This window comes from Rhipicephalus microplus, chromosome X (assembly GCF_043290135.1).
Source record: "Rhipicephalus microplus isolate Deutch F79 chromosome X, USDA_Rmic, whole genome shotgun sequence".
In the NCBI taxonomy this organism is placed as follows: domain Eukaryota; kingdom Metazoa; phylum Arthropoda; class Arachnida; order Ixodida; family Ixodidae; genus Rhipicephalus; species Rhipicephalus microplus.
The window spans coordinates 21807801-22358829 of record NC_134710.1 but is presented as its reverse complement, the minus strand read 5'-3'; the positions used below and the strand labels follow the sequence as shown (position 1 = coordinate 22358829).

Sequence of the window (551029 nt, the reverse complement as noted above, 5' to 3'; positions counted from 1 at the left end):
ATATGGCGGGATAGACAGAAAACTCGCAAAAGTTGTTCGATCGAGTATCGGCTAGAGTGCTGACAATACGGAAGTTCATGTCATATAAGGATGATGGAAATTTCGCATATAACCGCAATCGCGTGTCATAATACTGCACCAGCATCAGTTTTCTCTCATAAAATGATGGCAATGTGATGAGATGCATGACTGGATAATCAGCCATAGGCGCCTTGGAATTTAAGAATGAAATAGTAGCTCTCCTGTCAAGACTCGACGCTGGTCAACGACTTTGCGGCATTTCGAGCTGACGACAATATTCAGCGCAAGATAAACAATCGCTTGGGCGGGCGCTTGTTTTCGAAGGAAATGAGTCTGATTTCTTTTCTATTGCGCTGAAATCAAATCCTAGAAATGAGCCCTTCCTCCTATCCTTCGTCTTTAACATCGAGGCTTACCAGCGTCATCCCAATTCACTGAGACCTTAAGTTACACGAGCAGATTTATTCGAGTTATCTTTTTCTTTTCAACCCTTCGTTATCGATTGTAGTAATTACTGTATTTCGCCTCACTTTTACACTATGAAACTGAAGTAAGTTTGCATATAAAATTTTCGTTCATCTTCTTACTCACCTTTCTTAGATCTCTTAGGTTCGCAGGAATATAGGAATATAAAGAAGTGAGATATTATAATATCTGGCTTTTAACTTCTATAAACCACAATATGATTACGAAGAACGCCGTAGTCAAGGACTCCAACAATTTGGACAGTCTGGTGCCCTTTAACGTGCACATTTATTTAAACACACGAACCACAAGCATTTTGCCCCCATCGAAGTTCGGCCGGAGTTCGATCGCACAACCTTCGGCACGGCAACTCGAGCACCATATATAAATGATCTTAAATAGGGAAAGAAAAGGACAAACAGTACAAATGACTGTTAATTTGACACATTGTGGTGAGATTTGTGTTGGGTGACCAGTAGTTATCGCTTATGAATGAAGAAATAGACATTTGATAAAAATAAGCCAAGAGGTTGTCATGAAAGTATACTTTTCGGAGCAACCGTGGTCGTCTACGCTGGCCAGGCAGGTTAACATAGGCAATCAATTAAAGAACGAGTGCCAAAACAAGCAAGCAGGCAAGACAACAAAAAAAAAAGAAAAAAAATTGCGTCAAATGCGAAGAACGGTTTTGTCTCGTTGACCCGCCGCACTCTACAAGATAAAAAATGAGTATTTGGGGCACCAGCCATGGTGGACTCGTAGTTTAAGTGCTTGCAGCTGCACCCATGGTTGTGATATCGAATGCGTGCCGTGACGGCCCCAATTACAATAAAGGCAAAATGCTTGAAACCCGCGTTCTTAAAATTTGGGTGCACGTTAAAGAACCCCAGGTGGTCAGAATTTTCAGAGGCCTCCATTATGTCATGCGTGACTAAAGAAAAGGGTTTCATGACCTACGTGCTGATTATTTCACGCTATTCATGCAATGACCTTCTAGAATACCCATTCTAGAATACGGAAGTATAGTGTGGGACCCTCATCAATACTATCTTCGCGAAAAACTTGAAAAATCGCAGAACAAGGCCCGGAGCTTTATATACTCAAAATACTCCTGGCGCGTCAGTGCAACGAACATGCGTCATCAAGCACACCTAGCAACTCTCTCTAGCCGGCGTCATGTTGCTTCTATGAAGTTTCTTTATCTCCTTTTTCACGGTAACCTTAAGATCTTTAAAAACGACTATATTCATCCACCTGGCCACCATTGTAGTAGGACGAACCATGATAAATGTATACTTTCCTTCAGTGCCCACAGCAATGTGTTTAAATATTCCTTTTTCCCTCGCGATGTCACCGCTTGGAACGCGCTACCAGGTAAAGCTATTAATATTACAAATATTGATGAATTTTGTTCTTTTGTTGAGCAGTTAACTGAGCCAGTATAGTTACATTTTGCAGTTTTGTTGTTGTGATAACGAAAAACGTGTTTCGCAGTTGTGCATTGTAATATTTGTACATATTATTGCACGTTTTTGTGACCACCGCCCATATCAGCGACTGTCTTGGCAGATGCATCACCAACATTTCGACCTGCCGTACTATACGTCACGGAAACCACGCGCACCTACCGGGTCACGCCACCCCTCGCCGGCCTCTGATCAAAGTTTGACGCCTCCACCAGCTCCCAGTGCTCCACGATCGCCGTCGCCCCGACGACGCGCACGTACACCACCGCCGGAAAACTAGTCGGTGCGGCCAGGGGGGGTGAAGCCGCAAGATCACAGGTGCTATCGACAGATATACCCCCGTCAGCGTTCATGTTAAAGAACAAAGTTCGTGTAGTTGTCGATGGAGTGGCTACTATGGCACTTGTGGATACAGGCGCGACCGTCTCGGTGATGAGTGTAAATTTTAAAAACCTGCTAGGACCAAAAGTGATGTTTCGCCTGAACCGTGGGGTGACATTTCGTGGTGTAAGCGGTGACGTGTTGTGTCCGGTGGGATATTGTACTGTGGACGTCTCGCTGTGTGGCAAGGTGTTTTGCACAAAGTTTGCGTTTATTCCACGGTCTACACATGAAGTTATCTTGGGTATTGACTTCTTGTGTGAGTGTGGGGCAGCTGTAGACTGCAGAAGTGGGCATATTTCTATACACGGTACTTTCCCAACGGCGCTCTTGGAAAATTCCTGTCCGGAGGAATGCATCTTTTTTGTCTCCGTGGATACAGTCGTTCCTGCATTTTCTGCTGTGTGTGTTCCCGTGACATGTTCCAGTAACAACTGTGGCACGTTTGACGCTACGCTCGAACCGATTTCCTCGGCATGCCTGAAAAAGAACATTCTCATTCCCCATTGTATAGTGTCAGTCGTTGATGGACGGGCAGGTGTGTGGACAATGAACAGTTCCATGGAGCCTGCAATTCTGCCAGGCGGCATGAAACTTGCAGTATTTAGACCCGAATCATGTACGACGCTGGTTGCGTTTGTTGATGCTACAAGCCAAAATGAACGTCTAGGCTTAGAAGGTTCAGAAGATGACCAATTGCTACAAATGGTCAGCAAGTCACTTGACCAAAGCGAACGTCATACACTGCTCGACGTTCTGTCTAAGCACTCAAAAGTGTTCGATTTTTCTAAATACAGCCAAAGACCCTTAATCCCAGCATCCCGGATACGTCATCAGATACACACAGAGTCGGCGCATCCCATTAGGCAGAAACCTCACCGAGTGGCACCATCGGAGCGCAAGATCATCAACGAGCCAGTTCAAGAGATGCTGGAAAAGGGAATAATACAGGAATCGGCAATTCCGTGGGCGGCTCCCGTCACCTAGTGAGAAAGAAAGATGGTACGTGGAGATTTTGCTTTGACTACCGCCGACTGAATTCTGTTACCAAGAAAGACGTCTATCCACTGCCGCGCATCGATGACGCTCTAGACTGCCTGCATTCCGCGTCCTACTTTTCATCTGTCGACCTGAGATCAGGTTACTGGCAAATTCCGATGCACCCAGCTGACAAAGAAAAGACGGCATTTGTTACGACCGACGGACTTTACGAGTTCAACGTTAAGCCATTCGGATTATTCGAAAGATTTATGGACTCTATATTGCGTGGTTTAAAATGGCATATATGCATGTGTTACCTTGACGATGTCGTAATTTTTGGACGTACGTTTGAGGAGCACAACACTCACCTAGACATCGTACTCAGCTGCATTGAAAAAGCTGGTCTTGTATTGAATTCAAAAAATGCAACTTTGGCGAGTGACAGACATTGGTGTTGGGACATCTCGTCGACAAAGATGGCATTAGACCTGACCCACTAAAGACAGCGGCCGTTGAATCGTTCGAGCGTCCTAAATCTGTGAAACAACTGCGTAGCTCCATCGGGCTCTGCTCGTACTTCCGCCGGTTCGTACCCAAGTTTGCGGATGTCGTTCACCCCCTGACGAGCCTTCTACGCAAGAACAGCCCGTTTCAGTGGACCTCCGAGTGCGATGCCGCTTTTCACAAGCTGAAGCGTTTGTTAACTTCGCAGCCAATACTTCGGCACTTCAATCCTTCGTCGCCCACGGAAATTCACACAGACGCAAGTGGCATTGGTATCGGTGCCGTTCTCGTTCAGCGTTCTGGCAAGAAGGAACACGTTGTGGCGTAGGCAAGTTGTTCTTTAAGCAAGCCTGAACGCAACTACACAGTGACCGAACAGGAATACCTAGCGGTAGTCTTTGCCGTGCAACGGTTTCGCTGATACATCTATGGTCACCCGTTCACTATCGTCACAGATCACCATTCCCTGTGTTGGCTGGTCAACCTTCGTGACCCATCCTGCCACCTCGCACGATGGGCCATTCGTTTGCAAGAACATGTATTCACCATTTCATACAAGACTGGCCGTCTACACACTGATGCGGATTGCCTCTCGAGAATGTTGCTACCATCGACAGATTGTGAAGGCGATAACTTTTACCACCTTATCGCTTCTCTGTCGTCTGGCTTTCCCGATGCCGTGACTTTCGCCGCTGAGCAGCGTAATGACCCAAGCTGAAAGCTCTCTTCCCTGGAGCGAGAAATTTATTAAGCGAAGGCCGATTCTGCGTCCGAAATGGTCTTCGTTACCAGAGAAACTTTTCCGCGACGGGCGCCCGCTTTCTGCTAGTTGTTCCTGCGTCCCTCCAAACAGTCTGTTATGCGTCTCACGCATGATGACCCCACCTCTGGCAATCTAGGCACAGCTCGAACACTTAGTCGCACGAAAGAGCGGTTCTTTTGGCCGAAAATGAGCAAGACAATTCAGAACTACGTGGCCAGCGGTACGCAGTGCAGAGCCACAAGCGGCCCTCCTCGGGTCCTGTTGGTCACCTGCAACCTGTGAAGCCTCCCGGTTCTCCATCTGAAAAGGTCTGCATTGATCTGATGGGGCCATTTCCACGCTCCTCGAAAGGTAACCGGTGGATGATTGTATGCGCCGACTACCTGACGCGGTACTGCGAGACGGCTGCGTTATGCTTCGCCACGGCAGACCAGGTTTCGGAGTTCCTGTTGCATTCAGTCATCCTCCGACGGGGACCTCCTCGCGTGATAATAGGTGACTGTGGACGACAATTTATCGCTGATATTGTCGAATCATTACTTGGTTTGTGTGCCTCCAAGTTCCGACACTCAACTGCGTATCATCCACAAGCTAACGGCCTCACCAAACGCACAAATCGAACGTTGATCAACATGTTGTCAATGTACGTCGCCTCCGACCACAAAAACTGGGATGAAGTTTTACCATTCGTCACGTACGCCTTCAACACGTCGAAACACAAAACGACAGGCTACGGCCCTTTCTTTCTGCTCTACGCTCGCTCACCTCGACATACGCTGGACACTATCTTTCCTTTTGTCATCCATGACGATTTAACAATTGCGGAAACTTTGTGTCGTGCGGAAGAGACACGTCAACTTGCCTGTCTACGTACCCTGGCAGCGCAAGAGTCCTCTAAAACTCGCCACGACAGTCAACATAGGCATGTAACCTATGCCCCCGGTGATCTAGTGTGGGTGTGGACCCCAATACGCAGACGTGGCTTTAGCCAAAAGCTACTGGCACACTACGCCGTTCCTTTCGTGATACTCCATCGTCTCAGCGAGGTCAACTATGAAATTGCACGTGTTACCACTAGTGGCCGACGTTCATGCAAGACAGAGGTGACGCATGTTGCCCGCCTGAAGCCGTTTACACGAAGGATGCAAAAATGACTCGCCCAGAGGGCTTCGTCTGAGACCGGAGGAATGATAAGAAGTATCACTACCAGGAAAAACAAGGGAAGCGCGGGTAGAGAATGCAGACGACGTTGCCTTCACTGCGATCCCACTGAGTGGGTACGAGCCATGGCGGTGGAGATCGTCATCATCATACGGTGATCGCGGACTCAGCGCCCATTAAAAACCCCCACTAAGTTACCTTGCCTTGTATAACAATATATAATGTTTTTCATGCGTAGTAAGTGGTTTTTATTAGATTTTTATTTTTTTCTCGTCTTCTCGTGTATGGGAAGAGCACCAAAATAGAATTGTTGTACCCGCTATAATAAGTGTTTCACTGTTGTGCATGTCGTCCCTCAAAATATTGTATTTCCTGAACTTTGTATCTACTTGGTTACCTGTAATGATGTATGCCCGTTTCCTGTATGAGTCTGAAGAAGGCCTACGGTATTGTTAAATAAATACACTTTACACTTTTCCTTTCTATGCAAAGTTTCGTACGTGTCAAGCTAAAAAGACGATCGCGAGGTCAGCTAGACGTAGGCGGATAGATAAATAAATAGATAGATAGATAGATAGATAGATAGATAGATAGATAGATAGATAGATAGATAGACAGACAGACAGACAGATAGATAGATAGATAGATAGATAGATAGATAGATAGATAGATAGATAGATAGATAGATAGATAGATAGATAGATAGATAGATAGATAGATAGATAGATAGATAGATAGATAGATAGATAGATAGATAGATAGATAGATAGATAGATAGATAGATAGATAGATAGATAGATAGATAGATAGATAGATAGATAGATAGATAGATAGATAGATAGATAGATGAATAACTTGACGATTCCGTCACGTATGCTGTCAAACGCTTTCCTCCACACATATGTGGCACATACCCGTATACCACGAGTCACGGTATGCGTGTAACACTCACAGGTGATTGACAGTTTATAACTATCTAAGAACTGCGAGAACCGACAATGGCTATTTTAACGCGAAAACTTTAATAAAAGAGAATGCAACGGGTAGCGTTGAGCCGACGAATGCAAAGAATAAATGCCAGGGTTGCAGGAGGAATTTAACCCTAGCATTCTACGTGGCAATCGAGCATTCTAGCATAGAGCCACGGCAGGTCTCGGAGCTGCTTTGGAAAAGGCCCCCAATGTTCGTGAAACGTCAATCGGTTACTGTGTTGGCTATACAACTTTATAAACATTCCATATGTACTCCTGTGGTATAGCCGTCACGTCAGGTTAGCGCCAATCGTAGCTAAGCGTCACCCACTGAAGTGTACTTATATAGCACGGCCAAGGGCTACCATTCTCATGAACACAAGCGCTACATTTAGGCTTCTTATAATGCTTCTGGCGTTTATATTATCTATGTTGCTTTATAATGTAACTGCGCAAATATACGACAGAAGCACTAAAGGAGAGAAAAAGAAAGACAAGCGTGTTCCATCGATTTTTTTTGCCGAGAGACAGTATAGATGATTAACAATGCGCCTGACTTAGCATTCTTCTGAAATTCATGCTGCTGTTGGCATCGTTACGCAAGTGCAAACAACTGCTTACATATAAAACATATGTGGCTGTAGCGAAAGCTGTGGAGCGAGTGTTGCACCAGCGGCAACCAGGTTTTCAGGTATCGAGGCCGAAACACTACAGGCATCAAAGCCGACGATCGACAACTAACGGCACAGACTGGCGCAAGCCACAGCATCTCAGGCGCCTAGCTGTACTCAAACCTGCCACGAACAAAGACACGTATGGCCACTGCTTCCAGGATTTCAAGCACCGAGAGAACGCCGTCAAATGAGATCGCTTCATGACGGCTGGTTAGGCAACGCACCTTGTATACTTACCGGACCACTCTTACCTCCGTGTTTGTTACATCTTACACCCATACACAGTACGTGAATTCAATATCGCTATGCGTGTTCATGAAATGATTTCGCGCTAAAATTGGACGTAAAAATTGGTGCAATCAGTCATCATTCGCGACGTAATATATTATTATTGAAGGCCATAGTTCAACACAAGAAATCACTTACGAAATAGGTTTTATGAACTCAGCCGCTGTACTTTATAGTTTTTTTATTTTTCCGCCTATGGTGGACACTTGCAATCGCTCGCAACAGCTTTTTTTATAAACACAACGTGCGTCATGCTGTGTATTAATAAATCCGTAAACAGGGGTTATGTGGAGCCGACATTTAGACAATTAAGCGGACTTGTATTCCTCAATATTTTTGTAGACACAATAATAATTGGATTTCACAGGCAATATTGCTAAAGAATGTATAGAGAGTGTTATTAGGAGTAATTGTAACGTAAGCGTGAAGAAGGAAATTGTAATGAAAAGATAACTTGCCGTTGGGAGGGACCAAACCTGCGACCTTCGAACAAATTATCTTATGCTCTGCCAACTGAGCTACCACATCGGCTCGACACAACTACTGTAAACAATGTTTTCGTCGCAAGCTTTCACCTTTCCCTTCCTGCCACTTCATGTTGTGTATTAAGTTGAATGCAGTGCCATGTGAAATGTGGGTGCGCAACTACCACGAAAAAGTCACAGCTACGACAAAAGGGCGAATCAATGATTGCGATAGCAACATACTCGAATGTTTCACGAAGCGAGGCTAGCATTTTTAGGAGCAACATTATTTGTAGCAAACATGCGCTTCCTAAGTAACTAAGTTTCCTGCGGCGCGGCAACAGTAAATAACCACAACTGGGCTTGTGCATGCTTCTTTTGCTCGCCGCAAGATGACGCGAAAAGAGACTGTGGTTGCTCTCGCTCCCGCTTGAACGCGCTGCCAGCAGCCACCGGAGCGCGCAGGCCACGCGTCGCCGTGCTCCCTTTCATAAAAACTGACACTGTACAAGTGCATCCGAACCTGGTACGTTGGACGGTAAACAACAGCGCTGCAGTTTCCTTCTTGAACTGGCTCAGGCCTTTACATGAGAGCAAGCGTGCATGTTATGTAAATGCTTGTATGCATGCACACTTCCTCCTCCTGCAAGAACACGCGCACAAACACAGACACATTACACACACTCACGGGCGCGTGCACGCACGCACACACATGCTCACAATTTTTCCATCAAAGGTCAGGCCTTCAATGTGTAAACAATAAATACAATTTGCCAGCCAATTAGTACATAATTATTAACATAGTGTCAGCGATAACTATCGACAGAAAGCCGTAAGCTAATATTATAGTGTCCAACACAATTCTTCTGTTTTCTATTGGTGGTTGGAAAACCATGGAATCTTCCTAATTCACCAATAATTTTAATCAGCCCATTGAGCTATGTACATAAAATTTTCCCTCACAGGCATTATATTCATTTTGACAAAAAAACTTAACAGTTTTGTTGTTACCTCCAGGATGGTAAGCAATTTCATTTTCTTGGTTAACATACTCGTTTTTCGAAAAATTGTCCTTTTGATTCATCTGGAGCTTTTATATTCGCAAACTCTACGTGATATAGGTGGCACACCGTGCAATTCAAGATGGCTGCGGGAGCATTATCAGCCCGTGAACTCGCATTGCAAAAGATGGAACGCGCGGACATAGGCCCCATGCCACTTTTACCGGATGAACTCTTATTTGTCGAATGAATGTAGGTCGGGCTGGTCAGACTAAGGTACTTTCTCAAACGATAGGAACTGCTAAAGGTTCGCTACCTCATTTCTTGCCGCAATGCAAAGGGTGGTGGTGACGGTTGATCGATCGACCATGCATCAACGACACATTGCGTAATCCTGCGCGTGCTACAGAAAACTGCGCGAACTGGAATTGACGTATGAAGTACACGGCACTCCGAGATATTTTGTGCCAAGCTTGCCAGACGGATTTGCCGCACTAGTGGGCCACTAGCGAGTAGCGCGCCGTAGCGGCTGCACGGTACCGAATGTTTAACGTAGCGATGGTTCACAAAAATATTAAGCCGTCGTCATTACTTGCGCTGTAAGCACCATGGAGTTGCTTATTAGACAGAACACAAGCAATTAACTTTCCAATAAGTAGTGCTTGTGTTACAGCCATGATCAGACTAACAGGCCGCATTTTCCTGCACACTTGGATGTTGCAGCTTCCATCAGCGCGATTGAAACAACGATATGGACACGCGTACGCTTTCGGCAAGGTCCAAATTGGGAAAACTTGTCAAACAACAGCGTCGTTCGGACGGCTCCGGTGAATTGTGGGAGAAGTTAGCGTGGACTGTAGTCGTAACTGTACGTTTCATTGCTCTAACCATTTCACTTCTCTGGTCGAGCTCGAGTGTGCTGGCTGCATGCAGCGCTCAGTAATAGCCACTGTAATTGGCTGCATACAATGCACAAGAAAAAAAATCACAGCATATCTACGGAGGGAATAATGGTGAGTGGGGCGAAGCGTCCGTCAGTCCGTACGCGCTTCCATCCGTCTGTTCGTTCTTGATTCTGTCCGTCCGTGCGACTTTCCGTGCGCCAGCCGTGCGTCTGTCCGTCGGTGCTTCCGTCCATGCGGCCATCCGTGCGTCCATCCGTGTGTCCATCCATGGTTCAAACAGACAGACACACAATGGACGGAACGGGCCAGTGGATGATTCATGGTTTCCCGATAAAACCATCCGAAGCTTCACCACACTCATCATCATTCACTACATTGGTATGCTGTGAGGTGGTTACTACATACATGTAGTAACCACCTCACAGGTAACAACCGTACGGGTGATAACCGACCCACGCCTTGAGGAGCTTCGCCCCTAATACTATGCTTTTGTTTTGAGCTCGCCGAATAAAATTATTCAATACATACAATGAAAGTGACTTATGAGTGAAAAAATTAACATTAACACATGAAAGTACTTGAAGTGCAACTCGCTGCCCGTGAGTTCGCAGCTGATAGTTCATCGTCACTGTCACTATCGGTGCGTTTTACGTCCAGTGAAAAATCCTCGACGTCAAGACGATTCCTCTAAACACCACTGCTGAAAGTAATCTGAGAAACTCCCTCCGCCAAACGACTTCAATAACGCCAACGACGCGTCACTCACAACGTTTATCTGGGCGCACAAAAAACAATTCACCGACACTTGGCAAGAAGCGGATTGCTTGCAGTGTGCTGCCATCTATGAACGAACATAAAAGTCAAACAGGGCAGCGTTGGCCAAGGTTTTGAAGAGCAAATCACGAGGCTGCGCTGTTTCCCGCGTACAATGAATGTTTTGGGACTCATGTACTACAAAAGCACCAACGAATGCTATACGCTCGTAAAACAAGTTGAGTTTGAACTGCAAAGGTCAGACGATAACATTTATCTATCCAACGTGGCTTCGAAAAATCTCGCGAAGCTCATATGTGTACTCCGCATGCTATATACGAACGTGCGAGTTGCCACGTATTTTCGAGAAAACTTCGCGTATCGCAAGAACTAATCAGATTTGTTGCGTCTATATTGGTCCGGTATGTTCAACAAAGTGGTTTGTGTTCGTTTCTTGCTAACGCGTTAACACTGAGGCTAGCACAGCTGAACAAAGAAGCCTCTGCTTCCTGATAATCCTCGAGAGGATGCTTCCGAGTTCCGCTAGGCTTCGCGACAGTCTATGAACTTTGCGAGTTTTGAGATAGACGCTGAATTTTCAGTCGAGCAATCTCACATGCAGGGTGTGTTAAGGTCATCATCATCATCATCATCAGCCTGACTACGTCCACTGCAGGACAAAGGCCTCTCCCATGTATGTTCCGCCAGTTAACCCGGTCCTGTGCTTGCTGCTGCCAATTTATACCCGCAATTTTCTTAATCTCATCTGCCCACCTAACCTTCTGTCTCCCCCTAACCTGCTTCCCTTCTCTGGCAATCCAGTAAGTTACCCTTAATGACCAGCGGTTATCCTGTCTACGCGCTACATGCCCTGCCCACGTCCATTTCTTCTTCTTGATTATCAGCTATGATATCCTTAACCCCCGTTTGTTCCCTAATCCACTCTGCTCTCTTCTTGTCTCTTAAGGTTACACCTACCATTTTTCTTTCCATTGCTCGCTGCGTCGTCCTCAATTTAAGCTGAACCCTCTTTGTAAGTCTCCAGGTTTCTGCTCCGTAGCTAAGTACCGGCAAGATACAGCTGTTATATACCTTCCTCTTGAGGGATAGTGGCAATCTACCTGTCATAATTTGAGAGTGCTTGCCAAATGTCCTCCACCCCATTTTTATTCATCTGGTTACTTCAATCTCGTGGTTCGGCTCTGTGGTTATTACCTGCCCTAAATAGACATAGTTTTTTACAACTTCAAGGGCACTATTACCTATCTCGAAGCGCTGCTCCTTGCCGAGGTTGTTGTACATTACTTTCGTTTTCTGCAGATTATTTTAAGACCCACCTTTCTGCTCTCCTTGTCTAACTCCGTAATCATGAGTTGCAATTCGTCCCCCGAATTACTCAGCAATGCAATGTCATCGGCGAAGCGCAGGTTACTAAGGTATTCTCCATTGACTCTTATCCCTAAATGTTCCCATTCTAGGCTTCTGAAAAGCTCCTGTAAGCACGCGGTAAATAGCATTGGGGAAATTGTGTCCCCCTGTCTTACACCCTTCTTGATTGGTATTCTGTTGCTTTCTTTATGAAGCACTATGGTAGCAGTTGATCCCCTGTAGATTTCTTCCAGAATGTTTATATATACTTCATCTACGCCCTGATTCCGCAGTGTTTGCATGGCGGCTGATATTTCTACTGAATCAAACGCCTTCTCGTAATCTATGAAGGCTATGTATTGGTTGGTTATACTCTGAGCATTTCTTCATTACCTGATTGATAGTATGAATGTGGTCAATTGTTGAGTAGCCTGTTAAAAATCCTGCTTGTTCCTTTGGTTGATTGAATTTTAATGTTTTCTTTACTCTGTTAGCAATTACCTTTGTAAATAGCTTGTATACTACAGAGAGTAAGCTGATCGACCTGTAATTTTTTAAGTCCTTGTCATCTCCTTTCTTATGTATTAAGATGATGTTAGCGTTCTTCCAAGACTCTGGTACTCTTCCCGTCAGGAGACACCTCGTAAACAGGGTGGCTAGTTTTTCTAACACAATCTGTCCTCCATCTTTCAGCAGATCTGATGTTACCTGATCCTCACCAGCAGCTTTGCCCCTTTGCATGCTCTCCAAAGCTTTTCTGACTTCTTCTATCATTACTTGTGGGGTGTAATCTGGGTTACTGCTAGTTCTTATAGTATTAAGGTCGTGGTTGTCTCGGCTACTGTACAGATCTCTGTAAAACTCCTCCGCTATTTTAACTATCCTATCCATATTTGTAGTTCTTTTGCCTTCTTTGTCCCTTAGTACATACATCCGACTTTTGCCTATCGCAAGTTTCCTCTTCAATGCTTCAATGTGTTAAGGTACAGAGCATCAAACCCTCACTGTGGCGTTACTAGTTAAGCGTGAGTGTGACATCGTTTACAGGCTGTGCTTTTCCTCTTGTCGGCCGAAGCAACAACGCGTGCAGCAGTGCAATCACCTCACGTGGTCGCAGTCTTTGAATACGAAATTCAACGTGCCAAATTTTATTACAAGTGTATTGGGACACAAACGATGTATGTTTTACACCACATAAGACATTTTAAAGACTATGCAAGACAGTGCAAATAAAAAAGCAGGTATTACTCGTGTAGGCGTAAGGTGCATGTATTATACCTTGCCTTTGAAGCATTCCATTAGTGGGAGTTTTGAATTATGTCGTATTCGCGTGTGGCGCTACGCGAACCCACATCCTAGCGTGGCATGGTGTAAAACTTACTACAGCAATGCATCTTTTGTTAATCTAGCCTTACAGAGAACCACACTGTTCCGCTAATATGGTGCTTATCCTGTTGTTTGGCTCTTTCCTTTTTGAGACAGTGGTGAAAGGGCGAAAAAGTGATGGTATTGCAAAAATATTGCATAAGCTAACGCTAACAGCTGCGATACGAGACTAAAACAAGGAGAAAAGAAGGCATTCAGAGTTAGCTGTCACATTGTCAACTGCACCCTTGTGGACTTTTCTATTCAACTGTGCCTGTCCTTACAAGTCAGAGGCACAGCCAGGGGGTGGCACACTGGGCTCGTGCCCCTGCCGAAATTCCTTTCGGCCTTGGTATACAGACAATACAAAAAGACGACGCCGGTCCCCATTTCGGACCAAGCACGTGACCATACTGAAACAGATATCTGGTTATATGCCACTTCTATAGATATGACAGCTATAGCAATGGCTGTGCCATGTTTTATCGAAGATGTGTAATGCGTCAATGGCCCAATGGTTACCTTGCTCAGCTGCAAACGTCCGAAAACCTGCTTATTTTTAAACATTTTATTTATTGCGGTTTCGCCGCATTTGTACATGGGTGCATCACACCTCACTCAAGTAGGTGTCAGTAACAGGAAAAGCGCCGTGTGCTTGTTTATTCTGCAAGCTTTGGTCACAAAGCACGCGTTGATACTCAGTGCGATAACACGCGCATGCATCATTCCGCCTTGGTCTCGGCAGTTTCGGGAGGGCCGTGGGAAATAGCGAGTGACTCGTCCGCGCACGTTACTGCCATGTGTCAGCGGTGCCTGGTGCCCGATCCCTGCGGGTGGTGTGGGCCATCTGATGAGCCAGCCCCTTCAGCATACTTCTCGAGATGATCGAGCATCATCACGCTCTCGTAGTACGGTGGTGGGGCAGCGGCAGCATCCTCGTAGGCTGGCGGTGGGGCAGCGGCAGCGTCCTCGCACGCCTCATGGTAGACGGATCCGGACGGGTGGCGATTGCGCCATGATAAAATAAACACAACGGCGGCTGCAAGCATGACGACATATGAGGCGATCATGCACGCCGAGATGATACGAAGCTCGAGCTGCTGGTATGGCTGCCCACTGGACAGGAGAATGGCGCCGCTCACGGCCAACAAGAGCCCGACGGCGACGCAAAACACCACGCAATGCTTGATTGTTGGCGACGATGACGTCCTGTCACCGGCCGTGGGCTGCAGATCTCTGATGACGCTGGTAGTTGAACCCTCCATTTCGAGTGCCTCTGCCGAAGCCGCTGCACTCGATGGTAGTCAAAGGCGCTGCAGCTGCTGCGACTTAGCGCCACTGTGGGAACACTTCATTCTGGGCTCCTGCGGTGCTGAAGTGGGGTACTGAATGTCAGGATCTTCATGGTTGCTGGTATGTCAGGTAAGAAAGAAAGGGCGCAAAGAAAAAATACGCAATGGAAAGCGAAGCTTAGCGGAAGCCTCAGGGATTAAGTGCAAGAGTAACGCGAAGCTACAACCTCATCACTAACATCAATCTCCCTGCGCTCGGCGCGACCACACGTTGTATTCACCCATGCCCTACCACCTGCGTGGCTGCTCCCCATTTCCGCTCACCACCTTCTCCTCTTCGTTTGACCCCCTGAAGAACTGCAACGTCAAACTCGCCATCCTCCTCCATTCGCCTCTGCTAAGCAATGCGGCACCCTCCGTCCTCCTTTCTTTCCTTCTGAACCACACTTCCTTCCGAACAACGCTTCCATGCTTTGTCCTCCTCTCTCCTCCATCCCCCATCGTCTTCTCACCATCGCGACACACCTCACCTTAAACCCCCCCTCTCAATCTTTCTATACTATATATGGCTATGCCGTTCTTCCACTTCGCTTTACACAAGTAGCTGCGCCATGTTGCGCGCGGTCGCCATCCGCGGCTGGAACTCAGAGCGTAAACAGCGCCGCTTTTATTATGAAGGTTGCATTTCCTTGTCTCACCAGGCCCCACCACGCAACTCTTCGTACATTATGACTTCGAAGTACGCACGTCTCAAGGCCGGCTGTGGAAAATTAACGTCCTTATAATCGGGGCACTAACGCATACGCGTTCGTTGACTGTGGAAATACTAACGGTGTCGCGCCAGTAGGCGTAAACTGAACCAAAATTTTTTACAATTCACATGGAGAAAGAAAAATTGGGAGGAGGCTGCGTCACTATGTGAAGCGGCAGGGAAGTCCGACGTCGGCCATATTACTGCTAGTCTGTGTAGTGCTGACAGAATGCGATCATCATGAACCAGCACGCGCTCTCTTAATTATCTTTCTTACATTCTGATTTTATGTACGGCGTGAGATGGACCAGGGAACGAGCGACTCTAGCATGGCAAGAGAGAAACAAAGTCACAAAAGAGAGATCGAAAAAATAGAGCAAGACATAAAGAGAAAAATACAAACCTACATACATACACACACACACACACACACACACACACACACACACACACACACATATATATATATATATATATATATATATATATATATATATATATATATATATATATATATATATATATATATGTATATTACAACACGCTTCAAAAAAGCTACGCTAATATGCAAAATGGGTGCCAATAAGTTTGGCCTTTTTTCTTTTTACATCAGCATTACAATGAGGAAATATCGCAGCTAGAAGCTACGCTGATTCCGTATCTATGCATTCAGCATCTAAGAAGTCAAAAGTCTCTCGGCACCCGCATTAATTGCTTGGACTATTAACAGCTCCATCAAGTAGAGTTTCCTTTTGTAATCCAGTAAGCTATACTAGAGTATCACTAGCACAGCCAGGCTAAGGGGGGAGTCAGACTTATTTCCAAAATTTTCCTATTTGGCATGTGTACGTTTACGCATGCACACATGCAAACATACATAAGGCATGAGTAAAACAATATCTGGCTACATCACTGTTGAGTATAACATTGTTTGCCCTCCCATTTTCAGTGCAGCTGCCCCGCAAGCACCACGCCTGTTAACTTACAGACATCAAGTTCTCACTTTCAGCATATACTTTTGTATAGTGATCAAAGTACGTAATGTATTATTTAATCTTGTCTTGACATTCGTCTCTAGCATTCCTTGGCCAATGTTAAGTGCCATTTATCCATGAAACTGACAATTTATGGATGGTATTTCATAGGTGAAATGCATAAAATCTCATACATACCATGCATGAAACACCACCATCATATCATGTGGTACCACCAATGAGTTGTTTCATGGTATCAATTCTTCAGCACTGCTTTTAGAATTTTCTGTGCGAGTCAAGACAACGTTGTAACCGACCGACGCTAATGCAATTAGGTAACCTGACTAATGGTGACAAATCAAGTAAACCAGGAACGTAAGCAATCAATCCAGCAACCTATCCTTGGCTGCCTCTGTTTTAAAGTCACGAGAAATAATGCGTACACTACACGCACCATGAGAACGCATCGTAGTAAAGACAACCTAGATATCTGCCATACTACAATAACACAAAACGTTCTAATGACTGCGTCCAATGCTGAATTAATTTGTCATTCATCGTCGGCAATCACTTACACATGCCTAGAGCTCTCTTAATTGACACCAGTATTTCGGCATTATAGGCTCAACACCTGACACCATTAACTTTCTTGCTAGAATGAACCCTTGCCATCAAGGACATTATGTAACCAAGCTTTTGTAGAAAAGATGACCGCGAAGGTAAGAGTTCGCGTTAAATTGAGAACAAACAATACAAGAAAGACACTGCTTCGAGAAACTTAATGCTGCATAAGTTGGTGATGATGCACGATATTAGATATATAGCAAGATGCCCGTACCAAACAACCACAAAACTAAATAGCCAGTTTGCAATACGATACCATGAAAAGACACTGCATGGATATGAATAACCAGCACCAACTTACTCTGGCAGATGCACGCAACAAGAACAGAGCCCCTAAGTAACCGTTAACTAAAGCTCCAGTGTCTCGGTGAAGATAGCCTTCTCCAAGTGCGAGGTGAGACGCACCGCAGCAGAACCGCCCGAGCTCTGATACCTTACGTAGCAGTCAGCGCAGCTAGCAGGGGAGAAGACATCGCTCGAAGCGGTCACCCAGCTGCCACACTTATACAGAGGCACACGGACAGTGTGATCGGCACGTGAAACACGCCGTCTCTATGCATAGGTGCGTAACCAGATAGCCGCCAGGGTAGCCTGACACCTCCCCGAGCCAGTGGATACGTCCGCGTTCGGAAGGCACAGTACCACTGCTATCCGGTGCGATCTCGCCGTTGCACTTCTGTTCAGGGTTTATTGAGGGGCTGCTGTCGTCAAGCCCTTCTACAGCTTCAGAGGCTTCGCGCCGTACAGTGTTATACGAATAACTTTTTACAGTTAGGAATGCACGTGCCTCAAATAAATCGTGCTGGTTTTCTCGAAAGCCGCCAAAACTCTTCCCTTGCGAACCACATCATCCATGCTGTTTTACAGTATCGTACTCGAACTGAATTCCAATTCGTCAATCTACGACACATTTCGCCTTGTCTATTTCAGTGAATGTTCCATCGTGTCACAATGAATAGGTAAGAACTTGCATGACAGCTTAGCAGCGATTACAAATAATATTACATTGGGGGGCATTTGATCTCTGGAGGGGATTTGAACTAACATCATTTGACCTGAACATAAAAAAAATGCAAGAACCTAGCAATAGAGACTGTAAAAAGCTATCAACGACCCTCTTTAGACATGAGCTACGTGATTAGGAGACGAGAGAATATTGCACACAAAAAAACGATCGCCTGGTCAAATGGTAGAAACAGTTTCATGTTACAGTCTGCAGAACAGTAGATTATGAAGGCCATGTCAAACTAATTCTGCACGTTTTTTTATCAAAGCATCTTAAACAATGCTGCAGAATCCACATACGGTGTTGGTCGCTTGCTGTCCACGTTCTGCGCCCCCAACAACTCATCCTGTACCCTCACAGCACCACGCGCGTCATCGATGTGGTATCGTTATCAATACATCTGTGCACGAGAGATATTCGAGCGAAGCACTTACAGATTGATCAATTCGACTGTTGCGCCGTCCATGCAGCTTGTATGTGTTCTCCACAGCTCCGATAGCGCCTCGCAGAGCGCATTCCGGCTGATAAAGTCCCAAGCTACTGTGAAGCCCGCTAGTTGACATGATAGCGGCGACGCGTGGATACGGGAGCCGTTCGGCCGACGTTCATGCACACGATTACGAATAACTCTGTGGCCCTGGAGCAACAGAGCCGACCCGGTAAACTGGGTGGCCGGTGGTCACAGCCGGTAAGCTGGCCAGGCTACGCCACTGTGGCAGCGGCCTGCAGCTGCTGCATTTCACGATGCCGATCCACCTGCCTCGTGGTATGTCCCAAGCACGGGGCACGCGACAAACGACCTAACCGAAGAAATACTGGCTTCTCAGGACAACGTGGTTGGTTTCAACTGGGGCAGCCTAAATGTTGCATTTTTCGGGAAGTTGTTATCACACATTTACTGGTAGTACCTGACAAATTGTATTTATTAGCCACCATTGCGCCTTTTATCTTCTAGCGAGCACTAGATCCCCTTATTTCGCTCACGTACACAAATACCTCATCAGAAAATTTCTATGTTACTTTCGTATAGCAAATTGAAGTAACATCAGAAATTCGCCTCTGAATCAATACTGCCACTGCAAGAAGTGAGAATCTCAAAGCACAGCCTCCAAGCTCCCCTGTGTTTGTGAGTCACGTGGTCTATACACGAAATAAAGACGATGAAGTAAATGCCCTTTATCGATCGGCTTCCGGATTAATACGAATTCATGAACAAAGGCCTCCTAATGCTTGACCTATAGGCTCATTTGAGTGCGCCTCACCATGAAAGAATAATACGAACCACATTTATGTCACATAGTCACCCAAGAGTATTACACGTATGTGAATTCCCTAGATTTGAGGACAAGATCGGGAACTACTACTTCTTCTTCTCTTCTCATGGCTCGTACCCAATGCAAGGGGTCGGCTGCGTGTTAGGTGAATAAAAACAAAATTCGCCTAACACTCGGTCAATCCCCTGAATTGGGCATGAGTCATGGGAAGATGAGAAAAAGAAGAGAAAGAAGTTCCCCGATCTTTTCCTCTAACTCCAGCACTATCAACTAGGACCTCGTCTCCAATCGAACCACAGCAAATGGCGTTATTAGTTAGGCGAAAACGCAGCGCAAGGAAGCCCGCTCGCGGTTTATGAAAATGTTCTAACAGACCCTCAAACAGTGTCGCTTTCGGCTAACGCTCGCACACCCACGTCAGCCAGCCTAGAGGCCCCCGTCATCTGCTGCGACGCGAAAGGAGGACAGTCTCGAACTAATATATGTTCTAATGCCTTCGCACCACCACGGTGGTCTAGTGGCTAAGGTACTCGGCTGCCCACTCGCAGGGCGCGGGATCGAATCCCAGCTGTGGCAGCTGCATTTCCAATGGAGGTGGAAATGTTGTAGGCCCGTGTGCTAAGATTTTGGTGCACGTTAAAGAACCCCAGGTGGTCAAATTTTCCGGAGCCCTCCACTACGGTGTCTCTCATAATCATATATGGTTTTGGGACGTTAAACCCCACATATCTATCTATCTAATGCCTTACGCAGCACTCGCAGTTCGGGCACCCTGGTTGTCTAGTGATTGCGAAGCTCAACTGCTAACCCAAGGTCGTGGGATCGAATCAAAGCAGCAGCAGCCGCTTTTTCGATGGATTCTAAAATGCCTAATGCTCATGCACTTTTATTTAGGTGAGACCTCCTTCGCAGCGCTCCTCCTCCTTATTATTATTATTATTATTATTATTATTATTATTATTATTATTATTATTATTATTATTATTATTATTATTATTATTATTATTATTATTATTTTATATTACAGTTGAGCACGCACGATTCAATTAAGGTGACAGCGAGGTGAAACCTGTGGAGTAAACTGGCGCAACAGCCGTTCATTCTAAGTGGAAGGCAAAAAACACATGTCGCTCTACTTCCTGCAATCCACAATTAACTAGGGATTTCGCGATATCTAACGGAAAAGATATGTCGTCCCTACGAGCGCGAACGTTTCCTTCTTCGTCCTCCTCCTCGCTGCTTCGTCTTTCGCGGGATTTCTAAACCCTCGGGGCCACCCTGCATGCTTTCGGTGCGTCTTTCCGAGCAGTATAGTCCCCGAAAACGCCTCCAACTTCGGTGCGCTCGAGTAGGCATGCTTCGAAGAAATGCGACCATCTGCCCATTCGTCCATGGATGATCTGGAGTAATATTGCAAGACGAACTAGTAGGTATGAGTGCATCGTAACTCATATTTTTAGCGCACACTGACACACGGACACGATGTTGGGCCCTTGTTTAGGTTGTACGTGTGTCAGTACATGCTAGATATGAGTTACAATGGATGATGGCAAAACATTTTTCATACCATGACGTCACCAAAACACGACCGGCCGCATCTGACCTTTAGGTGCAAGGGTGAATTTTCCTGAAGGCGCAAATGCACCCATGTGATACCTAGCGCGTTCTCAAACCCAAATATTGCACATCGAACAATGAGATATCCTTTTAATACATCCATAGAGATGCCGAATAATAGATTAAAAGATTACACAAAAAATCAATTATCACTCGAAGGCTTGATCGATGAACGAATAATGATTAAATATTTAGCCAGACCTCCTTTTTTTTGGGGCGGTGTTTATTTAACTTCAGTCCGGGCCCAAGCCTTGGCTATCCGCTTTTATCACAATGTAATAAGTATGACATATGCCTTCCCTGACGGAGCAAGCTATTCTCAAGTGGTGCTCGAACGCGGATGAATAGGCCATTGAGAGCTACTTAAGATATCTGTACTGTAACGTGCACTTCACTTTGTCAGCGGCACTCGAGTTCGCACAGCTGAATTCTCCGGCAGCGTCTCATTCTCCGGCAGCGCCTCCTTCTCCTGTAGCGTCTCCGTGCTTGCTCGGGAAACGCTGCACTGCGTTAACGTGGACTCCGAGCCCTGGGCGCGTCCACTCGACGCGGTTGCCCATTGGTTCAACGAACACTCAAAAAACAAAAGTGAGCCTTCGAGCCGGGACCGCATAGCAACGCATCGCCAGAGAGAGGAGAACGAGCGGAGATTCGAGCCGGGACCGCAGAGCGAGCCGAGACGCGAGTGGCGTCGGACGTATCCGATCGAGCTCCTGCACCGAGTCCAGTTTTTCTTATACATGTAACCGCTGCCCATTCACCTGTACCTTAGCACAATACAGTTTTTCTTAAAATTTGAACCTTGCCTTGACTACATTCATTCGGACATCGCTGACATGGCGCAGCCGACAGGATGTGAATCGACCGAGCTGCATGCGGAAGAGGAAACGACGCCACGAGAAGGAGCGACGCCACGCCGTACATCGTCTCGGGACTCCAAAACGACCATCGTCGAAAGCGTGTTCACGACCCTCGACCACAGCACGATGGCCAATGCAACGAAAAAGCAACTTGTCGACGAGCTGAGAGCACGAGGTCTACGGTGTTCCGGACGAAAGGACGAGCTCATCGCAAGAATCATCCGCGACAACATCACTCGCCAAGCCCTAGAGCCGACGGACTCGTCAACGAAGGACCAGGCTGCCTACGACGACGACAGGCAGGCGCCCCTGGAGACACTGTCCGCCGACAACGCGAGGCTTTGCGCTGAACTGAGCAGCCTGCGAGCCCAGCTTAACCGTGCGACCACGAGTGAACGTGAGACTTTGCACGAAACCCATCAGAACGCTTCACTGCCAACAGAACGGGTGACGACTCCAACTCTCGGGCTGCACCATTCCGTCCCTGCTGACATAACGATGTCCTCGGGTTCGACGCCGCCACCGTCACTGAACGACGGCACCAACCAATACGTGGCACGCCCCGCCGCGTCGACCGTTTCAACGCACGAGGGAGAACCTTCCATGGCCCAGATCCTCGCCGCGCTCGTGAACACACAAGCCCTGCTCGCCTACATGCTGTCGAGAGGTCCACCGACGACGAGCCCGATCCAGATTCATTCCACAAGCGACACGTCATCCTCAATCCCCTTGTTCGATGGGACGCCGCAACAAAGTGCTCACGAATGGATTACGCAAGTGGAGAGAATCGCAGCGCTCGCCCACTGGACGCCATCGCTGACGTTGGTGACAGCAGCAAGCCGCTTGACGGGATCTGCCAAGGATTGGCACAGCGCCTACGGCTCACAGTAAGACACCTGGGAGCAATGGAAGGAAGCGCTCATTCTCCGATTCAAACGAAAGCTGACAATGCAGGAGTTCCTCAAATGGCAGACGAAGCGACGTCTTCAGAGCCACGAGACCATCGTCGAGTACATGTACTCGAAGAACGCCATTCTGAACAAGGCGCCGTACCGTTTAGCAGAGGAAGAACGTATTTCCCTCATTCTCAGCGGCATCGAGGACGGCACATGGGGCAACCCACTCGCAGCGCAGCTGTGGCACAGTAACCGAACTCATTGACAGAGCGGCTTTGCTCGACGCGAGGCGTCGCACGACCGTGTGTGCCGAGAACGACAAGAAACCGTCATCGTCTACAGCGAGCCGTGGTCAGGGTTCGAACCAGCGGGTGCCAGCCAGCAGCTCTGCCAACTTGCCGAAGGCCAACCCGCGCAGCGATTTCTCGGGAGCTCCACACCCGCGGCCCATCTCTGCTCGTTCGTGCTTCAACTGCGGCGACATCGGTCACCTGTCCCGTGATTGCAGAAAGCCGAAAACGCCAGCAACGACCAGAGCGGACGAGAAACGAGCGAAGAGGGACAATAGCAGCCACGAAACAGGGACTACGTCACCTAGGCAAGCGAACTGTTTATTTGCATTCGACGGGCGGCACATTACCAATAGTGTCCGGTACTGCTAACAACCGACCCGTCCGCGTTGTTATGCCTGCGAGTCCACAGCGAACGGCCGTGCCTCTGAAAAAGGCAATCTGTGTCAAGGCCAGTCCACCTGACGCGATCAACAACTCAACGGCACCTCTCTGGCGTGCACGTGCAGTGAGTCAGCCTCGGCAAGCGACCCGTCGAGTAAACAACTGGCGTCTTCATGTCTGGGGTTCTGACGCATTGCGCGGCAACCCCATTGGAGGAGTCTGCCCTGACGACCAGCGGCGCTTCTGATTGGACATTTTGGTTGGACCCGGTGCAAATAAAAGAAGCCCTGCGGCGCGTCGCGATCGGCGGTCCTAGGTGAAAGCTGACATGTGTGTCAGAGCGGACCCGTTTGAGAGCAGACCTATGTGTTAGAGAGGACAGCTTGGCTCTTCGAGTCTGTCGGCCCCAGTGCCGAATTTGTAACGCCTCTGTATATATGCTGTACATAAGCCTTGTTTAACTCACCGTCGTCTCGTCCGCTCGTCTTATCAGGTCTGCGCAGAAGCAGTCGCGAGCTGAGAAACATACGCTACCAAACGGCTGGTGACCTTCCCGGCGGAGTTGGAAGCAGTTGTGCCTTCGGGACCGTGTTGGCGTCGCCGTCTTTCGAAACAGTGGTTGCAGCGGTGAGATTTCGAGGCGCCCTTCGTAACGTCGTCGGAGGCGCGCGTCGCAACAGTGGTTGGCAGCTGCGGGATCGGCCGGCGTCAGCGACATCGATGCGGTGAGTGCCTGATGTTTTCCCCTCAGTTCACCAGACTACTCTAGCTCAGGTTGTAGTAGTTTAGAGAAGGGCTGTGTGAAGCATTGAAGTGAGCTCTGATCGTTTCAAGCCAAGTCTAAGCGCTTTGAAACCAAAGGTAATGCGGAGGGGGTAAACACGGGAGTGTGAAAAATTGCTTGCGCGTCTTGCTAGTTGACTTATAGTGGGTACGGCAAGTAAATTGTTAACAGGGGCAAACAGCAAGAGGCTAGTGTGAACGATGGAGAAGCTTAAAGTGAAGGAACTCATCGAAATTTGTGAGGAACTCGGCATTACTTTGGGCCGTGCGAAACGAAAGCAAGCGATCCTTGAGATCATGAAGGATGAGGGAGTGTCGGCGGAGGAAGTCGATGAGGCCTGGGCGGATATCAAAGCCCGCCGCGAGGAGGCTGAAAGGCGCGAAGCTCGCGAAGAAGCTGAAAGGCGCGAAGCTCGTGAACGTGAAGAAGTTGAAAGGCGCGAACGTCGCGAGCGCGAGGAGGCCGAGAGACAGGAGCGCCTCGAGATGAAACGACTAGAATTGGCAATCCTACAGTGTTCGCAGGCGCCTAGCGTAGCTTCTCCGACGATTCAGGTCAGCGGTTTTAGAATCCGGGACCAACTGCCACCGTTCGTAGTAGGCGAGGACATGGCGAAGTATCTCGTCAAGTTTGAACACGTCTGTGAGCGAAACGCTTTGGAGCGGTCTCTTTGGGCGCAGAACCTGTTAGCTCTTCTTCCCGGCGAAGTGTCCGACGCGATAACTTGTTTGTCGAGCGAAGCGTTTGAGAGCTATGACGAGGTTAAGGAAGTGCTCTTGAGACGTTATAAGCTGTCACCCGAGGCTTTCAGGCAAAGGTTCCGGTATGCTGAAAAGGGGAATGAGTCACACGTTGACTTCGCGTTTCGTCTTAAGGCCGATTTAATTGAATGGCTCAAGGGCGAAGGTGTTTATGACGACCGCGATAGAGTTGTGGAATGTGTTGCATTGGAGCAATTCTACCGCTGCATCGAGGATAATGTAAGGCTTTGGCTGCAGGACAGACTTGGTGAAGTACAGCTAAACAAGGCAGCAGAGTTAGCTGAGGAGTATTATACTCGCCGAAAGTTGTACAGCAGGGCAGTGCGCGTTGAAAAAGATGAGAGAAAAAAGGGCTTTTCAAAGAAACCTGATCAACGGAGACCCGTTCCGCACCGTAATTTCAAGAAGGACCCGTGTCTTACGAAGGACAGTGTAGGGGAAGGGCAAACAGAAGCGGAGAAATCGAGTGAGGTTTCTACCACACAGGCATTTGAATCGGAAAACAAACGGAAGCCGCTAATCTGCTACAACTGCAAAAAGGAAGGACACATCGCGAGAAACTGTCAGGAAAAGTTTGCCTTCGCAACAATCCGAGAATCAGAAAAAAACATGCGGTTGTTGGAGCCGTATCTCCAAGAAATTAGGGTGAATGAGAAAACGTGCCGAGCACTTAGAGACTCAGCGGCAACCATGGACGTTGTCCATCCTTCATTGGTGTCTCCGGACGACTTTACAGGAGAATGCGCGTGGATCAGGCAAGTCGCCGAGGAGCAGAGTGTTCGCTTACCAATCGACACCGTTGTCATTGAAGGCCCGTTCGGTAAGCTTCGCACCGAAGCGGCTGTGTCTGCCGCGCTAAACGATCGTTTTCCTTAACTTTTTTCCAACAACTCAGAGCAGCTTCTCAAAGAGCAGGGCAAATCGTTCTTTCCCAACTTTGCGTGCATGGCCCTCACGCGATCGCAAGCGCGAAAGCTTTCGCGGAAGCTTGACCTTGTTCAATACGGTGAACTCTCAAGTGACCTTGTCGGCGGCTCGACGAAACCCCAGAAAGGAAATTTTCGGCGCGAGTCATGTGAGCAGTCACGCGAGCCCGTCGCCGAAGGGACCGGCGCGGTATGCGTAGGGGGAGACGACATGGCGCCATTGAATCAGAGCGAGAGGGCTGCAACGCTCTCGCCTGTAGCGGAAAGTTGGAGCGAGCTGCCGAGAGTTGATCGAGAGACGCTCATTCGAGAGCAAAGTGAGGACCTCTCGATTGAAGCGCTAGTGGAAAGCCACAAAAACGCGGCACAGGTGCTGTCGAAGGAGCACTACGAGAAATCGGTGAAGAAGCGCGCTTTTGAAGTTGATAATCAGGTAATGCTGCTGCAGCCGTCCAAAAGGAACAAGCTTGAGATTCATTGGGAAGGGCCCGCCAAAGTGATATCGAAGCTTCCCGATACGAATTATGAAGTGAAATTAGGAAGGCGGCGGAACAAAATTTATCACAGTAACTTGAAAGCAGTCGTAAATTTACTTTTAAGTGCTTCAGAGGAAGAGGGAGCGGAAGTTTTGAGTACTAGTGAGGTAATCGAAGGGGGATCGAAAGTAATCTGGGAGCAGATAAACCTAGAGCCTAGGTTAAGTGAAGCCCGGAAGGAGGACCCGAGAAGGATTGTTTCCGAGTTTGGAGACGTGTTTTCAGACCGCCCCGGAAACTCGAGGGTGATCGAACACGATATCGAACTAAGCGGTGAGGAGTCAATCCGTAGCAAGCCGTATCGTTGTTACCCTGTGCAACGTCGCAAGTGTGAGCCGCTCTTGGTGCCGCATAGGTATCGTTGCCTAAAAGTGGCCGGTTACTGTGGTGGAGCATGTTGCTCCACAGCGCAACTTTGACGTTCGCTATCAAAAAAAAAGGGGGGGGGGAAGCTAAACGCTAATGCAGGTGCATTGAGCAGTGCGTTCTAGCTAGTACCTTCTCAACCTTTCGGTTTCTCACTGGCGATTCGGGGCAAAATTTTAACCTCATCACGACCTGGGCTGAGCGCTCTCGTTCAGAGTGATCTCAAGGGGCCAACTTTATGTGGTATTCTAATTCGTTGCGTTGTTGTAAGTGTGAAAAATACAAGTTCTTACTTTAAGAGTCTTGTGTCCCACATGTGCCTCTTGATGTAGAGGGAACGAAATTCTGATAGACACGTAGATAGGTATATGTTGTACTATACTTTGTCTGGTGTTCTGTTGGGTGACCGAGGGCACTTGCTTGTGTCGTGTGTTGTCTGTTGTCGAACTGTTCTTAGCAAGTTGCAGAACCATCGACAAGTGCTGAAACCGAAGATGGTCAGAAGAGACGAGCGAAGTTGGCCAGCAAGTTGTGGCGACAAGCCAGTAGAGCTGGGATCTGTCGTCAAGAATGGGATGTGTTCCCGGAACAGAGTCTGGAGCTGCATTCTCCCCATGGCCCTGGAGGCGAACTTGGAGGGACCTGGCGAACGAGCGCGCCTGTCATCCGAGCCCCGTGGAAGCAGCTCGTCTTTTCGGCGCATTGTCTGGCGGCGGGGGTGCTGTTATGCCTGCGAGTCCACAGCGAACGGCCGTGCCTCTGAAAAAGGCAATCTGTGTCAAGGCCAGTCCGCCCGACGCGATCAACAACTCAACGGCGCCTCTCTGGCGTGCACGTGCAGTGAGTCAGCCTCGGCAAGCGACCCGTCGAGTAAACAACTGGCGTCTTCATGTCTGGGGGTCTGACGCATTGCGTGGCGACCCCATTGGAGGAGTCTGCCCTGACGAACAGCGGCGCTTCTGATTGGACATTTTGGTTGGACCCGGTGCAAATAAAAGAAGCCCTGCGGCACGTCGCGATCGGCGGTCCTAGGTGAAAGCTGACATGTGTGTCAGAGCGGACCCGTTTGAGAGCAGACCTATGTGTTAGAGAGGAGAGCTCGGCTCTTCGAGTCTGTCGGCCCCAGTGCCGAATTGGTAACGCCTCTGTATATATGCTGTACATAAACCTTGTTTAACTCACCGTCGTCTCGTCCGCTCGTCTTATCAGCTCTGCGCAGAAGCAGTCGCGAGCTAAGAAACATACGCTACCAAACGGCTGGTGACCTTCCCGGCGGAGTTGGAAGCAGTGGCGCCTTTGGGACCGTGTTGGCGTCGCCGTCTTTCGAAACAGTGGTTGCAGCGGTGAAATTTTGAGGCGCCCTTCGTAACGTCGTCGGAGGCGCGCGTCGCAACAGCGTGTGCATTGACAGTGGCGCCAACTTATCCATCATGAGTGGCAATGCCTTGACGGACGACATTCCCACGCACGCATGGGTATCGCGAGAGAACATTGAAGTTCTCAACCGCAGCATATGCCCAACTCTCGCTGCAACGCTTGATGTGACACTGAGCACCACGAATGTGCGACTCGAAGACGTCGTGATAACGGAACTGACCAGCGGCATCGACCGGATTCCGGGATCAGACTGGCGACGAGTCGCGAACGTCGACGTAACGTTTCACACGTCAAACGATGTGACTAGCGTTCCAGTCGAGCCCTCCGGAAAATTTTCATTGTCCGAAGTGCCACCCCCGAAACAAGGCACACCACACCGCACCGGGAAACGCTTATTGCGACGTTCTGCCGGCAATTGGACGAGAGTGTTTCCAAAGACGAAGGGTACGTGCGTCTCAACACGAAATGTCCCGCACCCGACGAAGACTTCACGAGTCTAGTCGAAGACGCCACACGGAAGATAACGAAGGATGCCACCGAGGCAGAGAGGGAACAACTTCCCGCAATTTTGTTAAGGCATCACCAAGCGTTCACTTCCAAAGGCGACACTTTGGGCGTGTGTCTTCACACCGAGCACAGCATCGAACTCAGAGACAATATACCAGTGTCATCGAGGCCGTACAGGTGCTCACCGGCTGATCGCAAGTTCATCCGAGAACAGGTGAATGACTACCTCTCCAAGGGCATCATAAGGCCGAGCGAAAGCGAGTACGGTGCTCCAACGATAGTCGTCGACCAACCGCACCACCCGATGACTCTACGAAGAATGGTACACGACTATCGCAAGCTCAACGAGAAAACCATCAGCCCTTCTTATCCAATGCCCTTCATGGAAGACGTTATTGAGGATGTCATGCACGACGAATCGGCTTACTTCACTGTGTTGGACGTGAAGACGGCATTTCTGACTATTCGAATGAAGCCGGACGACGTACACAAGACCGCATTCGTCACTCCAGACGGAAAGTACAAATACCTTCGAATGGCCTTTGGGTTTTGCAAGACCCCTCAGACCATGCAAAGAGTCATGCGTCGCACGTTCGATGTCTTACCTAGGACAGCTGCGTACATGGACGATGTCGGGCAGGGAGCCACAACCGTGAGGGAGGCTTTGGATTTGCTGAACGAAGCACTCAGGAGAGTCGTGATCAACGGCTTGAAGATGGATCTCCGGAAATGCCAGTTGATTCAAGACAAAGTATCTTTCCTGGGTTACGTGATCTTCGCCGAAGGACGAACACTGGACGAATCCAGAGTTGCCACTGTCGAGAAGTTCGAGCCGCATCGCAACGCAAAGAAGCTGTACTCCTTCCTGCAGTTCGCTAACCACTACCGAAAGTTCATACCGGAGTTTGCAAAGGTCCCGCACAAGCTACGGCACCTTCTGGCGAAGGACGTTCCTTTCGTATGGACTGACGCTCATGAAGCAACCGTCAACGCCATAAAACACGCCTTGAAGAACCCGCCGATTTTGGCGAGCTTCCGCCCAGACTGCCCGACTAACGTTCACGTCGACGCTTCGCAAACCGGGCTGGGTGCGGTGCTTTCTCAAACTCAAGACGGAAAGGAGCAAATCATAGAGTACGCAAGCAGATCACTAAACGAGCACGATCGTGGTCTACACTCTAATATGCTCGAGTGCATGGCGCTCCACTGGGCGATCATTGAGAGGTTTTCGGTCTACCTGAGAGGAGGCCCTCGTTTCACTGTGTTCACGGACAACTTCAGCTTGTCATACCTCGTCCAGAAAAGAGCCAGCAACCGCAGATTTGCGAGGTGGACGCTCGACTTAGCAGAGTACACCTTCGACGTCAAGCACTAGCCAGGACGCCAGAACTCCGCTGCTGACGCACTCTCGAGGCAGTCGGAATCTGCAGAGGCTTTCGACCAGGGCATTTCGACCCGAGACCTCCACTGCTACGCAGTAGTGGTCGGCAAACACAGTCGCCTACGCGAGTTTTAGGAGAGGGATACTGACTGCAAAAGATTTCGGGAGGAGGCCAAGCACAAATCTTCAGACTACGAGAGCGAAAACGACATACTGGTGAAGAAATCTATCGAGGGAAGACGGGTCCGTCGGAGGGTGATCATTTCCGCTGCCCTCCGAAGAAGTGTGATGATCGTTTTCCACGACAACAACGGCCACCTAGGCGCCGAGAAGACAAGAGACCTGATCCAGCGAAAGTACTGGTGGCCATCGATGAGAAAGGACATACGCGAGTAGGTTGACTCCTGCCACAGGTGCCACACTATCAACGCCCGCACGACACGGAATGAAGGTTGCCTCATCCCATGCGATATTTCTACTGAGTCAAACGCGGTGATATCCCTGGATCACATGGGTCCGCTAAACGAGAAGGGAGACCACATCCTCGTGTGTATCGACCACGCCACGAGATACATGGACGCCGTGACCGTACCGAGCACTTCGTGTACGCACTACCTTGACTTCATGATAAACCGGTGGATTCCGCGATTTGGAGTTCCCAGCGTCTTTATTACGGACCAAGCCAAGGGATTCGTGAACAAGAAAACCAACCGATTCTATCACAGACTGAGAATTACTCATCAGAACTCCCCACCGTACTGGCCAAAATCAAACGGACTGATTGAGCGAATGGTAGGAACGTTGAACCAGGTGCTACGCAAAATGCTAAACAACAAGGACAAATGGCAGAAGGAACTACCCCGAGCAACGCTAGCAATCAACGCCACGAAGCATCGTCACAGTGGCCACAGTCCATTTCGACTCATGCACGGCTACGACCCAAAACTGCCAGGAGAGCTCAACCTCGCCTCAGTCGAGGGAGACATCGACGAGTCTTATAGACTACACGACTTGGCAAGGGGACGTACGGAGACAAGAGAGAGGCTACTGCAGAGTCAGCGCAAAACAACGGTCCGATACGACAAGAAGCGGCGAACTCCGAGGTTCATAACGGGAGACCTCGTCCTGCTTGAGTTGAGTGCTCGAGGCACATTAGGCCCTCGCTATGAAGGTCCCTTCGAGATAACGGCCCTCGTCGGAGGAAACAGGGCCGAGATCCAAAGAGTACCCTACACACCGGGCATGATCAACCAAAATATCGTCAACGTGGAGCAGCTTCGTAGATATAAGGAGCCGCTCCTAGAAGTTACGGAACCATCGCCATCTAACGACACGCACGCCTGAGGACAGGCGCAATTTTCGGGAGGGCCGTGTCAGCGGCATTCGAGTTCGCACAGCTGAATTATCCGGCAGCGTCTCATTCTCCGGCAGCGCCTCCTTCTCCGGTAGCGTCTCCGTGCTTGCTCGGGAAACGCTGCACTGCGTTAACGTGGACTCCGAGCCCTGAGCGCGTCCACTTGACGCGGTTGCCCATTGGTTCAACGAACATTCAAAAAACAAAAGTGAGCCTTCGAGCCGGGACCGCATAGCAACGCATCGCCAGAGAGAGGAGAACGAGCGGAGATTCGAGCCGGGACCGCAGAGCGAGCCGAGACGCGAGTGGCGTCGGACGTATACCCGATCGAGCTCCTGCACCGAGTCCAGTTTTCCTTATACATATAACCACTGCCAATTCACCTGTAACTTAGCACAATACAGTTTTTCTTAAAATTTGAACCTTGCCTTGACTACATTCATTCGGACATCACTGACAACTTTGATAAAACTGATGTACGTACTAACACGAGTGGCGATGTTATGTCGGACCATAGGCTAACGTTTAGGCGACGGTGTATCCTAGTAACATGGTGTGAGCCCAGGATAAGCACAACCCCTTACGAACGAATCCAATTTTTTTTCCTTTTCGTTTTTTATTCTGATACAATCTTTAGTTCAAATCCATATATATATATATATATATATATATATATATATATATATATATATATATATATATATATATATATATATATTGTGGGCATTTAGTATACGCATCCTCTTCACCGGTACATTATCATCATTATCATGTGTGGCTCATGCATCCCCATCGTTGTCGCGTAGCATCATCATCTTGGTCCGATCATCTCAGCTGTCGGCTGCCGGTTCTTCGGGCCTAATAAAGGTCTTCCAAACCAAGACTCCATACGTGGTGGAGCGTGCTGTTGGATCCCCCGCCATCCTCTCGACCACTCTACCCCCTGGAGCTACGTTCAGGTCGCCGCTTGGGCCAGGTGTCCGGAAATATGTCGCACCAAGAAGAGGTCGGTGCTGCAGCCGTTCCCACTCCGCCACCGCGTGCCGCGCCTTTTCACGTCATTAACAGCCTCCAGCGTGAGACCCATCCCTTCGCTGGTATGCGCGGGGAAGATGTGGAGGAATGGCTGGACGATTTCGAACGGGTCGGCGCTGCTAACCGGTGGGATAACACCTACAAACTCGCTTACGTGTCATTCTACCTCACGGGTGTCGCGAAGACGTGGTTCCTCAACCACTTCATGGACATCCCCGACTGGTCAGCCTTCAAAGATCAGCTTCGCCATGTCTTTGGCACACCGGCTGTCCGTTCAGCTCTCGCAAGGAAAGCTCTTGCGACTCGGAAACAGCACATCGGGGAGTCGTATACATCCTACATCGAGGATGTCCTTTCACTTTGCCGCCGGGTTGACACCCCAATGACAGAGTCAGACAAGGTACGCCAGCTTCTTAAGGGCATTGGACCCGTCGCATTCAATGCCCTTGCAATCCAGAATCCGGCTACCGTTGCTGACGTTGCGACAACCTGTCAGCGCCTCGAAGAACTTGAGTCGATGCGCCTACAACCGGACAGTGACGCGGCCCGTATTACGACTGATCCAAACCTACGAGAAACGATAAGGGTGATAATACGCGAAGAATTAGAATCAATGGGATTCACACTACCATCAGTATCTACCATTCAGCCTTCTTCAACGTCATTGCGGGATGTCATCAGGGAAGAGCTCACGTCCATGACCCACATGGCCAACCTGCAGCCCATTGTCTCTCGTACTCTACCATCGTTCCCGCACACCGCCGCCGCACCACCAGGCACCGTCAGCTCGACGACCCCGCCACGAACGTACGCGTCGGTTGCTGCCGCACCTCCCACAAGCTTTCCCACGAGCTTTTCATCACCACCGCGTGAGCCGTCACCTGTCCCTCTGACTTCTCTCTCTCCTGGTGCAGTTAGCGCAAGCTACTACCCTCCTCATCGATCGACTCGGCCTACGTGCTATTATTGCGGCTATCGTGGTCACATTGCACGCTTTCGCCGCAAGCGCCAGCAAGACGAGCGCCGAGGGTATGACATACGCGAACGGGACTATACCGCAGGAGCCTTGTAGCAGGGTCGCCGTTATTCGTCACCGCCGCGTCGGTCTCCATCTCCGCCAGCATCGGGTGAACTGCGCAGTAGTCACCGATCAACCCGACGCCGTTCACCGTCGCCTTACCGTCGCTCTTCTTCTCCTCTTCAGCCCGCTTCGCTTACTTCTGATCGGCGTCCGGAAAACTAAGCGATGCAGTTTTTGGAGGACAAACTGCATTCCAACACAAGACTCCAATTCCTCCAGCGCGCCCCTACAATATGATTGCGGTCACAGTTGAGGGAGTGGACGTTGATGCTTTGGTGGACACTGGGGCTGCGTTTTCTGTTATTCGTGCTGATTTGTGTGCCCGTCTTCGAAAAGTCACGACGCCTTATGATGGACCGACACTGGTTACAGCCCAGGGAACAATGATTCGCCCTTCCGCTCTCTGTACTGCCCGTGTACTAATCGACGAAATTCTTCATCATATAGAATTTGCTGTGCTATCCCCGTGCTCCCATGAACTCATTTTAGGCTGGGACTTTCTTTCCTCTGCTTCTGCGGCTATTTGCTGTGCACAACGTGTCGTCCATCTTACTGACACGGACCACTTGCTCAACGACGAAACCTACAGGCCACTTCGACTCATCGCTGCAGTAGACATCGAGTTACCACCAAACGAACATCAATTAGTGACAGTTTTGTCCAACGACGTCGACTCTGGTGACATTTTGGTCACTCCGTCACCGTATTGCCTTAATAAAGGCATAGCTCTGGCATCAGGTGTGGCTCGCTTCAACGATGGATCAGCTGTCCTCGCTGCTACGAACACCACACCAGATAAAATTTTACTGCCGCGGGGCACTACTGTCGCCTGCGTTGCCGATCTGGAGCCTGTGTGCGTCGTGCCTCTTACCCCTGCCTCCTCTAAAGGCCATCCTGGAGATCATGCTGCTTCCTCGGCCTTTACAGCAGCCATCAACAAGGACTTGACAGACTTGAAGAAGCAGCAGCTGCTTGATTTGTTGCAAAAGCATGCAAACTCTTTTGACGTTCATTCATCCAGCCTGGGTCAGACAACTGCTACAGCACATCGTATTCAGACCGACGGAACATCCATTGTGCATCGTCGTCCGTACCGCGTCTCCCTAGCCGAACGAAAAATCATTGAGGAAAACGTAGACGATATGCTACAACGGGAGATAATCCGACCCTCAACCAGTCCTTGGTCGTCTCCAGTGGTTTTGGTGCGTAAAAAAGACGGTTCCGTACGATTTTGCGTCGATTACCGAGCACTCAATAAGATCACTAGAAAGGACGTATACCCCATGCCACGCATCGACGACGCCCTAGATTCCTTACAGGGTGCTGAATACTTTTCGAGCCTCGACTTGCGTTCAGGCTATTGGCAAATCCCCATGCACGAAGATGATAAAGAAAAAACTGCGTTTGCAACGCCGGACGGCCTATACGAATTCAATGTTATGCCGTTCGGTCTATGCAATGCGCCCGCAACTTTTGAGCGCATGATTGACACCGTGCTGCGTGGCCTGAAATGGAAGACTTGCCTATGTTACCTCGATGACATTGTTGTCTTTTCATCGACGTTTTCTCAACATCTGCAACGCTTGGACGAGGTCCTGACTTGTCTTGCGGGCGCTGGTCTTCAAATTAACACCAAAAAGTGCCATTTCGCCAGCAGATCTATCAAGGTACTCGGTCATATTGTGAGCAAGGACGGAATTCGCCCAGACCCTGATAAAACTGCTGCAGTGCTTCGCTTCCCTCGCCCTGACAAACCAAAAGATTTGCGAAGTTTCCTTGGTCTCGCCTCTTACTTTCGGCGATTCATACAAAACTTTGCCTCCATAGCCGCACCACTTCATAAGCTACTTGCTTCCGGTATGCCCTTTCAGTGGTCTCAGGAATGTGAATCAGCTTTCGACAGGTTGAAGAGTGCCCTCACGACCGACCCTGTACTTGCTCATTTTCACGATGATGCACCGACCTTCCTGCACACAGACGCTAGCGGCCGCGGTTTAGGAGCCGTGCTCCTGCAACGCGACAACTCTTCACGAGAGCGAGTCGTTGCATACGCCAGCGGCGTCCTCTCCGCAGCCGAGAGGAACTACACGATCACCGAGCAGGAGTGCCTCGCCATCGTTTGGTCAGTACAGAAATTTCGTCCATACCTGCATGGCCGCCATTTCACCATTGTGACCGACCACCATGCTTTATGTTGGCTTTCGACACTCAAGAACTTGTCGGGACGCCTCGGACGCTGGATTCTACGCCTCCAAGAATATGATTTTGAGATCGTGTACAAGTGTGGCAGGAAGCATAGTGACGCCGATGCTCTTTCTCGCTGCCCACTACCAGGGACTCCACTCGGGGTTTCAGCCGTCAATTTGCACAACACGCCCTCGGAGTCCACGTCTACGGCGGTTTCCTCTCTCGCCTCTATGGACCAGCTGCCTTCGGACAACCCGCACGATTTTCCTTCTCGACAGTTGGCTGACCCATACTGTCGACGTATTATAGACTACCTCACTGGCAGTTCCCGTCCACCTAATGCAAGGCTCCGTCGCCAGCTCTCGCAATTTAAGCTGGACAACTCGGTGCTGTACCGCAAAATTTACCATCCTGACGGTCAGCGCTGGGTTCCCGTTCTACCCCGATCGCTTCGGTCCGAAGTCCTCAGGGCACTTCATGACCATCCGACTGCTGGTCACCTTGGTTACCATAAAACCTACGATCGCCTTCGAAGTCGGTTTTATTGGCCTGGCATTACCACTAGCGTAGCTCGGTACGTCGGGTCCTGCACTACCTGCCAATGTAGAAAACTACCAACATCTGCTCCCGCCGGTAAACTACAGCCTCTTCCGTGCCCAGCCACACCATTCGAAGTTGTAGGCGTCGATCTTTATGGCCCCCTCCCAGTCAGTGCTGCTGGAAACCGGTGGATAGTAACAGCCATTGACCATTTGACGCGCTACGCCGAGACGGCATCCGTTACTACAGGTTCAGCTTCTGAGATTGCCGATTTCATCCTCCGAGCCATTATACTGCGTCATGGTGCTCCACGTGTGTTGCTCAGTGACCGTGGAAGGGCCTTCCTTTCACAACTAGTGAACGAACTTCTTCAGGCCTCCGGCACAACTCACAAGACTGCCTCTAGTTATCATCCCCAGACTAACGGCCTCACTGAGCGATTCCACCGCACTCTTGCTGACATGATCGCCGCCTATATTCAACCAGACCACAAAAACTGGGACGTTGTTCTCCCATTCGTCACTTTCGCCTACAATACGGCCATTCAGCGAAAAACCGGCTACTCGCCATTTTACCTAGTTTATGGACGCTCCCCTACTACTTTCCTGGACGTCTCCTTCTTTACCTGCCAAGTGAATTCATCTCCATCCTCTTCAGAGGAATACGTTTCACGACTCGCACAGTGCCGCCAACGAGCTCGTATAAACACTGAAGCCCGCCAGGAAGACAGAAAGCTAGTTTATGATGAATCGCATCGTGATGTATCCTTCCAACCTGGAGACGAAGTGCTCCTTTTGACGCCTGTTCGCACACCTGGTTTGTGCGACAAATTTCAGCCTCGGTTTATTGGACCGTACACAGTTCTTGAAGAGACTTCACCAGTGAATTATCGCGTGACGCCACTTGTAGCCCCAGCAGATCGCCGTTATCGAACTACAGAGGTCGTCCATGTCTCCCGTATGAAGCCCTTCATGCGACGTTCTTTTTCCCCTTGACTTGCCGCGGCCAGGCTGGCCGCTTTCACGTGGGGGGAATTGATGTGGGCATTTAGTATACGCATCCTCTTCACCGGTACATTATCATCATTATCATGTGTGGCTCATGCATCCCCATCGTTGTCGCGTAGCATCATCATCTTGGTCCGATCATCTCAGCTGTCGGCTGCCGGTTCTTCGGGCCTAATAAAGGTCTTCCAAACCAAGACTCCATAATATATATATATATATATATATATATATATATATATATATATATATATATATTGTCACGCAGTTTATTTAAGTACAGACCTACTGGAAGGCCGAGGAACGCCAACAGGCCTAAAATACAAAACAAACGCAAGCTCGGGTCGCGCGCGTGCACCAACGCTGTGGCTTGCCGTTTCGTGCTGCTTCGTTGTCGTTCGCATAGTTCCCTACATTGGCCCCCGGTAAAGAGCGTAGCCAACCTGGCGATTTAAGGCGTAGTCACTATAGCGGGGTCGTAATACGGCTTCAGGCGACTCACATGCACAATTTCTCGGCCACGACGGCGTAAGTCATGAGACTGTGTCAAAGGCTCAATCTTATAATTGACTGGTGACGTACGGGCGAGAATGCGGTAGGGCCCGTGGTATCGTGCCAGTAATTTTGAGGAAAGGCCAGGAGTGCTCGGTGGAATCCAGAGTCTAACGAGAGCACCAGTCGCGAAAGTAGAGAGATGTCCGTCGGTGTCATGCCGTAGCTTCTGGTGGCCTTGGTCCTCGGTTGTCAGTGAACGGGCCAATCGTCTGCAATATTCTGCGTACCTGGCATTATCAGAAATTGCAGTGTACTCAGAGGAGTCGGGCGTGTATGGGAGGATAGTGTCCAGCGTGCACGATGGTTCACGTCTGTACAACAGAAAGAAAGGGGAGAACCTTGTTGTCGCGTGCGTAGCGGTGTTATACGCATACGTGGCAAATGGAAGGACAGTGTCCCAATTGGTCTAGTCTGAAGCTGTGTACATCGTCAACATATCACCGAGAGTGCGATTAAATCGTATGTGAGGCCATTCGTATGCGGGTGATATGCTGTCGTCATGCGATGAACCAAGTTCCACTGAGCGAGCAACGCTTGAATGGCGTCAGACAAGAAAACACGCCCCCGGTCGCTCAAAAGTTCGCGGGGAGCACCATGGCGAAGAACAAAGTTGCGCAGGATGTAAAACGCAACTTCCCTCGCGGTTGCTGCGGGTAGTGCTGCCGTCTCCGCGTAACGCGTGAGGTGGTCCACGCCGACAATTATCCACCTATTTCCAGAAGACGACGTGGGAAGTGGTCCGTATAAGTCGATACCGACGCGGTCAATCGGACGCGCTGGACAAGGCAGAGGCTGAAGTGTACCGGCAGGGCGTTGAGGTGGGGCTTTACATCGCTGGCAAGCAGTACAAGCACGAACGTACTTGCGGACAAATGTGTACATGCCGCGCCAGTAGTACCGCTGACGTAAACGGTTGTACGTTTTGAGAGCGCCAGCGTGAGCGCTTTGCGGGTCCTTGTGGAAAGCAGTACAGATTTCCGAGCGCATGTGGTTGGGTATCACTAACAGCTACTTCCGACCTTCAGACGTGTAATTCCGCCGATAGAGTAGGTCGGCTCGAATAGCGAAATGTATGGCTTGACGGCGCATAGTTCTTGAGACCAAATTAGCTAACGGATTAGTCAGAAAGGCGAGGAGTTGGGAAACCCACACATCTTTGCGTTGTTCTGATGCCATGTCTGTGAAGTCGATTGGTGTTATGACAGCTGAAGAAGGGGACGAGAGGGTTGGGTCAGCCGGTAGCGGCGAGCGGGATAGTGCATCAGCGTCGGAGTGCTTGCGGCCGGATCGGTATATAACACGAATGTCGTATTCCTGTAGGCGAAGCGCCCAACGACCAAGGCGCCCCGACGGGTCTTTGAGCGATGATAGCCAGCATAGAGCGTGGTGGTCCGTGACGACTTCGAAAGGGCGGCCATAAAGGTATGGGCGGAACTTCGTCAAAGCCCAGACAATTGCGAGGCACTCTTTTTCCGTGACGGAATAATTACACTCGGCTTTCTCGAGGGTTCGACTCGCGTAAGCGACAACGTATTCTTGGTACCATGGTTTTCGTTGAGCCAATACAGCACCAAGACAGACACCACTGGCGTCGGTGTGGACCTCCGTAGGCGCATCAGGGTCAAAATGAAGTAGTATTGGAGGTGATAGTAATAACCGCCGAAGCGCGGTGAAGGATTCGTCGCACTCTTTTGACCAAGCAGAAACGCCTTTAGAAGTTGTCAACAGGTTGGTAAGAGGCGCGATGATGGAAGAGAAGTTGCGCACAAATCGACGAAAGTATGAGCACAGGCGGATAAAACTTCGAAGCGTCTTGATGGAATTGGGCTTCGGATAGTCTGCCACGGCGCGGAGTTTCGCCGGATCCGGGAGAAAACCCTCTTTGCAGACGACGTGACCTAGTATAGTGACCTGACGTGCGCAAACGGCACTTCTTGATGTTAAGTTGAAGGCCAGCAGAGGTGAGACACGTGAGAATAGCACGAAGACGAACAAAGTGAGTTGAAAAGTCGCAAGAAAAAACGACGATGTCGTCTAGGTAGCAAAGGCACGTGTTCCACTTGTAGCCGCGAAGGATGGTGTCCATCATCTGTTCGAAGGTAGCTGGGGCGTTGCAGAGTCCAAACGGCATGACGTTAAACTCATACAGCCCATCAGGTGTTACAAATGCAGTCTTCGATCGGTCAGGATCAGCCATTGGAACTTGCCAATATTCTGAGCGTAAATCTAAACAGGATAAATATTCTGCCCCTTGCAAGCAATCGAGAGCGTCGTCGATGCATCGCAACGGGTACACATCCTTCCGAGTTATCTTATTGAGCCGGCGGTAGTCGACACAGAATCAGATAGACCCATCTTTTTTGCGCACAAGTACCACAGGGGACGACCAAGGGCTCTGTGTGGGCTGGATGACACCACGCTTGAGCACATCGTCGACTTGTTCGTTGATAATACGGCGCTCTTCCGCTGAAACTCGATATGGTCGTTGGCGTAAGGGAGCATGAGTACCGTTGTCAATGTGGTGCGTGATGTACGCTGTGCGACCCAAATATGGTTGAGCGCAATCGAAGGCAGAACGGAACTCTCGAAGAAGGGACAAGAGTTCCCTTCTTTGTGTCCGCGATAGCTCAGCGGCAACAGAGGGCTAAAATGAGTCTGGCGCGGGCAGTGTGGCCACAGGTGGCGTCATAGCATTGAGCTGGAGGTGAGGTGCGTGTTCGGCGAACTCTAGAGGGCGCAAGAGGTCAACGTCTTGTATGTTACCCAAACATTCTCCGCGAAGTAAGGTAACTGGCGACCATAGCGAGTTCGTGACGAGCATGGCGGTAGCACCGGATTCCACGGTGAGTACGGCAAAGGGCAGGTGTTGGCTACGGCGGTGGGTAAATACGTCAGGCGGGGTGACTAAAACAGTTCCGGCAGGAGCAGCCGTACAGGTCAGGGCTACAAGGGTGGATGTTCTCGGTGCTATTTTCGTGTCTGCAACAACGACAAGTTTATAAGGTTCAGGAAGAGAATCCACCAAACAAGAGGTTGGCAGCGGTGTAAGGGCAACTTCTGCACGTGAGCAATCTATGATGGCCCGATGACACGAAAGAAAGTCCCGTCCAATAATGACATCGTGAGAGCATGATGCCAGCACAAAAAATTCAATGGCATAAAGTTCACCTTGGATAATGACACGTGCAGTGCACACAGCTGTAGGTTCTATGCACTGCGAGTTGGCCGTGTGGAGCATCAGGCCCAAAAGAGGCGTCGTCACCTTTTTCAACATGCGGCATAAGGTCCCACAGATTATGGAAACGGCGGCCCCTGTGTAGATTAGAGCTTGTGCGGCGGTCTCCTCAACATTGACATCAATAACGTTTTGCGGCGAGGAAGATTGAGGCCTTAAGCAGTTCGAATTGTATGCAGCTGTTGCCTCCGGAGCTGCAGCGATCAGTTTCCCTCTTCCGTAGCAGGTCGGCGACGCATAGGTGACATGGAGCGTCGTCGGGGCGATGGTGACCGATGGTTTGCGTAGGGTCGAAAACCGTCAGTGGTGTACCTTGATGGCGTCCTAGACGACGACGCCATTAGCCTGCCCACGGTGTCGACTGGAGGGAGATCTCGGCGACAGTGGCGGGCGACGTGTCGAGCGATACCACAGGCGAAACAGATGGGCCTATTATCCGGCGTCCTCCAAGCGTCTGAGCGACAGTAAAATGGAGCTGAAGATCTCCCGTAGGGATACGGCACAGCAATTGGGATTGTAGGCACGACATAGGGTGGCGTGGCAGGATGAGCATATGGCATACGCGGTTGCGTAGGACGAGCAGCGACGGCGGCGTACGTGAGAGGCGTAGTGACTGGTGGTTGCTGATGCACCGGCGGAAGGGCTTCAGCGACTTGGGTCCGAATGACGTGTTGGAGGTCCGGTGCCAAAGCTTGCGTGGGCTCATGTGTCAGTGGCAGCAGTGACAGCTGGCGCTACCTCTTCGCGGGCGAAGTCCTCGATTGTCGAAAGCAGCGGCTGCTGATCGGTAGGATGGGCAGCTAGGTGCAAGCTTGCGAGCGTGTCTGGCGTCGTGAGGGCTTGACGAGCAATTGCGCGCTGCATACGCAATTCATCGAAGCTTTGACAGAGGGAAACGAGGAGAGCAATTGTGGGGGGATTTCTCGCGAGCAACATCTTAAAGGCGCCGTCGTCAATGCCTTTCAATATGTGCCGGATTTTTTCTTCCTCAGGCATGGTAGAGTTGATGCGGTTGCATAGATGCAACACATCTTCAATGTAGCCCGTGTAGGTCTCGCCTGGTTGCTGCGCACGGTGACGTAAACGGTGCTCGGCTTGAAGCTTGCGTGCCGCAGGTCGTCCAAAGACGTCCGTAATAGCAATCTCGAATGCAGTTCACGTAGTAATGTCAGCTGCGTGGTTATTAAACCACAGTTGCGCGGTGTCCGCAAGGTAGACTGTGACGTAGCCCAGCTTACTTCGGTCGTCCCGTTTGTTACTTGCGCCGACTTTGTCGTACCTCGCCAACCAATCTTCGACGTGCGGCTCAGTGGAGCCCGGGAAGATAGGAGGGTCTCGATGAGGATACACGGCACCGCAAGTGACATGGACGGTCGGAGGTCCCACCTGGAGAGGCGTCTCGGTGGCCATGTTCGTGTCACGTATAGGGGGAAGAGTACAGGAGCGAAGTTCCAGGTTTGTACGGGAGTCCACACACCTCCACCAGATGTCACGCAGTTGTTTTAGGTACAGACCAACTGGAAAGCCGAGGAACGCCACAAGAGCGAGGAACGCCAACAGGCCTAAAATATAAAACAAACGCAAGCTCGGGTCGCGCGCGTGCCCCAACGCTGTGGCTTGCCGTTTCATGCTGCTTCGTCGTCGTTCGCATAGTTCCCTACAATATATATATACATATATATATTGAGCGAAAAAATGAGAGGGAAAGAACGTCAAACACATAAGAAAACATGAGCATAAAGAAAGAAAATAAGTAAAAAAATGCAGTCGCCATCGATACATATATTGTTTGCGGCTTGAAGTGATGTCATGATTGATTGATTGATTGATTGATTTGTGGAGTTTAAAGTCCCAAAACCATTATATGATTATGAGAGACGCCGTCGTGGAGAGCTCCGGAAATTTCGACTACCTGGGGTTCTTTAACGTGCACCCAAATCTGAGCACACGGGCCTACAACTTTTCCGCCTCCATCGGAAATGCAGCCGAGGCAGCCGGGATTCAATCCCGCGACCTGCGGGTCAGCAGCCGAGTACCTTAGCCACTAGACCACCGCGGCGGGGCTTGAAGTGATGTCAGAGCGCTAATAATAGTGTCACTGCAGCAATCGCAGGCACTTTGGAGTGAATGTAAATAATTCTCAGGATTGCCTTCTTTCGTGCCTTTTCAATACTAGAGAAAGAACGTTTGTGTCCAATGGCGGAAGCAAAAGTTCTCACCTGCCACGGGAGACCAATGGCTATGAGGTAGTTTCGCTGAACTGGAGGTCCTAGCTCCGATCCCGGCCGTGGGAGCCACTATTCGATGATAGCGAAGTTCATACATGAATCTAGGCGCGTGACCGACCTCAGCTGGGCAGATCTAATCCACAGTCTCCCGTGTCTCGCTTAGACAAGGGTCTTGGGCGTGTGGAAACCCATATAGGTATGAATTCCCTGTGCTCGACCACTCGAAAACGCGAATAGATTCTGTGTTAGCGGCTCTGCCGTACGCCTATCCTCAAGCGTTGCAGCGTAGCATCTTGAGCGAGCTCTCGTAAAACACAAAAAGCCACGAAGTCGAACGAGCTACACGGTCCCGGTGCTACAACTGCTCCGGGTGGTCTGGCGAGCTTTCTTATCAGTTACCGGGTTGTTTTGTTCCTTTGACAGTGATATGCCACACCGTACATGTCAATCGATCATGGCTGAAGTCGCGTTTGCCCACGCCCTCAGCGTAACGCCAAAATCACAAGATATATTGTGGCATAGCATTTCGTCTAGTGTTATCAGCGATCAACAATGGCTTGATTTATATGTGGTAGAGAGAGCGTCTATAGCGCAGGTTTATACAGATATGCCGGGATAGACAGAAAACCCGCAAAAGTTTGTTCGATCGAGTATCGGCTAGAGTGCTGACAATACGGAAGTTCTTGTCATATATGAATGATGGAAATTTCACATATAACCGCAATCGCGTGCCATAATACTGGACCAGCATCAGTTTTCTCTCATAAAATTATGGCTATGTGATGAGATGCACGACCTTATAATCAGCCATAGACGCCTTGGAATTGAAGAATGAAATAGCAGCTCTCCTGTCAAGACTCGACGCTGGTCAACGACTTTGCAGCATTTCTAGCTGACGACAATATTCAGCGCACGATAAACAATCGCTTGGGCGGGCGCTTGTTTTCGAAGGAAATGAGTCTGATTTCTTTTCTCTTGCGCTGAAATCAAATCTTAGAAATGAGCCCTTCCTCCTATCCTTCGTCTTTAACGTCGAAGCTTACCAACGTCATCCCAATTCACTGAGACCTTAAGTTACACGAGCAGATTTATTCGAGTTATCTTTTTCTTTTCAACCCTTCATTATCGATTGGAGTAATTACTGTATTTTGCCTCACTTTTACACTATGAAACTAAAGTAAGTATGCTCATAAAAGTTTTTTTCATCTTCTTACTCACTGTTACAAGCAGCCACTCTAGCGTCGCCAGCGCGAAGTCGGCGACGGGAATGACAGCAGGTTGGTTCGTTCCGTACGCAAGCAGAGACAGTGAAGAGATCAGAGACGTGAGAAAACAAAACAACCTTACTCTAGTGATATGGCAGCACACGGGATCTAATACAACACTTCAATACAGCTAACAAATTACATCAACACTTGATACAGATACATATAAAAACAATAAATCAGCTTACGCGAGAGAACTATTACAAACTAACACAACAGAACTACAGAGGAGAAAGTTCGAAGATATAAACAGGTGAAGGCATACGTGTGATGACCGGCAGCGTTGCGTCCCCGACGATCGGATGCGAGAAGTCGAAGAGAGTTCTGGCACGACTGCGATGTCGGCGGTGTTGCAACGCTGGTGGCTCCGGGGCGCTAATGCTTGCAGGTGACTTCGAGCAGGTTGAGCTAACTCGAGGCGAAGTCCCGATGTCTACGTTGCAGACGTTAATATCGCGTCACAACTAGACGAACGGCTAAGTTTAGGTGGCCAGCCGATACAGAGCCACACTAAAAACTTCTAGAAGAGATGCTTGTTGATCTGTTTCTACACCATCTTGGTCAGCGACTAGTCTGCCTAGCAGGGCAAAATCCTGCGCTTAAATCCCCCTCGTGTCTCCTCGCTCTCTTCCTTGGGGACAAGAGACCTCTACATGGGTCCAATCATGCGCGTTTAATTGAGGGGAAACTCCGCCCCAAAAATATTTTGACCCCACCCCTTTTTAATTGGGAGAGGGCCCGCAACTAGCGAGAGTGACAACCTGTCGGGTTGTTGTCATGCGGCTTGGCCACCAGAGCGGTTCCCAAGCTTTTCCCCGTGGGAACGGTCAGCCACTTAGCTCTCAGCGGGTGCGTCTCGTAGTCTAATCCTTGGTCAGGGTATACCGCGGCCTTCTACGACCTTTCAGACGTCGCCACAGTTACAAAAGGATTAACTGTCGGCGGCGACGTTCTAAGAAGAGCACCCCATTTTGCACTTCTCGGATCGCTTTCATGCGCCGCCGTTTCTCACGGTCAGTCGGGGAGTACGGCGCCCGTTAATTGCCGTGACGCGGTGTCGCCAAAAATAGCCGTCCTTTGACATTGCCCCCCACTTTCAGAATGTTATTCATAACGTTTGTTCACACGGAGGGGAATTTTTTCGACAACAAGGAAAAAAAACACCACCAACAAGAGAGGCATGAGGACTGTCCCTCTCATACACAACATACATAGGCAGAGTGCATCAAAGTAACAACAAAAGGAAAAACAAACAATTGTTATAGTACCAGCTTCATTTACACGCAACAATATCAAGGCGCAATACAAACAAGAAGAGGAAATAGCAGTGTACGGCAGCCATCAATACAGCATACACTGCACGATTGTATACTACGAAACAAAACGGAACAGGTGCGCTCCTCTACTGTAGTGCAATCCTTCAATGTGCATTACAGCAAGTAAAACAACCAATGCACCAAGCAAAAAGAAAATAACTCAAAATACACTTCTTATACAATGAAATACGCTCATGCCAACAGAAAACAACCGACGAAAGGAAAAAAAAGAACATGCCCATAGACCTCAATTCTCAATGCGCGCAACGACAACTGTACCGGGTCACGCCAATCTTAATCAATTTTCAAATCATTCGGTTTGTGCTAACATCTTCCTCAAATGATCATTCATGCCACATCCCCATGGCAGTGGAGGCATACGATGCCACACAAAACCTTTGAAACAACTAGAAAAATGACACATTTCCTCGGGTTTTACCCTATGCAAATTTTCGCACTCATGACCAAACTAACTCGATGCTAACCCTTAGCCTTTGGCTCGGCGGTTTTCCTTTTGAAAACTTTACACCGCATCACGTAACCCGCAAAAGTTATGACTGAAGTCTGCATCTGCGAAGCAACACTAAGTAACCATACTTAGCACGCACGCGCAACAATTCCTCACTCTGACCGCCCCCCCCCCTTTCTCAATTTGATTCGCTTGAATCGCACACGATGGGGTCGCGGTCCCGGCGGTTTTTCGAACACGCCGAAGGCCACAAAATGCACACACTCTAATCAGTGCACTGCCGTCACCCCTCATTTTCCACTTCGGCCTGTTCCCCTCAGGAATTTGAAAGGGACGCCAGAAACAGGGGGAAAACTGGGGCCACTGTCCCTTTGTGTTCGCCCCGACGCGGTTTTTAGCCCTTGTGATCTTTCGACGTTGACCCCTCGGACAAGGTCGCCCTCCTGAAGTTGTCGAACTAAAACGCGCCTTTCGTTTGGGTGATGCACCTCCTTTTCCTCCTCCTAAGCTGGCTCGCCGCTTGTGCCAGGCTGAACGCCACCATTGACGTTTCCTAAAACTGATTGAATGCCTACCCCTTCGTCTTTCTGGCGACGGGGTGGGACTAGTCTTAGGCTTAGGCAGTGCCGAACGCTTTCGCTTCTTTCTTTTTCGGCGATGTTTGCTTGCCTCTTTTCTCTCGATGCCATCATCATGTCGCGTCGTGACCTCAGAAGTCGGGAAGCTCGTTGGAGCTAGTGCTAGGTCTTCCCTCCCGCTAACGCTTTTTGAACTCTTCGTCACGACGGACTGTTGGGCCAAATTTTCTTTGTCAACGTTGATGAAACCATACACTGGGCCCTCTCGGTTGGCGTCGCTGCATTCCTGAAGCGTCGCGTCCTCGCTCTGATTCGCCACTGTGCTAATCATGCCTACATTTGACTATGTCGAAACGTACTCTTGAGGCACGAAGGAGGTTTCCAGCATCTTACTGGGCCCATTAGGGCTGCTGGCCCTCTTCTCATCCACGCAAGGAGCGTCTTTCGACATCGTCTCTACCTCCAGACCGGTCAAGGCCTCGTTCTCAGCATACTCTACCTTGATGCATTCTAGAATACGCGGGCCCTTTTCTGGCGCGATTTCTGATTCTAGCGCTTCCTGCCACACTTTAACGTCCATCGCTTTCCGACGCCCCTCACTTTCAGACTGTTGTCTTTCTGTTTCGCGCTTTCTTTCAGACTCTTGTCTGAGCTGCTCCTCTTTTGTCCAGACAGAAGTGCCCAATGTCCGGAACATCTCTGCCTTAACTACCTCGTAGTTGTTCGCGTTGTGCTGACTGAGTCGCGCAACAGCTTCATTTGCCTCGCAAGGCAGAACCGTCAGTAGCCCTTGACACCATGTGTCAAGCTCAAATGACAGTTTCTCGCCGGCATCGCCATGCTCACTGCTGGATCGGCTCACCCTGCTACCCTCACTGAGGCGAATCTTTAATTGCAGTAACTGCACCTCCCGTTCTCCGGCTTCCCTTGCCGCTTCCCTTGCCGCTTCTCGATCTTTCACCCTTTCTTTGCGCTCTCTCTCCTTTTCTTCGCGTTCTCTATCCCTTTCTTGGCGCTCTCTCTCCTTTTCTTTTTCCTCCCGGGCCAGTGCCCGCTCTTCTCTGGCTAACGCCTGTTCCTGCTGCTCCTTAACCCATTGTCTCAGTTCGGCGCCCTCGAGGCCTAACTGTTTACCGTGTGCGATCCACTTATCCAAATTCATACACTCCATACTGCAACTGTCACTGTAATGCCACTATAAAACCAGCGCAATCTTATGCAGGCTGCAACCGCTTCAACTGTGTGGCTCTATCACCACGCTGTCCACACGGTTCTCGTTCACCCCTCACTGTCTTATTCTTGTACGGAACGTCCTGTCTCGCGGACGCCAGTTTTGTTACAAACTGCCACTCTAGCGTCGCCAGCGCGAAGTCGGCGAAGGGAATGACAGCAGGTTGGTTCGTTCCGTACGCAAGCAGAGACAGTGAAGAGATCAGAGACGTGAGAAAACAAAACAACTTTACTCTAGTGATATGGCAGCACACGGGATCTAATACAACACTTCAATACAGCTAACAAATTACATCAACACTTGATACAAATACATATAAAAACAATAAATCAGCTTACGCAAGAGAACTATTACAAACTACACAAACTAACACAACAGAAGTGTGGCAGCTTGGGCTAGTTGGTATGGCATGACGATAGTTATAGCGCGAGAACAAAACGACGACACAGTCTTTCGTGTCCTTCTTGTCTCTGTGTCGTCGTTTTGTTCTCGCGCTATAACTATCGTAACACAACAGAACTACAGAGGAGAAAGTTCGAAGATATAAACAGGTGAAGGCATACGTGTGATGACCGGCAGCGTTGCGTCCCCGACGATCGGATGCGAGAAGTCGAAGAGAGTTCTGGCACGACTGCGATGTCGGCGGTGTTGCAACGCTGGTGGCTCCGGGGCGCTAATGCTTGCAGGTGACTTCGAGCAGGTTGAGCTAACTCGAGGCGAAGTCCCGATGTCTACGTTGCAGACGTTAATATCGCGTCACAACTAGACGAACGGCTAAGTTTAGGTGGCCAGCCGATACAGAGCCACACTAAAAACTTCTAGAAGAGATGCTTGTTGATCTGTTTCTACACCATCTTGGTCAGCGACTAGTCTGCCTAGCAGGGCAAAATCCTGCGCTTAAATCCCCCTCGTGTCTCCTCGCTCTCTTCCTTGGGGACAAGAGACCTCTACATGGGTCCAATCATGCGCGTTTAATTGAGGGGAAACTCCACCCCAAAAATATTTTGACCCCACCCCTTTTTAATTGGGAGAGGGCCCGCAACTAGCGAGAGTGACAACTTGTCGGGTTGTTGTCATACGGCTTGGCCACCAGAGCGTTTCCCACGCTTTTCCCCGTGGGAACGGTCAACCACTTAGCTCTCAGCGGGTGCGTCTCGTAGTCTAATCCTTGGTCAGGGTATACCTCGGCCTTCTACGACCTTGCAGACGTCGCCACAGTTACAAAAGGATTAACTGTCGGCGGTGACGTTCTAAGAAGAGCACCCCATTTTGCACTTCTCGGATCCCTTTCATGCGCCGCCGTTTCTCACGGTCAGTCGGGGAGTACGGCGCCCGTTAATTGCCATGACGCGGTGTCGCCAAAAATAGCCGTCCGTGACACTCACCTTTCTTAAATCTCTTAGGTTTGCAGGAATATAAAAGAAGTGAGATATTATAATATCTGGCTTCTAACTTCTTTGAACCACAATATGATTACGAAGGACCCTGTGGTGGAGGATTCCAAGATTTTCGACTATCTGCTGCCCTTTAACGTGCACATTTATTTAAATACACGAGACACAAGCATTTTGCCCCCGTCGAAGTTCGGCCCGTGTTCGTATGCACAACCTTCGGCTCGGCAACTCAAGCACCGTAATCACTAAATGATCGTCAGTAAGAAAAGAGAAGGACAAACAGTACCAATGACTGTTAATTTGACACATTGTGGTGAGATTTACGTTGAGAGACCAGTAGTTATCGCTTATGAATGAAGAAATAGATTTGATAAAAACAAGCCAAAAGGTTGTCATGAAAAGAGACTTTTCGGAGCAACCGTGGTCGTCCAGCAGTCCAGGCACGTTATCATGGGCAATCAATGAAAAAACGAGTGTCAAAACAAGCAAGCAAGCACGACAACAAAAAAGAAAAAAACATTGCGTCAAATGCGAAGAACGGCTTGGTCTCGTTGACCCGCCACACTCTACAAGATACAAAATGAGTATTTGGGGCACCCGCCATGGTGGACTCGTAGTTTAAGTGCTCGATAGCTGCTCCTATGGTTGTGATATCGAATGCGTGCCGCGGCGGCCCCAATTTCAATAAGAGCGAAAATGCTTGAAACCCGCGTTCTTAAGATTTGGGTGCACGTTAAAGAACCCCAGGTGGTCGGAATTTTCAGAGGCCTCCATGATGTCATGCGTGACTAAAGGAAAGGGTGTCATGACGTACGTGCTGAGTATTTCACGCTATTCATGCAATGACCTTATAGAATACCCATTCTAGAATACGGAAGTATAGTGAGGGACCCTCATCAAAACTATCTTCGCGAAAAACTTGAAAAATTGAAGAACAGAGCCCTGAGGTTTATATACTCAAAATACTCGTGGCGCGACAGTGCAACGGACATGCGTCATCAAGCGCACCTAGCAACTCTCTCTAGCCGGCGTCATGTTGCTTCCATGAAGTTTTTTATCTCCTTTTTCACGGTAACCTTAAGTTCTTTAAAGACGACTATATTCATCCGCCTGGCCGCCGTTCTAGTAGCACGAACCATGATAAATGTATACGTCCCTTCAGTGCCCACAGCAATGTGTTTAAATATTCCTTTTTCCTTCCCGCTGTCACCGCTTGGAACGCGCTACCAGGTGAAGCTGTTAATATTACAAATATTGATGAATTTTGTTCTTTTGTGGAGCAGTTAACTGAGCCAGTATAGTTACAATTTGCTCTTCTTGTTGTTGCGATAACGAAAAACGTGTTTTGCAGTAGTGCATTGTAATCTTTGTACATATATATTGTTTTTAATGTGTAGTAGGTGGTTTTTATTACTTTTTTCTTTTTTTTTCCGGTCTTCTCGTGTATGCGAAGAGCACCAATGTAGTATTGTTGTACCCGCTATTGTAAGTATTTCACTGTTGTGCGTATCGTCCCTCAAAATATTGTATTTCCTGAACTTTGTATCTACTTGGTTACCTGTAGTGATGTATGCCCGCTTCCTGTATGGCTCTGAAGAAGGCCTACAGTGTTGTTAAATAAATAAATAAATCATGCTCGTCATACGCTTTTCCTTTCTATGCAAAGTTTCGTACGTGTCAAGCTAAAGAGACGATCACGAGGTCAGCTAGACGTAGGCGGATAGATAGATAGATAGATAGATAGATAGATAGATAGATAGATAGATAGATAGATAGATAGATAGATAGATAGATAGATAGATAGATAGATAGATAGATAGATAGATAGATAGATAGATAGATAGATAGGCAGACAGACAGACAGACAGACAGACAGACAGACAGACAGACAGACAGACAGATAGATAGATAGACAGATAGATAGATAGATAGATAGATAGATAGATAGATAGATAGATAGATAGATAGATAGATAGATAGATAGATAGATAGATAGATAGATAGATAGATAGATAGATAGATAGATAGATAGATAGATAGATAGATAGATAGATAGATAGATAGATAGATAGATAGATAGATGACATGAATAACTTGACGATTCCGTCACGTATGCTGTCAAACGCTATCCTCCACTCATATGTGGCACATACCCGTATACCACGGGCCACGGTATGCGTGTAACACTCACAGGTGATTGACAGATTATAACTATCTGAAACTGCGAGAACCGACAATGGCTATTTTAACGCGAAAACGTTAATAAAAGAGAATGCAATGGGTAGCGTTGAGCCGACGAATGCAAAGAATAAATGCCAGGATTGCAGGAGGAATTTAACCTTAGCATTCTGCGTGGCAATCGAGCATTCTAGCATAGAGCCACGGCAGGTCTCGGAGCTGCTTTTGAAAAGGCCCCCAATGTTCGTGAAACGTCAATCGGTTACTGTGTTGGCTACAACCCTTTATAAACATTCCATATGTACTCCTGTGGCATAGCCGTCACGTCAGGTTAGCGTCAATCGTAGTTAAGCGCCACCCACTGAAATTGAGTTATATAGCACGGCCAAGGGCTAGCATTCTCACGAACACAAGCGCTACATTTAGGCTTCTTATGAATGCTTCTGGCGTTTATATTATCTATGTTGCTTTAAATGTAACTGCGCAAATATACGACACAAGCACAAAAAGAGAGAAAAAGAAAGAGAAGCGTGTTCCATTGATTTTTTTGCAGAGAGACAGTATAGATGATTAACAATGTGCCCAACTTAGCAATCTTCTGAAATTCATGCTGCTGTTGGCATCGTTACACAAGTGCAAACAACTGCTTACATATAAAACATATGTGGCTGTAGCGAAAGCTGTGGAGCGAGTGTTGCACCAGCGCCAACCAGGTTTTCAGGTATCGAGGCCGAAATACTACAGGCATCAAAGCCGACGATCGACAACTAACGGCACAGACTGGCGCAAGCCACGGCATCTCAGGCACCTAGCTGTACTCAAACCTTCCACGAACAAAGACACGTATGGCGCACTGCTTCCAGGATTTCAAGCACCGGGAGAACGCCGTCAATTGAGATCGCTTCATGACGGCTGGTTGGGCATCGCACCTTGTATACTTACCGGACCACTCTTACCTCCGTGTTTGCTACATCTTACACCCATACACAGTACGTGAATTCGTTATCGCTAAGCGTGCTCATGAAACGATTTCGCGCTAAAATTCGACGTAAAAATTGGTGCAACCAGTCATCATTCCCGACGTAATATAATATTATCGAAGGCCATAGTTCAACGCAAGAGATCACTTATGAAATAAGTTTTATGAACTCAGCCGCTGTACTTTATAGTTTTTTTTATTTTTTCGCCTATGTTGGACACTTGCGATCACTCGCAACAGCTTTTTTATTAACATAACGTGCGTCATGCTGTGTATTAATAAATCCGTAAACAGGGGTTATGTGGAGCCGACATTTCGACAATCAGGTGTACTTGTATTCCTCAAGATTTTTTGATAGACACAATATAATTGGATTTCACAGGCAAAAATGCTAAGGAATGTATAGAGAGTGTTATTAGGAGTAATTGTAACGTAAGCGTGAAGAAGGAAATAGTAATGAAAAGATAACTTTCCGTTGGGAGGGATCAAACCTGCGACCTTCGAACAACACATCTTATGCTCTGCCAACTGAGCTACCACATCGGCTCGACACAACTACTGTAAACAATGTTTTCGTCGCAAGCTTTCACCTTTCCCTTCCTGCCACTTCATGTTGTGTATTAAGTTGAATGCAGTGCCATGTGAAATGTGGGTGCGCAACTACCAAGAAAAAGTCACAGCTACGACAAAAGGGTGAATCAATGATTGCAATAGCAACATACTCGAATGTTTCACGAAGCGAGGCTAGCATTTTTAGGAGCAACATTATTTGTAGTAAACATGCGCTTCCTAAGTAACTAAGTTTCCTGCGGCGCGGCAACAGTAAATGACCACAACTGGGCTTGTGCATGGTTCTTTTGCTCGCCGCGAGATGACGCGAAAAGAGACTGTGGTTGCTCTCGCTCCCGCTTGAACGCGCTGCCAGCAGCCACCGGAGCGCGAAGGCCACGCGTCGCCGTGCTCCCTTTCATAAAAATTGACACTGTACAAGTGTATCCGAACCTGGTACGTTGGACGGTAAACAACAGCGCCGCGGTTTCCTTCATGAACTGCCCATGCCTTTACATGAGAGCAAGCGTGCATGTTATGTAAATCCTTGTATGCATGCACACTTGCTCCTCCTGCAAACGCGCACACACACAGACACACTACACACACACACGGGCGCGCACACGCACGCACACACACGCTCACAATTTTTCTATCAAAGGTCAGGCCTTCAATGTGTAAACAATAAATACAATCTGCCAGCCAATTAGTACATAATTATTAACATAGTGTCAGCAATAGCTATCGACTGAACGCCGTAAGCTACTATTATAGTATCTAACACAATTCTTCTGTTTTCTATTGGTGGTTGGCAAACCATGGAATCTTCCCAATTTACCAATAATTTTAATCAGCCCATTGAGCTATGTACATAAAATTTTCCCTCGCAGGCATTATATTCATTTTGACAAAAAAATCTTAACAGTTTTGTTGTTATCTCCTTGATGGTAAGCAATTTCATTTTCTGGGTTAATATACTCGTTTTTCGAAAAATTGTCCATTTGATTCATCTGGAGCTTTTATATTCGCAAACTCTACGGCATATAGGTGGCGCACCGTGCAATTCAAGATGGCTGCGGGAGGTTGATAAGCCCGTGAACTCGCATTGCAAAAGATGGAACGCGCGGACATAGGCCCCGTGCCGCTTTCACCCGATGAACTTCTAATTGTCGAATGAATGTAGGTCGGACTGGTCTGACCATGGTACTTTCCCAAACGATAAAAACTGATAAAGGTTCGCTACCTCATTTCTCGCCGCAATGCAAAGGGTGGTGATGACAGTTGATAAATCGATCATGCATCAACGACACATTGCGTAATCCTGCGCGTGCTACAGAAAACTGCGCGAACTGGAATTGACGTATGAAGAACACGGCACTCCGAGATAATTTGTGCCAAGCTTGCCAGACGGATTTGCCGCACTAGTGGGCCACTAGCGAGTAGCGCGCCGTAGCGGCTGCACGGTACCGAATGTTTAACGTAGCGATGGTTCGCGAAAATATTACGCCGTCGCCATTACTTGCACTGTAAGCACCATGGAGTTGCTTCTTCAACAGAACACAAGCATTTAACTTTCCAATAAGTAGTGCTTGTGTTACAGCCACGATCAGACTAACTGGCCACATTTTCCTGCACACTTGGATGTTGCAGCTCCCATCAGCGCGTTTGAAACAACGATATGGACACGCGTGTGCTTTTGTCAACGTCAAAATTGGGAAAATTTGTCAAACAACAGCGTCGTTCGGACGACTCCGGTGAAGTGTGGGAGAAGTTAGCGTAGACTGTAGTCGTAACTGTACGTTTCATTGCTCTGACCATTTCACTTTTCTCGACGAGCTCGAGTGTGCTGGCTGCATGCAGCGCTCAGTAATGCCCATTGTATTTGGCTGCATACAATGCACAAGAAAAAAATCACATTATATCTACGGAGGGAATAATGATGAGTTGGGCGAATCGTCCGTCAGTCCGTACGCGCTTCCATCCGTCTCTTCGTTCTTGCTTCTGCCCGTCCGTGCATCCGTCCGCGCGTCGGTCTGTCCGGCCGGCCGTCCGCCCATGCGTCTTTCCGTGCGTCGATACGTGCGTCTGTCCATCGGTGCTTCCGTCCATGCAGCCATCCGTGCGTGCATTCGTGTGTCCATCCGTGCGTCAAACAGACAGACACACAATGTACGGAACGGGTCAGTGGATTATTCGTAGTTTCCCGACAAAACCCTCCGAAGCTTCACCGCACTCGTCATCATTCACTAAATTGGTATGCTGTGAGGTGGTTACTTCATACATGCATACGTACAGGTGACGACCGACCCACGTCTTGAGGAGCTTCACCCCTAAAACTATGCTTTTGTTTGGAGCTCGCCGAAAAAATAATTTATAAAATACAATGAAAGTGACTTATGAGTGCAAAAATGAACATTAACACATGAAAGTACTTGAAGTTCAACTCGCGGCCCGTGAGTTAGCAGCTGATAGTTCATCGTGACTGTCACTATCGGTGCGTTCTGCTTCCAGTGAAAAATTCTCGACGTCAAGACCATTTCTTTAAACACCATTGCTGAAAGTAATACAAGAAATTCTCTTCGCCGAACGACTTCAATAATGCAAACAGCACGTCACTCACAACGTTTATCTGGCGCAAAAATAACAATTCACCGACACTTGGCAAGAAGCGAATCTCTTGCAGTGTGCTGCCATCTATGAACGAACGTGAAAGTCAAGCGGGGCAACGTTGGCCAAGGTTTGGAAGAGCAAATCGCGAGGCTGCGCTGTTTTCCGCGTACAATGAATATTGTGGGACTCATGCACTACAAAAGCACTGACGAACGCTATACGCACGTAAAACAAGTTGAGTTTGAACTGCAAAGGTCAGACGATAACATTTAACTATCCAACGTGGCTTCAGAAAATCTCGCGAAGCTCATATGTGTACTCTGCGGGCTATATTCGAACGTGCGAGTTGCCACGTATTTTCGAGAAAACTTCGCGTTTCGCAAACACTAATCAGGTTTATTGCGTCATTAATGATCCGGTATGATCACTGATGCACAAAACGTACTAAATGGTTTGTGTTCGTTTCTTGCTAACGCATTAACACTGATGCTAGCAAAGCTGACCAAGGGAGCGTCTGACTACTGAAAATCCTCGAGAGGATGCTCCCGAGTTCCGCTAGGCTGCGCGACAATCTATGAGCTTTGCGAATTTTCAGATAGACGCTGACTTTTCAGTCGAGCAATCTCGCATGCAGGGTGTGTTAAGGTACAGAGCATCGAACCCTCACTCTGGCGTTACTAATTAAGCGCGAATGCGACATCGTTTACAGGCTGTGCTTTTCCTCTTCGGACGAAGCAACAACGTGTGCAGCAGTGCAATTACTTCTCGTGGTCGCAGTCTTTGAATACGAAATTCAATGTGCCAAATTTTATTACAAGTGTATTGGGACAGAAACGATGTATGTTTTCTTAGAGCACATAAGACCTTTTTAAGACAATGCAAAACAGTGAAATTAAAAAGGCAGGTATTACTCGTGTAGGCGGAAGGTGTATGTATTGTACTTCGCCTGCGAAGCCTTGCATTACCGGGAGTTTTAAATTATGTCGTATTCACGTGTGGCGTGGCGCGAAGCCACGTCCTAGCGTGGCATGGAGTAAAACTTAGTACAGCAATGTATCTTTTGGTAATCTAGCCTTACAGAGAACCACACTGTTCCACTAACTTGGTGCTGATCTTATTGTTTGGCTCTTCCCTTTTTGAGACAGTGGTGAATAGGCCAAAATGTAATGTTATTACAAGAATTTTGCATAAACTAACACAAACAGCTGCGACACGAAACTAGAAAAAGGAGTGAAGAAGGCATTCAGAGTCAGCTGCAACATTGTCTACAGCATCCTTGTGTACTTTTCTATTCAACTGTGCCTGTCCTTAGAAGTCAGAGGCACAGCCAGGGGGTGACACACTGGGCTCGTGCCCCTGCCGAAATTCCTTCCGGCCTTGGAATACTGACTATACATAAAGACGACGCCAGTCCCTCTTTCAGATCAAGGACGTGAACCCACCGAAAGAGATTTCTGGCTATACGCCACTGCTATAGATATGACAGCTATAGCAACGGCTGTGCCATGTTTTATCGAAGATGTGTAATGCGTCAATGTCCCAATGGTTACCTTGCTCAGCTGCACACGTCCGAAAACCTGATTAATTTTTAAACATTTTATTTATTCCGTTTTAGCCGCACTTGTAAACGGGTGCATAACACCTCACTCAAGTAGGTGTCAGTAGCAGGAAGAGTGCCATGTGCTTGTTTATTCTGCTTGCTTTGGTCAAAAAGCACGCGGTGATACTCAGTGTGATAACACGCGCATGCATCATTCCGCCTTGGTCTCAGCAGTTTCGGGAGGGCCGTGGGAAATGGCGAGTGACTCGTCCACGCACGTTACTGCCATGAGTCAGCGGTGCCTGGCGCCCATTCCCAGCAGGTGGTGTGGGCCATCTGATGTGCCAGCCCCTTCAGCATCCTTCTCGAGATGATCGAACATCATCACGCTCTCGTAGGATGGTGGTGGGGCAGCGGCAGCGTCCTCGTAGGCTGGCGGTGGGGCAGCGGCAGCGTTCTCGCACCCCAGGTAGACGGATCCGGACTGGTGGCAATTGCGCCATGAGAAAATAAGCACAACGGCGACTGCAAGCAGGACGACACCTGAGGCGAGCATGCAAGCCGAGACGATTCGAAGCTGGAGCTGCTGGTATGGCTGCCCACTGGAAAGGAGAATGGCGCCGCTCACGGCCAACAAGAGCCCGACGGCGACGCAAAACACCACGCAGTGCTTGATTGGTGGCAACGATGACGTCCTGTCACCGGCCGCGGGCTGCGGATCTCTGATGACGCTTGTAGTTGAACCCACCATTTCGAGTGCCACTGCCGGAACCGCTGCACTCGATGGTAGTCACAGGCGCTGCAGCTGCTGCGACTTAGCGCCACGGTGGGAACACTCCATTCTGGGCTCCTGCGTTGATGAGGTGGGGTACTGAATGTCAGGGTCCTAATGGTTGCTGGTATGTCAGGTAAGAAAGAAAGGGCGCAAAGAAAAAATACACGATGGAAAGCGAAGCTTAGCGGAAGCCTCAGGGATTACGTGCAAGAGTAACGCGAAGCTACAACCTCATCTCTAACGTCAATCTACCGGCGCTCGGCACGACCACACGTTGTATTCACCCATGCCCAACCGCCTGCGTGGCTGCTCCCCGTTTCCGCTCACCACCTTCTCCTCTTCGTTTGACCCCCTGAATAACTGCAACATCGAACTCGCCATCCTCCTCCATTCGCCTCTGCTAAGCAATGCGGCACCCTCCGAACCTTCTGAACCACACTTCCTTCTCAACACTACATCCACGCTTTGTCCTCTTCTCTCCTCCTTTCCCCATCGTCTTCTCACCACCGCGACACACCTCACCTTGAACCTCCCCCCCCCCCCCATCTCAATCTTTCTATACTATATAAAGCTATGCCGTTCTTCCACTTCGCTTTACACAAGTAGCTGCGCCGTGTTTCCCGCGGTCGCCATCCACGGCTGGAACTCAGGGCGTAAACAGCTCCGCTTTTATTATGAAGGTTGCGTTTCCTTGTCTCACCAGGGCCCCACCGCGCAACTATCCGTACATGATGACTTCGAAGTACGCACGTCTCAAGGCCGCCTGTGGAAAATTAACGTTTTTATAATCGGGGCACTAATGCATATGCGTTCGTTGACTGCGGAATTACTAACGGTGTCGCGCCAGTACCTGAACCATTTTTTTACAATGGACATAGAGAAAGAAAGATTGGGAGGGGTCTGCGTCACTGTGTGAAGATGCGGGAAGTCCGTCGTTGGTCATATTGACTGGACACATTTTCCTCTCTCGTTTTCAAGTGAACAGCGAAGTAGCTCGAAAACAATGTTGGCTGCACGGCACCATGATCCAACGGAAAGGAACTCGACGTGCTGGACCACCGCGATACCGTTGGCGAAAATATTTCGGTCGAGTATTCTGCTGTGGCGCTGAAAGAAGTATATATGAGTATTGTAAATCATACCAAGAGATGTTGCTTTTATTAGGTGGGGAATTAAAGATGGTTTATTGGGTCGCATTATCGGGCGCTTCACTTATGTGCGGCTGCTTTGCTTCCATGGGTTCGGGCATTCAGCCAGACTGTGAGAGCTCGACGCCGTAATGTGGGAAAGTACGTGCAATATCATGGCTCAAACCACAGCTCGGCGATGGTCCGCAGAACTCGTACTTGACGTGCTATGTACGCCCATTCTGGCATATAGAACAATCGTTAGACCATTTGCTGGTTCACGAGCATGAACTTGCATTTTGGCCGTAGCAACGCAGAAATATGGCGAGCAGCAGCACACCCGTAAGCAGGCAAATGCAAGAGAGGGGTGCGTACTGATTACGGTATGTTGTGTCAACGTTTTACCGACTTTTATGCACGCACTGTAGAGAAAGATAGATCGGCCGAGCTCCGGCTTCTATATATGATTGCTCAGCACCCGGTCACCGTGCCCATGTTCCTGGTAAAATTCCACCGGTGTCCCCATTGTGCAATCGGTGACCTTGTTCAGGTGTGCGAATTACAAGAGGGCAGTGCTGGTAGCGAGCATGCATAGTAAACGAAACAGTAAGATTGTTTTAACACGCACAAGGCACTTGTTACTTTAAGCATTCAGAACTCGAAACTATACATATAATGTACTGATTTCGACTTTAGGGGCACGAAAGTGTCGCCCGCTATCACAAGCACGAACACACTACAGACGTCTTTGACCTGCAAGGTGTTCATCGTGCGCAGTGGCTCCATTCTTATATCGAGCCTGATCAATAATTTCGCTGAGCACTTAACACAATTTATCTCCTTCATCCGCTGCACAACACGTGCATGGCTATGCACTCGTTTCGCACACTGTTCCTACCCGTGGCTACAACCAGATTTTATACACTTTGCTGGGTAGATTAACCTGGTTATAACACTGCGAAGCTATGAACAAGGCACAAGCAATGGATACTTCCCTCCACAGTTTGGTATAAGGCTTATGAAAGCACACATGCTATCACCGCTACCCCGCTACACAAAACACTGCGTACCGCCGATCATGGAACCGCCGACTGTGCCCAGTGAATATGACCGCCAAGACGTCATTGCCGCCACACCTTTCTTCCAGCCCGACGGCTGGGTAGGCTCTCTACTAAGCTCCTTCCCTCATAAGTTGCAGCGGAGCTATTTATTAAGCCTTTACTGCTAGTCCGTGTAGTGCTGACAGAATGCGATCATCACGAGCCAGCACGCGCTCTCTTCATCCTCTTCGTTATGTTCTGATTCGATCGAACACGTTTACCAATATGTACGGCGTGAGATGGAATAAATCTCATGGGCCAGGGAACGAGCCAATCTACTATGGAGAGAGAAAACAAAGACACAAAGGAGAGATCGAAAAAAATAGAGCAAGACAGTGAGAGAAAAAAGGACAAACCTACCTACACACACACACACACACACACATATATATATATATACATATATATATATATATATATATATATATATATATATATATATATATATATATATATATATATATATATATATATATATATATATATATATATATTGTTACGGGGAGAAGGCGTCTGGAAAATGCCTTTACTTTTGGTAAACAGACAGGCATACAATATGGAGCCCGGTCTGCACGAGCTCGCGCTAAACATCGTCCTCTTTTCTAGAATGTTCATTTGTGGCACCCCGTAGCATCAGCCCCGGCGGCGAAGGCACCGTCTCGGTGCTTGGCTGGTCTGAGTAAAATCGTTTCAGCCGAGTGACGTGAACAACGTCAGAACACGATCGCGCGCTGGTGGCGTTAAGAGGTTCAATTTCATATGTCACGTCGGTGACTTGGCGCACCACACGGTACGGACCCGAGTACGGTGAAGTCAGCTTTTCGCACAGGCCAACTCGCCGCGACGGCGTCCAGAGAAGGACTGTGTCACCTTGACTGAAGTGGACGTCACGATGGCACGCGTTGTAGACCTGTCGTTGTCGTTCCTGGGAATCGATCAGACGCTGGCGAGCAATCTCACGTGCCCCTAGAGCTCTAGAAATCACATCGCGGGCATATTCTGGCGTGTGGCCAACGGCAGGAAGGAGCATGTCGAAAGGCAACGTAGGTTCTCGTCCGTACAGGAGGAAAAATGGTGAGAAACCTGCAGTGTCATGCCGAGACGTATTATAGGCAATTGTTACAAATGGAAGGGCGAAGTCCCAGTCACGATGGTCGGAAGAAACGTACATGGCGAGCATGTCCGTGATGGTTCTATTTAGCCGCCCCGCGAGCCCGTTGGTTTGAGGATGATAAGCCGTTGTGAACTTGTGCTTTGTAGCGCAAGAGTGCAATATGTCTTGGATAACTTGTGATAAAAAGTAGCGTCCCCGATCGGTAAGCAGTTGCCGAGGAGCGCCGTGGTGTAATATGACGTCTTCTAGAAGAAAGTCAGCGACGTCGGTCGCACAACTGGTAGGAAGGGCCCGTGTGATGGCATACCGAGTGGTGTAATCCGTGGCGACTGCTATCCACTTGTTTCGCTCGCCGATAAAGGAAACGGCCCTAGTAAGTCAACACCTACCCTATAAAATGGTTCGGATGGGATCTGAATGGGTTGAAGGCGTCCCGCTTTAAGGGTTGCTGGTTTTTTTCGGTGTTGACAGGATTTGCATGAGGCGACGTAACGGCAGACGGATCGGAAAAACCGGGCCAAAAGAAGCGACGTCGAACGCGGTCATCAGTTCTTGAAACTCCCAGGTGACCAGCTGTCAGAATATCATGCAACTGTGCAAGGACAGTCTGACGCATATGTTGTGGTATGACCAACAGCATCTCAGGTCCGTCAGGATGCATGCTGTAGCGATATAAGACGCCATCTTGGAGCAGGAACATACGGAGAGACGGAGGAGTTGTGGGACCACTAAGCCGAAGGATTATATCTCTGAGGTGAGGATCACGGCATTGCTGATCTCCGATGTTGCTAAACGCGGAAAGTGCCAAAACGTAAGTAGACTCATCGCTCTCAGAAAGGTCTGCTGGGTCTACTGGATGACGCGACAAGCAATCAGCATCGTCATGGTGGCGACCTGATTTGTAGACAACCGTGTAGGAATATTCCTGTAGCCGTAGAGCCCACCGGCCGAGACGTCCACTAGGATCTTTTAAGGACGACAACCAGCATAAGGCGTGGTGATCAGTGACAACCGTGAACGGGCGTCCATACAAATACGGCCGAAATTTAGCCACTGCCCAGACGAGTGCGAGGCATTCGCGTTTTGTGATGGAGTAATTTCGCTCTGCTGGCGATAAAAGACGGCTAGCGTATGCAATAACGCGCTCGCAGCCATGCTGTCGTTGTGACAAAACGGCTCCGATGCTGTGGCCGCTGGCGTCGGTACGCACTTCCGTTTCAGCGCATATATCAAAGTGGCCGAGAATCGGTGGCGTCGTAAGTCTACTCGTCAGTTCAACGAATGCTCTGGTTTGTTCAGGTCCCCACACAAAAGCCACATTTTTTTAGTAGTTCCGTGAGCGGTCGTGTGACGTCAGCGAAATTCCGCACAAATCTACGAAAGTAAGAACAAAGGCCCACAAAGCTTCGAACATCGTTCGCAGAGGTCGGCACAGGGAAATCTTTGACAGCACGGATTTTCTCAGGATCGGGACGAACACCAGAAAAATCGATAAGGTGTCCAAGGACAGTGAGCTGCCGGCGGCCGAAGTGACATTTCGACGAGTTTAGTTGGAGCCCTGCTTTGCGGAAAACCGAAAGAATTGTTGACCGACGCTCGAGGTGAGTTTCGAAAGTTGGCAAAAAACAATGACGTCATCAAGGTAGCATAAGCAGATTGACCACTTGAAACCGTGAAGAAGAGCGTCCATCATTCGTTCGAATGTAGCCGGGGCATTGCATAAACCGAACGGCATTACTTTGAACTGATAGAGCCCGTCGGGAGTTATAAATGCCGTCTTTTCACGGTCCAGATCATCAACTGATATCTGCCAGTACCCGGAACGAAGGTCGATGGAAGAGAAATAATTTGCGCCACTAAGGCAGTCAAGAGCGTCGTCTATCCGCGGCAGAGGATACACGTCTTTTTTTGTAACCTTGTTAAGATTTCTGTAGTCGACACAGAAGCGCCAGCTGTTATCCTTCTTTCTCACAAGCACAACGGGCGAAGCCCAAGGACTTGAAGAAGGTTCAATGATGTCTCGGGCAAGCATCTTGTCGACTTCTTGCTGGATTACGTGGCGCTCGGTGGAGGAAACTCGATAGGGTCGCCGGTGCACTGGATTTGCATCACCGGTGTTGATCCGATGTTTTACGATGGTCGTTTGACCTAGGGGTTGGTCGCAGAGATCAAAGACGTCTTGATACGACGCAAGAAGGCCACGAAGTGCAGACACATGCTCGGCCGGGAGATCAGAGGCAATCATTCCAGTTATGCAGTCTAGTGTACTGCGCGACTGAATACTTGCAGATGACGGTGTATCCTCTGTTAAGGCCGATATGTCGTAGTCGCCGGCCGGGGCAAGGGTTGCAAGGGATATTCCTCGTAACAGCACTTCAGAGCAAAGTCCGAAATTCACAATAGGGAGACATGCCACGTTGTTCTTCATTGTGATGATGGTGTGGGGGAACGCAACATTGAGCGAACAGAGTACTGTAGGATTAGGTGAAATGACATAATCGCCGTCAGCCACAGGTGGATCAGAAGAGACGTCGATATACGTCACAGCTCGACAAGATAGGCGGACAAAGACGGCGGAGCATAGCTTTGGCGGCGCAAGATCAGGAGGGTCAACGGCGTGTGGTAGGACGAGCTGAGCAACACCAGCAGAACAGTCAATTAGGTCGGAATGCTCCGACAGAAAATCGAGTCCCAATATGATGTCATGTGGGCAGTGGTCCAGTACGTAAAACAAAACAGTGGTATGACGTCCAGCAACAGTGACACGGGTGGCACACATCCCGGTGACCGCTAGTGTTGCACCATCAGCTACTCGGACAAGAGTGATCGGAGCAGGAGTGAGCACTTTTTTTAGTCGAGCACAAAGGCTGGAGTTCATAACTGATATGTGAGCGCCGGTGTCAATGAGTGCTGCCACAGAAGTACCGTCAACATTTACTTTAATCAAGTTGTTGTGTCCGGGTATCGTGTGTAGAGGAATTTAGGGTCGGGTCGTCGAAGCAGGCTCACCTCTAGGAGCTGCGCCCGTCAGTTTTCCGAGGACTGGTGGTAGGAGGGCGAGGGGGAGCGACGTCGGTTAGTTGAGCGGGACATGCGTCCAGAGGGCGACGGAGAGAGGCTTGGTTGGGCGGGTCTGGATGGCGAAGCACCATCTTGTGCCGTGTAGATCGGCATCCGAGAGCCAGCAGGTGGGCGTCGGGTGTTGGCATAATGCGACCATGGCTGCCGACCTCAGGAAGTGCGGCAATGACGTGAAATATGGCCCACTCGTCCACAGTTGAAGCAGATCGGCCTGTCATCGGAAGTTCGCCATTCCGCCGGGTTCCGGTAACGTGGGCGGTTGTTCGGTCCGCGGGACATATTAGGTGTACTGGGCAGTCGGTAGTCAGGTCGGTTAACGGGGCATAGCGTCTGAAGTCCGGCGTTGGCCAGTTCCTGGCGTACGACACTCTTGATTAAAGAAATTGTGGCGCGAGAGTCGTCAGGGGCCTGGACTTGGTCAGACAGAGGAGATACTGCCTCGATTTCATGGCGCACGATGCGCACGATACTGTCGGAAGTAGCAGGGGCTGGTGCCAAACGGGCGTCCTCGCAGGTTGATGTTGCAGCCGTGTTGGGAAGACGCAAAAAGTGGGGAGTGATACGGCGACTTTTCGCGTCTTCGAAGCGTCGGCATTCATTAATAACGTCGTCTATGGTCGATGAGTTTCGATATACGAGGAGATTGAAAGCGTCATCGGCGATTCCTTTGAGGATGTGCGCGACCTTTTCAGATTCCGGCATCTTGTCATCAACCTTCCGGCAGAGGGCGAGCACATGCTGTATGTATGTGACGTACGACTCGGCGCCGGACTGGAGTCGGGACGCTAGTTCTTTCTGCGCAGCACGACGACGCCCGATGGGCTTGCCGAAGAGATCGATGAGTTTCTGCCTACAGATGTCCCAACTCGTGATATCTTCCTCGTGGTTGGAAAACCAAACTTTAGCTGTACCGTCAAGGTAGAAAATAATATTGGCCAACATGAGCGTCGGATCCCAGTTGTAAAGAGCGGTCACCCTTTCGTACAGCTGGAGCCCTTCCTCCACGTCAGTACTGTCACTGCCCGAAAATGTGCCTGGGTCACGCGGTTGAGTCAGGACAACGGTGCGGTTAGTAGCAGCTGGATGCGGTGCTGTTGGTTGCTGCGTAGTTGGACGAAGCACGCTTGGGGTAGTCTCCGAAGAATCCCCGTGTTCGTCTTGATCAGGCATCACACAGGCAGCCAAAGAACGTCCGCTGCGTAGAATCGTCGTGGTGTTGACTGTGGGAAGACCCGCACTCTCCACCAAAATCTTACGGGGAGAAGGCGTCTGGAAAATGCCTTTACTTTTGGTAAACAGGCAGGCATACAATATGGAGCCCGGTCTGCACGAGCTCGCGCTAAACATCGTCCTCTTTTCTAGAATGTTCATTTGTGGCGCCCCATAGCAATATATATATATATATATATATATATATATATATATATATATATATATATATATATATATATATATATATATATATATATATATATATATATATATATATATATATATATATATATATATATGATTTGAACACGCTTCAAGAGAAAAGTACGCTAATATGCAAAATGGGTGCCAATAAGTTTGACCTTTTTTCTTTTTACTTCAGCATTACAGTGAGGAAATATCTCAACTAGAAGCTACGCTGATTCCGTATCTATGCATTCAGCATCTAAGAAGTGAAAGGTCTCTCTGAACCCGCATTAATTGCTTGGAGTATTGACAGCCCCATCAAGTAGAGTTTCCTTTTGTAATCCAGTAAGCTATACGACAGTATCACTAGCACAGCCAGGCAAGGGGGGGGTCAGACTTATTTCCAAAATTTTCCAATTTGGCATATGTACGTTTACGCATGAACACATGCAAACATACATACGGCATGCGTAAAACAATATCTGGCTACATCACTGTTGAGTATAACATTGTTTGCCCTCTCATTTTTAGTGCAGCTGCCCCGAGAGCACCATGCCTTACAGACATCAAGTTCTCACTTTCAGCATATACTTTTGTATAGTGACAAAAGTACGTAATGTATTATTTAATCTTGTCTTGACATTCGTCTCTAGCATTCCTTGGCCAATGTTAAGTGCCATCAATCCATGAAACTGACAACTTATGGGTAGTATTTCATAGGTGAAATGCATGAATTTCTTATACATACCATCATGAAACACCACCAGTATATCATGTGGTACCACCAATGAGTTGTTTCATGGTATCAATACTTCAGTACTGCTTTTAGAATTTTCTGTGCCAGTCATGACAACGTTGCAACCGACCGACGCTAATGCAATTGGGTAACCCGACTCCAAATGGTGACCACTCCAGTAAGCCAGGAACGTAAGCAATCAATCCAGCAACCTAGCGTTGGCTGCCTCTGTTTTGAAGTCACGAGAAATAGTGCGTACACTACATGCACCATGAGAACGCATCGTAGTAAAGACCAACAAGATATCTGCCATACGACAATAATACAAAACGTTTCATTGACTGCGTCAAATGCTGAATTAATTTGTCATTTGTCGTCGGCAATCACTTATACTTGCCTAAAGCTTTCTTAATTGACGCCAGTATTTCAGCATTATAGGCTCAAAACCTTACGACGTTAACTTGCTTGCTAGAATGAACCCTTGGCTTCAATGACAATATGTAACCGAGCTTATGTAGAAAAGATGACCGCGAAGGCAATAGTTAGCGTTAAAATGAGAACAAACAATACAAGAAGGACACTGCTTCGAGAAACTTAATGCTGCCCAAATTGGTGAGGATGCACGATATTAGATATATAGCAAGATACCCGTACAAAACAACAACAAAACTAAATATCCAGTTTGCAATACGATACCATTAAAAGACACTGCATGGATATGAATAACCAGCCCCAACTTACTCTGGCAGATGCACCCAACCAGAACAGAACTCCTGAGTAACTGTTAACTAAAGCTCCAGTGTCCCGGTGGAGATAGCCTTCTCCAAGTGCGAGGTGAGATGCACCGTAGTAGAACCGCCCGAGCTCTGATGCCTTACGTAGCAGTGAGCGCAGCTAGCAGGGGAGAAGACGTCGCTCCAAGCGGCCGCCCAGCTGCCACAATTATAGAGAGGCACACTGACAGTGTGATCGGCACGTGAAACACGCCGTCTCTATGCATAGGTGCGCAACCAGATAGCCACCACGGTAGCCTGACACCTCCCCGAGCCAGTGGATACGTCCGCGTTCGGCGGGCACAGTACCACTGCCATCCGGTGCGATCTCGCCGCTGCACTGCTGTTCAGGATTTATTGAGGGGCTGCTGTCGTCAAGCCCTAGTACTGCTTCATAGGCTTCGCGCCGTACAGTGTTATGCCAATAACGTTTTACATTTAAAAATGCACGTGCCTCAAATAAATTGTGCTGGTTTTCTCGAAAGTCGCCAAAACACTCTTCCCTTGTGAACCACTTCATCAAGGCTATTTATACAGTATCGTACTTGACCTGAATTCCTATTCCTCAATGTACCACACCTTTGGCATTGCCTAATCCAGTGAATGTTCCATCTTGTCACAGTGAATAGGTAAGAACTTGCATGACAGCTTAGCAGCGATAACGAATAATATTACACAGGGAGCCACCTGACCTCTGGAGGGAATTCGAACTAACATTTTTGACCTGAACATTAAAAAAGCAAGAAATTAGCAATAAAGACTGTCAAAAGCTATCCACGACCCTCCTTTTACATGTAGTTACGTGATTAGGACACGAGAGAATATTGCACACAAAAAAACGATCACCTGGTCAAATGGTAGAAACAGTTCCATGTTGCAGTCTGCAGAACAGTAGATTATGAAGGCCATGTCAAACTAATTATGCACGTTTTTTTATTAAAGCGTCTTAAACAATGCTGCAGAATCCACAAACGGCGTTGGTCGCTTGTTGTTCACGTTCTGCGCCCCCAACAACTCATCCTGTACCCTCACAGCACCACGCGCGTCATCGATGTGGTATCGTTATCAATACATCTGTGCACGATAGATATCCGAACGAAGCACTTACAGATTGATCAGTTCGACTGTTGCGCCATCCACGCAGCTTGAATGTCTTCTCCACAGCTCCAATACCGCATCGCAGAGCGCATTCCGGCTGATAAAGTCCCAAGCTACTGTGAAACCCGTTAATTGACATGATTGCGGCGACGCGTGGATACGGGAGCCGTTCGGCCGACGTTCATGCACACGATTACGAATAACTCTGTGGCCCTGGAGCAACAGAGCCGACCCGGTAAACTGGGTGGCCGGTGGTCACAGCCGGTAAGATGGCCAGGCTACGCCACTGTGGCAGCGGCCAGCAGCTGCTGCATTTCACGATGCCGATCCACCTGCCTCGTGGTATGTTCCAAGCACAGGGCACGCGACAAACGACCTAACCGAAGAAATACTGGCTTCTGAGTACAACGTGGTTGGTTTCAACTGGGGCAGCTATAAATTTTGAATTTTTCGGGAAGTTGTTAACACACATTTACTGGTAGTACCTGACAAATTGTATTTATTAGCCAACATTGCGCCTTTTATCTTCTAGCGAGCACTAGATCCCCTTATTTTGCTCACGTACACAAATACCTCATCAGAAAATTTCTATGTTACTTTCGTATAGCAAATTCAAGTAACATCAGAAATTCACCTCTGCATGAATACTGCCACTGCAAGAAGTGAGAATCTCTAAGCACAGCATCCAAGCTCCCCTGTGTTCGTGAGTCACGTGGTCTATACACGAAATAAAGACGCTGAAGTAAATGCCCTTTATCGATCAGTTACCCGATTATACGAATTCATGAACAAAGGCTTCCTAATGTTTGACCATTGGCTCATTTGAGTACCCCTCACCACGAAAGATTATTACGAACCACATTTATGGCGCATAGTCACCCAAGGGTATAACACGTATGTGAATTCCCTAGATTTGAGGACAAGATCGGGAACTACTACTTCTTCTTCTTCTCTTCTCATGGCTCGTACCCAGTGCAGAGTGTGCTGCGTGTTAGGTGAATAAAAACAAACTTCGCCTAACACTTAGTCGATCCCCTGAATTGGGCATGAGTCATGGGAAGAGGAGAAAAAGAAGAGAAAGAAGTTCCCCGATCTTTTCCTCTAACTCCAGCACTAGCAACTAGGACCTCGTCTCCAGTCGAACCGCAGCAAATGGCGCCATTAGTTAGGCGAAAATGCAGCGCAAGGACGCCCGCTCGCGGTTTATGAAAATAGTCTAACAGACCCTCCAACAGTGTCGCTTTCGGCTAACCGTCGCACACCCACGTCAGCCAGCCTAGAGGCCCCCATCATCTGCTGCGACGCGCCAAGAGGACAGTCTCGAACTAATATATGTTCTTATGCCTTAGCACCGCCGCGGTGGTCTAGTGGCTAAGGTACTCGGCTGCCGAATCGAGGTCGCGGGATCGAATCCCGGCTGTGGCAGCTGCATTTCCGATGGAGGTGGGAATGTTGCAGGCCCGTGTGCTAAGATTTTGGTGCACGTTAAAGAACCCCAGGTGGTCCAATTTTCCAGAGCCCTCCACTACGGTGTCTCTCATAATCATATATGGTTTTGGGACGTTAAACCCCACATATCTATCTATCTAATGCCATACGCAGCACTCGCAGTTCGGGCATCCTGGTTGTCAAGTGATTGCGAAGCTCAACTGCTAACCCAAAGTCGTGGGATTGAATCCAAGCAGCAGCCGCTTTTTCGATGGAATCTAAAATGCCTAATACTCGTGCACTTTTATTTAGATGAGACCTCCTCTGCAGCGCTCCTCTTCCTCCTCCTCCTTATTATTATTATTATTATTATTATTATTATTATTATTATTATTATTATTATTATTATTATTATTATTATTATTATTATTACAGTTCGGCTCACACGATTCAGTTAAGGTGACAACGAGGTGAAACCTGTGGAGTAAACTGGCGCAACAGCCGTTCATTCTAAGTGGAAGGCAAAAAACACATGTCGCTCTACTTCCTGCAATCCACAATTAACTAGGGATTTCGCGATATCTAACGGAAAAGATATGTCGTCCCTACGAGCGCGAACGTTTCCTTCTTCGTCCTCCTCCTCGCTGCTTCGTCTTTCGCGGGATTTCTAAACCCTCGGGGCCACCCTGCATGCTTTCGGTGCGTCTTTCCGAGCAGTATAGTCCCCGAAAACGCCTCCAATTTCGGTGCGCTCGAGTAGGCATGCTTCGAAGAAATACGACCATCTGCCCATTCGTCCATGGATGATCTGGAGTAATACTGCAAGACGAACTAGTAGGTATGAGTGCATCGTAACTCATATTTTTAGCGCACACTGACACACGGACACGATGTTGGACCCTTCTTTAGGTTGTACGTGTGTCAGTACATGCTAAGGATATGAGTTACAATGAATGATGGCAAAACATTTTTCAAACCATGACGTCACCAAAACACGACCAGCCCCATCTGACCTTTAAGTGCAAGGGTGAATTTTCCTGAAGGCGCAAATGCACCCATGTGATATCTAGCGCGTTCTCAAACCCAAACAATGCACAATGAACAATGAGATATCCTTTTAATACATCCATAGAGATGTCGAATAATAGATTAAAAGATTACACAAAAAATCAATTATCACTCGAAGGCTTGATCGATGAACGAATAATGATTAAATATTTAGCCAGACCTCCTTTTTTTGGGGGCGGTGTTTATTTAACTTCAGTCCGGGTCCAAGCCTTGGCTATCCGCTTTTATCACAATGTAATAAGTATGACATATGCCTTCCCTGACGGAGCAAGCTATTCTCAAGTGGTGCTCGAACGCGGATGAATAGGCCATTGAGAGCTATTTAAGATATCTGTACTGTAACGTGCACTTCACTTTGATAAAACTGATGTACTAACACGAGTGGCGACGTTATGTCGGACCATAGGCTAACGTTTAGGCGCCGGTGTATCCTAGTAACAAGGTGTGAGCCCCAGATAAGCACAACTCCTTACGAACGAATCCAATTTTTTTCCTTTTCGTTTTTTTATTCTGATACAATCTTTAGTTCAAATCAGCATATATATATATATATATATATATATATATATATATATATATATATATATATATATATATATATATATATATATATATATATATATATATATATATATATATATATATATATATATATACATATATTGTCACGCAGTTTATTTAAGTACAGACCTACTGGAAGGCCGAGGAACGCCCGAAGAGCGAGGAACGCCAACAGGCCTAAAATACAAAACAAACGCAAGCTCGGGTCGCGCGCGTGCACCAACGCTGTGGCTTGCCGTTTCGTGCTGCTTCGTCGTCGTTCGCATAGTTCCCTACATTGGCCCCCGGTGAATAGCGTAGCCAACCTGGCGGCTTAAGGCGTAGTCACTATAGCGGGGTCGTAATACGGCTTCAGGCGACTCACATGCACAATTTTTCGGCTACGACGGCGTAAGTCATGAGACTGTGTCAAAGGCTCAATCTCATAATTGACTGGTGACGTACGGGCGAGAATGCGGTAGGGCCCGTGGTATCGTGCCAGTAATTTCGACGAAAGGCCAGGAGTGCTCGGTGGAATCCAGAGCCAAACGAGAGCACCAGTCGCGAAAGTAGAGAGATGTCGGTCGGTGTCATGCCGTAGCTTCTGGTGGCCTTGGTCCTCGGTTGTCAGTGAACGGGCCAATCGTCTGCAATCTTCTGCGTACCTGGCAACATCAGAAATTGCAGTGTACTCAGAGGAGTCGGGCGTGTATGGGAGAATAGTGTCCAGCGTGCGCGATGGTTCGCGTCTGTACAACAGCAAGAAATATATAAGTGGTTATAACAGAAGAAAAGAAAAGAAAGGTGCCGACCCGTAACTGTCTCTCCTTACAAGGACACCTCAACAGGTCAGCACAGGAATGGGATATGGGGAATAAAAGATATAGGGAGGGAAAGATTGGAAAAGAGAGAAAAAAAAAGAAAGGCGAGGGTCATTCGTTCTGCTTTCGCAACGGACTCACAAGCCCCCACGCACCATGCACAGCTGACTAGGAAGGCTCCCAAGGGCCGGAGAGGTATCGTCATCGAGAGGAGGACAACGGTTTGATTGGCGCGTCGTACAAAGCGCGTGAAGCACTCGCCGAAGCGCGCAATCTCTGTACGGAAAACACTGTACGGAAAACCGTAGCACTCACTAATACGAGTCCAGTGGACATCGATGGGGAGGCACTAATGTTCTTTCAGTTCACAAGCGCTCAAATAGCGCAGAAGTCCTCAGGAAGGTGATGAGGGCAGCTTGCGCGCGCTTCACCAGGCATGCGTGCGCACGGGGAAAAAGAATCACATCAACAGTGCTGGTGCAGAGACCCAGTTTGCTGTAAGCATCGAATAGTGATCTGCGCGCGTCCGAATACTCATCACACTGGAAGATAATGTGATGGAGTGTTTCGGGCTGTGGGCAATGACGGCAGTTTGGGTCTCCACGTCCCGACTGTCTGTGAACCCGTTCCGCCGTGCGGTAGCAGCCGATGCGCAGGCGGAGAAGGAGGGCACGCTCCTCTCTCGAAAATCCTGTTTTCGGGAGTGGGCGTGGTGGCTGCCCTGCCGCAACTCGTGGGTCCGGGTGGCGAGCGGTGACAGAGCACCGTGTGCGAAGCCTTGCTACGTCGAATGTGCTCACCGCTGTAGTCACAGGGGTTCCCGGAGAGTGTGCTTCTTTGGCCAGCTCGTCGGCCACTTCGTTGCCGGATATTCCAACGTGCGCTGGTATCCATTGCAGCACAAGATCACATCCTAGGTCCTGCACTGCTTCGAGCTTTCGCGCGATGCGCGTGGCAACCGGAGGTCTGCGGGCGTCCTGCGCGAGTAGTTGGAGAGCAGCACGTGAGTCCGAGAGAACGGCAGCCGACGGAACTCTCAGTTGAATGAGGGCATCGGCGGCGAGGTCAAGCGCGGCGAGTTCGGCTATCGTCGACGATGCCTCGCAGGCGAGGCGGCACTGATTGTGAAGCTCCAGCGAAGGCACCACTCACGCAGCCGCGGCACACCCGTCGTTCAGCACTGAACCGTCAGTAAAGACGAGGAGTCGTCCCGCGAGTTCGTCAAAAGTGGCAGCAGTTTCGTGCCGAAGTGCACACACTGGCGTCGTCCGCTTGCTTGCCACTCCCGGTAACTGTGTCCGAATCTTGAGAGGGCGATGGTGGCAGGGCGGGGCACTATAGTCATTCACATCCGGTGAGCTCGGGATGAGGGCGTAGAATGCCGCAGCGCATTGCCCCATCCGTGAGTGCGGAAGTGAGGAGAGCCAGAATACCAGCTGCTGTCCGTGGCGCGAGCGTTTCATACGCTCTATGTGATTTAGCGCTCGAAGATCGGCCCGGAGTGACAGTGGCATGTCTCCCGCCTCAGCAAGTGTTGGGCCGATTTGAGATGATCTGGGCAAGCTGAAAAACTGGCGAATCGCGATACGATGCGCTGCGTCCAGTGTCTCCCAGTTGGAACGCGTAAGCACTGCGAGAGGAAGGCCGTACAAAATGCGCGCCGCAGCCATTCCGTTGTAGATGCGGAGAGCTAGGGACGGTGTGCATCCATTGCCGCGAGCAAGGAGCGCTCGAGCGGCGGAGGCGACCCTTCGCGCGTTTCGAAGCTGGTCGCTGACCGCTGGTGACCAGTTGAGGCGTTGGTCCAGCTGCACTCCGAGGTAGGTCACTCGCCTCTTCCAAGGGATGGGGATCGTTTGGAGAGTGAACTTCGGTGTGTGGCGCTGGGCGCCATAACTGGGGTGCAGCAGCATCGCCTCCGTCTTCGCCGGTGAAAGCGTCATCCCCCTGCCCGTGATGAACGCGTCAATAGAATCCAGGACGGTTTGGACACTGGTGCGAATACACCGGCCACTGGGCACAGGTCCCGTCGCGAACACCGCAATGTCGTCCGCGTAGACCGCCACGCGCACATCACAGGGAAGAGCACGGGGGATGTAATCGTCGATGTCAGCCAGGGCGAGATTGAACAAGAAGGGGCTGAGTACACTGCCCTGCGGAACACCGACACTCACGGGACGCGGCTCACTAACGACTCCACCGACGCGCACACGCATGGTTCTGCCGCCGAGGAAGGAAGCGATGTACGTGAAGAGGAGACCGGTCACTCCGAGATCGCACACCGCGTTCAAGATGGTGGGGTGTGGCAGGGAGTCGAATGCCGCCTTGATGTCTAACAGGATGAGGTACCCGGCCTCTCCTTTGTGCTGTGCCTCCTCTAGCGTTGCGATGACGTCCGCAAGGGCGTCGGCAGTAGCACGCGAACGGCGGAAGCCACACTGCGAAGGCGAGAAAACATCCAGTGCCTCGGCAATCCATTCAAGTCTCCTCAGTGCCATGGCCTCGAAGAGCTTGCCCGCTGCGGAGGTAAGGGAAACAGGGCGATAGGACGCTGGCTCCGAGGCGGGTTTGCCCTTCTTGAGCACGGGGATGACGATGGCTTCGCGCCACTCTTGCGGCACTATCCCCGTGCGCCACACGTCGTTGTAGGCGGCCAAGAGCACTGGGAGCTGGGACTGATCGATGTTGCGAAGCATCTGGTATGTCACGCCATCAGCGCCTGGCGCTGAGCGCCGTTTGCGCGACGCCAAAGCCAGGCGCAACTCCCCGAGAGTGAAATCCTCAGTGCATAAAGCACGTACTTGATTGCGCATGCTGGTGGTGAGGAAAAAGCGGCGAGGTTTGTACCACTCTCGGCGATGGTGCAGCGGGAGTTGGGGAACCTCGGGCAAGCTTTCAGGAGCGCTGAGGCGGAGGGTGTCAGCCAGTAGCTCGGCCAGTTGCTGGTAAGTGATACAATGTGCAACAGCAATGGCGAGAGCTGGGAAACGTAACTCAACGGGGCAGAGGACGGCACTGAATATCCTCCACGCACGCGCGGAGCGTCGCGGGTCGTCCAGCGTGACGCATAGACTGCCCCAGGAGCGGTCGCGTCTTTGCCGTGCGTGTCGGCGACACACGGCGTCAAGGCGATTATACAGTGTCCAGTGCTCCTTGCGGTCAGTTTTAGTCGCACGGCGCTGGAGCCTCCGGCGAGCCGCGCGTAAATTAAGAAGTTTTATGTCCGGAGCTGGTGTTCCCACTGGCACTGTGCACTTGCGCGAGGCCGCTTCGACGCAGCGGGCGACGTGCGAGAAGTAGGCGACACCGGAAGGTGGGGAGGCAGCCGAAAGTTGCCGAAAACGTGGCCAGTCAGTGACAGTGTATGTGCGCGTGCCCGCGCGTCGCCGATCAAGTGGCTCTAGGTGGAGGGGGTAATGATCTGAGCCCCACGTGTCTGCCTCCCTCTTCCATTCGTACCGGCAATGGTCACTCACAAGTGAGAGGTCTATGGCACTGCTTTTTACGCCGCGACGGACGAAAGTCGGACAGCCCGTATTTATAATAAGCAGGCCTGTCGCAGCAATGGCATCCAACAGGTCTCTGCCTCTGCAGTCTATGTGGTCACTCCCCCAAGCCGTATGGTGCGAGTTGAAGTCTCCACAGATCACACAGTCACCTTGTAGGCGTCGCACCAAACGGGTCACAAATGTCGTGTCCCACCTGTGGACAGGATGGACATAAACACACGCCACTGCCGTGTCGCACTGCCCGAGGCGCACTTTAACCGCCACACATTCAACCTCACTGCACAAGGTGTCGGAAACATCAACAGTGCAATGTGAGAGTCCATTGCGCACGTAGATGGAGGCGTAAGAGCGGGCGGGAGGATGTGTGGGGTCGCAGCACACATATAAGTCGCATTCGCGCACTTGACACCTCGCTGTACAGTGGTAGCTCGAGTAACCAGTGAGTCTACATTCGCTTCCGCGTACATAAGCCTCCTGTAGGGCGACGATGTCGTACTCGTTGAGCAGCAAGTACTCAGCGAGCTCACTGTGACGGCGGCGCAAAGAACGACAGTTCCACTGAAGGATGCGCGGCCGCCGTGCACAGTTTTTACTCGCCATGCTGTGTCAGAGCTTGTTGCGTAGCCAGCGCTGCTATGCAGAGCGGGCGAATTGGACAGTCGCGAGGGAGGAAGTCCAACGCGGCACGAACTGCGGCCGCGAGCACCGAGATCGCCGAGGAGTTCTCTGGAGCGGTGGTGGTGTTCGTTGATGCATCAGCAGTAGAGCCACCAGCGGCCGCCGCATATGAAAACCCTTCTCGAGTGGCAGATTTGTGTGCCATGGCGTTGTTCTTGCGAACAACTGCAAAGGCCTCGCGGCGTGTCATGGGGCGGGCCGATTGCGCGCGGACCTCTAGTAGCTGATGCTCTTGTTGCCAGCGAGGACAGCGGGGTTCTGTGGCCAGATGGGTGGCGCCACAGAATATGCAACGCGGGCGCTGCGCGGTGCAATCGGCACGCGGATGTGGCCCGCCACAACGCACACAACGTTCGTGTGCTGTGCAGGTGATGTCCGTGTGGCCGTAGCGACCGCACCGTTCGCACTGCACAGGACGAGGGCGGCGAGCACGAACCGGGCGTCGTTGTTTGTAAAGTTCGATGTCCTGTGGAGGTTTCCGTCCAGAGAACATGATCACGACATTGCGTCCGGATCGCGTGCATTGCAGTACAGGGAGCTGCGATGCGATGTTGTCGCGTAGTTCCTCCTCAGTGAGTGCTGGGTCGACATTGTGGATTATTCCACTGCAGGTGTTGGTTGACGCCTGCCTGGCACGCACGGGAATCTCGCAGATGTCGGAAACTGCGAGGAGGGGCGCGAGCGGTGCTCCCGCGGCAACGTCGACAGCGATAACATTGCGGCCGAAGTTAATTCGCACGCGGTGTGCGGAGTGGCTATGAAAAGAGAAAAGAAGAGAAAAGCGAGCCTCGTTATTGTCTGCTTCAAAGAGCGACACCGCCACAGTAGCTCACGAGGGATGGGGGTGAGGAGGGATAAAAAGGATAGGAGTAAAGATGTGGGAAAGCCGAAGAAGGAGAAGAGAAGAAGAGACGTGTGGTAAGCCACAGCGAGCGAGGACAAATCGAGGGGATAGAAGAGATAGGAAAGATGGAGCACGGTCACTGGAGTCCGAGGACGGGGCGCACCTGCGAGAGCTCCTTTCGGCGTCGGTGGATGGCGTAGAACAAGTCCAGTAAATCAGAGCTGCACTGTCGTCGGAGGTGGAAGGTCGTCGGCGGCAGGAGATGACGTAGGGCGAGTCCAGTCGGCCAGAGCCACGCTGACGCGGGAGATCGCAAGCGCGCGGAGCGCGCGAGCGCACGACCGGTCAGCTCGAAATCCAGCAAGCGAGTCCCCACGCGGTGTGCCCCCTCAACTGCCGCTAGTTGTGCGGAGATTGCCTCTTGTGTCGCAGACCGAAAGGAGGTTTTCCTGGCGGTTGGCCTGTAGAGGACGGTCTCCAGCTGGGAAGTAGACCCAGGTCTCGCAGGTAGCTGAGTGGGTGGGGTACATTTTTGGGTTGAAACCGCAGGTTTTTGTACCCCCTGGTTCTTCTGCCGTGTGTTGGTAGTAGGAACCTGTGGTTCGCAGAGTTTGGTGCCGTTTGGAGCCCCTGTGGATGGCAGTGAGGGAAATGGCTCCTCGGGCGCCCCCAGCACACAGCTGTTGCGATCAAGGGGGCGCGGCTGCGTTTCTCGAGATGCGCTGGATTTGTTTACCTCCCGGCGTAGCTGATTAGGCGGTCTGGAAAGAGGTGTACTCGGGACCGAGAGGAAAACTTGTTTTTCTCCCTCGGCTTGTGGGGTAGAGAGGGCTGCCTTTTCAGGTGTCCCTGTGTCGTCAGTCACCAAAGGGGAGGAGGAGCCCTGCTCCTTGTGTTCCGGGCTGCTCTCTTCTACAGAGGTGCTGGGAGAGGAGGCCGGCGTGTTGTGTGACCACGACGAGGAAGAGGTGGGGGACGACGTTTCAGTGATGGGGGAAGAACCACTGCTGGCTGCGTCGCTCTTCTGAGGGGAGGGAGACAGCTCACATTCTGTCTTTTCTGGGTAGCCAACCTCATTACTGCTGCTGGCTTGAATTCCTGTCTCCTGGCACGGAGACCGGTTCTGCAGGATGGCGGGCGTCCCTAAAATGGCGGCGGCTGCTGTCTGCCTTCTTGTGACTGCGCGCTTTTTCGGTGGGAAGTTTTTCGTCCTTCGTGCGCGGAGCCTAGGACCAGCGTTGCTCGCGGTCTGCTGCGGAGGTTTGGACAGCAGGCTTGTGGCTGCCTTGAGTCTCCCTGCCCTGGTACGTGCGCTGGAGGTAGGTGAGGGTCGCGGCGGGCTTGGTCGGCCGGCCGTTTCTGTGTGCAAAACCTGTGCCGCGGTTTTGAGCAGTAGGTCGCAGGCCTTGGCTCTTTCTGCCAAGTCGAGAGCATAACCTGATGGGAAGCCCTCAGGCAGGCCGTCCGCCATTAGCGATGGGATTGAGAGACCATCCAGGGTGGTGCCATTGAAATTAAAGTAAACAATAATAAAAAAAGAAGAAAAAGGGGACATTGAGAGATCACATGCAAAACCTTAGAGCCCTAAAAAGGGCTGCACTCGAGAGTGCTATTTAAGGTTTAGACATGAAATAAATACGCCCACGGGAGTGAGCAAAAACTGCCAAAATCAAAGGACTGGGGACGGGGAAAAAAACACGTCTGCTCCGTGCGAGGCACTCAGCGACTCCCTATGAGCAGCAGCAAGAAAGGGGAGAACCCTGTTGTCGCGTGCGTAGCGGTGTTATACGCATACGTGACGAATGGAAGGACAGTGTCCCAATTGGTCTGGTCTGAAGCTGTGTACATCGTCAAACATATCACCGAGAGTGCGAATAAATTGTTCTGTGAGGCCATTCGTATGCGGGTGATATGCTGTCGTCATGCGATGAACCATGTTGCACTGAGCGAGCAACGCTTGAATGGCGTCAGACAAGAAAACACGCCCCCGGTCGCTCAAAAGTTCGCGGGGAGCACCATGGCGAAGAACAAAGTTGCGCAGGATGTACAACCCAACTTCCCTCGCGGTTGCTGCAGGTAGTGCTGCCGTCTCCGCGTAACGCGTGAGGTGGTCCACGCCGACAATTATCCACCTATTTCCAGAATACGACGTGGGAAGTGGTCCGTATAAGTCAATACCGACGCGGTCAAACGGACGCGCTGGGCAAGGCAGAGGCTGAAGTGTACGCCGTGCAATATATATATATATAAATATATATATATATATATATAAATATATATATATATATATATATATATATATATATATATATATATATATATATATATATATATATATATATATATATATATATATATATATGTATGTATGTATATATATTGAGCGAAAAATGAGAGGGAAAGAAACTAAGTAAAAAAATTCAGACGCCATCGATACATATATTGATTGCGGCTTGAAGTGATGTCATGATTGATTGATTGATTGATTGATTGATTTGTGGAGTTGAACGTCCCAAAACCACTATATGATTATAAGAGACGCCGTCGTGGAGGGCTCCGGAAATTTCGACTACCTGGGGTTCTTTAACATGCACCCAAATCTGAGCACACGGGCCTACAACTTTTCCGCCTCCATCGGAAATGCAGCCGTGGGAGCCACTATTCGATGAGAGCGAAGTTCATACATGAATCTAGGCGCGTGACCGACCTCAGCTGGGCAGATCTAATCCACAGTCTCCCGTGTCTCGCTTAGACAAGGGTCTTGGGCGTGTGGAAACCCATATGCGTATGAATTTCCTCTGCTCGACCACTCGAAAACGCGAATAGATTCTGTGTTAGCGGCTCTGCCGTACGCCTATCCTCAAGCGTTGCAGCGTAGCATCTTGAGCGAGCTCTCGTAAAACACAAAAAGCCACGAAGTCGAACGAGCTACACGGTCCCGGTGCTACAACTGCTCCGGGTGGTCTGGCGAGCTTTCTTATCAGTTACCGGGTTGTTTTGTTCCTTTGACAGTGATATGCCACACCGTATATGTCAATCGATCATGGCTGAAGTCGCGTTTGCCCACGCCCTCAGCGTAACGCCAAAATCACAAGATATATTGTGGCATAGCATTTCGTCTAGTGTTATCAGCGATTCACAATGGCTTGATTTATATGTGGTAGAGAGAGCGTCTATAGCGCAGGTTTATACAGATATGGCGGGATAGACAGAAAACCCGCAAAAGTTGTTCGATCGAGTATCGGCTAGAGTGCTGACAATACGGAAGTTCATGTCATATAAGGATGATGGACATTTCACATATAACCGCAATCGCGTGTCATAATACTGGACTAGCATCAGTTTTCTCTCATAAAATGATGGCTATGTGATGAGATGCACGACTTGATAATCAGCCATAGGCGCCTTGGAATTTAGGAATGAAATAGTAGCGCTCCTGTCAAGGCTCGACGCTGGTCAACGACTTTGCGGCATTTCGAGCTGACGACAATATTCAGCGCACGATAAACAATCGCTTGGGCGGGCGCTTGTTTTCGAAGGAAATGAGTCTGATTTCTTTTCTCTTGCGCTGAAATCAAATCCTAGAAATGAGCCCTTCCTCCTATCCTTCGTCTTTAACATCGAGGCTTACCAACGTTATCCCAATTCACTGAGACCTTAAGTTACACGAGCAGATTTATTCGAGTTATCTTTTTTTTTGAACCCTTCGTTATCGATTGGAGTAATTACTGTATTTCGCCTCACTTTTACACTATGAAACTAAAGTAAGTTTGCATATAAAATTTTCGTTCATCTTCTTACTCACCTTTCTTAGATCTCTTAGGTTTGCAGGAATATAAAGAAGTGAGATATTATATATTATCCGGCTTTAACATCTCTAAACCACAATATGATTACGAAGGACGCCGTAGTAAAGGATTCTAACAATTTGGACAATCTGGTGCCCTTTAACGTGCACATTTATTTAAATACACGAGCCACAAGCATTTTGCCCTCATCGAAGTTCGGCCGGAGTTCGGTCGCACAACTTTCGGCACGGCAACTCGAGCACCATAACTAAATGATCTTCAATAAGGAAAGAGAAGGACAAACAGTACCAATGACCGTTAATTTGACACATTGTGGTGAGATTTGCGTTGGGGGACCAGTAGTTATCGCTTATGAATGATGAAATACACATTTGATAAAAATAAGCCAAGAGGTTGTCATGAAAGTATACTTTTCGGAGCAACCGTGGTCGTCCACGCTGTCCAGGCAGGTTAACATAGGCAATCAATGAAAGAACGAGTGCCAAAACAACCAAGCAAGCAAGACAACAAAAAAGAAAAAAACATTGCGTCCAATGTGAAGAACGGTTTGGTCTCGTTGACCCGCTGCACTCTACAAGATAAAAAATGAGTATTTGGGGCACCAGCCATGGTGGACTCGTAGTTTAAGTGCTTGCAGCTGCTCCCATGGCTGTGATATCGGATGCGTGCCGAAACGGCCCCAATTTCAATAAAGGCAAAAATGCTTGAAACCCGCGTTCTTAAGATTTGGGTGCACGTTAAAGAACCCCAGGTGGTCGGAATCTTAGAGGCCTCCATTATGTCATGCGTGACTAAAGAAAATGGTTTCATGACGTACGTGCTGAGTATTTCACGCTATTCATGCAATGACCTTCTAGAATACCCATTCTAGAATACGGAAGTATAGTGTGGGACCCTCATCAAAGCTATCTTCGCGAAAAACTCAAAATACTCCTGGCGCGTCAGTGCAACGGACATGCGTCATCAAGCACACCTATAGCAACTCTCTCTAGCCGGCGTCATGTGGCTTCCATGAAGTTTCTTTATCTCCTTTTTCACGGTAACCTTAAGATCTTTAAAGACAACTATATTCATCCGCCTGGCCGCCATTCTAGTAGGACGAACCATGATAAATGTATACTTTCCTTCAGTGCCCACAGCAATGTGTTTAAATTTTCCTTTTTCCCTCACACTGTCACCGTTTGGAACGCACTACCAGGTGAAGCTGTTAATATTACAAATATTGATAAATTTTATTCTTTTGTGGAGCAGTTAACTGAGCCAGTATGGTTACATTTTGCAGTTTTGTTGTTGCGATAACGAAAAACGTGTTTTGCAGTAGTGCATTGTAATATTTGTACATATTATTGCACGTTTTTGTGACCACCGCCCATATCAGCGACAGTCTTGGCAGATGTATCACCAACATTTCGACCTGCCGTACTCCACGTCATGGAAACCACGCGCACCTACCGGGTCACGCTACCCCTCGCCGGCCTCTGATCGAAGTTTGACGCCTCTACCAGCTCCCCGTGCTCCACGATCGCCGTCGCCCCGGCGACGCGCACGTACACCGCCGCCGGAAAACTAGTCGGTGCGGCCAGTGGGGGTGAAGCCGCAAGATCACAGGTGCTATCGAAAGATATACCCCCGTCAGCGTTCATGTTGAAGAACAAAGTTCGTGTAGTTGTCGATGGAGTGGCTACTATGGCACTTGTGGATACAGGCGCGACAGTCTCGGTGATGAGTGTAAATTTTAAGAACCTGCTAGTACCAAAAGTGATGTTTCGCCTGAACCGTGGGGTGACATTTCATGGTGTAAGCGGTGACGTGTTGTGTCCGGTGGGATATTGTACTGTGGACGTCTCTCTGTGTGGCAAGGTGTTTTGCACAGAGTTTGCGGTTATTCCACGGTCTACACATGACGTTATCTTGGGTATTGACTTAGTGTGTGAGTGTGGGGCAACTGTAGACTGCAGAAGTGGGCATCTTTATATACACGGTACTTTCCCAACGGCGCTCGTGGAAAACTCCTGTCCGGAGGAATGCATCTTTTTCGTCTCCGTGGATACAGTCGTTCCTGCATTTTCTGCTGTGTGTGTTCCCGTGACATGTTCCAGTAACAACTCTGGCACGTTTGACGCTACGCTCGAACCGATTCCCTCGGCATGCCTGAAAAAGAACATTCTCATTCCCCATTGTATAGTGTCAGTCGTTGATGGACGGGCAGGTGTGTGGACAATGAACAGTTCCATGGAGCCTGCAATTCTGCCAGGCGGCATGAAACTTGCAGTATTTAGACCCGAATCATGTACGACGCTGGTTGCGCTTGTTGATGCTACAAGCCAAAATGAACATCTAGGCTTAGAAGGTTCAGAAGATAGCCAATTGCAACAAATGGTCAGCAAGTCACTTGACCAAAGCGAACGTCATACACTGCTCGACGTTCTGTCTAAGCACTCGAAAGTGTTCGATTTTTCAAAATACAGCCAAAGACCCTTAATCCCAGCATCCCGGATACGTCATCAGATCCACACCGAGTCGGCGCATCCCATTAGGCAGAAACCTTACCGAGTGGCACCATCGGAGCGCAAGATCATTAACGAGCAAGTCCAAGAGATACTGGAAAAGGGAATTATACAGGAATCGGTAAGTCCGTGGGCTGCTCCCGTCATTCTAGTGAGAAAGAAAAATGGTACGTGGAGATTTTGCGTTGACTACCACCGACTGAATTCTGTTACCAAGAAAGACGTCTATCCACTGCCGCGCATTGAGGACGCTCTAGACTGCCTGCATTCCGCGTCCTACTTTTCATCTGTCAACCTGAGATCAGGTTACTGGCAAATTCCGATGCACGCAGCTGACAAAGAAAAGACGGCATTTGTTACGACCGACGGACTTTACGAGTTCAACGTTATGCCATTCGGATTATGTAATGCTCCTGCGACATTCGAAAGATTTATGGACTCTATATTGCGTGGTTTAAATTGGCGTATATGCATGTGTTACCTTGAAGATGTCGTAATTTTTGGACGTGCGTTTGAGGGGCACAACACTCACCTAGACATTGTGCTCAGCTGCATTGAAAAAGCTGGTCTTGTATTGAATTAAAAAAAATGCCACTTTGGCGAGCGACAGACATTGGTGTTGGGACATCTCGTCGACAAAGATGGCATTAGACCTGACCCACTAAAGACAGCGGCCGTTGAATCGTTCGAGCGTCCTAAATCTGTGAAACAACTGCGTAGCTCCATCGGGCTCTGCTCGTACTTCCGCCGGTTCGTACCCAAGTTTGCGGATGTCGTTCACCCCCTGACGAGCCTTCTACGCAAGAACAGCCCGTTTCAGTGGACCTCCGAGTGCGATGCCGCTGTTCACAAGCTGAAGCGTTTGTTAACTTCGCAGCCAATACTTCGGCACTTCAATCCTTCGTCGCCCACGGAAATTCACACAGACGCAAGTGGCATTGGTATCGGTGCCGTTCTCGTTCAGCGTTCTGGCAAGAAGGAACACGTTGTGGCGTACGCAAGTCGTTCTTTAAGCAAGCCTGAACGCAACGACACAGTGACCGAACAAGAATGCCTAGCGGTAGTCTTTGCCGTGCAACGGTTTCGCTCATACATCTATGGTCGCCCGTTCACTATCGTCACAGATCACCATTCCCTGTGTTGGCTGGTCAACCTTCGTGACCCATCCGGCCGCCTCGCACGATGAGCCATTCGTTTGCAAGAACATGTATTCACATTTCATACAATACTGGCCGTCTACACACTGATGCGGATTGCCTCTCGAGAATGCCGCTACCATCGACAGATTGTGAAGGCGATAACTTTGACCACCTTATCGCTTCTCTGTCGTCTGGCTTTCCCGATGCCGTGACTTTCGCCGCTGAGCAGCGTAATGACCCAAGCTGGAAAGCTCTCTTCCCTGGAGCGAGAAATTGATTAAGCAAAGGCCGATTCTGCGTCCGACATGGTCTTCTTTACCAGAGAAACTTGTCCGCGACGGGCGCCCGCTTTCTGCTAGTTGTTCCTGCGTCCCTCCAAACGTCTGTTCTGCGTCTCACGCATGATGACCCCACCTCTGGCAATCTAGGCACCGCACGAACACTTAGTCGCACGAAGGAGCGGTTCTTTTAGCCGAAAATGAGCAAGACAATTCAGAACTACGTGGCCAGCGGTACGCAGTGCAGAGCCACAAGCGGCCCTCCTCGGGTCCAGTTGGTCACCTGCAACCTGTAAAGCCTCCCGGTTCTCCTTCTGAAAAGGTCGGCATTGATCTGATGGGGCCATTTCCACGCTCCTCGAAAGGTAACCGGTGGATAATTGTATGCGCCGACTACCTGACGCGGTACTGCGAGACGGCTGCCTTATGCTCCGCCACGGCAGACCAGGTTTCGGAGTTCCTGTTGCATTCAGTCATCCTCCGACGCGGACCTCCTCGCGGGATAATAGGTGACCGTGGACGACAATTTACCGCTGATATTGTCGAATCATTACTTGGTTTGTGTGCCTCCAAGTTCCGACGCTCAACTGCGTATCATCCACAAACTAACGGCCTCACCGAGCGCACAAATCGAACGTTGATCAACATGTTGTCAATGTACGTCGCCTCCGACCACAAAAATTGGGATGAAGTTTTACCATTTGTCACGTACGCCTTCAACACGTCGAAACATGAAACGACAGGCTACAGCCCTTTCTATCTGCTCTACGCTCGCTCACCTCGACATACGCTTGACACTATCTTTCCTTTTGTCGTCCATGACGATTTAACAATTGCGGAAACTTTGTGTCGTGCGGAAGAGACACGTTGACTTGCCTGCCTACGTACCCTGGCAGCGCAAGAGTCCTCTAAAACTCGCCACGACAGTCAACATAGGCATGTAACCTATGCCCCCGGTGATCTAGTGTGGGTGTGGACCCCAATACGCAGACGTGGCTTGAGCCAAAAGCTACTGGCACACTACGCCGGTCCTTTCGTGATACTCCATCGTCTCAGCGAGGTCAATTATGAAATTGCACGTGTCACCACTAGTGGCCGACGTTCATGCAAGACAGAGGTGACGTATGTTGCCCGCCTGAAGCCGTTTACACGAAGGATTCAAGAATGACTCGCCCAGGGGGCTTCGTCTGAGACCGGAGGAATGATAAGAAGTATCACTACCAGGACAAACAAGGGAAGCGCGGGTAGAGAATGAAGACGACGTTGCCTTCACTGCGATCCCTCTGAGTGGGTACGAGCCATGGCGGCGAAAATCGTCATCATCATACGGTGATCGCGGACTCAGCGCTCATTAAAAACCCCCACTAAGTTACCTTGCCTTGTGTAACAATATATAATGTTTTTCATGCGTAGTAAGAGGTTTTTATTAGTTTTTTTTTTATTTTTCTCGTCTTCTCGTGTATCGGAAGAGCACCAATGTAGTATTGTTGTACCCGCTATATTAGGTGTTTCACTGTTCCGCGTATCGTCCCTCAAAATATTGTATTTCCTGAACTTTGTATCTACTTGGTTACCTGTAATGATGTATGCCCGTTTCCTGTATGGGTCTGAAGAAGGCCTACGGTATTGTTTCGGTACGTGTCAAGCTAAAAGTACGTGTTACGGTACGTGTCAAGCTAAAGAGACGATCACGAGGTCAGCTAGACGTAGGCGTATAGATAGAAAGATAGATAGATAGATAGATAGATAGCTAGATAGATAGATAGATAGAGAGATAGATAGATAGATAGATAGATAGTTAGATAGATAGATAGATAGATAGATAGATAGATAGATAGATAGATAGATAGATAGATAGATAGATAGATAGATAGGCAGACAGGCAGACAGGCAGACAGACAGACAAATAGATAGATAGATAGATAGATAGATAGATAGATAGATAGATAGATAGATAGATAGATAGATAGATAGATAGATAGATAGATAGATAGATATATAGATAGATAGATAGATAGATAGATAGATAGATAGATAGATAGATAGATAGATAGATAGATAGATAGATAGATAGATAGATAGATAGATAGATAGATAGACAGACAGACAGACAGACAGACAGACAGACAGACAGACAGACAGACAGACAGATAGATAGATAGATAGATAGATAGATAGATAGATAGATAGATAGATAGATAGATAGATAGATAGATAGATAGATAGATAGATAGATAGATAGATAGATAGATAGATAGATAGATAGATAGATAGATAGATAGATAGATAGATAGATAGATAGATAGATAGATGAATAACTTGACGATTCCGTCACGTATGCTGTCAAACGCTTTCCTCCACTCATATGTGGCACATACCCGTATACCACGGGCCACGGTATGCGTGTAACACTCACAGGTGATTGACAGATTATAACTATCTAAGAACTGCGAGAACCGACAATGGCTATTTTAACGCAAAAACGTTAATAAAAGAGAATGCAATGGGTCGCGTTGAGCCGACGAATGCAAAGAATAAATGCCAGGATTGCAGGAGGAATTTAACCTTAGCATTCGGCGTGGCAATCGAGCATTCTAGCATAGAGCCACGGCAGGTCTCGGAGCTGCTTTGGAAAAAGCCCCCAATGTTCGTGAAACGTCAATCGTTACTGTGTTGGCTACACAACTTTATAAACATTCCATATCTACTCCTGTGGTATAGCCGTCACGTCAGGTTAGCGTCAATCGTAGTTAAGCGCCACCCACTGAAATTGAGTTATATAGCACGGCCAAGGGCTAGCATTCTCACGAACACAAGCGCTACATTTAGGCTTCTTATGAATGCTTCTGGCGTTTATATTATCTATGTTGCTTTAAAATGTAACTGCGCAAATATACGACAGAAGCACAAAAAGAGAGAAAAAGAAAGAGAAGCGTGTTCCATTGATTTTTTTGCAGAGAGACAGTATAGATTATTAACAATGCGCCCAACTTAGCAATCTTCTGAAAGTCATGCTGCTGTTGGCATCGTTACGCAAGTGCAAACAACTGCTTACATATAAAACATATGTGGCTGTAGCGAAAGCTGTGGAGCGAGTGTTGCACCAGCGCCAACCAGGTTTTCAGGTATCGAGGCCGAAATACTACAGGCATCATAGCCGACGATCAACAACTAACGGCACAGACTGGCGCAAGCCACGGCATCTCAGGCGCCTAGCTGTACTCAAACCTTCCACGAACAAAGACACGTATGGCGCACTGCTTCCAGGATATCAAGCACCGGGAGAACGCCGTCAAATGAGATCGCTTCATGACGGCTGGTTGGGCATCGCACCTTGTATACTTACCGGACCACTCTTACCTCTGTGCTGGCTACATCTTACACCCATACACAGTACGTGAATTCATTATCGCTAAGCGTGCTCATGAAACGATTTCGCGCTAAAATTGGACGTAAAAATTGGTGCAACCAGTCATCATTCCCTACGTAGTATATTATTATCGAAGGCCATAGTTCAACGCAAGAGATCACATATGAAATAAGTTTTATGAACTCAGCCGCTGTACTTTATAATTTTTTATTTTTCCGCCTAGGGTGGACACTTGCAATCGCTCGAACAGCTTTTTTTATAAACACAACGTGCGCATGCAGTGTATTAATAAATCCGTAAACAGGGGTTATGTGGAGCCGACATTTAGACAATTAAGCGGACTTGTATTCCTCAATATTTTTGTAGACACAATAATAATTGGATTTCACAGGCAATATTGCTAAAGAATGTATAAAGAGTGTTATTAGGAGTAATTGTAACGTAAGCGTGAAGAAGGAAATAGTAATGAAAAGATAACTTGCCGTTGGGAGGGACCAAACCTGCGACCTTCGAACAACACATGTTATGCTTTGCCAACTGAGCTACCACATCGGCTCGACACAACTACTGTAAACAATGTTTTCGTCGCAAGCTTTCACCTTTCCCTTCCTGCCACTTCATGTTGTGTATTAAGTTGAATGCAGTGCCATGTGAAATGTGGGTGCGCAACTACCACGAAAAAGTCACAGCTACGACAAAAGGGCGAATCAATGATTGCGATAGCAACATACTCGAATGTTTCACGAAGCGAGGCTAGCATTTTTAGGAGCAACGTTATTTGTAGTGAACATGCGCTTCCTAAGTAACTAAGTTTCCTGCGGCGCGGCAACAGTAAATGACCACAACTGGGCTTGTGCATGGTTCTTTTGCTCGCCGCAAGATGACGCGAAAAGAGACTGTGGTTGCTCTCGCTCCCGCTTGAACGCGCTGCCAGCAGCCACCGGAGCGCGAAGGCCACGCGTCGCCGTGCTCCCTTTCATAAAAATTGACACTGTACAAGTGTATCCGAACCTGGTACGTTGGACGGTAAACAACAGCGCCGCGGTTTCCTTCATGAACTGCCCATGCCTTTACATGAGAGCAAGCGTGCATGTTATGTAATTCCTTGTATGCATGCACACTTGCTCCTCCTGCAAACGCGCACACACACAGACACACTACACACACACACGGGCGCGCACACGCACGCACACACACGCTCACAATTTTTCTATCAAAGGTCAGGCCTTCAATGTGTAAACAATAAATACAATCTGCCAGCCAATTAGTACATAACTATTAACATAGTGTCAGCGATAACTATCGACTGAACGCCGTAAGCTACTGATATAGTATCTAACACAATTCTTCTGTTTTCTATTGGTGGTTGGCAAACCATGGAATCTTCCCAATTTACCAATAATTTTAATCAGCCCATTGAGCTATGTACATAAAATTTTCCCTCGCAGGCATTATATTCATTTTGACAAAAAAATCTTAACAGTTTTGTTGTTATCTCCTTGATGGTAAGCAATTTCATTATCTTGGATAATATACTCGTTTTTCGAAAAATTGTCCTTTTGATTCATGTGGATCTTTTATATTCGCAAAACTCTACGGCATATAGGTGGCGCACCGTGCAATTCAAGATGGCTGCGGGAGGTTGATAAGCCCGTGAACTCGCATTGCAAAAGATGGAACGCGCGGACATAGGCCCCATGCCGCTTTCACCCGATGAACTCCTAATTGTCGAATGAATGTAGGTCGGACTGGTCAGACCATGGTACTTTCCCAAACGATAAAAACTGATAAAGCTTCGCTACCTCATTTCTCGCCGCAATGCAAAGGGTGGTGATGACAGTTGATAAATCGATCATGCATCAACGACACATTGCGTAATCCTGCGCGTGCTACAGAAAACTGCGCGAACTGGAATTGACGTATGAAGAACACGGCACTCCGAGATAATTTGTGCCAAGCTTGCCAGACGGATTTGCCGCACTAGTGGGCCACTAGCGAGTAGCGCGCCGTAGCGGCTGCACGGTACCGAATGTTTAACGTAGCGATGGTTCGCAAAAATATTACGCCGTCGCCATTACTTGCACTGTAAGCACCATGGAGTTGCTTCTTCAACAGAACACAAGCATTTAACTTTCCTATAAGTAGTGCTTGTGTTACAGCCACGATCAGACTAACAGGCCACATTTTCCTGCACACTTGGATGTTGCAGCTCCCATCAGTGCGATTGAAACAACGATATGGACACGCGTGTGCTTCTGTCAACGTCAAAATTGGGAAAATTTGTCAAACAACAGCGTCGTTCGGACGGCTCCGGTGAAGTGTGGGAGAAGTTAGCGTAGACTGTAGTCGTAACTGTACGTTTCATTGCTCTAACCATTTCACTTTTCTCGTCGAGCTCGAGTGTGCTGGCTGCATGCAGCGCTCAGTAATACCCATTGTATTTGGCTGCATACAATGCACAAGAAAAAAATCACAGCATATCTACGGAGGGAGTAATGATGAGTTGGGCGAATCGTCCGTCAGTCCGTACGCGCTTCCATCCGTCTGTTCGTTCTTGCTTCTGCCCGTCCGTGCATCCGTCCGCGCGTCGGTCTGTCCGGCCGGCCGTCCACCCATGCGTCTTTCCGTGCGTCCATCCGTGCGTCTGTCCATCGGTGCTTGCGTCCATGCGGCCATCCGTGCGTCCATTCGTGTGTCCATCCGTGCGTCAAACAGACAGACACACAATGTACGTAACGGGTCAGTGGATTATTCATGGTTTCCCGACAAAACCCTCCGAAGCTTCACCGCACTCGTCATCATTAGCTTTTGTTTGGAGCTCGCCGAAAAAAATAATTTAATAAATACAATGAAAGTGACTTATGAGTGCAAAAATGAACATTAACACAAGATAGTACTTGAAGTTCAACTCGCTGCCCGTGAGTTAGCAGCTGATAGTTCATCGTGACTGTCACTATCGGTGCGTTCTGCTTCCAGTGAAAAATCCTCGACGTCAAGACCATTTCTTTAAACACCATTGCTGAAAGTAATGGTGTTGCTGAAAGTAATGGTGTTTTTTATAGGTGTTCGGCGAAGAGTAATTCTCTTCGACGAATGACTTCAATAATGCAAACAACACGTAACTCACAACGTTTATCTGGCGCACAAATAACAATTCACCGACACTTGGCAAGAAGCGAATCTCTTGCAGTGTGCTGCCATCTATGAACGAACGTGAAAGTCAAGCGGGGCAACGTTGGCCAAGGTTTGGAAGAGCAAATCGCGAGGCTGCGCTGTTTTCCGCGTACAATGAATATTGTGGGACTCATGCACTACAAAAGCACTGACGAATGCTATACGCACGTAAAACAAGTTGAGTTTGAACTGCCAAGGTCAGACGATAACATTTACCTATCCAACGTGGCTTCAGAAAATCTCGCGAAGCTCATATATGTACTCTGCGGGCTATATTCGAACGTGCGAGTTGCCACGTTTTTTCGAGAAAACTTCGCGTTTCGCAAACACTAATCTAGTTTATTGCGTCATTAATGATCCGGTATGATCACTGATGCACGAAACGTACTAAGTGGTTTGTGTTCGTTTCTTGCTAACGCATTAACACTGATGCTAGCAAAGCTGAGCAAGGGAGCGTCTGACTACTGAAAATGCTCGAGAGGATGCTCCCGAGTTCCGCTAGGCTGCGCGACAGTCTATGAGCTTTGCGAATTTTCAGATAGACGCTGACTTTTCAGTCGATCAATCTCGCATGCAGGGTGTGTTAAGGTACAGAGCATCGAACCCTCACTCTGGCGTTACTAATTAAGCGCGAATGCGACATCGTTTACAGGCTGTGCTTTTCCTCTTCGGGCGAAGCAACAACGTGTGCAGCAGTGCAATTACTTCTCGTGGTCGCAGTCTTTGAGTACGAAATTCAATGTGCCAAATTTTATTACAAGTGTATTGGGACAGAAACGATGTATGTTTTCTTAGAGCACATAAGACCTTTTTAAGAAAATGCAAAACAGTGAAATTAAAAAGGCAGGTATTACTCGTGTAGGCGGAAGGTGTATGTATTGTACTTCGCCTGTGAAGCCTTGCATTACCAGGAGTTTTAAATTATGTCGTATTCACGTGTGGCGTGGCGCGAAGCCACGTCTTAGCGTGGCTTGGAGTAAAACTTAGTACAGCAATGTATCTTTTGTTAATCTAGCCTTACAGAGAACCACACTGTTCCACTAACATGGTGCTGATCTTATTGTTTGGCTCTTCCCTTTTTGAGATAGTGGTGATGGGCCAAAATGTAATGTTATTACAAGAATTTTGCATAAACTAACACAAACAGCTGCGACACGAGACTAGAAAAAGGAGTGAAGAAGGCATTCAGAGTCAGCTGCAACATTGTCTACAGCATCATTGTGTACTTTTCTATTCAACTGTGCCTGTCCTTAGAAGTCAGAGGCACGGCCAGGGGGTGACACACTGGGCTCGTGCCCCTGCCGAAATTCCTTCCGGCCTTGGAATACTGACTATACATAAAGACGACGCCAGTCCCTCTTTCAGATCAAGGACGTGAACCCACCGAAACAGATTTCTGGCTATACGCCACTGCTATAGATATGACAGCTATAGCAACGGCTGTGCCATGTTTTATCGAAGATGTGTAATGCGTCAATGTCCCAATAGTTACCTTGCTCAGCTGCAAACGTCCGAAAACCTGAATAATTTTTAAACATTTTATTTATTCCGTTTTAGCCGCACTTGTACACGGGTGCATAACACCTCACTCAAGTAGGTGTCAGTAGCAGGAAGAGTGCCATGTGCTTGTTTATTCTGCTTGCTTTGGTCAAAAAGCACGCGGTGATACTCAGTGTGATAACACGCTCATGCATCATTCCGCCTTGGTCTCGGCAGTTTCGGGAGGGCCGTGGGAAATGGCGAGTGACTCGTCCGCGCACGTTACTGCCATGTGTCAGCGGTGCCTGGCGCCCAATCCCTGCAGGTGGTGTGGGCCATCTGATGAGCCAGCCCCTTCAGCATCCTTCTCGAGATGATCGAGCATCATCACGCTCTCGTAGGATGGTGGTGGGGCAGCGGCAGCGTCCACGTAGGCTGGCGGTGGGGCAGCGGCAGCGTTCTCGCACCCCAGGTAGACGGTTCCGGACTGGTGGCGATTGCGCCATGAGAAAATAAGCACAACGGCGACTGCAAGCAGGACGACACCTGAGGCGAGCATGCAAGCCGAGACGATTCGAAGCTGGAGCTGCTGGTATGGCTGCCCACTGGAAAGGAGAATGGCGCCGCTCACGGCCAACAAGAGCCCGACGGCGACGCAAAACACCACGCAGTGCTTGATTGGTGGCAACGATGACGTCCTGTCACCAGCCGCGGGCTGCGGATCTCTGATGACGCTTGTAGTTGAACCCACCATTTCGAGTGCCACTGCCGGAACCGCTGCACTCGATGGTAGTCACAGGCGCTGCAGCTGCTGCGACTTAGCGCCACGGTGGGAACACTCCATTCTGGGCTCCTGCGTTGCTGAGGTGGGGTACTGAATGTCAGGCTCATCATGGTTGCTCGTATGTCAGGTAAGAAAGAAAGGGCGCAAAGAAAAAATACACGATGGAAAGCGAAGCTTAGCGGAAGCCTCACGGATTACGTGCAAAAGTAACGCGAAGCTACAACCTCATCACTAACGTCAATCTACCGGCGCTCGGCACGACCACACGTTGTATTCACCCATGCCCAACCGCCTGCGTGGCTGCTCCCCGTTTCCGCTCACCACCTTCTCCTCTTCGTTTGACCCCCTGAATAACTGCAACATCGAACTCGCCATCCTCCTCCATTCGTCTCTGCTAAGCAATGCGGCACCCTCCGAACCTTCTGAACCACACTTCCTTCTCAACACTACATCCACGCTTTGTCCTCTTCTCTCCTCCTTTCCCCATCGTCTTCTCACCACCGCGACACACCTCACCTTGAACCTCCCCCCGCCCATCTCGATCTTTCTATACTATATAAAGCTATGCCGTTCTTCCACTTCGCTTTACACAAGAAGCTGCGCCGTGTTTCGCGCGGTCGCCATCCACGGCTGAAACTCAGGGCGTAAACAGCTCCGCTTTTATTATGAAGGGGTTGTTTCCTTGTCTCACCAGGGCCCCACCGCGCAACTATCCGTACATGATGACTTCGAAGTACGCACGTCTCAAGGGCGCCTGTGGAAAATTAACGTTTTTATAATCGGGGCACTAATGCATATGCGTTCGTTGACTGCGGAATTACTAACGGTGTCGCGCCAGTACCTGAACCATTTTTTTACAATGGACATGGAGAAAGAAATATTGGGAGGGGTCTGCGTCACTTTGTGAAGATGCGGGAAGTCCGTCGTTGGTCATATTGACTGGACTCATTTTCCTCTCTCGTTTTCAAGTGAACAGCGAAGTAGCTCGAAAACAATGTTGGCTGCACGGCACCATGATCCAACGGAAAGGAACTCGACGTGCTGGACCACCGCGATACCGTTGGCGAAAATATTTTGGTCGAGTATTCTGCTGTTGCGCTGAAAGAAGTATATATGAGTATTGTAAATCATACCAAGAGATGTTGCTTTTATTAGGTGGGGAATTAAAGATGGTTTATTGGGTCGCATTATCGGGCGCTTCACTTATGTGCGGCTGCTTTGCTTCCATGGGTTCGGGCATTCAGCCAGACTGTGAGAGCTCGACGCCGTAATGTGGGAAAGTACGTGCAATATCATGGCTCAAACCACAGCTCGGCGATGGTCCGCAGAACTCGTACTTGACGTGCTATGTACGCCCATTCTGGCATATAAAACAATCGTTAGACCATTTGCTGGTTCACTAGCATAAACTTGCATTTTGGCCGTAGCAACGCAGAAATATGGCGAGCAGCAGCACACCCGTAAGCAAGCAAATGCAAGAGAGGGGTGCGTACTGATTACGGTATGTTGTGTCAACGTTTTACCGATTTTTGTGCACGCACTGCAGAGAAAGATAGATCGGCCGAGCTCCGGCTTCTATACATGATTGCTCAGCGCCCAGTCACCGTGCCCATGGTCCTGGTAAAATTCCACCGGTGTCCCCATTGTGCAACCGGTGACCTTGTTCAGGTGTGCGAATTACAAGAGGGCAGTGCTGGTAGCGAGCATGCATAGTAAACGAAACAGTAAGATTGTTTTAACACGCACAAGGCACTTGTTACTTTAAGCATTCAGAACTCGAAACTATACATATCATGTACAGATTTCGACTTTAGGGGCACGAAAGTGTCGCCCGCTATCACAAGCACGAACACACTACAGACGTCTCTGACCTGCAAGGTGTTCATCGTGCGCAGTGGCTCCGTTTCTTATATCGAGCCTGATCAATAATTTCGCTGAGCACTTAACACAATTTATCTCCTTCATCCGCTGCACAACACGTGCACGGCTATGCACTCGTTTCGCAAACCATTCCTACCCCGTGGCTACAACCAGATTTTATACACTTTGCTGGGTAAATTAACCTGGTTATAACACTGCGAAGCTAAGAACAAGGCACAAGCAATGGATACTTCCCTCCACAGTTTGGTATAAGGCTTATGAAAGCACACATGCTATCACCGCTACCCCACTACACAAAACACTGCGTACCGCCGATCATGGAACCGCCGACTGTGCCCAGTGAATATGACCGCCAAGACGTCATTCCCGCCACACCTTTTTCCCAGCCCGACGGCTGGGTAGGCTCTCTACTAAGCTCCTTCCCTCATAAGTTGCAGCGGAGCTATTTATTAAGCCTTTACTGCTAGTCCGTGTAGTGCTGACAGAATGCGATCATCACGAGCCATCAGGGATTACGGCCGGTCTTCATCCTCTTCGTTATGTTCTCATTCGATTGAACACGTTTACCAATATGTACGGCGTGAGATGGAATAAATCTCATGGGCCAGGGAACGAGCGAATCTACTATGGAGAGAGAAAACAAAGACACAAAGGAGAGATCGAAAAAAATAGAGCAAGACAGTGAGAGAAAAAAGTACAAACCTACCTACACACACACACACACACATATATATATATATATATATATATATATATATATATATATATATATATATATATATATATATATATATATATATATATATATATATATATGATTTGAACACGCTTCAAGAGTAAAGTACGCTAATATGCAAAATGGGTGCCAATAAGGTTGACCTTTTTTCTTTTTACTTCAGCATTACAGTGAGGACATATCTCAACTAGAAGCTACGCTAATTCCGTATCTAAGCATTCAGCATCTAAGAAGTCAAAGGTCTCTCTGAACCCGCATTAATTGCTTGGAGTATTGACAGCCCCATCAAGTAGAGTTTCCTTTTGTAATCCAGTAAGCTATACGACAGTATCACTAGCACAGCCAGGCAAGGGGGGGGGTCAGACTTATTTCCAAAATTTTCCAATTTGGCTTATTGCCACGTTCCATTTCCCAAGCTTTTGTTATCGTCCCAAAACACCACACGATTCTCAGCGCAAACCGCGCCTGCAGTTTTCGAGAGGGTTCCGGACTGTAGTAGATCATTTCGATAAGATCACGCCCACTGTGCGAATGGTACAGATTGTTCTGGAACGTACGCCGCCGCCAGCGGTAGCGCTAGAACATTCGACGGCGGGAGTATAAATGCCGACGCGCTTCGCCGCTTGTCAGTTGTTGATCGAAGGCCGACGCTCCGTTCGCCGCTATCAGTCCGAGACTGCTATCTGTGCGAGACTGCTGCTGTAATTGGACTTTCCGTTTACCGGGCACCGGTTCGCCCAAATAAACAGTTAAATCCCAACACGAAGTCTCCTGTCTTCGGCCACGTCACGACCCCGTGACATCTGGTGGAGGTGCTGCTTCGTTCATGTACCGCACGCCCCCGTCAAGCCGTGAACCCAGCCCACGTCGCGGAGAAGACACCGACGCCAACCAGAAGAAGCGAACAAGCCGCCGACAGCAAGGGCTAACACCAGAGTACGGGATTCTAGAAGACAAGGCGCGGAAGACCAAGGCCATGACCGCGACTGTAGCGACAATGACAACCGCCACATCCCTGCCCACGATGGTCATGCGTCAACCCAGGGAACCACCAATTTTCCATGGGTCATCGTTCGAAGACCCGGAGTCCTGGTTAAAAACATACGACCGTGTGGCCGCCCTCAACCACTGGGACAACGAAGAAAAGCTCCGGCGTGTGTACTTCTACCTGGAAGACACCGCAAGGACCTGGCTAGAGAATCGTGAGTCCACGCTCCTAACGTGGGATGTCTTCTGCGGCGCATTTCTGCAAACGTTCGCGAGCGTCGCTCGCAAAGAAAGGGCCGCTGCTCAACTAGAGACCCGGGTTCAGCTACCGAATGAGGAGGTTGGAATTTTCACAGAGGAGATGACCCGCCTATTTCGTCACGCTGACCCAGACATGCCTGAGGAGAAGAAAGTTCGTTTCCTCATGCGAGGGGTCAAACAGGAGCTCTTCGCGGGACTAATGAGGAATCCACCGAACACCGTCCAAGAATTTGTATCCGAGGCGACCACCATCGAGAAAACCCTTGACATGCGCACCAGACAGTATAATCGTCGCCTGACTCCAGAATGCGCTGCTGCTCAAACCAGTGACTCCGAAAACCTGCGTGAAACGATCCGAGCGATCGTGCGGGAAGAACTGCGCAAACTGTTGCCTTCGGCGCAACCTCAAGTGGATTCGATCGCCGACATTGTGCGAGAAGAAGTTCGGCAATCACTTCGAATTCCCCATACACCGCTGCCCGAGCCAGAAACTATGAGCTACGCCGCTGCAGTGCGCCACAACGCTCCTCCCCGTCCACGCCAAAACGCCGCCCCGTCGCACTTCCATCGCCAGACACCACCGCCGCCACCACCCCCACCGACGACCTACCGTTCACCAGCGGGCCAGCGCAGTGCGCCGAGGAAAACCGACGTTTGACGCACCCCTGACCACCGCCCACTGTGCTACCACTGCGGCGAGGCCGGGCACACTTACCGCCGTTGCCAGTACCGACAGATGGGACTGCGTGGCTTCGCCGTCGATGCACCACGTCCGCAGCCAGGAGAACGACCACGTGACATCGCCGACTACCTGACAGGAACTCGGTGGACACCACGAAGCCCTTCGCGTTCGCCGTCGCCCAGCCGCCGCACGTCACCGCACCACCGACAGTACTCTGGCCCAACGCGGGGCCGGTCTCCTAGCCCGTATCCGGGAAACTAAGGGCAGCAACCGGTGGAGGTGCGGTTGCTGTGCGACGAACTACCGAAGATCCTCCGATGACGACGACGCTGCGACGGAGCTTTCCGAACACAACGCCAACCAGGCAAAGCCCTGACGGCGAAAGCTCACTTGCTGAAGGTGGCCTGACGACGCAACATGGAAGCAGCGGAACAAGCCGACGCAGCCGTGACCCGACGCCACGCCCTAACTGTAATGCGAGACGGCGAACTAGCGACCTCGACGTTCTTATCGACGGCCACAGTGTGACCGCTCTCGTCGATACTGGAGCCGACTATTCTGTCATCAGTGGGTCGTTCGCCGCGAAGTTAAAGAAAGTTAGGACAGCTTGGAAATGCCCTGAATTCCGCACAGCCGGAGGTCATCGCGTAACGTCTGCAAGAATCTGCACTGCGAGAGTCACCATTAACGGCCGTATTTATCCTACAGACTTCATAGTCCTACAGCGTTGCTCGAGAGATGTCATCCTTGGCATGGACTTCTTATGCATCCATGGTGCTGTCATCAACCTAAAAACAAAGTCGATAACGTTATCCACAGAAGAAGCACTACCGCCGCGCACGCCATCTGGACGCCATGCCTTGAATGTGCTGGAAGAACAAGTCACCATTCCGCCTCGCTCAAGCGTCATTATTTCAGTCGGCGCTCCTGAATCACCTGACTTCAAAGGCGTCGTTGAAGGCAGTCAGCATCTGTTGGTCACCCGAAATCGCAAGAGGAATCGCAGAGTCGCAAGAGGAATCGCAGAGCTGCGGGGAGGCAAAGCAACGGTTATGCTCACGAATTTCAGCAATGAGTACAAACATGTGAACAAAGGAACAACGGTCGCATACATCGAAAAAATTGTCGAAGCCACCAGTGCTTTCGCCCTCGCCGATTCTGCGAAACCTGCTCAGAGGAACCAAGCCCCTCCCATAGCTTTCGACGTCAATCCCAGACTTCCTAATGATAAGCAAGAACAGCTCAAGGCCCTGCTCCTGCAATACGAAGATTGCTTTTCCTAGTCATCGAAAATTCGGCAGACCCCAATCAATCATATATATATTTATATATATATATATATATGATTTCAACACGCTTCAAGAGAAAAGTACGCTAATATGCAAAATGGGTGCCAATAAGTTTGACCTTTTTTCTTTTTACTTCAGCATTACAGTGAGGAAATATCTCAACTAGAAGCTACGCTAATTCCGTATCTATGCATTCAGCATCTAAGAAGTCAAAGGTCTCTCTGAACCCGCATTAATTGCTTGGAGTATTGACAGCCCCATCAAGTAGAGTTTCCTTTTGTAATCCAGTAAGCTATACGACAGTATCACTAGCACAGCCAGGCAAGGGGGGCGGGGGTCAGACTTATTTCCAAAATTTTTCAATTTGGCATATGTACGTTTACGCATGAACACATGCAAACATACATACGGCATGCGTAAAACAATATCTGGCTACATCACTGTTGAGTATAACATTGTTTGCCCTCTCATTTTTAGTGCAGCTGCCCCGCAAGCACCATGCCTTACAGACATCAAGTTCTCACTTTCAGCATATACTTTAGTATAGTGACAAAAGTACGTAATGTATTATTTAATCTTGTCTTGACATTCGTCTCTAGCATTCCTTGGCCAATGTTAAGTGCCATCAATCCATGAAACTGACAACTTATGGGTGGTATTTCATAGGTGAAATACATGAATTTCTTATACATACCATGAAACACCACCAGTATATCATGTGGTACCACCAATGAGTTGTTTCATGGTATCAATACTTCAGTACTGCTTTTAGAATTTTCTGTGCGAGTCATGACAATGTTGCAACCGACCGACGCTAATGCAATTAGGTAACCCGACTCCAAATGGTGACCACTCCAGTAAGCCAGGAACGTAAGCAATCATTCAGCAACCTAGCGTTGGCTGCCTCTGTTTTGAAGTCACGAGAAATAGTGCGTACACTACATGCACCATGAGAACGCATCGTAGTGAAGACCAACAAGATATCTGCCATACGACAATAATACAAAACGTTTCATTGACTGCGTCAAATGCTGAATTAATTTGTCATTTGTCGTCGGCAATCACTTATACTTGCCTAAAGCTTTCTTAATTGACGCCGGTATTTCGGCATTATAGGCTCAATACCTTACGACGTTAACTTGCTTGCTAGAATGAACCCTTGGCTTCAATGACAATATGTAACCGAGCTTATGTAGAAAAGATGACCGCGAAGGCAATAGTTAGCGTTAAAATGAGAACAAACAATACAAGAAGGACACTGCTTCGAGAAACTTAATGCTGCACAAGTTGGTGAGGATGCACGATATTAGATATATAGCAAGATACCCGTACAAAACAACCACAAAACTAAATATCCAGTTTACAATACGATACCATTAAAAGACACTGCATGGATATGAATAACCAGCCCCAACTTACTCTGGCAGATGCACCCAACCAGAACAGAGCTTCTGAGTAACTGTTAACTAGAGCTCCAGTGTCCCGGTGGAGATAGCCTTCTCCGAGTGCGAGGTGAGATGCACCATAGTAGAACCGCCCGATCTCTGATGTCTTACGTAGCAGTGAGCGCAGCTAGCAGGGGAGAAGACGTCGCTCCAAGCGGACGCCCAGCTGCCACACTTATAGAGAGGCACACTGACAGTGTGATCGGCACGTGAAACACGCCGTCTCTATGCATAGGTGCGCAACCAGATAGCCACCACGGTAGCCTGACACCTCCCCGAGCCAGTGGATACGTCCGTGTTCGGTGGGCACAGTACCACTGCCATCCGGTGCGATCTCGCCGCTGCACTGCTGTTCAGGATTTATTGAGGGGCTGCTGTCGTCAAGCCCTAGTACTGCTTCAAAGGCTTCGCGCCGTACAGTGTTATGCGAATAACGTTTTACAGTTAGGAATGCACGTGCCTCAAATAAATTGTGCTGGTTTTCTCGAAAGTCGCCAAAACACTCTTCCCTTGTGAACCACTTCATCAAGGCTATTTATACAGTATCGTACTCGAACTGAATTCCAATTCATAAATGTACCACACATTTGGCATTGCCTAATCCAGTGAATGTTCCATCTTGTCACAGTGAATAGGTAAGAACTTGCATGACAGCTTAGCAGCGATAACGAATAATATTACACAGAGAGCCACCTGACCTCTGGAGGGAATTTGAACTAACATCATTTGACCTGAACATTAAAAAAGGAAGAAACTAGCAATAGAGACTGTCAAAAGCTATCAACGACCCTCCTTTTACATGTAGTTACGTGATTAGGAGACGAGAGAATATTGCACACAAAAAAACGATCACCTGGTCAAACGGTAGAAACAGTTCCATGTTGCAGTCTGCAGAACAGTAGATTATGAAGGCCATGTCAAACTAATTATGCACGTTTTTTTATTAAAGCGTCCTAAACAATGCTGCAGAATCCACAAACGGCGTTGGTCACTTGCTGTTTACGTTCTGCGCCCCCAACAACTCATCCTGTACCCTCACAGCACCACGCGCCTCATCGATGTGGTATCGTTATCAATACATCTGTGCACGAGAGATATCTGAATGAAGCACTTACAGATTGATCAGTTCGACTGTTGCGCCGTCCACGCAGCTTGAATGTCTTCTCCACAGCTCCGATACCGCCTCGCAGAGCGCATTCCGGCTGATAAAGTCCAAAGCTACTGTGAAGCCCGTTAATTGACATGATTGCGGCGACGCGTGGATACGGGAGCCGTTCGGCCGACGTTCATGCACACGATTGCGAATAACTCTGTGGCCCTGGAGCAACAGAGCCGACCCGGTAAACTGGGTGGCCGGTGGTCACAGCCGGTAAGCTGGCCAGGCTACGCCACTGTGGCAGCGGCCAGCGGCTGCTGCATTTCACGATGCCGATCCACCTGCCTCGTGGTATGTTCCAAGCACGGGGCACGCGACAAACGACCTAACCGAAGAAATACTGGCTTCTGAGCACAACGTGGTTGGTTTCAACTGGGGCAGCTATAAATGTTGCATTTTTCGGGAAGTTGTAACACACATCTACTAGTACTACCTGACAAATTGTATTTATTAGCCAACAATGCGCCTTTTATCTTCTAGCGAGCACTAGATCCCCTTATTTCGCTCACGTACACAAATACCTCATCAGAAATTTTCTATGTTACTTTCGTATAGCAAATTCAAGTAACATCAGAAATTCGCCTCTGAATGAATACTGCCACTGCAAGAAGTGAGAATCTCTAAGCACAGCATCCAAGCTTCCCTGTGTTCGTGAGTCACGTGGTCTATACACGAAATAAAGACGATGAAGTAAATGCCCTTTATCGATCAGTTCCCCGTTTATACGAATTCATGAACAAAGGCTTCCTAATGTTTGACCCATAGGCTCATTTGAGTACCCCTCACCACGAAAGATTATTACGAACCACATTTATGGCGCATAGTCACCCAAGGGTATAACACGTATGTGAATTCCCTAGATTTGAGGACAAGATAGGGAACTACTACTTCTTCTTCTTCTCTTCTCATGGCTCGTACCCAGTGCAGAGTGTGCTGCGTGTTAGGTGAATAAAAACAAACTTCGCCTAACACTTAGTCAATCCCCTGAATTGGGCATGAGTCATGGGAGGAGGAGAAAAAGAAGAGAAAGAAGTTCCCCGATCTTTTCCTCTAACTCCAGCACTAGCAACTAGGACCTCGTCTCCAGTCGAACCGCAGCAAATGGCGCCATTAGTTAGGCGAAAATGCAGTGCAAGGACGCCCGCTCGCGGTTTATGAAAATAGTCTAACAGACCCTCCAACAGTGTCGCTTTCGGCTAACCGTCGCACACCCACGTCAGCCAGCCTTGAGGCCCCCATCATCTGCTGCGACGCGACAGGAGGACAGTCTCGAACTAATATATGTTCTTATGCCTTAGCACCGCCGCGGTGGTCTAGTGGCTAAGGTACTCGGCTGCCGACTCGCAGGTCACGGGATCGAATCCCGGCTGTGGCAGCTGCATTTCCGATGGAGGTGGGAATGTTGTAGGCCCGTGTGCTAAGATTTTGGTGGACGTTAAAGAACCCCAGGTGGTCCAATTTTCCGGAGCCCTCCACTACGGTGTCTCTCATAATCATATATGGTTTTGGGACGTTAAACCCCGCATATCTATCTATCTAATGCCTTACGCAGCACTCGCAGTTCGGGCATCCTGGTTGTCAAGTGATTGCGAAGCTCAACTGCTAACCCAAGGTCGTGGGATCGAATCCAAGCAGCAGCCGCTTTTTCGATGGAATCTAAAATGCCTAATACTCGTGCACTTTTATTTAGGTGAGACCTCCTCTGCAGCGCTCCTCTTCCTCCACCTCCTTATTATTATTATTATTATTATTAATATTATTATTATTATTATTATTATTATTAAAATTACTATTATTATTATTATTATTATTATTATTATTATTATTATTATTATTATTATTATTATTATTATTATTATTATTATTATTATTATTATTATTATTATTATTATTATTATTATTATTATTACAGTTCGGCTCGCACGATTCAGTTAAGGTGACAACGAGGTGAAACCTGTGGAGTAAACTGGCGCGACAGCCGTTCATTCTAAGTGGAAGGCAAAAAACACATGTCGCTCTACTTCCTGCAATCCACAATTAACTAGGGATTTCGCAATATCTAACGGAAAAGATATGTCGTCCCTACGAGTGCGAACGTTTCCTTCTTCGTCCTCCTCCTCGCTGCTTCGTCTTTCGCGGGATTTCTAAACCCTCGGGGCCACCCTGCATGCTTTCGGTGCGTCTTTCCGAGCAGTATAGTCCCCGAAAACGCCTCCAATTTCGGTGCGCTCGAGTAGGCATGCTTCGAAGAAATACGACCATCTGCCCATTCGTCCATGGATGATCTGGAGTAATATTGCAAGACGAACTAGTAGGTATGAGTGCATCGTAACTCATATTTTTGCGCACACTGACACACGGACACGATGTTGGGCCCTTGTTTAGGTTGTACGTGTGTCAGTACATGCTAAAGATATGAGTTACAATGAATGATGGCAAAACATTTTTCATACCATGACGTCACCAAAACACGACCGGCCCCATCTGACCTTTAAGTGCAAGGGTGAATTTTCCTGAAGGCGCACATGCACCCATGTGATATCTAGCGCGTTCTCAAACCCAAACAATGCACATCGAACAATGAGATATCCTTTTAATATATCCATAGAGATGTCGAATAATAGATTAAAAGATTACAGAAAAAATCAATTATCACTCGAAGGCTTGATCGATGAACGAATAATGATTAAATATTTAGCCAGACCTGCTTTTTTGGGGGGCGGTGTTTATTTAACTTCAGTCCGGGTCCACGCCTTGGCTATCCGCTTTTATCACAATGTAATAAGTATGACATATGCCTTCCATGACGGAGCAAGCTATTCTCAAGTGGTGCTCGAACGCGGATGAATAGGCCATTGAGAGCTATTTAAGATATCTGTACTTTAACGTGCACTTCACTTTGATAAAACTGATGTACTAACACGAGTGGCGACGTTATGTCGGACCATAGGCTAACGTTTAGGCGCCGGTGTATCCTAGTAACATGGTGTGAGCCCCAGATAAGCACAACTTCTTACGAACGAATCCAATTTTTTTCCTTTTCGTTTTTTTATACTAATACATTCTTTAGTTCAAATCAGCATATATATATATTCATATATATATATATATATATATATATATATATATATATATATATATATATATATATATATATATATATATATATATATATATATATTGTCACGCAGTTCATTTAAGTACAGACCTACTGGAAGGCCGAGGAACGCCCGAAGAGCGAGGAACGCCAACAGGCCTAAAATACAAAACAAACGCAAGCTCGGGTCGCGCGCGTGCACCAACGCTGTTGCTTGCCGTTTCGTGCTGCTTCGTCGTCGTTCGCATAGTTCCCTACATTGGCCCCCGGTGAATAGCGTAGCCAACCTGGCGGCTTAAGGCGTAGTCACTATAGCGGGGTCGTAATACGGCTTCAGGCGACTCACATGCACAATTTCTCGGCTACGACGGCGTAAGTCATGAGACTGTGTCAAAGGCTCAATCTCATAATTGACTGGTGACGTACGGGCGAGAATGCGGTAGGGCCCGTGGTATCGTGCCAGTAATTTCGACGAAAGGCCAGGAGTGCTCGGTGGAATCCAGAGCCAAACGAGAGCACCAGTCGCGAAAGTAGAGAGATGTCGGTCGGTGTCATGCCGTAGCTTCTGGTGGCCTTGGTCCTCGGTTGTCAGTGAACGGGCCAATCGTCTGCAATCTTCTGCGTACCTGGCAACATCAGAAATTGCAGTGTACTCAGAGGAGTCGGGCGTGTATGGGAGGATAGTGTCCAGCGTGCACGATTGTTCGCGTCTGTACAACAGCAAGAAAGGGGAGAACCCTGTTGTCGCGTGCGTAGCGGTGTTATACGCATACGTGACGAATGGAAGGACAGTGTCCCAATTGGTCTGGTCTGAAGCTGTGTACATCGTCAACATATCACCGAGAGTGCGAATAAATCGTTCTGTGAGGCCATTCGTATGCGGGTGATATGCTGTCGTCATGCGATGAACCATGTTGCACTGAGCGAGCAACGCTTGAATGGCGTCAGAAGACAAGAAATATGCCCCCGGTCGCTCAAAAGTTCGCGGGGAGCACCATGGCGAAGAACAAAGTTGCGCAGGATGTAAAACGCAACTTCCCTCGCGGTTGCTGCGGGTAGTGCTGCCGTCTCCGCGTAACGCGTGAGGTGGTCCACGCCGACAATTATCCACCTATTTCCAGAAGACGACGTGGGAAGTGGTCCGTATAAGTCAATACCGACGTGGTCAAACGGACGTGCTGGTCAAGGCAGAGGCTGAAGTGTACCGGCAGGGCGTTGAGGTGGGACTTTACGTCACTGGCATGCAGTACAAGCAGGAACGTACTTGCGGACAAATGTGTACATGCCGCGCCAGTAGTACCGCTGACGTGAACAGTTGTACGTTTTGAGAGCGCCAGCGTGAGCTCTTTGCGGGTCCTTGTAGAAAGCAGTACAGATTTCCGAGCGCATGTGGTTGGGTATAACTAACAGCCACTTCCGACCTTCAGACGTGTAATTCCGCCGATAGAGTAGGTCGGCTCGAATAGCGAAATGTGTGGCTTGACAGCGGATAGTTCTTGAGACCAAATTAGCTAACGGATCAGTCAGAAAGGCGAGAACTTGGGAAATCCACACATATTTGCGTTGTTCCGATGCCATGTCTGTGAAGTCGATTGGTGTTATGACAGCTGAAGAAGGTGACGAGGGGGTTGGGTCAGCCGGTAGCGGCGAGCGGGATAAGGCATCAGCGTCGGAGTGCTTGCGGCCGGATCGGTATACAACACGAATGTCGTATTCCTGTAGGCGAAGCGCCCAACGACCAAGGCGCCCCGACTGGTCTTTGAGCGATGATAGCCAGCATAGAGCGTGGTGGTCCGTGACGACTTCGAAAGGGCGGCCATAAAGGTATGGGCAGAACTTCGTCAAAGCCCAGACAATTGCGAGGCACTCTTCCTCCATGACGGAATAATTACACTCGGCTTTCTTGAGGATTTGACTCGCGTAAGCGACCACGTATTCTTGTTATTCTTATTTTCGTTGAGCCAATGCAGCACCAAGACCGACACCACTGGCGTCGGTGTGGACCTCTGTAGGCAAATCGGTGTCAAAATGACGTAATATTGAAGGTGATAGTAATAACCGCCGAAGCGCGGTGAAGGATTCGTCGCACTCTTTTGACCAAGCAGAAATGCCTTTAGAAGTTGTCAACAGGTTGGTAAGAGGCGCGATGATGAAAGAGAAGTTGCGCACAAATCGACGAAAGTATGAGCACAGGCCGATAAAACTTCTAAGCGTCTTGATGGAATTGGGCTTTGGATAGTCGGCCACGGCGCGGAGTTTCGCCGGATCATGGAGAACACCCTCTTTGCAGACGACGTGACCTAGTATAGTGAGCTGACGTGCGGCAAAATGGCACTTCTTGATGTTAAGTTGAAGGCCAGCAGAGGTGAGACACGTGAGAATAGCACGAAGACGAACAAGGTGAGTTGAAAAGTCGCGAGAAAAAACGACGATGTCGTCTTGGTAGCAAAGGCACGTGTTCCACTTGTAGCCGCGAAGGATGGTGTCCATCATCCGTTCGAAGGTAGCTGGGGCGTTGCAGATTCCAAACGGCATGACGTTAAACTCATACAGCCCATCAGGTGTTACGAATGCAGTCTTCGATCGGTCAGGATCAGCCATTAGAACTTGCCAATATCCTGAGCGCAAATCTAAACAGGAGAAATATTCTGCCCCTTGCAAGCAATCGAGAGCGTCGTCGATGCGTGGCGATGGGTACACATCCTTCCGAGTTATCTTATTGAGCCGGCGGTAGTCGACACATAATCGGATAGACCCATCTTTTTTGCGCACAAGTACAACAGGGGACGACCAAGGGCTCTGCGATGGCTGGATGACACCACGGTTGAGCATATCGTCGACTTGTTCGTTAATAATGCGGCGCTCTTTCGCTGAAACTCGATATGGTCGTTGGCGTAAGGGAGCATGAGTACCGGTGTCAATGTGGTGCGTGATGTACGCTGTGCGACCCAAAGGGTGTTGAGCGCAATTGAAGGCAGAACGGAACTCTCGAAGAAGGGACATGAGTTCCCTTCTTTGTGTCCGCGATAGCTCAGCGGCAACAGAGGGCTGGAATGAGTCTGGCGCGGGCAGTGTGGCCACAGGTGGCGTCATAGCATTGAGCTGGAGGTGAGGTGCGTGTTCGGCGAACTCTAGAGGGCGCAAGAGGTCAACGTCTTGTATGTTACCCAAACATTCTCCGCGAAGTAAGGTAACTGGCGACGATAGTGAGTTCGCGACGAGCATGGTGGTAGCACCGGATTCCCCGGTGAGTACGGCAAAGGGCAGGTGTAGGCTTCGGCGGCGGGTAAATACGTCAGGCGGGGTGAACAAAACAGTTCCGGCAGGAGCGGCCGTACAGGTCAGGGCTACAAGGATGGATGTTCTCGGTGCTATTTCCGTGTCTGCAACAACGGCAAATTTATAAGGTTCAGGAAGAGAATCCACCAAACAAGAGGTTGGCAGCGGTGTAAGGGCAACTTCTGCACGTGAGCAATCTATGATGGCCCGATGACGCGAAAGAAAGTCCCGTCCAATAATGACATCGTGAGAGCATGATGCCAGCACAAAAAATTCAATGGCATAAAGTTCACCTTGGATAATGACACGTGCAGTGCACACAGCTGTAGGTTCTATGCACTGCGAGTTGGCCGTGTGGAGCATCAGGCCCGAAAGAGGCGTCGTCACCTTTTTGAACTTGCGGCATAAGGTCTCACAGATTATGGAAACGGCGGCGCCTGTGTCGATTAGCGCTTGTGCGGCGGTCCCCTCAACATTGACGTCAATAACGTTTTGCGGCGAGGAAGATGGAGGCCTTAAGCAGTTCGAATTGTATGCAGCTGTTGCCTCCGGAGCTGCAGCGATCAGTTTCCCTCTTCCGTAGCAGGTCGGCGACGCATAGGTGACAGGGAGCGTCGTCGGGGCGATGGTGACCGATGGTTTGCGTAGGGTCGAAAACCGTCAGTGGTGTACCTTGATGGCGTCCTAGACGACGACGCCATTAGCCTGCCCACGGTGTCGACTGGAGGGAGATCTCGGCGACAGTGGCGGGTGACGTGTCCAGCGATACCACAGGCGAAACAGATGGGCCTATTATCCGGCGTCCTCCAAGCGTCTGAGCGACGGTAAAATGGAGCTGAAGATCTCGCGTAGGGATACGGCGCAGCAATTGGGGCTGTAGGCACGACATAGGGTGGCGTGGCAGGTTGAGCATATGGCATACGCTGTTGCGTAGGACGAGCAGCGACGGCGGCGTACGTGAGAGGCGTAGTGACTGGTGGTTGCTGATGCACCGGCGGAAGGGCTTCAGCGACTTGGGTCCGAATGACGTGTTGGAGGTCCGGTGCCAAAGCTTGCGTGGGCTCATGTGTCAGTGGCAGCAGTGACAGCTGGCGCGCTACCTCTTCGCGGACGAAGTCCTTGATTGTCGAAAGCAGCGGCTGCTGGTCGGTAGGATGGGCAGCTAGGTGCAAGCTTGCGAGCGTGTCTGGCGTCGTGAGGGCTTGACGAGCGATTGCGCGCTGCCTACGCAATTAATCGAAGCTTTCAGAGAGGGCAACGAGGACAGCAATTGTGGGGGGATTTCTCGCGAGCAACATCTGAAAGGCGCCGTCGTCAATGCCTTTCAATATGTGCCGGATTTTTTCTTCCTCAGGCATGGTAGAGTTGATGCGGTTGTTTAGATGCAACACATCTTCAATGTAGCCCGTGTAGGTCTCGCCTGGTTGCTGCGCACGGTGACGTAAACGGTGCTCGGCTTGAAGCTTGCGTGCCGCAGGTCGTCAAAAGACGTCTGTAATAGCCGTCTCGAATGCAGACCACGTAGTAATGTCAGCTGCGTGGTTATTAAACCACAGTTGTGCGGTGTCCGCAAGGTAGAATGTGACGTAGACCAGCTTACTTGAGTCGTCCCATTTGTTACTTGCGCCGACTTTGTCGTACCTCGCCAACCAATCTTCGACGTGCGGCTCAGTGGAGCCCGGGAAGATAGGAGGGTCTCGATGAGGATACACGGCACCGCAAGTGACATGGACGGTCGGAGGTCCCACCTGGAGAGGCGTCTCGGTGGCCATGTTCGTGTCACGTAGAGGGGGAAGCTTACAGGAGCGAACTTCCAGGTTTGTACGGGAGTCCACACACCTCCACCAGATGTCACGCAGTTGATTCAAGTACAGACCTGCTGTAAGGCCGAGGAACGCCAGAAGAGCGAGGAACGCCAACAGGCCTAAAATATAAAACAAACGCAAGCTCGGGTCGCGCGCGTGCCCCAACGCTGTGGCTTGCCGTTTCATGCTGCTTCGTCGTCGTTCGCATAGTTCCCTACAATATATATATACATATATATATTGAGCGAAAAAATGAGAGGGAAAGAACGTCAAACACATAAGAAAACATGAGCATAAAGAAAGAAAATAAGTAAAAAACTGCAGTCGCCATCGATACATATATTGATTGCGGCTTGAAGTGATGTCTTGATTGATTGATTGATTGATTTGTGGAGTTTAACGTCCCAAAACCACTATATGATTACGAGAGACGCCGTCGTGGAGGGCTCCGAAAATTTCGACTACCTGGGGTTCTTTAACGTGCACCCAAATCTGAGCACACGGGCCTACAACTTTTCCGCCTCCATCGGAAATGCAGCCGCGGCAGCCGGGATTCGATCCCGCGACCTGCGGGTCAGCAGCCGAGTACCTTAGCCACTAGACCACCGCGGCGGGGCTTGAAGTGATGTCAGAGCGCTAATTATAGTGTCGCTGCAGCAATCGCAGGCACTTTGCAGTGAATGTAAATAATTCTGAGGATTGCCTTCTCTCGTGCCTTTTCAATACTAGAGAAAGAAAGTTTGTGTCCAATGGCGGTAGCAAAAGTTCTCACCTGCCACGGGAGACCAATGGCTATGAGGTAGTTTCGCTGAACTGGAGGTCCTAGCTCCGATCCCGGCCGTGGGAGCCACTATTCGATGAGAGCGAAGTTCATACATGAATCTAGGCGCGTGACCGACCTCAGCTGGGCAGATCTTATCCACAGTCTCCCGCTTCTCGCTTAGACAAGGGTCTTGGGCGTGTGGAAACCCATATGCGTATGAATTCCTTCTGCTCGACCACTCGAAAACGCGAATAGATTCTGTGTTAGCGGCTGTGCCGTACGCCTATCCTCAAGCGTTGCAGCGTAGCATCTTGAGCGAGCTCTCGTAAAACACAAAAAGCCACGAAGTCGAACGAGCTACACGGTCCCGGTGCTACAACTGCTTCGGGTGGTCTGGCGAGCTTTCTTATCAGTTACCGGGTTGTTTTGTTCCTTTCACAGTGATATGCCACACCGTACATGTCAATCGATCATGGCTGAAGTTGCGTTTGCCCACGCCCTCAGCGTAACGCCAAAATCACAAGATATATTGTGGCATAGCATTTCGTCTAGTGTTATCAGCGATTCACAATGGCTTGATTTATATGTGGTAGAGAGAGCGTCTATAGCGCAGGTTTATACAGATATGGCGGGATAGACAGAAAACCCGCAAAAGTTGTTCGATCGAGTATCGGCTAGAGTGCTGACAATACGGAAGTTCATGTCATAAAAGGATGATGGAAATTTCACATATAACCGCAATCGCGTGTCATAATACTGGACCAGCATGAGTTTTCTCTCATAAAATGATGGCAATGTGATGAGATGCACGACTTGATAATCAGCCATAGGCACCTTGGAATTTAAGAATGAAATAGTAGCTCTCCTGTCAAGGCTCGACGCTGGTCAACGATTTTGCGGCATTTCGAGCTGACGACAATATTCAGCGCACGATAAACAATCGCTTGGGTGGGCGCTTGTTTTCGAAAGAAATGAGTCTGATTTCTTTTCTCTTGCGCTGAAATCAAATCCTAGAAATGAGCCCTTCTTCCTATCCTTCGTCTTTAACATCGAGGCTTACCAACGTCATCCCAATTCACTGAGACCTTAAGTTACACGAGCAGATTTATTCGAGTTATCTTTTTCTTTTCAACTTTTCATTATCGCTTGGAGTAATTACTGTATTTCGCCTCACTTTTACACTATGAAGCTAAAGTAAGTTTGCATATAAAATTTTCGTTCATCTTCTTACTCGCCTTTCTTAGATCTCTTAGGTTTGCAGGAATATAAAGAAGTGAGATATTATAATATCCGGCTTTTAACTTCTCTAAACCACAATATGATTACGAAGGACGCCGAAGTAAAGGATTCTAACAAATTGGACAATCTGGTGCCCTTTAACGTGCACATTTATTTAAATACACGAGCCACAAGCATTTTGCCCCCATCGAAGTTCCCATCGAAGTGCCCCCATCGAAGACCAGTAGTTATCACTTATGAATGAAGAAATACACATTTGATAAAAATAAGCCAAGAGGTTGTCATGAAAGTATACTTTTCGGAGCAACCGTGGTCGTCCACGCTGTCCAGGCAGGTTAACATAGGCAATCAATGAAAGAACGAGTGCCAAAACAACCAAGCAAGCAAGACAACAAAAAAGAAAAAAACATTGCGTCAAATGTGAAGAACGGTTTGGTCTCGTTGACCCGCCGCACTCTACAAGATAAAAAATGAGTATTTGGGGCACCAGCCATGGTGGACTCGTAGTTTAAGTGCTTGCAGCTGCTCCCATGGCTGTGATATCGAATGCGTGCCGCGACGGCCCCAATTTCAATAAAGACAAAACTGCTTGAAACCCGCGTTCTTAAGATTTGGGTGCACGTTAAAGAACCCCAGGTGGTTGGAATTTTCACAGTCCTCCATTATGTCATGCGTGACTAAATAAAACGGTTTCATGACGTACGTGCTGAGTATTTCACGCTATTCATGTAATGACCTTCTAGAATACCCATTCTAGAATACAGAAGTATAGTGTGGGACCCTCATCAAAACTATCTTCGCGAAAAACTTGAAAAATCGCAGAACAAGGCCCTGAGCTTTATATACTCAAAATACTCCTGGCGCGTCAGTGCAACGGACATGCGTCATCAAGCACACCTAGCAACTCTCTCTAGCCGGCGTCATGTGGCTTCCATGAAGTTTCTTTATCTCCTTTTTCACGGTAACCTTAAGATCTTTAAAGACGACTATATTCATCCACCTGGCCGCCATTCTAGTAGGACGAACCATGATAAATGTATACTTTCCTTCAGTGCCCACAGCAATGTGTTTAAATATTCTTTTTTCCCTCGCACTGTCACCGTTTGGAACGCGCTACCAGGTGAAGCTGTTAATATTACAAATATTGATGAATTTTGTTCTTTTGTGGAGCAGTTAACTGAGCCAGTATAGTTACATTTTCAGTTTTGTTGTTGCGATAACGAAAAACGTGTTTTGCAGTAGTGCAATTTAATATTTGTACATATTATTGCACGTTTTTGTGACCACCGCCCATATCAGCGACAGTCTTGGCAGATGTATCACCAACATTTCGACCTGCCGTACTCCACGTCATGGAAACCACGCGCACCTACCGGGTCACGCTACCCCTCGCCGGCCTCTGATCGAAGTTTGACGCCTCCACCAGCTCCCCGTGCTCCACGATCGCCGTCGCCCCGGCGACGCGCACGTACACCGCCGCCGGAAAACTAGTCGGTGCGGCCAGTGGGGGTGAAGCCGCAAGATCACAGGTGCTATCGAAGGTATACCCCCGTCAGCGTTCATGTTGAACAACAAAGTTCATGTAGTTGTCGATGGAGTGGCTACTATGGCACTTGTGGATACAGGCGCGACAGTCTCGGTGATGAGTGTAAATTTTAAGAACCTGCTAGGACCAAAAGTGATGTTTCGCCTGAACCGTGGGGTGACATTTCGTGGTGTAAGCGGTGACGTGTTGTGTCCGGTGGGATATTGTACTGGGGACGTCTCGCTGTGTGGCAAGGTGTTTTGCACAGAGTTTGCGGTTATTCCACGGTCTACACATGACGTTATCTTGGGTATTGACTTCTTGTGTGAGTCTGGGGCAACTGTATACTGCAGAAGTGGGCATCTTTATATACACGGTACTTTCCCAACGGCGCTCGTGGAAAATTCCTGTCCGGAGGAATGCATCTTTTTCGTCTCCATGGATACAGTCGTTCCTGCATTTTCTGCTGTGTGTGTTCCCGTGACATGTTCCAGTAACAACTGTGCCACGTTTGACGCTACGCTCGAACTGATTCCCTCGGCATGCCTGAAAAAGAACATTCTCATTCCCCATTGTATAGTGTCAGTCGTTGATGGACGGGCAGGTGTGTGGACAATGAACAGTTCCATGGAGCCTGCAATTCTGCCAGGCGGCATGAAACTTGCAGTATTTAGACCCGAATCATGTACGACGCTGGTTGCGCTTGTTGATGCTACAAGCCAAAATGAACATCTAGGCTTAGAAGGTTCAGAAGATGGCCAATTGCTACAAATGGTCAGCAAGTCACTTGACCAAAGCGAACGTCATACACTGCTCGACGTTCTGTCTAAGCACTCGAAAGTGTTAGATTTTTCTAAATACAGCCAAAGACCCTTAATCCCAGCATCCCGGATACGTCATCAGATCCACACCGAGTCGGCGCATCCCATTAGGCAGAAACCTTACCGAGTGGCACCATCGGAGCACAAGATCATCAACGAGCAAGTCCAATAGATGCTGGAAAAGGGAATAATACAGGAATCGGCAAGTCCGTGGGCTGCTCCTGTCATCCTAGTGAGAAAGAAAGATGGTACGTGGAGATTTTGCGTTAACTACCGCTGACTGAATTCTGTTACCAAGAAAGACGTCTATCCACTGCCGCGCATCGATGATGCTCTAGACTGCCTGCATTCCGCGTCCTACTTTTCATCTGTCGACCTGAGATCAGGTTACTGGCAAATTCCGATGCACGCAGCTGACAAAAAAAAGACCGCATTTGTTACGACCGACGGACTTTACGAGTTCAACGTTATGCCATTCGGATTATGTAATGCTCCTGCGACATTCGAAAGATTTATGGACTCTATATTGCGTGGTTTAAAATGGCGTATATGCATGTGTTACCTTGACGATGTCGTCATTTTTGGACGTACGTTTGAGGAGCACAACACTCACCTAGACATCGTGCTCAGCTGCATTGAAAAAGCTGGTCTTGTATTGAATTAAAAAAAAATGCCACTTTGGCGAGCGACAGACATTGGTGTTGGGACATCTCGTCGACAAAGATGGCATTAGACCTGACCCACTAAAGACAGCGGCCGTTGAATCGTTCGAGCGTCCTAAATCTGTGAAACAACTGCGTAGCTCCATCGGGCTCTGCTCGTACTTCCGCCGGTTCGTACCCAAGTTTGCGGATGTCGTTCACCCCCTGACGAGCCTTCTACGCAAGAACAGCCCGTTTCAGTGGACCTCCGAGTGCGATGCCGCTGTTCACAAGCTGAAGCGTTTGTTAACTTCGCAGCCAATACTTCGGCACTTCAATCCTTCGTCGCCCACGGAAATTCACACAGACGCAAGTGGCATTGGTATCGGTGCCGTTCTCGTTCAGCGTTCCGGCAAGAAGGAACACGTTGTGGCGTACGCAAGTCGTTCTTTAAGCAAGCCTGAACGCAACGACACAGTGACCGAACAAGAATGCCTAGCGGTAGTCTTTGCCGTGCAACGGTTTCGCTCATACATCTATGGTCGCCCGTTCACTATCGTCACAGATCACCATTCCCTGTGTTGGCTGGTCAACCTTCGTGACCCATCCGGCCGCCTCGCACGATGAGCCATTCGTTTGCAAGAACATGTATTCACCATTTCATACAATACTGGCCGTCTACACACTGATGCGGATTGCCTCTCGAGAATGCCGCTACCATCGACAGATTGTGAAGGCTATAACTTTGACCACCTTATCGCTTCTCTGTCGTCTGGCTTTCCCGATGCCGTGACTTTCGCCGCTGAGCAGCGTAATGACCCAAGCTGGAAAGCTCTCTTCCCTGGAGCGAGAAATTGATTAAGCGAAGGCCGATTCTGCGTCCGACATGGTCTTCTTTACCAGAGAAACTTGTCCGCGACGGGCGCCCGCTTTCTGCTAGTTGTTCCTGCGTCCCTCCAAGCGTCTTTTCTGCGTCTCACGCATGATGACCCCACCTCTGGCAATCTAGGCACCGTACGAACACTTAGTCGCACGAAGGAGCGGTTCTTTTGGCCGAAAATGAGCAAGACAATTCAGAACTACGTGGCCAGCGGTACGCAGTGCAGAGCCACAAGCGGCCCTCCTCGGGTCCAGTTGGTCACCTGCAACCTGTAAAGCCTCCCGGTTCTCCTTCTGAAAAGGTCGGCATTGATCTGATGGGGCCATTTTCACGCTCCTCGAAAGGTAACCGGTGGATAATTGTATGCGCCGACTACCTGACGTGGTACTGCGAGACGGCTGCCTTATGCTCCGCCACGGCAGACCAGGTTTCGGAGTTCCTGTTGCATTCAGTCATCCTCCAACGCGGACCTCCTCGCGTGATAATAGGTGACCGTGGACGACAATTTACCGCTAATATTGTCGAATCATTACTTGGTTTGTGTGCCTCCAAGTTTCGACACTCAACTGCGTATCATCCACAAACTAAAGGCCTCACCGAGCGCACAAATTGAACGTTGATCAACATGTTGTCAATGTACGTCGCTTCCGACCACAAAAACTGGGATGAAGTTTTACCATTCGTCACGTACGCCTTCAACACGTCGAACCACGAAACGACAGGCTACAGCCCTTTCTATCTGCTCTACGCTCGCTCACCTCGACATACGCTGGACACTATCTTTCTTTTTGTCGTCCATGACGATTTAACAATTGCGGAAACTTTGTGTCGTGCGGAAGAGACACGTCGACTTGCCTGCCTACGTACCCTGGCAGCGCAAGAGTCCTCTAAAACTCGCCACGACAGTCAACATAGGCATGTAACCTATGCCCCCGGTGATCTAGTGTGGGTGTGGACCCCAATACGCAGACGTGGCTTGAACCAAAAACTACTGGCACACTACGCCAGTCCTTTCGTGATACTCCATCGTCTCAGCGAGGTCAACTATGAAATTGCACGTGTCACCACTAGCGGCCGACGTTCATGCAAGACAGAGGTGACGCATGTTGCCCGCCTGAAGCCGTTTACACGAAAAATGCAAGAATGACTCGCCCAGGGGGCTTCGTCTGAGACCGGAGGAATGATAAGAAGTATCACTACCAGGAAAAACAAGGGAAGTGCGGGTAGAGAATGAAGACGACGTTGCCTTCACTGCGATCCCACTGAGTGGGTACGAGCCATGGCGGTGGAGATCGTCATCATCATACGGTGATCGCGGACTCAGCGCCCATTGAAAACCCCCACTAAGTTACCTTGCCTTGTGTAACAATATATAATGTTTTTCATGCGTAGTAAGAGGTTTTTATTAGTTTTTTTTATTTTTTCTCGTCTTCTCGTGTATGGGAAGAGCACCAATGTAGTATTGTTGTACCCGCTATATTAGGTGTTTCACTGTTGCGCGTATCGTCCCTCAAAATATTGTATTTCCTGAACTTTGTATCTACTTGGTTACCTGTAATGATGTATGCCCGTTTCCTGTATGAGTCTGAAAAAGGCCTACGGTATTGTTTCGGTACGTGTCAAGCTAAAAGTACGTGTTACGGTACGTGTCAAGGTAAAGAGACGATCACGAGGTCAGCTAGACGTAGGCGTATAGATAGAAAGATAGATAGATAGATAGATAGATAGATAGATAGATAGATAGATAGATAGATAGATAGATAGATAGATAGATAGATAGATAGATAGATAGATAGATAGATAGATAGATAGATAGATAGATAGATAGATAGATAGATAGATAGATAGATAGATAGATAGATAGATAGATAGATAGATAGATAGATAGATAGATAGATAGATAGATAGATAGATAGATAGATAGATAGATAGATAGATAGATAGATAGATAGATGACATGAATAACTTGAAGATTCCGTCACGTATGCCGTCAAACGCTTTTCTTCACACATATGTGGCACATACCCGTATACCGCGGGCCATGGTATGCGTGTAACACTCACAGGTGATTGACAGTTTATAACTATCTAAGAACTGCGAGAATCTACAATGGCAATTTTAACGCGAAAACGTTAATAAAAGAGAATGCAACGGGTAGCGTTGAGCTGACGAATGCAAAGAATAAATGCCAGGGGAGGAATTTAACCCTAGCATTGTGCGTGGCAATCGAGCATTCTAGTATAGAGCCACGGCAGGTCTCGGAGCTGCTTTGGAAAAGGCCCCCAATGTTCGTGAAACGTCAATCGGTTACTGCGTTGGCTATACAACTTTATAAACATTCCATATGTACTCCTGTGGTATAGCCGTCACGTCAGGTTAGCGCCAATCGTAGCTAAGCGCCACCCACTGAAGTTGACTTATATAGCACGGCCAAGAGCTACCATTCTCACGAACACAAGTGCTACATATAGGCTTCTTATAATGCTTCTGGCGTTTATATTACCTATGTTGCTTTATAATGTAACTGCGCAAATATACGACAGAAGCACTAAAGGAGAGAAAAAGAAAGAGAGGCGTGTTCCATTGATTTTTTTTTTTTTGCAGAGAGACAGTATAGTTGAATAACAATGCGCCCGACTTAGCATTTTCTGAAATTCATGCTGCTGTTGGCATCGTTACGCAAGTGCAAACAACTGCTTACATATAAAACATATGCGGCTGTAGCGAAAGCTGTGGAGCGAGTGTTGCACCAGCGCCAACCAGGTTTTCAGGTATCGAGGCCGAAACACTACAGGCATCAAAGCCGACGATCGACAACTAACGGCACAGGCTGGCGCAAGCCACAGCATCTCAGGCGCCAAGCTGTACTAAAACCTGCCACGAACAAAGACACGCATGACGCACTGCTTCCAGGATTTCAAGCACCGAAAGAACGCCGTCAAATGAGATCGCTTCATGATTGCTGGTTAGGCATCGCACCTTGTATACTTACCGGACCACTCTTACCTCCGTGTTTGCTACATCTTACACCCATACACAGTACGTGAATTCAATATCGCTATGCGTGTTCATGAAACGATTTCGCGCTAAAACTGGACGTAAAAGTTGGTGCAACCAGTCATCATTCCCGACGTAATGTATTATTATCGAAGGGCATAGTTCAACACAAGAAATCACTTATGAAATAAGTTTTATGAACTCAGCCGCTGTACTTTATAGTTTTTCTCTATTTTTCCGCCTATGGTGGACACTTGCAATCGCTCGCAACGGCTTTTTTTATGAACACAACGTGCGTCATGCTATGTATTAATAAATCCGTAAACAGGGGTTATGTGGAGCCGACATTTCGACAATTAAGCGGACTTGTATTCCCCAATATTTTTTGGTAGACACAATAATAATTGGATTTCACAGGCAATATTGCTAAAGAATGTATAGAGAGTGTTATTAGGAGTAATTGAAATGTAAACGTGAAGAAGGAAATGTGAATGAAAAGATAACTTGCCGTTGGGAGGGACCAAACCTACGACCTTCGAACAACACATCTTATGCTCTGCCAACTGAGCTACCACATCGGCTCGACACAACTACTGTAAACAATGTTTTCGTCGCAAACTTCCACCTTTCTCTTCCTGCCACTTCATGTTGTGTATTAAGTTGAATGCAGTGCCATGTGAAATGTAGGTGCACAACTTCCACGAAAAAGTCACAGCTACGACAAAAGGGCGAATCAATGATTGCGATAGCAACATACTCGAATGTTTTACGAAGCTAGGCTAGCATTTTTAGCAGGAACATTATTTGTAGTAAACATGCGCTTCCTAAGTAACTAAATTTCCTGCGGTGCGGCCACAGTAGATGACCACAACAGAGCTTGTGCATGGTTCTTTTGCTTGACGGGAGATGATGCTAAAAGAGACTGTGGTTGCTCTCGCTCCCGCTTGAACGCGCTGCCACCAGCCGCCGGAGCGCGCAGGCCACGTGTCGCCGTGCTCCCTTTCATAAAAATTGACACTGTACAAGTGCATCCGAACCTGGTACGTTGGACAGTAAACAACAGCGCCGCGGTTTCCTTCATGAACTGGCCCAAGCCTTTACATGAGAGCAAGCGTGCATGTTATGTAAATCCTTGTATGCATGCACACTTGCTCCTCCTGCAAACGCGCACACACACAGACACACTACACACACACACGGGCGCGCACACGCACGCACACACCAGCTCACAATTTTTCTATCAAAGGTCAGGCCTTCAATGTGTAAACGATAAATACAATTTGCCAGCCAATTAGTACATAATTATTAACATAGTGTCAGCGATAACTATCGACTGAAAGCCGTAAGCTAATATTATAGTGCCTATCACAATTCTTCCGTTTTCTATTGGTGGTTGGAAAGCCATGGAATCTTCTTAATTTACCAATTATTTTAATCAGCCTATTGAGCTATGTACATAAAATTTTCCCTCACAGGCATTATATTTCTTTCGACAAAAAAATCTTAACAGTTTTCTTGTTATCTCCATGATGGTAAGCAATTTCATTTTCTTGGTTAACATACTCGTTTTTCGAAAAACTGTCCTTTTGATTCATCTGGAGCATTTATATTCGCAAACTCTACGTGATATAGATGGCGCGCCGTGCAATTGAAGGTGGCTGCGGGAGCATGATCAGCCCGTGAACTCACATTGCAAAAGATGGAACGCGCGGACATAGGCCCCGTGCCGCTTTTACCGGATGAACTCTTAATTGTCGAGTGAATGTAGGTCGGGCTGGTCAGACCAACGTACTTTCCCAAACGATAGGAACTGCTAAAGGTTCGCTACCTCATTTTTTGCCGCAATGCAAAGGGTGGTGGTGACGGTTGATCGATCGACCATGCATCAACGACACATTGCGTAATCCTGCGCGTGCTACAGAAAACTGCGCGAACTGAAATTGACGTATGAAGTACACGGCACTCCGAGATATTTTGTGCCAAGCTTGCCAGACGGATTTGCCGCACTAGTGGGCCACTAGCGAGTAGCGCGCCGTAGCGGCTGCACGGTACCGAATGTTAAACGTAGCGATGGTTCGCAAAAATATTAAACCGCCGTCATTACTTGCGCTGTAAGCACCATGGAGTTGCTTATTCAACAGAACACAAGCATTTACTTTCCAATAAGTAGTGCTTGTGTTACAGCCATGATCAGACTAACAGGCCGCATTTTCCTGCACACTTGGATGTTGCAGCTTCCATCAGCGCGATTGAAACAACGATATGGACACGCGTACGCTTTCGGCAACGTCAAAATTGGGAAAACTTGTCAAACAACAGCGTCGTTCGGACGGCTCCAGTGAATTGTGGGAGAAGTTAGCGTGGACTGTAGTCGTAACTGTACGTTTCATTGCTCTAACCATTTCACTTCTCTGGTCGAGCTCGAGTGTGCTGGCTGCATGCAGCGCTCAGTAATACCCATTGTAATTGGCTGCATGCAATGCACAAGAAAAAAAACACAGCATATCTACAGAGGGAATAATGATAAATGTGGCGAAGCGTCCGTCAGTCCGTATGCGCTTCCATCCGTCTGTTCGTTCTTGATTCTCTCCGTCCGTGCATCCGTCCGAGCATCCGCCTGTCCGGCTGTCCGTCCGCCCGTGCACTTTTCGTGGGTCCATCCGTGCGTCTGTCCGTCGGTGCTTCCGTCCATGCGGCCATCCGTGCGTCCATCCGTGGGTCCATCCGTGCGTCAAACAGACAGACACACAATGGACGGAACGGGCCAGTGGATGATTCATGGTTTCCCGATAAAACCCTCCGAAGCTTCACCACACTCATCATCATTCACTACATTGGTATGCTGTGAGGTGGTTACTACATACATGTATACGTACAGGTGACGACCGACCCACGCCTTGAGAAGCTTCGCCCCTAAAACTATGCTTTTGTTTAGAGCTCGCCGAATAAAATTATTCAATAAATACAATGAAAGTGACTTATGAGTGCAAAAATAACATTAACACATGAAAGTACTTGAAGTGCAACTCATTGCGCGTGAGTTCGCAGCTGATAGTTCATCGTCACTGTCGCTATCGGTGCGTTCTACGTCCAGTGAAAAATCCTCGACGTCAAGACGATTTCTCTAAACACATCTGCTGAAAGTAATCTGAGAAATTCCCACCGCCGAACTACTTCAATAACGCCAAAACACGTCACTCACAACGTTTATCTGGGCGCACAAAAAACAATTCACCGACACTTGGCAAGAAGCGAATTGCTTGCAGTGTGCTGCCATCTATAAACGAGCGTAAAAGGCAAACAGGGCAGCGTTGGCCAAGGTTTGGAAGAGCAAATCGCGAGGCTGCGCTGTTTTCCGCGTACAATGAATGCTGTGGGACTCATGCACTACAAAAGCACCAACGAATCCTATACACACGTAAAACAAGTTGAGTTTGAACTGCAAAGGTCCGACGATAACATTTATCTGTCCAACGTGGCTACGAAAAATCTCGCGAAGCTCATATGTGTACTCCACAGGCTATATACGAACGTGCGAATTGCCACTTGTTTTCGAGAAAACTTCGCGTATCGCAAGAACTAATCAGATTTGTTTCGTCTATAATGGTCCGGTATGTTCAACAAAGTGGTTTGTGTTCGTTTCTTGCTAACGCATTAACACTGAGGCTAGCACAGCTGAACAAAGAAGCCTCTGCCTACTGAGAATCCTCGAGAGGATGCTTCCGAGTTCCGCTAGGCTGCGCCACTGTCTATGAACTTTGCGAATTTTCAGATAGACGCTGACTTTTCAGTCGAGCAATCTCGCGTGCCGGGTGTGTTAAGGTCATCATCATCATCATCATCAGCCTGACTACGTCCACTGCAGGACAAAGGCATCTCCCATGTTCCGCCAGTTAACCTGGTCCTGTGCTTGCTGCTGCCAATTTATACCCGCAAACTTCTTAATCTTATCTGCCCACCTAACCTTCTGTCTCCCCCTAACCCGCTTCCCTTCCCTGGGAATCCAGTAAGTTACCCTTAATGACCAGCGGTTATCCTGTCTACGCGCTACATGCCCTGCCCAAGTCCATTTCTTCTTCTTGATTTCAGCTATGATATCCTTAACCCCCGTTTGTTCCCTAATCAACTCTGCTCTCTTCTTGTCTCTTAAGGTTACACCTACCATTTTTCTTTCCGTTGCTCACTGCGTCGTCCTCAATTTAAGCTGAACCCTCTTTGTAAGTCTCCAGGTTTCTGCTCCGTAGCTAAGGACCAGCAAGATACAGCTGTTATATACCTTCCTCTTGAGGGATAGTGGCAATCTACTTGTCATAATTTGAGAGTGCTTGCCGAATGTGCTCCACCCCATTCTTATTCTTCTAGTTAATTCAATCTCGTGGTTCGGCTCTGCGGTTATTACCTGCCCTAAGTAGACATAATCTTTTACAACTTCAAGTGCACTATTACCTATCTCGAAGCGCTGCTCTTTGCCGAGGTTGTTGTACATTACTTTCGTTTTCTGCAGATTAATTTTAAGACCCACCTTTCTGCTCTCCTTGTCTAACTCCGTAATCATGAGTTGCAATTCGTCCCCCGAGTTACTCAGCAATGCAATGTCATCGGCGAAGCGCAGGTTACTAAGGTATTCTCCATTGACTCTTATCCCTAAATATTCCCATTCTAGGCTTCTGAAAACCTCCTGTAAGCACGCGGTAAATAGCATTGGGGAAATGGTCTCCCCCTGCCTTACACCCTTCTTGATTGGTATTCTGTTGCTTTCTTTATGAAGCACTATGGTAGCAGTTGATCCCCTGTAGATTTCCTCCAGAATGTTTATATATACTTCATCTACGCCCTGATTCCGCAGTGTTTCATGACGGCTGATATTTCTACTGAATCAAACGCCTTCTCGTAATCTATGAAGGCTATGTATAGTTGTTGGTTATACTCTGAGCATTTCTCTATTATCTGATTGATAGTATGAATGTGGTCAATTTTTGAGTAGCCTGTTCGAAATCCTGCTTGTTCCTTTGGTTGATTGAATTCTAATGTTTTCTTTACTCTGTTAGCAATTACCTCTGTAAATAGCTTGTATACTACAGAGAGCAAGCTGATCGGCCTGTAATTCTTCAAGTCCTTGTCATCTCCTTTCTTATGTATTAAGATGATGTTAGCGTTCTTCCAAGACTCTGGTACTCTTTCCGTCAGGAGACACCTCGTAAACAGGGTGGCTAGTTTTTCTAACACAATCTGTCCTCCATCTTTCAGCAGATCTGATGTTACCTGATCCTCACCAGCAGCTTTGCCCCTTTGCATGCTCTCCAAAGTTTTTCTGACTTCTTCTATCATTACTGGTGGGGTGTAATCTTGGTTACTGCTAGTTCTTATAGTATTAAGGTCGTGGTTGTCTCGGCTACTGTACAGATCTCTGTAAAACTCTTCCGCTATTTTAACTATCCTATCCATATTTGTAGTTCTTTTGCCTTCCTTGTTCTTTAGTGCATACATCCGACTTTTGCCTATCCCAAGTTTCCTCTTCAATGCTTCAATGTGTTAAGGTACAGAGCATCAAACCCTCACTGTGGCGTTACTAATTAAGCGTGAATGTGACATCGTTTACAGGCTGTGCTTTTCCTCTTGTCGGCCGAAGCAACAACGCGTGCAGCAGTGCTATCACCTCACGTGGTCGCAGTCTTTGAATACAAAATTCAACGTGCCAAATTTTATTACAAGTGTATGGGGACAGAAACGATGTATGTTTTACACCACATAAGACCTTTTAAAGACTATGCAAGACAGTGCAATTAAAAAAGCAGGTATTACTCGTGCAGGCGTAAGGTGCATGTATTATTGTTCGGATTGGAACAGTCTACCTAAGTTCGTTTGCGAGGCAGACGATTTTGACGAAGTCCTTGAGCAATATTTGTGTTGTATTGAACATTGAATCATTGTAACTGTTATATTGCTGTTATGCTGCGTTATAAACTTTTATATTGCTGTCATATTACTGTTAAACTGTTATGCTACGAGTGTTGTGATATATTGCTTGCGCTGCCAGTGTTGTTATCACTGATTTCTGTATTCTTTTCTTTCTGTAATTCCACTCCTGCCTGGGCCATGCTGGCCTGCAGTATTGTGAAATAAATAAATAAAAAATACCTTGCCTTCGAAGCATCCCATTAACGGGAGTTTTAAATTATGTCGTATTCGCGTGTGGCGCTACGCGAACCCACATCCTAGCGTGGCATGGTGTAAAACTTAGTACAGCAATGCATCTTTTGTTAATCTAGCCTTACAGAGAACCACTCTGTTCCGCTAATATGGTGCTTATCCTGTTGTTTGGCTCTTTCCTTTTTGAGACAGTGGTGAATGGGCGAAAAAGTGATGGTATTGCAAGAATATTGCATAAGCTAACGCAAACAGCTGCGATACGAGACTAGAACAAGGAGAGAAGAAGGCATTCAGAGTTAGCTGTCACATTGTCAACTGCATCCTTGTGGACTTCTCTATTCAACTGTGCCTGTCCTTAGAAGTCAGAGGCACAGCCAGGGGGTGGCACACTGGGCTCGTGCATCTGCCGAAATTCCTTTCGGCCTTGGTATACTGACAATACAAAAAGACGACGCCGGTCCCCATTTCGGACCAAGGACGTGACTCTACCGAAACAGATATCTGTCTATACGCCACTGCTATAGATATGACAGCTATAGCAACGGCTGTGCCATGTTTTATCGAAGATGTGTAATGCGTCAATGGCCTAATGGTTACGTTGCTCAGCTGCAAACGTCCGAAAACCTGCTTATTTTTAAACATTTTATTTATTCCGTTTTAGCCGCACTTGTACACGGGTGCATAACACCTCACTCAAGTAGGTGTCAGTAGCAGGAAGAGTGCCATGTGCTTGTTTATTCTGCTTGCTTTGGTCAAAAAGCACGCGTTGATACTCAGTGCGATAACACGCGCATGCATCATTCCGCCTTGGTCTTGGCAGTTTCGGGAGGGCCGTGGGAAATGGCGAGTGACTCGTTCGCGCACGTTACTGCCATGTGTCAGCGGTGCCTGGCGCCGAATCCCTGCGAGTGGTGCGGGCCATCTGATGAGCCAGCCCCTTCAGCATCCTTCTCGAGATGATCGAGCATCATCACGCTCTCGTAGGACGGTGGTGGGGCAGCGGCAGCGTCCTCGTAGGCTTGCGGTGGGGCTGCGGCAGCGTTCTCGCACGCCTGGTAGACGGATCCGGACTGGTGGCGATTGCGCCATGATAAAATAAACACAACGGCGGCTGCAAGCAGGACAACATATGAGGCGATCATGCACGCCGAGATGATTCGAAGCTCGAGCTGCTGGTTCGGCTGCCCACTGGACAGGAGAATAGCGCCGCTCACGGCCAAAACGAGCCCGATGGCAACGCAAAACACCACGCAGTGCTTGATTGGTGGCAGCGATGAAGTCCTGTCACCGGCCGTGAGCTGCGGATCTCTGATGACGCTGGTAGTTGAACCCTCCATTTCGAGTGCCATTGCCGACGCCGCTGCACTCGATTGCAGTCACAGGCGCTGCCGCTGCTGCGACTTAGCGCCACGGTGGGAACGCTCCATTCTGGGCTCCTGTGGTGCTGAGGTGGGGTACTGAATGTCAGGATCTTCGTGGTTGCTGGTATGTCAGGTATGAAAGAAAGGCCGCGAAAAAAATACACGATGGAAAGCGAAGCTTAGCGGAAGCCTCAGGGATTACGTGCAAGAGTAACGCGAAGCTACAGCCTCATCACTAACGTCAATCTACCGGCGCTCGGCGTGACCACACGTTGTATTCACCCATGCCCAACCGCCTGCGTGGCTGCTCCCCGTTTCCGCTCACCACCTTCTCCTCTACGTTTGACCACCTGAATAACTGCAACATCGAACTCGCCATCCTCCTCCATTCGCCTCTGCTAAGCAAGGTGGCACCCTCCGTCCTCCTTTCTTTCCTTCTGAACCACACTTCCTTCTGAACAACACTTCCATGCTTTGTCCTCTTTTCTCCTCCATCCCCCATCGTCTTCTCACCATCGCGACACACCTCACCTTAAACCACCCCCTCTCAATCTTTCTATACTATATATGGCTATGCCGTTCTTCCACTTCGCTTTACACAAGTAGCGGCGCCATGTTGCGCGCGGTCGCCATCCACGGCTGGAACTCAGAGCGTAAACAGCTCCGCTTTTATTATGAAGGTTGCATTTCCTTGTCTCACCAGGCCCCACCGCGCAACTCTCCGTACATTATGACTTCGAAGTACGCACGTCTGAAGGCCGGCTGTGGAAAATTAACGTCCTTATAATCGGGGCACTAATGCATACGCGTTCGTTGACGGCGGAAATACTGACGGTGTCGCGCCATTACGCGTAAACTGAATCAATTTTTTTTTACAATGGACATGGAGAAAGAAAAATTGGGAGGGGGCTGCGTCACTGTGTGAAGCGGCGGGGAAGTCCGACGGCGGCCATATTACTGCTAGTCCGTGTAGTGCTGACAGAATGCGATCATTATGAACCAGCACGTGCTCTCTTCATTATCTTCCTTACATTCTTATTTTATGTACGGCGTGAGATGGACCAGGGAACGAGCGACTCTAGCAAGGAAAGAGAGAAACAAAGTCACAAAAGAGAGATAAAAAATAGAGCAAGACAGAAATAGAAACAAAGACCAACCTACATACATACACACACACATACAAAGATACACACACACACACACACACACACACACACATATATTTATATATATATATATATATATATATATATATATATATATATATATATATAGGTATGGGATATGGCACAACGGGAGCGTTGTCAACAAGGATAAATATATTTAATTCCCAACAGTTTCGGTAGGGGTCCTCTCTTCATGAGGGGATGAGTTATACAGACATGAACTTCCAAACTTCGTTGCTGCCGCGTCCCTCTCGCCTTGAAAGATGTCTGCGAGAGTGAGAGAGAACTAAAAAAACGAAAGAAAACGAACAAAAAAGGGGGAAGAAAAAAGACAAAAAAGGAAGAAAAAGAAAGAAAAGAATAAGAAAGAAAAGAGAGAAAGTAAAAAAGAGGAAGAACCACTGTCAACACTGAGAACGAAGCCAACTGTCCGTCTACGTCCACATACGGTTCATATCACGTGCTGTTCAGTTCTCGACGTGTGTCGGGCCACCCAAGATTGTCGCCGCGGTGGCGAAAGGGTCCGTGACGGCGTGCGAAAGAAAGGGTTTCCCCTTAATGGGTTGGTCGGCGTGCGGCGTGCGTAAAGAAAGGATTTCCCTTAATGGGTCAGTCGGCTCTTTACCTTTAATCTTCGTCCGTTTCCCTTCAATGGTCATCAAAAGGTAGGCGAACGTAAACACTTTGTATGTTCATGTGGAAGAAAGAAAAAAATGGAAGAAAAAAAGAAAAAAAAGAAAAACAAAAAACAAGAATGGACAGTGTACATGTACGAGTCAGTCAGAAAAAAGCATGGTCCCAGCTTGTTCTTGTCACCAATCTTTGTCACCAATTTCCTCCTGGCTTACTTCTCGGAGCCAGTTGAGTTTTCCGGGGTCCTCGTTGATGCCGGCTACTAATGTTCGAAATTTGAAAATAAAATATGCATCACGCTGTTCGCGCTCGCGTCTGTTTGAAAAACCGGACTGCAAAAAAGTTACGCTGATATTTTCAAAACTGTTGTTTGGCAGGCACAGATGTCTAGATAAAGGTAGCTTCGGCAGTGAAGTGGCGTGGTACCGGTGATTATTGAACCGCAGCCGAAATGGCGTGTCTGTTTAGCCGATATATTCTTGTCCGCAGATGTTGCAATGTAGCATGTATATTACGTTACTGGAGTCACAATTAAGGCTTTTAGTTATGCAGAATTTGAAATCCGAGAACTTTGCTTTGGATTCGCGTGTTGTGTCCATCTGTGGGCATACCTTGCATCTAGCTTTTCCGCAGGGATGGCACCCTGATTGAATTTTGGGGGTGTTTGTTTTTGCTCTGACAAGAATGTCCTTGAGATTTTTATCCCTGTGGTACACCACATGAGGTGGCTTCGCGAAAATAGAAGTTAGTCGTTTGCTTTGCCTGATTATGTTGAAATGGCGGGAAAGTTTGTTGTTGATTCGTGGCGCTGGTGAGGAGTAAGTTAGTACAAGGTTCGTTTGGGAAGTCGTTTTAGATACTCTGTTTGATCTCTTAATTATATCATTCCTGTTCACGTTGCGAGCACGTAGTATGGCATCATAATAATATCTTCCGGATAATTTTGTTTCAATAAGGAATGCTTTAGGTGTTCCGCGTGTCTTTCGAATTCCCGCATATCGGTGCATATCTTCGGTACCGGTAGGCCTGAGAATATGGAATACCTGTTTTGCAATGCTTTGGGTGGCTGCTGTTGAAATGTAGGTACATTTGACGGTCTGTAGGCTTTTGTAAAGGTTTGTTGACAAGCGGTCATTTTTTACCGTGACAGTGACGTCCAAAAAGGTAATGCTAGTTTTAGAAATTTTGTGCGTGAATTTTATTGACGGGTGGCACTTGTTAAAATCCTCTATGAAGGGGAAAAGACTTCCCTCATCATGGTTCCATATCATAAAAATATCGTCTAAGTATCTTCTGTAGTAGAAAGGTTTCAAGGTGCGTCCCTCAATGAATGGGATTTTAAGTGAAGCCATAAAGGTGCTCGCGAACTTTGGGGCCATTTTCGTGCCCATTGCAGTGCCACTGACCTGAAGGAAATGCTTGTTATTGAACTCAAAATGGTTATAATTTAGTACAAGTTCAAGAAGTGCAAACAGTACCTCGCCACTTACACTAGTTGATGAGTCAGATTTTACATATTCAGAAACCATAGCCGCTATTCCGTCACGGTGGGGTATGTTGTTGTACAGTGAGCAGAAGTCCATGGTCACCAGAAAACTTCCGCCTAAGATGTCGAGACTTGAAGTTTCGCAGATGAAGTGGTTTGTGTCCTTTAGGTAATAGGGAAAATTTTGGGGGATGTTTTTTTATTAAGGAATGGATGAATTCTGATATATTTTCTGTTGATGTGCTGTTACTGGATACTATCGGACGTCCCGGATTGCCTGCCTTGTGTATTTTGGGGAGCAAATAGAATCGACCGGGAACAGAATGGACCGGTAACATTGCTTTTATTATTTTGCCGGTAATTTTCTCGTCCCGGCGGAGATTGTTTAGGGTTACTTTTATCTCCCTTTCAAATTCGGGAGTCAGGTCCGTTGGAAGTTCTTTGTAGAATTTTGTGTCTGATAGCTGTCGTTCCCCTTCTCTTAAGTAGTCCGACGTGTTTAGAATTACAATGCAGCCCCCTTTATCAGCCGGTTTGATAGTAATTCTAGTGTTTTTTCGTAGTTCATCGAGTGCCCTTCGTTCTGACTTTGATATGTTGTTTCGAAATGGCCGATTTTTTTCATACGCTCTGATGATACCTTTTTGAACTGCTGATATATACATATCGAGGTGTTTGTCCCTCTGCTCACCTGGACACCATGATTTGTCACCACCAATCAATCTATTCTCGTCCATACTGTCCTTGCGATCATGAAAGTATTCACGGATGCGGAGATTACGCGCAAAGTTATCGAGGTCTTGGTACAGTTCAAATTCATTGAATCTACCGGATGATGGACAAAAGGTTAAGCCTCTCGACAAAAGTTGAAGCTTTGCGGGTGTGTGTGTTGTGTTTGACAGATAGAGGACATTTTTCTCATAAGTTTTTGGCTGCTCTTGGCTATCACGTGGCACGGGAGTGTCAGTGTCATATTCGAGAGTAAGGATGTTTTGATTAGGATTGCACTGTAGTTTCGAGTTCCCTATTTTCTCCTCAAAGTTAGGTTGTGGTACGGGTGGTTCCTGGCGTTCTTGTACGGCCTCATTCCTATTTTCCTGTTGCAGAGCAGTGGAGCTTCTGCAGTCCCGCTTGAATTTTCCATCTTTTACTACTGAAATTTCGTCTGTCTTTTTTAGTTCATATCTTTCCAGTTTTCTTGCCTCATGCTCCCCGAGATTAGATACCAATTTCTGCGTGGCCTCCGTGACCCTGTATTCGGCGGCCTTACGCTGACTATGGTCCGCAATGATCTGAGTCAGTTGCAAGGACGCTTCTAGTAATATTTTTCCCACTTCCCCCTTTCTGCTTCACTTAGTGTAGACATTGAGAGGTTGCAGGCTAGGCGGAGGCCCTTAGGTGCAATTTCGTGAGATAGATATTTGGTTAGTTGTTCCGCGTGTTTTTCGTATTGCACCCGCATTTCAATGATTTTCCTAATCGATAGAAATGAGTGGGACCATGCGTGTTAAGACTGCCTGTACCTTTTGTTTCCCCGTGTCATTTGGAAGCCGCCGCCTTGGTTTTCGCCGCATTCGTCCACCTGGTGTTGTAAAGCCTCGCTGGTGGGAGTGGCGACGTCGTCACTGCTGGGACACTGGATGGCTCTTTGTGTCCTCTCGCAAACATCTTTCAAGGTGAGAGGGACGCGGCAGCGACGAAGTTTGGAAGTTCGTGTCAGTATAACTCATCTCTGATGAAGGGAGGACCCCTCCCGAAACTGTTGGGAAATAAATATATTTATCCTTGTTGATAACGCTCCCGTTCTGCCATATCTCATAACTTCACGAAGACTAAATGGCCCATTGAATTATTACTCCCACTATATATATATATATATATATATATATATATATATATATATATATATATATATATATATATATATATATATACATATTAGAACAGGCTTCAAAAGAAAACTACACTAATATGCAAAATGGGTGCCAATGAGTTTGGCCTTTTTTCTTTTTACATCCGCATTAAAATGAGGAAATACCGCAGCTAGAAGCTACGCTGATTCTGTATCTATGCATTCAGCATCTAAGAAGTCAAAGGTCTCTCTGAACCCGCATTAATTGCTTGGAGTATTGACAGCCCCATCAAGTAGAGTTTCCTTTTGTAATCCAGTAAGCTATACGACAGTATCACTAGCACAGCCAGGCTAGGGGGGCGGGGGGTCAGACTTATTTCCAAAGTTTTCCTATTTGGCATATGTACGTTTACGCATGCAGACATGCAAACATACATCAGGCATGCGTAAAACAATATCTGGCTACATCACTGTTGAGTATAACATTGTTTGCCCTCTCATTTTTAGTGCAGCTGCCCCGAAATCACCACGCCTGTTAACTTACAGACATCAAGTTCTCACTTGCAGCATATACTTTTGTACTAGTGACAAAAGTACGTAATGTATTGTTTAATCGTGTCTTGACATTCGTCTCTAGCATTCCTTGGCTAATGTTAAGTGCCATCAATCCATGAAAATGACAATTTATAGATGGTATTTTATAGGTGAAATGCATGAAATCTCATACGTATCATGCACGAAACACCACGAGTATATCATGTGGTACCACCAATGAGTTGTTTCATGGTATCAATTCTTCAGCACTGCTTTTATAATTTTCTGTGCGAGTCATGACAACGTTGCAACCGACCGACGCTAATGCAATTAGGTAACCCGACTCCAAATGGTGACAAACCCAGTAAACCAGGAACGTAAACAATCAATCCAGCAACCTAGCCTTGACTGCCTCTGTTTTAATGTCACGAGAAATAATGCGTGCACTACACGCACCATGAGAACGCATCGTAGTAAAGACAACCTAAATATCTGCTATACGACAATAACACAAAACGTTCTAATGACTGCGTCAAATGCTGAAATAATTTGTCATTTGTCGTCGGCAATCACTTACACATGCCTAGAGCTCTCTTAATTGACGCCAGTATTTCGGCATTATAGGCTCAACACCTGACACCGCTAACTTGCCTGCTAGAATTAACCCTTGGCATCAATGACATTATGTAACCAAGCTTTTGTAGAAAAGATGACCTCGAAGGTAACAGTTAGCGTTAAAATGAGAACAAACAATACAAGAAGGACACTGCTTCGAGAAACTTAATGCTGCACAAGTTGGTGAGGATGCACGATATTAGATATATAGCAAGATGCCCGTACAAAACAACCACAAAACTAAATAGCCAGTTTGCAATACGATACCATGAAAAGACACTGCATGGATATGAAACACCAGCCCCAACTTACTCTGGCAGATGCACGCAACCAGAACAGAGCCCCTAAGTAACCGTTAACTAAAGCTCCAGTGTCCCGGTGAAGATAGCCTTCTCCAAAAGCAAGGTGAGATGCACCGTAGTAGAACCGCCCGAGCTCTGATGCCTTACGTAGCAGTCAGCGCAGCTAGCAGGGGAGAAGACGTCGCTCGAAGCGGCCGCCCAGCTGCCAAATTTATACAGAGGCACACTGGCAGTGTGATCGGCACGTGAAACACGCCGTCTCTATGCATAGGTGCGTAACCAGATAGCCGCCACGGTAGCCTGACACCTCCCCGAGCCAGTGGATACGTCCGCGTTCGGAAGGCACAGTACCACTGCTATCCGGTGCGATCTCGCCGCTGCACTGCTGTTCAGGGTTTTATGAGGGGCTGCTGTCGTCAAGCCCTAGTACTGCTTCAGAGGCTTCGCACAGTACAGTGTTATACGAATAACTTTTCACAGTTAGGAATGCACGTGTCTCAAATAAATCGTGCTGGTTTTCTCAAAAGCCGCCGAAACACTTTTCCCTTGAGAACCTGTTCATCCAGGCAATTTATGCAGTAGCGTACTCCAACTGAATTCCAATTCGTCAATCTACCACACATTTGGCATTGCATAATCCAGTGAATGTTCCATCTTGTCACAGTGATTAAGTAAGAACTTGCATGACACCTTAGCAGCGATTACGAATAATATTACATTGGGGGGCATTTGATCTCTGGTGGGGATTTGAACTAACATCATTTGACCTGAACATTAAAAAAGCAAGAATCTAGCAATAGAGACTGTCAAAAGCTATCAACGACCCACCTTAGACATGTAGCTACGTGATTAGGAGACGAGAGAATATTGCACACAAAAAAGCGATCACCTGGTCAAACAGTAGAAACAGTTTCATGTTGCAGTCTGCAGAACAGTAGATTATGAGGGCCATATCAAACTAAATATGCACGATTTTATTAAAGCGTCTTAAAGAATGCGGCAGAATCCACAAACGGCGTTGGTCGCTTGCTGTCTGCGTTCTGCGCCCCCGATTCATCATGTACGCTCACAGCACCACGCGCGTCATCGATGTGGTATCATTATCGATACATCTGTGCGCAAGAGATAACCGAGCGAAGCACTTACAGATTGATCAATTCAACTGTTGCGCCGTCCACGCAGCTTGAAGGTCTTCTCCACATCTCCGATACCGCCTCGCAGAGAGCATTCCAGCTGATAAAGTCCCAAGCTCCTGCGAAGCCCGATAATTGACATGATAGCGGCGACGCGTGGATACGGGAGCCGTTCGACCGACGTTCATGAGAGACGCCGTAGTGGAGGGCTCCGGAAATTTCGACCACCTGGGGTTCTTTAACGTGCACCCAAATCTGAGCACATGGGCCTACAACATTTCCACCTCCATCAGAAATGCAGCCGCCGCAGCCGGGATTCAATCCCGCGACCTACGGGCTAGCAGCCGAGTACCTTAGCCACTAGACCAGCGCGGCGGGGCTTGAAGTGATGTCAGAGCGCTAATAATAGTGTCACTGCAGCAATTGCAGGCACTTTGCAGTGAATGTAAATAATTCTAAGGATTGCCTTCTTTCGCGCCTTTTCAATACTATAGAAAAAAAGTTTTTGTCCAATGGCGGTAGCAAAAGTTCTCACCTGCCACGGGAGACCATTGGCTATGAGGTAGTTTCGCTGAACTGGAGGTCCTAGCTCCGATCCCGGCCGTGGGAGCCACTATTCGATGAGAGCGAAGTTCATACATGAATCTAGGCGCGTGACCGACCTCAGCTGGTCAGATTGAATCCACAGTCTCCCGTGTCTCGCTTAGACAAGGGCCTTGGGCATGTGGAAACTTATATGGATATGAATTCTCTGTGCTCGACCACGCGAAAACGCGAATAGATTCTGTGTTAGCGGCTTTGCCATACGCCTATCCCCAAGCGTTGCAGCATAGCGTCTTCAGCGAGCTCTCGTAAAACACAAAACGCCACGAGGTCGTACGAGCTACACGGTCCCGGTGCTACAGCTGCTCCGGGTGGTCCGGCTAGCTTTCTTATCAGTTACCTGGTTGTTTTGTTCCTTTGACAGTGATATGCCGCACCGTACTTGTCAATCGAACAAGGCTGAAGTCGTGTTTGCCCACGCCCTCAGCGTAACGCGAAAATCACAAGATATATTGTGGTATGGCATTCGTCTAGTGTTATCAGTGATTCACAATGGCTTGATTTATATGTGGTAGTGATATCGTCCATAGCGCAGGTTTAAACTGATATGGCGGGATAGACAGAAAACACGCAAAGGTTTGTTCGATTGAGTATCGGCTAGAGTGCTGACAATACGGAAGTTCATGTCATATAAGGATGATGGAAATTTCACATAACCGCAACCGCGTGCCATAATACTGGACCAGCATCAGTTTTCTCTAATAAAATGTTGGCTATGTGATGAGCTGCACGGCTTTATAATCAGCCATAGGCGCCTTGGAATTGAAGAATTAAATAGTAGCTGTCCTGTCAAGACTTGACGCTGGTCAACGACTTTGCGTCATTTCGAGCTGAGGACAATATTCAGCACACGATAAACAATCGCTTGGGCGGGCACTTCTTTTCGAAGGAAATGAGTCTGATTTCTTTTCTCTTGCGCTGAAATCAAATCCTAGAAATGAGCCCTTCCTCCTATCCTTCGTCTTTAACATCGAGACTTACCAACGTCATCCCAATTCACTCAGACCTTAAGTTACACGAGCAGATTTATTCGAGTTATCTTTTTCTTTTCAACCCTTCATTATCGATTGGAGTAATTACTGTATTTCGCCTCACTTTTACACTATGAAACTAAAGTAAGTTTGCATATAAAATTTTCGTTCATCTTCTTACTCACCTTTCTTAGATCTCTTACGTTTGCAGGAATATAAAGAAGTGAGATATTATAATATCTGGCTTTTCACTTCTCTAAACCACAATATGATTACGAAGGACGCCGTAGTAAAGGATTCCAACAATTTGGACAATCTGGTGCCCTTTAACGTGCACATTTATTTAAATACACGAGCCACAAGCATTTTGCCCCCATCGAAGTTCGGCCGGAGTTCGATCGCACAACCTTCGGCTCGGCAACTCGAGCACTGTAATCGCTAAATGATCTTCAATAAGGAAAGAGAAGGACAAACAGTACCAATGACTGTTAATTTGACACATTGTGGTGAGATTAACGTTGGGAGACCAGTAGTTATCGCTTATGAATGAAGAAATAGACATTTGATAAAAATAAGCCAAGAGGTTGTCATGAAAGGAGACTTTTCGGAGCAACCGTGGTCGTCCAGCAGTCCAGGCAGGTTAACATAGGCAATCAATGAAAGAACGAGTGTCAAAACAAGCAAGCAAGCAAGACAACAAAAAAGAAAAAAACATTGCGTCAAATGCGAAGAACGGCTTGGTCTCGTTGACCCGCCGCACTCTACAAGATAAAAAATGAGTATTTGGGGCACCCGCTATGGTTGACTTGTAGTTTAGGTGCTCGACAGCTGCTCCGATGGTCATGATATCGAAAGCGCTCCGCGACGGCCCCAATTTCAATGAAGGCAAAAATGCTTGAAACCCGCGTTCTTAGATTTGGGTGCACGTTGAAGAACCCCAGGTGGTCGGAATTTTCAGAGGCCTCCATTATGTCATGCGTGACTAAAGGAAAGGGTGTCATGACGTACGCGATGAGTATTTTACTCTATTCATGCAATGACCTGTTTATCATGCTCGTCATACACTTTTTTGCCCGCCGTGGTGGTCTAGTGGTTAAGGTACTCGGCTGCTGACCCGCAGGTCACGGGTTTAAATCCCGGCTGCGGCGGCTGTATTTCCGATGGAGGCGGAAATGTCGTAGGCCCGTGTGCTCAGATTTGGATGCACGTTAAAGAACCCCAGGTGGTCAAAATTACTGGAGTCCTCCACTACGGCGTCTCTCATAATCATATGGATGTTTTGGGACGTTTAACCCCACAAATCAATCAAATCAGTCATACACTTTTCCTTTCTATGCAAAGTTTCGTACGCGTCAAGCTAAAGAGACGATCACGAGGTCAGCTGAACGTAGGCGGATAGATAGATAGATAGATAGATAGATAGATAGATAGATAGATAGATAGATAGATAGATAGATAGATAGATAGATAGATAGATAGATAGATAGATAGATAGATAGATAGATAGATAGATAGATAGATAGATAGATAGATAGATAGATAGATAGATAGATAGATAGATAGATAGATAGATAGATAGATAGATAGATAGATAGATAGATAGATAGATAGAAACTGTACATGTGACTGTGTCTTGTAAACGTCGAGTATGATTTAACAATGACGTATGTGATCTTCTTACCAACCTCAACTGTACATTGCCTACGTAGGGTCCGCATGGAGTCTAGAGCGGCGCATGCCGCATGTTAGTGGCATACCGCAGTGAAGAGTTCCGTTTATATTCAACTTCTCCATCCCCAGTAGATGGCCGCCCCGACCTGGAATAAAACCCGCAAATTTCTATGTGCTGTCTCAGATAATTTTGGCAGCCGAAGATAATTAGTGAAAAACAATGAGCAAGGGCGCAGTGAACCATATTCATGCACAACCCATTAACACCTATATCGTGGTTTTGGGACGTTAAACCCCACAAATCAATCAATCAACCCATTAACACCACAGCTCCTGACTGAGTGCCTCCCTCGATCTGCTTCTAGCATTGTGCCGGGTCCATCAACAGTTATCAAATGTATTCCTGCGGCAGCATGGCCTGGGAACGCTTGATGGACCCTGTACGATGACTGGCAGCACCAGTACGCAGCCAAGTAGTTTACATGTCAAAACAAAGTATGACTGCAACAAACTCTGCGGTCTTCGAGTATGCATGTAATAAAGTGGACAGCTATGTCACACGTAGTGCACATACAAGTGATTCTTCGAATTCACCTATAGCATTTTTATGAAGGCTGACTACTGCGCTTTTGCGTATGTTAATCGTTGCCCTCCATGACAGTCCGCAAAGTGTTAAAAGACAGGGCGCGTTTAGTACAACCTTTGTCCAGCGTAATTCAATTGCTAAAGTGGATGCAACGCGCAATACACCGTAGAATAAAAATCACTTGCGTTGTCTGTGCAGAACACTTTCCTCGATGGTGCTTTGAACACGCTCGGGGCCTGCAGAGTTCACTGGTTAAGTGTTAGTCACCAGCACTTTTTTTTGCTTCGGTGTCAACTGCGTTGTTCACTGCAGTCGCTCGGCATTCGCACGCTCGTCTGCATAGTACTATTCTTTGTACTTGAAAGACATATAAACTTGAACTGAAACAAGTGTACCCAACTCTTCATACAAACTCAGATCACATTCTTGAATGTATGGATGATAAGGGAGGATAATCGCGGAGTTTGCTCACCTGATGTATTCTTGCACCGTGGCTGGGACTATCCGGTGCCTGATAATGTTCTACTATGCAAAGAGCCCGAGAGATGTCGCTACAAACTTTGGCCTGGCTCCCCTCCTCTCTGTCGGTGTAGGAAAGCCCTGTATGTAGGAAAGTAGCGGCACTCATTTATCGCGTCACAACCTCCTCACCGCACTGTCAACCTCCTCCCTTATCACCCCGTCTTTTGCGGCGTCACTTTAAGCGTGTTGCGTGGTGTTTATCGCTCGATTTGGAAACCGTCGCCCACGTGCCGGATGTGCTTTGCGGAATTTTCCAGCAGCCTTCCACGGTCCTCAGTCCAGCGAGCCATCTATCGGCATGCTGTAAACGAGAACACAATCGGCCCCTCTCCGCCAAGCGCTCGCTTTGCGGCATTCGCTCACCTAAAGTGTTCTTGCACAGTGCCGCAAGCAAACTACCCCGAGTACATTCAACGACCAAATACAAGAGAAATGGACAAGAAACGGCGGCTGTCAGAAGAGCCTGAAGCGATGGAAGGTATACGTGAACGACGAAGTGCGCGTAGATCTGTGAAAGGAGCGAACGCTTGGTCTCAGTGCGAGTTTCTGCCACTGGAGTTCAGAAATTTGTGTCGTGTCTGTGGTTTAGCTTGAACCTCTCTGCACTCAGAATCAGCGTAGACCGAAAATATAGCATCACCTAGCTATAGCATAGCAAGGACCCAGAGGCAATCTAGAAACAACCTGCATCTTCTTGCTACGGCTCAGAAACAACCTATAGAAGCAACCAGATCGGTCGTTATCGTCCAGTCTCGCTGTTTTAAGTCTTTTGCGACTAAGCTCAAGCTTTGCCATTGTTGTGCTGCAGCGCAGGCCGATAGGATCTCCCGCAGCCATGCATGCTAAAGGCTGTGGATGGACGCACTGTCATTCAATGGAAGAAGTTGGCACTCATCCCATATATTCATTGAGTGTCCCATCGACTGACAAAGGTGGCAGCGCGTGTCACGGTCTCAGTTGCTTTTAGTGCACCCAAAAATTTAAGACGATTCTCTTGCAGAGCGAAAAAATCTTGCCTGAAAATGAACGCGCGACATTTCCTTGAATGTCAATCAGAAGGAGGGTACGATATACCGCTTCATGTGTCTTCAGAATCCAACCTTTTTTTTTTCTTGAGTGTATATTCTGTGAAGAAGAAAACGCATAGTTGGCGAGCAGCATCGCCACCGCTTGGGTACTGGGTTCTGAGCTCGTCTCGCTCGCCTCGTGCTGATCGTCGCTGGCACAAACGCCTGACTGCTAGCTCGTGTAGCATTTTCATACATTTTTTTACGATTTGTTTTTGCTTTATACTGAAATTCTCTTTAATGATTTTAAATGCATAACTAACTCACTTGAGGATCCTGCCACCTGGTTCTTGGCCGATCCCCCTTTGTGGGCGAGTGCCAGTCACGCAAAAAGCTCATCAGCATCAGTCTGAACAATGCTCTGTCCTGATTGTGTTTTCATCGTAGAGCCACCGTCGCAACACACGCCAATAAACACCTTTTTAACTGGTGAAAGGTGCTGACGATTCCCGTCGCCTTAACCTGGGTGCTGCTATTCGCCGTTGCCTAAACCTGGAGCTGCGCAACCGAACGCAACGCTAGTTCCAATCATGGCCACCAACAACGCGCAACCTGGCTCTTCCGCTCCATCCTCCAGCACTCCCGGCGTTCTTCGCTTGCGAGAGCCCAAGGTCTTTAGCGGAGCTGATGAGACCGACTTGGAAGACTGGTTCACCCACTACGAACTGGTGAGCGCTAACAACAATGGGATGACGCGGACAAGTTGACTAACGTCATCTGTTACCTCGCTGACGTTGCTGAAATGTGGTATAACAACCACAAAAACGACATTCCGACGTGGTCCATCTTCAAAACGTCGTTTGCTGGCATTTTTGGCCGACCGGCTGTCCACAAGTTCAGGGCCGAACAACGCTTGCGGACTCGCACACAGAAGCAATCGGAATCGTTCACCGGTTACATCGAAGACATTGTTGATCTTTGCAACCGTGTGAACAACGCCATGCCTGAGTCTGAGAAGATTCAGCACATCCTCAAAGGGGAAAATGACGGTACATTTCAGGTGTTCCTGGCCCGTAATCCTGCCACCATTGCGGAACTTGTCACTTTATGTTAAAACTTTGGCGAGTTGAGGAAGCAGCGCGCCCTGACTCGGCCATTTTCCTCACACGCCGACTCGCTCTCGAGTCTTACTTTTGTTCTCGATCACTCACCGACCCTGCAAGAAATTAAAGACTTTGTGCGTGAAGAAGTAGCTCGGCAACTGTCGTTGATTCCCTTCACGCAGCAGCCGCCGTTCTCTCGTCTGCCCTCACTGCTCCGCGACGTTATTGCCGAAGAGATAGCTCAGGCTGTTTCCTTCGCAGCCCACGAGCAGCCTGTGCCCACGCTTGTTCCCCATGCGCCGGCTATGCAGCCCGTAGCCGCGCCTCTTACGTATGCCTAGGTGGTACGCAGCAGAACCCGCCAGCAGCATTTGCCACCCATGTCTTCACTTGCTTCCCACTCCACCCCTCTTTCGACACCTTGGGCCGTACTGCGAGTCAGAAATTCCCGGCGCACTCCTGACAATCGACCGATCTGCTACACCTGTGGTACTCCAGGACACGTGGCACGATATTGTCACCGTCGCTTCCAACCACTACACGACGCTACTCGGCCGTTCCCGTATGACCCACAGCCCATGCACCTACCTGCTCCCTATCCCTCACCGCAGTATGGCTACACTAACCTTCCCGAGTCTCAGTCACCCCAGCCTCCATCTCAGACTCACTCTCCCCGCTCCCCGTCACCTCGCAGGTGATCCCTGTCCCCAATGCGCCACCGACCCAGTTTCTCCAACCGGGAAAACTGAACGCCACAGTTCCAGAGGCAAGAACTGCGCCGTCGTGGAAATGCCCAAGTCTTCGCACTTCAACTGCTTACGTCGTCGCCATATCTGTCGATGGTGTTTCTACCCTTGCCCTCGTCGACACAGGTGCTGCCATTTCTGTTATAGCCACCCAGCTCTACCACTCCCTACGCAAAACGACCACGCCACTCTCTGGACTATGGCTTCGTACGGCTAGCGCACAACCAGTTTGACCTCTCGGCACCTGTACGGCCTGCATATTCATCCAAGGCTCTATGTACGTTGTCGAGTTCATTGTCCTTTCAGTGTGCTCGCATGACGTTATCCTCAGGTGGGACTTTCTGTCACATCATCATGCCGTCATCGACTGCGTACGCACTTAAGTTCAATTTTCGCACCTGTGTGAAGAACCTTTGCACGAAACTTTTGATCGGTCGCCAAAACTCGTCATGCGTGAGGATACTGAAGTTCCGCCTACCTGTCTTGCCGTTGTTTCCGTTTGCTGCGATGACCATAACGATGCTACGGTAATGTTTACTCCTTGCGACATTTTCATGGGGCGCTGAGCCGTTTCCTTGCCTTTCGCTACACTTGACGTCAATGTTGCCCAAAGCAATATTTTCGTCAACAACCCCCTTTCTGCACCGCTTATGCTACTTGCCGGCGAATGTCTCGGTCGAGTGGAGTTTCTTGATTCTTCTTTCTTCCTTAACAAGCCAAACGAACCGTGCAGTAGTGCCTCGACCGAACGTTATGCCCTTTCTCCACTGGAATGCTCGTCAAGTGACATCTTCTCGAGTTCCATCACCGACACCTTCAGTGCTCAAGAACGCGCCAAGCTTCTTAATCTCTTCCACCACTTCGCGAATTCATTCGACGTTTCTGAGCTGCAATTGCGTCACACTTCCGCAGTGCACCACTACATTGGCACCGGTTCGCACCAGCCTTTGCGCCAACGACCTGTCTTGATGACGTGTCTCTGCTGCAGAACACCACGTCATCAACGACCAGGTCGAAGAGGTGCTACGCCGTCGCGGTATTCAACCATCGCACAGTCCTTGGGCATCTCCTGTCGTTCTAAGTCGAAAGAAGGATGAATGGAATTGATTTTTCGTCTACTACCGGCGATTAAACAAGGTGACGCGGAAAAACGTCCATCCATTACCACGCATCGACGACGCCCTTGACAGCCTTCAAGGAGCCGAATTCTTCTCCTCCTTAGACTTACGATCTGGATACTGGCAGGTTCCTATGGCAGAAGCTGATCGCCAGAAAACTGCGTTCATTACACCAGATGGCCTGTACGAATTTAACGTAATGCCTTTTTGGCTTTGTAATGCTCCTGCCACGTTTGAACGACTCATGAACAACGCACTGCGTGGACTGAAGTAGTCTGTGTGTGTGTATGCTACCTAGACGATATTGTCGTTTTCTCTCCCGATTTTCCTACACATTTGCTTCGGCTCCAACTGGTTCTGACGTGTTTAACCAACGCTGGGTTCCGACTGAACCTTAAAAAGTGCCACTTCACCGTGCAAGAGCTGTCCAATTTAGGGCACATCTTGTCCAAGCATGGTGTTCATCCCGACCGTGCTAAACTTCATGCAGTCGCTGAGTTCCCGAAACCTACTACACTGAAAGAATTACGCAGTTTCGTCGAACTATGCTCGTCCTTTCGATGCTTGGTTCAAATTTTCGCGTCGATCATGTCACCACTGACCAACCTCCTACGTGGCGACGCAGACCTTTCATCCTGGTCTCCTGACTGCGATGTCGCGTTTGCCACGCTCCATAGTCTGCTAAGCTCTCCTCCCATTCTTCGGCATTTCGACCCAACAGCTGCCACGGAAGTTCACATACAAGCTACCAGAATTGGTCTTGGCGCTGTCCTCGCCCAACGCAAGCCGGGCTACTCCGAACACGTCGTCGCTTATGCGAGTCGCAAGCTCCTTAAAGCTGAGGCTAATTACAGCGTCACTGAAAAGGAGTGCTCAGCGCTAGTGTGGGCGCTTCGCAAGTTCCACCCTTATTTGTACGGTCACCCATTTGACCTGGTAACAGGCCACCACGCACTTTGTTGGCTCGCCACATTGAAAGATCCTTCTGGTCGCCTAGCTCGCTGGGCACTGCAAATCGTGGAGTACGACATTTGCGCCATCTATGGCAGCGGACGCAAGCACTCTGACGCCGACGCCCTGTCTCATTCGCCTTTACCTCCCGACTCGGCCTGCGGAACCACTGGTACCAACTCCGTCGCATCTCTCGATCTTGATTCCTTTGCCAGTGAACAACACAAGGACCTCTGGATTGCTTCCCGTTTTCACTGTCTCTCTGGATCGTTGACCACAGCGGTACCACGATCTCTCCGACGTCACGCTGCTCATTTCGTCATTCGTGATCGGCTGCTACACCGACGCAACTACGCCCCTGAAGGTCGTAAGTGGCTCTTGGTTGCCCCCCGCAGCTTGCGATCGCAAATATGCGCCTCCTTTCACGACGATCCCCAAAGTGGCTATGCTGGAGTTTTCAAAACTTACGAACGTATTCGCCATCGCTTCTACTGGCGCGGAATGTATAATATAGTTCGAAAATTTGTTTTGTGCTGCCCAGGCTGTCAGCGCCGCAAATCACTGTATTTTCAACCGTCCGGTGCGCTTCAGTCGCTTCCGTGTTTTGCCAAACTTTCAATAGGATCGGAATGTATGTCTATTGCCCTCTACTGACAACATCATGGAAAAATCGGTGAATCATAGTCGCTGTGGGCCATTTACCACGCTACGCTGAGACCACCGCCCTTCCAACTGCCACTGCGCGGGACGTAGCGTCCTTCGTCCTCCATCACTTCATACTACGACATGGTGCACCTCGAGAACTACTAAGTGATCGAGGTCGAGCCTTCCTATCAGAAGTCGTCGCGGCTCTGCTTTCTGAATGCCATGCTGTTCATCGCAAGACCACAGCATACCTCCCACAGACTAACGGGCTCACGGAGAGATTTAACCGCACCCTCAGCGATATGCTCGCGATGTATGTGACATCTGATCATACTAACTGGGATCGCATTCTTCCATTCATCACGTTCGCATACAACACTGCGGTACAGTCTGCCACTGGATTTTCACCTTTCTTTCTTATTTATAGACGCGAACCTTCCCACACCATCGACACACTCATTCCATACCATCCTGCACAGTAAAAATGTTTGCACCCAAAAGGGTGTAAAAAGGGTGCTTTTACGAGAAAGCACCCTTTGCAACACCCTTTAACACCCATAAATGGTCGATTGAAAAAAAAAAGCACCGCTTTGTTTGGGTGCTTGCTTCAATAGCACCCTAAAATAGGCTCTAAGGGTGCTTTGGTGCCTGAGAAGGGTGTAGGTGCCGATTCATCAGATTGAATATGCAGCATAAGAACAACACATAATTATACTATTTGGGATTTCACGTCTCAAAAACTTCGATATGATTATGAAGATCGTCGGAGTGGAAAGCTGCAGAGATTTTCACCATTTGGTGTTCTTTAATGAGCGCTCATATCGCACAGTGCAAAGGCGCCTCCGCCTTAATTCGACTGCCACGGCCGGCATCGAACCCGCGACCTTCGAATTGGCGGCCGAGCAGCACAGCTACTGCACGAATATGTGGACCTTGCGGTTAATGACGGCCTAATTGACTTAGAATGTGTGAAGGTGCTCTCCGAATACAGCAGAATGTCAGCAGAAGCAAATCGCGTTTTACCTGTAATGGCAATTAACTGCAATCCATGTTACGAAAGCTTCCCTTAGCGTTGGTTATAAGCTGCATGTTTGCTATGGATTATATACACACAAATAATGTTCGCCCGAGTATGGGTGTGTGTCCGTGTAAGCGTGATTGTGTGTACACCCGTGCATGTGTGCGTGCGCGTGTATGTGCGAGTCCGTGCTTGTGTTAAGCGTGCCTGTGCACATGTGTACGTCCATGCATGCGTGCGTTTACGGTCGTGTGTGTGTGTGGCCGTATGTGTGTATACGTGTATGTGTGTGCGCCTGTGAATAAGTATGCGTGTGTATCAGCCCGTGCGCCCTCGAATTTCGTGTGTGTCTGTGTGCGGGGGGGAGGCACTGCTTCTTATTGTTTAAGGTCCCACACCTGCTCAGACTGGGAGTCTATATGGGAGGTGGCTTAAGGAATGGCGGTGGTCAACGCACTGTACACGGACTATTCAGTACATGGAAAACAGCTGCACATTTTCGTACCTGATCGTTGCTTACGAACTTGCTGTGGTAGCTGATTAGGTCCGCTGAGGTGCTTCTACGCTCGAAAACGTGTGTTATGACCAATTCCCACGGAAAGCTGTCACTGCACTTATGCACAACCATCGTTTATATTAACGTTTAACAAGAACGTGCCCTGCCTTTGCTACAGGTGCTTAGCTAGCTCATTGGGTAACCATATGGAATTATGTGCTGATCATGTGGTCAGCAAAAAGTTTGTTATAACAACCTCGGTACGTTTCGTGGTGCGTGACAAGCCTTCTAAACATCCACGACTGTGGATTAATTTGTTCCAGCTTCGACTACGCATTCAGTGTTTGCGGCACCATACGCGGAAGTGCCAGACACAGAAAATGCAAAAATAAATTCCTCTGGAAAAAGGCGTAGCGATGCTCTCCCGCTAATGCCACCGAGGACGAAATAATTATTGTTTCTGGCCATTCCATGATGCACTTTGTTTTCCGCAAGTGTTGCTTCACTATTTTTCGCCCACTGCAATCGCATTCCGTCAAAATACTCAAAGAACCCGAGGCTGGTAAATAACCTGCGTCGCTGTGCGACTGGCTGGAAGGAGAGTTGCCATTTACAAGGAGTCATTCCGCGACGAACGGCCGTCCGCCGTATGCGCCATAGCGTTTGCCTTTCGGCGCCGTCCTGGCGGGTTTCCCGCTCCTCCCCCCTCCCCCCGCTCACCCTGGCCAGCGTTGCTCCCACAACAGCGGCGTAGATAAGCGAATAGTTGCGTCACCGAACACCTGCGTCGACAGCTGCGGTGCCGCCGCCAGTGCCTCCTCCTTCTCTCTCTCAACGTCGCTCTCTCTGTCTCATCGTCTTTCAAATGCGTTGCGTTGGTCTGGGGTCTTAGTCGCTGTGTGTGTTCTAGCGAACAGGCGCATATTCAATGGTGGTCACGCATGACACCGTGTTCAAAGTGACGCTCGGATTAAGAAATATTCATGGAGTGGCGGACACGGACAACGTGGGCCTGTTAACGGTGAGTGTACTGTTTTCGTAGGTAGTAATCATACAGCGCTAGCTGGGCGCCTGCAGCAGCTCTGCCGAAGTAGGCTGCCAGCCATTTACAACGGCATGCGTTCGCGGGCCTGTTGCAGATGCCCGATTAAACGTGTGACTTAACGAGTTCACACTGCTATGCGCGATGTTGTGTAAGTGCCTGCATCACTCATACAGTGAGTGATGTGATCACTTAACAAGGGCGGGATTAGTTGCTGATCGCACATTGTCTCTACACTGCACAAAGTGATTGATATTGTTTCAAGATGTGCTTTGGGCTACATCGTAATAACATTTCTATTAATACTCAAATGTGCAACGTGCTTCTGTAGGTGTAAGCGTAAAAAAAGAAAGAAAAAGCAAAAATTATGTACAGAAGCACACTGTACGAAATGGCTCTTTTTTTTTTTGCTTAAAGACGGTATAGTTGGAGGTGCTGATATGCCGCGATGCTCCCAGCACGTGCGCCTCGGTCTTTTAAGCTATTTAGGACAAGTGCCACCAGCAACAGGAAAAGATCTAGCAGACTTCCAAAGGCGCGTTGTTGTGGCCATCGCCGTGCGTTGTTTTCCCTCGTTTCTGTTTGCTGTTTTCGTGCTTCGCTTTCATCTGCGATAATGTTCCGCGTTATAACAGAATCGAGAGAGTATACGTGACTGTTGGAGCTATGTGCGGTAGCTCTAGCATAAGCCATGGCTGCTGCAACGTAGTCGGCGTCCGCGCGCGTTGGTGTCGTTCGAGCGCTCTTACTTGCGTGATTGTGTTTAACTGAGTATTTAGGCACGGGTTACGTTTGTAAATCCCGTAGTCAATAATCGCTAATAGCGTGCCCCTGATTGCCATCAGAGGATGGGCTTGGTTGTCGAAATATGCCAGACGCTTTTTCTGAAAGCAAGCTTTGATTTTTTTTAAAAGAAGAAGTACTTTCATACGTGCAAGGCAGTGCCTATTGCAGGCCCGCAACTCTTTAAAAACTGGACGAGCTATCACATCTTTTATCAAATTACAATGAATTGAGATGATTTAATTATAGATGACGAATTTCTGTGCTAGATTAGGTGCACAAAACACATGTTCGCAGCCCTACGTCTAGAAAGCAGGCAAATAGGAAGCACAGCGTCAAATTTGGATTAGATTCCATTGACGGAGCGCCTTGTGAGAGTAGAAAGAACGAGAAAATTGTTCATTTTTGATGCCCTTATAGAGGCAGTCAGAATTGCACTGATTGGTGACTTGTAACAATTCCTCAGATTGTTAGAGGCGTGAGAAAAGTCAGTAAATTTTTTCCTTTTTTTCGCAGACCTCTTCGCTAGTGCCACGCCCAAGATCATTTGTTCTCATGTAAAAGAGAAAGCAGAGATGTCTTCACTGTTTGTACATGAAGAGGTAAGTTTCTTGTGCATTTTGATTAATGTTACGTGTTCTGAACGTTCTACTTTAGAAATTGTTTTTCACACTGGCTCACTATTCTAGAAGGAATTTGATGCTTATAGGTGAGTTCAGGCTTTCGTAAGTGCCATTTTTTGAGCTGTAGTCTTACACTTCACCTCATTTCGGGAATTTGCTGTATGCTGGAAAACTCTTATCTTTATCATACGAAATTATTGGAATGTATGGGTTGTATGCTTCGAGTTCAGTGTAATGTCAATTACACGCCATTTCGAAGGATACACACTACACATTCTTTATATATGGTGCTGCCAGAACAGCACGAACATCCTTATATGAGAAGTCATATTTGCTCTTATTACAGGATGAGAGGGCGCCGCTGACCTCCTGCGTAGTCTACCCCCCGGCCCCAGCCTAGAGCAAGCCTACTTCCTGAACCTCCACATGGATAACCGAAAAATCTTCCGTGTCAGTAATGACGAAGGAGTGACAGCACTGATGAGTTCATTTTTTTTTATTTTCAACATTGTCTACGGCCGCAAGGCCTTTAACATCCACCGTGATTGAGCGGCTTTTTCTCGGCGTGAGTTTGGAGTGTATCAAAGAAGTTGTTCAGGCAGTACGACGCTGGAAGTTTTAGTATCACAATGCCTGAACAACTTTTTCTAGTGTGGTCATGGCAGATGAACAAACATTGTTATTTGTGTAAGTTATTTTGCTTAAATATAGCTGGGCCATTTCATGCCAAACGTCCCAGCCACTTTGGCGACCATCTGAATTGCATTTGAAAAAAAAAGTGCTGACTTACTGCGTTGAAAACAGTGAACTGCTAGAATATTTCAGCGAGAAAAAAAAGTTTTGTTCACGTGGCTGGCTTATAACTTCCTGGCATAATGCCGTCTGTGTGCTGTTTGTGAAAAATTTCGTTTTAAAACTACCGCTTCTTTTTTCTAAAGCAAATTCGGTCTACCTGTTAGGTAAATGTGCTTCTGTAAGGTATTTGAAGCTCAATAATAATAGTGCAATTTTTTTGCCACATTCGCTTCCAAGAATAAAGCCAAAATGTGTTATGTTTGCATTTTTTATTGCAATATTGCACTTTGTATGAATATCTGAGCAGTGAATACTTACTCCACAGAAGGTATATTTTGAGAAAAAAATATTTTTAAACCTCTCAAGCTGCTGAAATATACGAGAAAATATCACGAATTTCACAAAATTGTGATTTTTGTCCGTATTCAATTTGCTCCATGTTGTGATACAATGAAAACTCATCATTATACCTAAAGTGTAAGAAAATGAAATTTTTCTGTAATAAAAATCTTATCGCAAAAAGAACAGGAAAGAGCGCTGTCAACTGAATTTTATTGAAGGTGCTACGAGCGTTTTTATACTGAGCACAAGACCAGGGCTCATCTGCAACAACACATATGTGACCATGACAAAATCATTTTAACCGAGAAAAGAATACTCTTTTTCGGAAAAGATAAGTGAAGGTGTACTGATGCATTGATCCTTGGCCTTCCTGATAAAGAGTTCTAAAATCTCTCATTTTGCTGCTTGCTTTTTTTTTCAAAAACCGTGTTTTATGAAACCTAGGACTACACTTACATTTTTTACGGTGCCCGGCCATGAGACTACTATAGCCTTTCTTAACATTTAAGGCATGCTGTCTTGCTTGATCATTGAAGCATTGCCCAGTTTGTCCTATGTTTACTTTTCCACATGTTAGCGGCATCTTATACACATTAGATTGGCATTCAGTAAACCTATTCTAGTGACGAATGGTGCAAGATTGACTATTCCTGTTGCTGTAAGTACATGCACTTTTGAAAGCTTGCAAGGGGTGGAAAACAACAATTTCATATCTGCTGGCTCTTTTCCTAAAATTGTGAGACACCTTATGTACGTAGTACCGTGTGACATGCAAAGGTGATTGGTCATTCTCTTTTTCTTTTGGTCCTGTTTCCTTTAACTTTACTTTCTGCAGGAGGGTTTCGCAAACAAGTGTGATGATGCTGTTGGGGTATTGGCTGGTGCTATCAGCCCAGGAGTGCTAAGAATGTTCTGCCTTTTCATAGTGGGCATTCAAAATTAGTAGAAAGAGGAATTGATACCACATGTACTCAGGCCACCCTTCAGAAGTCATGTTAGCACAAGGGTGAGGTCAGGTTTAAAAACCAGATTAAAAGACTAAAAGATGCTGGGTATCCCAACAGAATCATCACACCCGTTTGCAAAACCCTCCTGCAGAAAGTAAAGTTAAAGAAGACAGGACCAACAAAAAACAATGACCAAAACCTTTGCATGTTATACCACATCATGTGTCTCACAATTAAAGAAATTGCCAGCAGATATGATATTAGCGTGTTGTTTTCCACCCCTTGCAAGCTTTCAAAAGTGTTTGTACTAAACAGCAACAGGAATAGTCAATCTTGCCCCATTCGTCACGAGAATAGGTTTACTTAATGCCAATTTAACGTTTGTAGAAGTATTTTTTATCAGGTAAACGAATGATCAGTGCATCACTACACGTTCACTTATCCTTTTCGAGAGGCAGTATTCTTTTCACAGTTAAGATCATTTTGTAGTGCTCACACGTGTCGTCGCGCATGAACACGGTTCTTGTATTCCGTATAAAAGCGCTCGTAGCACATTCATTAAATTTAGTTGACAGTCGGTGCTCTTTCCTGTCCTTTCTGTCTTTTCCTAAAGTTGTCGCGCTGTGACTAGCACACAACCACGATGAACCAACTCTCCCAAATTAAGCTCTTGTTACGTAACACGTAGACCGAGTTTCGTATGGAAAGAAAGAGCGGTGCTTTTAAAATAAATTTTTTCACATACAACACCTAGACGGCATTCCAGGAAGTTCAGAGGGCAGCCACGTGACTAAATATTTTTTCTCTTCTAAATATTCCAGAAGTTCACTATTTTCAATGCAGCACGAGTTTTTCGAATACATTTGAGATGGTTGCCAAAATGGCTGAGACATTTGGCATAAAGTGACCCAGCTGTGTCATTAGCCATAATTATGCATTACCTCTTTTGTTTTTTGTATGTTTTGACTCAGTTTTGTGTTCGTTTTTGGCTTATTGTGTTTCTGATCATTGTATTGGTTTCTTAAGTATTCGCTAAAGTTGTATGTGCGAAAACCCTTATATGTTTGCATGTACATCATTTCTCATAACCAATTGTTATACATCCAGGAATACAAAGCTTAATCCACTGTGATTTTATACATTTGAAAACACTATCCACATATATTTTTGTGTGCATCACTACTTGGGAACGATTGTGTACATGAAGGCGTATATAGTGAAATCATGGTGATTGTATATATTTGAAAGAATCATAAGTATATATTTGCCTGTATTTCATTCCTATTAACCGATTGTGTACATGAAGGAGTATTAAACTGGAAACCACTGGGATTGTAGATACTTGAAAGAATTATAGGGATATATTAGCGTATATTTCATTCGTAGTCTCTATGTACTTGAAGCAGTATACTAAACTGAAACCAGTGTAATTGTATGTTGCAAAGAATTGTCAATGAAGTGAAACTGAATAAATATAATAAACATTTGAGGTGTTGCATGTGTAGTGTACGTATACGTGAACGTATATCTGGTGAAAAAGTTGTGTGGCAGAAGAAAAGTTTATGTTTTATTTGGCTATTAAATAAACGCAATATGCAAGGGCAGCAAGGCTTCATTTTCTGTAACGTGCATTATGCATATACTGTGAAGTATATATAGATCCAGCACAAGTTCATACACGATAGTACGCGTTTATATTTTTGCCCAGACACAATGAATGGAGCTCGACAGGTGGCGCACCATTGATAATCATGACCACTTTCTTCAAGTAGTGTGTAATCAGTGCATGCTGATATCTATTAGTGCAGTCTAAAAGAATACTGGCACCCCTGCCATGGGCACTCAACACCCTTGTGCACCCTTCTCGCACCCTCCTCAGAGGGTGCTAAAAAAGTGTTGGACATCGAAGGCACCCTTCCTTAAGGGTGTTTTTGTAACACCCTACAGTTTTTTTACATGTACACCCTATTCTAAAGGTGCATGAAAAAGCACCCTTTTTGGAAGGTGCTGAATTAACACCCTTAGGGTGTCGTCCACGGGACAAGCTCATTTACAACCTTCTGGGTGTAAAAATTTTTACTATGTGACGCATCCAAATGCCAATCTGTGTCCGAAGCTGCCCGAAAAGCTGAAGAGTGCCGTGAACTCGCACGCACTTTCACGTCCCATGAACAGCAGCGCCAGAAAGAAAACTACGCCGACTCTTCACGAAGCCACAGCTATTCCCCGGAATTACTTGTATGGCTGGCTGTTCCTTACCAAACACCGGGCCTTTCCTCGAAACTCGTCAAAGTACGAGGGCCCTTATTGCGTTTTAGAGCAAACCTTGCCGGTGATTTTTCTCATTGAGCCACTTTCCCCCCTCTGACGACATGCTCCGGCGTGGACGTGACATCGTCCACGTTGCCCGCCTTAAGCTATACCATAGCCCGCTGCCTCCAGACTCTTAGGTCGCCAGGATAGCTCTTTTTTGGCGGGGGCAAATTGTTAAGAATAAAACGGATTGTTGGCAAGCAGCATCGCCACCACTTTGGTACTGGGTTCTGGGCTCGTCTCGCTCGCCTCGTGCTGATCGTCACCGGCATCTGCTTGAACGTTGCTCTGTCACGATTGTATTTTCATCGTAGAGCCGCCGTCGTCGCAACACACGCCAATAAACCCCTTTTCGATTCCGCCACTTGGTACTCAGTGTATTTTCCCAGCGTTGTTTGCAGATTACAGCTGAAATTCTCCAGTACACCGTATGCATTAAGGTCAGTGCTCTATTCGATAGACTGGCAGTGCAATCGGATCTGCTCGAAACAATAAGGGCTTCAGTTAAAAGCAGTAGAGAAGAAGAGCATCGAAGTAGCAAAATGCACTCATGCTTACCTTTGACGACCCATTCACAGTAGCCTTCGCTGTCATTGCTGTACACGTGTCTAACAGTCGAGGTTGCGTGGTCAGCACGCAACGGAATCCGCCTGTCGCGTTACACCTACCTCGCAGCTGGCAATATCACGGCCACTCTGCTGTATCTATTTGCATGACAGCGCGCTTTTGATCATAGCTCATTTCGCGTGCCACCATTAGCGTTAATAGGGCGGAGTACCGTTCACTGAAAACTTGCAAGACGTACACATCAATCGCCCATTGGATATATAATACAAGCCCATTAATTCACGTGTTCATATTCTGCGATATTCTGCATATTTTCATCGTATTTTTTGTGTTTTACTTTACTTTTTCGTAAGGCGACGCAATGTAAAGCCATAGCTTGCTCTTTCATTTCATCGTGCATCGCCGGATGTGCGTACCGCCGGTTGCATCGGACCTGGTGCGTAAACTCCACCTCTATAGATGTTTTTAGTACACTCAAAAAACATCCCAGCTATGAGCGATTTGCTTGACTTTGTGTTCATCGTAGACTTCGAGGGTGACTGTGCACGTGTCTGTTTCTTAGGCTGCACCAAAATATTGTAGCACATGAAAACGACCTCATTCTTGTAGTAAGGCGCGTCTCATTAGGTACTTCTTGAGAGGATTATCGTAAAGCTTTAATACAACCTATATTTACACAGAATTCATCATTAAAAAAGTGAATGTAATTTATTTGATCGCATGGATGTTCAGCCCAATATGCTCTGGGTATACGTAAAATTTAAGTATATCTAGCATGGACCTAACGAAGTAGGAAAGGGGAGGGGGGGGCCGGACGTTCAAAATTCTCACTTTGAAGTTTTTCATTTTTTTCTGCGTGTGTATACACGCACGCGAACGCAGGCACGAACATACACAAAGCATGGTTGAGCCCCTCTCCCCCTCCGGCCCCCGAAAAAATTAGCGAAAGGCGCAAAGCTAGAACCGGTTCCAGCTGATCCACTGACAAAAGCCAAGAGCGATGATCCTCTTCACCCGTTCGATCTACATTTTGCATCACGGCAGAGCTTTTTTCACCATGCACTTGCTAAAAACATCATGTCTTTAGCGCTGGGTTATAGCAGGGATGTTTAGCCGCACTCGCCAAGTACTCCCTGTCGCGTCGTCTCGTCACGTTATCTTGCGTAGGTGCGTCACATTTTCAGGATGGATGAATGGATGGATGGATGTGGCTGTACCATTTAGATCGAGCTGCGGCTAACGCCACCTAGCCGTAATACTTACTGAACTAACCACTAGATTTATCTTTTTTTTTTTCCTTTAAATAGCGAAGTTGAGTACTGGTACTTTGCAGTGAAGGGTTTATTTTTCACTCGTACCTTGACTTTAGCCACCAATCAGACAACCTTCTTCTAGTTAATTCTACCCGCTTAAAGTCTATTTTGCCCTCCCTACCCCCAAACCCCATTGCTTTGAAAAACTCTGCGCCATCATCCTGAACTATAGGGTGAAGCCCTTTACAGAACATTATCAAGTGTTCGGCAGTTTCCTCCTCCTATTCGCATGCACTGCATCTACATACCGTGTCTACCCCTTCGTATTTGGCCCGATATGTCTTGGTTCGCAATAATCCCGTCCAGGCCTCAAACAGTAGAAAACTACCCCGGGTATTATCATAGATCCTTTCCTTGGCAATTTCCTCTTTAAAAGCTCGATAGTTCTCTTGTGCGGACTTCTTAATCATGCGAATTCTCCACATGTCAGTCTCCGTTTCCATCACTTTCTTCTTAACCGATAGTTCTTTTTGGTATGGCCACCTGCTCTCTTCTAAGTATTTACCAGTCAATTTCCTGGTTTCAGCGCCTATGAGCGTAACGCCACAATGCGGCCGGATAAGAAAGCACTCGCATGGCATGCTGGGAGCCAGTTGGTCAAGGCTCTGATCTATTGCGTCACCCAGCTGCTCCTGCAGTCGTATATTAAGTGGGCTCTGCTCCAAATAGCACGTGTTTCCTTTATTGTACGTTCACCTACTGCGCGCCTTGATAATGATTGTAGCACCAATGAAAGCGGGAAAAGCAAGGTGCTTAATCCATTAACTTTCTCCCTAAATTACCATGCCGAGTGCAGCGTCATACATCACCAGCTCTGGCATTAGATGTGACGCAAATGCCCGTATTTTGAATTACAAGCATTGATCGGTTAATTGACTGATTGATCGATTGATTGATCGATCGATCGATCGATCGATCGATTGATTGATTGATTGATTGATTGATTGATTGATTGATTGATTGATTGATATATGGGGTTTTACGTCTCAACACCACCATATGATTATGAGAGACACCGTAGTGGAAGAATCCGGAAATTTCGACCACCTGGGGTTCTTTAACGCGCACCCAAATCTGAACACACAGGCCTACAGCATTTTCGCCTTCATTGAAAATGCAGCCGCCGCTGCTGGGATTTGATCTCGCGACCTGCGGGTCAGCAGCCTGATACCTCAGCCACTAGACCACCGTGGCGGGGCAAGCATTGATCGGTTGAGAATAAATAATATTATATCGTATACCCATGATGTGCTTAATTTAATAATTTTAAATGTAGAAACATGTTTAATGCTTATTAGAGCTATAGTATCAAGTTTATGTGCTACATTTTATTTTGTGGGTAACTGACTCGACGAGCGCTATACAACGGCTTACACAAAGCATGGCACTCGGTAACATGCAACATCATGTTCCATACATGCATGTATATATAGCGATTCTCGCAAAATTATGGAGTCAATATTATGCCAGCACCAACACTACCAGAGTATACATTGACCACCGGTGACACCAAGGCACTTGAAAAGAGATATAGGGCTCCCTCCCTGAAGAAGTTCGAAAAGTAAGACAACTATTTGATGATGCATAATAAGGGGAAAAAAGCGAGAGAATTTTTGGAAACCATCATTCGAACCAAGGACGTTCCTGTAACGAGCGGAATGCTTCAAGACGACACCTCGTAACATCCATGGAGAGCACGTTTGTTAGACTGCTTTTGCAGCTTCGCTCACCCAGGACAGAGTTAATCGGATATCCCTGGCGAGGTTGCGTTTTACAGTGGACATAATATTGGAGGCTGCTGATGATGATGACAATGACAATGATTTGCAGTGTGGCCTCGTCATAGAATGCCGTCGTTGATGTCGTGGGCGTCGTTGTAGCTGATCCTTAGTGAAATCTTTTGACAGCAGCTTGTTTTCGGCGTTTTTATGAAGGTGGCTTTCCTAACACCCCCTCTCTCCTCCCAGCCTCCTCTAAAGCCTGTTCAAGGCCCGTTGAGTAAACAGCGGAACTGGCGAGCAAACGTATGCAGATCGAGTCTTTTCTTTATCATCTTCTTCTTTCTTTAATCTATTTTTTATCACTTTCCATATTGCCCTCTATCCTCCGTTCCCCCTTCTGACACTCACATCACTCTTCCTCGCCCTTGCTTCTCAATCCCATACGTCGCAATGCTATAGTGAACATGTCTATGCTTCGGTCACCCTTATCTCTTCTCTTTTTCTTCCTCTTCACCTTCACATCGGCCCTGATCACTCTCACTTCGCTTTCCCACTTGCCCACCCCTTTGCACGGTGATGCTTTGCTGGAGCTGCTTGGCACATACCCGCTTTCTGTGGTGCATACCCATCGAGTTTTGTGTGGATACCAACTACCAGCTTAGACAGTTCCCCTGATAATAAATAACGGTGTGCGTCTCCGATATCAGTGATAGTGGAGATCGGTACCTCACCAAATATTCGAGGGCCACTTTCAATCGCGACGAACGTCTTTGTGAAAATCGGGTACTTAGATCTATCTATCTATCTATCTATCTATCTATCTATCTATCTATCTATCTATCTATCTATCTATCTATCTATCTATCTATCTATCTATCTATCTATCTATGCAGTTTCGTGATCACTCCATTAGCTTGTAGTAAACCAAAATTAGTACGGGATGGTAAGATGCCTTCACGAATATTAACTCGCTGGTCATGACATGAATATATATTGACGATTCCGTCACGTATGCTGTCAAACGCTTTCCTCCACACATATGTGGCACATACCCGTATACCACGGGCCACGGTATGCGTGTAACACTCACAGGTGATTGACAGTTTACAACTATCTAAGAACTGCGAGAACCGACAATGGCTATTTTAACGCGAAAACGTTAATAAAAGAGAATGCAATGGGTAGCGTTGAGCCGACGAATGCAAAGAATAAATGCCAGGGTTGCAGGAGGAATTTAACCCTAGCATTCTGTGGGGCAATCGAGCATTCTAGCATAGAGCCACAGCAGGTCTCGGAGCTGCTTTGGAAAAGGCCTCCAATGTTCGTGAAACGTCAATCGGTTACTGTGTTGGCTATACAACTTTATAAACATTCTATTTCTACTCCTGTGGTATAGCCGTCACGTCAGGTTAGCGCCAATCGTAGCTAAGCGCCACCCACTGAAGTTGACTTATATAGCACGGCCAAGGGCTACCATTCTCACGAACACAAGCGCTACATTTAGGCTCTTATGAATGCTTCTGGCGTTTATAATATTTATGTTGCTTTATTATGTAACTGCGCAAATATACGACAGAAGCACTAAAGGAGAGAAAAAGAAAGAGAAGCGTGTTACATTGGTTTTTTTGCAGAGAGACAGTATAGATGATTAACAATGCGCCCAACTCAGCATTCTTCTGAAATTCATGTTGCTGTTGCATCGTTACGCAAGTGTAAGCAACTGCTAACATATAAAACATATGCGACTGTTCAACGTACATATGTGCGTACAACATTCTTACATAGCTTTAGCGTGATGTTTTTCTCAATAAAAAAATCTTAACACAGTCATCTTGCCTCCGCATGCTTCGCCAAACATCGATTCCCGTGGTACGCGGGATCCGCCCAATTTTTCGCACGTCATAGCGTTTCAGAGCGAGTTTCGAAGAAATCACAGCGTAACGTCAGCGTTGTTGGCTTTGAGTGAAAACTAAGCGTTGCCCATGAGCAGAAGTTCCTGACAGATGCAAATAAATGAATAATAAACAATCGGAGTACGCTTGACTTGCGCCTTTAAGAGTGAATCGCGATAGCATAAATCAGTCCTCACACGCCTGGCCTTCTATTCTGCTACGCTTCTCGGTGCAATATTCAAATGCAGGCCGTAAGGAAACGATTGCCTGTGCATGTATCATTGCGGTTTCAAAATATCATTGAATGCCTGTTACAAGCACAGTTGATAAGTCATTTATTTTGCGAATCGCCGCAGGGCCCACTGCTCGTCCGTAGGGCACCACGCGAACCGAAGCATCTGTTCATCTTATTAATGGTTCTGCTGCTGATTATGAATAAATTATTCCCAAATCTTTGAATTGAATGGACCTTTAAACACCCACTCATTGCCAAATTTACATTTTTTTTACGCCTGACGTGATTTTATATGCGCTCCTGCAGCCACAGGAACTGCTTTATTTCATGACATTTGTATAGTGTTTCTTCCCAAAATGGTGATCAACAGATATAGTGGATATGTAGCAGAACACCTGCTAGCTTCGTAGACAGCCTGGGTTCTATCCTCGCTTTGACCCGGAAAGTTGTTGTATTTCATTTGCAACCCCCCCCCCTTTTTTTTTTCCTTTTTGGTCATGGACGAGATTTTTACTCACAACAAACGACGCCAACGCAGGCGGAAACTGTGCAACGCGCTCTTCGATGCTATTGCATTGCCTACTTCGAACCAAGTGGAATCGAAGCCAGGCCCTCTCCATGGGAAAACTGGCGTTGTATAACACAGAGTCACAGAATTGCTTGGAATGTATTCCGAAAAAGGCAACTCTGTACGAATATTGTATAATGGCAGGATCCTACTTAACGCATGTTTTCCGTGAAAAAAAAAAGCGTAGAGCCATGCCATGCGTTAAGATATGTGACTACCCCAACGAGTGAGGGGTTTAAATTTCCACTCATAACCAGGTGCTCCAAATTATTAATTATAATCAGCAGCACAGCATCCACCGAAGTGAGCAGCAGTGTATAAGTTCACGTGTTTGTTTGCGGGCGCGTAATAGCTCATTCGCAAAGTAAATATTACGACGTAGTGGGCAATTCACAGCTGTACTTGCAGTAGACATTGCAGGATAGTCTACTAACTGCCTCTATTACTCGCCCAGACGTTTCTTTCCTTGCAGCCTGTTTGAGGTGGCTACTCAGAAGAGACGCGAGGCTGCCGATTGAGAAGGCAATGTGAACGAGTTTCCAGTTACGCTACCAGGTTCTACTTTTGAGGCGAAACCCAAGCATCGCCCTGCCTTTTATCTCTTATGTTAATATTGACTAACACCAATGATAAATATATAGTACAATCGTAAATTATTTGGCCGAAATCACTCCGGTGCTTCACTGGTGCTGCGAAGAATACTTTAGAATACGCATGTCGATTGCATCATTCTGAAGGTTTCCCCAGTGCATTTTGTTGGCACATGAGAAGGTGAACTAGGTCCAGTGTTTTATTAGAGCCAGTGAATCCCGAATGAAATTTAGTTGCACGTTGACGCGCAAGTTGTAGCAGGAATTGCTGTGAGCTGGTGTGAAGGACAAAGTGCCATAGTAATCTTGTCGAGGCAAACTTATAGCGATTAGTTTTTTTCTTTAATAATATCGTGTAGACATTCCCTTAAATGCCAGGAATTCTATGAAGTTTCACACCATCCATGGCTGTGCTGATGTTGGCCTGTAGAATTCAGTCACTGTTATATTTTGTGCGGGTGCAGAATTAAAGTTGGATTACATAGGATCCGCATCTTAGATATGTGAATCCTGTGTATGCGCACACTTCGCACAGAACAATATCCGTAGAATAGATTCATTGTGTATCTGTATGGCTCAAAGAATTCGAGCTTTTTCTGAAAAACACCGGAGTGCTGAATTCGCTTAAACAAATGCGCTTTGTAATCCTCAAAAAGTAAGTGGTCTGCTCCAAATAATTAATCTCGACGGACGCCCCGGCCACCCAATCGTAGCCGCTGTCTTCGTTTTTCGAGTTCTCGTGCCCCGGAGACCATTTGCTAAAATGTGCGCACGAAGAGACATCGGAAAGCAATTTTCCTAAGCCACGCGGCTACGGTTTCCAAGTGGCTCACTGGCCGCACTATTGACATGCAAAGAATCGGGATCCAGCCTGGGACGCGCGTGTGCTAGGTATGTATAATGAGCACGAGCCTTTGAAAGTTTTCACCCTGCTCTCGCGGGTTTGAGATCAAAATGACTAGGAAGGAAACGGAAGGGCTGCGTATTCTGAACGGCGAAAAAGAGTACACTTTTTCTATACTGCAATTACCATATGAAAGCAGCAAGAAGACATATTGGCAGCGTCAAGGTCGCAACAAAGGAGTTCAGTAGGTCACCCGAGACTCGGGTGGCACTGTGTGCACATGTGGGTGAAAATTGAGGAAGATGTGAAAAATTGCGGGTGCCAAATTTTTTATTGCACAGTCTGGTCCAAGGCATCGGGGTCGTTATGTTGACAGGTTAGAGCCCTCCTCTCTCGTCGTGCTAGGCAGAGAGCCGCCTGCGAATAAGAGAGTTTACCGGCTCATCAAACGTTGACCGCTACCGTCAGGTACCTAGAGCTAGACCTTTGGTGTGTTGGTTTACTGGTGGTTAGATGAACTGACCAATTTGGCTAGCTAGTAGGCATTCACAGTTACAAAGCGGCACCGCGAAGCGGCATGAAAACACGACGAAGCACATGCAACAAAAGCACCTAACTCTCAACTGAAAACTTTTATTCACATGCGCAGAACACAGGAGACACACACATACACATTGTATATGCATAGCATAGGACGCGTCTGCTCTCCATCAGTGTATAACCCTCGTGTGTCCTCCTAAATTCCCTGAGCATTATTACTTCCTGTAATAACGAATAGAACAGCCAGTGTCGCCTTACTAGATGAAGTTATAGCTTTAAACGTAGCCAAGTAGAGATACCAATGGCGGCTTGTTAGGCCCCAGAGATTCTTAGCACCCTCCGAAGCGTCGCAGATCTGACCACTGCCTTGGTCAGTTGGTTGCTTCAGCCACTGGGGACTGAAGGCCGGGGGTTAATCGGTGTGTTGGGGGGGGGGGGGGGATTTAGGAGGATACATGGGCTTTATACACTGATGGAGAGTGGACACGTGGCTTTGTTGGTAGAAGAGTGCTAGAGGTAGGTTCCTTATCCATAAAAATATGTCTGGAAACATAGAATACTATACCACTAGTGAGAGAGCGGCAGGGCTGGGCAAAGATACTTTGAAATTGCATCGCGATATGATACGAGATACTATATTATATATTATAGTATATTATAGGGCAGGTTAAATTGTATCCGGTATGATACTTGCCAATTATATCTAAAGATACTTCGTTATCCTCGCAAGTTTGTTCTTATAGGTTTACACAATCAAGTAACGAACGCACATGCACAAAAACGACGGCTTGAAATTTTCTGCAATGTGCCGAATTTCATTTCATTGAAATGTTTATTGGTATTTCAAAACTTTTGTTACAAAGTAAAAGTTTCCTTCCGAAGAACTAAATATGGTTTTTTTTTTAGCTGGATAACAGGACAGCTCTGTATACACTTCGCTGACAGCGGTTCTTGATTGTCATTTCTGTAATAGATAGGAGTCACTCCTGAGCTTGCCGACGAGCTAGCTAACTGTTGTTTAACAACACGAGTTTCAGCTTGTCCATAAAAGACGATTTTGCAATACTGAATCACATGTGTACAGCAGAAACAACGCTGGTAGCAACATTTTGTGGAACATTGTGTATATATGCCTACGTAGAGCCCATAAAGCTGCCATTACTTTTCTTATTCTTCTTAGCTGCCGGCGTTACCCGGTCGTTATCTATATGCTCACAAACAAGCCATCAATTTTTTCGAATTGCACCTCGGAAACGCCTCCGACCTATTGTATTGTCTCGTTGTGGTGACTACGAAAAAAGAGGCAGTCCCTCTGGTGGAAATGAAACCCCTTAATGAGCTAGCCCATTCGCCGAAAACTGATTCAAAGTATAAGCAAATCGCCTTGTACTCTGGTAACAACAATAAGAGTAGTCGGCTTTCGGTAATCTCATTATCGGCAGAACACTTAGTGTATCTACACGCCAGTGATCGCACAATCCAGCGTTGTGCCTGGTGCACGCGTAAGCCCGCGGATTAACAGGAGTATGCGTACTGCGCGTAATCTGAACAAAAATTTTGTCGAGTTTTTTACGTCCTTAAGTTACGATACGATTGAGAGAGATGCAGAAGCGGGGGCTTCCGAAAATTTTGACCATGCATGTATATGGTCAAATTTAAGTACATGCGCCTGTAGCCTTTCACCTCCATCGACATGCGGCAGCCGCAGCATCATTTGCGCGTAATCTTGGCAACACAATCTCGAAGATTGTGAAACATTGAGGGTGACTTGCGCTCAGTGGTCATAAGTTTTTTTTTTATGACTTAGACCCTGTCATGGCAAAATGAAAGAAAATAGTGCGTGGCAGCAGAGTTGCACAAATCGTCTCGGGGCAACGCCGTGATTTGCGCTACTGCCACTTATAGCTTCAATCACCGGGCAATTAGTAGTAGTAAAAAAAACATAAAGAGTACTAATACAGCAAAACAAATATAGCTAAAATAGAAAATTATTCTGTTTCAAGAACTCATGGTCAATAAATTGAGATACACGACATAGGTGGTAATCCTAACAGCTACGTCAATTGAGCATGAAGTATCGTCAACTTACCAGTTAAGGTAACGCAATAAAAAAGCTAGTCCCTAAGGAAAATTGAAATGGCTCGTTGGGACGTTCATTAAAAACAGATCGATTTACATACCAATGTTTCTCAGATCTCTTTTCTAATAATTTTAAGCTTCTAACTATTCCCAATATTAGGACCGACTAAACTTGGACGTTTTACCAAGCAGTAAGCAGAATTTTCGGTGCTGTATACTCAAAGCACGCCCCAATGTTTGTTTCCCAAATCACTTTTGCGGAAGAAATAAAGTGAATATAATTGTGTAAGTAGTAGCGAAAATAAAGCAGTGGACTTGGACGATACCTATTGGCGAAACTAAAAATGGACTAGACTTCATTTTGTGAGCAAACTTGGGCATTGTACAGGGTGTCAAAATAGTTGGCAAGATCCGATACAGTGGCCGTAGAATTCGAGACCATAAGGTCTCGAATTTGTCTGGGCTTGAGAAAAGAACCACAGAAACAGACGAAAGAAGCCGAATAATTAGCTATCGCTGAGAGAGAAAGTACAGGAACTCTGAATCTTGGTTTAGAATAGATTCGAAGCTCTAACGAAGTAAACCATCGTCAGCGTTGACGCAATGACCGATATTCTGACTAGAATAATTAAGGAGTGTGCATTGATTGATTGATATGTGGGGTTTAACGTCCCTAAACCACCATATGATTATGGGAGACGCCGTAGTGGAGGGCTCCGGAAATTTCAACTACCTGGGGTTCTTCAACGTGCACCCAAATCTGAGCACACGGGCCTACAGCGTCATCGCCTCCATCGGAAATGCAGCCGCCAAAGCCGGGATTCGATCCCGCGACCTGCGGGTCAGCAGCCGAGTACCTTAGCCACTAGACTACCGCGGCGGGGCTAAGGAGTGTGCGTTCGAAGTCAGGGGTACAGTCGGCGGACACCGGCAGGCTATCTCCGAAGACGAAAAACCCCATTAGAATACATCAAACCATGAAAATCTCAAATAAAACAGACGAAATACAGCATGTGGAGCTTTTGAAGTTATTCAGTTGGCGTAAGGTAGCCGATATAAGAAGGTATAACCTGAACAGAATCGAGCATGCTGTAAAGAGCGGGAGAAGCCTGAAGTCCGTGAAGGCGGAACTCAGCGTCAAAGGAAACCCGAACAGCGGCAAGCATTCGCGATGGTGTATAATGCGTGCTGTCCAGCTATCACCACGGACAGGCACGCGTAAATGCGCACAGCTGCCGAACAGTATGCGCGTGCCTGTCAACACTGATAACTGGACGGCACGCACTACACTGTCGCGAAGGCTTGCCGCTGTTCGGGTTTCCTTTGACGCTGATAGTACATAGGCAAAAACCAGATGTATAAATTAAGGGACAAGAAAGGCAAAGTCACAACCAATATAATAGTTGAGGTAGCGAAAAAGTTTTACAGAAATCTTCACATCAGCCGATACAAGCAGAATGATATCGTAAGAATCAATAATAGCATAAGGAAATCTGACATCGTACCAGATGACAAAGGATGTAAAGAAAGCCCTAGATAGTATGCGAAGAAGCAAAGTTACTGGTGAAGGTAAAGTCCCATTAGACCTGTTAAAAGCATGGTGGAGAGACTGTGTTAGAAAAACTGGCCGCTCCGCATACGAAGCGTCTCTTGACTACGAGGGTACCAGTATATTGAAAGAGTAATCAACATCATCATGATCGTCATCATCATCATCATCATCATCATCATCATCATCATCCTGACTACGCTCACAGCAGGACAAAGGCCTCTCCCATGTTCCGTCAGTCAACTCGGTCCTGTGCTTGCTGCGGCCACTTTATACCCGCAAACTTGCTGATCTCATCTGCCCACCTAACTTTCCGTGTCCCCCTGAACCGCTTGCCTTCTCTTGGAATCCGGCCATTTACCCTTAATGACCAGCAAGAATGTCAGCATCTTTATCCACAAGAAAGGAAGCGTCAAATAAGTGAAAAATTACAGGACGATCAGCTTACTTTCCATAGCCTACAAGCTATTCATAAAAATAATAGCTAATAGAGTTAAGGCGACATTAGAGTCTAATCAACCAAATGAGCAAGCCGGATTTTGTACAAGCTACTCAACGATATACCATATTCATAATTAATATCAATCAGGTGAAAAAGAAATCCCATTTGCGTTGCCTTCATGAAATACGAGAAGACATTTGATTTGGTTGAGATAACCACAGTAATACAGACACTGTGGAATCAGGCCATCGACGAAGCTTATATAAGCATACCGGCATAAATCAACAACAGATCCATAGCCACCCTAGTCCTCCATAAAGAGAGCAATAGCATTCCAATAAAGAAGGGTGTCAGGCCGGGGGACAAGATCTCTCCACTGATAATCACCGCGTGCATTCGGCAGGTTTTCAGGGCCTTTGGTTGGGAAGAGGTAGGGATACGAGTAAATGAGGAGTATCTTCATAGCCTGCGGTTCGCTGATGACATTGCATTCGCGAGTGAAACTTGGGAGACGAACTACAGCTTATGATAACTGAACTGCACGCGGAAAGTGGAAGAGTCGGTGTCAAAATTAATATGCATAAAACTAAAGTAATGTGCAAAAGCCTCGGCAGAGAACAGTGCTTCGCGATAGGTGGTATTCCTAACCTTCCGATATCCTGCTGATATCCTTTCGATGATATCCCCCCGATATCCTTCAGATTCCTGCCTGACTGATCTCAGCCAACTTTCTGTTGTTTAGAGCTAAAATAGGCACTGTCAATTTGTGTTTTGTTTCTATTTTTATGTAATATTTTGCCATGTTGACTTTTAATTTATGCGTTCTCTTAGTACGAGTTTTCAATTTTACTTTTCGTGATATATTTTTATGTTATCACATGTGTTTTTGTATTGATATCTTGCCTTTTGTACCTGTCCTGCTTGGACCACTTCTTGGTCTGCAGTATTCAATAAATAATTAATTAAATAAATAAATAAACAAACACGTGCAAATTCCCGATTACATACTTGATAATATTACAGCTGAAATTCTTCAATCTGGCATCTGTTCCCGTAACGAAAGGGAGCTTCGACAATCATACCTAATCTGTTAATGTCAAGCTGTCACTTCCGGTATGAATGACAGTACTGGCGAACTTTCCTTTCTGCACATTTATAGTTGCTTTTGACCTCACCCACTGTTCTTTTGCTGCTCGTCTTTCACGCAGATAGATTAGTTCCATATTTCACTTCATTTTCGTTGTTTCATCATGACTGTGTGTTGCACACGCACTGATTTTTATCGATAGCCTGTGAACAATTTAACCTATCACTTGTTATTTTTGTGCCGATGACACGTGCAGTGTGGTTTCATTATTTTACTCCATTATGCGGTGTTAAGTGCGCGAATTCTTTTCTTCTTCTATCACGCGTGTTGTTTCCCCAGGCATATCTAGCAATATCTTGTCAGCTAGTAACAGTGCTATACTGCGTCAATGATTTTTTTTTATTGTGCTACTGTCGCGTGTGTGCATCAATGCGACGAAGGGCGATGTCGCAACTGAAGCGTCAGTTTTTTTTTTTTCTCGAACTATTTTTCCTGCTTCGTGGCACCGGTTAGTTATTATGTACCCGTAATGGTGCAACACCACCCATGGTGTTGCTCCGGGTATACGTACCCCTCACAAAAATTGTGCACGCCCTTCAAGTGAATCTCAGTCGAACATCAATACCAAGCGCAAATATAAGTCAACGCCAACGCAACAGAGCAATATTGTATAAAAATACATCAGTGGCCGTTCAAATATCGCCGGCGTCTTATACAATGCTTTCACTTGACTTTCATTTATTCCATACCGCTCTTAAAGGTGCCCCTTCCACAAATAACGGTTACCAAATTTGCCCGTACTTCACTCAAACTTATACACGAAGGCCGACACCACTCAGACATTTGACCACGCTGTAATGATAGCCATGTGCTTCGGGCTTACTACAAGGGTGTCTGGACGAAATTTAGACAACGCAGACCAAAGTGAACGACATGTACACAGTGCCTTCGTCGGCGCTGCGTAAATTTCGTCTGTCTTTCCCCGGCCAGGCGGGTGTCCACCGAACTCTCGATTTTACAAGGGTGCCTTCCTCGTATAAGTAGCAGTGCGCATCACATAATCGGACGACGTATATGCATACCAGCGATATTATATATCACGGTACCATTATCAGACATGCTGTATAGCGGACAACTTCGCATTAATTTCGAGCACCCAAGTTCTTCAAGATGCATTTCAATTGTCTCTCCCTGCATTTTGCCCCCATCTATGTTGTAATGGAACATGCGTCTAAGAGCTTAGCAGTGGTGCAGTTGATACGCTGAGCTACCACGGTGGCAGCTGTGTAGCACACGACTCTGCGGCACACAACAAATCTGGTAGCTTAAATATACTATTGCCGTCCTTTCAATGGTCTGTGCTCTGTCCACGGGTGCAACAAAAGCTGTAACAGGCCGGATAAAACGCTATTGTCGAAATACTTCGCCCTTGCAGCAGACGAACTAAAATGCAGATTTTAATGTATAAGGCACGCGTGAAAAGTGTATCCTTTGCGACACTGGGGACACTGCAGTTCAAATAAGCGAGTGTCATCGTTCATAAGAGTGAGATGGGCTTTGTTTGCATTCAGCGCTCCAAAGGGTGATACGTGCATTCAAAAGGTGGATTACAAGTAAGGGGGCCAGATGAGGCTCCGCTTATTTTTGTTTTACAGCATATTTGTCGCCCTAAAGGTAACGCAAAATATAAAAGAACTATTTTCGCACGTGGAGGTGCTTAACGCACGTGCCAGTCCCGAAGTTCAGCTAGAATGCCGACGAGGTCTGACGAACCCTCACTTTATTATGACTGCGAATAATACTTGTGGAAAGCGGATTACAGCTGCCATAGACGCGTCGGTATATAACATGGAGTCTGGCTCGTTCTTCGCTTCTTGGAAAGCAGTATGCGTAGCATTGTGTGGAGAACAAATAAGCAGAAACCTACTTAGATAAAGCGAAATTGGTGTCGACGTATCGGTCAGACGTGGTCGATCGTGGCAAAAACATAAACCAGCTGATAAGATTAGAAATCCTGTGGGTATGTGTGCATTCTATAAAGCAGAAAAGTGGCCATTGGGCGTGCTCAAAGTGGTCTCTCGTTTGTCCAGTGGACATGGTTAACTAATTTTGTTCGTGAAAAATATTCTTTTACACTGACAAAAGTGAGGCTGAGCTGAAACATATCTGATAGTTTAATTTGTAATGATTTGCTGCGTATTGAAAGGGAGGTGACTTATTTTCATGCACTCTAATGGGGATTCGAAATACGTGGCTCTCCGATAAGCTTATTCAAATAGCTATTACGTCTATCGATTGTGAGTGAATATACAATAAAGAGTGCGTATATATATATATATATATATATATATATATATATATATATATGTATATATATATATATATATGCCTTTCCATTTTCGCTTCCGCCATGCGGGATGGCCGAAAGGAACCTGATGCTAATCAATATATGCGGGATGTTTCTGTATTGTAACAATGAATAGAGCAAAGCTATGCCGTGTCGAGGCAAAGCTAAGAAGCAATAAAATGTTCATAGTTTCCTTTGCTTTCGGATACCAACATTTCATACCACTCATCCTGCTTTTACAAAAATCAAAGAAAGTTAAAAACATTTAAGGTCTTGGGGTAATCATTCAGCATCTGATTGCTAGGAAAACCGAAGTAGGGCACCTAAGTCCGAGTAGAACGGGTGTTTCACATTTTGTCATACCCCAATTGGGTCGCCGCAGCTGACATTGAAACCTCGATCACGTTAACAATTAGAAAGTAATGATCCTTATTATTATCAGGTTAGGAAATTTAGTTGAATCTATTCTCTCTTATTTCTGTTTCTTTTTTTCTATGCTAGATATGTTTATATTCAGGGTTTTCAAATAATAACCATGCCATCGCGTGCTATCCCATCTAGGAAGAGAATTCAATGAGTGCACAATGCTTACCCCCGTATTCTAGAACGTCCCTTCACTCAACGCTTCACCTTCACTTGAGACAGCCGATCGAAGCGCCGTCTCTAGGCACGGCAAGTCACTGCATATCAGCGATAATCTGCCGCGATTCTTGAGTAGCACAGCGTCATTTTCAGCCGAGCGGTGGCAGCGTGCTCAACTCTGTCAAGTGAAGGGTGGAAAGCCGAGTCGAAGAGCGTTTGTGAATACGGGGGTTAGTTTGGTTATGAAGCATGCGAAAGTGTGTGGGTAGTCAACCTTTACAGGCTTTTATTTCACTTGGAGTCATCTTGCGAAATATTCAATAATATCGGGCGTGTTACGTGCCAAAACCACGATATGATTATGAGAGACGCCGTAGTGTAGGTTCTCCGGAGAGATTGACCATCTGGCGTTCTTTAACGCGAATGGACATCGCCCAGTACACGGACCTCTACCGTTTTGTCTCCATCGAAATGCGACCGCCGTGGCAGGGATCGAACCTGTGACCTTTGGGTTGGCAACTGAGCACTTTGCGAAATATTTAACGATGGAGTATATGTCAGCGTACGAGCATGAAACCATCTCTGGATGTTTTTGTATTTACTAGCTCGTTGTTTGGTGTAATGATGCGATCTTGCGCGCTCAAGATTAACCGCTGCATACAGACTGCAAGGAATTCAGTCGAGATCGTGAATAGACGATCATAGAACGCAAGAATCTATCGCTTCGTAGAGGAATGCATATAGGCATGGAGACATGGTAGTGCGGCATAATGCTAAGCTAGTTGTTCATGTTTCAGCATCAGCATAGTAGCGTGCAAGCATGGTCAAAAGAGATGTCAGTACGACAAATGAGTCACGTACAAAAAAAATAACAGCATCGTATTTAGACAGGGCCGTAGACAGGACTCTATCTGTGTCTTTAACCTTCATTTCTTATGCGCCACTCGTTCCAAATCACACATCTTTAAGACCCTCTACCCTCTTAACTCTTTGTATTTGAAAACGCTAACACGGGCCAACAACTAAAAAGGCGCACAGCGGCGGAAAAGTGAGAAAAAGTTACTCGACATTAACATGTACGTTATCATCGCGTTTCAGTGACCATGCACTGTCGCTGAAAGTTTAAAGAAGCCTGTTCTGTTAAGTGCGCGCATGAATGTTGCATAAAGCAATAGCAGGACGCGTTTCGTACGTGTGCCGTACACATTAATTTCGAATCTCTCAGGCTAAAGAAAGCGCGAAGTAGATACGGCGTAAACATTATTTTCCCGGCTGCCAATAAGCTATGCATGTTATGCACCGCCGAGCAGAGAGTGAATGAGCGGGTAATAGACAAAAAAGCGCACTTGCCGTACAGGTGTGGTGTGTAAAGTTTCTTCTACCCGCGGCCGCTTCAACGTAGGGCAGACGGGCCGCTGTGTTAACCAGAGATTGATAAAGCATAAGAGGTCGCTAACCGGAGGCTTGTCGTCTAAACTATCTTTTCATTGTTGGCATGCACAGTTTTATACAAGCACACAGAAAGGAAGAAACACGCAGAGACCTGGCGTATAATAAAAGTGGTGGTGCATGCGTGAATTAACCGCTGATTAACTTGCATAAATAAGGGCGCCGTAATATTTATCTCTCGCCTACACCCCCACGCGTCGCGCATTGTTAGATAGCACCTATTATCTGAGCACGCGCAGATATGTTTTTGTAGCTTTCTTATCCGCCGCTGAGCGCCTTTCCCATTGTTAGTCGCGTTTCTTTTTTTATCTCTACTTTCCCGACTCCTACCGTATGTCCGTAGTTGCATGATCTTTTGACATGGTGGTGTGGTTCCTTTTCACATGTGTTCAATCCCCTATCGTTCACAATGTAACCCTGAAATTATCCAGAATGTGTGCCGTGTGGTCATCGGGACGCTGTCGTACGTGGCGTCATGCGTAAACACGACCGAAGAATCGCAATAGCTCGCGATGCTGAAACTACATTCATATCTACTTCATTGCCCGTTCGGTAGCCACCTACAAACCCTATGTTCTTACAAAAAAAAAATTAGTAGGCGGTATTAGACTCTTTATCAGCCAGCACTACCACCAGAACGCACAAGTGAACATTTGTGACATAATATGGCTCGAGACTTGACAACAAAAAATCGTTCAAAATAGCGACGTTACCCAAGTTGAAATCGTATACATTGAGGTAATACAACGCATGCCGTAGGAATGAATTCGATAAGTATGTTTTTCGACAAATGTGCCTCAGTAAATGCGTCTCACCCCCGTATGCAGAAACGCTCCTCGGCTCGAATTCCATTCTTCGCTTGACTGGGTTGAGCACTGCGCCGCTGCTTGACTGAAATTGTCGCTGCGCTCCTCAAGAATCGCTGCAGAATATTGCCGATATGCAGTGACTTGGTCTGCCAAGAGACGGCGCTCCCATCAGCTTATTCAAGTCGAGGACAGCTCTTGAGTGAAGGAGCGTTTGTGAATACGGGGGTCAGAGAAGGAGCCTGGCTCGGTCACATTTGAAATATGGTTGGCGGCTCGAACTGGGCTACTGTGAACTTCGCGTGAGACAGCGTCCACTTTCGGGCTGTGTGGGTTGTATTCGGAGCAAGAAAACTTGCTTGAGAGGTGTGTCACATTTGTTTCTGGCGTTTACCGAAACACTTCGGGCAGCGCTTGATCTTATTGCCTTTTTTTATAAAATTTTAGTTGTGTTTACTTTTATGTCGCTACTGTGGGGCGAGCACAGAGCCCTACGTTGCGATCCACAAACACCACAGACGCACGTAAAAGGACAGTTGGCCTGATTTTAGTAGTCCGAACCTCACGAAACTAACGCAACAGATCGATAACGTGTATCCTGCACCCAAATCAAATTACCTATGGGAAAGTGAATGCGAAAAATGGCTCCACAGCCACTCAACTACTGTCACAAGGACACAAAACAGGGCGTTTACTTTCAATACAAGGTGAACGCGTGAACAATCGACTAGTGGTACTCTTCGTGTTCTCGTTCCAATTGGCGAAATTAAATTCCATTTAAGTTCTAATTGACATCACCATTGGCCTCGTGCGATTACACAGTCTGTAAATAAAACAGTGATAATGTTGTTCGGATGTGCATAAAACAAGTTTCGCAAAGAATGTGGTAAACAATATGTAGCTTAAACTGTCGTGGCCGCGACTGCCACAGCGATGCAATAGCGCTGACTCACCGCGAAAAAATAATGCTGTATCTTCTCTCCCAAATGGCAGCTCTCATGAGCGTTAATTATCGTGATTCTGCGCGAAATGACAGCGAGCAAATACAGTTTCTAAAACCGGCATATACATTTCCGATGGAGGCGGAAATGTCGAGGCCCGTGTGCTCAGATTTGGGTGCACGTTAAAGAACCCCAGGTGGTCAAAATTTCCGGAGCCCTCCACTACGGCGTCTCTCATAATCATATGGTGGTTTTGGGACGTTAAACCCCACAAATCAATCAAAAGCGGCATATAGGCCATGCATGCTTCTGCTCACTAAGTGGTACAGTTATTTTCGTAATTCCAGCAGCTCTCCCTCATTGTGGGAGTCTATTTGATATGAAGCAGTCACATGTTTGAATCTGAACGCTTTGTGTAAGCTGTACAGTTACGTGTATACATGCTATCGGTGTTGCTGATTACAAGCCAACTGCAACAAGCGATTATGTCTATCTTCTCTATCTCACGCAAAGTGCATTGTAAATCGATCCCCCGCGAGAGCTTAGCCCAATCTGTCGTGCCGCTAAGCACGAGGGCGTGGGTTCGACATCCGGCCACGGTGGCTCCATTTCAAAGGGGGCGAAATGCGAACAACACCATGAGCTCTTCCCCCGGCAAAATATGCCTCACAATCATATCCTATTTTAGCTCGTAAATCTCCAGCAAAACAAAATCATTATTATTATTTTTCTGTGAATCTTCTGTTCATTATCCCTGTTAATTCATACATGCCCAGTTTCCTACATTTAGGATGGTGAAACGTTTCAGTGTAACTCAAATATTTTTTCCTGTAAAGACGGTAGCGCCACCTAATGTGTGTTTATTATGACCTGTCCTCGTCAAATGCAAGTCTAGGTGATCGCTGGGCTACAAATATCCACGTGCTTGCAGTTACAGAATGGCCATTTCACGTGCCTGTAGCTGAGCGCCACACCGCGAAAAAAAATATAAGTAATATAGAGTTAAATTGTTCTCGATGCTACTTATTTTTTTGTCGACTGTTCGTCAGTTATTGGGTGTGCAGTAACTTTGGGGTGACTGTGATAGGCGGGAATTTTTTTTTTCACAGTGTATCAAACATAGATGTCCTACATACAGGATGGCTCCAAAATCACTGTTTGAAAAAGTATTTTTTAATAAAATTCTTATTCTGTTTTCTGAGGTAGTAGAAACAAACATTTTGGGGAAATAAATTAGTTTTGTTAATTTTCCTAAGTTTGGGCATATATGGTTTAAAGGGCACACACCCGCATAGCAAAAGCCATGTGTGCGGGTATGTGCCACACATAACTGGTGCAGAGAGTGTCATGACGCACGTGGCAGGCGAGTTATTCACGTCATGGCATGCGAGCCAAGTTGTTCGTTATGTACTCGAGTCCTGAGCAAATGTTGGTATATTCAAAGTTTAGGAAACGAACACACATGCACTTGAACGTAGGCGACTGGATAGTGAGGGTCCAAGTGGTTCGCTCAAAAATGCTGCGCATTCATTATCTGCAGACTTACGTAGTAAACCCACGTCAGGTTTCGAAGTGGCCGCTGTGGAGGGCTACGGATAAATTTCGACCACCTGGCCTTCTCCTCCACCCAAGTTTTTGCACACAAGTGCTCTTTGCCCTTCGGTGAATTCTAATTGCGGCCGTCGTGACCGACGTTCAAGCCGGTGCCATCGAGATCACATGCACGACACCTTTACGTACTTAGATATCACGGCGGATAACTAAACGGCTAGTATACTCCTGCGAGAACAATTTGAGGAAAGGCAAAAATGAAGCACGATATTAGGATTGCTTACACTGAAACCATAACCGAAATGGCACTGGGAACGATAACTTCCGTAGCGATATTCGTGGCGGTGGTGTAGTAGTTACAGTGTTCGGCTTCTAACCGGCAGGTGGCGGGTTTCTCCCAGCCACTGCGGTCGCATTTCGATGGAGGAGAAATGGTAGAGCCACGTGTAATGTGCAATGACAGTGCACGTTAAAGAACAGCATTAGTCAAAATTCACGGAGCCCTTCACGTGGTGTCTCTCATAATCATTTTTTGTGGTTTGGGCATGTAAATTCCCAGATAACGTTATAACCTCTGTAGCGATATCGAGCGCAAGCAGTCATGGGAGACGAGCTACCCGCGACCATCAGTACACCTTCATATTTCGCAGCATGATGGGAGTAAATGTAATATTCAATATAAAAAAAAAGGTGTATACTCACAGGAGACCTCTGACCAGTCGATGGGGGCGTAGAACGGGTTCTTCATGAGGTCGTCGAATCCTCCTTCGGGTCTGCATCCCAGCCTCCTTTTGGGATTCTACAAAGGCAAAAACATATACCACAGTAAGCACTTCTTGAAAACACTAGGAAACATGCGGCCCGTATGGCCCTGTTTCGCGAAATGGGTGACCCCGGGGCAACGAAAAGGAGGCACCCAAATATACGACGTCGTGCCGTGCTTCCACACGCGGCAGAATACGCCGCTTCTAAGGTAAAACGGAACACGCTAGCTGTGGCTAAGCTGTGCAATAGTCAATACCAGCGCTCTCCATCAGAGAAGAGCCAGTTCTCCGATGGAGCGCATTGGCATTCACTTTCGCCAACTTAGGCACACCTAGCGTGCTTTGTTTTACTTTAGGAGCATCTGCGTATCGGCCACCGTATCAGAAGTTGAGCAACGAGATATACGCGCGCGTGCAAGCACGCTGGCAGACTCTTACGGCGCACTATTGAAGGGTCCCTAAATCACAACGAGCTCGAAGGCGAGGCTGCAGTTACGATTTCACTACTCTTCCTACAAACGCTCTCTGCTACTCACCACTTATTTCTTCATCAAACAAAATAAGCGTTGAGCCAGTCAGCATTTCGCGCTTCTCTTATACACGGTGCTATCTCCGCCCGCGCAGTCGCAAACGTAGAGAACGATGGAAAATTGTTTATCGTGCACAATGGTCACGCAAGACAAGGCCGAACAGGCATGGCAAAGCAAAGTAGAAGAAACTTCACAACAAATCTCTCTCGTAGATCGGCAGATTGATAGCTCATCTCATTCTTTGAGCAACCTGCGGGGGCCACGAATTGTGCAGCAAAGACGTAAACGCCTGGAGGTAATAACGAACTCGTTCTACGTAAATTTAGAAGTTGTGTTACGTTCACGCGTGAGAAAGGGTCGTCTGTGGCTAATAAAAGTAAGGTGCAGTAAGGTAAAAAAAAGTGGGCGAGTAGTTATATTGCTTAATAACAATGCCACTGAATATTCCCACATCAAGTGCAGAAAATTTTTCTTTTTTATGCTGAGAAGTATGCTTGCTAGAAGAGATGTAGCAACCATTTTGCCTGCCCGTATGTTCAATAGGTGTGCTTGACGCATATAAATTGCAGCGTTTAAGTGTAGATGGCACATCGTCAGCGAGCGCTAATACTGTTTCAATTTTTTTCACTGCCCGAAGATCACTTAATCACAAAGGAGCGCGCTAAAAAAAAGAGATACTCGCATTTTTTCAACGCAAGCGCACGTGATGAGACAAGTACTTATTTCATTTTGATAGTGTTCGCTAAAACAAACTGTAAACATTTTTCTACCAATTACTGCTGCATTAAATAAACGTACAGGTGACCAGACACTCTTCTTAAAATATATTGGGTATTAGCGAATGCTTTTTTTAAGTGTCTCCTTACCTCAAACTTGCGCATATAAACAAAATTATTACATTGCGTAGTGTCGTTTGCCACATCTTGCAAAAGTGGTTAATTTAGGTTCACAATATATTCTTGACATTACACATTTAAAAACTGATAACTTGTTTATGCATTTGGCACATATATTTCTTCAACGCGCGCAAGTTAGGGAAGCCAAACATGTTGCACATATAGCGATATTATTGATAAGCTTTCTTACCTCTTTTAGGATTTCTCTGAGCAGCGTTTGTGCAGACCTCGACAAAGTCCTCGGAATTTTCAATGGTGCAATCAAGGCCACTAATTAGACGAGAAAAAGGTAAACAAGCACAAAGCCACATAAGCACAGCGCACGCTGAAATGTTCGGATGCACCCACGAGAAGAAAAACAAACAGTAACGGTAATGAGGTACACAAGCTGGATGACCTCAACAGTTGGTCATCTCTTCTTCAACGGCAGCAGCCACAACGCTTTCTGTCTGCCCCGAGTCGCTGTCGGATGCAGTGAACGAATTGTTATCCGCGTGTGCTGCTGTCAACGAAGAAGGGCCCTTGCTGTCCGAGCCGAGAAGCCAAGCCTCGGAATGCCAGCCTCCCACAGAGCCTGGGTCTTCGTCACTGTCACTGAGATGCTCCCGCGTCTCCACTGAAGTCGTGTCAGCTTCGGCGTCATCGCACTCGTCTTTCTCCAGGCTTTCGCTGCTAGCAGGTGACGATAAGTTTTCCACGGAGTTCTTTAGAACAGGACGTTTGCTCAGTGCCTTCCGTCTCTTCGGCGACTTGCGCAAGATGCGCTTGTCCCAACCAGCGTAGCAGTACTGGTCCATGACGAGGTGAAATTTGGACAAACGCACGCTAACCACAGCGGTAGCCATAAGCAAGGCAGCGAGAAAGAGAAGACTGCTCCAAGCACCATGATAGTTGCCAAGTAGTGTCCCGCAGAACAAGCTGTAGCCGTGATTCATCACCTTGTAGACAATGCGGCACTGAGCAGCTGCGCTCTTTCGGCTCTTTCCTTCCAGTCGGCTAAGCGTTATCTCTGCTTGGGAGACCATATTTATATAAAAATCCGACAACGCCGGTTCAAGTATTTCAGCATTTAAATCGGCGGTGGTATTGACAGCGAGGTCCTCGCCTATTTGAGTGAAGTTGTCGGTGCATTCTTGATCCGCACTTCTATGTAGCATTTCCGAAGACGTCGGGATGTCAGCCACCTGCTCACGCAGTCTCACTTCTAGCCTACTCCGGTCCGAGCAAGAGTGCAATATCTTACTGGGAAGGAGAGTGGTGTCTCCAGAAAGCAGTTTTATTGCGGCTTCGTCAAGTATATGTCTTTCCTTACCCCGATATGGCTCGCAAATGTAACACTCGCCAACGACACAACCGGAAAGCAGTACGCCAGCCAGAGGAACAGCTAAAATACTGCACGCAAAGAGCACGATGGGACAGTGAAGCATAATTAGACCTGCCTTATGAGAGAATCCGTTGCGCAGTGTGGGCCCTTTGCCACGGTCGTGGTTGAGCATTCCCGTGGCCAGCCCGACCACCAAAAAAGCTGCTACGGAGCCAACAACCATGGACAGAAGCATCATCAAGAGCGGCGCGAGGGATCCAAAAAGGTGGCGCAAACGAAACCTTTGCTCAAAGTCTTGAAATTTGACCTTAATGTCAGCAATCTTCTTGCGACTGGCGTTTCCACCGTTTTGAACGGTTAAAGCCTTCATCCTAAGCGCTCGTGCTAAACGTCGTCTCTCGGTCATTGTCTTTTTTTTAAACGCTTCCGTGGCGTTATGCACTAGCCGTTGCTGCGTCTGTTCGAGGACGCTACAATTAGTGTTCCGTAACTCGAAATGCTCGCCAAGCATGGCGCGTAGCAGCTTACCGCAGATGGGGCCCTTGGTCTCGAAGGGGTTCACGTCCAGCCTATGCAGCAGGTACTGCTCAAAGGCCTCGCTGAAATCAGAGTCCAGCTTCTGCGCTTGTAGCGCCGCGCTCCTTATCACAAGTTGAGACTTGCTCCGCACTTTGGGCGTGGCGCGGAAGAAGCTTTCGAGGTCGTCCAAGCCGCGGGCATAGAAGGCTGATGCTTCGCGCAGGGAATTCTGTATGCCGAAAGCGAAGCCCACGAGCAGAACGTTGACTATCACTGACGTAATCGTCAGCGAGCCGAGGGCCACACAGTGTCCGTTGTACAACTCGTTGTAGAGTGGCGTGATGACCTGGATCCGCTGGCCTCCGCATCTTCCCATGAAACGCAAACCCAGAAATCCAAGTCCTACAGGCACTAGGAAGCCGCTGATGGCGAAGAGAATCACGGCCAACCTGAAGACGGACGGCTGATATTCAGCCAGACTGGCACAGATGCTGAAGAGTCCCCGAGCATTACCGATTCGTTCCAAAAGCTGAGCATTCTTGGGCGAGGAGACGAGCGTCAAAGCGAGACGGCGACCAAATTCGCTCCAAACGGGCAAAAAGCTGCCGTCGTTCCGCATCGAGCAGGCTCTACCCCGACGGGGTCATCACTGCTGCTGCCCAGGAGTGGCTTCGATGGGACTGCCACGTGCTGTGGCCGGTGGAAAAAAGAACACGAGCGGTCTCGTGCCGGCACCTGCATGCGGCCACTTTCCCGCTAAATTCGAGACAGAAAGCACGTGCTCCACTACACTGGCCATGCGCATCTTTTTTTTATTTGTCATTGGATAACAGTATTGATGCTGCACTTATTTATTAGGTAGGTGGGACATTTCTCTGCCATTAGCGGGTGCTTTAACTGATGTGGGATTGACCGACTGTGACTTCCCAGAAGATGGGCAATAAAGCTGCTTAGGCCTTACGTCGGTAAGAGCGCAGCTGGACTTCGCTGAATGCTGTGAGACAGCTGAACTGGTCGGAATGACTGTCCCAGGCTCTGCGCCATGAACAAGGCATCTGGAGTTCTGTGGGAGCTTCACGATTTCAATGTTGCACTTCTTAGACGATAAAGAACCCGCGCTGCTGGAGGTCAGCAAATCCCGAGCCCGTTCCAATTGGGAGATCGGTATCGTAATCATACTAGTGTCAACAATACACCACTCTGGTTTAAATTGAGTCTTCACGTTTTTCACTCTAATAGCAGGCTCTTCTAGTTTCTTGTCAGTGCTCGTAGCGCTACCACCCACCTCCGATGAAAGTGTGACCGACTCGTCGGATGCATCAGGCGATTCCAAGAGACGCAGACCTCCAATGCCCGTTAGTTGGCGTTCAATTCCTTCAAAGGAACGTTTATTCAGGGCTTTCTTTTCCGGCGTATCAGCGATTAGTTCTGGCTTGGCACCCTTGGCTTTTAGATTCGACTTTGCACCCTTGGCCTTTAGTTTTGTTTTTGAACTTTTAGCCTTTTGCTTCGGTTTGGCGGTCCTAAATTCAGATGAACTGCCAGAATGAGTGACACCTTGATCGGCACGAAGCTTTCCTAGCTTTGCACTGTGGCTATAGAAACCCATTTGTTTTTCAAGTTGACTATTCCTAGTATCACTGCCGTTATCACCGCCGGAATCGCCAAACCAGCCACCACTCTTGCTTTGCTTTTTTCTGGCCTTTTTTGTGACTGCAGCCGAAGGAGGTGGTACTGTCACAGGTTCGGGAGGCGGTATCATTATGAGATAATATTTTGAGAGCATTAGTAATGCGGGCATGCCCACCAACGCTAGTAGGACTGCTAGAAAAAGAGTGAGAATTATCGACTTCAGGTACTCCAGGAATGAGTCGCAGAATAAAGAAAACCCAGATTTAACGATTCCGAACACAGGGGCACACATGCCGGGCCCTTCCTGCTGCCTCGATATGACTACAGCTTTTTCTGCGGCAGCACCGGCCGCAAAGTCGGGATACAAAGACTGCGCGTAGTGCTCGAGAACTGAACAGATGTAGTAGTTGCAAGCTGCTTTTTCCACATCCGTACCACGTCCATGGGTCCCTAATACGGACTTTTGTCGGGTAACAGAAGTCATAAACGGACATCTGTGGTAACGTACGGTACCTCCCTTTAAAGAAAAGCCCCGCTTCTCAACGACCGAGGCTGCAGTCTCACAGTTGAAACGCGCTCTCCTAGGAAGCAGTAAAGCGAACTTCTCTGTTTCAGGTTTCTTGTCTTTCTTTGACTTTTCCTTTTTACTTGAGGCTCCCTTATTCTTTTTCATAAAAAAAGTAATTGGTACGCTCTCCCCGCCACAGTACCGAAGCACGTCACCTACATACAAGTTGGCATATATGTCAGCTCTTTCTTGAGCTGGCCACGCTATATCTTGGGCGAAGTCTAACTGCTGGTATTCCTTCCTCCTGTACATATCACAAATATAACACTGGCCTGCAATTGCGTGCGGAGTGCTACGTTTGAGAACAAGCAGGGCTGCTACGCAAAACACGAGCATAATGAACGCAGCTGCAAGCAAAGTATGTCCAGCAATGTCCGATACCTTGTGCCTCTTCGTGGGATCCACCTTTTCCGAGTGGTGTTTGTGTCCGATTGCAGTTCCTACTGCAGCCACTACTGCTGCAATTGCAATCGAGTAGACAGCGATAGGCCGTAGTATTGGATGCGCGTAGTATCCCCACACGCCAGTCATTTCGTCAAACCATGCAAACCGTTTCGCCATCTTTGCGATGCCTTGCTCTGTTGGGGTCCCTTTGGCTGGTGGTGGTGCTTTAGCTTGAGGTGCCTTCCCTTCAGCCCTTGATGTCATGGGAATGTCTGCCAAGAGCTCTTCAGTATGCCTTCTCTCGATTTCGGTAGCGTCCCAGGCACGCCTGAGCTCTTTGTCTGTCCAGTTCTTCGCAATTGGCATCTTCGAATGCCCCACGAACTCAACGAAGCCGCGGTAGGATAAACGCTGACGTGTTGCAAGCACTTGCCTTTTAATCGGTACTTTCATTTCGGAGCTCGTGAGGTTTGTGTAAACCCTTAGGTCGTGTATAGCCTTTTCGAAGTATCCTGGTGCATTTCTTATGCTGGCACCTAGGCCGTAATTCGCCGCAAAAAGGACTACGAAGGCACACAGGGCGAGGATGATGACGCCCTCGACGATAGTCAGAATCTTTGTGTAGTAATACATGTACTTCGGTCCCACCTCTTGTTGTCTGTTTCCGCCACACTGGTTCGCAAAGCGGGCGCCAATCACGGCCATGCCGACAAGAGCCACCAGAATCCAAGCGAAGTTTGTGAAGAGAAGAATGAACTTGACGTGAGGCTGGTGCTCCGAAAGGTATCCAGGCATATCCTCCGGGGCCACGCTGACGTCTTTAAGAAAACTGTTGTCTTTCGGCGGCTCTGTCAGTTGCCTGAAGAGAACTGTGAAAATGGCGCTCCATGGTAGTAGCAAGCAGCTACTATCACTGGGATGCAGTGTGTAGCTCTCGGTAGACCTTAGTGTTTTCGGACGTCGCTCCTGGGTCTCGCTCGTCCATGCGGCGCTGTCATCCTCCCCTCGAGACGTTGACGAAAGAAAGGTGCACACGATAAGCTGCAGCGTGAAGGCGCCTATGTTCATTCTTCACGTCGATGCTTGGTCGCAGCCAGCATGTGCGCTGCGGCTCACGCGAGGGGCAAATGCTGCGCGTGCCCCGGGTTTTGCCACGCGAGAAAGATGCCGCAAAAACCCGCCAACAGAGCCTTTACTTACATGGGCGACACTAAGCGGTGAGGCTGCCACCTTGCGATATGGATGTGGTGGAAGCCAAGTTATTGCGCTAGTAAATTGAAATGGCTGGGCAATGAGGCAAAAAGGTACCCAGAATGCAACATGGACGTGAGAAGTATCATTCATTTTAGAATCGTACAGCATACTATGTTTAACTATGTTGCAAGTGTTACTTTCGAGGTGTTAATTTCGTAGGTAGACGAAGCAGCACTAAATTAGTAATGTGACGGCCTCGCAAGTTCAACCGTATTTACCTATTAGAATGAGCAGAACAATTGATTAATCGGTGTGCCCCTGATGCTGCATCTGCATGTCAACCCTAGTCAAGTACTTGATAAAAGGACATTTGCTCTGCGCTTTGGATACAAAGTTGCGAGCTCTTTCGATTATGAGACGTTCAGTACCAGCTAGTCAGACGCCGGTTTCAGAATTCATTGATTAGGCAGCCAATAATACTATTACTAACTTTGGCATTATTATTTGCCTGAAAGGAACGGTAGCCGAGAAAGTATGTTATATGGTACGAATATGTTTGATCCTGTGAAGTTGTTTTCCCAGAGAAGGCCTGTTTCGCACGCTCTATACTTACGCCGATAGCGGATGTCCCGCCTTGCCAGGTGCAGGTCGACGCCTTTCTCGGAGGCGTAGATGGCCAGCGGTGTTTTGCCGACGAGCATCACGAAGAGCACTATGCCAAAAGACCACCAATCGGCGGACATGCCTGTTGGGGAAGAGCTCAGTGAAGACGCAGGCCTGACAACATCGGACGACGCAATTGGTTCTCGGCGTGACACGTCTCTGCCGCATGCTCGTCAAGATACGCTGAGCACGTGAAATCTCTCAACAGAAGTGCATCTGCAGCCACTACGCCATACGCTTTCACACAAGCACACACACACACACACAATATTATAACAATTATTGGGGTTTAAAGTCCCAAAATTACCATATGATTATGACAGACGCCGTAGTGGAGGGCTCCAAAAAATTTCGACTACCTGGGGTCCATTAACGTGCACCTAAATTTACGCAGACGGGCCTCAAGCATTGTCGCTTCCATCGATAATGCTGCCGTCGCGGCCGGAATTCAATCCCGTGACCTGCGGGTAAGCAGCCGAGTGCCTCAGCCACTAGGTCACCGCGGAAGGTCACACACACACAAACACACACACGCGCGCCCGCACGCACGCACAAAAAAGAAACTATGGTGCCGAACTTTGATTGATTTGTGGGGTTTAACGTCCCAAAACCACCATATGATTATGAGAGAGGCCGTAGTGGAGGGCTCCGGAAATTTTGACCACCTGGGGTTCTTTAACGTGCACCCAAATCTGAGCACACGGGCCTCGACATTTCCGCCTCCATCGGAAATGCAGCCGCCGCAGCCGGGATTTGAACCCGCGACCTGCGGGTCAGCAGCCGAGTACCTTAGTGGTGCCGAACTTTGACTCCGTGCTATATGTAACGCTATATCGTTGCATATACATATATGTATAACACACAGCGTCAGAAGACTTTTCAGCAGACCATGTAACTTCGTTAAGATCCCACGACTTCGCGTTATCGGTTCGTGGCTAGGGTGCGTGAGTAGCGGTACACCACGGCATGATCTATGCGATCTGTTTATTATAACTATGCAGGTGCTTATATGTACTAGGCTAAATATTTCAGCTTGCGATAAAAGGATGACATCCGTTTGTATTGAGAGACATTAGGTGCTGGGTAGGCACTCAAAAACCGCTTTTCCGAAGTAAGAAACGGTAATGTAAAAAATATAATAATTAAAAAAAAATAACATTTTAACAATATTCTATTGTGAGAGACGACTATGGACAGCTTTTCACCGCATTCAAATTACGCAATAATGTTTACCTACACCGCCCAATGATATGATGAAGTACTGATCAATTTTTTTGGACAGCTCGTGTAGCTAGAGGCGCTAAAGCGCTTAGAGACAAGCTTACCCCCGTATTCACAAACGCTCCTCGACTCGACTTTCACCCTTCACTTGACAGAGTTGAGCACTGCGCCACCACTCGGCTGAAAATGACGCTGCGCTACTCAAGAATCGCAGCAGACTATCACTGATATGCAGTTAAATGCCGTACCTCGAGATAGCGCTCCCATCGGCTTTCTCAAGTGAAGGCGAAGCGTTGAGTGAAGGGAGGTTCTAGAATACGGGGGTTAATCTTTTTGGCGGTCTCGTTTGCAGAACGATGATTATCCGCATGTTGATTACTTGATGGAGTGATTCTGCTGCTATAATCATTGCGTATATAGTAGCTACAGTGAATCTAGCGTAATTATCGGCATAATTTATCATGTACTACATATTTTTATATGATAAATTTATAATAAAATGCTAATGAGTATGCAGTTGACCAAGCGTTCGCACATTGGCGGCACCGAGTCGTCACTCGATAGATCACTGTTTGGTGGATAAGATCACTGCTTGGGGTAACGAATGCCTTATGTCACTTGAACGCTACTAAAACAGTGCTGGCTTCTTTAATCCGCATCTCCCTCCACCATAGTAGGTTCTGTGCGACGCTCAGATCTTTCCTGTGCATGCATGAAAGTGCCTCGGCGTTACTGTCTCCAGCCATCTTTCCTGGTCCTCTTGCATCAGAAGCATCATTCATGAGTACTTTCGAAGGCACTTCCGTCTCGCTTCCCTTATCTGAAATGTGTTTGGCCCCGTAGTTAAAATACGCATGCTCTGCTTGGGACCCACATTGAGATAACCTTTCTAATCCCCGTATTCAGAAAGGCTCCTCGACTCGAATTCCGCCCTTCACTTGACTGAGTGGAGCACTGCGCCGCTGCTCGACTGAAATTGACACTGTGCTTCTCAAGAATCGCTGCAGAATATTGCCGATATGCAGTGACTTGGCCTGCCAGAAGACAGCGCTCCTATCGACTTTTTCAAGTCAAGGTGAAGCATTGAGTGAAGGAGTGTTCTAGAATACGGTGGTAAAGCCCTTGAAGCAGTACAAATCCGTGCAGCTCACTATATCTAGGCAGATTACTCATTTCACACTAGTGGTAAAAAACTAAAACTCGAAGCACATTTTAATAACCTACGAACTTATGTCTATACTTCACCTCCCCACTACCGTTCAGCACTACCAAGGCTACGGGGAGTAAGCAAGCTACAATTTTGCGTGGCGAAACATAGTCGGACAATTACCTTCCAGTTGGTAGGCTTGGGTCATTTAGGCTTGTCTGCCACGTGTTCCGCCTCAACGATGCGCGATAAGTGGCTTTTTTTTCTAAGATAACCAAATGCACCTTGACACTGAGAAAAACTATTTTTTGCTGCTGACAATGTGGTCAGGACTGCTCAGAACCAGTATGTTTCTCTCCCCTAAATACTTCAAATATAAACTGTGGCTAAAATCTACATAGTCCAACATCGTCGGTATTGAGGAGTAAAGTTTGTATTTGGCTCCTAGGGGACGGAACATTTCATTTGGGCTCTAATTAGCTCGTAAAGCAAGTCTAATCCTATTCGAATGTACGCTATAGCAATATTTCGCAATAAAATTAACAGCACCCTTGTGCGTTCGTCAGTGCCGTGCTTCGTCGCATGGGCGTAATGAGGATTACTAGACTTGCAGAGTGAGTGGTCCTTCTTGGCAAAAGGCGAACTATTCTGGACTGTCGGTGTTTCCTTGTTCTTGGCATCTATTGAAGGCCCTCAAAAGAGTTCCAGTTCGTTTATGCCATGCTGTCTCGGATCACTTCTTCTTTAGCGAATATATCGGTGCCCAGCATCTTCATTTCATACGTACTTTATTTCAAATATACCGCGTTGTAGCGAATGGTTGACATGACACTGTAGCGCTGAACCCCAATAGGAACACTAAGAGGCAGAAAGAAGTAGAGAAGTGGACCTCTTACTCTTTATATTCAAGGTTTGACATTGAACATCATGTCCTTCAGTATAAGTGCCCACTCGCTTTAGAGAAATAATTGTAAAACGTAAACACGAAAGCAAAGCGACAGAAATGAAACATTTTGAATGAGATCATATTAGTTGTTTTGGTGACAATTGTTGTTGGTTTAAATAATGTGGCTCAGTCTTATTGAAACAGTAGGAGTATTTGACTCATTCTTGACTAGAAACTGCTTTTTTTTTAACTCATGTTACACTCAGGAATCGCCCCATTTTGATGGCAACTGTTTCAGAAGTGAAAGATATTTAGGTCTCAGATTTGGGTAAACGTTAAAAAACCCCAGGTGGTAGAAATTTCTGGAGCCCTCCACTACGGCGTCTCACATATATTATTTGGTGGTTTTGGGACGTTAAACTTTGCATATCAATCCATCAAAGGTATTTAGGCGTAATTTTCCGCTTCCATGAAATTTAGTCTCGTTTCGATTTTTGCATTTGTCCCTTCTTGAAAAACAAATACCACATATGTTTATTCTTCACATTATTGTAGTACGCTTTTCATTGTTGCATCAGAAACTTTTCGCTAATTGTGGTTATAAAAATCAACATGGCAGTGTCCACGCAAACGCGATCACCCGCTTCGATCCGTACTTGCACTTGCTGTTCGCCCACTGCACTAGCGGCAACAAATGAATTGTGAAGTGAGCCATCGCTTTGTGCCAACTAACGCTGAGGACAAAGTGTCAACTACATTTCGTCGTTATTAGTGAGACAATTGGTTTGCTTAGCCCCGCCTTATAAGCCTTACGGGTCAAGAATTTGTGCAATATAATCGCGAATAAATAGCTGCATGTATATGCATCAGCTGATAAATTCAAAGCTAATACAAGTAAGTGTCTGTCTATAACTGACGGGTCAGACAGCATTCGATGGTTTGATACATTCGAAGCGGAGGGCACTAGCTGTGAGAAGTGCAACCATTTTTTATTCCTCGGCGATGCCGTCTGTTCGCTCGTTGGTTCGCTTTCTTTGCCCAATGCGTACGAGCAGACGCCACGGAAACTCCGAGCAGACTACACGACGCGGATGAATATATGCGGTGGAGCTAATCGCGCTTCCTATTGGTTAAGGGGCCCTTTAGCCTTCACAGTGGTGAAAGGAACTTTTGAGGTGGAGTAGAGGTTGTCTATATTCGCCGCATTCTACCACTCTTAGCACTTCATTGCCCTTGCCTGCTCATCCTCCGTCCTGCCACACTATAATCACACCAAAGCAGTGTACCTACGCTCCTTTGTGAAGATTGTAAAGAACTGAATGCACTACTTAGAACATAGAGACGCCATGCTCTAGTCCGACGCGCCAGCCCTCAAGTTTTCCATCTAATCATCGTCACTAAGTAGCCCATCCCTCATGCAAAACCCCAAGCTGAGGTCTTTGGGGTACTAATAAATAAAAAAAACATGCGTTGTTTCTTGCTCAAGCACGTATCACGGCAGGTGTGCCACTAGTTTTTTTTTTTTTTTTTTCGCTTACCATACAGTTCCTGTCTAATGACTTCTGGTGCCATGTAGGCCAAAGAGCCACACCGACACCAGGCTTCAGTGCCAATCTGCGTAGAAAATAAAGACCAAAGCAATTTATTTACAAAGTTGAGCAATTATCAGGGATCAGTAAAGCACTTTGTTTCTTAGGCAAAACTATCTTTCATTCCAGTTAAAAGGGAACTGTGGTGCATTTTTGTTTATATACAAATAGTGCCGCTTTCAAATAGTTTTAAAAGCCCTGCTAAGGTGGTTCATTTTGCCGAGAGACTCATCAATAATTTTAATGCGCAATAAACAATGAATCAAAACTGAAACCGAAACAGGGAGCTGCTTCGTGTGGGTATACGATGACGTCACAAAACAAAGTCTACGCTCCGCCAATGCTGGCCAATGTGTGGACACAGCACACGTGATTCTCCTCTCATGCGAAAAGTCAGCCATGCCAGCTCATATAACCTTACCAGGGACGAGTTCAGCTACGATTGCAGCTACCATGTGAACATGGAAGCATGGATTTCGAGCCGCCGGAGCGTGAAGCAGCTGACTTGCCCCGCATTGATCTACTCATTGCTCCACATTACCCGATGCCAAGGAAGACTAACACACTATGGAGATGACAAATCCGAACTGTTCTCGCGTCATCGTCGTCGCCTCGTTGGTGAAAACGTGAGCGGCATCCGTCTTCTGGGCGAGGCGGGGTAGAAGGACTAGACACGTACGTCACATACACAGGGTGGCCCGCGTTTACAAACACGATTGCGGAATCAGCTACTAATTTTGCAAGTTTTGTGCCTAAAAAACTGAATCAGGGGCGATTGTACAATTGGGCCCATGTGCACATTATCAGGGTGCCAAAGAGAACACATGCTTAGATAAATGTAGCTAACGTGGTTGCTTGGGCAAGTTGGTACGACATTATTCACATAAAAACAGCCCCAATAACGAAGGACAAGAAATGAAGGAGACAGACAGCGACACTGACTTACAACAAGATTTATTTGCTGGAACTGCGCAATATATACTTGAGCGGTATCTGACCAATAAGAGTGAGAAACCGAAGAAAACAGAAATCACCTAACAACCGAGTAATCATCGCGATAACCGCTTGTCATTCCTCCTGTTTGTCAGATACTGCTCAATTATATATTGCGCAGTTCTAGCGAATAAATCTTGTTTTAAGTCAGTGCCGCTGTCTGTTTGTTCTTTTCTTGTCCCTCGTTATTTGCGCTCTTTTTATGTGAATAACATGCTTACAGTTTTATCGAAATTAATGAATAGAAAAAAATTGTCGGAGTTCCTGTTTAGGCTTCGGAACAGGTTTACTGTACTCTGTCGACTGCCGAGTATGTCCCAGGACATGCCAGCCTTAGGTCACATCACCCTTCCCATTTGCAGAATTGTGGTATCGGGGGAAAAGACTGATGAAAGGGCAGCTGAGGGATTCGACTAAGCTCTAATTGGGGTCTGATTCTCCCGGCTCGTGGCCAGCAAGACAACTGCACATAAATACCCCTCCCCTCTTCTCGGCAATACACACTTACCCCTACATACGTAGTCAGGCAGCCCATGTACGCGCGGGTGCCCCCCCCTCCTTCTCTATATCAGGATACATTCATAAATTCGCACATTCCACTATTAGTGTAGCTTTCAGAAATCCCAGTGGCAATGCTCACGTGCAAACACATGGTTCCATGGTTATGGCGTTCTGCTACTGAACGCAAGGCTCTAGATAACTTCCCTGCGGCGTTTTCCACTGTTCTACGCACCAAATCTAAAAATAAGTTGGCATCTGTTCGAAATTTGCGTAAATAAAACGGGCATGGTTGAATGACTCAGTTGTATAATTGGTCAAGCTAGGTATTGAATGGGTGGAACTTCGCGGTGTAGTGAATCATTAACGACGAAACGTGTCTCTTGCGAATCAATTTAAGCATGAATGTAAACATTTGAAAGAAGTCTGTCTGGTTGGGTACGAAACTGGGAGATGATTTATACTCCAAACAAAAGTTTTGAAGAAACGCGACGTTTCGAAACCGACTTGGTTCCTTCCTCAAAGGTTCTGCGGAGACTACGTAGCAACGGCGTCTTCAAAGCACTCGCGGGGTGGATAATGAAGCATGTTTTCTGGCTCGCAAACTTCGAGCAATTATCGTATCATGACAATTTTGTCTAAATTATATGTACCACGTTATGTGAAGTACCGCACTTGCCAAGTCGCATCATTCGCAATTTTTTAATGTGAAAATAAAATTAGAGTTTCAAAAATGTACCATCAGCCTGGCCGCTGTTCGGCACACTGAGTGTTCGTTTATTATGGAGGCTGGTGCGATAACTGGGCTAAAAAATCCTCAAAAGTAAGGGGAATTTCGCTCGCTGCCTTAAAGAAGCCCTGCCACCCTTGTTCAGCATGGTCAAGAAACGCTGGCGATTGGTAGTCGAGGCTCATCGGAACACGCCAGCTAAACGATAAATAGCGTAGGGCACGGCCTATAGTTACCTATAAATCGTTCTCTTTTCTTCCTATACGAACAATTCCATACACCCAACTGACCTTGCCAAATACCAAAATTCACGGCCATCAGCTCAGTTGAGCATTGTGAGCTGCATAGTTACAGCGGCCTCCGTGAGAGGCCACCACGTGCCCGCAAGCGCGCTCGCGATCGCACTAAATGCAAATCGCGCATTCAGATGAAATGTAAAGTGCTCAAGATCATCACGCGCGCGTGACAACTTTTCCCCCTGCCATCCTCCTGCAGGAGAATTGCGGTGGTCGATTCGTGAGCCGATAAACTCCTTTAATGAAAGCATTTTAAAGTTACTTGGAAAAGCGTCACAGGGCCCCTTTAACAGTGCTTTCTCTGTGGTGGTATACATCTCAAAATGATCAAAGAAAATTACACCATGAACAAATGACATTAAAATAATTAACTACGCAATTGAAGGAGACAAGTAGTCGGATTAAAGAAGAGAAAGTGCTTCCTGTGAAAAGCTTAATGTCACTTTGAGATTACCCAAAAGCGGTTGGTGGCATTTTCTTCGGAGGGGTGAAACTTGATCAGATTCACAGCAGAAACCGAAACCGACGCACTGAAGAGCCGAAGTGACGTACCCCAGCAGGCGACCAGAATTACGACATCGTTGCCGACTAAGTTCGTTCTGCTTTCGTTATTCGTGAGCCATGCGTACTATCATAGCGAGCCCAGCCCGTGACTCGCGAAGCCAAGCAGACCGATTGATGGTTGCCTTAATGACGCTAGCTCACAATAGGCCTTTCAGAAGAGTGCAGCGGTTGCACTCTTCGGTGTTTGCTTCGCTTGCTAAATAGGTTCGGTTTCATCCCTCCGAGAGAATGACCAGTGTCGCCACTCTGTGGAATATCAAGGCGGGAATGGGCTCTACGTCGGAGGGACCTCAGTTCTACCATTTCAGCCGATCATGTGTGTCCTTTGATAAAAAACTAATTACCTTAACTTTATAGCTGCTGCAATTTACCTAATGTCGGTAGGTACCTTAATATATGTGAGAAAAAATTACGTTCAATACAGGGAGCAACTATCTCAATTCTGTTAATTCGAGTATTTTCGCACAATTCTTGAAACACCATCCTACACTCTTAAAATTACCAAGCCTAATTCAACGCTAAGTCGTGAATTTAAGCGTGATGCCCATGTAAATGAGTCGCGGATGATGTTTCAAGCACCACGTGACCAAAAGTGAGCGCGCACTTCCTTCAGGTCAGCGTGAGGGCAAGTCTTCGTGCGGTGGTCCTGTCATGTGCAAGCGTGAGCGAGCCGTGTGCGCGTGTGCCACGGAAATCACACGCTTAAAATGCCGCGTCGATCACGCGTAAACGCTAGCCGTCACGCATATACAAATCCTCATAGGGGAGCCGCGATATGCGGCCCCGTCTGCTCGAGGAGCGAGCATGCGCACTCGAAACCACGAACGTGACCAGTTGCGTACGCCTTCTCCCCTCGCCCCATGAGAGGAATACGAAACTTTCTCGCGGAAGGCTGTCGAGGATGGTGCGCTTGGATGGCCGCTCTCAGCCATATTTGTGGCTGATCCAGCCGAGGCCTGCGGCGATGCTTGATCATTATGGCGCAAAGATTTTTGCCGTGTTATTTCTGCAGACATTCTTGACGTTCAACGCGTGTGGTGCAAGCCAACCCCGTCGTACCAAGTGAGAAAATTCATCGCACTCTGCCAACATCGCAGAAGCATTTCTACATTGATGCTGCCTATACTGAGAAAACTTGACGGTCTTTCATGGATAATTGAAATATATGTAAAAACGGTTGTCATGCTTCTGTCGTACTCTATGGCAGTACACAATAATGAATTTCAAACAGCGTCTTGATTGCGTGTTACATGTGGGGTGCAAAAGGTGCCTTGATGACGCATTTTGTTTAGAGAAGGGGGTTAACCTGGTGTCGACGCAATAACACACACTCTCTCTCCCTGGTATATGAACTGTATTTGATTCATTTCAGCTGATTCATGACAACTCAGGCGTGGCACAATAAACTTGATCTTGGGTATGCTCTAGCTATGTATCTTCTTGAAGAAGTGGTCCATTTAAAAAGAAAAGAATGTTTGCCGTTATAAAACAAGTATTATGTGCTAACTGCTAATAGCTATCACCTAAATACATGATGTTGTGTGACTGTATGAGGCGTCTCTACACGGAGACAACTCCTCGAGACTTCAGCTGGCTCCGGTCCTCTGGGGAGACCTCTGACTACATCACCCCAAAGGGATCATTGTTTAATGATTCGGCTGCCCCTCCATCCCTAGGTTATCATGCTGGATGCGTGGGCAGTTTTTTCCTGCGCTTATGGGATTATAGTTGCTGCTGGATTGATACGGCGTCCTTACTGATGCGTCCCCAATGATGCAGCCAAGAGTTGGAGGGAAACTCGAATTGCCGTGAACATGCAAAGCAATTGAAAACAGGTACCAGCCACGAAAGTGTATGAGATAAATATGTTCTGCTACCGCTTGGGAGCCTTATTCGCAACAAAGATAAAGGCGAAAATTGTCCGGTTATCTTCGCCTGAAAATATGACGGTGGCATAATGCGTACATGTGTGTCAAGTTGCCGTCAATAAGTTAACGTGCTGAGCATTTTAACAACAATATCTGGAATTTTACGTGCAAAAACCGTGATATCATTAAGAGAGACGCCGCAGTGGAGGGCTCGGGAAATTTCGACCATCTGGTGTTCCTTAGTGCACATGCTGACACAGCACTGTACAAGGGCCTTTAGCAATTTCCCCCATTCAAAATGCTCCCGACGCGGCCGAGATCTAACCTGCGACCTTCGGGTGTGCTCAGTGGTTTGGGTTCGCCGAGATTCAGTAAGAAGCCAGGTCCTTTTCTTCCATTATTTTCGAGCCTTTTCTAGCATGTTTCATGGCGATGTGCTTTTGCGTGTTAAACCAGAGAGTTCGATGATGCGCTGCTCGATTATTTGCTGAAAACTGCCTGTATCATCGACGTGACTTCGATCACAGTCAACACGCGAGATGCACACGCCTAATAGCAATGACGGCAACTTCCCTCACGTTGTCTACTTCAGATTTCATAAAAAGCATAACTTCGCCGGTTCCGCCTTCATCTGCGTTGCGCACAAGCCTCTCTAGTGCGAGAGCCGAAACGTCTTCAATTTTATGAACGCTCTCCATTTTTAATTGCGACCAGTGTCGTCATTGAGGGACACAATTTCCTATTTCTATGCGCTGATACTACGATATGTTGTTTTGTTGCTGTGAGAAGTTGTCTGTCTCAGTAAATCTCCTGCATTGTGCTCTAAAAAAATAATTTCGTCTGCATACAGCACTCTTGGGGCACCCTATGGTCTTTATAGATGTAATATAAATGAAACCTTCCGTTCTTCTTTGTATGCCTTCCCCATAAATTTAGTGACGGATACATTTCCACTATTCGCTTTAATATCCGTCCTTCCCATACCACTCGGTTGTCTCTACTTATCTTCTCCAGCAGCTCCTATGCTCTGTTGCTTGAAATATCACCTACTCATAGCTTGTCAACGTTAGGGTAAGCTGCTAATATCTAGACATATTCATCATACGTTCATTGGGTCAAACATAGCCGTTGCGCCAATACATGCAACAATTCATAGTCATCGGCACCTAATCTGGAAATATCTCTAAAGCTCCATATTCAACTACTGATATACCTCTGTGCCCACAGTTACTTACGATATATTTATGCTCTGTGTGCTTGCTTAGTCTCAATTCATACTCAAGTTCTCCCCCACATATTGAGGCAATTTCACAGCTCTCATGACCAGTATTTGGTGACATGTACACGTCGCGCCATCTCTCGTCATCGGCCGCAGTGGCTTGCCGTAACTGAAGAGAAAATAGGCGAAAAAAATATGTCTTATGAAAATGATAGTTGCCGAAAACGACTCTCGCTTATATACAGCCAACGCCTCTTGTATTTTACGATGGAGGCGAAAATTTTGTAGGCCCGTGTGCTCAGATTTGGGGGCACGTTATAAAGAACCCCAGGTGGTCGAAATTTCCGGAGTCTTCCACTACGGCGTCTCTCATAATCATATGGTGGTTTTGGGACGTTAAACCCCACATATCGTCATCCTCTATTTTATCAATGCCAGCCAGATGCACCTGATCCAACCGTTCACCACCCTTTTCTCTAGCCCTTTTCTGCTCTCGCCCATCGCCTAGCCGTAGCGTGTGTTTTGCTGTCATGGGGGAGGGAGCCCCCTCATGTAGTGCATCGTGACTAAAATCATACGAAGTAATTTTTCATTTAGTTGTGTACAGATCCATGGGGCGGCGTCTTGCATTTCTTCTGTTCACTGTGTTAGCGGTCACGCTGGCTCTGTAAAAGATACCGTGTTTTGAGAAAGAAGCTCACCATTCGTGGCGCTATGCAGCCAACCAATGAGGAAGCGTCACTACAACGCTTCTTGATACGCTGCGCCGTGATCCGGAGGCGGCGTTGCTTCGAGCCACAAAAAAGGAGGTCGAAGGAAGAAGTTTGACAGACATACAATATTGTAGTGGGAACATGTATATCGCATCTCCGGGGGAAAGCACTCGAAAGAACGTGTGGCGCAAGCAGCGCGACACCTCATGCAGCTTCGCATCGCGACCATTTCCTGAACTAAGGCGGACCGACATCTGCACTGGCATTGAAACAAATAAAGGAGGCATTCATACAGCGGACACCTAATTAAACATTGTCAATATTACAGTGCCACACAACCCACCACGTGGCTCCCCAGAGTGGAATATTTTAAAATGGGGCCCCTTGAGTTTCCAATGGTCACCGCTAAATTGTACTGGGAAGGCAAACGCCTTCTAGTGCGATGCTGCAAACTCAGTTATGGCAGAATGCAGTTTCTTCCACTGAGAGATGGCGCCACTTACAGAAGTCTGCAAGTCTTGATAATTAATTTAAATGTTTTTTTTTTTACTTTCATACAAACATTAGCTTGCTTTATTATTATTTGTTTTGCCTCAGTTAGTAGTTTTCATATAGTTTAACGTCATTTCTAGAGCTGTATAGTTTCATTCATAGAGCTAACATGTAGCTACACCAAATAGTTTGATTAGGTCTATCGAAATTTCAGCTAGTCCTGACACCGCATACTGCTAACACTGTTTTCTGCATTTCTACAGCGAGAGTTTTTCATGCTAAAACTTTAGCTCTGAAACTTCTACGCTAATGGAAATAAGTGGAGTCTGAGCTTTATAAGTGATAATGCCGCTTATGTAATGCAGTGCGTCACCTTTCTATGTAACCGTTTTTTTTTTTCGGTGAAGCTTACGAATGATTCACCTAATGTGCCTGTGGAAAACTATATAGCAAATCCCTTGTCCTATCATATGTTGTTATGTTTTAGATATTTCTATTTTTTTTCCTTCAATAGGCTCTAACGGCGCAAAGCTAACGCTATTTTCTGTTTTTCTACAGCGAAAGTTTTTCATGCCACTGTAGGCGTTATATGAAACGACCTCACAGCGTCCGACGCACCCTCATAAAAAGGACGATGGACATGTGTTGTGTAGAGTTACTGTATACACTACCTGTACGTAGCAGAGTTTCGCATAGAAGTCGCCGCTCGCGCCCCCATTTTCGCCAAGCGTGCTCGCGTGCGCAAAAAGTGTCATTTTGAGGAAACGCCATCTTCACGGCAACGCGGGTGCTGGCGACCGCCGCACCACTGCCACAAGGAGGATATAAAGATTTGCTGGAGTGGAAGCGACACCCGTCAGGTGACGCCAGCGGCCGCCATCTTGCCGGAGGCAGAAAGCGCGCTGCCGGTGTGTCACCTCCACGCTTCGTTGCTGGTGCACGCTGTTCTCTTGGAAGTTTTCAATGAGTGCAAGTCTTGCTCTTGGATAATGTGCCTATGGTACCCGCTCCCATGGGTACGCATAGGCGGCTTCCACTCTAGCAAGTTTTTATATCCTCCTTGCACTGCCACCACACCACCACTGCCCAAGATGTCCGGCCAGGCGATCAGCTGAGTGCGGAATGTACTTCATTGATGTTGTGGCTGTGTGCTGTGTTGTCCGTTTTTAGTGAACGTCAGTGTTAGTGCTGCCTGTGCGACGTAGCGCCGTGACTTAGGGCTCCGAAGTTGCGACGATGACAGGATTTTCGTTTGCTTGCGTTATTTGTAAAACACGACTTTTTCGAGCCATCTACTGAATTGTTTGAAGCACTGCGTCAAAAACTACGTGAAACGAGCGATTTGGCGGAACCTAATTTGTTGGGAATCGAGTACACGATTCTCTACAAATTAAGTCAAAGTTTTCCTGTTTGCTATTTAAAACAAAAATATTACTTCTTATGGTGACTGCCATTAAACAAGCTATAGCACCCGTATTATTTAAAGCCATTATTTGTTCGAAACTTCTCTTTCTCTTCGAATCGAAAGTCATTGCGTCAGCGACGGGTTGTAAAAGAGCGAGAAAGCGCATGGAGCCGCTGGGCCGCGTTGGCTCCTACATTCGGAAAGGGTGGCTTTCCTGCATGACGTAGACGTCTCAGCAGGCAAGATGGCGGACCTATGTGCAACTCTGCTACCTACCTGAAGGTAGCATATGCTGTAACTCTAGTCTTATGTAGAGTTACTCTATATGCTACCTAAAGGTAGCGTATACAGTAACTCTAGCTGGCAGCCTGCTGGCGGAGGTGGTGAAAATTTCTGGTTAGGGTACTCTAAAAGTGCTAGCTTAATGATCAATGCTATAGGTGTGTGATCTAGCTCATTCGCGAACTGCTAGAGTAGTGTTCTGATCGTTTGGGTTAAATGTGACGGTGGCTAAGAATATTTTGTTGGCGTGCATGCTGTGGCGAAAGCATATAACACTCAGTACACATCCGACAGTGATTAATGCGCTGTGGAAAGTTTCCACTGAGATACGGCAGGTGTTGCCACATTTCCGACAGCAGTTCTGTAACGCCCATGCCTTTCTCCTTTAACATCAGTGTGAAAGTCTCGCATGTCTCATGAGTAAAAAAGCCACAGCGTTGGCGCAAAGGTGAAGTAATGAATGCGATAGCAACAAATTGGAATGCCACGCGAACAAAGCAGATCAAAACGTGCCCCACGCTACTCACGCACAAATGACGCACGAAGCGTACTCACAGGTACACATGAACTCAATTAAGTGTCTCAGTTCTTCGCTGTGTCTGCAAAGCTCACCATTTTCGCAAATGGAGACTGTGCAGCGAGTGCAGTGATCTTTGTGCGCCCGCTGACTGCAACAGAATCGTTCCGGTGAAAGCCCAAGGCACACGATTCTCCCCACCATGAGGTAAGCGCGCGCACGCGTAAGCGTCTCCGCGGAGCAAAGTACGCGTCAGAGATGAACGCATCAGCGCGCGTGGCCGTGTCGTGACGATCTGACGATGCGCGCTGATTGTGCCATCTTGCTGGTAATGCTGAAAACCATAGTTCCACCGAGATCGCCATCGGCAGCGGTAAGTGGTAGGTATAAATAGCTTGCTGTTTTGATGTTGAAGGAGGGGCTCCTTTGTGGCTCAGCAGCTGACGCCTCGCATTCACAAGCAAGAGTTCAGACATTCGATTCCGCGTGCCGCAGTCTCTTTCTGAATTATATTTATTCCTTGCGTTTTCATATATATAGATACGTATACATATAGAGTGAATAAGCACCGCCGACTAAGGACGTCGAAGTAATGAAACGAGAGTTCCGTATAGAGCATTCGCTTTCACTCGTGTTCTCCATAGCGTGATGGGAAGGAACGGGCGATTTTCGCAAAAATGGGCGTCTGTGCAATATCGCCATGTCAGTTTCAAGGAGCGGAAATCTCTTATCTGTTAGCATTACCGCATGGTTTTCATTAAAATAGGACATTATATATGAACTGCTCAACAAAGCTGACGTTCCGTTCTGCAACATTTTTCAAGAAATACGTTCTCCCTAACCTGACTGAGTCCGAAGTCGATGAGCTTGGCGTTTCCTCTGCTGTCTATCAGCACGTTCGAAGAACTGATGTCACGGTGCAGGTACCCTGCGTAGCAAAAATAAAGAAACAATCCACAAGAGCGAATATTGAGGAATGAGAGTGCATGTACGTTGCGAGAGCAGAATCTTTAGACCGCCGTATTGTTTTCAAATGACTAAACTATAGAACAGCGAGTAACTACGCGGACAACCAGGTCAACGTATTTATGTGGTCGCTTTGGTAAATTTATTTATTTATTTATTTATTTATTTATTTATTTATTTATTTATTTATTTATTTATTTAGCTCTTCCTGAGCTACAAGTATGGATTCAGAAATGCAGCGGGAGGAAAGCAGCATACGGCTTCTACACTATGATTACACTTCTACACTATATTAACGCTATAATAACGTGTTTTCTGGAAAACCCAGCTGACATGACCACTATTATGCTCCTGCTGTTCTTTTTGCTTTTTTAGCTGACAAGACATTTTGTTATCGCATTTATTTCCTTAAATGTACAAGCTGGAAGTGTAATGCATGGTATGAAAAGTCGTTTTTCAACATCTTGAAGTCGAGCAGGACATGGGCAAAGACGAGAGGGCACCACCCTTGCTCTAGAGCGCCTCTTGGCGCAATCTAGTCACACGTTGCACTTACGGTGACAGTATCGATTTACGAAATTAGTTCTAATGCTCGCAGGTCAACGAGCTCACTTATGAGTCGACTCACCAGGACTCACTCGAACTCGGATCGAGCCGTGAGTCTCAGGGATTGCGGGGGAGTAATATTTTCATGAGCCTAAGTACAAGCCTGAGTACGAGTGTGAGTCTAAGTGAGTCCAAAGTGCAACATGTATTTCTCGAGTGAAACTGAGCGAGTTCCACTTTCTTTCTCCGACCTAAAGTCCTATTTAGTCATCTTCAGCATTACTATCAGCCTTACCTGGATTTACGTTTATACTCACGCCTATTCACAGGTATTTCGAAGCACAGTCATTGATACACCGTTTTAATATTGATTTATTAGAGGCGGAATTACGTAGGGGGTCGCCTTGACCCCCTTCCCCCTTCAACCAACCCTTCAATGGAAGTTATTGATAATTATATATTCTGCTGTCATTTCTTCAAAGACAATGACCTTACTGGTTTACCAGCACTCGGAACTCGTTTTGAAGGATACTATGTCGAACGGCGCTAAGAGCACCGATTACGTGTGACAATGGTGTTGAAGAGCATTGACCCCATGGTCGAAAAAGCTACTTCTGAGCTAAGGGGCTCATGAGTCAACTAAGTTGTACTCGCTCCCACTCAGACTCACGGATCGATCTGAATCTGATTGAGTCCGGGTGGGTAATGTTTTGGTGAGTTGATTGGTTGATTGATTGATTGATTGATTGATTGATATGTGCGGTTTAACGTCCGAAAACCACCATAAAATTAATAGAGACACCGCAGTGGAGGGCTGCGGAACTTTCGACCACCTATGGTTCTTTAACGTGCTCCCAAATCTGAGCACACGCGCCTATACACCATTTTCGCCTCCATCGAAAACGCAGCCGCCGCAGCCGGGATTTGATCCCGTGATCTGCGGGTCAGAAGCCGAGTACCTTAGCCACTAGACCACCGCGGCGGGGTTGAGTTGAGTCCGAGTGAGTCCGGTTGAGAAACATTTTTGTGAAGGTAAGTCCGAGGAAGTCTTAAGCTCGAAATATATTTCATTAGTGAGTCCGAGTGAGTAAGGTCCAGACGTTTTGCCGACCTATGCTAATTATACGTCAAATCCTGTAGGAGTCGGGATGTGTTACTGTTATATTTTATTCAGATTAAATTAACCATGCAGTGACTGGGGCGGCCGCGGTGGTTACGGTGGTCAACCACGGTTGTCGCATTTCTATTAGGACGAAATGCTATAGAGGCCCCGAGTACTGTGCGTTGTCACTGCCCGTTTTGAACTGTCTCCCATACGGCGTCGTACACAGTTCGAGTCGCTTAGGGAAATCCCACAAGCTAGCAAAGAGAAACAAACAAAAGAGCTATTATGCTCGGGGATTTCTCTGTGTTGCAGATAAAAGATGACCGTCATCATGAACCAGCGCGTGCTCTCTTTATCCTCCGGATCGCCGTCCACTTTTTTTTTTCCTTTTCTGCTTCGCTCCCAGTACACGTGCTGCGACTTATTCGGCATAGAATGCAAAAACTATCATGGCCGCGAGAACGAGTACAGAAGAGAAAAAGAAAGATGCTTTTGTGACGAAAAAGTTTCTTGACGGCATGAGATTCGAACCTGCTCACGCACGATCCCAAGGCGGGCGTCTAACCACACGGCTATCCAGACACGCTAGCAAAGAATGCCATGACTTTGCACAGCATAGTATATCAAAGAGGCGGAAATAAGAATTAATTCAAAATGTGGAGGAGAGACACGAGGGTGATGAGGGGAAGGAAAAGGGGGGGGGACGTAAAAGCATAGAAAGAGAGATATAACTAGAGAAGAAGAAGAAGAAGAAGAAGAAGAAGAAGAAGAAGAAGAAGAAGAAGAAGAAGAAGAAGAAGAAGAAGAAGAAGAAGAAGAAGAAGAAGAAGAAGAAGAAGAAGAAGAAGAAAGGGAATAAATACAAAGAAAATCGAGGAAAGGGACAAAAATAGAGATACAAAAAGGGGGGGGGGGAGTCAAGAAGAAGAAAAGCATAAAAAGAACGTGAAAAGGAAACAGTAGAGCGAGAGTAAAAAAATAAAAATCAACGTATACGAAAAAAACACAAAGAATCAAAATAGTCATGCATTGTATATAGCAACATGTAGTGAGGAGCCCATGTCCTGATTTCTTTATGCTAATAATGCTGCGGCAATCAGTCACCAAGTGCAAGATGTCAGTTGCAACATTATCCGCTAAGGCATTCTAATAACTAAAAGTGACCCTGAAAAGTGACAAGCACTAAAGTGCGCAAAGAGAAAATTCGACGCTCGTTCCCGGATGTGAACCATTATTCGAGTGAGCATAGTTTATTTTTCTGGCGTCATTGCATATCCAATTATTACAGCGCTAAATATAGGTCCTAGCTCGCTCTTCATCTCCAAGATGGCAATTAGGCCTGCTCTATCCATACTAATTCGCTGCCATGAAGTACCAACTGTTCTTTACCAGTGTCGTCACACAACTGACAACGTGCCTTTCGGAGTGCCGAGTCAGGTCAGGCACCGAAGTCATCGCTCCGCTCCACCCATGCGAGAGCTGTGCCGATGACGTCATTCGACGAGCAAGCTAGCCTATCCTCTTCTAAGATGCCTCTACCATACCACGGAACGCGGAATAGCATTCGGTTTGCTCCGTGTCGACATGCTTAGAGTCGACGATGTGGGGGGCTCTGACTTATTTCGGAAACACCAGTGAAAAGGCCTCCTCTACGTGCGCTTTTCCAGATAGTATTACATATTCCGTGGCGTGGCATAAGCCCATCCGCTGTGAAAGCTGCACCGCCGATCTCATCCTTGGTGATATATCAACTTTATTGTTGAGCTTCGTCTACTAACCCCACGAACCTTCATCGCTTTGATGCGGGTATAAATAAGCGAACGCGCAAAACACGAGCAGCCCAGTGAAACGCGTTACGATTAGGGTACGCTTGATATTACATGGCGTTGCAACTATCGTGCACCCACCCGTTCCAAACACTATGGTACATTAGGGATTAATACGGATATCTCAGGGAGATAGCTCCTTTACTTCCTGAACGGTTCGTCCTGGTTCGGCGTTTGAGGCGTGAACTAAGGTTTTTTTTTTTTTTTTTTCGGGATTCAATGTTTCCTAGCCCATGTTAAGTATCTTTGGGCTTCGAATTGATCGATCGCTTCGACCTGGTGGCTCCTAATCAGCTCCTTTGGCAGAGCCACTGGCCTGGAAAACGTTCATAACATGCCCGAACCAAATTTTTCGTCAGATAGAGAAGGTATCTTTCTCAGAAATCTGCGTTGGTTTTAATTCGTAGCTTCGTGCTGCGAACAAGTGGACGGATTACAATTGCTGCCTTTCATGAACATTTCGCACCTTTGCCGGTTTTCGCGGGTGTAATTTGCTAATTACACGGAATGTTTGTCTTTATGCTCCTCCACCACGCAAGCTAAAGCCTTAATGTGGTGCAGTTTTTTTTTTCTGGTCCAGACAGATCGAAGCTATTTCGTAATGCAATAAAACTTCTGCGGTCATTGCAGCGCTTGTTTGTGTAGATGTTAGTGTAGTTCTAAATCGCGCGCTGATATGAATCTTGTATAGGCACCAGTGTATTTTCATATCCCGAGCTTAATGTGGCTCCACTGCAACGAAACATGAAGAAGTAAGTAGCACTGGCCACCCGCGGTCAGCCAACTGTAGAATGGTTTTTAATTCGCTGCCTGGCGACTTTTTGGGTGCGCTTCACGCACCAAAAGGGGATACGGCACAGGAGTGCACCTACAGGATACTAGCTATAAAGGGCAGTCTAGGGAAGGGTGCTTGCCTTTCTCGTGCACGTGCTGGATGGCCAGAGCAACCTGAGCCGAGAGCAGGCGCGCCGTCTCCTCCTTGAAGGGGCCCTTCTTGCGCACCAGGTCGCGGATAGAACCCTCGGGTAGGTATTCCATCACGAAGCACCAGCTGCGATAGCCAACCTCTCAATAAGAACAGCGTGCACCGACGCGAAGCACGAAAGCACCGCCACACGCTATACGCATGAACTCGCTTTTTTTTAGCCGTGAACGTCGTCAAGGACTTCTTTCTGGGTGAGTTGGAGCTTACATTGCTTAGGTGCACTTGACTGTGGCGCTAAATACTTGTTGTGGAAAAGGAGAGGCAGAAGAGAATGAACTGAGGCGCCGGAATTATCAACTGTTAAATGACAGCCTGAGAACCGCACAGTAAAAAAAAAGAAGGCATTTCAGCGCATGCGTGAACGGCCAACGCATGACGTGCAGCGACATAGTCAAGAGAATGTATTATCGAGAAAGCGCATTTCTGTGTCGCTGACACACACAAAAAAAACTTTTTTTAAGAATGCTTCCAGTCACTCTCTAGCAGTTTGTTTGCTGCTTTTGCCGAGAATCGGCGCTAGCGCAAAGCATGCCGGGCGTTACAATGCGCGGGAAGATTGTCTCTTACATGTTCTATTTGCATGCTCCCTCAGTCTATATATCATTAGCTCAACGCCTTGTTTGTCGATGTAGGAGTTGCCGCAGCTTAGGAGACCTCATATATTACCCGTTCGCTGTGCTAATCTCCCAAGAAGCAAGAAAGAGTTGTTACAGTACGATTGATTGATATGTGTGGTTTAACGTCCCAAAAGCATCATATGATTATGAGAGACGCCGTAGTGTAGGGATTCGGAAATTTCGACCACCTGGGGTTCTTTAAAGTGCACCCAAATCTGTGCGCACAGGCCTACAGCATTTTCGCCTCCATCGAGAATGCAGCCACCGCAGCAGGAATTGGATCCCGCGGCCTGCGAATCAGCAGTCGAATACCTTCACCACTAGACTACCGTGGCAGGGCTGTTGCAGTACGACTCAGCACACTGTTAGGCATGCAATCACTCTGCTTTGCTTGGGGCTGGCCTTGCGCAGATCATGTGAGCATGTTATGTAGGCTACTTTTTTGCTACCACCTTTAAAAACTCTCCAAAACTGATTCCCTGCCCCGCCGCGGTGGTCTAGTGGCTAAGGTACTCGGCTGCTGACCCGCAGGTCGTGGGTTCAAATCCCGGCTGCGGCGGCTGCATTTCCGATGGAGGTGGAAATGTCGTAAGCCCGTGTGCTCAGATTTGGGTGCACGTTAAAGAACCCCAGGTGGTCAAAATTTCCGGAGTCCTCCACTACGGCGTCTCTCATAATCATATGGTGGTTTTGGGACGTTAAACCCCACAAATCAATCAATCAATCAATCAAAACTGATTCCCTCAGTCTGTCTTAAGATCCGTGGCGGAATACCATGGTAGAAGTTGAAAGCCAGTGCAAAGGCGCACGTGATGGAAAAAGAGAGGGTCAAGCTGGAGGTTGTCCCTTATGTGCAGCGTGTTAGCCATAATCTCATGAAGGCGACTACCTGTTACGAAATCCCGGTCCCCCTTTTTTTTTTTTTTACCTCCCAACAAGTTTACTCAATCGTACCCATGTATCACATGCGATGAGCCGAAGGGCTGCCAAAAGCAGCAAAAAAAAAACCTTTTAGGCGCTGAGAACGAGGGTTGGTCGGTGAGATACCCCTAAGCTGTGGCAAGTCCTATATCGGACAAACAGGACGTTTCATTAATGATAGACTCAGAAATGTTAGACTCAGGTGGTCTAGTGGCTAAGGCATGCGGCTGCTGACCCGCACGTTGTGGGATCGAATCCTGGACGCGGCGACCACATTTTCAATGGAGGCGAAAATGTTTGAAGCCCGTGTGCACAGATATAGGTGCACGTTAAACAACCCCAGGTGGTCGAAATTTCCGAAGCCCTCCACTACGGCATCTCTCATAATTTAATGATGGTTTTGGTACGTTAAACCCCAACAATTATAGTATTGCGATAAACTCAGAGAGCATGCCAGTATTATATACGCAAGAGATTATGCGCGTCTTCCCGTGCATTGTAACGCTTTCAGATGGTTGATTTTCGGCAAAAGCAGCAATGCAATCACACTGCCAGAAAGTTGTTGGAAGCATTTTTATACAAAAATAAAGGGTCCTAATGCTGCAGGGACACATCTGTAACTTATTATTCGACAGAAACGCACTTTCTCGACAATATCTTGTCTTGACTATGTCGGCGCACATCATGTGATGTTGGCTATTTACGCATGCACGAAAATGCCTTCTTTTTTTCTGCACGTTTCTTAGACTGTCATTCAATAGTTGGTAATTCGGCGCTGCACTTTCTTCCCTTCCACCTCCCCTTTTGGGCAACATGTGTTTTGTGCCGCAGTCAAGTGCATCTAAGCAATTAAATCAGAATTTGCTCTCGCATGCCAATACACAGCAGCAGCACCGCTTTTACCACTGGTGGCTGCCGGGTACCCTATTGGAAACAAATCACGAAGAGAAATTTTTTCCTGACGTTACTGGTAAGGTCACCAAATAAGGACAAGAACAAAAAATTTAGAGGAGGAGGTTGCCGCGGAAGCTCTCCTTGCCTACTTCGCATTCAAGCGGAATGACCTCGTGCCTTCTTTCAGGTCCGCTGGCTGCTTGGGCGATGCGGCCATGAGTAAAATTTTGTTGTTAACCATATTGTAATTTTTTCTTCGTGTGTTCTGAAGTGGCGAAGGTGAAGCTGACTGGTTTCTCGGACTAAACTCGATCAGCACAAATAAAATAAGCTTTTCAGTTTACGTTTCATATGAAAAAAAAAACAGACATGCACCTAGTGGGAAAGTGTCAATCTGTAAAACCATCTTTAACCCTTTCAGACGCTACCATTGCAGAACTGTCTGTAAATGTGTCTAATCACTACAATGTTTCCTCAAGGCACTCAATATTTCAAAGCTACACGAAAAATTCAATAATTCTTTGATTTTTGCGTGTTATAGTAGTTCATCCTAGTTAGGTTGTAATTAGATAGCTCTACACCCAGAAGATATTTATGCTTATTTTTAGCATACCCAGAATAAAATCTCAGGTTGTTATATTGAAAATTCATTTTTGGTTGTGTCCATATTGAGCTAAGAAAAATTCTGTTTTTCACATTGCTTGCAGGAAGCGGCACCTTGCACGATTCGTCAAACGTAGTAGGGCCTTCAGGAAAGTGATCATATGTATCAGTACACTGCACAATGAAATTAACTGACAGATTTAGTATGCAGGAGCTTCAATGCATCCAAAGTACGATATATCTTGCTCTTTTTTAGCCTCTACTTTATGCAAATTGCAAAAACGAGTGTACACAATTGGTGTACACAATTGTGTACATGGCGTCTCAAAGGGTTAATTTACAACTGACGAATGGACATAATGAGCAAACATTGAAACCAGAATATCCAAACCAATGCAAAAATTTTGAACAATCACGGGTAAGACGCGTCGTGTTTGACCCAGTCACGTCTGTTATGACGGCGCACATGGTTTTCTTACAGAACTTCAGTACCAAACGAGACTGCAGTTCAGAGGCACGATGAGGCTTGAAGTGATCAGATGCTTTTGAAGAGAACTTGTCTAGAAAGAGTGTTTCGGCAAGTTAGCTTGTCCTCGTCAGGGCCAAAGCGTTGCCCTGACGAAGAAAAGTTTCCTTGTCAAAACGTTGGCTCCATTGACATTAGCTGCAATAACTTTTAGAACTATTTAGTCCCTTACATGTATTTGACTGAGAGCATTAGAAGTAAAAACTCAAACCATGGCTACATGAATTTTATGAACAGGGAGGAGTCTATAATTACTTGATATCCTTTCAACTATGTATACATGCCAAAATCAAAAGAATAAAAAATTATTCAGCCGAGCTAACACGAATCGAAGCATTTCATCAAACGCATCTTGCCGACAGCAACTTCGCCGCAATCTTGACCAATTATTCTAGTGACACTGCACTTCTGCCAGTCTAGTCAGGCTTGCACAGAACTGGGTTTACTCATGTACGCATGCAAAATCAATACTTGATCAAAGAATGGGTCCGAACACTTGTGCTCACTCGTTGCTACTAGGAAACCTCGAAAACGTTCGCCGATCTATAGATACCGAGGTTAACACACTGTATAGTCGCGCAAAACATGAAGCCCCGATTTAGCCAACTTCCTCTAGTGCATGGTTGACCTGATTCACCTGGCCTACTGCGGCTTCCGCTCACTGCACGCTAAATCAAATCCCTTATCTTTGCCGCATTCATGCTTGGCACGCCAACCGAGCGAGACAACAGTGAGTCATCCAACATACGATATCGCTGAGCAAGTGGCAAGGGAGGTGGATGCAATTAAGTGCTAAACACAAGTCTTCCCGCGCTTTCGTCGATTCAAAAATCAAATCGTAATTTAATGAAAACAAATGACAAATGAACAAACGATGACTTCTTTACAGTTGATTCAATTTTCTTTATGAGTAAAAACTGGTGAAATACAACAAATCCGAACATCCACAAGGGTGCTGCTTCTTTGGCGAGTTGTAAATGCACAGCTTAATAAAATATTTGTGGCGCAACTCCGACAAGGAAAGAACTGGGGTTTCTGAAATTATTAGTAACTCTGATAACTGGAGCCCTATCCTGTCTCCTCCTTTTCTTTCCTTGTCAAAGTTGTGCCACAATTATTTTATTAAGCTACGAACATCCACGTTCACCTAACTTCGTTCAACCAATTCTATGCCCGGCAACCGCTACGAGTGCACAAGTTCCCTGAAACTGAAACTACCACTGAGTTTCCGGGGTCTCATTAAAGTCCGTAGCGCAAGCACTCATCTTCAAGTCTAGTGCGTATGTATACATAAAAAAATCTGGAGGCAGGACTACGAAAGAAACGATAACATTATACTCACTAAGCACGTTGCATGTTAAATAGTAACTACGCTGGAGAAATATAGAAATGGATGGGGGAGGGTTCGTTGCAGGATAACCACAGCCCATTTGTCACTGAGTGCAATAAAAGGCTGACTAAGTATACTAACCAGCAGCTGTGAACGCTTCCCCGTGTTTCTGAAATTATTAGTAACTCTGCTAAAAAAATACGAGCGATCAAAATTCCACGACCGCAAAAAAAAAAAAAAGCTGGCACCGTGATGCCACCTATTTGAGCCTTCATAGAAATTAAGGTAACCGTTATCATTGAACTGTTATCTTTTAGAGTAAGAAACATTTTGTTAAAGAATATTCTTTCAGCACGAGAGTAAGGCCCGCGTGCCTCCAGCCAGCACCGGTGTCCTGACGAAATAGCGAGACTCAGAAAAGTACACATAGCCACCACATTCAAGTGAGCAGGTAAGATCTTATCTATATCGCAATGGCAGAGTTTAGTATCGTCCTGGTGTTAGGCGCACCATGGAATCCGCTGGTTACGCAATGCCCAGAGGCCGCGAACAGGACTTGTATGTTCCCCAATAGTAGCGGGCATTACGCGACTGAGCCGAAACACGAGCAGCCGAGGGTGCACTCTTGTTACAACGCATAATAAACGACCGCCAGTGACCTAAATAAATCCGATGCAGCGAACTCGGACGAGAAATCTTCACTCTCGCACTTTCCGTGCATTGGCATGATTTTACTTTTTTGTATTTTTGGTTCGAATATTTGTAACGCTTCTCGTTCACGAAGGAAGCCACGTAACTTAATGCGCAGCCTGCCGGCTGTCCATTTGCATTTATATAAAACTGCCGGGAAGTGCGAGTTTGTAGTGTCTACCTTGCGGTGAAAGAAAATTGTTATATTTCCCACCATGTCATTATCTTCGTGACATTATATGAACTAAATGAGCCTGACTTTTTGAACTTTTTTCACTGACTTAATCATGAAAGCATACCGGTAAGGTAGGCGATAAACCGCAATGCTACAGCTTCTTTTCCATTTGGGGTCATGTATACGCAATGCATGATATAACGTGCACGTGAAGCCAATGTGCGGTATCCTGCAAAGAAAAAACTTGGCATTCAACTGGTGAAACTATTATATATATTATATTTACATAACCTTGCGTATCCTGACTGCTTCGATTGACCCCCTATGCGACTTGACAGCTGCTTTGTAACATATTTAAGTCAAACAATGGTCACAGTCACAAACACGCCTAGCAAAAAGTGTATTTGTAAGGAGCCTCACGTTCTAGAATACGCGCAGTGGAAGCTCACGCTGTAGAAAAGGAATGTTTTATTATTATTATTATTATTATTATTATTATTATTATTATTATTATTATTATTATTATTATTATTATTATTATTATTAATGTGTAAACGATACACAGGTTGGGACTGTGGCGGTTACAGAACGAATAATAGTGATTCGTTTGTTTTTTTTTCTTCGTATTTAGCATCAAAACTTTAATGCCACCACGTGAGCGTGACGTAATGAATGCCTGCAGGTGGTTTTCCGTAACGTGGCCGTTGTGGCTCTCCAAAAGCCTAAACTTTCAGAATGCAGCGGAATGCACCTTCAGTACTGTAGTTTACAACATAGGAATAAATAAAAGCTCCACCGCGTGTACTGCGACACGTCTGCTATCAATCGTTGCTGTGTTAGGTTGTTTCGGGTTTAACCATGGGCACGTTTTATGTGCTATTGTAAACACAAGGCATATTACGAATTAAGATGAACGTCGCTACTTAAAAATATTAACGTTTGGCTGTGCAGTAAAGGCGGATGCTTTGCCGACATTCATCGGTAACCTGAAGCTTTCAAGAAAAGGCTAGCGACACTAGCGACACGTGTCTACAAAAAAGAAACTCACACAGAAATATCGTTAGAGGCGCTGGACGACATCGAAGCGACTGAATGCACTTCAGTCGCTTCGAGCGGCACGGGGAAGCCTGTTGCGCCTGAGCGCATACATTTATTGCCCGTTTGTAACCGACTATAATAAATATAATAACGACTTCACCAAATCAATCACGTCTTCCTCGGGAACTTGCTTTTTTTTTTGCTAGCTTACCAATCCGATCCTCACGATGATAGTCATTTGTTTTGTGTTGTAGTATAGGGTGGTTTCCTAAAATAGCCAATTTTTCTGGGGTGTTCATTGCAATAGCGTTTTTAGCTTGTGGCCGGGTTCGTTTTTTACTTGCCAAATTGTTTATTTTTTGCTTGTTCTATGATAAACATTATGGCCTAATTTTCCGTCATAGCCTAAGTACATTGCGTTATTTACCAAAAAAATAAAGCAACAATGCGGCGCTACAAATGCAAGCAACACCAGCAAGCCACGTTGTTTTGCGACTACAGTACCCACTTCACAAGATATTTGTCCCTTACTCTTGCGCAGTCTCTCGAAAATTTCGAAGCACGAAAGGGGGCAATTGTCTCACCTACTGTTCCTAGGGAGCATTTTCTTGCTGTTGGCAAAGAAAGAAGTACTACTTTTAACGCTTTTTTAGGCTAAAGAGGGGCCTTACAACACGGCCTTGCAATAGTTCCTGCCTCGGGTGATGTGTCATCGTCTAGAGTCGTATCGGCTTACCCTTTAGCTGTCTCGAAGTAGGCCCGAAATGTGACCACGTAAGGGTGGTCCGTGACGGCCTCCCAGACAGATTTTTCTACTTCGACCCGCTTTCTTTCCTGTGAAGGACATGAAAGTGAAAATAAGTTACAGGCTGCTTGGGCAAACGTTATAGAGCGTCACTCTGGCGATGGTTGTCGAGCACAGTGATCTTCCATATACCGCAAAGGGTTCACCTTTTCTGGGTTCTGGTTCTTCTTTCGAATGTACTTGAGCGCTGCCAGCTGCCTGTTGACGCGGTGGCGCACCAAGTAGACTATGCCGAAACTGCCCCTACCAAGCACGTTGAGCGTGACAAGGGAATCGAGGTTCCAGCTGACCGTTTCCTTGGGGTTGATCCAAATGTCAGTGACCACTTTCTTGGACGCATTCTGGGAGCGAAAGATGGATGTTTGTGGCAGCCCACCACCAGAAGCGCAAGTGCCACCTCACTACCACTCACTGGATCGTCTGTAGTTGCCGAGTACTTACAGAATCTAAAGGCGAAGTGGATAAACCCGTCGGGGTTTCGCTCAATGCATAATCCTCATCAGTTTGAATTCGGGAAAACTGGAAAAGCGAGAGCGTTGAGCTCAGCAAACTACAGACGATTCCAGGTTGTGGTTTTATGGAATTACTCTGTTTAACGTACCGCTGCGCTGGTGCCTGCCTGGTCGCTCATCGACTCAGCCTTCTTATCGGCACCGTCAGCACCCTGTTTCTGCTGGTCAAGGTCTTTCTTCTTGAGTTCTGCCTTGGAGTCATGCGAGCGAGACTTGGCCCTCATCGCCTTGGGCTCAGCCTCCGCGCCACCCTGCTCGTGATCATCGTCGTCCTGCGGCCGCCTTTTCCTCTTCTTAATCTTGGCCACTTTGGAGCAGCCGGGCTGCTGCTCCTCAGGGTCAGCAAGACCGGCGTCGGGTGGCAAAGGACTCATCGCTTCAGAGGACTTCCTGCGACCCTGCACAAGTTCTTTGTAGGCCACGTTCCGAGAGGCCATAAGGTGGCCAGTAACCCCTCGTCGCTGTAACCCAGCTGTCCGAACAGGCGGCGTTGTCTAATTTTACCTGCAGCACGCCATATACAAAACGTTACAACAGTTCTATGCCCGCAAGACTTGCGAGCGCGCCTCGCATTGGTGTGGTAGTTTTATCCGTAGCACTTTTCAATTTTTGTCTCTGCAAGATAACTTATAACACCTTCGTGTGATGGTAGCAGGCAGCCCCGTAGGCAGAATTTTTTTTTTTTTGGGGGGGGGGGGAAGGGAACTTGTTGAAAGCCTTGAACAGCATATATTTTTATTATTTATTATATGTTGGAGACTAGAATGCTTGAAGCTTGTGTACTCAGGTTTAGGTGCACATTGAAGAATCCAGGGGGTCTAAGTTGTTAAGCCCTCGACTATGCGGCGTCTCACATAATCATATATCGTGGTTTTGGAACTTTAAACTCATCAATAATTATTATTACTGCATCTCTAATCATTATCAAACAACGCCATTTCTCGTGCTAGTTTGTTCAAGTAATCCATGTGGAGCAACAATTTTTTCATCATTAGTAAATAAACCTGTGGTGCCTTGTTCTTACACGAATCACCCCGACACCACGTCGCGATGACCTCTCTTCGAGCGGGTTTTGAAATGCTCATTCATCGACATGTCGCGAGGCGATTACGAAAAAGAAAATTACAGACGATGCAATGCTTGGCATCGACGGTGACAGAAGCATCTTCTTCATGTTTGGTGCAAAACACGAGCCGAATATGTGGGCAGATCTGTGTGCTGTCGACGCATTCTTTGGTCTATTCCATGCGCTGATATATTACAAAGACGACGAAAGAAGTGCTATATCTTTCATGCCATTAGTTTGTGCAGTAAAGACTGCCCGGTCAATGTTGGACACATTATCCCACATGAATGGGTCACGTGTCGATGGCTATCCCTTACGTTTTCTCCTTTGTCGATGGTATAACAAGCAAAATACCAGCAGCCCATACCACTCCCGGTTAGTGAGTAAATCATTCACAGTGAACCATGCTTCAAAATACGATTTGCCGCGGGCCTTAGGTATAAAAGTATGGCCTCGGTAAAAAAAGTGTGTAGTGAAATCTGTCGTGGCTTCACACAAAATATCGTTCATCTCGGTCGCAGCAATAGGTGACAGCCTCTGCCGCAAGAGAAGATGCCGGGTAAGCGCTGGTCACTACACTTCACCGTAAGTGGCTTCCACGAGCGATTTACCGCTATTCTATGGCTGCAAGTAGCGTAAGTGGCACAGTGGCTCATCTAGCGAGAAGCGCAACCGGAAGTTCGGAGTAGCTACAAGACTAGCCCGTCACATCTCACGACACCGGAAATTCCTCGCTCAAGTCAGTTAGTTTCACCACGAGTGCTGCGGCTCGAGATTGCAGGCTACACAGAAGCATATTGCGAACCAAGCTAATAAACAATCCTGCACGAGAAAAAAATAGACCAGGTAACCTCGAAAGCCCCCGCGTTCTTTTCCCTAAGACCATTTCGACCACAGCGAAGACTTTCAAGAACAAGCGCTGATCGCGGTCGGGCGCCGCGATTTCGTCGACGCGCTCACCTTCGCGTCCGATTCGGATTTAGCTCATAGGAAGAGGCAGCGGGACCGGAGCCTCACGACAGCGACAGGGCTGGCTGCGGAGCCCCGATGTGGCAGTTGCTTCGATGGTGGTCACCCGCTCTTAGAGCGAGGGCACGTGCAGCCCGCGACTGGACGTAAGACCACCAGGTGGCCAAGGCCGACATAGCCACCTTCGCTGAGCGGCACCTCTTCTTCTTCGTCACCAATATTGTGCACGAAACGAGCTATGATGGTCCGTTCTACAGACAAGAACTTTTTGTTGGGCTAGTCGGTGCATGTTTAACGTAAGAAATAAGGCGCCAATGAGAGGAACACAAGTAGTTGGTCCATGTCACTTCTTGTGTTCGTCTCGTTGGCCCATTGTTTCTTCCGTTAGACCATACAGACCCTTTGTGCCTCTTGGTAGTTATCAAAAGGCAACATACTGAACACGAGGCACAGGGGCTGACTAAGAATTCAAGTTTTCCTGTTCGTATACTGTGCGAAAATACACAGCAAATGCGAAAAAGTTAAGGAACAACAAAAACGCCAGGCCTGCGCGGTAGGCGCAGCAAGTCACAGGGAAAGCTAGAAGAGCGGCCTTTCAGAGCCTTTTCAAAACACCCATTGGGCAACTACTGCAAGCACACTTTCTTGGTACCCGCCGGCATTCGTTATGCTATTTTTCGTCATTCTTCTGAGAAGCGTGGTATCCGCTAAACACTTGCTAGGAATTTTGTGCCAATTGTCCATGCAGTGGCTGACGACGACGAAGAATTATGGCTGAAGCGGGTATGCGCCACAGCATCTGTGTCAAAAGAAAAGGCTGGGGTTGGCATCTTCTCTCCTTCTTTGGACTGGTCCTTTTCGATTCGACTCCCAGATTATACCCCGGTATTCATTGCAGAATTATTGGCCATTGTTCTTGCCCTACGCAAATTACCCTCAAGCGAATCATTAGCAGTTATCATTACAGATTCATTATCAGTTTGTAATGCACTTTCTGCAGCAGTAAATTCAGAGCTGATGAATACGTTTCGGCATTTAGTACCGAAAAATGTAAAAAAACTGCACTTGCTATTGGTACGAGGCCACCGCGGATTATATTTGAACGAAATGGCGGACGCTTTAGCAGCAGTATCCCTGGGTGGGCCCACCATCCCAGTTTTGCCAGATACGGCTTACGTAACCGCGCTAAGGTTCCGAAATGCTTGCCTGCAATGGGGAAAAGGTAATTTGGATAAATTCAAAGATTTCGAGCATTTGAGCTATTGCTGGAATAAACAGTGGTGTGTATCTCGCCAGTAAGAGTTCACTTATACCAGATTGCGCTGTGCAGTTTTACAACTAAATTATTACCTTAATAAAGCTCGGCTCAAGGCGTCACCGCTATGCATTTGGTGCAACGAAATTGAAACAGTTGAACATTTCTTTTTATTCTGTCATCGTTATTCTTATCAGTGAAAAAAATTTTAGTAGCCCCATTACAAAAGCTAGGAATACAAGTAAATCTACCAGTAATTTTATCACTTGGCGGAACTTCATTTGGTTACTGCCACAGGGATGTATGCTCCGCTGTGTTTGATTACATCAACGCAACTAAAAGATTACCATGCTAGTGAACCCCTACCTTTTCAGATCTTTAGTTTATAATTCGTAGTTATGTCTTTCAAAAACAAAAGATGGTTTGACCGCTTGCTCAGCAAACATTTTTGTTTTTTGGTAGTATTATTTTAAGCTACTTTTTCAGATTGGCTTCATTTTCATTTTAGTTTCATTTAATTATCCTGCCACCCGGTTATTGGCCCATCCCCCTTTGTGGGTTAGCGCCATTCATCAGAGGTCATCAGCATCCGTTAATACGGAAACAAGAACAAGCTTTTGTAATGGGTTGGAGCATTGGACGGGCCACTCGTTACGCTAACCGCATTGTGCGATGACTGGTTGTTCTTTCACTGTTGTAAAACGCTTTATGGGTCGCATTAACGCGATTGCTTTCCTGGCATCAAGCCTGCCTAAGGCAAGTTTGACAACAAGTCACAAACACCGGACTAGCTCAGTGGTGTAGCACCGCAAGCACGCCGGGAGCTATGCGAGGTTTCTTTAAGGAAGTTGCGGACAGTGTCCGGTTCTTGTCAGTTCGGTTTTCCAATGAATACCTTTTTTCGGTCGGGCGAAAGAAATTGCATAAAGACAAATGCGACATGATTTTTCCAGTTCCTATGTATATGTTAATTAATAGCGGGTAGAAGGCAATGATGTTCTTAAGCGTGTTAAGAAAATGCAAATTCAGCCTAGTGCAAAAAGCTTTTTCTTTAAGTTACACTCCGGAACATTACCGGATAAGACTTTTTTAGAAGATAGAGGAGTTTATATGCCATGGGGTTCGAACTGTTTGATCTGCCGAAAGCCGGAGCCAATAGATCACGTTTTTCTGCATTGTTGGGAAGGGGTTTACTTCTGAGATGTTTTACAGAGAACTCTAAAAAAAGAACTTCCCTTACATTCACTGGGTATCAGGTTTTTGACAGTAGAAAAAGAGAAAGGACTGCCTTTTGGTCTTATAATGCTGTTTGGCCTCCATTGTCTATGGCGGGCAAGAATGGCCGGTTACTACTGTGACCCTGACAAGCGTCTGGCCCGTATGCTTTTCCGCGAAAGCATTGCTCTGTACATTGATATACTCAAACAAGATTTTGTTTCGTAATGGCTCTCCAGGGTCGAACCTCTGGTGAACCTGAAGGAATTTTAGCACTGTAATCACTAATAGTTCGGCAACTGTTTTGTCATCACTTCTGTTTGTATGTTACTGTTTACAGTGACTTATATTGATGTGTGTACCTTGTGCAAAACCGGTAATAAAGAAAAAAAACCGGAGTAGCTCAGTGGTAGAATACTGGGCTGGCACCCCGCGGACCCGGGTTAGAGCCCCATCGTGTCATTGGTGCTAGGTAATGCCTGCCTAAGGCAAGTTTGACAAGAAGTTACAAGCACCTGCGTAACTCAATAATAAAATAATAGGCTGGCACTCAGCGGACTCGGGTTCAAGCCCCACTGTGTCATTGGTGCAAATTTTTTTCTAACCAAGATGACTATCCTCCGAAAGAAAAATTAGTTCTTCAGCCGTAAGGGCTAAAAACGGCTACCGACGCAGCTGTCTTAGGTTCGCGATTTTCAACATAGGAGCAGTTTCGTAATATCTGAGCTGTTTCTTAATATCCCAAACCACAATATGGGGAAGGCCGTAGTGTAGGGGGCCCCGCCACGGTGGTCTAGTGGCTAAGGTACTCGGCTTCTGACTCGCAGGTCGCGGGATCGAATCCCGGCTGCGGCGGCTGCATTTCCGATTGAGGCAAAAATGGTGTACAGGCCTGTGTGCTCAGATTTGGGTGCCCGTTAAAGAACCCCAGGTGGTCGAAATTTCTGGAGCCCTCCACTACAGCGTTTCTCGTATGGTGGTTTTGGGACATTAAACCCCAGAAATCAATCATCAATCGTAGTGGAGAGGACAAATGAGAAGGTAAGACGGTTAATCATCCTCGACCAGCTTCGCCCACCCATGACGTCACTGCCCCGCTACCGTAGCTGTTTAAGCTTCGCAAAACTCCATGTGGCAAAACGCACAAAGTGTACGAAACATACCTTCAATACTCTCCGATTTCGGATTGTTGACGTCCCTGGTGCACCGGGCAAAAGAACACATCGAACGTGGATAGATACAACTTCACAAGTGAAACAAGTAATCGTTCAAAAATTGGCAGCATTACTTTGGATAAAGAAAAACAAATGGCGAAAGAAAGCTGTATAAGCACATGACAGTTATATAGGTTTGAAGGGAATATCGGCATCTGGCGAGAAAATGTTGTAATACAAAAAAATGCACAATATTTAATGACGGAGGACAAGTAGAGCGGCAGGCCACAGGCCCGTCAGTTTGTTTCTCGCTGGCACACGACACGTGGTATGTAAATAGCTTCAGTGCCGAGCACCGTTTTTCCGAAACCATGAGAACATAGTGTGCTGCACCATGTATGCTGCACCAAATCTGTCATACCGAACAAGTTCTGCGCCCTCAGTGCCATGGCAATTACGACTCGAAGGTTAAGGAGCACGTTTTCCGATTTTGCCAAGCCGCGGAGCTGCGCAAAACACGGCTGCGCGCGATTTCACGTGACAGCTTCATTCCGCAGTATTGCTTTGATATGTGTGGTTTATCGTCCCAAAACCACCATATGATTATGAGAGACGCCGTAGTGGAGGGCTCCGGAAATTTCAACCACCTGGGGGTTCTTTAACGTGCACCCAAATCTGAAAACATGGGCCTACAACATTTCCGCCTCCATCGGAAACGCAGCCGCCGCAGACGGGATTCGATCGCGCGACCTGCTGGTCAGCAGCCGAGTACCTTAGCCACTAGACCACCACGACGGGGCTCATTCCGCAGTACTCCAGGGCGAATCGTCCAGCAGAATTTTTTTCTTCCTTACATTTCCCAGTGTGATTAGAAGTACGATGGTCACCACTTTTAACAATGCCACTGATGAAGACGAGCAATGGCATGACATTCAGAAGGAAGCCAAGTATTCACGTGTTGGATGCAACATAGTTATCACTCAAGGAACACTGCATAAGATAAAAGACATTATCCAGGTATTCGTACATGTGGCGGGGCAGGCTGTCCACGCTGTCCTGAATAAACTCAGCTGTGAGAAATGCAGAGAAACAATGACAGCGATAAAAAAAAATTTCGGTTTGTGTTTCACAGAAGCACTGTTGCCTCATGAGAGCAATGGATCGTCCGCCGTGAAGCAGTAGTTATAGTACTAGGCTACGGACCCGAAAGTCGCAGGTTTGATCTCGGCGGTCCCATTTTGATGAAGGCTAAATGTTAGAGGCTTGTTCACTGTGCAATGTTAGTGATGCTAAATAACGCCACATAGTTGAAGTTTCCGAAGCCCTTCATTACAGTGTCTCTCATAATCATATCGTGGTTTTGGGACGTTAAACTCCTGGTATTAGAGCAATCAATCGAGGAGGTCTCCCGCATTCGACGCTGTGTGGCCTAAATGCTGTTGCTCAATATTATCCAGACGTTGATTAGTTGTCAAAACAAACAGTGCTTTTATCGTTCTCGAAGCACCACCACATGGTTGCAGACCTCATTTTGGAGCCCCTAACGAACGACGAGCGGTCAGATACTTGTGACAATGACCGTATTTAGCCGGTTCTGAAGCACTTGCTACGGTGCAGCACCAATATTCTCAAAATTCTTTTTTGCGGCAATATGATTGCTTAGATTTTAGCATCTGAATTGAAATTGAAATCACCACTTGTCGTTCATAAGGCATGCTCAGGACTTGGTGTGACATTTTCTCTGTTGTTGTGGTTCTTTTTTTATTCAATACCTGATTTTTTTCTACCGCTTGCAAGTGCAAGTCGACAAGGGAAATGCATTGAGAAAACGTCCTTTCAAACTACCAGTTAACCTCGTAGTTTTTACTGAACATCGAATGTTAGTTTGCACATCTGACTCGTTCTTTTCCTTTTAATTGTTATTTTCATTCAGAATAATTTGAATTTTTTACGCAACGATAAACCTGTTCAAGGTGTAACTACCTATCCATACTCTTTTGTGGTCGATATATTAATCAGTCGCAAATAGCTGCTACCCCCCCCCCCCCCCCCCGAGAACCGAAGAACAAAAGATGCGAAGTTTGGAAAGATTTGGTAAATATGTTTCTGCTCGCTGCCGCACTGTAATAGAAGACATAGGCTCACCAAAACTGTGCTTAAAAGGGAGCTCTGGAAATATGTATATATATATATATATATATATATATATATATATATATATATATATATATATATATATATATATATATATATATATATATATATATATATATATATATATTCTGACAGAACTGCCACCATATGCTTTCTTTCGTTCTCTTTGGTTAAAAAGCTCTTTTGTTAAAGCCGTGAGTGATTTATAGTTTTTGAAACTGCATAATAATATTGGTAGTCGATTCCGGAATCACGTTTGCAAATGCAGGCCACCCTATGTATGTTATGTACGTGTCTAGTCTTTCTACCCCACCTCGCCCAGCAGACGGATGCAGCACGCACTTCCTTCTATACGAGTTGATGACGACACGAAAACAGCACAGTTTTGTCTGCTGTACATCGTGTTTGTCATTGTTGACATCGTGTCTTACACTAAGCATGCACAATACTGAGCAACTGGCAGATCAATTCGATTGATTGATATGGGGGGTTTAAGGTTTCAAATTCACCATACGATTATGAGAGACGCCGAAGTGGAAGGCGCCAGAAATTTAGACCACCTGGGGTTCTTTCACGTGCACCCAAATCTGAGCACACTAGCATATTGCATTTTCGCCTCCATAAAAAATGCAGCCACCGCAGCCGGGATTCGAGCCCACGACCTGCGGGTCAGCAGCCAAGTACCTTAGCCACTGGACCACTGCGGAGGGGCGAGCAGATCGTTTCGGGGCACGTCAAATGCTTCACGCGCCGGCCAATCGACATCAAAAGGCGATGCTTCCGCGCTCAGCTAGTTGCCGGAGTATTCATTGAACTCTTCACCGGTAAGTTCAGTCGAGCGTGCACAGCTTGATTTCACGTCGGATGACATCACCAACTTGTTTTTCGCGAAATAGAAGATGCACCTGTGCTGCGTTTGCACCCTGTCCAGCCATGGTGGCGTGTCATGACGTCATCGTATACCCAGCCAGGAGCAGCTGCCTGTTTCTCTTTCGGTTATGACTCATTGCCTTTTTACCTGTTTAAAATTACTGACGAGTCTATCAGTAAAATGAACCACCCTAGCTATTATAGGTCATTTTATTCTATTTCAAGACGGGATTACTTCAACATTGTCTAAAATGCACCGGAGTTCCGCTTCAAGAGCTTGCTCTTTCTAGTATAAATTTCTAATAGCTTCCTATTTCTAGTGGCAACAGTAAAAAAAGTGTACTTAAGCACACTTCTTTTACTGTACGCAAAGAAAAAAAGATGTCGAGATATGAGAGATGTAGTTGACCGTAACTATTTTCACGGGATTCCTTCGGTCCCGGTAAATTGATTTTTAGGCGCGAAACAGGGACACTTACTATGTGGAGAAATTGAAAAACGCACTGCAGACGTTACAAAGCTATAGCCTTCGCAGCTCATTAGTGAGGAGTGGTGAAGCGCCATGTTTTTCTTGTCCGCTTTGTTCTCATCAGAAGTGCGCTACTTCAACATTCGGTATAATGACCAGTCCTCAACTAAGCCCAGTTTTCAACCCCACCGAAGGGTTCCCCACAAACGCAGAATTGCCCATGCAGTAAAGCGCCCGACGCCGCTGACGGCAGAGTTTCGGAGTGCCGGCGTCTGTCGATGACAGTCTCTTTAAGCACGGAGCAGGCGGTGAACTCTTTATCGCACCCAAAACGAGAGGTCACATACAAACACTATAGTTGCGCTGTCTTAGAGGAAGTCGGTGGGTATCTCATAGGATACCGCAGCCTCCATTGCGCGCTGGATGAGTCGCCATCGGTCTTCTGGCTAGCAGGCACGCAGGAGAAACTCCCACGACTCAAGGATGTTTGTGTTGCCTGTGTTGTAGTGCTTTCAAGTCTACACCATATGTATGACTGTGGCCGGGGATGAGCAATGTTGGTACCTCGGCGCTCTCTATTCCCGAAAAACTCTGAAGAAGGGGTTTGGGATGATGTAGTTTGCGTCATTGCACGACCTGGCGCTTTGTTAGGTTATACCAAGGACGGAGCAGCTCCCCTGATTTTTTTTTTTTTTTGGGGGGATGGCCAGCCGTATCGAAAGTCTAGGAGTCTTGTGTTGAGGCCAAACCAACGCAGCGTAAAAGACAGCCTATTTGAAGAGATGATCTTGCTGATTGGATGCATTTAACGCAACAGTCTTAGAAAATACAGATCTTGTTAGTAAATGATTATTAGATGCGGAGCATCTAATACTCGAGGCTTGTAGTGCGGCGCCGTCCGCAAGCTTCCTCCTCCTTCTTCCACCATCTGTGCATCCCTTCCTCCTCTACACACCGCGCGCGCTTCACTCCTCCACCATCTGTGCACCCTTCCTCCTCTACACACCGCGTGCGCTTCTCCTCTTCACGAACATTCGCTAGCTGTATAATATAGCGCGCATGCGCCGTCACGCTTCGAGAACATCGGCAGCTGACGCGCGCGCATGCGCCGTCGCGCTTCGAGAACATCGGCAGCTGACGCGCGCGCATGCGCCGTTGCGCTTCTCCCCCTTCTCGAACATTCGACAGCTGACAGTGCATGCACTGTCGCGCTGTATATATACTCAAGGTCGGTGCTCGCTCGCTCAGTTGCCGCTCGTCGGTTGGTTTGTACGGCGCGTCGACGTCCGAGGTCGCAATGATCGACGTCCCTTCGACCAGCGCCGGCCAAAGTGTTGGCGGAACCGCAACCAAGTCGTCGTCCGAAGACAAGGCAGCGCGGAGAAGAGCTCGCGACGCCGAACGTAAACGTCGGCGTCGAGCGGAAGATGCTCAACTTAGAGAACGTGAAGCCGCTGAGAGACGTCAGCATCGAGCAGCAGCACCGGATTCGGCCGCTTTGAAACGTAAGCGTCGACAAGAGGACCCGGACTTTCGAAAACGGGAAGCCGAGTGCAAGCGTCGGCGACGAGAGGCCGATCCCGATGCTGCCCGCGAGCGCAAGCGCGCCGAGGTAGCGGCTCCGCATCCTCCTCAGTGTCCCCCCGAGGGAAGCTGCGGGCAATTTTTTTTCTTTCTTATTTACTGGTGTTCGTTAGTGATTCTAGCGATAAGCTTTACTTGCTTGTGTCAACGCGCTTAAGCGCTGCGACATTATTCACAATATTCTGCTGCACTTAATAAAGTTTCTTGCTGTGCACGAAAATTCCCGAAATAGAAAAAAAGGTATTCCTCTATGTATTAAGTAGTCTTTAGCGATGGATAGATTGCACTGTCTGCATTCTTATATATGTATTACGGAATGCATTTACCACTTTCTTTAGAGTATCTCTGAATTATCCCGCTATGCCTAATGCAAAAAATATGTGTCCAGTATCTTTATTTTAGACTTCTAGCTCGTGTATTTTGATATCTGCATTCTGGAATGCTGTTCCGGGTATCTTTGACTAGCCCTGGCCCACTCTGCATATGTGTCATGAGGGAAATCAGCAGTCCCCTTGTACACCGGTAAACACGCCGATGCCGTTAGCAAAAGCACTGAGCCGTGCCCCGCGACGGGAAGCCAAAAATGACATCCGTTTTGTTTCCTCCTTTTTTTATAACTTCGCTCTCTGTGTCTGTCAACCATGCGCTCTGATGCAGTCGCTGTGCGCCAGCACCTTTGGGAAACGGCTATAATGCTTAAGTATAGCGGCCGGGTATAGTCGCAAGCGGCATCGCGTGGATATAAATAAGGACCGGGGCACTTACCAGCAATTCAGCAGGTTGGAAAACTCTGATTTGCTATTCTTGCATAATTCAAGTACAGCACGGCAAAAACTTACATGCGTACCACGAAAGGCGAAAAACAGAATAATTATTAGCGCTACTGCATAATATCTGACAGTGATGTGCACGAAATGTTGCCAATCACCGGTATAGTCGGGGCGGATGACATGCTTATAATAAAGACCTTCACGAAATGTCATACTTTATTCAGCCAGTCCTATATGGCAGGCGATTTCACCGAGATATTACGCTAACTTCTCGACGTTTACACATCTGCGTCAATGTTTGTTTTTTCTGGTTGTCTTCGCCACACTAATTTTGTAAATGCCATACCATCGCCGAGGCTTGCATTCACCTATCGGTGCGAAGCAAGCTACCGGTGCGTTTCTTGGCTAGTGACAGGGCTATGAGTTCGGTCAATTTGCTTGTTCGTGGAATAATCTGAAGGATCACATAAACAGTCCTGATGTGTCTAGCACTGTTCGTGGTGTAAAAAATAAGCTTTATTGAATAAAAGGGCGGAAGTGGTTGGTAGAAACTTCTCTGTTGCTCTGACGCGGTTTCCTCAACCCCCGTGGCCATGACGAGGGCGAGTGAAGTTTTCCAGGCTGGCTCTATTGGCATCCCTTTTTCGACTATTCCTAATGACTTGTTTCTGGTCAGTTTCAGCCGATGCCAGAAAACAACTAGTAATGCTGCAGCATATTCCGTAGCGAGATAATACATCAACCGGTATCGTGCGCTTCAGAGCGCGAGAAGAATGAGTCCAGCTCATAGTGATGTTTAATAGGACGTATATGCTATTCCCTGAAGCCTTGTAAGTATACACACATGACCTCTCTGTATACTCATTCACTGATGAGAGAACACGCGTTCTCGCTTGAAGGGTCTCTTTAAGAATGTGAACCACTCTATAATGAATGTTAACGATTACGCAGAGCCTGCGCGAAATCTTTGATAACACCAACCACAATAATAATAAAAATAATAATCCCGGGCGTCATATATTTTAGCGCAAACAATAAAAAAAGAAAGAACTAGCTGAGAAAATGATTTGATATGTGGGGTTTAACGTTCCAAAACCACCATATGATTATGAGAGACGCCGTAGTGGAGGGCTTCGGAAATTTCGACTACCTGGGGTTCTTTAACGTGCCTGAGAAGATGACAGTGCACAGGGCAAGCGCTTAACCCAGTGCATTGTCATCTTCTCTTCTCATCTAGATCTTTCTTTTTGTTTGCACTAACAAATATGACGTCTGGGATACAGCACTAACTAGCCCAACAGAAAGTTTTATTGAATATTAATACTATTATGGGGTTTAACGTCCCAAAACCACGATATGATTATGAGAGACGCCTTAGTGGAGGTTCTCCGGAGAGATTGACCATCTGGCGTTCTTTAACGCGAACGGACATCGCCCAGTACACGGGCCTCAACCGTTTTGTCTCCACCGAAATGCGACCGCCGTGGCAGGGATCGAACCTGCGACCTTCGGGTCAGCAACTGACCACCTTAGTCACTGTTCCACAGGCGCGGCCGGGTGATATGTTTGAAGCATTCTGCCATTCGAAAAGAAAAAAAAAAGGGGGGGGGGGGGACCATTGTTTCTGCGTGGATATGCTCTTGCTCCGCAGAAACGTAATGTGTAGGGAGGGGGAGGGGATCGAAAGTTTTCAGGCCACTATTCCATGTATTTCCATAGAATTAGCGAGGCCTGAGAACATTTGACCGGGACTGTACCCATCAAAACTGTGACTTATCATTTGAGACGGGGACGTCTTGTTCTCTCATATGTACACTGATTGTGTCTTTACTGTATGTATTGACATGCATGCGCAGTAAAATATGCTTATTTGTCAGCAGCGTATTTGAGACATCGAGTATTCGACGTTGCAATGCTGCTTCATAGCTCAAATTTAGTATGGGCGTACCAAACAGCGTGGTTCAAGACGCTAATGCAAATCATATCGTGGTGTGGGCACTTAAAATTTCAGCAATTTTAATTACTGTCTTTAAAAACATGAAGTTCAGTTATTCAGTTATTGAAAGTATAACTGGAATTAATAAACCCGCGCCTAAAAAACAATACATGTCATGCCGAAGCGAGAAAAGACAAAAAACGAAATACATAAATAAAATTACACCATCTCCCACTAAAGGTAACCATGAGCAGTACACGATGCAGCGCATGAGTCGACCGTTAATCACGAGCACCTTTAAAAAAAACAACGGCTCTGTTTAGGTGACCAAGGTGCACTCCGACAACTCTAATGCCTCATGTTTCACTTTCACAAGCTCATTATTAGCCAATAAAATCAGGTTTGTAGGTTCATTTTTAAAGGGCCCCTAAACCACCAACAGACGCTAGCGTGATACGCTCCATGCCTTTCTTTTATTGACAACAGCCGTCATGACGTCACCTGTAAGATTTGGTGACGTCGCAAGCAACGGATGGGGTTAATGGACGAATGAGAGCCCGTTTTCTGCCAGCAGATGCGCGCGCTTTTTGCGTCTCCACCTCGGACGCAGAGGAAGGCCACTCGGAGAGGTGGACAGGCGAGCGGACGAACTAAGGCTGGCGAAGGAAAGAGCAGAACCAGCAAACGCTTGCAACCCCGCCAGCGTTCCTTGTAGACTCGTGTACAGCTGGAACGCCACAACAAAATTTCGACATCTGGGTGGTTTAGGGGCTCTTTAAACTTCGGGGCGACATCTGCGTGCGTGACGTCGAATTTTCAAAACGTATTTTTCGCATTTTCGCGATATTGGCTCGATGAAATTTTCTGAAACTTCGTATGCTAGGTCTAAGGCTCGAACAGATGACAATGACCTTTATCATATCAATTACAAGCTACGTAGGATACAGTAGAGAACTTCAAAATTTATGACGTCGCCGTGTTTGTTGCGCGAATTCGAAGGTGGCATCTCCATCTGCGTTTTCCTTACGCGCACGTCCTCGCTTACCAAGTGTCAGGTCGCGGTAAGAGTGCTGTTTTCAGGATTGTGAAACCGTGCTTTACTAATAGGAGAAAAATCGTTTTGCTCTTTAGTGTCCCTTCAAGGCGTCCTCGCAAATGGAGCACACCTTGAATTCTATGTAGTTTCAGTTGCTGTTACTCGTCCCGAACTCTTGTTGGAGCACGTCACACGGGTTCATCGACACGCCACGTGGAAGCACGTGGGTTCATCGAGCGTGTGCAGAGCCTCCTTCCCCGACGCCATCGCGTGATTATTGAGAGAGTGTAAAGTGGAGAGGCCACAGCTTTTTACACAGCCACTTAGGGCCTTTACACGCGCTACCCGCACAGCCGCAACGCAGGTGCCGGGACCCCTGCCGCACGCAAGCGGGGGACAAATAAGCCAATTGGCGACTGTCTTTCACCCTCCGCTTGGGTGCGGCAGGTGTGCCGGCACGTGTGTTCCGGCTCTGTGGCGAGCGCATGTAACGGCCCTTACGCAGGGCCGGACGCGCTAGCACGTGACAGCGTGCTGCCTAGGATACAACGCGTTGGTTCATTGCGCGTCTGCAGAATCTCGTTCACCGACTCCATCACTTGATTCCTGAAAGAGTGTATGGGGGAGATGCCACAGCATCTTACCCGCACCCTTACACAGGTCAGAACGCGCCAGCGCGTGAGCGCGTTCTGGCCGTGCTTGGGCCAGGTGTTGCGCATGCGCATTAAGGGTGGTCACGCCACACACCGGATTGAACCCCACCACAGGCAGCTTCGCATCTAAAATACTTGGGACCCAATGGCAATCAAAGCCGAGTCATCCTCGTGGTAGTCAAGTTCTCTGTACCATATAACTAGACCGGTGCATGAATTTCCGCTGCAAACTGACTCTATGCACGCATGTCGGGTAATATGTCGTGTTAACATGTGTGATGAAGTGTTTCATAACAGTAAAGTAACAACCAGACGTCATCATCATCATCATCATAAGCCTGAATACACCGACTACAGGGCAAAGTCATCTCCCATGATCCGTCAATCAACCCGGTCTTCTGCTTTCTGCGGCCACGTTACACCTGCGAATTTTTTTTCTCATCGGCCCACCTAACTTTCTGTCTCCCCCTCGTGTGTTTCTCTTCTCTGGGAATCCAATCAGTTACCCTTAAAGGGACACTAAAGTCAAACAAGTATTAAGTCGGTGTTGATTGCTGAAATAGCGGTCCAGAAACCTCGTAGTGCAACTTTTGTGCCAAGGAAGTGTTTATTTCGAAATAAGATCTAGTTTTGGTGGTCCACATCGCATTAGCACACTTCGAATTACCCGCCTATAGTGGAATCTTTCACGTCACTGTTACCGTACACTACGCTGCCCGGATCGACTGCGTGGGCACCGACACTAGTAGCAGCAGAACGAAAGTAGTGGGAGCCACAGCAGCAACGGCTATTGAACAATTTCCTGCCATGGCCTCTGAGATGGCAGGCGTGCTTGGTTCAAGCGGGCCCCGCTAGTTGCCATGACATGTCCAGTTTAACAGGGCGAAATTTGAACTTTTAACCACTCACGCCAATACCCATAGTAACGTCCGGAGTTGATTTTTTTCACGAATCAAACAGAAACGAACAAGCAGCATTTTATTACGTCTCTTGATGCACGGAAGGCTTTTTATTTAGTACAACTACTTCGATTACTAGGGAATATTAATAGGCGGTAAGTATGACGTCATCAGGATCATTTTACGAATGTCCTACTCGCTGCGCATGTGTTTTCGTGCACTTACATTAACTTCTCGGTAGGTAGGGCCTGCTGTTGACAATATTGTCGTTTTAGATGTTTTCATACATTGATCTTTCACTCTCACTTAAATTGTTACTTGACTTTAGTGTCTATTTAATGACTAGCGGTTATCCTGCCTACGCGCTACATGCCCGGTTTTTGTCCATTTCTTCTTCTTGATTTCAATTACATTATCCTTAACCCCGGTTTGTTCTCTGCCCCACTCTCCTCTCTTCTTGTTTCCTAAGGATACACCTATCATTTTCCTTTCCACCATTCGCTGTGTCATCCTCAATTTAAGCTGAACCTTCTTTGTAAGCTTCCAAGTTTCTGCTCCGCAGGTAAGTACCGGCAAGATGCAGCTGTTATATACCTTCCTCTTGAGGGCCCGGTAGATTACCATTCATGATTTGAGAACGCTTGCCGAATGGGATCCACCCCATCCACCCCAACCAGACGTCACACATTTCAAATTGGATAACTAGAAGGTCCAACCTATTACATAAGCCTCGGGCATGAATTTTCATTGTCGTCAACTCCAACGTCAACAATGTGCTCGTAGTGACTTACAGGTGTGTAGTGGGTGTCGCGCTTTTCCGAGGAATGACGAATAATGGCATAGTGGACGGTTCCCCACTGCAGAAAAAACTGTGATAATTTATGGCGTAGTGGGTACCATGCAAGTGCATTTGTAGAATAGTTGTATCATGAATGTTCAAAAAATGCTCTAGAAGGGCAGTCTTCCAGCTTTCGTGGAGAATGTGCTGCGTGTTCTGCGCAGGACTGGTGGTTCTTTATAATGTGCTTTTATGGAAAAACAGCGAATAAGATGCATCAAACAAAAAAGAATATTCACCCTGAGCTGCATGAGCTTTCGTAACAATCATAAATTGTAGACAAGCGTAGCACTTGTTTCTTTGTCTTCTTTTGTCGTATTTTCAGTTTCCAACCGTTCTCGTAATAAATTGCTCAGCTATACCATCCCCATTCTTTCTTACTCATTTAGAAAACACAACGCACATTTAGCGCAAGAAAGCGGTTGATACACCAGCTCATGAGTGATGTTTAATTAGGCATGTCATTCATGGAAGCCTTGTAGTAGCCGGAAGCCTCACAAAGTCTTGCAATATATTTGCATAAGTCGTGTCTGTCAATTATAGACCTACGTTTCTTCTCATATACGAGGTTTAAAGAGAAAAAAATGTGTTCACATTCATTTTGCTTTAGCTAAGGTATAACGCATAGATACACCACTTTATGGTTCTGATCGCCAATCTAATGCAACGTTTATAGCTTGTTGGAAAATACAAATTCAAATTCGTGAGTACCTTTCTCCACAAATGGTCTCGAAAGATGAGCGTGTTGCTTCTAGACGGTTACTCGCAGGGAACGACGACGACATGGACACCACTTAGGGCGCTATTCACAGCATCAAGTGTGAGCTTTCCACCTAATATATTAAAATAAACATCTATAAGCGCAGTTTTTCAGATAGTAAGAATAAATACAGATAAACCACTGATGTCATTTTTGCTCCTGCTTTCAAGGGGGGCAAGATTTTACAGGTGACTTTTTTTTAGTTTTTTCGCTAGAGGTAGAGGCAGAAGAAGCATCCTTCTCGTGCCTTCCGGATCGCTCGCGGCGAGTGCACTGATTCTGCAGCGACGCCTGTGCAGATCACGTAGTATCATCCACAACGCCTCAATGGCCCCGTTTGTTCCCGTAGCACTGTTGTCTTTGCTTCTCACTGCCGGCAGCCTCACGGGCCGTGGTCCGGGGCCTCCTGAACCGCACTCGGATCAGCTGCCGTACACCATGGACGTAAATCCCGTTCATCCTTACCAGGCACCGGTCTACTATATGCGCAACCTTCTCGGCAACCTGGAGTACAAGCCTCGGGATATCAGCTTCTTCGTAGAGCTGGCGAGGGAGCCCAACGGCTTCTTGGACATCTTGGACAACTACCAGCACGGCATCAGCATGGTAATACAATTCGGAAACGCTATACTTGCGGTGGTGGCAATCGGTGGCATAGCCGTGGTGGCAGCTCGCTGGGGAGGCTACTGCGGCGGAGATGATTTCCACGAGATCACGCCCTTCTCCAGGACCTCCTACACTATCACTATGTCAGCGACACTGTTCCTTGCCGCCGTAGATTTTGTCCTGGCATTCATGCTGTACCAGAGCAGCAGCGACCTGAATGCCTCCATCGACGCCCTGCCTGCAGTGAAGGAGATGGCTGCCAAAGATCTCGCTGCCTTTGTGACAAACACTATCAACCAGAAGGTGGACGTAGCAGAGCGCAAGAAGCGTCGTCGTCTCGAGGAATTGGAAGATGACTTCCAGAAAGCGTTCAGTCGCTTTCTCAAAGCTCGTGTGCACAGCGACCTTATGCTTCGCGACAGCATCAACATCAGCGACTGCGCCGACAATGCGAGAGAGATCGGCATGCTTTTCATGAAGGATGGCGCTCACACTCAAGGACGCCGGCTGCTGCAAACAAGCAAAAGTCTTGCTCGAGTTCAACATTTCCAGGAACAACTCTGTGAACTTGTAGCCGCAAGAGTGGAGAAGGCTACTGCTCATGACAGAAGAAAAGCTGTGGAGAAGCTCAAGAAGGAACTCCATGAAAGTACGCAAGCCAGTGCTCAGGCTGAACTCAAAGAAACGCTCAATGGCTTGGAAAGAGCTTTCAGCAGACTTGCCTCCTACGGCTCAAAAACTGGCTGGTGGGACAGATTCAGGTCAACGGCGATGTTTGGAATTGTACCTGCATTTTTCATTTTAATCCTTTTCGTGCTCCTCCCCTTTGCAATAGCAGGCATGACACAACACAACTTTGAAGAAGAACCTGAGGAACGGAACATCCGGTCACACGTGTCAGGTGTGGCGCTCATTTATTGCGCTTTCTTCCTCTACATATTTGTGGTGTTAGCATTGTACATCGCCTTGCAACTATTCCCGTATGGTGCAGTGGGAGAGTGCTACCTCTGCGGTGCGTACAGACAGGGGTCTTTCCAGGTCCTCAACATGTTAGCAGTGCGACTATGGCCTCTCAACGAACGGGCTTCCATATTTCGTGGCATACACCCTAGCGAAATATTAAGCAAATGCAGCCACGGGGATGCGACACTAGCCGATTTGAGTGTACCCGCTGAAGTGCGTCAAGATATTGATGCTGGACATGGGACTACGCGAGCTCCAATGCTGGACTCTGAGCCATTCAAGCTAGCCCAGCGAATGCCGGAGTTCCTTGTCCACGACAGACACGTTGCCATGTTGCCCAGCAAGGACATCAACTTGACCAAGTTCATCACATCACTACGCACAAGCCTCTCCAACGAACGTATCCTCAGCAGACATACACGCCGCAAAGCTTCACTTTTCCTAGTCAAATGGAACAGGCTGGACTTGAGGGACACCAATGAACGCCTGGCTGCCACTAATTACCGCCGTATGCTGCTCACAATGCTACCCAAGTACTACGAGGAGTACTTTTACGGACCGACCATTGACAGACACATAGGAAACTGTGCTCCTGTTTACAACGTCGTGGACAAGACTATGAGTGCCACCTGCGATGGTTTCATTGACTCACTTTTAGCATTCGTTTTCCTCCTTGTCGTTGCGGCAGTGACTTCGATATTGCTGGCGGTCATGGCCGCAAGAGGAGGGAAAAGGCACAAAAGAGGCCAAAAGCGGCAGAAAAGAAAGAAGAAAAGACTTCGCAAGAAAAAGAAACAGCGCAAAAAGAAACACCCTAAAAAGGATTCAGACGAAAGTAAATCCGAGTCCGCATCGAGTGCTTCTCTCTCGAAAGCCACTTCTCCGGAAGCGTCAAAGCCTGCCACCCCGGTGCCAACACCGCCACAGACGCCTCAGAAGACAGCCTCTGAGGACGCAGTCATTCGCATAACGACCACACGGACAGGTGACAGCCCAGCTGGATCTGTGGACCAAACTGACTATCTGGAGATTCGAATTCCGAACCAGCAGGAGCAGCCGGCACCAATGGTAGTGCAGCCAGCAAAGCCGCCCACACAGACCGTAGAGACGCTCCACATTCAGATCCCTCAACAGCAGCAAGTGACACCGGTTGTGGTGTCACCGCCTCCCCAGCCAAAGACGTCCACCATCGAAATCCGGGTACCACAGAAGCTCATGTCACCCAAGTCGCCGCAATTGGTGGCGGTGCCTGCAAGCCGGCGCCAGGTACAACGCATGGTCTCGCTCGACCTCGCAGGCAATCAGAACGCACTCGGAGCCAGACGCTCCACGAGTCAGACGTCGTTGGTGCGGCTGACTCGGAGCCCCGTTCAGCCGGTGCAGATGCTGCGGCAGCCCTCAGGGGGACAGCTACACTGGCCATGGAACCTGTGGTACCCGTACTGGGGCGGTGGCGGCGGCCAGCCCTTGGCGCGCGCGGTCAGCCTGGTCACCGAGTCCTCGAGCTCGGTCGAGGTCGTCGAGCGTGCTAGGGTGCCCATCGGAACAGTTGTGCGCCGAGTCCAGTCAGGCCCTATAGTTACACGAAGGGTTGTAACAGGCAGTTCGCCCTTCACTTCCATTTACCCTTTTTATGCGTACCCACAGCCCTGGTGACAGAAACGGACCTGGACTATCTCAAAACAGTCTTTAATGTGTCGAACCGGATCACTGCTGCCGTCATTGAGGCTGGTTCTGCTGCTGCCGCCCCTATCCACTGGTCGTCTTGTGGGGATCTGGGAAAAAAAGAGAAACAACCACAATTAGTCCCTGGAGGTCAGCCGCAGCTCTGCCCGCTATGTGCATGCCCTGTAAGCAGTCTCTCTCTCTCTCGTTTCAGACGTGACCACACCGATGCAGCCATTGGTCTACGAAAGCCCTTGCAGAAGCACCCAGCAGCTTGTAATTTAACGACCACTGGCTACCATTCTGTGTAGTTATACACCTAACAGGGCAAACATACTCTCATGCAACCGGGGCACTTGTAGCTGGTCCGTCGGCGACTCCGTTCTGTCAGATGTTTTCAGTGATCTCTAAATAAACAACGCAGGAGCACTTTGTAATTTTGCTACAAATTTAATTCTGCCAGCCATGCCTTGAGCTGATGCACGAGTGCAGTACTCACCATAGTTATATTCCTAAATAAATTTATTTTGCTGTTGTGCGTTCATTCCATAAGCTTGCCCCAGTTGGCGAATACCAGCTTAAGATGCATTCAAGGAAAGACTAAAGGATAATTAGCATTGAAAATATGGCATTTCGGCAAGCTAAGTAGAATAAAAGGTTACTTCTTCTGTCGTAAGAGTTGCGATAATTGATCGTTGTTTTATGGCAATCAATGATAGCATTGTATCGCCAACTTCTGTAATATGCATACCGCGATATTCCGACAACTATATCCAATAGTTTTTTTTTTTTCGTGACGAAGTTTTCTCCTACAAGCCTCCCATAAACAAAAATGCGATCATTAAACCGAAACAGCTAGAGTTATCAACACTGTTTTAACCTCGAGTTAAATCTTATATGCCGAGTAAATTGAAGTGGCACCACAGTTAAGCTTGGCTAAATGGCGATTTTTTACAGTTGTGCAACTTCGGACATTTTCTTTTGCATTTTTGTCAGAGCAACAACATGAATCAACGCATCGCAAAAATAAATTTACCGTCATGTAGAATCAGGCAGATTTAAAAATATCTACACCTACTGAGAAAATCAACGTGGACATGGCAATTACACGGTTATAGCGCAACTTTGGTTGAGTGTGAAAAAAAGAACCAGTGAAGAAGGAAAAAAATAGACGACAGGTTGATCGATAATGCACAAACTCGCCCTATCTGACGTACTTGTGGGCATAGCGTGCTTGTGGCTGTTTAGGTGGCAGACTAATTATGTTCGTAGGCCTCAAGATGTTCTGACCTCTAGGACATGCTTAGGGCACACACTCTTCAAAGGTTTATTTTCTAAACAGTGCAGCCAGGAAACGCTGCAGCTACACGAGCAATAGGGTGCCTCGACAGGACTCCCATACCACCTGTGTATACCACGGTTACGTTTGTGTAGTGTTCTACCCGAAACTTCTACTGCAGCATCCCGCTCGGTGGGGAAATTTGATACATATCCGACTGCGACTTATAACCTCGGTCACAGTAACGCAATTTACGCGGTCGTGTCGTAAGCAAAATACAAACGCCCAAATAAACTTTGCTCATAGCACCTAAATTTAGCCCGGCAGAGAAATCCTGCAAAAGGTAATATAGTTTTTCACTTTATTTGAAGGAGATGTTTGCTACGCGATTCTTCCTCTTCGAACGTCGAATAAAAGATATTTTGCCTTTTTTATACTGCTGACATAAATCAGTGTGTGTGTGTGTGTGTGTGTGTGTGTGTGTGTGTGTGTGTGTGTGTGTGTGTGTGTGTGTGTGTGTGTGTGTGTGTGTGTGTGTGTGTGTGTGTGTGTGTGTGTGTGTGTGTGTGTGTGTGTGTGTGTGTGTGAGTGTGTGCGTGTGTGCGTGTGCGTGTGTGTGTGTGTGCGTGCGTGTGTGTGTGTGTGTGTGTGTGTGTGTGTGTGTGTGTGTGTGTGTGTGTGTGTGTGTGTGTGTGTGTGTGTGTGTGTGTGCGCAATTTAGCGCGTCGCGACTGCCAATCATGTTGAACCAACTAGCCCCTACGCTGGCCCTTGCAGCTGACACTTCCCACAGGCAGCAGCAAGGTGTAAGGCAACAGCTGGTGATCTATCAAAAATGTTGTCGTCTTGGTGTCACTACTATAAGTACTGAATATGCGTTACAATGTGTCAGCTGCTCCTTCTTCATATAGTTCGTGCTGCCCTATATAGTATAGTATAGTATTCGAAGGTAGCATACGAAAACGCCAGCGTTGCAAATCTTAATGATAAAGTCTACGGTGCCGTTTCTTTTTGTTCATTTGTCTGTTTTGATTTCTATTGTTTTTTCTCTGCATTATATGCCTCTCTAATTCTTTATTACCTTCTATAAAACAGTTCATCTCTACAGCAACTTCACCGCCCGTTTCAAAAGAACATGTCAAGTCTTGTGTTGAAAATGACGCATTTTAAGGTGAAAATAAAGGGCAGAAGCAGTATAGAGATGCAATGACCAAAAAGCTTTGGCACACCGCTTGCCTTGTGTTCTGTCTAAAACGCCACTGCGAGATTGGTCTTGTGAAACTTATGCGCACGAAAAATCACCCGCATACTTTATCGGTTTTTTTTTTCAAGGATTTTCTGCGGTCTTTGTACGTTGCACTTGATCTACCCTACTACGTTGTCGCCTCTAAAGCTTGCACAGCTTTGTAATACAAACACTTTCAGTACGCATGCCCGCCTTTGTGGTCACTGTATCGAGGCGCGCTTTTCATATCTAAACGGAAAGGCCCGGTAATAATGTTACACTGGGTTGCTTGCCTATAAAGGCCTGACCACTGTCGGACAAGATACTATATATTGTGATTGATGTAGGGCTGATGTCTTGAAAACACAAGAAAGCAGGGGAAAATTTATCAGAAAGAGGCCACTTTAAATACACTATATTATCATTATTAATAATAATAGTAATAATAATATTATTATTATTGTTGTTGTTGTTATTATTATTATTATTATTATTATTATTATTATTATTATTATTATTATTATTATTATTATTATTATTTTATATTATTATTATTATTATTATTATTATTATTATTATTATTATTATTATTATTATTATTATTATTATTATTATTATTATTATTATTATTATTATTATTATTATTATTATTATTATTATTATTATTATTATTATCTCTTTCTTCTTCCACTGCATCGTTGTGCTTCTGAGAGTACAACCTCAAGCTCACGCGTCATGTTTTAGTAGCGGAGAGATAGATACATGTAAGGATCACCTGTTGCGCATTCATACGACGAAGAAGCCACCCGTGAGAAAGCTCAAAGCTTATCAGAAGCGGGCTCATTATAGACCACGCAATCGCAATGAAACATTTTTCTGTATGTACGCACGTGTGAGAACATTCTTTACAGCACGCACACTATACAGCACGCACACCCACACGCCTAAGTTTTTGCATATACCAGGAAGCGTTTCCATGAAGAACATTATTCCAAGTTACAGGATGACTTTCCGGGGAACCCTTTCAGACATTGAAAAATACTCAGATTTCCGGCTTTCTTCCGGGAGTCTACTTCGTCGCAGGAACGCAGGGTTAAAGTGGTTAGAGCCGAGGTGAGTCGGTGTACGCACCATGATGAATGCACCCAGGTCAAGCGGAACAAGCAAAATCACAATATAAAGCGTCTATTCGCACCTCAACAGCTCGGGACCACGTGTCCTCTGTAGAAAACGTCACGTGTGACGCCTCTGGCAGAGCGACCATCGACTCCGGCAGCAATAATACCAACAAAGTTGCGAGAAACGTGGAGCGGCTCGGCTATGTACCACTCCAAATTACCGACCCCCTCCAGTGACACGGGCGTATACCCACTGACGACTTTTATGCGACATTTATGCAACTAGCGACACTTATGCAACGCCAGGCAGAACTCTGCCTCTCGTTAAAATTGTATGGCAGCGGTATGACGTCACATCCAACGTTTCTGCCTGAGCCCTAACTTTTGAGGTGCAAATAAACTTTCCCTCAGAAAAATCATGGTCTCATGCGGCTTATTGTGGGGATCTTTGAGTATCTGCAAGTTCACGTTGTGTTTGGTGAGCACTGCTCCTTCAGGGCAGTGACGTACTTTTCTTGACGTGAAGATATTTCTGATTCCAGTGGCGTCACTGACGTCGGGTGCCCGTGAGAGCTATTTTCGAACCTGTGAGATGCGACATAGATCGCACACTGCCAGTAAGCTGCCATTCACATGCCATCTAGAGCCCCTGAACGTCGACATCAAAATGTGGGAGCGTTGTAAAGTGCTTCCGCACTTTAGGGTGCACAGGATTTCGTTCCGGTGTGAAGATCGCTACCTCTGGAATACATTAGAATATAAAACCGACCGAGTTGGTAGGTATTCGTCGTAAAAAGGTGCCGAAGGAAGGGCGGGTCTACAAGCACAGGGCAGGCTATGGACAGGGTCTGAGCTACGCGCTGTTCCCGCATCTTCTTGTTTGCAATCTCAATGCAGCTTTTGATAGTTATAACAGCATTGGCCATGTGTCGCTGCTGCATTGCCTTTTTTTTTCTATCACGAAGCTTTTCACGTGGTATTTTACCTCATGTTGTAGAGCATCTTGTGGCGCAACTAGGCGCAATGCCATCATTTTCTTTTACCGCTTCCCAACTCTGCGACATTGTAGCTATCTTAAGTCAGACGGAAGTAAAATGTTCCTGCGATAGTCGAGAGTCTCAATATAATACGGGACATGGAACATCGCACATATCCTACGTCGCCATGTCTTACGAGCCGCTTGCGTCCACAGAAAACATTCCTACATGAAAACCAGCGCAGAAAATATCCAGAGGCCGAAAACTTCCCAATCTCCACTCGTAATAAATGGCCATCATTGGTCAAATGTGAATAACCTACGAGCGTATATATGTATATATATATATATATATATATATATATATATATATATATATATATATATATATATATATGCACTTTTTTTACAAGGTACTGACAAGGTTGAGTGATCTACAGTGTACAGTTCATGCAGAACGAAAAGGTGGGGCAATAAGAAACCCACAACCTACATAGACGGGCGTTATAGTTTTTGTTCCTTTTCGCGCTGTACAAACCTGGTACTGAAGGTTGTGTTTTAACTATCTCGTGAATGATATTTTCTGTGGAACTTAATAAGGCAACATTGGATAAAGCTTTGTGGAGTACTTTAATTGTTCTAGATGCTCCTTTCATCTTGAATTATTCGAGTAAATTTCCTTTTGAAAAAGCGAAAATACAAGCCATGAAGCCCAAAAAAGAAAGGTGTCTGGCGCAAAGAGAGAACAATCTGCTAGTTCATGTATTTGACTCAACGTACTTGCACCCGCCCCGAAAAACTGTGCACACCCGACGCTGCCAGCATTTTGCTGTCACGATCGCGTGCAGCAATAAGCGGATGGGCGCTTCGAGTGATGCGAGCAGTAAAGTGGCTCGGGTTGACCCACCAGCATGGCGCCTGCTTGGGCAGCAGTTGGAGGAAGCCTGTCCACGTTAAGCGATGCTCGGCAGTCAGCTCATCGAGGCACCCTATGAGGAAACACGTTCGATGGCACTTCTTCAAAAAAACAGTGTCTCAATCACAGCACCCCCTCCCTGCGGCTTTTGCAATGTAAACCACACCGAGCCGCTATTCAGCACCCGCTTACAATGGCAAGCAGGCGCTGGGACGAAGGTGGTCTCCGCTCTCGACACCTGCAAGATAATCACACACTAGGGGCAGCATTCGCTGAGACGTTCTTTGAAATAAACAGAGGCGACGTATATTTGACGCTGATTGCTATGCATTCCCGAACAGAAAAGGCAGCCTAGGGAGTTTTGCTCTGCCAAAGCGCGGCCTTTCAAATAACAAAGGAAAAGGAAACTTGCAAGAACCACGCGCCCTGGGGATTTATAACGCACGAAAACAGCTGCACGGTCCTTAAGATGGCGCCTTTAGCGAGGCCAGGGTGAAAGGACAAAAGCTTCATGAAATTAAAAATAGCAGTTAACGTCACGTTGAGAAGCGTACATCTCAGTGGATGTGCGAGCGGGACATTTTCTTTGGCGCAACTTGTTTTCAGCCTTTTATTGTCGCCTTCTGTCATCTCTCAAAGCGTCTCAGAGAATGCGACCGTCCAACGTACAAGTTTTGGAGGAACCAACGTTGGTATAACGGATAAATTGATTAGTAAATTATGTATCATGTATCTTTAGTTCATGAATATATATATATATATATATATATATATATATATATATATATATATATATATATATATATATATATATATATATATATATATATATATATATATATATATATATATATATATATATAACGTTCCTCAAAAACCTCTCAAAAGTTCTAGAAATACTTCAGGCTACACTAGATTTCAAGGTGCTTAAACGTTAAACTAACTAAGGGCGTTCGCTGCATGGGGATGACAGTATGTTTTCTGTCTCTTCTTCGACATGAAGCAAAACGTCTCCTCTGACTGAACGCTGCAAGCAGTGAACATTTCAACAAGTAATGGCTCTACTGTCAAGTCATTTGCTTTTCGCATATGTCATAAGTATTTTTGCACCAACATTTCAATATTCTTGTTTTGATTATTCTAACTAATATAGACAATCACCCTTCAGTGTAAGAGTTTTATGCGTTCTGGGCCCGATCATGACGATAAATAAAGTAAGATTTGTCGCGATGAAATTCGAACCAACACACGAGAAAGTTCAGCCACTGAAACGAAACACCGAAACTTGTGAAATTGTGCTTGCGTGAATGAGAACGTGTGTTGGGCTGTTTTTTTTTTTTTCGTTTTACTTTCCTCTCAGCGTAATCGCCTGTCTCACTTCGGTATTTGAGCGTATCAGAAGGCGGCTTGCGCCTTATGCCCAGCATCCGATGCGCCATACTCACGGACACACGCCGCCTTGCATTTGGCCTCGGTGTCGAAGCGATTGTCGTTGCCGTCGCAGCCTCCGTACACGAACAGCCTGCAGGAGTTGCTCTTGCTGTCGTAGTACCACTTGGTCGAAGCATCTTCGCAGTTCCCGGGGTCCTTCTTTAGGCTACACGCTTTGTTGTGTGCTGCATTGCCTGCGCACCAAGGACGGTCGTCTCTCAGCAAAGGGGCCGTGCGGTTACGCTCGAATAAACCCTTTTTCGTAATGAAAAATAGGGGTGGGAATACGCTGAATTTTTTTATATATAAAACGTTGCACGTCAAGGCAAAGCGTACAAGTGTGTTGCGTGGTCAAGAATACTGTCGAAGCGCACGAGAAAGCAAGAGAGCAGTTACGACGTACAGCACGAATGCACATGTCCACAATAAAAATGCGTTCATGAAATTCAACTCAGGTCAAACGCACAGATTTATTTAGGGTCGACATAACAGTATAAAAGTGCACCCTAACTGCATTCTCCTCTTCTTCTATGTAATCAGCAATTAGGGTTCAAACACGATCTTCTGGTATTACTACAAGACTTGCTTGTACATATAATTTTCATAATCTGGTTGCTGTTATTTAATTACAGTTCGGAGTAAGTTTGCTACGTGTGCTCAGCTTACAGCGAAAACGCCTGCCCATTGCGGTTTACTGGGACCCGGTATTACACGTGGCCACTTCGAAAAGGCTCATGATAGGAACAGGATGCTCGACTTACTTGTTCCTTAGAAGCGTGGCGGTTTGGGCTAGTTGGAGTCATGACGATTGTCATATGGCGTCAGCTAAGAACGACGACAAAAGGACAAGACAACGAGCGCTTGCCTTCTTGTTCTTTTGTCGTCGTTCTGAGCTCGCGCTATAACAAAAGTCACTCCCTGTTCCCCTGTGGGAATAGCCAGGTTGACTCATTCGCGTCATGTACAGGACAAACTTTTTTTTTTCAAGAAGAAAAATTGATCGTCAGTAAGGTGCACGTAAGTGACTTGCAAGATCGCAACAAGCGAGGAGTAATTGTGGTCCGGCCAGTGCTTTCATCTAAGTTCTCTGTCATGGAAAGCATGTCGGCATACCGAAGAACATCGGAACATCATTTCTGAGCCGGCAAATTTCAACAAATGAGCTATTTTCGCTTCACGGAAAGCGCTAAGTAGCCGGTCATGATATGGGCATTAATGACTGCCATAAGTACTCCAGTCATTCCTCGAACACCTATGAAACCTACTCATGGACTTACTTTTCACAACTTGGCTCCCTGTTTCAATAACTGCAGCCTAAAGTATATGCACCCTAGCATAGGTTCTACGGGACTCGCTCGCTGGATTTCGTGCCAACCGGTTGTGCCCTCGCGATTCCCGACGTCAGCGCAGCTCTGGCCGACTGGACTCGCCCTACGCCATCTCCTGACGCCGACAAAAGCTCTCGTCGAGTGGTGCCCCGTCCTCAGACTCCTGCGACCGTCTCCATCTTTCCTATCTCCACTTCCATCGCTCGCTGTCCTTGCGCCTCGCTCTCTCCTTGCTCTCTTTTTCTATATATATTTTAATCCTATCCTTATCTCTCCTTACCCCCATCCCTTGTAAGCTACTATTGAGATGTCGCACCTTATGCAGACAGTTACGCGGCTCACTTTTCTCTTCTTTTCCCTATAAGAACCACATAAGAAAGAAGGTTCGACGGGTTGTCAATCGTGAGCTCACGTAATCTCGTCGAGCCTCCTAACAAAATCTTTGCCACTCCCATATTTTTCTTCAACTCTGCCTCAAAAGCTCTCTTGGTTGAAGCCTTCCCTCATCTGTTGCAATTCGTAATCACTACTGCCGAAAAGCACAATGTCATTTCATGCCATAAATTGCCTAGATATTCTCGGTTAATTTTTTACTCCTATTTGTTCTGTAAACTAGCCGTTCCAGTACCTGTTCTTAAACAATGGCGAAGATATTCCCTCTCTTTGCCAGACCCCTTTCTAGACCATGTGTTTGTTTGTTTGTTTTCTTTCCTGTGAAGTAAGAAAGCTATCGACCCTCAAATAGTCCATGCTTTGCACGAACGAATCATTCTCATTGTTGTTGTTTTTTTCACATATATGTTAAGACTCTTTCGGCGTCTACGACTTGGGTCTGCTGCGTGTCTCTTTTGTAAGTGCAGAGATCTCAGGTCCACCGCCTAGATTCCTCCTTCCAGCGCGACCCAGACCCATGTTTCATTCAAAGTATTCCCTTTTCGACCGCCATCGCTAAACACTCCGCCCTGCTTGTCCAGTGAATCAGATGGCTCCGATCACCGCTGCTATGCACGGCTTAAAGGACACCTCTGCACCGAACCCGCAGGTCGCGGCTGGTGCTGCACAGGCTGCTCGCTCTTTTTTTGTCGCAGAATCCAGTGGTGGTGCAATCAGACACGTGGCCACAAGTAGCCTTGACGTGCGCAAGGATAACGGGTCCGACGCTTCCCCGGCCGCAAGTGCTGTCATGGCCTTCGGGCACCTATCTCACCATCATCGTACACTCGCGACAGAGGTTGCGCGCGCTCCTTGCGGGCTATCGCGACGGCATTCCCTGCCCCACTTAAGCAACGAAACAAAGACTGCGCACCTAGAGAGAAGGTGTTGGCCCTCTGCGTCTGCTTCGGAAGTCGAGTTACAGAGAGCTCGCGCAAGGAGCATCGCTGACGTGAGTGCCATGTTGATGGCGTCGGTCCACCTTGTGACCCCCATGACGTCCCTATCCGCGGTCGAGGGAGTTCATCCCACCTTCGTGAGCGCTCAACGTGTCACTGTTTCGCTTCATTATGCTCGTCTTGTGCGTGCCGAAGATAACGCGAAGACCAGTTTCGCTGGGAAGCTCGTGCAGAGCATGTGAACTCGGCCGTGTAAATATCGGCGTTGCTTCATACATATCGCCGCCGGCCGTCGAAGCATAACCGCAGGCTACTTACCAGACTTGGCGCTCGAAAGTGCCTCTTCCATTTAATTCTTTTGCAAAACTTGCGAAACTGGCAGATGCGCTCTGTGCCGCAAATGAAATTGACTAATCGAAGGCGACATTTAGGACGACCTATAGCTCGCCCATTGCACGCAGTTCAAAACGATGTGAACATATAAGTGCACAGAGGAGAGTATTAGATACTGTGGAATGCTTTATAAAATTTTGTACCCGTTTGAGACGTGTAGTACGCGCTTGTCGGCGTGTCGGCGATCAGCTAGTTCGCGCACAGTATACTACGCCGGTCGCTCACGTGTTAGCTCTGAACTGATGCAACAACAGAACATGAGTTTAGAGTTAGTGATCTGCTCTTCAAGTGAAGCTTAGTGTGTCATCTTTAACACGATCACGTCCACTGTCCCAGATTTCTTCGCAATAAGACTGGCGCTGTTGACGGGAGTGAAGTTCGTCATACACACGCGTATGACAAAGTTTCTCGAGAGAGTAATCCACCCGCTGGTCGTAGGCAGATGACAGTGACTGAATGAACTGTTCGTCTTAAAAAAGATAAAGAAAGCTGATTGGCCTACACTTGGTATTTGCTTAATGATACAATTGTGGCTAAAAAAAACACTGGGCGCCATAAGACACATTTATGACAGATATGAACAGTTGTGTTTACCAAAGCCTAAAAGCGGAAGACCACCGCTGGGCAGATGTGAGTATATTCGCGGTATATATCTCGCAAGTGCATTGGGTCAAACAATCTTATTATGTGGACAAACAAGATATTATGTGCCATATTTGTGAATTAGTGTGCGGTAATGTGGCCAAACCATCTGTCTTACAGCGTACATATGCTACCGTTAATAGTACAAATCTGAGCAGTGCAGGGCAGCAAACGTGAAGCCGAACAATACTCAAACTACAAAAAAGAAGATGGAGCAAGCATTGCATGGCTGTCGGAAGCCGCAGCATCACCGATGATCCTTTGCCTTGGCACCAAACAACTAAAGACAACTTTTTTTTTTCATTCGTACATGCAAAAGTGGTTCCTCTGTTGCACATTGATTTTGCCTCTTTTTTTCTACTTTTTTTCATAAGCCAAATAAATAGAATACGGTCGTTTTCGTTTTGAATATCTTTGGCAGCGATTACACAACTCATATAGAGATCAGTACTATTACTTCTCCCACCCCTTACATTATATTTTTTTGTGTCGTTCTTAACAACGTTGATTCGTTTGTGTATATCTCGTGCAGTACTATTATCATTTTTGAAGTAGTTGTGCTCATGTGTCACACAAGAAAAGTTACATGCCCTCGACTCATACACGAATTTGTCTGCGCCAGTCAATGAACAACGGCCCTGCCTGAGGTTTCTACGGTATATGCATTGAAACGACATAGCAAGAACACGGCCGGGGCTTACAAGGAGAGCATCATGCGCGATGCATAAGCATAACATCATCCATTTAACTGTATTACTTTCTTCTAGAGAACTGTTGAACTTCATTGAGACGCTTTAACATTACAGACTCAACAAAATACTTTCCCACTATGCATCCCGCCTCACAATAAGACCGCAAGGAGTCGTCGCGTGACGAACTACTGATTCATTTTTTCTAGTTACTCTTCGCCTGCTTCCGCACAACACAGTATCATTCATACGGTTCCTTCTTGCTGTATATCATGGCACCTGAAAATACCCACGCCCTCCGTGCTATCCCGCAACTCCTCGACCTTCATATTTCCCATGAGGCTTCATTGGCATTCTCACAACCACAGCTTTAGCGACAGTTGACAAAGAACTCACGTGGAGTGGCACAAACAAGGAGCCACTCCGAACTGAATTGACCACATCCTAGCTTGGCAAGATTTGCACAATTAATTTCTGGTACTGTATGTGACAAAAACAAGGTGTGATTATGGGGCGTGGCGTTGTGACAGACTACGGATTTTGACAACTTCGTTGACCAGTTTGGGTTCTTAATTGTCCACCTAAATATAAGTACAGGGGTGTATCCCGGCAGCGGGATACACCCTTGCGCCTTCGTGCTTAATGGTCGTGCTTAACTTGCGCCTTCGTGCTTAATGGTCGATAGGACATTAGTAGTAATCTGGGGGCACAGCAACGTTTAGGAACTTCGCCCAAAGAGACGCAGACAACTGATGGTGCAGTGATTCCTTGTAGCTTCTTAAAGTGCTGTGGCGCAAAAGAAAAAAAAACTCAAATTTTCTAACAATCTGTGAATGAGTAGACTAATATGGAAATAAAAAAAGGTTTCTCTTTATACAGAGTGCCCCAGATATTTCTAGCTATAAAGTTTAAAATATGCTGATGCAATCTATGGCGACGCGACCAAATAAAAGTTGGTGCCTATTGCAAAGAGTAAGTCGCACTATTTTTCTTCTTAGATGATCAACTAGGTGTTTTTCGTTAACTTTTGAAGCAACGAAGCTGGGCGAAAATTTTCACAGAAAAAGATTCTTTTCGGTTTGTAAAACACCCAATTAGACAATTTCTAAGTTTTTGTCCATTTAATATTGGTGTTTTTCTGCTTACTCCTGAAATACAAAAAAAAAACTTCACATGACCACTCGTGCACCTATGCATGCCGTGATTGCAATGCGTATATAGCACTTGACCGGGTGCGCTGCCTCGAGAGGACAGCGAGGATGGTGGTGGCTGTGCTATGACGCATATTGTGCTAGCGGTAACACAAGCGACAAGCGCTGCGTCTGCTTATCGCTGTCGTGAACCACAGCGAAACAAGCATATCAACTGTACGCGGAAAGTTGGACAGCACTGAAACCACGCCTATATTTCTTTAAATGCCAGTGCAAACCCGAGCTTCTCAACGGGAGCCGTCGGTCCGTCTTAATTCAGGAAGAGCTAGGAGTCGCGCTGCTCGCGTCACGCGTGCTTCAGAGCGCTTTTAGCCGGAGATGCCACAGACGTGTTCCCCACTACAATATCACACGTCTGTCAGATTTGTTTCTTCGGGCTCCTTTGAGGCTCGAAGCAATGCCACCGCTGCATCACAGCACTCTAAAAGTCGCCGTATGCAGTTGCGTTGAAGTAACGCTTCCCCATTGGATACCCGCGTAGCGCCACGAACAACGACACGCTATCTCTAAACACCGTATCTTTTACACAGTTCCCCCCCTGAAAGACAGTTACGAGGCTCACTTTTATCTTCTACTCATTTAGAAATCGCTTACTACTTACTACAGAGCGGTGGTCTAGTGGCTGAGGTATACACTCGGCTGCTGCCCCGCAGGTCGCGGGATCGAATCCCGGCTGCGGCGGCTGCATTTTCGATGGAGACGGAAATGCTGTATGCCTGTGGGCTCAGATTTGGGTGCATGTTAAAAAACCCCAGCTGGTCGAAATTTGCGGAGTCCTCCACTACGGCGTCTCTCATAATCATATGATGGTTTTGGGACGTTAAACCCCACATATCAATCAATCTTACTACAGAGCCAGCGTGACAGACAACATTATGAACACAAAGAATGCAAGACGCCGCCACACGTATCTGTATGCAACGGGACAAAAGATTACTTATGATTTCCGTCGTGAGGCACTACATGATGGGCTCTCTCCTCCATGACTGCAAAGCACTCACGAAGGCCGCGTTGGGTGAGAGCAGGAAAGAGCTAGAGGAGAGGGCAGTGAACAGCTAGATTGAGCGCATCTGGTTGGCATTGATAAAATAGAGGAGGCGCTGACTGAAATCACGGTACGCATTAGCAATGGCACGCTGTACTTTTTTTTTATTTCGTGGGAATGTGTAGTAAGCAAAGAAACAAACAAAAAACATCAGGCCTAATACTGAATAGACAGAAAGTTAGCAACTGTCTAATGAAATATTTTGTAAACCGGTCTACAACTTTCTCGTTGTAATTTACTGGACAAATTCGTCGCTTCAAAAGTTACGTCTTCAAGAACGCCTAAGTGGGAAATTGAGCGAACAACGAAAAATAGTGTGTCAGTTACTGCACACAGTTTTATAGCAAACAACATGAATTAGGTCGCGTCATTACAGAGTGAGTCGGCATATATTTAGAGTGGCTAGAGAGAGAGAGAGAGAGAATTTATTTACAGAAAGGTAGAGAGGTCGGCCTGAGCTATAGTTTGCTCTGACCTGCTACTCTACACTGGGGAATGGTGACTGGGGAGTGAAAGAGTGATGAACGACGATGCTAAGGTAGAGAGATGATATGTTCTTATTAGGCTGGGTAACTCTACAGACGTGCATCCAGTCCAGTGGCTTCTAAGAAAGCGATGACGGCTCGTATAAGCACATGTGTGCTGCTGGCGTCAGGCCAAGGACCTAACACAACCTCATCGGTTAATGGTCGACTAATATATCGGCCAATCGAAGATATCAGTTGCTGACACTCGCTTGCATATGCTGGACAGTCGCAAAATATATGTTCGAGCGTTTCTGGCAACCGACAGTGACCACAAGAGTGGCTAAAAATAGCTGAGACACCCCGTATATTCTGCACAGACGGCGTCAAAAACAATTGAGCACAAAGTAAGTAAACACACAGTTTGCCGAGTACAAGTTGGCTTCCAGGTGATCCGTATCCTCACTCAGTGCAAAATGAAGTCAACTTCAAGTATCCGCGTCACTGTGTTTTAAACAACGCATGCGTATCGAGAGGTTAACTGCTCCGGTTATCTGTGGATAACCGGAGCAGTTTCTCATATTTCTCATAATGTACCGTGCGACTACACACTTAACCACAGCAATCTCGATCTGGTTTCGTCCTACAAGTACCTATAGGAGTATATATTTCTAACAATCTCTCTTGGAACACGCATGTCGATTATATTACAAACAATGCGAATCGCACGTTAGGTTATCTGCGCAGAAACTTTTCTTTGGCTCCGACTAACCTTAAACTTCTGCTTTATGAAACATTAGTCCGACCCAAACTCGAGTACGCGTCATCAGTCTGGGATGCACATACCAATTACCTCGCTGACAGCATCGAGGCGGTTCAAAATCGCTCGGCACGTTTTGTCATGTCTAACTACCATCGCACGTCCAGTGTTACCTCGATGAAAGCCAATCTTCACTTACCCACTCTCTCACTGCGGCGTAAAATATCTCGCCTTTGCCTGTTCCATAAGATCTTTCATTGTATTCCGTCTTTTAGCAACACTCTTTTCCAGCCCCCATCGTACGTTTCCTCACGCAACGATCATCAGTTTAAAGTGGGCGTTCCTAGCGCCCGCACGAATTTATATTTTGAATCATTCATCCCGAAAACTGCAAATGAGTGGAACCACCTTCCCGCCCCTATCGCTGCTATCACTGACCTCACTTTGTTTAAAAACGCCCTCTCTAACCATTTCGCGTAAATTCGCCACTTATAAGTCACGCTGTGTTTTCTCTTGTTAGTTTTTTGTGTGCGCGTGTCACTCAAAGACGCAACCATGTTGAACATTGTTGTTACAACCACCCTGCCTCTTCTTCACATCACGCAGTCTTTCTTTTCTTTTATGGTTTTCAGATTGCCATTGTGCACATATAATTTTGATTTGCTGTATTTCCTGATTTTTTTTTTGTATGATGTATACCCGCTCCTCTCTGTAATGCTTCGGCCTTGAGAGTAAATAAATGAAATGAAATGAAATGAAATCCTAAGTGACAAAGATAGGCTGTTTTTTTTTTTTTTACAGTATAGATTCGATCACAATTGGCCAAGGTTCTACGATAATGAAGCGAAGTCCCGTGTTGCGGCAGCTTTACAGTCACCTTGAAAATTAAGGTGATAACACCCAAGCGTAATCCAGAATATACAGTCTAATAAAACAGCTGTAATAGTGATGAACAGCTTCGCAAGACGCAAAATCCGCATGCGACCTTGATTCTATCGCAGTTGTTTTAAAAAAAGAACCCAAGCAGAGAAAGGCTATCAGCCCATCTGTGTACGAGTGTATACAGGTCCACCTTGCTACAGCTCCGTCACACAAGATGACCGAGATAAGCGGAGATTCAAAGTGATTTTGCCGTTAGGAAATCGGTTTCATACGTAAAGCAGATCGGACACCTTGAAGATGCATTAGCTGTAATGTAAAAAAAAAAAAAAACAGGCCTTCGCGGAACGCGCCGCACACTGCAGTCGCACCGAAAGCTGGAAGAGTGGCTTTTCAGGGTCTTTTATAAACACTCTTTATGTAACTGATATAATCACTCTTGCTGGGCCGTCATTCACTATGCTATCTCTCGTCATTCTTCGGAGAGGCGTGGTATCCGCTTCGCACTTGCAAAAAAGTTTGCGCAAGTTCTTATTCGTTGCCCGACGACGACGAAGAGTTTTGCCTGAAGTAGGTATGCGCCACAGTTAATAGGGGATCAAGAACAAGCTTTTTTTAATGGGTTACAGCATTTGACGGCCCACTCGTTAAGCAATTCGCATTGTGTGACGCCTGCTTGTTCCTTTGCTTTTCTAAAACGCTTTCTTACTCAGGCTAACGAGATTCCTTTCTTGACATCAAGCCTGTCTAGGGTAAATTTTCAACGGAGGTTCAAGCACCGGCGTGACTCTGTGGTAGCATGCTGGGCTGGCATGCAGAACCCGGGTTCGAATCCTGCTGTTCCCTTGGTGTTTTTATATAGTAAAGTTTTTTTTTCTTATTTCGTGTGATAGTGGTTACGGCAACCAGCGGCGGCGGCGGACAAGTACGGCGGCACACACGCGCCTAGTTGTGGTCTCATAACAGCTATCGCTGTAAAATAACTCCCTTGAATTATCGATGTCGAAAGGCACGGCACCTGCCTTTGACGCTTAGACTAAACTGTATGTTCCCATTCTAGTTCTTGCAAGAGCAGTAAATTAATATGCGCCACGTTTTAATGGAGTTATATTAGCTCTATGCAAGTTTACACATGTGAAAAAGTAAAGACCTGTATGAAGTTCTTGCTGGCATATCGACGTAAAAACATGTCTCAAACATGCTGCTGCGTCTTTTCCAGATAGCAGACACTTTGCCACACCGGTACATGCTTTACCTGCATAGCTTCGAGAAGAAAAGTTTGCAGAGTACGTAGAAAGGAATTCGGATGTAATTTTGGCTGTCTCCGTTATAATCTGTGCTCTAGGCCGATTATACGGGCCTTCGCACACGCCAGTGCTTCAGATTACGACGGCGCTGTGCTCGCGACTCAACTTGGCGCACACGGAGCAAGTGTTGTGCCTCGGCACCTGGCCCCCTTACACGGACAAGAAACCGGACTTGACGTTTGGGGCTTTTCCGCTAAAGTAGAGCACACGAAAAGACGACGCAATCTCTGCTGGAAGCTGCACCAGTGGGACGCTGCGGGGGTCGATATTTGCCGCACGTACACCAGCCATACGCACCACGTGCGTTCTTTTTTTTTTTTCGTAATTCCAGATTTCTTGTGAGACCGTGATTGTGTCCACGCAATGTATTAGCGAAAACTCAGCTAGTGGCAAATGAATCCCACCAACTTCTACCGAACTCGTTTTCTACCTCAAGGTCCGCTCTATAAAAGAAATGCAGGCAGCAAACAGGCCTCGCAAGACGTCGCATGTGATCACCTTAACATTGCCGAAATAACAACTTTCTTCAATGAACTTTGTTGGCCAAGTGCAAGTTCGCTGGATGTCAATGTTTCCATGCCAAGGTCGCTTGTTTATACTGTGGTGGATTAAACAAAAGTGCTTGCTAAGACAACGTCCTGCAATACATCTTAGGGGAATACTGGAGCGTGATGATGAAAAGAGATATGAGAGGAATATATGAATAAATGTAAAAAACCACAGCTTCGCAGTTCGTTGGTATTTAGAGGATACGAGGAAGGTCATGACAAAAACATGACTACAAATTCGTTAGACGTTATGTTTGTCATAAGGAAAGCTAGACATCCCCGAAGCTTCACGAAAATTGCGGCTACTTTTTCAAACTAATCAAAAGTTCTGGTGGTTGTTCTGAGAGGTTTTGACGCCACGTTGCTTTGGTGATATACGTAATACAGTGAGGTGCACCTGAAAACCGGCGCGCTTTTATAAGAAGACTATGCTAACAAAAAAACACTTATAAACATAGCATGCGCAGAGTCCTTCTTAATGGGGTGGGGGGGACGAAGGTTTATCGAAGTGCTCCCTTTCCTATTAGGTCAAAGTATGGGACAGACCTTCCAACCCCTCTCTTAGGTGACTAGTGGGGTCGCCCCCTCTGCCCCCCTCGTGTGCAAACCTATGCTAATAAAGAAAGAGCTACAAAACAGGTACCTTTGTATTTTGCTGCCCGCACGAACGCGGGTAAAAGAAATAGAACTGTACTATCGATGTTGGAAGTATTGTGGTGTGATTTGCAAAGGCTATATCTACAAGGATATATCTGAAATAGAAACATTCCCCCTTATTAAATTCTGACTGCGGCTTCACTGCATGCCAGCATCAAAAAACTTTCTAGCCGTAGGTTCAGCAATACGTGCTCACGGTCTCTCAGGCTTTACACGAATATTCCTCGTAGCTTTCGCGACAAGCTGCGCCATTACCACATAAGACACCAAGGCATGCATTTGTAATGAAATGCTACTTCGAGGAGTTGAGTGGTCCTCATTGGTACGTTGGACGACAGGAAGCAGACGGGACGATAAATGTCCAGTATGCCTCGGCTGGTCCGGCGTGTCCGGTGAGAAGCAGCCGACTTCCCGAAGCGTGGCGGTAAAGTGTTTTCGTTCCTGACATTCTCGAAAGTGGTGGGACTCGAACCGAGGAACCGCGCGTTGCGGTCATCCTCGCAGGCAGCGGCGAGACAAATTCACGCAAAAGGCAAAGCTCGGCACCAGGGACGTCGGGAGCACTGCCCGTGGTGCTGGTCGCGGGGGGGTCTGACAACAGTCTCAAAGCAATTAGCGATTTCTACTCACACACGAGTGAAAGGGAGATGAGAAGCAGGCAGACGAGGCACGCAAGAGACTTCATGTTGGCGGCGCAAGAGGCACAAAAGCGAGCCCTTTCCTCGGCGGCTGGTTTAAATACAGCGCCCAACCGGTTGCACGCGGGTCACCTGACGACGCGAGCACCGCGGCGGCAAAGTGGAACGCCTCCCCCACGCCGCCGCCGCTAACGACTTGACGCGGGAACCCGGAAACCATCAGCGGCGGTGGCGCCCTTCAGCCATGCTCCCGCCACCGTGTCTGACCTACTGGCGATGTCAAAGAAAAGCGAATCAAAACCTACGCATCCTATTCGGCAAGTAAGATGCGCGTGAGCACGCTTCGTCCTCCCACACCGCCCGCCTTTTGTCAGCCCACTGCAGACCTGAAGATGTGGGATGTCGGCACAAGGTTACACGGAGCCCAATTCGCTGAGAGCGCTCATCTCCGGTAAAGACGCGAAATCGTCCTCTCCCCAGCCTGCCTGCTGGTCAGTTGCATGGCAAGCGAAGAGTGTTCCGCATTAGTAAGAAGCCGTGGCAGGCAGGAAGGGGTCACAGCAAACCATAGTTCACACATAGACATGGTGACGGAGCTGCCAGCATTGGCGAGGACATGGACTCGAGCGACTGAGCATAAACAAACTGAACAGCACTTGGCATAACTAAAAACTTAAACTGCAGAAAGTTACTCCATGAAACAACCTACGATTTCCTTGTGCACGTATAAGTGAATTCGGACGCATATGTAGCCGCCTTACTTGGCACGCAGAGGTCCGCCATCCCAATTGGTTCCTACACGTCAATTACCTCAGCCTGCTGTCAGACACTGACTAGCCCTTTTTGCGATCAGAAAAGAACGGCAGCTTTTTCAGTCATGTGCTATCATCTGTAGCGGCACTCGTACTGCGGGTGCCGAAAAGGAACGAACACGGTGGGACGGACGATGCGACGGCGAGAGTTGCGAGGACAGAAATGGAAATCGCGTGCCTAAAAAAGTGTTCCCCATGCGCTCTGGATAGCCGGCAGTTAGTTCTAATAAGTAAAAATTGTATGTATGTATGTATGTATGTATGTATGTATGTATGTATGTATGTATGTATGTATGTATGTATGTATGTATGTATGTATGTATGTATGTATGTATGTACGACAGCGTGACGACGGCCGCCATGACATCGAAATGCCTTCGCGGGCACGACGCGCGGCCAAGGGTAATTTCAAATTCCGGTACTTAGACCATGAGAACAGCCAAAGAGCGTTTGAAATCTGGAGGTGACCCTCCCATGTCGGTGTTCATGGTGTATTCCTTCGATGAATACAAGTGCTTTGCGCGTTGCCGAAGGATATTTCAGGGCAGAAAGAAGCATTTGCTTGAGATCTGCTCCCCAGGTATCGCAGTGATGAAACCCGTCTGCTCTTTCAATGAACCAATTCAATTTAGACCATTTACCTTGAGAGTTAATTAACGCTTGAGTAAGCTTACGCTCGGGAATCACATGTGTCACTATGTAACCAGAGCCATCTACTTCGCGCCAGGTTTACTCACACAATGCAGCTGCCCTTGCGAACCGGGTATCGGTGTAGTTCGTTAAAACAGGTCACGTCACGAGGGAGAAGGAGGAGCCTTGTGAAAGGAGGAAACAAAAGGAGGTCATGTGATCTATTGCGGAGAGGAGGCGTAATTGAAAGGAGGAGCGAATAGAGAAACAAATAAAAGGTTTCCTTGATGAGGCGAGCTTCGAACCCGGTACTAACACAGTCATGACCACTGGCTATTCGCCCCGGGATCTCTGAGTGGCCGTCCTCTCACGTGTGACGTCATCGCGGGACTCGGCTCTGCATTCGTGCGCTCGCTGCGTGAAGGCTGCTCGACGCTGTCGACCGGACTGTGTCTTGCTCGAGTTATGGAAACATTCGGGAGCAAGTTCATAAAAGAATTTGCACTGAAAGTTCAAGCAAGGTGATTTGGGAAATCAAGCGGAGCTGGCGCCACGAGCAAGTTCAGTGTCGATTACTTATGGAACGTTTCATCTGCCAGCCATCAAATTTTTGCGCTTGCGTGTATATGGTCGCGAGCACTTGTTATTACGACTGCTCTATGGCCTTGATGCACTCATATGCACTCACATGCACTCGCCGTGGTAGCTCAGTCGGTAGAGCATCGAACGCGTTATCCGAAGGCCACAGGTTCGGTTCCTGCCCACGGCAAGTTATCTTTTCACCCACTTTTTATTTCTTCACATTTACATTACGATTCGGTCAAATAACTTACCCTATACATTTCTCGGTATTATTGTCTGTTAGATCTCATTAATAAATACATGTGAGTGTGGGCGAAAACCTAAAGAAAAAACTGGGAAAAAACGTATGTTCGTAACTGACGCAATGGTATGCCAGGTCGCACGGCACTTTGAAGGCTGCACACCGGTTTGGCCCCGCATAATTGTAATGCTCGAGGTGAACCGGAAGATATCGTTTCCGTACTCACAAGCTTGTGAGTTATACGACGAACCGGAAAAATCTTCCCTCTGTCCATGCAGGACACGCGCCGCTTTGTCTGCTTCTGTTCAGAGTGAATTCGTAGAACAACCCGATCGACGCATGCAGTGCGTATACGGTGATGCGACAAAAAGAACAGTACTCTCCCTTCGGAGAATATCAATGTCTTGTATTTAGGGGTGCGCGAATAGAGGATTTCATAACGCATCAAATAGCGATGACACCGAATTGAATACGAATGTCATATACTGTTCCAATAGTAAGGCAGCTATTTTGAAAGCAGCAATTGACTGCTATAAGGTAACAATATTCAAAAGGACCTAAGCAATCCGCATCCTTTTATTTGAAACAAACGTTCACAAACTCAACAAAAAAAAATCACATTACGATTACTTCTGAGCGACAAAAAAAATTGCCATATATAGTTGTTAAAACTGAGGCAGGCTAGCGTATATACATGGTCGAAATATTTAGCAGCAGGATAATATGTAGCAGTGACTACAATATTTGAGGTACTTTTTCAATAAGTTTTAAATAAAAAACTGATACATAAATGTTAGGCAATTTCATGAGTTAGAATCATAATGAATGTCGTCGTGAAGATAGTGTATTGCTGACTTTGTCGCTTTATCGACACATGGGATTTGAATGAAAACGCTCCTGTGATCAACAAACTCTCGATAGTCCCAAAAGTACATGGGCTGCATGCATCAGGGTGAATCGAACATGCGAACAAGAAAATCTGCCCTTCGCTGTTCTAATGTCTCGTTATTTTCTGCATTATTTCGTCGTTGCTGGATATTAGAAAAAAAAAGTATTTGAAAAAGATTAGTATTTCGCATATGGACGATTCGAGCACCGAGTCGAATATAACGCTGTTCGATTCGCTATTCAAATTTTTTGAATATTCGTCCGCCCCTGCTTGCAATGCTCGCGCATTGCTTCACGCAAAGCACCACTCGTCATCTGGCTTCGCTTTGAGCACCACTTCATTTTTCTTCCTCGGGAAACAGCACCGATAGCGGGACAGTGAGAAGGTATGTAGCTATAACAACATTGGTTTCATACGATCTGTCACGGGGTGATAGGTTAGGTATACATTTTGGTCGCGTTCTTCAAATGCAACTGTCAAAAAAAAAACGAGTCTATTTCGTCAACACCCACAGCAAGGCGCTGTTCATCACTTACAAATCACACACCGCTGCGTAACCTTCCCTTTAATTCTTCCCTCCGTGCTTAATTAAATGTCCACCTGCACATGTGCTTTATTATGTAACTATGATAATTTTCTTTTTAATTATTGCCTGCAGCAGCATGACACACTTCTGGTGAGGCTCCGCCCATCTAAAGGCTGTTTCACATGCCACGATTGCAGCGAAAAAAATCGTTCCGTTCGCTCCATTCGCGCTGTTCGCAACCGCTGCTAATGGCGGTTTCGTTTCACATAGACCGCGAACGGTCCGCGATTTTCGCTCTGCGACTGGAGCGGCGAGTTATTGCCACCCCTCATTGTGACAGACACGATGCAATGTAATAATATGTGCATTATGATATCATGAAGTTACCGTGAACGCCAACGAAGGGCTCGCTTGTTTCGTCATTTAAGAACACTTTCCAGTCTGAATTCATTTTGAAATGCCCAACATCGGCCATTACCAAAACAAACACATCGACTCTATTTCGACGGCTTGGCCGGACCAGCCCGACTTCGACGGGTCCCGACCAAAAATCACTCCTGCCGCTGCGATCAGAGCGAAAATTTCCAACTTGTTGGAAGCTCGCCGCGGACCGCTGCGGCGGGAGCGAACTGCCCTTTTTTCGCTGCGAGCGAATTCGCAGCCCGAAAATCGCTACTCTTTGTGTCATGTGAAACGTCATTCAACAGCGGCGTTGCGGCAGACTCGCAGGCCTGCGACGCCTCAAAGCCCTCGAAGTGGTGCATTTCGAATTTCCGTAGGACGGTCGACCTGTGCGGCGTGGCACGTGTGACGTTACGGTTGGCCAGCGGGTTCTCAGAGTAGACATTTGATAAGGATCAAACAAGCATTTGATTAGAACGAAAGCAATAGAGCATAGGCCAGCAAAAAATCAATTAAGAGAAAAAGCACGATAGCTCAGCATGAAAAAGAACAACTACAAAACTATCTACGCTCTAAAAGAACACTACAGCTACAAATACAGACAACGAAGTATGATAATAAAAATAACTGAACATCGATCAATAGAGACACAAAGGGAGGGGGGGGGGAGCTACGAGAAATATCATACTCCCGCTTCGGGGCTTCTACGTGCGACGAGCGGCACTTACTAAAAGCACATTTAAAGCTGAATATAATAGTATAGCATGGTAACAAAAAAATCACAACAAGAAGTTCCGTACGGACAATGTTAGCTGGCCTAGATGGGACAAGCCCCGCCGCGGTGGTCTAATGGCTAAGGTACTCGGCTGCTGACCCGCAGGTCGCGAGATCGAATCCCAGCTGCGGCGGCTGCATTTCCGATGGAGGCGGAAATGTTGTAGGCCCGTGTGCTCAGATTTGGGCAGACGTCAAAGAACCCCAGGTGGTCAAAATTTCCTGAGCCCTCCGCTACGGCGTCTCTCGTAACCATATGGTGGGTTTGGGACGTTAAACCCAACATATCCATCCATCCATCCATCAATTCGTTCCGCGGAACACTCTGTGCTCGCCACGCATATACGCGAGACTCGAGACCCCGAAGACCACGCTGTTCGCTGGTTCAACGCCAACCATACGTCAACTAAGTGCCGAAGCAGTCCAATTCTTTCCGGGTCCCCTCTGGAGGTCATTTCTTCCGAACACATGCATGCCCTTTCGCTGTAGGTGCAGGGAAACTTCGGCGCCGGCGTTTCCGCTTAGTCTGTTGCGGGACGGGAAATCGAAATACGCAATTGAATGACCAAGATATGTTCACTAATTAATTATAGATTACGGACTAATTGCTTTATGGCAAATATAGCAATTCACAAATTGTAACTGCTCAGCCTACAAGGCACATCTAGTTGGAAGAAATTGCGAGTATGGCGCAGGTTTCGATTTGACCACCGTCAACTTCGGGGTGAAAATTAACGCATTAAATTTGTTCGCGTCTTAAGTGCGCACATGCGGCGCATCATGGCCCACGGCGCTATGTCGACAGGCCGCTAAGGTCATCGCTATGTTAGGAAGTACCTATGCGAACAACTGTTCTCCCTGCTGAAGGTGAACCAGTCCGGTCCAGCATGGAGAGATGCGGTCCACCATGAGGATGAAACGGTGGAAGAAAAGTGGCGAAGCTTACATCAAGTCCCGCAAGGCTTCAAGCAGCGACACTGGACGATTACGAAGTCTAATCTGGTTGCTTCTATAGGTTGTTGCTAGGTTCTAGCTGGGTGGTGCTTATTCTTTTTCAGAGGTTTGAGTTAAAGCACAGACAGCCACAGGCACAACACGAACTCCAGAGACAGGAAAAAGTTTTCAAGAAGGTTGGCCACCCTTACTGACTGTCATTGTCAATCAAGCATGAACTCCTCTAACAGCTGGTGAGCCTCCATGCCCTCAACCTCTCTTTTCAATATCAAGCAATGGAGTCACCCTGGGCCACAGATAGAATCATGGCTGTTATTCTTTACTTCCACCCACCATTTACCTAGCCATTGGTGAGCAGCCATTCCGTACTCTCGGCCCCGACTCTGGTGACAGTGATGGTGGTTGAGTTCCTCATTGTATTAGAAGGAAAGCTGCATTGAGCTCACAACAACAGCCAGGTTAAGCGCCATAGTTATACGCCGCCGCCAACGCTGGTGTCCAAAACCACAACTCTATCGCGAGAAATATAAAAAATTAGGAATTAGTTTTATTTGAACTTGGGAACTCTGTGTGGCTATCGAGTATTCGCAGAGCCACACTGGTTCTTGAAACTCTCTCGCTAAAGAACATACCGCAGCGGTAACGTCAGGCAAGGAACCATGTTAACACATGTAAAATAGCATCCTCGAAGAGTAAAATAACAACCAGGCGTCACACAATGTGAATTTCGCAACAGGTGGATCATTCAATGCTTCCAACCCATTTTGAAAGACTCAGCCATGATTCTTCACCGTCAACAGCCAGAGCACAAAGTGCGCATGATGCCTTACACAAAGGCTGTTTCAGCTAAAAAGCACGAAGTAATAAGCAATTTTGTGTATGAGCTTTAGGCGTCTTTAGTTAGCATATAGTATTGCTCTCAGCCATACAGGGCGCGGCAAAATATTTTCGGCGATCCGCCAAGCTTGGAAATTCACAAAAATTCTTTAATAAACGTTTTCAATAGTGACTGTAGAGAAGAGTTTTCAATACAAAACTTGTAGTGCTTAACCAGACAGTAAAATTTTCAAGCAGCGATAAGATAAATTTTAAAAAATACCACGTGATTGCCGTCTAGCACATAGCGTTTTTGGTGCCCTCAAATTTAAGTTCAAGGAATTATCAGACTGCTCACACGCGACGGTCACTTGAACAGGCTTTCGGTGACTACGATGAACATTAAGCGATGGTAGGGTACGAAAAGGCGGCGGCCACGTACGAATGTGATACCAGACCACAGGCAGCAGTCGACGCAGCCCCGGCTCTTTTTTTCTGGGGTGGGGGGTATCGATAAAATGCCACCCTCTCCCCTTCTGTCATGCGAAGCAGTTTCCTCGCTTATCCGCAGAAGGACGAACGTTGGCATAATCAGTGTTTCCCTACTTTCGAAAGTGAAGGTGGTTTATGTCGTAGTGGATGCCTTACATGTGTTGTCCCAAGATAGTCTACCACGGGCTCTGGAAAGGACGTTGTTGATTGATTGATTGATTGATATGCATGTGGTGTTTAACGTCCCAAAACCACCATATGATTATGAGAGACGCCGTAGTGGAGGGCTCCGGAAATTTCGACCACCTGGAGTTCTTTAACATGCACCCAAATCTGCAGAGCACACGGGCTTACAACATTTCCGCCTCCATCGGAAATGCAGCCGCCGCAGCCGGGATTCGAACACGCGTCCTGCGGGTCAGCAGCCGAGTACCTTAGCCACTAGACCACCGCGGCGGGGCAGGGCGTTGTTCTACCTTTCAGTGTGACTGTGCTAATTTTCTGCGCAGGCCTGGCAATTTTGGGGGCTAACTGTTGCCGGCCTTCCCAATTTCTGCTGGACCAGTGGTAAACAGAAAGAGTCACCCATTTTCTGGTGCACATAAGCGTTTTATGATGATATTTTTGGCCGGTGATACGTTCGACCTCGAGTTCTGAAGATACCAATATGTTTTCTGACGAAATAGAAGATGCCTTCTCCCAAATGGCAGCGTGAGCTGGCATCTTGTTCTTTCTTTCTTTTTTTCTTTCTTTCTTTCTGTGCCTGTACAGAAAATGGAGCGAAGGCAAAAGGCTAAAAGCCTGACTAAGGGCCTTTGCTCCGAATGCAGTGAGGCAGGCAGGCTGTCATAAGAATATTGCAGGATACAGATGAAAGTTCAAGTTCACCACTCCCCATTCCACAGTTTTTATTTTTTTTTTGTGCTGACCTTAGTGAGACTAACTGTCGTGACTGCGACCCGCCATCTGAGGTGAGTTTGAGACCACACTATATAGGCATGGTTGGATCGCGCTTTGTGTAATACTGATGGAAGAAATAAGGAACGATCAAGCGTAAGATAGATGACGTCATCATTGCTGTGGTCCTGCTGCAGCGGTCATGTTGGTGAACAGCAGCACAGACAAGCCGTATTACTGTGGTGTTCAATGCTGCATTGCTCCGGTCATTTTTTTTTTTTTTTTCTCGAGCCGTTTTTTTATGCCGCCTGTTGGGACAAGGCAGCTGTTAATACCAACTATTCCCAGTTGATTCCCAGCTAAAACCAGTTGGCCTGCAACTGGGACCAGTTGATCTCAGTTAATGCCAGTTCAAACCATTTGGATTCCCAGTTACACATATTCACCTGGGAAATGCGGCGTACTATTCAGAGCTGGAAGGTTAGCGTGTTCACGCTATAGGAAAAATATGTGCAGATGTGCTACAGGGTAGATTCCTACATGCTTCAACCCGGGATGGATATATGACTTCGAACATCTCCGCCTTACCAGAAGTGTCGCACGGCGCAGCATCGTGAAATATGTGATCGTCAGCCCTATAGCCGTGTACCTTTGGAGGTAATAAAGGCGCACGTACAAGCCATTTTAATTGCACTATTTTACCAGTAGCTGGGCAAAGAGTCAGCCAGTCTTCAACGGAGCTTCAGGACAGTAAATTTGATCGTGCTTGCAGAAGTAAGTAACCCGCCGCGGTGGTCTAGTGGCTGAGGTACTCGGCTGCCGACCCGCAGGTCACGCGATCGAATCCCGAACGCGGCGGCTGCATTTTCCATGGAGGCGAAAATGTTGTGGGCCCATGTGCTCAGACTGGGGTGCACTTTCAAGAACCCCAGGTGGTCGAAATTTCCGGAGCCCTCCAGTACGGCGTCTCTCGATCATAATCATATGGTGGTTTTGAGGCTTTAAACCCCACATATCAATCATTGCAGAGGTAAGCTGAATGGTTCATCAAATTAAGCCACTCGCAGCTACGAATCATCATACAGCGAGCAATGCACGAACGCTGCTAGATGAACAAATGCTGACGTTTGCGCTTAGTTAGATTGTGAGGGCCACGCTGCCACACGTTTTTCGATCGCACGTCCCTTGCTGCCCGTTTTGTCATAAACATAGATGGGTGTATGTATACGCGTGTGTGTGTGTGCGTGAACGCAGTACTGAGTGCTTAGTCAGTGCACGTGAACCGTCATCAAGAGCGATTCGCATTCGGCTTCATCAACACGCATCGCTGGGCGCCGCTCGGCTTCCATTGCCGCTCTTCGTGACACTGTTTCCCGCTCATGTCACGCAGCAACTCGCGTACTTGAAGATGTAGCCGAATCGTGGAGGCCGCGGGCAGCCTGGCTTCGTCTCGTCGAACAACGTGGACACAGGTTTCTTAGGAACACAAAAGCAATCCACGTTAATTAGTGTCTGTCTGTCTGTCTGTCTGTCTGTCTGTCTGTCTGTCTGTCTATCTATCTATCTATCTATCTATCTATCTATCTATCTATCTATCTATCTATCTATCTATCTATCTATCTATCTATCTATCTATCTATCTATCTATCTATCTATCTATCTATCTATCTATCTATCCATCCATCCACTTACATTTGGGTGCACTCAAGATCACCCCCTTCACTTGGCGTGAACCAAAATTAGCATGGGAGGTTAAGATGATTTGATGAATATGACGTGCTGGTTAAGACATGACATGAATAATGTCACAATCCCGTCGCATACATCGTCAAACACTTTCCGCCAAACAGTGGCACATACCCATGGGCGGGTATGTGCCACTGGTATGCGGGTATGTGCCACAAGGGATTGACACTTAGTACCTACCGCGGAACGACGAGAGCACAGAAAGGCAACTTTAACGCGTGAGCGTTACAGAATACCCGACATCGTTAGCGTTGACCCAACGAAGGCATAGAATAAATGTCAATGTTAAGAAAAACCTGACATAGGCAACGTTGACCTCTCGACGAATGCTGGAATCGAATCCAAGCATTCTGCGTAGCAATGAAGCATTCTACCACAGAGCTACGAAAGGTCCCGGAAATACTGTTCAAATAGACCCAAATCTTCATGAAACGTCAGTAGTGGTTGCAGTGTTGCCTACCCAATTTTTTAAACATTACATATGCACTTCTTTGATACAGCCGTTACATCAGGTTAACGTAAATCCTGGTTAACGTAAATTCTGGTTATTTGCCATGCGCTCAAGTTGATTTCTTCGCCGATGACATTGTATTGCTGAGTAACTCAGGGGACGAATTGCAACTCATGATTACGGAGTTAGACAAGGAGAGCAAAAAGGTAGGTCTTAAAATTAATCTGCAGAAAACGAAAGCAATGTACAACAACCTCGGAAAAGAGCAGCGCTTCGAGATAGGTAATAGTGCACTTCAAGTTGTAAAAGACTATGTCTACTTAGGGCAGGTAATAACCGCTCAGCCGAACCACGAGATTGAAGTAACTAGAAGAATAAGAATGGGGTGGAGCACATTTGGCAAGCACTCTCAAATTATGACAGGTAGATTGCCACTATCCCTCAAGAGAAAGGTATATAACAGCTGTATCTTGCCGGTACTTAGCTACGGAGCAGAAACCTGGAGACTTACAAAGAGGGTTCAGCTTAAATTGAGGACGACGCAGCGAGCAATGGAAAGAAAAATGGTAGGTGTAACCTCAAGAGACAAGAAGAGAGCAGAGTGGATTAGGGAACAAACGGGGGTTAAGGATATCATAGCTGAAATCAAGAAGAAGAAATGGACATGGGCCGGGCATGTAGCGCGTAGACAGGATAACCGCTGGTCGTTAAGGGTAACTAACTGGATTCCCAGAGAAGGAAAGCGGGTTAGGGGGAGACAGAAGGTTAGGTGGGCAGATGAGATTAAGAAGTTTGCGGGTATAAATTGGCAGCAGCAAGCACAGGACCGTGCTAACTGGCCGAACATGGGAGAGGCCTTTGTCCTGCAGTGGACGTAGTCAGTCTGATGATGATGATGAAGTTGATTTCTGTAGCAGTGTCCAAGGCCAGCATCTTCGCAAGCATCAGTGCTACATATCAGCTTCTGGTGTTGCTAATACAGATGTTCCAGTTGGCATCATTGCAAAAGTGCAAATAACTGGTTATATAAACATTTGCAACTATTGAACATATGTCTGCGTGAAACATTTGTACATATATTTAGCGTCATTTCATGATGGGTCGCTCCATAAAAATAATTGCAGCACGGTCACCTTTCCTCCGCATGCTTCGCATAACGCCAATTCCCAGGTACGTAATCTGCCAAATTTTTATCAACTGAAGATGCTACAGATGTTCAGAAATAAGCACGCTTTATTACCAATGCAATCATCTATATATAGGGCGTCAATACTGCAAGATCGTCAATACTGCAATACTGCAAGATCAGTTGGAGACAACTTTGTTTTGAAATGTCAGACTTCCGAACTTCCTTGCTGGATACAGTTGTTCTGAACTTACACACATACAAACACATGTACGACCATAAACAAAGAGGAGTTAATACCCTACTCCACAGCAATATTCAGGCTGTACCTCAGTTCTAGTGGGACAAAAAACAACTCTGACATATATTCTAATTGCTCCTAATCTCCATCTGATACCGCATTTGGCACTGCTGCCAAATGCAGAATCAGATGGAGATTAGAAGTGATCAAAAGTGGGTCAATAAGGTGTATCCTAAGCTGCAGATCAAACATCAGTAGTAACTATGTTCAGTAAGTAGTTGTCAGTACTTAAAAGCACCATAATAGTAACATGGAGATCAAGTGGAACACCACTGAATGATATTTCATCCAATCAATCAATTGTCTAACTGTATAGGTCACCAGGTGAACACGGTAACAAACGATTACCCAGTAAAAATTGCCAAGCCGCTAGTTATTCTCCACCCACAGAAAAGCCCTACCTTGAATAAATGGAGCAAAATTTTACAAAAATTTCAATTTGACAAAGCACTTTCTATTCCCCAACACATGGTGGTGATGTATGAAAAACTTCGAAGCAACAATCTGACCTCTTCTCTTGTCTTGCGTATTTGAGGAAGCCCTTGGGGAAAATGAGTGTGCTCAAACTCCAGTCTGCATAATACATGGCCGTGTTAACGTTTCGCCACTCATATGAAAAAAGAACACAACATATCAGGCTCACGGTCTGCGATAAGTGCAATAAATGCTGCATACAGGCAATTTTTCAAAACGGTGTTTGCATGAGTGTTTTATATCTTGAAGTTAACAAAATAATCAATTGGTTACATCTGCGTATATCGCAAGATTGAGGTATTAAGGTGCTTGTGCATTAAGGCAATGTATGTTCATGAACATCAAAATAAAGACGACTTATCAAGTGATTCAGAAATGGTCATTACTACTCAAGAAGTAAGGCACTTTTTGTTGGTTATTAATTCTTTTTATAACCTGCTGCCAATAGCTTTTTATGATACACAGTTTTATGATTGTGAGCTAGGGTGTGGGTGTACAATTTCCTAAGCGACAACACATAGAGCAAAATAAATGAAAAATCCGGTTTCACCACAATCAAGGGCGAAACAATGAATGCAATAGCAACAAATTGTTTTTATGTGAAAAAAGGCTAGCAGCTAGCTCTTTTCAATCTAATCTCGTGTAACTCACCAGTTTATGCATAGATTTAACTGACTTAACACCATACCAGCCAATGTACAGTGTCAATTTTTATGAAAGGGAAAACGCAAGCACATGGCCTGCGTGCTCCGGCATCTGCTTGCAGCGCATTGAAGCAGGAGCAAAAGCAACCACAGCCTCTTTTCGCGTCATCTGGTGGCGAGCGAAACAACTAGCCATTGGTCATAGGGAACCGGTGGCAAGATTCACGGATGATATGAGCATAGCTGTGATGAAACTATACTTCTATGCATGTGAAACTTGTCAACCAAACGCAAGTGTGTCTCTGTGAAGTGCCCGAATGATGGTTGGGTCTAGTCCCTTAAGAGTCCTGGCAAAAAAGTCTACTGATCAGCTTGTGCACAGGACGCTTCGCAACTTTCTTCTATGCTGGAGGTATGGATGTGGGTAGGCGATGTGCAATTAGCTTCCTTTAGATTTAGCGATTCTGTAAACCATGGGCTTGTGTCAGCTTTGACAAGGTAGATTCATTTTGATTTCATTTGGGCTCAGTATATGAGAGCCATGAAAAATGAAAAAGTGTGTTGCGAACCTTGCAACACGGGTTGCATGTGCTACATGTTTCAGCTGTACTTTCACTACAGAATTTATTTAGCATACATGATGAAAAGCTGTACAGACATAATTGCAGGCCACAACTTCCATTTGCATTTAAATTAACATGAACAAAGAATTTATTTAGTATACCTGTTAGCCTAATGTCAGTAAAATGGATGTTATTCCTAGCCATTTGATGAGGTATGTAGTTTCAAGATATACATTAGATTAAGCTACGTGTGCTTAGGGTTAATTACTAGTTTTTCAATGAAACAAGTCGGGACGAGGAGGGGAGGGCTGCACTAATAGGGACCTGGTGAAATGAGTTTTCTTTTTTGCGGAATCTTCAATACAAATCTATCGTTTCTTTATTGTTTTGGCTGCTTGAAGCGGTAATTTAGCTAGCTACGTGATGTTCGTAACACTTCTTCTTTCAGAGAATCTACTCGCCACAGCTAATTGTCACACTTTACGCAGATCAGGTAAGCTACTCGCAACCACCGCGAAATTGCTTCATATGAAATTCGTGTTCCATACAGTGTGACAGGCTTTGTGCGTGCCTCGAATCATATAAAAATTTCTAACCTGATGATTTGGAATGACTCGGGACATAGAGATGACCCGACAGGGACGCAGTGGGACACAGGATGCTGTATAAAAAGTCAGGACAGACCTGCCAAATTTGAGACAATTGCAACCGTACGTGTGCTGCGTAGTGGGCAGTTTCAGAATAGGGTATGCAAAGATAGCGTTCGTTGGGCACATATGCTGTTTCTGCCACTTATTGTGAGTATACGCAAGATGATGGCGCACGACGCGTGCCCAGTAGTCAGTTTTACAATGAGGTACGAAAATATTAATCTGCAGAAATTGAAAGTAATGTATACAACATCCTCGGGAGAGAACAGCTCTTCAAGATGGACAGCAGTGCACTTGAAGTTGTAAAAGAGTATGTCTATTTAAGACAGGTAGTGACCGCGGAGCTGAACCACGAGATTAAAGTAACTAGAAGAATAAGAATGGGGTGGAGCACATTCAGCAAGCATTCTCAAATCATGAGTGGTAATCTGCCACTAATCCTCAAGAGGAAGGTATATAACAACTGCATCTTGCCGGTACTTAACGACGGAGCAGAAACTTGGGGGCCTACAAAAAGGGTTCAACCTAAATTGAGGACGACCCAGTGAGCAATGGAAATGAAAATGGTAGAAGTATCCTTAACAGACAGAAATAGAGCAGAGCAGGTCAGGGAACAAACAGGGGTTAAATATATGATAGTTGAAATCAACAACAAGAAGAAATCAATATGGGCACATGAGATGCAGGCAGGATGACCGCTGATCATTAATGGTAACTGACTTCATTTCAAGAAAAGGCAAACGTGTGAGGGGGAGACAGAAAGATAGGCGGGCAGGTGAGGTTGAGTGCTTTTAGCCAGTTTGCCGGTGTCCCTCAACGACAGTTGTTAAAAAGCATCACATAGTGCAAGCCACTAATCACTCCTGAACATACCAAGATGATTAAACGCAAAAGTAAGCTTTTCAGACATTTTATGGTTACCTGTGTTCCTGTCATTATCCCGTATGCTCGAAGGTGTTAAATCTTATAGAAACAAAAAAAAAACAGTTTCACTAATCGAAACCATTTCGAAACAGTTTTTTTCATAAAAACACAATTAACTTGAAATTGTTTTGGAAATATCTAAACGACACATTTATAAGCAAAATGAAAGGAAACACCCTTAGTGAGCTAACCATCGAAGGTAATGCGGTCTCAGGGACGCAATAAGCTGACAAGTTTAACAAATTTTTTACAAGGTTTACACCTACTGGATGCCCACAAAGAGCTCTTAGTTCTGTTTCTAACACTGTTAGTGAGTTCGTAGTATTTTAAGACTCTGATAAACATGAGATTTTTCTGCACTGATCAACCTTCAAACGACCTCCGCTAAAGATTACAATGGGCCCCAAATAAAACCAATCAAGTTTGTCGCTGACATTTTAGCTCTTTGTTAAGTACACATATTTAAACAATGCATTGCATCGGCAGAATTGCCCAAAGGTATGAAAATGGTGAAGGTTTCTGTCATTTTCAAAAGTGATGAAAAAAATATTTTATCTGGTTATCGTCCAATTTCTGTACTGCCATTATTTTCAAAAGCCTTTGAAAAGGTTTTGTTTAGGAGAATGGTCAGTTTTTTGTGACAAACATTCAATGATAAAAATTTTCAGTTTGGTTTTTGTAAAATGAAATCAACCTAGTCTGCTTTGCTTTTACAAAAAGAAATTATTTTGCGTACTATTTACCAGAAAAAAAATTAATGCTTGGAATATTCATAGATTTTAATAAGGAGTATGACCTTTTAAATCATGAGATTGATTCATAAGCTGAATAAGTACAGTATACGAAGTCCTTGTCTTGACATTTTTCTGTAGTGCTTAAATCAACCTGGCCAAGCCAGTTGCTGTTGATGGCCAGTTACCGGTTATACAGTCAACCAAATGCAGTGTTATCCAAGCTAGCCTGCCCGGTCCTTTAATTTTTTATTTCTGTATTAATGACATAATCAGCATTTCAAGTGACCCACAGTTCATTCTTTATGCCAATGATACAAGCATAAATCTTGGTGGCCACACCCCCAAAGAGCTTATACAGAGAGGAAATGTTGTTCTTAAAGTATCTTATGAGGGGCGTTACGCAGAACAGCTTACCCCTTACATACATGCGATTTTTGTAGTGTCGCTTCAAACAGCCACTTTGCCGATAGACTGGCTTCATGCCAAGATCCTTCCTATTCATAAAGGGGGCAACAGGCTACTTGCGAACAACTACAGGCCCATCTCGCTGACTAGTTAGTATTGTAAAATGATGGAGCATGAAGAAAAAGAATAAATGTGCGTAGCCTAGGTCTGGGAGAGAACACGAGGAAGTTGATGCTAAGGGCAAGATGGCTCTTTGTCTGATTTATCACGTTAGCACATAGTTTTCTTACAGAGCATACTATAAACAAGACGATCAGCACCTACTTAGAAGACAACAACCTACTTTACTCCGAACAACACGGATTTCGTAAAGGCCTCTTTACCATACCTGAACTTCTCGAAATTGTGCATGACATAGCTACCGTAATTAACTCGGTACTTCAGGCTGATGCAATATTTATAAACTTCTCTAAAGGATTTGACAAGGTATCCCATCATAAACTAATTTACAAACTGAAGGCTATCGGGATTGAATTCAGTATAGTACAATGGATAGCCGTCTACCTTTCAAACCGCAGCCAGCACAATAAAATGATTGATGCTGAATCTGGGAAGTTAGACATTCACTCAGGCTTTCCACAGGGGTCTGTGCTAGGCCCCATTCTATTTCTGATTTTCGTTAACGACATTCATTCTTACGTTGAACTTGATGTAACGGTGAGACTCTTTGCGGGTGACTGCGTCATTTATACCACAGTACAAACAATAGATGACCAAATCCGGCTAAATCCCTCCCTCAATAACATTTCCAGATTGTGTCACAAGTGGGGAATAGAAATAAATGTAGAAAAAACTTTGTACATGCATATTACCCAAAAGAGGGCACCCTTGAAATTTGTGTATCAGCTAATGGGACTACATGTAGCTGAGGCCACTTCAGTGAAATACATGGTCATTACCATCATGAACACATGAAAATGGAACGATCACATTAACCATACGTGCACAAAAGCATACAGATAGTTGGCTTATCTTTGCAGAAAACTTGCTCTAGCACCTGTCAAAGTCAGACTAACAAGTAACAAAGCCCTTGTACAGCCAATTCTTTAATACGGCAGTATTGTCTGGAACTCACACCAAATTTATCTTCTTAACCAACTGGAGGGAATTCAAAATAAAGCACTTGAATTTGTGTATTCCCAGTATTCACATGGTGTTAGCATATCCGCTCTACGCAATAAGGCAAACATTTAGACTTTGGCGATCCTGTGTTGCATTGCTGCCTTGAAATTTCTCTATCTACTTTATCACAACAGCATCAATATGAACAAGCACGAGTACTTAAAACCACCATATCAGCGCTCAGCAAGAACAAACCACAACAAAAGTATCAGGCCTTTTATCCCCCACTGCAATCTGCTCACTCATTTGCTGCTCACTCTGCTCAAATCTGCTCACTCATTCGCTGCTGATCTAGAGATATATTTTGACCAGTAAGTAGCGACCTCGTACATAACAGTGCAACTATTCATGGAATGTACTTCTTTGATTATATGCCATGCGCAGTTTTCATTCGCAGAGTAGTCAAAAGTGTGCTTTCCTCTGTTAGTCTCTGCTGTGTTTTTTCGTTTCTTTTTTTCTCAATATGTAGTCTTATCTAGTCATCTGTATAGTTATCCTCTCTTGTTTTGATTTTTACCAACTACCTTTTGTTATAAATATTAAATTTGTTCTTTGGTAAATGTGTAAATATATAGTAACCATTCTGTATCCTTTTGGACCCACTCCTGTAAGAGCCTGTTAAGGCTTATAGTTTGAATAAATAAAAATAAATAAAATGAACAGCTCATAGGTACTAAAATAACTAGAGCTGTCTTCTTTTAGCCTATATATATAGTGGTTGCCTCTACAAACCGTCTAGTGCTTTGCGGTAATCAAATAGACATGACAGATTCTTTTATGTCACATGGTATAGCATTAGATTCATCAATGAGGTGGACAAATCACGTAGCTCCCATCCAAGAGAAATTGTATCAGGCAGTTGGTTTTCTTTCCAGATGACGTTTTGATTTTCCGTAAAATCAAGGTTCTTTGCGCTGTTGTAGAACCCAACTCTCATCACTCGGCGCCCGAGATGCACCCCCTGAGGTGGTATAGCAAAGTGGGAGACGAAACGTGCCGCCGCTATTCGAATGCAGCGATCGACTTCCTGGTCGCTTGAAGATGAAGCGGAAATGCTGGAGAGAAGTTCTAGTTGGCTGAGAAAAACTTCTATTTACAGACTGCACAAAAGTTACATATGTAAGGACATGAAATTAAAAAAAAAAACACTTTGGAAACGAACCGTCTTCTGTAGGGTGACCCTACGGGATTCGGCAGAGCCGACGGTGCCTAACACCTCAAGCCCTGTTCCGAACACCTGGCGGAACTTCGGGGCCTCTTCTTATCCTCTCGGTGCTCCGCCCTTACACAGCTCTCAGCAAATCGTTGCCTGCTTGTCCACTGATAGGACAGTACACTTGGTCGATGAAAAACTCGCCACGAGGACGCAACCTTCATGCATGTGTGAGGGCTTATACCCTCACCTCAAATAACACAACAACCAAAATGTAAATAAAACAGAACTAGAAAAAGTCATAGAGGCTTGGGCAAGCTCTGCAGTGCACAATTATCTAGACTTAAAGCTACATGTACTGGGCTTTGGTGGCCATAAAACAGCTTCCCCATAACACGTCAACATCTTGACGACAGGGCAACAAACTGCCTGAGGAACCGCTCGCTGACCGCCTGTGGTTCCACTTACGAGCTCATTTGAGCGGGAGCATTCGAAGACATGCCCCTGCAACAATACGCACCAAATCGCCGACTGGGCATCCGATCATCGCGACATCAGCCACGCTCACACGTGTTGCCAGCCTACCCGCTTCCGAGAGCTACTGGAGCTAAGCCAGACCGGGACAAAAGGTTTTCGGTGACCTCCGAGTTTTCGCAACGCGCGCCGCCTCGAAACAGCGTGCGTAAACACAGCATGCGGCTGGGCTTCAGATGAACCGAAGTGAGGAGTCGCCAAGCCGCCCTAGGTCTTGGAAGAGGCCCAATGATGCGCCGACTGCCAGTGCCGTGAGACAATTAGTGCGTCGACACAATGACGTTTATAATCCCACCGCTTTTGTTGCCCAAGAGGCAGTTTGTTTCCTTTTCCCTACTTAACAGGAGCTCGAAACGCTCGGCCTTCTCTGGCGCTGCAGAACTATGCGGGGTACCATGCTGGCGCTGTACTGTCTGTGTTCACGGCAAATCTAGTCGGACGCACCTCGACCGAGTGCCATTAAAGCAATGCTGCCTGCCAATGGCTGACCTGCCTCCCCAAGCTCACAGCACAAAAAAAAAGAAAGAAATAACTGCCATGCAATCAATTTTAACCGCGGTCCTACACCACTTTAAGGTAACAATCTATAATGCTGTGTTTCAATTGCACATAAATTATTGCCATTTGGTTTGGGGCACGATATCACAAACTAACCTTAACAGACTACTTGTACCACAAAATAAGGCCACGAGGCATATTGCTGGCATTGGTTTCGGAGCACACAATAGAGAATTTTTTCCTAAATATAATATTATCCGTGTTACCATTACTTTTGAACACCGGCTATTGAATTGCCTTGGGTTTTCTCAATCTCTCGTAAAAGATTCCTTGATATATTAGCTAGCTTAACCTTAAAAGACAAAGCTGTTTGTACAAGAAGTGCTGATAAGTGGACTCTTTCTCATACGCGAATTGGCTACAGAAATCAAACCCTCCAATTTTTTCTGCCAATGACTTTGAACAAATATAAAAAAAAATGATAGTCGCCTACTCACCCTAACATGTAGAGAGAATAAAAAAAGATTTTGTAAGGTACAGTGTATAGGTCTTTTGTTTTTGTTTCTGTGTGTACACTTATGCTAATGGAGTAATTCTTTTTTGTTACTATCCTTTTTTATTAATTTCTTGCATGTCACGTTACCCCTGTATGTGCAATGTATTTCAGCTTTTGCTCGTTGACTATGTTTTCGTTTCTTCTGCCTTGTGTATTACATGAATGTATTTCTATTGGGCCTCAGTTGCACTCAAACTATAGTTCTGGAGCTTTTTGTCTAAGGTCCCTCCCCCTCCTGTATGGAAAAAATAAAGACAATTACAATTACAAAAGTAGGTATATGGCAGCTGTATCTTACCAATATATATACTTACCTAAGGGGTAGAAAGTTGGACGCTCACGAAAAGGGTGCAACTTAAACTGAGGACCATGCAGATGGTTGTGGAAAGGAAATAATAGGTATAATATTAAGGGACAAGGATATAGCACTGTGGGGCAGGGAACAAACAGCTGTTAAAGACATCTTGATCAAAATCAACAATAAATGAACATGGTTGGGGCATGTCGCTAGAAGCCAAATTAAACACTGGCCATTAAGAGTAACAATGCCATTAATAATAACCGATGTGTATTAAAACCATCCACACCAACTACACTAAAACCTCAACATTAGAAACTCAGATATAACGAATTATTGGTTATTACAAAGCAAATCCCAAATATTATTGCCATTAATACAATACTATAGATGAACATTTATAACAATTTTTGGATATAATGAAGTTATTTTTGTGGCATATGTGGCTGTTAAAATGAGGTTTTAGTCTACACACTTGTTGGCATATAAAACACTCGTCTGCCCCACATTAGAATATGCCGCAATTATATGGGACATCCTCACTAAAACCAATGTAGGAAAACTAGGAAGCTTAAAAAAAAGCAGTCAGATTTATCTACAATATGTGTGGGCACATTCAATCATTAACCGCACACCTAACATTTGATGAGCATGTTTTATTGCTAAAAAAAAGCAGCTTATGGCATTATAATACTAATTAAAGTTTGCCATTTCTTCAATACAAAAACACTAATCTCTCTTTACTATGTATATCACAGGCTTGTACGAATAGTGAATTTTATGTTTGAAGCAAATAGTTATTTGGGTCGAATAATTTTGAATCTAATTCGAATAGTATCTATATCACATATTATAAATGAAAAAGGGTACATTTGTCATTAACAAACTAACCTGCACAATATTTTTAAAATATTGAAACAAGGGCTGGGCAAAGGCCTTCTTTTGGATGAAAAAAAGTGGCAACAACTTTGAATAGACGCAGGATTTGCCTTTTGATACAGTCCTGTGATAGCCAGTACAATATGCTACAATTTAAAATTTTTTATACTTAGAGCATATAAGTTGGTATGTAGAGCTTGTAAACTAAAAATAAGATAAACAGAAATACAGAATGGAGGCAAGGCTAATTCAATAAAACCTTGGAGTGGGGCTTTGCTGCAGTGCATATTCCTCCTGAATATGTGTTTTGACTGTTTAGCACCACTTCACTGCAGCAACGTTATTCTAACATGCGAACTAGTACGCTTGGATAAGCGTTTTTCGGTTTAGCACCCCTACACTGCAGTAAAACCACCTTTACAAAGTGTTACATGTGGATTAATATGCACTTATTCGTTCGTTTTGAATAATTAAAAAGTTTCAATAATTTCAATTTGATTCAAAACGAATTTGAATACCACAATATTTTTTGAATATTCAAAGCATTTGAATGTTTTAACAACAACAGGATAGTATGTAATTAGCAAAGGAGTTTAACAGAGATCTGCACAGTAGCCAGCACAACCACGACCTTAATATAAGAACTAGCAGTAACCCAGATGACACCCCACCAGTACTGATAGAAGAAGTCAGAAAAGCCTTGGAGAGCATGCAATGCGGCAAAGCTGCTGATGAGGATCAGGTAACATCAGATCTGCTGAAACATGGAGGACAGATTGTGTTCGAAAAACTAGCGAGCCTGTTTACGAGGTGTCTCCTTACGGAAAGAGTACCAGAATCTTGGAAGAATGCTAACATCATCTTAATACATAAGAAAGGAGATGACTATGACTTGAATAATTACAGGCCAATCAGCTTGCTCTCCATAGTATACAAGCTATTTACAAAGGTAATTGCTAACAGAATTAAGGAAACATTAGAATTAAATCAACCAAAGAAACAAGCAGGATTTCGAACAGGCTACTCAACAATCGACCACATTCATACTATTGATTGATGTGTGGGGTTTAACGTCCCAAAACCACCATATGATTATGAGAGACGCCGTAGTGGAGGGCTCCGGAAATTTTGACCACTTGGGGTTCTTTAACGTGCGCCCAAATCTGAGCACACGAGCCTACAACATTTCCGCCTCCATCGGAAATGCAGCCGCCGCAGCCGCGATTCGATCCCGCGACCTGCGGGTTAGCAGTCGAGTACCTTAGCCACTAGACCACCGCGGCGGGGTTACATTCATACTATCAATCAGGTAAGAGGGAAATGCTCAGAATATAGCGAACCACTATACATAGCCTTCATCGATTACGAGAAGGCATTTGACTCAGTAGAAATATCAGCAGTCATGCAGACACTGCAGAATCAGGTCGTCGACGAAGCACATATAAACAACCTGGAATAAATCTACAGGGGATCAACTGCTACCATAGTGTTCCAAAAAGAAATCAACAGAATACAAATCCACGAGGGTGTAAGGCAAGGGGATACAATGTCTGCAATGCTATTTATCACAAGCTTACAGGAAGTTTTCAAAGGCCTAGAATGGGAACAGTTAGGCATAAGAGTTAATGAAGAGTACCTTAGTAACCTGCGCTTCGCTGATGACGTTGCATTGCTGAGTAACTCAGGGGGCGAATTGCAACTCATGATAACGGAGTTAGGCAAAGAGAGCAGAAAAGTAGGTATTAAAATTAATCTGCAGAAAACAAAAGTAATGTACAACTTCTGAAGAGAACAGCACTTCGAGATAGGTAATAGTGCACTTGAACTTGTAAAAGACTATGTCTACCGTACTTAGGACAGGTAATAACCGCGGAGCCGAACTGCGAGACTGAAGTAAGTAGAAGAATTAGAATAGGGTGGAGCACATTTGGCAAGCACTCTCTAATCATGACAGGTAGATTGCCGCTATCCCTCATGAGGAAGGTATATAACAGCTGCATCTTGCCGGTACTTACCTGCAGAGCAAAAACTTGGAAGCTTACAAAGAAGGTTCAGCTTAAATTGAGGATGACACAGCGAGCAATGGAAAGAGAAATGGTAGGTCTAACCTTAAGAGACAAGAAGAGAGCAGAGTGGATTAGGGGACAAACGGGGGTTAAGGATATCATAGTTGAAATAAAGAAGAGGAAATCGACATGGGCCGGGCATGTAGCGCGTAGAGAGGATAACTGCTGGTCATTAAGGGTAACTAACTGGATTCCCAGAGAAGGGAAGCGGGTTAGGGGGAGACAGAAGGTTAGGCGGGCAGATGAGATTAAGAAGTTTGCGGGTATAAATTGGCAGCAGCAAGCACAGGACCGGGTTAACTGGCGGATCATGGGAGAGGCCTTTGTCCTGCTGTGGACATAGTCAGGCTGCTGATGATGATGATGAAATGCTTGGTAGTAAATGATCTTACTTATACCAAGCATACACTGCTTCTAATTTCATAGTTCAACAAGATGCCTTTGATGGTACGCTCAACAGAACAAAGCTGGGCTAATTGTGAGCATTTTGAGTTGGTCACATTAATGCACAATATTATTGATGATTTGCTGTGAATTCAATGAATTCTGGCAACACACTATTTCAATGATGTCCCAAATTTTTTTAGCTTCATCATGAACTCTTTGGTTACCACGAAATAAATAGGCAGTTTTCAGAGGTCACACTAGATCTTTTTAGCAGAAGGAACTACCACACCTAATATTTTATAGTTGACACTTGCGAGGCGCTGTTTGAACATAAAGAACACAAAAAGCAAAGGGAGTGCAAACTAACAACTGTTTACTTGTGGACACATTGCAAATATATACGGGTGTTTTTCGCGTTCAAACAGCACGTCGCAAGTGTCAACTATGCACAACCAACTAGCCCCTATGCTGGCCCTCCTAGTTAATTGTTTATGTAAGACATAAAATAAAAAAAAAATGAATGAACTTTTCATGCACACAAGTTTCATTTACAAGGTGTATGCTTTGCGAGTGATATAAATTTACGAAGTGAAGATTGTGAAACAAAACCGAATAGAGTTTGTAGAGACACATTGCTATCTACTAATAAAAGAATATAACAGAAATTATAATATATACAACATGTGCTGCTATCTAAAAAGAAGTTCCCCCACAAAAGTTTTACTGTAAGCAGTACAATGAATGTACCATGTGCCAGCAGCTCCTCGATGTAAAGCATAATGTAATGTTGTCTATATTGCAGTAAACTCTTTGTTTTGAACTTCGTTTTGTAGGCACAGTCGTATATCATAAAGTTGTTACTAAAACGCACACTCAGATAGCCTGAACTGCAAAGCAAAACTCACTGATATTGCGGGCTGGTTTTAGATGTTCTAGGAGTCAAAGTCTGACTAAAATTCAGCATCCTAAGACTCACTGCAGCTTGTTAAAATGATAAAATCAGCCGCAAACACCTTGAAATGCCTATACCTGTGGTCTTTCGATGCCTGCACGCACTGCATACAGTGGTGGCCATGTTCACTTGCCACTTAGATGGTCATACAACTTCGAGGGGTGTTAAAGAATGAAAACTATGAGAATAAAAATAAACCACATGAAAAGAAAAATACAGCAGTCAGTTCTTCTTTATGACGGACAGCTCATTGTGTCTGTGAACGGTACGGAATGTTTCAAATTCAGAAATTCAAACAGTCCATAGAGGGCTATCAATGCCCTATGGGTGCAGCATGGAGTTATTTTGAGATGTAAAGATTTCAGGACCAAGTCTTGTATGTATATTATGCCTTTTTTTTAAGTTATGAGAAAGCCGCCCATATGTTGTTGAATAAACCACATTACTTATGAAAGAAGCAGCTTTTATGTTATGGAAGAAACCACACTAACACATTATTTAGCAAACTATCTTTATACAGAAAAGTTTATACAGGTAAACAGCACACCAATGCTGTACATTTGGCAATATTGCCTACTGGGTCACAAAGTGAACTTTTCAGAGTAAAACTTCACTTTTTAGCAGAAGTCCGGAATAAGTAGCAGTGTCAGCAGGACGTCACATCACACCTAACTTGATGCTTACATTACTTACATAATGCTCCGACTGTTGTCCCATATACCAGGGCAACTTATGCAGCATTGTTTTAGGTTTAGTAGCTACAGTACTTGCTGTCAGACATGGCTGAAGAGCGTTGCAATAGAAATGGAGCCATCAGCTGATGCAGTAGCACAAGTGCTGCAGTCCACGGCGGGTGACCAATCCACAGTAACAACATGACTCTTATGGCTACCGACAGAAAGGACATTGGTAAAGCTGCCATTTTCTTCCTGCGTGTAAGTTACAAACAAAAGGTCGTTATTAATGTACACTCCCAAACGTATGACACATAATCAAATCTAACCATGACCCCATTTTTCATATTTGTTTATACACAGAGTTATTGAGTTATTCGTGTCTGCTTTCAGGCATTACCAACTACAAGCTGGTAATGCCAAGGCACTGAACTTACAGAGTGTCCTCACCAGGCCAAATTTCCAATTTTAATGCCACAGTGAAAGTCGTAAAGCAAGGGAGGGCTTAACTGAAGTAATTTTTCAGACCGCTTCATTACTTAACTAGTTGGAAGAAATAAACTGTCTTACTACCATGTAACTAGGCGGTGAGTTTCGCAGCTAAAGCAAACAGCTTTGCTTCAGCTAGCATCCACAAACCATGCACACTCCTGTGTTCTCCCAACTGCTGTAGCCTAGGAAGCGCATTATGTACACATAACAAGCCCCACTCCCTCTTTCAGTCAGTTCCTCTTCTGCGACATGTTGCATTTATAGTGGAGGCATTGCATACTTCTTTTAGGCTTGTGCGAATATTCAAATAAATACTATTGTATTTGAATTCACTTTGATTCAAACTTAATTGGTTGAAAATTTTGAATTATTCGAAATGAACGAATTGGTGTATAGTAGCTTGCATAACCCTCTGTAAAGGTGTTTTCACAGCAGTGGAGAAGTGCTAAGCCGTGACAGCACCTATTCAAGTGTATATTAATCCGCACGTAACCCCTTGTAAAAGTGCTTTGACCTCTAGCAGAGGAGTGCTAAATCACGAAAACACGTCATCAGGGAAAACTCGCAATCCCGCGAAGCCCTACTTCAAGGTTAAATGAACATATTGCCCTCTTTAAGTATAAAAGCTTGTTATACTGGCTTATATGCTTCAAGTGAAACAAATTATATATCATATTTTACAGGTTGTTGCTTTCATTATACTGAAAGTTGAATCCTGCTACTATTCAAAGTTGTTTCCACTTCCTTGAAACCAAGAAAAATGGTATTTGCACAGGCTGCACAGGCTTTGTTTCAATAAAAAAATATTGTGCCGGTTAGCAGGGTCCTGACAAATATGCCCATTTTTAAAAATCATATGTGATATATGCTACTAGAATTTGATTTTAAATTATTCAACCAAAACTGCTCTTAGCTTCAAACCTAAAATTTACTATTCGTACAAGTCTACTTTTTTTATATTTGTTTGTGCACTTGTTCTTTTCTTTGCTCTACTTTCAATCTTTACTTCCCCTCTTCTCTCCCCTTGTGGAGGATAGCAAAGTGAATGATATTTTTTTGGTTGGCCTTTCTGCCCTTTTTTTTTTTAAACTACCTCTCGTTTTCTTCACACTGGAAAAAGGACCAAATTCATGGGCGGTGGTCAGTGAGATTCCAAGGAACACCTGTTATGTCAACATGCGTGTGTGTAACTTTTATTCCCTCTGTAAGCACGAGTCCCTAAAAAAAAATTAATAGATAATCAAGTAAAAAAATGAGTGCAGCCTCATTTTAAATTTTGACAATTTTTGCGGTGTGCACACATTTCATAGTTTGCAGAATCAATAGACGCTAACTAATCTATGCAAGGCATTTGTCTATTTTCAGTGCCCAAACCCCTTAGTCCTTTCGCAACTGTCATGCCAAAATCACCTAAACTTTTTTTTCCACTCAATTTATAGAGCTTTCTTTTTTCTGAATGGAATGGCACTATTCTTTCAATTCAATAATGTTCCCATATTTCACTAATCATGCAAATCTATATATATATATATATATATATATATATATATATATATATATATATGTGTGTGTGTGTGTGATTCCATGTAAGATCCAACAAAGCATTGCTGGTCGACCTCTTGAATTTATTTTAAAATTTCATATTTTGTTGCTTGATGAGGGGAGACAAGAGATCTGCAATTATAGTTTTGCTGGAAAAAATTTTTTAAAAGCACAGGAAATGAATAATGATGAAGAGATGGAGTGCCAGACTCACCTCTGCTATTCTTTCTGACTTTGGCAATGAATTACACAAAATATATTAAAGCTACACACCTCACATTTGTTCTAATAAATATATGCATATTCTAGCTTGCGTTGGGTTATTTTACTCTTTTCTGGGTAGTAGAGATATTGTTATGATAAATCTCAAATTAGACCCAGAAAATGTCATCTTGCCTACTTTTCACGTCTTTATTTATGGACCGCTAGCCTTTTAAGAAACTGAAGTATAGGCCTGCATTCCATACACTTTAACAGGCATGAAGACCTATCTGCAATTGCCTATCTTTGCGCAGGGGCATTATTCAATCGGCCGTAACTGCTAGAGAAACCACATTCTGCAACATGTTTTTATTGATTGTGAAAGCTGAAGTGCAAGAGAATAAGTGGAGAAAGCTTTAAAAACATCAAAAATGAGTTTTTTTTAATCATGGTCAGAATTTTTATTTGTTTGCCGTTTTCTTAAAGTTAGCACATTTATATCTTTTTATTGAAAAGTTGATTGATTGATATGTGGAGTTGAACATCCCAAAACCACCAAATGATTATGAGAAATGCCGTAGTGGAGGGCTCTCGAAATTTCGACCACCTAGGATTCTTTAATGTGCACCCAAATTTGAGCACACTGGCCTACAGCATTTTCGCCTCCATCGAAAATGCAGCAGCCGCAGCCGAGATTCAATTCTGCCACCTGCAGGTCAGCAGCTGAGTACTTTAGCCACTAGACCACTGCAGTGGGGCCTTTATGGAAAAGTGTAATTAATGTGGGCTCAAGAAGTTTTATAGATAAGCATGCTGAGAATGTAAGGTGGGATTTTCGGTGCTCTGTCGCACGCCCTTTTTGAAATAAAGGCCTGCAAAGTAGGCAAGAAAACGTTTTCCGAGTCAATTTTGAGGGTTTTTTTCTTAAAATATGTACACTACCTAGAGAAGCTAGAAATAACTGAACGCAAGCGAAAACATGCATACACTTAGCTAAACGAATTTGAGGTATGTAGCTTTAATATTGTTACGTACATACACGAAGAAAAAGAAGCGTATACGCTGAACGCACTTATCGCCCAGAGCGAGAGAGGAAGAGGATCAGGAGGATCTTTTAACCAGTCGGACGCTTCTGAGCTGCCCCTCACGACCTAATAAACGGCCCCTTTCAACGTCTACCAGTCTCTTTCAAACGTAACAATATATTTTGTGCAATTCATCGCCAAGGTGAGAAAAAACAGCAGAGCTGGCAAGCGTGGCACTCCACCTTTTTGTCATAACTGATTTACTGTGCTTCAAAAAAACTTTTTCCAGCAAAACTAATTGCAGATGTCTTTTTTCCACTCATCCAAGCAACAATATATAAAATTTCAAAATAAATTTTGGAGGTTGACCAGCCATGCTTTGTGCGATTTCACATGAAATCACCCACATATAAATCAAAAGTGGCTTTACTGCAGGGCAATACAATAAAAATGGCAACAAAATAAAAGGCGAGACACTAATGTTCCAACATTGACAAAAGTAGCAATCTAGAATCGAGGAACCAGTATGTTTTTGAGTTGGTTCTGAGTAGGACCAATATTTGTTGATGACGAGTATAGATGTCATTGGCCATATTTTTTTTACAAAATCTCATGACAACTATATTATTCGTCAATGGCCGTGAAAGGGTTAAATAGCTCATGCCCTAATGTCTTGTTTGTGAATCAAATAGCAAAGCATGATCTATGAGCTGTTACATAAGCAGTTGAGAAAAAAGAACTGATGAACCTATCATATGCATGTTTGACAATACTTGGCAAAGGATATACAAATACACACACAATACGAAAGTGGCTCTCCCATGTCTGTTTCTTTTCCAGTGCATTTGATGTGCTTGTGAATGTGTACATGCATATGCATGCACTTCAACTACTTCATTACTACGTAAACCTTACATGTAACTCATTCTTACAGTTACCAAACTCTCTTGAAAGTAAGAGGAAAACATGAAAAACTCAGCAAAAAGTTTAACTCTGCCAAGCTAATATACCAGCTTAAAGCCTTACCATCACCACATTCACATTCTTTGTTCACTACAGGACAGATGTCTCTCCCAAAACTCTAAAACTCTCCACAAAGCATAACTAATCTCCAACCAACAATTGCTTGCAGTACAAACAAATATTTCAGCACATCAATTAGTGGTGTACAGGGCAGACACATTTCAAGAAGAAAAGAAAATGCTCAGGGTCATCATGATGCACGCTGCCATGATTCTAGTCTCTTTGTCATCTCCCCCAATTCCCATGTAGCTTTCAGCGTGCCCGTAGAGATGAAAGGAGAGAGAAAGCATTCGAAGCGTGCAGCCAATCTTTGTAACTCTGCTTGTGCGTAACGGATTCAACAAAGTTTCGTGGCAATCAAATTGTGAGGCAAACTCTGATAGTGAGGTCATTGAATACCTATTTACTTACAAAAGTGTTGTGGCATCATACTTAAAAGGCAGACTGTAACCAAATTATTTTAATTTTGGATTCACTTGTAGCTTATAAATATAAAGTATATTATGACAATTAGTTTGGTACAACTGCTTGAATCAGCATTTATTGTAGTACTTACTTTTTTGCCAGCAGTTAAAAAATTGTAATTCAATTAGTTTGAAAGGTCTTTCCCTTTGATAGGTTCATCGCTAAATTTCATTTAATCAGGGATCGAATGAATGTGCTTTAAGTGACAAATTGCATTAAAGATATTCCATATTTGTTGGAATCGTTAACATAAATTTATTACATGCTCTTGATAGGGTCCATAATTTACAGCACAGAGACTGTTTCCCGTTGTTCAATCACCAGTTTTGCTAGTTTTCTACAAAAGATGTACCTTGGAGGCATTTTATGCTATGAATTAAAGCAAACTTTGAAATTTTAAGTGATAGAGGGCAGGAGATGTGAACCGCGGCACCACTTGCAGAACATCAAGTGGTACTGTGACCTTAGGCAAACCCCTTATCCCATTGCCATCTTACACCTCATCTAAATTCTCCAGTGGAAAGAGGTGGAGTGGCCAATGTCCCTTTCTCCACCGTTCAAACTACATTTTAAGATTTATTAACAAAATTCTGGGTTTTTATGCACCAAGACTAAAATGTCCGTTGGTTGGTTGATGGCGTCTATCATAGCCCGAGTCGACTTGGGGTGTTAAGACTTTCCAAAAAGACTCGAACTATGAGAGATGCCATGATACAATCAAACCTCATTGTAACAAAGTTCCAACTTGCATAAAAATAAGTTTGTTATTTCCCGAAATTTGTTACAAAGTGTTATTCCTAACACTGCATCTATTGCACGACTATTTTTCATTTACTTCGTTATAACTGACATTTCGTTATATCTGGGTTCGTTATATCTAGGTTTGAGTGTAGTAAGCTCCATACAATTCTTACCAGTGGCTTTTTAATGTATACTGAAGTCACACAGCTCACGGGTCTGTAGAATTTCTCCTTCGATGGTATGCCACCGCCATGACCGGGATTGAACTTTTGTCTTTTGGGTAAGAAGTTGAGCACTCTAATTTTGGGCCACAGCAGCGGTACAAGGATACATCATTGGAGCCTGCCATAGTGGAAGACTACAAATTAATTTTGATCATCTGGTTTTGATTGATTGATTGATATGTGTGGTTGAACGTCGCAAAACCACCATATGATTATGAGAGACGGCATAGTGGAGGGCTCCGGAAATTTCGACCACCTGGGGTTCTTTAACGTGCACCTAAATCTGAGCACACGGGCCTACAACATTTCCGCCTCCATTGAAAATGCAGCCGCCGCAGCTGGGATTCGATCCCGTGACCTGCGGGTCAGCAGCAGAGTACCTTAGCCACTAGACCACCGCGGCGGGGCGATCATCTGGTTTTCTTTAACGTTCACTAATTTTATGATGCTGGCACAGAGCAACATTATGTTCCTTGTTTGGTGACTTTCAGTTCGCTCCTTGTCAAATAACAGCTGAGATTTCCTGCGCTCGTCTAAAAATCTCACATTAACTAAAGGTCATATGAAAATGAGTTAATGGTTCAGTACATATATGATATCAAAGCATAAGCTTAGTAAAGGTAAGAGAAAATTAGCTCTCAGAATAATTAATCAAAACTAACTGAATAGTGATAGATATGCCTTGAAGATACAGAAATGGATTGATGGGTTCTTCATATATGAACAGAGGTAATTAACACTTGGTTGGTACGTAGTATCCAAGTGTAGGGCTACTTTCCACACATTTAGTTGTTAATTAACATTACTTAAAAGTCTAATTATAATGTCCAAGGCCCAAAGCATGGCTCCCAATGAAGGGAGGATGCCATTTGTGGCGTTGGCACGTCTCCAACACTTGACTCATTAATTACTACAAACTAGTGCGGTGGTTCTCAGATGGGAGCCCGCAGACCTCTGGAGGTCCGTGAAGATAATTCTGGGAGCCCATGAAACCCATCCTCGAAGGGAAAAAATATGCATTTTCTTGGAGGAACACTGTCTCCTGACCGCAGCTCCTTCTGAATTTTCGTATGCCTCACCACTTAAGTGTTGCCATTTTCTTTTCAAGATCCGCCGCCGCAAAAAAACTTTGTGTGCTAGCCTGTCATCTTACATCAAACTTGTGTAATTCATTGATGTTTACAAGTGTGCGGCTGCATTCCTTAGACCCTGATTTGCAACTACGTATCCTGTCTGGCCTATCACGATGTGACACTATCCCACTGTTTCATCTGTGGCTTAGTCACCATCTCGAATGCCCATTCATTTATTATTGGTATGGTAGATAGCTCATCACGTGAAGTCTGCGGGCACAGCGAAACAATGGCGCGCCTTCTCTAGGAGTGCACCCACTTCAACTCGAAAAAAGCGCTCCTTTCATCATCACTTGGCAAGCTGGACCACTGCCCTGCCACAGAGAAGGAAAATCCTAAGGCTCTGGCCTACCCTGTCTTCAACACGAGCCACTTTCACTACATTGTTGCAGTTTCTTCAAGCAAACAAGCTAAAAAAAGTGACTGTTTGCAGACGATATTGCTCTCTAATACTTGGACGGTGCTCCAGTCGTGACTTAGTTTTGTTTGCCTACTGTTACAAACTCTTGTTCTCTTTCATTCTTTTACATCCCATTGCCTCTTTCCAAGTACAGGGTAGCAACCTAGAGACTTCATCTGGCAAACCTTCCTGTCTTTTCTTTATCATTCGCTTGCTCTTTCTCACTACATAACATTCTTGCACTGTGGCATAGCTGACTTGTTTCCTCTTCTCCATAAGATGGCTGCTTTTGTTTCAGTTTTCAATGACACATGGCCCCGGGCATACTTTTTTTAGGCCTGCATGGTTGAAGAACAAATGTAGCTAGAAGCATGTTGAATGTGGCTGCAGACCACGCAACTTATCGACAAGCTGTTGATATCTAAATGACACAGCACTTTAGTTTGACCACTCTTTACGAAGGAGAAATTAAAGGCTATAGTAGTCTGCCTAGACGAAACTAAGCACTGTGTGACTGATTACGTGAGGGAGCATGATCAGATAAACAAAAACAATGACCTGACAAAAATGCTAGCTATGCAAAATTTTTTAGAGATGTCAATTCTTAGAAAAACAAAGATTGGACAAGAACACATACATGTAAATATATCATATTAAGAAAAAAAAGAATTGCCTATTTGATATAAGACCCATATTGTTGCAGAGCTCAATTGCATCCTTTCACCACTGCCCAATTGAATTATGTTGTATGATTCACTTCTTATGATTCGTCAATAATCTTGGTAGTTAAAAATAATGTTTGTGTATCCTTGTGTGGTGATGGGTGTGTGTACCGAGTTCTTTTAGCAGTAGTAATTCCTGTTTTCTTTTTAACAAAAGTTTCTTCAATTGCAAAACGAAATACATATGCATTTCCTTTGTAATGACTAGCCCTTTCCAGGCAGATGACACTTTTTCCTTTTCAGGCCATGCTAAACAGAAATACAAATGCTAGCCCAAAGGGATGCCCTTGTTGTTACGCAGAATTGGCAGATATGTACATAAAAGACATACATACTATATAAGCTACATAGTAAGAAATGCTAGTGAAAGCCGCTCAAGTCAGCGTTTCAATGTGATAATTATGCTGTCACTAACCTTGTATACGATTCCAGAAGTAGGTGCACATGTTAAGATATGCTCACTGTCAGCACCTAGTGAAAAAAGTTTCCCCACAGGCCGGAATCCTTGTGGTCCCATACAGCCAGCATGGAGAGGAAAATCGGACACCTTCTGCCCTGTTTTGTACACATTCCACTGCCTCAGCTGAAAAAGAAGAAGTGAAAACTGAAAACCTGGCAAGGTTGACTCGCTCAAGTGCAATTAGGTTCAAGAGATCCAGGGCAGGCAAAATTGAATACTAGATGCCTGTCAAGTAGCTAACAATACTTTATTACTTTTTTGAAAGGGCTGAGAACTTCATTAAAGGGACACTAAATAATAGTCCCCAGTGCTTTATGTGCCAAAACCAAGATATTCTTTAAGGGGGGACGTGGCAATGAAAGTAGCAAATTTGGTTAAAATGTTCAATTTCTCAATTAACTTTTTTTCTGCAATTATGAGTCCATATTTTACATCATGGTGAAATATTAGACCACAATAAGCAGTAAAAGTTGAGAAAACTCATCTTACTAGTGTGCTGTCATCAAAAACGATGAGAAAATTCGGCTTTACAAAATGCAAATCTGCAGCTTTCCCTTGGCACAATGTCACCATGTCACCAGATTGGCACCATCGTAAAGAGCACAAATCAGAGCTCAAGATAGCCACAGAGCTGCATTTCTCCAATGAAAAATAAAACGTGCACATTATTAACGTGCACATAATGTGCACAGGTTTTATTGATTGATATGCGGGGTTTAACGTCCCAAAACCACCTTATGATTATGAGAGTTGCCGTAGTGGAGGGCTCTGGAAATATCGACCACCTGGGGTTCTTTAACGTGCAGCCAAATCTGAGCACATAGGCCTACAACATTTCCGCCTCCATCGGAAATGCAGCCGCCGCAGCCGGGATTCGATCCCGCGACCTGCGGGTAATGTGCACAGGTATTTTTGCTTTTCACCCCCAGTAAACACGGATGCTATGGCCGGGAACTAAACATGCATTCTCATGCTTAGCAGTGTCACAGAGGCAAGCATTAGCTTTTGCTCTTGTGATAACTTAACAAAGTAAAGAGCACTTGATTGCTCCTCGCACTACACAACTTTAAGATAATCAATCCAAGACAACATTCGAGCAACAGCAGAACCATCAATGAAATTTTTCACATATTGCTTGCAATAACTACTTCTTTACAAAAATATTCATGTGCACTCCACTTACATACTACCAAGAACATTACCAAGTGTGTTTCATTTTGTTACTGCATAACTGCACTATTGGTTTCATGGGCATGGCCAGAAAATTATTTCATAAGGGCAAGGGGGTATGAACTTCCCTCACTTTTTTTCATTTTTATATTGCACTTAATTAGCTAATTAACCATGACCAATTATGCAATGTGTTTAATATTCACTGAAGTGCCAAGTGCACTTTGTGACATTGCAGAGGGCAGTCCAAAATGGCTGATTCAATTTTTGTGGTAATAGACATGTTGCTTGGCGATTTTATTTGGCATTTGAAGAAAGCCCACAAGTGTTGGTGGTGGGGGTATGTAAGAGAAAGGGTTTAAAGTACGTTTAGAGTGAAAACAAGGGCGTGCAACGATGTGCAAAAAGATGAAATGGAACAGCACGAAAAAACGTAGACACAGCAGTAGCAACATATAAAAAACGGGACAAGCACTGATTTCATTTACACTTCTTTATACAAGAATACCAACTCGCCCAACTTTCCATCCTAGTGCAAAATTAGGTTCAAAAGAAAAACAGAAAGGAAGGTGACCGCTGTGCCTGAAATAGGTACAAGATGTATAAAGCAGAAAAAAAGAAAAACAAGAGTACTAAAACATAAAGTAGCCAAGAGTGGAAGATACCCAAGAGTGGAGAGAACAAGATGAAGGGAAGAGGTAAGAACACTCAAGGGCAAGGAATGCTGAGGCTGCAAGACAGGAACAGCTGGTAGAAATTGGGATAGGTCATCATCCTGCAGTTGGCACAATATGATTGTTTACAATGATTGAGCATGAACACGAAAAATTATCTTCAGAAATTCGATGTGGTACATACAATGCCTTCAGCTCCTATTGAGAAGCATGTGGCTTCATCTCCGCTGAATTGCACTGAAAAGACTTCAAGCTCATGGGCTGGCCAGTTTGCAATGCATTCATGAGTTCTGACATCTGAAAGAAAATGAGAGAAGGCAATGAAGAAACTTTAGCTCCAAAAGAAAGAACACCCTAAGAAACCAAGGAGCTCGTTGTTATTAGGTGCCAATGAAATAAAACTCCTGGTGACACGAATGAATGCCATTGAGATCAATTTAATAGAAGTTCTTTTAGCTCTCCTAGATGTTTCCCTGTGACTATATAACCATCTTATGCACAGGCGGCATCATTTTCTTCTCTTACTTTTTGAATAATTCAATAGCATAAGCAACACCAAAAGTGTCCATCTAGTCTTGAGGAAGACAAGTCTGCTTGTTGAAACGTCGGCTCGACACAACCCTCGTTTATTAACTTTTCTTCGCCATTGATATTTTTTGAAGATAACTTTCTAACATGCTTGGCATCTCACAAAACTTAAACCATACTTTTTATTGAAAAATAACGCCAATAGTAAGTTATTGGCTGCTATTATGAGTAAAGAAGCACAGTGTGTGTATGTTCTTCATTTTTTTTGCAACATATTTAAATTTAGCCAAGTAGGTAGTATAGAAGCAATGTCGCCCCTTTTATTAATCATCTGTAAGGATGTATGAACGCCTGTGAGAATGCTCAAAAACATCTAAAACAGCTATTTGTAAAGTTGCCTCTCACAAGGCAGTTTCAAACACTGTAGAAAAATTGATCAATATTCTTAAAGTAACATTACCATAAATGTGCACATGGGGGAGAAGGGAGTGAGATGGAGCAGAGGGGCAACCGCTTTCCATAACTTCTTAAGGGGACCCTTAAGGGGACAGTAGACCTTTACGCAGACAGATCTGTGCTGTCATTCAACACAAGTTTTTGACAATAATCGTGGCTGAAATCACCTGACATTGCGCTCAACGAAGTGCTCCCTTCTTGCCTTTACCCCTGGAAAGCCAAGGGACAAAAGGGGGTTGTAGTGAAAATAAAAAGCACTACACCATTTTCATTTTTGCACCTATCGTGGAGCTTATTCGGGAAGGGGAAGATGCAATAAAACTTGCACCCCCCATTCCACACTTCAGTTCAGTATGCTGAGCACGCCTATGAGCTTTACTATGTGTGCCACAGCTACAGTGCTCATAAGGATGTTTCCAGGCTCTCTGCAGACAGGATATAGAGCGGTGACAAGGTTGAACAGGATTTTGAAGCAAGATGCATCGTTTTGTAAATTGTATGCATCCCTTCCATCTAGAACGAAGGCAGTTCTGGAAGCAAATGACGATGTGACTAGTTATTGAGCAGCGTGTGGTGAGTATAATTTTGTTTTTCCACAATCTTTCACAGCTGATTCGTTTAATAAAAACTAGTTGTCACCACCAAACCGTGGCAGTCCCCCTACTGTGACATTTGATAGTGCTGTGCAATGTCTTCATCTGCGTCGCGTCGTCTACTAGACGTCCCCACAATATCTGCACACAGACAAGTAAAGCGAGCAGATGGCAGCTTCGAAAAAGTCCACATATCAACTCCGGTGAGTGCAGTTTCCTTTCACCTCGAATTTAACACCTACTCGTCCTGCACTGTGTAGCTCGTAAGTTCAAAAGCTACACATTTATTTGCTTTATATTTATATCTTGAAGCTTCGAGAGCAATGTATCCGGCAGTAATTTGCAATGTTTCCAAGATTCATTCTCGAATTCTCGGAGGCAAGGTTTTGCAGGCGTGGCTAATAAAATGATGCTGATCTCAGTAATAAAGACAGAAAATACCTGATGCTTTGTCCCCAGCATGAGATGACATGAAGTGATAGCCAATTCTGCCATTTATTTATTGCTCTTCAGACAATGGGCAAACTGCAAGCTTGATTTTGGATCGAAGCGGGCGGTCGCGTGTGCATAGATGCTGCTATGTTGGCTAGTAACCTCAGCTACTGGCAGTTGCTAATACAACAATCAAAGGCATATGCCATAAAACAAAGTATATTGAACATATGACTTATTTCTGACGCATAATACGTGTCAAGCAAATCAAAATGTTGAAACGTTATGAACTTAGAGGCTATTGCATGTCGAACTATGTTTTGCTGTGCAAGAATATGACTTGCGTACCCCTCGCTGCAAACATGCGGTGCGGTACCATCACAGTCGCTTCGCTGGTCTAATGCGTTGGCTGGGGCAACTGGCTTGGGGAAAGTTAGAAAAGCGCAATGTAGGGTAAAATTGGGAAAAATATCACTTTTTGTTTTCTTTGCAATTTGGGAAGGGCGTTCCTTTGTGCATATTTTCCACATTCATCGGTATTTTTTTGTGGCTCAAAAGCAGTTTTTCCAAAAGCAAGTAGCGAGTCAAAACACACCCTTGTGCAAGCCCCTAGTATGCGCTCTGTGCTTACGGTAAAAAAAAATGTCATGTACAAAAGTCAAAATCCTTGTCTAGACAATAGTTATAGCGCGAGAAGAGAACGACGACAAAGAGACAAGAAGTTCTTGTCTCTTTGTTGTCGTTCTCTTCTCGCGCTATAACTATCCTCATGTCATACCAACTAGCCCAAACTGCCACGCTTGTCTATGGTCAGCTGTGCAAAGAAAACTGTCAGGTAACTTGTAAATCAGTCTAAACACACTGTGACCTTTTTACAGTATTCACACTTCGTCTTCGAAATGCATGGGTTCAGACACTTTCAGCTATTACCTTCATTATGCTTTGTGTTAGTCTTGTTTGTCGGAAAGTTTATTTGCTGTGGGTAAGAAGGACTTCAGGAAGTGTAAATTTCGCGTCAACCCATACAATTCTCTTGTAAATGTCAATAAATGCCAGTGACATACTGAGGCACTGAACGTTGAACTGGCAAGCTTTTCATTGTTGAACCTCTCAGCCTTTCAGTATGCTTCGAAGCGAATCACGTGCATGATGACAATGGGTATGTTCTGATAGACAAGACTATCATTTGTGATGAAATCAGACCGAATAGCACCTAAGAATGGCCTCATGTAAGTGTTGAGTTAATGTGAATTGAGTCGTAGAGTCTTCGCTGTCTTTGTTTAGGTTCATTCTTCAGGATTGCAACACTGGATATTGTTCTTGCATATAATGGCGGTAGCATCACTCGAGCCAAAATTTTGAAATATTTAGGATTGTAGCCTGGCCAAACAATAGTTACTTTGCTGAAGAATGTCGACCCCACTCGACGATACCATTGCGCAGAGGCTTCAAAGTCATAAACTGAATTTTGCCATGATTACCAAACTGGTATCTACTAAACAAAATAGTAGAACAGTGTTTGTTACAAAGTTTGATCGCTTTTCAGCCATTTTCTAACTTAAAACTTGATTATCTCAAGACCATGTTTTTTATTACAGTAAAAGCTTGGTTATCCGGACCTCGTTAACTCGGAAATTCGGTCAACTCGGACTCGCGGCGGGTCCCGGCAAAACTGTGTATATTTCAATGAGGTCAAATGCTCCTTAATTCGGAGAGATTTAGCCGCGCACCGGTTATCTCGGACAACTCCGAAGAGGACTATCGGGACTCCAGAGTCGCGCGATCTCGGCGGCTTGGAGGCTCAAGCACCGCTTGCCGTAACCGACGGCAGAACCGGAGTTTTAAAGAAGCTGAAACCGAGCGAACTGCAGCAGAATATGACGATGATGATAGTTAATTAGGGGGAAGTGGCTAGGTGGCGCTGGTCACCACCCGGCGGAAGCGCTTGGGCCACCGGCGCATCCAGTGTCTACTAACAGCTGCTCGCTACTCCCATGCTATGCCTACTGGTGCACTACTTCGTGTCTTTTGTGTTGTGACTTCGCACGTTGCGGCTGTGTTTGTGCGCGTTGTCGCCGCTGGCGCGCTTCCTGGCGACCGTCACAGGAGTTAAGCGGCCACAGTAGCCAGCAAGTGATCTTGAAAGAAGGGTTATGATATTGAAAGACGTGATTAGCCGACGCGATGTCACCGCACCATGCAGGAGGCCGCCGAAGCCCTCGCTGTCATAGAGGAGTTTTGCGTTTGCTCTCGAGACAGTAAACGTGCGCACCACCACCTGATGGGATTAAATAAAATCGTTCTGTCAGAAATTCCGACGGCGAGGCAAACAAAAGTAGCGCACTTTTTTAAGAAATAAAGGTTTGTCTGTGCCGTGTACGTTTTCCTTTTATTTTCATGGTCCGTTCGATAATTCGGAATTTGGTTAAATCAGACATTATCTCCGGTCCCGAGAGATCCAAGTTAACGAGCTTTACTGTACTTAGGTACCATTATTTCCTATGTGTTTCAATATAACCTGTTGATTGTTTTTTCTTGTACTCTGCATAATTACATATAGCTACAGAAACAGAATTGAAATTACGCACTTCACAGTTTTGTGTTACAAATTTTCATAGCTGCGAATAAACCCAAAAGTTAGGTCCTAGTGGTAAAAAATTCAAGAATATGCTAAATTTAAATATATCTGCAAGATTTAAATATATCTGCATTATATAAAGAACCAGAAAATTTGGAAGAATATTATGTATGGTTTATGTGAATATCCTCTTTAATCACTGAAAAAACAATGCCTCAAAATGACCAGCCATGGGATGTATAGGGCCTACACGGTGCCCTAAGGGCTAGTCACTATCACGTGATCAAACATGGCAGTGCCCGTGCATCGCTGCAGAAAACTGTTTATAGTACGAAAAGATGATGGGAGTTCTTTTTTAACATACCGTAATTACTCGAATCTAACACGCACCTTTTTTCCGGTTAAGCAAGTTCATAAATTGCATACTCGTTAGAATCGAGTACGAAAAAAAAAAAAAACTGAATACGGTCATTCTATTGCCATCGGCATATCCAAAATGGCTGCCCCCACGTGCGTTGGCATGGCGCGTCGGCTATTTCTGCCTACATGTTTCCCATGTGCGGCACTTCGTACGTGTGCTGAGGAGTTCGTCATCTTGTAGTGCATTCGCATCGACAGCATGGAAGGACCGACTCCAAAAACTCTAGTGCACCACGATGCCGCTTTTAAAAGAAAAGTCATCGCGTGTGTAGAAACGGGCGGAAATGGGCCACATCGCAGTCGTTCGGAGTTCCCGAAAAGTGCGTGCGGGACTGGCGGAAACAAAAGCAGAAGATTGTCGACAGCAAAGCTTCACGCAAAGGCTTCAGTGGACCACAGCAGGGTTGGTTTCTGCAAACTGAAGAGCTGCTCGGCGAGTATGTGCTTGAGCAGCGAGCGGCACAGCAGCCCGTGACGACAGAGCTGCTCCAAGTGCGGGCTATGCAGTTAGCCTTAGAATAGAAAAAGGGCTAATGCGGAGCCAGTTTAAAGCGAGCAGGTGCTGGCTAACTAACTTTATGAAGAGGAAAAGCTTTCCCCTCCGAAGGCGAACGGGCATATGCGAAAAGTTTCAAGAGGAGTACGATGAAAAGCTTCACAGTTTTCAGAGGTTCGTCCTAAACTTGCGGCACAACAACGGCTATCTGCTTGGGCAAATCGGGAATGCCGATCAGACGCCTCTTTACTTGGACATGCCTAGCACCACAACCGTCGAGAAGAAGGGGGCGAAGCAAGTTCGCGTGCTGACATCGGTCCACGGTAAAACTGCAGTGACGGCAATGCTCTGTTACACGTCAGATGGGCACAAGCTTCCCCCGTACCTCATATTTAAATGGAAGATGCTCCCGAAAGGAGTCGTTTTTTCGAGTGGTGTGATCATGCGGGCCAACGAGAAAAATGAGTGCGCCTTGCAAAAGATGTCTTACTTTCTTTTTTTTTTTCGTCCTCGAAACCGGGTGCGCGTTACAATCGAGGGCGCGGCATAATCGAGTAAATACGGTAGTAATGAAGCTATATGTCAGTAGCTTTTTAATATTTTCAGCCTCTGACACGAGAAAAGCACAAAGATAAATTCACAAAAAAACCGAAAATACTTGGAAATGCAGACAGTAATTGCACCTTTATAAACAGGATTTCTCACCAAAAAGACATATGTTGCCTCCTGATGTGCCACATAATAGGAGTTGACCATTGTGGCTGAATACACAGCAATTCACTGATGAGCTGCATTTAAGGTGCCCCTGTAAAAATGCAAGCATGACATATGCAACTAATGAGCATTATGCAGGAATATGCACACACAATGAATTATTTGCCACACGTGAATAGAATTATTTAGGGAAACCTCATTAAATTGGACTCTGTTATTTCAAAATCTCACATAATTCAAAGGATTTTTATGGTCCCGCATTTTCCATTATAAATTTCAGTGGATAATTTGAAGTGGCAGGTAGCACCAGTCCAATTAATTCAAAAGCTTTGGGTGGCATGTGCCGATTGCCGATCCCAATTTCGCCGCAAATCCGCTGAAACTGCGGTCCTTGAGAGCCAGAAAGTGATGCAGCACAGCGATACTAATGAGTGACAGATTAAACATGCCAGCCATGCTTCTGCCAATACACAAAAATAAATTAAAAATAAGGCGGCTACGTGATCACCTTCATTGTGCACCTGCGAAAAGACATCCTTCACTGCACCACAGTGGTGACATGTGAGCAGCACGTCGTATGCTTCTCGCTACGTCAGGGCATCATGATTTCCCCATTTGTTCCGATAACATAAGGAAATTAATAAGGGGCAGTCTAATGGAATTCGCGATGTATGCAAACTTTCAATTGGCAGTTGCTCCAGCCATTTGCACACTTGCACTACTGGCAGAGTTCCTGCCTCCAATGCCTACTTTGAAAAGTCAGTTCGAAAACTTCAATGATCATATTTTCCTGCCAAAAACAAATTGCAAATTCCGTCACACTGGCGTTAAGTTCTTTTGTTTTACCAGAAAGAATGGGCAAATAGTCATGTGCTGAAGTTCTGGCGCGGCGAGGAGCAAGTAACGTGCTGCCCGTGTGTCATCACTGTGTTGCAGCGAAGCATGTCTTCTTTTCCACAGGCGCACATTTTATTTTACCTTGAAACTTTTTTTTTTTTTTTTTTTTTGCTGGCAGCACGGTGTTCGTCGTTCATTTGTGTTCGCAGCAAAACTGGGCCCAGGTATTGACAGAAAGCATAACCCTCAGAGCTGAAAACTAGCCGGTGCAGCTAACGACCACCTCTGATTACTTTCAACAAATTAAAGTTCTCTGCATCCTAGTTTTTGAATGTTCCGTTAATTTGAAAACCCACTTAATTGAAAGTTCAAAGATTTTTTTACAGTCCCAGTGACTTCAAATTAACGAGATTTCAGTATAATTTTCCATATATCCAACATAGAAAAGATAATGCCAATTACTTGAATCCTTTGTTAGAAGAACTTGTTGGGCGATTAGAAGCATGTCTTGGCATGTCTCATAGTAGGACATGTACAAAAGATCAGACAAATACAGGAAAAGTAAAGTACATAAAAATAGTGCTAATTATCCAATGGTTTATTCATTGAAACAGCTTAATATAAACTTCTTCATACATCATAGGGAAAGGAATAAACGAGAAAGTACAAACAAATTTACGCACATCTTATATCAAGCAAACCTGCACAGGAAATTTCCCTGTGTTTTACATAGGTTAACCAAAATGTCGCTTAAGCAGTGCTACTACATACGCAAGACATACTTGCGGAATTCAAGTACAATTATACTTAAATCCTACAACCTCAATGAACCTTTTTATAAGGATATGTAACTGTCTCACAGAGCACAAATGACATACTGTCAGTGGCCCTGTTAAGTTGTGACAGTGCATGAAATGTTACAAGAGAAGCGTGATGAAATAATGAAGCACAATGTCTTCATTTTCATAAAAATAAAGCCAAGACACGTGTGCTGCTTCAATACTTACAAAAAGCTACAAAAGATTAAAATGATAATTACATATAAAAAACAATGATCACAGTAAAAAAAACAAGATATACATGAGATCATTGTTTATTAATCTTTTGTAACCTTATGTAGTCTTTGCAGGAGTACACGTTTTTTGGTGGTTTGTGATTCTCTCTTAAAAGAAATTATTGCTTAACTAGAACAACTGTTTCTAATAATGATTGGCTTTGTACATGAATTCTGTGCCCCTGTTTATCTATCAGTAAATAGAACTCCAGTTAAATGAAACAAATTTTTCTGGTCCTTTCAGGTTTCAGTCTACTGTATTATTTGGTCATAGTTTAAATAGTGACTGTTCTTTCTAATAAATTTTGTTGTGAGAAGGCACTGTGTGGTGTGTAATACTTCTTGTGTACTCGATTTTGTACTGCCCATTAAGAAAATGCATAAGGTACAACAGAGCTATTTAAGTGAACTTTCATTGTTACAAACTTTTACCTGAAGTTCAAAAAGGTCTTTTAAGTGAAGTTTCACTCTCTCACTATGTGTGTGTGCGTGCTCGCATGTGAATGTGTCAAGGAAGTGAGGAGACACATTTTAGTCGTCATTTTCATTCGACTTCTCAGTGGTTTCAACTGGTGTACCTGTCTTCGTCAGCTGTTAAGAGAACACGCTGATTAATACCAGCTGACCAGTCTCAAGTGTAGCCAAATAAAGTATAACAACTAAGCTGTGTCTCTTCTCTCCCAAGTATGCCTGACCCAATGAAAACACCTTTACAGTGCATTTGTACATATACGGAGTGCCCCAGCAAAAGAGAAAATAAAAAAATATGTTGATGCACTCTATGACGACGCAAATATATGCATGTTGCTGTCTACTGCACAAAGTATGTCACACTATTTCCTTAGTTCTGCTTTAAATGATTAATTATTTAAGATTGATTACCAACTATAAAGCGACAAAGCTGGGCAGAAAATTCAAATCGGAAAGTTGTAGATCGGTCTGCAAACGGTTCTATTAGAGTTTCTAACCTTCTATCCATTGAGTATTAGCATTTTTCTGCTCACTACACATTCTTGTGAGATGAAAGAAAAGACTACTTTACATGCCCACTTGCACATCTGTGTGCAAAGACTATAGTGCTCAATGATGTTCCGTGTAGAAACAATATGCTTACCCTATGGCACATCATGACAGTGATGAGCAGACGTGGTGCTTATCGCTTGTGCTGCCATTAAGAAACCGTGTGTCATCGCAAAGCCGCCATTATTGCTGCCCTGTCTCCTTTTAAGCGGCACCATACTCAGTGAAGTGCTACAATCATTGGCATGCGAAACCTTAGGGAGCACTGCAATCTAGGTGCGCAAGAGGACATGTCATGTGTCACATGGGTTGGAGCAGCTTTTGTGCTCCACACATTTATCCATTAAACTACAGTGGCCATGCATTCACAAAACATGCCTTGAAGTCTATGTTCTGGAGAATCGTATCGCAGAGTACAAGCACATGCTAAGAAAGTGTTGCATGTAACAAAACCACCAGGACTGAAATGCTCAAAATTTGTTTCGAAGCTGACCATCATCAACCCTATAAGGAGAATTAAGACACACAAGAGACAGACACCACTTGCATAGCACAAGGCTGCCACCTTGTGCACTGAAAGCCATAGACACAATCATTACCACTTGTGCGTAGAACCATGATACTAGTCAATAACCTCTTACCTGTAGCTGCTTGCTTTTCAAATCCCATAAAAGCAGCTTCCCTGGGGCTGGTGTAGTTGTCACCACAGGGGGCTCCGAGTGCAGCGAACTCACCACAACTGGTTCCACTGGACTGCATGCTAGGCAAGCCACACTATGGACAGAAAACATTTGTCAGAGTTTCCTTGTTATACATGTAAAAATAAATTCTAAACACATAGTTAAACTGCCAAAGTTTTCTGACTCCAGAAGCAACATCATAAGTACTGCGTATAAACTTTCCATACCCTAATTATGGTGGCTAGGTAATACTAGTATAACTGGAATATTTCTGAAGATAATAACAATATACAAGTTTAACACCTTAAAACCATGATATGATTATGAGAGCTCCCATAGTAAAGGGCCCAGGAAGTTTTGACCACCTGGTGTTGCTGAACATGCACTGAGATCACACAGTACACAGGCCTCTACTATTTCGCCTCAATCGAAATGTGGCTGCCGTGGCCAAGATCAAACTCGTGATTCTGAACGATAACATCAAAGCAGAAATTTCAAGCACTTGCTGAGAAGAGATTTAATTAGAGCAGTGCAAATAGCAAAATATTGGGTATGAACTTAATTCAAGTAATGAAGTATAAGTGTGAATTGAATCGAATATTTTCAAATATTTCTATAATATCTTTCAAATACTTTGAAGCGGAATTCCAGAAAAACAGGTTGGAGTGGGTTTTTCAGAATATTTTTAACAGATAGCAACATAAAATTGTTTCCTTTCGCTAGGTTGATAAAGCACTGGCAAGGTGGTGTTTCATACAGTCAAACCTGGATATACAGTGGACTCCCATTAAACGAAACTCGGTTAAACGGAAAGGCCGCGCAACCGAAACTATCTAGGCACATTTGGTTGGTGTCCTACATATTTAATGATAAAAAGTTTCGGGTAATCTGAACATTTTTTTAGCTTACACCGGTTAAATGAAACTGAAACGGGCAAAATGCATGAACAGCAAAAGTGGCCACGTCTGTCTAGCAACCACGAAACAAATGCCAAAGCTAGCCTAGGCAAGGCAATCCAGTGATTGCACGTGTCTGCACGCCGAGCAGCAATCGACATCTTGTCGTGAAGGACAGTCTTGAGGGACCTATAGCTGAAGTTCAAGATGAGGATCCGTGCTGCAGGGGTAACGAGATGGTGTGTGATCCAGAGCCCGTTTTAGTGGCTGACAGTGCACCAAGAGATACTGTCATCTTGTTGCAGCGCTACTTTGAACACGATGGTGGCACAGGTTCCTGCCCAACCTTTCAGCAAGGTGCTCCTACAGTGTGAGAAAGTGCTTGAACAAGGTCAAGCAAATTTTTATCACCTCCTTTTTTCTGAGTCAGCAATAATATAAACATTTTTCTTTTTAATACTATAGTAGCATTGTATACTTCAAAATGTTTTTGTTCAGTTAGCCACAGTTGGTGTTTCTGAAATAAAGTCATACTTCATTCATTTTATGGGCTTTGCCTAAATGAAACTTTGTCGCATATCTGTACACGCGCGCTTGTGCGATACAGTATCACGCGGCCCATATCGCAACACCCTCGCCCACAAAAGGAATAAAAGCGCTTGGCGTGCGGTGGGCCGGGGGCGCTTTCCTTCGGCACTCTTGGTTATCACTATGTTGCTGGCATGCGAATAAAGCATGTCTGAGTACTGGCGGCGTCTTCATACCCGGAAGCCCTGGAACACGACAAACTTCTTATAAATAGAACAAATTTTCTTGCCCCTTCGAGTTCCGTTTAAGAGGAGTCCACTGTAACAAAATTTCCCAGAAAAATTTGTTTTAGAAATAATTTCGTTATATAGAGGTTTGGTACAAAAATTCATAAAATAAACACACAAATCAAACAAAACAGGGACTGAAGGCAGAGCTAACCCAAAGCACTTATTTAGCACTAAAAAACTGCGTTATTCTTGCAATAGTAAGTGTATGAACACTCTCGGTGGGTTTTGCTCTCGACGCCATGTTTCGAAACAAGTCTAAATTGATATCATGCTCCCGCGCATCGTAATTTTCTCATGTGGGTAAAAGCGCGCAAGCGCTGCCAAAGCTCAGATCAAATGAGCCAGCCCATCTCTATCGCCTGGGAGGCGCATAAGATAACATCACTGGCGTGTTAGAACTACTGTCATATGCTCTAACAGAAAAAAAACCACCCGTTTTCAATGAGCATGAAAAAGAGCGGGGGCAGGGGGGGTGCAGCAACAATGTATTTTGATTTTAAAAGCAGTTGCGATCGCTAGCGTGCGTGCAATCTCGGCAAGTATCTGCTGTGCGCTTTCAATGCGAAAGGACTGTGTGGAAAGAGCACTTCTCCCTGGAGTGGCCATATTTGCTCACAACAATGTTTTGTAGCAGTTCTGCGATATTGGATTCAAAAGAGTTGGCTGCAGCCTTACTTCGTATTACATTACAGTTTTTTGCTGTCTCATTTATTGTATTGCATTCAACGCGCCATCATGTTGTTTCCGGAACTTATTGGCTAATCACCAAAGCTACGAGCCAGTGAACTCGCGGCGAGGCGCAAGACGAAATCACGTGATGAATTAGCTTTCGTAGATCCGTCGTAAGCGTGGTCTTGCAGTGTTTTCATCAGCGTCTAATCTGACATCCCCTCAGTGGTGACGACACTGTTGTCTGCATTCAAAATAGAAAAAAGCAATGCAAAACGTTGTCGGGGGCCAAACCATGCGCGCACAGAAACGAAGAAACGAAGAGCGAACGACACGGATACTGTGGAAAACTTTTTTCAGTAAAGAGCCCTCCATAAGCAGAGCGGCCCCACATATGTGACGCTAACTAAAAGTGTGGCACTGCCAACGCAAAAGTATATTTTTTTTGTTTTTGGTTTGGAGGAGGGAGGCACATTCGTGCATGCTTTCACGGCGGCAACGACGGCGCGTGGGGCGCAGGCCCGCTCGCCCACCTCGCACAATAATGAGTGCTTGCTCTCGCTTAGTGCGCCGTGTGCGCCGCCACCACTTCATGCTAACCATGGAATGAAGTAACTATGGAATGAATTCACTAAAAGAGCTTATTGCCTCACAAACTCAAAGCCGCAAGAATTTGAAGAATTCGTCCAGTGCGAGCTACAAAGATTTGTTGCATGCTGCAATTGTATTCTCTCTTCTCTCGTCCCGACAAAAGCACTGGAAGCTAAGCAGGGAGGACTGGCAGAGGCAAAGAAAGTACGTCATCTGCGCCTCGTGACCTTGAGCAGATTTTTTTTTCTTCAAATGTGCGGCTTCTTCAGTGTGAACGCACGCGTGGAGAAGTCACGGCCTTCCGCAGCAATTTTTGTAACGACCAAGCGCACCATGTTCAAATCAGCCATTGGCTGATAGATGGGTTTCTACAAGTGATTTTTGAGCATCTTTCATTATTTGTGAGAGAAGAGAAAGCAATTTTTAGCTGACTGACAACTTATTGTGAATTCCAGGTCGCGTGCTGCGCTATCTCATTTGGCTCGCGTGTTGTTGGGAGCCTCTACTACCAATCGGCAGCGTTTACTGACCATTCTTAAAAAGTGTTGCAGGGCCCCTTAAATAGGACATCGACTGTGCATGTGAGAAATTCGACTGTAGAAGAGCTTAAAAGGCAGTTTTGCCCCAATACAGAAATATAATAAGGAGAAGCACATTAAAAACCTGAAGGGATCATTTTTAATTAAACGTTGATTGTATTTGTTTTTAGGAAGTTTAAATAGTAAAATTTGCATTGCCAATTGAATCAAATAGCAAACATTCGAAAAATATTCGAATATTCACACAACCCTAGATTTATTGCTTTACAGCAATACTAAAGTGAAACAATGACTCAGTTTATATTGATAAATTGTACTCCAATAACTATAATGCCATAAGTTTACCATCATAAGTTCATTATTCCTGAAGAAAATTAAGGTTGAAGCTTCATTTTTAAATCTTGCACTGAAATCTCCGCACATGACATCACGAATTTTAACATATTTTTTTCGTACTTTCCCAACAATGGCTCAATGAGATTTTCTGAAACCTCATACTAGGTCTATGACCCCCACAGATGACAATGTACTTAACTTTTACCGATCAGGAATGACGTAGGACTTGATAGACGCCATCAAAATCTTCGACGTCACGGTGTTTGGCGCGGGAATCTCAAGATGGCGTCTCCACCCTTTTTTTCTTTTCACCTATTTCTTCACATACCAAGCATCGTCTCGTGATAAGAGTGGCATTTTCGAGATTGTAGAGCTGTACTATACTAATACGCAAAAAAACAGTTTTTTCTCTTTAAGGTATCTTTAACCTTAAAACTATATCCTAACCCTACATGTCAGAGAAGGTGCCACAGTACATGAACTTATCATGTTTACACTACTGTAAGTCGATTCACTCACCAGAGCAGTATTAGCCACTCTGGTGCAGTACTTGTCCCCTACCTCCTACATGAATACACTAATTAATCTTCAGCCCTCAGAGTGGTTGTGAAGCAACTGACCAAGGAGGCAGTCAGACATGTGACACAGTGGAGAGTGCTAAGAATCTCTTGGTCTGGATAGGCCGCCATAGGAATTTGAAGTTAGCTACATTTATTATTAGAACATTATCTAGTGAGGCAAGTCAAGCTCTGCTATTTGAGAAACTAGAGGGTGTTAAATGTGATGTAATAGGGCTCAGCGAAGTTAGGAGGACACAGGAGGCTTATACATTGCTAAAGAAGGTACACATCTTATGCTATCGACTTAGTTGACAGAAGGAAGCTAGGGGTGGGGTTCGTTATCCATAAAAATATAGCTGGAAATAGAGGAACACTATAGAATTAGTGAGAGAGTGGCAAGCATCAAAATTAAGATTAATAAGAAGTACAAGATGAGGGTGGTACAGGCCTACGTGCCTACATCTAGTCATGATCATGATTTGGTTGAACGCTTCTACAAAGACGTAGAATGGGAATATGGAATCAGCTCTAGAAATGCCAGAGAGGAGTTACGAGTAGAGTTTGCAAAACACTAATTTACAGATCTTGAATACCTCCTACAAAAAACGACCAAACCATAAGTGGACATAGGAGTCCTAATAGCAAATCTAAAAATAAAATTGACTTCATTCTGTGTGCACACCGAGGCGTGGTACAGGATGTGGAAGCAGTTGGCAAGATCCAGTTCAGTAACCATGGAATGGTAAGAGCTCAAAGTCAACAAGACTTGAGAAAGGAACTACAGAAAGTGATTCGCAAGAAGCCAATTGATGAGCTAGCGCTGAGAGGGAAAGTACAGAATAGATTCACTTTAGAATAGATTTGCGGCTCTAACCGAGGAAACTGATATCAGTATTGATGCAATGAATGATATTTTACTAGAATCATTAAGAAATATACAACAAAAGTCAGGGGTACTGTCATTAGACAGGACACTCACAAGCTGTCCCAGGAAATGAAAAACCTGATCAAAAGACTTGAAACTATGATAGCCTCAAATGCAACAGACAAACTACAGCTGGCAGAGCTTCCAAAAGTAATCATTAGGCATAAGGTAGCCAACATAAGAAGGTATAACATGGAGAGAATTGAGCGTACTGCTAAGAGCGGAAGAAGCCTAAAAATAAAAGGGCGAAACTGTGCATAGTCAAAAATCAGATGCAAGCATTGATGGAAAAGGAGGGCAAGGTCACAACCAATATGGATAGGATAGTGGAGATAGCGGAGGAGTTCTACAGAGAGCTGTAGAGCAGCAGAGACAACCAGGATAGTATCGTATGAAGGAGTAAGAGCCTAGAGGAATTAGACATCCCACCAGCCATGACAGGGGACGTCTAGAAAGACCAAGGGGGGATGCAAAGAGGCAAAGCTACTGGTGAGGATAAGGTAACATGAGACCTGTTGAAAGTTTGCGGAGAGATTGTGTTAGAAAAGATGGCCGCGCTGTATTATCAAATGTCTCTTGATGGGGAGAGTACCAGAATCGTGAAAGAATGCCAACATCATCTTGAAAAGTTACAGGCCGATCAGCTTACTGTGTGCTGTCTACAAGATATTGACAAAAGTAATAGCTAATAAAATTAAGTAGACGTCAGAGTTTGATCAACCAAAAGACCAAGCAGGATTTCGTACAGGCTACTCAACAATAGACCATATTTATACTATCAATCGGGTGACAGTGAAATGCAAGAAATACAACGAACTCCTATACATAGCCTCCATAGATTAAGATAAGGCATTTTATTCGGTGGAGGTATCCACAGTCATGCAGGCACTGTGGAATCAGAGCATCGATGAAGCCTATATGAATGTACGGGAATAAATCAACAGCAGATCCACAGCCACTTTAGTCCTCCGTAAGGAAAGCAATAGCATCTCAATAAAGAAGGGTATAAAGCAGGGAGACACAATTTCTCCAATGCTGTTGACCGCGTGTTTACAAGAGGTTTTCAAAGGCCCAGATTGGGAAGAGTTAGGTATAAAAGATAATAGAAATTATTAGTAACCTGTGGTTCACTGATGACATTGCCTTGAAGAGTAACTCAGGGGATCAATCGCAGTTCATGATTACTGAACTGGACATGGAATACAGAAAAGTAGGTCTGAAAATTAATATGCATAAAAACTAACGTAATGTGCAATAGTCTTGACAGAAAACAGCGCTTTGTAATAAGTGGAGAGACACTGGAAGTTGTAAAGGAATATGTCTACATAGAACAGGTAATAACTGTGGAGCTGTACCATGAGAGTGAAATAACTAGAAAAATGAGGATGGGTGGATCACTTTCGGCAAGCATTCTCAAATCATAAATGATACTGTACCACTATCCCACAATACGAATGTATCTTACCGCTGCATCCTACAAGGAGAGTTCAACTTAAATTGAGGACAACGCAGCGATCGATCGAAAGGAAAATGATAAGTTTAGCTTTAAAGAACCCGTAAACCACCCAGAGGTCGAAATTCAGTTTTGGTGGGGAAATTGTGCACGAGTGTACGATGAACACAGAGCTATAAGAATTTTTTGAAATGGTGCAGTAATAGCAGAGTTAGACGTGTTTGATTATCAAAACCATGACGACCACACCTTTCGCTCTCTCCTGCGCTTTCCTCCGCTGGTATCCTCTCCCACGCTGCTTTGCCCTCTCGCTGAGTGCCCCTCCCATGCTCCTCTCAATCTCGCGTGGCATACATCATCGCTGATGCGCTGCTTGAAAAACCGTCTACTTTCGGTTGCCGCGACTCCGACCGTTGACTGTGTCAGTTGCGTTGTAGCTGCGTGCTTGTTGGTAAACCACGGCTGCCGTAATCGTGCCGGTATGAACCCTGCCTAGAGCGCACGCCTTCAAAAGATTCATTCTGCACACGAGGTGCGCGTCTACTTGAAATGCTTGAAAAAAAATTTCAGAGGTGGTTTACGGGCACTTTAAAGGGCTCTTAACCATCCAGAGGTCAAAGTTCAGTTGTGGAGGGCAAATTTCAAAACAATCTCGACGTGAAATGACACACGAAATCATTCCTAGCCAGTCGGCTCTTCAGATTGTACATTGTCTAAAAACATTGGGTGTATATTTTCATAAGCATATGATCTGGGACATGCATGTTAATTTTGTAACCAAAGGACTTTCAAAGCGCATTGGTGTCATGACGAAACTATGTACACTTCTACCATCATATATAAAAATTAAAATTTATAATTAACTATTTATGTCCAACTTAAATTACTGCTTTCTAGTTTGGGTCACAACCACATCATAAAATTTAAATCACCTGCATACATTTGAAAAAAAAAAAAAAAGGCTATTCGAAAAATAGCCGGTGTACCATATGATGCACACACGAAAGAATTGTTCATCAGGTTCAATATTATTTCTATACTAATTGTTTACTTGTACACCCTGTCTACAAGTTACAAACAGTGTTCAAGAAATAATGAACAAATATTACTTGCCCTTGCAAAGTTAAAAACCAGAACATTCCTGCATGCTACGCATAACAATGAACACTGGCAGGTACCGTATTCAAGAAACAAATACGGTGAGCAAAGCCTTCGATAAACCCTTCCTGTATTGTCAATTATGTTCTTTCAACAAGGAATTGATGACTACCATAACAAAAACATATCTATGCAACTGGTTTATAACACAATAATAAATAATGACATCAAATGCTTTATTTCATGTCACTGTTTTTATCTGTTTGTGTTACTAATGTAACACTGACAGATAACCTTAAATGATATGGGACAAAATTTCCCGAATTGTTCTGCCATGTTTCAAAGCTATATTTGTATTTACTTTTTTCTTTATGTATATAGCGATTATGTCAGCATTATTTAATTTATACATGCCAATTCCCTCTACTTCTTGCGCTACTGAATATGGTATTTTTACATGTGTGTATTATATCTCCCTTCGGTGTCTGCCTTGTATAGGCGGCCCAAATCTTAGTCAAGTGAAAATTGCCACTTTTCGTTTGGGCCTTCCTCTATTTCTTATGAAAATAAATAGAAATTGAAAATTGAAATTGAAGTTATGCACTAGTGTGCAACGACCACGGAGCCGTGAGAATTGTTCGAAATCGTGCCGTAATATCGGAGGCAGGCGCGTTTGATTATCGAAGTGCGGCGATCACTCCTTTTACCCTTTCCTTCGCTACCCTCCATTAGTATCTTCTCCCGAAGCTGCTTTGCCCTCTTACCGAGTGCCCCTCCCAATTTCGCCTGGAATTTGTCATCGCCGAAGCGCTGCTCGAAACACCGTCTACTTCCGGTTGCCATGACTCTATCCAATCGTCGACTTCGTCAACTGCGTGCTCATTGGCAAACCGCCATTGCCATGCCGGCCCGTGCTTATACGAATCGTGCCGGCATAGACCCTGAGTTATGAACCGCAGTAGCCGATTCACAAGCGTGCACACGCATGCGGGCAGCATGATGAACAACCAGCAGCGCAAACAGCTGCTTGCAGATTAACCGGAAGTCATAGGCTGTTGTTCAATCAATCACAGCATACTATTTGTGCTGTGCTTCAGATTTAATTTCTAGACGTCATGTGGAGGCCCAAAAGACCTGGAGAGGAGGAGGAATTGTTTTTTGGAATTTGTGGTGCGCGAGCGGCTCGTAAGTCCACCCCGTGTAGAATTGTTAATCGCGACAGCATTCTGCCCACAATGCATATGTTTACTTGATATGCTTGAAAAAATATCAGAGGTGGTTTAGGGGCCCTTCAAGAGACAGGAAGAGAGCAGAGTGGGTGAGATAACAAAGGAGGTTAAGGATATCGTAGTTGAACCTAAAAAGAAGAAATGGACACGGGCCGGGCACGCAGGGCGTAAGGAGGAAAACCGCTTGTTATCAAGGGTAACCGACTGAATACCCAAAGAAGGCTAACGCATGACAGGGAGACAGAAATTTAGGTGGGCAGATGAGGTTAAGAAGTTTGCCGGTGTAACGAGGCAGCAGAAAGCACAGAACCAGGTTGAGTGGTAGAACATGAGAGAGACCTTTGCCCTGCAGTTTATGTAGCCACACTGATGATGATGAAGAAGTTGATTTGAATATAAGTTGACCTCCAAAATAGCATGAAAAGAAAAACAGGTGAGCACATTTCACAATGGAAATTTATTTATATACTCATTGCACTGACTACACGTTGACCAACTCCATAGTTGGAGCCAGCACCAATCCTGTCATGCACTGCCCCGTAAAAAGTAGTGATGGAATATTTTAAGTAGGAATGTATGACCGTGTTTTTTAGGTCGAGACAGACCAAAACGAAAAAAGCGAATTCCAGTGTGAAAAAGTTGATCACGGTAGTGCTTTGCAGCAATCCAGAGAAATTAGCTTTAAAGCAGCACACAGAGTTCATTTTTAGAAAATTTTCCACAAATCGTTGCCAAAAGTGCAGGTTATAAACGAAAACTAAGGTATATGCTACAGGTAGAGCCGGATGATAAATTAACGTTATAACTATGCCACAGCGTCCATGATTTTTCATTTGTTCAACTGTAACTACCACAACTACTTTCCGTTTTGATTTTGCAGTCGACCCCCCAGCTACGGATTTCAAATTTAGATATAATAGGTTTACTTACAATTGTGTAAATACTGTACCTACCCCTTCATTTTCCTACACTGTCCTAATGGACCACCTAAACACACGATCTCATAAGCATGGCAAGACACAACACTTATTATAGCACTGTTATTCTTGTAGATGCTCCTGCATCAAAAAGCCACTAATCCATTTACACACCTCCCTCTTAGATAAAACCATAGCTACTACATTTTGAATTTTCAACACCACTTTTGTGTCATTCAAACGTGTTAGCCAATCTTCCAGTTTTTTTTTATTCTCTTTGTACATGTGTTCCTGCATTCATGCGAGAAAAGATATTGCAGATATCTTGGTCCCTGCTGCATACTGATGTTTTCATACTAACTGCTGGGCAAGGTGCTATTGACTCATTCTTTAAAAATTACACTGCGGGGGCAAAAGGTAAAATGCATACAATGTTTGCTGTTTTGTCCTTATTCCTAGCAGAGCAATTTTTTAAGCTTGTTATGGCTGTCAAAAACACAGCACTCTTTTTATTTGTTCTTTTATTGTAGCAAGACTATCAAAATGAGAGTGTGATGTTTCCTGACCATGATAGTCTTGAAAAATGGTAGTTAAAAAATCGGAACTCAGAAAGCTAGAAATGTTTAATGCAGCACTCGTCTCTAAATGTGTATTAATCCACGAAAGCACGATAAATCATAACAGTGATTAAAACATTCACCTGTAAACACACAAAGGAAAACTCAAGCAGGGATAAATGTTCAGAATATATATATATAATGTGTCCTGCTTCAAAAGTATTGAATTATTAGAAATGCCATTTTTCTTGATTAAAAAGTTCACCGAAATGGTGACATTAGTTTGTCCATTCTGTGATTGAGAATGTTTACTTGATTGTAATAAAGTGTCATATTCTCAACCAAAATAGAGAGCAGTTTTTTTTTTTCTCTGAAGCTATAAGCACTCAATGCACCTTGTTATGACAAAAAAAGAATTTACGCTTCTTTGGTTGATTCAGGTCAGCAATATCACAACTACAGAACTTTCTCATGCCATCTTCTGCTCTCAAACCTGGAGAGTGTTGTTGAAAATTAAGACACAAAGCCCATGCAGCTGTTGTCTTTCTTGTCTCTGATTGCATGTTTGAAAGTAAAAGATGATGCAGATTCCAACCAGTACACTGAAGTTGTACATTACCTAGTGACAATACCTTAGTGAACGAAATGTAATGCATACAACATAAATGCAACAACTAGTAGCTGCCAATTATTCAAGACTAAATCAAGCAGCAACTTGAAAAACAAAACTAGCCAGACTACGTAGTTAAGTTATTACTGATTGGATGAGTTGCACCAACCTGTGCTCTTTGAGGACGGATGCAGACTCGGGCACGATATCAAAAAGGGTTCTTCGCTCTTTAGTGTCGTACAAGCGCAAGTTTCCCTGCTTGAGCCCATAAACCAACTGAAAAAATAGGAATTGAGGTAATAAAAACAAAGCATATTACCCTTGAAAAAAAAAGAATTTAATAATTTATCAAAGCAGCTCAGAGGGGTCATTAACGTTGATGAAGCCAGATGAGATTTGGAGACCACAGATATATATTGACATCATCGGATATTTGCAAGGCCTTTTACTTTATGCTAAAAAGAATTGCTCCACTAATTTCAATTTCAGTGACTTGACAGTTTCACCTTGTTATGCAGCACTCATTTAGACTTCCTAAATATGTTGGCATAATACATAGTTAGGGGCATATGAATACTAGAAAATTTCAAATAACAAATTTAATAGTGCATATTCAAAGTACTGAATATTTTTCAAATATTTTGAATACTTAGCAATTACAAAAACTGCTCAAAGGAACAAGATGTTAGAACAACCAGGGGTAACTCCTCTTGATTTTATCATCAAATTAACCAGATGCATACAAACCATATACTTATGGGACTATCGACACTATATAGATCACAGGATGAAGGCATTCTTGCTTAAAACTCTAGTGTCCCCGAAGCGAAAGTGCGATCAGTTCACTATCTTGACCATTACATTCATGATGATGTTAAGTCTTGAAAATTGCTTACTATTTATGTACCAGTTTTATTTAAAAGCTATTGACAAAGTAGCACCGTGAAAACTATAGTCACTGTTATATTTCAGTCTACAGTTACAAAAATATTTCTAAGGCTCTTGTTGCTGTGTACGAGCGTGCCTCAGTTTAAGTAACAGTGCTATTTTTTATGGTTTAGAAGTCATTGTAATGATCCTTTGCTAAAGCTTGTGAATAACTGCTGTAAAATTTCTGGGCGGTTTCGAAAAAAGGTCCCGCACCAGTATAAGGATGCTTTGAAAATAAATATTATACTATTCAAATAGTATTTCATTAGTGCTGATATTCAGTTCAGTGTCATCACTATTCAATTTGCATTTGATTCAGTTTTGAAATTCAGTACTCGCACACCCCTGCACATAGGCAAATAAAAGTTGTGTCCATTTTTGTAACCCTGGAATTCTGCTGAGCCTTGTCAAAGCATTTGCGGCCTCCTTGAAATTCGATGCCCTCTCAGTGAACAGCATTAATACAGCTAGCTGAGCAAAATTTAATCTTTGTTATGACAAGACATATGAATACAAGACTGAAATAATATGCATGAAATGTTCAACATCCTTCCCTTGTTCAGTAAATTTAAAAAAGGCAAACTATATTTAACACAAATTTTTTTTCTAGATCATACTAGAATACTTCAAAAAAATTTTCTTGATGATAATAATAATATTATTATTAATATTGTTCACAACAATATGTGCAGTTTTACATCCCAAAACAACAACAAGATTATGAGAGATGCCGTAGTAGAGGGCTCTGGAAATTTTCACCATTTGTATTCTTTGACGTGCACTGGCATCGCACAGTACACGAGCCACTAACCCTCTCACCTCCATCGAAGTGCGACCGCTACTCCTGGGATCAAACTTGCGACCTTTGGGTCAGCAGCTGTGCGTCATTTATCCACCGTGGCAGACTAACAATTTTTTTTCTTCTTCTTATATGTGACATATGCAATGGTGGCTAAATAAGTAATGGCCACAGTATATTTTACTGGCTCTATTAAATATTCTTCAGAGCGACATAGCTTCAAACAAAAACTAACCATATCAACATTGATACAAAGATCAACACAAGTACAAGCCATCTGCCATTTATTTATCAATGAAGAAATGAGTGACCTCTGCTATTTACTAAGAACGCTGCGACTTTCCTAGTAAATATTTAGTGAACGTTCTTTAAATGGTTTCCAACTGTCTTTTATTTTCCTTTTACCATGCACTATATATTTTGTCAAAGCTGTACAAATTATCTCAGGTTGAAGCATTAGCCTGAGCAATAGATCAGATGTACCAACATACCAATCCTTACGTATGAAGGGTATGCAATGCAAAAATTTTGCTAAATAGAGGCCAAAACAGTACACAACACACATCATGCAGGGCATCTATCAATCAACCTTACAGAGGTTATTCTTTAAAGCAATACCACAAATACCTGACATTGCCCTTTTCCATAAATGAAAAGTAGAATCATTGGTAAGCACCATTTCTGGTGCACGACTAGTATCTTTAGATAATGAGCCACTTGTATGACAGTAAGATGCCATATGCTTTTCATATTGTAGACCATAACTGAACTTGGGATACAGTTGGTGGTTATTTTATTTTCGACTAGAAAAGCAACAAGCAGGCTGCAATGTTTTGTGTAGTCCAGAAAGAGCTACAGATTCAAAACACCATGCAACGTGAACAAAAAGCTTGTGCAAGATAATGCCTCTCAAAAACAACCCAACTCAACGTACAGGATTATTTTCCCACGCCAGAGGTGCATCTGTAGCTACTTCAAGTAAGTCAAAATAAATCAAGAAGGGATGCAGATGCAAATTCATGTGGCTATAGTAAACTCATGACAAGAGGGGAGTACTTGAACATAATCACCACTTGCCAAGTGATCGTGCTTGTGCACCCACTCCAGGGCTGTCACACTAGACTTGGAAGACACAACAGTGGCCAGCGTTCTTGGAGACGGGTTGGAACTCCAGACCCTACAGTGCAAATGGGAAAAGACTGGCATCTGGAGTCTTAAAAGGTGCATGCAATGCAAGCTAGAGCAAAAAGCCCATTTCAAAATTATGGCCCACTTTATCACACCGGCTGTGTCAGCACTGGCCAGAGTGCCTGAATTGCTGAACTTGCAATGGGTGATGCATGACTGGTGTTCATTGTATTCCTCCTAGAAATTAGGAAGGGTCAGCTTGTGTGGCAGTTGTGAGGCCAAAAAGATGCACTCAGATGTGCAATGCTGGACTCACTTGATTAAGCAAGAGCAACTTGTCTTCCTCACCTGCCAGTAGGGAGCAGAGTCAAGGCATGGTTGGTATTATGATAAAAAGCGGCTTTATTCACAAATGACAAGAGCATTCTTTTATATACAAGAAATGTCAGCTTTTACCAGAAGAGCTCTTCAAGAAAAAAGTTGACGCAGTTGCTCGTTCCAGCTTCTCTGCAAGCCGACTTAATGTTACATCCTGAAATAGGCGTATGCTATAGCAGTTCATTTTGACGATTTAAAAAAAAAGAAAACATATCATACACATGCAACTAGTAAGTCTGTAAAATTATCATAATGCCAGTACATTACACACCTTCAGTTGTAAAGAAGATGCTGTTGAGGTGTCTTGGGGCAATGTTTGGCTTTCAGAAGTGCTATTTGCTGGAAGTCGTTTTGTTTTGTCTGCCAAAGGAGCGAAAAAGAAAGGAATTGGCATAATTTTACGAATAATGAACATCTAGGCATCTCCTTTACACATGCTGATGCAACTTAATTACCACACATGACGAATCCGTATACTGAAATTTTGCCCATGCTACATTGTGGCTTACAAACACATTCAGTAGTTGCCGAACACATATACTGCTACGTATACAAACACTTAAAATGTGTGTAAAGCAATCAACCCTCCTATAGGTTGTGCGCTCCAGGTAACAATAAAATTTTAAGTGAGCACACCTCATGTCACTAAGTTAGCACTATACAATCCAATAAAACACCAGTTCCCAAATCAACACAAATACAAGGAAACTAGTAGCATGAAGCAAAAAGTGTCTCAGAAAATAAATTAGCAATCCAGACTCAACAGCAATAAGTATCAGCTTCCAAAAAAGAACTTCCTAGACATCCTTTTCATTTAAAATAAGCTAAAAAGGTCTGCTTTTTGTTAATGAAACTGTAATCGTCAGAGCCTTGAAAAAAGGCAAGAAATAATTGCAAAAGGTAATAGTCTAAAATGGCCATACGATCACTTATTAATCTGTAGTTTTAAGTGAAAAACAGAGTGGTCTATTGCACCTATACATACATAAAAACCGACTGTTAAAAAATATTTCAATGCGAAATAATCCCTAGAAGTCACCAACTGTAAACCCTGCCCCCTGCCGGCGACCACCATTTTGCCATGGTGTGCGACATTATATGCTGCATGATGCAAAGAGGTTGTACCCTATCAAAATTTCAGCTGTTGCAAATCATTCAATTTCACAGCCAAGCTGAACAAATACGAGACAGCTCTATTGCACGCGATGCTCAGCATGGAACAAAATTCATCGGATTCATCGGATTATTCACCGGATCGAAGACGCTAGCACAGCAAGCGGCTTGTAGCATTACGGCTAATGAGTGCACCAGTGTCGCTCAATTCTCAAGCCGCTCATGTGTTTGTAAAAACATTCCATTTTCAGTTAAGTTCTCAACCAAATGCACCAAAATTTCACGAGCTTGTCTCTCAATTCACAAAAATTAATTGACAAAAGCACAAATTATAATAAATCGGTTTCATGGCCTCTTTGATTGATATTCTTATCACATGAAACAATCAGGAATTCGAAGACTTGCGATACAATGCATCAAATGGCCAGGTTACTTACACAAATTAAACATACTCAACATGAGATAGTCACGCAGTAATAACCATAAATAGAACACATAATGACACCACAGAAGACATCACAATGCATTGTCATAAATATAAAAAAGTACAGGTCATATACAAAAACTGTTCATGGAAAGCATACAGTATAATCACAGAAACCGCACTGCTGTTTTCACATGCTACTTGCGCGGAGCCAGACACAATAAGATTAGGAAACAAATATACTCCGCTACATGCCACTACTCCAGTGTGACGAAGAGTTCAGAGACGCCATAACAAGCAAAGATAACATGCACTACCAAGATCTCACAGCAGTTACAGCAAAGTGTTACTTGAAATATCTATAAAACAACTCAGTAGACACCAGCACAATCTCTGCAAAAGCATCACTAACTTTGCTCTTCTGATGTGTGTTTCTTTTGGTCGGCTTGCAGTTTACGGCCAGTCACAGGTGAAGTTTGAATGTTGCCAAATGTCCGCATCAGAGCTGGTAATATTCTCCTACCACCTTCAGCAGCTGGAGCCTCCCTGAAAAACATCAGAGCATCAAAAGTAACTACAAATTCATCGTAAAACAATGAGAGAAACAAGTGACCTTCTGCCTCGTCAAGCAAGGATGTCTACAAGTGCTTAACGGGGTGATGACACCAAAATTTCAAGACTGAATTATGCATTGCATGCTAACCCACCTACAGCCTAGAGCGATTTGAGAGCATTCACTGTATTAGAAATTTTGTATTTGATTTTTTTATAATGTGGCAGTTGAACCAGACAGCAATGAGGCAACCACAAGGGGTCACATAAATAACTGCCACTTTTAAAAAGTAATATCTTGGTATTAAGCACTAACTACTGAAGGCATGCTTTTGTAGGCTAAAAACTGGAAATAATTACGAAAGCTGAAAATACGTCATGGTCACCATGCATAATTCATTTTTTCATGTGTGCCTCAGCTGCAGCTTTTGATAGCATGAGTGAAGGTATTGTGGGCATAATTCAACAGAAACACTTTTGCTGTGCCACTAGGTATCAGTGTGCAAAACAATACATCCAGATGCGTGTGGTGTGGTATTGAAGCATTTCAAAAAAGAAGACCCATTTCACTGAGTAGCACAGCACATACTTAAATAGCAATTACTGTCAGTCGCAGCCCTCACAAAATTAAATTTGGGCTAAAATGTGTGTTTTAGAGTTGACACTATGTGACTAATCATATTTAGCTCACAGCTAACTATACTACTATAATAAACAAAGCTCACTAGAATTACTCTGTCGCTCTCTCTTCGATATCTGTGCCCATGTTCAATGTTATGCATTGAAATAGAAAAATTTCTAAAAAATAAAATATGTAATCAACAAATGTTCTAGCCTTAGCCAGACAAACCAGGAAGAATTTACACAAATGCAAACAGTTTTCTTACTCATCAGTCGTGGAAAATTATTGCAAATATATAAGCTCAGTGATATAGCATCACCAGCACAATTCATAAAGTATTGCTTCAGCATGGCTATATCACTGGTGTTTTATAAATAAAAAGAAAAAGTGTCTGATAACTTAAAAACGCCTTACACATTAGATTTAAACTGCTTACTCGGTGGACAATAAAATATTGACACAATTTCGACTAACAGTAGCGCTAGATATTTGAGTGGCTTTTCAAAAAGTAAATAGGATGTTCTACGTGCTATTAACTATATACTCAATTTCATATTGAGTTTCATATAGGATGCCACAGTTATCTATAGACAGATTTCAAAAATATGACTGTACTCTGACAACTCAATCAAATGTATTGAACTAAGAATTGAATGGAGTAAGTCATGCAGCATTTGTGTACAGCTAAATTGCTCAATTAAATAAGATTAACTTACTTCTAGAGCAAAGAAGCTGGGCAAAATACTCGAATGAAGAAGTTCTAGATTGGTTTGCAAAACACCTTATTAGGAAGTTTCTAACTTTCTGCCTACTAAGTATCGGTGTTTTCCCGCTTTCTCGAGATCCCTGTGCAACGAACAAAATATATATATATATCAAGTGACCTGCCCTTTTGTCCACTACAATTGCAGGGTGCCTAACATTCCATTTTACCTGGAAACAACCATAGCATTCAGCCACATGGACTATGGCTTAAAAGATGACAGGACAGTAGAGAGGTTAATGGCTGTGAGATAACAAAGCCCCTGCTTAAGGCAGGACAAGCAACAACCACTGCTTCTGCTTATCACTGTCATGAACTAGTGAAAAGGAAGCATATTGTTTACACACGCACTGCAATTACCACGTCCAAGTGGGTATGTCAAGTGCAATTTTTTTAGTATTTCAAAGGCACCTGCAGTAAACAGAAAAACACTATTGCTTTAAACTTGAAAGGTGGAAACTCTCTGAAGGAGCGTTTTGCAAACCAATCTACAAATTTCCGCTGAAACTTATTGCCCAGGTTTGTTGCTTAAAAAGTTAATCTTGCCTAATTAGGCAATTAAGCAGAACAAAAAAATTGTGTGATGCAACATGCATTTGGTCAAGTCATAAAGTGAGTCGGCATAGTTTAAACTTTAAATAGAGTTAGTTGGGGCCCCCTGTATAGTAGACGATGCTACGAAGGCGTGAAAGCCTTCTCTAAAGGCACACAATCAGAACTGAAAACTAGGGATGTGCGAATATTCAAATTTTCAAATGTTCAAATGCTCTTCAATTTAATTAGCAACAGAATTTCCCTATTCGAACATTCTGAAGACAAACACAGTCAACATCAGACTGACAATGGCCCCTTCAGATTTTCATTATGCTTCACCCTGACTCTTTGTTGTACTCCAGCAAAGCTGCATTTGAAGCTCAACTACGATTGCAAATTTATTGACTCAAGGAAACACTCGTTCCAACATGAAGATGATAGATGTGGGGGCTCAATTAATGCTGTTTTCGACCTAAAATTTAAAAGAGAAGTCTGAATATCACTACCGAAAATTTTTAGCACCCAAAATTTCAGATGTTCTTATATATATTGATATCTACGGGGCAGATTTAGAACTGCAGACACGAAGAAAGCACGATCTTGTCCGCCACATCAGTTTGGCTTTCACAGAAATAGAAAGAAGAGGAGAGGTCATGAAACTCGTGGTGCCCGAAAGACATGGACAAGGAAAGAGATGGCAGGCTGATGTGCATTGTCTCGTCATCTCTTTCTATGCCCGCGTCTGTTTTGTGCACCACAAGTTTCACTATGTATCACGAGCTTATACTTATATTCTGTCAAGAAGGAGAGGCTGAGGAAATACCATCCTTGACTTTCGAGTGTAAAGTGTAGCGGCAACGCTTTTGTTACAGTAAGTTGTGTAAATAAACACAATTCCGCCTCTGCACTGTCTCATTCTGGATAAGACTGCTATAAAATACCACTTGGCCAGCACTTCATAAGCCTAGCCAAAAGAAACACTTTCATGTTGCTCATAAGAATATGCTTAATAATCCTCTCCAGTTTCTTTTTTTTTCAGCAATTTGGCTTCAAAGCATTAAAAAATATATTTTTTAGAAATATTCAAAAAATATTTTTAAAAATTTTATTAGATTCACACTCACACTTCAGTATTTGAATTCACTTTGCACCCAAAATTTCGCTGTTCGCACAGGATTGTGTTAGGCAACATAATTAAGCCTCAAGTTTTTGTTGCAACATACAATGGATCTGTAACATGGAACGGGCCGCAAATCTCAATCTATTTACTGAATAAGGTGAATAACTGAATAAGGTGATGTGCTTCAGCAAACGCGGACAACAGAACAGTACACCCCTAGCACTCATGATTAAAATGGTATGTTGTACACTGCAAGAATAAAGATGCTCAAATAATCCAAAATTTAATAAAACCTTACACTAACTAGTAGTGGTTGTAACACATTAATTATTTATTGCACAGGAAGCTGCACAGATAAAAAAAAATTCCACTTTAAAATGCAAAGAGCAAGAATACTACAAATATACACAACTTGTGCAGTTCCTGAAGAATTGCATGGTAATTTTGACTTAGTGCAGACAAGCTAGCTCAGTCAAGGCTTTAGACATTGTTAAGAAATATGTCATCATCATCATCATCAGCCTGACTACGACCACTGTAGGACAAAGGCCTCTCCCATAATCCGCCAGTTAACCCGGTCCTGTGCTTACTGCTGCCAATTTATACCCGCAAACTTCTTAATCTCATCTGCCCACCTAACCTTCTGTCTCCCCCTAACCCGCTTCCCTTCTCTGGGAAACCAGTTAGTTACCCTTAATGACCAGCGGTTATCCTGTATACGCGCTACATGCCCGGCCCATGTCCATTTTCTCTTTTTGATTTCAACTATTATATCCTTAAAAGTTTGTTCCTTAATCCACTCTGTTCTCTTCTTGTCTCTTAAGGTTACACCTACCATTTTTCTTTCCATTGCTCGCTGCGTCGCCCTCAATTTAAGCTGAACCCTCTTTGTAAGTCTCCAAGTTTCTGCTCCGTAGCTAAGAACCGGCAAGATACAGCTATTATATCCTTCCTCTTGAGGGATAGTGGCAATCTACCTGTCATAATTTGAGAGTGCTTGCCAAATGTGCTCCACCCCATTCTTATTCTTCTAGTTACTTCAATTTCGTGGTTCGGCTCCGCGGTTATTACCTGCCCCAAGTAGACATAGTCTTTTACAACTTCAAGTGCACTATTACCTATCTCGAAGTGCACTATTACCTATCTCGATATATATCGCTAAAAACTATGTTTAGCAATTCCATAAGCTTTTTTTATATTCTAATGTTGCACTGTGATAAGCCGCCAATCTCTCCGTAGTATCAGATGATGAAACGCTGCGGTAAAGTCGTTTTTTTTTATTTCGTAAGCGGAGAAGTGCTGAGGTGAACCATATTGGAAAGCGGAATGCCACTCGAACAGTTCGCAAAAGAGCATATCAATCTATAAGTGAATTAAACTTATTTTTAAACGATACCCAGTTCTCTACAGTGTTATCAGCAGCAGATGAAATGTATTTTTCAGTGAAAATTTCTAACTCGGTACATATGCATGCATAATCAGCTTTCGCATAATCTTATATAACTTTATTACATACATAGGACGCTGCAGTGTGGTTGAATCAGTGCACAGGTGAAGTGTACAACACGATGGTCTCTTCCGAGGTTGTTCCGAGGCTCTCTTCCGAGGTTGTTGTACATGCATGTGGGAGGTAGTGGCCTGATACTGCACCAGTGTGGCCAATCCTTCTCTGGTAAGACCCCCCCCCCCCCTCAATAGCTCGGGTCCATAGTGTCACTACACACCAAACACCTGCTTACGCAGACGCCCCTGCGGGTAGTGCCATTTAAAAGGACACTAAGGGCAATGTCAGAGCGATAGCTCAATGTATTACAACACCTAAAACGGCAATATTATCAACAGCAGTGCCCTACTTACCGAGAAATTAAGGTAAATGTATCACACGACGTGCGCCATGAGTGGAACATTTTTTAAATGATCTGGTTGATGTGAGAGCGTCCGACTAGTAATACTAGTAATAGTAGACTAGTAATTGCTAGTAATACAGCCAACCACTCTACATAGCCTTCATAAATTACGGGAACGCGCTTGATTCAGTAGAAATATCGGCAGTCATGCAGACACTACAGAATCAGGGCGTCGACGAAGCATATATAAACATCCTGGAAGAGATCTACAGGGGATCAACTGCTACCATAGTGTTCCAAAAAGAAAGCAACAGAATACCAATCCACAAGGGTGTAAGGCAAGGAGATACAATGTCTGCAATGCTATTTATCACAAGCTTACAGGAAGTTTTCAAAGGCCTAGAATGGGAACAGTTAGGCATAAGAGTCAATGGAGAGTACCTAAGTAACCTGCACTTCACGGATGACATTGCATTGCTGAGTAACTCAGGCGATGAATCGCAACTCATGATTATGGAGTTAGGCAAGGAAAGCAGAAAGGTAGGTCTTAAAATTAATCTGCAGAAAACAATAGTAATGTACAACAACCTCGGAAGAGAGCAGCGCTTCAAGATAGGTAATGGTGCACTTCAAGTTGTAAAAGACTGTCTACTTGGGACAGGCAATAACGGCAGAGCTGAAACACGAGATTGAAGTAACTAGAAGAATAAGAATGGGGTGGAGCACATTTGGCAAGCACTCTCGAATCATGACAGGTAGATTGCCACTATCCCTCAAGAGGAAGGTATATAACAGCTGCATCTTACCAGTACTTAGCTACGGAGCAGAAACCTGGAGACTTACAAAGAGGGTTCAGCTTAAATTGAGGACCACGCAGCGAGCAATGGAAAGAAAAATGGTAGGTGTAACCTTAAGAGACAAGAAGAGAGCAGAATGAATTAGGGAACAAGCCGGCATCAATGATATCCTAGTTGAAATCAATAAAAGGAAATGGACATGGGCCAGGCATGTAGCACGTAGGCAGGATAACCACTGGTCATTAGGGGAACTGACTGGATTCCGAGAGAAGGCAAGTGAATTAGGGGGACACAGAAAGCTAGGTGGGAAGATGAGATTAAGAAGTTTTCCGGTGTAAAGTGGCAGCAGAAAGCACAGGATCGAGATGACTGGCGGAAGATGGGAGAGGCCTTTGTCCTGCAGTGGACGTAGTCAGGCTGATGATGATGATGACGAATAAACCTAGCTGCAATAAAAAAAAAGAACCTTTCGTGCATTAAGAGACATCATAAAATGCTGCTTGTTCATTTCTGTTTGGTTTATAGAAAAAAAATATGCGCCTGGCATTACTATGGGGAATGGCGTGAGTGGTTCAAAAATTCTGTTTTCGCCTGGTTATGCTTGACAGGTGGTGCCATCTAGTGGGGCCCCGTTGAACAAAGCATGCCGAAAATTGTTCAGTAGTGGATGTTGCTTTCCCTCTGCTGCTACTAGTGTCGGCAGCCATGCAGTAAAGATGGGCAACATTGGGCACGGTAACAGCGACATGAGAAAGGTCGTTTTCAGGCGGGTGATTTGAAGTGCGCTAACACGATGCGGACCATAGAACATGATTTTATATTAAAATAAGTACTTTCTTGGCCCAGAAGTAGCACTACGACATTTCTAGACTGCTATTTCAACAGACAACGTCGACTCAGTATTTGCCTTTAATGTCCTTCGAACAAATAACAAAAAAAGATAGAAAATGGGAATCCCGGCTGCTGCGGTTGCATTTCCCATGGAGGCGGAAATGTTGTAGGCCCGTGTGCTCAGATTTGGGTGCACGTTAAAGAACCCCAGGTGGTCGAAATTTCCGGAGCCCTCCACTACGGCGTTTCTCATAATCATATGGTGGTTTTGGGACGTTAAACCCCACATATCAATCAAATCAATTAGAAAACTGGCTAAGCACAAGCCATACATAAATATTTATCTACATAAAGGACCATTCTTTTTAAAATCTGCTGCGCATCATCTGTGTATTCACAGCAGACAAGCACCGAAATGATCCGACAAATCACCCACTACAATGAAAGGTTTTCATATTGTCAGCCATCAGATTATGTGAAGAAAGAAGTGCAGGATGTTTTAATTTCTAATGTTTAAAAAGTGCAATTTTAAATTACAGCCCACAAGACCATCATATCAATAAACAAGTTCAAAAGTAACTTTTAATTACACAACATACCTTTCAGCAAATGCCCCAAACTTTCAGGTTCAGCAGTTTATGGTAAATAAAATCAACCTAATTCTTCAAGTTAATGTGCATACATGAAAAAAATTAAGTAAGAAGTTTATCCATTACACAAGCAATTCAGGCTTCATGCTGAATTATATTTATTGCACTACCTAGGCAGCCTTTTCTACATTACTTGTTTTTATATTTTAAATATTTAGGCAAGGTTATTAAATTAATAGCATCATTACATACCTATTTGCAGCTTCTGCTAAAATGTTACTCTCAGCTCAATACCATTGCATCATGACTATTCATGGTGCAGGAAAGTGCAGAGGGCCGAACAAAAAAAAAAGACTACAGATCGGTGTATGCGACCACTCATCTGTCTCCCCATCGCTACCTTGTAATTAATGATAACGTTGAGCAAAAAAGCCCGACCAGACAATACCAAAGTTGTTCCGAAACTTAATGATACAATATGAATCAAATCCCTTTTGAATACCATAAAAATTTCATGCCGAGTGGATGTCAAACCGTTTATGCACATTCCGTTAGCATTATTATCATCGATGAACTGGACCCGAGAAGCAAAGGAAGACAAATTTTCAATATATATATTTTTTCTTTACTGACAATACTTCAACTGCTCGTATTTTGGAATGGGTACTGAAATGAAAGCTAACAGGTTTCACATTTAAACCACATTGAACTATGCTACATAAGCTACCTATAGCTCAACCTTCACTCGTGACTTCAGCTCATTTAAATTGTTTCACATTTTATTTCAAGCCATATAGACATCACACAGCTGATAACGCGTGATTACAAGTGGACTTACTGTGCGATTACATAGAAGTCGTCCATGGGCTCTTCAGGAGCAACAAGAACATCTGCTGTCTCACACACTTCAGACCTGCCAGCTGCCAGCTGCATTAAAAAATGAGGTGTAATAATTTTAACAACTGTAGATCGAAACAAGGAAATATGATTGAAACACTGCCATGCTGACATACTTCATTTTTACTGTCATTGAATGTAATAGATGAACCATTTTCAGAAAAAAAAAGCTTTCAAATTGGAGGTAACCCCTACAAATAAATGTTTCATCTTTATAATGCACAAAATGATGAAATGAATAAGTATTAAAACAAGCACTGCAAAAACACCAGCAGAACCAATGGCTACTGTATCTTGCATTCACCTATATTAAGTGGCACATCGTGAAGTGCTTTTTGTGACAAATTTTGCTAGACAAGTAAAAGCTATCATGACCAAGGTAATTTACAACTACCTTACATTCCAACAATTACAAAAATTAGGTTAATGCATTAATAAAACAAGCATAAGTTTAGAGGAAGATGGAAACTTGAAGAGGTGAAAAATTCTAAAACAAGAGGTGTCACTGAAACCAACATTTTTACAAGCGGATTTGATAAAATAATTCGCATGTGGTCATCACCCTGTTAATTCAAGTTTACACTGTATTTTAGCAACAACAGACCTTCTGAAAGACATTAAAAGGGAAAAAAAATTAAAAAGTTGGAGTGGGGCCTCCTATTTACAAATACTTTCAGCTGTGGCAGATTGACAAAACAGCAAAGAGCAAGGTCATGTCACACGAACTAGTCTGTTAGGGAAATTTAAACGTACTATTTACTAATCTCTAGAAGAGTGATCTACCGATTCAACTCTGCCTCCCTGTGTCCTAGCACGCAGCTGAACAGAATAAACCAAATAAATGCTGACCTGATGCTTTAGAGATTCATTTTCTTCTTGCAAGAACTGCATCCTGTTCATGTCTTCATCATAGCTCAGGAGTGTTGGCAGTGCTGAGCATATACATAAAAAAAGAAAAAAATTAATGAGCTTCTGTAAAAAAGTGTCAGGTGCTGTTATCGTTCAGTGTAAGTGAAAATTTTGGGGATAGTATAACTTTCCATAAATTCCAATAAATATTAGAATGCTCATGAAGGATGTGGGCAGAACGCAGACAAGACATAGATGGTACAACCTTTTGTCCAGGTCTTGTAAGTGAATTTTCATTTGCATTATGCTGAACTTACCCGCTTGACTGAGCCTACTGACCAATGAATGTCAACTGCTTAGGCCAGCAGACAGTGTGCCCCTCAATTGAGCGAGGCTTTATGCAAGAAGCCACGCAATGTAATGTATAAGGGCCTCATATAGTGATCAGACAGGCCAGATGCATCCATTTCCATGATATAGCAAGTGACAATACAAAGTCAATAAAAACTCTACATCTTTCTTAGACATATCATAAATAGCAGGAAAATTGTGTGAGCCGACTTTACAGACCACAACCAGTACACTAACCCATGCTCTGATACACAACACTCAGGAAGTTCCTTAAGGAGATTATCATCATCTCTTGCCACTGGCGAGTGAAGTAGACTTGGAAATTCGGGTTGTCTTCCACACACTTCAGAAATGGGAGTGCTGCAAAACGAAAAAAAATGGGGGGAGGGAGAAGGCAATGGCTACAACATTCAAGAACAGCAAGGATAGTTTTGGCTGTGATATGCCATACCCCAAGATTTTACTCTTCAGTTGTGCTCCACACTGAAATACGTTGCAAAGTTCAAGCGTGGTTACCCACCGTGTCGTGCTAACAATGATTGCCAGTCACTTTACATACACCTACAGTTTTCTGTGTCTACATCTCGAGCTGCTCTTTTAAAGTAACATAACCATTTCATAGCCCTCTGTCTTATTACCGTAACTTGCCACATTATAGTAGTTGGAAAATTTTGCCATCAAGCCGCGCTCCTAACGTACACTCTGATAAATATGCCGAGCGATAAACTAAGAAAGTTATTCAGGCAACCGCTCCATAGAACATTTTTGCGAGAAACTCTACTAAAGCAATCTCCAGCATTTTATGCATTGACATGACGGGCAAAATGTTGAATCATGACATGCTAAATGGTAGATTTCAAGCTTTGGCACGAGGAAGTATGAATGTTCCACCAAACTGATTGATACAGCCTATTCAGAAAAGATTCATTCAAGGCAACAGCATTTCTTCAAACAAATGCTTGATTTTTTTTTTTGGCAAAGCTCCAACACTGAATTAAAAAACAACCATGAATTACAGCCTGGGTCAATTTTTTGCTTTAATGACACAGAACTACTAGCCACTTTTTTATCAAATAAGTTTAAAAGAGCTCCTCCTGAAAAAAGAGAGAGGGCGAGCCTCATTGCAACTAGTGCCACGAGGCAGGCAACATTTAGTTTTGATAACTTCTGTAATTCAGAGAAGCTAAGATTGCAGTGTTCCCTTAGCACACAGAAATCATGGCTGTGACATTATTACTACAAAGCCAAGGCGAAATTGCACACTAGCAAACACTTTTGGAATTAACTCAAAATACTAAATTTGTAACTGAGCAGATGGAGGCACCCAGGCACATCAGTATTGCTCCTTAGGCAATACTACTGTGTGGTGGGTAGCCCATACTAGCATCCACTTTTGTTCAAATGCAGTGCAGGCTTTTTGCAATCATGTTAACAAAAAATCTCATCTAAAAGAACATATTCTTGAATACTAGACAGTATGCAAAAGAGGCTACACACCAAACCACTCTTTCCATTCAGCCTGGAAATGCAATTCAAGTGCCATTTTATCGAAGAACTCTGTAAGCTTGTCTTGCCGGCTGTTGGTAACACATGTAACAACATACATGCGAAGCAGGGCCATCTCCAACTTTCGCACAGTGGGAATAAAAGACTGCTCGAGTCGTCGAAAAATATGGCTGTCCAAGTGGCTCCACGTGTCTCGCAGACCTACCAAGTCCATGGATTCTATGCAGGTGTTCAAATGTTCCACTACGCGATCAGGCTGAAAAGGGAAAAAAAAAAAATGTGTGCCAATGCCAAGCAAGTCTGGGACACTAAGGCACAGTACAGGAAGTTCGAAGAGCATTGAGGAACAGTAAATGGTAGTTTGATAGAAGGCTACAAAGAAGCAGTCTGCTGGCTTTACAGTTTAACTTCAGTAGCGCTAACATTTTTTTAGCAAGCAGTTTTTCCTACTCTAGTAGGAGTCAATTAGGAGCATGTGACTAGTAAAACAAAAAACTAAAACATGTAAAAATTGTGCTCCTATCAGCATTTTCTATATAGGTAGAAAACTACAAACAGAAAAAAAAATCTACTGTATCACTAAATGTACAATTGCTGCATGCGCTGATTATAAAACAAAAGGCTAATACAAAATCATTTAAGACACATATCATGAATACCACTGTAGCCAGATGCCACAGCACAAACCAGGCTATTAGGTGAATGAAATTAACTGCTCAAATAAATTATTTTGCCAACAAATATATTGTTAACAAGGAAAAGGAAGGTGCTTTCCTGGTGATGCGCACTAGTCTTGATACCCCTTCGGAGCTCGCTGCCATAGTGCCACCAGTGCCAGTGATCGCTGCCTATGACAAGAAGTGCTAAAGCTTTCCAAGCAAACCTTACAAAATACGTCCCATGCCGACAAGAATTGAAAGAGTGATGCGGGTCCTGAACCACTTTTCCAAGTAATCATTGAACGAGTTCAGCAGCTGAACTTCATTGATGTACTAATCAAGAGCTGCAAAACTCACAACATTTCGTAGAATATGCACGTTGAAGAAGTAGTTAATAACACAAATCGCACGCTTGATTTTCTTTGCCTTAATTTTTCATCTACTCAATCAGACTTAAAACTAAGACTTTACATTACGTTCATTAGATCCAAACTGGAATACTATTGTTCTATTTGGGACCCATCTACCTCCGTATTATGTGCAGCTCTTGAATGCGTTCATAACCGTGCCATTGTTTTGTGCTTTGCCAGCGTATCTGCACTGAAAGCTACTTTAGGTCTACGAACACTTAAGTCACGCCATCAGTACTTCCGCTTAAACCTTTTTCATGAATTTTTTTACGATAACCCAACACTCAAAAACAATCTTTTTCTTCCCCCGGGCTAGGTATCTCCACGGTTAGATCATAACCTTAAAGTAAAAGTCCCGTTATGCCGCACTAACACTTGTTATGCTTCTTTTCTGCCACAAACAAGCAGTGACTGGAACCACCTTCCTGCTTGTCGCTGCTATCAGAGAACCTGCCGCCTTCAAAGCTTCAATTAATAACATATTGTTCAACCACTCCTCTCTGTAATGCCTTCGGGCCCTGAGAGTATGAAAATAAATAAATAAATCAGTTAAGGATGAGCATAGTTACAGGGATTTGTTGCAAGCTTTAAGCACTTTCTCTCGTCACAATGAGCACATTGGAGACTACACAGGGAGGGATGTCACAAAGGAAAGAAGTTACGTCTGTATGCGTCACCTTGAGCCTGCATGATGAAACGCAATCGCCCTCTCCCAGTGCAATCCCTCTGCATGTTAGTGCGGCTACCTGGTAATGTTAGCAGACTATGGAGCACAGCATCGGCACCTTCTGGCCGATCCAAACACTCCTATCGATCTGTTTCGGCTATTGGCCAATAGTACACTATCTGCCGAGTGCCGCCTAACAGCAGGCTTCGGCAGCTCCGAAGAGAGCAAGTACAGGTCCTTATGAAAATAGGCACCTCAGAAAATGGCAACTTCACACTGCACTTGGAAACCTTCTTTGCCACGTACAACTTCATGGTTTTGCCGAGATGTTCATGGAAGCGTCTGCTTTTTGCAGGATTAATTTTTTTCCCCATGCCTGAGGAGTGGTTCCAACCCCTTCAAAAGCAATCCTGTTTCAAGGAACCACCATAAAATGCCTACCATGCAGCAGCACATCACACAGTACCCAAGCTGTGCTATTGAAGAATGGCTTGAAAAGTAATATTGTCAAAAATAAGCTAAGCATCAAATGTGAACATTTAGCAGAAGTCTGCCTGGTTGGGTTAGGAATGAGGCAATTAGAAAACTCCAACCAAAAATTGTATTCAGATACCCGAAGTTCCGAAGCCCGACTGGCTTCTTCCTCAGGGGTAAGAAAGCGACTGCTCTTCGAATCCTGGTTCATTCGGCAGACAGCGGGGAACATCAACCGCTCCACTGGGATATTGCCCTCCCTCTACTGCAAGGGTTTGCGGTGGGTTGCAGCAAGCCTCTCGCGCAAGACGAACAAGCGTATATAAGCGCCGCACATCTCTGGCTTTCTCACCCCCTGAGGATGAGGCTTGTCTGGCTTTGAAACGTCACGTTTCTGAAAACAATTTCTGGTTGGAGTTTTTGCACTGCCTCATAAGCTAAGCAAACTGGTCATACAACAGGTTGCAATTTGAAGTCTCATGCATTGCATTTTTCCACATTTATGTAGCAGCAGCCGATTGGTTTTGGGACGTTAAACCCCACATATCAATCAGCAGCAGCCGATAAAATGTACACTTGTGGTTGCAAATTATGCCTCCCAAAAGCACCACTGCCCAACACCTTGCACTAGTGTTTTTACCAGTGCAACAGTTCTAGTAGGTCACTTCTTCTGCAGCACGGGAAACGTTTTTACATCAGCATGCCCATGACAAACATACCAACGTTGCATTACTCATACATATCGACCATACATACCGCAGGTGCCACAATCAGAAATGCGACCTAAGTTATCACATTTTCTTGTATATGACTACCTTCTACAAAGGGTCAGGGTCAGAACTAACTATGCATATATTATAACATAAATGTGTTGCTATAGAAACTCATGAAGAAACAATAAACTAATTTTTTTCTTGTCATCTGTATATTTATTACAAAAGGTAAAATGTAGACCTCAGTAGCAAAACACCACAGCGCACATCACTCCAGCTCGACAAGCAACTGGCCCTCATCAACAGTCTGGCCCGGCTTGACAAACACGCCCTTGATTTTGCCCATGGCAGCAGACACCAAGCTGTTTTGCATCTTCATTGCTTCAATAACACATACTTCCTGTTGTTCAGCTACCATATCACCTACTTTGACTGTCACATGCTTAACCACACCAGGCATGGGTGCCTCCACAATTTTGCTTGTATCTGCTTTTGGCTTTTCGGGCATCATGGCCAAGAAATCAGCAGCCTGTTGCATAAGCACTTTAGCAGTCAGTGATGTTCCCTCGAAGGAAATCTTGAAGTTACCCGAGTAGTCGCGCTGGAGAAGCTGCAAGGTGTACTCATCACCAGAAACTGCCGCTTTGACAAGGGGCAAGGAGAGGTTATCAGGCAAAATGACAGTGTACTTGCTATCATTAATCCAAACAGAGTACGCGCTGCTGCCTTCCTTTACAAGAGTGACTGAGGTTTTTTTGCCATCTGCCATCACTTGTACATTCCAGCGAGCAAATGTTTCTTCAGTTGCCACCTTATGGCCATTTACAAACTTGCGTGCATGCAGTTCATCCTGCAAAAATATAGCTGCTGCCAGGCAGGAAAAGTGAGCATGCTCTTTCTCAGAGAGCTCTTTGCCCTTAAAACCATCAGGGTATATCCGTGGCAGGTACCCAGTGTCAATATCCCCTTTGATAAAATGAGGCTCTGAAAGAACTGCCCTGAGCAGGCTTATATTGTGAGTGACACCCCGGATGACATAAGCATCGAGTGCCTTCAGCATTGTGAGCCTCGCAGCTTCTCTGGTGTCCCCATACGTAACCAATTTGCAGATCATTGGGTCATAGTAAATGCTTATTTCACTGCCTTCAACAATTCCACTGTCACAGCGCACATTCGGGATGAAGTTCGGCTCGATATATTGGTAAAGCCGCCCTATTGATGGCAGACCAAAATTCTTGAAAGGGTCTTCTGCATATACTCTGCATTCGAAAGCCCAACCTCGGAGAGGAATGTCCTTTTGAGAAATGCGAAGCGGGTGGCCCTTGGCAACCCTGATCATCTGATGCACAATGTCCACGCCCGTCACACACTCAGTGATGGGGTGCTCCACCTGAAGTCGAGTGTTCATCTCGAGGAAATAGAAGTTCTTCTTCGAGTCGACCAGAAACTCGACCGTACCTGCAGAGTCGTATCCCACAGCCAGCGCTAGTGCCACCGCTTGCTCACCCATGGCCTTGCGTGTCTCGGGGTCCAAAAAGGTACTTGGGCACTCTTCGATAACCTTCTGGTTCCTTCGTTGAATGGAACACTCGCGTTCATTCAGGTGCACGGCGTTTCCATGCTTGTCGCACATCAACTGCACCTCAATGTGGCGCGGCTTGTCGATGAACTTTTCCACAAGCAGTCGGTCATCCCCGAAACTCGACTTGGCTTCCTCAGACGAGAAGCGAAATCCTTCCATGGCTTCCTTGTCATTCCATGCTATACGCATGCCTTTGCCTCCTCCGCCAGCTGATGCTTTAATCATGACTGGGTAGCCAATACTTTGCGCTATTTTCACGCATTCTTCAGGCGTCTTCACTACGCCATCAAACCCTGGGATACAATTCACTCTAGCGGCATTTGCAATGCGCTTGCTTTCAATCTTGTCACCCATCATGTGAATGGCCTCGGACTTGGGTCCGATGAATGTGACGCCGACCTCGGTGAGCTTTGCGGCAAAGTCCATGTTTTCAGACAGGAAACCATACCCGGGATGAACTGCATCGGCTCCGGACTTTTTGACAGCATCAAGTATGGCGTCCACACGCAGGTAACTCTGACTAGTTGGTGCAGGCCCGATGCAGTATGCTTCGTCGGCGAGCTTCACGTGCAAGCTACGTGAATCTACGTCGCTATGCACGGCCACGGTTTTAATGCCCATCAGCTTGCAAGTGCGGATTACTCGGCAGGCTATCTCGCCTCGGTTGGCAATGAGGATTTTCTTGAACTTGTCCTCGTTCGGGTCGATCGGATCCGTCGTGTAAATTGACGTCCATGACTGACTTCTCACCAAGGGCGCGCAAAATCGCAGCCTGTGTCTCGAAAACAACGAGAACAGATTTGACGACACACAGCGCGGAGCCATATTGCCGTCTACGAGCTTCGCTGACAAACTACGCGAGCGTGGCCGAGCACGCAGCCAGCCCACAACAAACCGGATTAGCTAACCGCGCATGCGCGCAAGCGTGGCAACAACTTCACGAACATGACACATGAAAACGCCCCCGTATGTTCCCGCTATTTAACACCAACGTGAAACGTTTGAAGTAGCACTTCCAGGGGTTCTCAACGAGTGGTCAACGAGACGGCACAGCTAATTCACGGAGATATGTCGCCGTGCAAACACAGACCGCCCTACAACAACTTAATGCATTCAGAACAGTTACTTACTCGGAACCCTTTGTCTTTGTCGGCCTTAATTTCGGTGTCAAATGCCTTAAGGGATGCAAAAAAACCACGATACCGCAAATAATCCCGGACTAAGTCATCTGCGAATTGCGACGCCGCCATCGCAGTACGCACTCAAGCATAGGATGACGCGCGACTGCTGGTTACAACGCGAAGTGCAGTGCCTGTACTGACTGTGCATCGACATATGAATAGTGTACACTTATGCAGCGACACGTGAGTTCGTGAAAGGCGAACCGAGTTTCCGTGCCGACACAATACGCCCCAGACAAGGCAATCGATATTTGTACTTGTTTGCACTGCCACGAGAAATCTATTCCTCCCTACTCACGTTACGCGCTTCTCTTTCCTCTATTCCAAAATTGACACGTTCGCGGCGTAATCACTGCGATAAGGCGAGTCCCGCTGATAAGAAATAATTTATTTGTTACTTTTGTTTTATTGTACAAAAAAATAATGAGTACGACGAGAGAACTCGAAGAGATAAGGCCGAGAGCGGAATTTTAGTTTTACAACTGCTCATCAGAGGACGTGAAAAGCGCGAAAATTGCGCCAATGTCAATTTTTTTTTCTTAGTTTCACTGTTGCCGTTGTGTAAGCACAAAACCAATGATGCTTTGGTTGTACGCCTAGTCTTGAACTGCAGCGTCGTAAGCTACTTCGGCCACTAGCAGGCCTTCTAATGTTGGTCCATGAATTTTGGAGGTCGTGGTCTTGCAAGCTCATGGGCTTCAGTCGGCAAATGGCTGCTTCAACGAGAGGAATGTTGGCAACGCTCATTCACGTTGTTTTTCGAATAAACTTGAGTAAACAAAAAACATGAGTACGCAAAAACAACTCGCCTAAAAAAAATGCAACATGCAACGCTTTCACGAAAAAACACAAATGGTCGGGCACGGCGCCACACGCTCCACAATTTTTACAATTATTCCAGTGATTGAAACAGCAGGCGCAACATCTGATTATCACGTCAAAGTGTGTGTTCAATAAAAACAAAAATATGGTAGCGCTGACGCACAAATCATGCATTTATTGAGCCGCAAGTAAAAAAAATTGCTACCTGGTGTGTTTTTTGTGTGTGTATCCCATGCTAGTAGGAGCAGTACACTCTATAGCAACAATTAGGTGACTTTGAGAGCAACCATCTGGCCACCCTGTTAAGCAGGAAGTTACGTTTAAAGCGGCTGTGATGTCAAGATGCGCGAACACGCCTGGTGGCGGCGTTAGCGACGCGAGTGTGTTTTCCGAATAATGGCAGGGATGCTGGTAGTGTCTTCGTGAGGTGTCTCGACTGTTGGGAGGCACGATGTGGGTACGGTTGAAGTCATCCTGGAACAATAACTTTGTCGTGCTTTTGGCGGTGTTGGACTTTGCCTTATGTGCGGTGCTGGCTGAGAAAGCGGAAGGTGAGCCTATCAACTTCTCATCGCTCGCTCATCTTCGCGCACTGTGGAAAGTTGGGAGCTCCGATGGGCATGATCGTCTGGGCATTTGAAATGTCTGAGTACTTGTCATTGTTACACATACGCGGGTTGCAACGGTGGTGGCACAGAATAGCTGTGCGAAAAAATAAAGTTTTGTTTTGCTTATGATTTGTAAATAATGCGTTCTTAATGTGTAGAATCAATACAGAGAACGAACGCTCTGTCTTCTCAGCTGCTGACTATTCTGATGAACCCTTATCCACTGGTCGCTTGGAACAGCTACATTTAGTAATCGTTTTAGTATGGTTTTGTTTTTATTGGCGAAACTAAGGTTCTGCGAATTTACAAGCTTAATGACAATATTGTTGACGAAATGTTTTTCACGGCATTTCAGTAAGAACGTCGACACGTTAACAAGAGAGGTGAAGCGCTCGTTTCACACTCCGTGGAACAAATAAAATAAAATGGAAAATACGTCTGAAACGTTCGTCGTCGCACTATTGCTTTATTGCCTTATTTCACAGAGTGTAATTTCACATCATGACTGATCGGCCGTGCGACGCATGTACTCGCATAGAAGTTACATGATAAACTTTGGAATTTCCCGATATATGTACTGCTGCTAGTTGGTGGCTTCGTAGCAGTGTTTTGATTGACGTAAAATCTTAAATCAAAACCGATCAGACAGCCACGCGTGCGCTGCTAGTAACGGCTTCACTTTCCTTTATTCTGCAGCACTTGTGCAAGCTTATCGAGATCCGTGATAAGAATACAATCTGTGGTTTGTGCGCGTTTTGCCAGGGCGCATAATTCGACAAAATTAAGTGTCAACCGCGCCTTACTCCAGTATGCTCACCACCATCACGATGACATGGTGTGTATCCTGGCTCGAATAACTTTCCCTCGTCTTCTTTGCCAGGACACTGCGCGTGCACAGAACGGTGTAAAAAGGGAAAGCCTATGGCAACTATCATTCACGGGCGTCTGTCATGCGCGGCGGAGTGGTGATGCTCCGGGAGGTGTTCCCTTGTTCTCCGTTCCGTTGCACTTCGCGATGCCCCGTGTCGCGGCTCGCTCGCTCAGCTCCTCTCTGGGCCAGCGCGGCCTGCGACGGGAAACGATAAGCGTGCGTGCGCGTTCGACCGTGCCGCGCGGGTAGCGCCCCTGGTCTTCCAGGTGAAGGTGACTCATCATCATCCGGACGGTGGCCACTGCCCCCTCTGACGACTTCGTGGACCAGCCTGGCTGCTGCGCCACGGGGCACTCTTGCTCTCTTTGTTTCGCTTGTGTAGCCAGCAAAGGCGCGTACACATATTACATGCGTTCTAACCGAGTCGTGGTAATCTTGCACTGTCGTGGGCACGATTGGAAAATCTATACGCGTGGAAAGTTTAATTGTTCTCCCCTTACGCTTCGAAAGTGCGCTAGTGAAAGGGTAAAAGTATGCGCGCTTTCTTCCGACTGGTTTCATGAACTAGGAACACTTCCAGTTGGCTTGGCGCGATTTGTCGCCTCTTTCGGTAGGCAGAATGACGTCAACATTTTGGTGCGCTGGAGGGACATTAGTGTCGGGGACCTCTGTTGAAATCGGTTTCTGAAATATCAGTAATTTAGCGCCGTTCGCTTGCAACTTTTCACATTGAAAACTCGAACTCTATCCATATATATATATATATATATATATATATATATATATATATATATATATATATATATATATAAAACCAGAGTTTAAAAATATGATGACGCGATCAAATGCATGCTGCTAACTGTTGTCTGGAGTGAATTAGACTATTTTTGTGTTGTGATCAATTGTTTAATTAAATTATCTACTCAAGGAACGAAGATGGGTCAAAAATTTCAATTAGAAAGTTGTAGATCGGTTTGCAAAACGTCCGATTAGACAGTTTCGAACTTTATATCTGTTAATTATTAGTGTTTTTTTTTTTGCTAACAAGTGCCCGCGAAATAAAATATATATCACGTGGCAAACACACTGGCGCCCATTCTGGAGCTTCCTAACGTTTCGCGTATCATATCAATTAATCAATCAATTAGAATTAATTATAACACATCAATTAATCAGTCAATTAGAATTCAATTGCTTGTAAAAGCATGAGTGAAAAAGGGGGCCTCGTGAAATGAGCATTTTAGGGCTCAATCTTGCAACGGCGAGGGCACAGCGGTCGTTCAAGTGACCTCAGCTGGTAACCAAGTAGAAATCTGTACGTGCTCTTTACTAGCGTGCCGTCATATCGGCGTAAAGTGAGCGTCTCTGTGTACAGGTACAGGTATTCTGTCCCTGCGCAGCTGAATCGCTTACTGTTTGCATGTTTGCGGCTGCAGCGCGGTACCGTATAAATATCGAGCAGCAACCCGAAATATGTGCAGCCACTTTTCGACCAAAGCGACATTCTTTTTGTGTGCGAGAACACTGGCGCCCGTAACCTCGGTGGGACGCAGATGTGAATAATTAACCCGTTGTGTGCAAAGGACACTTCCGTTTTACGAGAGGTTTACAAATGCGAAAGAACGGTTATTGTACGTACCGCGTAACTTGTTTACTGCATAGTTTCAAAAGGTTTTGCGCGAAAGCAGAAGGGAGTTTTGTTTGTTTGTTTTCCACCATAAATAATTAGGGTGTTTTAGGTGGAGATAAAACTTGCAGCAGTCAGGTAAGTTCTTCTTTAGTAGTGTTAATACGTCCACATTACTTAGAAATGAACCCTGGTCCGAATCCGAATTTGTTTCAAAATTTAGTTTTTTATTATCGCATAAAACTATTTTTTAATATCGCTTCAACCTGATATTCCTCGGTCTAATCCCCTCTCGGTTTTAATTAGATTAGGCATCGCCCTCAGCGCGCAACATTACAAAAGAGAGAAGCAACTCTATTGAAGTTTTGTTCACAGAGGCTGACCCGCACGTCGCGGGTTCAAATCCCGGCTGCGGCGGCTGCATTTCCGATGGAGGCGGAAATATTGTAGGCCCGTGTACTCAGATTTGGGCGCACGTTAAAGAACCCCAAGTGGTCAAAATTTCCAGAGCCTTCCGCTACGGCGTCTCTCATAATCATATGGTGGTTTTGGGACGTTAAACCCCACAATTCTTCTTCTTGTTCACAGAGGATTGGTGGTGAGGCCGTGCTATGGGCCGGAGTTGTATCGGGTTGCGGAGTATGAACATCTTCCCGTGCCTTGGGCGAGGGCGGAGTTCCGGTCAGGAGATCGAGTGGGTGTGGATCCTCGCTGCGAGATATATCGCTTGTGCAGACTCCATTGCGGGCTTGGTTCCTCAGTTCAGGACGCCTGCGGCCTTTGCCGTCCGGTCGGTCGTGTATAGCTGATCATTCGCATTTTAACGGGCCACCCCCACTGCTTCGCTTGTAGGGTTTGGTATAGTTGGTTCCAACTTCCGTGCTTCGTCGACACTATAATGTAGTGTGATATAGCGTGAAGTTGTCATCGCACCACGGGCATGTGGCTCTGTAACGCGGTGGTGTGATACGTGAAGTTTGGACGCGAGTTTTTTTTTTCTTTTTTTTTTGTAGTGAGCCTATGACACTGGCTGCATCTTGTTGATTGTCTTCAGGAGTGTACCCATCTGGCTGCCCTTGTCATTGTCAAACAGGGACGTATTCTGGTTCACTAATCGAGCATTGTTCTTCGTTGCGTGGCTTGCGTGAAGCGCGATTCGTCGCTCGCAGATCACGCTCGCCTGCGGACTGAATGACCACTCCTGTATCTGCAGTCGTGGTCATTCCTCTCAACGGACCAAAAATAGAAACATTCTAGAGCCTTACCTATATTACTGTAAGAACAGCATTAAAGAAGAAAGCAGTGCTCGTCTACATTGAAGCCACTCTCGATTGGGTTGTGCGCGTTTTTTTTTTTTTTTTTTTGAGCAAGTTAAGTGATTGCGTTATGATAGAATCTGCCTGCCCTGTATTTGAAGCTGTTCGACTAGTAAAGTTTATTATCCAACTCCCTCCGTCTCCGTTTCTCGCCGCAAACTTCCGAGCACAAAAAGTGTACGTATTTCAGGCGGCAAATTATCGTGGCTGGGCCGACGCAACGCGGGAGGTAAGGGATAATGGGCTAAAGACGTGCTTCAGAAAGCCACAGCAATGATGCAGTGAAAGCTTTGTTCCTCGGCAGTCACATGCGGACCTTTCAGACATGCCCGCCTAGCTTTGTAGCTGTCAGCTCGCATAGTAACTTTCGTATATCCTCAGCAGATGGATCGAACCAGCTGGTGAGCAACGGTTCCGCACGACATTCCTACGCTGTAAAAACTTGTAAACTTAGAGGAATCGTAGACAATTAAACCTCAAAGAAGCGTGGGAAGTTTACATAGTATATAGCTTCGTATACGTGCATACCTGCGAACTCTCCCGAATGGACCCTCTTCAAAATTGTAAAGTTACCTTTCCTGCTTTGAACAACTAATGGCGGCTAGTCACTTACTGCAAATAGCGTGTTTTCCGTAGGCAAATATGCTGCGCAGAGAAGCGCACTTGAGAATTATGAAAATGATTCATTACTCGAATTGTGACCTAATCTCACGATTGTACGAATACAATCTCGAATCTCCCTAAAAGTGGCCGCCATAGCAGAGACTTTTTTTTTTTGCGCACGTCAGCCTTTCCTGGCACGACAGTTGTGCGGTGCTGTGGAACACTCGCCGTTAACTTCTATTTCACTGTTACCATACCGTAGAGTATATCGCTAAGTATGTAGGCTGCACCTGGGCGAAGACTGGCGGCCGCGGGGCGCGCTCGCCTCTATACCAAAAGAAGGTGAGGGAAAGGTACTACAACTTTTGCGTCTGTCTTGGCCCCCCCGCATTTCGTACGCGCTAGGCCTATGCCGCCGGCCTTTAGGCATCAATTGTACTTGTTACGTTGTTGCGTGTTTCCCTGCAGGGGTTCAGTTGAAATGCCGGTAGCGGCGTCAAAAGCCAAGAAAAAGTACTTGCAAGTGTTCCTGGACTCATGCCCAGCCGAGTTTCATGCTCTGTGACATCGCGGAAAGGTGACAAGTACGGATTCTGTACCATGTGCGCATCTATGATGCAAGCTTTTCGAACGGCGGCAAGGCTGGTTTTAGCTTGTATGTACACGACGGACGTGATTGCGGACGAATCAGTCACGTGACATGTGACGCGATTCGGATCCCTCCGTAGCCACTATTCTCACGACAGGGAAAAATTCATGCTGCAAGAGAGGATTTAGGCATTGCGCTCCGAAGAGACCAACTGTGATTTGGGCATCCGTACTTTTCACGAATCGCTCCGTGCGGACAGAGGCGGGAACGGCTCACGTATGGTGACGTATAGTTATGTGTAATCCGCAGTCTCGAATCGCTATTCGGTCCGTCGTAATAATATTAATTGTTGGGGTTTAACGTCCCAGAACCACTATATATGATTATGAGAGACGCCGTGGTGAGGGCTCCGGAAATTTCGACCACCTGGGGTAACGTGCACCTAAATCTAAGCACACGTCCCTTAACTGTTTTCGTCTCCACAGAAAATGCGGCCGGGATTCGATCCCGCGACTTGCGGGTCAGCAGCAGATTGACTAGACCACCGTGGCGGTTTAAGGTGGTCCTTCGTGTAAATAAAGCGTAAGGTGCACATCGCTTCGCAGAAACACTAGAACTACGTTCGTGCTGTGAAAGGGCAGGACAACATCAGAAGTCCCTTTCAAAAAAGCCGCGAATGCAGTGCGATCCGCGCGGCGCAGAATGCCGGTTCTCGGGATTTTTTGTGGAACACAACTTGCTGCCACCAAGCGTTATAGCGATGTGATCACGCAGGACCGTTGTTTCGGAAAATGTTGCCGAAGTGCGAGGATACGAAGCGGTATACGGGTGCGGCCTTCTGAAGCGCCTGCCATTGTCGGGAAAATTGCTGCAAATGCCGGACACACAGACGCTCTGAAACTCCGTGCTTTCGCAATCGCAGTGGAAAAAGCAACGACAGAGGGTCGCAAATGTCTCATGCACCCCACACCTTTACTTTCCGGAGCGGTCTCCCGAATTTTTATGCTGCTTGGTCGGCACGTAGTATGTATTATTCCTGTCACATGGACATCCACGAGCTTCGTTAAGTTTAACTCCGTGTATGTAAAACTCTATAGGAAGTCTGACGGCGACATATTGGTGGTGGTGTCACATGGCACTGACTATATTATAATAGTTGCCGCTAGGGTTAACGATACTAGAATAGGCAGCCCCGCTGGGGTGGTCTAGTGGCTAAGGCACTTGGCTGCTGACCCGCAGGTCGCGCGGTCGAATCCCAACTGCAGCGGCTGCATTTTCGATGGAGGCGAAAATGCTGTATAGGCGCGTGTGATCATATTTGGGTGCACGTTAAAGAACCCCAGGGGGTCGAAATTTCCGGAGCCCTCCACTGCGGCGTCTCTCGTAATCATATGGTGGTTTTGGGACGTTAAACGCCACATTATAAATCAATCATGGCACTAGAATAGGCAAGGGTCTCAGTCGGTGCTATATTAATTTCGCAGGGGTAACAGAACTTCACCTCCAGTTGCTTTGCAAGTGGAGGTGAAGTAGTTTTTGCAACAAAACACCAAGTAGGTCCGAAACGAAAAAAAAAAAGGCATTAAATATGGTTTAAAATGAAAATGCATTCGCTAAATGTAGCGATGCTGATAGCCATGCTGGCCCTTGTGCTATATAACGATACGCTAGTATATATATATATATATATATATATATATATATATATATATATATATATATATATATATATATATATAGTGGGAGTAATAATTCAATGGGCCAGTTAGTCTTTGTGAAGGTATGGGATATGGCACAACGGGAGCGTCGTCAACAAGAATAAATATATTTATTTCCCAACAGTTTCGGGAGGGGTCCTCCCTTCATCAGGGGATGAGTTATACTGACATGAACTTCCAAACTTTGTTGCTGCCGCGTCCCTCTCGCCTTGAAACATGTTTGCTAGAGTGAGAAAAAACTGAAAGAAAAAAAGAGGGGGGGGAGAAAAAAAAAAGAAAAAGAAAGAAAGTAAAAAAGAGGAAGAACCACTGTCAACACTGAGAACGAAACGAAACTGTTGGGAAATAAATATATTTATCCTTGTTGACAATGCTCCCGTTGTGCCATATCCCATATATATATATATATATATATATATATATATATATATATATATATATATATATATATATATATATATATATATATATATATATATAGTGAAGTAGAATGCTAGCTTGTTCGCAAGATGCACCGTGCTTGACGATCGACTGGTAGTTTTGTAGCCCGTATACAGAAGTTCCGTTTCATTTCCCCGTTAGCGCATATTTTGTTCTCCGTATACCGTCCTGTGGCAACAACCGCACGCACAGACGAAATATTTTTAAACGGCGGCACGCGAGGCGCGGTGAAAGACAAAAAAAAAGGTCATTTGTGTGGAGAGTAAGCTGTACTCTGGCAGCTGTACTCTGTACTCTGGCATATATATATTTGAAGTAGCGCACGGTATGAATGGGTCCTGGAACGAAAGGACGTTTGATATTGCCAAAATGGTATATTTTGTTTTGACTGCGGCAATCCACTGCTCGAAGTTTGTTTGTTTTTTATCTACAATCTGCTGGCGAAGACAGTATTTCGTTTCGTCGATAACGGAGGACGCTGAGCTTCGTTTGTAAAACGTCCCGTTTAGCTTCGTTCGCGTAAGAGAGGGTATGTGACACGTGCCGCATCTTCTTTCATCGACATGACGTCAAGGAAGTTAAACGAGGTTCGCAGTTGCCCGTGTGACGTGGGTCACTTTTGGCCGGCATTACTGGGCTTGTGTTTTTTTCGAAATGTTTTGAGAAGTGCGGTGCGAATTCATAGGCTTTATCTCTCTCTCTGTTATTGTTTCTCGGAACGTACTCGACAGTTCAGTTGCATGCGTTAACACGGTGCTGTACTCTTCTATTTCACTGACCTTTTTATGAACTTGACATTCAAAAGTTCAGGCCCGTGCGGTGTCGTTGTCACGGCGCTGACGCTGACCGTCTATTTGAAGAGCAGCTGTTTTTTTTTGTTTGCTCATGAAGGTCGCATGTGTTTGCGGCTTATGATAAGCTGCTTAGACAGTGTAGCACGGCTATATCGAATCGAGGAATTGGTGCAATTAATAATATACAGCTCGATGCATTTAAAAAAGCTCCGCCCGTCATGCGTCACTTCCCATGCAGAGCATGCACGGTGCACCATATCTTCACAGACAGTTGGACGTCAAACCGAAATGTTAGTGATCGCATACTTGTACCGGTCGCTAACGAGGTAGTAGCTGTAATGGTGGCGCGCGCTGATAATGCAATGTGCAGACAGTGCTCGCATGCACAGGCGAAGTTGTGTCTCGCAGTGCCAGACGTATACACAAATGACGCCGTATACCCGCGTGTATCTGTTTCGTATATAGAAGACGACACCTTTACTGTAGGCGTGAACCACTTAGCCCGGCCAGGTCGAGATGTTGCTGCTGGTCTCACTCAGTAACTCGCATTTGGCAGACTTTGATTGTTCTATAGTGTACGGTCGGCCATGCAGTGCATTCAGTGTAAGCGTCAGCGCGAGCAAACGTATCTCGCTGTCGGGACAACTCCTCTATGCCTGACGTATACTATAGAGCGCACATTTACGCTGTTCGATGAATGGGACAATTCGAACTGGGGCTGTCTCTCGGTTCTCGTGAGTGGAAGAGTGACACGGGCACTGTTCGAGGGAGGTGAAGTGCTCGAGTTGCGTGTGTACTGCGTGCTTGTTTAAAGATGGTGGACATTTCCCCTGCGGCGTCCCTCATGATCATATGTCGTGGTTTCGGCGCGTAAACCTTTCCAAATTATTAGCACGTACACCGTTTGACACAACCTAATGAAGCCAAGGAGCGCTTAGGGAGACTTTATTTGTAGTGTTTAATTGAAGTGTATCATTATGGCATAAAGGCGAAAAACGATGGGGACCGGACGCCTTCAATTCGAAGGTTGTGAGTTCGGTCCCCAACGCGCATCTGCGCGTGTTTGCGTGATTCACTAGAGATCTATTTTTTTTAGCTTGTATGGTCCTCACCACTCATATTGAGCTCGAACACAGTGCATGCCGTGTAGTGTCTTATTTTTGATTCGATGCTGGCTCCCTACGGAGGGCAACCCCGGGGAAAGTATTGCCTCGTATTTTTGGCCGCGAGCTATAGAATTGCCATAAATGCTTCGGAACTATACTTATCGTGAATGCCGCTTCAGATCTCTGAGCCTTGTCGTACATGCGTGTGAGAGGATCTGTTGGTGCGTATTGCTGACAAACACCCCGAATTCCCGTGCCTATACTATAACCTGCAAGCCTATCGTATTTGCGTGGGGTTGGTGTGATCGAGGAGGCAGCGAGAACATATAGGGGGATCTTGTTACTTTTTTCGCTCATTTCAAACATATAACAAGGGGCGTTGAAATCATGAACGGTGCGTCGAGTTTGTCGCCTTTTATCTCTCGCCCCTGTGTAACACCCAACATCAGTCGGCTCCATGGGCGCCGACTGACGGTGGAGACGGGACACGCTGCGAGGTTAACGCTCGCCGACTGCCAACCTCTCCTGCCTCGCACTCCTTGGCGCTCGGTAGTGTGGGTTCACGCGATAGCGCGGATCGCCGGAAAAAGCCCGGAGTGTGACAGGATGGAGCATTGGCCAGGTAGCTCTCACCGTCCGGTGTCGGCAGCTGCGAGCGTCTGCTTCCAACAACTCGGCTGTCGCTTTGTGTTCGCAGAGGAAGGCACATATACGCGTGGCGTGTTATGCCGCATGTCAAAAGCGCTGACTGCCGAATATCAATATTTTTTTCAATCCAATTGCATCGAGGTGCATCTGAGTGCATGCACAAAGAGCGTGCGCGACTACGAGCGAAAAAGCGAACCTAGTAGACACGCTGCAATTGTTGTTGTTGTTTTTAACACTTTACCGTTATTCTTGGACGAATTTGTTTTTGATTGATTGATATGTGGGGTTTAACGTGCCAAAACCACCATATGATTATGAGAGACGCCGTAGTGGAGGGCTCTGGAAATTTCGACCACCTGGTGGTTTTTTAACGTGCACCCCAATCTGAGCACACGGGCCTACAGCATTTCCGCCTACATCGGAAATGCAGCCACCACAGCCGGGATTCGATCCCGTGACGTGCGGGTCAGCAGCCGAGTACCTTAGCCACTAGACCACCGCGGAGGGGCGCGTTTGTTTTACTAACAAGGGCAAACGATGCACTATGCTCATCAAATACTACGGTACGAACTTTGTCTCTCTCGCTGTCGAAGTCAATATGGAAACTATGCAGTAAACAGAAATATTCGATTATGTTCAAATCGGGTATCATCAATTCCAAATTATGCCATGCAAGTAATTTTATGGCAAAAGAGAAAATAAAAGGTAGGCTGTGTCGGGGTGAGGACTGAATTAAAACAAATTTAGCAGTGGTATAGAAATTATAGCGCGATTTAATCACGGTATATATATATATATATATATATATATATATATATATATATATATATATATATATATATATATATATATTACAGGGTATTGCGATTACACCACACCAGAACTTACGGAGTGATTGTTATGAACTCAAGCACGTCGGCTTTAACGCCCCGAACCACGATATGACGACGATTAGCGGAGGGCTCCGGAAATTTCCTTTCTTTAACGTTCTCCTAGATCTCAACACGCGGGCCTGGACCATTTTCGCCTTCATCGAAAATGCTGCCGCCGCGGCCGGCCGGGATTCGATCCCGCGACCTTCGAATCAGCAGTCGAGCGCCATAGCCACCGTGGCGGTGCCTGAACTGAAGCATAGATGACCGACTTACGTTAACGTGGTAAATAATTGTGACATTTAAAACAACAATCAAGGTGCACCGATTTGTCAATGTGTCAGTGTGGCGCCGGCAGAAGTACTATATACGTCATCTAAACTGGACGGTGGCCGCAATGCCCATCATCGAAAAGCTCAAAAATAAACGTGTGGACAGCGCAGCGGTCGTTTATTCATCCGGCTTAAGTTGCGCGTTTGAAGAATCGCCGAGGCGCGGGGCAACATCACGCGGAGTGTATTCCGTAATGACGCGCTGAAACCTTGCAGACCGCGTTTCCATGCGCTGGTCTTTCGTTTTCTGCGCAACTCCGGACTCATTCCGGGGGGCGCTGCGCAACTAACCCCCAGGAACGAAGCCTCCCGGGAGCGTGGCACGCGTGTTAGGGGGGCCTAGACCGCGCACCGCAGTCACGCTGGCGGCCTTCCAGTCACGCGCTGCACTCCCAAGTCGCGCGGAAGCTGCGCTCCGGTTGACTCCCGCCTGTGCGCAACTTTTCTCACCCCGCCCTACTCCCCCCCTGCTTTGCTTTTGTTGCGCCCGTCGTGTGGTTGCGTAAAGCGCGTACGGCGTGCGGGTCAAGCGCGCTGCCTGTTTGTGAGAGAGTAATGCACTGCAACGGTTGGGGGAGGGGGGAGGGGTATCTGCGTTGGTTTATCCTTCTGTTCAGTTCTTGCCGCTGTGGACGGGCACGAAAGGCCTTCGCTTTGCCGTACTTGCTTCGGATTGTGCGCATGAACTGCCCAGCGGCACTCTCTCCCCCTCTCTTGCGAGAGTTGAACACCGCCGGAATGTCAAGTCGCGCGATGGTCAGTACTAACGACATCCTTCGTCAAGAAAGGACGGTTATTATTATTTTTTTTTTCATGACTGGCTTGGCGACAGATTTCGACGCGGGTGATTGCCCTTCGCCGCTCGTGACGGTGTGACGCTTGTGTCGTGGGTCGCCCATATTGATGCTCAATAGCTTCGTGTATTTTGAAAATATCTCGGCTGCGGCTGCTGCATTTTAGATGGAGACGGAAATGTAGGCCCGTGTGCTCAGGTTTGGGTGCACGTTAAAAAACCCCCAGGTGGTCGAAATTTCCGGAGCCCTCCACTACGGCGTCTCTCATAATGATACGGTCGTTTTGAAACTTTAAACCTCACATACCAATCAAATCAACAATTTTAAAAAGGGTCTGTTGGTTCTGTTTCATGTTTTTATCGTAACATGACGCGTATAAATAGTCGTATTAGAGGACCAGCGACTGCAGTAGCCGCACGGGTTCATGTCGTCCCCGTTTGCTGTAATTATTTGATGCAATAACAATGAGAACTAAGCTGCTCGTAATAAGGTCACGTGCTAAGTGATGCCAGCAGGCAAAATGGGGTGTTCCACACTCACCGTATAATAGCAACAGGCGGCGCTGAATGACTCTCCCTCGTAGATTTATAACTGTATATTGTCACGAGGCTGCTAAAGTACCGGGGGGGGGGGGGGTAAATTAAGCCACCGAGTAGCTAGCTCCTGGACAATGCGTCCGTCGCGGCTGGCTCTCGAGCAGAGAAGAAACACGATATCTTTTTTGTTTGCTTTTTTTTTTCTTCAGGGCGTGAGCCGCTCTTTCCCTCGACCCAACTACGTTCAAGTGGCAGCATATACAGTAACTCTACTCCCACGTTTAAGTGTGGACGGAAGGATGGCCGCCAACGTAGCTCATGTGGTAAAGCAGGTTGTAGGTTCGGATCGTAGATTCGGATCGCTGCCCATGGCAAGTTATCTTTTCGTGCACTTTTCTTTCTGCACATTTACATTACAATTCTAATAACATCCCCTATTCTTTCCTTGGCTTCATTGTCTCTCTGCTCTTATTAATATTGTGCCTGACAAAGAACGCGAGGCCTTAAAGGTACGCTGTAATTATTTCTTTTTCGAGTCTTAAGCGGGCTTATTCATGTTCTTTTCAAGCTTAATAATAATAGATCCAAGTATAGTTAGTCCCACAGCCGCAATATGATAATGATTAGACGCTGTAGTGGAGGGTTTCGCAAATGTCGACCACCTGAGGTTTAACGTGCACGTGAATCTATAAACACACGGGCTTTAAGCATTTCCGCCTGCATCAAAAGTGCGGTCACCGCGACCGGGATACGATCCCGCGACCTTACGGTCACCAGTTGGAACCCCCGTAACCACTAGACCACCGTGGCGGACCATGCTTCAAGCTTGTCTCTCATTTTTACTCTTTTACTTTCTCTTTCAGATTTGTACAGGAGTACCTTTGCGATCGCGCCGTGTGGGGCTATATACTTTGCGTTGTGAAACTGTTTACGCACCTCCTAAATTGAGAATACCCGGGACTGTCTCAGCACAGACGCATGTTTTATTGCTTGGCCACACCATCTCCGATGACCCACTCGCGCTGTCCAGGGACTTCTTCGTGTGCATTCGGAGAAACTAATCTTAGATGAGTCGTCTCGGAGGAGAACGTGGGCACAGGGCTATAGCAGCCGCAAAACAGGGTGGTACCGCATCCGATTTTCGGTTCGTGATCGCCGCAGTCACCGAGACAAAAATTCTGAAAGTATCAGAAACGCTGTATTTTGTGGGTAAATACATTCTTGGCTAAAGAAAAAAAAGGAGAGGGGGGGGGGCTTTTAGTTTTCGAGTGCTGTTTAGAAGAACTACCAGTCTCCCGAAGGCGCTTTTTTTGCCACGCCGGTGTCTCTTTCGCTTTTACGGGTTGCATACGTTTTCTCTTTCTACCCTTGCGTTAGGCCGTCGATGTTATCGTATCGATGGCGTTAGGTCGCATATAAAGCTTCGCACGAGGCTTAGAACGCAACATTACCGCCATGTGGATAGCTATATAGGTCATGTGCGTCAAGCGAACCGAATGCCACTGAGGTGATGTGCAGTGTTCACGCGACTTTGTTTTTCGCGTCTCTCTGAGAGGCTGCTCCCCTTGAATAATAAAAAGTGAAGCTCAGCTTTGCGAATTGCTGGGAATTCGTCGCGGTGGTGGCCGACAGTTGTTGCGTTGTTCGGCTGATGACTCACAGTTCGGGGGTTCGATCTCGGTCCTGGTGGTCGATGGAGGCGAAAAGCTTGATGTTTGTATGGTTTAGATTTGGGTACATGTTAAAAGAACTTCGGGTGGTCGAAATTTCCTGAGCCTTTCACTAGAGCGTGCCTCAGTTATATTGATATGCGGGGTTTAACGTCCCATAACCACCGCATGATTGTGAGAGACGTCAAATGTAGCCGCCGCAGTCAGGATTGAATCCCGCCAGCTGCGGGTCAGCAACCAAGTGCCTTAGCCACTAGACCACCGCGGCGGCCTCAGTCATAGTGTGGTTTTGGCTTGTAAAACGCCAGGTATTTATTAGTTTATAGAGACTCAAGAAATTCGAATCACCTTAGCTGATTGTCATTTGCAACGAACGTCGACATACATCGCTAAACAAAAGTATGACGTCATTGTCAGCGTTGCTAGACTAGTTAACGCGGGTCATGATAACCGTCATCTCAAATACACGCGCGCACTCATGACGTGGCGTTTACATACAAAGACGCCTGAGCGACGTGGCAATTCATATTTTCACGTGTCCCTCTGTTCGGACCATTGTGTCGTGCGACTTACAGGCAATGCAGCGTGCTGTTGCCACGAGTGCGGATCCCTTACGCGCCGACGACCTTGACAGCGGTGTACAATAGTTCCGACACGCGCGTGCCAAGGAGAAATTTCGTTGCTCTTCCGTCGCACTTGTCTCGATGCATCTGCAGGGGCCATTTCGTAACGCCGCAGTATCAGAGGGGCAGGTTCGTCATGTGGGCCGCTCTTTCACTGATTCAGCCGCCCCCCCGTGTGGTGGAGGCTGCTGACGCTGCAGCCCACACACTCACTACAACGCACACACGTGTTGCTGCCTGTCAGCCGAGAGTCGCTGATGATTCAGTGAGTGCCTGACACGGCGCTCTCTGTTTCGCGAGCTGCCTGCCGTCGTCAGCTGGCCGACGGCTTGTGATTATGCGAAGCGGAAGTGGATGCCAACCCTTCCGCGAAGAAAGGCTTCGCGTGTATCAAGGGTGAAGAGTGACGTCTATAGCCGAAAGCCAATCTACGTGGTAGTCAGGTCAACCCTCTCAAGCACTCGGGCGCGGGGCGTCGTTTGACAGTAATGAGCGAGAGAACTGGATTCTGGATTGTATGTCCGGGCGCAGACTCTCGAATACTGACCATTTCGTCCGGCGAATCAATTGTTCGGAAATGCGCCCACTAAGAAGGGACGATTTGTGAATGTGCTTTTGCCAGCTTGTTTATATGAACTCTGCACCCCTTGCGGTAGTGCCTGAATGACGAAGCGAGTACTCAAATAAATAAGTAAATAATCGTGGGTCCGACAACCGCGCACTTGGTTTTCTCTCGAGTAATATTATAGTATTACAGTCTTTCATTGAAATTGTTTTCTCTCGAATGATATTATAGTATTACAGTCTTTCATTGAAATTGTTTTCTCTCGAATGATATTATAGTATTTCAGTCTTTCATTGAAACACCAGGGTGTCCCGGCCAATTTTGCCCATGGTGTTTCGTGTTCAGTTATTGATGAGCTCGTTTCGCTGACGTTCAGGTGCCGTTAGTTGTGAGCAAAAAAAAAAAATCATCTTGTCCGTGATCTAAAAATCGCGAGATATTCGAATAAAATAAATAAAAAAAATATTCTGTTTGAATGATAATTGAACCCAGGCCGTGTGCGTGGCTAAGGTGTTATATTCCAGAGTCACGGTATTGCTTGGAACTACTTTGAAAAAGGAATATATATGAATGAAAAAAGATCCAGTAAAATAAAGTAATAAAATCTAAGGTTCGAGTGCAAATCGAAGCTAGGTCATACGCGTGGCAAGCAGGGGTTCCACCACAGAACTCACGATTGCTCGAAAATCGAATGTCGCGTATTGAAAGCGGTCTCTTTTGACAGATGTTCTACTGTGTGGCAGAAATGTATAGAATCGCGCCAGACGTCAGCACGTGTGAATTGCACAATGACTGCGCGTTTGAAAGATACGCCCATTACAAAGCGCTCAACAGACATGCTTGATCATTTTCAGCTGCCAACGCATCAACGAGGCGAGTAGGTGCGTGGGTGTTGTCCTACGGATGCGTACCAGTCCCTGCGTTGATTCGAAAAAGGAAGAATTATGGCGCAGTGGGCACTTGACAACTGTGGTGGCAGTGCGAATTTCAAAATATCCTGCAGGGTATACTTCGAAATGGCTTTTGTTGCGCGCAGCACACTCCATCGTTTCCGCACGGTTGAGGCACGCACCGAAGCCACACTGGCAATTCAGGACTCTCGGCGGTCGGTTCTGCTTTCGAAGGGTGGTTGTGGTTTGATGAGGAAAATACGCCCAATTTCTGCAGTCCTGGAGGGAGAACGGCGCAGCGTCTTAATCTTCAGAAGGAGAAGCGCGAGCGTACTCCGAGTTTGTTTGTTTTTTTCTCTCCCTATGTTTAGCTATAGGTGACTGATGCGAAAACACATTATTGGGTGGGTAAAAGTTAACCGTTCACCAAATATCATAAATTATACTGCATGAGTCCATGCTTTTTTTTTTGTTTGGCTAAACAGAGCTAAGGCAAATTGTATCACGTTCGTCATGCTAGCCTATTTTTTTTTTCATAATTGCAGGAGTTTACAGGTATGGGTGCACATACTAACAATGGTGAGTGTGCACCGCTTTTGTCACCGCGGGACAGCTGAAACACTATTGCGTGTGTCTGTGACTAAAATATGTGATTTATTTAGAGATTAATGTGCTTCATGGCAGTCTCAGACACAATATACAGTACTGAAAGCGGTACTATATTGTCGCGTAAACGTTGAACTTTTTTTTTTTCGGACTGTATTTGGCCCCTTCCCTGTCGCGGATCTGACCATGCAAGAGCAGGGATTGTGGCGGTGTCTGAGTTCTTCGTCGGCTTTGTTGTGTAGCAGCGTCGTCTTCCTCTTCCGGCCAGGTGCTTTTTTTTTTCCATACTGGGGAGACACAGACGGCTCTGTATTCGCTACGCCTTAGAGTATGTGCGGTAAACTGCCCGCTGGAAGGCTAACAAATGTCGCGGCAGTTTTCTTTGTGCTTTTACTTTAGTTCAGATCATCATTCATTCGGCGAACGGGTGTCACAGAGTTCGAACTTGGTGAAGACTACCCGTGCTCGGGTGTTTGTGTTTGAATCTGTGTCACCCGATCGGGTTTGTTCAACAATGACTTCTAATTAGTTGTTTCTGTTTGGTCTGGCGGTGTATTCAGAAGAATCCAGAAGAGAGTCGTGCCAGAGACACCGGGAGAGCAGGTTGCAGCGAGTGCTGCTTGGATTGGTTAGATAGTTATGTAGTATACGAGTTTGTAAAACGTGTAGTTAGGGAAGCTTTAGTCAAAAAAATCAAATTAGGAGAATGTCCTTCGATCTCATGTGTGTTCCTATCATCTCTTCGGCGGCGACCAAGTATACAACAACACTACGCTACCGTATAATTACCAACCATAAATTATCTACAATCCATCTCCATATCCTTAATAATCAATCAATTTAAACTCTAGGGATATTCGCAGTGACTATTCATCAATACGGAAATGTCGGTAGCCGCAGAAAACACGCCGTCGGATAGGCAGCTTTTATTTTGTTTGTTTTACCGCTTTGCATACGCCGGCAGATTGCGGAAATGTCTGTCATCCTTCGTGAAAACGTCTGCTGTAGTATACGTATGTATGCGCTCACATCTCGCGCATTGACCCAGCACTGTGTGAGGCCTCTATTTCGAGCGAATAAGGTTACCAGCAGGCCAGTTTGCTTGGCCTTCGCGTTTGCGTTGCGTTCCGCCGCCGCCTGCAGAGGCGAGGCGAAGACGAAACCATGCGAACGGCAGCCTTAGCAGTGCAGGCATACATGCAGGCTGTCATATAATGCAGCTTCGTTTTAGCGCATACCGACAAACTGTATACGACGGCCTCGCATCGACCAGACATGCGATCCTTGTGTCTGTGATCTGAGCTCTCCTGTTGATCTTTGTGCGATGAAATGATGTATGTTATTTGCAAGAATGTTGCCTGCCCGTCCATGTACACTGCGTCAGTGGACGAATGTATGGATAGAGGCACAGTACTGTATAAAAGCGGCGCCTGTGACTGGCTGCTGTCTTTTCTCACATTTCCGCGTTTCGCGGTTTAACCTTTCGCCTCGCAGTTCTATGACGCCTCGCAAATCGGGCACCCTTACCAACCGGTCCATCATGACAGGCGATGTGTGCGATAAGCCGTATATACACCTATACATAGCCCATATGTGAAATAAACGCTGCACCACGTCCTTTCGACGAGGTTCGTTTTTGTGTAAAAAGGTCCGTCGTCTGCTATAGGTTCATGTGCACGACATCCTGGTGGCCAACAATTGATCCCCAGTCCTGCGTCAACGATATTTTTTTTGTTTTTGCGCGGGTTTAATAATTAGTCAATATATTTAATTATTAATTATCTTTGTCGTGGTGGGATGTGGAACGGAGAACATGGTCGCCGGTTCGATCCCGAGCTAGCTCACGGGCGTATTTCGGTGAATCAAATTTCTAGAACTCTCGTGTACTTGCACTTATACTTCACTTGAAGAAATTGAGTTGGTAAAAGAAATTTGGAGTCCTCCGCAGTGCTGTCTGTGATTTTCCTCACGTTCAACAACAACAGCACTAACTACAAAACCAACAACAGCAATAATAATAATAATAATAATAATAATAATAATAAAGGAGAGAAATACCCGCATTACTGAGGTATAAATATTAAAACCTAATGGTGTTTAGCGTGTGGGCTTAATAAGCATGATTGAGAGTGAAAGCTAATCAGAGGTCCAAAATATAGGTACGTGTGATAATCATTAGAGCGACAAAGGCGTCACCCATAACCAACTGTACAATTCTAGAACGTAAACTACAATGTTTAATTAAATAATGGATATACGGAAACCACGATGTTGCCAAGTGCGTGGTTGGGATTTGATATCGCGCCGGCCTTGTTTTTGCTGCCCCTTAGAAGGGTGGCAGAACGGGCTATACTGTACCGCGTGTTTCTATTCCGCTCCCCTCTTCTATAGAGAAATGCTGAGGGTAGTGAAAAAAAAAAATGTAAGGAAAAAAGTGAACGCGTCTTGCGCGGTAGTGATAGCGCATAAGTGCTTGGATGAAAAATGCGAAACAATGCGCAGGCAGAGGTGCAACAGCTGCGCCAATTGCGCCAATTTGATACAATGCGGAACGCCTATCGACACTAATCCAGAACTCCCGCCACCATGCATGCTTCAGCGGCGACTCTGATAGCCGCCCTTGCGTTGCGCTGTACGACGTGAAAATCTGTGTTTCACTCTTACAGCTATCTCTTAAGTATTGATTTGTGCGTGAAACGTGCGAGTTTTCACTTTGTGTTTATATGTTAGACTGAAAAGACATTTTTTTTTTTTTGGTGCGCACCTTCGTCGCGAACGTGTCGTTTTCCCCGTAATGATCAAGCGGCGCCCGTACCCTAATTGCCACGCTTCAGGAAGGGGCAAACGGGGGCGATTCGATGTGCGTGGTGGAAACAGATTAGCGAGGGAGTGTCGTTGACTCGTTTTTTTTTTCCTCGCGTCTGATTAATGGCCGCCATATCACGGATATCGAGCGTGGAGTGATGCCATATGGACCGTTGGTTTTAGAGCAAACGGGTACATGCAGTACGGCAATAATAATAATAATAATAATAATAATAATAATAATAATAATAATAATAATAATAATAATACAGGAAGGTAAGTATCTGTATCAGAGGATTGGTGCAGCATTTGTGCTATGTGCTAATTAAGTACTGCAAACGTTTTTCTGCTTCACATGTTAAGGGGGTACTGACACAAAATTTCGCGGCCGTGAGATAGCCTGCTGGATTGATTCCCGAGAAGATGCGTATACCATCCTCAGATTATAGCTTGGAAGGTATATTTTACAGCAATTTTGAAGCTATTGACACCATCCAAAGGGACCCCGTGGGGACCCCCTTATTTCCTCACGTCACCACGCTGCAGTCAACAAAAGAAGTTACGATGACGTCGTAGCCGTCATTTTTTTTTTTCTTTTTGCGGCGTTTGTTCCAGCAGTATACTCTTTGGCCGCATGATCGCAAGTTCGTAGCCGCGGCACACGCTTTGAAAGTTTTGTGTTTGGCGACATTGCAGTCCCATTTCTTATTCGGAAGGACTTCTTGATGCGGACCGTGCAGAAGTGCGTCGCAGTTCTGTGTGCTGACGTGGTCGACAGCTGCACGCGCGAAGTGGCGATAGTTGTACCCGGCGGCTTGTCATTTTTGGAGCTATCTTAAAGCGAAACTGGAACTACATGGTGGGTAAATGCGGAGGCTGTTCTTATCTGTCCCGTGCTGTAGCAAATGATGTGCTATCTCATGACTGACAGGTCCCCAGCAACTCATTAGAGCAAAAAAAAAAAAGGGGGGGGGGATGACGCGAAGCCAAAGTTTTTTGTGTCGGCACCCCTTTAAAGGCCAACTCCGCCCCGCCGCGGTGTTCTAGAGACTAAGGTACTCTGCTACTGACCCGTAGGTTGCGGGATCTATCGTGAAAGTATGCTATCGTGAAAAAAAAAGAAAAAAAAAACATGTCTGATCCCCCCCCCCCCCCCCGTCATAGGAATCGGTATAACACGAAAGTGAAACGTGCCTTTACACAAGTTGTTGGTTGTTTATAGTGTGTTGATATATGAGAGCTAGTGGAGTGTGTATTTGTGTTTGGCAGATATAATATACCGCTGGATGTGGACCCAACCATCGTTAATTCCTGGCGGCGAATCTCTGTGCCGACGACTAACGACCATGATTACGTTAATCTTTGCGGTAGCTGAAGTTGTGAACATGTATACCTGGGGGGGGGGGACACAACATCCTGCTCACAGATGGTGGCAACAAGCACGTAATTAACGCTGGAACTCTGTATGCATGCATTCAAAGCGTCGCGCGAAGAAAAACGCAACGCGCGTAGTGTCTATATAGCCGTGAGGCGAACGCGGTGACGCATTGTGCGACAGCCAGGTGAACGTCGCAGAGATATTATGGATGAACGCTTTGAGCGAGGCCTTTCAGACTTGGGTTAAGGCCACATCCTCGCGGTGGGCCAAAACCGTGACAAAAAAAAATATTATACTGCTATGTAAAACGCGCGGAATGGGACGGTAATGGTGCGTGGACTGAGACAATTGCGGAAGTAACGCATGACTTAACTCTTTACGTTTCCAGTCGGCCTTACCATCCTGCGAAGAAGAGCACTGTGAGAGAGATGAAAGGCGCGTTCCTGTAAACCCCCTTCATGACTATCGCAGTGGTTTAAACGCATGACAGCCATCGTCCTGGACCGAGAGGTCGCGGGTTCGACTATACCGCTTACGGATCGTTTTTTTTTCTTTGCCGTCTGATCGCGTTTACTTGGATGACGCATTTTCGTGACGGAAATACGTCATAAATGTCTTGATGGACCCCGGCATTAAAACACTTCCGAATTAAAAAAAAAAAAACGACCTCTGTAGACAGACTATCGTGATCAAGTGCACATGACCGAAGGGCACATCAGGCCTCCTGAAGCACAATGTGGTGCTCTTCTTTACTCGGTTAGTACTTTATCGATATCGAGAGACTATCATTTACAGTTTAGTTCTTTCAACTGTCTTCCTTGATTGCCGTTTTTTAGTGTTCTCCGCGAGGAGGTTTGTGCTAGACGTGCTGCGTTCGGCGTTCTGCGCAATACGGATCGATAAGGAGACCCCCCCCCCCCCCTTTCTGCAAATTTAATTCGCCACACAGGCGCTCGCAAATGGATCAAGCGGAATCTTCAATTCGTCTGCACCTTCGGAGCATGGCGCGAAGGGTGGATGCATCGAGTTTTCGCAGCACCCATGCGTTTGTATGATACGGAGTCATAATTGGATGTTGGCCGGGCCACGCGCGTTGTATATACACGGCACCTCTGAACTGGCACTTGCATCGTTTCCGTTTTGCGCGTGGTGGTAATGAACTGTCCAAGAATGCTTAGTTTCTCTACATGTGTGTCGGTATTGGTATTTCGACAATGGAAGGAGGAACAGGACGTGCTGAGTTTCTTATCCGCTGCGGTGCACGTGCATAGTTGCCTTCTTTCGCTGCCGTTTCAACCTGGGACACCGCGGTCAGCATGCCGACCATTCGAGTTGCCCTGTCTGTCTGCAACAATGCCACGATCATGCGACATTATCGTGCCTCTCTACCTGCACCAACCGGCCGCGTGCCCTTATTGCTTTCAGGTGATTTCCACGCTTACACCTGGCTATATAAATTACATACGATTAGTCTTTCTTGTAAAAAATTAATGGGTTTTCTGTCATTGACGTCCTGATCTAACGTGTTTTTTTACGCCATATTGGGTCACTGCGTATGTGTGTCGCTCCTCGTATCATCAATAACTGCACATCAGTCAGAGGATTGCTAATCGCATTGGTAGTCGCCGATCATCTTCGGGCGAGATTATACGGTGCGGTCAGCAGGCGCTACACTTTGCGCTCAATTGTTGGAAACTCGATGTCGCCCAAAATTTCTCGTTTATCGCGCTCACTACGTCACCTATACTTACACTCCTGGACTGAGGTCTTGCGGCAAGCAGCCATGTGTGAAACAGGTTTATCTTAGCTTTTGCTATCGGCGTGGTTTTGCTTTGAAACGTTCGCCTCCTCATTGTTTCGGCCTCCGCGCTTGTGAAAGCCTTTGTTGACGGCGTAACGATGCGCGCCACTCTCAATTCCGAATTACGGAGGATTAAACTCTGCGAGCCCGGACGGGCGTCTACACGTTCACGGCCTCTTCGCTCTTGATTCGAGCGGCAGCGCTCTGCTGCGCATCTAGGCGGAGACGCTGCGCCGGCCAGGCTTGCCTGCTCCATTGTGACACCATTGCGTCTGTGTGAACTGTAGACTCCGCAACTTCGTGCGCATCTGTGTGCGCGCGCGTTTGTGTTTGTGGCGTGAATTTGAGCGGCCTGACTTCTTGGAAGAAGAAGCATCTGGCACAGACACGCGCACTCCACGAGGCTTAGGCATTTTCCCGTCACCTAGACGTTAAAGAACAACGACGAAATGTGCGCGAGATTGGACGAACGCGATGGGGGTGGGTGGGGCGATGGTTTACACGCTACGCGTGCTCCATGCAAACTTGAAGATGAAAGGGGGGGCGGAGATGGAGTGGTGGCACGGCTTCTTGGAGTGACGTTGACTGAGCGAAATGCGTCTTCTGTGCAAGCGTCACCGCATTTGTTTCAAGCCTTTGTGCGTTGGCCGGCACAGCACTTGCAAAGTACCCACTATACGCCCACCGTAACTTTCATTAAGCAGGGAAGCACCCTCGCTTATCAGCCATTCTGCTGATAAGTGAGGTACCCGCTACACATCTGTGAGGCATTATGTACACTTTGTTTCTGCTGTGAACGACGACGAGGAAGAATAAGCGCGTTCCAGACCACACATTCTCTTTCTGCCACGGATAAAGACGAATGTGAACTCGCTCTCGCACGCGAAGGTCAACGCAGACGCAGAAAGCAAGCTAGCTCGGAGGCGAGGGCTCGGGAAAGAGCGCGGCTCGCGTTGTTTTACGCGCGGCAACGGGCAGTTCGAAATAAAAGGTTAAGTGGACAACGTCCCGATAGACGTTCAGAAAACGGTGCAATGCCTTCCTATATAGAAACATGCCCGACGACGCAGCCAACTACGCGCTCATAGAGGGAAAGCTATAGTAAACATTCCCTCCGACAAGTCCGGCCTAGTCAAGAAACGAAACATCCACGTGTGGTTAAGTACATAGCAAACTCATTAACATATAGAAAACGTGCGTGTAGGCGTCGTCTTTGCCAATTTCAGGCTAGATCCTATTGAAGGTCTACACTTCACGGACCACAAATCAGCAATAACGAAAGCAAATCAGAATGCAGAATTAAACACAATATATAGTTACGACCAATAAAACATTGTAGGGTGAGTCCACGCAAGATCGAACAAAGCATGACTGTTCGACCTCTTTAAGTTTGTTTTTTTTTTCAAAATTTTTCATATTGTTGCTGATCAGTGGAAAGAAGAGATCTGCAATTGGTTTTGCTGAAATTTTTGTTCGTAGCACAATTGACCAATAATGACGAAGAGGTGGAGTTCCACGCCCACCTGCTCTGCTTTTTTTTTAATTTGAGCATCAATTACACGAAATATATTAGAGCTACGTATCTCACATTTGTTTAGCTAAGTGTATATGAGTGCTTGCATTTATGGTCAGTTATATTTCGATTATCCGCGTAGTGTACATTATGTTATAAAAATTGTCAAATTTGACCTAAAAGTTTTTTTTGCCTAGTTTTCTGCAGACCTTTATTTCAAAAAAGAAGCTTATGACAGAGCGGTAAAAATTCCGCGTTACTTTCTCAGCATGCTTACTTATAAAACTTCCTAAGCTTATAATAACAGCACTTTACAACAGAAAGATACAATCGCACTAACTTCAAGAACAGAGCATGTAAGGGAAACTTCTGAGGATTTAAAAAAAAAACAATTTTGATATTTTTATACTTCCCCTACTTATTCTCCTGCACATCAGATTTCACAATTAATAAAAAAAAACTTGTAATATATGGATTCACTTGCGGTTACGGCCCGTAAAAAAAAAAGGCCCTTGTGCACGTATAGGCAACGGTGAATCACACTTCCTGCCCGCTAAGTATGGAATGCAGGCCTATATTTCAGGTTCTTAAAAAGCAAGCAGCACCGAAATAGCTGACCGCATCACTGAGGACGCCAGTTTCGAAATGGTTTGGTCACGGGAGCGACCACGAGTGGGGGATTACCGAGCAAGCAAAGCGCGCACAGTCTCCGGCGTGTTCCAGGGCGCTCGTTTTCGTGTCCTCAGACGGATAGGTTATGATATGATACAGCCGGGGATATAACTTCCACGCGTGGGAATCGGAGCATAGCTATTTTATCCACCCTTTGACCGCATAGCAAGCACGCGCTGTTAGCAGTGCAGACGTAGCAGACATTGTTTGCGCTTTTTTTTTGTGTGTGTGTCCAAAGGAAACGCGAACAAAATCACGTCTCTACAATACGTATACTTGTATATTTAGACAACAGCGCGTCCCGAGGTGACTGATCTAACTTGGGGCACGGCAGGATTCCAACGCATGTGCTTGGCGCGTATAAACAGAGGCAATCGGCCAAGGTCACAGATTCGCTGTCTATAGCTCAAGTTTCCCGACCGCATTTGGCGCCCGCACAGGAAACATTTCGATGCATCGACGTGGAAGTTGAAGTTTGACTGCGTTCCTTCGGTGGGAAGCACCTGTGACAGCCGCTTTAGCTGTAGAGAAACTTCTCTGCACGAATTGATTGGTATCAGTGAAAACTGTGAAGGCGGGTGCTCCAGGAGCCAAATCAGAAGGGAACAAATGCCAAACTATAGACAACCGGGCCCGCCCATCACAGATGGCAGCAGACGACTTGTTCTGGCCGTGCGCACACTCCGCTGCTCACACTTCATTTGACTCCGATAGCGCTCGCGCTTTGCCCTGCTGCTGTGCGTTTCATGGCGGCGAAGTATATCTCCTAGCAAAATTAGTGTGCAGACTATATACCATTCGAAGCACAAGAAGCTCATTTCAAGGACGCGAAACTTTCGCAGAGTTACCGAATTCTGCATCACAGCTTGATGCCGCAGTGCTTCAATTGAACCCCACTACAACACTGATTTTTATTCATTCACTACCGTGTTTATCAGTGCTGATTTGCAGCGGGCAAGACATACTTACTCATACAGTATCACGTCAAACTGAGAAGCCGTACGCGACCACAAATTTCATACGATCTTCAGACCCCGAAATTGTGCTCAGTCTTGCACAAAGGCCTTATCCGACGGGCCCTCTTCACACCGGAACATGCACTGTGCGCGCTTGCTTGCTCGTTAATCTCGCACTCGTGGCCGCTCGCGTGACCAACCCATTTCGAAATTGGCGTCCTCAGTGAAGTCGACAACTATTGTAGTGCTGCTTGCCTTTTAGGAAACTGAAGTATAGGCCTTCATTCTATACTTAGCGGGCAGGAAGTCTGATCTACCGTTGCTTATTTTTGCGCAAGAGCATTTTTGACGGGTCGTAACTGCAAGTGAAACCGTGTAATGCAACATGTTTTTATTTATTGTGAAAGCTGATGTGCAGGATAATAAGTGGGGAAAGTATAAAAAATATCAAATTTGTTTTTAATCGTCGTCAGAAATTTCCCCTGCCTGCTCTTTTCTTGAAGTTAGTGTGATTATATCTTTTGATTGAAAAGTGTTGTTAATATAAGCTTTGGCAGTTTTAAAAATAAGCATGTTCAGAAATTAGGGCGGAGTTTTCACCGCTTTGTCGTTTGCCCTTTTTGAAATAAAGGCCTGGAAACTAGGCAAAAATAAACGTTTTTTAGGTCTAATTTCAGAATTTTCGTAAAAAAATCTACAATGCGCAGAGATTGGAAATATAATTGAACGTAAGCGCAAATACGTCTATATTTAGCTAAACAAATGTGAGCTTTAATACAAATGTGAGCTTAACAAATGTGAGCTTTAAACAAATGTGAGCTTTAATATATTTTGTGTAATTCATCGCCAATTTTCAAACAAAAAAAAACAGCAGGAGAGGTGGCACTCCACCTCTTCGTCATTATTGATTTACTGTGCTTCGAAAAAAAAAATTTACAGCAAGGGCGATTGCGGATCTCTTGTTTCCACTCATCAGGCAACAATGGCTGTGTTCCGATTCTTTGACAGCCCGTAGACAGTCTACGAAGACTGCTTGGAAGACAGCATTGACTCCATGCTGTCCGAAAAATGGAACACATTTAGGCGGCTTTTACGCGACAATGCGCCACCTCCCATCGAGAAAAAAAGCTAAAATAAACAAACGTAACAGTTGTAATTTCTGTCTTATTTCGTGGTGAAATAAAAAAAAAATAAACGTTACTCACATTGAGCGTCTGGGAAAGCGTGTGCTTGTGTGCAGACGACCATGCCAGCGAGATTTGATCTATCTGAGCGATTCGCTGAGCCGCCATCTTGTTTATACAGCAAAGTAGCCTGCATCGTATTTGTCTACGATGCGGTCTTCTCGGAGCTGTCCATGTTGCCGGCTACGTGAGAATCGGAATGGGACTTAAGATGGCCGCCGTCCATTTAGCTGTCTATTTAGCCGTCTACAGTGAGTATTAAAACACACCCAATATAATAAATTTCGAAAGAAATTTAAGAGGTTGACCAGCCATGCTTTGTTCGATCTTGCGTGGAATCGCCCTGTATATTGCACCATAATCCCCAAAATGGCGGGCGCGCGCCCGCCATCTCGGAGGTCATGATTGTTTGTACGCACACTTTGCCACTCGTCGTGATTCACTTCGTGGAGATGCGTGGATTTCGTTCTGTTCACGCGCGGCCCTTGTAATTTCAGTGCCCTCACACTTTGCTGCACAGCGCTTACGAAACGCGCGTTGCTGTCAGTGTGACCTCGTTTCGCGCGGGTCCGGGCGCCTGTTCGCGCTCGTCGGAACAGCACGGCGGAGCTGGCGTCAGGGGTTCGTTTAAGCGCGTGCCTCTCGCTCTTTGCCGCCGGGGGGCGCGTCCAACTTCAGCCTCCTCCAGTGCGCGACACTCGCCCCGCCAAGGTCGCGAGGGCAAGCACCCTCCCAATCCTTTCGACCCTTGTTTTGGACCCCCCCGGAGGACGCTGGAAAAAATGGCTCGCGTGCTTGCAGGTTGTGTTTTTTCAAGATTTGGCATAGTTTGCGCTTCTCTCTCTCTTCTCCTTCTTCTTTTCCTTTGTAGTAGTAGTAGTAGTAGTAGTTGTAGTAGTAGTAGTAGTAGTAGTAGAGTCCTTCAATACTTTGGAGGACTCTGGTAGTAGTATCGGGCGTTGGAGCTGGCTGGAGGAGTCGGTGAATTCACAGCGTGTGAATGGGTTTTACAATTGTGACCTGTAACTGTGAAAGTCACCGTGGCTTTCGCGGTGACTCAGGTTCGATATTTTCAACTCTGTTCCCGGAATAAATTACCCCACTCGTTAAGCGTTTGTTTGAAGAGGTGAAAGCAAGGTAACCTAGACGTGAGAGAAATGCACATTTGCCCTAATGTAGATGATAGAACGGCGTAGTAATGATAAACTCGGGTTATTTATTTACCTTCTTGCACATGTTCACTCAACTTTTACTGCTGCGCACTATTGCTCGTTCAGCAGTTAAGGCTTGCCATTATTAGTTCTCGTTCTGTGGGCCGTGCTTCGCCTGATATTAACGGGTAAGCAGCGCGGAAACAGGTTGTCACGTCACTTGCCGGGTCATGGCCTCGACCGCAGTAGTACACCGTGTCCATAGCGAGCGACGTGCGTTACCGGCGGTGGTGCCGGGAGGCGCGCCCTCGGGTCTGGGTGCCGGTGGCGCCGCCCGCTTTTCTCCCCCGGCCTCCGATTTCATTTCCTCTGGCCGAGGGCGCGGCGCCGTTGTTTAGTCTCGTCCGGCGGTCCCAGATGTGTGACGCCCGCTTCTTTCCCCTCTAGCCGCCATCTTGAACTTCGCTCTGCGCCTACTCGCTCGGGGCAACCCAGAAAAAGGGTGACGGATGATTGACTCGCGACCATCTGGTTTTTAACGTGTCGGCCGCCTGCGAGCGCGTACCCATTTAAAGTGGATCGTGTGGCTGTTCTTTCTCTAGCGGTGCCGCATCTCTGTGGAGAGCGCGAAGCATGGGGTGGGCCTATTACGCGTTTGCAGTGACAGCCCGAAGCGCAGAATAGATCCACGAACGTGTGTGTTCTGGGCTTCCATCGGAACAGTGCGTGGCCCCTTGCGCGAGCAATTTCGTTCAGTAACCGGTTTGGGCGACTTACATGTGCAGCACTGTCGGTGACGCGCCAATCGTGCGCAGCCGTGCAAATTAGCGATTCGGGTGCCGCCTCTCTTACAGACTGCTGCACGATTAGGCTGCGTGCAACGCCTCGCTCGCTACTTTCGTGAACGCAGGCCCGTAGTAACGTGTCCTGATGTCCCTTGTCTGTTAATCGCTGTTCCATTTTCTATTGCAGATTTCTTATTTACGTTTTTTTTTCATTTTCAATCGTGTCAATACGCCGCTCAGATCTAATGAACTAAGCGCCAATTGCTTCGCCACGTGGGTGACCAATTGACATGTCGGAAACCTGTATATGTAAGGATATTCGGCATGTCTTGGGCTGATGTAATTACTCGAGGTTGCTTCGGGCAAGAAGTGGCGGTTGGTTCGGTAAACCAGATAATTAAGCTCTCTTGCGGGGACCTTCGACGCGATTGTCTTACCTTGCGTTTGGCTCGCAGGGGCTGAATACTTTATCGCTTCTGCTGCGAGTGCTGCTGTTTTCAAAATGCTGAACATCATGAGTGACCACACGCCTACTGTCGCCTAAAAATTGCTACAATTTGAGTTCCATCAAGTGCATTGGGATTGAACTCTCTTAATGTACTACGGGCCAAACAGGTAGTACACGTGTCGTTGACGCGGGTGATACCGCGTGGTCAACGGGTCGATGACGAATTCTCGGCCCGGCGGTTGCTGCGAGGAGGCAGCGTTCTGCTCTGGTGATCAGCTGCAACATTCCTTTCACGGACGGCGGCGAAGCGTGCCCGTTGGGGCAGCTTTGGTGGCGCTCTCCAAAGCGTCCAGGGCGACGCGCGCGGCCAGCTGCGCCTGTCCCGCTCCGATTTCCCCTCGCGTCGTCGGTGCCGATGGTTCCGTTTTGCCCCCCTTGGAATGCCGCCTGATGGCGGGCCTCATTAGCGCCACCTCGCTGGAGCGCCGCCCGTCCACTTTCCCGTCGTTTCTTCGTGTGGCGCTTCTTTTTGCCGCGATGTGGTTGATTTCGCCGCCTTCCCCCAGATGTGAAAAGAGAGAAGCTGGAAGGCGGCGGCGCGACTCACTCAAGCACCCTTATGTTTGCACGTCGTTAACGGCCACTTGACCCGTTATGTGCGATGCAAATTGAGGAAAGTGCTGGTCGGGACTGCTTCGGGCGCGGGTTTCTTTTTCTTTTTTTTTTTTTGCTCACTGTGTCGTCGAGTGCACCCGAACGGCAGCGTCCCTTTCATGGTTTTCGGCTCGTTAATTCGTCGGTAATATCGTCAGTGTCGTTTTCAACTTCTTTTATTATTTTATTATTTCTTCTTCTTTCAGTATCGGCACAATCATGGCGCGCCTGAACGACTCGTGGGAACGGCGGATGCTTTGTCCGTTCTCCGCATTTCTGACTGCTTGTCGTCGTTTTCGGTGCACCTCCTGCAGGCACGTTTGCTGCGCTCCGCGTTTATGCTTCTCGGTGCACGTACGCTGGAGAGAAGTGTAAGATAACGAATCGCGTAAAGGATTTCTGGCCTTTTGTGAAGTGTCCTTTCATGTTTGTAACGTGCTTGTTTCCACGCTGAGCGCCTAGTGGTTGTTTGCGTGGCCTTTATTTCACGAACCGTTGTGTGCCTGTGTCTCTTGGCATTTTGCGGTTGCGGGGTTCGGCGTCCTTTGCTTTCACTTATCCCCTTCTAGCGATCGTCGACGGAACCTCTCCCGCCTCCCGAGAACTGTGGCTGCACAATCGGCTCGCGTTTCTCAGCCTCGATTTCGGCGCTCCGGGCTGCAAGCGCTCCCTTTGGCTCGCACCGACGCTGGAATTGGTTCACTGGGGCTCTCGCAAAATGCTTCGGCATAAGCTGACCGCTGACCTGTTAAGCTGTAACGGGACGCCAGGCCCCTCATAATTTGGGGCGCGCTCCACAAAGCTGTCGTCGCCGGACCACTCCTGTTTATTTTATTCTTTTGTCGTAGGAGGAATACGAAAACAGACAGAGAGGCCGGATGACTGTGCGACGGACGCTGGACTGCCGCGGTGTGCTATTTGACGGCGATGTCCGATGCTAATTGCCATAATCTCGTCCCGACGGAGACGTCTCTGTGTTTGGCCGCGTTTTGCTGCGCACCTTTCTGCGACGGCCCTTTGTCCTGGCGTGTGTATATAGGTGAGGAACGTGGCTCGCTGGTTGCGTCGTCGAAAAAAAAAATAAAAAGGTCAAGGGTCCATTTTGTCATGTCACCCACTGAGCTGGAGGATACGTCAACCGTGCGTCACGACTCTGTTTCGTTTTCTTTCCACTTTTCTTTGCCTCGTCTCATCGTTTTTTGTTTTTCGGAAGGCGTTGCTAAGAAGCCAGCCTTAAAGTGTTTCGCGCTTTCCAGCGTAGTAATGTTTCCGAATGCATGCGGCGTGACGGCGCGACACGTGGAGCGTCTGTTTCGAAAGTGCGCGCTCTTTGAGGTCGCCTTCCGCCTCGACTTCCTTCCTGCGGCTCGTGCCAAGTCGGGTTCCTGTTTACACTTGACGGTTGTCCCTGCAACGGACGGCGACGCTTGCCACAGAACGCGTCCAGAATGGACGCCTTTCGTTGGACTTCGTTTTCGTTGCAACGAACAAGACTGGTGTAATTAATGTAGTGATGCCATTCTTATCGTCCGCCGCCTACGCAACTGACCTATCACAGCGGCTTTCGTACCAACGAAGTGTGATAAAAAGCTTGGAATAACGGAATAAACAGTAAACCAGCCTATACACTTCAGTGAGTATTGCCGTGTCGATAGGTAACTATGTTACACATCAGGGAAAAGGGCGCTTTGACGGATAGAAACGCCCATACCACATGGGGTGTCGCTAATTGCCTAAACACACTTCCCACGAAAAACCTTGAAAAATGAAGTCTTATGTCAAGGAGCATGCAATTGCAGATGACATAAGCGTAGAAGGCGCACGTGAGTGCCCAACCATACACACAATATAGCATATAGTAAAATACTCCTTAGTGTAAGACATTCGTAGCGCTCGCACTACACTGTCTTACACTAAACATCTGGTATACAGGGTGTCCCACATAAGTTGAGCCAAGAATCTGAAAGTGAAAGGCACATAGGAGGTGAATTGAACCAAACGCATACTACTTGCACTAGGCTCTAGGTACTCAGTCTATTTTTTTTTTATTTCTCCCCATACTAACTAATTAATAATTCCTTGTTACCTAATTTTTCTAAAATTATGCGCTGGAAACCCAAAATATGAACACCGAAATAGAGAACTTTCGGAAACCACCGACAAAATTGTTTCCTGTACGATATGTCTCGTGCTGTTATTTTTTCCACGTTGTCAAGAAAGACGATAGTTATAGCGCGAGAACAGAACGACGACACAGAGACAAGAAGTGTCGTCGTTCTGTTCTCGCGCTATAACTATCGTTATGCCATACCAACTAGCCCAAGCTGCCGCGCTGTAAAGAAAGCCCGCGAAATCTGAAAAGAAGCCGTGTGACGGACCGCGAGCGCATTGCTATATTGCTGCTGTCGGCTTTCTTTACAACGCGGAAACCATAACAGTGCGAGACGTATCGTACAGGAAACAATTTAGTCGGTGGTTTCTGGAAGTGCTCTACTTCTCAGTGTTCATATTTTGCGTTTCCCCCCATAAATAAAAAATGTAATTAATAATGATTAATTAATTAGTATAGGAAGAAATAAAAAATAGCCTGAGTACCTGCAGGCTAGTGCAGGTAGTACGCGTTTGGTTCAATTCACCACTGAAGTGTCGCATATTGAAATTCTTGGCTCAAGTTATGTGGGACACCCTGTATATAGCCATAGTATCTTAAAACGCCGTTCTGTACCAGTTGTGATATACTTGTTCCGTATAAATGAACATTAAACGTTAACAGAATAGGCGTAAGCTATGGTGCACTTGTAGATAGCCCAAAAATAGTCATATATATATTTTTTTTTTAATCTAAACGCGCTTTTAATATCCTACGACTTTTTAATCAGCGAGTCCCAGTTATCAAGTGGCACGCTGTCGTATGGGCCACGGGCGTTTTTCGATCACCCATAACACCTTAGTTCCTAAAAGGCGTTTTATTTCAAAACGGAAAGGCGAGCTATAGTTGGTACCGGCTCATATACTCACCTAAGGGTGACATCTGTAGCTCAAGCGGCGTGCTTTCTTAGGGCGTCCGGCAACATTGCGTGCGCTCGGCGTTTTGTCGACCTTTCTGTTTCAGCGACTTTCGTGAGCGTGCAAAGCACACGCGGCAGTATGCGTGGTTCCGAAACCAGCACTGAGAGCCGAATGCGTGAGCGAAGCGATTTTGATTGGGCGACAACGGAATTTTTAAACCACTAGTGCCATTCGCGCCATTTTTTTTTCTTGAATCAAACAGGAGTGTAGAAGTAGCATTTTATGGCGCGTTGTAATGCGCAGAAGGCTCCGTTTTTTTAATTTCATCTGGTTTGATTACAATAGATGAATAGTACTCGGGACTCTTGACGTCGTTAGCATCATTCCAAAATATCCCACTCGTGGAGCATATGGAGTCGTACATTTACCTTAACTTCTCGATAAGTATAGACCGCTGCTGTTGACAATGTTTTAGACATTTTCGAACGTTGACTCTCATTCTAACATAACTTGTTATTTGCCTTCAGTGTCACTTAGAGTCACTGTATATGCTACCTAAAGGTAGCATATACAGTAACTCTAGTGTCCCTTTAACGTGTCCTGGTGTCATATGGTGGCTTTGGGGCGTTAAACCCCACAAATCAATCAATCAATGGAGTCGCACAGTGTACACGCGCCTTTCCGCCTCCACTGAAATGTGACAGCCGCAGCCGGCATCGAACCCGCCATCTTCGTATCGGCAGCCGAGCCCCTTCACCCTGACGCACGTTATGGCACATATTGTAATTCCAGCCACAGAACTTGTTTAAGCCTCGGGTGCGTAAACGGCGCCCTCGCGGTTCGAATCAGTGAACGGCGGACACGTTTCGTCGGAGTATACGGCGCGGTGGCTCTGCCAGAGGTACAAAATCTCTGTTAGATGACTTAAGAGGCGAGCTCGTTGGTGTACGGATCCGTTATAAAACACACAGCGCTTAAGGTATACACAAAAAGACGCGAGGCACGAATCAGGAAGCGCACATCGCCTCGTGTTTTTCTGTGTATATACCTTAAGCGCTGTCTTTTCTCGGTCAGATATTTTTAGTCTGTTTGGTATTCGTTTAACGCAAAGGCGCGGCCTATTACCAGTTAGCGCGTCCAGTAGCTGCCACCACTCCAAGTGGCGCCACCCTATATGGAACATCGGAGACAACCGATATTCTAGGAGCACCACTCACTAAGCCTGCAGCATTGACTATATTTTAGTAAGTATCTCGAAAACAGTGCTCAATCCACACAAATCATTTGCTGTCGAAGCTTAGAGACATCAATATCAAGCAAATAAAAGCAGCTCTTCGAAGCTAGCGAACTACCGAGCGCACGAAGGCGCCACCTGATATGTATTCGAGGTGGAAGGCAACCGCTTTAACGGGTGCAGCCGCATTTTCCGGAGACGCGCATGCGCAGTGCACACCCGGTATTCCGGTACACGCAAATTATTTTGCGGATAGAAGTGCGGCGGACAGAACGGAGGTTTTTAGTCTTTTAAGCGGATTATCGGGAAATATACCTCTATGTTTGTAAACTGGGGTGGGGGGTTGATTCTTAAATGAAAAGAAGATAAAAGTGAGCCTCGTAACTGTCTCTCAGGGGGAGGACGCCTCAACAGTAGCTCACGAGGGATTGGGGTAAGGAGAGATTAAAAGGATAGGGAAGGATTAAATGTATAGAGATAGAGATAGGAGCAGGAGGAGAGAGAGAGGTGCAGGGACAGCCACATATACGCAAGCAAGGAGAACATAGGAAAGGTGGACACGGTTGCAGGAGTCCGAGGACGGGGCACCACTCGGCGAGAACTCTTGTCGGCGTCAGGAGATGGCGTAGGGCGAGCCTAGTCGGCCAGAGCTGCGCTGTCGTCGGAGATCGGGGGGGCCACAAGCGGTCGGCACAAAATCCAGCGAGCAAGTCGTAAACCGGTTCCGAAACCTTCTTTACGTTGAACCTTTCTGGGGATTTAAGGACGAGAAACTTTTTAAAAATGCTAACGGCCACGTTTGCTTATATATAAGCACAAAATATATAAGCAAACGGGGCCGTTAATAGTAATGATTAAAATAATCTTGTTGATCAACAAAATAATAATTCAAGAAACTGTAGTTGTCTATCTCGCGCGAGCTGCTGCCCCTATGAACTTGCATTGTATGCTGCTTGTACTTCGTTTGTGCAATCATCTTTGCAGTCAGTCACCCGAACATTGGGAGTGCTAGTGCTCGGTTATTTCATAGCGTCCCAACGCTATTTCTGCCGAGGCAATACGATTGTCGTAATGAAATGTGCTTGTCCGCTTTTTTTTTAAAACGCCTTCTCCGGTCGCCTTTATCATTTCATTTTCCTGATTGCAGACGTACCGCGGACACTTCAATCCGTTTATGTATATGTTTTCTTTTTCTTCTGTCATCGCGATGGAACACACATGTTATCCCGTTCCCTGCTCGCGCGGCATACCACGTTGTTGTTTGCGCCCGCCAGGAATTCGGCATGAGTCAGGTATTTCCGTCGGACTGGCACGGCAACCTTCAACTCTATTATGTACGGTTCGTGTCTCTGCGTCCTCGTATATATATTCCGCGCGCGGAGAGTGCTCAAAATAAGTCTAGTTTTTTGTGTTTTTTTTTTCAGTTGTGCGTACTTTTCAGCTCTCTGTGCTTGGCGATTTCGCAGCGTGGGGCACTCGGCTGTCAAGTGCTGCGGTAGATGCCCGCGTGCTGTTCCTCTTCTACGGCGATTATGGCGTTTTTTAAAACACGAGAGAAAAGAAAAAAGACGGAAAACCGATAAAGCTGAACTGCGGCAGTGAGACCTGTCGGGCTATCGTATTGAAAAAGAAAACCAAACAATCTCTGCAGACGGGATTCTTTCTTTTGCTTGCATGCGCAGTTGAGGGCGCTTGTTGTGAAGTGGGCATTCATTCACCCTGCGCGTTGTTGTTCTTCGTAACGTTATTCCGAAATGAGCGCACATTGCTTCGATGATAAACTACATGCGCATTGCAGGAATTGCACGATAGCCACATCTTGGAATTCTTATCTACCGTGTAATTCGAACGAGTGGAATAATCCTTGCGCTTCGCTTGTCAGGATGGTGAAATCGCGACTCGTTCGTGAGCGTACTAGAGTTAAGATGGTACGAATGTTGAAATAGTACGAACACGCACGCACACACACACACAGTTCGATCCCGCCCGCGAATGTCGCATTTTGATGGAGGTGAAATTCTCGATACCTTTGTACTGTGTGATGTCAGTGCTCATTAGAGAACACCAGTTGGTCTAAATTTACGGAGCCTTCCACTACGGCGTCGCTCTTAATCATTGTTTTGGGACCTAAGACCTCACATAATCAACCAATCAATCAATCAGTGATTTATTTAACGTGCCCTGGAACAACCATGAGGTCTTTGTGCAGGCACACGCAAAATTAAAACAATACAAACAACAATACAATTCAGATATTCTTCAGAAAAATCAAATAAAGAGTAAAAACACACAGAAAAAATTAGCACTAAATGTTAAGAATAAACAGACAAGATGAGAATCATGAAAGAAAGGAAGTGAAAACTAAAGGGGACTATACACAACTTTGTATAAACCTTCCTGAAAGGCGGAAAAGTGAAGACTATGTAGATTGGGAAAAACTATTTTAGAACAGTGCAGAACTCAGACAAGAACAGTGACAGTGGACTGTCAAAAAACATCAAGACCATGAAAGTTAACATTATAGGCACTTTGTATTCTGTTAATAGTAGAGTGTTGAAAGAATTTGGCAAGTAAATGAAACGGTCGATTCTTTCTGGTTAGCTTACGTTGAATCCGAAAATTTACACAACTAAGAAGTAAAGGGTAGGTAGGATATAGTAGGATTTCATTCCGTAAACTAGTTTGCAAAGAAATAATATATAGGTCAGTGCAATTTCGTTGGCAATGATAATAATGTAGCAGTGCTGGAACGCGATCTAATCATGTGAAGCGAAACGATGATTGTAAATGTTTGTGAATTTTTTTTCTGGACTCGCTCAATGGCGGCACTGCCAGATTTAGCAATGCCGTTCCAGATCACAGATGCATAATCAAACTGAGTAAGACATACTGCGGTGTACAATTTGTTGAAGGCTCTAGGAAAACTGAATTATCGAGAGATTCTGCAAACACAATCGAGAGAACTAAGGCCTCGCCCTCGCGTGGCAGTAAGTTTAGTATGAGCAGAAAAAGTTAGCATGCTATCAAAAAGAACGCCAAGATCACTGAATTCATATACCTTACATAATGACATGATATTGACAGAGTATGGAAATGACACGATGAATGTTTTGCGAGATATACTCATGAATGTGGTTGATGAGGTATTCAGACAGAGGTTATTGTTATCACGGCATTCGGAGAAAAAACACGAACACAAATCTGACTGCAGCAAGCGACGGTCGTTAACTGAACGAATTTCCTTAAATATCTTAATGTAATCAGCACAAAAGAGAAAAGAAGTATATAACGAATTTAAAAAAAAAAACATCGTTAACGTAAATTAAAAATAAGAGTGGACCTAATACCGACCCTTGAGAGACTCCCCTAGTAACTTTGTACGAGGAAGACGTTTGGCCATTTAGGGCAAGATAACACGATCTATTAAGCAGATAGCTGCGCATAAGATTCACAAAAAATGAGTCAACGCCAAAGTTTGGAACTTTAACAAAAAAAAAAAAAAACAGTGTGTGGCTGGCTACGTCAAAAGCCTTGCTCATAAACATGTCCACTACATGTCCTCTCTGAGAAATAGGTGAAGAGATTGGCGTCATGAAACGAGCAAGATTGGTGGTAGTTAAACAGTCAGGGAAAATTATTATTATTATTATTATTGTTGTTGTTGTTGTTGTTGTTGTTGTTGTTGTTGTCGTTGTTGTTGTTGCAGTCTGTTTACATGCAGTTACTGTGTATTCAAGGTGAGAAACAGTTTCGAATGCAGGGCCAGACCGTGGCGGTGGGTTTCGCGTAACGCTAGCAAAGCAGTTAACTGAAACCGCATCTCCATAAAATAATACTGCTAATCATCTCTATATGCCTGTGGTACCCTTTGCATAATCGACCGCTGGCCCATAAGCCCTTGAAAGGCTCGCATGCTGAACCGAACGTTGTACCGTATATCCTGCGGCTATAACGCGACACTTGCGTTTGAATCCTTGGAGGGGCCGAGAGGGACGAATAGGGGATCTTAGACATTCAGCGTTTGTATTCGCAGCTTTTAACTTGGTGGTTAAGGTCCTTAAGTAACTCACTAATGCCTACGAAAGGTGCCGTAGTACTGGACGTTCATTTAATCAGGCTCGTCTGTTCTGGCAGCCAGTTCTTTTCTTCGTTCGGTTGTTTTAGCAATGCTGGCTGGCTTGTGGAGGCGGAAATGTTGAAGGCCCGTGTGCTCAGATTTGGGTGCACGTTAAAGAACCCCAGGTGGTCAAAATTTCCGGAGCCCTCCACTACGGCGTCTCTCATAATCAGATCGTGGTTTCGGGACGTTAAACCCCACAAATCAATCAATCAATCAATCAATCAATCAATCAATCAATGCTGACTGGTTTGGCGTATAGTAAGTGTACGGCAACACCGTATACACTGTCGTGCCCAGCGCGTGGCTATATTTGACGTGCACCACGTGCACATTCATCATCTTGCCTCGCTACCGTGCGCAAGGAGAAACTCGCGCTGCTGAAGCGTTTTCAGGTCGCGGTGCGCAACAGAGTTGCCGTGGCGTGTACGGTACCAGCCTTAGCATTCTGTAACGTATAATCGCGAAGCACAATAAATGCGCGCTGTTCCGGGACAGAACAAAGGACAACGCTCGGCAGTGACGTTTCGTTGAACCCTGTGCGGGCTTGTGTTCGGCCGTGCTGTTACTTACATTAGGGAACGCGGTTTGCCAACAATAATGTAGATTCTTCGATTGCAGTGTCTCTCGTAGCCCGGCTGGAGGCTCAGGCCCCGATCAATGTGTAGCACTATTATTATTATTATTGGGTATACTGTGCACCGCTTCGAGAGCGCTCGCTCCCGCAAGTAAAGCAGTGCATGGCCAGCAGTATACGCCTGTCCGAGGGGCGGGGTCGATCGGCTACAAAGTGGGTCAGCAGGCCTGAACGTAGCCCGAGTCCTGTGATGAGCGCTGTCATACACGCATTGAGGGAGGAGGGGGGGTCTCCGCCAAGCAGGAAATGACCTCGGCTCCCCTGAAGAGGGAAGGGAGCTCGGCCTGCAATCGTCTTCTCCGTCGAACCCGGCGATTAGAGATAAAAAGCAACACCCACCCTCCCCGGGGCCTCTGCCTCATTTTGAGCCCAGTCTGGGCAGGCCCGTGCGCTTGCTATAGAACCGGGTGCGGGCCTCGGGTGCGCCAATTGGCAACGGCCATCCGCTACCCATCCCGAGGTTTCTCTCTCTCTCTCTTTTTTCCTCGCTTGCCAGCGCTTGTGACGGACGGCCGCCGTCGTCGAGAGGGCGCGCTTTGCACGCATGGCGGGATCACTGACGCGTTGTTTATTGTTGTAACGGATGACACCGCTCTTACAAACGAAGAGTAAATAAAGAAGGCGAACCTTTTTCCCCTCCTTGCTCGTTCCGAGCATGAATTATATTGGGAGAACCAACATAGTGCTTCTACGAAACGGTCGCCCGTGTCTTCACCAGTTGTTGTGAATGCTTTCAGTTGACCTGCCTGTTTCCTGTATGCGCGTCCGATTTCTTAGTTCACCCAGACACCCTCATTTAAGAGATAAAAATACGTCAAATAAAATCATTATTCTTTTGAATATTTGGGCCTCCTTATGTTCCGAAAACGAGCCTTTTTTCGTGGGGAGTCAGCACCGAAGGCATAACATTTTGTAATAAACATTGTATAGTGTATGCATTAGTAGAACCACTATGTGCTGTCAAATTCATAGCAGAATCGGCTCGCAGCCTTCCCCATCTTGAAACGACTATTTCACTACAGTTTTTTGGCGCTTGTTTTTTTCGAAACTGGTTCAAGGTATAGATAGATATTTTAGCGCAAGGTAAACTTTTGCTTAGACATTTCTCCATTTGCAGTACGCCGGGCGTAAATCAGCTGCATGGGCGTTCTGTCTTTACCGGCCGCTATATCCCCATCAGGTGCGAATTGTGATCCACAGTCTACAAACGTATCACTCATGATAGCGTATACTTTCAAGGCGGTCAATATTACATTCCGAGAAAGAAAATGAAGCAGCGTGTTCCTTTGTGCGAGTTTCAGTGATGAATTGTAATTGGAACATAGCTAAATATTTAATTATTCTTCAAAAAGCTATATGAAGAAGAAAGTGGAAGCTTGCGATAAAAAATGCGTAAACAGAGGTTGTGTCGAGCCGACGTTTCGAAAAGCGAGCTTGCCTTCGTCATCCAGCTTGAGGAAGACAAATCCGCTTGTCAAAACGTCGGCTCGACGCAGCCTCTGTTTACGGATTTTTAATTATTCTACAGTCACTCACGTTCTATTTTGACAAAAAGAATAGAATCCTAGGACTCTATTGGTGTTTGGTTGCGTTCATTTCCCGAAAAGATAAGCTATACATTTAATGCTGCTGGAATGCATCTCGTCGAACGACCCGTCAAACATCACTGAGCCTTCGTCACAGTGTTCGCTTATACAGTCATACGCAGCACACATGAGGTTAAGACACCAGGCTCACAGCCAGGAATTTTTTTTTTCTGGGGAAAAGGGGAGTACTTGCCTATTTCAGAGAAACACCTATTTCCACTACTTATTTTCGGTAAAACCATCCCCCTCCACCAGAATTTCGGGCGGTGGGGAGAGGAGGGGGACCCTAGTCCTCCCTGCCTTGGTTACGAGCCTGCAAGGCATATTCACTGTAGAGCAAGTTCAGTTCAGCCAATGAGATGTGTATCTTGCTTCCTTTTCGCCACACAACTGGCATATAAGCAAGAATTTGGGTAAACAAACGTAGCCATCGTCTGTAGCCCGGCCAAACGGCCGCCCGCATCATCGAACCGCACACAGTTTGGCCAGCCGTGTGCATCGCTCCGTGGTGCACTGAACTGGCTCACTGCGTGGAATCCTGGACGACCATCGTCGCCACGAAACCCAAGTACGAGGGGACACTTGCTCAAAATGTGGCACGCCACCGCCGCGCTTTGCCCGCCACGAGAACTACGGCGAGCCGTTCATATCCTATCACGAAATTGCTCAGCACTATCGCCTCGCACGTCGAACGAAACCACCGCCGCATCCCAAACTCACGAAACTACAGGAAATCACATGGCGCCGCCTCCAAACGGAACTCGTTCCCGTGCCCACGGATATACGCACACATTTACCCCGATCTGTTCAGTCCGCATTGCTCGAAATGTCGATCCGTCGCCTCCCTCTCTCGTATACTATGAAACAGCGAGCTGAGGAGCTGGCGGCCAGGCACTGCCTGATCGTTATTCCTCTGTGAATTTTTTTTTCACTTAAATAAAGTTGTTTCTCTCTCTCTTGCCCGCACGTGAATGCCGCAAAACCCTGGATGTTATTCATAAGCAGCTTCGCTGTAAATCTATATCATTTTGTCTGAAGCAGGCCATTTCTCACTGTAAACAGTTATAGCGAGCACTCCGACCCCTTGAGGCGCTGTTTCTGGCTTGTTTAGTTCTCCGTTACTCAAATCTGTTCATGTTTGAATTGAACGATTTCCGATGGGATTATAGGGAATGAGTCAGATATTATTGACGTAAGATTTTGTATGTGTCGAGTATTTGCAGCGTATGATGTTATTTTTTTCCCCACTCGTCACCTGCTCTCTGGAAGCGTGCCGCATGCCTGTGGCGAATCGAGTGGTCCTGCTATCAATGCTTTCTGCCGCTGCACTCCTGTTATCTCAACCTACAGAACTTGCCATTAGTACACGTTTGCAGTCCAGAAGTAGTTGTGTGCGTGTGTGCAACCTCGGAACACAAATCTTTAAAGTGTTCCTTCTACTCTCCCAGCTAGACAACGCATTTGTTGCGTGGATTTTTTTGTCCTTATCTTTCGAGATGATATTCCATATTCTCCTCGGGAATGCTTCGGAGAATAAAATGGGAGCGTAGCCGACGAAGCCGCTGCTCGAACTCAGGCTGGGGCCACATGCGCTGCCAAAGTGCTGATCACTCCTAATCTAATTTCCTTCTTTTAATCTGCCACCACCATTGGAGGAGGAGCCGAGGAATTTTGAAGGACACGGTGCCGAACGCACAGGGTGAACAGTAATCCTTGGGATCGATTCTATTAATGCACTGGCACGGCCGCTGAATGAAAAAAGCGCTCTTTCATCCAGCAACCGTGGCACTGGTTTGTAAGGAGAAAAAGCACCCTGAATGTCGGGTCCTTTCTAAGCTCGTCCGCCTCGGCGGATCATGTGGCTAGGATGCTCAGCTGATGATTCGAAGGTCGTGGGTTCGATCCCGGGTGCTGCGAAATCGTAGAGGCCGGTGTACTGTGCGATGTCACAGTGCACGTTAAAGAACACCATAATGCCAAAATTTCCGGAGTAAATCATAGCGTAGTATTGGGACTTGAAAGGCGCACAATATTATTACTTTTAAGGTCATGCAATCCATCGCTGGTGGCTTCGGTACCCGCGTATACCCGGACTCCCAGTCGCCTTCAAGCTTGCCCGACGAAAAACGCTGTGTGTACCTATTTCTAGGATGAAGGGCGGAAAATTGTCGATGAATATAGCACACCAAAAGAAGGTATATATACATGCCCTCATCCTAAAAACGTCGCAGGCACTAAACCCAGTGGTTCACACTTCTTGAATTGTAGCTGCGAATCAATTTAGCTTTATCTGTACCCAGAAAGTGGACAGACAGACAGACAAACTTTATGAGCTAGTGTGTTTGGACCTCCCCTCCCCGAGGTCGTGACGAAGCACTGGTGCATTTCGTTCGAATGATTCGCTGCGTCTAAGAGCAGCCATGGTGTTAGTCCTGTTCGTTCATAGTTCCGTTTGCTATGCATGTACGCGAATATCATAAGCGAACGCGTGCAGCAACGTCATATATGTGTGCCTATACTCCATCTCAGAAGCTGGTTGCAACACTGCAGGAGGCATACGGGGTGCAAGGCGACAGTATCCCGGCGCACTGCAAAATAGTATACGCTCACTGGGCGTCTATTTCTGTTGATCTAATAGCTACAATAAGTGCTTTTGTGCGCGCTCCTGTAATTTAAAAGCAACTAGAAGACCGTCGCTGTGATTATTTTGATGATTTCTGCTTTAGTATTGTAATTTGTTTGTTTTTTTACGTTTTGGCAACTTCATCGAATAAATAGTCCCTTTCGCATTCATAGATTATGTCTAAAGTATGCTAGAATAATATTACCTGATTGAGCACTGATTTAATGGCATTCTTGAAAAAGCAATGAGACCTTTATTGCATGTGGACAAAGAAACGCAGGTCAAAAACGCCATGCGGAGGCTTTAAAAAGTGGTACGCCGTCCTTGGCAAACATGGCTTCCTCCAGTGTAGTATCGTCTAGTTCATGTCGTCCTTCGAAGGTTCAATTTTATCTGAATGAGGCGAAGACGCTAGCCTTAACCTGCCTAGAAGCGCTTCGGAATGAGTGCGGAAAAGGAGGCAGCATGAATTTTCTCGTTAAGAGGACTGCACAACTAACAAAGGTGAGGACGCTGCGAGTGGGCGTTCGAGAAATAAAAGGCGGGCAAAGTTTTGGCACCGGAGAAGCGCTGTGCTGGGAAGAGACGCCAGCGCAAAAAAAAAAAAAAAAAAAAAAGCTGAGCAATTTTGACCTGGGAGTGCTGCGAAGCATAGAGTTTCCTAAAATTAACTAGGGGGGACTCTGTCGCTGCGATCGTTCAGCGACCATGGGAATGATGGGTAGTACACTCATTTGCCTAGTCTTCGTGCTTGCGGGCGGCGAATCGTACTTGCGGCTTCGTTTATTGCTGTGTTTCGGTTTTGTTTTGAAAGAAAGATTCAAACCTTTTTGAACTTCGGGACCCGATTTGGAAAGGTAAGTCTGAAAGAATAAAGTGGTAAAGCGCAACGGCTGAACATTTGCTGATTTTAGTTTCGTGAGAGAACACCTCGAAGCCACACGAACACACATGGAGCCAAGAGCAGGCCAGAAGTACGAATGTTAGACAAATGTGTGTACTACCCATCATTCCCATGCTCGCTGAAGCGCCGTGCCTTGCAGCTCCCATAAACACTAGCGCCAGAGTTCCCTCTAGCGTATATTAGGAAACTCTATGCTGCGAAAGACTGTGCACAGTTTATTTCGTAGAAACGAGATCCCCGCTGTCACCAAGCTAACGCGCCACTTCGAAGAGGACAGTGAGCGGCCATCAGTGTCGACGGCATCTGTGCACAGTATACGTTAAAGAAAGCTTTTAACCCCCGTATTTAGAAATGCTACTTGACTTGAACATGACTTGCCATCGCCTTCAATGCAGCGCGTTTCAAACTCGTTTGTGCTGCCACCGCCTAAAGACAGCGCGTCTGAGACGCGTTTGTGCTGCATTGAAGGCGATGGCAAGTCATGTTCAAGTCAAGGAGCGTTTTTGAGTACGAGGGTAAGGATCTTGTGACACATACGTGCATCTTTCTGAAGCGTACAAATGCAAACGAAACGTGTGCTACGAAATGTGCCATGTTTGTGCGAATGTTAGGAAACTGTCGTATTCTCTTCTGTATCTTTCTATTGGTTTGTGTGGCGACATGACGATGTGCGAAAAAAAAAAACGATGGTACAATAAAGACCCTTGCGGACAATTTGGTTCTGTCCGTTTCATGCTGACTTTGTGTAGATGGTGGAAAAAAAAATCACTGGTGGCATCACGGTATTTGTATGACTGTCAGTGATAATTATTCACAATAATGTCTGCGATAAACATGCCCACATGGTTTGGGTGTCTCAGCAGTCTAGCGTCATATAATTTGGCTAAGGTCAAATTTTCAGACCTCTGCTACGAAGGCGCTTGATAGGTATACACTGACATTCAGACATTACGTCACCACGCGTGCTTTTTTTTTTTTTTGGATTACGCATTCTGACATACGTCATCATAAAGAAATCCCGTGGTGTTAACCGTAAACAGCATTGCTTTAAAATGACAAAATACTCTGTATAGAAACAGGTGACCTGCGGATGTTTTTATCGGATTCCGCGAGGAGCAGTCGCAGCAACGGACACCTTCTAAATACACAAACGAACAAACCCACTTCTTGACAACTGTGGTGTGCTCCATTTGGCTGCAGGCTGCAACAGAAGGTTAACATTTAAAAAAAGAGTTAAAAAAAACATATCTGTTCACCCGACCGGAATCGAACTTCCGGCGGTACACTGAGTTGTGAACGATCTCGCGGTGTGGGAACTCAACCGATTTGGCCACAGCTGAAATTGTGCGCGGATTAATACAACACGGAGGAACTCGCCTTCGTCATTGATTGAGATCAGCCTATCCTTCGTAGCGCTGCAACCAGCTGGTCAGATTAAGTGTAGTGTTGTTGCGTTATTATTACGTATGCAAATTACGTTGGCCGTTTGACGTCGCCGTAATGTTGATTACGTGGGTACTCTGTGTCGAGTCCTATCGTAGTGCTGAATCGGTATAACTGGTTGCCGCTGTCATCCACCCGCTCGGAAAAACAAAAAGAAAACAATAAATATACTGGTGTGTTAAAACGTTCCTCTAACCTGTAAAATAACCTTTTTCATTAAATCTTATATCGGGGAGGGGCGTATGATTCGTGTCTCGTACATTTGGGCCCTCCGACTAGCGTGTGGGTGCATGCGTGGACGCTCATTCGCGGTCAAGACGACCTCTTCCGACTAGCGTCACCGCTCTGCTGGCTGGGCTGGGTGGGGCCGCCTGTTGCACGCAGCCGCGGTCTCGCCCATCGCGTTTCGGCGGGCGCACAAAAAAAAAAAAAAAAAAAAAAAAGGGGCGCGTTTGCCGCACTGTTTGCGCATTTCTGAGCGCAGGCCTCAGTGATTCTCCTCGCATGCACTGTCGTCGCTTCCCTCGCTGGCTGGCGCCACGCTCCACTGATACAAGCCATGTGCGGTCAACAAACTCGGCTTCGTCCGCTCACCGGACGGTCACGGGCAACCTCTACGTGCCGCAGAACCGGGTACAGTCGTCGTTTGGTGACGCAGTTGAATGCTACGGTTGAGTCAGTTTTGCTCGATCGAGCTTCGCGATTAGATTTGTCGGTGCCTGTACTCGGCCAGCTTTCAAATGTGGCGGGAGATTTAAAGGCTCGCGACTTTTTTTGTTTTGTTTTTCCCGCGTTTCTCGTAGTATTCTTTCGCAGCGGAGTCGCGCGTCCATTGCTTTCCCTTTAATATGTGACCGCAAAGAGAGGCGCCGTGCGACCGAAAGGAGACGTGAAATTCAATACAGCCTGTCTGGCACGCCAGCTTACACATGTGGTGCGCGTCCGTTCTCTTTGTGCCGATTTAGTCTGATTGCGAAAAAAGTGCATAAATTGGTGAAAGAAGGCAGTGAGATAAATCGAAGAAATAAAATTCAGTGTGTTGTCATAGACCGGCGAATTTGCTTGGGTCCCAGGAAATGGAAGGGATTGGGGTGTGCTACAGAGCTGGCTCCCCCAACCGTAGTACAAGATAACAGCTGACATTATAGTCTCTCCTGAGGTCGCTTGTTTAGACTTGTTGTCCGTGCCATATATAAAAGAGTTTTGGTTACTCTATGTAATTCAGAATGACTTGGCCTCATTTACATAGTCAGCTCGTGCGTACGCGAGGTGACCGTCTACTTTTTTTTTAATAGTCACTTGAAGCGTGCTCAGTTGTGTTGAAGGTCGCGGGTTTCATCACGGCCGGGGCAGTCGCATTTCGATATGGGTAGAATGGAAGAGGCCCCTGTAACTTGCAATGTCAGCGGACGTTAGCGAACATCAGATGGTCGAAAATTCCGGAGCCCTCCACGTTGACCTCTCTCATAGTCATATCGAGGTTTTAGGACGTTAACCCCCAGATATTATTCAAACGGGCTGTCGCAACTGCAGCCCTCGTGTCATTTGTAAATAACTTCTTGCACTTGTAAATAACTTCGGCCAGTTGCTGTCTTAGGGGCAATAAAAATTATTACCACTTGTAGTGCAAATCGAGTCCTGTTGTTGGGGTGCGAAATTAGGTGCGGCAGGCACGCGGGTTTTCCGCCGCGGGAAGTAGCACAGCCGACTGTAATTCTTACGCTTCGAACGCTGGAAGAAGCCCAGCGTTTGTGTATAAGGCGCTCTATAAAAAAAAGAACGCTTTCTGAATTACAGCGCTGGTTCCAGACGAGCGTATCATAGAAGACCATCTTTCGTTGTGCTAACAAGAACTAATGTGGGAAATGTTGAAGAAGTTAACGTGCTTTGTTTCCACTACCAGACATACAAGCTGCAGCAACATGTGTAATGGCGTGGGCGCTAATGTGAACAGGACAATCGGCGTGTCGCGTCACAGCGGTATCAGCGGTGGTGCTATGAAGAGGAATCGCATTCGTATGACGGCAGGGGTTAGTTCGAGGTCGAAAATTTGTTGGATGTGTGGACGCGTGGATTGTGGGAAAGTCTTGAAGATAGCTGCCATGCGTGTCCTCATCCGCTCACCATCGGAGTGATACCGGAAGGAACACGTTCGTTGTGTTTCACCGTGCCTACGTTATATTCGCCGTGATAACAGCTGTCTGCGCGTTCAAGCTGGAGACACAAGTAACGATAAGAATTAACTATTGAATAATAATGTTATAATTGGTGGGACTTAACGCCCCAAAACCACCGTATGATTATGAGAGACGTCGTAGTGGAGGGCTCCGGAAACTTCGACCACCTGGGGTTCTTTAACGTGCACCCAAATCTGGGCACACGGGCCTACAGCATTTTCGCCTGCATGGGAAAATTCGGCCGCCGCCATGAACTATTGATAGGACTTGAGAAAAAAATGTGTCCCCTAGCGGCCAGTTGGAAGATCTTCATGTGTTTTTTCGGGTACATGAGCCTCTCTTGGCTTTATAGCTGGTTGCGGTAAACAGCGCAAAAAAGAAAACGAAGACAGGGTAAAAGAAGGACACAAGACCAGCGCGCGTTTTGTGTCCTTCCTTCCTTCCTTTACTCTGACTTTTTTTTTTTTTTGCGCTGTTTACCTCGATCAGCTAGGAATCGTTATCAACTTGACCATTCGCCGGCTTTCTTTGAAGGAATGTCGGCGCATGGCTCAGAGGAGCATATAAACGGAGTCCGTTGAACCCAGTGCAGCCATCAAGACATCTGTAAGCCTAGTTTACTCGTATACGCATTATTCGGCCAAAATATTTGAAAACGGTCTTCCTCAAAAGTGTAGTCACCCGAGTGAAGCGTAATCAGCGCGATGTCTTTCGCTTCTCCATCGTCCGCGTATAGATCAGCCCTGCGTGCAAATCTAAAAGCAGGAGACTGCTTGCCTGCCACTCTTTACGTATTGAATTTTTTTTAATACGGTGCAGCGAAATCCACTAATTTCGGTTGACGGCAGCAAATCAGGTACAGTGACGAGTGCGTCATTTTACCTCCCAGCTGGCAGATCAATAGATTTGTTGACCACCGTCACACACCACCAGTCACTGACAAAACGTAACAAAACGTCGGATTAACAATGCTTTTCTAAATCACCCTTTTATACTAGCGCCCCGCCGCGGTGGTCTAGTGGCTATAAGGTACTACTCTGCTGACCCGCTGGTTGTGGGATCGAATCGCGGCTACGGCGGCTGCATTTATTATGGAGGCGGAAATGCTGTAGGCCCGTAGGCTCAGATTTGGGTGCACGTTGAGGAACCCCAGATGGTCGAAATTTCCGGAGCCCATACGGCGTCTCTCCTAATCATATGGTGGTTTTGCAACGTTAAACTACCCATACCAATCAGTCAATCAATCAATCAATTTACACAGCGCCAAAATTAACTTGCTTAGATGCGATATGCTGCTTACCCCGGTGACGCAAAGGGCCGCAGCCCATGCAATTGGACCACGACGACGAAAACCGCACGTTTAGCAACATCTGGCGCCATCGGATCCTTATTTGGTCTCGAAGAGCTGGAGTGTACTTAAAGCTAAATTTAGCGGGAAGGTCTGAAGCTCAAGTGTGTGTCGTTTGTCTGGCCTTCCTGGCCTTTTTTTTTTTTTTGTTTTTGAGGTCAACAATATTGTTCACTTGTCAGTTAATTGGTTAGAAGAGAAAGTTAAGCTTGCGCAGTAGCCAAACTTTTTTATATATGACCGTCCACACTGGTCCCCTACAGACCGTTGTGAAGCAACGCATAATCATTGTTGTTGCGGCTAAATGTAGTATCATCGTTGGACAATTTCTTGCTTTTCCCTAAGAGGGAAGATTGGTTTAATTCGCAAAATACGAATACAGCAAAGCGCGCAGTATACATTTGCAGCTCAGTAAATTGTCACCCTCTCAAGCGGCGTCCGTACTTGGTGGTATATTGGCCACCACCTTAAATTTTCCGACAAGCCCTAATTTATTACGTTTGAATGAGTTTCCTAACCCAGCATATACGTTTCGTATCAGTGCCATCCGTACCGTGCAGACAGGCGCGCTCTGTCTCGATGGTGCAGTGGCTGCAAGGGAACACTGAGCAACTCAAAAAAAAAAAAAAAGAGCGCTGCGAATAAAAGTGTTTTGCAACCGCAAGCGGCTGTCCCAGTATAAGCCGCGGTCTGAGCGCCCCGACTGAGGAGAGGCGGCCCCCATCGAGCGACGGCAACAGGTCGCGCTTCCTGGAAGGCGGCCAGCTGGCCTTGCTCCCGATATTGACCTGCGCCGATTCGATGGAAGCCCTCGTGGGCGAGCGGTCGCCCGGTGACAGAAGCATTGCCGGCCGAGCCACCTTTCGTGCATTAATAACGGCGGTAGACGATGAAACTTGCACGCCACTTTGAGGCTGCAGTGTCTGCATGCCCCATGTGGACAGGGCGCGGGGATTCCCGTTGATTGCTCGCGTGGCTTTGCGGCACCTAAATAGAGTCGATATTGTTTCGTGCGATATTGATTGATGGCTTCGTGGCGCGTCGATGGGTGGTTTGGTGTTTGGTTTAAGCTTATTAGTAAGCTCCTATCAACGCGCGCTCGTCCGGATACTCTTACGCAATTTCATAGTGGCAACGAATTGGTGCTACCTGTGGCTGGAACAGAGTGTCGACGCATGCGCGCACTATATACTACCTGCGCCCCCGTTTCTCCGAAGTTTCTCGCGACCGCCCCGGTGGCGTATTCCTAGCTGCGTTCTAATTCTGGAGCACCCTCCCATGCCCGTTGTTCTCACAGCCTGCGTGCTGCAGCATTTCATGCGCGTATATATTCTCTGGTGAGAGGATGTTGTCGTTCTAGATTGTTCACAAATATATAGTTCTTCAATGGTTCACAGATTGTGGCTGGTTAATTATGGGTCAATTCATTAACTTGGTACGTACACCAAAAGCCGGCGAACGCCTGATGGACGATCTAGCTGGTGCGGTCATGTACACTGTCGTCCTTTATGAAAGGGAACACGCGAACGCGTGGCGCCTGCGCTCTGTGGCGGCTGCCTACAGCGCCATCAACCGACAAGTGAAGAAATCACGTTCGTTTTTGGCGTCATCTATGGCCAAGCAACATAACGAGTCATGGCCGACAGACAAGCGCTGCTAGATTGCGTTCCCTCACTGCTTGCGCGGCGAGCGTTATCGGGCGATTACTGCAGCTTGCGCCGTGGTCGCGCACAGCGTTTGATATGTTGGCAGTGGACTACGCACTACAGGCGTGAGCCGAGATGGGAGTGCAATCTAGCAGCGCTTGTCTACCGGCCATAACTCGTTATTACTTTCTTTTTTTGGCAATAGAGGACGCTGAAAGCGAACGTGTTTTCTTTTGCTGTCGGTTGATGGTGCTGCAGGCAGCCGCCGCAGAGCGCAGGCCACGCGTTCGCGTGTTCCCTTTCATAAAGGACGACAGTTTACATATAAGCAACAGGGGCCGTGTTATATGAAGAATACCTTTTTTTTTCGTTCATTTTGTCCGTAGTTGGGTTGAACACAGCCAACCTCTGACGGTGATAAGAAACGAGTCAATTCGCGGGAATATAGTCTTCAAACGGGATGAGGGGCCTATCTTTGTGGAGGTACTGATAAAAGGACCCTAAAGCAATCCGAGAGGCGAGAAAGTCGCTCGCTTGCTCACGTTCGGGCACTCACCTCTGCCGGCTTACTTCCGGGGGAGTACGTCGCATGAACATGTGTGGATCCACTGGCGCCCCGTTTCAAAACACCACGAATTTTTAGCTTCTCGGGGTTCTGGTCTTTTTGCAACCACACGCTATTATATGCCAAATTATAATCATCGCCATGACTTTACTGCAGACGATCTCGCGCTGACTTTTGATTTCTGTACAAGCTAGTTCACAGTATGATATCCTGCCCTTTCATTTTAAAAAGTCATTAAAGCATTATTTGGTGAATTTATGAAGTTCTTTTATTTAGGTGTACCAGATTATTGCTATATAATATACTAACTATATGTGTTTCAGTAACATATGTTATTTCGTTTTTTTTTTATTTCTAGTTTAGTTGATCTAGCGTTATGGTACTTCTAAGTGTACTCATTATATGCAGTGTTTTTTTTTGCTTTTCTTATTCGGTTTTTTTTTCAGTTCTGGCTGCTGCTTTATTTTTATTCAATTGTAACTATAGCCGAGGGTCCCGTTGCAGTCGTGTACTTTGGGACCCTCGTCTGTATATTTTATATTTTGTATTTACTCTTTTTGTCTCAATAAAACTCATTTGATTTGATTTGATTTACTCTTGCAGTTGTATGAATTTTCAAATTCCGCTTAAGTTAACCAGAGGGAATCGGCCGTTCCATGTACCTGCCAGCTTCTTCCGACACTCTACCGTTCACAGAAACAAAGTTTTTTTTTATAATGTTAACTTTCTTGATCTTGATATTTGTCATTGTGCACAATCATGGTTTTAATCCGAGCCTTGTACTGTCATAACATGGTTTCGCATATTAGTGTGCACATATTCTTCCTTTTTCCGTCTTTCAGGAGGTCTCGCGCATAGTTTGTGTACATTCCGTGTTGTGTTCACTCCAATTCTATGATTCTCGTGTTGCCTTTTTATGCTTTACCTTTCGCGCTGATTTGTTTTTCTGACTCCTGTCTGTGTTGTATTGTTTTGTTTATCTTTTTGCGTGCGCCTGCAGAAAAAACCGTGCGGTTGTTTCTGGACAAGCTAAATTATTACTAATATATTATTATTATTATTATTATTATTATTATTATTATTATTATTATTATTATTATTATTATATGGCCAAAATGGCCCCCGCCGCGGTGGTCTAGTGGCTAAGGTACTCGGCTGCTGACCCGCAGGTCGCGGGATCGAATCCCGGCTGCGGCGGCTGCATTTCCGATAGAGGCGGAAATGTCGTAGGCCCGTGTGCTCAGATTTGGGTGCACGTTAAAGAACCCAAGGTGGTCCAAATTTCCGGAGCCTTCCACTACGGCGTCTCTCATAATCATTTGGTAGTTCTGGGACGTTAAACCCCACATATCAATCATGGCCGAAATCTTGTAATTCTTGCATGGCCGCATGTTGTGCACCCGGCAGCAGACGTTTATGGAACGTAATCGCGTCATAATCTGAGCGACGGCCCCATGCATCGCACCGCTGTCGCGTCAATCGTCGTGGGAATATTTTTCTTAGGTCGCGATTTTCGAGCTCCCAAAGCTTCTGCTCTTGGCAGCGCGACATTTGCAGTTCTGCGAAGAGCCCGGTAGCGGCTGTGAAGACATGTGTCCACCGGCGCGCTACCTGCGGCAGACAGGAAGTATATGGCAGCGTGTTGACGTCTGCGTAGTCGCGGTTCTTTCCGGTGATATGCTGTTTCCTGCTAGGAGCAGGCCAAACTGAACGGCGAGGCGCACGCCTTGATTAATGCAAGCGCGAATAAACCGGATGTGATATCTCTCATTCAAAGGATGTGCTAGGGGCGCGTGCACAAAGAACGCCATCAGGGACAACTTGTTGTGGCGTCGTCATGAGACCATCATTTGAAATCGTTCCGTGGTGAAAGTTGCGCCGATCCTGGAAGTCACCGCGTGAGGTGCTCAAAGCAGCCTCTGGGGAGGGTCATTTCTATTGACCGTCGAGGTCATCACAGCTGTGCTTCCCGGTATGTCTTGCAGGGAGAATTCTCGTCCCCGATTTAATGCATTTCCAGGGTTTCCGATGGTTTTTCTTGGTTTCAAGTGTTACAAGTATTAATACCCGTGCAACAGGGACAACGAAAATGACCTTAATTTGGCAGTGAAGTGTACATTTAAGGGTTCGTTTGATTTGTTAGACACAACATTAATGAGATATGACAGATGATCATGCCAAGAAAGTAGAGGGGATGTTATTTGAAGTTGTTAACGTAAATGCAAAGAAACAAAAGTGGACAAAAAGATAACTTGCCATGGGCAGAGACCGAACCTGCTACCTTCGAATAACGCGTCCGGTGCTCTACCAACTGAGCTGTCACGGCGGCTGTCCCCCAATCCACTTTAAGGACTATATGTGTGCATTTGACGTGGGAGCGTCAGTCGGCGCCGCAAGTAGCTGTGACAGCGAGTGTGGAACACCCTTTTATGAGCCTGTTTGGCGTCACGTAGCACGTGAACTTATTACGAGCTGGCAACTGACCAATAATCCCTCTTATGCAACCTAAAGGCACGACGTCTGCCAGAACGAGACGATATGAACGAAGGGAAGAAGGGTACATTTATGGGATTGTTTTCTTTATTAGACTCAATATTGATGAGATCAGTTCCCGAAAGATTTTTTTTTTTTTTTGACGGAGCTGCTGCACTTCCCATATTGGAAGGTACTTGACTCCATGATGTTGGTCGCGCATCTTCTGTAGTAAGCAATTGTAGAGTAGTACTAAAGACAAAAAACATGCTTGTACAATCTTCTTTTACCTCCGAGAATAATGAAATGTAGAAATAAGCATATTATAGGCTGCCGTTAGATTAAGCTCGTTGCTTTGTTTCACGGCGTTGAAACCGACCGTGTAGCAACTTGAGCCAACGCTAGTCAGATCCACAACGTCAAATAAATGGCGGCTGTCGCGTCCAAAATACAGCGTCCACCAGAATATGAAGATCGATTTTTGAAGTGCTTGTTTAAGTGGCTAGTGTAAGACGCGAAAAGTTTGTTTCCAGCCGAATAGGATGTCGTTTTATGTATATTAGTTCGTCAGCTGGCCCGTCAAGAGCTGTCGAATGAGTTCTGGTGATGGCATTATAGGAATGCCATTTTGTTTGCCCGTCTGGCACCGCGAAAATGGCGTTAAATCTCTAGGCATTAGGAAGTAAATGCCATTTCATCTACCCGTGCCACACGGGTATGATACGCTGCCGACTTTCTCGTGGTTACGAAAATTCATTGCAGCGCCAACTTCATCACCGTCAAGAGAGGAATAGGAAGTAGTGCTCTATTGCGAATTGTTGTATTCTCGTCTTTCTCGAATCACTCATCAGTTGTACATTTTTATTGGGCTTGTCGGGAGCGTCGAAGAAGCTGTTCTCTAACTATGAATACTTATGTTCTTTTACAGGGTAAGGCAACACACTGACAAAACACACATTTTTTTTACAATGTTCTTATCTCTTGAAGCTTCTTTTTCTCTGCTGTTTTTCCAAGGTCTGAGCGGCGCTCCACCATCCGTTAACCAGCATGAACCGTATGAGATGGCAACAAACAAATTAACTGAATTGGGCAAAATGAATCGGTACACTACGTCAGCCAGAACAGCCGAACACAAGCAAGCGAACTCTCGGATATGCGGAAACGTTTTGCCAGGCTCGCGTTGGCGCGTACAGACATTGGCACTTCCGGTTTCGCGGGCTCACCCCTCGCCATTGAGTTAGTATACAGACACTATGCCCGTTCGTCCAAAAGGTAAGAAATCGAAAAAAAAAAGCGTGCTGGTTGGCCGTTCGTTGCCGCTGGCGGTGCTGACGTGACTCTTTCTCTTGTATTCATGCTTCCGTGCTTTGAAAGTTTTTTTTATTTTCTTTGTCTTCTTTTTCGTTTGTTCAGTTATTCTTCTTCTTGTTTTTTTTTCGGGTGGTGTATCGCTTTTTCTCTGGCTCTCTTTTCGACTTGTCTCTCTTGCGAGCGGCGCCGTGTTTTTGGAAGAGCCGACCGCGGGCTTGTGCCGTCTCCGATTCGCCGCGCTTGTCCATGCTTTCGCGTTCGGCGTCGCGCTGTTTTTTGTTTCTGTCTTGCCTCTCCGTATTTACAGAGGCCGTTTGTTTTGCTTCGTGCGGCACTGGCCTGTCTTTCTATTCCCGGCGTCTTCTGGAGGCCCATTTCGCGGTTGCTTCTCCGAGTGCACCCCCCCCCCCCCCACCCGAGGCCGCGCAGTTTGGCCGCCGCTGCCTGCAGGCGGCAGACGAAGCGCAGGATGCGGCGTCGAGCTCTCTCGCCCCACTTCCGTCGCGGTGTCGACATAGTACGAGCGAACTATCACAGCAATGAACTTCAGGGAATCGGCTTTTGATGTAATAGTACCGAAGGGAAGTCGCACGCTTCGGTTTCCCTTCTTGTAGCGTCCCTCTGTTGGAATGGCACACAAACATGTTCTAAACTTTGACCTAAATAACGGTCGAAGCTCATCAAATATTATTATTATTATTATTATTATTATTATTATTATTATTATTATTATTATTATTATTATTATTATTGCTACCTTTCCTGTAACCTCAGTTTTCCTGGTTCGTGCCTGCTTGCCCAAGTCTTCACGGCACTTTCCAGGAGCCCATAATGGTAACGAATCAAAGGTGAGCGTTTGGCCTAAGTCTTCCCGGTTGAGATAGAAATTCAAAGAATGAGAAAACTCCATCCAGGATATATGAGGAAAACCCGACGTTTCGAAGCAGGCGCAAGCTCTCGGTTGGACTTTTGGGGCCTTCTACAACGTGCGAAAAATGAGTATTATTTGTTCGGTGCTCACAACAGTCGAAAGTTCTGTTTGACATTCGCAGGTATAAGGTACTTTTCGTGAGCTGCAGAGCATAGGTAGGCAGAGGTGGAACTCACTCTGACTCACTCGTGAAATACGGCTCACTCAGACTCACCAAATGTTTCCTCAGTAGGACTCGAACGCACGGAGAGTTTCTCCAACCGGACTCGCTCAGACTCACGGTTCGATCTATAGTGAGTCAGAGTGATTCGAGTCATGAGTTCGTTATTATAAAATTGTTCAAACCATGGTGTCAATGCTCTTTACCACCAAAATCTCACGTAATTGGTGCTCTTCTTGGCGCCTTTTGATACCTATCAGTTGCGAGCATAACTTGTATGAGATATAAGTTATGAGTGGTTGGGGGCAAACCAGTGGAGACATTTTTCTTGAAAGAGATGGCAGCATAAGGTATTTTTATTAAGACATTCCCTGGAAAAGTTGGCATGGAGCAGTTTCGAGGCATCCCCTTACGCAATCAAGTGTCTGATCAATAAATAATTGAATGGTTAATCAACGACGCTGGGAAGCTATTCTCGATGTATCCACATTGTGGTCATTTTCGCTGCGGCGGAGCGCATTTACTTATTCGAAGAGGCGGTGAGCCGTGACGTCATGGCACTCTTGACCACGTCGACTGACCGAACACGCCAGCACATTGCCAGCGTAAAGAGACACAGAGTGGATGAAATGCACTATCGTGAGCAATATGAGCTCGACCACGCGAACGTGGGGCGAACAGCCTCGAACCCTACGTCGGCTGAATTCAACGCCACCGGGAAAGAATTTCCTCTAGGTGGTGTTGCTGAATTGCAGTGGCCGCTTTCCGAAACAAAGTGGAAAGGCTGGCGCGCTTCCGTTAGCTGTTGACATTTCCGCCTCGATATCAACGCAGCTTGTAGCATGTAAGTGGCTGCTAGCAGCAATATGAGCTAACATCAGCGTGCACAACCACAATCAATGACCCAGCAGGCTAAGCAGCTACAAAGATTATGGCTGTGACGTAGCCTGCCGTAATGCACAGGACATGCTTTCATTACATCTATGGTGATGTTCGCCCAGCCTTTTGATGAGCATCTTTCACTTATTTTGCTTTTGTGCATTTCCTTCTCGTATTCTCGTTGATAGCGGTCGATGGCACGCGATCACCTGCTGTTAGCTGGAGTGCCAACAGTCAGCAGAAGAGCGCCCTCCTTTCCCTTCCGGTTTGATTGATTGATTGATTGAACGTTTATTATCATTTGTCACATGAGGTTTACAAACACTGATTGGACCCATAGCCTGAGGCTAGTGTAGGGTCCAATGAGAAAAGTAATGGACAGAAGCGGGAAATATCAATTACACATAATACATATGCAGACACTGTAAATATACACATATACAGAGTAGAGAAGTCTTTCTCTACTTAAACAATCTGGTCACACCAAACAAAACTGCATGTGTGCATACTAAAAGTTATGACAGATAACCTCGTGGACACACCCAAAAAACATCAGTTAAAATACATAAAGAACATCAAACTATCACAAGTTTTAGTTAGAAGGGAAAAAAATGCTAGGTTTACAAGATTCACCAGCGTATATTTATACAAATGTAAGTGCTTACCACCAAAGAGAAAAAGAAGTATTTACAGCTTGCTCAAGAATTGATTTTTTAGTTTTACCGCAGCATTGTGTGATGTCTTCAGTTCAGTGGGCAAACTATTCCAGATCTTTATCCCTGTGAATTGCAATAATCTCTCACCAGAAACGTTATTTCTTGGCGCCAAGTTAAAGTTACCGAACGTCAGGCTTCTAGTATGGGCGGGAAGAGGAATAAAATAACGAGACATCAAATGGGCTGTTGTATTTTACGATACTGTTAACACAAACGGGCCTTCTTTCGGCAGCGCCATCCGCGTATCAAGTTATCTCGGTTTGGAGGCTATTTGCCAAGCGCTCGCATGTTCGAGCTCATATCGATAGTAGAGTAACAGGGCACTTGACAAGTCTGAACTTGCATACGAACGTGTCCAACTGTTTGAGAACGATGCAGGGAAGGCGTACCGACCGTCCAGATACGTTAGGGGCGGGTGGCCGCCGTTGAACCTGATTCAAAAGATTGAAGTTTATGCACGGCCTCCGAGATGTGCATGCAGAAGCGGATCTCTGGGGGTAGCATTTGTTGCGGCGAAACGCATTCCGTCCCGTCGACAGTTTCGAAAGCTTCGTGACGTTACGTTGCGGAAGAAGGACCGGAAACAGGAAGCGCGCTTCTCACCGAGCTCGAGCCAATCAGCGGAGGCTGAAGTGGACAAGGTGGACACCACGAGAATCGTTACCCAAAGCAGGGGTGAGCAGACGTGAGTAGAAATGTGAATCCAGATATGAGGCTGACAGTAATGCTGAAAATGAGTAGCTGGGACCATAGGTCGAAAAAAAAAAAGAACTAGCAAGTCAGACTGACTGGGGAAATAAATCCTGTGCTTTGGACTCACTCGGGCTAGACTCGCCAAAAATTTTCATGAGCTGGACTGCAGCGAGGCGCTGGCCGGACTCACTCTAGCTCACACTCGCGAAAACGTTCTTCTACCGGACTCACTCGGACTCAAGCTGACCAAACTGTTAGTCACTCGAACTCGCTCAGACTCACGGTTCGATCTGAGTCCGAATGAGTCGACTGATGAGTAACTTCGCCGATCTTTGCTGCAGATACATGCGGTTTATCGATAGTGTCAAATTGAGCTGATTATTCGTTCGCCTAAAAACTTCCTTCGCTGTAATAGGGATCAGTTTGTTCATTTCAATAAACGAAAAAGAGGCGAGTGGTAGCGTAGTATAAATAAAACGGCAGAAAGGGCGTATGAAGAAAAAAAGGGAACTATTTACATGCTGTGACATACTGAGGTCAGAGTTCATAATTCGCTCGTAAAGCCTCTAGGCAATGTGCAGGCGGCGGTTGCCTCTGACAGGCTGGCCGACGTTTCTATAGGTGGGTCTATCTTTATCAAGGCGCCCTGTTAACCCTGCAGTGTTCTTTGCCACCGAGCTGGCACGCTGTACGCCAGCATACATGACGTGTTGTATGGCGAGGCCCGACTGCTCAATGAAGTCGTGTGGCTGTCGTTTCTGCGCGGCAGGAAGCAAAGTGTATGATACTGTACTTGTTCAGAATCCGTTCCGGACGCCGTTTGTCCGGTGTTTATCTTCCGCAATGAACATTTATCTAGAACGCGTAGCGTGGCGGGTTTCCTTCTACGTAGCACGGAAGTCCAGATGTAGCATAGGTTGAAACGCTTCTCCTTTCTTCGGAGCCGTATACGTTGGGTGAAGTGCTTTATGGGTCTTCTCGCCTGGACGAGCATGGCCATATATTTTTTTTTATTCGCCATCTCGTACTTGCGGCATTGCAGCCTTTAATAATTATACTGTGAGCTGAAGTACGATGAGTGTGCATGTCCTTCATTGTTATAGTGGTAGCGCATCCGGCATAGTATTTCAGGCTCTGCATTCCGCCCCGCCGCGGTGGTCTAGTGGCTAAGGTACTCGGCTGCTGACCCGCAGGTCGCGGGTTCGATTCCCGGCTGCGGCGGCTGCATTTCCGATGGAGGCGGAAATGTTGTAGGCCCGTGTACTCAGATTTGGGTGCACGTTAAAGAACCCCAGGTGGTCTAAATTTCCGGAGCCCTCCACTACGGCGTCTCTCATAATCAAATGGTGGTTTTGGGACGTTAAATCCCACAAATCAATCAATCAAGGCTCTGCATTCCCACTCCGGCATGTCATTCCGAGTAGCAATACGACATTGCTGTATACTGGCATAGTCCGTGGTGACCTTTGTTGCGGAAAATGTCGCCGCGGTGACTCAGTGGTTGCGGTGCTCTCCTGCTGACCCGAAAAACACGCACTCTCGCTCTTCGGTGGAGGCGAAAGGATGACTGCCAGTTGGGCGTGTTGGTAAAGGTTCATGATGAAACAAGCGCAAAATACACACACTCAGAGAGGACACAGACAAGCGCTTACTAGCAACTGAAAACTTTTATTTCGAAGCGAACACTAATAAATACATCACACGCATTCCCGACTTCCCCTGTCATCATCAACAACGTGATATAACAAAATATGCACGCGCCCACAACCCGAAACAAACACGTGTCAAGAACTAAGAAAAAAGTGTAAAAAACAAAAAAAAACAGAAAAAACAAAAGAAACAAAAAACTTAACACAGAGAAAAACACTGGGTTATGTGACGTCCAAAAAAGCAAATTCCGCATCTGTTAGTAGAACTGACGCTTGGCTGACGCAACTGTCCCCTCCTTTCCTTATTCTATACGCTTCCATTATTTCTCTCGTCGTCCGCTTGTTGTGCCTGTCAATTATTCGTGTGTCGGAAAATTTCGGTTGGCAGGTGCACTCCTTGCAGTGCATCGCTAAGTGTGAGTAAGTGGCCCCCTTTAGTGAACTCTCATGTTCACGAAGGCGCACATTTATGCACCGACCCGTCTGACCAACGTATTCCTTTCCACATGTGAAAGGAGTTCCGTATACAACATCTTTTTTGCACTCAACGTACCTTCTGCCGTGCTTTATGCTACATCTGTTCGGTTCTCCAGTTCCTTTCTTGTTGACTAGCCTTTCTACTGCTTGACAAATCTTTGATAATTTGTTTTCTGCTGAAAAAACAACCCGCACGCCATACCTTAATGCAACTTTTTTCAACCTATGTGAAATATTGTGCAGATACGGGATGACCACTGTCCGCTCTCTTTCACCCTCAACTTGTCTCCTCTTTTCGCTTGTGCCAATGATTGCATTTTTTACTTCCCGACGATTCTTCTCACATGCCAAAAGGATACATTCATCCTGATAACCAGCTCCCCTCAAGCGCTTGATCTGCGCGGAAACACTCTCATTCATTGAGTGTACGCACGATTTCATGAGGGTAGCTTCGATGCAAGAAGTTGCAATCCCATTATTTACTATCTTCGAATGTGCCGAATGATAGCTCAGCAATGGTTTTTCCGACCTAGGGTGATACATCCAACTCGTGTGAAAAGGAGACAAATTAATTTTTAGATCCAGAAACTGAATGCGTCGTTCCTTTGGCGCCTCAAAGGTAAACTGTAAACCACACCCGTTTTTCCTAAAAGCTTTTAAAACAGTCACTAACGTGCTCATACCCGGATCGTTTTTTACCAAAACAAGGTAGTCATCTACAAATCTGAACAGCTTCAGATCCATACCATCTAGCTCCTTACCTACCGCTGTGTCAAGTTTGCTCAAAAAAAAAAACATTGCATAAGATCGGGGCGACACTAGACCCAATGCAAATCCCATCCTTCTGGACGTACAATTCTTCATTCCACCCCACTAGCGTGGAACTCAGATACATGGCCAAAATCTCCATAAAACCTTCTACAGCGAAATGATACTGGCCCGGGTTTACTCGGACTCTATAGGTCCACGTTAAAGCTGCCCAGACGCTCGTAATTATTCGGACAGGTGTGCCTCGTGGTTCCGGCACCTGATACCCCCACATATATTGTTGATATGCCGAAAAATCACGGCATGTTTCGTGGAACAGGTTAGATATTATGTTCAAGACGCGTATTAAATGTTTTCCCCGTCTTTCCGCTTATCGTTTCGAGACATCGAAATTCGTGCTCTATTTTGTCAGTGCAGCTGTTTTCATTCTTGCCTCTCTGTCATAACGACTAAAATTGGCCGAAGTGCTGGTGCCACGGCGCCTATATACGCGAGCCGTCGGAAAATTGTGGGCAGCGCCCATAATCCTGCAGTTCTTTGTAGCATTGTACACTTGAGGCATGCCGCTTTTCCTTTCGTGAAACATTCGTCTAACCGATGAGCCAATCAGTGTTATTCAATGTACTCCGAACAATTCATTCAATAATTTTTTTTTTCATTTGTCGAAAAAGGAGGCCTTGTTTTTTTTTTGTTGTTTTTTGACAAAGCAAAATAAAGAACAGTTGTCATGTACAATGCACAGACTCGTGCAATCTCGTTCGGTTCTCTTTCTCTCTCTCTATTCTTTTTCAAGATGGAGGCCCAGAACTCTAACCGTCCTGGTTTCTCCTTTTCGACCAGACAACACACAGAGAAGAAAGAACTTCCAGGTGTTCTCTGCTGTTGAGTGACGTGATTGAGGAAATGATGACAACTTCTGCGCTTAGATGTGCTTATTTCTCGTGCGTTTCATATATACTCTCACCGTTAGGCGCCTTCCTATTCCTTCATGTCCGTTCATGGAAGAGATGTGCGCGCCCTCTCGTCCTAGAGCGGCGCGATTTCCAGGACGTGCCAGCACTTCGCTGCGTGGGGGCCTCCGCGGCCGCTTTCAGCACGCGCGTGTAAACATGCCTGTACCCGCAACGGAAACGTATACTGCCAGTTTTGCAATCGGCGATTGCCGTGGCGCGTCCTCGTTGCGCATGGGTGCGTCGTGCGCAATATACTCTGCGAATACCTGCGCTATGTTTTGACGTGTTTGCGATGTATGGAAAACGCAGTTGAGCAATGTGCAGTTATTTGGGACGGGGGGGGGGGGGGTGAAGTATAGTAAATAACGTAAAAATCAGCGCCATACAGGGTCGATTCGAGGTCGTTCAGTGTACACAATATTGGCTGACGATGACAACTATGATGCTGGTGGTTATGCTTAGTGTTCAGAAGACAACACGGAGACGGTGAGCGACACCATATATAGCAACTGCCTTCGGTCCTAACAGCTGAGGTTACTTAACGGACATCGTTGAACTCGAGCATTCCTCTATTCCTTATAAATCGCAATGTATTGAGCCGGCGGCCAGAAATCGAGCCCTCCAACTCGTGCGACCTTCAGGTGGAAGCCAATTTATTTTTATGCAGCTGAGAGCGACTTAAACGAACGTTCAAGAGGAACCTTTAGCCAAGCTGTCTCATAGACGTCCTAAGCCGAAGCCAGAGTATAAGGCGAAAGCGAGAAATGCCAGTTGTGACGCCCCCTTTCAACTTTCCGCGCAAACTTCTCGTGGCGTCATGGATGTTCACCGCAATTATTGTTATTCGATTTAAAAAAAAAAGCCGTCCAAATGGCTCAGATAACATGTAAGGGGTCTCCAATAGCGAGGTATTACGTAATCGATTTGAACTCATTGCAGTTAGGGTGCGTTATTGAGCTAGAAGATGACGAACATGAGGTGCAGTTCAATCAGCTTGCCCTTGCAAACATGGACGGAGATAATTTTGACGCTGCAAAGCAAGATTAATCTCTGATGATTTTGGATATTACAACGCGTCCAATAATTTAGATGAGGCCCATTCGAGTGCAATGAAGAACTGTGCATCGCGAGCGCAAAAACATTGTTTTGGACCTTTTAGACGCTGCAATTATTACGGGGTTGCTGCATCTCACTTTCACAACTATAGATAGCATGGGCTAACAGAGTAAATATAAATATATTTATTTAAATTAACCATATTTCACTGTACAACCACTCATCCCTGGTGTCCTAGTTACATGGTCTTTCAAGAAATGTGTCCAATAATATTTCAAAATTGCAGAAAGGAGGTATCTGCGTGCTACCTGCAACGTTTCCTTTACTGTGTAAGAAGGGAACTTCAGATGCGCACAAACATTGATTATGGCAGTAATTATAAAAAATTGCACAAATAACTTTCTAATCAGTTGAAATTACCGGACGGGTCGAATGGGTGAATTCAAGCCCTTTCGACGAATAGTCCGTAGCAACTTTGGAATTTCGGAAAGGCGGCCATTGGTAGTTGCCGCGGAGCGACGAAATCTGTCTAATTTAGCTGGTGAAACCGAAACCGGCGCACCAAACAGCGCATCTACCTTTCACTTCGAAAACGCCCTCAATGACCACACTGTTTCCCTCGCCTTGGGGGAGAACAATAAGCGAGCGTCGATAAGCGACCACGAAGCGAACAACTTGTTTAGGTTGACCGTTGATAACGGCGAGGACGCACTCGGTTTCTGCAGACTCCGGAGACGGATCCTTTGTTGCATTTGCTGGCATTCCTTCGAAGAAAGCCAAGAAAGGCTCATGTAGCCGAAAAAGCTCATGAAGTTGATGGGAAGGCATCCAAAAATTGTAAAAAAAGAAGAACATGGGAGAAAAAACGCATAGCTAAAAAAAACCTCTGATTATATATATAAGATCTAACTGGCGATGATGCCAAGGAATGTATAGGGGAAGTTATTAGAACCAATGTAATGTAAATAAGAAGAAAGAGAAGTGGGTGAAAAAATAACTTGCCGTGAGCAGGAATCGAACCTATGACCTTCAAATAACGCGTTCGATGCTCTAACCACTGAGCTATCACGGCTTTTTTTTCTTTATTGACTGAGCTATCACGGCGGCTACCCCCCAGCCACTTTATTGGTTTATATGTGAATTTAGACGTCGGAGACTCAGTCAGCGCCATCTGTAGCCATAGCGGCGAGTGTGGAACACCCTTTTATGAGCCTGTTTGGCGTCACGTAGCACGTGAACTTATTACGAGCGGGCAGCTGACCAATAGTCGCTCGTGTACAACCTAACGGTACCAAGTTTGCCAGTACGAGACATTCGTTAATGAATGAGGGAAAGAAGTGTATACCTAATTAGGCTCGTTTTTCTGTGTTTTGACACAATATAATGAGATCTGACAGACAATAATGCCAAGGAATGTATAGGGGAAGTTATTAGAACCATTGTAATGTAAATAAGAAGAAAGAAAAGTGGGTGAAAAATGAACTACTACTACGTGGTCAAGAGCGCCATGACGTCACAATTCGCCGTATTTTCGCGTGACTGAACGCGCTTCGGCGAATTGGACACCGCGAGAATAACTCCCCGGCTTTCTAATCCTTTATCTGGCAGATCAACAAAATGGTTGAGGTTGCGTATTTTCATTACTTATATACCTTTTAAAGCTTCCGAAACTTTGCTTCGTGCACTTTTGGAGGAGCGAAGACCGATTGAAAACATTGAAATAGTTATTTCGTCATTGAAGCATATATAGCTTGCGAGTTGAAGGGTTAAGAAAGATAACTAATAATTCCTGGTAGGCGTCTTTCGTTGGCATTCCTTACTGCTGAGTTTAGTCGAACAAGGCCCATCTGTTCCAACTACACCCGCTTGCTACAGCGGACAGCCGTGCTGTATGACTTCATTGCGCGAGGAGTGAGTCAAGCGGCCTTGGTCGTTGTCCCCGAGTCATTTGTGATGCGTGGTAGCGGTGGCATTCTTTTCTTTGTTCGTTTCTTTTTTTCAACCTGGTCACTGTTTTCTGCGAATATCGGTAAGTATGGCCCCATTAGGCGTCTATTTTCGGGCTGTAGTACCGCATCTGGAAGCGCCCGGAGCTCTTTGGGTCCTATTTAAGCTGTGGCGGTTTTTAAGCGTAAATATTCGCTCCGATCGACACATGCTGCGTGTTTTGCGATATCCACAATACTTCCAGCTCTAATAACTTCCGTGATTATACGGCTTGTTGCCTGACTGAAGATCAGATAAACCAATTCGCACATATTTCGGGCACTCTCTGGTTACTGTGTTATCGTTTGAGGTGCTCGAATGCTTGTCACCGCATTTCGCTCGCCGACGAGCGTGGTTCGAGTGCGTTTTTTTTTTTTTTTTGTTGCGTAGTTTTCTCGCGGAAGGAGATTAATTTGCTCCCGGGAGGCTTTTCGGAACGCTGCTTCGAGGTCGGCTTTTCCGCAGTCCTTTGGGTGTGCATTATACTCGGCGACCACTTTTCCTGGCACTGAGCTTTGATTGATTGATTTATAGGGTTTAACGTCCCAAAACCACTATATGATTATGAGAGACGCCGTAGTGGAGGGCTCCGGAAATTTTGACCACCTGGGGTTCTTTAACGTGCACCCAAATCTGAGCACACGGGCCTACAACATTTCCGCCTCCATCGGAAATGCAGCCGCCACAGCCGGGATTCGATACCGCGACCTGCGGGTCAGCAAGCCGAGTACCTTAGCCACTAGACCACCGTGGCGGGGCAAGGCACTGAGCTTTCTGCTCATGTAGCACTACGCGAAGTGGTTCGTTTTGGCGCGCGTCTCGTAACGCTATGGAAAGTGACGGAGGTGCAATCAGCGTTTCGTGTAGACGGAGACGTGCAATTAAAAAGGCGGGACTTTCTCGCGCGTTAAAAAAACGCGAAGTCGCAACGAATAAAAGTAAATACGACTGCATTAATGGTGGGAGCTGCGCCCTGTCTCAAATAGCCCCACGCTGAAAACAAAGAGTGAACTTGTACATTTCACGGTGAAAATACGGGTGCTGTTTGTGGAACTACATTCACTGGCGGTAGGATGGCCGCGATTCGGCTCTTGTAGCCTTCGCTCCTATGCCAAGAAGAGAGTAGTGACGGTAGAAGGTAAAGCGCGTGACCCGCAACCGCGCTGTCGGAAGGGTGGTGCCCAAGATTTTGCCGGAAGGGAAGACACGCGCGGCGGGGCATGAACGGCTTTTCGTTTCGAAAGTGACTTCTCAACGTGTGACGCGTAGCGATTGCTCCGCCGTGTGTATGAGATAGGCGCGCTGCCGTATCGCTACGCCGTTCTCTCGTTCGCCAACTCTCGACCTTCGTTTGCCCGGTGGTGAGCGGGCGATGTCGCGGCCGAGTGTGACCCCTTCCCTTCTCACCCAACGGTGACTGTTCTTTGAACGCCTCGGTGATGCACGCCGCCGGAGGCTCGAGAGAAGCAGTTTTGCCGTCGAATCGCGCCGGCGGGTCTTCTTTTGTGCGCGCTGCTCGCCTACTTCGTGGGAACGGCGTGCGCGGTGTTTCTTGGAAGGATGGGGCTGACGAGGGCCGTACTGCAAGGGGACGATTATACGTTTCGCCGACGGATAATGTGTCGCTGCGTAACGCAGGCTGTCCAAGAGGAGCAGCACGGCGTGCTTCGTATTTTTGGCTTTTTACCTCGGCAGTAACTAGTAAACCTTTGGTAGTTTTTTTTTTCTGTTTCGTTTTTGTTCTTTCGGGTGTTCCTTGGAAACGTTGCTACCTTTTCTCACTAAAAATATTTTTCGTGAGTCATTTACAAGTCTTCAGTTCGGGATAAACTCTTTTTTTGTGTTTTATTATACTTGCAGTTTTCGCAACTCATTATGTGGCTTGTATTGAATATCTTCTGAGTCACGGAACACATGTCTTGATGGTCATCGAGCCGCAGATGCTTAAAAGAGGGACCAAAGTAGATCTGGTAGCTAGGGTTCCATAGAAGCCCATACGTCCAGAAAATGGCGGCCTCGTCGCGGTGGGTGGTCTAGTGGTGAAGGTACTCGACTGCTGATCTGTAGGTCGCGGGATCGAATCTCGGCTGTGGCGGCTGCGTTTTCAATGGAGGTGAAACTGTTGTAGGCCCCTATGCTCAGATTCTGGTGCACGTTAAAAAAAAAACAACCCAGGTGGTCGAAATTTCCGGAACCCTTCACTACGGCGTCTCTCATAATCATAGGGTGGCTTTGAGACGTTAAATGTCACATATCAGAAAATGGCGGCTGATCAGCGGCTCACGGGCTTTAGCGCCATCTCTATGAGGAGGGAACACTTCCGGCGGAACAAAAAATAAAGCAAATATGACGCAATGGCTGGTAAACATGTGAGGTCATTTTGTGTGTATTAGCGCGCAATTCGATCACAAATTACTTTTAATAGGACCGTGATCGCTAAAGACTCGCGCTAAGGTGATCCCCGGCCAGTCCTCCTGGAGTGCGCTTTAATTCGACGCCAGCTAATCTAAAATCGGCTAATCACTAGATAGTGATGTTTAAGCTGTACTACCGTTCAGTCTGCCTCAGTTGTATATATATCTTCCGCAGATATATTAAAGCAACCAACTGCGTATACCTGTCATATCTGCAGCGTTGCTTATTTGCTTCGAACATACGCAGTTTTTTTTTTTTTTAGCATGCACAATGCTTGTGTTCTACAGTTGTGTTCTACAGGAAGAAATGATGTCTAGTCTCGCCAAAATTAGGACATTTCAGTTTCATTCAATGATCACAATAACTAAAATTCATTACACTGCGCACAATGTTAATAAGCACAAAAAAGTCTGTGGACACTCTACATGCTCTATGTTTTTCATTATGCTCCGATAAATTACTGTTACGTATATGCGAATGCAGGTATGTCAATTGTAGCGCGATAGATATTTCAGCGATTTGCCCATCGATAACACGAATAATAGTAGGCACTACATGCTCAAGAAAGAAACCGGACAGGAACACTGATGGATGAAAGTTCAGCGAGCAGTGCATTCCGAACCATTGTCCTTGTTTCTTATATAGAAGACATGGGTCACCAGGCATATTTTTGTTGCTGGATCATCCTTGCACAGCATATTGTTTCCGCATGGACCGACGCAAGCACTCGGCACTAATGTAATCCGCATCGTTGTGCTGCCCGCTGGACAATGTATATACTCAAGACGTTCACCAAGGATAAAACGCACCTCACAATTTCGTGCACAGCCGAAAACGCGAGCAAGTGTGCAACACTGAAATACGTGAGGGGGTGTGTCATCGCAAACGAATTTTACGAGCGTGCCTTTCCATGCAGTGCAAGGGCTGTACTGAGTAATAATGGCGTGGGCAGAGGGCGCTGCGAAAACAAATTTTCGTAATAATAAAAAACTGTCATAAATTATTTGCTTATTACCCCTACATAATATATTTAGAGGAAAAATTGTCATTTGTAAAACACATTGATTGCTGTGATTTTGAATAAAACTTGGTGTTTCACTATTAGTGTTTGTTCAATCGATCACACATAGTCGCGCTTCAATCGCAGCTCTTATAACTCCCCATAGGTGGGAATAGGTGGGAATAGCTTCTGAACCGCTTTTCGCCTGAACTTTCGCGACCTATTTGAATATACCTTGGAGACTCGGCAACGGGATAGGACGCGCGGTGGGATAGGATATCGCTTTACGAGACGATCTCGTATACGTGATCAAAGCGGTGTCAGTAGTTTCGCAATTATCTATAGCCGGCCTGGCGTGAACGGCTGTCGCTAAGTTTTTCCTACAAGGAAGTGTGCGTTTCTTCGTTAGGTGAAATGAACTGAGGAAAGTTGGCGTGTTGCTTAAAAATTCAATGTCGACATAGGCCGATTGGTGCGCGCCCTTGGAATGCAGAAAAAAAGAAAAAACAACAACAGCGAAAGAGGCGGGTGTCTTGTGCCGTCCTTGTGCTGTCGTCGTTACGTTGTATACTAGTAAAATCAATAGTAGTAGTAGTAGTAGTAGTAGTTGATGTAATAGTAGTAGTAGCAGTAGTCACGTGACCAGAGGGGAGACAATGAAGGCGATCAGAATGCTCGAAAGATATTGCCGAATCATGGTGGCGCTTGGCATTGGGCTAAAATATGATAGCGATTGAATGCACTGTGACCTCCCTAACCAATCGCACACAAGTGCTTGTCAAGTTGGGAAGCTTGGTGAAGATGCGTGACTTTGGGTATATATGGAACATAAACGTATATGCAAGGACATCGCCAGCACAAGCACCTTTGCTTTCTAGCCTGCCTCCGTTTTTTACGTGCTGCTCATTCGGAGTCATGTATACTTGCGCGCTTACAGCTTCGTTATGCGACAGTTCCAGGCGTGGATCTGGGGCTCAATTTTGTTCATCCACTTTAAAACACATGCGAGATCCCAGCTAAGTGGTGCGAAATCACAGATTTTGTGTGTGTGTGTGTGTGTGTGTGTGTGTGTGTGTGTGTGTGTGTGTGTGTGTGTGTGTGTGTGTGTGTGTGTGTGTGTGTGTGAGAGAGAGAGAGAGAGAACCTTGTGCGGTGAATGAAGCGCGAATCAACGAAGTATACGGTATATGAAAATGTATATGTTTACAGCTAGCGGAGAAGTATAGGAGCGTTGAAGGCTGTATGGTTGCCGAACGCTGTTGCAGACACATAGCAATATCGGCAGCTGCGTTCGAGAAAATAGCATCTACATTTTTTTAAAGAATATCTTCGGCAAAGAAAAAAAAAAAAAAGAAGTCGAGAGTGACCAGAAAGGTACGAGGCCCGAAATTGCGAGTTGTGGCAAAGTCACAAATTAGTTGGGCGGAACTGCCACATTTATTTTGCGACTTTATGTTAACAACCTATGTCGACGCCAAGGGGCAAGGCGTTCATCCGCTGTTCGTCACTGCCAGCGGCGCCTTCCTTCTTCGACGTCGCTTTTAGTGACGGCGCCCACGTGTTTGGAGCGTTAGTGAGACGCCCGCCTTTGCGCCCTGTCGACCGAGGGCCACACCTGCCCGGAATCATGTTTGGTTGGCCGGCGTCGCCGATTGCTTGCTTTGTTTGCGGCCGCTGTAATCTGACGTGGGCGTCTTTTGGAAAAGGTCATGGCGGCGGCGCTTCCCTGTTCTTCCGGCTGTCCTCGGTACCTTCTTGTCCTCGCTTCGTTCTTGCCTTGTTGTTTTCTCTCTCCCTCTCGCGCTATTTTGCGGCGACAACCTAGATGTGCGTGGGTGAGAGCTGGCGGGTGTCGTCTTTGGATAATGGCGATACTGATGTAGTTGAAGACGCCGCCGTTTTCCGGGTCGCTGTAGATCCTCGGGGTGGATCGAGGATCATTTTGTCCTTCGTCTGATTTGATTTGCTACGCTTTGTGGTCCAGAGGTGTTTGAGAGCCGCGCTTTGCTTCTCGTATTCACGTTGGTCTGCGATTTCTCCCGGCACTGTCAAGGCAGCCGTGCTTTCTTGCGGACTAGCACGATTCAACAATCACATTCAATCACTAAACGAATAAATAGCAACAGAAGAAAACAAAACGTTCTCAGTTTCGTGTTTAACACTATAGTATTTCTCTTCTGGTTGTTATCGGACACATTGAACAGCTTAGCACGCGTGTCGGACACACATTGTCGGACACACAAACGCACATTGTCCTCGCTCTCTGGATTTCGTGCCGACCGGTTGTGCACCCGTGATCTCTGGCGACAGCGCAGCTCTGGCCTACTGGGCTCCCGCTACGCCATCTCCTGACGCCGACAAGAGCTCTCGCCGAGTGGTGCCTCTACCTCGGACTCCTGCGACCGTGTTTCCATCTTTCCTATCTTTTTCTTACTTCTGTGTGTCGCTGGCCCTGCGCCACGCTCTCTCCTTCCTCCTCCCTCTATCTCTATACATTTAATTCGATCTTTTTGATCCCTTCTTACCCCATCCCTCTTGAGCTACTTTTGATATGTCGCACTCTGATGCAGACAATTACGGGGATCACTTTTCTCTTCTTTTCTTTTTATGAATCACATAAGAAAAGCACATTGTCAAGAGTTTCATTAAAGCAATAGGAGTTGAGTCGACATTTTTCGAAGGATTTCGAAGAGACAGTGGTTGCAGGTCGCACCATATGTGGATCTGTCAACTGTGCTCAGTATCGCATGCGAGACGGAATTAAGTGTTGCGCGAAGGGAATTCCGCGTGTCACTGTATACTCGATCTATTAAAAAATCGCGTTTACTCGTTCTGTGCAGAACCTCGGGCAAATATGGCTTTACTTCTTTATCCAAATGAAACTGTTCTGATGCATGTTTCTGGCACATTTTTTTCAGGCCACAGGCAAACGTCTCGATCAATTCAACGAACTTGTACTAACTTGCCTTCATATATACTGCTTGTTTTGGATGATGGGAGTGACCTGAGTGTGCTTAACAACAACAACAACGAGCAAGCATGCCTTGAGTTCGTGTCTAGCGATAATGGTCTTCTTCGGACGGCCGCAGACGAGAACTGTTTCTCTGAAGGAAAAGTTGAGCCACACTCTGGCGCCCGGCCTCGTAATTATATTCTGGTCATTGCCATCGCTTGCGATGAGGCGCTCCCGAATCGCCCATTTCCTTTTTCTTGTTGGCTTTACAGGCTTTTGGCGATCAGAAGATAAGTATGATAGGCGACCCTTGCGTCGTCTCTCTGTCAACGCTTGCTCCGTGTTCGCGCGGTGATTAGGCTGCTTGCGTGCGTGTTTTTTTTTTATATACAGCTTCGTGTGATAGCTGTAAGATTGAAAAGGTAATCAGAAATTTTGACAGCGTTGTGCTGTGAGCTTTATATCTGCCAGTGGTATCGGTATACAGATTTAAGTTAATAGTGCGTTAGAAGTGTTCGAGTTTCTCTTTCTCTCTCTCTTTCTCCCTCTCTTAATTTTATTGTTTATTCCATCTTTGTACGCTATAAAGCTCTTTTCTGTCTCTGTGAAGTGGCAATCATTTCTGTTCGACGTATTTTCGGCATGGCACATTTGGCATCGGCGCTTCTGTTTATGTATACGCTGCGCTTTCACCACGCTGTTATGACGGCCTCAATTGTTAGAGCTCAGCTCTTAGGCCTGGCCAAACGTGTGCGTTGCAGCGTGTCAACGCGTGGGTTTGTGACGCGGCTCCACGCCCTCTCCTATAGAGAGAGAGAGAGAGAGAGAGGGCGCGCGGCTACGTGAAGCTGCGCTCTCCTCTTTTCCCTAAAGAGAGGACGTGGCGCCCCGTCAAAAAGCCAAGCGCTGACGGGCTGCAACGCGCACGTGTGGTGAGGCCTCTCGTCGTAACTGAGCGATTGCGAAGCGCTGCGGAGGATGAAAGAAGGTGATAGCGGAGAGTGCCGCGAAGGGGACGGAACGACAGTGGCGAGACGACAGGTCCCGCGAGTCCCGCGTTAAGCATTAGGAAGCTTTAGAATAGCGCACCGCGAGCCCTTGCTACAGTGTACTAGAAGACACTGTACCCTTGCGGTGCGGTCGCTGCCACTGCGCATGCGTCGTAACGCGAACGCGAAATGAAAATTTAACGAAAACTGATGAAGCACATGATTGCATGCAATAGAGAAGGCCAAAAAGACATTTTGTTTCAAATGTACCATATGGCTCACTTTTCAATGAAGAAAACTTGATTTTGAATTTGTTTTTGATTAATATGTGGGGTTTAACGTCCCAAAACCACCATATGATTATGAGAGACGCCATAGTGGAGGCCTCCAGCAGTTTCGACCACCTGGGGTTCTTTAATGGGCACCCAAATCTGAGCACACGGGCCTACAGCATTTCCGCCTCCATCGGAAATGCAGCAGCCGCCGCCGGGATTCGATCCCGCGACCTGCGGAGATTATGAATTTGTCAAGCACTTCTTGGGACTATATACAACTATGTTCATGAACATTTTTTTTTTTTTGGTTATGTGTCTAACGAAGACGAGAGAGGATGTTTTCGTTAGGGTGTAAACTCTATGCTATTCGCGGAATGATCGTGCTTCACGCGAGAAAAGGTATAATTGCGACTGGTACTTGTTACCTGACAGTGTGCTTTGCTTTTGCTGCATTGCTCAACGCTGTGCAGGAAGGAACTGCTTGCTGGCTGGTGTAAAAAGGCAGCGACGTCACACTGATATTTTCCGCACTTGAAACAAAAGTAACTGCAAACTTTCAAGATGCTGCCGCACGCACTTCCTTTTTGTATTGTAATGTCAGCGGTCTGTTACCCTCTAACGACTGCCTCGTGCAAACCGCGTTCGAGTGTCGGGGAACATTCTTATAAGGCTGCGCGCGGCACGCGAACGATAGAGTTTATTAAAACCCTGCCGCACACGATAACGCTGGGATCTTCGATGCCGCAGGTATAAAAGGCTGACGCTGTTCGTTCTCGCCGTTGTTTGCCGTGCTGCAGCTTGGATTGCTTATACTTGACCTTTCCCGGGCGCAGGTTTGGTCAAATAGAAAGTTCCGTATTTCCGAGTCCAGCTGAAGATTTCTTTTACTCTCATGGCCTCGTGACAATGTGTATTCTTGTGTGCCAATTCTAGGCTGCGGGATGGAATCTCGGTGAAGGCAGAAATGATTTAGGCCCCATCACTGGGCGCGTTAAGGAAGCCCATCTGGTCGAAATTTCCGGAGCCCTCCGCAACGTCGTCTCTCATCAAATGGATATTTTAAGACGTTAGGCCCCAATTTTCAACGTGCGCTATTGTTTCCATGTTTACCCCAAAAAGCGTCAGTTGCTGACCGGTTGCCCATGAGTGAGGACGTGTAGCGAGCTCTTGTCGGATTATAGTCAGTGGTAAAATGTGGGACTGTAAGAGTAGTGAGGTTGCATCGAAGTTTGCCAAAAAGCTCGGGCCAGCTGGGCTTTCTGTGGCGATCCCAGGAACACCTCAGTTCGTTTATGAGAGTAGTACAAGCGCCTCAGTGATGGCCGGTCATCAGTGCACCGCGACCCAGTTCAGGTACGGACAGCACACGACAAGGCGAGATCAGAATGTTATTGAGAACGCGTATAAGTTATAGAGGGCCATAACGTCACAGTCCGAGAACTTGCGAACGAAATAGTATACCAAGCATTGGATCAGTACATTCAGTTTTTATCAGGTATTTGCACTTGAGGGAGAGTGCCCGCGAATATTCATACCAAAACAGCAAACTATGGATCACGTCTTATTCAAACGTCCTCGCCTAGCATAACGTTCATGGGATGTGTCGAGTTCCCTATTTCCACGATGCGGCCAAGTGTTACCCTTGGTTCTTTTCTGAGCTAAAAAATCCCGATGAAAGGAATTTTAGTCAATACAAGACATCATGTGGAATGCGATGACACGCCTGTATATACCCGTCCTAAAGATGCGCTAAAGAGCCGTTTGGATAATGGCGGGAGCGATGAGAGACAAGTGCGTGCATTATGGAGGAGACTACTTCGAAAGGGATAATGGTTTTGTGAATCCTAATCAATAAATCTAGTTTTGTTGACCAAAAGTTCGACACCTTTTGAAAACATCTCGTATACTGCGTTGAACACGCAGTCCTGAATACAAACGGGCCAGTCGAATGAAACCACCGCCCGAGTTCGTGTAATTCGTGTGGAGCGCATGATAAACTTGCGTGGCTTTCAATCAAGAGGCACCTTTTTTATTCCTTTGTTTCTCTTACTTTAACAGACCGAAAGTATACTCCGGGTTTCTGCGAGCATGCAAAGCCGAGCTTTTCTTTTTTTTTTTCTTCATCGTTGCGTTAGCAAAGCATTTCTTCTATACTTGATGCGTGGCCAACATTCAGCCGACGGCCTTCTTGCGTAACAAACAAATTTCGGAACACTGTTACCAGGGATGTTAACGCATTGTCTCATTAAGACGGGGTGTCATCACTACTGCGTGCTGAAATTCCTTCCGGCGCTTGATCTGTGGCGGGGACCGCGGTTTGCCCGTCTTCACTGAATTCGCTAAGGCCGCGCTTTGCCTTCGTGCGGGTCGCACGAGGGGCTCCTATAGGCACCTAATTGCCTTTGCTAGGCTATTTGTGCGCGGAGAGCGCAAAAAAGGGTCAGGAACACGAATGATCGTGTATCCATCAGGCGTGTGCTCGAAAGCGGAAGGGGGAATGTGGGTTGCGGCGCGGTTTACGGGGGAGAGGCCACGTGCTCAATCGGCTGCCATCTCTTTCCCTTCATGTGTCGTGAGTTGCGCAAACTTGCGGGCCTGGCTGCTCGTGCGCGCGCTTCTCTCGTCTTGCGCCACTTGTCGACGCTCTAATGACTCGTTGCCGCCCGATGCCTCTCATCGCTGCTCGTCAACTCACGCAAAAAAAAAAAAACGCAACTGAGTAAAGTGCGCTCCCAAACAAAAAAAAAGTGGAACGCTGTTAATAATGGTGCTGAGTGTAATTTATGCCAAAGCACGGTGGCGCCGCTTCGGTAATGGGTTCGCGCTGAGTCAGTGTCGAAATACAAACGTAGCTGTTGTTTTGTTGATTATGGCGGGAGCAATGAAAAAAAAAGAAAAAAATAGGCCGGTCAGTGTGCTGCACTGAGTCAATTTTAAGAGGTATACCCTTCAGCTTACATTTTCGTACTTATTTATTTATTTATTTATGCATATCACCTCTATGGCCCAATAGGGCATTCAGTAAGTGGGGCAAGTAAAAGGCAGAGAAAATACATAAATAAATACAGGTAAGCAGATGAAAAGAAAAATCCAGCGAAACTAAACAAAAATGAAAACATTATATATATAGTAGTTCAAAGCGTGTTCAGACAGAGGAACATCATTTTTTATTCTTTGAAAAAAAAAATGATTGTTGCTTGGGGCTGCGACTCGTACTGTATCTTTGTGATGCGGAGCTGTTTCCCTCGTAAAAGAGTGCATGCTCTCTCCGCCTGTAACGTAAGAGCAATGGTCACTACACCCTTGAGACGGTGCAATGCGGAACTCGCAAGGAGATCAAGTGAGATGTCCCACGATGGATATCATACCGCAACAAGTAACTCTACTATACAGTTGGTGCAGAAAGAGAGCAGATCACCGTTTCCAAAAGTAACTCGATTTTTAAAAAAATTACACTATCTCCCACTAAAGGGAACTATGTGTAGATGTGAAGCAGCGGGCGCTAACGCTTATACTGGCGGTGACGTTGACGCTGGCACTCACCGTCGGGGCGTTGCGCTGGAGATAAACCTGGGAAGGCGCAAAGTACGCAGTGATGGAGCGTTGTTTCTTACTGGAACATGCCAATCGTTGCGAATGGGCAGTGAGGGACAGAGGACTCTGATTGGACAGAGACCCGCAGTCCGCTCTTAGTTAATGCACACGCTGCGAATTTTCATTGTTCAGCAACGCACACGAGAAATCTCCTACCGGCACTACCTTGGAGGTCAAGATCAGTAGTCGGTTTTGTCGATCAAGAAACTCGCTAGCAGGCGCTACCTGAGTCTGCGTTGCGAGGCGAGAGAGGGGGAGCGTAGGAAAGGAAAGAGAAGGTGAGGAGACGTGCATGCGCAATGGTGGTAAAAACGCCGTGGGGAGGAATGCCTAGAGGAGAGGAGGAGCGAACGTAGGTTAGCAGACGCTTCCTGCGTCGACTTTCCGAGGAGAGAGGGGGGAGCGTAGAAGAGGAAAGAAGTTGCGCATGCGTAGTGAGGGTGCGGACGCCGACGCCGCGGGACATAGGCCCGAGAAAGAAATGCTTCGCAATCTAAAAAAAAAGGGTGTTCGGGCCTTTCGTATTCGCCCTGTAATCAGGCTTGGCAGCAGGGCGTCCTTGCATGCGTATATAACGGCGCTACGTTGTGAGTGGTTGGAGCCGAGTGTCGGCGAATAAAACGCGTTGATATTGCAGCCTACTGGTAGACATAGGTCGGCAAAAATTGTGCAGCTCACTCATACTCGCTTATGAAACATAGTCTTAGTGAGTCCAAGTAAGTCCGACTCATGGGTAAGTTTGCTGACCTATGCTGCACGTACGTTCTCCATTGCCGAGCTAATGCGAGAAGCACTCCGGACTATATTATTACTTTTGAGAGAAGCGCAGCCTGCCCCTGAACGGGTGTTCGCCCTCGGCGACAGTCTACGTTTTCGCACTATATGACTTTATTTTTTGTGTGTGCGTGTTTAGCTTGTGTTCCTTCTACCACGCAATGATGTTGCGTGACTGGACTAATTATTTGCTGCTTGCTCATCTGGCTATTGAATAACAATTGTGCGCACGGATACGCGTGGCATTTTTATTCTAATCCGGTTCCTCATGATTTAACAAAGCTGATAAGAACATTGGTTCGAAAAGCTACGTGGCTGACAGCGCTTTAGTACTCAGAAGATGTTTCGTGCTTACGATCTTGTTGTTACTCGAGTAACAGTATAAAAATGTAACAGATCATCACTGAGCTTTCTTCGATTCGTTGCCCACATGACAGTGATGCGACACGACGATTGGGCGATTATTTTATGGAACAAAAGTATGTTGTTCTGTTTTTTTTTTTTCCTATCGAATAATATCCGCTGCTTACCGTCAACATATCATAGTCACACAAAATCTCAAAACGATGTAAAAAATAGGTGTTGCGTGACATCGCCACAATATGATTGTGAGGCTTGCTGTCTGACCACACATCTTAGCACGAACCATGTGTGACCGTGTGAGGTGTTAGTATACGGGTTAAAAACCGCAACTCAGTTTGGCCGCATCCGTGTCATTCCACTTTCTGTTCTTTTTTTATGACCTTCTTAAGTATTGGGGAAGCTAATCGCGTATTCAATAAACGGCGGTCATGCAGTTACCCACTTAAGCACAATTGTGACGGGCAAGTGCACGCTTAGAGATTTCTTTTGTTTACAACTGCGTCGCTAAAACGCCGCATTCACACAATGTTTAGGACGACGCCGAGTGCACTTGTCGATGTCCGTCGAACCACAAAATGGCACCCGCATGTAAATGATTCCCTTTCAAGTTACTATATATATTGTGACGTAGTGCTTACACGCCTTTATTAGGCGTGGAAGAAGTCACTAAACTAGTCACATGTGTGGCGCAGAACAGACCTGAGATGCCCCCACAAACGATGAAGATGAAGAACACCATGTGATGATGGTTATGTACTGGTGATGAAGACGCGTCTTGTAAATGCCCAATATATATATATATATATATATATATATATATATATATATATATATATATATAGCGCCTGCCAGAGCCGACTCCGCGGGATCTTGTAACGCGTCCTGTAACTGGATCCTGTAATCTGAAAGTGGGGATATCGAATCGTGGCGATCGTATTCCAATGCAGCGAAATGATAGGGTCTCGTGTGCTAAAATTTAGGTGCTTTAAGTAACCCCGGGTGGTTAAAAATAACGGTACCTTCCGCTACGGCGTCCCTCATAATACTATTTTTGTGAGTAGATCCCCAACAATGATCTTTTTTTTTTCGAGCGATAGCGCAATAATTTAAGCAATGTGTTTTTGCAGAGAGATAGCGTAGTCATGGGCGGACCAGCCTCATTCAAGACGCTAATGCAGTTCTTTCCCATAATCCCTCGAAAACCAACTTGGACACTATAGACTTTCAGGAAGTAGGTTATGTGGCACGCAGGCGTGGGCTAGTAAAGGTGTAATATGCGAGAAATGACTTGTTTGCGGCCGGGGAGGGGGGGGGATTCAAATCGGCTACAGAAAGACAAGCGTTGTGGGGATAAATGCATAGTTGTTTCATTTATTTATTTATTTATTTATTTATTTTTTTATTAAGTTACCTGTTCGTCTTTCAGATTCAATGGCTGTCGTAATTTTTTAATACCTTAACATTGGCATATTGCGTGGAGTTTAGGCTGCTGACTCTTTCCGGCAAAATCACACTTTCATAGGATCTCACGCCAACAAAACTTTCTCGAAAGAATTTTCTCAAATCCCGCTAGTAAATCTATCGTCCGCCGTTTTGCAAAATGGACGTCTGATTGTGCATATAAAACTGGATGCAAGTGACCAACCATCTGTCTGCATATTTATTAACGATTAATTTCTTGTCGCTGCTTGCCTATATGTAGCAACTCCCATGCTTTCTGGACGATCTGAAGAATTCGTTAACGTAACTGGCAGCATAACGGATAAATGAATGGAGAAACTTTTGAATGCGAATTCATTTCTGGCTGGGCGCCTCTCAAGGCGATGGCAGAAGTCGGTGAAGAGAGAATGTCTGACGGCAACGGTACCCTCTCTCGGTGTGAGAAATGCATGCACATTGCCTCACAATTTCATTCGGTGAGGTGGAGGCATTTTTTTTGAGGTCCAACAGGATAGATGTCTTTAGATAACAGTTCTGCCCTTCTCCGTCAGTGCCCGCCGTGGTGGTCTAGTGGATGATGCTCGACTGCTTACCCGCAAGTCACGGGTTCGAATCCCGACCGTTGGCGGCGGCATTTTCAATAGAGGCGAAAATGCTAAGGCCCGTGTACGTAGATTTTTAGGTGCACATTAGGGAACCCCAGTTACTCGAAATTTCCGGCACCCTCCACTACGGCGTCTCTCATAATCATATCGCGGTTTTGGGTTGTTGAACCCCAACATTCTTCTTATTATTAAAACCTTCGTGAGTATTTTTATTATGGTTTTGTTTTTGCTTATGTAAACACGGGGTGGAATCGGCGTTTTCCCACTCAAGCACACTGGTTTAAAGCGGCACAGTATTCGCGTTTGTTTGTTTTTTCATCCTTTTAGAACTTACGCGATATAACTACATTTTGTTTCCCCTCTGGATATTTATTTAAAAATATTCTGAACTTTTGTAAAATAATTCAATTCTTATAAGAACTAAAACTTAACGCCGCGTGATCCGAATGGTACTTGAAGTTCATATGCGGCTTGTTGCGCCGTGTGCGCTCGTGCATGGTCAACTGGCAAAAAAAAAAAAAAAAATGCTACACGGCGAGCCTGACAGTGCGAAAGAAACACGGAAGTTCATGCAAACGTAAACGTGGGGAACTTACGAGCGCACATGAAGTTACGTGCCGCGAATTATCTGTGCGGACACCTCATATGTTTTCATTGTGTGCCAGCTGCGAAAATGATACATCGTGCATCTTCAGTTTTGTGTGTCTTAGTGACGTATTCTTTTGTCTCTCCCGTGTGTTCATGATTTTTTTTCTTTCAATCTCAGCTGCCGAATCCTGTCAATTGTAGTCGTCTGTGCCTAAGCCAGCTTTTTTGTCTTTCTTTTTCTGTCCTCTCTCTTTTCGTGATCTTGCATTGTCGGCATGGAATGAAAAAAACTTTGTTCAGGTTCGTTTGCGCGTTAAGTTGTAAACTAGCTCGTAGTGGGCCGATCCCTCGTGCTAAAGTGTCCAGGTTCATTTTTGAATGGCTCCGACAATGTGTGACGAAGATGCTTGACATTGTCGGAGCCTTTCAAAAATGAACCCGAATGCGTTTACGCACTGCAGCACTGCTTGCGAACGCGCCTGCAATGTGGCGGAAGTACTCGTCTTTGAGCTTACCCACATGATGAAAGCCCGAATGACACGGAAGATATTTTTGCGCCCTCGCGGCAGGATTTTTTATTTTTTTTCACGGCGTCGTCACACAGTCACTTCTGGCGTCTGTTAACTCTTCTTTCAGCGTGGCCTTGCAAGCTGAAAGTGGCGAGACCCTTCCGCGTCGGTTGGAAGCTGTTGCAACTTCTGTTCGTTCGGATGCTAAAAAAAATATTAACCCCCTCCTCAAGCACGAGTGTTTGCAAGATTTCAGCCGACGTCTTTCTCGGAGCTCTGGTGTGGGGAGTCGCGTCTCGTTCTGGCTACCGTCGGAAGTGTACTCCCACGGCCGCTGGATGAAAGAGCGATCTCATCCAGCGGCCGGAGTACTCCCAACTGCTCGCAAGCGCGCGCTTGTTTACCCTCAAGTTGTGTGTACATTAGTGAGCCAGTGAAAAAACAAAACAAAAAGAGAAAAATGGCGCTGGTTCAACGATCGAAGTTTTTCCTGGTTTTGTGGTCGCCTCGTGCGTCGAAACGTAAACGAGACAGCGGAAAAAAATGTTCCGTTGTGCTGACATCCGCAACATCTTTGCTTTAAAAATAATGACTGAAAGTCCTGATTAAGGCAGTTCTGTTTCGTTTCTTGGATATTTAGTATTAATGCGATGACCTCCGGTCTCGATTTAATACTAAGCTGGCCGCATTAATACTAAACTAAGACTGGTCGGTGCATTAGCACTCGTCTTAATGCACGTATAAAATCTTTGGAAAATAGCAGTCACTCCCACCTAGTTGGGCATAGTAGCAGCTGCCAATGCTATATCCTGTTTGGTGTGACACGAACATTTTGCTTTATCACAAAGACAAGCTAACTCGGGAAATAGTAGGAGCCTTGCGTATCAGAAGGTGTGCTGATAAATGCGTAAGCAGCCCGTCGATTGTTATAACTGACGAGGAGTTCATCACCCTTTTTAGCCATTTACTTTTCACATTCTGCTGCACAATGTAGACTTATGTACAAAAATTACTGTCACGGTGTGTTATCGTTTTTTTTTTTTTTACGCCCATGCGCTCTCGAGCGTATATATTTCGCGTCCTTCCTTTCATAAACGGAGTTGCGAGTTCGCGCCTGTTTGTTTTCTCGTCTTTCGTTTTTCGTATATAGTGCGCGCGCCGAAGTGTTTTCCAAGAATGTTCTCAAACCAACTGGCCCAGCTTGATTGACTGATATGTGGGGTTTAACGTCCCAAAACCACCATGTGATTATGAGAGACGCCGTAGTGGAGGGCTCCGGAAATTTCGACCACCTGGGGTTCTTTAACGTGCACCCAAATCTGAGCACACGGGCCTACAACATTTCCGCCTCCATCGGAAATGCAGCCCCCGCAGCCGGGATTTGAACCCGCGCCCTGCGGGTCAGCAGCCGAGTACCTTAGCCACTAGACCACCGCGGCGGGGCAAAAAACTGGCCCAGCTTTCCATACTGTTGCATTATATGTCACTCTTATTAACGCGAAGCGAACGAGCGCTGGCACACTTCGGTTTGGCGATTACGCGAATATCTTGTGGCGCCCCTCGTGGTTGCGTTAGCTGGTAGTTTTTTTTATTTTTAATTTTTGGTAAATAACCATAGGCAATCAATCTGAACAGCATTCTCTTGTATTCCCTGTGTGTATCTACATTGTTTATACTCTGCACGTCTAGCGTTTGGGCGTACACGTGTGACGGTAGCAAAAAAAGGAAAAAAAAACTCCCAAGCATTTCCCCGAGGGTGAACATGGTTAAGTGCGAATACACGGGGTGATGCTATGAGGGGTATTTATTAATTCGCACTATTATATTTATTAATCACACTATGGTGCCTTTATGGTGTAATGTATTCCTGGGAATCGCAATTTGATCACACGGGGGAGTTTACGTTAACTCACTGGCGAATGCCAACGGATTTTAACTTTACTCCCCCTCACGACCCGCTCTCGACGGGAGACTGAGAGAGAAGGCGGGAGCGCGAGAGAGAGGGGTGCGCGCGCAGCTGCAGCGAGCGAGGAGAGCGGAGGAGCGAGCGAAGGGGGAGGGGGTATAAGGCGCGTTACTGACACCGATATCAGCGTCGCGTCCGTGGCTTATTCGGTAGAGCGTCGCGCTGCGGCCCGCCAAGTCCTCTTTCTTTTAAAGATAGAGAGAAGACTGCGGACGCCGCCGACGGCGGTGGATGGTTTGGGGTCGCTTATAAAGTGTATTCACACTTAAAAAGACGCGACTTACGCCGCTCATGGACGTTCTTCTTCGCTCGTGGATGATCTGCAGACACCTTCTGCAATGGACGCAGTGATCCGACTTGACGCGTCCGATATTACCGCGATAGCGTTAAAGAAATCGTTTCGTAGAAATTCCGGCGTTGGCGGTTGTGAGCGAGAAAGCATCTGGTCCGTGGCCGAAAAATCGGGAAAGATGCAAATAAAATAACACAACTTTCCGTGCCCGAGTGAGGATCGAAGCCAGGCCCTTTTGCGTGACAAGCCAGGTATACTCAGCGTGGCCTATTACACAGCCACGCGTCCGCTCAGAAATATGCCGTGAAAATAGCTTCCCCTGCTTTGAAGTGCAATGAAAAATAACGTTCGTGATTTACAAAAACAACACACGCGTCCTGTATACTAGCTTCGCAGTACGACGTGTAATATCGCAGTAATATTGCCTGTTACTTTCTAGTTTGTGTTCTTTTTTTTTTTGGTCAATAGAGCATGGTAATCAATCTGAACAGCATGCATTCTAGGTATTCCCTGGGTTTACTTATGTATAGTTTCACCCGCCGCGGTGGTCTAGTGGTGAAGGTACTCGGCTGCTAACCCGCAGGTCGCGGGATCGAATCCCGGCTGCGGCGGCTGCATTTCCGATGGACGCGGATATGATAGGCCCGTGTGCTCAGATTTAGGTTCACGTTAAAGAACCGCAGGTGGTCGAAATTTCCGGAGTCCTCCACTACGGCGTCTCTCATAGTCATAAGGTGGTTTCGGGACGTTAAACCCCACATATCAATCAATCAATCAATCATTCAACTTGTGCATTGTTTATAAGCTCATTTTTCTCACGCCGCTCGTGGATGTTCTTCGACATGCTACAGGCACCTTCTCGGATGGACGCAGCGATGCGACTTGACGCGACCGAGATTTTCTGCTCAAATCGAACCTTGACGACCATTTGCGGTGCAGGGTGTACCTGTCGACGCAACGCATGTTCGTGCTTTTCTGCGCGCGCGTCTTTCAAAACGCTGGTCGTTTATACTTTGCCGCCGTGGCGTGAGCCCGAACGAACGTGGCTCGGAACAGTGCAGCAACAACATGTCAATGGTATTTGTGATCAATATCGGGTGGATCAAGCGGGAACCGTGAGCGAGTTTACGTGTAGCAGGCGGCTATAGCTGCTGTGGCGGTGCATTGTTCTCCGTGTCTGGCGCACTGCCGTGGCCGATAATGGCCCTTTGTGTGCCGCACCGGCCGAAGGACACCGTGGCATGGCGACCACGTTCGTCGCGATCCGCTCGCTTTCATCGTCCTCCGCGCGGAAGATGTCTGCAGTCGGGAGTCCATCTTTGACAGACTTGGCCAGGCATTCCATGCGATGTATTTATGCTGTAGAAATAGCGACTCTTGTGTGCCCTCATGTAGAGTGCATTCAGTATTCGTGTTATCATTGGTACCATAAGCAGTAAACCTGTCGATGGATACGCGCAACTCGATTGGCAGTGCCTCGAGTTCGATAAAGCGGCGTAAGTGCATCGAAACTGATCGCGACACTCGCAAAGCGCGACAACTCTGCTACGTCAGAGCTAAACTGCCCGTGACAGAAAAGTGGCGGACTTGGATTCAAGGCGCGCCGTAGCAGCATCTTGTCAGAAGAATCGGCAAGCATTATGAATAAATTTTCTACACAAGTAGACAGCATATATTGTTTCCATGCGATGTGCAGTGCTGGCCTGTTCCTTAAATTATGAAGAGGAGGGAAAAGCATTTCGCCTGTCTGCAAGAACAAGCGCGATGGCCCCCGAGTTTTATGCTTGCCGTTTTCTTGTGCTCACCTTGAAAGAGATCGACAGATAAGCACCGAACTCTGCACGCGAAAATAAGGCGATGCGCTGGCACAAGTGAGATGACTTGCAGTTTTTCACGGAAAGATACGGCATCGGCGTGCCTTGATTCAAATTTTGTCACTTCCCTGTCACGCGGGCAGGTGCTGTCTGACGTAGCAGAGTTGTCGCACTCCGGCGCGCTGGGCTCGATTAGTTTTGGTTTCGCCCTTGAAGTTTGATGATCAATGTTTTGGAACTACGTGCAACTTCTGTTATTTCTAAAAAATGAGTATGCCATAAATTATTGTGCGCTACAACTTTCTAATAATAATGCATTAAGGCCAAAATAAAAAAAAAAGCTTAAATAACGAGTCTTCGTTAATTAGTCACATCTATGTCATTTTAGTTCTGGCAAAGTATTTCCACCTTGGTGCAGTTTAAGTGTGTAAAAATGACAGAAGCGTGACTGTCATAAAATTTTCACAACAAATCTGTACTGTGTGAAAAAAAAACTGTATGTTGAACAAAGATGGTGCAAAGATGAGCTGTTGGTGCGTAAATATATCGACCCCTCTCCCCCCCCCCCCTCACATTTGGAGTGTGCATGTGTGTATTTTTTTTAGTGGCCTCAGAATAATAACTTTTAGTTTGTCCACATATATTGAATTCTCATTTTTTGGACTTAGTTAAAATTGACTTCTCGTGCTCTTCGTTTAACATTTATTGGCAGAAGCAACCAATAACCCACATTTAATGTTACTTCATGTCTATTATTTATTAGTTGAAGCACATGCAATACTATGGTTTTAGATGCATCAATTGAAATGTGCATAGTACTATATGGTGAGCTTCACTTGTTTGTGCATGTTGACTCATATTTAGGGCTCAGTGTTTTCAGAGTTTATTTTTTGTGAAATAATTTGGTGTTTATAAGAGTTTATTTCTCTTAAATCTACAGCTCTCCCAAATTCAGTGTTTACTTTTGCATTATAAGTTGTAGCAATGTGGTCTTATTAACAGACATGATTTTACTTGATTTATCTGAAGCTTTTGATTGTGTATGTCACCACAAGTTACTACTAAACCTGAAAAGTGCGATAGGAGAAAGGTTCCTGCTTTCTTGGATAAAAAGTTTTTCAACAAATCACTCACACTTAATGCTGTATGAAGGTCCTATGTCAAACATGACCCCCTTGACTTTCTTGGTCCCTCAAGGTTTGGTCTTGGGACTACTATTACTTTTAATTTTCATAAATGACCTCACGAGAAACATTGATTGCAATATCAAGTAGTATGCAGACGACTGCATCATTTATAAGGAGATCAACGGCTTTACAGACCACATTAGCCTGATCGAGGCGGCAGTCAAGCAAGGTCTTGACGTTCCCACACGGGAGACCCTAAGGCCTGGTCGGCGAAAGCTCTGCCGGACTTCCAATAATGTTGTTACCAACGAACCAACCAACCAACCAACCAACCAACCAATGAGGCTAGCAAATAAACAATCCATCACAGTTCATTTGCACCATTCATGGTTCACCACTGGCTAATCTAAAGCACAAGTACTTAGGCATTACATTAACATCTGACGTTAGATGAGATACACACATAGCTAACGTCACTGCAGCCAGACTGCATAAACTTTTCTACCTAAAAAGATGACTTAGAATTGCAACAGCTCCCACAGAACTCTTGGCTTACACCATGTTTGTAAGACCAGTATTAGAATATGCTAACGTAGTTATGTTTCCTCATTCACTAAGTAAGTTAGAGGCGGTACAATGCAAAACCACATGGTTTGTACGCAACAAGCTCAAGCATACAGATTCTCACACTAACCTTCTGGCTTCTTCTGGCATCGATAAACTAACTAATGAGGCAGAAGAGACATGCCTGAGGTTCTTATACCAGTTGCTACATGGCCACTACAAGGTAGATGTGTCCAAGCATGGCACGCTTTCACAGTCGGGCCCTATTCGTCATAAGCACATGTTCAGTCTGAAAGAATATTACTCAAGCAGCGATGTCCTTGAAAAATTATTTTTGTCACTAACAATACTCTAATAAAATAAACTGAATACAAATTCTACCAATGCCGACAGGCTATCCGCATTCAGTGCAGTGTTAGGAACCATGCATAACCTACAGTAGTACGCCAATGCTTTGCATACTTTTGTTATTTTTCTCTTTTCTTTTTGCGCCGTGCACTGTAGCAGGCCTGACAGTGCTTGGTTCAGCTCATCATTTCTCATTTTTTGGGTAAGATGAAGGCATAAAAAAATTTTTTTTGTTCATTCAATTCATTGCTGCAATACCCGACTTGGTATGCGCAAGTCTGCAGTTTCTCTAGCTTGCCGCTAGAAAACTGCACATATTGTTGATTCAGTCACCGTCATTTGTCCTACTCTTCTAATATTGTGCATACCAAAAAATTTGGTGCATTTCAAATGGATGCCTTTCTTTTCAGTTTTGTTTCGCATAAATAAAACGCAGAATAGTTGGCCTGATGCGCTTGTAGGTAATGATTATTGTGCCAGCATTAAAGATGTGCTAGATATATACATATTTTTATAAAAGTGTATATCAAATTTTGGTGCGAATATTTCCTTGTTCTTCATTGTATGAAGTATTGATTGTTTCTTCTATTTCGATGTTCATACCAATTGTGTAAGTGAATCTATGTTATTTGGAATGTTATTATTTGATCTTCGTGATTGAATACCATGTATATGTACCCTTGTAATGACTCCAAGGCTGAGGTTCACAGTTTTGAAAATAAACAAGTAAATATTTCCAACGAAATGTCCTTCAGTTGCTGCCAATAATCCTGCTTCTCCATTCTTTAATTTTTTTAAAGATACGTGAATCCACAAAGTGTATTTTAGATGTCTGGAAGATTTGATTGAACAAATACGCATACACACAAGCACAACTACCTCAATACATTACACCTACATTTGTTTGTATTACAACCTTAGTTGTAATCGATGCAAGCATACTTTATGAGGCTAATACCACTGATGGATGTGCTCTCCAGTGATTGATTATTGTCAGCTTTGAAAATGCCCCTTGGGTGTTCAGAATGCCCTTTCAAAATCAGAGTTTATTGAATAAATTCAAATTGCTAAAAATTTTATCAGTGAATGCTTATCGGAATTTTTTTTTCGATTTATTCAAAAACATGAAGCTCTACTCATATTCAGCATACATATCCTCTACGTGAAGCTGCTGGTTTGCATTCAGCTAACACTTTTAGCAAAACAAAACGTCCCACGTGTAAATGTTTTATCGGTTTAATCAGTTACATGCAGATTATAAGTATTGTACATATATCTTATATCTTATATCTAACAGTACTTAAACAAACTAAAAAAAATAAAATAAAGTGAAGTGCAGTGATTGCTATACAGAGTGTAAAATGATTGTAAGCTTTAATTTTCATTGTTAAATATGTGACTTTATTGTCTGTGTTTCAGGTGTCCGGAAGGACTTTCTTAGGTATGAACGGGTGCATCCCAAAGTTATCAGCCATGGGCGTAGGCGTCGGGACGTCTTGAGTTTAAAAAATGATGTGAGTATTTTGGATTAGATTCCTTGTTGTTCACACTACTTGTGTTCTTGATAATAACTGTAGCATTTATTTCCTACACAGGTTTCTATATTCACGTAAGTTGAACTTTGCCTGATAGGCAGTGTTACAGTTGGCCTGCAATTTATAGCAAAATCTGACCTGCTGCTTGTCAAACAAGAATTTCTCTTAAAACAGAGTGTCGCTGTTTTAAAATTGCAGGTAGTTTTATCTTTTCTTGGTAGTAACCTTGTTGAGAAATATATACACAACTGATAAATAAGACAAGGAATCAAAAGCACAATTCTCGGCACTTAAAGGAATCTTGAGTATCAATCTAACTCCATATATATATATATATATATATATATATATACATACATACATACATACATACATACATACATACATACATACATACATACATACATACATACATACATACATACATACATACATACCCACACGTTGGGCTTTGGGAGGGTAATTCAGATTTGTACAGAAATAATACACTACTGCGAATTATTTTAAAACCTACCTTTCTGCTCTCCTTGTCTAACTCATTATTCATGAGTTCAAATTCGTCTCCTGAGTTACTCAGCAATGCAATGTCATCGGCAAAGCGCAGGTTACTAAGGTACTCTCCATTAACTCTTATCCCAAGTTTTTGTTATCGTCCCAAAACACCACACGACTCTCAGCGCAAAACGCGCCTGCAGTTTTCGAGAAGGTTCCGGACTGTAGTAGATCATTTCGATAAGATCATGCCCACTGTGCGAACGGTACAGATTGTTCTGGAACCTACGCCACCGCCAGCGATAACGCTAGAACATTCGACGGCAAGAGTATAAATGCCGACGCGCTTCGCCGATTGTCAGTTGTTGATCGAAGGCCGACGCTCCGTTCGCCGCTATCAGTCCGAGACTGCTATCTGTGCGAGACTGCTGCTGTAATTGGACTTTCCGTTTATTGGGCACAGGTTCGCCCAAATAAACAGTTAAATCCCAACACGAAGTCTCCTGTCTTCGGCCACGTCACGACCCCCCCGTGACAGTATATATATATATATATGTATATATGTATATATATATATATATATATATATATATATATATATATATATATATATATATATATATATATATATATATATATATATATACATACATACATACATACGTACATACATACATACATACATACATACACACACACACGTCGGGCTTTGGGAGGGTAATTCAGATTTGTACAGAAATAATACACCACTGCAGATTATTTTAAAACCTACCTTTCTGCTCTCCTTGTCCAACTCATTAATCATGAGTTGAAATTCGTCTCCTGAGTTACTCAGCAATGCAATGTCATCGGCAAAGCGCAGGTTACTAAGGTACTCTCCATTAACTCTTATCTCTAACTCTTCCCACTCTAGGCCTCGGAAAACCTCCTGTAAGCACGCGGTAAATAGCATTGGGAAGATTGTGTCTCCCTGCCTTACACCCTTCTTGATTGGTATTCTGTTGCTTTCTTTATGAAGCACTATGGTAGCAGTTGATCCCCTGTAGATTTCTTCCAGAATGTTTACATATACTTCATCTACGCCCTGATTCCGCAGCGTCTGCATGACGGCTGATATTTCTACTGAATCAAACACCTTCTCATAATCAATGAAGGCTATTTACAGTGGCTGGCTATATTCTGAAAAATTCTCTAATATTTGATTGATAGTATGAGTGTGTTCGATTGTTGAGTAGCCTGTTCGAAATCCTGCTTGTTCCTTTGGTTGATTGAATTCTAATATGGTCTTAATTTTATTAACAATTACCTTTGTAAATAGCTTGTATACGATGGAGAGCAACCTGATCGGCCTGTGATTCTTGAAGTCCTTGTTGTCTCCTTTCTTGTGTATTAAAATAATGTTAGCATTTTTCCGAGATTCTGGTACTCTTCCCGCCAGGAGACACATCGTTAACCGGGTGGCTATTTCTAACACGATCTTTCCTCCGTCTTTCAGCGAATCTGATGTTACCTGATCCTCACCAGCAGCCTTGCCTTTTCACATTCCCTCGAAGGCTTTTCTTATTTATTCTATTATTACTCCTGGGATGCCATCTGGGATACTGCTAGTTCTTAAATTAAGGTCGTAGTTTTGCCGGCTACTGTACAGCTCTCTGTAAAACTCCTCCGCTATTTTAACTATCCTATTCATATTGGTAGTTACTTTGCCTTCCTTGTGCTAGTGCATACATCTGGTTTCTGCCTATCCCAAGTTTCCTCTTCACTGCTTTGATGCTTCCTCCATTCGTCATAGCGTGTTCATTTTTCTCCATGTTATACCTTCTTACATAGGATACCTTACGCTTATTAATCAACTTCGTAAGATCGGCCAATTCTAATTTGTCTATTGTATTAAATATGAGGCGTTCATTCTTTGATGCTTTCTAATAAGGTTCTTTGTCTCCTGGGACAGCTTACCTGTGTCCTGTCTAAGTATCGTACCTCCAACTTCCACTGCACACTCTTTAATGATACTTGTCAGATTATCATTTATTGCGTCAATGCTGAGGCTGGTTTTCTTGATAAAAGCTGAGTACCTGTTCTGAAGCGAGACTTTGAATTTCTGTACTTTCCCTCTCAGTGATAGCTCATTGATTGGCTTCTTGCATATCAGTTTCTGTCATTCCTTCTTAAAGTCTAGCTAAATTCGAGACCGTACCATTCTATGATCACTGCATCATACCTTGCCAAGCACTTTCACATCCTACACGATGCCTGGGTGTGCACTCAGTATATTTTGTTCTCACTTGCTAAAGTATATTTCGTTCTTACTTTTGCCATTAGGGCTCCTCTATGTCCACTTACGGTTCTCTCGTTTTCGGTAGAAAGTATTCAAGATACGTAAATTATTACGTTCTGCGAATTCTACTAACAGCTCTCCTCTGGCATTTCTAGTACCGATGCCGTAATCTACTGCCTGGTCTCCAGCTTGCTTCTTCCCTACCTTGGCATTGAAGTCGCCCATCACCATAGTATACTGTGTTTTTACTTTATTCATTGCCAATTCCACATCTTCATAAAAGCTTTCAACTTCGTAAATACACTCACTTGCTGAAGCGCTCCAAAAAGAAATTTTTTCATGATGACTTGCTTAACATTGCCCGAACTAATCCAAAGAAGTTTTGGAAACTTCTCAACCCTAAAAATAACACGCACAATATATCCTTAACCAACTCCGATGGTTCTCACGTTCCTCTCCCACAGCGGGCGGACGTTATGAATACTTACTTCACTTCGGTCTTCACTTCTGAACCACTTCATAGCATTCCAGTCATGCCGAGATCTAATTTTTCACAAATGCCGCCCATTGACATTACCTCCGAAGGCATCAGCAGTCTGATAAAGAAATTAAAAATATCCAGCTCCCCCGGACCTGACAATATTCCTGCCAAAGTTTTAAAGGCTACTAATAGCATTTCTAGTAAATTTTTGGAGATAATTTTTAAACAGTCCATTTCTGAAGGTTTCATCCCAGATGATTGGAAACTTGGGAAGGTTGTACCAGTTTTCAAGTCTGGCAAGTGATCTGACCCATCTAACTATCGCCCCATTTCACTAACGTGCATCGCTTGCAAACTTATGGAACATATAATATATTCACATGTTGCTCGTCACCTCGATGATCACTCTTTTTTTTTTTCATAAGCAGCATGGTTTTCGTTCAGGGCTCTCATGCGAAACTCAACTTTTTGAATTTACGACTGATCTTCATCTCAACCTTGATTCGTCATTTCAGACGGATGTTATTTTTGTCGACTTTTCAAAGGCCTTCGATCTCGTCCCTCACCAACGACTAATCAACAAACTTTCTTCACTTTCCCTCGATCCCCTGACCTTATCATGGATTAAGTGCTTCCTAACCCACCGGTCGCAATTCACTGTTATCGGTGGTGCCCATTCTGATACTACTCCAGTAATCTCTGGCGTCCCTCAGGGCTCGGTTCTCGGCCCACTCCTCTTTTTAATCTACGTAAATGACCTTCCTTCCGGCATTTCATCAACGGTTCGGCTTTTTGCTGACGATTGCGTCATCTACCGCCGCATATCAACTCCCGAAGATCAGCTAATACTACAGCAAGATTTACACATCATTGATAACTGGTGCGCTCAGTGGATGATGAGGCCAAATACTTCCAAATGTAAGTTCATGCCTGTCTCACGAAAACACACTAACGTCATCCATCCGTATTCATTAAACTCAACAGTGTCATCCCAAGTGGATTCTTACCGATACCTGGGCGTTGTAATTACAAGCAGACTAACCTGGACCGAGCATATTACCAAACTAGCTGCCGATGCCTCAAAAACTCTTGGCTATCTTAGGAGATCATTGTCATTATCACCTGCAAGCCTTCGCAAATTGGCCTTTGAAACTTTTGTTCGTACTAAAATGGAATACGCATCTGCAATTTGGAGCCCTCATCAGATATACCTAATTAACATTCTTGAATCCGTCCAAAATCGTGCCGCCAGATTCATCTCCGCAAATTACGACAAACGAGCAAGCATCAGTCAAATCAAATCATCCCTCGGTCTCCCTGTTTTGTCAGCTCGACGCAAAATTTCACGTCTCTGTCTTTTTCACAAACTTTACTACAGCTTTCCTCGCCTACATGGTTCACTTTTACTTCCGCCTGTCCGAACATCTCGTCGCCTATTTAATTCCCTGAGTATCCAACGTCTGTTTGGTTCTACTAACGCTTTTAATAAATCATTTCTTCCTACGGCTATCGATGAGTGGAACGGTTTGACGGATGCTATTGTTAGCGAACAAGTTGCTGTTAAATTTAGAGATTTATTACTAGCTACCCTTGTCTCTTAATCGCTGTTTGTCTTTCTTTGTTGTTTGTTCTCTGCCGCCTGTATATTTTGGACCGCGAATTGACTGTTGAATATTTCGTTTGTCATGCTCTGTTTTCTTTTTGTTTTTTGTTGCTACCTGTATGTTTTAGTAATTCAAAAACTGTAACCATGAACTGCATTTTCATTGAAATTTGTACTTGGATTGTTCCCCCCCCCCCCCCCCCCCCTTGTGTAATGCCCCGAGAGAGGCCCTTAAGGGTAAATAAATGATGATGATGATGAACTGGCGCATAATCACAGCTGGATGTAGCGGCGTAAGCCGGTGCCACTTTAATCTTATATCTCTTATTGAGTTTAATTAGATTATCTACCACCCTTTCATTAATGCTATAGTATTCCTCTATGTTGCCTGCTATATTTCTGTGGATAAGGAGCCCCACGCCCACTTCTCTTCGGTCGCCCAGCCCACGATAGCAAAGGACGTGCCCATTTGTTAGCACTATATAGGCCTCATCTGTCTTTCTATCCTCACTGAGCCCTATTACATCCATTTAACACCCTCTAGCTCCTTAAATAGTAGAGCTAGACTCGCCTCACTAGATAAGGTTCTAGCGTTAAATGTTGCCAAGTTCAAGTTCCAATGGTGGCTTGTCCGAACCCAGAGATTCTTAGCACCCTCTGCTGCGTTCCAGACCTGACCGCCACTGTGGTTAGTTGCTTCGTAGTTGCTGGTGACTGAGGGCCGTGAGTTAATTGACATATGCATGTGGGAGGTAGTAGTGCACTTGAGATAGTTATTAGTGCATTTGTACTTGTAAAATACTACATCTACTTAGGGAAGGTAATAACCGTGGAGCCAAACCACGAGATTGAAGTAACTAGAAGAGTAAGAATGGGGTGGAGCACATTTGGCAAGCACTCTCAAATCATGACTGGTAGATTGCCACTACCCCTCAAGAGGAAGGTATAAATCAGCTGCACCTTGCCAGTACTTAGCTATGGAGCAGAAACCTGGAGACTTACAAAAAGGGTTCAGCTTAATTTGAGGACGACGCAGCAAGCGATGGAAAGAAAAATGATAGGCGTAACCTTAAGAGACAAGAAGAGAGCAGAGTGGATCAGGGAACAAGCTGACGTCAATGGTATCCTAGTTGAAATCAAGAAACGGAAATGGACATGGGCCGGGCATGTAGCGCGTAGACAAGATAATTGTTGGTCATTAAGGGTAACTGGCTGGATTTCCAGAGAAGGCAAATGCGTTAGGGGGAGACAGAAAGTTAGGTGGGCAGATGAGATTAAGAAGTTTGCAGGTATAAAGTGGCAGCAGCAAGCATAGGACCGAGTTTACTGGCAGAACATGGGAGAGGCCTTTGTCCTGCAGTAGACGTAGTCAGGCTGATGATGATGATGAATACACGACTTGGATATCTGTACTCAAGTTAGCCAGATGAGTCCTCTGACAGGCCGTAACAAACTGGGGCGATGCCAGACCACATGAAACTCGTTGCGCTGCACGTTTGTACGCACTGCGTCGTGAGGCATGCTCGACTACTGCTGCTATCGCGTCCATCGCCACTTGCAAGTAATGGAGCCTTGGCTGAAGCAAATCGTTGTCAACATTTTTGTGCATATAACAAGCCACAGCTACTATGCATCTTGTCGCACAATGCGTCCTGCAGTTATACGCAGTTCCATTCGGCCACTAGTACTTCTCACGCACTAGATAACCAGATGGTGTGCACTCCAGGAAAGGCTATCCGGTCATGGCATGCCTCGCATGCATTGTGTTGTTCTAGCCAAGCAAGCGGTTGATGCTAAGTGACGCACATAGCGTCATTTTATGCCAGCCTAGGTAAGGGAGAAAGGTGTGAAAGGCCATTCAGTATGGTATTAAAAATTTAATGTAAAAAAATACTGTACTGATGGACGTCAGTGAGTGCTACCTGTCTATGCGCTTAGGCACGTACCGCAAGTCTTGTTGGCACTGAACTCTGGTCATCAGAGTCACCATTGTATACGTTGGTGATGGAAATTGATCAGATTTTGCTGGTGCTAGGTTTTGCTAGATATTCAGCCATGGCTTGAAAAAAGTCACCATGCTCAGGTATCAATGGAATGGGCACTGCGTTGTCATCGATTAGTAGCATGCAGGGTTGATTATACATTCCTTTTGGTGTTATAGCAGAAATTCCCGAATAGTCAGCACAATGCACAAATACTTTTTTAAAGTTATATTGCGGAACTAGTGATCTGGATAACTTGCGATTGCTGTTGGTGTGTGAATGTGTGTACTCTTTTAGAGAAACAACAAAAACTGTGTACTGAAAGCTTTCTTGCTTAAGATTACTAAGTTGATGTCAAAGATTCTCATGCAGATTCTTGTGTCGTGTTTGCCATATTGTTGTGCATGCGATTGATCGTTACACAACATGACATTTGTTTCAGGCTCATCAAGATGTTCTACAGGTTATCTTCAAAGCATTTGGTCAGCCTTTTACGTTAGACCTACGAATGAAAAAAGACTTGCTGCCATTAAATTATTTTGAAAAGCACCATGGGAACAATAATAGTCACATCATAGATCACCCTATGAAGAGGGTAAGTTGGTCTTTCATAGTTGTGGTAGTAATGTGAGGGGGGCAGCAAAATGATGACAGTGAAATTCATTTATGCAGAACAACAAGCACTGCTACTACCATGGTACTGTGCGTGGACAGAACAACTCTTGGGTGGCTGTTAGCACTTGCAATGGGCTCAGGTAGGCCAATTCTGCTACTGCTCAGTTGTTTGGCTTGCTGGCTGCTTTTGCATGCCTCTTAATGAGTTTTACAAAATGTTTTAACTATTGCTTGAATAATAGCTGGCCCAAACCTAATGTTGTAATGCTTGCTTTGGTTTACCAAGGCACTCAAACTGCACCTGAAAACAGGGAGGTTAGTAGGTCTAGGCAATATAGCTTGGTTTCCAGTGTAGAACTGTAGCGTCTATTTTTGAAAGGACTCAATATATAGTATTTATGAACAGGTCTTTCGTGTGGTCAACCTGAACAGCAGTTTGGGCACTTTGATGAAAGTTTCATAAAAATAAAACACAATTTCAAGTAGTAAAACATAAGAACCTAGGTGGTAACTAAGATTTGCAATCACCAAGTCCCTTCTGCTAATCAAAAATTTTTCTAAGTGCAGAATGGAATAATGTAAAGTTATAGAGAGGGTCGGGGTTTTATTAACACTAGGAGAATTCGCATGCTGCAACAATAGTGAAGCAGCAGAGAATCAAGATTGAGCTGAGCAGAAAATTTTGCTGTTAGACTTCTTCACTACAACCTATTTGAGCTGAACAGAAAATTTTGTTGTTGAACTTCATTGCTACAACCTATTGTTACTTTGCCAGGGGTGTTCCACATGGGCACATTTCTCTTTTGTTGTTTTTTCTGGATTGTGCTTGCTCTATGTATAAGTATTTTTATTGTTTTAGTAAACTTGCAGTAAAACTTGCAGTATTTACTTGATTTAGATATGTGCAGCTGTTTTGTCTGTATGTTTTTAACCATCTACCTGGTGATATTTAACTATGCACTATTGTGGAATTGATAGTGAATAATTTCTGGATGATTTCATATGCGTTTGTGTAGACACATTCTTTAGCTCTTACCAGGGCTGAGAAGATATACCTACCCAAAAAAAGTATTCTAGAATGCAGATATCAAAATACATGTGCAGGAGGCCTAAAATACAGATACTAAGACGGATGTGTTCAGATAAGAACGTCGGTGCATGTACATCAGCCCCCTTTAATTTTGCCAGAAAAAATATATTTGTTTTCCGAGTTCCCAGGACCACACAACCAGTTTTGGTTTTGCGAAAAAAAAAAAAAAATTCAGAAGCATTCACTGAGCTGCAACTGCTTCTTTTGAAGAACGGCTATTTGGGCTGGTTGGCCGGAATTCATGGTAATAAGGGCTGCAGCGCGAGCACGAAGGTGCTAGAAGAAACATGAAACTGAAGGCGAGGCAAGGAAAGCAAAGAGGACAACAGGAGCGCTGACTACCAACTGAATTTTATTATTCGCAGCACACATGATAATGTATACAACAGGCAATCTATTAACAGCAAACGTGAGCAACGTGACATATTCTGGGGAAGGGTATGATAAAAAGAAGGTGTAATGATAAAATGGCTAACCCTTATCTAAAAGCGCGAACTCTTTGTCATGCAAGGCCACCGAAGTAAGCCAGATTTGCGGGATGACGGATGAGCGCCTCAGTGGAATCACCAAAAAAAGTTGGGCATGCGCCTTAAAACACATAAATAAATTTGAAGATTGCGCAGTTGGTGTTGTTTACATGCTTCCTTTAACGTGCGGTCGTTGTTATATAGGCCAAACTGGGCGGTGCATTAATAAAAGGTTAGGAGAACATATGAATGATGTATGCAAAGGAATTAGTTCAAACCTCGTTCTGTACTGTAAAAGCTGCGGATGCCAGCCTCGATTTCCGGGCGTGAGTGTGCTGGTATGCCACATGGACAAAGTAACTCGTGAAATAGCTGAGGCGTATTTTATTAGAAAACATGGTGACGGATGCGTGAGCCAATGTTCGGAGGCCTTGCATGACAAAGAATTCACGCTTTTAGATAAGGGTTAGCCATTTTATCATTGTACCTTCTCTTTATCATACCCTTCCCCAGAATATGTCACGTTGCTCACGTTTGCTGTTAATAGATTGCCTGTTGTACATATTATCATGTGTGCTGCGAATAATAAAATTCAGTTGAAAGTCAGTGCTCGTGTTGTCCTCTTTGCTTTCCTTGCCTCGCCTTCTGTTTCACGTTTCTTCTAGCATCTTTGTGCTCGCGCTGCAGCCCTTATTACCATGCTTCTTTTGAATTTCGCGAAAATGGGATTTCGATGAGATCCCACAAGAAAAGTGTTGTAGCTATAGGTCTGAATGTTTTAGGCCACAAACTTAGAATAGTTTTTTTTTTGATAAACTGTAATTACTTCGAAGTTCTTGCACTGATCTTTCAAGTGAAAAAAAAAAAATCCTGAAATCAGCACACAGCTCAATATTCCTCAAATATTAGTTTTTTTTTTCCTCCACACATAAATGCCAGACTATCCAAAAAATTCTGGAGCATTACCACATGTAAGGTTAACAAATCTGCTGAACGTTATTGCTGAGAGTGACGCCAAGCTTTAAGCAGATACATTTACTGAGAACATGTTTCTCGAAATGTAATATTTTGAAGACCATTTTTAAAAAAAAGTCATCTTCAATTTTCTTTGAAATATTCATAATTAAACCAAAGCTTGTGCTCTAACGTAATCTGTAAATGTTGCATTAGTTTTGTGAGAACAGAGTTACAAAGTGCAAAAAGTGGTAAAAATGATGTAAGCTGACTAACTGCGACATTGAGCGAGCAGGGGGAAATAGTTGGCATTATCAATATCTTTAGGTCATGAATGTGTTCTGTGGATGTTAATAAATGATAGATTGACCAAGGGAAAAAAAAAAAAAGGAATAAATGGTTTCGAACGTTTTTATATGCATTTCACAAAAACTTGTACGTGGATCCCAGCCACTGAGCATGCCGCAATGCTGAGCCACTTGCTTCGAAAGAATCGGTTTCAAAGTCTTTTGCGAATGAAAGCCTGCGTACACCTCATGAAGAGCGTGTCTGTAGAGGATCCACCTGTGCACGTTTATCACTTCCTCTGGCATGACGATAATCTGATAACACAGAAGGTGCATGGCGGCACCCCCATTTTCTCGCTTACCAAGCTTCGTATTGCGGTAAGAGGGGTGTTTTCAGGACTGTGAAATCATATTTTACTAATATCTGAAAAATGGTCTTTCTCTTTTGTGTCCTTTTAAGTAACAGCAGCTTCCTAAATAAGCTGTTCACTGGATACGTAGTGTCAGTTTGGCCTGAACAAAAGGCCAGCAAATGAGGAAAGTGTGTCCACTGCTGGAGACCAGCACAAGTTAGTGTGATAATGAATAAATACTACCTTCATTACCGGAAAGTCGTGCAGCATAGTGGCATCTCTTCTGGTGTCATCAAGGTACCGAAACATTTCCACTCGTATGTGGACCATTCTGTTAGGGACCCTCTGCTGCCATTTCTGTTTGGCCTATTATTGGTTTATAAAAAAAAAGTTTCTTTCTTGGCCTTTTGGAGACATGTTTGATCATTTCTACCGAAACGTAACAAGGTACCAGAGCGCTGCACAGTATCACAATAGAAGTGATGCATTGTAAAAGTATTTCATTATCAAAATAGAAATATACTTTTCAATTGTATCTCAGTTCAAAAATGCAGAAATTCAAAAATATTCCCAAGATTGTATCGAGACACTGCCCAGCTCTTGATCTTACAAAGTCTTATGAAATCTACATATTACCTTTTACTGTTGCGTAATCTTTGTCTTATTTTCTTCAAGCCAAGTTGATTGCTCAGTGTCATTGTTTTATTATTTTTTCCTCCTCTGATCTCTCTTTTCCATCCCTACAGTGGAGTTGTCTTTGACGGAAAAGAGATTCATTATATTCACCCTGACCCTCCTGAGCATTTGTTCTTGAAAGCATCTGATATGAAAGAGAAATCTTGGAGATGCGGTAAGTTTTGCTGTCATTGCTACGTGACAACTTTAGTTTTGCCAAAATTTTTGAAAGTGCTTTATTGCTGATAGCCGTAGCAGGGTGGTGAAGCATTGAATCGAGTGGCTTTTGGAAGTTACTATTTTGTGGAATTTATTGGACGAATGTTTTAATACAATTTTTCGTTTGACCAGGGTTCAATGACTCGCTGAACCTGTTGGGTGATAGTCATTCTCGGGTAAGCTTTACTTTCTTGTGGCCTATAAAAATGTTTTTGTACATTGTCGGGCCTTTACACTACGTTTCCTTTTTCTTTCATTTAGAGGAAAAGGTCTGTTGTGATACAGCCACCATTCAAAAGTAATGCAAGATCTCGTTATGTAGAGCTTTTAATTGTCAATGATAACAAAGAGGCAAGTTCATTTCATTTTGATGCTTTATTTATTTTTCTGTTGTAGTGCTTCAGTTTATAATGAAAATAATATTTATTTGCAGTTCATCAAAATGAATCGAAACAAAGAAGCTGTTTTTGAAAGAAGCAAGCAAATAGCAAACATAGTAAATGCGGTGAGTCTTATTTGTCACCCTTGAGATGGCACATTTAGTGTCTTTTATTGCTGTATAATTATTGAGACTTAAATAGGACTAGAACTATCACCATTACTGTAAAATCCTGGGCAACCGCACCCCTCTACTGCAAAAGGTAATCAAACAAGTTTTGAAGGGGGGCCTTTGCTCGGTTGTGGACCAAAACTCAAGATGGCAGTGTAAGAGCCTCTAAGAAGAATGCACACCTGTTTTCTAATGAGGTGCTTTACTGAACAGACATGCATTTGCTGTTTGTGCTAAATTAAGGGAGGGATTGTGTGAAATTTTGTGTGTTATGGCACGAGAAAAAAACTCCCTAAAATTTTCAGACAATGATTGACAAGTTGTAATGCAAACACACCACACTTTAGAAATACCAAGAAATAGTGCACATGTCTAAAGACTATCAGAGCTTGTGTTTCTAGGTACTGCTGCTGCAGAATTCAGTGGCGGAGAAAAGGTTGAAAAAAAAAAAAGGAAAAGACGTTGGTAGAGGTGGGGAATGCTTGCTGGGTCATTGATGCATATTTCAAATCTGTAAAAAATTTGCTTGGGTAGGGGTGCCTGCTCAGGATTATATGGTTCTACAAATAAACCTGCATGAAAAACTGGCAATGCAGGAACACACAGTGAACACAAGGGAAAGCAGAGTCCTGCCGGAACAATGTGCCTAGCTTTGTCTTCTTGAAATGACCCGACTGAATTAACCTCAAGAATATTAAACAAAAATACATAAATCTTGTGACCGACTGTTGTGTTGCTAATTCTTCTTGATTTTCTCAGTGGCAAGAGACATGTTATGCTTAGAAAAGTGAAAATCAAATTTTTATGGTGATTTTTACACGAAAAGCAGGGCACTGATATTTTTGTATGTTGCAAAATATTTCGTGTATGTTGTTATGATTCTCAGTGTACACGTGCTATTTGTGGCTAGGAATTGTGTGTATAATAGTCACTAAGATATTCTTTTTAATGATGTACAGTACTTCTTGTCTAACTGTTTCAGTGAACAGTTAACCAGCCATTTTGCACTTACACAATATACAGCATTACTGACTGACATTGCCTCTGACCTTTTGATTTTTGTTCTTCACTAAGCCACTTTTTATTGTTTTTAAATGTGGCTATTTGCTATTTCTTGCTAAACTTGCTACTTGCTAAACTGCCCATCTAGCTTAAAGAGACTTCCCAAGAAAATTAATTAGTTTAGGCTTTTAAATTGTCTTTTTAAAAACATTTGGCATAAACTAGACCTTCATGCCAAAAAATGACCAAATTGTGCAGGAAATTACGAATAAATAGGCAGTACTTTTACAAAACTCAGGTCGCTTATTATCGCTGGGGCAGTGCATTTTATTCAGAGTTTGTAAAGATCACAGACACAGCACTGCTGCTCTGTCTGTCATCTTTACTGCATGCCATTGTTGCATCTTGTTATGCTCTGACGAGCCGAATTCATTACCCTTTTGAACTATCAGCAAGTTTGTGTCATAGTGAGGGCAATACAGTTTCTACAGAAGGGTGTAAAAAACTTTGCAAGGAAAAGAAGGTAACAGTGCATTGATATATTTTACTGTTGGCACTATGTGATATTGCTGCTGCATTGCATTAGCATATGTCGCATAGTTACCACCTGAAAAGCCAGATATTTTCTCAGTGTAAGAGTGGTTTCGGATGTTTTAATCTTCGGTTGTTGTAACATGTATTTGTTTCTTAATTTCTACTGATATTAGTATAGCACAAAAAGCCTTTTTCTTTAGTTCAGAGTTCTGTGACACACAAAGCCTTTTCTTTAGTTCATAGTTGAAATACTCATTCAGGCCCTATTTCTTCTCTGTTGCAGCTCTATGCCCCACTAAATATATTCATTGCACTAGTCGGAGTTATCGTTTGGACGGAACATGATGAAATAGTCATGTCTTCTGATGGGGATGCAACATTAACTAAGTTTTTGCAATATCGACGAGAACGTCTTGCCCGAGAGCATCCAAATGACAATGCTCAGCTCATAACGTAAGTATAGTTAGTTGTGTGGTATTACTGCTTTTCATTGCCATTCAATAGCAAGTCAACAATTTGCCACGGACAACGACTTCTGTGTTGAAGTGCATAACAACAACAAAGAAAAATGTTGCCATTTTTTTTGCTTGCGCGATATGTACTTGTAGTCGGACTGTCCAGCCGAGTCCTTGCGCGATATGTACTCGTAGTCGGACTGTCCAGCCCAGTGCTCATCAAGATTCTGGTAGGAATTGAACCAGAACCCAAGGCAGTGACAAGGAACCCAAGGTAGTTCCTTGTCACTGTGATCGGTACCAGCCATTATTTATATTCTTTTTAATCTGCTTATTTATTTAATTTGGCCTATTTTTATGCTTATCACATTCTGCTATTTTTATAATTTCAGGACATTTGTGCACTCAATGTAATGTTGTCTGTTCAAATTGAATCTACACCCAACAGCTAAACTCCACGATACACAAAAGTTTGAGAAAGCTATAGTATTCTTGTTTTATGATATGTACTTGTAGTCGGACTGTCCAGCCGAGTCCTCACCAAGATTCTGGCAGGAATTGAACCAGAACCCAAGGCAGTGACAAGGAACCCAAGCTGGTTCATTGTCACTGTGATCGGTACCCGCCATTATTTATATTCTTCTTAATCTGCTTATTTATTTATTTTGGCCTATTTTTGTGCTTATCGCATTCTGCTATTTTTACAATTTCAGGACATTTGTGCGCTCGATGTATTGTTGTCATTTCAAATTGAATCTACACTCAACAGCTTAACTCAACGATACACAAAAGTTCGAGAAAGCTATAGTACTCTTGTTTTATCCAGGAACAAAACCTCTAAAAAGATGTTTTAGAACATAGTTGGTATTGTATTCTATATATAGTCATCGGCTAGATTTAGAAGCGTTACAGACTGACAAGGAAGAAATTTGCATTTGCTGTGCAGCTGTTAACTTTTGCTGTCAAGTGTACTTGTACGAAATAATGCGATGAGCTTGGTTGCTGGACAGACTTTATGAAACTTTTTATTTTATTTCATTTCAATCAATATTCAATGATAATTTGTCCTTAGGAACCCTCTCTGTTGAAACAAGCTATAGCTTCCTCAGTCCCAGGGTACCCTATTGGGTACTGTTGCTTTAAAGGCTACTGGTCACCACTTGATATATGCGTGTTCAAATTTGTCTTGCCAATAAGCATGAGTTGCTTCCGCTGAGCTCGAGAAGTGGCGCCGTGTGTCTAACTATATTTGGAAAACGAGTGAATGAAAATGGCTGAGTACTGCACGAGCATGGTTGTGTATTGTACGAGCACTCAGCTGCATCCTCGTGATAAGCGAAATCTTTTTTTCTTAGTTGTGGCGTTAAAGACATTATCTATAGTACACTCTTTTAGCTGTGGATGCCCTGGAGACCATATTAAAATTCATTTTATCTGATACTTTTGTTGCACGCAATCATAAAGACTTCAAAAGTTCAGGAGTGCCCAAATGAGTACCATCCTATTTTGAGACAACATTTTTCGAGTTCATAATTTTTCTGCATTTGTTTTAAGGGCAGGAATATAAATTATACAGTTTTGCAAAAGCTTTTTTCATGTGTGCATTCTTGGGACTGAGGAGTGTAAAATTTTGCTTTTCGCACATCTGTATAGTTTTTACTGTTTCACTTGTTCTCAGTGTGACTAGCAATACGGAGAACTCGGGGATAGACATGACCAAAAGCTCCACATGCCAATCATGCTGTTCTGTGCCCCTAATATGACTATGTTATGCTGTAGTTATTCTTTAACTAAATTTTATGAAAGCAGCAATCGCTGTTTCCAGTTTGCCAAACGGCTGATTTCTTCCACTTCCTGATAAAATTTGATGCGCTAAGCACTTAAAAGAACACATGATTAAAAATAAACAGAAGTTTAAATTAAGTATTCTAAAGAATACAAGAACTGGTGAACTTTAAAGTGCAGTCATTTAAACAGTACTGCCTGGATTGTTCGAGCCTAGCCTGTGAATCAGTAGCACTGTGCAACATGTTGATGTTTATTGTGCCAGACTGGCTGTGAATTAGTGTAGTGTTGTTAACTGGCTCGTAAACCACTTTAGGTTTTTGCTCTTCCTAACCACTGAAATTGCATCTGAATAAAAAAGAGCATGTTGAACTTGAACCCAAATGTTCCAACCAGCGCTTCCATGAGTTAACTTATTTGCAGCTGTGGCAGTGTTTGAAAGTCAGCTTTGCAGCAATGCCTAAAGGTTGTTGGATGAAGCAAACTTAAACACAGTGTGGCAATGGCTTTACGAATGAGCAGTGCACATGCATGCAGCGTCAGAGCAGAACATGGAAAACATGCCAGTACGACGTAATCGCTGACAACTCTTTATGATTAGCATCTTCAGCCAACCACTCTGTCATGCACAAGGCCTAGTTCAGTGGTGCGCTTACTTCATGCATTTAATAGCCACACAAGCGTGCCGCACCGTCTTGTTCATGCTGCCTTGTTGTGTGAAACCACTAAATATTTCACACAGCTACATTGCTTTCACAAATGAAAACAGCTCGCCATTGCTGCACCTTTGTGTGTTGGACAACGAAGTTTGCATAACGCACACTTTTACAGAAAACGCGTGCTCACGGCACAGCAAGCGTCATGGCAGTGATGGCTTCAACATAGATTGTGACATGCTGCACACAATTAGAAAAAGTCTGCTTCACGGGGCAGGAAATTCTGCGCGTCGGCGGGCATGGTCACTCAGCAGCACATCATTTATGTGCGCAATGGCGTTGCAAAGAATGAGACAAGTCAGCCACCTCTGTTCTGCCACAGCCCTTGTGTTCTGCATCATCATTTCAAAATGCTCCATGTGATAGAGAAATAGCTTTTCTGTGCATTTCTGGTGTCGGCGATGTTCATCACAAGACGCAAGGTTGCAGTTAATGATTGGCACATGATTACGTGGCGTTGGTGACTGGTACCAAGTGGGCTCACGAGAGCTTGTTCACGAGAAAGGGTTCACGAGAACCAAAATGCCTTTTACATGTACCAGGAGTCATCAATTTCAAACACGGCTCTGGTGATTTGACTGCTTCAGCAGAATAAAAAAGCATGGATTTGTTTTTTCAGATGATTTTATGGTTCCTAGGGAGTCTGAAAAATTAGACGTTGACTATAGTACTACCTTAGTCTTATTAAGGCAATGCTTCTTTTAATTTGCATCAATTCATTCATGACAGCACACCATAAATATTGAACTGTTGTGATTTGACCTTTCTATAGCATTGTGGTGCTTGCACTGTTGCCACACAAACCCTTATAATAATAAGTAGGTGTCGATGTTTGCATATGTGTCACAGTAAACCTAAAACATACACTTGAAGTTTTTTTTAAGAGACATGCACTCGGGAGCTATTGTTTGTCTTTTACAGTTGAACGCCTTTAGGAGAAACGTGCCCTGGGCAGCCATTTTTCTTTTATATGAGATGTCTTGTAAGCAGGGCACCACGTCTCTCTTTTCTTATCAACCCCTATTCCATCGTTGGCACACCAGTAGTTCTTATACTCATTTGTCTCTTACATCAGTGCCTCTTATTAAGCGGTTTGGCTGTATTTGAGGTGTCTTTTATAAGCAAGTTATGATGCATGCATTTTCTTATCATCCTTTATTAGAATGTGGGCACACTGGTGTCTCTTATACCCAATTGTCTTTTACACCAGGGTCTCTTGTAGTAGAGGGGTTCGACTGTTACATTTGCCTCTTGCACTAATAAAAAGAACTTCATTGATATTCATATCTAGTTATTTTGTTTCTTTTAGAGACATTGTATTGGACAGCAGTGTTGTTGGAAAGGCACTGAAAGGACCCATTTGCACATACGAATACTCTGGTGGTGTCAACAAGGTTTGTGACTTAAACACATTCTTTGTTACCCACAGAGCTGTGTGTTTTCTCACTGCTTTTTTTTATTGTAATAGTATATTTATGAATTTATTTTCTAGTAAAAATCCAGCATACTTATTTATTGAATTTTGTGATTTTGAAATGTGAAAATTCGGCATTAGCTTGTGTTGCAAAGTGATGCCATATTTTACAGAGCTAAATAATCTGTAGACAGTGGGCATATGAAAAATGCTGGAAGTGTGTTTATTCATTCAGTATATTAACACTGACAGAATTATGTCTACAGTGACTATGTGCCTCTCTATCTTGCTACTAAAGCACATTCACTGCATTTGTCACAAGATATGAACATAGGCTGGCAAACTCACTCATGGGTGGACCCACTCGAGCTCACCTAGACTCAGGTTGGCCTGTGAGTCTGAGCCTGAGTAAGTCAGAGTGAGTAATATCTTGGCGAGTTTTGAGTCTAAGTGAGTCCGCTCGAGCAAAATTTTAGTCACTCTGAGTCTGCGTGAGCCCGGATGAGAAAATTATTGTTGAGTCTATAAGTGCAAGACATATTTCTTGAGTGAGTTGGGTTAGCTTTTTATTGCCAACCTATGGTCTTGTCTGCTAATCTCCAGCATTACTGTCAGCCCTATATTGGCTTATGTTTGTAGTCAAGTCTATTCACACATATCTCAATGCGCTCGCACTCTTGCACCAGCTTAATATTTATTGATCAGAGGCAGGAATCGGGGGAGAGGGAAGTGCCATGACATTTCCTGCAAACTGTTTCACGAGAAGTTCTTGATAAAAATATTTTCTCTGAGTCTGTGTGTCATAATGTTGTCGCTATAGGACTAAAACAACTGATAGCTAATATCTGAAGGTGTACGATCAAAAGGTGTATCATGGAGCACAGATTGTATGAGATATCGACATTATAGAACATTGACACCATGGTCAAAAAAGCTATTTCTATGCTCATTGACTCATTAGTCAACTCACTCAGGCTCACTCAAAATCGCGTGAAGTCTGAGTGGGTCCGGTTGAGGCAAATTTTGATGAGTCTCAGTCGGAGTTATCCATTAAGAGCAGATGACATTTGTAGAGTGAGTCTTAGTAAGCTCCAGTTTTTTTTTTTTTTTTTTTTTTTTTTTTTGCCAACCTATGATAATGAATGGCATGGCTGTACACAGTCATGAGCCTTTGACTCAATTATGAACCGTTGATTAGTTATAACATGAAGTACTAATTTTTGTTAGTTATCTTCTGGCTTGTAAATGTATTTTCATCAGTGGGACATGAAATTGAACTGTAAAGATTCAACAAATTGTAATTTTATTTTATAAGCACTAATTGATGGCATCAATAGCATGCAATGTGCACGTAACGAGTGCTGTAAGGAATACAAGATGCTTAATAGATGTTTAGCATGCTCTTGCCCACATCAACTACATAAATAATTACAGCTGCTTATCATTTGAATCATTTCTTATCTGGCAACAGGTGTAGAAGGAAGTTCAAGTGTTTGTGCTCCAAATAGCTAGCTCTGTTTAGTTGCATTGAGTTATGGAGATCCCATTATGGTGATCCCAGTGGTTGTTATTCTGAAAGCCTTTTTTTTTCTGTATATGTATCTGAATTTTAACAATGGTTGTTTTGTGGCTTTGACTGGAGGCATTTGTTAGCAGTTCATTATAAGTCTGAAATTCTGTGGCAGAAAGAACATAATCAAGTTCTTGCGTGATTTATTATTATTATTATTATTATTATTATTATTATTATTATTATTATTATTATTATTTTTATATTATTGTAGTAGTACTATTTAGGCTCAAGTTAGTTGACTTTAGGCTCACGTTTTGAGTTAAATGCATCGTGGGTTAAATTTTTTTGTGGGTGCCTCTAAGTTGCAGACGTACTTCACCTGTTTGATGCATCAAGTAGCACAATTAGTGCATACATCGCTATAAAAGTCAATCAAATTAATTGTGATATAAATTAAATTAGTTTCAGTTTAAATTATCTAAACAAGGTATTGGGCCACTTTGTCACAATAATGAGTGTACATACACGTGCCTGAACACCTGGTGCTCTGTGCGGTGAAGAGGAGACGTTCCATACTTGGTTCATCTTTAGTGGTCATAAATGAATATAGATATGTCTTCTAAGTGGTGCTTTTAGACTGCATTCTTTGAGAATATGCATGTCTAGTTAAAATTATAGTTACTAATATATAACATTATCAAGTTAGTTTTTTTTTTATTTCGGTAGCAGGTATAATTGTATGTTGCACATTTCATTTTTAAAGACTTTTTTTTTTCCAATACGTAGCTTATGACCCACTCACCATGGCAAGAAACCTAATTTGCGCGAGTGTACAATGGTTATTTATTTAGAGACATTTTTAGAGTGCCCTGTTTCAGTTTCAAAGCGTATCGAGCTAAGCAGGAGCAGTTTTGGTGTCAATATGCACACAAGCCGGCCACGCGAACACACAAGACTGTGACTTGGCGCCACGCACGCAAGCTGGTGCCACACTGTCAGCCAGCACAGCCGACACATGCTAAGCTGCAGGCGTGCAGGAATAAATCGCAGGTAGCACAAGCACGAGCACCCAGCCAACACTAACTCATAACGTAGGTTTGTTTACATTGCCACTGCATTGATGTCGGCATCGCGAGGGGCTGTATCTCTCTCAGTCACATGTCCTGCACTTCTAAAATTGATTTTAAGTATGTTCTAGGCTATATTTGCCCTTGATATTTTTGTAGACATGTATGCCTCCACATAAATCTACGGCACTTAATATCTTGCCTTTGAAGTTTTGTGTCAGTGCTCCTTAAAGTAAAACATGGTTTGCTAGCCAAGTGTATAAATGCTCTGTATTAAAAAATATTTTCCTGTTTTACTGATGCCAGCTACCTTACGACATTTAGACATCACTGAAGATTTGTGGAACAGTTTCTAGAATGTCAGGACAGTGACTAACCAATACTCTATAGCTCGAATTTGCACAGGGTTTCCTGCGACATCTTAATTCTCTAACTGAAGAAGTTTTTCAACTTCAACATGCTGCAACAGCCTCTAGAATGTGTGTGGGATAGCATGCCTATGTTGCCATATCAGTTGCACTGCATGTGGCAATTCATTTTCAGTTTTGATTATTTACATACATACTATGCTTGCTTTTTTAATAATGTTTGAATTTGTCAATTGTGTCATCCACTGTTTTTATCAGTCTTGTATTTTTATGCTGATTGGGCAAATTACTTCACTAAGCTAATTATCTATTGTGGTGAGGATATTCACGTTTTTTATGTGGTTGTTTTAATCATTTTTGAAGGACCACCATGAAGTTGTCGGTGTGGTTGCTACTACTGTCGCCCATGAGTTGGGCCACAACTTCGGCATGGAGCATGATGACAAGGACACCAAATGTCAGTGCCCTGATAAAAGGTGCATAATGGCATCAGCGACCAGGTAAGCTTGCTTGCTTACTCTTACTTTTGCTATTGGGCAATTTTTTTATGAACGAAGCAGTTTGTTCTCTCCATTTCTTTAAAAAGACCTAATGTTTGGTTGAATGAGGGAAATGAATATGGTGCAAAGGCAACATCTGCTGGTAAACTGTATTCACCGATATCTGTAAAATTCAAGAAGTTTTCTAAAATTACGTAGCACAGTGATGCGATTCATTGTGCTTCATCATTGTACATCATTGTACTTTCAGTCAAATCCAATTTTATTTACAACATGCACAAAGTACAATGTTGAAGGCCACCCTAGCAAGAAAGCTGTAAGCACCAGGTTTTATGTAGAGTATGTATGTACAGGCTGTTTTACTCTTAGGGCCGAAATTCGAAGTGAATTGCATCGCGATGGGGGGAGCTCTGAAGTCAGGCGGCGACAGTAGCTTGGCTTGTGCATGCATAGGTGCTCAGGGAGTGGAGTCCTAAACTGCATCATCTGCTGTGGTACTGCACGTTGGCTTCACTTTCGAAAAGTGGCACGGTCAGGGGCAGTTTTCCTTTTACATCAATTAAGGACCCAGCATGTGGCGCACACTTTTTTGTTTTGGTGTCTCTTGCCTCTGCATATTATGGTAGCACACACTGAAGAAATATACATGGAAACATTCATTAGAACCCAGGCCTTTCAAAAGAACATACCGCCGACCATTCAACAATCGGCGACCACCCTCCTTTATCCCCTCCGCAAGCGATTGAGCAGGAAATTGCGGAGGTCATGCCTGCATACCATGCATCTCTGGCTTCTGTACCCCTGAGTTATGCTGAAGTTGTTGCCAGGCCATCTCAAGTACTTCCGGCAGCCGCTCGACCTCCATCCGCGGCAAAGAGGTGCTGGCTACATATGCCGACGTCATTCCTAGGCCTCGCCTTCAGCCCACCATGCAGCCATTGCAACGACTGTTCTGTCCATCGGGCCTTATGATATGGGTGCGACCTACTCCGGAGAACCGATGGCGCACACCAGATAGCCAGCCCATCTGCTTTGCATGCGGTTACGCTGGTCACGTGGCATGTTATTGCCATCGCGTGCATCCGCCTCCTGTCCCATCACCTGTCTCTGGCCAGCTGAACCGTCTCTTCCATGACTCACCCTCGTCTATGCCACCGATGTCTCGTCCAACTCCGTCTCTTCGCAGGCCCATATCTTCAAGACATCGATTCTCGTCCCCCATGCGGTCACATTCAGCCACTCAAGAGCAGGAAAACTAGTCGTCGTAGTTGTCGCAGTCCACAAGGCAAAGGCTGCGATACTATCAAACTGCAAAAGTCTTCAGCGAAATTCATCAAATGTCATTGATGTGTTTGTGGATGGTGTTCGCGCATCTGCCCTTATCGACACGGGAGCCTCATATCTGTTATGGACGCAAAACTTTGCCACTTACTCCAAAAAGTAATGAGGCTACTTTCTAGAATGTCTTTCCGTACTGTTAGTTCACAGAGTATGCATCCTACAGCAGTCTGCACTGCTCGCGTCGTCATTCAAAACGTTTTGTATGTCGTCGAGTTCATCATCATTACTGCATGCTCACACGACGTCATCCTGGAATGGGATTTTCTCTCCTGCCATGACGCCATCATTCATTGTGCCTCTGCCGAAATTGAACTCTCACTGTTCTCATATTTGACGCTAGTAGATAACCCCTTGACACTGTGCAAGATCCTCATCAAAGACGATACAACAGTGGCTCCAAGCTCGTCGACGGCTGTGTCGGTCTACTGCGCTGGTCTGTCCGACACAATTGCACTCCTTTCGCCTTCTGATTGTGGTTGCAGTAGAAAAGGGTTGCTGGTACCTTTCGCGACTGTGGAAGTCACTCGGGACAACGCCGCCATTTTTGTAACCAATCCATTCCCGTACATCATTACTTTAGTTCGAGGGGAATGTCTCGGCAGAGTGAAACCCATTAGTACTAAGTTACAAGGCTTCACTACGGTAGCATGCTTCCAGAAGAAGATTTTAGCAGCCCATTACCGCCAGATAAGGCTCAGAGGCTGTATTGGCGCACTCTAAAACTCTCGAATTGCTGCATTTCAATTCTATCTCAGGTGGAATAGTGTAGGACTTTCTGAATTGAAAAAGTGGGGCACAGTACGTAACAGGGACTGGAAAAGAAAAGAACACATGCATACAAGTGTCAAGACGTATATATCTTGGAAAAATTCTCACGTGGTACAAGTTCTCTTGCCTACAAAACTGAAAAAAGCTGGAAAATGCTGAAAAAAGCTATTATCGTTTTACGAAAAATCATCAAGGCACATGCTTTAGAAAAAATTAGGAAAAATAAAAAAAAAGAAATTGCTGATGCAAGAAAAGAACCAAAATATTAGTGCAGTGTTTTAATCAAAAATATAAGTACTCCTCCTCCAAACTGCCAATGGGTCATTGTTCTCTTTTCGAGTCCCTGTGTTATGCACTGCGCCCCACATCTTGCATTCAAAATGGACCCTTACCAACTAGCCTAGGCTGTATTTCTACAGTGTAAGACTTAACTGATCAACCGCACAATGCTGCAACAAAGCAGCAGAAGTATAGAGACATATAATATGAACGAGGTGTGTAAGATAATTGTATGTAGAAAAATGTAAGTGTGAATGAGCTGCTGTAGGAAACTGCTTGCAGCTCCGTGGAAGCATTGAACAGGTTGATAGTGAGTCTACTGAGGGAATAATAATCCCTGAAGATGTTGAAGACTCAAAATCTAAATAAATAAGGCTTGGGGGCGGGTAATTAGGCATTTCATTCATTAAAATATTTAACACAATGGGCACCCACAACTGTCTGCTTTTCTATTTTTTTTTTTATGGTATGGTACACTAACGTCAGAGCCCACATCACCTTTACTGACCAGATTCATAGCCACATGATGGGGTTATTTCAAGCGTTTGCGTGCACCATTTGTTATACCGGTAATTTTGCTGTCTATAATCTTCTTTTCGTGTGCACTGTGTGTATAATAAGCTTCATCACAGCACTATAAATATAGCACAAACGGGTGGCTTTTGGCGCATTACCTAAGTCGCTCTCTTCAAGAAAGAAAGGTGTCAAATTGCTGCTGATATGTAAGGGTGTGAGAATATAGTTGAACTCCGCTACAACGAACACCGCTTCAATGAAATTTCCACTACAACGAAAAATTCACGATTCCTCATCAGCAGTCCATAAAAGTCAATGCATAAATATTGTCGCCACAACGAACACTTTTTCTTCGATTGTCCAGTTTCAATGAAATTTTATGATGTGATTCCAGGCTCAGATACTTATTGCTATACAGTAAACCCAATCTTTAACATGTCGATCCATTTTCAGAGCCTGAAAATGCATAAACGAAGTCTAAAACACGCGTTGGCACCACCAGAAACCGCCGCTGTTCAGCAAGCACTGGGCGCCGCCATTGCACGATAGTGATGGCAATGAAACTGCCCTGCTTTTGTTTTGCCACTGGCTTGCTTTTGAGCCGCAGACCATCCGAAGCTGAAGTTCAGTCGCTCAGTTCATGGTTTCTTTCTCGTAGCTGCTGGGTGCAACTGCGGCACGATGCCTTTTCTGATTCCGATGCTTATAATTATGTTCGTGCTTGGCCAGTGTGGTAACTGATCAGAGCGGCTGTTCGTCTGCATTATCAACAAAATCAGCTAGCCGCAAGTGATGGATGATAAAAATGGCATCGAATAATGCAAAAGTCACCGCTCCACGATACCCTGCCTCCATTTCGGCGTTGCCGGATACTTTTGACAGCTGCTGGTGTTAACGTGTTAATGCAACTGTTTGGTTCATTCACAAAAGCGGTTTTAGGCGTTGTTTCAGCGTGCTTTTCACCATGGCCTCGCTACGGATGGATGAGAATCACGTTGCGATGCTCGCTGCTGGAAAAGAATAGGAAGCGGCAGACATTTTTTGAATTTTGAGAATAATTGTTCCTTTGTTTTGCTAGCTCGGATTAGCGATATTTTTTTCTATTTCACTACAACGAAATTTTCGCTTCAACGAAATTTTACCTGCACCCCGTCAGTTTCGTTGTAGCGGGGTTCGACTGCAGCCCTTTTTAAAACTAAGGTTAGTGTGAATGAGTGTGAATGAAATATCACCGTAAGCAGATCAAAGTGAATATCAAGTGCTCTTTGAAAAGTTTTCATATAATTAGCAGCTTTTTAATTATTAATAGTGAAGTTAATTATGACCACAGAAGCATGCTCGTGAAGCAAAGTAGTACTATTTTTTTTGTTCACAAGTTTTTGTCAGTGGGTTGCACTTGATTGGCCATTGTTTATTAATTTCACAAAGGTTGCATCAGCAGTTGAGACAATCTGTTCTTACATATATTTGTGACTCCAAAACTCGCATGGTTGTGCATTACCAGAATGAAGTTCGGGACCAGCCTTGTGGACCATTCAGCATCTATATAGCTTCCAATGCCAAATCACAAGTTTGCATCATCTTTAGTGATAATGAAATGAAAATAGAACAAATTAAAACATATTTTCTCAATTAAGGGGAGACGCTACTCGAAAACACTTTTTCTTTAGTTTTCAAGTTAGGATTTCCAAAATTTAGCTACAGAGATATTTTTTCTTGTAGATTCCAAAACTGTTATCAGATTTTGTGTGGCCTCATTACTTTTAAAGTTATTATACATGCAATAGCAAAACAAAGGTATTTTTACTCTCGCTTTTTCGACATCAAAACTTTTGTGTAGATGTTTGTGTAATAGCTTATTATGCTTGTCATGAACTACTGTGTGCATTTAAGAGGTTGAAATTATGAGAAAAAAAGCTGTTACTACAAAAAATGAACAGATCTGCCAATTTTCTTTTTTTCAGTGTTTCTTGTATCATTTCTTGGTATGTTTTTATTGATAATGACTATGTATCATAAATCAGAAAATATAACGGCACTCTACACACCTTGAAGAATGTGTGTGCCAAGTTTCATCGCAATAGGACAATTTTAAGGGGATGAAACTATGTAAGTGAAATGTGACCGTGGCCAAAAATTTCAAAATGAGAAAAACACGTTTGAAAGTTTGAAACATGTTTACTAATTAGGGTGCACTTGCGAACACTCAAAAGTGTGTTCAATGCACAGGAGCTGGCCCCGGTGACTAGAATTCACCCACACTGTATGTAACTCCTTCGCGGTCCTTCCGAGCGGAGTCCTGTAGGCGAGCTCTCGTGGCCGATGCGCGGCGGTGAGCCCTCGCCTCAGCAGTCTGTTGGGCATTCATCTTCTGAATGCGCCTCTTGTCGCCGTAGTCCACCAGGGTGGTCAAGCTTGCTGGTGGTAGAACACCAAGCTCCTCCAGGACCACCTCGAAGCTTACATGGCCCCGGTTATACCAGAGCACAGCAATGACTGTGGCAGTCTCCACAGCACTTCGGGAAGCAAACTTTGTTTTTGGGCACAGCAGCCACACCTTGCTGTTGAGAGACTCAGCAGCATTCTGAGTTTTCTCTCAAAGGCATCGGGCCAGCAGCTTCTCGTCAGAAAGGCGCTTGTATATGGGCAGTAGTGCCCGGCCCTGTGCCTTTTTCAGAAGTGGTGTATGCTGTGGTGCAGGCTTGCCCATTGCTTCAGCACGCTTGTGCTTGCACCACGATTCATGGCCTGGTAGGCAGAAGTTGTGGCTGCCAGCACCATCAGTGGAGCAAGAGTGAAAGTAGGACGCCCATATGGCAGTGTACATGTCCCGTAGGTTGCCTCTATTGCCCGTGATGGCCCTCTGATAATATGTCTGCAGCTTTTCAATGGTGGCAGGCTTGAGCTTCTCGCCTCTGGGCAGTGGTGTCGGCAATTTGCGTATGCCAGTGCCTAGGGGCTTCGCAACATGATTAGTGCAGTCCTCCTTGCAGATGGCACCTGCACCGTACACCTTGGCATCACAAGCTCCGTTATATGCTTTGCTGTCGCCATCACTAAGAAATGTTGTGAAGCGAAGTGGAGTCTCATACAGCAAAGTGTGCTCCCCTCTCCGTAGTGCTGCTTCAGCTTCCATGCCATAAGCGGAGCTATCGGTGTTCTTCTCACATACAGGTCTGTAGTAGGCCTGCAAGATTTCCTCTTCAGAGCCCATGTCGTTGTGTAGACTGCAAGCATGGCAGTAATTCGACAGGACTTTGAAATCTAAGCACAGGCCGGTGTCCAGGGAGATAGCCGCGCCGACTCCGTTGTGGCTTTTATGGCCCCGTTTCTGCCAAGTTCCGTCATACATTACCGCCACGTCACTACCGTTACGGCTCTTGCCTGGTTCAAATTTTCGGTTACGGCCCTCATAGCAGCATCGTGAACCTTCTTGCTGATTGCCTGGAAGGTTTTGTGGTGCATGGGCTTCGCTAGTCCAACAATCGCACAAAACCGCGAAAGCTGGTCATGTCCGATGCTTATGCCACGCGAGGCTACAACAGCTTTCACATTAGCCGCGAAGCTATCGTGTGAGCTGCCCTTGCCGTAGTGCCCCACCTCCGCGCAGTCGTCAGATGCTGCGGTGGCTTCACCGGAGGCAACACGCCTCGACGTATGTGTCGAAGAGAGAACACCAGACGCACACTCACTGTTCTCACACCACAACTCGAGACAGGACGACAGTCCTTTATGCCGTTCTGCCACCTCGCGAACAACAAGTTTGTGTTCACGGCAAGACGGGCACTCCGCTCCGCCCACAAGTGCCGTCATCGCATCGATGTCGCACAGCACTGCTGATGATACGCCATCACGCGCAGGCCTTTGGTTCTTCTCAAAAAACTCCAGTTCTTTTGTGAGGCGCTGACGAAGTTTGCGGCAGCGTCGAGGCCGCCGGGGAAGTCGCTGTCGCGATCGTTGCCTACGCTGGGGTTAGGCCTGAACCTCTCCGGGCCGTTCACCTTTGCCGCAGTCTGACGACGCACTTTACGATGTTTTCCTACATACGTACGTCCGGTACTTTTTCACTTTGTACACCTGCTTTCTGCCAGGATTCATCGCCTAATTATTTGAATAAATTCTTGCGATGTTCAGCTTGCGATGCAGCGCGGGGTCGAAGGGACAAGCGGGCGCTGCACTAGCCAATGGCGCGCTCCCCACGGCACCACGTGACGTGCCGCGCGATTCAAACGGCACGCAGGGGCGTTCAAAAAAGGCTTTTTTAGAGTATTTTTTTCTTTCCGGGCGAGACTTTCCGAGCCTGTCTTCGAGGGAGCATGGACAACTCTACCCGCCTCATTGATTACGAATGGCGCACGGTGCCGCTGCCTCAAGATACCGGGGCCGGGAAAACGTCGATTTCGGCAGATTTCAGCTATTTTCTAGGTCTCCGGGGCTTACTTGAGCACATTTTTCAGTAACTTCTGACACGAATTACCGATTGAAATTTATTTCTGGTAAACATGAATGTTTAAAGAATCTAATACGACTGAAAACAAAAAAGTGATAATTTCCAAAAAAAACGCGATTTTCCTATTCACGTCTCGCCTTAATATTATAACAAAACACATTCAGATTTCATTTATGGAGAAAAAAAAAAAAACACTGGTGCAATGCTTGCGGGTGTTACCAAATACTACCCACTGCCACCATGCCTGCTGAAGATTTGCATGAAATGAATGACTTTGATGAAAAAACCCTGGCTTCTTGAATGCACTACTATGCACTATACCGCTCCGATTGCAGTATAGTGCATAGTAGTGCCACTACTTTTTCGTTGCCACCACTTTTTCTTCCTGTACCTTTGCTTTTGCAGTTGTTTGGTTGCCGTTTTCTTTGCAATATGCCGTCAAATGCAGAGCTTGCCAAGCGGTTAGATGCACTTGAGACCAAATTGGAAAATGAAAGCAGCAAACTCACTGACGATATTCTCGGTAAATTTTTGGTAAAGCTTCAGTCATCTGGTCTTGATGCTATCGAGCTAAAGAAACAAGTAGAAAACTTGGAATCAAGTTTGGATGTTTTAAATGACATTATTGAAAAACTGCGTGATGAAAACTTGAAGCTTACAACAGATAACAAAAAGCTCATATCAGAAAACAAAGCGCTGTCCTTAAGGGTGGCCGAGCTCGAACAATACTCTATAATGAACAATGTTGAGGTGAGGGGCGTTCCCTGTACCTAAGGGGAAGACTGCATTGCAGCCATGCAAACCATTGGCACAAAAATTCGGTGCCTGGTAACGGCGACTTATTTCGATGTCGCTCACCGAGTTCCCACTAAAGTTCAAGACAAGAAAAATATCGCAGCTAGGTTCTGTTCGCGAGCAAAAAAAGATGAATTTGTCAGTAAGGCACACAAAGCTAAGCTTCACCTAAGTGACATTAGTGTGAAACCTTCTGTTGACAGTGCTGTCTATGTGAATGAGCACTTGACGCCGCGAAACAGGGCGCTCTTCTCGAAGGCACTGGCTTTGAAAAAACAACACAAATGACAATTTCTGTGGATCAGCAACTGCCATATCAAAGCCAGAAAAGCTGAGAAAACCAAAGTGTACCGCATAGCCGAGGAATCGGACCTCACGGTAACTAACTAACCTGATTTCGATTTGTGCCTGCCTTACTCTCATCCTTCTATCATGGCTTCATATTACAGCACGAGTGAGTTAAACAAATTTTTCACGAATAGTAATCGTTCTGTTATTCATTTCAATGCACGCAGCCTCCGCAAACACTACAATGACTTTAATAATCTGCTTTCCACCCTTTCTTTTACTTTTTCAATAATTGCTGTCTTAGAAACCTGGCTTAGTGGTGTTGATAAGAACTTGTATTGTTTCCCTTCGTACAAATCTGAATACGCCCACCGTCTATCCAGTAATCATAACGGAGCTGTTATCTACATCTCGACTGATATACCGTACAAATGCAGACACGACCTCATGCTAAATACTGAGAATTGCGAATCAGTTTGGTTAGAATTAGATCATAACTTTCTGAACATAGATACTAGAAATTTTATTTTCGGCTGTGTTTACCAATCACCTTCTTCCTCTGGATCTGATTTTTGCGTTTCCTTTAAAACATTGATGACAAAGCTATCTACACAGAATAAAAATGTTATAATTATGGGTGATATAAACTTAAACCTATTGAATTCATCTGTGTACTCTGTTAGCTATTCATCCTATTTTCATAGTTTTGGTTATGAATGCCTTATTAGCGTCCCTACTCGCTCTGTTTCTGGTGGTTCCAGCACTCTGATCGATCATTCATTGTCGAATCTTCTGTATCCACCTGGGGTAGGAGTTCTTGAAACAGACATTATGGACTACTCCCCCATCTTTCTGCGCACTACATCTGCCGATTATTCATATTTCAATTGCTACACGAAACTCGTTTTTGACAAAAAGTCAGTCTTAGAATCTGTTTCCAATGCTGACTGGTCTTTTGTTCTTAATACGAATGATCCGCGGTTAGCTTACTCACAATTTCTGACAAAGTTGTCATCACAATATCAATCGTGCTCCCAAATGCGCAAATGCAAAAAGAAAGTGGCATCTACGCGAAACCCTTGAGTCACCGAAAATCTCCTTAAAGTGATGAACACACGTGAAAATCTTTTTAAAAACAAAAACAAAAAAACAGGCTTTCAATATAAACTTACGTGCGCGCTATAAGAGATTTTCCAACTCACTGTCTGGTTGACTTAAAGAAGCTAAAGCCAAATATAACGAGGAAAAGATACTTAAATGTGGTCCTGATGTAAAGAAAAAATAGGAGATAGTGAATTCATTTTTGAATAGAAAACAAGCTACCGATAACATGTCACAAATATCCCATAATGATAATAATTATCATATGCCACTTACGATTGCAGATGCTTTTAGGTGATTTTTTATTTTCTGGTGTCGATCCACCTGCACAGCAATCTTTATACGCCCCCCAACGCTTATCACAATCATTTTATATGTTTCCAACTACTACTGACAAGGTTGCATCAGTAATTCAGAATTTGAAGATTACCAGCGCTGGGCTAGATAACATTCATCCACAACATATTAAATTAATCTGTAAACCGATATCATTTGTCATGTCTCACATCATCAACCTCATGTTTAAAACGGGAATTTTTCCACGAGAACTCAAACGAGGTAGAATAACTTCAGTTTTTAAGAAAGGAATTTGCTCATTAGTATCCAATTATAGACCGATCTGTGTTTTACCTTTTTTTAGCAAGGTGACTGAAAATATAATTGAGGAACGATTGTTAAAACACATAAACAAATTTGATATACATTCAACAGACCAATTTGGATTTAGATCAGGTTATTCTACTGAATTAGCACTTAAATCTCTTACTGACCAACTAAAGAAAGCCATCGATGACGGTAAATATGCAGGTTCTTTATTCGTCGACTTTACGCGGGCATTCGATACCATCGATCATGACATTCTTAAAATTAAACTATACTCGATTGGCATAACTGGTCCTCCTTTACTGCTGCTACGGGACTACTTGCGAGACAGGTACCAAGTCGTTAGTATATGCAATGCTTATTCTAAACCTAAAATTACTAATATAGGTGTACCTCAGGGGTCAATTTTGGGTCCCTTGCTTTTTTTTATTTATATTAATGACCTGCCTAATTGTCTTACCATCTCCAAGTGCATATTGTATGCTGATGACACTATAGTTATTAACTCTAATGAAAATATATCAGTAGTAGTGAATGAGCTTAACAGTGACCTCAATAACCTGTTGGGTTGGTGTAAGACTAATACACTTACTATTAATCCCTCTAAAACTAAATTCCTTTTGTTTTTATCGCAAAATAAATCGCCACTGTGTATTCCGCCCATATTCATTAATAACCATGCATTACAGGCAAGTGAAGAATGTGTTTACTAAGAGGAGAATATTGTCCATCATTTAAAATTTCAAAATTATGTCACACAACTTAAAAAGAAGTTATCTCACGGAATACGCATCCTTATCAGAGCACATCCATTTTTTTCACGTCCGGTCTTGCTCTCACTTTATTTCGCGTGTGTCAATCAATTACTGCATAACCTCATGGGGTAACACGTACGGCACTCATCTGAAACCACTACAAACCATTCAGAACCAGAGAATTCGATTAATCACGTTTAGTTCACCCACCCACAATGCTAAACAGTTGCTACAAGAAAATAATATTCTCGACGTTGCCAGCCTTGTTAAATTCAATCTCGCCAGTTTTCTTTTCAAAGTAATTATAAACAAATATCGTTATCATCGATTCATTCATCATCTTTACTAAATACTAACCCAACTCGTTTTGCGCAGTGTAATAACTTCATTCTGCCCAAAGCACGAACTAATCATGGCAAACAGACGGTTCACTTTGCGGCCATATTATTATGAAACACAGTGCCATTTCTAATAAAAATTCAAAAACCACATAAATTTTGCCATGAATTGAAAAACTTTTTGTTATGCAACACTCACTCTTCTGCCAAACCGATTCTTCCCTCGCCATGTCATTCTCTTTTCAGTCTCGTTTTTTTTTTGTCATGCTATTTATATAGAAGTATAGAAACATATTTTGTAGTTTATATTTCCGACTGCCTTTAGTTGATGAGAGCATTGTCATTTATATCTATCTGTAATTCATTCTTTAAACCTTGTATTCTCTTAGTTTTGTACTGTTGTTGCTAACCAAATACTTGTGTTTACATTTCATAGGAGGTCCCATTTCAGTGTATACTATGGGACCTCTTTCTGTATATTCTTTTTTGTACATCTTATGATGAAATAATAAAACTTGATTTGATTTGATTGATTTGATTCATACAATACTATACTATAATATAGTATATTATGCTGTACCATGCCTTTCTAATCATGATGAAAATGTTCCCTTTTTCCCTAATGTTTTATATTTGATTATGCTTTAGTTGACCATTTATATTGTTTAGAAGCAGTTCATATTTGCAATTGACCTCATGATTTGAGAACTGAACGTTCAGATGTCGACTAATATGTTCCATAAGTTATTGTTTGGTCTCTGTACATTTGTAGACTTATTCAAAAAAGGCCTTTTTGTGTATAATGTGCGAATAAAAAGTGATGTGCCCCCCCCCCCCCCCCATCTTTTTTTTTTTTTTTTTGTTTTTCATTTTAGCAACCCACCCAGCCCTAGCCAGTGGTCCTCCTGCTCCAAACAGTACTTGCAGTCCTCATTTGAGCAGGGCATGGATTTCTGCCTTTGGAACTTGCCTGAGGACATCATGGGTCCCGTCTGTGGCAACGGGTTCCTTGAAGAGGGCGAGCAGTGCGACTGTGGACCAGCAGAGGTGTGTGGTCATGCAATACATAAATCTGTGGGCTGCAGAGGTTGTATGCATGCTACAGATATGTTTTGATAAGCCCACTGGAACATTTTCAAGAGATTTTATGAACCCCAGTTGATCTCGGATATATCGAACTCGAAGGGGGCCACTGAATAGTTAAATATTAGATCATTCGAAATACAAAATATGCATATTTAGGCATAAATTAGATCATCTCAGGCCTCGAAACAGTTTTAAAAAAATGTAACAAGCACCTGCATAACGATTCGCTCACAGTATGATAAAGGTGTGAATGTCTTCTTTTGCAAGTTACAGCACTTTTTTTAGCTTCTCAGCATAGGGGCAGTCAGAAACAGCGACATCGTCATCTGCGAAAATAAAGTCTCTCTCTGTCCAAGGTGGTGCCCGGAAACCGTAACAAGTCGTAGAATTCACTGAGGCATTGTACGCCGTTGGCAGCAGTCATGACTCGCCAAAGCCCGCAAGGAAACAGTCTACGACGGTGCTCCTAGCACCGGTCATAATTTTTATCGCTACAAGCGGATCATTGTTCTGACTCTTAAATGATGATTTTGCAGAAATTAAGTGAGATGTACACAAGTCGACAAGCCGCAAAAGACAACACTGTCTAAACGAGTGAGCTCCCACCGTCGACATGTTGGGAATAGCTATGTCACTTGTGGCCAGTGCTGCCAGATGGCCCTAAGGCAAAATCCGTAGCCAGACCTGCTAAAAACCAGATTTTGTGAAAAGTTTGTAGATCTATTAAAATCAATTTAATGACAAATTAAATTATTTACTTGTGTCAGTAATTATTTTTTTATTATTTTATGTATTATTAGTTATTAAGCACTTAGCAAAAATGTTGCATAACATAAATATAATGCACATTTTCCACAAATGCTAGAGGACCCTTAGTGGCGAGAACCATTTCCGGTTGATGTGGCGTATGTGTGTTTGTTCCGTGGTTTCTTCTGTTTTTTTCGCACCTGTGGCTTTCCAGGATGTGCGCTGGCAGGTTTCAGAGGCTATGCGCAACTCAAAAAGTTTCGGTTGTTCGCCGCTTGTGGCGCAGTCAAAGTTTTTTGGTGCATGCGACCACAAATCTGTAAAAGAGAGCACAGTGGCTGAATGTTTGCCTCCGAGATTTGCTAATGCACATTCCAATGGTCGTTTGTGAGCACTCTTTCAAAGTGGGGAATTCAACAACTTGAGAGCTCTAGACCGAGAGCAAGCAGATATGCTCGTTATGTCCCTCCTTTGTAATCATGTATTGGCCTGATTATTTTAGTACCTAATAATGCTCACTTGCTCTTTTATATGATATTCTTGCATAGCTTTCCGAGCACTCGAAAAAGACAATTATTTGTTCCCGGTAGCCACATGAACTTCTTGACGCTTTTCCAGCACCTGCTCTAGAGTCCACCTTGATAGAGGTGCAGCTGGTCGCACCTCAGACTCGCAGACACATGCGAGATTTTGGTGAAACGTGGGGAGGACACGCCACTAAGCGGGGGGGGGGGGGGGGGGGGGGGTGAGGCTGAAAGAGATGAAAAGAATGGGACATGCGCGAGTGGGTGCGTTCACATCCTGTGTGCTCAAGTGTGCATGTGACTAATGCAATGTTCCTACTGAAAAAAAAAAATCTTACAACTTTGTAAATATCTATAGCATTTTTGTTTTTTTAGGCATTCGTAGGTAGCTAAGAAAATTAACAGATCTACAGAAAAATCTGTAGGTCTGGGGCATCACTGCTTGTGGCTTTGTTGTTTCGTAGCAGGCAGCCGCTGCACTGGTGCGAAAACTAAAAAAAGCGTAGCCTCCAAGATATGCGTTTTTAATCAAAAACACCAAAACAAGTCACAAGGTTGCACATTTTGGAAGGCCATACTTTTTGGTCCCGCATACCATTCATTGTGCACGAGGGAATGCAAAACATGGCAACGAGATCGCCGAATCACTTCGTTTTGATGCCCTTGGCAATTGGTCTTTCTGAAAAACATCATGCCCACGTGTTGAAACACTACAGATTGCACTTCGACATACCGGTGCACTCGCAAGCGCTGCTCAGTGAACTAAATCAATACGATTGCGTTTTGTTTTTTCACTTTTCAACACTGTCTTTCTGTCAACTGTGTTCGAAAAGAGATCGGAACTTGTTAGAAAGTGGCCAAAATAATGATCACCATTCGTTACGAAAAATGCAATTTCTGGGCTGCGGCGCAGCTCAGCGTTTCATATAGCACATGTTCTACTGTGCGGGAGTTTGATATACGTGTGCATCAGTTCCATACATTTCCATGGGAAATTCAGGGGATTTCTCCACTGTTTGATATAGCCAAACATTCGATAAATCCAAGTTCAATAGATCCGGGATTGACTGTATATATGATTCTGGGATCGACTGCATATATGTTGGTGTAGAAGAAGTCTATTCACTAGGCATTCACTTACTGCTTAGAGTGGCCAATACTGTTGATCATTTGAGAAGAAGAAAACAAAATAGAGCAGTACACTATTCATAGCAAAATGTAATACAATGAAAAAAATTTTTTTGAGGGAGGGGGTAGCAGTTTACAAAATCAGAGTTGATTAATCGGCGACTCAAAGCGCTGGGACTATGCATATGCCAAATCAATTTCGGGAAATATCGCAGAGGTTGATGGCAGTTTTCTCCTTTCGTAATCCTTTTTCCCCTCTGCAGGATTCTACAAAACTGATTTGCTACATGAAAGTTGACTGCATTGGCACACCTTGTTTAGTGGTAGTGGCTTCCTGTATCTAAAACTAGCGTTCAGTTGTCTGTTTCAACATCAGTTTTTTGCATTTATGTGACAATGTGACAAGTGTGGCTAAATTAGGCAAAATGATTTGTTGATTTGTTTTACTGAACTGTCATCGTAAAGAGTTGGTACTTAAAAAAAATTTATACCTCTTATTCCGGGCCTACAGTTCTGCAAAAATCCATGTTGTGAAGCATCGACCTGCAAGTTCAAGGGAAATGCTGCATGTGCTATTGGAGCTTGCTGTGACATTTCTACATGCCAGGTAATATTTTAATAAAGTTTCTCACTTGCTAAGCCTTAAATGGCAATTTGTAATTTCCGATTCTAGTTCCAATAGTTTATCTAGAGTATTAATAGTTTGTATATTTAGTACATAACTTTTAAATGGGAGAACAAGTTTCTCTATTATCGCACATCTGACGTTCTCAGTTTGTGTGCAGTCTGATTGCTTTTTTCTCTATTTTTAGGTTGTGAAGGCTGCCACATTATGTCGAGATGCCATAACAGAGTGTGATTTGCCAGAGTATTGTGATGGAGTGTCAGAGTTCTGTCCTGTAGATGTTTTTGTGCAAGATGGAACAGAATGTGGAGGTGGCAAGGTAGGAAGCTCAATGCACAAAAATGCTCTCCTATGCCTTTTGTTTCACTTTCGTTTACTTCTAACACTATCAGTTGAAAACCACAACATTTCATGTCAATGGCATTTTCTTAATGCCTGGGTGAGGCTAGAAGGTCACTGTCTATTTTAAGCCTAGTTTATCTGGCATTTGGTAAAACATTTTGCAAAAAATTTGCAAAAATTTGGCAGCTATGCATCTGAAGTTGAGCTCTCAAACTTAATACAGTATTAGGCTGCATACATTTTAGATAGCTCTTCTTTGGAGGCCTAAATAATGAGTTCTGGGTTGTCTTTATTGACTTGTGCATCATTGCCTGAGAATTGCAGACTGTTCTCGATTTTTCAGGAATGTCCCAATTTTTATGAAAAAGTTACAACGCTTAACCCGAAAAATTTCTCCAAGTTCAGGCCTGCTCAGACTGTGATTCTCCATCTTAACTCACAAACATCTGTGTGGTGCAAAAACTTCAAAATAGCAGTTAACTTAGTGCTATGAAAGACTGCTCCTTGACTTTGCAGTGGCTGTTCTTCTCCACTGTCTGGGCAATATCTTAGTGAGCAGAGTACAGAAGACTCTCATCAAACGAAACCTGGAGGGACCGGAAAAAGATGTTTCATTTAGCAGGAGTTCGGTTTACCAAGAGATGAATAATGGTGCAGAATACAAGTGTGAAACCTTAAGAAGCAGTTTGTTTAACAGATTCCAGTGTACTGAGAGTCTACTGTATTCCCATTTGTAAAGAAGCTTGTCAAAATATAGCAGTATGAAGTTAGCGTGGAAAAGCTAATCTGACCGAGATAAATTTTTATTTCATTAAGGATCCTAAAATGCAGTATTATAGCCAAGAAATAAGCAAAGCTGTATGGATACATGTTTGAAACCCTTGTTGTAAAGATTTATGAGGCTGAATTGTTTCACTATCATGTTGTCAGAGAAAGCTTCTAGTCATGGCATGAACAAGTGTATTTTGCTATTTGCAGGCCTACTGCTTTGGTAAGCAGTGTCGCTCTCACGATGACCAGTGCCAGCTACTGTGGGGTTCCAGTGGACGTATGGCTGACCAGCGGTGTTTCGAGCGTAATGATGATGGTGAAGTAAATGCTAATTGTGGATACAATCGCCTCAACAAGACCTACAAGAAATGCAACAAGGAGGATGTGATGTGTGGAACATTGCACTGTGTGCATCTGAATGAACGGCTGGAGTTTGGCATAGAGTCTGCAGCTGTCCAGTCCAAGTTTTACATTGACGAAAATGACAAACGATTCACCTGCCGGTCTGCAATTGTGGACTTGGGCTTATTCACAGCTGATGTTGGCCAGTCTCCAAATGGTGCAAAATGTGGTACCAATAAGGTTTGTTTACTTCTTGATGCACTCTTTTACAACACTGCCCGAAAATGCATATTCAAAGCTCTTTGTTTGAATTTCCAAATGTCTTTTCTATGCGCTAGTACATTTAGCATCAGAAGAATTTGACTTTCACTTTATCCCTCCACCAATTACACAATGAGCTTCAACATATAGCTAGTGAATCAATAATGCATGCAAGTAGTTTTCATTCTCAGTGTGTAAAGAAATTATATTTACGCAAGAATATATAAGCTCAGCTTAGCTACACACACTTTTTTTAGCATACATTGAAAAAACATTTCTTTTTACATTGTATGTCGCCATAATGTTTAGTGAGTAGAGCTATTATATTTGATGACATTTTTTTGATTGCATATCAAGTTTTCATTACACGTTAAGGTAATTATACTAAGGATCATCTGCAGATAAAAATTATCTTATTGAAGGAAGACAAATGAAAGCTTTAAAGGAGCACTGACATCGAATTTCAAGATCGAGATGTGCCCATCATTCGATCGCTTGGTATGCATAGGTCTTCTTGGCCAAATATGAACGCCATCTGTCGCGTAGAAGTTATTCTTATTCGATGTCAAACAGCGTAGAAAAGCTAAGGAGAAAAAACAGAAAATAGACTGCCCTGTGACATCGACACTAGTGCTACGTGTTCGGTGTGATACATTCCACAAATACCATCCTGAGTGACGATGCCCTAGTAGCGATGACGTGTGCGATCCAAGTGTTCTTATCGTAGTGCTGACTGGCACCAAAGCGCAGTAACGCAGTCGCTCGTCGCGTCTGATCTTCGTCGCACTGGTTTGAATGATTTCGTGAAATTATCAAGATAAAAAGCACCTCTAAACGATTGGCGAGAGAAAAGAGCATGCTTAAATGTGTGTTTGTCGGTCAGTATGTCCGGTAATCGTTGTGAGTTGCTGTCGTCTAGTTCGAAGCACGAAAAAAACGCAATGAGGGTGTCTTTTCATATCACGTATGTGTTACTCATCAACACAACCACTAGCTATCAAAAGTGGTACAGCGTATAGTCAGATATCATTGCTAAGAAGGAACACGCAGGTATCGTTGAATTTTGGTTCATTTGTAGACTTTGCATCTACTTAAAAGTAGTAATACCGTTAACCGTGAGAGGCTGGATAGGTGGGGCCATCTGGAGGCGCAAAAAAGAACCTGGCAAGCAGGAAACCTATTCTATTTCTCCGCTGATGCTCTTTTGCGATAGCTATATTCTATTGACCCATCTGCATATACCTGAATGCTTTGCACGTCAAAACACACCAATATAGCTAACTGAAACACACGAGCGAAAATGGCTGAAGCGTGAATCCTCGGGCACCTCTGCAGTGCTGCTTGGAATGGCGTCCATTTCGGAATCACTGTTCTGCAAAAGGTCTATGCAAGCAAAAATAATTCGCGACGTCGCGAATCGCGGGGATTCGAAGCTGCACACTACTGTATTGAATCCGAGTCGACACTTTGTAGGGCGAAGACAGCAATGCAGGTGACAAGGCATGACTGAGTGTGTCCGCCTAGCAGATGAAATGTTTGCGGAGCAGCTGAGCCTGACGTCACTCTTTTCTGTGGAGAAGTGGTGAGCTGTGGCGCAGTCTGGAGGTGACCACGAGGTAGCGCCACTGCTGGTGCTCCCAGCGCTAAAAATGGCGGGATTGGTGGCCGTTTTGAATAGTGCTAGATACCAGTGATATAAATAAATAAAAGTGATAGTTATACATCCCTCAGTTGCGTTTTATGTCACGAATCGCTGCTACGGGGTCTATAGCTACTTGCTGACGCAAAAATCTTGGCATGAGTAAATTTGATGTCAGTGCTCCTTCAAGCCAAGATTGATGGTTGACACCTCCAAATTAATAAACGTGTTAATTACAGTGCGAACCGTTGCTTTTCAAATCTTAAAAAGTGAAAAAAACAGTAAGGGGGGCAGTGCTATATTGATGCTTCTTCACTCGCTTGCTGTTTTGTTGAGTGTCTACTCAAGGGTAGTTAGTTTTGCATTCGCTTGCTTAGTAAAGTTCAGTATGAAAAAATGTTCATTTTGCAACACCTGCAGAAATAAAAGTCAATACAATGAATCTCATTGATAGGTTTTAAAAAATGTGTAAAATAAACGCATAATCTGGGAAAACCTAAAATTCAAACTCATTAAAAATTGAGGCTGACTAGCCAGCCCATATTGAGGTGAAAGGGCAAAAAAACATGGATTTCTAAAAAAATAAAGGAAACATAGAGGGACTCATCAATTTTCTAACGTCTAGCATCTCGCTGGCAGCCAGAGGATAGCTAACTAGTTCTGGTACTGATAGGAAACAATGCCGTGGTCAGGTGTGTTGAAATTGCAAGACAACCTGAATATGGTGGTTTATATCTGCTCCGACAGGTGCTGCCACTCTTTGTCATTTGTTTATTTCAACTAAGGGAAGTTGAATAATCTTCCAATTATAAATATTTTCTGACGTAAGTAAAAATAAAAGAAATCATGGTCACAAGTACACAGGATAATTCGAAGTGTTTTACGCATTGCAGAAACTTTTGTATCAACACCTAATTGGAAGATGAGTTCATTAAAAATTTGACAACTATATAAACTGGACTATTTTTTAAGATTAAAGAGTGCTGACAAGCATTAGCAACACTCATAAGTACACGATGAATACCATTAATTATTAGAATAATAGATAGGTGACCTAGTTGATAAATATTCATTATTAAAGACGGCTGTTTTTTTGTTATTTCTTATTAGACAGGGCTAGTTACTTGGCAAGCATTTATTTTAAAAGATAAGGATCACTCACTGAGGCTTGCCTTCTATTAATTCTTTACGTTGCCGCGAGTCCAAGTGCACGTCAAACCTTGATGTATGCGAAGTTTTGTACCAGCACAGGAATGAAGAAACTCGTTTAATGATTGAGGCCTGGCATACCGATAATAGTAGTACCACACGTGGGCATCAACAATAGGTCAACTTCCATGAAGAAGTAATCAAATGCCTTTACAGTTGTTTGTCTTGTAGAACCGCATGCATGCGCAGATAAGTTTTTGTACCCTTCTTTTTCATTGTTGTGCATCTTTGCAGTTGTTAGTTGGCATTTGTGGTATTTTGACTTTTTTCTTGTGTTCGTGTTTGCATGCTCTGTTTTTAGAATGGTTGACAATAATGTAAGGTGCTACATAAATTTTTAAATCTTGGTGACATTTAGTCAGAATAGGCAGTATTAGACCAAACGATAATAAAGAAGATGACACTGTACATAAATATGTAAGAAAAAGGGGGGGGGGGGGGCAGTCAAACCATAGCTCAAAATTATTGTTGCGGAATGGCACCTCCATTCCATTCCAATTCCATTAAAGGAGATTAGAATGTGCCGCAATTCAATTTCTTTTAATTTTTAGAATTGAAAAACTTAGCCCATTCCCACTTCAGGAATGGCCGGGCAGTTCAATTCTATTGCTGTAATTTCTCAACGTAGGAAAGGCTTGCCAGCTGGTATACAAAAACTTGCAGGGAACACAAGCATCTACCCAGCATCAATATGCATCCTAACTTAGAGAAGCGTTATTTAAGATATGGCTCTCAGTCACTGATGGCGACAGAAGCAAAAATTAAGAAGTGAAGGGTGGAAAGACAGCGGTCGGGTGGGGCGCCGTAGAAGGAAACAAATCGCAAGGCGTAAGGGGGGTACGCTGCTGCCGTATTTCCGGATGACGGATATCAACGGCATAGAGCCGCAGTTACATGAAGGCTAGGGACTAACGTCAGAGCAACGCAGTTTATATAAGGCCAGAATTCTAGTAAGCGCGTTGCATAGAAATGTACCATGCTTGTGATCAGCCAAGTCATTGTCCGCCATGGTGTAGCAGTGGTTAAAGTGCCTCGGCTGCTGACTCGGAGGTCGCGACTTCTGTTTCGGCTGTGGCAGTCGCATTTCGATGGAGGTGCAATTGTAGAGGGTCACATACTGTGCGATTCAGTGCACAAATTTCCAGAGCCCTCCACTACGGCATCCCTCACAATCATATCATGGTTGTGGAATGTAAAACCCCAGGTATTAATATTATTATTATTATCAGTTAAGGATATTCAAGAACACTGCCTTATTGTTAGAATTTATGCTTTGACTTACTAATGTTTGAAGTCTGAAAAACAGCGTGTAGATGAAAACGTGCCCTATTTTATAAAAGACTTAATTCTATTCCAATTGCATTCTGTGCAAAAGGCAGTAAATTCTATTGCATGCATCCAAGTGTTGTTGCCATTTTATTCTCATTCCATTTCGGGGTCCCGATAATGTGGAATGATTCTAAGTCATCCTAAGTTTGGAGTGGCTGCTTTGCTACACTCCTGTAGATGATGTAAAAGCACCTCAAGCAACATTCTGAGGTATGTTGCTTGTCAGACATCATCATGCATTACACAGATTGCATTAAAGTTAAAACTCTCCTATAAGCTCCGCCGCAGTGGTCTAGTGGCTATGGTACTTGGTTGCTGACCCGCAGGTCGCGGGATCGAATCCCGCCTGCATTTTCGATGGATGCGAAAATGCTGTAGGCCCGTGTGCTCAGATTTGGGTGCACATTAAAAAAACGCCAGGTTGTTGAAATTTCCTGAGCCCTGCACTACGACGTTTCTCATAATCATATGGTGGTTTTGGGAACTTTACATCACTCTCTCAAAACCCTCCGATAATATAGACTTCCAAATTACCACATGGGATATCCAGTATTACGTTAACACCATTTCTATTGTACGGAGAAGAGTGGATAAATGTGGCACAGATGCAATAATTTACAGGCATTCATGCAAAATGCGAAGACTGAGCAATGTTAGAATACCATATAAACGTGCGGTATACTGCACATGTGTAGTTGAGATGCTCATCATAACCATTCATAGTTTTCAAAATTGGCATCTACCTGCGTGTTAAGTGGGCCTGGCAACACTTGTTAAAGCACGGTCAAAAAACGCTGCATATGTGTAGTCGAGGTTCTTTTGAAGACGAGAACCAAATATTACAGCGTGGCATGCAGCCTGGAATTTCCAGTTCATTCCCAAAGGCGGCTGGAAATCGCTCTAGCCTTTCTACACATGTTGCCGTAAACTCAAAGTCCACAGCTGAGGACTGAGTGAGCATCGTGAGCTGCATAGTTACCACAGCCGCTGCAGAATGGTGCCACACGCCTGCGTGTACGCTTGAAATCATACTGAAAATAAGTCATTCGTTAGAAGAAAAAAAGTGAGAAGAAAGTGCTCAACACGAGACATGCTTATGAACTGACATCCCTTCTTGCGCCCTTTGTTATTCCCCCTTCATAGCTTTCAGCGTGCTTGCTAGTATGATGGAGAGAAAGCTTGTACTTAATAGATTCTAAAAGATTTTTTTGCAGTCCATTCATGAAGCAATAAACTCTGTTAATGAAGCCATTTGATGATTACTTATAGTTTTGCTGGGCCCTTTTAAACAAAAACTATTTTAAAAACAATGCTTCACTGCCCTTAAGCTTTTTTTGGCTATAGTGGCTTTTGAGTACTATGTATAGCATGTAATCATCCAAATGTTGGCCGACATCATTACTCATGCTCAGTTTGTCACATCTTGGCATAAAAGTGGTACACTGAACTTCTATCTGCTTTAGGAACCCTATACCTAGAAACACCATGCAGGCTCTAATTCTTCTCTACCTCTGTATTTTTCAAAAACCTTTGAATTTGTTGATCAGTGATCATAATGTTATCGGCGATCATAATCTTATCAGTCCATAGGATTTTCAGAACTTTCTTAACACCACAGCTGAAAATAATCGAGCTTTTTTTCCTTCATAGGGCTGCAAGGTCCATGACGCATATTCACACGTTGTCACTGGACAAATCGGGACATTAACCAGAGTGTTATCAAGACTAGCCAATCCACCTGAAAAAAAAAAAAAAAGTACTCCGCCTGCTGAAAGGGTGTATCACGTAATATAATTGTTTGAGATATTGTTCCAATTCTGATTTTACTGTTTTGTTCAAAGTAGTGAAGTGAATTTTTGTATTAGCCTGTAAATGTTATGCTAGTGACAGATTGATGGGCGACTTGTGAAGAGAAGCAATTCAGAATAGTTCTGCTCACAAACTTCATTCTCTCACTATTTTGCAGGCTTGTATGAACCAAAAGTGTGTGCCGATTGAAAAACTGTATGGAATCAAATGTCCTTATGACTGTTACAATAATGGGGTAAGTTTCAAGTCTTTTTTTTTGCAGTTTTAATACCTTAATTTTGTGTCAATGCTGCTTATCTTTAGGTATTTATTGTGGATGTATTATGTGTTTGGTTGACATGTAGAGCAAAACCTTGATATGTGGAATTAGTATATCTGCACTTTACTTCATTATATGAAACCTTGTTTGAGTCGAAGTTTGACTTTTTATGCAAGATGCAGTCACCTCAGAATTCGAAATGTTATATAGAAAGTTCCACAGTAACGCTCAAATCATATGGCAGTCTAAGAAAGGGCCACTTTTTTTATGTTGAACAAATAAACTTTGATGATCCTGAAATCTGGCAAACGAGATTTGATGTTGATCTGGCAAAGTTCTTTTTGCAGCACTGGTGCATCATGTGCAAAGCCAAAAGAATTTCATGTAGCGCATAGCGTTAATATGGGCTGAAGGGACTGACAACGGATTTTTTCTCATCCCAGTTTTTTGCAGTGCAGTGGAAATCTCACTGTTTGTAGTGTTTTTAGCTACTGCAGCTAATTTCAAAAGTGTTTGGTTATTTTATTATTAGTATTTTTCGATCCTAAAAGCCCCTGAATTTTACGATGTCCTCTAGCAATGCTGTGAAACAATAGCAATGCTGATGACCCTTCTTGCATTATACTCAAGGTTTAACTTTCATGAGTGGTTGAAACGAGTTAACCACCTTTATATTGACATGCTCAATAAGCTGGAAATATAAAAGTATTTAGAAATAAGTTTTCAGAATATTCGTTGTCACGAGATCTCTTTACAGCCTCGCGAGCTTGGTGCTTGTGGCCTCTGTGATTAGTTCTAGCAACACGCCATTGGAGGCAATCTCAGAGAACGCAAGGGGCTCTTTGTACTTTTCCAACATGTTAACAGCTGCCGACGCCCTCAGCTAACAACGTTCATGCTGCTGCTCATGAGCATCTGGCCCATATGTCAAGCGAAGGTGGTGCCACTGTTGTGCTCAGTACAGACGAGTGCATATTTGCACGCTTTATGTGGAAAAAAGCGTGCATATTTGCACGCTTTTCTATTCACATAAAGCGTGCATATTTGCACGCTTTATGTGGATAGAAAGTGTCCTGCATTGCAATGCTAATATAGCAATAACTGATAGTGGGCACGAGTAAAAGGTCGCATGATAAGTATACATGTGCACATTCACTTTTTTTTCTGCCAGAGGTGCCAAAAGTAATTTTGAAAAGAGTGAAGAAATAAAAATAGTAATTTACATTTAATAAGAAAAACAGAATTTATTTTAGACACTACAATAGACAATTCTTCTATGTGTTATCTCAATCCATGTTCTAAGTGGTTGTTGTTCACTTCAAATCAGGGGTGACTTCAAATCAGGGGTCTCAAACTTACTTTAGTCAGTGGGCCACAGTCGTGCATTTTACTACTACAAAGGCCACTTGGTACAGGGTTAAGGTAAAAGTGAGGGGTGGGTGAATCAGCGGCTGTAGTTTGTACATATTGTCAGAAAATGTACGTTACAATTTAAAAGGACTCCTTTCCACATCTCATGTATGGGCTGTTTTTGAAGATTTGGCACACAGGATTTCAAGAACACGTCAATAGCGATCGCCAAAATGACTAAAATCTGGTCACCAATTCTGAAATCTAAACAGTTTTTGTTTAGTGGTTATATTTCAACACATCGTGACCACAAGGTGTGGGTTCGGGCTAGTTGATACTTCATGATCAACTAATTTTTCCACAAAATGTTTTTAGACAACTGATAAAACATACAAAAATTTGTGCAAACTTCTAATTGAATTTTTATTATCAAAACGAGACATAGGTATATCGAATTGAGAATAACTGTCAAACCTCTGTATTGCCACAAGCCCATTTATACCTAAAAAGGAAGAATGTGGAGTAATACACCAAAAATGTTGATTGCATGGAAGGTCCTGTACAAGTTGCCACTCTCGTGGGGGCAGCCTTATATTGGAAAAACTGGTTTTCTGTGTTTAAACCACCGTCTGTGCGAGCATGCAAACAGAGTGGAAAGGGCCTGTGATGGAATATTGGCTATTTATTGCCACAAGTGTGGGCATTACTGTTTTTTATGACGGTGACCAGTGCATGTGAAAGATTGTGGAGGCGAATATACGTTAGAATAGAATGTGGCCAAAAAATGATAAGTATTTGTCTAAAGATTTTGCCATAAAGTTTCATACAATATTACGTATAGTTTTTGCTGTCAATGATTGCAGTCAATGTGACTGCTTATTACGAGACGCAAAACGCTGACAATGCTGTAAACGCAAGTTTTTTCAAGCATTTTAGTGCAGCACAGTGTTTCATATAGCAGATGTTCTGCTGTGTGGGAGTTCAATATACGTATGCTGTATTCCCATAATTTTGCATGAGAAATTCAAGGGGATTTCTCAATTGTTCGAAATAGCCAATAATTCGATATATTCAAGTTCAATATATCCGGAATTGACTGTAGTATATACTGCTGAAGCAATTTTGGTAAAACTTCAGGGCTTGCAGTACGGGTTTTTTTTTAGTGAAACAGTTACTGTGCTGCAGAAGCTATGATGAACGCATTGATCTGTTATCTTGCGCAGGTTTGCAACAGTCGTGGTAACTGCCATTGCATGGTGGGCTATGCACCTCCATACTGCAATTATCCAGGGCCTGGTGGCAGTTCAGACAGTGGGCCTGCATCAGACCCCTCAGGTACCTACAGGCTCATGTGCTGGCAAAGACCTTTCGAGAACAGTTGCCTTGTATCAGGAGCTGAAGGAATACTTTTACATTAGCATGTACTATTTTCTCTGATATATATCTTATTTTCATAAAGAAACTTACTATTGTATATTAACTTTGATCCTTCTGAGAGGGTGGGCTGGAACAGTCTAAATGTATTCCACATATACTATTGTCCTCTGGCAGTGACTGCACCATAGTTATATTAGCATTAATGCATTATTTACCATTCAGTTCTACAAATTATAAGTGACATTAGGACGATGTTTCTTGTTCTTCAACAGTTCCTTTGAGACTTATCTTAAAACTCGCATTTAGTTTGAACCTGCATATAGTACGACATCTGTTTCGGGGATAACAAATTGAAGTAAAAAACTTTTCACTCCAATATAGCCCAAGGAAAAGGGGAACTAAAAACATTTAGTATTCTCTCACTTAAGAAAGGAAAAATAGACGATCGCCGAATTGCCTTGTGGCTTCGTGCTGTAAACTGGTGATTGTATATTTACTCTTTCTTAACTCTTCCGCCACCTTGCGGGGATCCACCGAACTAATTTGCATAATTCACACACTTGTTCATCGTCATCTGATGCACTTTATTCCGAAACTCCGTAGTCAGACATGGCCTCCCACAGCACCCTGTCTTGCGGTTGCTGTACACATTCCAGCAGGGTCTAAGAGTCTAAAATACTGCATAAAATATTTTTTGGCAGCTGAGATCGCCTTGCTTTTATAGGCAGTTGAATACTGCTTTTGCGGTCCTCACATTGCACAGAGAAGTACATTTGGTACAATCATGGGTGTCGGGAAGTGTGACTAACGCTAACGCTACCTAATGAAGAAGCCTGATGATGATAGCGCCACGCAATGTCGAAACCGAATTCTCGGCTTAAAATTCTTGGAATCTGAATCAGGAGCCGAAATTTTAGATCCTATAAACTACGAGAAAAAAAACTGAACTATTTGCAAACTTTTATGATAATTTTAAACTAACCTGCAACACGGCAGCCACTGGATATATAATGCTGCCTTGCCACAGTGGACACATACACGCTAACAACAAAAGTTTATGGTGTGTCAGCTTCCCAACAGCTGCAATTTCTTCTCTATTATGTTATTTATAATTTAGCTGGTTATTTTAATGAACTTCAAGCTGAAACAATTATTTAGAGGTTATATTCTGACATGAAGTGAGAATATAGCTTTTTCAAACACTTTGCATCCTGCGAACTTTTGCTCTTGGGTGTACTATTGTGAAAAAAAAGTGTTGAGATCATGACTGCAGTGAAAAAAAGTCTTTGGTCTAATTAGCAGCCACTGTCATATAGAGAAGAAGGTCTTGAAATAATTTTCATAATTTTTTGCCCACTCATTGAAGTGGTCGCACAAGTCCTTTGGATTATTATGAGATCGATTTAAGGTGCTTTGAAAATTTTTGGCATCCAGTTTTTCGGACTTCCTGCCTAAATTTCAGGTCCAAAACACTATTGAGCCCCCACCTCTGCCACATTTATCTCCATGTTGGAACAAGCGTTTTCTTGGCTCAACACATTTGACTATAGTAGAACCTAAAAGGCAGCTTTGCTGCAATACGAAAATGTAATGAGGGGAGGCATATTGAAAATTTGGAAGGGCCACTGTTAATCTGATGTGACTGTATTTGTTTTGGGCAATAGTTGTACAAAGTAAAATTCCAGTGAAAATCGATTTGAATGGCGAACGCTATTAGAATAATATTCAAAATTTTGATTATTTCACACCCTTGTATTGAAGCTTTAAATATTGGCATTGTTACTGATTGTAGCAAGGCACCACACCAGATTTTCAGACAGTCCAATTTTGAGACATCAGGCGTGCGAACAATAAATATTGGCTTCTCAGCATTTGTATGTCCTTCCTATTATTCCACCTTTCCTCCATCAGAATCTCAGTAAAACTGCGAAATGAAGATCTGGCCTCCATTTTTTCTCTTGGTAATCAACCTCTTCTTAAAAAATTTGAAAAAAGTCACAGCTTTGCCGCAAAGGTGAAGCAATGAACGCGATAGCAATAAATTCGAAGGTCACGCGAAGAATGGAAAGCAGATTGAAACCTGTTCCGCGTTTCTCACGCACAAATGACACACGAAATGTACTCACAGGTACAGAGGCACACAAATAAGCATCTCAGTTACTTCGCTGTGTCTGAAAAGTGCGCGCTTTTCGCAAACGGAGGCTGCAATGATTGCAGTGACCTTTGTGCGCCCTGTAAATACAACAGAATCGTTCCAGGTAAAGCCTGAGGCCAGCCAAGATGTACTATCGATCCTCCCATCGTCCCTACCGCAGATAAGGGCACGCGAGGGAGCGTCGTGGCTCCCCTCCTTTAAGCAGGGCAAAGTACGCATGAGAGATTAGAGCGCACGCCCTCATTGTGCCATCTTGCTGATAATGCTGAAAACACGATAATTCCCTTGAGATGCCCGTCAGCAGCGGTAAGTGGTAGATATAAATAGCTTGCCGTTAGAACGTTGAAGGACGTGCTCCCGGGTGGCTCAATGGTTAATGCCTGGAACTCCCGATTCACAGAATCTATGTTTGATTGCACTCGTCGGAGTCCTTTTTTGGTTTTTTTTTTCTTTCTTGCATTTTCATATATATAGATCCTTATACACATACAGGGAGTGACGGCGACGCTGACGTCATTCTTTGTCAGTCTAACTTGCTCTGGCATTCCTTTTTAGTATCCCTTTAAAGGGGTCCTCAAAGCTTTTTCAAGCCATGAATTTTAGTTGCTAGTTCTGCAGAATAATGGTTGCATAGATAAATAGAGCAACAGTGGTGACAAAAGGAATATGTATTGTGTAACGTAGCATGAACAAAAAAGCCCTGCACTTGAATCTCGCACTTTTATCTCTAAGCCAGTTCGTTCCTCATTGCCAATCGTAAGAATTATAACAGCCATCTGAAGGAAGATTGCACATCATGGTTGCCTGTTCTATCTGGTATGCTGATGGTGCTCTTAGTATGGGTGGGTGTGAAAAAGCGTGGAGCCATGTGCCATGGTTATACTGTGGTTGTTCTGGAGCGACACGCACACATGTACTTCATTTACAAAATGAGGCGATAATTCCTTGTTTTAGCCACTTTGTGCGAGACAAACAAAAACTTTTGTTATTCTCCTTTATTCGTCCTTGCTTGTCTCATGCAAAGTGGCTAAAAGATTAATTTGTTCCAACTAAGCCGGCTAGTACTATTGCTTCAGGTGATAAAGTTGTGTATGAATGCACAGGCAGGTGTGCACACATTTTTGTAAATTGTAGCAATGCTTGGAAACCAGAGGTGACAGTGCACTCAACACCCCCACGATGTTTTAAGTTGCAGTGCTTTTTTGTCGCAACCGTTTCTGCAGAAGTGCTGAAAGTGCAAAAAGCAAAGTGAAACTAATTCTCAAGCACAAGTTTTAGTGGTTCTCTGCAACTTTGTTTTTAACCAATCAAGGGTGTGTGAGTGGTGGTATCATTTCTGGGAGAAATCCTTCTGCTGAGCACCACAAGGCAATGATGCAATCAGCAGCAATGTAGTGATTTGCTTGCAGATATAAAATACTATGAAAAATATTTTTTGTATTAGTGCTCTGATCTGTACTGAAAGCACCTCCAATGACCAGACTATGCAACCTGCAACAGTGAGGCTGTGGCCTGAAAAGTGTTCAAGGGCCTCATTAAGAGAAGATACAATTAGGAAAAAAATGTTGCATTAATTTGCAGCCTAGGGCAATGAAACTTTTGCTGTATATTTAGGCTTGTATGCTGATCGAAAATATGTAATTATGTAGTTTTATAATAAGTTGCACAGTTTTCGTTTTGTGCCATGACGATGTGTAAAGCATTGTTTTGGATGAACTTTTTATGCCTCTAAACATTTGTGGTTCTGAGCCATTATTGGCTTATATTGCTCCACATTAACTGTAGAATACAAATAAATTTTAAAAAGAGTGCATATAAGACATTTTGATAGTCAAGTAAAAATTGTAATGTAAGAATTCTTAGAATCCTCAGCTCATACTAGTTGCTTACTTTTAAGTTTGTTATAAATATATGGGTTATATGAAGCTTTAAAGAAAATACTTGCACCCTTCAAGAAATATGTGGTCAAAGTTTCGTCTTGAGCGGGCTGTCAGAAATATCAAAATCATGATGTCTAAACTAAAAAAGTTGCCCAAAAATGGATCTTGAGAAAAACTCATATTAAAGTATGAGTGCAAGCTCATTTGTGGGGAAAAGATATGCCTTTTTTTAGATGATTTTTTCCATCGTGATAGCTTGACAACCCTTGTTTTTCTTCATGCAAAATTCTCATGCAAAATGCAATGGCAAGCAACCAGGTGACGATTTCCAGGTGACTCTAGACTATGAGCACGAGTTTTTTTAGCAGCCACCTTGTGCTCTTTAAAAGCGATTTTAAACCTACTTCGTGTTTAATTATAATCTTCAGGTTTTTTTCTGTGTGTGCGTGAAAGTAGAAGAATTTAACTTGTGAAAGCAAATAAAAACAAACAAATTTGCTTTTTTCGACTCTCACCTCCCCTTAATAAGCTGTGCTCACCACTGCCTACAAGGCACTGAGGCTTTTAGCCATTTGGCTCGTGAACCACTATTGGCAACCTTCTTTGTAACATTTTTCAACCGGTACAGAAGTGAATGCTGACTTTGTGTAGACAGTTCTGCCGACATTGTTGATTTAACCTGGTGGAATTATCCTGTGAATGAAATCAAGTGAGAGGCAGAAAAAAACTGCAAATATAGTGCTCACCAAGTTGGCTGCACTTGCTCCTATACAGCGCATTCTTGAATGGATGATGCACCACATCATGTAGGTTCAAAGTAGAAAGCATAAAAATTACACTAGAGTGCCCGAATTGCATGAAAATTACTAAATGTGCAGCAAGTACTTTAGCACAAACAACATACCGTATAAAACCATTGGGATTTATTTTCACAGAATTAGACTTTCTTTGCTTAACGTTAGTCGTCATCACTCTTAAAGGACCCCTGACACCAAATTCGAAAACTCGAGATGCTTGGGTTGTTTGAGGGTCCTGCATTCGTAGCCACCTCGGACCGATTATTACGAGCATTGCCTAGAAGATATCTTAATTTGGTTTTAAAGTAAGCGTGCGTGCTCCTCCAAGTAACCAGGTACAATCGATATTTTCTGTGGTTTCACGTAGACAGGGAATCCCCCTGTGACATTGCTGAAGTCAAGAACAATACCCCCACTGGTACCTGGCGAGCACTGTTGTTCGACACCCCTCTTGCTCTGTTGTCAGGCTGCTCTCAAGGTCGTTTAGGCTGCTTACGCCAGGAATGCTTTTCTTTTTTCTGGCGAGGATACGCTCAAAGCACCCACATTGTTTCATTCTTCAATGCCTGCGGGTCCTCTTATTTGAAAACAGCATGTTTCAGTGTCACCGAAGCTTGAGGGCACGTAGTCTCAAGCGCTGCTCTGCCGTGGGACGCTAGTTTCTTATGGTATTTAGGTAGGCGTTTCAAACTGATGCAAAATGGTCCTGAATTAATGCCACTAGCATTAATTATATGATGCATTAGAGCATTTGCGATATAGTTTTGGCATTACCAGACACAAAGCTACAATTTACTGTAAAAACTGGCAAACAAAACTTTCGGTGTCAGGGATTCTTTAAGGTGTGCACCATCGTTTTGAAGAAATGCATTATGTTGTCCACCATATGGCTGACAGAACACTTGACATTCTCCATTTACCAAACAACTGCTCAGCAATCAGAAACAAGGTGGTGGTTTACGCCTAGACTGAGTCCATGTTGCGACGCATCTAATTTCCCAGACGAATGAAAACGCGTGGTGCAACTTGTTGCGTTGCTTCTGGTTCATGTGTTGCTTGTAATGCTTTGTGAACAAGGGAGCCATATTCGTTCAATATGTTAACTAATGCCTTTGACTTGGTCAGGAACCATGGTTTAATTTATAACATGCTGCTTTACCAAACTAGCCATCGTAAAGCTAGCAACAGCTCACCTAGCATTTAAGTATGTATTTCTGATAATATTGGAAGTGGCACATTTGTATTGCTATGCTCAAACTTATTCTGACTCCATCTGCACTCATGAAGGCAATGGTGATAACACTGTTCAGGCTGGCCCTGACAACAGGTTGTTACAAATATATTTTCAATTTTTTATAAGACCCAAGCAATTTCAGGATGTGACATCAAAAAAAAATTAGTTAAATAAAGTAATTATTCATTGGTTGCTATTGCTTCTATAATAAATTATTTCTCAGCAAGGTCAAAACTATACATTTTCCACAGCAGATGATGCACTGTACCCTAAGCACTACTATAGTAACCACAAGGGATCAAGTGCTTCTAAGATGGTCAGCCAAGTCCCAATTACCCAGCAAAAGCTAATTTAAGCATCAATAAAGCCAAAGTTTGGTCCTGTATAATTGCCTAGCCACTGGCCAAAAGCTGTGGTCAAGATCAAATCAATCAAAAGAGCTGATTCACTGGAGTCGCACTTGTACAAGTGGGCTTTATTAGTTAGAGTCTTCACACTATGTTTATGCTGATTGTCGAGTAAGTATTATGCCACTTGATAGTTTATGCTCATCACTGATAAGAAATTGTTTCTGTTAGTTGTAAGTAGGTTGACTGATATCCTATTTACTGATAAGAAATTGTCTCTGTTAGTTGTAAGTAGGTTGACTGATATCCAATTTCTGTTTTCTTTCAGCTGGTTACAGTTTTATGGTGTCCATGTACATCATTTTCCTGTGCATTGTGCCTCTGGCTGTGATCACCAGTTTCTCCATCTACTACTTCCGGCGTCATCTAAAAACATGGTGGATGACGAAGGCTCGCAAGGCAGCAATAAAGTAAGTTGTTTCTTTATTATCACATTTCAAAATCTATGTGCTAGTTACTTGATAACACTGCTGCACACATGGTTCTATGTTCAGAAACTGGAACTCGAGAACTGAATGTCAAATGGTAGCAAGAAGTGCACACAGTCACCTGAAAAATTCTAAAAAAAAATAAATTCTAAATAAACTTTGTTTTTCGCAGGTTAATTTTCTCATATGTACCTGAGGAGTGGCTGAGCTTGTACAATGTTGCCCTTATGGTAGGCAGTTCTGTGACCTTGCAGCAAGATGAAAGTCAAGAGTCCCTGTCAGACTTCAGCCACAGCTAGAAGCAGCTGTGCATCAAGTTCATTAAGGCTTTTGTGCAGGTGTTTGTGCATGCAACAACAAATTCAGCGGCACTCTCAGGTCAATAAAGTATAGTCGAACCAAGTAACCTGGAACTGGTAACAGTATAGGAACAATAACGTGCGTAACGTTTTCTAGGCAATCATTGACTGCGCACTATCTAGGCCTTGTCTAATGTGCTCTGTCCATTACCAGGAGTCGTGCACAGCAGGTGGGCCTTGACAGGCGTGGAGGTCGGCCTCTGTCCAAGTTCAACATTGATGCCGAAGCTATCAAGGCACTCAATATATCAAGCCCAGTCGCGCAACACATGGCACCACAGGAGCCACTAGTACCCAGCGCACCACCATTGCCACCACCACAGCATCAGAAACCACACCGCAGTGTGAGCCGTGAGCGTGGCAGTTTTCGTAGCGTGGACATCTCTGGACCTGTGCTGCAGAGCTCAAGCAACAGCCACATCACTCCAACCCGCCCAGCACCTGCCAGACCTGCACCTGCCCGGCCTGCCCCAGGGCGGCCCGTGGGCGTCCAGCGGGCACCTTCCTGTCCATCACAGGTTGGTATTGTCGGCTCTGTGCACCATTCACAAAAGTGAAACAGGCGGAAGAGCTTTTCTGAAAGAATGCTTATACTGCTGAAAGCTGTTCTGTAAGAAGATGATTACAGACTTTTGAGGGATATAGTTTTGCAAGCTCATTAGAAGGAGCACTGACACAAAATTTTGAAGGCGAAAGAACTTGTGGGATAGATTTGTTTGGGCACACACACATTATCTATAACATATAAATGGGTGATGTAGCCTAGAATGTATTTTAAATCAATTTTAAAGTGTGTGTCGCAGCACCACACATGAAACACGCCTCTGGTTACCATGTAAGCAACCAATCACCACCTGTATCACAAGTTTGTGCTGGCTGTCATGGCCCTCGGGCACTCTTCTCTAGGAGACCTTTCCAATGGACAGAGGAGACAGGCTTGTCTCAGAGTACAAAAGCTGATGTCCTTGCTTGAGCAGTGCATTTTTTGGTGGGTCACACATATTTACAAGGGCTCAAAGGGAGCCTTTGTTGAATAGATTTGTCAAGATGGCACTCATGTGCACATCATTTTTTTTGTGCTCACGTGGCCAGCTTTGTTTACATGGGAACCACCCTGGGTCCCGTCTCACTTGGCACTCTCTGGAACCAAAACTCCAACTGGGCGGCATAAAACCATCTCCAAATAATTGACCATTGTGCTTTCGAGCAAACGAGCTTTCTATCCATGATAAGTGGGTTATTAGCTACATATTACAACTGAAAAAGCAAGATGCAAAATTTTTGTGTCAGTGTTCCTTTAATTAAGCTTATCGCATAAAATGTTAAGGTCTCTATGGTCTGTTACAGCCTTAGAAAAAAAAAATCTCACCTCCACTCACAGTCATCACTGCCCCTCCCAAAAAGAATTTGCAAAATGCTCCATTCAATAAAGCCTACTTTTTTTCAGGGCGTACAGCACTTTTCAAGCGTTTTAGATAGTTGATTTTTCCGTACCGTTGCAAGTTGATGTCACTAGTTGTAGGTCGGAAACTTGAACCTCCTGATAAGCTTAGACAGGAATTCTGACGTTGCTGCTCAGCTGAATGTAATGTTTTGGGTAGTAATAGTGAGCTGTTAGCTCTTAATATGCATAGTATATTTACATCAGCTGATAACAAGTACCAGTGGTTTCAACAGAAACCAGCTACTAGCACAATTGTATTTCACAGGTGAAGGGCAGGCCTGCCGCAGTGCTGTAGGCAAAGCTTACATTTTTTCTTAGGTTGCAACCGCCTTTAGAGTTATGGTTAAAACAGTCATACTGCCACAGAAAAGCCTGCGAAATGAGCTAATGTAAGTGTGAAGCGAACAAAAAGTCAAAACGAAAGTCAAAACAAACTGGCCCGATACAATTGTTTATTGAGTTACACTTCTTGACACGTTGGGTTTCCCCCATACAGAACTTTACACATAGACTTTCTTTGGATTTGGTCAGACTGTTTTTAATTATGGGATGTCATGTTGAAGATGGTTGTAAGGTCTCTCACTGCCAATGTAGAAAATGGTAGATAGATGACCATTCAGAGTTTCTTTCCCAGATATGTACATGCAGTCGAGCCCACATATAGAGGCTCCGCTTAAAACTAACTTTCGCTCTAAAATGAACAATACCCGCATGACCGTGGAAATTTACATTATTTCAATGGCTCAAAATCCCACTTACAACAAACATCTCTGAGCGTCGTGGATCGGTTACAGTGAACAGAGTCGGCGCTCTGGCTACTTACTGGGAAACCACTTTTGACCACAGATAAGCCATCAGCGAGATGTGCGTAGGTTCCTATTACAGTCAGCTGCTGATTTTTCGGACTCTCTAGGGAGCGAAAAATTGTCCGAAAATTCGGGCAGTCCAAAAAAATCAATACAAGCAAAAAAAAAAGCATTATTTTACAGATAATTTTCTATGCAAGCAAAAAAACGTGCCATTTTGCTAATATTTCTCAATGCAAGCAAAAAACGCATCATTTTATTGATATTTCTCAGATCAAGAGGGTCAAGGTCGAAGTACCAGACTTCCAGAACTCTGCCAAAGCATCAGTGGGGTGGCTCTGAATAGAGCTGTTAAAAAAAAATGCATGCAGCCGACAGCGGGTGCCGTCAGAGCAGCCGGTGTTAGAGCTGCAGTGGCTTGAAAAACTTGTTGATCCTTGTTTGAACGGCGTTCTGCTTGCATGTGATCACATTCGCTTCGATCTGAGCAAGGGTCATGTCATCACTGTACACCGATGACAGCGTCATCAATGCTCGCATCAATTCGGCGGTCGTAGGTGGCGCAGGCGTTGGTTTCTCTTTTTCGGCATCGGAGTCATCTGAATCCGCCATAACCTGACTGATTATTTCGTCATCGGTTAGCTCTGCGCAGAAGTCGAGCTCTTTGTCAGCATTACGAACCACTCAAAAGTTATTTTCGTGGGCATGGAAGCACCAGCAGAGCGGAGGTCGTTGATAATATCGTCCATGAGAGGGCACAAGTCAGTCACACTCTCGCTTTCTTTAGGCAAGCCTGCTGCCTCTGTGTTTAGTACGAAGCCCGCGTGGCGAAAGCAGTTGCAAAGCGTGTCTTGCGTTACTGCCTTCCATGCGTTCGCAAGCATTCCGACAGCAGACCAAAGGTCAACGCTGTAGCCTTTACCGTTTTCCGAGCACAGCACCATGCGGTTGAGTGTACGTGAACAATACAAAAGTTTCAGATAACGAATAACGCCTTGGTCTATTGGTTGGAGGATCGCAGTCGTGTTGGGTGGCATGAATTCCAGCTGGATAATAGCCTTCAAGTTATTAATGTGACCATGAGCAGCGCAGTTGTCAACGAAGAGCAGAACACGTCTGTTCTGTTGTTCAAACTTCCTGTCCAACCTGCGGACGTAACTCTCGAACAACTGCTGCGTTACCCATGCCTTTTTGTTGGCTTCGTATAACGCTGGCAGTGTTGCCCCTTTAAAACACCTCGGGCTCTTGGACTTCCCGATTACTAACAAAGGAAGTTTCTCGCTGCCAGACATGTTGCTGCGGACAAGAACGGTCAGTTGTTCTTTGCTATGCTTGCCATCATGGCATGCGTCACCTGCAAAAGCGAGTGTTCTTTCCAGCAGCAGCTTGTAAAGCAAGCAGTTTCGTCGCAGTTGAAAATGCTGTCAGCAGAGAACTGCTGCAACAAAGACTGGAGTTTTCCACTGCGGTACTGTGCAATAACTGCACTGTCGACGGCGCTGCTTTCGCCACACATCTTCTTGAACTTGAGGTCATTCCGATGCTTAAAGTTTCTCAGCCATCCATCACTGAACTTAAAATCCGTGATGTCCATTCGAAGCATGAGAGTTTCCGCTTTTTGTCTCAAGATGCAGCCTGAAACTGGCAACCGCTTGGCAATCATTGAATTAAGCCACACGACAGGAGCGTACTCAAGCTTTGGATGAACACCTTGGCTTGCATTCATCTTTTGGGCACCAGACGGTTTTTCGGCCGCTTCCACGATCTTGTCTTTGTTCCTCAGGAAATCGGAAACTGTTTGCTTGGAAATGCCGAACTCCTTGCTCACGTCAACCTGCGATCGGCCACTCTTCACTAACTTAATAATGGCGGCTTTCTTCTCCATCGCTAACCGACGGTACTGTTTTCCGCACTTCGATGCCATCGGCGAGGACGACGAAGGCAGAGTGGGGGCCATCGCAGGCAAGGGAAATCCTCACGATGTGAACAAAGGAGTTTGCTGACGAGCGTCGAAGCACCTTGGCTTAGCGTTGCAGAGTGCACTTCACACGATCGCACAACCACGCACTAGGCTAGCCAAACACCATGTGGGTTGCGTAAACAAAACGGCACGACGGCAGGCGACGGTGCCTCGGGTACTAGGAGGTGGCACTGGTAAACATTCGAGATAGCCAGCGTGGCCTGACCAAATCGGTGTGTGACGGTTAGTTTTAGTTCGAAGTGGTGAAACGCTTCGCGAAAGCGCTGCGCGGGAAGCCAGAGTGGCACGCACGAACACAAGCACTAAAGCGAAAGGAACTTTATTGGCGCCAAAAAATTTCCGGGTGAATAGTTTCGATTGTCAGCGAAGCACCCTTGCACGATAAACACGGCCAGTGTAAGGAATCTCGGAGGTCGTGTATGTTTCTCTGCTAACGACCAACAAGTCCAAGCAACAGATGCCGCCACAGTAGACCGGTGTGCTCATTTATGTGATCGTAATCGCGTGTGACGCAGTTGTGGTGGTTTCCACTGGAGGTCAGTGGTGGTTTTTGATCTTTCGTCGCGTCAAAAAGTCCGGAAATTGGACTCCAAGGGTTCTAGCGTCTGAAATTTCAGACTTCCTTATACATTGATTCTATGGAGCTCGTGGCGGTGCCGCAAAGATGTCTGAATTATCGGGCATGTCCGAAAATTCAGGTGTCCGAAAAATCGGCAGTTGACTGTATTAAACGCCGACCCTGCCTCTGCAGCCCTCTACTTGTCGCTCTCCACGACCGGTTTTTCTTATGCACCCCCTCCATCCTTTATCCCCCCGCTACTCTGAGTACCCCACATCGCCAGACGAGGCCCACGTTTTCATTCGGCTACCGATCTTTCGAAGACTGATGGGCCAACTAGCTTCTCCTCAACTTTTGATTGCTGATTTTGTTACACTATCGTTGGCATCCCTGGCCTGGAGTGACCAAACCATTTGCCAACATCATCGATCATAGACTGTACCCGATCGTCTGCATATATGTCTTGTCTGCATCAGTGTCGTATTGTTCCAGTGCACGCGCTTGCGCTACCCACTGACTTTGATAACTTGCGATTCGTTCCATGTTTAGGACCTGTTCTTGCTCACTTCACACTCGGGTGTGAGCGCGATCTTTGCACGCATTCAGAAGCGTAAAAGCGCCTTTTACATGGAACGTTTCACAAATTATTGAAGTCGGTGAGGCAGCACAAGTTTGCCGGCACCACAAGGTGCTTCGTCGACCTTTGCGCGCGAAGACCGCTCTCTCAAGTTTTCTTACACACGAGTTGCGCATTTCGTGGACCCCACTAGCAAGCTACCTGACCTGCCTTCTTCCCGCGTGTTTTGGTTTTCAAGGTCGCCTTCCCGCTGTATGCTCCCCTCTCATCACTCTATCTCAACTCCTTCACGTGTCTCTCACAAGTATGCTCTCCTTCCTTTATCACTACCCCGCCTGTCTTCACAGCTCCGCGACGCCATCTGCCAGCCACGCTGGCTTGAATTCAGAAGTTTCGGTTTCTTACTAGAAATGGGCGCAAAGTAGTTCTACGCGTGCTGGCGTCTACATTGTGCGTGCGCATCTTGCTTGCGGTTGGTGTGCGTGTGTGGTCGGGTTGGCAGACGGGAGGCCTTCCACGCTTTTTTCTGCCACTCAACAGAACATCGAAAGTGTGACAGTTTGGCTTGGACGTAATTCACATGTTTAAGACATTATAGTTGCGGCATTGTGGAGCGCTTGCTCATATCTGTTGACCACCCGGAAGCTAACTTGCTGTTTTGGGTGTCCCTGTATTCAGCTGTGGAGATGGTAATTGTGAGCGGCAGTGAAGGCTGAATATGTGCGAAACTTTTTGCGAGGCTGACTTCGTTGATGTCGGACCTGATGCCGAGCCTAAACTTCTGAACTAGACCACTTTGACGGCAGTTTGTGGCAGCGTGTCGTCGACATCCACATGGGAAGGCGTGTGGGACATCTGTTGCGATAATTTCGTTACGGTCGATAATGATACCGACACAGTAGAACTGTGCACAGATGGGGCATTGTGAATGAAGTGCACGGCAAAAGCGATTTGGAGGAATTGGATGGCGCAGTCGATGAAACTTTGGAGCTAGTGCCCACGAGCGTGCTTGTAGCAATGGGCTGTTTGCAATGCCCACAGGCTATAGGTGGCACGCCGTACAATGGAAGATGGCTGTGGGAGGAGGGTCAGCCCGCAAACTCGCACAGGAAAAGATAGCACGCACGGACATTGTGCCCCATGCTGCTTTCACCTGATGAACTCTTGATTGTTAAATGAATGTATATCAAACCAAAGTACTTTCCCAAACAATAGGAACTGCTAAATGTTTGCTACCTCATTTTTTGTCACAGTGCGTAGGTTGGTGATGTCAGATGATCGATCGTGCATCAATGAAGCCTTGTGTAATTCTGTGCGTGCTACAGAACTGCGCAAACTAGAATTGATGTATGAACTGAACGCCACTTCGAGGTAATTGGTACCGAGCCTGCCTGAGGGATTTGCTGTAGTAGTAGGCTGCTAGCGAGTAGTGCGCTCTCATGGCTGCATGGAACCAAATGTTTAATGTGGTGATGGATTGCAGACACATTACGCCATCATCATTACCTGCGCTATCAGCAACATGGAATTGCTTCTTCAATAAAACACAAGCATTTAACTTCTCATTAAGTAGTGCTTGTGTCACTGCCATGATCAGACTCTTGACCATGCGCAATTCACTGCACTCAGATGTTGCTGGTCCCATCAGGCTGATCTAAATAAGAATATTGAATAGAATATGCTTGTATGCTTTTTACAATGTTAAAATTGCGAAAATTTGTCTAACGTCGTTCTGAAGGGATTGGTGAAGTGCAGGAGAAGCAGAGATGCATGGGTTGCAGTCGAAACTGCACATTTAATTGCTCTAATCATTTGGTTTCGCTGGTCGAGCTCGAGTGTGTTGGCGGCATGCGGTGCTTCATAATATCTACTGTAATTGGGTTACATGCAATGCACAAAAAAAGCTACGCTCTTATTTTGACGTCCTTGAAGGATATTGTACTATAAATACAATCAAAGTGACTTACGAGCGTGAAACAACGTTAACGCACGAAGAGACGTAAAGTGAGCCTCGCTCCTCCTGAGTTTGCAGCGGATCATTCACCGCCGTTGTCACTCTCTGTGCGTTGACAGTCTTCTATGTCCAGTAAAAAGTCCTCGTCGGTCATAATGGTTTCTTTCAACATCACTGCTGAAAGCAATCTGAGGAATTCCCTCTGCCTCAGTGTCCCAACTGCCTTTCCTGCTTACTCTGAACAGTCGCTCTGGTTAGCTGGTTTTTTAGCTGCAGAAGATTTTTTCGCTTGTATTCTCAGTGTACATGCTCACATGCCTTTTTCTCACGCAATTAGACTGACCTGCTTGACAAAGCAATGTTCTTTTATTTATCGCACATTCTTGCTGTGTAACTTCATGCAGGGGAGCATGCGTGGACGCTCACGTGTAGCACGCTCGGCAAGCCAGCGCAGCAATGGTCCTCGACCAGCACAACCACCACCACCAAGGCCTCCTGCACCCCCTGATGGGTCCTTATATGATGACTGCACAACGCTAGAGTTTTCTGGCACTCCTCTTGCCTTTGTGCACAATGAGGCGAACAGTTTGCAACACCCACTTCCAAATAGGCCACTGCCCGCACGTCCCACGCCAGTCAACACACGACCTGCGACAGGAGTGGCTGCACTTGCACTGAAGTTTGAGAGGAATGCGGCAGAGTCTTCACAGCCACTTCATGGGAGGGCACAGCCCATGGCAGGGCAACGGTCCCACACAACAACACTTTCTTGAGCATCTGTTTTGGCACACTGGCATTGTACATTGCACCAGCATGATGTTCCTTAGCCTGACTTTGTCCTAATGTTAAAATTTCAGAGATAGGTAGCAAGTCAGTGTTACTCACGTGGGGCCGTGTTTTGCCTTTCCTCACTGGCATGCATGACAACTTGCCACAGTGGATGATAAAAAGGCAATAGAATTGAAGGAAAAGAATCTTTACAAAACATGGCCCCTTTGTATCTTTTACACTGGGGTGTGTAGGCGGGGACATTGCTTTGCAGCAGCCGGGATTTCTATGAAGGTTGTTGTACAATACTTGAGGCATTACAAATTTCACACGAAAAAGCAGGGGTGTATTTGAAACTAGTAGGAGCCAGATGCTAAACAATGTCTTATCTTAATGCTTTTCTTTTCATTGGACAAATGCGTAAATACTAGCTTGCTGCAAGAATCTTGTCGTCAACTATTGCTTGGGATATCTAGCATAATGGACTATTCACAAAAGCAGTCGTGTACATTTGGTACATGTGGCATGCCTAAAGTCAAATATTACTTGTGTCCTAGTTCTTGCAATTGCCGCATTGTAACATAATGTGACATTTTATTGAGATAGATTCAAGGTATTCAGTTCAATGTTTTGGGCCCAGTGCTAGTCGCACAATTTGTCCACAACATGAAGTTACTATCCTTCATTCAGATATGAATGGTGTTGGTTTTGGATGCTTAATGCATGGTTCTGGTGTGATGAAAAGTACTTCAAGATGCTGCTCATCACTATAGACGTTCTGTTCAAAGCCATTGGAATTATGCTGTACAGTTTCTATGCATGTAATTCTTTTACTATTTTTCTTACCACACCAATTGTCACACCTGTAATGTAGGTTAGTAGAACTATTGATTGGCATCCACAAGTGATTCTGCTACATTTGCAGACCCTGGCCAGGAACATTGCAATGGCACCTGTCATGATGGCTTTAAAGTAGTGGTGTGCGAATAGCAAAATTTTAAGTGCGAAGCATATTCGAATATCAAAGTTTGAGTGTGAATCAAATCGAATATGTTCGAATAGTTGTCAAATGTTTGCTTAATATTTTTTGAATACTTTCAAGTTAAATTATAAAAAAAAGGTTGCAGAGAAAATCCCTAAGCATATTCTTATAATATGGAAACATGGAAGTGTTTACTTTGGCTAGGTTCGTGAAGCATTGAAGGGATGGTGTTCCCTAGTTGTTTTGTGAAGGATGAGGCAATGCAGGGACTGAGTTGTTTTTATTAACATTACCTGATGCAACCAATGTAGTGTTGACAACACTTTACACGTGAAAGAAAAAGACGCTGTTTCCTCCACCTCTCCCCTACTCAGCGCAAGCCCGGGATGGAGCTTCGCGTTGCTCTCTCAACCAGAAAACCTCATTAGAGGGAGGCATCTCTTGCTACCCGCCCCATAGAATTTCACAGCGAGCAGATGGCTACTACAGCACCACAAGATGAACCAACATCAATGCAAACTGGCGTGAAGGCCGAGACCCCCACAGGCAAATCGGCGTAGGTAGACCTTTCATGTCAACAGCGGCAGAACAACAGGAGAAAAGCATATAGAATGTCTGCAAGTCAAACAGAATGTCTGCAAGTCAAACACAAAGAAAAAAGAGTGCTGTACTCGATTCAAGCATCCAACAAAAAGCCTGAGAAAAAGCCCGTGCCCATGCAAAAGCCATCAAAGCAACGCAACTTGAAGATGCCCCCCTTTTCTACGGACGACTTGAAGATTGTCTACAGGCCACAAGCCGGACTCGACTTATCGAAATGGAGTTTAACATCAATCACTCACGCTACAGGACGATCAAGCAGCCTCACACAACAGGATTTCTATGACAATGCTGGAGTTGAAGTGCAGAGCATTGAAAACATCATTATTGCTAGTACTACTGACACAGAACGTGCAACCAAGCTCAGAAACCTTGTTACCATCGAGTTAGGCAGAACTATTTTCAGTGTGAACCCCTACGTGAGACATCCCGACGATGTATGCAGAGGTGTCATCTATTGACTCCTCCCGGGCACCAGTAGTGCCAAAATTGTAGCTGGCCTCAGAGTCGAATCACGATACACGGTCCTTTGCGCTCACATGCTTTGTCAGTTTTCCACCGCCGTCATCACTTTTGATGGCCCGCACATCTCGTACTGCATCACGTACCAAAGTGGATACTACTGCTATAAACCCTATCGAAAGTCTGTGCTGTTCTGCCACAAATGCGGTGCCATTGGGCAGCGACAAGACATCTGTCCCAGGCCGAGAGAAGACTTCTGTTACAAGTGTGGACAAGATGTCATTGCTGCAGATCACAAATGTATATCCAACTGCAAAATATGCGGACAACCCCATGAAACTGCCAGCAAGGAATGCAAGAAGCAGCTAAGATCAAACCCACCACCTTACCAAGCAGCGTACTGCACGACAAGTGTGTCCGAAGCAAGTCTAGGTCTATTCTGTAATCGCCCTCCAAGTCTCGCACAAGGTTCCGCTCACTCTCCGCCAAGTGCCTCAATTATGCTGATGCAACACGGGCAGATTCGACTTCACTAAACAACGAGAACCCTCCAGATTGCTCATCTGCTGAGACCACTGCATTTGAGAATCTTGAAAAAATGTTTTCGAACCTGTAGAAAGCTCTGCAAAGCCAGCTTGACCAGCTCCAAAGACAAGATGTAGTTGTCCATTAGCTCGCAAAACTCTGCCAAGAACAAGAAAAGATTGTCGAGAAGCAAAATACAAGCATAGCGAGCTTCACTCAACTACTTGAAGAACAGCACCAAGCTAAACAACTGGCCGCAAAGCTCACCACACCAGATATTGAAGCTGTTGTGGAGGCCAAAGTACTGTTCATCATAGAAACTAAAGTCACCACCCTTGTCAAGTGGCAGCTCACGGCAACAGTAGAGTCAAAATGCACAGCAGTAGTTGAGTGGACGCTCGAAGCACCCGTCGTGGCGAAGTTGGAGCCCATCACCGCCGAAAGCTGTGACACATTCACGATGCTCAGTCGTAGAATAGACACTCATACAGCCAAAATTAACCATCTCAAGTCGCAGCTAACAAACTTCATGGCTCATGTCAAAAACAACTACATTAGTCACGTGAAACTTGAAGACTGCCATGGCAGGAAAAACCATGTTCACAGAGAGAAAACTTTTCTCACTCAATATCTCCCGAAGGCGAGCAGGTAAACATACAGGATATTCACGAAGATGGCAGGCTCTAACAATAGGATTCCTACTCTGCCACCAACTTTTCACATTTGGTAGTGGAACTGTCGATCATACAGACCCAGGCTGGCAAATCTGGAAGAATATATAAAAGTAAATTAACCCGACCTCATCGCTATACAAGAGAACAACACTGAAAAAGTGCGGCTCACAGGATACAACATTGTCACTCTAACTCCAAAAACTGCCATTCTACTCAAGCAAACCGCTGCGGTCCAAGCTCACAGGATAGAAGACACTACAGTTGAACCCTCCATCCTGGAAGTCATACCAGAACGAAAATCGCAACAAAGCCTCTACGTCACTAACGTGTACAACCCACTGCGAGATCAGCTCAGGGGCTACGATTACTTCAACCGCGAACTGTGAAAACGTACGAAAGATCACCAGCTAGTAGTCGTAGGGGACTTCAACATGCCTCACACAGCTTAGGGCTATGTCATCACCACTTAGAAAGGTGTGAGGGTCCACGACTTCGCTCAGTAGCATGGCCTCACATTGTTGAATGATCCGCTCTAGCCCAGGAGAGTGGGAAACTGTGTCTCAAGAGATACCACGCCAGATCTCGCCGTTACACGCGACGTCAAGGAGGCGGGATGGACCTGTTCTCTCCGAGACGCTTGTTAGTGATCACGACATAATTCAACTCGAAATCGAAATGACCAATGACCTACCAAAACAAGCGAGACTGACAGATTGGAACGCCTTTAGAAACGAGCTCGACAGTGATGACGCTCACCAAAGTTTTGGATACCGCCCAACGGTGCACCGAAGTAATGCAACTTAACAAAGACAATCCCGCAATAGACTCCCTCTTACTCCATCTCTGGGAGGCCATACGAGCCTTACTAAAGAGATGGAAGAGGCAAAAACTGAAGAAACTCTGGAAGAGAATTTTTTTTTATTGACAGAAGGGTCGAAACAGTATGCCGAATAGCTAGCGAGACACAACTGGTGTGACTTTTGCGATAAGCTGCTGGGTACGCTCAGCACCAAGCAGACATGGCACCTGCTGACACTTCTGGGTGACCACCGCACCAAGACGCAGCAGCGGCAACAAATACATTAGCCAGCACAACTATATGATTGCTCGGAGGAAGACCTACTTCACGCACTGTGCAACAAGCTGCGTGGTCCTGTTCAATAAGCGGCAATACTACCACCGCACAAAGAATACAAAGCCATGCCCAACGATGACCTTGACAGGTCCTTCACACCAGCAGAACTTCAAACAACTCTTTCTAAGCTGTCAAAAAATACTAGTTCAAACAAAGACAGGATATTCAACAAGCACCTCAGACAGCTACCCACGACTGCTGGGACAACGACTGCTGGGACAAAGGATAACTTCCGGCCGCGTGGAAGCATTCGAGGTTATCATGATGCCTAAGCCCAACAAGCCTATAGCTGTTGGCAACCTAAGACCCCTTTCTTTGACTTGATGTGTTGGCAAACTATTTCATCATATGATCCATGACCGGCTCACGTCACACCTTGAGGACAACGAGCACTTCCCAGACACTATGTTTGGATCCCGCCAGCTGCTTTCTACGCAGGACATTCTCTTACTCCTCAAGGAAGATCTTGTTGATCGCTCGAGCAAGAATACTAGCAAGTCGACCATTCTTGCCATCGATGTCAAAAGCGCCTTCGACAATGTTAGCCATAAAGCCATACTACAAAATTTCGAAGACACCGGTTGTGGTTCCAAAATTTATGGCTATGTTCGAAGCTTCTTCACCGATCGTCCGGCCACGGTGGTGATATACAACAGAAGGAGCACAAAATTTGAGCTGCAGAACAGGGGTGCACCTCAAGGCTCTGTCTTGTCACCCCTACTATTCGAGGTGGCACTCCTTAAGCTCCCCCTGCTTCTCAAAAAAACACAAAGCCTACATCACGCCATGTACGCGAATGATATTACGTTGTTGACGCGAGGCAAGACCACTGGAGAGCAAGAAAGCGGCCTTCAGGAGGTGGTCAGCGTCATCGAGAAATACCTCAATAGATGCGGCCTCCATTGTGGACCTGAAAAATCGGAATTACTGGTACTCAAGGCCCACACACGAGGAAGACCTCCAACCTGCGAAGCGCCAGGCCCATGCGTCATCCTCCACGGGGTCCAAATACCAAAGGTCACCTCACTTAGCTTCGTCTAATTTTTTCAGACTAGCTGGTCCAAAATGGCATTAATTAAAGCTCCACTTTTGCCAAGTAGGTTTGAACCAGCGCGTTCGTGAGTAAATTTGTTTACACCCATAGCGGAGCTTTAAAGGAAGCTTTGCTGCAATATCAGAATGTGATACGGTGAAGCATGTAAAAACAATATGTAGGGGTCATTGTAGGGGCACAGTGCATCTCCATGTTTGAACCGTTTTCCTGAATTAATACATTTGCGACCGTAGCAGTCTAAAAGGCAGCTCTGCCGCAACACGCGAGTTTGGTCGGTTGAAGCATATTGAATTTCAAAGGGCCATTGTCAATTGGGCGTTGACTGTATTTGTCTTTGGTAAATTCAAATTCTTTGAATAGTAAAATTCTGGTGCAAATTAAATCGAATAACAAACACTGTTTGGAAGATATTTGAGAGGGTATTTGCACAACCCTATTTTAAAAGGTCATTCATGAGGTCTCGGTATTGCAAACGAACAAGCCTAGCATGTAGATCATGCTTTGGCATTTGTGCCTGCAAAGTATGAAATGGTGTGCCATGAAAATATGAAAATTTTAAAAGAGGGAAACATGCCCTGCTTCTTGAGAAGGCTGCACTGTCAGCAAGATTCCGTCTCAGTTTCAGTTTATTTAGCAATCTTTTTCAGCAATCATGTTAAAGTACAGTGATTCAATGTTTTCATACAATGGCAATGGTCAACACAAAACAAAATGTAAATCAGATTAAAAAGTGAAAAAGATGCTAGGACAGGAGTTGAAAGCTGCTAAAAAGCAGCTTGACGGGATTCCTGACCCTGGGCAGATTGGCCGCAGACACGTGGTGATGTAAAAAAAAAAAGAAATAAAATACAAGCAAGTAAAACAGAAAAAGTACAAGATGCATAACACAAGCAAGTAAATTATCAACAAATTTAGCAGCAAACTTCAAGTGCAGACATAATGTAAAATCGCAAACACTGAAAGAATGCGGCATAATATGGGAGAACAAAGTGAGAAAGAATACAAAAGAACATAATTTATATATATATAAGAAACACTACCTTGAAACAGTATGCATAACGAAAACACAAATACATAAAATAGTTCATGTTTGTACATGTGCATATGAAAAGGCAAAAATTCACTTCTTTTCAAACGAATTATCAAATTGAATATGATACTATAAAATAATACATAGTGAAAATGAACTCGAGATTAATTGATCATATTCCCAGACTCTCTGGGATTGCTAATTAAATATTCTTTCCACTGCTTGTTTGTCAGCGTATCAGGCGTAATGCCTTGGTTGTTTAGGCGATTCAAAAAGTTCGGCATGATATGCTTAAGACTTTTAAGGCCGTAATTCTTTCGCGAAAACGGTATTTCCCATGTGTCTCTTTTCCCTATGTTGTAAGGTGTTGCGGGTGACTCTTTGAGCTGACACTGTGTCAGAAAATTGGTTTTACTTTTCAAACCATGTTTGTATTTAGCAAAGAGATTGAAATTGTACAGTTGTTCTACTTGGAGCACATTATATGTTGTAAATAATGTTGATGTATGAGCGTCGTATGGAACACCTGCGATATGTCGTATTGCCTTCTTCTGTAGCCTGATCAATTTTAATTTCTTCTTTTGCGTGGTGTTTTCGCAGACGAGGGTACAGTAATTGATGTGCGAGTGAAATAAAGCATTATAAATGAGGAGTTTACCTTTTGGAGAAACTATATCTTGGAATTTCGAAAGCACTCCACATGCCCTGGCAAGCTTTTTGGCAACATCATACACATGCAAATCGCAGTTTAAGTCTTCACTGAAAGTGACCCCCAATATTTTAACGTCTTGTACAATGCCAATCTCTTCTTCACCGAGCTGTAAGTCTAAGCTAGAGTATATTTTTTTATTAGTTGGTTTGAATAAAACAGCCTTTGTTTTAGCAGCATTGATAACAAAAGAATTCACTTCACTCCTTTTTTGTAGCTTTTCTAGCGCGTCGTGAGCTAGTATACTAAGATTAGATACGTCGTCAGATTGAAGGAACAAGCTTGTGTCATCGGCGTAAACTGAAAATTCGACGTTCTCGCTAACTCTTACTATGTCGTTTACGTAGATGTTAAATAACACGGGGCCTAACACACTTCCCTGCGGAACACCGGTGTTTATGTCTAATAGCGAAGAACTTTTATTCACACACTCTACTTGGGAAGTTGCTAACTATGGAATGTGACTACCGCTCATTGCCCGCATAAACTTATTACATAAGCATGTGACAGGAGTGTGTCGCAAAGACATCATGCGATCTCTGAGCCCTGGGATACACAAGGACTCGGAAAGAATGCTGCTCGTGCATGCTAGCGAAAACGTCTGTTGACAGTAGTCAGTGCCTCATGGACACTTTCAATTTCTTTCAACTCCTGCAGTAACAAACTGATATAAGAAATTATTTCAGCAGAACTCTCTCTCCACAGCATTTTATAACTTACAGTAAACAACACTTTCAGCGGGGCCTGGTGGTGAGCGCTTTAATGGGGCAACAAGCAAAAGAACCTTTCTGAATTGTTAAGATAATCTATGTAAAGCTACGAAACTGTAGTTTGTGTCTACCATTATTTCTTATGCTCAGTTCATCAGCTTCTTGTACACACAGAAACCGTGGAAATTTCTGTTTGTATATTATGAACAATCGTTAGATTTAGGTATGTTTGTCTTATTCCACATCATCATAAAAAATAGGCTAGGTTTTTTGTCTCCGAGCATCTCTCTGCAGTTTTCTTTTTTATATTGGTTATTCAACACTTATCATGCAGTATCATTAAAATTTTATTCACATGTGCATGCTTAATTTATTATGCCTTTTGCTGTGATTACACATTATAGTATAGTCGAGTTTTGCGGTATTGCACTACTCAGGCCAGCTGTGTATTTATTCAAGGACAGATTGTATGTATGCAGGTCATTGGTTGCATGAGCCACAAGCCATTTTTAGATGTTGTGCTGCTAGTTAGGATGCAGGTGGCAGTTGTGCGAATAGAAGTTCGTTGTAGGCACCAAACTATTTCTCCGTTCTGAGGAGCAGAAGGATCAAATGTGTCATTCAGCCATAAACTTACTTTTGTTGACTGCATCATATGCAACTATTGCTCTTCATTGTGTATTGGACTTCTTAGACATGTAAACTTTCTGGTTCATGTTCTTTAGCAGTAAATTTGCTAATAAGATTGTTTTAGATGACCTGGGAAGCTGTATCACTTGAGTTAGTATTGTATTAACTAAAAAAAAAGGTGGCAAATAATTTTGAGAATGAAATTGAAAAAAAAAATTGAGCAGATTGCCAATATAATCACATATGCTCGCACATGTTCAATGTTTGTTCATGTTTTCATCTTAAATGCCTTTTGCAGAGTCTGGCAAGAACTGCAAAATCGGCCATTGCATGAGTTGTTTATGAGACCGTAGTCTTTACATAACAGATCAATTTACACCTGTGGGGATTAGAATGAGTTTCACCATTTTGACTTAGTATATATCACGCACAAAACATGTGTGCAAAGGGGAGTTGAAGGTGCATATAGTATCATGTAGTATTCAATGAAAATTTGTGCTACGTGTGTCTTAGCCTTTCACTTTTTAGTGTGCTTTGTATGCAGAGTTGACATCATTTTTAATATTTTGCAGGCTTGTGCTGGTTTTGCTTGGTAGGAGAGCTACATATCTAATTGTGCATGCCAGTGTGCTCATTGCAGTTGCTTTGACATGCAGGAAGTCTTGTGAAATGTGTGAGGCGCCCAAGAATGTTGCCCGGTGGAGTCCCTGTACATAGGTGACAAACGCAGGTGTGTACAGTGAAAGGCAAACTAAAGCACCAATATTTGGTGCATATTGGGCTGTGCCCTTAGTTTAGCATTTTTATGAATTTGTGTTAATAGAGCATGGCTTTTTTTTTTTATGGTATTGGTTGAAGTTGGTTGTTTAACACTGTGTTGAGCCAGAATCTGAAACAGAACAGATTTCTGCATTGAACAGTGCTGTGGTGGTTGACTGTTTTGAGATTGCACTCCTACTTAAATGTTCTGCCATGGTACAAAGCTCATAGCATGCTGTTCTAATGTAGTGTGCTTTCAACCTTTATAGTAGTCGCACGACAGTTTGCAAGGCCTGAGAAGCTTCACAAGTAGCCCTGCACCATAATGCCTTTGAATGGATGCTGCTGTGCAAGCTCTAGAATTTCAATTATTTGATGTTTCTACTGTTGATCAGATTGCTCCCACATAGCAGCCATAAGACAGTTACTGGGCAGTGCAAGTATTGTCTCTATTTTCTGCTTAAGTGGGAGGTTACTGAGTGTACTAGGATGCAAAGAAGAAATGAGGCTTTAGAATTCCCATTCCTGAATGTACATTGCAGCAAAGCTATCTACACAGGAGCCTTACCATTTACCATAGAGTGGCTTTATAATGTTGTTGCAATCGTAAAGTGAGCCAGACCAGGGCAAACATTATGGATGTGGTGTGTGTGTGAGCTATGTTTAGTTATGCAATGTGAGAACAGTATTTCAGTGTTGGCCACATTATATTGGGTGCCGCAGTGTCAGCATTGTATGTTACGAAGTAAGTTATGGTATAAGTCTAACCACACACTGCACACTATATTACTTTTTTTCAAAAAGCAGACATATTTGAAGGAGTTTACCATTTGTTTTAACCAGTATTAGATATGAAAAAAATGAAAGGTGATGTGCATGCTAGCTTCTTGCAGTTCTTTGCATGTGATATAGAGGCAATTTAATGTTGCGATCAAGCGCACAACTGAATGGCACTATGTGCATAGAAGATCGCCAAGTGAGCATATGCCCTGTTCTTCTAGATTCTGCATAAGTGATCCTCCTGCCATGACTCCTTGCTGTGCGTGTTTGTTTTTCTGTAAGTGCCTATTTATAGACATTATGCGTCTATTCATTTTTTGTAGTTTTCATTTGTGAAGAGGAGACATGTGGTACCTCAAAATGTTCTGCCATCTCAGGTCGGTGGCATATGCAGGCCAAGCATTTCTAGTGCACGTGTCAGTTTTTTTCAATGCAGTGCTGTCATAGGTTAGACTAAACAATGAGTTATATAGCACTCAGTTTTGTAAAAGCATATTTTTTTTTTTGCCCATGTCCGTGTGCAATATAGACGAGCTGTACAGCTTTTTGTGCAGGACTACCGCTAGTGCAGTTTCAAAGTGTGAATGTCACAGTTTTATTTTGTTCTTGTACATATGTATTTACTGTATTGAGCAAAGGTCGCTTCTGTGAACAATTATAAATATATATATATATAGACATATACATATGTACATAATAAACTGTTTATTTATGAACTGTGCGTCTTCTCTTTTTCTCTGTATAAAATAACAAGAACGACAATCACTCACGTTGTGCTGTCTCATACAGTTTACTGCTCTGATCCTAATGGAAATTTCAAGTGCTTCATAGGGCTTAGAGATACTCGGCCCATGCTTTTTAGTTGAAGGTGAGCACTGGGAATTGAGGTCATATATTTTGGTGTACAATAAAATACAGAATTTATGCGATGTGTTGTGAGTGTAGTCCCCCCCACTCGGAAATCACCCAGTACTCACAGGTGTCGCAAAAAGTACTGGCCACTATTGCAGGTCAGTTGTCAGGTGTCCATTGCTGAGCTGTGTACACTGTATGAACAGTGGAAAGAATTTATGTGTAACCGTTGAAAATTAAAATAGGAGCAGGTTCAAGATAACTAAGACATCTAGTTTCGTTCTCGTTTTCTCTGCAAAAGAGGTGCTGTCATCATTTTACAAAGGCGTGTTTGCTCTTCCATACAAATTTTCTGTATAGAGAGACGGCTCTGAGCAAGTCTGAAGCTGGTGAAGTGCTAAGGTATTTTATTTTGATATTGCAATCAGTAATGCTTTACGCACCTACTGACATAGACACTAGCTTTACAACGGGCTGAAGGACTAATTGTGACGACTTCATGCAGCAGTCAGGCTAGTTGTGATGACTTCGGGCACCAAAACTTCCAGAATGGCGTGTTGTGATGGGGGGTAAAGTAATAACCGAAGCTGGCTTTTAAAAACACTGTACACGCAAACTTTGGCCTAACGCATCCAGATATGACAAAATATTGGTTATAACAAAGTAAATGAAAAACATTCTTACTATAGGTATAGTGTTAGAAATATACCTTCATAACGAATGTTTGGTTATAACGCACTTATTTTCGTGTAAGATGCAACTTTGTTATAATCAGGTCTGAGAGTAATTACTTTTTCAAGGTGGCTCATTCCAAGTAAAACGTCCCAGCCCAAATTTCGACCACCAGTGATTCTGCTGAAAAACATTTAGCTGAAAGGTAGCTATGTGAGAGTGACTTGAGTGAAGTATTTTTGTTTAAAAAAAATTGTGTGGTCACGTGACCACCCTTCAAAAGTGCCAGCGAAAAGGAAAAGTTAGGCGGAAATAAATTATGCTCATGCAACCTTCAAACTTGATAGGGCAACACATTTGGTTTTCATTGTTTTCTCATGTGACCTCACGACTAAAACCATATGTTACTTCTATGGCCTAAATAAGCTTAGCAAAGGAAGAAAACATGCAAATTCAGGCAATTTTCATCAAACCTGCAGCAACCTTTTAGCCGCAAAACTTTTTTTGCTTTTTACCTCTTGACATACCATTTGCTAAATGTATTTTAAATGTCTATAAACAAACATTTATGGAAAAAAATCCTTATGAAATTGTAGAAAGTGACCTTTAGGGGAGATTCAATCATAAATTAAGCATCAAGGCGGTCATGCAAAAAATACATGAGACAGTTCATTATGTGATCCTATGCCTTTTCTTTTGATGTGGAAAATTTTGTTCCCGTAAATTTTGTTTAAAAAGAAAAAATAAATTTTGATGTGCACAACCAATCTCAGGGGTAGGGAGTATAGCGATGTCTCTCTTTCATTGTGGATCGGGGTCTCACCGATGCACCCCCACTGACGTTGGTTGCCGAGACGTCAGGGTTACGTTGAACCCGTACTCCTGTGGTAGCGTGGAGAAACTCTGGGTGGAGGAAACGTTGCTGACAAGTTGGGGAAACGAAAAACAAACTGTTTTACTGGCACTTTGTACAGCCATTTACAACATAGTAGGTTAGTGTTCTGCAAACCACGAGCGTGGTGGATGAACTATTACATCATTGTTCAGAGCGACTAACTGCACTTTGCTGTGTTGTTTCAAGCCCTGTCAGACTCCTCGTTCTTGATTGAAACACTAATCACTCACATGACACCACCCTTCATGGCATCAGCCAACAACACACAGTTGCCGAACAGTCATTGCACTTGCCGATGCAATGTTCCTCCAGCCAGTTTCACTAAAGAGAGGGGCAGCGGGGTCCTTCACGGAGCAAGTTGGCAGATTAGAGCTTACTGCCTTTTTTTCTGAAAGGGCAGCAAAGGATTAGTGACTTAATCGCTTAGTCACTATCTGCGAGGTCGATCGGCCGCGCCGCCACCCCAGACAAGCCATCATGGAGGAAATGCTTGTTGGGACGTTGGCTCACGGACCATAGAAGTTGCCACATTCTTATCGCTTTGTTGCTTCCCGCCGCTAGACGCTCGTTCCAAGAGAAGGCAACTGGGGTTTCAGGTCATGGGAACGCGCCCCGGCTATGCTTCTCATGGACAGCATATTGACGACGAATTAAAGGCGCAACACTTCTCGGTAAAGCACCTGCTCGTTCTTGGGGATTTTTTCCGGCTTGCATCAGGACCACATCAGTTGTTCAAATAAATTATAGTTAGGTCGCTTCGTATCAGTGTATATAATTAGAACCAACTTGCTAGTTTCTCTTCATAGCTGGCTTTCTGGGCACTAGGGTAATGCCAACGAACAAAACGCGGGCAACAGTATCCATTCGCTGACTCTACTTCATTTTATCTCCCACTGATGCGTGAAGCAAATTGTTTCTTGTTCTAAGGTACTCGATATTCACAGAAAAATAGCACTTCATGTTTTACCAATAATAAAAAAAGAAAATTATGGCTCCCGTGACGTCAATGTTTTGTCATCCTCATTTTTTTCTGTGTGATGTGTCGTTCTCTGTCGTGTTATGCCACAAGCATGGTCCTCGTTCAGGAGTGCTTGTTCCCACGAGATCGAGCGCTGTTTCGGCGAACTGTCTCCCCCCTCCCAGCGCCACCTTCCACGCAGAAGGCGGAATCGTGCAGTTCCGGTAATAGCGTCGCCTCCTCCGCCGAGCCACCTTGCAGTTCTGGGTATGGATGCGTCTCCTCCGCCGAGCACCGGGAACTGATCTCACAAAAAGGACCAAAAAACATTATTTAAGGCCGTGCTGGCCCCATGTTTAGAGGATTTTGCCCCAGTCGACGTTGTCGTGCTGGCTGGCTCTGTACAAACGACAACCTGCTATAGTAAATGCTCCTTCTTGTTGCTGTTTTCAAAAACTGATTGCCTCCCTATTCCCCCTCCAGGCGAAGGCTTCAGCGAAGTCCGTTCGACTGCTCGCCACTCTTGACTACCGCTACCATCGCGACACAGCGAATTCATAACAGTGGTGGCAGCGGTGGGATGCCACAGAACCCACATTTATAATAGTTGACACCCTAATCGTTAACATCAGAGTACGCTACATTGCCAATTAGAACAGCTTTTTAAGTTGAATTTCTCGAGTTTAGAGAAGGCCAACATTAAGGGCAGAAAGACTGGACAGTCTCAAATAGTCTAGTTGTCGTATCTCTTTTACAGCTAGCACCATGGCGAATCTCGAAGTGAACTTCATTCTTTTTTCTTAAACTGTTGAATGAGGCACCCAAATTGCTGAAATTCTCTCTACATTGCTTGTAGCCTACAAAAATAAATCGTGTGGTGTCTGAATCTGACCACCATATGGCCTCTGTAGGCTTGCTTTTGCTGCCAGACGTTTTATTATTGTGCCGCTGATGCCATCGCATGCACTTTTGCCATGGGAAGTGGCAAAGAAGTGCCACTCTGCCGAACAAGTTGTGGTCCTGCTCGTGGTAGCAAAGGTTCAAAAAGTACTCAGATATAGCAAAGGTTCAAGAAGTTCCCAAGGTCATATACTGCACTCTTAACGAATATGTAAGCAAACATAAGGAATTTCACAAATTCTGCATGCTCTATATACTCGTATGAGATGCATTTTGCAGGATTATCCAAGTATAAAAAACGCAGCAAATTGGGATTCATGCAAGCAATCTTGCTGTATTGCAGTGCCTCCTTAAATTACCAGTCAATTCTAGCATAATTTTCTCACCTTTAAATTCCGAGGTTGAAGACTCGGGGAGGCTTTTCACAGGACTTTGCATTTCGTCACCCATTTTCAAGTTGTGGCACCAAGTCCCGTCGGCTACTACAACATATCAGACACTTGTGAGCTCGAACTCTGCTTAAAATAATATTAGCAGCCCAACGATTACCTCGCCTACTATTCCCTGTGAGTGTCGACTCACTCGTTGCAGAAACTTCGCTGCACTGCCAATTGCGGAAACAGACATGTAAGCAGAACAAAACAAAAATGCTCCCAAAATGTGGATAAGGAATTTTTTCTCCTCTTAGAACACAAAGGAGAATTGAAAGTTGCTTAAAATTGTCCAATTGTGTTTATATACTTGCTGCCGTTTGCTTTGCAGCAGTCGACGAGAAAAGTAGCAGACTAGTAGATGACAAGGAGACTGACAGCAGCGCATACGTACACACTTTTCCAATGCGCACTGTTGACGTTGGTTGTGCACATCAAAATTTATTTTTTTGTTATAAACAAAATTTACAGGAATAAAATTTTCCACATCAAAAGAAAAGGTATTGAATGACATAATGAACAGTCATGTATAAGCACAATAGCCTTGATGCCCAATTTACGATTGAATCTCCCAAAAAAGTCGCTTTTTGTCAATTTTGCAAGAATTTTTCTCCATAAATGTTTGGTTATAGACGGTTAAAATATTTTTAGCAGATTGTACGTCAACTGGCAAAAAAGCAAAAAAAGTTTTGCGGCTGGAATGTTGTTGCAGTTTTTACGAAAATCGCCTGAATTTGCGCGTTTTCTTTCTTCTTTTCTAAGCCTAGTTAGGCTGTAGAAGTAACATATGCTTTTTGTTGTGACGTCACATGAAAGAACTATGGAAACATTATGCTTTAAAACCAAATGTGCCGCCATACCCAGTTATAAGGTTGCATACGCATAATTTGTTTCAGCATAACTTTTTCTTTTTCTCGCACATTTGAAGTGTAGACACCTGACCACACAATTTTTTTAAACAAAAATACTTCACTAAAACCACTCTCACATAATTAACTTTCAGCTCATTTTTTTTTTTTTTTCAGCAGAATCGCTCAGGTCGAATTTTGGACTGGGATGTTTTACTTGGAATGACCCGGGTGCATTCGTGCTTAGCAGTACATTGTCTATACTCGGATGCAACTAAAGAAAACAATGGCTTTTCACCGTCAAAAGACCCCACTACGTCTGGTGGTGTCGCTGTGTCAACGTGACTCCACGGCAGACTGCCTTCACACTGTGCTCATTAGAGGAATTGCAAAGCAGCTTGTCAAAGCGTGTTGCAAAGCAGCCATGACATCATTGGCTGGAGGGGGCTCCTTTGACAGCAAAAAGCCACTCTTGTTTCTTGAGTTGTATCTGAGTATAGACTCTTGCCCCACCGCGGTGGTCTAGTGGCTAAGGTACTCGGCTGCTGACCCACAGGTCGCGGGATTGAATCCCGGCTGTGGCAGCTGCATTTTCGATGGAGGCAAAAGTGCTGTAGGACCGTGTGCTCAGATGTGGGTACACGTTAAAAAACCCCAGGTAGTCGAAATTTGCAGAATCCTCCACTACAGCGTCTCTCATAATCAAATGGTGGTTTTGGGACGTTAAACCCCACATATGAGTATAGACTCTTGAACATATGGCCTTAAATTTGATGCAAAAAAAACATAACTTTCTAGGCAGTACCCTTTTAATATCTACATGGTTCTCAATCGCACACTTCATGTCAGCTCTAAATAATTTTTGCTGTGACATCATTGCTGCTGCAATCATGAAAAACATGTATTTGTGGATGTTATGTACAGGAAGGGTGGGGCAGGGTCCTTAAAGGCCACCCCTTACAAACACTAGGTTGACTTCCCCTTATGGGAGCCCGTTATGGTATGGTTGGCCACAACCTGAGCATGTTCAACCAAGGCCTGTTGAGCCATCAGTCTTGAGCAACTGAGTAGATTGTGCACTTGAGTTATCGCTTGCAGGAGCCGTTTCATTTTGTAGTGTATTTTGTGCATTTCATTTGTCCATCGCTGTATAGTGGTACATAGTGTGTACTCAGAATATTAAAAGTATGGGTAGTACAAAATGCTTTTAAGTCCCTTGAAAATGTTTCAGTTAACCTGGATAATATTTTTACATTTACTACTACGGAACAAACAAAACAAGCCAATCTAAGCAGAATGTTTTGCAAAATCATGTTAGGTAACCAAAACAGGTGCTGCACTTGAGAGATTACAATTGTTGCATTCACTTTATACAAAGCTTGCAGAATCATTTGCCTTAAGCTGGAATATTTATTGGAATGCTGATCTACACGCTTTGTTCATATAAAATAAATGGGGCAAGAGAGAGGTGCAACATTAATTTCTGCTTGGAAACATAGAAAACTAAATAAATGTTTTACTAGTACCTGCAAAGCCAAAGCTCTTGTGGTTGCCGTTGCATATAGACTGCATTGCACATTCTTTCATTATGCAGCAGAAAGTGTGCTTCATAACTTATCCCAGACGTATATGCGACATAAGTTACAGTAATGAAAAATTCTTTCCCAAGTGCAGTTCTACTTGCATACGTCAAGGTGCCAAATCTTCATGGTGGGTTGTACACATAGAGAGCAACTTTTTCTCTTTTGGATGTGGGCATGTTGCTAGTTAAAACAGTTTTTTTTGCATATTTGAGGGGCGACTTGTAGATTGTAGACTGTAACAAACTAAATACAGTGAACTCGTAACTCGCAGTAAATGTAAATCTCTTAAATGGAACTGCTGCTTAAATAGAACAACTGTTTTTAATATAATTAGTTTTATACTTAGATTATATAACTTTGTTGCTCTCTCAGTAAATGGAAATCCTGTTAAATGAAACATGTTTTCCTCATTCCTGAGGCTTCCATTTTAACAAGAGTCTACTGTATAACTTGCGCTTTTGTTAGTGCAGCTCATCTTGCAACTTAGCAAGCATAGCGCCTTGAGGTCTTTTAGACATGACTAGCTGTTTAATCGTGAGGCTGTCACAAAATTGTTACTTGAAACGAATTAAGAAGTCGATAGTTGGACAGAAGCTCGTCTGGTCAGGAACAGACATGTAGATAATTAAAAAGGGATGCTGACCACAATAAAAGCAAGATGTTTTGGCCTCTGTACGGGAGCCTTGTTCACAAGTTAAAAATCAGTGCATGAGCAGTCCAGTTATGTACTATAAAGTGTGACATAAGCAATGTCTGTAGGCGTGCTGAAAGTTTTCGTCGTGCGAAAGCAGGACGACAACATGCGCAATTCGCTAGAAAGGCTATCAGCGTCGCTATCAATTCTCAGCGTTGCTGAACAAAAAGAAACATCTGTGTTCAGAGCCTTTCATATCAGAAAGTACTGCTTATGAAATAACTACATTTTTTGGTGATTAACTACTACAGCTACAAACACTACAAAAAGGTAAGCTTTCTGTTGCGGCCGAAAAATCTGTCGAAAAATATCAGTTGTCGATCCCTTTAAAGATGCAGCATTGTATCAAAAATGAAAAACGCCTCGTATATTTATCGACATGTACCATAAAATCCCTTACTTGGTCACGGACCAATATTAATGATGCTGGCAAAATAGCTGCTAAAAGTGAAGAATGCAGAGCTGTGATTCTAAAAAAAATGCCACATTGAATATGCATGCATCTTGTGTTTCTGCTAAACCGTAAATAATCATTGTGTGATATTTTCTGTTATCACAAGACTTTCTTAAAATGTTCCGACAGTTTGTGGTAACTGAGACTACAACCCCAGGGCACCACATTGTAAAAGTCTAAGCATTACATATCTGAAGATTCTCACAGCTTGGGTAACTGGGAACCACTGCTATAAGATTCTGTAGTTGAAAACAGGTTGAAAAATATGGTGGGACAGGCAGGGGGCACATGCTAGGTCATTGGTTCATATTTCAAATTTATTGAAAAGAGAAACAGGGTGCTTGATTGAAATTTTATGGTACTTTACCTACTTGGCATTTTGCAACTGATTTGCATGATATGCATTCATAATCCATGCAGGCTCACATCTGCAAATTGTTTCTATCATAACTGTTCAGCATGTTAAATAGCTGTTTTGTAATTGCAGAGCAACTATATCAGAAGTGTGCCACCAGTGGCAGCATAAACATGGTTACAGGTGACATGTGGTAATTAGTCGCCAATAATAGAACTTGCTTTTAACAAAATCTAGAGTTCAGGAAGCTCATCATAATAGGCATAATGAAACAGGCCTTCTGTAAGAGGTACATCACATAAAAAAAGAAGATATTTGTCAAGGAACTATCTCACAATAATTTCTGGCTTTTGGAGCCACAAAGCCAAATGCAGAAGGAACACATGACCGCACTCATTGAGGCAACATTGTTTACATCACTAAGCACCAGGCAATTGGTGACACTCGTTTACATAATGTGACATAACAGCACTGGTAAGTGCAGTCCTGGCTGCCTGTTTTGTGATGGAAGCAGTTACAACACTTCCAAGGATGATTGTGTTCTAGTAACAGTGCGACAACTGTAGGAAGAGAAAACAGACAGAAAAGAGCACTGTTCTTTTTGTCTATTCCTACAGTTGTCGCACTGTTACTAGAACACAACCACGATGAATCAACTTACCCAAATTAAGCTCTTGTTGTTCCAAAAATGCTTTCATACTTGCACTTCATTCTTTCACTTTTGGTTAATACTGGAGTTTTGTCTTACTACAATTCCACAGTTGCTCAGCATCCTCCAGATCCAAAAACTGACATGCCTTAGGTTAAGTGCAGGCTTCAGTAAGTTACGACAAGCCCATTGAAATCAAAAGCTTAGCAAGCAATTTGCGCATTTTTTATAATAAGTCTATTAGCACTGAAATTTGGGCCAGTTTGTAGTTGAAAATCTGCCTTAATATCAGGCCAAGGGAGAACCACAGCTCCCCAAAAAGCGCCCCATATTCGCACCTCGAGCGGCACTGTGAAGAATGTGGGTGCATTCCAGAGTTCAGCAATACTCCTGTTCTTTTCTGGCACGAAAACAGGACAACAAGAAAAATAATGGAAGTCTTCCATATCCCCAAAAATGCTTGCACGTGCATCGGCCAGCCATCTATTAACATACTAACCAGTGAAGTAGCTTACCTAGATTAGTTTTCGACGCTGAGAGCAGGCCAGCAATAGCCACTTGCTCGCTTGCCATGGCATGTGTGGTCTTCAATCTCAGTTGTTTGATTTTTCTCTATGATGTCTTCCTGCGTAAGAGGCACGTGGTATGTTTTTGTGCGTTTTATTTGTTTTTTTATCTCCGAGGTGATAGCTGTACTGTGGGTTTTTTATTATTGTAGTTTCATGCATGTGTTTCCGTGTTCGGTGTAGGTTAAATCCTGGCATTTTCTTTGAATAAACTTTAGTTTCAAGTGAGCGCTCCTCTGTATAACTCTGTCTTTTGTTTCTTGTCTGTTTACATCCTAAATAGTTCCACAATATTCATGACTATTTATATGTTTCACCCATTAACCCATGGCTATTGTTAGGGATGGACATCTCCGAATGGGAAGTGTTCTATTTAAGAAATGCTGTTTTTAAATATTACTTCATTTTTGTATGAACACCTGCTACATGGATATACATGAGCAATTCACTTTTGTTGAGAAATGTTTTTAGCAAAGTGTAAATTTAAAATTGAATTGTGACTTGCAGACTATTAGCTTGATGTTTATTTTTGTAAATGTTTACTAGAGATATTCAAACAAGACGGAAGTTTTGGGGAAGATGAAGGCTTGAAATGAAGAGAAATCACTGAACACGGAATGTCACTGGAGCCAATGTTTCATGGGCAACAAATGTATCCCTCCCTGACAGGCACCAATCTTCTCTTTAAAATGTTGGCTTTAGCTGCATTTTGTGTTTTACGATTGTTATTAATGCATAGATATTCTCCCTTAATTTAGTTTTTTTCATTTGTAAACAGCAGATATAGTTCTTCAAAGAAATATGTCCTCTGCCATTATATGTCCGTAAAATGTAGAGACTGTGCTTTCAAAATGTATGTGGCTGTTCTTACAATGTGACTGTGATAGGTCAGACCAATGACACGACACTCTCTATGCAATATGAACTGCACATTCACACAGAACATTCACTAAATTTTGTGCATTTTGCAGTAGTATGTTAAATTTGTCTGCTCAAGTGCATCTTCACACACACACAGACATCCTGGTGCAAAAAATCTTGCTTATAAACAAAATATTCCTCAAAGAAGGCAGTAGGGCATGAACACATGACAGCATTGCAGGAACTAAACTTATTGTCTTGCCCTGCGCTCTAGTTGTAGTTGTCTTTCAGTTTGGCTAGAACATTACTTTCATACCACTACAGCAGGAGGAAGAATCATCAGAGGGAAAGTTTAAGGAACGAAACATCAAGGGCTTGTTTCATCATTTAAAGGTCACATCCAGGGGTTGCAGGTACGGCCCCTGCCGGCAACAAGTTGTCTCTTCGTCCCCTTTACGTTCTTCACATCTATATCACGTGAAATTACTGACACACTTTAAGCAGTACAATCAACATCCCTGAACCTTCCTTGGCTTCTTTATCGGCATCTCTTTATGGTTATGTCACACACTGAAGGTTGGCATTCATTTATTACATTAAACTACAAAAAGAAGTCATAGCTTCAGTTGATAGGCAATGCATTAAACTGCTGTACAGAGATTCACAGCTTTATCAACCATATAAATATCAGAAAACCTTCGAGTGCACTAATAAAATGAAAAAGGATAGTTTCGCGAGTCCTCATGTGAGCACAAACACATCTCCCTTGATGAGTGCACACACTGGATTTCACAACGTTGGCATGATAAACATCGCAAACAGAAGTGAGAAAATGCGTCTTGTGCCTCTAGCTTCTTTGAAATAACATAAACTGCAACTTGAATAGGCTTGGATGAACTCGGACAGAGTTGGATGTACTAACTTGCCTAAGTTAAGTGCTATTGGAATAAACTGCAACATTTTAAGGAGTGACCCTGGCTTTATCAGCTTTTCAGGATGGTTTTTCTTTCAACAAGGCAGATAAATGGCCAGCAGCTAGAAGAGGAAAGCTAGCGAAATTCGTCCTGTGATAACTTTCAAGGCGGACAAAGATGCACCGAAGGAACACTTGGAATTGATGAGTCTGTTGAACTGCAGCTTTCAGTTTCATGCCACAAGCTGTACACTGTGCGAAACTTGTAAAATGAAATTGGTGTAATGTGCCACTGACATTAGTACCTTTACAGCAGGGTTTAAACCAGAAATTCTTCAGGACTGGACATTTTGAAAGTGTAGGGGGGGAGATATATCGAGTTTAATGATTTATAGTTTTCAAACCTACCTTCTTCACATTTCCCTTCTTCAACACATATCTAAATTTCATTTCCGGTCGCACATTTCTGGCATCTTCGATGTACTGGGAAAACGGAAGCAGAGTGCTTGTGTCCAAGCACTGGCACTGGAGTTGATGGTCTTCAAAACCACAAGACCACTTCAGACTTCTTTCTACATAACTACGCGGTGGGAGGTATAACTCACTGGCATTGCGTGCACACAGTTGCTTATTGGATTCTCGTAAAACGCATTTCAGAGGGTCAATCAGAGTGGTGATCCCAGCATCTTTTAGTCACACCTCCATGAAAATGACGCACTATACCTGTGCGTCAAAAAAAATGACACTGATCAAGCATAAGCGTCTCCATATCATCACCAGCCTGTCTTTTGTCCAATGCGGGATAAAGACTTTTCCCAATGATCCCCAACCCACCCTTTCCCGTGCAATTCCATTTTATGTCTCCAAGTTTCTTACTTTTTGTCACTACCTATAACCCTTGGTAGTCTCCGTCCATGCTTCTAATCTCGTGGTATCCATTCCTATGTTCTAACTGACCATCTGTAGTCTGTACTTCTAATCATGTAGTCAGTCTAGGTCAACTTTTTCCTTTGTAACATCTCATAGAATATTGGTTACACTTTCGTTCTCAAATTCACTCCGATACCTTCCTATCAGGGTTACACCTATCATTTTCGTTCAATTGCATGCTGTGTTGTTACTGACAAGGTTTCTGCACTTTTTGTTAGTACTGGCAAAATGCAATAATTGTATACTTTCCACTTTAGCCACAATGGTAAGTTACTGGTCATGAGTAGAAAATGCCTACCATACATGCATGCTTTATTTATCAGTGCATTAACATAAGTAGGTTCGTACTTGGCCAACATAGACACACTGTTCCACTGATTCAGGCGTCTGGTTGTCTATCACAAATTGCAACTCTTTTGCCAGACCACCTAGCATAATTTTTGTCTTGTTCTCATTTATCGCCCAGTCTACATTGTTGCTTTATTGGTTTAATTTTTCAATCACTTTTTGTAAATCATCACCATGATTGCTGAAGAGTACGATGTTGCCTGCAAACCATAGATTGCCAAGATATTCTCCACTGACCTTCATTTCCATATTAGTTCGAGTACTTCTAGACAAGCAGTAAATACTAGCAGAGGACACACTCTATCGCCTTGACAAACTTTTTCTTGATCAGGATTTTCTCGCTCTTAGGAGGAGCACAGTAGCTGTGAAGTCTCTATATATCGGCTATAGTATTCACATGTGCTTCAAACACTCCTTGTCAGCATGCTGCCTTGAGAACCACTGATATCTCTAACGTCTAATGCCATTTCATAATCTGTGACTGCTATATAGAGTGGCTTCTTTTGTTAGGCAGATTGCTCAGTTATTTCATTCATTGCATGAATTTGATCTATAGTAGTGGATGGTTTCTCAAACACAGCTTGTTCTTTAGGTTAACGTCAAGTCTGGTTCTAACCCGAAACGAGGTTGTCTTTGTGAATATTTTGTACAATACTGAAAGAAGGCTCATTGGCCTGTGGTTTATTTAAGTATTTGATGTCTTCCTTTTTACATATTGGTAGAATATTTGCATTTTTCCAACTCTCTGGCACATTCACTTTGTTAAGGAGCTTTGTGCACGCGCTAAGAAAAAATAGAGTATTCGGGGAGTAGTTCTGCTACACAACAATAATTGTCATCTAGGTTGCTCGCATTTCCCTTCTTGAAAACCCAGAGCTGGCCACTTTCCTGACGGGAATGCCATGTCACACTGATAACAAGCGCGCCGTTCGTGACCGCGAACTACCGGGACCGTTGTGATAATGCGAAGAAAGTACTCCAAGTAGATGATGATTATTGTTGTGTAGCAAAAACACTCCCCAAATATTCAATTTTTTTTAGAGCATAGATAGTCGCTAGTTTTTGAAATATAAAATCTTTATCTTTAATCTAATAGGTTGTCATGCGGTCTTCCATGGGTGCTATGGCTCATGGCTTGTAAGGCCTTCTAACCTCATCGATAGTGACGCTTGGGACTTTGGTGTCATGTTCTCAATTACTTTCACTCGAAGTTGGGTGATTAGCATTCTCACTGTATAGTTCTGAGTCCTCAACTACATCCACCATGTTCAAAGTGTCACACAGTACAAGGTTTGTGTTCAATATAAAAACGCCACAGTTCACTTAAAATATTTTTGTGAATTTATCCTTGTGATATTAAATTAGCTATGCACCACTCTGTTGTGTCTGCCTAACAAGATGGCACGGGTCCAGAAGTGTTTCTGTTCTGCTTCTCGTACAATTGAAACAGTAAAAGTGAAAGCAAACACTACATAGTGCAATGCAGGACAGTATAATGTAAGTATTCCTTTAATAACCTGTATTTCTTTTATCATCCACTGCTCAAAACCAACCAATCATGGCGACATTACAAGCTTTTGAAAAAGATGATTATCTTTTGTTTTTGTATTATTTCTACGGTATTTTTGCCAGTAGAAAGCCAAATCACAAAGCCAAATGTTGCCAACAGGACAGTTTAACGATTATAACTTGTGCACTTATCACGGCTTGTATTTTGAAAGTTTTTACTCTACAATGTATGTCAGTGCCTTCCAAAAGCATACCTACACAAAGCAGATAAGCAATGTCTCACTGAAGCACTCATTTCGGCTGCTAATCATGGTCGTCCAGTAACTGCATATTGAGCATTCAATAACTGCATATATGAGCAACAAAATGAACACTGTGTATGTCTTTGTTATGTCTCATTTCACAATCTGTTATTAGATGTGCATTGCACATAAAATCAGCTTATTAAATGCAAAGCATTTCTTAGCGAACTTCAGCGACTCTGAGCGTATCTATATATCTAGCCACTTATGTTTGGGTGCTCTCAAAGTCACCTCCTTCACTTGGCGTGAATCAAAATTAGCATGGGAGGGTAAGAAGTTTGACGAATATGATCCGCTGGTCAAGACATGAATAATGTCACAATACCGTCGCATACGTCATCAAACACTTCCCGCCAGACAGGGACACATACCCACGGGCGGGTATGTGCCGCTGGTATGCGGGTATGTGCCACAGGTGATTGACACTTAGTATCCAGCCAGGAAGGACGAGAACACACACAGGCAATTTTAAAGCGTGAAAGTTATGGAATACCCGACATCGTTAGCGTCGACCCAATGCAGGCATAGAATAAATGTCAGTGTTAACAAAAACCTGACATAGGCAGCGTTGACCCCCTCGATGAATGCAAATAATAAATTTCAGGGTCACAGCTGGAATCGAACTCAAGCATTCTGAGTAGCATTGAAGCATTCTACCACAGAGCTGCGACACATCTCGGAAATACTCTTCAAAGAGACGCTAATCTTCGTGAAACGTCAATAGTGGTTGCAGTCCTGCTAACCCAATTTTCTAAACATTACATATGCACTCCTTTGATACGGCCATCACTTCAGGTTAACGTAAATTCTGGTTATTTGCCATGCGCTTAAGTTGATTTCTGTAGCAGTGTCCAGGGCCAGCATCTTCGCGAGCATCAGCGCTTCATATCAGCTTCTGGTGTTGCTAATACGCATGTTCCAGTTGGCATCGTTGCGCAAATGCAAACAACTAGTTATATAAACATCTGCAACTCTTAAAGATATGTCTGTGCGTAAAACATCTGTACATATATTTAGCGTCATTTCATGACGTGTCGCTCAATAAAAAAATTGCACATGGTCACTTTTTTTCCGCATGCTTCACCTAACGCCGATTCCCAGGTACGTGGGATCTGCCGAATTTTTATTTGCTCAACCTAAAGAGGCACTGAAATACATTTTGAACACATGCATAACAAAAAAAAGGTCTCTGATGAGTACAAAATGCTGCAGTGAACATTCAAGTGAAACATTCTTCTGCTGCATGCAGCAAATAAAATCTTACAGAATAAGTCTCTTGCTTTTTCCTACAGCTTTCAAGGCTTGCATTGATTATTTTCCAGTTTATGCAGCATTAAGAATGACATCAATGACATCACAGCAAGTGGGGCAGCCTATAGACACCAGCCACAGAGAGAACACTAATAAGCATGAATTACCAATGTGCAAAAGCTCACGTATATGTGAACATTCCTCCAGATGTTAAAAAAAAATGAAAAAGTAACAACGTATCCCACTTTGCCCGTCACAACTCATTTTTCACAGTTATACACAAACCTTCAAGTGTTAGCATTGGCATAATGCAAAAGAAAAAAAAGCAACCGACGTAGCCTAATTATTGCCACTGCCACAGCCAAGAGGAGCCAATGAGTTGACGGGTAATAAGTTTCCATTATGCTCTATATTCCCATTCATGTTAGGTATTAAAAATTTCTTCAGAAACGTATTAGTACTTTGGAGGTACTGGACTCGTTCCACAATGATGTTGAGATTTCATAAAATATGCGTTTTTACCCCTTTTGGGCCTCAAGAAAGCATAAAAGAGGTGCCTAGCTTGCACTTTATAAAAGCCATGCATAATGTTAAACTGAATGTACTAACCTATAGCAGTATGTTACACAACGAAGCACACCACAGTGCACATCACAAGCAATGAATGAATGAATTCTGTTGTGCTACACATTTTGCGACATCAGTTCTGTGCCAATGATTTAGTTGTAGAAACAGTCATGTCGTATGTGACAACTCTGTACTTTCTCAGTTCAAATTACCAATGATAAACAGGATGTTGAAGCATCAGATCATGCCATCCTTTATTATCTGCCAATTAATGAAAAAAAAGATTAGCTAAGGCATCGGTGATATATGCTCTATATTACATTTGGAACTGAGAACACTCGTTGCAATGGGCTTCACTAAGTAGATATAATCAGAAGTTCGGATGGTACTAGCAATTTATCAGGTTGTGCTCTGCTGGTTAGTAGCAAGCCTTTTTGAAAATGATTGTGACAATCCAAAATTTGGTACACCAATCTGCAAACTTGAATGAATGCTTTCCTTTAGTGTGAAGAAAAACTGTGGAACCAGCATAGAGAACTGTGCAACCAGCAGAGGGAGATTGGCATAAAACCAGAAAACTTTCATGTGGTGTTTCTATGTGCAAGATGCCACATACATTATGCATTAGGTTCCCGTACATTGGAATACATACCTAGGCACACAAAAAAGCAAATCACCATTCCTCATTCCCTGAGCACCAATTATCAGCTGAGAATAAACAGTTCCTGGGAGTATGCCACTTTATTAATAATGTATCGTGATACAACTACTTCCATAACATGTGCACACTGTTGAGAGTACACATATTTTCATACAAAATACATGCAAAAATATACTGGCTTATAGAGTAGTAATGGGTACAAAATTTCAATACATGCATACATGTACACTCCTTTGGTATAGTTCCCAGGTGCTGTGAAAACAATAAAATAAAGTAACTCCATAACTATTATTGCTGACCTTAAATATCAATGCTGTCATGGCGAAAATAATCGCAGCAACTCATCTCTAATTTTACTCATTCAAAGAAATGGATGCCAGTGAAGTGCACTTCCATGGCATCCTTTCATTTTTACATTCCCAAAAATGTGCATTGCACAAAAACACAATTGAATTATGTATAGGCCGTATAAATTATTGTATCACCTTGGCAAAGAAGTCTTATTTAATAGGAGCACCCTTCAGCGAAGTACATGTGACAGGTTTGCCATTCACAATGAATGCACAACCTCTCCACTCAGCCACAAGTGAGGCAGAAACCTTCATGTCCACCTGTAGCTTCTCCCAAATCTTCTTTTTAGGGTTTAGTTGGCCATCTGGCTGGATGCTGGCATCCTCGTAGCCTTCAATGAATACTCGGTCTCCTGGACTGCAGTTGCTGCAAACAGAATAAATACACTCAATTGCATCAGATAACTTAAGCAATTGTACAAGTTCATCTATGGGTCAAATTAGTGAAAAACAGACAAATTTAATGAATATATTTGCTGCACAATCCTTCAGATTTACAATGTTGCAAAGCTGCTGAAAAATAAGCAGCAAAATTTTAAGAGATCATAATGCACGGCAGTTTTATGTGACCATAGCTGTGTAAGGAATGCCAAATATGAGAAATGGACAGGAACAGTAGAAATAGCGCTCCCGTGTTCACTGCAACAAGCTCCTCATATGCTAGGTGCCAGTGTAAATGCTGCCTAAAATTGTAACCACTAAACTTGGTCCTATAACGGGCAGTGATCTGTATATGTTTTTAACAGCTGTAAAATTAAGTACTCGAAACATGTAGCAAAATGTTTGAATACACTGTTCGATAGCTAATTCTTGGACATAAAACAAAGTTTTACAGACAGTGAAAAACAATGCCAGGTTTCGCTCATACATTAGTTGAGTACGAATGAAAGTAGATCTGGTACATTACATGCACCCTGAATGTCACACAAGGCACGATAGAGCTGTACTTTCTCACTGTAACACCACGTTGGTACTCTAACTCACCTGGGTGGTTTTAGGGGCTCAACTTGTCGTGGCTCCTGTACAGATGCGCAGAGCACCATTGCCTGTGATTCCACACCTCGCATCTTAGATGGCTTCAAGTTGCAAAGCAGAACAACGTTCTGGTTGAGAAGTGCCTCCTTGGGTACCAAGTTTCGTAGGCCACTGACAACTGTACGGGGACCGGTAGGCTCAGCAAGGTCGACACGAGACACGTAAAGTGCATCTGCATCTGGATGGTCGTTAACTTCCACAATACGGCCAACCCTCAAGTCGAGGCGCTGCGGGGTGACTTCATCAAAAACTGCTTTTGTTGGAGGTGGATAAGCATCGGCAGTCAGCTTCTGAAGCTTTGGATCACTGAAGACTTCTCTGATTGGATCTAGCAGCCGATTCAGCTGCACTTCAACCATGGCTTTCAGATCACCTGGGTGTAGCTTGAGGTTCTTGAAATCATCCTCCAGCTGTTCATAGCTCGAGTACACTATGTTACCACCGTGTGCCTCGTCGCGCTCGATTACCAGATTAGTACCTTTCTGAAGAGGCACAAGCACATGCTTCACAAAGGCGAGAACACCATTGTCCTCAAGGTTTCCCGGTTCACAAAAAGCCTTCTTGAGTTTCTTTTTCACGGCTGCTGGGGTGTCCAGCAAGTCAATCTTGGAATCTTCTTCCGAAGAACTCATTTTACCACCCGACAGCCCAGGCACCATGGGGTTCATTAGATGAATACGTTTTTCGTAACCTAGCTGAGGTAAGTACTTCTCGGAGAATGTGAAAATTTTGCGCTGGTCAACACCACCGAACTGCGCATCGACATGCAAGTACTCTTCATCTAAGGCTTGCAATAATGGATAGAGCATACTACTAAGGAGAGGGTGCTCGACCTGCTTCACAACTTCGGCCCCAGCCTTCTTAGCATCATGTTCAGTCACCAAAGACACCAGACGGTAGACATCCATGGAAAACTCTTTGCTCAATTGGTACGTGGATCCCTTAACAAACTTGAGCTTCTCTAAAGGCACGCCAATGGACTTGAGCATCGCTTTGATTACGTGCTCGTAATACTGCGTCCGGAGTTCGAGCAAAGCCCAAGGAGCTTTCATGTTATCCAAGTATGCATGCAAATCGGCAAAGAGAATGGTTACCTCACAACCGGCTTTCAAAAAGTCGGCGATCTTTGACATCGGAACGAAATAGGCAACGTGAGGCTTGCCAGTTGTTGCTGTGCCCCAGTAGATTTTAAGATCTCGTTCCTTCATGATTTCATTCATTCGAGCTTCACCGAGCACTTCTTGGAGGTTTCTCGTAACCAAGTCCACTTTTGCTGAAACAGCTGCGATGTCACCGTTCTTTTCGACAGTGTGTTCTGCCATTGTAGACGCCGAAATGCACGAATGAAAAAGTAGAATTGGAATTAAACTGCTCTTACGACAATAGCACGGCAATACGTCACGAGCATACGGTGAGCTGACACGTGTAGCAGGCGAACAAGCGCTCCAACGCAGCACTCGAAAGACATTGACGCGTGAACAGGCGGCAAACGGCGCCTGAGGGCGCTATGAGCAATAGTTCACGCACGCACGTCATGACGTGGGTCATTAGCGATCCTCTACTCAAATTGCGCGCAACTCAAATCGCTTGAACAACAGCATTTATTTTTAGCGTGTTTATGAGTATATCACAAATTAGAGGGTAAGTATTAATTTAAATACTTTTTTACATCTATAGGTTTTGTTTGGTTTCAGTTTTGTTTTCGGTGGGTGTGTTTTTTTTTTCTCCTTGTTTTTCATGAGGTGTGCGCTTCTTGGCAGATAGGTACTCGCGCTACGTATCACCACCGTTATAAATAACATGCATCAACCATCGTTTTGCTTTGTTTTGTTTTATTCGTTTTTGTGGCTGTTGTTGTCGGGAACACCCTCACACCCTGAAACACCTTCAGTTGGTGACAGATCTCCACTCTGCGGCTAAGTAGACATATTCCTTTACAACTTCCAGCGTCTCGCCCCTATCGCAAAGCACTGTTCTCTGCAAGGACTGTTGCACATTACTTTAGCTTTGTGCATATTAATTTTCCGACCAAGCTCTTAGCTGGACCGCCGAGACAACCGTTCGAACCAAATGAGAGTGAAATAACTCGAAGAATAAGGATGGGATGGGGCACATTCGGTAAGTATTCTGAATGTTAGTGTACCACTATCCCTCAAAAGGAAAGTATACAACAGCGGCATCTTACTGATACCTATATATACTGATCAGAATTAAACCTGGATGCGGAAAGGAAAATAATTGGTGTACCTTTTAACCTTAAGAGACAGGAAGAAATTAGAGGGCACCAAGGAGCTAATGGGGTTAAGGAAATCGTAATTGAAATCAGGAAAAAGAAATTGACATCAAACGCGTGAGAGAGGGACGAAATTGGGTGGGCAGATGACATTAAGAAGTTTGTCGATATAACGTGGCAGCAGAAAGCACCATTCATAAGAAAGGAGACGTAAAGGACTTGAAAAATTACAGGCCGTTCAGCTTAATGTCTGTTCTCTGCAAACTATTTACAAAAATATTAGCTAATAGAACTAAGGCGATATTAGAGTTCAATCAACCAAAGGGCCAAGCGGGATTTCGTGCTGGCTACTCCACAATAGACCATATTCATACTATCAATCAGGTAATAGAGAAATGCGATAAATACAACCAACCCATATACATAGCTTTCATAGACTATGAGAAGGCGTTTGACTCAGTCGAGCAGTAGTAATGCAGGCACTACGGAATCAGGGCATTGACGAATCCTGCATAAACATACTAGAAGAAATCTACAGTGGATCCACACCCACCATATATAGTTCTCCATAAAGAAAGCGATATAATCCTAATAAAGAAGGGTGTAAGGCAGGAAGACACGACCTCTCCAATGCTATTCACCGCGTGTTTACAGTAGGTTTTCAGAGCCCTAGATTGGAAGGAGTTAGGCATAAGAGTTAATGGAGAGTATCTAAGTAACCTGTATTTCATACCCTATCGGAAAAAAACGAATGGTGGGCATGGTGGAAACCACCACCCACCATTATAGTGGATTAATGTAGTGGGTGAATGGTGGGAAACGCCCACCATGGCGCATGGTGGGTATGGTGGGTAATGCAGTGCCGGCAACACTTGAGCGCAAAATCACGTCAGAATCACCGTGACGAGCTGCCACAAAAAATAAAAAAGAATTCTATAAAAACGGTATAAAAAACACCCGTCCCGTAAAAAAAAAAAAAAACAAGGCGCCACGGAGGATCGAACGTGCAACTTGCGGATTCCCATTCGAAGACGCTAACCACTGCACCACACCAACGTGACGTTGATTTTGTGTTAAATACTTAGTTGCCATACAAACTTGAGGTTCAACTTAGTTATGTTTGTCGTGTACGCAACATAGACAAGATCTACACCTGCTACTAAATATTGCACATTTATTAAGCACAAGCAACTGCGGCCTGTAACGATTGCCACTATGTTAATGGCACTAGTGCTTTTTTTTTTACAATTCACAACTTCAAGAAAAAAAAACCAAGTGGACTGGGGAGCAGCAACAGTTTACCGGCGGGGTCTGCCATGTTTAATATCCGTTTCGCACTCGTTCTAAAGGGTGACATCTGCTCACGCTTTATGACGCTTCTAGGCTCATTCCATAGATACGCCCGCCTAATTTATTTGATTGAGTATTGGGATGCTTTTCGCGCAAGGTAGAGGGCGGTCGCGCCAGCGCAATGCTGTAGCTCTTTCGCTAAAGCAACAACTAAATAACGGCTTGGCCAAAACGAATGCAGTGTGCCGGAAACATTACGCTATCATATTGGTTCACCAAGCACACGAATTGCCACGTCTGAGTTCTCGTACAAAAGCTAGAGAAGTGCCGGCGAGTGTGACCGGCGGCTGTCGGTGAGAAGACAGTTAATTACGTTCACTGGGAGTGCTTTAATCGCGTCGCATCGATGTTTGTTGCTTCTTGAGCGGACACCATACACAATGAAAAACGCTTCATTTAGGTTAATTGATTGCGCTGTATTGTCATACTTAATCGTCGTAATCAATTATTCTGAAACCCGGAAGCACCGATAACACAATTGTACGGGCTCGGTCAGTAGGCCTAACCTTTGGTGGAAATCATGGTGGTAGAACATGTAGTGTACAGATCCCAGCTTTGTACACTATATAAATTGCACGCCATTATAAGCCCACCCATCATCTGCTTACTGCTTCCCAGCATTATCGCGATGGTGGGCACAGCTTCTCAGCTTGGTACACCATGTGGCCCACCATAACAAGCAGCACCCATCATCTGCTTAGTGCTTCCCAGCATTATCGCAATGGTGGGAAGAGTTTCTCAACTTGGTACACCATGTAGCCCACCATAATAGGCACCACCCACCATATGCTTAGGGCTTCCCAGCATTATCGCAATGGTGGGCAGAGTGTCCCATTATTGCCCACTATCTAGCCTCTGCTTTCCACCATCATTTCAACTTTACCCATCATCTGTACACCATACCACCCAGTATGTCCCAGCATAACCACCATATTTTCCACTACGTCCCACCATAGCCATCATAATTTCCACTATGCCCACTATTATTTCCACCATGCCCACTATTATTTCCACTACTCCCACCATGTTTTCCAGTATCCACCATGGCAATTTTTCCGATAGGGATAGTATCTTAGTAACTCAAGGACAAATTACAGCCCATGATTACTGAACCAGAAACGAAAAGCAGGAGAGTAGGTCTGAAAATTATTATGCACAAAACTAAAGTAATGTGCAACAAGAAGAACGGCTATTTGGGCTAGTTGGTTGGAATTCATGGTAATAAGGGCTGCAGCGCGAGCACGAAGGTGCTAGAAGAAAAGTGAAACGAAAGGCGAGGCATGCAAGGAAAGCAAAGAGGACAGCGCTCGTGTTGTCCTCTTTGCTTTTCTTGCTCGTGTTGTCCTCTTTGCTTCCCTTGCCTCGCCTTTCGTTTCACTTTTCTTCTAGCACCTTCGTGCTCGTGCTGCAGCCCTTATTCCTAATGTGCAACAGTCTTGGCAAAAAAAAAGCACTTTGCGATAGGTGGAGAGATGCTGGAAGTTGTAAAGAAATATTTGTATATAGGACAGGTATATAGTAACCGCGGAGCCAAATCATGAGAGTGGAATAACTAGAAAAATGAGGACAGGTGAATGGCACTCGGCAAGCATTCTCAAGTCATGCATTGTAATCAGCTACTAACCCTCAAGAGGAAAGTATATACACAACAGCAGCATCTTGGCGGTACTTACTTGGAGCAGAAACGTGGAGGCTTACAAAGATGGTTCAGCTTAAAAGGGCACTAAAGGCAACTATTAAGTCGACGTTGATTGTTGAAATAGCAGTCCAGAAACCTCGAAGTGTTACTTTTGTACCAAGGAAGGGGTTATTTTGAAATAAAATCAGGTTATAGGGGTCCGCATCAGGTTAGCGCACTCCACTTTACCCGCCTCTAAAAGCAAACCGTTTCACGTCACTGTGGCCGTGCACAGCGTTGTCCATCTTTACTGCGGGGCCGCTGACACTTGTAGCAGCAGAACAAAAAAGCAGTGGCAGCAACAACGGCCATTGATCAATTTCTCGCCATTGGCTCCGAGATGACAGGCGTGTTTTGCTTCAACTCGGCCCCCGCATGACCTCTCCAGTTTAACCACGCGAAAATTGAATTTTCGAACCATTCGCACCATTCTCTATAGTAACGTCCCGTGGTTCATTTTTCCGTGAACCCAATAGAAACGAACAAGCAGCATTTTATTGTGTCTCTTGATCCACGGAAAGTTCTTTATTTAGTGCAGCTAGATCGATTACTAGTGAATAATTGTAGACGGTTCGTCTCCCGTCATAGGGATCATTTTGAAAATGTCCTACTGTGGCGCGTGTATTATTGTGCATTTACCTTAATTTCTCAGTAAGTAGGGCACTGCTGTTGATAATATTGTCGTTTTAGATGTTGTCATACATTGAGGTTTCACTCTGACGTAAATTGCTATTTGACTTTTTTTTTGTGCGCAATGGATATGAATATTATAGGTGTAACCTTAAGAGAGAAGAAAAGAGCAGAGTGGGTCAGGGAACTAACCGGGGTCAATGATATCATAGTTGAAATCAAGAAGAAGAAATGGACATATGGGCCGGGCACGTAGCACGTAGGCAGGATAACCGCTGGTCATTAAGGGTAACTGGCTGGATTCTTACAGAGAAGGCAAACGCACGAAGGGGAGAATGAAAGTTAGGTGGGCACATGAGATTAGAAAGTTCGCAGGTATAACATGGCAGCTGAAAGTACAAGATCGGGTTGAATGCCGGATCATGGGAAAGGCCTTTGCACTGCAGTGGGCGCAGTTAGGATGATGATGATGATGATGATGATGATGATGATGATGTGCTTCCACCTACAGCCAAGTGTGTGTGTACCAGAATACCTGGCATAAAGTAGCGTTGGAACGCTCACGAGTCGACAAACATCTCGCACTTCACCGCCTCCTCTGACGACCATCATCTGCATGAGCGACCACGTGTTTTGCGGTGAATAGGCAATAGACAGAAAGGCAGGGTGTGTTAATCAAAAGACCAAATTAAAAAGTGATTTGATCACACTATTTTGTTATTTGGCAAAGAAGTATTCTATCGAACGCCGCATCATGAGGATTTTTGTTTGGACCACATCAACACCAAAGATACTGTTAATTATCCGACAGACTGCATATTTAATCTGATTTCACCATTTTTATAGGGGAAATTTGAAGCCCTTTATTTCACCTCTAATCGCTTTTGTACAAAAGCACGCCGTCCTGAGAAGTGCACTAATATGGGAGAATGAGTTAGCTTAAGAAAAAATCATGAGCTTTGAATATGTTTGTTGTTTTAGGTATACGTATTGCTGGCAGTTACAAAGAAACATTTGGAAAAAAATTAATAGCACAACTAAGCAGAATCCTTGAGTAGTGCGAGCGCTGTTCCGAATCTGAACACATGAAAATAGATATACAGTAGCAAGGTGACACTGAGGGGGCGCCATGGCTACCTGGGCTAGCCACCCGACCTGGACCACCATACCCCAAACAGCTCCTTGGCCGCCACCATAGTCATTTGCCTGAATTGTAGTGACTCCCCAAAAAGCACACAGAGGCTCTGACCTTAGCCTTATTGTACTCTTACGCACAACCCAGCATGACGACGTTTTTTAACTCCCGAGATATGGTCTATACAACAAAAGGTATAAATTTTATCGGTAAAACCTCTGAATTGCTAGTGCCACGTATATGAGACACTTGGCATAGAATGACCGCATAGGAATTCACTAGAAGCAAGGGCCAGCAACTGCAGCCCGCGGGTCACCCCGGACTCATCGTCAAACGCTTCCCATTTCATTGTCACTATGTAAAGTCCCACTTGGTCGTTTTTACGGAAAATGTGATTTGTGCTAGAAAGCTGTGTTTGATTGCAAGCATGGCTTGCGAGTTGAAAATAAACACGATTCCTAATCCACCCTTCTTTTTTTTTACATTTTCTTAATTCCCGATTTCTTCTCTTAGCCTGCAATGCACCCCTCCTCCCCGTTTACTATTTGCCATGTGGTCCTTGCTGTATCGAGGCTTCATGCAACTTGGCCCTACTCCTTAAAAGGTGGCCGACTTCCGATTCAGAGCACACTGATCGAAAAAAAATGTACATTATATAAATTGCTTAAACTATTGAATTTGCCAGGTATATTTACAAGCCACTGGCCCATTTGTAGACTTTCAGCTACAGTGCTGAAAGGATAACAACTTTAATTAGACCATGGCAGTTGTGTGTCCCACGAAGAACATTATGCTTCAATATTTTTTCAATCGGTTGATTACTAGCTGATAAAAATGGTATTTTGAGGTGGCGCGAAAGGATCATGCGAGGAGGCGAGATCGAAACCCTTGCCTCTCGTCCCGCGTAGCCTTTGCAAGCCGAATCCTTCCCTACGCTCTCCGTAGTCCGACCAAGAGGTCCCGTGTGCATGACGCACCCAAACGAGCCCAACCCTCGAGCATGTGAGCGGTGTTGTATTGTTGACCAGCGCTAACCACGGGGACACGGACACGTGCGAAACGCAGACACATTTGCCTCGCATCTCATTGTAATTCACGGGAAAAAATATAAAAGACGCACACATTCGCTTTTTGTCTCAATGTTTATCTATAGTTTGATTCATCTATTCAACCAACAATTCCACAAACTACGCATGTCGTGCGAAATAACTTTTGCCATGTCACCTGCTACCTACTGTAGGCCTCGGTAAAGTGAGCTCTCACTTTCGCCACGACTAGAGTGATCTACTCTATGACAGAGAATAGTGTCTAAGCAGATATAACGTTGAGGACCGACGTCACAGCACTACCGTCTACGTCTACGTCATGCCCTCAATCTCTGGGCGCGCGCCTACGAAAGGAAGAAAAAGCAGCGTCCATTTTGAAATTCGACCCATTTTCGCGGCGCGTAGCGTTGTAAATTTTGGCAGGCGTGATCGTGTACGCCAAAGGTATGCATTACACTAGTCAGCTCAAAATTTTCAAACTTGGAGAGTGGTTCTTTAAAAAATAAGTTAATTTAATATGGACAAATAATAATACGTTTGTAAAAAGTGATTTCTAAAAGATGATTTAAAAGATGCTTTAGACTTTTTCATCTCCACTACCACCTGATTTCGGTCGCATCCCGGCCGCGGCGGCCACGTTTTCACGGAGGCAAGGTGCTAGAGTCCCGTGCACATTGATTTAGGTGCACGTAAAAGTGTCCCATGTGGCCGAAAATTCCGGAGCACTCCAATATACAGCGTCTGTCAATCATGTTGCGGTTTCGGGACGTAAAACACCAACAATTATTATGATTTGGGGCTTACCCTCTGCGGGGTCTCGCTGGGGCTCTTGGAGTAAACGGACACCGTAGACGCGGTGGGAACGAACAAAAACAGCTCACACATTTATTTAACTAATTTCAGATCGACAATATCGTTCGCCGAATTATAATACTACACCATCAATGGGGATCAACACGCTAAAGCAACCTCACACGAAATCACATAACACTCAACAATTTAAAAAATACAATAACACACCCAAGGCGGCGTCGCCAACGCTTGACTCACCACGAGGGCCCCCGGAGCGCAAACCGCGTTGCCGCTCACCGGGGACCCACGCTAGAGGCAACCGTTCACCCCCACCAGCCAAAGAGAACAGCTCATATGAGTCATCTCTCCCGTGCCACCACCCAGGCTCGCCACCAGGCGTCATCGCCGCCGCTACCGCTTTAACCATTATGATGATGGTGGCGGTTATAACAAACGCTCGCTAGCATCACGCCACCTGCCGCTCGGTAGTTGTGACCCCTAAGTGCGGCCTATGTGCGACACACGTGTACCACGCGGCGCAAACAACTTTACAGAGTGTGTTAGCATTCCCCCCCCCCCCCCTCTTCTCAACTCAGAGTGGTGAAGCTATATGACCTGAGAACCAGCTACGTCCCATAAAACGTTGGTCCTACTGATTGACGAATGTAAATCGTTTGCATCGAGTTGCATCGACTGCGTACCACACTTAATGGTAAAATTTTGTTTATTATTATTAGTTAACATTGATGGTGCGTGAGGGAGTGGTACGGGAATTCAACCTATCCCCCGTCGATGTTTTTTTTAGATTATGCGCATATGTGCATGTCTTGAACGTGTTGAGAAAAATAAAATTCGGAGCTGACAATGTGCACCATTACGGAAAGCGGTGTTGGCGAAACCTCCACGTAGTGATGCATAATAGGCATCACTTCCTGCCTTGTCAATGTGTCTCACTTCCTCGCAGCTATCAACAGGAATTTCCTTGGTGCAGTGATTGGGCTTGTTGGTCTGCCATACTCGCAAACTGTTGCATGTGAACTATGAGGACGAGAACGCAGAAAGGCCTCTCCATGTTCCTGTCTACGTATTTTACGTGTAACAGCTTACAAGTATGGCAAACCAACAAGCTCAAGTCAGCACCCTTCTAACATGATATAATGGCTTGCTTTGTATTTTTTGTGCTATGCGTTTTTGTCCGTCACTTTTTATTGCACAAAGGTTTACGAATACACCTTCATAACATCTTTGGTTAGCAGCCTCACGACTACCAGAAAAATTAAAAGAGGACAGCAAGCGCTTTACTGTCGTTTTGCTCCCTTCCTTAGTCATCCATCGTGCTGGTGACCAAAAAATTTGGCAATATATTTGTCCATCTACCTTACCCTCACTCACCTACATACAAGCATCTATTGAGCTGATAATAAATCTGATAAGCACAGTATTGACACTTCAGAATTCACTTTCATGCAAATGAACAGGCAGACATGCTCAAATGTACTAATTACTCCATTCTTTGTAAACACGCTTCAGTATTAATAAAGTAGAAACGCACAAAATGGAATTCAAAAGGGTGACAGCTAGGACGAATCTGACTACGCCTGCAACCACAAAAATTCAGTTTCTCCATCAATGTGCTCCATATCTCAGGCTACTACAGAATCTGGCGCTGTAGTGTACTCTACGTGTTATGCTTAAAAGCAGTAGTGAAGAAATACTACCCACAAGAAAAAAGCAAGAAAACAAGATAAAGTATTTAACAAAGTAGTGTGGTAAAACATTTTAAAGAACAAAATATACACCAATGTACTAATTTGTAATAAATGTCTTTCCACCTTAAGATATCCTGGGATCATATGAAATTGATGATGCTTAGATTTCAGCCATCAGACAAGATACATCATAAAAAAATAACTGGATCAAAAACTGGCAAGTTCTTTAAATTCGTACTGATCGAGACACTCAGGCGTAGTTTTAAAGACATACGAGCTCAATTCAAGCACAAGATAGATCTATCCATTTTTAAAAGAGAGTGTACAGAGTTATTAGGTCTCTGCTACATCGAGGAACAGCGGATGGTGATGCGCCGGCGTCGACCCTGGGTGGTTCCGCTTGACGCGCGTCTTCCACCCCAACGACGTGGTGTGTCGGCTGCGGCTCAGGCCTCGGGGACGGGCCTGTAGCGTCATCATCATTGCCATTCATCATCATCGTCATTTTTCTAGCCACCGCGCTGCGCCTCTCGTGCAGCTCATGCGACAGCTCGAGGCGCGTGCTGTAGTGAACGAGCACGCACGCCTGGCTCACCACAGGTGCAGCACACCGTGCATGCCCCAACAGATGTGCAGTTAAACCATCCGCCTACCACTACGTACGCGTGCTTGAGCATTTCAACGCCGTCGACGGCCCATGATAACTGTGACGCCACATACCCACCGCTCGATCTCGCATCACCAAACGTCAATTCTAGCTCGAACAACGCGACGACTCATTGGCGTACGCCTACGCGTTACACGTCGTCAAAGTCCGAAAAAGCAATCTATCAGTGCCCTCTGAGCCGGGTCGTTATCACTGTAAACCATGTCGCACTTCATCGGTCCAAAGCGCACCGTTTCCAACTTATCTGCACCCTACTCGGCCGACCAGGCGGCCGCCGCAGCCGGTAATGTGCCACCACAAGCGACGGTACCAGCACGGTAAACACACTACCAGGGTTGACCGCACTCCCTGTCGACGTTCCCACCAGCTCCAACAAGGAAGTAACACTAGACCCTCTGGACTGGTCGTACTACGCTCATGCTACAGTCCATCTTTTAAGCATCAGTGTCCGAGTGCGCGCGACAATCGACCGAACCGAAACGGCCCATGTGTGTTCTCGGCCCTTGACCATTTTTCACCTTGTCGTTGGTACTCGCTATCGACAAAAGTGTCCCTTCATCCCTACCCTCACCCGCTCCTTCCAACTGCGTGTCTGCGTAGCCACCCTCGTCCGCTGCGCCATTCCCAGTGTCGCCCACCAGAGACCCACTGGTTGCCGATTGTCCCTTCAAGTTGACGACCTGGACTGCTCACGGACTCCGTTTCGTTTTGCGAACCTAACTCGCTTGTATATACTCTTTCATTATTTTCATTCCGGCTTCATTTCTGCGGGGTGGAGTAATCTGTAGCGTCATCATCATCGCCATTCATCATCATCGTCATTTTTCTAGCCACCACGCTGCGCCTCTCGTGCAGCTCATGCGACAGCTCGAGGCGCGTGCTGTAGTGAACGAGCACTAGGCCTGGCGGTTCGGACGTGGCAGTCGCCGCCGCTCCGCTTCAGCAATCGCCTTTGATAAGAAAGTGGTGAGAGAATGACACGACCACGTTGGCCGCTGTCCCGTCTTTCTCTCTCCCTACTGGCCACATCGAGGAGCAGCGGATGCAGATGCGCCGGCGTCGACCCTGGGTGGTTCCGCTTGACGCGCGTCTTCCACACCAACGACGTGGTGAGTCGGTTGCGGCTCAGGCCTCGGGGACGGGCCACATCGAGGGGCAGCGGATGCAGATCCGCCGGCGTCGACCCTGGGTGGTTCCGCGTGACGCGCGTCTTGCGCCACAACGACGTGGTGTGTCGGCTGCGGCTCAGGCCTCGGGGACGGGCCACATCGAGGGGCAGCGGATGCAGATGCGCCGGCGTCGACCCTGGGTGGTTCTGCGTGACGCGCGTCTTGCGCCACAACGACGTGGTGTGTCGGCTGCGGCTCAGGCCTCGGGGACAGGCCACATCGAGGGGCAGCGGATGCAGATGCGCCGGCGTCGACCCTGGGTGGTTCCGCTTGACGCGCGCCTTCCACCCCAACGACGTGGTGTTTCGGCTGCGGCTCCGGCCTCGGGTACGGGCCACATCGAGGGGCAGCGGATGCAGATGCGCCGGCGTCGACCCTGCGAGGTTCCACTTGACGCGCGTCTTCCACCCCAACGACGTGGTGTGTCGGCTGCAGTTCAGGCCTCGGGGACGGGCCACACCGAGGGGCAGCGGATACAGATGCGCCGGCGTCGACCCTGGGTGGTTCCGCTTGACGCGCGTCTTCCACCCCAACGACGTGGTCTGTCGGCTGCGGCTCAGGCCTCGGGGACGGGCCACATTGAGGGGCAGCGGATACATATGCGCCGGCGTCGACCCTGGGTGGTTCCGCTTGACGCGCGTCTTCTACCCCTACCACGTGGTGTGTCGGCGGCGGCTGAGGCCTCGGGGACGGGCCACATCGAGGGGCAGCGGATGCAGATGCGCCGGCGTCGACCCTGGGTGGTTCCGCTTGGCGCGCGTCTTCCACCCCAACGACGTGGTGTGTCGGCTGCGGCTCAGGCCTCGGGGACGGGCCACATCGTGGGGCAGCGGATGGTGATGCGCCGGCGTCGACCCTGGGTGGTTCCGCTTGACGCGCGTCTTCCACCCCAACGACGTGGTGTGTCGGCTGCGGCTCAGGCCTCGGGGACGGGCCACATCGAGGAGCAGTGGATGAAGATGCGCCGGCGTAGACCCTGGGTGGTTCCGCTTGACGCGCGTCTTCCACCCCAACGACGTGGTGGGTCGGCTGTGGCTCAGGCCTCGCGGACGGGCCACATCAAGGGGCAGCGGATGCAGATGCGCCGGCGTCGACCCTGGGTGGTTCCACTTGACGCGCGTCTTCCACCCCAACGACGTGGTGTATCGGCTGCGGCTCAGGCCTCGGGGACGGGCCACATCGAGGAGCAGCGGATGCAGATGCGCCGGCGTCAACCCTGGGTGGTTCCGCGTGACACGCGCCTTGCGCCACGACGACGTGATGTGTCGGCTCCGGGCCAGGCCTCGGGGACGGGCCACATCGAGGGGCAGCGGATGCAGATGGGCCGGCGTCGACCCTGGGTGGTTCCGCTTGACGCACGTCTTGCACCCCAACAACGTGGTGTGTCGGCTGCGGCTCAGGCCTCGTGGACGGGCCACATCGAGGGGCAGCGGATGCAGATGCGCCGGCGTCGACCGGGTAATCAAGTATACGCATCCATGGCTGTGACGTTTCTTTCTGCCAGTGTAGGAGGCTTGGCAATCTTCAGGGACTCCCCGTTCGCTGTTCGGAGTGGAGCCGCCTCTTGCACACCCTGAGAACGACGGCATGGTAGTCAAGGCCGCAGAAGACGCACGATGGTCGGCGGAGGCGCCGACAGCCGCTCTCTCGAAAACGACGGGCGAACAGAAAAGAATAAGCGGGCACTGAGGATCCACACTCGTACGTCGGAGCAAAAACGCAGCACGAGGTCGAAGAGGAACGAGAGGAAGTAGAAGTAGAGCGTGCCTGGAATGTGTGGTATACACCCACGCTAATGGATGCGGCATGAACCGTTTAGTCCTAATTAACCCAGACGAGAGTCGACATCTTTTGCTCGACCACAAAAGGAACAAACGTACTCGCCCTCTTGGCAGCATCCTGAAAATGTTAGCAGAACACCATTTGCAGGATTATCCTTAAAAGACAGCAACCAGCGTGACTATTTATCAATGTAAACTACAGGATTTGAGCAATGAACACTATTTGACTGCAAATGTGTTATAAAAATACGTCTAGTGATACCACAAAAAATGATTGCTGATCGCAAAAGTGTTGCCTTATTCCGAATGAATACTCATGACTTTGGTAAACAATGGCTAAGTTATTCCGGTTTAAAACGCACTAGTTAGGGGACAATAACCCTCGCGAAGTAATTCGCTGACATATATCGCTCCATTGCGGTGGTCTAGGGGTAAGGTACTCGACTGCTGACCCGCAGGTCCCGGCATCAAATCCCGGCTGCGGTGGATACATTTTCGATGGAGGCGAAAATGCTGTAGGCGTGTGAGCTCAGATTTGGGTACACGTTAAAGAACTAAGGAGTCAAAATTTAGGGGGTCAAAATTTAGGGGGTTTAGGGTTAGGGGGTCAAAATTTCCGAAGTCCTCCACTACGGCGTCTGTTATTGTCATATGGTAGTTTCGGGACGTTAAACCGCACATATCTAACAATTCGCCGACATATAATTACAATTCTTTTATTTCTGACCACCGGAAGCGCTGGAAACACTGCGACTATCTGACTCACAGGGTTCGGAGAAAAATAAAGTAGCCAACATTATCCCAGTTATTGTTGTGCCTGTTTAGGTTATCTTTCTCGCATACTTTTCGAACTCTCTTTCTCCTCTCTTTTTTATTTGTATTGTTTTTATGTTGTTTTACAAATCTTACTGCCGCACGCATCGTGGCTGATCCCCCGTGGTGGGTAGTGTCATACTTTTGGGAATCATCATTATCATCATCATCATCATCAACATCATCATCTACACACTGTGCCTACGACCCGGTTGGTTCTTGGCCGATCTCCCTCTGTAGGCGAGTGCCAGCAATGCAAGAGGAACATCCTCATCTTCCACTTCCTTTCTGCACTTCAATTTCTTCAATGGCGGCATGCGGAAAGGTGCATCCATGGGCATGAATATTGGTGAGTTTTATGCAGTTTCTTGAAAGCGTTGCAGGGGTTGTTTTGTGTATTTGTGATGGCACAGAACATTGAATGAACATTTTGCCGCGAGTTAAAATGCCTCGTCGTTGCGCGTGTTCAGCTTGTGAGCGTAAACAATTAATGACCCTGCAGAGCCGGCGTGTAGTGCTCAATGTCAGACAGAGTCCACAAAAATGTAATGTTCTCTTTTGTGACTCGGCCCAATAAAAGGATGGCGCTTGGTCCCGAGCTTAGTGGCTATCTGCCAGCCTTGTTAATTATAAAGTACACGTAATCAATCAGCGTGTTGCAGATCTAGAAAGTAGTCCGATCAGCATTGGCTCGCGCGGTGACGACGTAAGCTTGCTGACACCAGCCTTTTTTTTGCAGCATGATCGGCGCCACGGCTCAGCAGTGATTTGCAGATTATGGCCGCTTATGTTGAAGCATCGTGTCTCACGACGGCGAAATAATTTCTCACAAAGATTATAAGCGCGAGTGGTTGAATTGGGGGGCTCGCATGCAATGGTCACGTCGATGCTGTCAGTTTTTAGGAGCCAGTCTTGTTTTTTGTCACTACCATCATGTGCTAGGATACTCTTGCAAACGCAAGGTAGGGCCCTAAACTATAAAGAGCTGGTAAAAGGGAAGTTCCTCTATGTTAGCCTGGAGGCAGGACTGCGGAAAACTGCTGGAATGTACACGCTTGCCTAGCGAGCTCAGACTGTGTTTGAATATTGACGGTTTTTACCTAGCCAAAAGTCGGAGGCAATCTTTGGTCGTATTGGAAATCAGAAGAGCGGAAACTTTTTTGAAAAACCAGACCATAAAGTGCTAATGCGTTTTTGTAACGCTTTGTTGAATAAGCTAAGTGACTGCTTGCTGGAGGTTTTTTGGTTAATGGTTTGTGAGTTCCTGTGAAACTGCACAGCATAGTTTGTGATGAATATGCCAATACCCATATCCTATATATCGGGAGCCCCACAGGCTATTTCATGTGCACAAGTTGCGCTGTGTAGGACACATATACTCTTGGAAGAGCTTGTTTTCTAAATTTTTCAAACACTGTCCACAATGTCGCCATGCTGTACTCGCGAAATATTATAGTATATTTAACTATACTGTCCTCACAAAAGCATTCTGACTTTCTTTTAGGATCACTGGAAGTATACTCATTATTCTGACGAATTGAGACTACTGAATTCCTTGTTCCTGTCATCATTTGAAGGATTTTATTGTTGGTTTGGCTGGCCGACTGATGAGAATAAAGTATTTCTTGAAACTGGTTGTTTTTGTGCTTGCGTCTGTGGGTGGCACAGTCATGACTCCTGCACTGAATTGTATGCTATTCACGCGTTTCTATATTATTAATACACAACCATGTTCTAGTGCCATCTTCACGTAACAGTAAAATCTAAAATACAGCAATTCAGCCTACAACCAGTTCTGGTGGGTAGCGTAGTCATTGCGCACAATGTCCCAGAAATTTCCTGATGGGTAGCCCACTCGCTACGCAAGCCATCCCACAAATTTCCTAGTGGGTAGCATAGTTAGTATGCGAAATGTCCTGGTGGACCAATATAGCATGTTTGAGATGTCATACTGACACTTGTATACACGCCGCCATATATACCGAACGCGAGGAAGTAGCCAGGCAGCTCAGACGCTTGTGAATCCGCCAGCAACAACATTACGACGCAGGTCGCTACAATGCCCACCGGAGAGAAGTAACTTACAAAATCGATGACCGAGTGTGGGTCTAAACACCCATACAAAGACGTGGACTGTCCGAGAAACTCTTAAGGCGATACTTTGGGCCGTATAGAGTATTCCAACAGTTGAGTGACACCGCCTTCGAGGTCGTTCGTTACAGCCGCTGTTGCTTCAGGCGTCGACAGCAACGGCCCGACCTGATACATGTAGTACGCATGAAGCCACATGTCAAGTGGTTGACTGTGTGTTTTCTCCACAACGGTCGCTCGGATGTAGCATCGGGGCGATGCTACTATAAGAAGGGGCAAGTGACACGTGTATATACCTAGAAGAGGATGACGACGGAGGAGTTTTTGCAGACTCCGGGTAGCGGGACAGTAGGTTTGAAAAAAGAAAAACGAGGAAGGCCTTTTGTGTACAGTTGATTCTGAAATGCGCAGTTTCACTGTCGCAAGTTCTTTCTATCTTTTGTTCTCGCTACACCGCGTCAATATAAACCCTAAAAAATGCCAGAAATGCTCTGACAAACCATTTGTGGATCTTCGGAATACATGCCGAGGCCGGACAATAGGATTTTTCTTGGACTCCATCCGGACTAGTTGAGCATGTTCTCTGGATTTTCAAACGTCTTGACAAACACGTTTAAAAACGCACTGAAGATGGGCTTTCTATTGTCTGGGATAAAAACACTTGCACATGCAAAAGCTCAAGTTCCGCGACGTCCTTCTCCTTCGTCGAAAAAGAGACGACGACGATGTTCGATTGGAAGGGGGGAGGGGGGAGGAGAAGATGGCACGACAGCTCTCGATTGGAGAATTGCGAAAATAATTCCTCTGTTAAAAAAGAAAACATGGAGCTCAATTTACTTTATAGAACATTAGGGCTATTTCACTCGCTTCTAATCTAGTAAAAGTAACCGAAAGAATCAATTCGGATAGACTACGAGAACATGATCTTGGGCCCATATGCGATTTGGGCGTGGCTTCTCTATATGGTGTCTTCATGTTCCCTTGAAAGCACGTAATGCTAGCTCGTTTAAAAAAACATTGTGACGCTTTAGTAACACTAGATATTGATAAAGCTAATGACAGCGTGAAACACGTAAACTAATAAATTCGATTACGCCCATTGGTTTACCAAATTACTACGTTGCATAGGCACACTCCTTGTTAAAAGACCGAGATTTTTATTGCTCTCAAACTTCTTGAATTGAACAAACTAGCGCTCTTCTTCAAGGTTCGGTATCGTCACGATTATTACTTAATGTTTTACTGTGCACTATTCCTGTACAACTCTACGCTCAGGTGTATGTATAGGCTGACGACATCGTATTCATTGGGATAACTGCAGTTATACATACACTCTATCAGAATTTACATTTTTATATGAACACTCTGGTGGTCTTGTTACAGGACATTAATTTGTCATTGAACATAAAAGCGCAATCGTAGTTTTTTTTCTTAAGTGTCTGTGTGTAGATTTACTTTACAGAAAAGACGTTATTATGCAGTTGGAATCTGGTAAGTATCTGAAGGTGGCTGGCTTCTACCTAAAAACCTAATTGGAGTCTGCATCAGGTGCAGATCCAGCCACTCATATTCGTGGCGGGGGGGGGGAGGGGTGGTTCGTCTGAAGTATAGTACCTGAGATGAGGTGCGTAGCCATGAATTCGACATAGAAGAGCGAAGGCTTGGAAGGAACAAATTACTACTTAAAAGAATGACGCTCAGCTTGTAACTGAGTTTATTTTGAAGAGCGCCTCACCTCGAAAACATATGCGCAGACGCAGTCACACCAGATGGTCACTCAACCAAAAATTTAAAAAATCTCGGGTAACAAAACGCGTTAACAGTCCATGATAACATAAAGGAGGTACGTTTAAAGAGTTTGTAGGCTTAACTGCTTTGAAGGAAGTTTATTTCCTTCAAAGTCAGATACACCAAAGGTGCACTGCTGCACGCTTCTGTAGCAATTACAATCTGTTCCATTTTTGCAATCCTTCTTTCGCGCCTGCCCTTTGCCCTACCCATGGATGACGCCTGCCTCCTTAAAACGTTCGTTGCAGCCGTATTTACTGAAATGTTCAAGAAGATGCGCCCCATCATTGAGAGCATTCACCGTAGTTGCGTGCTCTCTAAGTCTGTCATTATGACATCGGCCCGTTTGGCCGATGTAAGCTTTACCACAACTGAAGGGTGTCTTATATACCACTTCTGTAGCACAGGTGACAGAAGCCTTTATATGCTTCATCCCACAAACTTTTTTTTTCTGTTATTTCACCGGAAAGAGTGCGCGAACGGGAAATCTTAAAAGGTGCCATGAAGACGAGGTCGGCGCCATGCCTTGAACCTATCCTCTTAGGCTGTGTGATAACGTGTGACTGTAGGGCATTAAAACAAATTTGTTGGACCTCTGTCATGTAAGCATGCTGGGTACAAGCCCCAGTCTGCTTGATAATGGAGGAAACTACGGCAATGAGCAATGTGGACATCATTTTTTCGTTTTACTAGGAGAAAAGCTCTTTGTAACGTAAACTGTTAATGTGTGCCTACAGTGTTCTCACTGTTCTGTCCTAATTGGAGATAGAAGATAAGTACGAGCACTTAAGTGAGAATTGGGGGTGCTGACACAGACTTGGGAGGGAAGCTGCTCCTTTGGAACCACCACAGGTCCACATATAAAAAAATATGGCAGCTAAAAGAGCACGGGTGGCTCACCAGCAAACGTTGAAAATTTATTGCATGTATATTCGCCCGATAGTGAAGTTTCGCTGCGTCTTGTTTTCTAAAGCACCCGCTGACAAACTTCAACCACAAGCGGTTCTTCTAGAACTCGAATCATTATAGTTTTGACTTGGGCTCCCTAATTACGTCACAAATAACATTTCTTATAAAGGAGGGACACCTGCCTTCTCTTTTTACATGGTTCCAAATTCTTACAGTACGTACCTTCTTAAAGATTGCAACATCACAGAGGATGTCACAGTGTGCTTAATTAATGAACTGACGTTATTTTTAACCAGCAGTGGTCTAGATTATTCATCGCGAAAAAAAAAAGCTATTGGAATCATTGCAAGTAAACCTTCATTGGGTGTGTACTAAACAGACCTCTCTCTCTCTCTCTCTCTCTCTCTCTCTCTCTCTCTATATATATATATATATATATATATATATATATATATATATATATATATATATATATGTATGTGTGTGTGTGTGTGTGTGTGTGTGTACCTAAATGCCATTTTGAAAGACCCCCTTGTAAATTTAGGAACAAACAACCCTTGAGATTATTTTATAGCGGGTATCTTTGTTCAGTACCACTCATCTGTGTGATATATGGACGTTGCAAAAGCCGCGCGGCCAGTTCAAAGAATGAATACAACAATGAACAATGCAATTATACGAGCTGGGACCCCATGCTCATTTTTTTAAAGCAAATAACATACAATACAAGCGATATTTAGAAAAAAAAACAAAATGGATCAGGCCACCCATCTCATCACGTCCTGGCCTCGAGGCTACATCAGCTTTGAAAGAATAATGTGCGCATAAGATGAAATCAGCTCGCACATTACAAATATTTGGGAAAGGCTTTCGTCCTGCCAGAATCATAAACATTAGAAGAATTGACATTAGGGCAAGCTGGAATAGGTTTAGCGTTTCTGAAATGGGCAGCGCGAAAACGAGCACACGAGAAATACACTCAGTACATAGCGCCTATATTGAGGATGATAACGACAATAACGATAAAATTCCGAAGTTGGTTCACATCAGTAACGCATTTATTCTGTGTGCTACCTTTAACGCAGTAAGCTCAAGACCTACCACCACATCGTGGGCCGACAGTTCGCAGACGTTACTGTCCCGTCGTTGGAGCGGCCCACCGTGTGCTAGGGCACACGCCTCTGGACTTGCATAATAAAGTTTACCCAAACCAAACTAAGCCTTCAATCCACAGATAGCTGCACGCAACACCCCCCTCTATCTCCCATAGCAACGTCGTCTGAATCAACGTTACTAGATCTTCAATCTAGTAACGTTGGTCTGAATCGTACTCCTCCCCTCTCTTCCATCTCTGGTAAATGGGAAACATGCGCTACCCAAGCCTCTTATTACTGCTGCCTTTCAGGCTTCGCGAGTGAACGATACGGTGACTTGTCACCGCGGAAGTTAGCAATAAATAATACACTGAATAGACTGTGGTTTTAGGGCAATCTATAACATTGATATTGCTTAAAATGAGGTTTAACCTAGGTGCGTATTTCAGCGGCCTGCAACTTTATTTTGCAGTAGCAGCTAAAAATTGCTTTTTATTAATGACGTTGAACGTGATTGCGTGGAAGGACACTGACCGAGCGTGACACGACATTCAACTGATGCAGCTTTTCCTGTAATTCATGATATATCATACATTCTGCGTTTATTGAAGCTACTTCTCTACAACACGAAATAAAAAAAGCGTGCAAATACGGTCACAAGAAAAAGGAACCCGGCAACACAAACGCGCCTGATCCTCTTGCGTCTGTGTTTCCTTCTCCAAGACGAGGTACTTCGAGCGCTTTTTCTGTGGCTAGTGTCCGCGACACCACCGCCGCGGTGGTCTAGTGGCTAAGGTACTCGGCTGCCGGCCCGCAGGTCGCGGTATCAAATCCCGGCTGCGGCGGCTGCATTTTTGACGGATGCGAAAATGCTGTAGACCCGTGGTCTCAGATTCGGGAGCACTTTAAAGACCCCAGGTGGTCGAAATTTCCGGAGCCCAGCACTACGGCGTCTCTCATAATCATATGCTGGTATCGGGACGTTCAACCCCACATATCAATAAATCAATAGTTTCCGCGACAGATTTTCCACTGATTTACATGTCCAGTAAGCCAGAATATGGAAGGCACAGGGGCAACTATATACTGCGGTTTTCTTTATTGGTAATAAAGGGGTGATAAAGTAAAGTGGTAATTCGAAAAGGAAAATGACACCTAGCTGCGAAAAGTATCTCATCATTTCTTCGCCCATGAGCTCCTTGTGACGTCCATGCGAACACAGTTCATCGCCCCGGCTGTGTGGTTCACCTTGAGCTCGATCGTTTTCATTTCAAGAGCACATCTGAGCGGGACGGGGCCTCGTGTGTCCGGCAGAATGGGCGTGAAAGAACGCTAATGACCCTGCCAGACTACGAAAGGCCCTGCCACTGTTACACCGGAGTGCCTGCTTGGGTTGGTGGCGTTGTCGATAGTAACACGTTCAAGAAAATCCGTTACTAGTAACTCGTTGTTTTTTTAGTAATTTAATAACGTATTCACTACCATTTTCGAACTGTAATGGGAAACGTATTTACGTTGCCATTACAGGTGAGGCGATCTGTCCGATGATAGCCTTGAAGTGGAACTTTCGATAAAGTTGTACAAGTCGTAGTTGTGTGAAAGTCTTTCCTGTATTGCGCCAATGCTTTTTATCAGTTTTGTTTTCAAATTAATGATGTCTTTTCATGCATCTGTAAGTGGGGGTATATAATTCTGGTTGTTGAATTTTTGAGCGAGCGAGGCTGGCATTGAACGCCTTCACATAACCATTCACAATTATCACGGCGATAATACATTTTAAAGGGTAAAAATGATTTATGTTACAAACGCTTTCCGGACTATGTGCTTTCCTGCACGCATGTTTTGGTAGTAGAAGTGCGCTGTCAGAATTACTGTGAACTTGTTGGGAGATCACTGTTTTTTTTTCGCCGGATGTTTATGATAAAATCTTATTTTTTAAAATGTAACTCTGTGAAATGCGCTTATCATGCACCACATCGTTATTAGCGATGGTAAGCAACTGTACAGTTTACTTTTGGCCATTATACTATTGCTAAAGTCCGGTGCTCTCATGCAAAGTATTTTCGTAATACCAGTATTATTTCAAGCTAAAATCGTTCTTTGCAATAGACAGCTGATATTAAATATAAAGATGAGTTTTATTAAACTGTCATTCTCGCTTTCTGCAGTGAAGGCGTCCAAATTTAACTTATTCTAAACGGAGTGCTGAAAAAAGTAATGTGCATTAATTTTTGTTGGTAATGGTAACGCGTTAGCTTTTTTTATTTATAACGAAGAGCGGAACCAGTTCCCCCCCCCCCTTTTTTTAGCGTAGTGAGCAACGTATTCATTATTTTTTCGTGGTAACGCCTACAACACTAGTTGGTGGACACATTTTCTGAGAAAACCATTAAAAATATGTCATGTTCCTAAATTTAGGTGTATTCCTTATACCTGGTTATACATTTGAGCAACGACGGTCAAAATTATTCTTCATTAGTCGGCACGCTTGGTGATCAGAGATTGTGGCAGGTAAAAAGTCAATTCATTCAATTTAAAGTTCCCTTCATATCAGAAGATGCTATCTGTTAAACCTGTAGAAACAAGCCTAAGCGGAACCTGAAAGGACACATCAAATATTAATATATATATATATATATATATATTCAACACAGAGCAGGCGAGTTGAATTGTATACTGGTTACATTCGGGTGAATCATGCAGTGCATGCTAGTACAGACATATATATGACACCATGACTGAGAGAGTGAAGTTCGTGGCCTTATTGGCTCGGATTTTCCTCGTACATTTGTCCTTCGACGCGCGCCTTGCTCTCAGAGCGGCGACACGTATGCAGTGATCAAGGACGTGTGCGTACACTCCACCCGGAGGTGTGAGGTCGCGTTCTGCTGTCGCTGGGAAAACGGGACTGCTGCTGTCCTGGCTTCGGGGCAGCAGAAACTTCCGGTAAACGGTCACTAGAATGTAATACTTTCGGGACTTCATAGCTGCATATCGCACCTACATGTGTAGGAGCTGCAAAATAAGGAAGAAGAATGTTATAAAAAATAGTTTAATGTCTTTCTTTTTTCTTTCTTTCTTTGGCGTGGTTTATTTACACGTAGACTTCAGCGCAAGTCGAGAGACGTCACGAGTAGAGCGTCGAAGAGCGGTGGGCGTCAAGCAGTCTGAATCCGGGCAAGCACCTTCACTACCTTTCTTTTGTGGTTGGCGGATGGAGGATGTAAATCGAGGGAAACTTAGAAAAAAAGGCATGAATTAGCATGAAGCAATGAGTGCATTAACCTCGTAAAACGTATCATTTTATGCTATACAACCTATTTTTCTTGCTCGGGTACGTAGCCAACCTCGGCGCACATCGTTTGTTGTATGACAATGCGTGTCACTAGGAGGTGGCAAAATGGCGGCTGCTTGCCCGTTCTCCCCTCCATAAATATGCACGTCCACTTATATGCTTGTAGAGAACTCTGCCGGTATAGTTATCTGCAAGGTAACAACCAGGGCTGGCACCAGCGGGGGGCACAAAATTTTCGCCTGCCACCCCCCTTTCGCCTTCTCCCGAAAGATAACCTATCGTCAGAACACAACGCACAAGTTGCCAGCCTCCGTGCTCCCCTGACGAATATCACTTGTCGTCGGTGCCCCCCCCCCCCTACAACCAGTGAAAAAAAATGCTGCCACCGCTCCTGGTGACAACTAGGTTGTCAATATCGTTTTGCCAGCGAGAGCCACTGTATAAATTTCTGAATCCTGCAGGTGTTTCTCAATTTCATAAAATTCTTCCTGACAAATGCCGATGGCGCACTCAAGTGGTAGACGCACTCCTATGCATTCTGGCAATGAAAAGTTATGTGTACAGGAGAGTGCCTGTCTCTGCACCACGGACAGCTATCGCTGTACATTGTGGGGTGAATGACACGTTTTAAAGAAAGGCTGGAATATCTGTGTGTTTGTACCCGGCGCCAGTCATGAAATTCCCGTCCGGGTAGACCAGGGTGTGACGTGGACTATACTTTTATCGCTCAAGCCATTGGTGCTCAAAGATGTATCGTGGTTAGGAAGAGCTTTCGTGGGTGTTCACAGTCGGACGCTTGGTTGTTAAAAGCACAGTGATGTAATGTATTCTCTGCTTTAAACTCGATTCATGGTAGATATTCCATGCATGAATTATGATTTCATCTTAGGGTGGTTGATTTTTTCTCCGGCAATGACAGCGATGTCTCGAGAAGGCTGTCTTCTAACTCCTTCTCTCCCTCGAGCCCCCTCTGACAAGCCTTACAGACCGTGTACCTGGGCTCATAGTGGATTCTTCTCATGCTTTGGCTCATTTTACATATTGAGCGCAGCAGGTAATTGACACTGTTTCAATGCGCAAAGAACTTCTAATGGGCATGGTGCAATATTTCAGTGGTAGACAAAGGCGGCGTGATAGAACTCTTATTCGGGCCGCTGCGAGGCTCATCAGGAACGTAGCCCTGCCAAGTAGTTTTGAGCACCCCAGGTGGTCAAAATTTCCGGAACTCTCCACTACGGCGTCTCTCATAATCAAATAGTGGTTTTGGGACGTTAAACTCCCACAAATCAATCAATCAATCATCAAGTAGTTTTGAGTTGACGTTTGATCGTGTATACTTCTGCGGAAAAGCCTGGATCTGTGGATTTTATTACCACAATTCCCTCTCCTCCTCAAGCTGCCGTGCCCCGCCGCGGTGGTCTAGTGGCTAAGGTACTCGGCTGCTGACCCGCAGGTCGCGGGATCAAATCCCGGCTGCGGGGGCTGCATTTCCGATGGAGGCGGAAATGTAGGCCCGTGTGCTCTGATTTGGGCGCACGTCAAAGAACCCCAGGTGGTCGAAATTTCCGGAGCCCTCCACTACGGCGTCTCTCATAATCATATGGTGGTTTTGGGACGTTAAACCCCACATGTCAATCAATCCTCAAGCTGCCGTGGCGGTACAGCAGTACTCGGCTGCTGACGCCAGTCTCGACTTCAATCGCGGCCACGGTGGTTGCACTTCGATGCAGATGAAATGCTAGATTTCGGTGCAAGTTGAAGAATCCCAAGTGGTGGAAATTTCTTAAGTCCTCTACTGTCGTGGTTTCGGGATCATGTTGTGGTTTCGGGATGTACACAGCTAGCTAATATTATTGTTGTCATGCTCTCCGTTCTCCTCCTACAACACACTACTCCTTCAACTCCGACTGCTACCACTTCTTATTCATGTCGATCCAAGATAGAAGTACCACGTGTTGCGTTGGAGAGCCAACACTGAATTAGAAGAAAATTCGTGTTTATTGCATACTCTTGCCTGATCTATATCACCCACGGTCTTCGCGAGAGCTATGGGAAAAATTGTGGTGCTTGCGATAGCGCGCTTTCAAAATTGTGCTGCATAGTTCAAAACTTTCACCCAGCGGAAGCACTGCACTTGTCGAGAAAATCTAGCCGCTTATGAGCGAACACAATGTTGCTATACGACTTATCTGAGGTCCATAAGAAAGGCTATCCACATCTGCTTTTATTATTTGTAGTCTGGTAAATGCCAGGTGCAGGAAGAGAACCTAAATGTCTATTCCTGAAATGTCGTAACTACACAGTGAGTTCGTGTCATTTTTATACCGAAGAGCCTCATTGTGTAAAACTACCTCAATCACGCAATAAAACGTGAAATGGGTTGTTGACTCAGGATTTATGGGAGACGCAGAAAACGTTTTGTCAACGTTTGGTCACTTCTTTGCCTTCAGTGCTTAGACTCGTTGACGTGACTGTATAGAGTCCGCGCGAACTTTGTATCTTGTATTGGGACGCCGACAATGCGCAAAGGGGGGGGGGGGGGCAACCAGAAAATAATAAAAATAACAGTAAGAAAACTAAGAAAGAAATAAGTAGTGATGAATCGGAAATTTTGATCGGAGACCATTATTATTTAGGCCATATTGCAGATGGTTTCGGGCTTAACAAAATCATCACACACGCTTCTGAACAGTGCCGTTGTTTTTTGGGTGTAAAATATGGCAAATACTGAGAAATATAGAAGGGTGGCTTTTCACTGCGCAAGCAGCGCTGCAAGCAGTAACCTCACTGCAGGGCAGTGCAATAGCTCTGCCGCCGGCCGCTTATCTCGCCCGCGGTCACCGCCTCGCCACCGGAGCGTGAAAGAAAGCGTGTCACGTTTGGGGCCACTCAATTGCGCAGTCATGGGGCCCGGGTGCTCAATGATGAAACGAGTTTAGCAGTGAGAACAATGGACGAAAGTGAGAGAAGAGGCGGAAAAATGCAAGGCCGGGTTGGCGCGAGACGCACTGAACAAAGAAAACAGCACCGACAGGACTGCAAAGAAAGCACCGTATCCCATTGCGGCTGCCCGTTGATGGAATCGGTGTACCGACTAAGAAAAGCATACGTGCTACAGAAAGCCCATTGTGGCGCGGCGTAGGCGGGTCGTAGTTTCCATATTGTCATTTGCTTCATTTCTTTGTGTTTTCTTTTTTGAATATAGATCAGCCAACCGGCATGACTGGTCTAGGAACATTCCGTCGGGCTGACGTAGCCGCGACCGAGCGTTAGGCAAAAAAAAAAAAAAAAGCAGGCACCCTATATGCGCGCTCCTACACAGTGGTCAAAAACTGAAACGATATTATGAGCGCCTTTCACATGTAGTAAGAGGAAAGTGCGAACTGTAATTACTATGTGACTAATTTATAGGCAAGGAAGCAGTCTCAAGTGCAGCACGTTTGCCGCTGTTATGCATGATATAGACGATACTGGTGTTGAAGCAGTGAGTTCGAGTAGTTTTGCGAAAGATCCGCGATTACATTTTTTGACTCCATGCATGCTAATTACAGCAAGAGATTTTAGCTTTTAGAATTGTAGCAAGAGAATTAAAATGCAAAGATCAGCCGAATAAGTGGTAACAATTAACAGTGGTGTCGAACACCCCCTCATAATCATCCCTTTGAAGATCAAAACGCACAAAGAAATGGTACGTGAGCACTGGCCTCTCCTCAGCCTCACGTGTTCATCAACACGATCCCAGTTTCCACGCAAACTGCCCTCGAGATTAATGGATGGATATGGAATATATCAGCCATGTTACTATAGCGCGGTTCATGTACCAGTGCCCACTCATTTTTACGATATACGTATGGTGTTCTTTGGCAAAAAACTGGTTGGTACCCATAAAAAAACGTGACCTACACAACGTACGCATCATCGCGTGTGTTGCGCGCGACTAAAGAGCCTACATAGTGGAAATGTATGTAGTTCAACGACATCCGCATAGTTCCGTTTATTCTATTTTCTCGTAAGATCGCTTCGATCGTCGGTGAAGCTCAGTCTGACGAACGTGTTGAATGTCTCTCTTTGCCGCAACACCTGGAAAGAATAAGAGAGAAAAAGAACGCTTGCTATTACATACATCTGAGCCTTGATATAAACGGTGGAGTCACCGGAACACAAAGCGTATAGAAAAAATTTGAAAAGATGGAGAAAATGTTGCCACCTATAGAATAAAAAGACCAGGAATTCGCCAGTTCTGTAACAGCCAAAGTCATTGACTTCTTGTTGTAGCTGACTGAGAATTCTGGCAATACTTAAACGGAATTAGATTTGTTTGCTGTAACGTTGCAACGAAAATAAGCCGGTTGATTCACCTGCTACCGGCTATTCACCTGCTACTCAGTTAAGCTATTTCTTGGGAAGCAGTATTACCACAGATACCACGGCGTCCGTGTGACCGTTTGGCTGTGAATATAAGTTAATACTTCAATTCGTCATTGGCTTGGTAGATCAGTTCCTAAAGAAGCGACAAACGGGGCTTTCAAACAAAGTTTTATACCATCACGTCTTCGGTATGGCTTCAAAATCAAGTGATTTAGAGTTCTCTGATTGCGAAATTCCAGTATATCAAATCATGGATTATGTTGAGATTTTCATATATGAAATTGGTTACCACTATGTTCCACTATACCGGGAGACAATTAATAAAAAAACTTGTTGTTTGGCTAGTTGGTGGATCCTTATCGAAAAAAATTTGAGGGCACATACACAAACACATACGTGTCATGTGTGTGTTTGTGTGTGTGTGTGCTTGCGCTCTAATTACATTTTCTGAAACAATTCATAAAGAAGATGTTGAAGTATTTTAGAATAATACATGCCCCAAATCCGGCCACGAAACTGCCGAATTCGGATGCCGAAGCGAAGTCTCGTCTGTGCAGAACGAGATAAATTCCTTTCAGCCTCGGGAAACAACCTGGAAAAAATTCTGGAGAGTGCTATAGCAGTATTGATGAAGATAGAACAAAGTGAAAATCGGACAGAATACCTTCGTGGTGTCTGCATTTTACGTGAAGCTTTGTCGATTTCGTCGAGGACGTGAGCTCGCTTCCCGGCATCGGCGGCTGCATCCCAGTGGTGTTGAGATGCAGCAACACACGTGCATTTAGATTTGTAGCTACGCGTTGCAGGAATAACAGTGGTCAAAATTAATCAGGATTACCCCACGTGCATCAGTCACATTGGGTATAAAATGGAGCCCCAGCAGTTGTTATTATTGTTATTATTGGTTCTCTGGGGTGGCGCCGTGAAACACAATGTATGTTGTGTAAATGTGCGGGCATTTATTTACAGAATACCGCGAGTATGCAAGGCTTCGGATGATTCTGATAGTATGAGTAATATATGTTTGCGGATGAAAAAAAAGCCCCTTAAATGCTGAAGATACCTCTGGTGAAGGCGGCATTCATGTGTCCACTGAAGATGTACGTGCAGTACTGGCAAGCCTTTATGAAACAGAATGGCTCTCCCTATACCACCTAAAGACGCATTGCTGATGCTTGCTACGCGTTTAAGTTACCATTATTACTGTGCGCATGCGCCTTACACCACGTGTGGTCGCAGGTGCGCATTCTTCCGTCAAGCGCCACATGAAATACTCATTTCAAGGGTGCGAGTGGAAAAGTTGCTGCACGTGATTAACGATTAGAAAGTGTTGTAGTGGCAGGACATCAAAATGGAGGGAAAAGAAAACATTCTCTTAAGGGCATGTCAGAAATTATTTTCACTTTTCGTTCCAAAGTTTGGTAACATGAAGTTGGCTAGGGTTATACTACGAGCATCATTTTCAGCATAATATTCCTCCTAATCCGCTTGTCCCAACGGTTGACGTGCTTACGTATTCTTTTCAAATCAAAAGTTTTCCGGTTAGTCGTGAAGCCAGTTTTGCCCCGAATTTTCACTGTCTAAATCTGAGGCGAATCGGCGACCACGCAAAGCCGTGAGTCACGTTGAGTGGCCCAAACAAGCGAAAGTCACATGAGGCTAAGTCTGGGTGGTTGGGAGGGTGTCCATTAACTCAAGTTTTATCTTGTTGGTGGCTTCAATAAGGTGACGGGTCGTGTGTGGCCATGCATTGTCATGGAACAATTAATTTTCTTGGACAGCAAACCTCGGTGTTTGTGGCGAGTCGCCTGTCGCTTTTGTGGCGAACTGCGGATTTTTGATCCCCCAAAACGCAGTCTTACTTGATAGTGCGCTTCTCCCTAATTGTGAACATAATCAGCGATGAATGTCTGCACCTCTGATAATAATATGTTAGTTGCTGGGGTTTAACACTCCGAAACCCCCATTTGATTAGGAGAGACGCCGTAGTGGAGGGTTCCAGAAATTTGACCACCTAGGGTTCTCTAACGTGCACATAGATCTAAGCCCACGGGCCACAAGCATATTCGCCGCTATCGATATACAGCCATCGCGGCCGGGATTCGATCCAGTGACCTTCGGGTTGGTAGTCAAGTGCCTTAGTGGTTAGACCACTGTGGCGGAACGTGTCTGCACATTTGATGCCCTCCGACAAGAGGAAACGGTTCAGTGCTCGTTGTTCCTCTTTCGTACAAACTTCTATATATATATATATATATATTCAGCAGGAAGTTCAAGGGGTCTGGTACGTATAAAGAACACAAGCGAGTACACGTACGAAAGAGCAATACTTTTATGCCAACGTTTCAGCCGTGGCACGGCCTTCGTCAGGGAATGACGAAGGCCGTCATATATATATATATATATATATATATATATATATATATATATATATATATATATATATATATATATATATATATATATATATATATATATATATATATATATATATATATATATATATATATATATATATATATATATATATATGGCGCCGCGTACCTCTACGTTACGGTTGCTTTTAACTCCATAAACAGTTGGTAGTAGTTCGCGCTAGGGTCATTTATGTGCGTGTCTTTTTCTTGTTATTCTTAGTTTATCTGCAATGTCAGGCGAAGAAAAGATCGAATAAAACAGGTCGCCGTCGGTTTATTACATTAGTTGCTGGCAACGAAAGTAACTGAATACCAAGATATACAAGAATGAACGCCCTCACAAAACTAAATTAGGTAGGTTTGAAACTTTCACCAACAAACGAGACGCTTAACAACTTCATCTGTAGTATATCCAAGGTGAAAGGCAGTAGATATTTAGCAGTGTCTCCAAAATATATATATAACTATATATCTTAGAGCTCGGCCACCGACGTCATATTTTTTTTTATTCACCATGCATAATTATGACAGCTCCGGGCGAAATAACTGTGTGCGTTAAGTACAAGTGCTGTATTCGCGGTAATCCAGCTTGAACCAGTACAGCGACTGATGATTCATCGATGTCTCGTCCCCTGTCGATCTCCAAGGATGACAGATTCATGCAAGACCTCACTGTGGCATGGATAAACACAGCAAAAAACAGAAAAAAAAACAAAATTGTGAAACGCCACAAGTTTGCTCTGATTCACATTTGTAACAACCGAAATGATTATTGAAGTAACCTTAGTCTATCGAAGCAATTTTCGTAACAGTTTTCTTGCATATAAGGAAACCTTTTCTATTCGAATAGTGCAAAAATCCGTGAATCTCCTGGACCGCTCATCCTAGCCTTAGTACCCACATCATTCATTTGTAGATTACAGTAACAATAACAATGGCACTGTTTTCACAAAATGCTCACTGGTTATACAGACAATAAACAAAATATGCTAAATAGGTACAGTATACGTGTACTCTTACAAACAGGTTAGTGTTGCTGTCAGTAAACCATAGAGAGGTAGCTTGTATGGCGGCTGATGTTCTTCCGACGTACAAAAGAGAAGTCGTAAGTTCTTGAAGACATCAACTCACTTTATGGGTAGTCATCCTAAAGCATGTAAAATTTATCAAAAGCTGATCAAAATATACGGAAACTGAGTAGCAAGATTTTGAAGCCGAAGCTAACACAGTGTTATGTGGAAGAGTGTAAACAGCGAAGCTGGGAGGCGGACACAGGAGAGGCTCCACCCATGATTATTTATAGTTAATCATTTTTCGTTAATTTCTGCCCTTCGTGCTGTTCAGTTATGAGCCTCGAGTAATTCTACCATATAGCCATTTCAGATAAGGGCACGTGGACACCTACCAAAGGCAACAAACGGCTGAGGAAAGTGGCACGAGGCTAAAAAGTGTCCATGGAGCCCTGTTAAATAATCTCACTTGTTAGCGCAAGAAAACTGTGGTTTTTTTACTTGTTTATTTTATACTTGTCGAATATAAAAGGGAATATTACACATACGAACGCAGCAGAAGCTTGCCAATGTGAGGTTCCTGCCTCCAATGCACAGGACCTGTAATTCAGGCCAGCTCTTTCCCAGCATCTGGCAGTCTTTGTGACCAGCATAGCCTTGCTTCTTTCTGCACACACAAAGTCGAGGCCAATGAACAGTGTAGCTGTTTAAGCCAAGCATAGGTGTGTCATCTGCGAAGAAAAAGTGTTATCATTATAAACCGGCACTCTACTTCTTCATTCTCCTTCTCTACGCTTGCAAAACACGTACGCCGATATGTCGGGAGCACAATTCTGATAACACTGGTGCATGAGCGAGAGAAAGAGAGGGAGGAAGAGATAATAAGATAAAGAGAAAAAGTTCTGGCCGAAAAATTCTCTGGGATGTGAACTAGCATACCAAAGATCCGAAGGCTGCCACTGTAACCACTCTCCTATTCAGGCATGTTATTAGAATACATACAACATAACCTTTGTATTGCATAGTTTAGTATAGTATAACTAGGTGGTGGGAAAGGGAAGTGGGGGTGAGGGGGAGGAAAAGAAAGAGTGAAGAGATTAAACTGTATGCTCTAAAGAAAGAAATAAAGAAAGGGAAAGAGGTGTAAAGACGGAGTAACTGTGAAAAATAGAGAAAGAAAGGAATAAAAACCATCGAAAATAGAAAAGAAACACAGAAGTAGAACAAAAGAACTAAAAACATTTGGACCATTTTCTTGAAGGGAACCCTGATAAGATGCAAAGCAGCAGCATTGCGCACGGGTGGCATCACGGGTTGAACGGCGCTAAGAAGAGTGCTGAGGTGAGCGCTGGAAGATTCGTTTGAAGCGATGGCTGGCGTCAGTCTTGTGACACGTACAGACATGTTTCGACGCGTACATTAGGCGCGTCAGGTTTATTGCGCGTGAACCGACGAGTCGGCGGTGCAGCGAGCGGCAGTGTCCCGGCGGGTGTTTTGGGTGAACTGATGAGGTGGCAGCTACGGTCACCACGGCAAGCACGCGGCAGGTGAGAAAGAGTGACGTCTGCGTGCTCTGCGAGGGAAGCGTCACGTCAACGCGCAACAGCGGTGTGACCTACTTGACACCGCGCCAACACTTACGGCAAGAGGCGCGTTCGTACGGAGGGACCGCATTACATAGGCTAGTCGAAGAGCTGCTTTGCTTCTAAAGATAAATAGCAACAAGGAAAGTGGCCCAGCTCCGCTGTTTCTTCAAGCTGGGCACCACTAGTGTGGTGCTGTCTTAAGTTTTCTTTCTCTCTCTCTCTTTTGCGGAAAATACATGGCATAAATGTGTCAGACAATTGCTGAGGCTGTAGGAGCTTAATGAGAATCATTTCATAATTGTTCTGCTTGCTACACTACCACGACAATACACATGACGTTCCGGGCTCATATTTCGCACGCAGTGGAATCTCGTTGATACAATAACTTTTTTGGTGTAATATGTTTCCTTTTTCCTTTTTTTCGTGGGCCAACATGTCTTCGAAATAATGCACAGTCATGCGTTTATTGCGATCACTTTATTGCCTTCAATTCAATAATAGGACCGCGAAGGTGGATTTTCACTGATTTATACAGAAAACTTACGTTTACTTCTCGGTATACTTGCTCAAATTGAGTTATATCAAGCAACAATCAGCTCGTTGCAGAACCGTTCAGGCTGCCACAGTGTCGGCTTTCCTGCGAAACGGTCATTGCCAGGCACGGCTGCTGCGTTCATTGATGATGATGGTGTGTCGAGCGATACACCACACCAACTAGCAAAATTTTTCAGTCGTATTGTATATGAATGCAACGTTTCATGCAGAAAATATAAATTAATATGAGAATTTATGTTTTATTTGTTTCCAAACCTTTTTCTTTGCTACGATTATTGCATAATACGTGTAATTATTTTAATTTCACTGACTGCCTTCAGGAAAAAAATTCGTGGTGTCAAAAAAGCGCATATAAGTGTATTTGTGCACAAATTCTAATTGCGTACGGTAGTGAAGTGCATGAATGCAGGTGTAAGGTCTGGCGTCGCAGGCCAGGGGAGCGAGTCTTCTTGGTTGCAAAAGGGTGCGCTTCCCAAAAATCCGATTCTCGGGAGACGATAATCTCGGCACAAGTGCACCCGTTCTGGCAAGAATACCGCGGTCAGTCGCCACTTTTAACAACAAGCTAAGGGGTCCCCCGCCAGCCGATTGCCGGCGGGTGACGTGAGAACAGTGTATAGACACCCATCTATCAGGATTAGAGTCCGCGGGATGGCTTTCATGCTGGACAGCGTAGTCATCTCGCGGTAATGGCAGGAGGCCCGCAGCCGAACGGCGCCACCTTTAGTGCTAGTGGTTAGAAGACGAGAAAAGGTACCTAATTTCTGCAACCCGGTCGGTTAGTGGTTCGTAAGGAAAAGGAAGAAGGCACCTAATTTCTGTCTGCCTATAGGCGACATGGCGCAGTGCCTTATAGGAGTGGGGGGAAGGAGAGATAAAAATAATAGATGGAAATAGATGAAGAAATAGAGAGGCAAGCGACGGAAAATAGAAGGAGATAGGAAAGTGGGGATCCGGTCCAAGCAGTCCAAGGGCGGGGCACCACAATGCGAGAGCTGAACGGCGTCAGGAGACCGCGGAGGGCAAACCAGTCGGTGGCAGCTACGCTGGCGTCGGAGATCGCGAGGGCACGACCATCCAGCTCAAAATGCTGTGAGCGAATCCCTCGGGAGCACGGCGCAGTGTGTGCGTTCGCACAGTTCGCGGAACGTAGTGTGCAGGCTGGTCCTTTCGTCTCTCTCTCTCTCTGACCGAGCGGTCGAGTGCTTGAATAGGAGAGCGAGAGGAGAGGACAGAAACAAATGTTTCGAGAGTCCAATAAACGGACTGAAGTGCTTTGGTTGGCCGTGAGGAGAATCGGGAGGGGAAACCGAGGGATTAAAACCTGGCTCCCGAGTCCTCACGGTGGTTCTGGTCACAGCAAAGAGTGCTCTGCACTATCGGCTCTGCCGAGACAACATGCGATGGTTCCAACGGTGAAAGTGTCTTGTAAATATGTACATAGGTTCCGGTACATAAAGTCGAGTTGTTGCAATGTATCTAAAGGCTGTGGTCTCCATCCTTGACAAGCAGGAGCAGCAGCCACGTCGAGACAAGACGGACACCAAGCAACCAACCTTCCACTCCCTTCTGTAGCAACAGCCGCTACGCAGCTGAGAGAGCTCTGCTTAAGGGAACAGAGGGAGTGGGAAGAAGGTTTGAGATTTACTGCAGAGGTCGAGGTCGGGCGGTCAGCCTGGTGAGGTCCGCGTTTCACGGAGGTGGCGAAAACGGCTTCATTGTAGGCCTGTGCAATATACGTTTCACTTTACATATCCCGCGGAAAACGTATCAACACGATTTCATTGTTAGCTCAAGCTGTTTTCCTCTGCACGGCTGCACACAAGGCTGGAAGATTCCGGGAGAAGGGGGTGGGGCTACTCATTTCGTAGAAGTACATAACCATGCGCCGACATCTAAGCGCTTATATTTGTTATAAAAATTGTCACACGTCGCGCTGCCTCATAGTGCATCACCACAACAACCTGACGATGTGTGCTGAAAGGGGCATGATGAATGATCTAGTACGGTTGTCCCCAGGACTTCACCGAAGGCACTGCGCCGTGCTCTCTACCGGCTGCAGAAATTAGGTGCCTTCTTCCCCTTCTAATCCCTACCACTGTAGCATTGATATATGGCACAGACAGGAGCACCGGTGAAAGAAAAGGAAGAGTGTTGTTGCTGCTCACGCTCGCTCCACTTGACAGCTGGTCGGTTTTACCTCTGCGTTTCCCCCAATAAAAGTGTCTTCGGCTCACTGATAAAGGCGTACTAACAAGTGGTGGAGGTGCTGGGTACATTTCCCATCCTGGAATTCCGCAACCGAACTCTACCTTCGCCGTCAACGATGTCCACCGACGTTGCACAGCAGACCCTTCCTACATCCCCACCTGCCCGCTGTCCCGGTGTCTCGAGAGAGCGAGACGAAGTCATCCTCAGCGGTACTGATGAGCAGGACGTCGAGGACTGGCTCTCTTCGTACGAAAAAGTAAGCATCAATAATAGGTGGGACGAAAACGACAAACTTGGCCGCGTCCACTTTTACCTGAGAGGAGTAGCGGAGGTCTGGTTTAACAACCATGAAGCTGAGGTTACCGACTGGGCCACTTTCAAGATCACCTTCGTGGACGTGTTTGGCCGACCAACAGTGCGGAAGCTCCGCGCAGATCAGCGCTTGCGAGATCGCGCCCAGCTTTCTGGAGAGGGTTTCACGTCCCACATCGAGGACGTTGTGGGCCTCTGCTGTCGCTACAATCCCGACATGTCCGAAACAGCCAAGGTCAAACATATTATGAAGGACATCGAAGATGATGCCTTCCACATACTGGTGGCGAAAGACCCGCGAACAGTTGCCGAAGTTATTCAGCAATGCCAAAACTGCGATGAGTTCCGAACACAGCGCATTTCAACGTGACGCTCTACTTTCGACATGACGACCACGTTACCATTGACCGTTGATGCAATTTCACCGGAACAGATGGTATTGACGCCGCAAATCCAACAGTTCATCCGAGAGGAAGTGGCTCGCCAGTTGTCTCTTGCGCCCTTCCTTCCCAGCAATACTCACGGGCTGACCTCGTCGCTGCGCCAAACCATCAAAGAGCAAGTCTGCGAGGCACTCCCGCCAACGTACGAGCCACCGCCTGTGTCCACTCCCCTGACTTACGCTGACGTCGCGCGAAGGCCGGCACATGCGCCGTCAAACGTCGTCGACTCTGCCCACCAAACGAACGCCTTATACGCAACACGGGTACCGGCAGGTTCGCATGTTCCCCTTTCCCGCCGTCCTTCAACGCTTCCCAGCAATCTTTGGCGCACACCGGATAACAGACCAATCTGCTACTACTGTAGTTTGCCTGGCCATGTTGAGCGGTTCTGTCGCCGGCGCGTCTCTCATCCAAGTACCATTGATGAAACCTACGGCTACGCCCACAAAGAGCTACCACAGACGCTGCCTCTCGATGCTACTTCGGATACCCTCCACCGAGCCGCCGCGCCTTCAACCAGCACCGATCGCCCTCCCCACGTCGACTTTCGCCTTCACCGATGCTTCGGCGTGCACCACCTGCCCAAACGGAAAACTGACCATCGCAGTTCCGGAGGCAAGAACTGCGCCACCGTCGAACTCTACAAGGCCTCGTTCTCTACCCACTAACGAAATGACTGTTTTTATTGAAGGTGTTGCCGTTCAAGCATTAATCCATACAGGAGCTGCCGTGCTTGTATTGGGTGAAGCAATGTGTCGCACGTTAGAGAAAGTTACGATTCCGCTTTCTGGCTTCTTCCTGCGTACGGCAACCGCACATCAAGTGAACCCTTCTATGACGTGCACGGCTCGGCTACTCATCCGGGACGTTCTGTACGTGGTCGAATTCATCGTTTTTCCATACTGCTTGCATGACGTGATATTAGGCTGGGACTTCCTTTCCACACATAATGCCATTGCTGATTGTGCCCGGGCCCAACTAGAATTATCATCACTCGCCGACGACGATTCTAACAAGTATTCCATTTTTTGTGTTGTCACCGCAGACACAGATATCCCACCTATGTATTCGGTTATTGTGCGGATCTCCTGCGACTATGCTGCTTTTTCAAACGCCATGTTCACGCCGTCTGAAGACTTCACGTCTCGAAAAAAACGTTCTTGTACCTTTTGCTCTTCTGATGGTCGAAAACACTTCCGCAACTATTTACGCCACGAATCTCCTTTCAGTGTCAGCCAGATTATTCAGTGTCGAATGAATGGGCCGTTTTGAGGACATTTATTGTGTTTGCACCTGTCAACTGCTCGATCGCGCAACAAGCCTTCAGATCGCAAGTGTTACTCCCGCTCCTACGTCCACCACATCTCCTCTGGACGCCTTCCTTCCATCGATTTATTCGGACCTTCTTTTCGAACGAACCCAACTCTTGACACTTCTCGACCGCTGCCGGACATCTTTCGACTTCAAGCAAACCGATTTGGGCCGAACATCTGCAATTGTCCATCGTATAGACACCGGCGCCCACGCACCATTGCGTCAGCGTCTATACCGGGTCTCTCACTCTGAACACCAAGTTATTGACGATCAAGTGTCCAATATGCTCAATCGTGGCGTCATACAGCCATCCAACAGTTCGTGGGCCTCCCCAGTGGTACTGTTCAAAAAGAAAGACGGGAGCATCCGGTTCTGTGTTGGTTACAGGCGCCTCAACAAGATCACGCGCAAAGATGTTTATCCGCTCCCCAGCATTGACAACGCTGTCGACTGTTTGCAAGGAGCAAAGTTCTTTTCCTCGCCGGATCTTCGATCAGGATACTGGCAAGTACCCATAGATTAATCTGACCGCGCCAAGACTGCGTTTGTAACTCCGGACGGCCTGTACGAGTTTAACGTGATGCCAATCAGTCTTTACAACGCCCCTGCCACCTTTGAGCGTCTGATGGACAACATACTTCGAGGCCTAAAATGGCAGACGTGTCTTTGCAATCTGAATGACGTCGTCATTTTTTTCAAAAGATTTTAATACCCATCTTCTGCGCCTCGCAATTGTCCTGGAATGCCTCACACATGCTGGGCTCCAGCTAAATTTGAAAAAGTGCCATTTTGCTGCCCGGAAGCTCACCATCTTAGGGCATGTTGACAGCAAGGATGGTGTTCTACCTGACGCTGCGAAACTCCGTGCCGTCGCCCAGTTTCCTAAGCCATCGACATTAAAGAAAATCTGGAGCTTTATCGGCTTATGTTCATACTTTCGTCGATTCGTCCGTAATTTCGCATCCGTAATAGCCCCTTTAACACGGCTACTTTCTGACAGTGAAAGAATTTCGGCGTGGTCTTCCGCTTGCGATGACGCATTTGCGAAACTACGTCATTTGCTGACATCTCCACCAATCCTCCATCACTTTGACCCGGATGCCCCTACCGAAATCCACACCGACGCTAGTGGAGTCGGCCTAATTGGCGCTATTCTTGCTCAACGCAAGTCTGGCTTCTACGAGTACGTGGTTTCTTATGCCATTCGCCCTCTTACTAGGGCTGAAGAGATTTATTCCGTCACAGAAAAGGAATGTGTGGCCATCGTTTGGGCAATCAAAAAATTTCGGCCCTACGTCTATGGACGTCCATTTGAGGTCGTGATTGATCATTACGTCCTCTGCTGGTTATCGTCACTAAAAGACCCGTCTGGCTTGTTGGGCATTGCGTCTCCAAGACTATGATATCCCTGTCATCTACAGGTTGGGCCACCAACATTCAGATGCCGATGCTCTTTCCCGCTTTCCACCATGAACATGGAAGTGCGTCTGTTTCCAGTCTCGATGCTGTGACACCTTTGTTCACTGACATGCACTCCGAGCAGCGCCAAGACGCTTGGATAGTCTCTATGATAAAGGTACTTTCTCAGCCACCCCAAGGTACCGCCAATATTTCACTACGACGTACAGCTCGACGTTTCGCCATACGCGACAGACTCCTGTACCACCGCAACTACCTTTCCGACGGCCGCAAGTGGTTGCTTGTGATTCCTCGCCACCTACGTGCTGCTATTTGCGACTCCTTTCACGCGGATCCCCAGTGCGGCCCCACCGGTGTGATAAAAACGTATGCACGCCTCCGGCTGCGGTACTATTGGTGCAGAATGTACCGATTTTTACGACAGTATGTACGTTCGTGTTCCAAATGTCAACGCCGAAAAAGCCCACCGAACATAGCCAAGGGAAAACTGCAGCCATTGTCTTGCCCATACCCACCTTTTGACCACATCGGAATTGACTTGTACGGTCCCCATCCCTACATTCCTGACGGGAACCGCTGGGTGGTTGTCGCTATGGATCACTTGACACGCTATGCTGAAACTGCTGCGCTGCCAGAAGGCACATCACGTAAAGTTGGCTTGTTTATCCTTCACAATCTTGTTCTTCGCCATGGCGCGCCTCGTGAGCTACTTAGCGACCATGGATGTACGTGTCTTTCCGAAGCCGTACAAGCCCTTTTTCGTGAATGCAACGTTCTGCATCAGACAACCATGCAGCGCGTACCATCCGCAAACGAATGGAATGGCCGAACGGTTTAACCACACACTGGGCGACATGCTGTCTATGTACGTGTCCGCTGACTACACCAACTGGTCCGCATACTACCCTTTGTTACTTACGCTTACAATAGCGCCACTCAGTCTACGACAGGATTCTCTCCGTTCTTTCTCCTCTACGGGCGCGAGCCTTCCTCATTTATGGACACATTTTTCTTGTACCGTCCGGACGCATCTGAATCCACAACTGTATACGAAGTCGCCACCTATGCGGAAGATTGCAGGCAACTCGCACGTTCCTTGACCGCACAAGATCAAACGTACCAGAAGAACTGTCACGATAAAAACCAGCCCCCCCCCCCCCCCCCCCCAGTCATTTTCGCCTGGCACGTTGGTATGGCTTCGCGTTCCCTCATCTGCTCCTGGTCTTTCCACGAAGCTACTGCCGAAGTACGAAGGCCCCTACCGAGTCCTACGTCAGTACTCACCGGTTAACTATATTGTTGAGCCGGTTCAACCATCGACAGACCGATGCCGTCGCGGTCGCGAGACTGTTCATGTCGATCGATTGAAACCGCACTACGACCCACCCATCCTAA

At 45.2% G+C, this 551029-nt stretch overlaps 11 protein-coding genes and 1 long non-coding RNA gene across 21 annotated transcripts in view; 3 read left to right on the top strand and 9 right to left on the bottom strand.

Annotated features, from left to right (window-relative positions):
* Positions 1–14160: 14160 nt before the first annotated feature.
* Positions 14161–18885, bottom strand: LOC142776805 (uncharacterized). Its single transcript, XM_075881162.1, has 2 exons — positions 18613–18885; positions 14161–14903 (listed from the first exon to the last, which is right to left on the bottom strand). Exon 2 carries the CDS (start codon positions 14794–14796, stop codon positions 14335–14337), a length of 462 nt encoding a protein of 153 aa, XP_075737277.1. The 5' UTR covers positions 14797–14903; positions 18613–18885; the 3' UTR covers positions 14161–14334.
* Positions 18886–93356: 74471 nt separating this feature from the next.
* Positions 93357–111786, bottom strand: LOC142776804 (uncharacterized). 3 transcript variants are annotated; one of them, XM_075881159.1, is made up of 2 exons: positions 111486–111786; positions 93357–94172 (listed from the first exon to the last, which is right to left on the bottom strand). In XM_075881159.1, the coding sequence occupies exon 2, from the start codon at positions 94063–94065 to the stop codon at positions 93607–93609; it is 459 nt and encodes a 152-aa protein (XP_075737274.1). In that variant the 5' UTR covers positions 94066–94172; positions 111486–111786; the 3' UTR covers positions 93357–93606. The 3 variants fall into 3 exon arrangements, with proteins under 3 accessions (XP_075737274.1, XP_075737276.1, XP_075737275.1); XM_075881161.1 differs by having other exon boundaries at positions 93357–94164; XM_075881160.1 differs by lacking the exon at positions 111486–111786 and adding an exon at positions 102492–102763.
* A 14571-nt stretch (positions 111787–126357) lies between these two features.
* LOC142776803 (uncharacterized) lies at positions 126358–138202 on the bottom strand. 2 transcript variants are annotated; one of them, XM_075881158.1, is made up of 3 exons: positions 138071–138202; positions 134825–134930; positions 126358–127173 (listed from the first exon to the last, which is right to left on the bottom strand). In XM_075881158.1, exon 3 carries the CDS (start codon positions 127076–127078, stop codon positions 126608–126610), a length of 471 nt encoding a protein of 156 aa, XP_075737273.1. In that variant the 5' UTR covers positions 127079–127173; positions 134825–134930; positions 138071–138202; the 3' UTR covers positions 126358–126607. The 2 variants fall into 2 exon arrangements, with proteins under 2 accessions (XP_075737273.1, XP_075737272.1); XM_075881157.1 differs by lacking the exon at positions 138071–138202 and adding an exon at positions 135347–135695.
* Positions 138203–161135: 22933 nt separating this feature from the next.
* Positions 161136–212786, bottom strand: LOC119175603 (protein kinase C iota type). Its single transcript, XM_075876303.1, has 12 exons — positions 212656–212786; positions 210719–211133; positions 210264–210458; positions 210049–210146; positions 202448–202584; positions 197933–198018; positions 187463–187538; positions 182621–182752; positions 176577–176656; positions 174899–174995; positions 170800–170864; positions 161136–161240 (listed from the first exon to the last, which is right to left on the bottom strand). The coding sequence occupies exons 2-12, from the start codon at positions 211064–211066 to the stop codon at positions 161154–161156; spliced, it is 1401 nt and encodes a 466-aa protein (XP_075732418.1). The 5' UTR covers positions 211067–211133; positions 212656–212786; the 3' UTR covers positions 161136–161153.
* A 15714-nt stretch (positions 212787–228500) lies between these two features.
* Positions 228501–231946, top strand: LOC142777479 (uncharacterized). The gene is made up of 2 exons (XM_075881949.1): positions 228501–231092; positions 231706–231946. The coding sequence occupies exons 1-2, from the start codon at positions 228585–228587 to the stop codon at positions 231709–231711; spliced, it is 2514 nt and encodes an 837-aa protein (XP_075738064.1). The 5' UTR covers positions 228501–228584; the 3' UTR covers positions 231712–231946.
* LOC119175720 (isoinhibitor K) lies at positions 231500–250477 on the bottom strand. 2 transcript variants are annotated; one of them, XM_037426669.2, is made up of 4 exons: positions 250321–250477; positions 238451–238630; positions 236997–237078; positions 231500–231601 (listed from the first exon to the last, which is right to left on the bottom strand). In XM_037426669.2, coding segments are annotated over exons 1-4 (318 nt in total). In that variant the 5' UTR covers positions 250376–250477; the 3' UTR covers positions 231500–231600. The 2 variants fall into 2 exon arrangements, with proteins under 2 accessions (XP_037282566.1, XP_037282567.1); XM_037426670.2 differs by lacking the exon at positions 236997–237078.
* A 13027-nt stretch (positions 250478–263504) lies between these two features.
* Positions 263505–284268, top strand: LOC142777478 (uncharacterized). Its single transcript, XR_012888126.1, has 2 exons — positions 263505–264141; positions 284004–284268. It is a non-coding gene; the product is annotated as an uncharacterized LOC142777478 (long non-coding RNA).
* LOC119175719 (WD repeat-containing protein 91) lies at positions 275361–328967 on the bottom strand. The gene is made up of 17 exons (XM_037426667.2): positions 328485–328967; positions 322841–323105; positions 321581–321703; positions 320993–321075; positions 320085–320173; positions 312003–312136; positions 310325–310413; positions 310132–310207; positions 309992–310023; positions 309821–309912; positions 309625–309724; positions 306988–307094; positions 295582–295714; positions 292021–292120; positions 285997–286109; positions 283924–284091; positions 275361–275795 (listed from the first exon to the last, which is right to left on the bottom strand). The coding sequence occupies exons 1-17, from the start codon at positions 328602–328604 to the stop codon at positions 275640–275642; spliced, it is 1980 nt and encodes a 659-aa protein (XP_037282564.2). The 5' UTR covers positions 328605–328967; the 3' UTR covers positions 275361–275639.
* LOC119175718 (propionyl-CoA carboxylase alpha chain, mitochondrial) lies at positions 325966–328478 on the bottom strand. Its single transcript, XM_037426666.2, has one exon. It carries the CDS (start codon positions 328177–328179, stop codon positions 326041–326043), a length of 2139 nt encoding a protein of 712 aa, XP_037282563.2. The 5' UTR covers positions 328180–328478; the 3' UTR covers positions 325966–326040.
* Positions 328968–329722: 755 nt separating the features above from the next.
* LOC119175717 (disintegrin and metalloproteinase domain-containing protein meltrin) lies at positions 329723–491951 on the top strand. Of its 3 annotated transcripts, none has more exons than XM_037426665.2 (20): positions 329723–329908; positions 418289–418383; positions 425683–425835; positions 425913–425995; positions 429753–429856; positions 430033–430076; positions 430162–430251; positions 430334–430405; positions 432270–432439; positions 436252–436336; positions 439668–439804; positions 451914–452085; positions 455035–455130; positions 455336–455467; positions 456469–456843; positions 463008–463085; positions 465683–465794; positions 472578–472719; positions 473251–473614; positions 480822–491951. In XM_037426665.2, the coding sequence occupies exons 1-20, from the start codon at positions 329809–329811 to the stop codon at positions 481188–481190; spliced, it is 2973 nt and encodes a 990-aa protein (XP_037282562.2). In that variant the 5' UTR covers positions 329723–329808; the 3' UTR covers positions 481191–491951. The 3 variants fall into 3 exon arrangements, with proteins under 3 accessions (XP_037282562.2, XP_075738062.1, XP_075738063.1); XM_075881948.1 differs by lacking the exon at positions 329723–329908 and adding an exon at positions 382321–383174; XM_075881947.1 differs by lacking the exon at positions 455336–455467.
* A 15106-nt stretch (positions 491952–507057) lies between these two features.
* TyrRS (Tyrosyl-tRNA synthetase) lies at positions 507058–511312 on the bottom strand. The gene is made up of 2 exons (XM_037426664.2): positions 509769–511312; positions 507058–509151 (listed from the first exon to the last, which is right to left on the bottom strand). Exons 1-2 carry the CDS (start codon positions 511139–511141, stop codon positions 508935–508937), a joined length of 1590 nt encoding a protein of 529 aa, XP_037282561.2. The 5' UTR covers positions 511142–511312; the 3' UTR covers positions 507058–508934.
* Positions 511313–537978: 26666 nt separating this feature from the next.
* Positions 537979–551029, bottom strand: part of LOC142777476 (uncharacterized) — a 17055-nt gene continuing 4004 nt past the window's right edge. Inside the window, exons 2-3 of one of the 4 annotated variants that reach the window (XR_012888124.1) lie at positions 542337–542461; positions 537979–538079 (exon numbers count right to left, since the gene is read on the bottom strand). Coding sequence is in view for 1 of the 4 variants with exons in the window: in XM_075881946.1 (XP_075738061.1) it covers positions 542402–542461 (60 nt within the window). In the remaining 3 variants the exon portion in view is untranslated. Of the gene's footprint in view, positions 538080–541273; positions 541457–542094; positions 542462–551029 lie in introns of those variants that run through there. The other 3 variants (XR_012888122.1, XR_012888123.1, XM_075881946.1) reach the window with 3 other exon arrangements.

What these genes read in the sequence shown, in the direction of transcription:
- LOC119175718 (XM_037426666.2), bottom strand. Translation starts at nt 328,179, where the DNA reads ATGGCTCCGCGCTGTGTGTCGTCAAATCTGTTCTCGTTGTTTTCGAGA.
- LOC119175720 (XM_037426669.2), bottom strand. Translation starts at nt 250,375, where the DNA reads ATGAAGTCTCTTGCGTGCCTCGTCTGCCTGCTTCTCATCTCCCTTTCA. An exon ending in CATCTCCCTTTCACTCGTGT is followed by an intron (nt 238,631 to 250,320) that starts GTGAGTAGAAAT and finishes CTTGGTGCGCAG; the next exon opens with GCAATGCAGCACACAACAAA. An exon ending in ATGCAAGGCGGCGTGTGTCC is followed by an intron (nt 237,079 to 238,450) that starts GTGAGTATGGCG and finishes GTTTCCTCATAG; the next exon opens with GGTGCCTCGATGAGCTGACT.
- LOC142777479 (XM_075881949.1), top strand. Translation starts at nt 228,585, where the DNA reads ATGGCCCCGTTTGTTCCCGTAGCACTGTTGTCTTTGCTTCTCACTGCC.
- LOC142776803 (XM_075881158.1), bottom strand. Translation starts at nt 127,078, where the DNA reads ATGGCACTCGAAATGGAGGGTTCAACTACCAGCGTCATCAGAGATCCG.
- LOC142776805 (XM_075881162.1), bottom strand. Translation starts at nt 14,796, where the DNA reads ATGGAGGGTTCAACTACCAGCGTCATCAGAGATCTGCAGCCCACGGCC.
- LOC119175717 (XM_037426665.2), top strand. Translation starts at nt 329,809, where the DNA reads ATGTGGGTACGGTTGAAGTCATCCTGGAACAATAACTTTGTCGTGCTT. An exon ending in AGAGAAATCTTGGAGATGCG is followed by an intron (nt 429,857 to 430,032) that starts GTAAGTTTTGCT and finishes TCGTTTGACCAG; the next exon opens with GGTTCAATGACTCGCTGAAC. An exon ending in GCTCGCAAGGCAGCAATAAA is followed by an intron (nt 472,720 to 473,250) that starts GTAAGTTGTTTC and finishes GTCCATTACCAG; the next exon opens with GAGTCGTGCACAGCAGGTGG.
- TyrRS (XM_037426664.2), bottom strand. Translation starts at nt 511,141, where the DNA reads ATGGCAGAACACACTGTCGAAAAGAACGGTGACATCGCAGCTGTTTCA. An exon ending in GAGCCCCTAAAACCACCCAG is followed by an intron (nt 509,152 to 509,768) that starts GTGAGTTAGAGT and finishes TTCTGTTTGCAG; the next exon opens with CAACTGCAGTCCAGGAGACC.
- LOC119175719 (XM_037426667.2), bottom strand. Translation starts at nt 328,604, where the DNA reads ATGGCGGCGTCGCAATTCGCAGATGACTTAGTCCGGGATTATTTGCGG. An exon ending in TTTCTTGAAGAGCTCTTCTG is followed by an intron (nt 310,024 to 310,131) that starts GTAAAAGCTGAC and finishes CCCTACTGGCAG; the next exon opens with GTGAGGAAGACAAGTTGCTC. An exon ending in CTTCTGGAATCGTATACAAG is followed by an intron (nt 275,796 to 283,923) that starts GTTAGTGACAGC and finishes ACTTACACGCAG; the next exon opens with GAAGAAAATGGCAGCTTTAC.
- LOC119175603 (XM_075876303.1), bottom strand. Translation starts at nt 211,066, where the DNA reads ATGGCCTCTCGGAACGTGGCCTACAAAGAACTTGTGCAGGGTCGCAGG. An exon ending in AGGCAGGCACCAGCGCAGCG is followed by an intron (nt 210,459 to 210,718) that starts GTACGTTAAACA and finishes TTTCGCTCCCAG; the next exon opens with AATGCGTCCAAGAAAGTGGT. An exon ending in TCAGAGAAATCCTAAAAGAG is followed by an intron (nt 174,996 to 176,576) that starts GTAAGAAAGCTT and finishes TTGCCTTTGTAG; the next exon opens with AATCCCAAAAGGAGGCTGGG.
- LOC142776804 (XM_075881159.1), bottom strand. Translation starts at nt 94,065, where the DNA reads ATGGTGGGTTCAACTACAAGCGTCATCAGAGATCCGCAGCCCGCGGCT.